A 510887-nucleotide genomic window follows, 5' to 3' on the forward strand; every position below is an offset into this window, starting at 1 on the left:
ACACTTCAGATCCGATACTGACAACTCTAAAATGTGTGATTATTCCAACGAACAGTAAAGGAGAGGGACAGAATTTTAGAATCCAGTGTTGCTAAAACACATGGGGTTTTAATATGTGTACATTGTGAACCCATACCTCTAAGAAATAAATGTGCCTTTCAGGAAATACTTAGATTTGTGTCACTAATTTTTTTTAAGATTTATTTATTTTATTACAAAGTCAGATATACAGAGAGGAGGAGAGACAGAGAGGAAGGTCTTCCGTCCGATGATTCACTCCCCAAGTGAGCCGCAACGGCCACTGCTGCGCCGATCCGAAGCTGGGAACCAGGAACCTCTTCTGGGTCTCCCACGTGGGTGCAGGGTCCCAAGGCTTTGGGCCGTCCTCAACTGCTTTCCCAGGCCACAAGCAGGGAGCTGGATGGGAAGTAGAGCTGCCGGGATTAGAACCGGCATCCATATGGGATCCCGGGGCTTTCAAGGCAAGGACTTTAGCTGCTAGGCCACGCCGCCGGGTCCGTCACTAATGTTTTAAACTAGTATTCTTAGCATCCATATTACATTTCCACTCTGGTCCACTGGGCATTTCCATTTTATAGTGGACCTTTTTTTTTCCCTCTCCCACCAGTCTGTTTCTTCAGCCTTTCATTTGTGTCTCATAACCCTGAGGACAGACACGCGTGGGTGTGTGAGGATTTGTAAGCATGTGTCCACATTTACAGAGAATCTGAAGTACTGATGAAGCTCTGGATATGTGTGGATGCATCGTGTTTTACTTCTTGCCAAGCATAATGAAGGCCATGAACTTGAAAATTATATGAATCATGGCTGAAATCAAATACATCAAACTGTTATGATAGCTTATGGAATAAAGGTAATATATCAAAAGAGAATGGCTGAGAAATTTTATTATATGGATGAAAATAAAGCATCAATTAAGGGGAGAACATGCATAACCTTTGTTAGTTTTTGCCTCTTTATTAAAAAAAAATTACACAATTTATGCTGAGTAAAAAAAAAAAAAAAACCATGCAGGCCATGTTCCAGTTTCATACCCAGGAGTTCGAAATATTTTGCTCCTGTAAGCACATTTTTCAAATATATTTATTTAGTTGAAATAGTCAGAGGGAAAGCTTGGTCTTCCATCTGCTGCTTCACTCTCCCCTGCGGCCCAGTGACCAGGGCTGAGCGAGGCTAAAGCCACAAGCTTCATTCGCTTTTCCTGTGTGGGTGGTAGAGGCCCAGATGTTATGGGTCACCTTTTGTTGCTTTTCCAAGGCCTTTAGCAAGGATCTGGAATGGAAGTGGAGTAACTAGGATGTGAACTGGTGCCATATGGGAAGCTGGCATTGAAGCAGATGGCTTTACTCATTGTGCCATAATGCCAGCCCCAGGAATATACTTATTTAAAAAAAAAACAAACACAGTTGGATTCTACACATTGTCCACAGCACGTCTTTCAAATCCAGCACAATTCATAGGTGTCTTCTGCGGCACGTCAGCAGACCCGTCCGTCTTTTTAAAAACTGGGATATTGATTTGGCCCAATGAGGATGAGTGGACACTTGGATAAGTGCCAGTATCTCGTATGTGACGTCTTTACGTACGGACGCCCTGAACAGGAGGGCGAGTGCCCAGGTAACGCTTCTCTCCCGAGAGTCGTGTCTTCCTTGATGCCTTCATTGTGTCCTCACATTTGCATGATGGGAACAGACGTTTTCAAAGCAGTGTGGCTGGGTTCCTCAGCATCTCACTGCTTCTTCCCAAGGACAAGGTCATTGCTGGGCAGCTGTAAAGCCGTGACTTAGTCCCAGGCTAAGTGCTCTCAGAGGGAGGAGGACAGACCACTCCACACTACAGGGCACGTCACACACAGAATGGCCACGGCCCCTTCCTGTAGGGAAAATCAGTGTCTCTGTAACTAGGAAGCAAAAGAAAAACTAACGGTACTCATGCAAGCTCTTCTAGTCAACGGGCATCAGTAAAACGATCCAAAATAAACCCGAAGATTGCGGCCACATACAGGTGGAAGATCACTTCTCCAAGATACTTGTGACCTGAGTGTGTGTGTGTGTGTTTCTGATTATTAAATATATAAGCTTCACAGGAACACTAACACACGCCGGAATCTGAATTTTTCCTTTCTTTTGAACATGATAAATGAGAAATGCTCAACCTGCAGTGTGTGGAGGATGAAATGGGATGTTTACTGTACAAGTTCGGCAGCTCAAGAATCTGTTAGGCAAATGGGAAAGAAGCTTCCAGAGTGTGTTGCTGCAGGGAGGAATGCAGGACCAGGCCATCAGAAGGCTGGAGTTATTGCTGCGGCCTTCTCTTTCACGTCCGCGTCGTGGTGAGCCCCCAGAGCTCTCATTTTCTGGGCGCATTCTTCTCCGTACAACAGGGAAAACAACGAGCCTTGCGGGAAGGTGGGCTTCAGAGCCTGGCGGCCCTCTGCTTTGACACAGTTATTTATGTTCTGAAACAGCGTGAGTGCTCGGAGCAGGATCTCCGCTGCCACGTGACTGTCGAAGAGGGCCAGGAATGCTGAGTCCACCTGCAACAGGAGATGGTGAGTGTGGTTTTCACACGGCCATGCTGCAGGGACCACGTCACATTTACAAAACCCTTCATACTGTGTAAGTGTGATGTGTAAAATCTCACGCACCCCTCTCTATATCGTGTGCACTCTTGGGACAGTGAGGGTTTGGTTTTGTTTTAGCTGAAAGATCAATTCCCCAGGAATCTCAGGATGTAGTCATTTGGAATAGCTCCTGCTTGTTCCGCATCTTGGTCCCCCCACGAGACTGTAAGATCCGAGGGAAGGGGCACCGGGGGCTCAGCGGGGTGGCCCACAGAGAGCAGCTACTGTGTTTCAGTAGCTGTGTGCTTACAAACAGGCCACACGTAAGAGCAGCATACCCAACATTGGGCGAAGATGAGAAAAATGATTTTATGATTACTAGGGAGAATTTTAAAATATACTTGCAGAAAATGTAGGACATTTGTCCATGAAAACCACCTATTACCTTGTTCTTGGAGATCCTCTTGTTATTTTGGGGGGTCTTTCCTAGATCTGTCTGTCTGTGTGTCCACAAAAAGGTACAAGTTGGGAGCTGGTGCTGCCCCACTGGCAATCATACTGGAGCACCAGTCGCTTACTCCCAGGCTAGCTCCCAGTTCTTGCTGTTTGGGGCATGAGCCAGTGGATGGAAGACCTCGTTCAGTCTGTCCCTCCCTCCCTCTGTAACTCTGTCTTCCAAATAAAAAAATAAATCAATCTTTAAAACAACAGCAGATAAATCTTTAACGAAAGCATGTGAGGTATTTACTTGGGCACCGAGAAGTCCTTCTGTCATAGCTGGGTTTTCAGACAGATTCACAATCAGTTTCAACACTTGAACCTGAAATAAGAATGTTGGTTTATTTTAGACCAGCAGGCACACACTCTCTTCGTAGTGGGTGGCCCTCTCTGGAAAGTCCTGTCTATGTATGCCCCAAGACTTGGCTCACGCTTTCGCTTTTCCCCGAAGCTTCACAATTCCTTCGACATAAAGTGCCTCCCTCTGGACTCATAACTTGGTCTCGTTCTCATCGTAGCGCTGTCTTTATTTCAACCTTATTTTTCTAGCATACTGTACTAGCGCTGTGGCACAGTGCATGAAGCTGTGGCATGTGACACGAGCATTCCATGGGAGCGCTGTTCAGAGTCCTGGTGGCTCGCTCCCGGCTCGTGTGCTCAAAAACCCAGCAGAAGATGACCCGAGCGCTTGCTCCCAGCCCCAGCCACCATGACAATTCGAGGAGGGAAGCCAGTGCATGGAAGATTCTCTCTAACTCTGCCTTTCAAATAAGTCTTAAAAATGACTGATAATTTTTTTTTTTTTTTAAACAAGACTTTGAAATCCATCCATGGTGTTTTGGCACCAAAATAAACTTACCTTTTAACTTCACGCTTTGTAAACTTGATGGCGACCCCTCCTACTGACAGTGTCTTCCTAATCCAACTCTCACATATCCTGACGCATAATAATGGCTTAATAAGATCTTTAGAGCCACCACCAAACACAAAATCTGAATTTCCGTTCATTTCTACTGAAGATGTATAAATTTTCATTACCATCACCAATAATAATATAGACCTTTTCATTTGAGTGGATTTCCACGCATTTTGCAGGTTATTTTTTGTTGTTGTGAACAATGGTTTACAACCATTTAGTGATGTCACAGTGATGGGCAAACTAATGTTATGGAATATCTGACCAGACAAAATGTCAGCGCTCTCTTATTCCTGCACAGTAGGAACCTGCTGGTAGAATTCCTCTTTTAAAAGCAAAGGCCACAGTAAAGCTTTACACTGGATAAGATGGGGACTTTAAAATGTTCATGGAAAAATGGCAGTAAGAAGGCCTAGTCTCCACCACGATGGCTCAACGGGCTAATCCTCTGACTGCAAGTGCTGGTATCCCATCTGCTTCCCATCCAGCTCCCTGCTTGTGGCCTGGGAAAGCAGTCAAGGATGGCCCAAAGCCTTGGGATCCTGCACCCATGTGGGAGACCCAGAAGAAGTGGCTGGCTTCCCATCAGATCAGCTCTGGCCAGTGTGGCCATTTGGGCAGTGAACCAGTAGATGGAAGATTTCTATCTTTCTTGCTCTCTGTATATCTGCCTTTCCAAAAAGAAATAAATAAAAGAAATAAATAAAATTCAATTTAAAAAAAAATAAAAGAAAGATAGCAGACTTTGCTTAATGAATTTTTCAGAATTTCTCTAAAGCTAACACATGGTCATGGTTTTGAATACTGCAGAAAGAAGGCAACAAGAGTCCAGTGAATACCAGCATCCCAGCAGGCCCAGGGCTAACTCCTGGTAAGGCTGCCTGGACGTGCAGGGCGCGCTGTTTTTAAGTAGACATTCTGAGATTAAATTACTGTAAATCAGTGCATGTACTCTCTGGTCTCCTCTGGCCTAGGCGGGGGTCAGTAGCACCCAGCAGACATGTTAGGCTCCATGGTCAGTGAAGTGTTACTAAGGGAAATAAGAATAAGAAGCCAAAGGGAAGGAGGTCCTGAACCTACGTGATAAGCCTGGAGGAACAAAGCAGTAAAACCTAGGAAGACTCATTTGTAGTCACAAGGGCAGGTATGCAATAGTGTCTGGCACAAAACAGTGATGGATTACCCTTGGTAGAAAGGAGGGCAGTGTGGAAAAATACGTGTGAAGGTAGAAGACAATTATAAACCCCACGCACGTATTGGCTTGAAACCTTCCATAGGCCAGTGAATCCCCTTGCCTCACGTACGCCACCTTGTGGTGACTCCAGGACATTTATGAACTCTCATTGCTAAGCACAGTTTATATTCCTATCTCTTCTATTATTTGTACATGACATGTCTAGTTCAAGAGGTTATTAAAATGCAGTAAGGCAGTGAGTGAGCAGTGCAGAAGTTAGGCTGTTTCTTGGGATGCCCACACAGCATACCGAAGTGCCTGAGTTCCGGGCCTGGCTCTCAGCTTGTTGCTAACGTGTACCCTGGAGGCAGTGGGCATGCTTCAAGTACCAGAATCTTTGCCACCTCCCGACAGACCTGCACTGAGATTTGGTGTTATAACTGGTGATTAGGTTCCCGAGCAGACAACAACAACAAAAAGCAAATTTTCTATTGCAGCACTATCACCACAGGCAATGTAACGGAAAAACAAAACAAAAAGAACTTATTATTACTGTGGAGTGAGTCACTTTTTAAACAACTGCAAACCATTTGCAAACACAGACTGTATCCGAGACAGGTGTATGAGCAGACCCGAGGCCAGTCGCCTGGCCGTGGCTGTGCTCCTCCTGGTGGCCTGGGTCAGACAGTGCAGACAGGCTAAGGAGAGGTTTATCCCAGCACCACATGGAAAGGCGGTTCATCATCGCCCTCTGCTGGAAAGAGAGGCACACTGTGCCTTTGGGCACAGCCCACATGCCAACCCCGTGTCACCGGGAAGCCAGTACTGCTGGGGTGGCACAGCTCTCCCGTAATCACATCGTGGTAGCTGCTGAGCCAGACGCTGCAGCGACCCCAGCCGGACCCAGAGAACACAAAGCAACACGGTAAAACCCTGAGGAACAAACGATCACCATTTACCAGGTCTTTTGATTAACCTGCATTTTATTTCTTGAAAAGCAGGCAATGAAATGGATGCCTGCTGGTGTGACGGAGTTAGGGACCGCTCCGATGGCGTCCCCTGGGCTGTGCTCCCTTACTTCAGCTGGCCTCTGTGGCCTCCTGGGCTATGCACCTGACCGGCCTGAGCCACGGCCACGGCCTTCGCATTAGCCACTTCTCTTCTTGTAGCTTCGACGTGGTTTTAGAAAGATTTTCAACAAGGATCCGCCAAATCAGAAGAATGTATTTGCCCTGAGGTACTGCACCACTGTCACTGAATCTTTTCCATCACAATGTCCCTATGCTTGGGCGATGGGGACGCATCAGCTACATCACTTAAGGAAAAAAAGGCAATTTTACCGATCCTCAGAAAATCGAACAACATCCATCTATTGATTAGGGAAATCACAGGTGATTTTTCCCTCGCCATGCAATTCAATCTTAGAATAAACAATATTCTTCTTTCCTGGGCCCATGGGAGAGTGTTGAGTAAACCCTGCCTGAACATTTTTTTTTTGGAGGGCTATCAAGCTAACATACATGAACGTCAACTTCAATCTGGGGAGGCTGATGCAACAGCTCCCGGTACCCGGAGTAACAGTCACTTCCTACCTTGGTGTTTCCGTTTCCGGCGAGGAGCACGTGGAATAGGTCTGTGATGTAACTGCTCAGCAGATGCTGGTGATCATTGGTCACGGTCATGTTGGTCAGCAGTCTAAGTCCGGCCAGTTGCACGGCGGAGTTCAGGGGACCAGCCAGGACATCCTCACAGACTTGATGGACGTACGTCTGAAGGCAGGAGGGGAGGAGTGAGCAAGTGGGAACCAGGGATAGTTACTTCTCCACACAGTGTGGCAGTCAAGGCACAGGCACCAGCCTCTGCATTGCACCGCCAACCCTCCCTTCACCCTTGAAGACAACTCTAACGAGGTGAGGGTCAGCAATGGCCGTCCTCCAGCTGACTTGAAGCCTGCAAGGACCTGGGTCCCCTGCCTCGGGTCGGCCAGCAGGTGGGGGAAGAAGCATCCATTGTCCAGGGCTCCTGCTGCAACCCTTCCTTGTTGGGGACCTCTCAGCTCAGGACGACTTTTTTGTTCTGCCATGATCAGGAAGGGAGATGTGAAGTTTTGTTAAGGTACCTTACCAATAGGGACTGAACCACACCTTCTCAGAAGGAAACAACGGGTGGTAGTGGCGGGGCGCCCAAGGGGCCAGTAATGGTGTGCAGAGGCTCAGGCCGACACTTGACAGACACTGCTGCTGACATCTGCGCCCCACAGAGGAGGGCTGCTTCAAGTCCCGGCTGCTCAGCCTCTGATCTAGCTTCCCGCTCATGCACCTTGGAAAAGCCCACACGGAGACATGGATGGAGTTCCTAGCTCCTGGCTTTGCCCTGGGCCAGCCCTGGGTGTTCAGCTGGGCAGCGAGCCAGCACATGGAAGCTCTCTGTCTCTTTCTGCCTCCCTCATCCTCATCCCCAGCCCCACACCCTTGTGCTCCTTTTCAAATAAATCAATAAGTGTGGAAAACACAACTGGGGGAGGGGGAGCGGTCAAAGAGAAATAGGATTTTTTTTTTTTTTTAGTCAATTTTTAAAAACTTACATATGTTTACTGGAAAGGCAGATTCATAGAGAGGAAAGACAAAGATCTGCCATCCACCAGTTCACTCCCCAAGCAGCCTCAATGGCTGGAGCAGAGCTGAAGCCAGGAATCAGAATTCCCTCTGGGTCTCCCCCACAGGTGTAGGAGTCCAAGGCTTTCCCAGGCCAGAAGCGGGGAGCTGGATGGGAAGTGCAGCAGCCGGGACACGAACTCGCACCCATAGAGGACGCCAGCACTTGCCGGTGGAGGGTTAGTAAACTGAACCATCACACCAGCCCCTAGTCAATTCTATCAAAACCAGACGGGTTGAACAATTTTCCTAATTTGATGGTAGGGAATCACTGTCCAATAAGACATTAATGTAAAAAAAAAAAGATTCTCCAGTTTTTCCACGTGATATAAAAACTAAATAATGGCAGCAAAGTGGAGGAAGTTTAACATTTTAATGTGGGTTCAAGATTTCAGGTATACATTCAACAACGCAATGCCTGGAGTCAAGTCCTAGTTTAACTTCGCATTTCAACTTCCTGTTAACATGCACCTTGGGAGGTGGCAGGCTCAAGTACGTGGGTTCCCTGCTAGGCAAGTGAGTGATCTCAAGTGAGTCTCAGGCCCTTGGCTTTGTCCTAGGTCTAACAGGTGACAGAAAATCTGTCCCTACGATTACATAGAAATTAAAAATAAATAAAACCACCTCCTTTCACCATAAAAAATTATGGGGACTGGTGGGGGCACAGCCAGCTAATCCTCTGTCTGCAGTGCCAACATCTCATATGGGCACAGGTTCATGTCTCAACTGTTCTAATTCTTTGGATTGGCTGAGCTCCAGTCACTGTGGCCATTTGGGGAATGGGCCATGGACAGATCTCTCTGTCCCTCCTCTCTGTAAATCTGCCTTTGAAATACAAATAAATAAACCTTTACAAAAATAATACATTACATATACTAGCTCTTTGGTCACAAAATCATTCCACCACTACTCTTTAAAAATATTTCTTAAGCTCTTTAGAAATTCTATTTTTTTTTCTTAAGAATCTGTTATCTCTTAAAGTATTTCTTGATTTGAACATTTACGTTTTTATTATCTCTGAGCCTTTCGTTGCTTCAACTCTAATGCGAAGATCATCAAGTTTTGTTCTTCTGGAAGCTGAGTTCCTCTCATCTTGTTCCCTTTTGTTTGGAATTATTGTCTTTCCTAACTCTGTCTGCAGAAACCACTTATTAATTTCTATTTTCTGGAGGCAACCAGTAAAGTTGCAGGGTTTTTTTTTTTTTCTTTTTTCAAAGATGTGTGTTTATTTAAAGTCAGCGTTATAGAGAGAGAATCTTCCATCTGATGGTTCACGCCCCAGCTGGCCTGAAGCCAGGAGCCAGGAGCTTCTTCCGGGTCTCCCACACGGGTGCAGGGTCCCAAGGCTTTGGGCCATCCTCGACTGCTCTCCCAGGCCATAAGCAGGGAGCTGGATGGGAAGTGGAGCAGCCGGGATACAAACCAGCACCTATATGTGATCCCGTAGCATGCAAGCCAAGGACTTCAGCCACTTAGGCTACTGTGCCAGGCCCCAAATAATTTTTTCATTAGCTGTCTTTCTGCTGTTGCCTGACTCTCTACTGGTGCCTTAACATCGTTGAAATAAACAACCTCAAGTTTAAAGTCTGGTGTTTTGCCTGCCTGTCACGTGGGTCCTTCTCTCCTGCTCTGCCTTCCTCTAACCCCTGCACAAACGTCTAAAGGAGAGTCTCTCCAAGTTTCACCGTTCACCTTATTATTGTTATTATTACTCTTGCTTCCATTTATGGAAGATCTCATGCATTGGTGTTTTCAGGCCACTTACCTTTATCTTGATTTGATTTTCAACATTCACACTCAGGTTATTCAGTGCATTTAAAGCTTTCTCTTTAATACTCTGGTTGGGACTGTTGATTTTGTTTCCAACAATTGGGATACCACCCAATTCACGAATAATGGCCTAAGAGAGCAAAAAACAAGGCCATGACCTCATATGCATCACCTTCATTGATTTTTCTGTATCCATAAATACAATTAAAATTAGTGACTGTTAGCAATACTTTTCCCGGGGGTGGGAAACAATAATGAAAAATAATTAAAAAGAAAAATAACTAAATAATTAAAAAGAAATACTTTTCCCACATACAAATTTGTAAATTCTTAAAAAAAAAATTCTACTACCCATTAGTTAATAAGAAATAAAATCAACTGAAAATAAAATTGTCAACACATTTATTTATTTAAAACTACAGCATGGAGGGCTCGGCAGCGTGGCCTAGTGGTTAAGGTCCTCGCCTTGATCCCATATGGCCGCTGGTTCTAATCCCGGCAGCTCCACTTCCTCTCTATCTCTCCTCCTCTCAGTACATCTGACTTTGTAATAAAAATAAAATAAATCTTTAAAAAAAAAAAAAAAAAAAAACTACAGCATGGAGATGTATGATATAATTTATCAAGCTACAGTAATGATCCCAAATAAATTTACAATATAATTTTACTTTGAAATGAATTATATGATTTCTCCAGCCGTAGGAACACTTGGAAAAGTGTTCTAATTTAGAGTAGAAAAGCTGTGGAGCTGGGCAGGTTGAGCCACTGCCTACAATGCTGCCCCTCCTATGGGTACCACTCGGGTACCTGCGGCAGTCCTGGCTACCCCACTTCTAATTTGGGTCCCTGCTAGAGTGCATGGGAAGGTACCAGAAAATGGGTGTGTACTGTTACAGCGGATCAAGGCAGCAGAAGTAACGGTGAGGGGTACGGACCCTACTGCCCAAGTCCTTGGCCACCCATGCACACTGACCTAGTCTGACTACAACTTGTTTCAGGAGCACAGAAACCCGAGAAGTACTGTAATACAGGCCGACTAGCAATTTGATCATTGTCCACTGCTTCTGTCTGCCTGTTACCCCATCCTCCCCGGCTGGGGCAGACGACACCTCATCGGGCTCACACAGTCCTTGCTGGAACTAGGGCTGGCCAGTTCCCATCCATCCCTGACGCCTGACCAGAGGATGCGCACACGAACCAGGCTGCAGCGACTGTGGTCTGGGTCTGTGCCTTTTGCTGCGGACACTGACACAGAGCTTGTTTGTAGCAGAATGTGCCCCCTTCGTAATCAGAAGCTAGCAAGTGGGAAGGCTGGAGAGGCCGGTGGCTCTTTTTCCATTCCTGCCCAGAGAGGCGAAGAGCGACACAGAGCAGGACACACAGCAAAGTCAAACAGTGGGCGAGAGGACTGCAATGATCTAGAACCTTCACCAGGATCCCGTGGTGCCCACGAGCAAGGATGGCCCAGTTAACTCGGCTGAGTACTCCTCCACTGTGGAGCCCCGACTCTTGCAGGTGGACGAGTACAATAATGAATGACCGTTCTGCATATTTATCTCGGTAAGATCTCGGAGGTTTTACTGTAATGTCATTCCTGAGAAAATGGCACTAAAAGAAGGCATACATTCAAAATACTTCCGCAGTGGTTAGCAATGTTAACAAAGGGCATTGGCTGAGAGACATGGTACTTCTTTCTCACTTGTGTTCCATGCTGGGGTGGGGACTGGTTCGGACTGGAACTGAAAGCATTCGGGTTGAGCTCTTTTGGTGCTGGTGTTCAAAAAAAATCTGTATCAATAGAAACTATTGACCCCAAGAAATGGGTATCCATGGGTCCTAGGGACCACCTGCCTCTCAGGACAATACCTGAAACACCCACCTACAAGTGAAGGTACAATGCTTAATGGAGAGATGCTTCGATTGGCTTCCTGAAGCAGCGCTGAATTCTCAGCCACTTACAGCGTCACACGTTGACCTAACACCATGAACGTGACTCTCGTGACGACATTCACAGGGGTCCGGGATCCCATTCATAGCCACATTATGATTAGGCCATACTTTCAGTCAACAAACACTTTATTGTAGGTATAAGGAGCCACGCTGAGGCTCTGAGGGGGCAGGGTGAGCATCTTACCCAGGGTCCCGATGACTGCTAGCCTGCAAGGACGGAAGGGGCCTGTTGGCTGTGACAAAGAGTACTTACTTGGTTCACTGAGAAGGCTGCGCTGTTACCCAGAGTGACCAAAACTCTCTCTGTAATGAAAGGGTCATCGGTGGAATCGAGCAGGTAAAGCAGTTTCTGAAGTTGGTTGGCATTTAGAACATCATCATAGGAACCACTAGTGAGGTCTTCTGCACAGAAGAAAAAAAAAATCGCTTCAAGTTCACCTGGAGTCAGGACAAGATTTTTTTTTTTAATTAAAAAATATCAAATATATCTTCTGAGGCCAGGTGTAGTCCTAGGTACTTTCCAACTAGGTACTTTTGGTGCAAAAAAGTTTCGAGCGGTACAGACAGGTTCATCATCTTGTGTCACGAGCATCCCATTGCAAATAAAACTTACATTCTATTTGAAAGTCCCTGAGTGAATGTGCATTTAATTATAAAGCTTTGATCTCTTTGCTATAACCCAAACCTTTCCAAAAGCTAAGATAACGGGGGGAGAACATGCCATCTGCCTCTTATGAGGCCTGCATCCCTGTTTCTGATTGCAGCCTTCTGCTACGGTGTACCTTGGCAGGTGTCTCAGTACTTGGGCTTAAGTCCCATCAGGGCACTGCCTGAGATGTGCCAGGCAATTTGGTTAAATGCAAACTCCACATTGCTGTTTATTTAGTTTTCATGTAAAGAGATACAAAGAAAGCAACAGAGTGCCTTCCATTTGCTGGTTCATTCTCCAACAGCCAGGAGCCAGGAATCCCATGTGGGCCACCTACACATTGAATGGCAGGGACTCAAAGGACCTGACCCCATCACCTGCTGTTGCCTTAGCAGGGTGTGCTTAAACAGGAAGCTTGCTCAGAAGGGGACAAAACCAGGCGTGTACACCCACACGGGATGCGGGTGTCTCGAGCCACGCCCACCCACTTCCCTAACCGTTTCCAGAAGGACTTGACATTTCCCTTGCAAGAAGAGTCAGTCAGCAAACCTAGCGTTTTGGTTCTCGTATCAGTAGCTCTGGGACAGAAACCTCAACACGGACTTGTCCTCCCGAGGGGGTGGGGGGATGGCAACACACACGCATCCACGCACACCAAGATGGTGTTTGTGTGTGTGTGTGTGTGTGTGCGGGGGGGAGGGGGGGAGGCGACCGTGCATCCCAGGGCTGAGAACAATGGCGTGGAGGCAGGGAGGTCGCTCCGGGCCTCCACGGACCCAGCCAGCCCACGCGAGTCGCTCCCTCGCCCGCTCCCTCTTCAGTTTTTCTCTCCTCCCTCCTCCTCCTCCTCCTCCCCACCGCCCTCCGCTCCCCGACGGCCTCACCTGCCGATCTCGCGGGGCGCGGACCGAGCCCTCGGCCGCCCCGCCGCCGGCCCCGCGTCAGCCTGTACACGCAGTAACAGGCGCCCGCCCCTAGGATGAGGCCGGCCGCCAGCCAGCTCGCGCGCCGGGCGCCGCTCATGCCGCCTCGGGGCCCCGGGGGGCGCAGCGCGGGGGTCAGTGTGCGTGGGGTGCGTGTGTGTGTGTGTGGGGGTGCGCTCTGCAAATCACGCGGGGATGGCCGCCGCCGCCGTCGGAGCGCAGCCCGGCTGAGGAGAGAGGAAACCGCCGCCGCCGGAGCTCCGCCTCCCGGAAGCGGCTGGGCTCCCTGCCTAAAAAACAACAACAACAACAAAAAAAAAACACCCGCTCGGGTCGATGGGACCCCGACGAGGCCACCAGCCGGCGGCCCGGGGAACGGGGCTCCCCCGCCGGCCCGAGGGGCGCTGCCAGGAGCGGGGACACCCACGGACTCGACCGCCCTGAGGAGAGCTCGGCCTCGCGCGCTCCCGCCTCCCGGGAGAACCTTCTCCTCCCGCCACCCCCGCCCCCGCCTCGGTTCCCAAGGCAACGCCGAGACGCGCCCCGCCCTCGTCTCCCGCGTCGCGCCCCTCGGCCTCGCCTGGCGCCGGGGAGTCAGCCTGGGCCTCTCTCTCTCTGTGGCCATGGCGTCGCTACGCACCGCCAGCCCCACGGTGAGGAACTACTTCAAGGACAACGGCATTCCTCAGGTCTGCGAGGTACGGGAGCCGCGCGGCCGTGCGTCCTTGGGGATGGGCGGGAGAATGGGCGGGAAGGGGGGGCAGTCCGGGAGGACGGCCTGGAGGAGGGGTTGAGGTGTGCCTTTTTTGGAAGGCTTGGGTAGGGTGTGGAGGGAAGGAAGGGCGCCTGGGAGAGGGTGGGTGGGGAGTTACAGGCATGAGTCGGTGGGCCCCGTCAGAACATGACACGGACTCTGTCCGGCTCCCTCGTTGTCTCTATTACCGAGTCCGGTCGTTTTGAAATGTAATCGTGTATGTGTCGCATGCGCCCCTCTGCACGGAGAGTCTGCAGGCTGGTCTGTCTGGACGGGGAGTGGACAGAAGTGGATGGCTCGCCCATCAGTATAGAAAAGACATTGCATGTTGAGACGTTACAGAAGAAAGGCAGGTGGGCAGAGACAGGGGCCGTGGGGTGGGGGTCTTTCTCACTGTCTTTCCCATGGAAACCACTCTTAGGTTGTTGGCAGGGAATCTTCTGGGTTTGACATGAAACAGGAAGGTATGGCTTCATGCCAGAGGCCTACCTGGGCCCATCAGCAGGTGGCACACGTATGCTGACCTGAAGGAACCCTGTGAAAGTTGAATATGCAGAATGCTGGGACTCAGGGCAGGAGGAAGAAGTTTTTGCTGCCAGGGTGGGAAGTCTTGTGCTACAGACCCCTGGTGTTTCTGTTTGGCCCCCTGGGGTGATACTAGCTCCCACTCTGTCCCCCTCTTCAATGGCATGCCTTACCCCTGCGGATATCTGTACCATTGTGGAGTTGGGGGAGGTCAAAGCAGGGTACCCTCAAAAAGGGAAGTGGGCCACGACTCTGGAGATGAAAGCAGGAAAAGAACCAATTAAGGTCGCTTAAATCCAGATGTGGGTCAGTCTTGTGGCAGCAGGAGTACCCAGGGAAAAAGTTGGTGAGAAGAAAAGATATTGCTAGGATTATGGCAACAGTGAAAGTGGGAACCATAGCCCCAGCCATTAAAGAAGCCCAGTGTAGGGGTCCGTGTGAAAGCTCAACAGGTTAAATCCTCACCTTGCAAGCACTGGCATCCCATATGGGCACTGGTTTGTGTTCCTGGCTGCTGCACTGCCCATCCAGCTCCCTGCTTGTGGCCTGGGAAAGCAGTGGAGGACGGTCCAAATTCTTGGGACCCTGCACCCACATGGGAGACCCAGAAGAAACTCCTGGCTCCTGGCTTCAGATCGACTCAGTGCCAGCCGTTGTGGCCATTTGGGGAGTTAATCAGTGATGGAAGATCTTACTCTGTCTCTCCTTCTTTTTGTAAATCTGCTTTTCTACTATAAATAAATAAATCTTAAAAAAAGAAGCCCAGCTTAAGCAAAGCACCTGAGTTGATATCCAGGGTTTTTTTCTTTTTAAAAATCTTTATTTATTTGAAAGGCAGAGTTAGAGAGAGAAAAAAAAAAAAAACCAGAAAGACAGTATCTTTCATCCACAGAGTCACTCTCCAAATGACCACAGCGGTCAGAGCTGGGCCAGGAGCATCCTCCAGGTTTGCCTTGTGGCTGCAGGGGCACAGGCACTTGGGCCATCCTCTGCTGCTTTCCCAGGGTGTTAGCAGGGAGCTGGGTGGGAAATGGAGCAGCTGCGATTTGAACTGGCGTTCATATGGGATACTGGTGCTGCCAAGTGCTGGCTTTACCCACTATTCTAGAGCCATGGTCTTGGCTATAGGATTTTTCTAAGTGGTTCTAAGCCCTGTGAAGTGACTGCCGACAATTGAACATTTAAATTCAGTTGGAAGAAGGCCAAAAGACCTGGTTAGTCAGGATCCACTTCTAACATCCATTGGCAGTAGTTGACACAGGGGCCGGATGCTCGTTATCTGGCAGCCCTGAGGGAGTTCCTGGGTCCATGGTAGTCATAGATGGCTATGAAGGTTGCACTATCCAGGTAAAACGATCAACTTCCTCTGAGTATCAGGCATCTAACACCTTCGGAACATACTGTGTATATATCTCCCAGACTGGGAGCATACTGGGTGTTGATGTCCTACAGAGTTTATGGCTAAAAAATGCAGTGGGTGGAGTTCTGCGCATGTGTGTATGTGATAGAAGCTTCGCTGAGGGGGTTTGTTGCCCACCCACCATTACAACCACCACACCTAAACTGATGAACACCAAACAATATATACTCCTGTGGGGTCATGAGGAAATTACTGGGACCCTCTGGCAACTGGAGAAGGTAGGCCTCATTAGGCCCCTGCGTAGTTTGTTTGATTCACGAATGGAGATTCCATTGGTAAGTCATGTTATGGACTGCCTCTTCCGCAAACTCAGAACCTGCCATTATTTTTTAGATTTATCTGGTGCTTTTCTGTTTCTTGACGTGTTTCCTGAGAGTCCAAGGCAAGTTCACTTGCATGTTGGATAACCCCAGTGCCTGTTCTTCCGCAAGGTCGTCTGCATAGCTCTGTCTTGTGTCATGGCAGTACGTCTGGCGCCATGGTCAGTACCACAGTGATGTGATGTTAACCTGTGACTTTTTTGTAGAGTTGGAAGCAGCCATAGTCATTTTGCTGAATCATGCAAAATTGTGGGGCTGGCAGTCCACGGGTCCCAAATGCGGAAACCGAGACCATCCTATTCTTGGTGTAATTGAGTAAGATGAAGATCATTCCGGAAGCTGTTGTTAACAAAAATTAGGCCTTTCCCACCTTAATGACTGTAAAGCAGTTGCAAAGAGTTTATAAGAGTCTTAGGATACTGGAGAGTGTCTATCCTACATCTGGAAAAAATTCTGAGGGCAGCACAGTTGTGTAACAGGCTAATCCTCTATCTGCAGTGCTGGTTTTCCATCTGGGTGCTGGTTTGTGTCCTGGCTATTCCTCCTCTGATCCAGCTCTCTGCTTATGGCTTAGGGAAGCAGTGGAGGATGGCCCAAGTCTTTGAAACCCTGCACACATGTGAGAAACCCTGAAGAAGCTCCTGGCTCCCAGCTTTTGATTGGCTCAGCTCCAGCCATTGTGCCCATTTGGATGAAATGAACCTGTGGATGAAAGATCTCTCTCTGTCTCTCCTTCTCTCTTTCTCTCTGTAGTTCTGATTTTCAAGTTAAATAATTTTTTTTTAAAGGGAAAGAAAAGTGAAAATTCAGAGACCTTTGTACTGTTTGGTAAAGAGGGGCGTCAGATGGGAGTGGGGTTAGCAAGAGCAAGCAGCCTTCTCAGCAGCCGCTGAGTGCAATGGGTGAGCCGTGCAGTCGTTCGGTGTGTTTGATGCAGCCGGTCCATGCGCGCTTGACGTACGCGTCACTGCAGAAGGGCCTGGTAGGGCACTTGGCAGTAGCCTGAGAGGCTAAGGCATCCCACTGGGGTTTTGGTCCCAGTATGAAAAGGAGCAAAGATTTGACATCTGCTTTGATGACCACTGAGAGCGTCATCAGCACTGCCCCTCTTATTATGCATATCTTTTGCCCAGTCATGGGCTGAGTAAGGGACTAAGTAGTGAAAACACTTAATAAAACATCAGTGCTCACACTGGGACATAGAGAGCCTACTCACATCAATGGGGAGTTCTAAACACAAGCCTACTTTGGGCTGAACTGCAAGAGCTTCAGGGTCCTGTGACTTAACTTACTTGACAGTACTGTTCCTGAGGCCCCTGGAGCTATGGAACCAGCACCTAGGCCATACCAGCGTGAGGCCCTACTGATCTCTGGCTACCTGGTAGATGGATATAACACAGTAGCCCTTGGTAGCCTTCCAGCCTTCCATGGAATTGATTTGGTGGGAATGAGGTAGTCAACAGAGTAGTTAATGGGCTACTGATAAGCAGTAAGACGAAAACAACTGGACCGTCTGTTAGACCCTGTGTGGCTATCCACTTGGCATGTAAAAAATCCAGTGGTCATGCACCAGCCTTTATGGGGCCTGTCATGTAGCAAGATCTGTGGAAGATGGGACACCAAAAGAAAATCACCATATATCAGGTGGCAGTTCACACACTCCTGGCCATACGGTGAATGATCTCCTGGCTAAGGTGCATTAGTTAGAAAATGCCCCAGAAAGTGATGCTGCCCAGTGGTCCTGTCAGTAGTTGCTTCATGCAGGACAAAAGATGATGTTGTTAATGTAGAAGTCCTAGAATGCATCAGGAAATTGTAGATGCCTACAAATACTGTTTCCACTGTTCCCAGGAGCATCCAAATACCAGTGGCCACTGGAACTGTGATGTGGGAATAAATGCCTCTTGAAAAGCGACAAATAGACATCTAGGCTTTTACTCCGTTCTGATGGAGACAAGTACTCTGTCAGCTGTGGTAGACTGCTCTTTGCAGTTTTTGCCAGGTGGGCTGAACAACAGGCACTCTTGCCTGCCTTGGTGGTTTCATATCACAGGGATGTTCTGTTCACACTCTCTATCTTTCTTCCATTTGTCATTAAAAAAAAGTATGAGTCTTTGAAAGACTTAGTGACACAGAGAGGGACACACAGAGGAGAGAAATCTTCCATCTGTGGGTTCCCCAAATGGCAGTAGTATCCAGTTCTGACAACCAGGAATGAAGAATTCCATCTGGGTGTCCATCATGGGGATCAGAGGCCCAAGCACTGGGTCCATCTTGCCCTGGATTCTCAGGCAGGAAACTGGATAGGAAGAAGGGTAGCCTGAGCTCCAACTTGATGGGAGATGCTGTGTTGCAGGTGGCTCCTGCTGCCCCACCCAGTGTAGCCCTCCTCCAGTTGTCTTTGCTTTCACTGTCCTTTAGCCACCTGCTCCTATGATCATATTCTTCACCCTTTTATCTTTTATTATTCCATCTGTGAAATCTCCATTTCTTCTTTACCCCAATTTTCTTCTTTCTGTTCTCTCTCTCTCTCGAACTTGTATTCTGCAGTTTTCTTACGTTAATCAGCAGTTGGTTCTCATCTACATTGACTGTAGATTTTTGAAAGTACTGACATACATAGGTGATTCAAATGTAGCTCTCGTTGGTCAAAAGTCTTTGCCATTAATACGTTTTCTGGACACTCTCATGCTGCTGCAATATGTTGCTTTGGCTCAGTCCGCTTTGTAGAGCCTGTGTCAGGGTGGGCATCCGGAGTCCCCATCTCCTTCATGGCAGACTTCTGAGTTTTTTGACTGAAACTGGTTCTGTGGATGTTTTGGTGAGTGCTGATGGTGAGCTCTTGGCTCACCACTGTGTTGATGGCGGAAAGACCTTCTTCTCAAAACCTTTCTTTGCAAGAGCTAGAATGAGCTGAGAGAGAGACAGAGAAAGACTGATTTAGTGGATCGAAGCAACAGGAATCACTTAGTTTGCTCAAGATGTAGAATCCTGGCACGTGTCCTAGGGACAGCTGATGTCTGCCCCATATGTTCACTTTGCTTGTCTAGCAAGGTTATGCTGGCTACTGGCTGGGTGTTCAGCTACAGCTGTGAACCAGGAGGCTTGCTTGTTCTCTGTGAGCTCTTGGACTTTCTCACAGTTTCATGGTTGGTTTCCAAAAGCAAGCATCCTCAGAAAAAAGCAGGCAGACATTATACCACCATTTAAGGCTTTAGCGCGGAAGGCAATGGAATTTTCTTTCCACTTGGACTTAAGGGGGAGGGAATATAGAATCCACTTCACAATGGGAAGCATGTGAGAGATTGCGAAAGGAACATATGGGGTGAGAGGTGTTGTCCTGGCTGTCTGGGACTGCTGCAGTTGGTTCTTACATGGGGAGTAATAGCAAGGTGGGTCTCAAAGGCTGTCTACTAGGGTCTCCACCCAGGTGGCCTCATCATTGCCCAAGGCTCCACCTTGAAGGACCATGCTTGGGTTAAGCACCAGCCTCCATTCATCTGCCTGAGTCTCTGAGCGGACACACAAACTGTCATTCAAACCGCAACACCGTCTTTGGGTTTCAACACTCTCATCAGTACTCCACCGAAGCTTCATCTACTTTAGAGCTTCTAGCGGCAGGAGCCAGCACATTCCATGAGACTTGTTGCTTTAAACCAGAAGCATTTGAATAATCCAAGATTTTTTTTGGTTAAGATTGCCTAGGTTAGATTTTTAGCTTGACCAGTTATGATTGGGTGACTGAGCAGTCTTAAAATCTGTATGTCTCAGCTTTCTTTAGAGCAAGATTCCAAATGTATGTATGAGATACCAAGCTGATTTTCTGGAATTGGAGAAAGTGATTGTGAAAGGGAAAAACGGGAAAAGAAAGTTAATAAAGTGTGCCCTCGGTCAGAGCAATTTTAGGCAAAAATACACAGGAAAGGCGAGGATCCGGAAGTGGATTTCTTTACACTATTCATGTCTCCTTGTCTGTTGGCAACCTGTTGTGGCTTCCTGGAGTTTTCACACATTCTGCTTAAAGACTACTGCATTTTATGTTCAATTCAACTTGGATAAATTTCAGCTCTTGACGCTAGCCAGATGGTTTTCCTGTGATGGTATTAAGACTGGCCAACGAAGTGCCCATTAGACCATTTGATCAGCAAGTGTTTGGTGAGCATCCATCAAGTGCTAGCAGAAAACACCTCATTGCTCTAAGCGTTTACAGGTGTGACTCTGAAGCTGCCTCTAGCCCACATTTCTCTCCAGAGTTCTCTGAGAATTTGTCTATTTCAGTGTCTGACAAAACACATTAAGGAAATGAATGGATTAAGTGAAACTGATTTCAGTAATGTATTTTCCATAACCCAATTTATGCAAAATAGAATCCATTCAACATGGGCTTAGAAACACAGAGTAAGCCTTCAAACCTGGGTGTCTACATTTCTAGCATGTGTCAGTGTAAAACAGTCCCATTTGAGGTTCTCAGGGTAGCTAATGACTGCCCTCTTGGACAATGTAGATCGAGAATAGGAGGGATCTTCAAATTACTCAGAAAATAGGTATTGTGGGAAAAAAAAAAACCTATGCATTGATTTAAAAATTTTATTGCGCTAAAATAAACTTGGACTTCTTAGTTGTATCTAGACAGAACCTAGTTTGAAGCATTAAGGATAAGACTTAGATTGAGGGGCCTGTATTGTGGTATAGTGTGTGTAAGCCACTGCCCGTGGTGCCGGCATCCCATATCGTCATAGTGGTTTGAGTCCTGGCTGCTCTATTTCAGATCCAGCTCCCTGCTCATGCTCCTGGGAAAGCAGCGGAAGATGTCTGAAGTACTTGGATCCCTGTTACCAATAGGGATTCCTGGATTAAACTCCTAGTTTCTGCCTGACCCAACAACTAACTCTGCCTCTAAAATAAGTGGACAGATATTCTTTAAAGAAAGGCTTAGATGTGTAAGAACCCCTTTCAGAACAACATGAATTATTGCTAAAATGGAAGCAAAAATTAAAATCAAATTTACAGTAAAGCTTGGATGGAAGCTATACAGCATTGATGGTTTATGAAAAGTTGGATGGACAGTACCCCAAAGAAATTATCCATTTTCAAATGGATAACTCATTGTAAGAAGGGGATGGGGGATTGGCCTGTGGTGTAGTGGTTTAAACCGCTGGTTTGTGATGATGGAATTCCATATTGGAATGGGGCTTTGCTTCCTATTCAGCTTCCTGGTACTGCATCTGAGGAAGGCAGTGGAGGGTGGCCCACCAAGTGCTTGGACCTCTGACATCCATGTGAGATACCAGGAGAGAGAATCTGGCTTGTGGCTTTGATCTACCCCAGACGTGGCTGTTGTGGCCATCTGGGGGATGATGAAGTTGGGCAGAGTTTCTGTTCCATGGGTTCCAAACTTGTTGCATCCCAGATCAAGCGAAGACAAAAGCAGAACTTTGAATAGTTGTGTTAGTCAACAGAGATGGCAATCTTGAATATTGCCTTGGAAGACAGGGACCAAGGGGAAGCCAGATATTGTGGATAAAGTATCTAATCATTGTATTTGAGAGCAAGATAGTACTCTTCATGTTGTGAGTTCAGATTCCAATTTAGTGTCTAGGGAAGAGTTTACAAAACTAGACCTCTCCAGCAGAGGGCATGCTTTAACTGGGAATCAATTTTAAAACTTTTTAAAGTTGCTTTTGTGAAATGTTCTTATATTTCTTTCAAGATTTCATTGCCACTCTGTATATTTCTTTTAAAAGATTTATTTATTTATTTGAAAGGCAAAGTGAGAGAGAGAGAGAGAGAGAGAGATCCATCTTCTGACATATTCCTTAAATGTTCACAATGGCTTGGACTGTACCAGGCCAAATCCAAGAGTCTAGAACTCTGTCCAGCTACCCATGTAGTTTGGCAGGAACCCAAGTAATCTGGCCGTCTTCTGTTCCCATCCTGGGTACATCAGCAAAGGGCTGGATCAGACCAGCTGGGACTCATGCCACTCTGAAATGGGATGCGGGTGTCACAGGCAGTGACTTAACTAGCTATACTGTAACACCGACCCTTCCAATGTGTATTTTAAGTTCTATAAAGTTTATCATTGGGTATTTTTAAAAAGATATGTTTATTTAAGAGATACAGAGGGAAAGACAGACATTCCAGTCAACTGGTACATTCCTTAAATGTCTACAATGGTTACAGGTGGACCAAACTGAAGGTAAGAATCCAGAACTCTGTTGGGGTCTCTGATATGGGAGACAGGAGCTCTGGTTCTTGGCCCATCTGCTGGACTGTAGGCACTGTTAGCCTGAAGATGGACCAGAAACAGAGTAGCTGGGACTGGAATCCAGCACTGTCTGTGACATGCAGATGTCCTAAGCAGTGTCCTGGTCAGCTCCTGGCTGATCCAATGTGCTTTGACACACCCCCCCGCCCCAAGTCTGGCCTGTGAGCCTCTTCCACCCCATGAAGTCCCTTCTGAATGTTGGGGGTAACAGGACCTCTTTCAGTAATCTTCAGAATACTTTATAGATAGGAATTGTTAAATGGAAACTCACTAATTAAATGTCAGTAGGACATCGTGGATCCTTTATTTTCAGTATTTTAATGTACTAACTTCTGTAAATCCATCTTTAAGTTGTGCCTCCTCCCCAGAGGGAGAAGGCAGCCATCTGGGAGATGCCCCACTTTGGAATCATGCCGGGGGTGGGGGATGGGAGGGCAGAAGGGACTTACAGATAGTGGTTAGGAACTGAAAGCTGTATTCCTGTTTCTACATAAAGGGGTTCTCTGTGACAGTGATGCTGACATTGCATTTAAAAAAGCAATTTAAAAAACTAGGCTGTAGCACACACTGGTACATGCCATCTGCTCTGATGGGGTTCTGAAGGTTGCTTCGACCGGGTCAGGGTACTTTTCGTGGGTGTAAGGGTGGGGTGTGGAGGCAAGCAGAAGGTTCCCTCTGGCTCTGGGAAGCAGCCTACTAGGGGCTTAAGGAGGTATGCCTGAGTGCTGGGGCCGGGCCAGGTCAGACTGTCGTACCCACTGGTACTCACAGGAACTAGGTCTGGGGACCGACTTGGTGGGGGTTCTGGAGGGGTTCTCCAACCAGGCCAACGCACCCCACAGATACAAAGAAGAAATGGGGCACATGGTGGCCCACAGCAGGCTGCAGCACCCACCAAGAAGCCTGAGAACTGGGCTGGGGGCAGGCTGGGTGGGGTGACCTAGTCAAGAGTGGGCCCCCAGAATCCGTAAGTACCTTGGACCGGTGATACCTTCGAAGTCAGGAACATCCCATAGATGTGTGGGCAGCACGTGCTGTGGGGACCCAGGCACCCCCTGTTGCTGATTCCAGAGGAGGGAGAAACACACCCAGATGCACATGTAAGACCAGACCAGCAGCTCCTCTAACCTACCGAAGACCTGTAGATCCTCCACAAGGGGTGGCATAACACTTCAGGCCAAGTTCCTAAAAGAGAAAGAACCTCGGCCCGTGGACACTCACTGACATGTACAGCCAGCAGGGCTTAGGGTCAGGAAGAGCCCCTGTGAGGACAGATGGAACAAGTCACCTCGTATACAGTGACCACTCCAGTAACATCCGGGACATTCTCCCCATGTCCGAGGCCCCTGACTATCTCGATTCCTGTCGCCAATATAGTCTGACCACAAGGAGCAGCTCCCCGACAGACACATCTCTCACTCTCTCACCCCTCTTCCCTTCCTGCCCCCCGGCATGGGTCTACAGTCCCTATGCCCTCACCTCTGTGATGATCACTAAAAGGTGAACACTTAAACACAGTTCCCAGGCAGATGCTGTGCTGCAGTGGGTAAAGCTGCCACCTGCAGTGCCAGCATCTTTATGGGGACCAGTTTGAGTGCCACCTGCTCTGCTTCCAGTCCAGCTCCCTGCTAATGCATAACGCATATAGGAAAGCAGTGGACGATGGCCCAAGTGGTTAAATGCCTAGACCCACGTGGGAGGCTTGAAGAAGCTTCTGGCTTCAGCCTGGCCCAGTCCTACCTGTGTGACCACTTTGGGTGTAGACTAGTGGCTGGAAGACTCTCTCTGTGACTCAATTTTGCCTTCCAAATAAGAATAAACCTTGGTCCCAGTGTGATAGTCTAGTGGCTAAAGTCCTTTCCTGGCACGTGCCAAGATCCCATATGGGTGCTAGTTCATATCCTGGGTGCTCCACTTCCCATCCAGCTCCCTGCTTGTGGCCTGGGAAAGCAGTAGAGGACGGCCCAAAGCTTTGGGACCCTGCATCCACATGGGAGACCCGGAAGAAGCTCCTGGTTTCTGGCTTTGCATCAGCTCAGCTTCAGAAAGTACGGCCCCCCTGGGTAGTGAACCAGTGGACGGAAGAGCTTTCTGTTTCTCCTTCTCTCTGTAAAATCTGATTTTATAATAAAAATAAATAAATAAAATAATAAAAATTTTTACTTAAAACATTTTTTTTAAAAAGGCAAAGAACTATGTGACCTATTTTATCATCTCTTTATAGAGTTTATATATGAATAAAATATTTCAGATAAATATAGTGAACTGTTCTCTCCACTCCTCTGGTCTCCCCACCCCCACCCACAAAAAAGAAAAAAAACATTCTGGAAGAAAGATAGGTACCTAATATTGTGTGGGTGCACGGTGGAGACAAGGAGAAACCCCGAATTTGTCTGAAAACCTGTGAGCTCTTTGGAATAGTGTTGGGCACAGCTAATGAAGCGGCTGCCTACAACTCCAGTATGCCTTTTGCGTGCTGGCTCAAAATCCTGGCTGTTCTACTTCCAGCCCAGCTCCCTGTTCACGTGCCTGGGAAAGCAGCAGAGGATGGCACATGGACTTGAGCCCTACCCTCCATGTGGGAGAGCCCTGTGGAGCTCCGACTTCTGGCTGAAGCTGGCCCAGCCACTGCCGTGAGTGAAGCAGCAGCTGGAAGATCGTTCTGTCGCTCCCTCTCTGTTAACTCTGCCTTTTAAATAAATGAGTAAAAGTTTTTTTTTTAAGGCAAGTTAGTTTAATGTTATAGAAGTCATTTTGATAGCATACAAATGACACAATTCGAGAACACTGACAATAACAAAGAGATGGATACGGGATTATCATTCATTCCCACAACAGAAGGCTCTTCTTTGAGTGATTATCAACCAGATTCTGACAATTTAGTGATTAGATAAAACCAAATTCCCTGTTACACACAGCACTATTTCTGAAAACCCAGAATTCTGAGCCTTTCTGGGTCAGAGCTGCTCAGAAAACACAGCAAAGGTTTCTTCACTGCAAGGCCCGGCCCCTGCACTCTCCAGGACTTTCCTGAGGGCTACAGGTGGCTGTCACGAGGGAGGAGCCAGGAGGAGCCTTGGCCACTGAGGCAGGGAGAGGTGGGGCCGAGAGGCACAGAAGTGCTCCCAGGAGGGATTCCAAGGCTGGGGCAGTGTTTGCTTCCCTTGTGTCAAAGATGGGGCTGTTCTCTCTCTAAGGAAGTACCCCCCGCACCGAGATATCTGAATCAGCTGTACCTGGGAAGCGATTTGCCAGCCCAAGTCTGGGGACTTTGTGTATTGGCTCAGCGAGTGTTCTCCACATTCCTACTTTCATAGGAGTTAGAAGTTGCCTCAACCCTTGACTCGCTGAGATAGCTGCACACTAGGTCACGCACCTGAGGGCCTGTCCTGGAGTGGAGCACCTTGCACCTGAGACTTAGGTGATGGGGCTTTGTGCAGCTCAGAGTCCAGCAGTAGCTGGCTCTTCATTGAAGTTTAAAATGCCGGCAGCCCCCGCGGGAGTGCAGGGCCTTGTCCAGCAGTGCTATCTGTTAAGTGGCAGTTCTGGAAAGGACGGGTGCTTTGGATGTGTGCCTCTGTTGTGGGTATGTACAAAAATGAATTGGCCAAAAAAAAAAAAAAAACATTAAAAATAAAAGTTAGACTAGAAGCAGGAATATATCATAGCAAGAAATGACAACCATGAAAAGCATCAAGCTTTCAATCTTCCCACCACTGACAAACTCCATTGTCTGTGATTGGTCGTGTGTCCATGAAATGCTTCTACAAGGTTCATTTGTAATGAATGTGAAAAAGGAAAGCAGGTTATATACTGGGAGCGGGTGGGTACACAGACTGAGGAAATGTAAAACGTTTCCAAGGGAGAGAAAGAAAAATCTAGGAAACAGAGCTGTGTTTGCTCTGAGAGGGCATTCCATAGACAATAAACCAGAACTGGGCAAAAATATTTATGTCATTTGGCCTCTGAAAGAATGGCAAACTTACTACATTAAGATGGGAGTTTTCCTTATGAACTAGTTGTCAAGCTTGTGAGTCTTAGTGGGTAGATTCTAAGTCAGAGGGGGCGGTTACGTCCAGATTGAAATCCTCCCCTGCAAGGGCCCGACTCACTGGCCAACGGTAGTGACCCACCCGTCCTTCCTGCCACCACACAGTCACCTCGCAAGGCAATCTGGCCGCTGCTGGATCCAACGACAGAGTCACACGTGTGCTCCTGTTTTCCGTCTCGCGCCCCTTTTAGCCCATGGCTGTATGCATTGGACAACAAGATAGCAACATGGAGCCATCACTGCCCAGGGAACATATGCAGATGAGGCATGACTGTGGAATTGCTGCTCTTGATACACTCACATACAGAGACTGTGAAGGTGCATTCTATACAAGGTTAATGCGTATGAATGAGAAATTGCTACAAGTGACAATGTAGCATCATCGTGTTTGCCTTTTGGGGTGTCAGAAACAAAACCAGCCACCCACCCCACCTCCCCCTCCAAGTTCCATTCTACTACATGACAAAAACCAAAGAACAAAATTTTAGTCTTAAAATACATCTTAAAAGTTAGCTTTTTTTTTTCCTTCAAGGAAAAAAAAAAACAGTATTATAAATAAATTACACTGCAGTGAATTTGCCTGAACTCACTTCGTTTGTCTTCCAGCCTCTAAGTCAAATAAAAACAGCATAAAAACTGTACACTCTTGATAGTTGATCTTTTTATAAAATAACTTGTCTTCAGAGATGTAGATTTCGCAACAAGGAAAAACCAAGCCCTGTTGCCGTCACTATTATAAAATATATATATATAGAATTTTTCTTATAAAATGTGTATATTAATAGCTTTGCACAAATATTTTAAAGACACATTTAGCTAACCTAAGAACTTCATGAAAGTAAGACAGGCAGACAAATACTTCATGGGTACAAGGCACTACATTAAACATCGTCTGCTGGGAGAGGTATATTAATCCTTGGTCTCGTGAAGAATGCTATCTTCTCCCTAAAGGTCTGCACTTGAATGGGCTCTTGGTGGTTCTGGCCCCGCAGCTGGTAGATCTCTTTGGAAGCCTTCTTCAGCATCTTCTCAGCTGCCTGTTCCTGATGGTAGTCAAGCTTGGTCTGCCTGGTCTGTCGGCCGGCTTCCTTAAGCAGGCTGCGGAATCGCTCGTCCCGGAGCACCCAGTGCGGAAGTTCTGTCTGACCTCGCAGCTGAGCGTCTTCCAGCCTCTGCCTCAGCTCACGAAGGGCACAGATGTCTTCGTTCAGCTGCTTCTGCCGCGTTCTCGACGCCTGGAGATCCAGCTCCAAGTCCAGGGAGGTGCGGGCCATGAGCTCAGCCAGGGAAGACCTGCAGGGCTGCTTAGAGCGGAGGGTTCGTCTTTCGAGTGTATTTCGAACAAAGGGGGACTTGCGAGGCAGCGTCGAACTGTCGCTGTCACTTCGATAGAGTCGGCACACATACTGGCTCCGAGCCCCGGGCGAGAAGGTCTGAGAGCGGACGATGGTGCTGCCCCGCGCAAAGGGCGCCCCGCGGGCACGGCGGCAGGGCCGGTCCTTCAGGGAGCACACGACTTCCTCCGGAAAGAGGTCCTCCGTGTTGGTTTCCTTGTCAACCTTAACAGGTGGGGGTTTAAATTTCTCGGGGCTGTACGGGTCTGCCTGAGCAGCAAACACGTATCCGTGAAAGGAGTCCGCACCAGCACAACAGGGTTCTGGGTAGGAGGCGCTGGTCTGGGTGCAGTTGCCACAGCCACTGTCCACTGAGTCGGCCTGCCAACTCCGCTCGGATACGACCTCGGCCTGCTCTTCTTTGCGTTCCATCTCCAAGATCTCCTCCTCAGTATATTCCAGCTTCACGCGTTCCTCTGCCAGCTCTCTCTCTACAGCCTGCAGCTGGGCGGTGGTTCTAGCCAGCAGCGCCGTCACGGCGTCAGGCTTGCCGCAGAGCGCGCGTTCGGGCTCCCCGGAGGTGCCCTTCGCGAGGCGCCGGGGCTCCCTTGTCCCTGGGGGTTCGGGGCTGGTGAAGACCTGCACCGAGTACCAGCGCAGCTGCATCTCGCACGAACTCTCCCAATCAGCCAGGTGAACCTGAGCAATGCCCAGGAGTTCCTCCTGTCGTTGTGGATTCAGGGAACACACGTATAACTGAAGCGCTTTCAGCGTCAGCATGCTGGAGTGCACGGGGATTCTGAAGACTTCATTGAACACCAGCAGCGCCTGGAACTCCAGGGCCTTGGAGCAGTAAGTGCTGGGTGTGCCAGAGTCCAACGGAGGCACGTAGATGCGAATGTGAACTTTGCAGTCTTCCTTGAGCAGCAGCCCAGCACAGTTCTTCAGCTGAAGCACGTGTACGAGGAGACACTCGCTGGCGCGGTCGTGCAAAAATCCCACATAAATCTGTGGCTCTTCCTTCCCGCCCACCTCTCCCAGTGCAGGCTCTTCGGTCTCTCCGTCCCTTTTGGATAGGGGTTCAAACACTCCGCTATCACCTGCTAGCGAATAATCCGACAGGCAGGCAGATACGCTGCTTCCTCTCCTCTCCAGCCTCTTGGCGCTGTCTTCTCGAAGAGGGGTTACTGTTCCTGCCGGCGCACTACTGGCCACTTGGGGACCTCGTTCACGCGGTCCTTCACCGTCCCCCGCGAATGCGTGCTGCTGAAGGGAAGCCAAGTTGGGTAGATCTTCATCCCCCAAGGCGGAGGCTTGCGCACGTAGCCTGTCCAGGGCACCCAGGCCTGGCACCTCAAAAGCATCTGCCAGCTGCGCCAGGGGCGAGTCCCTGGACGCCGGGAGAAAGGGCGTGTCCAAGGGCGAGCTGGGAGGCGACAGAGAGGACAGGGAGGAACGAGAAGACAGCGATGCCAGGGACTGGGGTGTGTCCAGTGACCGCCGCTGTTTCTGGAAGCCTGAAGGGCCGAGTGGGTCTGCCAAGGAGGCATCGCGCCCCAGCGAGTCAGAGGGGATGAGGTGGAAGCCCAAGAGTTGGCCACTCTCGGCGTCCGGCTTCTCGTACTGGGGTAGGCCGTAGATGTCGGTGAAACTCAAGGAGCTCAGGGACCCGCGGCTGGAGGCCAGCGAGCCTCGGCTGGAGGCCAGGGACCCGCGACTGCTCCCTGAAGACACCGTCAAGGTGCTGGCGGACAGGCTTTTCAGCTGGGACCGGAGATACGATGTTAAGCGGGTAGCTTCTTCCAGCTGCCTAAGTAGGCAGTTCCTCTTTTCTTGTAGCAGAATCCTCTCCGTGGCTCCCTGCGCGGACGAGGCGCGAGTGCGCTGGGTCTCCTCCTCCAGGCGCCTTCTCTCCTGCTCCAGCCGGGCCACGTCCTCCACCGAACGCCGCTGTTGAATGATGCGCTGGAGTTCTTGCAACAGGGCCTCTTTCTCTTTGATGAGCTGCAGCCTATCCCTGTCCGTCTCCGCCATGCCCGGCCAGGATTCATTCTCGAGTTGGGCCAGCTGCTGCTGGATATGCGAGACTCTTTTTCTGGCTTCCTCATACTGCCAGTTAAGTCTGACTCTGTCTGCGAGTCTCGTTTTATCATCAAAGACCAACTCCCCGATGGCATCCGTCTGGGAACCGGCATCACAGAACTGTGGAGGCAAAGGAGACTCGCCAGGCAAACTGGAACGGGAAGGGGAATCCTGTAGCGAGTCGGTGATGGAGCAACTATTCTTAAAGCCATCAGTCAGCCTGGCCAGGCTTTGAAGGAGGTCCCGGCGTTCCCGCTCGCCTGTACTGATGGCTTTCTTGATGGTGCGAAGCTCGCTCAGGATGGCCTGCGCCTCATCCAGTTTGTAGCTGGTATGCGCACTTGACATCTTCCGATCTATCTCCTGCAACGTCTCCACTCCCTTTTCCTTGTACTGCAGTTCTTGCTTCATCTGGGTCAGCTCTCGTTTTAATCTGGAGAGCCTATCCCGGCGGCTGGCAATCTCGGCTTTGATTTGGTGTGGGTCATACTTTGTGTTGGTGGAATACCCAGAGAAGGAGCTGGCGTAGGAGCGGCTGTCATCCTCACACATCTTGTGCAGTTGCTGGAATTCCTCCTGAGCCAGCTCGAAGCGCTGCTGCTTGATCTGGTAGATTTCCTTCTTGGCATTCAGGGCCTCCTGGGCCACAATTAAATATTCCTTCAGCATCCTCTCCTGCTCTCGTCTCCACTGTTCCCTCGGGTCCTCAAGCTGGGTGAGCTTATTAATGTGGTCCATGTAATAAATCCCGATCTGTTTGTCATAGACAGTTTCCCATCCTAAAGGAAGTTCGTCCCCAACACAATCCGCAAAGGTCAATGGCTTTGTTATCCGGTCGCGGGGATCTATCCACGAAGTCTGGCGCGTGTTGTGGTCGATATAGAAGACGCGGCCGTCGTAATCTCGCGCCTCCTCCCAGCCGGCGGGCAGCGGCAGCTGTGCGCTCTCCCGGGCCCGGGGCGGCGGCGGCGCCGGCGCCGGCGCCGGCGGCGCGGAGGACACCGAGGGAACCGCGGCCGGCGGCGGGGCCGAGGGCGCAGGGGGCGCCGGCTGCTCCCGCGGGGCCTGCGCGGGCGAGGGCGGCGGCTCCCGGGGGGCCTCCCGCTGCTGCCCCTGTCCCCGCCGCCGCCGCCGCCGCCGGCCGCCGCTCAGCCACGGCATGATGGCGCGGGCCCCGCCGCCGCCCTCGCCCTCGTCCCGTTCCGGCCGGCCCGAGCGCGCCGCTCCGTCCGCCAGCACTAAGGCTCTGCGCCCTGGGCGCGGGGAGCCACCCGCCGCTCCCGGGGCATCCTCTCCACCCGGCCTTTACGCGCCCGCGGCTCACGCCGCTCCACCCGGATCGCTACCGCATGCGAAGTCACAGCACTCCAGCCCGAGTCGCCGCCGCCGTCAACCCCGCCGCCGCCGCCGCTGCTGCTGTTGCTGCTGCTGCTGCTGCTGCCGGCCGCCCCTCCATTTCCGCTGCCTGTCCGGCCATCTTCATCCTCCGGCGCGGCCTGGTCCGGAAATGAATAAATCTTAAAAAAAAAAAAAAAGAGGAAGAAAAAAAAAAAAAACCTTACCAGCTCTTGTACAACAAGCCTACCCTTAACTTGCACACACACAGTACTGTTATTGTAACAACACTGATTTCATCTTCTGAGAAAGAACGTTGTATGATTGCAGACAAAAGGGACAAGTACAGTCAAGGCCAAAATCCGTCTCCTTGTTCAGAAAGCATTCCGGGAATTTATGGAGTCAGGATAAATGGCGTGTAACTAGACTGAATGTGACGGGAACAGAGGGGAGGAATGCGGAAAGTCCCGGCACACACGTTGCACTTCAAAGATGGCTGCTGAAATGTCATTAGGGAGGTGTCATTTAACACTGTGATGAGCCAGAAGGTAGCTCTCTGGTCAGTTCGAATAGAGATTTACCCAGACTCCAGTTGTAAAGTTGGCGACAAGGCCTTTTTTGTTTGTTTAAAGATTCATTTGGTTTTTTTTTTTTATTGGAAAGGCAGTTTTTTTTTTTTTAAACAGAGATAAAGAAAGAGAGGGAAATCTTCGTTCAGAGGTTTACTCCCCAAGTGGCCACAATGATGCCCAGAGCTGAACTAATCTGAAGCCAGGAGCCCAGAGCCTCTTCTGGATCTCCCACATGAGTGCAGGGTCCCAAGGCTTTGGGCCATCCTCGACTGCTTTCCCAGGCCATAAGCAGGGAGCTGGATGGGAAGTGGTCACCAACCAGAGCCCATATGGGATCCCAGAACTCGCAAGGTGAAGTTTTATAGCCTCTGAGCTGACCCGCAGGGCCTTAACAAGGACCTTTAAGAGAAAGCTCCACAGATTTTTCAGCAAAGTCAGCTACCTTGAGGCAGCAAGTTACTTGGCTAACAGGGAGGCCAACAGTTGTCACTGCATGTTGGGGAAACTTGCTCTTAGGCAAAAGGGCGGAGACCTCGTCTTTGATTTCCTCTGTGGACCACCTAACCCTTCTTTGTTTCTTCTGTGAAATCCAGAAGCCAGAATATACCATCCAAAGTCAAGGTCATTTCTAGCAGGGTGTGGAGATGAAGCCCTAGTGGGACCCTCAGTTAGTAGGTGGATGGCCGCATCTGACCGCTGGCCCCGAGGTTGACCCTTCTGAGGTTCGGATGCAGATGTCCTGTTGGGCCTAGCGGAGGCCCCAGGCCCAGGCCCAGCCCCTGGGAGAAGTTTCTGGCTTCTTCACTGAGTGGTCCTGGCCCTCATCCTTTACTATGCAAACTGGTCCCTGCTCTGGGAACTGTTTTTTTTTTTTTTTTTTTTTTTTTTTTCTGTTTCCCCACTTGTAAGCCTGCTGCCTTCTCTCTGCCACTTGGAAGTTCCCCCCCGTAGCATCATTATTGGATCTCTGTCTGCTTGGAACAGTTACTAGTCACATTACTGTTCAGGCCCTTGACATGATTTGCAGGTTTATCTCAATATCTACAAAGACAAACAAGGTTTGCTTTAGTAGTTTCTTGCCTCTGCTTTTATGTGTCCACTCAGTTCTATTGCTTGTTTATACTGAGACTGTTGAGCTCTCGAGTTCTCTCTCCTAGGGATTTTCATCAAAAAAACATTCGTTTCAGCTTCTTCCATTCAGCTTGGCTGTTTCTTTCTGTCTCTCTTTCATCATTCTAAGCTCTGAGTGGAATAAAGGGATATTTAAGTTTTTTTTTTTTTTTTTGGTCGAAGTGTTTTCCTCTAACAGAGATAAGAGTAGTGGAGTGATTCCAAGTAATGTTGATGACTTGTTATCATTGTTTCCATTTTGTGCTAGACAGTATCCAAAAGTTTACATTGATATTCATCCATTTAATTTCTTTTCATGATAATAGTCGTAAGACTTGGTTTACGTTTGCTGTTTTATTTATTTTTAACCTTTTTATGACAGAGAGAGTGCTCCCATCTCCTGGTTCCCTCTGGGGTCAGAGCAGGAAGCCGGGAACACAAGCCGAATCTCCTGTGGCTGTCAGGAACCCAACTCCTCCTGCTAGCATCACTGCTGGCGCCAAGGTCCACCTTAGCAGAAAGGCCGGCATCGGGGTTTGCAGCTGGCACCTGACCCTGACACTCTGATGTGGGGTATGACCATCTGAATGGGCAGCTCACACGCTAGGCCAGATGTCTACCTCTGTGATCTCCTTTGAGCTGGCGGATTCACTCTCTGAATGCAGTCTTGCTCCTGGAAAGACGGGTTGGCCGGGGAGGGGATGGGGGGGAAAGCATTGTGGCAGAGTGGGTTAAGCGGCCGTCTGCAATGCTGTCACCCCATGTGAGCACTGGTTTATGTCCTGACTGTTCCGCTTTTGATCCAAGCTCCCTGCTAATGATCAAGAAAAAACAGCGGAAGATGGCCCACGTGGTCCCTATATCCATGTAGGAAACCTGGATGGATTTCTAGGTTCCTGGCTGCTTCCTGGCTCAGCCCCAGCTGTTGTAGCCATCTGGGGGAGTGAGCCAGTGGATGGAAGATTTCTTTCTGTCTCTGTTTTTATGATTCTGTTTTTCCAATGTAAATATATACACATATATAACTTGCCATTTCTGTTTGTTCTCAGTTCCCAGAACATCTTTTAGGTTAGAAATCTGGGCACTGAGATTTGGACAGCAGACCCCGAAGGAAGTGGAGGACTGTGTAATTGTTTCGTGAATTTTGAGGCTTGAGAAATCTGGTCAGGATAATTAAGTCATGGTGGCTTTTGTCTGTGAGTCTGTACATTTTTGCTCAGAGGGCTAGCTGTGTCGTAAAACCCCGATTGATGAGTCAGCATTCATCTCTTTACATATTTTGCTTCCGTTTATAAAGATTGAATTGCTAGCTTTATGATTTTTATTTTCACTAAGCAGAAAAAAAAAGTCACAGGTTAAATTTCAGCGCTGGGCTATTGGCATGTAACCAAGGGACTGTTCACATGTTAAGGTATAACATTTCAGGCTGTGTTACGTTGTTCCCTAGTACAAGATGAGCAGTGGGGTTTCTTATGCAAAAAGTGAACATTTCAACTCTGCTGGTTCCATATGTCCTTGATTCGCATTGTAGAGTTTCAATTTAATTTGCAGGATAGATTTTTTTTTTTTTTTTTTTTTGGAAAAAGAGTTTTCTATTGATGGAACTTGGAAATATAAAGAAGCAGGCAAGTTCTGGGATTCTTTAACCAGAGTTTCTCAAACAGTCACCATGAAGTTGAACTCTGGGACCCGGTGGCGTGGCCTAGTGCCTAAAGTCCTCGCCTTGAATGCGCCGGGATCCCGTATGGGCGCCGGTTCTAATCCCGGCAGCTCCACTTCCCATCCAGCTCCCTGGCTGTGTCCTGGGAAAGCAGTTGAGGACGGCCCAAAGCTTTGGGACCCTGCATCCGTGTGGGAGACCTGAAAGAGGTTCCTGGTTCCCAGCTTCGAATCTGCGCAGCACCAACCGTTGCGGCTCACTTGGGGAATGAAACATTGGATGGAAGATCTTCCTCTCTGTCTCTCCTCCTCTCTGTACATCTGATTTTGTAATAAAATTAAATAAATCTTAAAAAAGAAAGTTGAACTCTGATATGGCACTAGTGGAGAGAGCTGGGGTGGAGTACATCCTGGAGGTCTGGGCAGAGCAGTGCCAGGGAATCAGATGGGCTTTCCATCAGATCTCTTCAGGGAGCTCTGGGAAGTTTGGCCTCCAGGCAGGAGAACACCTCAGCTCTTCCTCTGGGTCCTGCCCAGGACCCACCGTTGTGGACCCTTGAGGTCATGGATGGCCGTTCAGATTTACCTTCTGACTGCGGTGAGGACCAGCGATTTGCTGTGCAGCCCACGTGGTCTGCAGATGGCCAAGGCTGCCTGTGGACAGCTGGGATCCGGCCAGCTCGGGAGGCAGGGCTACCATTGTCTCCAAGGGTGGGGTTCCCAGCCCTGAGGCTGCAAGGCTGAGAACGTGGATGTTAGAAAAAGGGAATTTGTATGAAGCAGGATCCAGTTATGAAAAATTGGCCTCTTTTGGGAGTAGGGGTGGGGGTGAGGTGGAGCCGGGTGGGAACGGCTGAGTCTCAGACAAAGAAAGGCCCCTTGGCTTGGCGTGTGTGGCTGACTCTGGGCCTGCAGGGGTGGGAAGAACTGCTCTGTAGGAGTCAGAGGCTGGGCTGGTTTGGTCCCTTCCATACAGGAGCAGGAAGAAATCCAGCAGCAGAGAGCCCAGTGTGGGAGAAGAGCCAAACAAAACGTCTGCACTGCCAAGCCTGCGCACACTAGACGTCACTGGAGCCCGGAAGAGGAGCCAGGATGTGCTGAGGGAGCAGGCCAGGTGGTCACTGTGTCCCCTGCAGAATTCTACACTGCTTCTGAGTGTCTCATGGATACTTGGAGCAGGCAGTGTGTTCTTTTGGAGGGGGGTCTCACTGAGGAAAATAAGATAGCAGGTAGACTTCTGAGTTCCATAACGTGCGTTACAAATGTTAACTTAGGGGTAGAAAGGCATTCTGTTTCCTTGTTATGCATACTCTGCCACAGTGTTTCCAATCTGGTATATCCTGGAAATGTAAATACAAATGCATTTTTTTCAGAGTTCTTGTATGCATAGTAGGGTTTGGTTTTGTTTTGATTTTGGTAAGCGTTGTACCTAAAAGGCAATGATAGGGAAAGAGAGAGAAATGAGCCAGGGACCAGGGACTCTATCCCGGTCTCTCACTTGGGTGGCAGGGTCCTAAAAGTGTAGGGCATCTTCCATTGCTCTCTTAGGTATGTTAGGAGAGAGGTAGATCAGAAGTGGAGCAACAGGGATTTGAGGCAGGGCTCTGAAGTGGCATACCAGTGTTGTAAGACGGGCTTACCCTGCTGTGCCACAGTGGTGGCCCCTGAAAGTACAAATAGATTTGAATAGCTGGCTTTCCTCACTCACTTTTGTGATTGAATCAGAAGAATTTTCTAACTTAAAATATGGGTTCCTCCTCCTTATAAGGGTGGAAACCATGGCGCTAAAACATCACAACCATGTCCTCGGATTAGATGGTATATAAATAAAGAACTAACTTGTCATTTAATGCACAATACTGTCTCATGATTCTCTGTGTGTGTGCATGTGCCATTGTTGATAGATGTTTTGGAGAAGGGAAAGGTAAACTTGACTTGAGCGAAATGTTGGCACTGAATAAATACAGAGGGGTTTGTGAAGAGCAGGTCTACTTAGAACTTGTCACGTTCTTTGACTTTTTAATCATATGCATTATTCTGCTTAGTAAGGACATGCAAATTCAGGGTTACTGACTTTTTTCTCAACTCTCTTCTTCCCAGGCGCTGTTATGTGGTCTACTTGTCATGTGCCCTAACGACCCCCTGAAATATTTAGAGCAAATGATTATGTACATAATGGAAAATGGACTTGAAAGTCTTACTTGGTACGTATTGGTTTGCTTTGTAAGGAGAGAAGTGTTTTCCACCAAAGGCCAAGCCTTCTTTGTACAGTGGTCAGATCAAAGTTTTGCCCGTCCAGTATTGGACGCTGTCCAATACCCGCGTTGGCCAAAGAATCCACCCATAGGCTTGTTCGGGTCCAGAGACTTCAATAGGAATAACTTGTCCACTGGTTTGCAACTTGGGTTTTAACAGGTGACCTCATCGGTAATCTGTGTTCCCTGTACGTCTCAGGATGGCAGCAGCGAGGAAAGGGAGGCTTGGGTTTCTTAAAGGAAACAGTGAAAGCTTTGTGAAGCTGTGTGTGTGTGTGTGTGTGTTGAGGTAGGGGAAGAGGCAGGGACATGGATTGAAAAGTCCTGCAGGTGACTGTGGTCTAGTGCTTATTAAAGGGATACCCCTTCCTTTCTACCCCTGCCTTCTCCACCTCCAAGAGCTAGTGTTTTGGGACAGCACTATGGCATAGCAAGCTAATGTTCTGTTCTAAGGCGTCTCATTTGAGCCCCAGTTCCGTTCCTGGCTGCTCCATTTGCTGTCCAGCTCCCTGCTTACAGACTGGGAGAACAGTGGAGTATGGCCCAAGTGCTTGGGTCCTTGCACCCATATGGGAGACTTGGAAGAGGCTCCTGGCATGCCTCCCAGCTTCAGAACAGCTCTGGTCTGGATATTTGGACTGTTTGGGGAATAAACCAGTGGGTAGAGGACCTCTCTCTCTGTCTCTCCTTTCTCTGTAACTCTGCCTTTCAAATAAACATAATAAACAAATGTTTAAACAAAAAGAAACAAGTGGAGCAATCATGGAGCTGGGTACTAGGACGTGACGTTCTTTTTTGACCTTGTTTTATGGTTTTATTAAAGGGACGAGTGCATTGATCCAGCCATGAGACCAAAAATCCAAAGATTATCCGAAACTTACTTGGAGAAACTTTTCGGACTGGATGATCAGTTGGTAATTATTAGTCACCATACATTTCTAAAATATGTATGTTTATATATATAATTTACATATACATTAATTTAAATATATTTCTAAACTATGTATGTTAACTAAGTTCCCCAGATAGATTTTAGATTTGATAGCTGTAGCATCTGTTTTTGGAATTGCATGCCCCTAGAAAAGTGAAGGAATGTCACACTTGCACAAACACACACCTATGTACACACACAGTCACACCGACCAAAACCTCCTCAAATTCCCAAGAAGCACTTGCCCTTGCTTATAAGGTCTTCACCTGTTTTCCTCTCATGTTTATTTATTTTTTTAAATTATTTTTTAAAGATTTATTTTTATTACAAAGTCAGATATACAGAGAGGAGGAGAGACAGAGAGGAAGATCTTCCGTCCCATGATTCACTCCCCAAGTGAGCCGCAACGGGCCAGTGCTGCGCCGATCCGAAGCCGGGAACCAGGAACCTCTTTCAGGTCTCCCACGCGGGTGCAGGGTCCCAAAGCTTTGGGCCATCCTCAACCGCCTTCCCAGGCCACAAGCAGGGAGCTGGATGGGAAGTGGAGCTGCCGGGATTAGAACCGGCGCCCACATGGGATCCCAGGGCGTTCAAGGCGAGAACTTTAGCTGCTAGTCCACGCTGCCGGGCCCCTCTCATGCTTATTTATAATGTTAAAACAGATTTGTGGAAACTGTATGTAGTTTTTAAAAAATGATTTTATTAATATGAAAGGAAAATAAGAAAGGAAGAACGAGCGAGATCAGACATACAAGTCAGCTCTGGGACCCCGCGTAGTGGCAGCCCAGTGACTGTAGTCCTCACTTTGCATAGGCTGGGATCCCACATAGGTGCCAGTTTGTATCCTGGCTGCTCCACTTCTCTTCCAGCTCCCTGCTTGTGGCCTGGGAAAGCAGTCGAGGACGGCCCAAAGCTTTGGGACCCTGCACCCGTGTGGGAGACCCAGAAGAGGCACCAGGCTACTGGCTTTGGATTGGCTCAGATCGGGCCATTGCAGCTACTTGGGGAGTGAACCGAGGGATGGAAGGTCTTTCTTCCTGTCTCTCCTTTGCTCTGTAAATCTGCTTTTCCAATAAAAATATTTTTTTTAAGTCAACCCTCTGTAGCTGCTGCTTTGGATCCTTTAAAGAGAACCAGGAAGTAACATAGGACATGAGAACTTCTAGCACAAAAATAGACAAGAAAGCTAACGTAGCCAGCGGCGTGCAAGGAGAGACACACGTGCACTAGCAGGATGCGTGTGAGAGGTTCTGTGTGATCCATCTCCATCCCAGGGCACCATGTGAGGAAGCCCGGGCAGCACCTGCTCACCTCCGGTGGAAGTTGAGCAATGAGAAGCCAACTCAGAGCCATGTTCAAAGTGCATGCTGAGAACCGGAAACTGCTGGATCTGTGTGGAAGAAAGGGTGGATAGGAACACAGGGTCCCAGTCTGCGGTCTGTGACAGCGAAACGACAGAGGGTTCGATGGGTCTGCCAAGCCTGGAGTCGGGTGGAGGCAGCTTGCCCAGCTGCTGAGCAGTCCTCCTCGTCCAGTCCCTGTTGGTCTTGGCTTGTGGCGTGTGGGGTGATGACCGGCTTTGTCAGCTACAGATGTGTGGTCTGCTCTGGGTCAGCCTCAGGGGTTAAGAATTCTGGGCCCCTTCTTCATCTCCACCCCTACACTCCTGGAATAGTTTCTCTTTTGGCATTTTCTCATTTGTATTCCATTCGAGAACCATTGCTAAAAGGTCTAAATAATGATTGAGGACCACTGACGTGGAGGTATACAGAGCGAAGAACTTAGAGGCTGGCGCTGTAGCATAGTGATTAAAGCTGGCATCCTTTATGAACCCTGGTTTGTGTCTCAACAGTTCTACTTGTGGTCCAGCTTCAAGGAAGTAAAATGCAGTAGTTCTCAATGTTTCTGATATTTCAAACATAGTGAACTAGATCAATATTAGCTTTACTTTTTTTCCCCCCATTTCTATGCAGTTTCCTATATAGGCTCAACTTGCACTATGAGGGATTTTCATGTGTCAGTAAAAAAAAGTTTCACTTGTTAATTTTTTTTTTTTTTTTGAAAGAGCATCAGGTAGAGGGCTTCCATTCATTGCTGCCTCCTCAAATGCCTGCCTTAGATGGGGCGGAGGAAAGAAGCCAGAAAACAAGTTAGATCTCCCAGGGGGGTGTGCAGGGTCCCAGTCGCTGGAGCCATCACTGCTCTGTGTGGTGTGGAAGCTATTGGGAGGAACAGAAGCGAGCCTTGCCCCCAGGCAGCACATGGGCACCCCAGTGAGCATCTTAACTGTCAGGCGAATGTCTGCTCCGATAAAATATTTCAAATGTTGGGACTGATTCTTTTTTTCTTTTAATACTTTAAAAAAAGATTTATTTTATTTTTATTGCCAAGTCAGATATACAGAGAGGAGGAGAGTCAGAGAGGAAGAGCTTCTGTCCGTTGATTCGCTCCCCAAGCGGAGCTGAACTGATCCGAAGCCAGGAGCCAGGCGCCTCTTCCAGATCTCCCATGCAGGTGCAGGTCCCAAGGGTTTGGGCCATCCTCGACTGCTTTTCCAGACCATAAGCAGGGAGCTGGATGGGAAGCTCTCATCCCATAGGGGAATCCCGGTGCATGCAACATGAGGCCTTTAGCCACTAGGCCATCTTGCCGGGCCTAGGACCAATTCTGATTCCCCGTGGACTTCTGAGATTTCTTTGCAAGGTTTTATCAAGCTTCACACTAGGTCTTGCATGCGTGTAAAATATAACAATGCTTCTGAGACAAGAGTGAATACAATAAACAGGAAGAGAGAGTAACCGAAAAGAGTCGGGACTGTTGTAACAGTGAAGAGAAAGACCCTTTAATTGTAAGGGGGGGACTAGCTGCGTAGACTTGGCGCATTTCTTAGGAAATGAAATCTCCAGATGGACCCAGTCAGTAATTGTGAAAGAAGGCATATACAACACTTGAAAAAAATTCTTTTATTGTGGCAAACGTTAAACACAACCCAGAAGTACATCCAGCTTGAACAATAAGCAGCGTTTTGCCAATCTTGCTGATTTGTTCTGTTTCCTGCTGTTTCTGGGCTAGTGGAAAGCAAATCCAGAAACCGTATTATTTTATTATTAAATACTTAGTGTGTATCTCTGGGAGGAAGTGACTTTTTTTTTTGAGAAAACAAACACAGGGCTATTGTCTGACATAATGAGAAGCAGTGATGACTGAATATCATCTAGTGCTAATTATGCCCACATTTATATTCCATGTTGGAGTTTCCCAGATTGCCTCAAAAATAGCCTATAAAATTGATTCTGTTCTAATCGGAATCTCTAGAGTGTTTGCGTACTGTCCTTGTTGTCCCTTACCTAACATCACTTGTAATAGACAACATTTCTCCTTTGTTGCTTCCCCCCACTCCTCCAACCCCCCAAGTCACTTCTCTCTTGAAGGAAACAGACCCTTTGTTCGGTAACATGTCCCACATTCTCGTTGCTTCCTCTGGTGTCATTTTACTAACTCTGCTTCCTGTGTTTCCTGCAAGCTGGGAATTACATCAAGAGCCTTGATTCCATTCAGCTTCCCCCCACCCCATCATCCCCACGCACCCCCTCTGCGTTCCCCCCCTTTGTTCCTTGCTGCCAGGAATCCTGCCTGGGGTGTGGAGTTCTTTCTAGCACATTGTATCAGGTGACACTCCCAGTCCAGGTGGACTCACTTTTGGCGAATCTTGTGGATTATAAATCTGTAGGCCGGGTATGGACACTAATACAATGGCTTCCGAGTTGGAATCCTATAGCTGCTTTAGGATTTCATGATGGTTTCAGAATACCTCTACCTCGGAGCTGCCCGAGAGAAGAACATCAGATACAGTTTAAGAAAATTATGTGCTGCTTATTTTCCCCGCTGCTTCTCTCTGTAAACCTGACTTTCCAATAAGAATAAAAATCATCAATAAAATAGATCTTTTTTTAAAAGTTCCACCCAGTTGCTTCTGGGAATCCCAAGGCTGCTGGTGAGCCTCCCAGAGTTCCCTGGGTATGTCTGTCCTGAATCTGGAAGGCCTGTAGGAGAGGAGCTGCTGTCCTGGCGTTTCTGAGAGCCCGAATGCCTGGTTCAACTCATGCCCTGGGCTTTTGCACCTGCTGCTCCCTAAGATGCCAGCGTAGCCTGCCCTTCCCCTGTCTCCCGGCTCTACTCCTACAATACCAGTCAGTCACGCTTTTCACAAGGAGGAAGCCACGTTTGTTCACCTCCAAAGCAGTATTACTGTGTGGTAAGAAACGAAAATTCCCGCTTTGTTTTTCCATCAACATTGAAGATGTGTCTTTAAAAAAACTTTTTTTTTTCTAAGTTGCAATCGCATTATTTTGAAATTTGGCATAATGTCAGATTTCTGTAGAATTTTTGCATCATTTTCATATTTGCATAATTTAAAGTCATGTATGTGGTCCCACCCCTCTGATCTGCAATTTTAGCTGGTTTGCTTGGAGCTGGGTATGGTGACTGATTGAGTTAGGCATGGCCATGGACTCCCTGGCACTCATGGGTCCTGGAGTCGTGTACAGGTTAGGTTGTTCCAGGCTGCAGTACCCACGGACACACCCAAGAACATGGTATGGGGCGGGCCGGGCCACAACACCCACTGCTCATACATACGCAGGATTGAGGGCTTGGCCTCTGACCAGCAAGGGCCTAGCACCCACTGGCGTGGCAGAGATCAGGTTCTGGGAGTGGGTCTGGTGAGGGAACTAGAGAGGCTCCCCTGATGAGCCATTGCTGTCACCGCTGAGCATGCGATTCAGGCTTGGCTGTTGGTCAGATCAAGCAGGGTAGATCCGCCTGTCTGCACGTGTGTAGGGTGGCCTTGGAGGGGGGTGGATTCACTGGCAAGTGCAGGTGCCAGGCTGGGATGCGGGGCTTGCCGGGTTAGGCTATCTATCACACCTGCTGGTTTGCATGAGTCAGGGACGGCAGCGGACTGGGCAGGGCCGGGATGTGGCACTCACCAGCGAGAGTTGGCACTGGGAGTGGGCTGAGTCAGGCCAGGCTGCAGCATCCGATGACAAAGGTCAAGACGGAGGATGGGCTATGCAGAGCTGGGTCAGAGCAGCCACTGTCGTGCACAAGATGTGGAGCTGGGAACAGGCCTGGTTGGGGAGCTAAGGGGACGCCTGGCTAGGTTGTGGTTCCCACCGTTGAAAGCGAGAGCCGGAATAGGGGTGGTGGTCTGGGCTGGACATGGCTGCAGGCTCCCTTGGCTGTTCCTATTGTATCCCTCGTAGTCATTACATGCCGAATGATCTGGAAAAGGAGAAGGAAGAGCGGGGCATTCCTCACATAAACTGAGGTTGGAAAGCAAATGGGTGGGCCCGGTTCCCATCCTAGTTTGACTGACTGACTGTGTAAGACACCTGGGAAACAGTTCTAGCATTCTGAATATAGTGTGAGTGCTAGGGCTGTTAAACAAGTTTGTTAACTATAATGGGGAAAAAATGTGTCATAATGTTGACACTGTTCAGTGTAGACTATGAGTATTAGATATTCATGCTACTTCTCTATATGTTTTTTATAAAACATCATCACTTTTTTCCTTCTTATTTTTAAAAATTTATTTATCTTTTATTGGAAAGGCAAATATACAGGGAGAACGAGAAACAGAGGGAAAGGTCTTCTGTCTGTTGGTTCACTCCCAAAGTGGCCACAATGGCTGAAGTTAAGAAGCCAGGAGCTTCTTCCGGGTCTCCCACCCAGGTGCAGGGTCCCAAGGCCTTGGGCCGCCTTCCACTGCTTTCCCAGGCCACAAGCAGTGAGCTGGAATGGAAGTGGAACAGTTGGGATATGAACTGGTGCCCATATGGGATTCTGGCAGTGTGCGCAAGGGGAGGATTTTAACCACTAGGCTACTGCTCCAGGCCCTATAAGTTTGATGTTTATTTATTTATTTTTTTAATTAATGAGGCAGAGATGGCCTGGGCTGGACCAAGGTTGGGAGTCAGCAATGCAAGTTGAGGCTCTTCCGTGTGGGTGGCTGGAGACATTTTAATTTAACTATCCCAGCTGCCTCCCAGCGTCTGCATTGGTCGGAAACTACAGTCAGGAGCTGGGAACTGAACCCAGGCCTCATGCTGGACTAAATGCTCAGCTCACTTGTCACAAAGAGAGCAGTCTTACATTTCATTTTAAAAAAATCTCTTCCAGTCTATGAAACAGTAGGCCTTAGTGTCTTTTCTGTCCCCAGTGACCCTCTGTAGTCATAGTGACTCATTACAGCACGTGTGTCTAGAGAAGAAGATGCTAACAGAGCGGAAAGGAAGACAGACGGATTACAGGTGAATCTGTTTGGATTTTGTAGACTCTAACATGAAAGGAAGAAGTGTTGCCACATTCTAACTTGCAGCACTCATTCAGGATGTAAACATTCCCACTCACTTTTTAAAATAGCAAAATTTTCTCTTTTCTTTCCAGTATCCCAGCTAACTGTATAAACTACACTCAGATTCCCTGTTGTGATATACTCTCCTTTCCTGTGGCACTGAAGGTGCATTAGCAGGTGTCTGGGGACAGCCACACTTGGTGGCGTGAGTGGCACTGGCTGAGAGCCCGCGGTATCTAATACCAAGTTGCTTTTTGTTACTATTGTTTAAATCCAGCAGCTTTCCCAGACTCAAGCAAAGTGGTCAAGTGGCAGAGAGAGCTGGCCTGTATCCATGCAGCGATTCTGTCGGCTGGTCCGTGCCTGCATTCTCCTTGAGGGAGGGAGTATGTCCCAATCCCAGTTACACGATCCACAAGAGCTGTGAAGAGTAGGAAGCCAGCTGGTGGGGTTAGGGTGTTTGGGAGTGGGCCCTGTGGTTCTGGTTCTGGGAGCTTCTGCTAAGCTGCATGCCCATCCTCAGAGGGAACTTGGTGCACCTGGGCTGCAGCCCTCCCTTGCTCGCAGCTACTTTTTTTTCTCCTCCGAAGACAACAAGGGGATGCCTTATCCCCTTCCCAAGTATCCCCCCCATATCATTACTACAGTATAGTTCTGCATAAAGTCGTATGTCCATCATTGCAGGCATGGACAATGGCAAAGAGTCCAGCATCCTATTTTCAAGATAGAGTAAACAGTTTCATTGGGAGTCCATCTTTAGTCTGAAAGTAGAGATGCATACAGCATTGTATCCTCACATCTGGATACGATAGTCTCCATTATACAGTTACTATACATCTCCTTAAATGAAAAGCCACAAAACAAAATCAACAACAGGAAGAAAAAAGGAATTACCAACATCACGAAGTTAAATAACATGCTACGGAATGCTCCCCAATGTGGAGCATGTTCCAAGTGTTAACATGTTCCATGTTAAGTTGTTTCAGTAGTTCTGGAATGCTGTTGATTTCATTGCTCCAAGGATGAGGAAATCCTTCCAAGATCCATTGGCTTGCGATCTTCACCGGCCCAGATACTTGCTGTCAGTGCTTGACTGGGAGACTTGTCCAATTTTTCCTGCCGTCCATGATACTAGACATCATCTCCAGGCCTCAATGAACTGGTTGTCATGTCTCTCATGTGCATGTAGGCATGCCGCCTACTGCACTGTCTTCAGCAACTGAGGAGGCCCAGTTCTGCCATGCGCACTCCACAGTCAGCCCACGAATCCTGCGTTTCTCCCCATGTTTGGAGTTCTGAGCTCATCAGTTCAGTTGAGAGGGTCTCCAAAGAAACCTCGTTTGACTCCTGTGTGTGCCATGCGGTCAGGCTCAGTCCGTCGCCTGCATCAGCTACACACACACTGGTGGTTGCAGTTGCTGGGTCAATTTTGTCTCCAGCCCCATCTGTTATGCAAACTAATGGATGCTGTGGCCCAGCCCAACCCTGCCCACCACACACTCAACTCTTATGTATACCAGCGGGAATTGCAACCCAGTAGGAGTGACCCTCAGTCTAACCAACCCCACTTTCCAGCAGCTGGCAGTGCTTCTGCCTGTCCAGCCAGGTACACCCCAGCCTTGGTTCTCATGCTCACTGGAGGAGCTGCAGCCCGTCAGAGGGGTCCTCACAGTTTCCCTTCTAGACCCACTCTCGGCTCTGGATCTTGCACTTTCCAGAGGGTTCTGCAGTCTAGCTTGACAGGTCTTGTCTGCATTCCCAGTACTTGATTTTGGAGCTGTGACAAGGCCTGATCAGCCTGCACTCAGTCTGGCTCACCTCCCAGTGGCAGATTTTGTCCACACAGGTGAGTGCTTGGCCCATCCTGAATTGGCCTACTTTCTGCCCTGGCAGGTACTGCAGCCTTGCCCGACTGGTCCACGCCCATTCAGGCTCTTACTATTGGGTGCTACAGCCCAGCCACACCTGGTCCACCTCCAGATCAAGCTATTGTGTGGTTCAGCAGGTGCAGAGATCTAGCCCAGCCTGTCCTATACTCACCCTAGCTCTTATGAGCACCAGTGGGTGCTGGAATTTAGCCCAGTCTGGCACACCCCAGATCCAGTCCGCATCCATGCTGAGGCATAATGCAGTCTTGTCTAATCCAGTTCGCCTGCCCGCGTTCTGGCTCTCATGCTCACCAGTGGGGACCACAACCCAGCCACAGTGTTCCCCTTAGCTCCCTGACCAGGCCTGCTTCCAGCCACAGATCTTGTGCATGCTGGTGGTTGCTCTCACCCAGCTGGCATAGCTGATCCCCCATCTTGGCCTTTGCCATTATATGCTACAGTCTGGTTTGGCTTGGCCCAGCCCCCACCGATCCCACTTCTCACTGGTGGTTGCTGCAGCCTAGCCCTGCCCAGCCTGCCCCATCCCTGGCTTTCATGCATACAAGTAGGTGTGATATCCTAGCCTAGTCACAACGGCCTACATCCCATCCTGTCTCCTGCACATGCCAGTGTGTTATGGTTTGGCTTGGCCCTGCCCAGTCCACAACCCCAAAACCAACCCACACACTTGCCGACAGGTAGAGCAGCCTTGCCTGCCCTGACCAACACCCAGGCCTGAATCACATGCTCACTAACAGGGGTTGCAGCTCACCAGGAAGAGTTCTCCAAGCTTCCCTACCAGGCCCACTTCCAGAACCATATATCATGTGTGCCAGCAGGTGCTAGTCGCATATCCAATGTAGTCTTCTCCCTCCGTCTTGGCCTATATATATCCAGTGGATGCTGTGGTCTGACCCACTCTGTACCTTATTCTTAGATGTACCTACAGTGCTACAGCCTGGGCCAATCTGCCCTGTTCCCCACCCCAGTACCCATGAGTGTCGGGGGTTGCATGGTCATGCCTAGCTGAGCCCTTAATCCCGCCTCAGCTCTTGAGCAAACAGCTGGTATGGCAGTCCCACAGGGGTGACCCCCGCAAATCTCCCACAGTCTGCCCCCAGACCTCAATGCTGGTTGGTGTTATGCTCCAGCCTGTGGTGATTCCATTCCCTGTTCTGACACTCATCGGTGGGTACTGTGATCTAGCTCTGCCTAGCAGGCCCCCAACCCTAACTCTAGTGTGTGCAGGTGAATGGTGATTATGGTGGTTGACGCTAACTAGCCCAGCACAGGTCTCCCATGTGGGCAGGTGCATCGGTCTGACCCAGAAAAGTCCTCTAGTGTCCCTCCTCCAAACTGCTCGGCTTCAGCGACCCCTCACTTACCTGCAGGTAGAGTGGCCTTGTTGGCAGAAGTCCCCCAAAAGTCATTCCTCACCTGTAACATACTCCTTCAGTGGTTCCCCTTTCCCATACATCCCATAACCCCTTCCCTAATCTAGCCATAGCCCTTGTGCCAGTGAGCACATGGGTTCCCCAGCCCGGTCTTTTGGTGGGGTAGCCTGCTGGCGTGAAGCTTTTCCTGCCCACCTAGCACCCGAGATCCCATCCCCTGGCATATGTGCCAGCCTGAAATCCTACCCTTCTATCCAGCCGGGACTTAGGCATATTAGCTAATCCTCAAGTCCGGTCCGCCCACACAGACAACATGCCAGCAGAGTGCTCTAGCACCCCCTCCCCTTTACCCACCTTGGACCCAAATACGAGTGGGAGGTCCCAGGCTCTCTCTGCTGTGCTGCCCACCATCCCCAACCCTGCGCAAGTCTCTGGCCCCTGGCACAAGTGCCTGGAGGCTGCCTGGGCACCATGCAGGTGTGGAACAAGGTGCCCAGGCACTGCAAGAACAGATGCAAGGCAATCCATCCGACTCTTTTTCAATTATTTATTTTAGGTGACTCCAGAACTGATGATAAAAGCATGTACCTTTTACACTCGAAATTTAGTAAAAACTCACTTCTGGTAAGAATCAGATTTTTTTGGGGGGGCTGGGTAGGGGGCAAGAGAATATGGTCTAACTATATTATTTACTCCTCTATTGGTTTTAAATTTTTGATCTAAGCCATAGGGGGAAAAGTTTGGCCAATTGTATTGACTTCATTTTTTAAAAAATCTATGTCCATTTCAAATTATGTACTTCCTTTCAATATAATCAGCTCTTCCCTGGTTAAACAAACCTGTTCTTTCTTACTTCACAGTATGACTGTGTATAGGCTTAGAGTCCACTTATCCCAAGTTCTTGGGGCCTGTCTTGTGTTCGTTTTAGATTTGCCCCTTTTTTCTGCTTGCAACGATGAAGAGGAGGATTCTTTTGATAGATTGAGGTTATGATAGCATGACCTCATCTGGTGATTTCTTTTTCTTAACCAAAAAGAAAGAAGATGGTTGCATTTGTATCTTCCTGTGTGTCTGTCAGAGATGTGGCAGAGCAAATACAAGTTGTAGGAGTTTCTCTCCGATGAAATGGTTTATGAAGGGCTAAAAGAAGTGCCACTTTATTATGTATCTTCAATTTCTTTACTGATGTGTTGCCCTGAGATAAACGCGTTCTTTTTCTTACCTTCTGCCTGGAGCATTTGGAGGGATATAGCCATACCTCATGTGAATGAAGATGAAATTCTGGCTGAAAAGATGGAAAAAGCAATAGCACATTATAACTGCAAACTTCAGAAATCTACATTATTTTCCTGGCACGTTTTTGTAGAAAATCAAAGAAGAAAATTGAAAGGTAGATCCTTATATGGCAGCTTTGTGTTCCTTTGCCTGAATTATTTTTGTGTTTAGGCCGTTGTCTAGAAGTTAAAGTCAAGCTGTTAATTTGAAATGTAGCACTATTTGCTTTTGTTTAAAAAATTTATTTATTGTTATTGTGAAGTCAGATATACATAGAGGAGGAAAGACAGAGAGGAAGAACTTCTGTCTGATGATTCACTCCCCAAGTGGCCGCAACAGCTGGAGCTGTGCTGATCCGAAACCAGGAGCCAGGAGCCTGGAGCCTCTTCCAGATCTCCCATGCAGGTTCAGGACTCCAGAGCTTTGGACTATCTTCGTCTGATTTCCCAGGCCACAAGCAGGGAGCTGGATGGCAAGTGGGGTTGCTTGGGATTAGAACCGGTGCCCAAATGGGATCCCGGTGCATGCAAGGTGAGGACTTTAGCTGCTAGGCTACCAGGCTCAGCCCCAATATTTGCTTTTGCAGCCTAGCAATTCAGTTGCCAATTAAGATGCCTGCATGCCCAGCCCATCTCTAGTTCCAGACTTTTACTTCTTGCTGATGTAGATCCTGGGAGGCAGTGATGGTGGTTCAGAGTAGTTGAATTACTGCAACCCGTGGTGGAGACCTGAACTGAGTGGCAAACTTTGCTTCTGTCCAGCCCAGCCCCATTGCTGACATCAGGAGTCAACCAGTGGAAAGGAATTCTCCAGTTGTATCTCCCATGTAATTAAAAAATATTTATTTATTTGAAAGGCAGGAGAGAAAGAGAGAGAGAGAGATCTCTTATCTGCTGGTTCATTCCCCAAATGGCTGCAACAGCTGGAGCTGGACTAGTCTTAAACCGGGAGATTGGAGCATCGTGTGTCTCCCACATGGGCACAGGTGCCTAAGGGCTTGGACCATCCTCCTCTGCTTTCCCAGGTGCATTAGCAGGGAGCTGGATTGCAAGTCTCATATCAACTTTTAAAAATGCATTTTATTTTAACAGAAAGCTGGCATATTTAAAATCAAATGTGACATGTGTTTATATGTAGGTTATGTGTAAATATGAATAGGTAGCCACCGTCAGCTTTATTTTTATGTAATACACAGCTGATGTATTACGGATATCTACCAAGCGTAGCTGGTGTCATACAGAACTCTATCTTCCTTGCAAATCTTTTATGTAATGAATACATGAAGAAACAGAAAGGAACATCACTCTCTCTGACTTAAGACTTGGTGGTTGCAGTGGGTGCACAGTGCGTGTGTGTGATTTTATGGCGGGGACCAAGAGCCACAGCCTTTTGCTCAGACTTGCTGCAGCTCAATCACTGATGTATGGCTGTTGCAAGCCAGAGACACCATTTGGTCTGCATCTCAGACAAAGAGGTCCCTCCAGAGATGTTCACATCAGAGAAGTTCAGAACTGGTTAATTGGCTAACTAGAATCTCCGAAAGTTGGACTGGTCGGTGATGACCATGTTCGGAATCCCCATTCTGGTGCTTTCCAAGCCCTGAAGGGAGTGCAGTTGCCTGCACATCAGGTTGGCCTCTCTGCGGATGTGTTTGGCTCTGCGCGGCTGGGTTCTTTTTACTGCTGCTCACCACCTGGGCCTTGCTGTGCAGCCGTTGCTTGCTCCTTCCTTGTGTCTCTCACTTTTCCTTCCCTTCTCCCCAGGCCTTTCTGGTTTCTGGGCCTTCCTCTCCATTGCTCTCCGACTCCATCTCTCCCATGTTTGGTTGTTGTCTCTGTCACCCAGTCCCTTCCTCTCCTGTAGCCTGACCGTCTTGAACCTGCCAAAGCTCTCTCCTCACACCTCCCACTTCTGTTTTCTTTTGCCCAGAATGCCATCCTGTCACTCCTTCTCCATATTCTCCACCTGCTATTCCTTGCCCTTCTTACCTTTCACCACTACACAGCATAGAAGTGCATGTATGTGTATATATGTGTATGTAAATTTACACACACACTATAAGGGGCATATATATATATATACACACACATATATTAAGATTTGCCTAATGAATTTTTGGCCTTATTTACTTTTTCTTTCTCTTACACTCTACCTTTCCAATAAATATTAAAATATTATATAATGTTTGCATATATGTATATATATATATGCACACACATGCACACACACATACATAGAGAGGGGGAGAAAGAAAGAGATTTTCCACCTGCTGATTCATTCCCCAAAAGGCCACAACAAACCAGGCTGAAACCAGGAGCCAGGATCTCCGTCAAGCTCTCCTACATGTATGCCAGGGGACCCAAGACACCCTCTTCTTGTATTCCACAGGCACATCATCAGTAAACAGAACTAGAAGCATAGCAGCTGGGACTCAAACCGGTGCTCTGATGGCATATGCTGGCATTGCCAGCAGCGGTTTAAGGTGCTGTGCCACAGTGCGACCCCTAATTGCACGGTATTTAAAAGAAAAAAAAAGCGAAAAACAATTTGTTCCCAAAGCGTACGTGTCAGCAGAATCCACGTAAGATCCAGATATCCTGCTTCTTTTGAGAAAACAGAGCGAACCAAAGACTAAGCAACAGCTGCCACCAGTACTGGGTGTCTGTTTCCCAGAGGACACAATTGGCTGCAGCTACGAAGCCACTGCTTTCAGTGAGTGGTTTTCCCAGCCTGCTTTAGTCATCCTTGCTGGCCTGAGTATGTGAGCATTGGTTGGGAGAAGTCATATAAGGAGCCCGTTAAACAATGGAGCATACAATTCAATTCTGAGGCACTGGATCTGAATACAACCCGTGATTGTATTTCTTATGAGTCAGTTTGGAAACTCTGATTTGATGCCAAACAGATTTGTTTTAAAAAAATTATATGGGATGTGGGATTTCTTTGCATCTGTTACAGGTTAACATCTGTGCGCAAAGGGGATGTTTTACAAGTAAAGTTACAGGTGTACTATCTCATGCTATCAAATGTAATTGGCTGCTTGGATAGGCTTTGTGGCACAGCGGGTGAAACCGCCAATTGGACTGTTGGTTCGGCTCCCAACTATTTTTTGCTTGCTATTCAGCTTCCAGGTAGTGTCCCTGGGAGGCCGTAGATGATGGTTCATGTGCTTGAGTTCGTGCCACCCTGGGGCAGAGCTGGATGGCTCTCCCGTCTGTGACCTGATTCAGCCTTGGCCGTTGCAGGCACTGGAGGAATGAACCAGTGGCTGGAAGATCTCTCTTTCTCTGTTTTGTTCTCTCTTTCTGTTATTCTGGAAATATTTTCAAAGAAGTAATGAATTGCAGATATAATGAAGTTGAAAGACTGGGGCTGAAGTTGTGGTACGGGGGTAAATTATGCTGCCTATTACACTGGCTTCCCATAAGGGTGTTAGTTCACATTGCTGCTGCTCCACTTCTGATCCGGCTCCCTGCTGACGGCCTGGGATAAGCACCGGAAGACAGCCAAAGTACTTGGGCGCTACCCAAGTGGGAGGGACCTGGTTGAAGCTCTTGGCTGCTGGCTTCCACTTGGTTCATCCTTGCCTGTTGTGGCCACATGGGGACAGAATTAGCAGACAGAAGATCTCTGTCTCTCTCTATGTAACTCTGGATTTCAAGTAAATGGATTTTTACAAATAAAAGCAGAAAACCCCAAAATGATAAGACACAATATTGGTTCATTATAAATATGATAGAATATCAAATCACTATGTTTAGAAGTAGTTTTGACACCAGCAATCTAATGTATTTGCTTTAGAAGTACTCCTGCGGGTTCAACAGCTGCTGTATTGTCACAAGCTAAAAGTTATTCTAAGAAACTGGCGGGATAAAGCAAGACACAAGGCTAAAAAGAGAGAAGATGAGCTGGTATTGTATATTTTATGAACTTAATTTTTTAAAATTTGGATTTTCCGGTTATAATCATGCTGTCTCAGATAATGATGCCACGTGTGGAAAATACTAAAATCCTGATTATGAAGTATTTTTTTGGGGGGGCGGCTTTGTTCTGTTACTTAATGATTTAAATTTTACTTCAGCTACCCTGAATATTTCTTAGGAATTTTTATTATTTCATTTGAATTATGAACATGAAGAGAAAAATCTAATTTTTAAACATACAAAGAAACTAAGAATTTTGTTGAAAGGAATATTTTGATGGATAGGTAGTTATTATATGAAAAGGAAACTGATATAATGTGGAAATAAATGATAAAGATTGAATACATTTTTTTCTAGATAAAGTTGCATTGCTGTCCTTTTTCAGTGTCCAATAAATTGCTTAATGTTAAGTGTTTTTTTTTTTCAATTACCAACCTAAAGGACTAGTCTTGCCTGATACGTCCACTAGAAATTAAAGCAATTGAAAAAGAGAATTCAGGGAAGCCATTCAGCTATCCGTATATTATCACTTCAAGTTGTTCTAGAATGTTTGGGGTAACTTGTAGGATCGGGCATGACAGCATGCTGCTCTCCACCCGCTGTGATCCTGTGCTGTGGCTCCACTTCCTCCACAGCCTTTCTCCCACGCGTGGATTGAGCAGTGCCTGTAATTAGGAAGATGCCAGCTGCCCTGAATCAGTGGGTTGTCAGTGGTGCTGGTCCTGCCGGAACTTGTTGGCCGTTAGGTCTGGAGGGCACCTGGACATACTTGTATATGTGTATATAAAGTGCTTAAAACGTTTGTAGCAAACAAAGCTAAGAGACAAGTTTGGGTACAGACAATTTTTGAGATGTACGCGTGATTTTTAAAATCATATGCCTTTTCCATGTACTTTTGGAAGATACCTTATATGTATGTATTTTAAAAGCCTTCCATGCAAATAAATTGAACTCAGTTTTGTGTTCCAAACTTTTTGAAGTATCTGCATATATGTGTATGTCTGTGGGTGTGGGGTGGTGGTAAAACACTTGCTTACCCTTAGAGCATATTCTTTAGAGAGTGTCCAGGAATCTATCCTAAAAGTTAAAACAGGAATTTACAGCAAGAAGTTGGGTGAAGTTTCCATAGAACTCTCTGACTCCTGTTCTGTGCTAACCGCCTTCTTTGTGTGGTCCAGGTACAAATCCCACCCTTACCAGAACATAGATTTGTGTGTGTGTGTGTGTGTGTGTGTGTGTGTGTGTGGGCATCCTCTCTGTGTAGAAGGAGACGTGCTGAAATCTGTGTGGTGGCTGCTGTGGCAATACAGTGTGACAACCGGGAGAAAAGATACTGAATTCAGGCAGTGGTGTTCCGAGCCTGCTTTGCCTCCGTGGGGAGAACTGCAATGTGTGGGACTGTAATCTGTCATCGAGTCCAGCCCTGTGCTCTGAATGCGTTTTCTCCCAGGTCTCCGAGGTTTCATGGAGTTTGTAAATGGTTTTCGTTGCAGATACTAAAACACGAACGGCAGCTGAGAAGATGGAAAAGTAGATTGAAATTGAAAATCAACGATGAAAGAATCAGTTCACCAGAACTAAGTTCGTCCGAAGCCTCTTTGTTAGGGGACGTTCCAGAATGTGACATTGCACTGTTACCCGAAAGAGCATTATTACAGGTTTGTATGGACTTGTTATATGTTACATAGTACAGTCTGCTTTCTGATGGATAGCATGGAGTCAGGATACAGTCAGCTCGGGTACTCCCCAAATGGCTGCTGTGGCCTCAGCTAGTCTGGTTCGAAGCTAGGCACCAGGAGCTTCATTCATGTGAGCAGGGAGCTGGATCAGAAGTGGAGCAGCTGGGATTCAAACCAGTGCCCATATGGGATGCCGTCACTGCGGGCTGCAGCTTTTACCTGTTATGCCACAGCACTGGCCACTGGGACAATTTCTTCATGTGATTTTTGTTGCTTCCTGACCAAGGCACTCAATTGTCAAGACTCCTGGGAGTCTGAGACTTTGTCCTATTCAAGTGAGTCCCTTGATTTGCAAGCATATGTAAAATATTGATCAAGGGAATGAATACATCATTTAAAAATCACCTCTTGCTGCTTGACTTTTTAGGTTAAGAAAGATGGTACAGGTTTACAAAATGAAAGCATCAATGTTTGCTACAGGCGATTCCCTTTTGTGTGTGTGTGTGTGTGTGTGGAAGGAAAGTACCTAATCCAGGACTCATAAGTAGGCAGAAAACGTGAAAGTCTAATAGCTGTACAAATATCGTGGGGTGCATGTTTGGCGAGGTGGCTCATCTGTTGGTTCTATGACGCTGCAGGAACTTACTGTCCTGAGGCGGCTATTGAAGAACAGTCCTCTGAGTTCAGTGATTTGCAGCTCTATCAGCTAGTCCTCACTTCACCTACCAATATAAAAACGCATGATTCAGGGTGTGATTTCAAGAAACAGGCTGTTTATTTCCTCTAGCACGAACTACAGAGGAAGACAGCCCGAGCCTGGCTGTCTACAGTGCCAGTAAACCTAGTCCTTGTGTCTTTTATCATTACGCATCTCTAGGGTTTTCATGCTGTCGTCTTTGGTTACAGTCTGGCTGCCCTGCCTGTGGCTAGCCTCATGAGGCCAGAAGTGGGGAAGCACAGTGGTGGGAGAGAGAATGACTGTCTTTCCTTGATTGTTAGGAAATCTGGTTTCTCCAACACTTCACTTTCACTGATGCACTTTCGGCAAGAATTTTGTCACAAGGCTATGTCTTACCTGCTAGGGAGGAGGGGGCATCTGATGGGGGTTGATCAGCAGTCTGGGCCTCACTGAATGTGGATTTGAACTGCCAGTTAGTAATATCTAAAAGATCCTTCCTGCTTGGCCAGCAAGAGCTTAGGGGAGCTGCAGTGAGAAAACCAACACGAGGACAAAGAAACCAATAGGACAGATTCGAGGGGAGCAAGTGGTTCCCGAGTCAGTCCTTGAGTGCTACAGAGGAACTCTGGACTAATGGGCTTCCCTCTCCCAAACCCCTGTGCTGAAAAGGAACCAGAAGAACCAAAACTACTAAGAATCATATTTCTCGAGTCAGCAAACCATCTCCTCATGGGCTTCAGGGCCAAGAAGAAAGCCCAGAACCTAGGTGCTTCAACAGTGCCGACTCGCTATGTGTGTACGTATGTTCTCATCAGCCATCTTTTGGTTTGGCGATACAGCGGTTAAAGGTCCAGGGTGGAACATCCTGCCTCTTTGACTCTGGGCAGCTTCAACCCTGTTGGCCTGTGATCATCACAGTTTCCCCCAGCAAACCGTAAATGAACAGGGAAGAATATATGTTGGATTTAATTGAGGTTTTAGAATTCACTTTGGTTAAAAAGATCTCATTTTGTTGTGGGATGAGAGGCCCTGCCTGGGATCAGCAAGACTCCTGGCTGAACAGTTTGGCTTCTTGCCTCCCCGCGTGCAGGAAGGCAGCCAGAAGATTTGGAGTAAGGTGAGCTGGAAAGCAGGACGTATGAACAGACCCAAGGGTAGGTGCACTCTCTGATATTGGTGGGAACAGCCTCATGAGGGGTACTTGCCCTCACCAAGGCTGGCGTCGTCCTTCTTATAGGATAAGGTGTGATGCTCTGGGCAGGGCCTGATTGAATACTCAAAGTAGGCAGGCTTTGGGGTGGGGTCTCCAGCAAGGTGTCATGCCATCTGGTACGTGATACAAAGAGAGTCTTAGGTGCCTGATGAGGAGTGGGAGTGTCCAACCTTCACCCTGTTGAATCAGCTGGGCCATTTATGCAGCGCGCATGCTGGGAGTGCTTCGCTGCTTGTGGCTCATTAGCTGTCTGCCTTCCCATCTCCGTTTCAGCACATTGGAAACTGAGAGGGAACACGGCTCAGGACAGTGAAAATCATCCTCAGGTTTTGCATTTTATGTCTTGGTTTCTGATGTTAAATCATGGGTCATGACTTGTGCTTCTGGTGCCCTTGTCCCCACCAGGTGCTTCTACATTCAAACCCTCATAGTCAGGGAATATATGATTCAGAGCCCAAGGGACTCAGAATTATGGGATCTGATGGAGTGCTCAACAGGCAGCATGGTCCAGTTAAAACAGAACTCAGAAATTTTTGTAAAGCGTTTGCCTTTTGGGCCCGGCAGCGAGGTCTAGCGGCTAAAGTTCTCCCCTTGAACGCCCCGGGATCCCACATGGGCGCCGGTTCTAATCCTGGCAGCTCCACTTCCCATCCAGCTCCCTGCTTGTGGCCTGGGAAGGCAGTCGAGGAAGGCCCAAGGATTTGGGACCCTGCACCTGTGTGGGAGACCAGGAAGGAGGTTCCTGGTTCCTGGCTTCGGATCGGCACAGTACCGGCCGTTGCGCTCACTTGGAGAGTGAATCATGGGACGGAACATCTTCCCCTCTGTCTCTCCTCTCTGTCTATCTGACTTTGTAATAAACACAAATAAATCTTAAAAAAAAAAAAGCATTTGCCTTTTGCAGGAGGGACAGCTAAAGGGCTGAGAAATGATGACACATCCCCAAAGTCAGATTACTACAAAAATAGACCATTGACCCTGGGTTTCCTGCCTTCTTGACTAAAGTGATACTTATTGCATCTTTTTTTTTTTTTTTAAGTTTGTTCCTTTTCATTTATTTGAAAGCCAGAAGGGCAGGGATAAAGAGGGAAAAAAGGAGATCTTCCATCTGCTGGTTCACTCCTCAAATGCCTCTAACACCAGGGGCTGGACCAAGCTGAAACGAGGAGGTAGGAACTCCATCCCAGTTTCCCATCGGAGCAGTAGGCACCAAGTACTAGAGGAATTATCTGCTTCCTCCCAGGCGCATTAGCAGGAGGCTGGCCTGCAAGCAGAGAAGTTCCAATTCCAGGCACTCTTATTTGGGACGCAGGTGGTCCAAGTGCGAATTAACTTGCTAAACCATAATGCCCAAGCTGTATAGCCTTTATATCTTTCTGTTTTTTTTTTCTTTCGTTAGCTTTTGAAAACTGCTAAGGAAATAAAATATTTGTGGATACTATACCGAGGTGATAAAAGCAATAATGAAGATCCATTACGTATTTTTAATTGCATTCCCCTTCAAAATACAAGAGTAACTTTTTCCTTGTTCACATAGTTAAACCTTTATATGACATTAAAACACAATGTCATTTTTATAGAGACATCCTCAAATTTATCCCAGTCAAATATATTGTGTGCAGAGTGTCCATTAAAAATACATAGTTAATGGTAGAGTGATTTTATATCATGACGCACACTGGAAATTAATTCTGACACTAATACCTTGAAGAGTTGAACTTATTGAGTTTATAACGAATAGATTTGCAGAGATAATTTTTAATAATCATGCAGGTGTTTTGAAAATACCATTGAGTTTGGAGACCAGTCTGGTTGACTAATTTTCAGTGGACTTGATCTTAAGAAGAGTGTAAAAAAACCACAGAAGTGTAATATGAGTTGGATTTGCCGTTTATCTGCAGTTTTTGGAAATGCTAGTGTTAAAGTAAATTTGAGATTTGTGGCTATAGGCTATCTAATGTGTTCTTAAGAAGTAGTTGGAAATAAAAAAGTGGGCTAGGACGCAATATGAAGTTACTTTGGAAAGATGCAAACTGTTAGGCTTCTGCTTTAGATTCAGTTATATCAACTGGTTGAAACAAGTCAGGCTTTGTTTCCAGCTGTTTTCCAGAGTATCTCTCGCTCGTTAGCAAATGCAGCCTTGTTAGCAGATGGTAAGACTCACACCCTATCGGCCCAAATACTGGCCTAACTCAGAGGCAGTGGGAGGATTGGCGGAGACCATTTTCCATGAAAATGCAAGTTTATTTCCCCCTCTTCTGTGTAGTTTGGCACAGCACACAGAGAAAGGCCTTATGTTGATGAATTATCCCAGTCGATAGAATGTGGTTAACTCATGCAGTTGCCTTAAAATGTGAAATGGCTTGCTTGGTTTACTCTAAGTGTTGTGTGAGGTTGTCTTTTATTTTAAACAACATTGACTTTGTTTGTAGCAGATCCGCAGCATGTGGACTTGCAGTTATCAAATCACTTTCAGGCTTTACACTGCACCGGTGACTCATCCTCTCACTTAGGCAGCAAAAGCCCTGGACAGCTATTAGAACTATTACCATTCTGTGGAAGAACCAGATGGCCCAGGCCTGTTGAGTTCTGTGACTTGGAAATGTAAAATAAAAGAGTATTATTCTCAATGACTTCTCAAATCCATGTTTTGATAACGTCAGAGGCCAGTCTGACCTTAGTTCACCAGAGCAGAGAGTGGTTCCAGGATTCATGGCTGTGTACCTTCTGAACTTCAGATAAGGGAAGTTTCCAGAGCCACATGGTTGCATCAAGGAACTGTGTGTGTTGGCTGGAATTGTGTGGGTGAAAAAAAAACACACGAAACAAAACATCTAAAAATTGCTCTAGGGACAGTTTTATTTTTGGTAGAAGGCTGCTCTAAGCAGCTCTAAGACCTCACTTTCATCACATTAGCCTTAATTGGTAATGCCAAGTTGAAAGAGTGGACAAATGATTCTGATCTGAAGTTTTCCCAAATTTTAAGCTGTAGAAGAAGGAACTATTCACGGATCAAGGTGGAGCAGATGAGAGGTGAAAAACCATATCACGGAAAGAGGCGGTCACTTTGAAAGCTTCAAGTCTGGGTGGCTGATTCCGTTGCTGGCTGTGTCTGTGGGCATCTGCTTAATATTTTGTCTTTTTAAGTTAGTTTTTTTGTAAAGAAATAATTGCTGTTGTCTGCTGCATTTGCTGTGGTGAGGAGTAGATGAGTCAATGCCTATGAGGCACTCAGAGTGAAGCCTGGCATGCAGAGCCTTAGCAGTGGCGGTTACTGTTGGTAACATGTTAAACATGGAAGGGTAGGTGGTGGAGAAGCCATTGGTTAAGAGGGCAGGAGGACTAGTTCTGAACTAGCCCTGGACTCAGGTCTGGATTGGGTATTTGGCCCTGTGGTGAAGATGCCAGCTGGGATGCCTGTGCGCCCTCCTGGAGTGCCTGGGTTTAGTTCCCAACTCTGCTTCGGACTCCAGCTTCCTGCTATAATGCAGACGCTGCCAGGTAACAGTGATGAGCCTGGTAACTGCCACCGCGTCGGAGTCCTGGATTCATTTCTGGCTCTTAGCTTCACTCCAGCCCTGGATGTTGCAGGTGTTTTGGGAGTAAAGTAGTAGACAGCAGTGTTTTCTTTTTCTCTCTCATACAAATTAATACATGTGATTTAAAAAATAATAATACGAACTACAGACTGCTGACTTTGTCAGCTTACAAAGGGCATCTGACTTCTCTCAACTTCAACCGAAAGGCCTTGAAAATCCTTAACAAAGGATATGCATTTGTATTTTCTTCTGTGAAATGAGTGTGGCCTCCGGGGTCACTTCTAACTCTGAACGTCTATGTTTGAACCTCAGGTGGAAACACTCCCCGCAGGAGAAGGAGAATATCAGGAAGCATTGCAGGAAATTCTAGATAGGACTTCCCCAAGCTCTCATCCCTGTGTGGAGCAGAGCTCCATCTCACTGTTAGCCCGGCTTTTTCTCAGTACAGAAAATGGCACCCAGTGTGGCAGTGGTTGAGGTCTAGGCCTGTTGTCTATTAGGTCTGGTGGCCACCCAGACATATTTTGAGTGGAATCTGTAGCATGCCAAGTCGGTACTATTTTCCCTGTGGACCAGTACAGTGTGTTGAGCTGGAAAAGAATGTTCTCATGGCTTAATGCATGCGCAACTCACTTGTTGTTGTCCCTCCAGCCCTAGTCCGCCCACCCCAACACTCTCCCAGCTTCATCTGGGCTTCTCATGTGGGTGGCAGGGGTTCAGATACTTGGGCCATCTTTTGTTTTTTCAAGCACATTAGCAGGGAGCTTAATCAAAAAAAGAGCAGCTAGGACTTGAACCTGCACTCCTTGAGGATACAGGCAGCTTGACCTACTACACAGCATGGCAGTTGCTATAGTTTAAGTCTTCAAATTAGATACCATTTATACACCCTAGAGTTACATGACTGCATGCACTAGTAAATAGTAATAGTAATGCCTCATTAGCAGCTACTTAGTTTCCAAAGGCTTTCTCATGTGTACTGGCCAGCTCATTCTGCAAGGGCGAAATGCTAAGTTTGGTCAGTTCAGGATATTTCTAAGGTGGTATAGTTCATTGCTTAAAGCCACTGCTTGGGACACCAACATCCTACATGGGGTGAATTTGCCAGCAGAAGTGAATGATACCATTATTACAGTCAGGTAGGTTATGAATGGAAACTATCCAATAATTATCTGTAGGTATGTCATGAACTGACATTGTATTCTAGGCAGGATTAGCAGGCAGGAGTAATCCATCCTTTTAGAATGGAGTAATGTTTTGGTGGGAATTGTGTAAGAACACGCATCCTAAATGGAGAAAACCAGAATATGAATTCTACTTCTAAACAATGTAGAACAGATTGAAGTATGGCCTACTTCTCCAGATCTTTCTTTTGAAGTCCTGACAGTCAATATAGTGGTATTAGGAGGTGCAGCTAATTAGGGTCAGATGACCTTATGAGAGTGGAATGTCATGAAAGAGATTATAGTCGTGGTAAGGAGAGCACACAGAAGGTTGCCCTGTAAGCCAGGAAGGCAGCATTCACTAAGAATGCAGTTTGCCTGCACTCCGATGTTCAACTTCCCACCTTCAAGAATTATGAGAAATGTCTGTTGTTGAAGTCACCCAAGCTATGTTATTTTTTTTTTCTTTGCAACCCGAGTCAACCAAGATGTTTGTTAATCTAGACTGGATAAGGTAACCTCCCTAGTCTTTGGTTTCCTAGTCTTGTAATTGCAAGATAAAGCTGTGAGTGTTAATGTTTGCCAGTGGGTCAACCAACATAAAATCTGATGCAACTGATATTAAACACTGGTGGGGGCAAGTCAGGTGTGGGTCTGTCTTGACATTCCATAGTCATCATTCCAAGCTGCCCGACACCAACCTAAATGACCGACGAATGCTTTAATACCTTCACACAGAACTCTATTTTTAATCTCTGGAAATTTTGAAAGTTGCCTCTTTTGGGGAAAAAAATGCAGTGTTGCCAAAAAAAAAAAAAATCTTGGGGGAATTTTCATTTATTTTTGTCCTTAAATTTGGCTTCCCATGAGCGTATTTGTTTTGATTATATAAGTAGCCCTCAAAATAGGAATGACCAAAAGAAGGGCACAGGTTATGAATTTGGTTTGCTCTGAGAGACTTTGAAGATACTATGGACCAAGAAGGTTAAGTTCCAGAGGAGCTGGCAAGCAGCTCAATATGGATTTTCTTGATTGGCAAGGTGGCGAGGGGCATCTACTGTGGGACTGACAGACTCTACTGAAAGCCAAAAACTGCTCGTCCCCTTTGCTTTTGTATGGACCTCAATCTAAAAATGGTTTATTATATTGCATAATGTCAGAGTGAAAAAAAAAAATACACAAGGAAACAAATCTACCTGCCTACCTTTTGGAGGGAACACTTGCTCAGAGTTGAGAACACCGCCTCTACCTCCACAAAGTTTAAAATATTTGCTACCTGGCTCTTTTCAAGAACAAATTTATTTGGCACCAGGTCCGGAATTAGTCATCTAAAAATCTGGTCTATCAGTGAGCAAGAATAAAAAAAAATCGAAGAGTTCATGAAAATAAGATATTAAGCCAGAACGCTCAGGGGCCAAGAGCATGTGCTGTCTGCTTGGAGGATCTGTTGGGAAGAGGGTGGGAAGCTGTTGTTACTTAAGAATCCATCCCTGTGCCTCTTGCTTGTTAACAGAACCTTGTTGGACTTATTCAGGAACTCTCTCTCCATGAGCATCAGGAGAAAGCCTTCCCACAGCTAGCCCACCTGATGAGCCACGACTTTCCACCAGTTCCCTAAAATTCCAACCTAGAACTACAGGGTGCCATCTAAGAGTTTGTTAGTTCCAAATTTTAAATACTTTCCAGAACAAGGAAATGGCTGCCATGGTACCCTTTTCTCCCATAAGAACTGAAGCTCCTGTGGCCTGGTCACCTTTCCAGAATCAACACCTGCTCCATACTCCTCTGACTTCCAGACAGCCAGTCTCTCGTCCCCTAGGCACATCCCTCCTCATCCCACAAGCCCCACTGACACCCTACACGGTGACTGCTGCCTTTACTCCTTCCGGGATCCCCACTTCTTGGTGAGTCCCGGTTCCTGTCTTCCACTCCCATCCCCATGCCTGGACCAGCCTCCTTTCCTCTCCTCCCAGCTTGGCTGGTTGCCCAGTTCCCTCCTAACAGCCTTGGATGTCTATGCCGGGCAGCCCTTCTGGGAGGACAGCATCCTTGTTCTATTTGGCTTTGGCACCTCCTCCTTCCCTCTGCCCCCACCCCCTGGTCATGCCTACTTTGCTTGATTCTATCTCATGGCTATGGGAAGGGCAGGGGGCCGGGGGCTCTCATCATCTTTTTTATTGTTGTTCCTGGAAGAGACTGTCTCACTTGAATACTGTGATGTATGTTTTTAGCATCTGATGTATATTCGATCAAAGCTGGACTTCTCATTTTTATTATATTTGATTTTTCCATTGAGGAAAAGGATCTGTTTTTTCCATTTCTCCAGCTTTCAGGTATGCTTTCCTGGTTACAGATCTCCATAGTAGGGCCACCTACTTGGTCACTGGATAGAGATACCAGAAGGAGGTGCCTGTCTTGGCTAAAAGAAAATCAGCCTTTCATAGACTGTTTTTCTTATTATTTTTTTTTAGTGTATGAAATTCAAGAAATACAAATGTCTTAATCTGATGAGAAACCTTTTTTTTTTTTTCATCGTGACTGAGTCACATTAGTATTTAGTTCCAGAATGAAGTGGCCAGGATACGTGCCAAAGTGTTTGTAAGCTTAGTGCTATGTGGTTGTTGAGATGTTGCCATTGCTGTTTAATGGTATAGAGTCACACTAGTGTGCAGTGCCCAGGTTGTATCTTAATGTTTAAAGCATGCTAATCATTGATTTTCATTTTGTTTGAAAGACATATACATGTGAGAGAGAGAGAGAGAAAGAGAGAGAGATTCTTATTAGTTCACTCCACAAATGTCCACAGTATCTAGATATCTAGGGCTGGACCAGGCCAAAGCCAGGATTCTAGAACTCCATCCAGGTCTCCTGTACAGGTGACTACATCCTAAAACTTGAGTTGACACCTGCTACCTTTCAGGGAGAGTGTGAGTGAGAAGCTGAATCAGAAGTAAAAGTAGCCCGGAGTCCTATCAGGCTCTCTGGGTGTGCGGATGTCCCATGTTACTCCACACTCCATAGTCCTAACTGCATCTAATTTTGAAGGTTTATTCTGTGATGTCCCCCCTCACCCGCCCAATCCTCCGGCCTCTCCCTTCGGCCCAGTTCCAAAAGTGCCTGGGTTAAATTTGTTTCGTTTCTCTCGTGCTTACTGCAAGAAGTAACTTCCACAGGAAATGCCTTCCTCTGGAAGTACAAACAAGTATGGGTGCTGGAATCACCTTCTTTGAAGGCTGGCTTGTCTTGGGGAGCAGGGAATCACAGATCCCTAAGATCCTTGGATGCTCAATCCGAAGGCACTAGGAGTCTTTCCTCAGGGAAAGTTGAAATATATCTACTGTTGATTCCCTTCTGGATATCTCCTCTTCCTGTTATTTGAAGTTCAAATGACAATACCTGCAGTACCTCTAGTATTTCAGATGTTACAACAAATCTACAGTCTCGCCAATCACAATAGCCATCCCTGGTCTCTTGTAAGAGAAACAGAAGTGGGTGGGAGGCTTAAAAAGTGTTGGCCTCTAGGTGGGCTCCTCTGGCAGCTGCCTGTGTATCCCGAACTGGGATCAGATCACCCCGACCCCCCACTTCAGCTGACCACCTGCACGGAGCTGACCACCTGTACAAGGAGAGTCCCTTGTCTTCTGTTCTCTTCCTATTCTGGTTCAGGAGTCCCTCCCTCATCTTTTGTTATCTTCTTCTTCTTCTTCTTCTTTTTTTTTTTCCAATTCTTCATTTCCATCATGATGCAGCTTTTATTTCCTATTCCTTTTGTAAAAAAAAATTTATTATTCTTATTGGAAAGGCAGATATACAGAGAGGAAGATCTTCCATCCGATGGTTCACTCCCCAAGCAGCCACAATGGCTGGAGCTGAGCCAATCTGAAGCCAGAAGATAGGAGCTCTTCTGGGCCTCCCACACGGGTGCAGGGTCCCAAGGCTTTGGGCCATCCTCAATTGCTTCCCCAGGCCACAGACAGGGAGCTGAATGGGAAGCGGGGAGGCTGGGATTAGAACCAGCGCCCATATGGGATCCTGGGCGCGTTCAAGGCAAGAACTTTAACTGCTACGCTATCGCGTTGGGCCCATTGGTGAATTTCTTTGAGAGGCATGGAGACAGAGCATCTCTCTGTTGATTAACTTTCAACTTTCCAAATGTGTGCCACAGTCAGGACTGGGCTGGTCTGACTGAAACAATCCAGGTCTCCCACGTGTTAACAATCACAAAATCAATTACAGCATTTCATACATGGAAGAGAGGCCTACAGAGACCAAAAAGGAAGTAGACTGGGAGGAATTAACTCTGTTGGGTTGTGGAGTGACCTTCCTACCCCTCGAATTCATGTCCATTGCAGCAATGCTTCAGATAAGGTTATACAGGGTTAGGATGTCCCCTAAATCCCATAACTGGTGACTTTATAAGACTAGAGAGGGACGAACTCATAGATACACGTTTTTGGGGGAAGAAAGCTATGTGACAACAGAGCCAAAGATTGGCCAACATGTCGAAAGGGATGTTGGCACCCATGAAAGCTGATAGGTGATGAAGGATTCTCCCTCACCTTCAGGGGGCGCCATGCCGGTACCTTGACTTCAGCGTTCCTGCCTCCATTCTAGTGAGAACACACTCAGTCATTTTGAGCCACCTGGTTCATAACAGTTTACCAGGATGATGCTAGGAAACTGGTAGAGAGGTAGCCATGACTCTGAACAAAGGTCAGATGGTTAGCCGCTCTGTGCGAGTGAGCAGCCACACCTGCCTGTTCCTATCTGCTTCATGCATAGGAGAGCAGGTAGCGGTGCTTCTTCATTAACTTCATTTCCTGATAGTGATATGACTGTATGCCACCTCCAGGGCAGGGATTCCTTCTTCATCTCTTACCTTCTTCCACAAGCCATGTATCCGATCAAAAATTAGATTCTGCATTTCTATTGCTTTTTCATGGTGCCATTTCTCTACACTGAGCCTATTGCTAATGCTGCCTCCTCCTCCTCCTCCTTCTCTTCTTCTTCTTCAAGAAAAAAGCACTGGAAAATTAAAGGACAGTTGCAAAACTGTAGATACAATTTCACCTGCACCTGATCCAGCAGGGGCAGATTGCGTCACAACCGTGCACACTAGACAATCAAATGTTGAACTCTACAAAGGGGCAATACCTCTAAACTTTAAAATAGTGACAACTCATAATCACGAGAGGTGAAAATCTCAATTATTGAAATCATAAAATTTCAAATATCCCAATCCACAATCCCTATTGGTCGGGGAGTGGGGAGACTAAGAGGAGCAGAAAGGTGAATTAGAGGAATGGATTAGAGAAATTTTGATTGTATGCAGAATTCTGGGCCAAACCAGAGAGAACAACAGATGACGGTACTCATGGGCACTACTGCAGTGTGTCAGCAGTGTGTGTCCACGTAAGAGCAGCAACACTGGCCCTTTAAATGCATAAAGGGCCTCTTTGTATATCCGCACTTGTGGAAGAGGGAAGCCCTTGAGATTGTGGCTCTCTGGGTGGCGGCAGGTGCAATGGCGACTCCTCTTAGTTTTTGATGGATCTTGTCAAAAGACTTAGGATGTCTGTTACAGAGTTCCAGAAGATTGCAGTTATAAATCCAGATGCTCATAATCACCTTCTAGAGTGCAATTGCAGTGACACATTTTGCTCCTTGACCCTTTAAACTTTTTAATGAAGGTGATTCATCCGCTCATGACTGTAGGCCCTTGGGACTGTGGTGAGCATACCTGAGTGTTGATTTTCAGAAGTTGGGGATTTTAGTCTTTAGTGATTTTGTTCTTTTCAGATCATAACATTTGGAATTTGGGGGCTTGGCATAGTAACCTAGTGGCTAAAGTCCTCGCCTTGCACATGCCAGAATCCCATTTGGCACCAGTTCATGTCCTGGCAGTCCTGTTTCCCATCCAGCTCCCTGCTTGTGTCCTGGGAAAGCAGTAGAGGATGGCACAATGCCTTGGGACCCTGCAACCATGTGAGATACCTAAAAGAAGCTTCTGGTTCCTGGCTTTGGATTGGCTCAGCTCGGGCTGTTGCAGCCACTTGAGGAGTGAATCATCGGAAGGAAGGTCTTCCTCTCTGTCTCTCCTTCTCTCTGTTTGACTGTCCAATAAAATTAAATAAATCTTTAAAAAATGGAATTTGGCCATTTGGTATGGCCTAAATCCATTCTTTGAATATTTCGTAGAGTGCTCTTCTTTCTTTTTTTAGTAGCTATTATTTGTAGAGCATTCTTGTGGAACTTTGTAGGTCTATATTTATTTGATGTTAAGTTATTGATATATTTAAAATTCATTACATCATTGTTATATGTTAGATAAGGTTTCTATCCTCAGATAAAATGATAGCACTTCAGTTCCTGTTCTTACAATATGTGGATTTCAGAACTAACACTCACACACACACACACACACAATAAGTGAAAGAGTTATGTCAAAGTTCACATGTTTTTCAAAATCCTGTATTTCTTTTCTTTGTGTTTAGATCTTCTCCTATCTCAGCTTAAAAGATATGGTAATCTGTAGTCAAGTTTGTCGTACCTGGATGCTGATGACACAGATAAGCTCCCTGTGGAACACTGTAAGTAGATGTAACTGGATATGAAGGAATCTAGTTCTTCAAGCAGCATGAGTGACTCTGAAGGTGGTCGTGCTAGCCCTCTCTCTCCCTAGAGCCCAACAAGTACACCCATTTTTCTTTGGCCCACACACAAGCCTGGAGGAAGAGGCAGAAAATATGGAAATTTTTTTTTTTTAGGAGGTACATGATTAATACTTTGCAATTGAATTCACATGAAGCCCGACTGAATTCAATAGTCGGTATTTAGTCTTGATTTCTCTGTGAATGTGTGCCTGCGTTCTTCCCGCGAGTGAAGACTGTAAGGTGACGCCTTATGAGTGTGGAAGACCACTTCAAAGGGTGTGAGATTTTTGTCATGACCTTTTCATAACTCATAATTTAGAGGAGTTAGTTCTACCACGAAGAGAGGATCACCTTTGTGTACCTGGCTGGCAGTCTGTAAAATGAGCAAGAGGTGGTTTCTGTGAGCCATGAACGGTCAGAGCTGATAATCAACAATAACGTTGATATAATATTGACAGCCTCTCCCACTAAAAGTTGAAGATTGTGAATGCTCGATTTCTCATTACCTTCCGAACAAGCTCTTCTGTGTGCTCCAATGTTTGTTAACATTTTGCCACATCTGAAGGCCGAGAAATGAGTCCAGAAATGAGAGGAAGGGCAACATATACTCGTGGAAAGACAAACATGCTGAACGTAGAGAGACTGAACTTTGCTGTCTTGGCTGTTCTCTGCCTCTGCTCTGCTCGTACCCAGGGAGGCCTCTGGGAAGAACACCAGCTTTCTCCGAATCCTGCCAGGCGTTTGCACAATCTGTCCTGTTCCTCACACTCCGCATATTCTTTCTCTTCCAGGCCATTTGGATTCTGTTTTTATTTATGGCTTCGCAAAAATGAGTCCCTCCCTTCCCCCCCCCCCCAAATCTGTCTTGTAAGTCAGGGATTTAGCTGTTTGAATCAGTAGTTCTAAGAAGGATCTTGGGACCATGAGCCTCAGCATCACTTGGAAACCTACTGGTAAAGCAAATTCTCAGGCCCCAGACCTGCTGAGTTAGAAACTGAGGACAGCAGTCAGCCATCAGTTTTAAGGGTCCTCCCCAATGATTCTGATGCAAGCAAAAGTTTGGAGGTCACCGCCTTAAGCTAGAAATCACTGTGAGACGGGAATGCCTGATTGTTCACTAAGGTGCATTCAATAACATGGAATCAGTTCACTTCTGGCCATTGTTACACAGAGGCCAAGTAGACTAGCATAGCTAGGGATGGGACGGTGTCCTCCTGGGATGTAAAGATGTTGAACTGAAGCCCTTGGCATCTTGCAACGTTCCTTAGCTTCTCCAATTTTTAGATTTTCTCCAATGTGGTGCGTAGTTCAGTGTGAACATGTGCTGGCAAGAAACAGATTAAGTCTTTAGGGAGTGATATTTGAATTTTTTAAAGATTTATTTTGGGGCTGATGTCAACCACGGTTTGTTAAGCCAATGCCAGCAGTGCTGGCTTCCAAGATGGGCATCAGTTTGAGTCCCAGCTGTTCCTCTTTCCATCAACTCCATACTAATGTGCCTGAGAAATTAGCAGAAGATGGCCCAAGTACTTGGGCTCTTGCCACCCATATGGGAGACCTGGATGGAGTTCCAAGTGCCTGGTTTCAGTCCGGCTCAGCCATGGCCATTTGGAAAGTGAGTTAGAAGATGGAAAATATCCTTCTCTCCGTCTCTCCCTTTGTAATGTTGTATTTCTATCAGTCAATAAATATGGTAAAATACAATTAAAACATCTGTCTGCTGGCTCACTCACCATATGGCCGCACAAGCTGGGCAGGGCCAGGCTTAAGCCAGGAGGTTGGAACCCCATCTGCATCTCCCAAGTGAGTGACAGGGACCCAGGCCTTTGCAGCATCTCCTGCTGCTTTCCCAAGCACATCCATGGAACAGTCAGGACTTGAACCATAGCTCATATGGGATCCCAGCACCGCAGGCAGCAGCTGAACTTGAGGTACCACAACATTGGTTCCCAATGTATGCTTAATTTCATTATTGACTCACTCTTCTCCCTAGTGTCTCTTTGGAATTAAAAAAAAACACACAATGATGTTCCAGGTTACAAAAATAGTAGTAGTGCAGGAATAGTACTATGTAGTGCTAGCGTAGAATTCAGTACTGGAAAGTGCCAGAGTGTGTATTTGGCTATGTGCCTGCAAAGGCATCCACCAACAGGCTTTTCTTATACGTTATACATTTTAGTCTTAGAGCATGCTCAGTTTAGAAGTTGTCTTACTTCTCTATTCTGTGCTAGTTTTTTCTAGTTTTTGAACTCCTAATAGCAGCTAGTATTTATTGAGAGCTTACTTGTTGTGGTACCTTATTTGCATTTTCTCAGTGTATCCCTTGCTAAGTTATGCAAAATTATCTTTTCTCATTTTGCTGATGATAAAACTAAAGGCCTGGTGAAATAATTGCTCAACCTTTCAAGTTGCCAGGATAGAATTCAAATGTTGATCTGGCCAACTACAGACTTGATTATTCAATATTTATAAGGGACTTCCAGAGCTGCCATTTACTCTCTACCTAATGGGCAGCATGATATTTTGGTTACTCAAGTTCTTGTATTTCAATTTTGAGCCCTAAGATCCCAGGATCATAAAAATCTTGGCCTCAAGCAATCATATTCATGAAGGATTCGAGTCCAGTGTGTCTGCTAAGTGCTGTAAGTTTGATTCCTCCACGGAACCATCCAGGGAAGTTGCACATTTGAATCCTGCTCAGGTTTTCTGTGCTGCATTTCCTTTGTTCCAAAGTCAGCTTCCTTTTAGTGTTCCCTCCACCCACCCCTTCATTTTCTTCATGATTGATTGACTGATTTGAAAAGCAGCGTTACAGACAGAGAAATCTTCCATTGGCTATCTCACTGCCCAGATGGCTGGAAGCTAGGGGCCAGGAGCTTCCTCCAGATCTCCTACGTGGTTGGCAGAGGTCCAAGCACATGGGCCATCTTCTGTTGCCTTTGCCGATCGTGAACAGGGAGCTGGATTGGAAATGGGGCAGCTAGGACGTGAACTGACGCCTGGGTGGATGGATGCTACGCCACGATGCTGGCTCGCATCCAGGGTTCTGTTGTATGTCAATGCCTCAGTTTATTTCATCAGTCCTCTGTTGAAGGACGTGTAAGGTATTTCCTGTCTTCCACTATTAAATCCTGCAGTGAACATCCAATTTCTCATTTTTTGGAACACACGTATGTGACCATATCTGCAGGGGGCAATTCCTAGCGTTAGATAATTGATGTACAATCTCAGAAGTGTACGGAATGACAAAGCACCTTCTGCTTCAATACTTTAGTACCTGTCTCTGCTTTTTGATATTTGATATTATTGTTTCACTTTGGTTGTTACAGTTCACACAACCGGACCCTGTCTTGTGTTGTCATTTTACAATTTTTTTTTTATCCTGTTGCACTATATTTTAAACCAGTAAACCTAAATCATTTTTACAGGAACATATATAAGTGTGTGTGTGTGTGTGTGTGTGTGCATACATGTGCATGTGTGTGTGTGTCTTACTTTTGAAATTTGCCTCTTATAGTAAGTAGAACATTCAAATTAGCATTTTCTCCATTGGGAAATTACAGGATGAACAGCTTTTAGTGCTTGGTGCTGGTAATGTTTTCATATGATATGATAAAGTTTCTCATTTTTGAATGTTTTTTGTTTGTCCTGTCCAGATTGATTTTTCCGTGGTGAAAAATGTGATTGCAGATAGAGATATCGTGTCTACACTGAATAGGTGGCGTCTGAATGTGCTGCGTTTGAATTTCCGTGGTTGCCTTCTCCGACCAAGAACTCTGAGAGCGATCGGTATGTGTGTTTACTGAAGCTATTGATCTTGCTTTCCTGTTTTCTGGGTCAGTGAAAAGAACAAATCAAACAGAAACTTCGGTTGGCTCTTCATAAGGATGCCTAGTACAAATATTTCAACAGCTGGAAGGGATCAGGGCTGATGTTTTGGGATAATGACTTAAGCGGGTGCCTGCAATGCTGTCATTCACATATGGATTCTGATTTTGAGACCCCGCTGCTCTATTTCTGATCCAGCTTCCTGCTAATGTGCCTGAGAAAGTGCTTGGGCTTCCGCACCCGCGTGGGAGACCCAGAAAGTGCCTGGGCTGCAGGCTGTGGACGGGCAAAGCACTGGTCATTGTGGCCATTTTGGGGTGAACAGTGGATGAAAGATCTTTCTGTTTCTGTCCTCTCTCTGTCACTCTGACTTTTCAATGGATAGACAGATAATCAGGCTGATTCAAATGCCCACACCCCCTGCCAGAATATCTGGGTTCAAGCCCTGGCTCCACTTCCAGCCCTACCTCCTTGCTAATGTGCACTCTGGGAGGCAGTTGCTTCCCTGCCACCCACAGGGAGACCTGGATTGAGTTTCAGGATCCTGGCTTCAGCCTGACCCAGGCCTAGCTATGGCAGGCACTTAGGAAGTGAGCTAGCAGGTGGACTATCTTTCTGTTTCTACCTGTCTCTCTGCCATGCACATATGATGAAACAATCCATATGCTGTGTGTTCAAGAATTGGTCCTTTGTCCACTCCTCTTGACCACTGGATTTCTGATTGTGGTCAACATGTTTATCCACGTCTCATCATTTTATCTACTAAAAAAATAGCACATAAACATTTCATCTGAGAGAGAAAGACACATGGAGAGAGAGGAGAAAGAAGAAGAAGAGGAAGAGGAAGAAGATAGAAGAGAGAGAGAGAGGAGAGAGAGAAGAGGGAGAAAGAGAAGAGAGAGAGCTCCCACCTGCTGGTTCACTCCCCAAATGCCTTTAGCCACCTGGGCTGGGCCAGGTCCAAATCAGGAGCCAGGAATTCGATCCAGGTCACTCTGGGTGCAGGGGCCCAAGTGCTTGAGTCATCCTTTATCACTGCCCAGACATGCCCAGAGAACGGGATCAGCAGCAGAGTAACTGGAACTCAAACCAGACACGCTGATGTGGAATGCAGGCATCCCAGACGGTGACTTTAACCTGCTGTGCCGTAACAGCTACACCCCCTCCCCCAGTAATATACGTTAAAGGAAATACACACACACACACACACACACACACACCCCTAAATAACACATGAAAGGCCTGCATGGGATTGGAAAAGCCCAGATGCAAGAAAGATGGGAAAAATTTTAATAAAATAGAGCAGAAGTAACTAAGAGTTTCAGCTGGATCAGCAAAGCCTTGTATTTTAAAAAAGAAATGCAAAATGGAATAATTCTGATTGGTTATATTTGGTAATGTGGAAAGCTATATATATATAGCTTTATATATGTAAATGTATATATACTTATATATAAGTATATATGTACTTATATGTACATATATAGCTTTATATATATAAATATATATGTACTTATATATACATATATAGCTTTATATATATAAATATATATAGATATGTGTGTATATATATATATATATATATATATATATTTGCAGTGTTATGACTGACAACAGATTGAATTCCCTTCTGGCTTTTAGCAGATTTTTTTTATGAGCCAGACATTTATTTATTCATTTCTTGCACTTGAAGTATTCTTCAATGACATCTGCTCCGTCTGAGCCACTGAGGAGGCCCAGCTCGACACATACATTCCACAGTCAGACTGTGGAAGCTGCAATTTTCTATATGGTTGGAGTTCTGAGTCCAGTGGTTTAGCTGCAGGGATTTTCAAAGAAACCCACAAAGATCTCAGGTCTCTCTCCTCCAAACCACCAGGTCTCAGTCCTCTTGCTTATCTGCAAGTACAGTGGCTTTGTCGTTGAGTGTCCCTCAGGATTCATTCCTCACCTACACATACAGTGGCCTTATCCATGGATGACCCTAGGCAATAACTGATATCCTCAAGACCCCAGAGCTCACCGTTGGGCGGCCAGTGGTCAGAGCCTGACACCAGTTGGCGCACTGGCCTTGGGCAAGCCCAGGGCGTTCCCCCCAACCCAGTAGCGGTAGATGGGGAGCTAGGATTCCCAGCAGGCAGCCTGACATGGCACAGGTTCTCCCAGCCACAGCCACAGCCACAGAATGCGCTCTGCCACTCAGACTTACCTGGGTTCTGCCCACCAAGATGGTTGCGGTGGGCAGAGCCAACAGGGTGATTTTCTACTCTCAGGCATGAACATTTCACGTGGGAGCTGTATCTAGTCCCGGCTGTTCCACAGCCCACCCAGCTCCCTGCTTGTGGCTTGGGAAAGCAGCAGTGGATGGTTCAGGAGCCCCAACTCGTGTGACTTTCAGGTGCGTTCCTGTTAACTGAGTTCTAGTCAGCCGAGTTCCATGATCCAGTTTGGCTTGGCCTGTCACCACTTCCAGCTGTCCACTCTTATCAGCAGGTGCTGTAGTCCCCCAGAGGAGAGCCCACAAGTCCCCTTCAGATTCTGCCCCCAGATTTGGTTCTTTCATGTTCTGGTGGGTGCTGTAACTCAGCTTGATGTGGTTCACCCCTTGCTCTGGGTGGGTACTATGGCTTAGTCTAACCAGGCATTCTCCCAGCCCCAGTTTTCACATGTGCCTGTGGGTGACAAGTGATGCTTTTTTTGGCCAAGACAGATTTCCGACATGGACAGATGCTTTGGCCTGATCCAGACATGCCCTCTCTTTTCCCCGTCTAAACCATCTGTCTCAGCTCTCTTGCCTACCTGCAAGTGCAGGGGCCTAGTCTCTGATAAGAACCCAGAAATCATCCCACCCTTTCAAACCTTTAGCTGCTCCCACTCTGGTAAGTCCCCAGTCCCCCTTCCATGGACAATCTACTGCACCCTCCCATCCTCTCCTTAGTGCTGGGTGGCATGCCCCAGCCTGGCATTCCCTGTCTTCTCCACATATCTTAAATAATAATAATAATAATAATAAAGAATAAGCAGTTATGCTGGCATACTAGTATAGTTCACACATGCACAGGATAATACCCATTTGAACTTCCTGGATGTCTTGGTTATGGTTTTGTTTCTCATTGCTTTTTTGTGTGTGCTAAATAATATTCTATTGTCTGAGTGTCTCACAGTTTATTTACACAGTCACATACTGAAGGACATCTTGCAGTTACTTCCAAGTTTGAGCTGTTATGAATACAGCTTCTGTAAACACTCATGTGGAGGTTTTATTTGTGTGTGTGTGTGTTTCCAACCTGTCTGAGTAGATGCCAAGGAACATGAATGCTAGGTGTTGTGATCCAAACACATTCAGTCTCGTAACACAGACAGTGCTAAACTGTCTTCCAAAGCGGCTGTACCACTTTGCATTCTTTTTGGTGATGACAGAGGTCGTATTGCTCCCAATCTCCAACAGCATCTGGTGCTATCAGTGTTCTGGGTTTTTGTTGTTTATCTATCTGAAAGGTAGAGCAAGAGTGAATTGATCTTCCACCCGTTGCTTCACTAGCCAAATGGCTGTAACAGGGCCAGGCCAAAGAGGACAGGAGCCAAGAACTCCTAGTTTCCCACATAGTTGGCAGGCATCCAGGGATTGTAGTCGCCGTCTGCTGACTCCCAAGTGCATTATCAGGAGGTTGGATGGGCTGTAGAACAGCTGGGACTTGAACTTTGGGATGCACGCTTCCCAAGTAGTGGCTCCACTTGCTGTCCCATGATACTTGGGCACAAGGCTCCTGGGCAGTTTGGGACAAGGATAAAACGGACAAGATTGGTTGTGACTCGTGTAAAGAGTGAAGAGTCAGATATTAAAGTATCTAAGTCAAATTTTCTGCTGTGCAGTAGGCATATTGACCCTGTGTTCATTTTATCAGCAAATAGTTTGTCATATATATATATATATATATATATATATATATATATGACCGATTTAATGCATATGTATACATATTACAGCACATATTTCTGTCTGAATTCAAAATGTTAAAACAGCCTAAAATATTTTCATGCTGTTAGTTTTGGAGTATTTTGTTGTCTACTTTCTTCGTAAGATTTACTTATTTTTATTCAAAGGCAGATCTACAGAAAGAAGGAGAGACAGAAAGATTTTTCATTAGCTGGTTCACTCCCCAAGTGGCCGGAGCGGAGCCGATCCGAAGCCAGGAGCTTTCTCCAGGTCTCCCATGCTGGTGCAGGGTCCCAAAGCTTTGGGCCATCCTCGACTGCTTTCCTGGGCCACAAGCAGGGAGCTGGATGGGAAGTGGAGCAGCCAGGACACAAACCGGAGCCCATATGGGTTCCTGGCATGTACAAGGCGAGAACATTAACCACTAGCCCATCAACTGGGCCCTTTGTTTTATTTTAAAAATATTTTGTTTAATACCTTCTTGCAAGTATAATTCTTTTTCTTTCAGGTATAATTCCTATTATAAATGTATTTCTTACAGAAACAACTAAGCATGCAAGTCTGATCAGATTTTGATTTTTGCAGGAGAGGTCATGTCTGCTTTTTGTTTTCCAAAGATAGTTATTAAACCCAGTTTTAATTCCAGCAGCCTTGAGTGTATCTATCCAAGGTAAAAATCAGTCTCAAGGATGTTTTAGCTTTTCATCCTGAGCTCATGTATTGCTATTTCTAGCATGACACATATTTCTGGCAAGAAGTTTGGTTCTTTGACTTTGAGATTGAGGTTGATCTTCTGGGCTGTTTGGCTGAGTGGAAACAAGAGTTGAGTTTGTAATCCTCTTTCAATAAAAGCTTTGGAAGAAGATTAGCTTTATCTTTGGATGTTGAAAAGGCAGAGCATGAACAGGCAGCTGTCGTTTCTGAATCACTTCCCTTGCCAGAGCAGGACTCGGGCTTGGATTTTTCTTGTTATTTTTTTTGAAAGAGGAAAGAATGGTTTGTAAATGCAATGAACTCATCTGGTTGAAGTTAAATCTCTTCCCCCTATAACTAGACATTAAGTCAGAGCTAAACTTGAGCCGAGGACTCATGAGACCTCAGCTTATGTTAAATCTTGTTTGCTTGAGAGAAGACCAGAGTCTTAGGAGTAGCAGGAAAGTTTAACACACACACACACACACACACACACGACTTGATCCAGGCAGTCAAATGCTAAACATACATATATTCAAGAGTTTTGTATTTCCGGCTACCATAGACTACTTATTTTTTAGTCCATGAACTTCACCTGCTGAGTGGAAAGAAAGTGAAAAGCAAATTGAGAGAGCCATTGCCAAGTAAGAAATTGCTAGGAGAGGAGTGTCCCAGTGTTCCTTCCATCGTGGAACAACTGTGCTTCCCTTGAAAAGTCTCAACTCTGTCACGGAGGACGGGCTGATCTGCGTCTCTGATCCCGAAGAGACGAGCAACTCCAGCTGCTTTGCATGGTCTGGATTGGTTCTGACTTGGAGGTGAACTTTATTTCCAAATGGATCTCTTGGAATGAAACTAAATGCACAATCAGCCAATTGAAACACCCCCTCTCCACCAGCTTGCCTGTAATAATTAAACTAGAGACGAGCGTGGACCCTTCCTCTAAATCAGGTTTAACTTTCTTGTTTCATCCCAGCATCCTCTTGCCTCCTATCTCCTACTGCAGGTCACACCAAGATTTCTCTGCTATCTGGTCTTGGCTCTCTCAGGTCCCATGGTCCACCCTGAACCTCATGAGCAATAAAGGGATTTGTTCTGTCTGCCTGGTCACACTTCTAGTTGAATAGGTGTCTCTGTTGCTTCACGGGAATTTGCTCTGGGAACCAGTATATCTAAGTCTTCAGTGCTGACTCAAACCATTTGGTGTAATGGGCCTACTGTGCCCAGAATCAGAACCTCACTATCCAGGGTCATTTCCTAAAGTACAGGTTCCAGGGATTCTATCAATCCCCCCGACCCGCCGCACCCCTTGGTTTCCTATGCACCTCAGTACAGATTTAATGTCTTGGCTCTAAGATATTCTTCCCACCTTCCTGCTGCCCTCTTCTGCTGATTGCTGTCCCTGGGGCTTCCTGGACAGATGGCTAACCTTTCGTCTTTGAGGCTTTGATTCTGCAGGTTCTGGTGCCAGGCGGTCATGGCAGACAGTTGCCTTTAGAGCACTCTGCTGCTTCACACAGTGGGAAGGACTTGGGCAGACCTGAGTCCAGGCTCTGCCACGTGCTGCCTCTGTGGCTCTCTCCGAATTACCTAAACTTGAAGCCTCGGATACCTCATCTATAAAAGCCAGGCTGTACTACCTGCTGCAGAGGGATCCTGTGACAATTGGAAGTGGAATGTACGGAGCTCTTTCAGCACAGTGCCTGGCATACGATAGGTACTTAAAATGTGCTCAGTACCATCTGTCATGCGTCATCTTCCACACTGCAGGACCAATTGCTTCACTTGGTATGAACACCTCGATAGCTTTATCAAAACAGTGCGAACAGGGGTACCTACATAAGGGTCAGTCACCAAGGATATACATGTGTGCCTTGGAACTTTGTTTTCTATGTAGAGTACAACTGATTAAATGCAGAGCAGGGGATCAGAGGTCTCAATTCTCCATGTATTTCCTCTTTTTTTCTTGTGACCTGTTTCTTTAAGTAAGATGATTTTGAGCTGCAATCCCCAAGCCACAGGATTTCAGCTGCACACCCCCTGCAGCTCCCGCCCACCCCCCCCCATCCATTGTATCTGATATTATTTCCTGTTTTTCAGCTTGATCCCAAATTCTGACCCTGGATTCTGATTTTTATGCTTTGCTTTATGCTCCTTAACATATTCACTTTGCCCTCTGACAGGCAGTTTCTCGGTCCAAACATTGCTCGGGGAAAGACACTACCATGAGTGTTTACATCTCTCTCTTTAAGAGTTGTGATTCCAGCTCTGCCTCTCAAGAGTTAGCATTGTTTGGCCAGCTTCCAATGTGATTCCCTTTCCTCTCTCCCTTTCCTCCCACCCTTCTGTGCTTTGGGAGGTTGGCGGACAGACAGATGGGAAGCTTCCACGTTCCGGTTTGCTTTCCAGTGAAGACCTGTGTTGGTTAGGGCTGGGTTGGGTCAAAGCAGGCATCAGGAATCCAATTCAGGTCTTTCATTTGGATGATGAGGACTTGCCTTGTCGCCCCATCCCTTGCTACCTTCCACAGTGCTCATTAACAAGATGCTGGAATTGGGAGTGAAGCCATAGCTCAAACCCAGACACTGGCAGAGGGTGTGAGCGTTCCAGTCAGTGGCTTACCTGGTAGGACAAATACTTGCCCAAGTGTAATTCTCATATTTGTACTTATTGTTTCCACAGTTCTCGTTTAGATCTAGCTTTGCTGTTTGTTGTTGGTGGTGTTTGTTTGTTTGTTTTGATGGGAGAGGTAAGGATCAGTGAAGAGCGATTGAAAATTTGGTTTTACCAGGATCTCCTCTGGTCATTTACAACGATCAGAAATTGACATGTATTTATTGCATGGGCTGATTCACTGAAAGACTGTTGGGGTGGGGGGTGGGGGTAGAAGGACAGAATGACATTTTTTTATGGACAAATACTTTGCTTCTCCATTTTGATCCTCTTTAGATTTGCACATAGAGTCATCAAAAGGCAAGTACAAGTGAACCAAGTTTTTTTTTTTTATTTTCAAAAAGCAACAAAACCGTTTATATAGGACATGATGAAATCCTAATGCCATCCTAATGCCATCCTTAGGACCTGGCTCCTGTAAGCTCCCAATGTGGAATCCTGGATCACACGAGGCCCTTCTTGAAGGGGCGGGCCAGCAGAAATGGAAGCCACCCCCTGATCTCCACCTTTGCCCGGATAACAAATCATGGGCATTAGACTGAAAAAAAAAGCTTCCATTGGCCAGGTAACCCTGCACAAATTGGCCAACACAGTTCATCAACATGTAAACATGGTTCTCTAACTCCAACATAGCAAATACCCAACTGTTCTCAGCAGAACAACTGCTTCATCATCCCACTATAGTGATCCTCACACTGTGCTTCTTGGTTGTGTGATCCTTGTGTATTTTCTCCCACTCGTCATCTTCTGTGTCTTGGTCAAAGGTCTCAGGATAGGTTGGTAACTTGTCTTTGGGGCATTCCTCGTAATAACTCCGAACATATTTCCCCACAGACCACCCTTTGTATTCTTCAGGCGTTTTGCATTCCAAGCCATTGTAATGGACATTGTAGTGGTGCTTCAACCAGTAGTAGAGGTAGTGGATGTTGTAGTCACATCTCCAAGGGTTGTCTCCGAGCCACAAGAGTTTCAAAAAATACAAGTCTTCTAACACTCCGTAATCGAAGTTTTGCAGGTTGTTGTTAGACAAATCCAACTCTTCTAAATGTGTGAGCCCTAAAAACGCAGCTAGAAAGAGAAAACATTAAATCAGTGAGTCATGGAATCAATGCAACTGGGTGTCCTAAAATAATTAATGCAAGATGTATCATAACAGATTTCACTCATCCTGGTATTTACCCTCTCTCATCTCTCAGAGTACTTACTTCATAAGTAATTTCTTCTGTCTATGAACTGCTTTTCCATCTATTTGAAGATATAGAGCTTTTGTCACCCTTATGACCCAGTCTTGAAGGACTTGAGAGGCATCTCTTAGAAATGGAGGCATCAAGAGAGATGTCTAAAATCCTTAGGTTTCTGTGGGCAGGCAGAAGCCAAATTTGCTGGCACTTTGCCTCCACTTGCAAAACTCAACCCTTGCCTGAAAGATCTGAGGGTACCTCAAGAATTGGTTGAAAACGGGACTGAAAGATACATTGATTTTGGTGTTAAGCAAAATTGGTACGCACGGAATGCATTTTTTTTGGTATTATTCATTTTCCATGAACTGTTTCAAGACCCCTTGCTTGCATGGATTTCAAACATTTTTGGTATAACCTAAAACAAGTCTGTTTTTTAATTCCCTGTTCTGTCTCCTTTGAAAGTACTTGTGTTTTTCCAATAAAGGCAATTAGTTGACACAGAAGATTCCCCAGCGATCAGGTCAGGATGAGCTGCGGGTGACGACAAGCACTGTCAAATCCTCTGACAAAGGGCTGTTTGCCACTGGTGCTGAAAACATGTGTGACATGGGTGTATCTTCTTGGCTGTTTGAGAGAAGTTCCGTCTCAAGGGTTTGCCTGTGATCTGCATGAGAATGTCTGTATGGGACATTCTGGTACCACACTCCTTCAATAATAAAAATATTTTCTTTCTCTGCTACCTCTGCTGGACAGGACTTTTGAGCTGGAGACAATTTTGTTTTTATTTCCCCGCTGTGCATGTGTCCAAATGTAAAATTCTGAAGTCTGTTCTCTCTCACACAAACCTTTCCCCTTGATGATATTGGCCAGAATACAATCTTTAATGGGAAAAATCAGTTTTAAGTTAGCCCTTAAAAAGTGTATTTCTGGATCATGGGCGTTTGGGGCGGTGGGGTGGGGGGTGTGGTGCATTATACTGGAAGGATGCCACAAGAAAAGCTCAAAGTAGGAAAATATTTCACTCTTTGATTTGTAAGGCTTAAGTGCATGGGGAGAAAAGGAGAAGAAAAATGTGTCGGGTGATGCTTTAGCAGCTCCGTGGGATGTCAGTAAACTCAGAAAATGATAATCATGCCACTTGTATTCAAGGTGCTTGGAAAAGCTAATTCCAATCTGTTGCTTAAAAAGAGGTAAACCCCTTAGTATGTATCTTCCTTTTATTTTGAACATGCCTGGCATTTTAAAAGAAGGCCATTCAGACCATGTAAAGTCTGGCAAACCTCATCTCATCTGTGCACTTATCAGCATAAATCAATCATTAGCGCATGCCTCATTTGGCAGGCGTTCATCACAAAGACTCCGATGTATAGAAGATCTTTTATTTTAAAACTTCTTTGCGTCCGTTGGCCTTGAGAAGTGCTCGCTCAGATGCCCTTTTGTTCTAGAAGACACAAGAAAACCTGCTTGACCGTATCGCTTTGTTCTAGTGAAGAGCTTACTTTCCTGGACTGGAATTGTGCAGGGAAAGGCAGTAACAAAAGAACACCACTGCTAACAAAGCTCCACAGTGTGTGTGTGTGTGTGTGTGTGTGTGTGTGTGTGTGTGTCAGCGATGAGAACACGTGGGAATGCAGATGAAAGATCTTCCACAGAGCCCTCGGAGGCAGCAGAATTCCGCACAATCACAGGAATTCCGCTCACCGGAAGAGGGAGAAATGGTTCCTGGGGGAAATGGGTTTAGGAAAACAAGCGCATGTTACGTTATTATCTACTTCTCTGCAAGTGCTTTCATTTTCTCTAGCTGCCTTTACGTTACTGTACTTTGAGTATAATTAAAATCCTGTTGCTGTAACAGAATGCTATCTTTATTCCTAGTATAATTAAAGCACTATTGCGTTAGACATTGTGGCATGGCAGATCTTGTTTAAAGATTTATTTATTATAGATTTGAAAGGCAGAGTTATATATGAGGGCGGGGGAGATTGAAGAGAATCGATCTTCCTTCCTTTCCTGGGTCACGCCCCAAATGGTTGCAACAGCCAGAGCTGGGCCAGGCTGAAGCCAGGAGCTTGAGCTCCATCCAGTCTCCTACACTGCTTCCTTAAGTGCATTAGCAGAGAACTGGATTGGAAATGGGTGCCAGCCTTGCAGGTGGTGGCTTAATGTGCCCTGGCCCCAGGTGCAATGGATGAAGCCAGCCACTAGGGACGCCCGTGTTGCATTTCAGAATGCTGGTTCCAGGCTCGGCCCTTCAGCCCTGCGGAGTCAGCTCCCTGCTAAGGTGCTGGAAGCAGCAGGTGATGGCTCAAGCAGTTGAGCCCTGGCCATCCGTGCTAGAGACCAGATGGAACTTCTGGCTCCTGGGTTCAGGAGGGCCCAATCCTGTCTCTTGCAGAGATATGGGAGATGGAGAGAGAGAGCACCTCCAACACTCTGCCTTTCAAATAAATACATTGAAAAAAAAATCCCTTGCACTCTTATTTACTTTCAATACATATACATTTAACTTAGACTAGAAAGGAACCTAGGGTGCTGAAACTTGTTTGCATGGAAACTTTTAAAACAATGGGTTTTTGTTTATGGTGTATATTTGAAAGGCAGATACATACAAGTATGTGTGTGAGCACACACACACCACAGAGAATGTCTCTCTCTTATTTTTTTAAATATTTATTTATTTTTATTGGAAAGGCAGCTATACAGAGAGGAGAGACAGGGAGGAAGATCTTCCATTTGTTGATTCACTCCCCAAGTGGTTGCAACGGCTGGAGCTGCACCAATCCGAACCCAGGAGCCAGGAGCTTATTCCAGGTCTCCCACATGGGTGCAGGGTCCCAAGGCTTTGGACCGGCCTCGATTGCTTTTCCAGGCCACATGCAGGGAGCTGGATGGGAAGCAGGGTTGCTGGGATTAGAACCGGTGCCCATACAGGATCCCAGCATATCCAAGGCTAGAGGATGATCCTCCGTAGTCAATCAGCCATCTTTGTGATCCTCTGATACCAGACAGGGTGCTTGCCCAGAGACCCAGCTGCACACCACACCCTATCACGCAGTCACAGAAGTCCCAGTCCTAGTGCTTAGGGCTCCCGTAGTCTTGGGGTACAGGGGCTGCACTGTACTCTTTAAGCCTGCTCTGTGCATGAAAACAGCAGAGACATTCCCAGAGCCCGCTGCCTGTGGGTGCTTCATCTGGGCGGTTTGGCCCCAGAGCCTATAATAATGTGAGTATATTGCGAGAGAGGGTGCCTCATAATCTAATGGATGCCCCGCTCACCCTCTACCCACCCCGCGAATTCTCTGTGTGGAGAAATCCAGGCTTACCCCTCTGATAAAATCCCCTAGTCACAAGCACATGTGCATGCTTAAACTACTGCAACCATTTTTGGATGTTAAAAACATCTGTCTCCCACTAGTCACCAGGCACCACTGTTGGGGTGCATTGATTTGTGGGTACCCACAGCCTTCAGCCCTCCTGCTATTGCTGTAGGCTGGACATGAAGTTAGTGTGGGCTAGGTTCCAGCTCACGTCATATCACCCATGGTGCTGGCTACAGCAGTGTAGTACCCCCACCCCACTCCCCAAAGCCAGTGTCTTCCCCATTCCTCTGCCGCAGTCAGTGCAGCGCAGCCACACCTGCCACACTGCTTCACAGCATCTCTGTAGAGTGTCGAAAACTATTCCCTGGGACTGTGTTTCCTCCGCTTTCCTCCCACTGTCTTCTCCCGGTGAAAATTAGCAGGTCTTTTCCTGTTCAACCATCTTGGAATCCTCCAGTACTTAAGCTCTACTTTATGTAACCAAGTTATACTCTCTGTCAGTTTCAACAGATTATAGATGACTATTGGTGGTCGTGGCCAGGACACGTAGCAGACTGGGAAAGTTCCTAAGCTAAGGGCAGTGAAACTCCCCAGCTGTGCCCCAAAAGGCAAATCACGTGTCTGGGAAAACTCTTTGGCCCACAGGAGAACTTACCCTAAAGGTGGAAATGTTGCATTTGTAAGTACAGCCCTCAGAGTAGCGTCTGTGATGCACAGGTGGACCGCTGAATGGTCCAGCTGGCCTGCTCGCTGTTCCCTGGCACTATGTTCAATACATCAAATTCTGCTCACTGTATCTGGGTGCCCTGGTGTGTGTGTTCCAACAGCCGTGATGCCAGCCTCCCTCAGTCACTTCCCATGACAGATACCTGTCACCCAGTTTCTGCAGGGGCACTTACCAGGATCTATGAATTCAATGCCGTTGCTGCTGAGGTTTAATTTCTTGAGCTCATGTACATCTTCAAATTCCTTGGGTCGAAGCTGTTTGATTTTGTTGTATGACAGGTCAAGCTTAATGATGTCAGGTGGGATGTTGCTTGGAACTTTCTTCAGCTCTGGAAACATGAATAATATTTAAGCTGTGGCACTCTTCCTGCCCGCCCCCCCGCACATCCTGTTTTCTCCAATACTACTAAGACTTGAGTGGTTGAAGAACCAGTTGTTGAAAAGAGGAAGGCATATCTCCAAGCCAAGAAAGTTGGTATGAGCAAACATAGCATGGGCTAAATTTTACCAAAGCCTAGTACACAGGTCAGGCTAGGTAAGAGTAGGGAAATCCATGGGATGGGGTCAGTATATCAGGGTAACCAAAGGACTTCATGACCCTGATTTATAAAAAAATGGTGTCTCCTTGTTGTCAAGTGGGTAACAACAGTAATAATATTAATAATTAGCAACAGTACTATTCCTTGCCTTCTTTGTCTACGATGGTTATCACCATCATGCAGAGGGTACATGCTCCTGATTGTTTTCTAAAAGAAATGGTATCTACTCCCCCCGCCCCATTAGGAAAGCTTGGCGAGGAAGGCTTAGAATCATTATTTATATCAAGGAGTGCATAAATAAGTTGTATACTGGAGAGAGCTACATTTGCAGCCGGTAGTCTTTTTTTTTTAAGATTTATTTTTATTACAAAGTCAGATATACAGAGAGAGGAGGAGAGACAGAGAGGAAGATCTTCCATCCGATGATCCACTCCCCAGGTGAGCCGCAACGGGTCGATGTGCGCCGATCCTATGCCGGGAACCAGGAACCTCTTCCAGGTCTCCCACGCGGGTGCAGTGTCCCAATGCATTGGGCCGTCCTCGACTGCTTTCCCAGGCCCAATGCAGGGAGCTGGATGGGAAGTGGAGCTGCCAGGATTAGAACCGGCGCCCATATGGGATCCCGGGGCTTTCAAGGCGAGGACTTTAGCCGCTAGGCCATGCTGCCGGGCCCTACAGCTGGTAGTCTTTACTATTGATATACATATTTTTTTGGAAACTCCTTTTGGATGGGGGGGGGGGACGAGTCTTGTGACGCGCTTCTAACCCAGAAAACACAGCAAATGCAAGGGGACGTTGCTTCCGTGATGCCATTGTAAGAGACTGAAACTTTCATGTTGCTATGGATCTCTCTTTGGCTTCGATGAAACAAAACACCATGGTAGAGAGGCCCACATGGCAAGGAATTAAGGTTGGTCTCAGCTAGCAGGCAGCAAGGAACTAAAACCTCAGCCCCACAGTCCTTGAGCAGCAGAATCCTGCCCACAACCTCACCCTGTTGAAAGAGACCGCTTTCCCAGCAAGGCCTCATACAACTGGTATGAGAGCCCCGAGCTCTCATCAACACTTCTAGTGCCTCCTTGTGAAGGGTGCTGAGGCAAAGGCCCCCGTGAAGACACTTCTGCGTCCCTGGCCCTCAGATTCTTGAGATCATAAAAGTGTGTGGTTTTACACTGCCAAGTTTTGGATGTCTTTTTTTTTTTTTGATGTAGCAATAGATAACTATTGCCTGATAAATAAGCAGAGCCCATTAAGTTTGTTGAGTGTGATAATGCAGGACTAGTAAATCCTCTTGTAAGAAAAGTGCTTTGAAAATTTGGACTGATCTCATTTCTGTGTTCTGACAAGATGTAGGTCTGTTTGACCTAGCGTCCTGTCTGCCAACACACTGAAAGGAGAAAGATTTTAAAATCTGAATTTATTACAATGTGGCAACAGTGAGATCATCCTCTCTATAACCGTGGTGTAAGACCCAAGCTGGAGAGCTACACTCTCATGGGCACTACAAAGAGATGGAGACTCTAGCAATATGTAAAAACCAGATAATGGAAGCCTGAGGACAGACGCAAGAAATAATTTCTTGACATTCTAAGTTTGGAGGAGTTATTGGAAACAGCTGTGGCATCTTTTTTAGAAGGTTTTGAAAAGTTAGATGGAGTTTTATTTCCCAGTACCCAGGGCCCCACCTCTTTTCACTTCCTGTACTGTTACAGCTTTGGTCCAAGCCACCATCGCATCTTCTCTGGGTTATTTCCATAGTGTCATAAGTATGTGTGATCCAGTTAAGACACAACTACATCTGTGTCGGTTTTCCAGATGGCAGAATCCTCCAGCGGCTGCCCAGCTCACCATAAATAAAGCCACAGTCTTCACTGAGGCCCCATAATATCATTAAAGCCTGCAGGGCATCCTTGTCCCCAACTGATTAGCTCCAAGGTGCTAGGAGGCAGCCTGTTTGTCACATCTGGCTTCCTGAAGCCACATCTGCTGGGCTGGCTGTGGGGGTGGATGACAGAGCAACCACTGCAGGACATGGCTAAAGTAGGTTAACCACTAATCAATGGGTCAAAAAGAATATGTAGGAGAACACCCTGAAACCCAGCTTAGGAAATGTGGCAGAGCTGTCAGTGCTGGAGAAAGAATGAATTGAAAAAGCAACTTTGGACTTGTTAGCAAGAACCCAGGAAATGCACACCAAACCCTCTGCCATCATGGCTTAAAAAAAAAAAAAACATGGGAAAAGCATATCATATGTGTTTCCTTGACGAGTAAAACCAATTCTTGTGTTCCTTTAGCTTAGCAGTTGAATGAGAACTTGTTGAAGAGTAGCTTCATCAGGCCAGAATAAAAAAAAAAAATCCACGTTTCCCCCCATTTATAGACCAGGCAGCACATGGTGTCTGTATTTCCTATTTACTGCTACCAAAAAAATGTCAGCTAATTTGTCTAGGGACACCATATTTACTGAATTATCACTTTTACAAATCTTGCCATTTCCCAACTAACCCTTGCTGATTTTGAGGAGGAAATGGGGGAAAATTTTCCATGTGATTTTCCCATTCCATTTGCTATCACCCTTAGAACTACCCTGAAGGCTTGGTAATGGAAGGTAAAGAGAGATTTTTGACTGCAAATAAAACAATTCTTAACTACAACCCAAGCAAAAACTATACCCTTAACTTTAGAAGCAACTAGGGACAATTTGCTTGCAAAATTTCCCTCCAGTAAAAGAAGTAATTCGAAATAGTAACTCTAAAGCAAGACGAATTGAAAAACTCCTGCGTTCATATATTCTTGGCAAGTCCATTTACCTCAATATGGCATGACCATGCCTTCAACTAATCTGACAGTTTTTCCCTTTGACAAACGAAGTTGTGTTGGCAAGGTGCCTGACTCTGTGAATAAAGCTGTTGTTTCTTTTTCTTGCTGTCATACGGTTAAAGCAAAAATAGTCATCTTTGAGGTCCTTGTGGTCAGATTGGCATACATCGAGGACCCATTGCGTTCCATCTGACTCATCTGAACTAGCCAGCAAACACTCCTTTCCTGATTTAGGGGAATCAGCGTTGGGTTCCCTGTGTGTGATCTGTACATGGCAAATTTGTATGGGGCCCAAGAGGAGGATGCGATGCTGGGAGAAAACCTTCAGCAGGCGTTGGTAAATTTGTCCTGCTACGAAATGCTCCCAGAATCTTAAAGGAAGACACTGATAAGTGATCCATGGCTTGTAATTTGAATCATTGCCTGCCCATGGGAACTGTGAAAGGCAAATTGTCTTTTCTTAATCACAGTTTTATGATTTCTTCAATAAAAATATGAAATAGTATCTCTTTTAGGGTTATGTGCAGGAAATGACATGATGCATATAAACTGCCAATGGGTTTAGATGCCAACTCTATTTTATTATTGTCAATGCCACTTCCACATTAAAGGGCATTGTAGGTTCCATGTAAAAGCTAACACATGGCACACAATCGCCAAAACCCTTCCTAGATTCCAGCAGGGATGGGCATTGCTGAATATTTATTCTTAGTATCTGACATTTGTTAGCCATTTATAGAATTATAAAATTAGAGTAGATTAAATGCAGGTTTTTATACTTGCCAAGAGAAATATATTATGGAGGTGGGGGAAAGCCCCCTCCCAAAAAAGACTAACAACACTAAAGCAGAACTAGCCTCATTTAATGGGATTAGCCCAAGAGTATAAAAAGTGGTTAAAAAAAGAAGGCACGTTAGCATAGTCTAGCTGCAGAAGCCTTATGTTTTATGTAGGTGGTATTTTTCCCAGATAATTAATGAACTGACCTTTTCTCTTTGAACCCGATGCATGCAACTTAGAACCTTAGACATATCAAGTATTCTAACTCAAGTACAATTATAGCTTTGTGCTGATTGTTAAAGTGTGTGGTTCCACTGTGACACAGCTGGCAGCTCCTGTCAGAGCACCAGGCCAAGTACTAGCTGCTACACTTCTGATCCAACGTCCTGCTAATGTGCCTGTGTAGCTTTCTGCTCATGTGCAGATGATGGCCCAGATGGGGGTCTCTGCCACTCATGGGAGTCTCTGCCAGCTCCTGGCTTTTGTGTCTGGCCCAAATGAGTTAGCAGATGGATGAACTTTTTGTGTCTGCCTCTTAAATAAGCAAATAAATAAATGAATAAATATTAACATATATAGGGATATAGAATAAAGATTCCAGCTTTGGTCAGAATATCACAAAGAAAATCTCAATAGCGCATTCCCTTCAACATGAAGAATTAAGTAGCACCACAACCACAGCTGGAAAGTTCCACCCGTCCTTGCCACATAGAACCTGCAGCTACTGTCCCTTTGAGGCTTGCATCACTGAGGCTTCTGCTTGCTTGCTTGGGTTGATTATGGGTGATAAACAAGTGAAGTCAAAAGCTGATAGGCTCTGGCTCAGGGTGATCAAATTTCAGATCTGAGCTTGGCTGTTAACTGGTGAGACCTTGTCCAAGAGGCTGATGCTTTCCTGGCTCCACAGGGTCGCGCCACCCTCCTGCACCTGAGCGCCTGCTACCCTCGTTGGAAGACCCCATAGGATGTCTGGCTCTTGGCTTCTGTTAGACTCATCCCTGTCTGTTTGTCCTAGACATCTGGGGAATGAACCAGCACAGGGTGATCTCTTTGTGTGTGTTGTCTCTACTTAAGACATAGAGGGCTTCTGTATTTGATTTCCTCTGGATGACTCAGGGCAGTGAAGATAGAGAATGTTAACGAGAATGTGTTAAAACCTTGGAGTAAGTGGACGAGTAATAGATGAGCACTGTCCTACTCCCTCAGAGAGCGGTCTCCTGTCCTTCCTCTGCAGGTGTGTATTCCTGGGCTTATCTCTACCTGTACAACCATAGCACGTTTGGACTTCAGTCTGGTGTAAGTCAGATTATACAGATGGCATTTGTACCTATTTCTATTCCCAGTGAATTCGATGTCATGGAAGATCAAAGGCATTCATTTACAACCACCATTTGCAGTGAGCAAACATGTAGCACCCAGATGGCTGCCCCTCCTGAAGATACTGCCTTTCCCACCAGCCTTCTTCAGGAGGGGCTGCAGAATAAATTTCATTCACCTTGGAGAATGAGTTGGGAGAGCTTATAAAAGCTTCAGGGAGCAATTTGTAATCATTCCCCACTAGCAATGTAAGAGACATACAAACCTTTCCTTTTGCAGTCGAGCGTTTGTATGGGAAACACGTAATTGTGACACAGAGTCGAGTCCACCTCGGGCTTGGTGACGAGTGGCCTCCCCGAGACTTGGGATTTGGGCTCCAGCTGTTCCTTCTCTTCTTCATCGCATAACTGTTCAGATCTTATCTGCAGCAGTTTCTTGTTTTTCAGCTCTTGGGGGCTCTCGCACCTGGCATAGTTCCCGAGGTTCCTGTTCTTGGGAACCTGTAACATGGCGATAAGCGTCTCCAGCTCGCAAGTGCACTGCCAGGGGTTGTCGTAAAGACGCAGGTAGCTGAGGAGCGGCGTGTAGATGAACACCTCCTCGGTCAGGACCTTGATCTGGTTGTGCTGCAGTAAGAGGGTGGTGAGCTTGTTTAAGCCGAAGAACGCCTCGCTCTCGATCTTGGAGATCTCGTTCTGCTGCAGATCCAGGCTTTTCAGCCTTTTGAACTTGGAAAACATGTTGTTCTTCAGTATCCGGATCTTGTTTCTCGCCAACAGCATATGCAGCAAATCCTGAGGCCAGCCAGGTAACACATAGGCCAGCTTCCTTTCTTGACAATCCAGGTATTTCTCATGGAGGTACGTGTACACATCGCAAGAGAGGCCTGGCGCATAGCGTCTCACCAGGCTGGAGGCACGCCGGCCGCCAGCTGCCCGGCCAGGAGCCCCCCGGCTTCTTGCACCACCTCCGCCTCCGGGGGAGCTTGCCTTGCGCAGTGCGGCAGTTTTGCAAAGGCAGAGCAGGAGTACCATGGCAACTACGCGCATCCTGTCCACCAGCTGACTCCAATTCCTTGCTGTGACAGAGGGATCAGTAGTAGTCTTTTGAAATCCCGAGTTTGGGCAGTCTTAACTAATATGGTTCAGGGACAGTGAGAACCGGATGAGCCCAGTGGAGGTGTCCTGAGTTCATAGAAATAGAAAAAAAATTGGAAGTTAAGGATCATTGCAGGCATTTTGCTCTTGACAGACGCTCTAGCAGCCTTTCTTTAAGCAAAGGGCTCTGGTTAATAAAACTGCTGCAGTGGTGTGGAAGGTTCCTTGCCTGGATTAGTGGCCACTCATTTGGGCCCTGAGTTTGAAAATCAAAGCTCTTCCTCCCTGCTTAGCTGTGCAACCCCCAGCCAGTCATGTTTTACCCCACCTTCAGCATCTGTCAGATGGAAACCAATGACACTTGTTAACACTATTGGGAGGATGAAGTGGCTCATGTGTGTCGGGCATGTCACAGTGTTTGGACTGGAGAGAGCTGTCCACAAATGTTAGGTGCGCTAAAAACTGGGTCCTGGAGCTCATCATCATGTTGGATTGAAGACATTAAAGGAATTTCCCCTGCAGCCCCAGGATGGGCAAACCTAGGAATGACTGCCTCCTGAGTGTATTTTCTGCCTTGTCTTTACTGTCTTCTAGTCATTGACTACATTGAGTGTGGACTTTGGAAACTCCCAGGAAGAAATGGCACTGTTTTAGTCATCTCCTGTGTGTCTTGACTCCAGGGACTTGTTCCGGGCAAGGACCTGTTTAACTGCACTCCTGTCCTACTCCCCATGTGTTTCCAACCCCCTTGCTACTTTGCTTTTTCTCCCCAGCACCTACCGCCATCTGTCAAAAGAAATGTTTTATTTCTTTGAGCTGCCTCTCCCAAAGTGAACTTCTCAAGGGTGCAGATTTGGGTCTGTTTTGTTCACTGCCGTATTTCCCAGGTAAAGATTTGTTGAGGGTATGGATTAGTCTCAACTAGCTGATTCTCAAAGAACGTTCATCTCAATAACTTATTTAGATTGTCTTGGGACTCTGTTCTGTCCTTTATAACTTTAAAAGACCCTCACATTTTTAAAGGATTGTTTTAATTTTTTTTCTATTCTGAAGGTATTTCCTAGCTTGCATCTGTTACCTAGAATGTGTCCACTCATGGGAAAGGAAGGAATTGATAAGTGATTATAGAGCTCTTGTTATTAGCTGGGGCTGTGAGGTTGTGAGCCATGCATGTGCTGTCCATTCGTTGTGGCGGTTGGAAGGCCAGGGCCAGTCCCCAGTCCCTGCTGTAGAGTTTCCCTGCTGGGTGTGGTCCTCTCCACCTGGAATGCCTTTCCTCTCTTTGCCTCCAGTGTCTCACCCTTTCCTTGGCTTGTGTTCTTGCCCTCTGCGGCCCACCAGCTGTTCTCAGGAACTTCACCGATTGCCTGACACTCTGCCTTCTGACCAGAGACCTCTGGTCCCAGAGCTAATCAGGCACTTAGCTTCTTAGCTTTTTCATTTTTCTCTCTGCAGTTCATTGTAAGTGGAATGTAAGTCTAACCTAAAACATTGTAACAGGAGTGCACATTTAGCCTGGGATCTGGACTTACCTGTAAGTGCTGGGGTATCATTCCTGGCTCTGCCTGCAGCTTCCTGCTAAGAAGACCATGGGAAGCAGCAGGGATAGCTCAATAAGGTAAGTTCCACCTGGAAGACCTGGCTGGTGTGCCCAGCTCTTGACTTCAGCTTTTGCTCTGCCCTGGCAATTCCAGGCATTTGGGGGCATAAACCAGAGAATGGGAGTATGCATCCCCCCCTCTCTGCCTTTCAAATAATTAAATAATTCCAAATTTATAGCAAATGTCTTGACTATTCCTATTGAATTGCCTATGAAAAGTTTGATGAAGTGTTGGGGTGTAATATTGTTTGCCACTTGCTTTGCGGCACATAAAGAATAACTAAAGTGGGGACTGGTTAGAGACCTGGTAGATGGAACCATATCCCATGAAGTATATCGCTCACAAATCAGAATCCAGGTGGTAGGCACATAGGTATCCATTGTGCATTTCCTTCAACTTTCTTGCATGTGTCAGAAGTTTCATGATAAAATGGTCAAAGAAAACACACACACATACACACACACGCACACACACACATCAGGTTGGAATGGTCGTTGTGGCACATCAGGTTAAGCCATCAGTTGGACACCTGCCTCCTGTATTGAATGGAATCCTGGCTACTCTGCTTCCAATCTAGCTTCCTGCTGACGCACAGTTCAGAGGCATCATATAGCAGCTCAAATACTTGGGTCACTGCCACCCACATGGAGGACTAGGTAGAGTTTCTGCTTCCTGGCCAGGCCTCGTTCAGCCCTAGCTGTTGTGGTCATTTAGGGAGCGAATCTGCAGCTGGAAGATTTCTCTTTCTTTCTATTGCTTTTTCAATTAAACAAAAAATAAAATAGAGGCGGGTATTATGGGAGAGTGGGTAAAGCTGCTGCCCATGGCACTGGCATCCGATAGGGGTGCCAGTTCTTGTCCCAGCTGTTCCACTTTCTTTCCAGCTCCCTGCTAATGGCCTGGGAAAGCAGCAACAGGTTTCCCAAGTGCTTGGGGCTCTGTATCCAAGGAAGATCCAGAAATAGCTCCTGGCTCCTAGCTTTCCTCTTCCTGCAAAAACCTTTAAACAGTAACAACCATGTATATGCATTTTAATTGTGAGTCCAAAATAAATTATTTGAAGGGGTTGTTAAAATAGGTGATGTTTTTTGACAATGTTACTTGACAAGGGTTTTGCTTATTTTCTAACAAATGAGTCACATTGGCTGTGGGATTGAACAAATTTAAGCATTTGTGCTGGGTTGTTGAGTGATGTGAAATTTATTTGTTTTAGGCTACTGCAGGAACTTGCAGGAGTTGAATGTCTCTGACTGCTCGACCCTCACCGTAAGTATGAACACCAGCGGTGCTGTTGTTTTTGTAGCCTCAGATTTGCAGCCTGGAGGTGGCATTGCACAGAACACATGTCTGTGTGCTCAGTTGGGTTCAAGGTGCGAAAAGGCAAATGAGGTGAAACAAGACTAGGAAGCAACTCCACAAGTCTGTACAAAGCTATTGCTACTCTGTAAATAGATGCTCAGCGTTGCAGCCTCTGACAAGGGGGGAGGTCTTTAATGAACACACAGCGATGAGCTGTGTTTACAGCCAAAGCCCATGTAAGGAGAAGAGAAATAGCTGAGACAAGAATTGTATTTCAGTGGTTTTCATGGGGATCAACAGCTGTGCCAAAGGAAATAGAAAGGGACATGAAGATGGATATTATGCCTCTCCAACATGATTGTTTTCTCTAGTCTTTTCAGGAAAATTGTACTTTACGTTAAAAAAAAAATCTATCCACACATACCCAAATCCTATACTTTGATGGCAGACACTAGAATAACTGCCAACGTCCTGAATGTGACAGCAGAAGTAGTGGTCACTAGGAGCCCAATGCTTGAGTGTTTACATGCCAAGAACCTGAACCATGGCATCATCACAACAATTTACTGCCTAAAATAGAAACACGTGTTCTCTTGGAGGGACGCTTTGCTGCCTCATCTATCAACCTGTTTCTTTCCAAGTGTAACAGAGACGCTGGCCTGCAAGGTTTTGTTATTTTTTTCCCCTATCTACGGCTCTCAGAAATAGCTAGGGTGGAATGTTAAACATGAGTGTTTCTGTTGGAAAAATAAAAACAGCTCTGTCCTCTTGAGTGCTGTCGGAAAGTGGGCCCGTAACCATGCAGATGTCTCCTGCAAACCATGTGGCCCAGCCTGGATGCAGAGGTGCCTGCAGGGACCTATTCCTTATAGCACAGATATGGTACCAAGCATTGTATGGACCAGAAGTACTTAAAACTGTTGATGTTGGGAGATGTGCCAGCCATTAAGAAGAACATTGCAATTCAAGCCTTGCAATTTATGTGGTCTTATTAATATCAATTTAAGAGCTCATGCCTGATGCTAATTTTTCCTTCATCTCCATTTTCTTATCTCACTTTCAGCTCCCCAAGGAAAGGTTACTTGAGTCTGAGATCCTCTCCTACCCCGACCTCAACTCTGAATCCTATGTTCAATGTATAGGCAGCCTGTATTCTACTCCTGCCCTTTCCAAGTGACCACAGTTTGATGAAAATCTGCTTAGCTATCTTTATATATTTAGTAACAGAATCAGAGCAACTTGACTCACACACACACACCCACACACTCCCAAACACTCCCCATTGGCTGGGAAGTGGGGTTGCTGGGATTAGAACTGGCGCCCATACGGGATCCTGGTGCGTACAAGGGTAGGGCTAGCCACAAGGCTACCGCGCTAGGCCCTGGACTGAGTTTTAATGAGCCCCAGTTACTGAAAGCGTTTTCTATTGCTGTCTTTCAGAATGATGTTAAAGTTTTTGTTTTGTTTTAAGGCATCAGTTGTTTTTTTTTTTTTTTTTTTTAATCTGCGTCTTGCATCTGAAGTGTCAGGAGTGTTTGACACTTTGACCCTGTGGGGGTCAAGTTTTCCCATCACGGAGTTGAACACACGGAGTTTCACATTGTCATGATGTGTCCCTGTGATGGAATGGGATTTTATTTCCAAAATAAATAAATAGAGAGAGAGAGGAGAGAGCAGAGTAATAAAACTTCCAACAAAACGATTTACTATTTGGTTTCAACTAATACCAAAGATGAACCCTTGCGTCTGTTTTCTTCTGGGCCAGGGAGAGAGATGGTAGGAACATAATTGCAAAGCTGATTGGAATTTGTTAAGATTTCTCTCCCGGACGCCTCTTTTTTTTTTTTTTTTTTCCCACGTAGGATGAATTAATGAGGTCTATTTCTGAGGGCTGCCCGGGGGTGCTCTATCTCAACCTGTCCAACACGACCATCACCAACAGGACCATGCGCCTCCTGCCAAGGTAAAGCTTGCGTTCTATGAACGTGTACCCTGTGCGGCTCTGGCTTGCTCCGGCGTTGCTCTGCAGCAGGGCCCATGTGCCTCACTCGTGTGACGTGGCCCCACTGTTCTGATGACAGCACGGCTGCCGTGCAGTCCCTTGGCTACTGCCTACCCTTGCTGGATTTGGCAGTCCCAGTGGGACACCTGCTCTTGTGCCTTGGCTGGTGTTTTGAGATCCGGGTAACAATGCTCGGTCGCTTGCCTTTCTCCCCCTCTCTCTTTCTGATCTCCCTTTCCGGGCATTGGAAATCTATCCCTAAATTCCAGCCTGGTGTCTGGGACCTCTCACATGATGACCCCAACTTCCTGCCCTCCTACACTTTCAGTGGTACCATCCAGGTTCCCTTCTGGATGGCGCCTCCGGAAACTGTCAGGTGTGGCTTTTTGCCTGTTAATGAACAGGCAACTACCTGGACACTAGCACGCCTTCTCCTCCATCAGTACTTCTTCAGTGAAGAATAGTAAAATTCATCACATGTTTCTGTCATTCAATTATGAATATCCGTACGGGAAAATCAATCAGGAAGAGTATGTAATTACGATGGATGATATTCAGAAGTTGGTTTTGGAAAAACATTTCCCAAACTTTTGTGGGGAGAAGAGCTGTTTTTTGCAATTTTATGACTTTTCTTTTTAACGAAGAAGAAAAAAAAAACCCAGACATTTGGAAAAATTTAAGTAGAAAATATTCTGGGTGGTAATTTTATCTTCTCACTCTAACCATTTTCTGCAAACAAGCAAATCTAAAAAAAGTGACCCCATATTTTTGGTTTATCCCATGAATCTAACTGCCACATTTTATTTAGTTAAATTCATCATGTCTTTCCCTTAAGATTTTTTTCTGGTAGGTTTAAACGTAGAGGGTCTTGGGCAGGTGTTGTGGTGCAGTAAGTGAAGTGGTGATTTGGGATGCCTGTAAGCCATGTTGGAGTGTTTGGGGTTGAGTCTCCCGCTTCCGCTGGAGGCCAGTAGGTAATGGCCCTGTGATGCTTGGGGTCCTGCAAGCTGTGTGGACTAGCCAACCGGAGTTCCTGGCTCCTTGCTTCTCTCCCTGGCCAGCTCCAAGCATTGTGAGCATTTAGGGAGTGAACCAGAAGATGAGAGAGCTCTCTCTCTTCCTGTCTGTTCCTGTTTGTATCACTTTGCCTTTCAAATAAGTAGATAGATTAGAAAAGAAATGAATGAATAAACAAATTTAATATCCATCTACTTATTCTTTTCTTACACGGGTATTTTAAATACAAATATGTGTATGTATAATCAATCCAGAATTTACTTTGGTAGATGGATGCAGCCCTGGTGTAAATCAGGTTCAACAAACTGTGACCCAGGTGGCCCAATCCTCCTGTTTTAGTTCAGTACTTGTGCCAAGAATAGCTGTGGATTTCAAGTGTCATTAAATTCTTGTAGCTAACCAACTATGCCCGCATGTGTGAGTCCTCATTTATCCGAACATCTTACTTATACACAATAAGTGTCCGGAGCTCATTGCTATCTAGCATCGCTTACACGTTACTTCTTCTATGCTCCTGGGGAAGTCTGTGCCTACTGTGTCCCTACAGCGAAAAATACAACAGAATGGTGAGCTACTACTGCACATCTCGTCAACTCCGAGTGGTAGCTCGCAGTTGATAGATGGGGAGGAGTTTTTGTACCAAGGAAATGACCAATGCTAATAAATTGTTCCGACTCAAGAAAGCGATAGGAAACACAGTTAATTCAGCTTACATCTCAGAGTGTTCCCTGTTTATACAACATCCTCGTGAATCACAGGACATTTTCAGTTCTTGAAAACTGTTTTCTGGCCTGGCAGCCACGTGGCTTCATAGTGATGCCTGAGTGAAGTCTAAACATGGACTTGGTTCTTTTACTTTATTAATGTCACTGCAGCAGTTCATATGTGGACCGCCCTCAGGCTTTGATTGCAACCAGGGATTGGCTGGCTCCCTTTGCGAGAGTTTCGTGGGCAGAAGCAATGCAAATGTGTGAAAAAAAAAATGATTGATTGTGTGGATGTTACAAGGACGGTGTTATAGAACGCATTGTTATCCGTAAATTGTATGTTATACATTTCTCTTTTGTTATGAAGGAAGTGTAAAAATAGTACAATATGAAATCTTGCCGTGGGCTTACAGATGGTGTATGTGCATATTTATTTACTTGGAAAGGAGAGAGAGGAGAGAGATGGGGGGTGAAATCTTGTACCCACTCACTAGTTGACTCCTCAAACACCTTCAGAAGCCCAGCGTAGCCAGTGGCACAGGAACCCAGCCAAGCAAGCGCTTGGGCCGTTCACTGCACCCGATTCCCCCCACGCAACACACTCACCAAGGTGTGTTAGCAGAAATTGGAGGAGCTGGACTGTAACCAGGAACTCCAGTATGGGGTGCAATCATCTGAACGAATGCAGTAGCTTAACCTGCAATGTTTCCCTTACTTTTTTTTGAAAGCCAGTTGTTAGATATTTATCAGTATACCAACAATTAAAAATGAAGGAAAGTAGGAATTGATTTATGCTCTTATACTGTTCTATCAGGAACATAATAAATGAATAAAAAGTTTTTTTTTTTTGCAGAGGTCTTATATTTCCTCAATAAAATTTGGTTTGAATTCATATTGAGTTTTTAAAATGAAAGTTCTTCCTAGATGTCTTTCTAATTGGTTTTGTGCATGGCATCTTTTCTAATTCTACTGTCTCGATATTTTCTGCAGTGATCATTTGGGGCCTTGGCTATGAGTTTCAAACATCTTGAAAAACTTTTAATTTGAATGATCTAGTTGATTTCTTCCCTTTTGGAAGGAAAACTTAGGGCTATGAAATTACTTCTAAATAAGAATTTAGGCAAAGCTTGTAAGGTTTGATAAATGCTATTTCATTTTCTAACCAAAGTTCTCTATTTGCTTTTCTTCTACGAACTGATAATTATCTAGAAGTGAACTTTTGTTTATAATGGACCAAAATGCTTTTGATTAAACTTCTGGTTTAAATTATGTGGTCCAGAAATACATACTGAGTCATTTCTGGGTTTTTTTGGATGATATTACATTTTTTTTCAATGGCTTGGTCTAATTTCTCCAAATCACCCACAAATGCCTAAAACAGTGTTTGTTATAGACAGTCAAATTATATGTGTATGTGTGCACATGCATATACATTCTTAAAACTTCTAGTATAACAGAGATATGTCAAACTTTGCTGGATTTGTTTTATGCTATTTTACATGTGAAGATTAATAGACGTTTTATTATAGACGATAGAACATACTCACATAAAATGTTATTTCTTATCCTGGCTGAAATTTCTTTCCCTCAAATTCTTTTTTTCTCTCCTAGTAAAGCCTGTTTTCTTTTGCTTGTGTGTGTTTTTCAACAATTTAGTTGAAAAGATAGCATTAGGCAGAGAGTGGGAGAGACAGAGAGCTCTTCTCAAACAGCTGTAACTGTGAGGGATTGGCGAGGCTGAAGCCAGGAGCCAGAAATTTCCTCCGGGCCCCAAGGGGGGGGTGTCAGAAACTGAAGCACCTCCCATCATTGGCTGCTGTGAGTTCCTCAGCATGGAGAGGTCACTCTCCTATGGAATTTGGATATTCCAAGTAGTGGCTTAACCCGATCTGCCACACAGCACTCCTTGCCCCACCCCAACCACATGCTGCCACCCTCATCCTGTGTCTTTAACTTTCATGTCACTGTTTTTTATGTTGGTCTTTTATATACAACTGACATAGTTCAAATTTTTCACTCTGCCTTTTTTAAGAGGTTAGTTTGAGGGATTCATATTTGTCAAGAATGTGTATTTAATTTTTATCACCTTATATTTTAACGTCTCTATCATTGCACTGTATTCCGTGTTTATTTTTTTTATTTTTTATTTTTTTGCTAAAAGAGCTATGCCCTTGGAGTTGGCATTGTGGCATAGTGTAATAGTAATTTTTAATATTTGAACTTAATATTAAAATCACATGTATAATAGTTATATAGTTTTCACTACTTTAGGCCATTCATTGCTGATCATTTGCCCCCATAATTTTAGTTTTCATTTTGTTGCATCCTGAATAATTTTAAGAACTTTTAAAAAAGATAGATTTGACAGGTCAAGTTCCAGAGAGAAATGAGAGAGAGAGAGAGAGAAAAGGTCTTCCACGCTCTGAATCACTCCCCAGATGAAGCCAAAATCTGGAGCTCCATCTAGGACTTTGACTTGGGTGCAGAGACCCAAGCTCTTTGGGGCCATTCTCTGCTGCTTTCCCAGGTGCGTTAGCAAGGAGCCGGACTGGAAACGCAGCAGCCAGGACTCGAACCTGTGTCCACATAGATGTCAGCACCCGGGGAGGCTCCTTAACCATACGCTACAACACTGGTCCCAGTTTTTTAAAATGATGAGGTTTTCAGGTGTTGGTACCTAAAACGAATCCCATTTTGGGAGATGAACAATAACTTCTTGTAGTGTATAGTTCTTGAATGGTCCCTTTTTCTTTAAAATCTTATGAGTGTAAATGCAGATATTTCAGGTTAAACAGCAGCGTAATGCCTGCCTGGGATTCTGTTTCTTTGTTTGTAACCCGTTTTTTTTTTTCTTCCCCTGCCAAGATGCTTGCAAGACTTTCCTTTCCTCTGAGAAATTAAAGGCTTTTTTCAGACAGGCTTTTAATTATGCTCTACCAAATTAATTTTTTTTCCTGGAACATGATAAACCTTTTGATAATTGCAACAGTTTTTTTTTTTCTTTCCTAACCAGGGAAGGCATTTTTTTTTTCTATTTTAAGATTTATTTTCTTCTTTATTTGAAAAGCAGAGTTTCAGAGAAAAGAGGAGACAGAAGTCTATCCTGCGTGGACTGGTTCACTCCTCAAATGGCCGCGATGGCCAGAGCTGGACCAATCCGAAGCCAGGAACTAGGAGCTTCTTCCAGTTTTCCTGCATGGATTCAGGGTCCCAAGGACTTGAAACTCCTCTGCTGCTTTTCCCAGCCCTAAACATGGAGCTGAATGAGAAGTAGTACCGCTGGGACATGAACTGGGCCCATATGGGATGCCAGCACCACAGGCAGAGGTGTCACCTATTGTGCCATGGCACCAGTCCCAGGTGTTTTTATTTTTAATGCTTCTCTCCATTTGTTCAGGGTCTGCGCTAGGAAGCCCCTCATCGCCTCTGCTGGGATTTCATGAGCACACTGCCTTCTGCATTACAGTCCTTCTCTTAGGGTTCCAAGCACAGCAGTGTTCCAGCTAACAACTGGGCTGGGTTTACCGATGTCCCTAGTGTGGATAATCCCAGCGGGGCCCATAGTAAGCTCCCAGGGTGATGTGAATGAGTGTGGAGTTGGCAAGGGCTGCCAGTGACAATGTGCTCTCACTAGCTGCTGCCTGCTGGCTCCAGTGAGCATGGGCGAACCCTCTGAGGCTCCCAAGGCCACTTCCAGTGATCCTTTGGGCACCCTGGTCCCGTGGTGTAGCAAATCACCACTCAGGGCTTTCCTTAGGTATTTCTATATACCCAAGGTCTGCAGAAATTCATGAAAAATAGTTACCAAAAAAAAAAAAAAAACCACAATTGAGTTTCAGATTTCTTTTTGCATTACTTGTCTTTTAATTCCATTTTCCACGAGCTTTTGGCAGTGTCTCATAGAGACAAATGTTAACTGCTTGTGTATATATGTATTTTTATATATGTACATATTCACATGTGTGCAAAGACAAACATATAGACACATATACAGTATGTAGAAGGAGAAGGAAAGTTAGGAAATTTCTATGTGAAAGTTGAAAGTTTTAAAGCAGATGATTTGGGAGATGCTTAGATCCCATTATTAATTATTATTTTAATGTTTTAACACATTATTTAAGTTATTGTTATATCTGCTATAAACATATTTATTTGCATCTACGTGAAAAGCAGATAAAAAATGAAAAACAGAGAAATGTATGCACTGGTCTACTCCCCAGTTTCCCACAAGAGCCGGGACTATGTGCAAGCTGGGAGCCAGGAATTCCATCCATACCCCTCACGTCGGTGCCAGGGTCCAGCACGTGAGCTGTCCTCCATGATGGTTAGCTAGAAGCTGGATCTGAGGCAGGACTCAGTCCTAGGCACTCTGATACGGGTCGTGGGGATTGCAAGCAGCAGCTTAACCTGATGTGCCACATCTGTCCCCAATGTTCGTAACTGCAGATACATTCTTTTTCTGTTTGTTTCATAATATTTTGTAATAGACTTTGCTCCTCTGAGAAAAATAATACTGCATTTTATATATATATATATATATATATATATATATATATATATACATATATATACATATATAGAGAGGGACATTTATTTTTCAAATGAAATTGTGTCCTCAGTGGCAACAGAAACGCAGAACTCAAAATAAGAATATTGTTTTACTTTTAACTTCAAGAGATTGGTCAGAATAAATACGACTTGAGACTAATGCTTCTTGTCATATGGGAAAAAAAATGCACACTGACCTATCTTTGATCAAAATACATTTGATAAACACTCACTCTCTATTTTGCTCTCTTTTCCACTGTTTTCAGCAAACGTGGGATGCAAATGTATTCTTTGAACTAGAAATAGCCAGGAAAGTGTTGGTTATTGCTGCTGTCGTTCTGTCTGAATTGCTTTTGACATTTCTTTCCGAAGAAACCATTTTCCAGGAGAAAAATGTCATATGCTTGCCCTTCTCAGTGACATTGATTTCCCATTTTTTTTTTTACTTGAATTTTCACTTCACTTTGGAGACTTGCTCAGTTTTCTCAAGAGTTTGAAGGTGAGGACTGCCCATGGTCCATGTCCATCCCAGGGTCTTTTGTGTCTCTAAATATCTCTGGAAGGAACCCTACAGCCACCCCGCAGGTGGCACTCTTAGCTCTGTGTCTGGTCCAGTGTGCTGGTCCTGCCTCTGGTCTCTTCCCTTCAGACTCATCCAAGAACCATCTTCCTAACACGGCCACACTCTCTCCTTAGTATTCCTTGACATTATCTCATCAAACCCGACTACCCAGGCTCTCCAAGAGAAACCATTAACTCCATCTGTCTAACTGCTTTTCCACAGTTGAGATTCCCTTCTCTTTCGCTGAGCCCTACCTTTAATCCTTCAAATTGCGCCATTTGCAAGAAGTCCAGTGTGATGTGTCCTTTCCCTGGATTATTCTAATAGCAACATTTCCTCACTTCTTTGTCATGTTTTGCTCCACTACAGTGTGAAAGGCATGCCACACCTAGAGTGGGTAGTGAAGCTGTTTGTGTTTAAAAGCAATAGCTTTGAGAGAGGAGACAGAGAGGGAAAGTAAGAGACACAGAGAGAGGGTGAGAGGGGGAGAAAGAGAGAGACCAATCTTCCATCTGTTGTTCACTTCCTAAATGCCCAAACAATTCGAGCTGGGCCAGGAATCAGAAACTGAGTGCGGTTGCCTGGACTCAAGCATATGAGCATCATCTGCTGCCTCCAACATGCCCATCAGCAGGACGCTGGAATCAGGATCAGTGTTCCAAGGGAACTGTTAACACTGCACCGTTCCTCCATGGGCTCTTGTCTGCTACCGGGGAAAGGTGACCACTTATTTTTGCTATCAACCTTTTGCCTGGTTTGGGAATGTGCGATTACAGCACATTACAGTCTCACCACTACCCATCAAAGACAGGCTGACAAAAGAAGTTATCATCTGGACTGGGCAGCCACCAAGGTCTGTGAATATGAGATCCCATCACCCCACCTGGACCTTCTACAGAATTCTGCCAACTTGAAACTGCCTTTGTGAAACCGAAGAGTGACGCTCAGTTCGGAAGAATCCATGTGCAAATTCCCATTTGCGCACTGAAGTTTCACATAAATATATAATTCTACATTTCTTGGAGTGATCATTCCATCAGGTGTTAAAGATGTAGCACAGAGTTATTGGACTCTTTTATGAGGGAAAAAATACAAGAGAGCAGAGGGAAACCAAATGATCTCTGTGGTTTCAATAAGGTCACAGTAATAGAGGACAAATCAATAAATTTTAAAGGAGGGACTTATCCCGAGTAAGAACCTATTATTAAATAATTAGGAAAAGACTTTTTTAAAAAAAAAAATAAAAAGAATAAAAAAAAATCCTAGTCTACAGGAACTGTGCCTTGAAGCAAAGTTTTAATTATCAGTTGGACTCTGGGCTGGGAAAAGGATGAGGCAGATCTTACTCATGGAGGAACAAGTCTCCTTGCCAAAATTCAGAATACAAAAATAACGATATTACACACAGTTCGCCAAGTATGATTTTGTTGTTGCTTGACGCTTTTCCCATCCCCAGCGGTTCCGAGTCTGTAGCGTTGTTAGTCTCCAGAAAGGTCCTTGGGGCCAATCCACATTCCTGTGCTTGGCTTTCAGACTGACAGTTCCCACGAGGTTCCACTGTGAACACAGCCACCCAGGGAGTTGAACCCAGCCAGCAGCCCTTTAGTCTAAATGACAGGTTCTCAACCTGGAGTCAGTGAGTCCCCCCTGAGCATAGCATTAAGAGGCCCTGTAAAGTTGACTGTTAAATTTGTTTTCAGAGAAAGAGAAACAGCTAGTTCCCTCACAATAGCCACTAGGCCAGGCCCAATCATTTTTATTTTAACTAAACTCCAACCAAAATACAGGTAAGAACCAGAATAATGTTAGTGCCTCGGTCTTTTCCATCCATATGTCAGAAATAGATGCCTATCTTCTTACACTTGCTTTATGTATTTTGAAATATCACTGATACTGTCACTACGGCCTATTCACAGTAGTCTCTAGATGAATTTTTTTTACACATGTAAACACAGATGCGTATAACCCACCTGGATTTTAAAAACCACTGTAATAATTACACATTTTGATATAACCAACTGCCTTCGTCATCGTAAGCACTTTATTTTATGCTTTAAAACACGTTATGCCGGAGAGGTCTTTCAATGTACAGTAGTTGTTAGGCTGGCCCTGTCTCATATTGGAGTGGCTTGTTTAGGTATGTTTCCGAGGCCAGCCTGCTTTTAACATGCACCCTTAGGAAACAACAGGTGATGCCTCTAGGGCGTGGTCCATGCCATCCACATGGGTGACTCAGCCCTAGTGCTAGGCTCCTGGCTTTGGGCGTTTGGAGAATTGAACCAGTGGATGGCAGATCTTTATCTCTCCGCCTTGGTGTTTCTATCTGCCTTTTGGGTGGAAGCTTACTGACAAAGGAACCTCGCTGCATTGCCAAAGTTGTCCATAACAAGGACAGTCAAGAGGCCTCGCTCAATTCTCGGTTCTGAAGTGTATTGACTGATCATGCGGATTTAAAGAACACGGACCACAGGCCTGGGCCGGGGGGGGGGGGGGGCCGGAGCGACCTATCACCCTGACTTATGGCATTGTTTGTGTGCAACACTTACAACAGATGCATATTTATTCTGTTAGTACAAGATGATTCTACAAATTCCATAAAAATAATAAACTGGCCAGGGAAGCTACAATTAAACACACACACACACAAAACCAGCCCATGTGTTTGTAGAGCTTGTGTCACTGTCCCTGATAACTTCAATGATCCAAACCATCCATGGAAGGCTGTTTGGGCTCACACAGAAGATGCCAGTCAGGATGGCTGCACTTCAGATGGGGCGTGTGCCAGGTTTGAATACCTACCTTGACTGCAGATGCCAGCTTCTTGCTCATATGCACCCCGGGGAGCAGTAGCGATGACTCAGTTAACTGGGGTCCTGCCACCGACATGGGGAACCTGGATTCAGTTCCTGGCTCTCAGTTCCAACTCCAGCCAATGGCCATGGTGAGCACTGGAGAAGTGAGCCAGCAGATGCGAGATTTGCTCTGTCTCTCCCCTACCTTCCCTTCCTATCTCTCTAACCTCTCAAATAAATAGACATTTAAAAACAATATCACTACACCTAATTTCTTGTAGTCATCATCACTCTCGTGTTGAGAGAAAGCCCATAAGATTTATGTCTGTGTGACACACACACACACACACACACCCCCCAAAGTCCCAGGAGAGCTGGAGGCCCAGAGTGGGTCACTACTTGATCAAATTCCAAAAGCTTGTGCCTTTCCTTGGGTGACACAGCCTTGCTTACTACTCCTTTCTCCGAATTAGAGGGTTGGGGGATTGTTTGAAATGCTGCCTCCCCTTCCTACCCCCAAGGAAACTCCTTCCTTCTGCTGGACCACAGGGTGTGCTCCAGGGAGAGGAAGAAGCTTGCTCGAAGCTTTGGTCCCAGTCTGCGCCGCCTGGTGGCCGTAGCGTTGGAATGTGAGTGCTGCTCCCCGCCTTTTGGCCCTTGGGAGTCGCAGGCGTTGGTCCCTCTGTGCTCTGTCCAATCTCACAGACACAGCCCTTCCAGGAGGAGAGCTTGTGTGCTGAATCAAGTAACTCAGTATGGACTAGAGATCGTTATACCACGTCGATGCGTTTTTCAGACGTTAGGAAGAAATCTGATTGACAGGCACTGGTTACCTATATCATTTCCCATTTACATGGAAAGTAAATTTGAATATCCAATTGTAGGTTGTTGATTCTTTTGGCTTTCTAAGTTGCTGTGAACTTGCAGGTCATAAACCCAGAGCATGTTATTAATTCCATTACAAGAGCAGGCAGCAGTGAGAATTCTTACACTTTTCTTTTTTAAGTTAACTCCGGGGGAGAGGGGAGGGAAGAGAGATAGAGAGAGAGAGAGAGAGAGAGAGAGAGAGACAGACAGACAGAGAGACAGGAGCATGCATGAGAGCTCCCATTCCATGGCTCACTTTGCAAATGCCCAGCGATGGCCAGGAATCAGGAACTCAGTAGTGCGGGGCTCCCTGAAGGTGGCAAGCACCCTAGTACCTAAGCTGCTTTCCAGTGTTTCATTCTCAGGAAGTAGGGGTCAGGAATTGGACTTGGCATTCTGATACTGGACAAGAGACTCAACTGTTAGACCAAGTGTCCACCTTGGGCATTTTTAACAAGCGCCAGGCTTGGCAGTGCTCAGTGTCCTCATGCTGCAAGATAGGTTCATCTTGGTCATTCCCCTGCCTCTTGTCCCCGGACTCTGTCCTTTGGGTCATCATGGTAACACTATGTTTCATCCATCGCAACTCCAGTGAGACTCAACAGCTTCAGATGTCCTTTTTATTCTTCTTGCGTGCCGCCCACTCATTCTCAGCCTGTTCTCTTTAACCCCCGTTTCAACTCTACCTACCAGTCTTTGTTTGAAAGCAACAGAACCAGGACTTAAAAAGAAAAATCATGCAAAGCAAAATCTACTTTTCCAAACCATGTGCTTATCAGATCCAGGCTTATCTTAAAAGAGCCTGCTGTGTTCAATTTGGTCACCTTCCCCTCTGCCCTCCACCCAGTCCCATTTTCTGAAGTTTTCTGAAGGCTCCTCTTTCTAAACATTTTGTATGTTACTTTAGTGTTCCAAAGATTAAAAACCAGAAAGCGAACATCAAGTAAACTTTGTCTTTGATTTCAAAAACAGAATGCCAAACAAGTATGAATGCAACCCATTCCTTATCAAAAACAAACAAACAAAAAAACTGCACTCCAATCACCTTTCTTAAAAATCTAGGCATGCAGTCTTTAATTATTGCACGATAATTATCGCACCCATCAGGCGGCATCGGATATGCTCACGCAGTCTCCTTCCACCAACAGGAAGAGATAAACAATAGCATTAAGTTGCTGAACACGTGTAAGGAGAAAACGTTCCTTTACGGCTTTGCTTCTCTGCATCACAGTGGCTTAAGAGAGACGCGAGCCTCAACGCGAGCCTCCTCTCTTTGCTCTCACCCTGTCTTTTCAGGAACTTCTACAACTTACAGAACCTCAACTTGGCGTATTGCCGCAAGTTCACAGACAAAGGATTACAGTACCTGAGTTTAGGGAACGGATGCCACAAACTCATCTATCTGGACCTGTCCGGCTGCACCCAGGTTCGTCTTTTTCAGCCTTCTCTCTGCTGCAGCGGGCGAGCGAGTCCCCCGGAGGACCGGCTGCAGGCAGCCCTCATGTTATTATTATCCTAACGTCTGTGCGCAGCGCGGCGGAGCAGCAGCACCGCTTTGCAGAGGTCTTAAATTACATGGCAACGGCTGCTACTATAGGCTCTTGGCTTCCTTCCCCCCGTGGGAGTGTTACATTCACACAGAGGCACTGCTCATTGGATGGCGGGCCGACCACTGTGTGCACACGCTGCGTGCACAAGCAGCGCCTAGGATTCCAGAACTTGGAAGCTTTGGTGGTGGTGCTCGCAGGACGCAAACAAAGAGAAACATCTGCTGGCAGAGTCTGCAGGGAACTCCTGAAAAGTCAGGGCGCCCTCTCCAGGAGGGTTCTGGGTAAAATGCAACCTGCAACCCGTTTGAGCCAAGATCATGATTTGTAAAAACTGGATTCCTGCCTTGGGCTGAAATACAATGAGTATTTGAAATCTCCAGGGGCAAATGTTTTATGTTCCCAGGAACCAGGTGAAGGAAGATGGGCAGGAGAAAGGCGAATGTGGTGAGGGATATAGCTTGGAGTCTTATTGGTAGTAACTGCTCAGGGCTAGCCTCTCTCTGCTTCACTTCAATATAGGTAAAAATCATAATCCCTTTTAAGGTTTATTGCTCATTACTTGAAAGGCAGAGTTACAGAGGAAGAGGAAGAGAGAGAGAGAGAGACATACAGACACACACATACCCCTTCCATGTGCTGATAATATCCCCAGATGAGGTCTCCCGTGTGAGTGGCAGGTGCCTGAGTACTTAGAGTCAGCCTCCACTGTTTGCCAGGTGCAAGAGCAGGGAGTTGAATCAGAAGCAACCAGGACTCAAACTGGTGCTCGGAGGGACGTACACGTTTCACCGCAGGCTGTGGACACACGTGTGTAAAGACATATCCTTAGTGCTGACACCAAGGTACACAAAGTGGATTTAAGGTTCACAGGATGATAAATTGCTTTAAGGGTGATAAAGTGAACACACACAAACATGGATTGCCTCACACGGAGCAGTATGTGTCATGAGTAGGCAGTGGGACTGGAAGATTGCCCGAGAGAGAGAGAGAGAGAGAGAGAGAGAGAGAGAGAGAGAGAGAGATCTCGGCAGAGAGCAGCAGTTACTTCAGCTATTGTCTGTGGTGGAAGAGTGAGCCATCCCCTTAGAGTTGTCGGTCTTTTTTGTAAGGTAAGGAGGCAGTGCCTTAGCAGACGGGAAGCCAACTGGGAATTAAGTGGCACCTCTGCAGGCTCCACACAGAGCTCAATCAATATCTCTTTATTTTTATGACATCCCTCCTTTCGTCTTAGTTGAAGCAGAAGCATCCTGGGGAAGGGGGCGTTTTGGTTGACAAGCATGATAGAATTACATGGGGGCGGTGACTTCCAGCATAGCAGACCTATCTAGCTGTCTGCCTATTCCGTATCAGTAGAAACTGTTATTTCCAAGAAACTTAATGGGGGACTGCCTGCCCGTGTCAGGGTCAGATAATGTTTATTGATCTGTGAGGAAAATATAATGTCCCAGGTGAGAATCGGCTGACAAGTCTTGGCAGTTACCATTTGTTAAGTGATCGTTGTGTGAGAGGTTCTGTTGAGTGCTTCACATAGATTTTCTCCTCCTGCAATACTGTACAGTATGTATGGATTGTGTCTGTTTACACAGGAGGAGACAAAGCCTCAGAGTGGTGCAAAAAGTGACCCAAGGTTGCACAGTTGGCACATGGTCCTGGTACAGTGATAGGCAAGTGTTGGTTAGTATCTAGGCAGGCAGATGTCCCACACAAGGAGTTGAAGGGGGCAGGTGGAAGGACACAGGGGGTGGGGGCAGTGTGCATTTCTCCTCCAGGTCATGAAAGAGATGGAGTTCTTCCTTAGACACTAACTGGCATATCATGGTTTCTCCTTGCAGTAGAAAGAGAGGGGAAGTGGTGATAGCAAGTAGGGAGCGACTCTATATGGAGCTTAGAATGCTAAAGCCTATGCCATGTGTGCAGTTTGCTCAATGTCAACATCTACCATACTTAATGACTAATGAATGTCCCCTCTCACTACCCCACCCCTCCTGCCCCGCTCCACTCTGCCCTACCCCACCTCGAGCTTGACTGAATTTCGGATGTGCTTCTCCTAATACACTTTTTCTTGATGCATTTAAGAAAACGTGTAGGCAGGTGTTTGGCTTTGGGGTTAAGATACTTGCTGGAATGCTCTTATCCCAGCTCTGCTCCTGACTTGAGCTTCCTGCTAATGCAGATGAAGCAAGCACCGCTGTTAGCCCATGTGATTGTACATCTGGATGGAGCTCTGGGCTTCGAGCTTCAGCCCTCTGTCCCTTGGGCATTTGTACAAAAAAGCCAGCAGATGGGATCTTTCCCCTCCACCCCTCTCTTACCCTCCTCGCCTCTCAAAGAAAAGGAAGCAAAGGCAAGGAACACGTCACTCCTCAATTAAAAACAAAGCATAGAATCGTGCATTCTTTTTTTGCCTCCTCTGAGGTGTAAATCTTAAGAAAAGCTTGTTGCTTAGGGTTTTGTTTTTACAACTCTTGGGATGTTCTTCCCCAAGGACCTGGAAGCTGTCCTCTTGCTACTTATCATCAAAGTAGATAGTCTCCTTGTCTGGTCCCGGTTCCTGTAGGAGGGCAGGAGCCTAACTTTGATGGGGACCAGTTTAGCAACCACAGATGGCCTAATCACGGAGAAAAAATGACTTCTTCTGGCCTAGCTGGATGTGCATGGTGTGAGATCAGCCTCGCTCTTCAGGCCAAATGAGAATGCAGGCTTTATGGGGCAGGCACAGGGCGAATATTCTTCACTCCTGCGTTAGAGGAAATGTCTCTGTATTTTGTTCCATAGTGTTCTATCCTTGACTTTTTAGTAGCTGTCCAAAATCAAAATGCCAATATTTATGTCACCGTTTGTTATTTGCTCACCAATTTTTTGCAGTTGTAAATAGCCTACAAGGAAAATGCTTGGAGTCTAATCTTTATACGTACCTATGTAGTGTTTCGGTGCGGACTTTTATAAATGTAACTGAGGGCAGAGTTGTGCAGGCCATTTGTCGGTTTACGCTTAGCCACTACTATGAAACAATATTGGCTGTTTTTATAAGCACCTAGGCAATCAGTTCTCCATTTGACATTGAAAGTGACAGTTTATATCATTAATTTGTACTGCTTAGGTCACTTGTAAGATTAAGCGATATTCACGCCTTGTGCTTCATAGACACAAACATTTGTTCAGTGATTATTCTTAATCTGCTGTTGCTAAGATACCTCTCGAATTCATTAAAGTTTTTCTTTCAGAGCTTGGCCCCAAATTTTTCTGTGTAATCTTTCTCAAAGGGAAAGCAATTGATATAACAAAAAAAAAATCCAATTTGCTTTAACATAAGTTGAGCAAGTCTAATGTGTGCCTTTTCATTTGTCATTCCCAAAAGTTATAAAATGAAAGCTAATGCAAAACTTCCCTAAGATCATATATTTTGAGAAGAATTAATTGTTTAGAAGAGAGATGTTTGATTCTCAACATCTCAAAGAAAAATTGTTGAGCAAAAAAAAAAAAAAAAAGAGAGAGAGAGTTTCTGCCTCTTCCACAGCCGTCCCCATGTTGGTTGTAGCAACTCTGTGTTTATAGTTGTTTAGGCTAAAACTCTTGGCTTCCTCTGGTATGGATTGAATGCTACCACCATTCCACAACCACCCTCTCCCCACCAAATCAAAACTCAGATGTGGGAAGCTTTTTTAACCACAGTATTTTAAAATGCAACCTTATTTGGAAACTAGGTTATTGCATATATAATTAGTGAAGATGAGCCCATTAAGGGTGGGCCCTAATTCTGACATGAACAGAAACTCCAGGCACAGACACAAGCAGAGAGGGAGCGTGCCCCCTCTGCAAGCCGGAGGAGAGATGTGGAGTGGAGCCTCCCTCCACAGCAGCAGGCCCTGCCAACACCTTGACTGCTAACTAGGGGAGTCTCAAGGTGGGTGGGCAGTGTTGAGCTACACTCTGTGGGCGCCCGGAGCCCATGGTAGCTGCCCTAGCAGACTAAGACGGGGTCATCCACTCTTCCATCTGTGCCCACTCTGTCAGGAAGTCCAGCTGCAAGACTGCCCTTGGACCTGACCAAGGCCACCAGCACCCCAGGCCAAGTCACCATCAGCCCTTGCCTGGTTACTCCTGCCTTGGTCTAGCTGCCCACCGCTGCAGCCTCCTTCAAGTCCATTCTTAATACTGTCTTCAAATGCCTCTTTTCTTTTTAATAGATCCAAGTCAACATCTTTCCCTCTGCTTTGGCAGGGCATCCTCTTCCCTCAGAGGACCCCCCCCTCCCAGGCCCTGAGTGAGCTGCCTGTCCTCCACCTGCTTCCTACGCATCAGCTGCTGCTGCTTGTAATCTTGCCACCTCTGCTGTTCTTGCATACTGGATGTTCCTCAGGCCTGGAATATTCTATCTATAGATGCCTTTCTTTCTAAGCATTTTATTTAAAAGGGGGCACACAGAAAGAGAACACCCATGTGCCTATAGCAGCCAGAGCCAAGCCAGGCTGAAGCCGGGAGCTGAGAAGTCCATCTGAATTTCCCATGTAGGATGCAGGAGACATGTACCTGAACAGGCACCTGCTGTCTCTCGAGGGCATCGACAGGACGCTGGATCAGAAGCGGACCTGGAGCACAATTCCAGATGCTCTGATGTGGGATGCGAGCATCCCTTAACCAACTCTACCATGTCGGCCATCCCCTCTTTCTGCAGATACCTTGATGGCTCGCTTCCTTTTTCTAGTCTTCCTTCAAATCTTGTGAATGGAGGAATGAATGAAAACAACACCCGCTGAAATTCTCCAGAGAGACCTGTGGTGGTTCCCTGTTTGTTTCAGAGTTCTCTTGTCTGATTCTTTTGAAATCTTAAAAATGGAAACTATGGATAGGATTAATAAACCGAATGGAGAGGATCTAGCTGTCCCTCATGGCCCGTGAGAAATGCCGGACTGGAGGGCCAGCGTTCCTGGCTGTCCTTTCCCTCTTATCCTGTGTGCTATAAATCCGAGGAGTGTCCTGTGGGCATTATCTTGGCATGGCTGCCTTCCCTTCCCTGCAGATCCCTCATCCTCCAGCTGTGTGCACTGTGGGGAGGTGGTGCTGAGTAGGAGGTCAGGCCTGGCTGGAACAGCCACATGCAGGCTGGGGCTCAGCCACGCTCAGACTGGGGCTCAGCCACGCTCAGGTTGAACCCCACACTGCCTGGAAACTGGCAGCTCTCAACGTGGAGTGGGAGAAGGAGCCAGAGGAAGGTGGGCAGCTCGGACCGAGGTTCCGATTTACACGTTGACATTGAGGATTGTTAAGCCGGGCAGCTGGTGAGCTTGCATTAGGAGTTTCTGCCTCTGAGTCTACTCTGTCCTCCCCGCCCCCAACACACACACACCGCTGCTCTGGTCTCCGTTGTTTTACTGGGAGCGCCTTTTGACTTTTGTCTGGGCATCTACGTACTGTCTCTTGCTGCCGTTCATCAGGTGGCTTGCACTTACCCTTTTAAGGCTCTTGTCAATTCTGCCTTTCTCCAGGAAGCCCTCGCTGTACTTTCCCCGTGCATTCTCTATGTGCTTGGATCTGTTTATTCATTGCCACCCCTTCCCCTTGTGAGATCATTAAAGAAATGATTTATGCTTAAAATTATTTGAAAGGCAGGAGGACAAGGAGAGAGAGGGGCCGGGGTTTCCCTTTATGCATTTATTCCCAAGTGCCCACAACAGCTGTGGCTGGACCAACTGAAGCCAGGAGCCAGCCATTCCATCTGGAATCTCCTATTTGTGTGAAAAATACTCAAGCATTTGGAGCCAGTACCTGCTGATTCCCAGACACACTCATGGAAAGCTTGGGAAAGAAGTGGAGGTGGGACTTGATCCTAGGCACTTTGATATGAGCAGGCCAAGCCGTGGCTCAACCTGCTACACAGTACGTGACCCCTTCTCTCTTCTCCCCTCCCCTCCATTGTGAACTTCTTGTGGCGAGGATAGAACCCTATTTATCTGTATGTATCTGTGTCCTTAACGCAGGGTGGAATACACTTTGGTCCGTGTTTGATGGGTCAACGAACGAATAAGTCTATACCAGGGCGTGGCTTGCCAGGTGGTGTAGGTGGGGCTCAGGAGGCCTGTTAGGCAGCTGAGAAACAGCTGTTATCTTCCTACAGCAAACGGTTTATCCATCTCTTTTTGGTGAGGTGGAGCCTAACGTTCTTCAAGTTAACAGGGAGAAGAGAGCCCAGGATGCTAGAAAACAAAGTGAAAATATGTTTCAATTCTGTCCATCATCCACCCACTCACCAAACTTGAAAAGAGATTGAGGCCCCGAAAAGTTCAGATTTTTCATGCTTGAGGCAACCCTTGATCTGGTAGTTCTTTTAACTGTTCGATCTCTCTGGGAACGCCGCAACTTACAGGTGTGGACTGTGCCAGATGGAAGGTCATTTCAGTTCTCTTCGGGCTCTCTAAATCCCAGCCTCCTGTTTCAGGAAGGCAGAGATCATGGAAGGTCTTAGTTGTTCACCCCAGGGGTTTGTGGTGGAGGCGGGAGAAAGCCACAGAAGGCCTGTCCAGGAATGACTGCGCTAGCCAAATGGGACGGAGACTGCAAGAACAAAACAAGATGGGACGGGAGTCTTTCTTCTCTTCTTTGCAGCAATGGAATACCGACTGGAGCCACAAGCTGCCATTGAGGGGTCTGGAATCCAGTCCTCGTTGGACCACTCACCAACTGGGCAACAGGCGCCGTGATTTGTTTGTTGGCTTTTTCTATTTCTGCCTCATTGCCCTCACTTGCAGATCAGCCAGGCTGAACTGGATAACCTGTGAGGTTTTTTTTTGTTTGTTTGTTTGTTTGTTTGTTTTGTTTTTCAGATTTTGTGTTTTTGTGGGTGAGTGGCTAAGCAAAATGACTCTAGAAGGAGCAGGTATAGAGATGGGAGTGCAAGGGGGGATTGGCCAGTCTATTAGTTAGTTCGAACAATGAGTGTTTGAGCAGTCAGACTGGTATGAGTTAAGTACTTTGGCTGATTCCACTGGCCTGCTTTTCAGTGTTCGCTCACTTTGGTGGTTTGAAGATTCTCAGTTTGGCCTGTCTCCAGCTGCCCAGAGCAGGTCACTGAACAAGCATTGGGGAAAGCGCAGTAGCACCAGACTCTGTAATGTTTCCACACCAGGATACAGCAGACACACAGATATCCTTGAGGCCGTGGACAGTGGCCATCTAGAGGAAGACGAGGTAGTGATGTGTTACGGCTGAGGACTACCCTTGTTTTGCACGTAATTCACATCGGAACATTTCATTTTAGTTGAAAGGTAGAGCAGAGTCATTGACAAGTTCACTCCCCAAATGTCCATAATAGCCAACACGGGCTGGGACAAGAGAGTGGTTGCACTTTGCAATTTGGATAACAGTATTTTGTGGTCTCAAGTGCCATTTCATCAGGCGTCCCAATGGATAAGCACTGATCAGCCGGAGAAACCACAGTGCAAAGCTTGGCTTTTCTGGGTCCATTTTCATGACTCACTTTCTCTGCTAAAGGAATGCTCTGTGTGTTTTTTGCATCACACTGCAACTTGTACAAGAGGTCCAGTTTGAGAAACACTTTTCATGCACCTTGAAAGGAGGACTCATAAAAATGTAAATGGTTATTATATATTTTAAGATTTCTTTTATTTTTGTTTGAAAAAAGGAGAGAGAGAGAGATTAGGAGCCAGAAACTCTCTGGTCTCCCACAGGGGTTCAGTGGTCCAAAGACTTGAGCCATCCTCTGCTGCCTGCCTAAGCCATAAGCAGGGAATTGGAGCAGCCAGGGCATGACTGGTGACCATATGGGATGCCAGTGGCACAGGCAAAGGCCATCGCATTGGCCCCAAATGGTTGTTATAATTACTAGTTTGAATATGGATCTCTGCTAACCACATTAAAAATATTCAGAAAGAAGCACAACGAACAACTATAGTTTAATATCCTCTGATTAATTTCTTTACAAGCAAGATGTATATGGATGTTTATTACATAAGTGGTTAGCATCTGGCAGCAATTGTTAGGTCTGGAAAAAATCCAATGACAAACTGACGAGTCTCAAGAGACAAAGATCATGTGGAAGAAAAGTTTTGAGCACATTTTCATGCTTTCTGGAAATCAGATTTGTTGAGCTTTTACTCCTCTGTTTGATAGCTTGGGAATGACTTGACACAGCGATGCATGAAGTGCTCGCAAAAACTCTCATCTTGGTCTGTGGACCCGGCTGAAGTAGGTAGTTGGGAGCGGGGGTGGGGGGAGGCGGCTATGCAGCTCCCATCCAGCTCAATCCATCCATCCAAACAAACCAAGCAGTGCTGTGGGCCACTGTGTGCTAGGGAGGAAGGATTGTGAAGGTAATAACACTGCATTACAAGACAGGGAAAGCCGTGAGCCATTTGGCCTCTGAGGGAGGAGGAGGACTGGACCAAGACAATTTTGGATGGACCAGCATGCTTCTGGCAGCTCTGAGTCACACACAGCTGGCAGTGTGCTCGCCTTGCTGGCACCTGTAGGCATCACTCATGTGAGCTTTGATGCCTCTCTCATGTTGAAAAAGGAGACCTTTCTGTCATATCTGGGTGGTCCATATTTCTTAAAGGAATAGGAGAATCATCCAGTGGCCATATTGACATTTGCTCCTCCATCCGACACCTGCCCCACTCCAAGAACTGCCCATTCTAATTTGCATTCTAGAAAGAATTCTTCCAACATCTGCTTGGGGTGCCACACTCAGTGCTGATGGCTACAGTGCTCTCTGTGCTCCCCAGTAGGAGTTTCAGATGTGTGCCCGGGGAAATTCTCATACAAGGTGGAGGGGCGAGAATGCAGAGTTGGGGCTGTGGGGGTCGTGTTCTGAGATACAAGAGGAAGTGGCTCTGTCTGTTGAGGTGACCTAAGAGGCCAGCCAGGAGAAACAGCACACGGGTGGACAGAAAAAAGCAAACACACCTGAAAACTTACAGAATCATCCAGTTGGCCAGGTTGGCCAGATCCCACACGAGGCAGTAAACCAGTAAACCATACCTCCTAGTATTTGAGAGCTTGTCAAACCCTCTTGGTTCCCTCTCAAGTTTTGCTGTCGAATCTGCTTGTGGTGCATTTGAAGGCATAGAGCGTTCCATGTTTTGTTTTCTTGGAGAGGGGGAGAGACAAACTTGGCTCTTTTTTTTTTTTTCTTTAATAACTAATTCTTTGTGTTAAGCCTGGCTCATTGGAGGTCACTAAGAGGCCACGAAGGCTGTGTGGATATGATTGAAATCATCACATTACCCATGAGTCATTGGCTGTGGTGCTGAAATGAATGAAAGAAACAGCTGGAAGCAAAGCAGGAGCACAGCTTGGGCCTGTTTGCCTAAGGTGGACACTTGAAGTTGTCATAAAGGATCAATCTGGCTCTGGATCTTTGTCTTCCCTATGTGGCTGAGCTTGCTGTGTCAACGACGCTATCATGTAGGATGATTGGAGAGGGGCAGCATGGTGAGATGTTATCATCCCGTCCTTCTGTTGTACTCTCTAATGGCTTTGATGGCACTGTCCTTCTGTTGTACTCTCTAATGGCTTTGATGGCACTGTGATCTGGTGCTGGTAACTAAGTCAGAGGTTAAGCCATTTTTTTTGTTTGTTTGTTTCCAGTGAGAGGACATTGAAACCCAGGCTTACCGAGTTCAAACTCAGCCTCCTTCTCTTTTCCTCTTTCCATGGCATTTAGGTCCCTGAGATGTTTCTCTGTGTTACTTATGGAAGATTTGCTCACGAATCTGTGGCATTGCAATACCATGTACCTCACCCTTGCTGTGTGGGTCTTCCATTCGCTTCACATCCCTCCTGGCCCCTAGACTTCTCTTGCCACCTTAACCAAGACCAGCACCCCCACAATCTTACCTTTGAGTGTGCCTTTCCTTCTCCCTAGAGTCACTTCCAGATTTTTCTGTAGCCAAATTCTGCACTTTCACTAGACTTTGTCTTATTGTGCCTTTTAATTCCATTAGCCCGTAATATTGTCCAACACAGTAGGAGATTCGAGACAAAGAAAAATGCATGGTCATGGGAGAAGTAAGACATGCATAGGTTATGGGAAACAGCTATGGGCCGAAGTAAGGAGTAAAGTGGGCCATTTACAGATTGCTGAGCCTGGCAAGGCAAGGTCTGTGGCAGGAGGTGATTTAGGCCCTGCCAAACGGCTTCTCAATATGCTTCGCCCCCAAACAAAGCCCTTTTCTGTTTCTCTCTCCGATTAGACATGGTCATTGAGAAAGTTTGAAAAACACAGGAGTTACTCAGCAGTAATATTTGGGTCTGTTTCCTCCCATGGTAGTTGGCTAGGCTTTGATGCCTACTTGTTTTGGTCAAGCGTCAGTCTAGATGTTTCTGTGAAGGACTTCTTTAGACAATGATATAAACTTTTGAATGCATAGGTTTTGAGTAAAATCGACTACCCTCCTAAGTATTGGTGGACTTCATATGATAAGTCACTTCTTAAGAGAGGAGACAAGGATTTCATGCTTGGGTCCCTGCCACCCACTTGAGAAGCCCAGAAAAAGCTCCCGATTCCAGCCTGGCCCAGCTTTGGCCATCTGCGAAGCAAATCATCAGATCGATGATCTGAATCTCTAAATCTCCCTGTCTCTCTTTGTAATTCTACCTTAAAAATAAATAAATATTAAAAACAAACAAACATCCTGTCTGAGTTTCCTACCAGCAGATTTTTGGATTCAGTACTACAGCATGAGCTCTTCCATTAATTTCTAGTCTGCTCTACAGATTCTGGATTTGCTTAGCTCTTAAAAGTGTTATTAAAGTAGATTCTCTCTCTCTCTCTCTCTCTCTCTCTCTCTCTCTCTCTCTCTCTGTCCTCTTATCCCTGTAACTATTTCAAGTAAATAAATAAATCTTTAAAAAAAATTTTAAGCATAACCTCAACATATAACCCAGAAATTCCACTCCCAGGAATTGAAAACTACTACTGCAGCAAATGGATATGTATGCATGCTCGAAGCTGCATCACCCAAAAATAGTCAAGAGATTGAAGCAAGCCAGGTCACCTTCAAACACATGAATGAATAAACAAAATACAGCCTAGCTATACATGAGGCTCTCATCCCACCGTAGAAAAGGATGTGGTACTCACCAAGGTTGTATAAAGTTAAGGAGCCAGATATAAAAGGCCTGATGCTGTATAATTCCATTTAGATGGAATTTTCAGAACAGGCAAGTTGGTAGAGATGAAACATGGCTGAGCGATGCCATGGACTGGGATGGGAAGCGGAAGAGCCATTGCTTACTGGGAAGACAATGTTTCTTTCTGTGATGAAGAAAAGGTTGGGAAGCTCGGCACAAGCAGAGGTTGACCAACATGGGTTGATTAATTTTAGGGTATGCGAATTTTGCCTTATTAAACAAACAAACAATCAACGAAGAGTAAATTTTTTCCCTCTAATGCCTGCCCAATTTGATGGTTTCCATGTGAAAACATAGGCAGCAAATGGTGCCCGACCTTTGGATGATATGACTTCAAGGCTTGACTAGATTCTCACAGACTTCTCCTGTCCTCTCCGTCATGCAGATTTCAGTTCAAGGCTTCAGGAACATTGCTAGCAGTTGCAGTGGGATCATGCATCTAACCATCAATGATATGCCGACGCTGACGGACAACTGTGTCAAAGTAGGTCTCCAGAAAGCGCGATTCTCCTTAGTCTACTAGACAGGCACGTGCTCGAATGGCTGGAGTCATTGAACAATGTGAATGACTTTACAGTGTATTGTTTCTTCGAAGTAAAAAAGAAACCACTTAAGCATGTGTGGGTGCACACACGTACAGGCTCCCGAAACATTTAAGCATTTGAAACCTTCCCCACAATAAGAAATCTTGTTTCACAGTGGACGTATTTTTATTAGAGAACTGTGTTAGTGCAAGCACAGACTTTGAGTTCTCCATGCCAAATTGGCAAGTTAGTGATTTTTTTCTCGGCGTGCCATGTTCTCATATGTCCTTATGTTCTTGTTCCTATGACCTAACTCTGATTCCTCTGTATGACTCAAATGTAAGTATACCAAAATAGATTGCAACAAGTCCCGTTTCCTTGAGGGTAGGACAGTTTATTAGCTGATGTGTCTGTTTCCAAAAATGCTCACAGAAAAACAAAATCTTCCCCCTTCCCTCGCTGAGCCTGTTCCTTTGACCGTGGTTAATGCCTTCATTCTTTCCGAAAGGCTTTGGTGGAGAAGTGCCCGTCCATCACGTCCGTGACGTTCATGGGTTCGCCGCACATCTCTGATTGCGCCTTCAAAGCGCTCACCGCTTGCAACCTCAGGAAGATCCGATTTGAAGGTACGTGCTGCTGTGCAGAATGTTGTAGAGCCTTGTTGCTCGTACTCCGCTGGCGTCAGAGACCGAATCCTTGCCTTTTGCCTCTCACCTACAGGAAATAAGAGGATCACTGATGCCTGCTTCAAGTCCATAGACAAGAATTACCCAGATATCAGTCACATTTACATGTCAGACTGCAAGGGGATCACCGATAGTAGCCTCAGATCGCTCGCAACTTTGAAGCAACTCACTGTGTTGAACTTGGCTAACTGTGTAAGGTAATGAGTCATTCCGTCAGATACTCCAGTATGTTCCAGCTCCCGTCGCCAAAGAGCTTAATGCTCGTCTCCAATCGGACACCTTAACCACGGGTTCAAACACCAGCCCCCAGGTCAGATTTTAAATATTTGTAAGACATGTACTTAGGCGTGAGTCAAAGAATATACAATTTTTCACACATCTGTCAAAATATTCAAGAAATGAAATTTTAAAGGAAGCTCCAGTAACTCTTACTTTTTCTATTTATTTGAAAGGCAGAATTACCTAGAGAGGGGAACATTACAAGGAGACAGCCAGGGAGGGGAGAAAGACAGAGAGAGAAAGAGAGAGAGAGACCCACTGCTTTCCCAGGCTCCTGCACCAGCATGGGGGAACATGAAGAAGTACTTGGCTCCAGGCTTCAGCTCACCTCGGCTCTGGCCATTGCGATCATTTGGGGATCCGAAGCCAGGAGCCAAGAACTTCTGGGTCTCCCACATGGGTGCAGGGTCCGAAGGTTTTGGGCCATCCTCTAAGACGATAGAGCAGGGAGCTGGATGGGAAGTTGAACAGCTAGGAAATAAATTGGTGCTGATATGGGATCCTGGTGCACGCAAGGTGAAGATTTAGCCACTAGGCTATGGTGCTGGGTCCTAAATGAATCTTTTCAAAAAGTATTTTAAAAAATGTTGACAGAATATCAGCATATGGATATCACTTAGCTATTTTTGAAATACATTGGATGCAGTAACTATTATTTTCTGGTGACTTACTCTAATACTCATTCCTATTATCAATGTGTAAGATCTCACGTGAAACTTTTCTGCTGCTTTCTGTAGGATCGGCGATGTGGGACTCAGGCATTTTCTCGATGGTCCCGTAAGCCAAAGGCTGAGGGAATTAAATCTGAACCACTGCGTGCACGTGGGAGATGACTCTGTCATCAGATTCGCAGAGCGGTACGATCAGACACTACCCTGCCTCTGTCCATCAGGAGAACATTTGCTTGTAGCAGAGATCACAGATGGACCCCAAAGCCTCTCCCAAGACTCTCCTTCCAGGGCCGCTCAGAACCCAGTCCAGTACTCCGTGTGTCCGACTCATAGGTGGAACTCATGCTTCGATTGCACTTCAGGTGTTTCTGGTTCATTTCACTCTCAAGTGACAGTTGTGATTGGAGTGAAAGATGGCCGTGGAGCCCTTCAGGAAGCAGTGGCCTTCTCGATCTCCATGGGACCTCTCTCCTCCGGCACCTTTCCAAGATGTGTTCTGGCTGGCTGCGTTTTCCCTTCACCTCCTTACTTGTTACAGGTCTTGTACTCTCTAAAGAGTCAAACCTGATTCCTGGCGCAAACTTGTAAGGCGTAAAAAGGAGGAACTTGACCTTGTACCTTTAGTGATTCTGATACTTACAGCTTTTCTGGATGCTCATAGTTCTTCCTCATTAGAAACTGCCACATGACTCACAGGAGCAAAGTCATGTGATAGTCCACCTCCCCTGCATCCAAGTTTGTAACACTGAATCATTTTCTAGTCTTAGGCTTATTTTTGTAGTAAAAAAAAAAAAAGGAAAACCCTTGGTTCCTCACTGATTTTTTTTCCCCACAGACCTTTTTTTTGAAAGATTATTTTTAGTTGTTATTGGAAAGACAGGTTAATAGAAAGAATGAGAGACAGAAAGAAAGATCTTCTATCTGATGGTTCACTCCCCAAATGGCCGCAATGAGTAGAGCTGAGTCCGCCTGAAGCCAGGAGTCAGTCGGGGTCTCCTGTGTGGGTTCCTGGTCCTAAGGCTTTGGGGCTATCCTCCATTGTTTTTCCAGGCCATAAACAGGGGGCTGGATCGGAAAGGGGAGCATCTGAGATACGAACCAGCATCCATATAGGATGCCAGGACTTGCAGGCAGAGGATTAACCAATTGAGCTATCGCATCACGCCCCGCTGCCCTCCATAATTTTATATGTTTTTGACAATGTGTTCGGAAGCTAAAATTTATTCCTTCACACTGTTCTCTTCCAGCTGCCCTAACTTGAATTACTTGAGTTTACGGAATTGCGAGCACCTGACGGATCTAGGCATTGAGAATATTGTAAATATCTTTTCCTTGATATCGGTGGATCTGTCTGGAACAGTCATCTCTAACGAGGTAATTCACTACAGCTCATGACTTATTTTTTGATAATTATTGTCTGTTTTGTAAATAGTGGTGAGGGCAACACTCTGTTTCATTTCTGAATGGTTGGATTGTAACAAGAGTGACTAGGGAAATTGTTTCTGGAAGAGTGATTGATGAGACAGACTACTTGTGAACCAAGTCTTATTTCTGTTATAAAAATCTCAACAAAATGCTGTTGAAAGTCTTGAAAGAACAGCGTGTGAACGTGGTCATCTCAAATTTGTTTCGTCGTAGAAGCCTGGCAAATGTGGAGATAAGATATTTGACATGGTTTTATGGGTATTTTTTTTATGGGTTGCATATTCTGAAATAGTGTTTTGAGATCTGAATCTTTAGTTCAAGACTGAAGTCTAGAAGCGACCAGAGTAAATCTTCACAAAGAAACACTGCAAGGAGCTTATTGGCTGTCAACTGTGCGAGTCCTCCTTCGGAGCTGAAACTTGGGTCACGCCCACCCCTAACACTCCAGGCTGGAGAAGAACAGAGCCCAAGAGGGTGGCTCAGGGTGGCTCTGTTTCTATGAGACTAAAAGGCTGTCTTAGGCTAAGAGTGAGTGTACAGGCTTCTTCTGTCATTCATTCTCTAGGAGGGAGAGAGGAAGGTGGCGGTGAGGGGTAGGTAGGATTCCACCTGCTCCTGAATCTTCCTCTCTAGGTTGGGATTGTGTTGCTGAGAACAGGCTTAGGAGACAGAGAGAAGTCAGTTTTCTTCCATCTGTCTTTTGCACCTTCACCATCAACTGCACTTCTTGTGTTAGGGTTCTTCTTCTGCCCTGGTGTGGGGAAAAATAGCCAGCCCATGGGCCATCGAACGCTGATGAAGTCATTCACTCTGGCTCTGTCCAGATGGGAACTCAAAATTCCATAAACGTATAGCTGAGCTTATTTTCAAGCTCATAATTCTGTGTGGTCCACAGATGATGTCATGAACATCCTAATGGCCCTTGGCCTGAAGACAAGTTTCCGCCCCACCGACCCCTGCTATGGTTCCAGCTTCCCTGAGCGATCTTGGCTCTCATTCTCAACACCATCTCATGTGGTCACTCCAGCAGTGGGCAGGAGTGCTCACCATCATTGCTACCCTCGGGATTGTGTTGTTACCACACTTGCCTGCTCAGTTCGTATGTTGCCTACTTAGTAAATTTATCTTGTGTTCAAGGAACATGCGTGTTTCGAATACCAAATAGTTTCCATTTTCCTTGCTCGATTTCTAACTGGCACAAAGATCACAGGGTAATTCTGATGTCAAGTTTTTCAGCCTTGTCTCTAAGAAAGGCAGAATGGGTTCCCTTTACTCTTACACCCCCAGATCAGCCTGGAGGAAGTTTCTGCTTGGTCAGGGAAGAGCTGGGAAGATTCTAGAACAGGCCGTGTATAGGGGACCCAGCAATCCATTTTTTTTTCCCACTGATTCTCTCTGCTCTCCTCACTCTCATCTCCTGTGTCCTCTCCTCTTTCCCTTTCTTCTCTCTTCTCTCCATGCCTTCCTCCTGCCCCCATCCTTGTCTATCTTGGCGTAGATTTCTTGGTCTAATCTGGAGACGGAAGAATGTCTCAGCAGACTACATGGTTTTTGAAACTATTCTGCTCTGGGTCTCTCAAGGCTTAATTTTCTGAAACTTGCAGGCCCAGGTTTTTGGTTTTTTTTTCCTCCTGGGTTGTTCTCTAAGAACTCTCTAACATATGAGACATGTCACACAGTGGTATGAAGCAGAGGATCAAAGCACAGTGTGGAAAATCAAAATAGAATTCCACCACAGCACTTATGACAAGCCTGAAACCTGGAGAATATTCGCAGAGGGAATACTAAATACTGTATCTTTGTATTTTCAAACTTTTTTGGGGGGGAGTGGGGAACAGTCTTCATTTCCAAAGATGACATATTAAAATTTTATCTACCGCGTACAAGCTAAATAGTTGAGAATGTAGCCTCAAGTTTTGTTCTCTGTGTTCATTTTGTTTTTATCTTAAAAAAACTGTTTCACTTAAAATTTTATTTATTTACTTGGCAGGCCAATAGAGACGGGGAGAGTGGAGGATAAAGAGCCCACCTATTGGTTCATTCCCCAAATGCCTACGGTGGCTGGGCTGGGCCAGAGCGGGGAGCTCAATTCAGGTCTTTCCAATGGGCAGCATCACCTGTTATCCGCCACATCTGCGTTAGCAGAAAACTGTAGTCAGCAGTCAAGCTGGGATTTGACCACAGCCAGTATGAGACAGTGTTCTAACCTGCAGGCCCAACATCTGCCCCCCAAGTGCAGTCCGTACTGAAGGATATGTCATTTGAGAGACCTGTGAATATGAAAGAAAGCTAGTTGCCATCTCTCAAAAGATTGAAAAATGAATTTCCTGAACACGGGTTGTGTTTTTGTTTGTTTTGTTTGTTTGTTTTCCGACTCAACTAAACCCTGATCCAAAAAGCAAACGATTGACAATCAGAGTGCCGTAACAGCTGTGGAAACTAACCTCAAACCGTCAAATTGAAATGAGTCAGCCCAGATGTCAGCTTGGACAGCTCAACGCCAGCCTGGATCCTAAACCTGATGAAGTGTAAGTTTGAGTGCAGACCTCACATTCGGGGTTTAGACTCAGGAATGTTACATACACTCCACTAAGATCAGATGTTGACCCGTTGTGCTTAGAGTCGGGGTGGGGTGGGGGGGGTCCTATGTTTTCTGATAATTAGGTTCATTCTCAGTTTTTCTAAATGAATTTTCAGTTAGAATTACATTACTTGGGCCAGGCGCGGTAGCCTAGTGGTTAAAGTCCTCGCCTTGCATGCACTGGGATCCCATATGGGCGCTGGTTCTAATCCCGAAGGCCCCACTTCCCATCCAGCTCTCTGCTTGTGGTCAGAGAAAGCATTCGAGGATGGCCCAAAGCTTTGGGCCCCTGCACCCGCGTGGGAGACCCGGAAGAGGCTCCTGGCTCCTGGCTTCAGATTGGTGCAGCTCCAACCAGATTCTTGCTGACTATGTAGTGCTTGGTACTAGCAGTACTGAAATGAACAAAGCAGACATGGCTCCTCCTCTTTGTACTTCCCCTCTGCGGGACAGGTGTTTACCAAGTCTGGGTGTGAAAAACAAGAAGGGGGCACGTGCCCTGGCTCAGAGGGGCTAAGAAGGACCTTCTTTTCCGGTGGAGGGGAACAGCTGTGCTGTGAGCTGAAGACACAGGCCGTACAGAAACATAGCAGCGTATGGGTATGGAAATATGTCGAGAGCCACGCATCTGTGTCTGGTCCAGTTGTGGGGCGAGATGAGAAGGACCATACTTGTATCCTTGCAAATGTTTATCTTCCAGTGGCTCTTCAAAGTGTTTAATGCAGAGCAGCTGTGTGGCATAGTGGATCTAACTGCTGCTTGCAGTGCTGTTGTCTTGTCTTAGTGCTGGTTCAACTCCCAGGTGCTCCATTTCTGATCCAGCTCCCTGCTAATGTGCCTGGGAAAGCAGCAGAAGATGGCCTGTGTACCTGGGCTCCTTGCCACCCACTCTGGGAAACGTGGATAGAGTTTCTGGCTCCTGGCTTCAACTTGACTCAGAGCTGGCTATTGTTGCCATATGGTGAACTGACCTCTCTCTCCCTCAAGTCCCCTGCTGTCATTCTCTCTTTCATTCTGTTTCGGCTCCAAAGGATGGCTGGATGATTGAATCTGTCTCTGAGTACATGGGGAAGGATTCCCGACTAGCTAAAGAGACCACAGAAAATTCCACTGTCAGGACAGTTCAGTCTGTTGCCTTAGTCACCGCCATACTTGTTCAAAGGAAAAATGAGTCAGAGGGATGTCCCAGACAATGTGCTTACACAGTGGTTTAAGAAGGCTCTGATTTGCCTGCTTTTCAGAGTTTTCCATTGTGCACACTAGATTCTGCAATATCCCACAGTCTCTCCCTGCAGTGAGAGGCTTTGCTTTGTCTACCGCTGCTTCCCCCTACACCGTGAGAAGCAGCAGATATTTGATAAATATCCTTTGAGAGAAGGAACCAGGACTGGGCTGTATCATTGCCAACCATGAATAAGATGTGTGCTCTGAGCCTGATCTGGAAGACGAAGTGTGGGTCACTTTAAAACAGTGTGGTAGATTGCATTATAGAGGGAAGCAGAAGAGAGTGACTCTTCACGCAGGCTGTCCCAACACAAAGGCAGGCTGGGGCAAGGGTCTTCAAGGCACGCTGTGTCACTTAGTCCTTCTAGAATACACCGTGGAAAGGAGATGTTACTGGGCGAGGAGGCGGAGAAATCCTTGCGAGTCAAGTCCAAGGAGGCTGGACTTGAACCAGTAGATAAAGAAGTGGCACTTAGGAAAGTTTTAATCATACACAGCCTCCCATCTGGGGAGTGGGAGGGTAGACTGGAGAGGAGAAGAACTTGAGGGCAGGGAGAGAGTTAGAAGGCATTTTGCTGTGAAAGAAAGAGATGAGGAATTTACAAACTAGGTCAGGAGCCAGTCCCAGTAGAAGGAGGACATATTTGAGAATGCTTAGGAGGTGAAATGGAAAAAATTTGATAATTGATTAATTGTGGCAGACAGGTGGCTGAGGGTGGGATGGGAGGAAAATAATTCCAAAAGAAAATGTGGCTTTGGGTGGATGAACATTCTACCTGAGGAAGCACAGGGCATGGAGAACTGTCAGGTTTTGAGGGAATGATGGCTTCCGGTTTCCTAGACTGAGTTGGAAGCTGTGGGATACACTATGACCGTTCTATTACTCCCTCCACACAAGATCGTCTTCAAGTTGAGTCGCAAAATAATTTGTAAAAGAATCGCTCCTAAACTGAATGTTGGCATTTGGTTTCCATGTCAATTTGGATCTTCTGTGTGCTAAGTCCATCTAGTTTCAACTGTGTCTGGCAACAGAAGCATTTGTGCGGTCGAGAAATACCCTGGAATGGAAGGAAGCCAGGGCGAGAACTTGATGAATTACTGGTGTAGTCTAGACGTCTGTGGTAACTGCCCCTCTGCCTCTGACCTAAGACCCTTGTCCTTGTCCAAGCGTCCTTTCTCTTACTAAGCTCTCCTGCTCTAAGCTCTGTGCTCTAGCCCAGCCCACACTCTGCTCTGATGTAGTGTGAGCTCCCAGAATACCAATCTGGGGCTGTGGCTTCCTTGCTCAGGCCTCTCAGGCGCTCCACACAGTCCAGGGAGGTGCACTTGCATCTCCTGCGGTAAGAGAGGGCAGGGAGGGACCATCTCTTCTGCCGTCCCTTCTGGCTCCCACCCACCCTTCATCTTCAGCTTCAGGTGGAGGATTAGCCAATTGAACCATCACACTTGTTCCCACACTGTCCCCTTTCTCAGGAGCCCCCTTCTGCATTACTGGTTCTTCAAGGAAATTCTTGCTTAGCTCTTCAGATTCAGCTGGGAGGAGCTTTCCTGGGATTTCCCACCAGGCTTTGGACCTCATACTCTCTGTTCCTACAACACTTTGTATGTGCCTCCAGAAGAGTTTGTCAGTTCATCCCATATTCCCACTCATTCCACCCTGTTTGCCTCATACTCCTGTGGGTTTCTGCAAGGCAGAGGTGGCAGCCTTCCATTTTAGGGGGTGCCTACCATGATGCTTATCGTCCTGGAAGTTCTTGAGGCATTTGTTCTGTGAGGCAGCCAGTGAGTGGATGCATCTGTCTCCCTTTCTTCCCTCTCAATCCAGCACTTCACGCTTCTCCCAGCTCCACATGGGCTCAGCTCTGTCCCGAGCAGAGGCGCCGAGTTCTTGCAGCTGTATGTTTTGATGGGATGCTACACTTAGAAGGGACCACCCGCCTGCCTGGAGAACACACACACATCACACCCCAAGGTCCAGGGAAACAAAGCTGCTAAAGCTGCAAACACATGTGCACACTTAGGGGGCAAGGGACAGGAAGAATGGAATGGGGGAGAAGCACAAGAACTCGGGACAAATGGATTTGCCTTGGATTTTTACAAAGCATCTGACAACAAGTTTGTCTCGTGGAGACTTTGCAGGTTGGTGCTGGCCCTCTTCAGGCCCTTCTCCCCAGCTGATGGCCAGATGGGAACCTGCTGTCCACCCCTAACCCCCCCGATCACAGTGGTTGTTTCTTACTGGGGTTCGTTGGCTCCTGTTTCCAGCCATGGAAACCAAGAATGGTCCAGTTGAACGTGTCACACACACCCCCCCATGGGAGACTTTGAGGAATCCCCTCACCTTCTGTTAGGTGGGAGACCAGCACTGGGTAGGTGGCTTCTTCCACTTTCTGTTTTTGGAGAGGCTGGTCCCCTTCCTCCATAAGCGCACCGAGGCCCTTTTCCCTGGATGCTCAGAGAAGCCTACTTCTTAGACTTGTGGGTCAATTAAGTCAGAGGGGTTGAGACCGTTTTCAAAGAAAAGATTATAAAATTGATATAAACAGCTAAGGAATTGGAAAGGAACAAAAACAATTGAGACGAAGAGGCCATTTGTTTTGTTTGTTTTTTCATAAAATTGGAAGATCATTTAGGGAGATACATTTTCAAAATTATCATCTGAGATGATATTATCAGGAGTTTTACATAGAGGATGTGTTCATGGAGAGAATACATATTTCCAAGCAGGAGTTTTGGTCTTTTGGTCATTATTTGTAGAAGAAATGTGACAGGCAGCACCATACATTGTGAATTTCTGTGCTCTCAGTGTAAACACTGTTTCTAGCAATTCTGAAAGGAAATGCATTCCATCCAAGAATTCTGAGAGTGTGCCAGTGAGATAAGAGAAAATGGAACTTGTAAGAAGAGCTCAACACATAAATAGACTCTCATTCCTTCCACAAATATTTGTTCATTCTGTGCCGTGTGTTAGCCGTGATGTTAAGCTCTGAAAGTGATGGGCTGAAAGAGCTTGGTCTCAAGACACAAAGTAACAATAGCAGTAAGAAAAAGCAGGAATGGTGTATGGCTCTTAAAAGCATGTGAATCCAGAATGCAGGTTCACATGTAGGCTGGTACCACCATGTGTGTGACCAAGGGAAAGTTCCCTAGTCTTCTCCATGCTTCCACTGTTTTCTCTTTAACACGGGGATCAAAGTATTACCCACCTCACAGCTTATGAAACAGTGAATGTAAATGGCTTCATTTATAGTGCCTGGCTTGTGGGAAGCCATCAAGGCCCCCTAGCAATGATTCCGTACATCTCTGATGCCTCTGCCCAAGGACAGGTTTTCAAGTGAAGCTAAAAGTGTCAGGAGTGACCTAGATGTTCTCAAGAATGAAAGAGCAGGTGGAAAAACTTGGAGGTGTGAGAGAGGAGTGTCGGCTGGCAGGACATTGATGGAGAAGAGAAGGGGTGTGGCAGGAGATGAGGCTGCAGGATGAGGGACGTGGAGGCCTGCAAAGCCATGGAGACCACACGCAACATGCATGGAAGAACCTGAAGCAGATGGATGTGTGTGCATTCGTGTCCAAGAAGCAAGTCTGCTGGCTGTGGGATGCCCCATCAAAGAAGGTGTGAGCTAAAGGCAAGGGCAGCTACAAGCAAGGAGGTCTGCATAGTGCCAGCAGTGGGCACAGGTGTGGAAGGTCCTCCCACAGGTGTGGGAGGTGGTATGGGAGCGTTGCATGATTGTCTGGGTGTGGGGAGAGGAAGGCAGGACCAGACACAGACAATGCCCAGGTTTGTTATTTATTCAGTTGTGGACATGGTGGTACCATGAACCAGGCAAAAAGGCCAGGGCAGGAGTCGGGGCTGGAGACCAGGTGCCAAATTAATTCCATTCCTGCCATGTTTACTACCAGCGTCAGGGTGGCGCTCTCCAGACGGTGGACTCCTAGGGCCATTGGTGACAGAACAGCCATCTGACTTTTGGAATCTGTTTCCTTTGCTTTTATATGAAAAAATGTGAAAGGTTTATTTATTTGAAAGGCAGAGAGAGAGAGGAGAAGAGAGAGAAAGGGAGGACAACACAAGAGAGATTTTTTCCCTTTGCTGGTTCACCCCCCAAGTGCCACAATGACCAGGGTTGGACCATGCTAAAGCCAGGAGCCAGGAACTCCATCCAGGTCTCCCACAGGGGGTGGCAGAGACTCAAGTACTTGAGCCATCATCTTCCTTCTCCCAGGCACATTAGCAGGGAGCTGGATCAGAAATAAAGCTGCCAGGACTGGAATGGGTACTGTGTTGTGGGAGGCAGGCATCCCAAGCAGAGGCCTAATCCATCACTTCATAATGCCGTTGGCCTGGTGTGTTTCACTTGGAGTCGCTTCCCACAGGGTGTCTGGAATCACTGGCACCAGGTGTGTTCTGAGTGAAGTGCCACCAAAAGCAGGACATTTATACAAGGACTGTCAGCATCTCCCCTCTCCTCCCAGCTCAACCCAGGATGCTGGCACCATGCTTTTGGGACCATCCTGCTAAAAGAATCAGGAGCCAGATAAGCCTCTGTACTTATAAACCATGCAGCTCTAGGAATTGTGTTATCACAATACAGAATAGACCAAAACTGGATTATAGCAATGTTTATTGCTATTAGCAGCAAATTAAGTGTGATGCTTTTGTAACCAATATTAATTATTAAAAATATATAGGAACTGCCCCTCATTTTTGCATTAAAAAATTCTAGTAGGATTAATCATTTCCTCCTGTACTTGTTTATGAGGGTGATTGTATTTACTCTCATACATCTTTCTGTTCTGGTCCTTGCTTATCCTCACACGTTGGATGTCTCCATTGTTCTGCAAATTTATATGAGCTTATTATAATAACGTAGTTAGTAACCATCACATTTGTAGTGTATTACTGTTAGAGTCTCAAGAGTCTACCTAAGACTTAAAATTAGTTTTTTCTATACCTTTGTAATGGTTTTGTCTTATAGTTGTGGATGAGCAATTCATTTTAGCAAGTTTATGTTTTAGGATTTTCATTTATTTGAAAGACAGAGACAGAAACAGAGAAATCCTCCACCCACTGACTCATTCCCCAATGTCGGGCTACACCATGCCAAGCCATAAACCAAGACCTCAATCCAGTTCTTCCATGCAAGCCGCAGGGACACCAGTACTTGGGTCATCATCTGCTGCCTTTCCAGACACTTTGGCAGAGAGCTGGATTGGAAGCGAAGAAGCCTGGACTTGAGCCAACACTCCGATGTGAATGTAGATATCCCAAGTGGTGCTTTAACTCATGTCAGCTTCTGCAACACACACATAGCCTCCTAGCCCGTATAGTACAGGCAACCGCTCGTAAAGATTATTGGAAAATGCAAAAAATCACAAGTTGGACAAAATGTGTCATCTTAAATAATTTACATAGTTTTTTTCCAATACAATGATTATTTAATCAAATCCAGAACAGATTATAAAGTTCATTTATGCTTATTTAGTGTTCTGGTATGCCTATATTAAAGTATGTTCCCAAACTGAAACAACTGGTAAGCGAAGCTGATTTATGGCAGTGTGGCTGTCAGATAAATTACAGCCATATGTTTTGGTCTGCTGCTCGAATTCCATAACGTATAGGCGATTTTTCCAGATGACTTTTTGCAAATGCACGGTCTTGGGAGAAAAGCCATGTTCAAGTTCTAAAGCATAAATTTTACATTCAGAACGTTAAACTCTGCTTTTCAAGGTTTCAGCCACTCCATCTTCATATACGAAATACTGCTTTTATTTTAAAAAATTTAAATTTCATTTTGTTTGATAGAAAAAAAATGAGAAAAGACAGGAGAGAAAGACAATGTCTTTCATTCCAAATGACTGTTAGTATTGGGCCAGGCTGAAGCCAGGAGCTCAGAACTGGGTCTCCCAGGTGGGCGGCAGGGGCCCAAGGACTTGTAGCAGCATCTGCTGTATCCCAGCAGGTGCATTGGCAGGAAGCTGGACCCGAAGCAGAGTAGTTAGGATTTGAACCAGACACTGTTGATAAGGGTTGTAGCCATCTCAAACAGTGACTTAACTGCTGAGCCAAACCTCTGACCCTGGTGTTTTGTTTTTTTTTCATAGAGAGATTTATTTTAATTGGAAAGGCAGATGAGATTTATAGAGAGAGGGAGAGACAGAAAGATTTTGCATCCACTGGTTCACTCCCCAAGTGGCCACTGTACCACAGGGTAGTAGTAAGTAGAAGTGGGGAGGGTATGCCTGATCTAATAAGGAGATCTGGTGGTTATCTTCTGAAACCAAGTGATCCAGGAGCATCCACCAGCCCTGACATGGGTGCTTCCTGCTGGGATGTGTTGGTTTACACATAAACAAACAAATAGAAGATCATGTTTACCTTGGTTCCAATCACAAGGGACTGTGGGACACTCAATAACTGACCTGGGCTTCTAAAAAAAAAGTCAGTCTTGAAAGAAAAAATGTAAAGACGGCAAAAAGAATTGCTAAAGACACATAGTCATCAAATACAATATATGAACTCTAACCAGCGCCTGGATGTGAAAATAAATTGAATATTGACTTGGTATTAGATATCATGACATTACCATTAATTTTTTAATGTAATCATAAATCTACATATATGTATCCTTTATGCATAGTAATATACCCTTATTACAGAAAGTCTAAAGGTACACTATAGTGACATCTGAAACTTATTTTCGAATGATTCAGCGAGATTTCTACATAAATATACAAAAGCAGATGCATAATTATATATATATATATAAAGCTATTTGTATAAATAAACTATATGAAGGTACTTTAAAAAATTCATGGGAAATGGAGTTAAAAATAAGTATATTCTGGTGTCAAAAATTTGAAACCTAGGCATAGATTATTTTTATAATAGACATTTTCCATAAACATTTTGAGGGACCCTCAGATTCATGCATATTTATGAATAAAGATGTGTATTCTACACAGTTAAATAAATGTGGCCAAATATTTGTAATTGGTAGAGGGCATATAGCTGTCCCTTGTACCATTCTGTGAACTTTTCTGTGGATTAAAATATTTTCAAAGTAAATAAGAGGAGGAGGGATGTGTATGTTGATAGTTGGAGGAGGAGAGAGAGAGTGTGTGTGTGGGAGGGTGAATTCCTAAGCTAGAGTAGCCTGTTATGTAGTGAGCACACACACACACACACACCCATTATCCCAAGTTCAAGGCTGTTGTCTATCTCCGTCTGCTAAATCATTCCAGATGTAACATCGGCAGGGCAGCGGGGAATGAAGTCCAGTGTTGAAGAATGTGTGTTCTCCCAGATGTTCACTGTTGCGTGGCGCTGTTCCTGGCGGCGGCTGCCTCTTCCCTCCCACTGCTCCCTGTGACCCTGCACTGAATCACCGTCCAGAGACTCACTGATTGCCAGCAAGTCTCTGCTCAGGCAGTGTCCTCAGCCATCTCCATGATGGTGCTTGTCAAAACTCACAGATTGAGGCTCGAGTCAAATCCTCTTTCCTCCTTACAAGTCTTTCTTAGCTAGCCACCTCTTCCAGCCAGTACCTCTCTGGAAATGCATACCTCATCTCTTTTTGCATCGTGGTCCCTCTTTGTACCAGCTCACAGTTCCTCAGCAGAGGAGATTTGGTTTTACTCTGATTTTAAAAAGATTTAGTTTAATTTTATTGGAAAGGCAGATTTACGGGGAGAAGGAGAGACAGAGAGAAATATCTTCCATACACACACTGGTTCACTCACTAAGTGGCTGCAACAGCCAGAGCTGATCCAATCTGAAGCCAGGAGCCAGGAGCTTCTTTTAGGCCTCCCATGTAGGGAAATGGAACAGCTGGGACACGAACCGGCATAAGCAAGGCGAGGTTATTGAGCCATCCTGCCAGGCCCCTTGTGGCATACTCTCGCCACAGATGACCTCCAGCTTCCAGAGGTTATGTCTGTGAACATGAAACAGACCTAGCACATCAGGCCAGATTTCCAGAGGGGGCTCCTGATTACCTCGGCTGCAGGTGCTGCGCTTGTATGGGCGTTGGAGAAGCCAAGGGCTCCCCAGGATGGCTGTGAATTCCCAGAGCTTACCGTGATGCCAGGAATTCCTGAGCAACAGGCATCAGTCTACCCTCTCCCCCTCTGGGCCCTGGCACTGGAGCCTCCTGGCTCCTCTTGCCTCTCTGTTTCTGTCTTCTCTTCCCACTCTACAATCAGTGTCCCTTGTAGGAGTGAAATCTGGGCACAAGCCAACCCTCAAGACTTTTTAAACAAGAAATTATTTTATTTGTGATTAATTTCCATGATGCAGTTCTTTGGGTATAAGGATTCCCCCATCCACCTCTCCCACCTCCGCTCTCTTTTCCCCTATATTGTTACCATGGTTTAGTCCTTCAGCAACTGTCACAACTCCAACATTCTGCTGTTTAAGTGTATCAGTGCATTGCAGGTATAGGCAATGATAGAAAATCTAATATCTTATTGTCAAGGTGTATTTAATAGTTTTATTGGAAGTGCTCTTTTAATTTGGGAGTAGAGATTCATACTGAAATGTATCTTCACTTCCCGGTATGCTAGTCTCCATTGCATAATTCATCTGTGAGAATATATCTTTTGTTGCTTTCCCAGGCAGATTAGCAGGGAGCTAGAGCAGAAATGGAGCATCCGGTTCTCGAACTGGTGCCCACATGGAATGCCAGCTCCTCAGGTGGAGGCTTAATGTTGCTACACCATGGTACCGGTCCCCAGTCCCCAAGACTTTTCTCTCAAGCACTCGACAGGCATTCAAACAGCAAAATTGCAAGGTTTCTTCCTTCAGAGAAATTATGTGGTCAGCTTCAGATAATTTTTTCAATACATGCCGAATAATTCCCTACACCATTTCATACTTTCACTGCCTCTTCACTTTCTGTTCCTTCTGCTTAGAATGTCCTGCCTCCACAATTTTCTTGGCAAGGAATGCTTCCCCGCTCCTGACTCTCTTCCAAGCACCCTTCTGCGGCCAGAACAGCTGGCTGCAGAGTCCCGCTCCCAAACATCACAGTGCAGTTTGACCTTCAGCTGGGTTGGCACAGTCCCCTCTTCATGTCTTTCTGCCAGGTCACCCTCTGGGTTCCCGGAAGCCAACACAGCACCTCATTGACTGTCACACTTCCGTCAGGCTTCTAGCCCACATTCCGATCAATAGGATACCCACTAGGTAAATATTTGTTGAATGATGAGTTAAGAATGAGTTTCTTTTCCTCCAAATATGAAGTGTAAGACTTTTTAAGGTATAAAGAAGATTCATAAAATGTTGGAACTGGCACTTGCTTCCCAAAACACCTGCTAATTTGGAATTTGGAGCATGTATGAACCTCTGATGCCTGATACAACATTTAAAGCTTCTGAGTCTCTCTCTCTCTCTCTCTCTCTCTCTCTCTCTCTCTCTCTCTCTCTCTCACATACACACACCCCAAAGCATTTTTAAACATTGATCTTTTTTGGCTGCATTGCATATTTCTCCCATTTGAATGCACGCGTGGTCTGTGCCTTGTTTCCCACTGGTTCTGCTTTGTTGCTGTTGATTTCAGAGTTGTGTTGAGTCCCAACAACAAGGTCGTAGGAGAGCTTGCCCAACACAGGAACACAGTGATATCTCATGATCCTTGTGTTGCCCATGCATTGGTCATCAGGTCTAAAGCTCACTAACAGAAATGTATGAAGAAGGCTGTAGGAATATGTCCTTTTTTTTTTTTTAGAAATATTATGCCTTTATTATCATTTGTTTATTTTAAATGTTATTTTAGTTATATTATTTATTATTAAATAAATATTTATATACATATTTCTATAATAATGGCATCAGTTCACATTCTTGACATCTTTATTGAGATGAAATTCACATATCATAAAACTTAAGCTTACGAACTGAACAATTCCGTGGCTTTGGGTATGTTCACTTGGTTGTATAACGGTCACTACAATCTAATTCTAGAACATTTTCATCGCTTCAAAAAGAAACCCCCTTTTGTTAACGGCCCTTCCCTATTTCTGTCCCACCTTCTGGCCCACCCTAGACAACCTGCAATCTACTTCCTATTTCTATATGTTTGCCACATAAAATCATACAATGTGTAGCCAATGGGGTCCAACTTCTTTTTCTTTACAGCAGTGTTTTCAAGGTTTGTTCTCACAGTAGCATGCATCTTTTCATGACTAACATGTGATTCCATCTATGGCCAATACACACTGTGTTTACCTTGTCATCAGCTGATGGACCTTTGAGGCATCCCCACTTTTTTTGACATTGACCAATGCGGTTGTGAATCTTGATCAGTACAAGGTTTCTGTGGACATGCTTCCGTGTCTCTTTGGTATAAAACTCAGAGCAGAACTGGGGAGTCGTATGACGACGTAAACTATCAAATATCCTAGCAGCCAAATGCCCTTTTAAGATTCATGTTAAAAAATTCTGACTTGCCTGCATCAAAGCAGAAATCCGAGTGCAAACTACAGAGATAGCTCCATAGGCCTTATTCCCCAGAGGATAATAAACCATACATGGCTATGATCAAATAGAGGGTAAAGAGACAAAGTTTACCTCCCTTCTTGGTATTGTTCAAATAACTTGGTTTCTATTGGGAGAACATCTTAACTGTTCCAGTTTTTCTAACATGAGTAAATGAGCATCCACACTTGGAACCCAGACCACATTCAATGACTACACAGGGTTTGGTCACTCTTTGTTTTTGAAACGGGAGACAGAAGATACAATGTGTTCCTTGCAAAAGAATCCATAGTCACAATAAAGTTAAAAGAATAAGCGAACTGATTTTATTTTGGAGTAGTGTGTGTGGAACTGTGAAATGAAAGTAGAAATTGGTTTCAATAGTGGTTAATTGGTACCTTCTCATCTACTTGAGCCTTTACCAAAAAAAAAAAAAAAGATTGACTTATTTAAAAGAGTTACACAGAGAGAGAGAGAGAGAGAGAGAGAGAGAGAGAGAGAGAGAGGAGGAAAGATAGAGAGAGAAAAAAATTCTAACTGCTGGTTTGCTCTCCAAATGGCCACAGTGGCCAGGGCTGGGTCAGGCTGGAGCCAGGAGCTTCATCTGGTCTCCTGTGTGGACACAGGCACCCTAATTTTTTTAGGCTATCTTCTGTGGCTTTTTCCAGTCCGTTGGCATGGAGCTGGATCAGAAACAGGGCAGCCAGTCCATGAACTGGCAACCCATATAGGATGCCACCACCGTGGGCATCCATGCACCCACTGCACCACAACACCAGTCAATTCCTATTTGGACTTCTCCCTTCTTGTTATTATCATTATTCATGTAATTATCATTACCATTATTATTCATGAAAGGACCTCGTCTGTGCACCAGAGGGAACACTGATACCTAACATGCCCATAACCTATTTTCAATTATGGCTGAAATGCTGTGTAAGTCCTGTAAATGTTTTTTTAAAAAAGCACAAATCCATATTCCGGTTCTGACATTTTTTTCTCTGCTATTCGGCTCCAGAATCATAGAATGGGAAATAAACACTGCTCTTGTCTACATGGCTTAGAAATGTATCACGTGGACTTATCCAAGTAAACATGGTCCCAACTGCCAAAATGGAGGTTGAGAATTGTGAAAAGATGTAAGATAGAAGCTGTGTTTTTTTCCCGATTTGCGCTGGTCGTCTTCATCTTGTTAGATTTCACATGTGATTTTTGGATGTCTGCTTCCTGGGCAGATTTATGATTGCCAAATACTCTTTGTATTTTTAGGGTTTGATACTGCTTTCCAGACACAAAAAACTGAAGGAACTTTCTCTATCTGACTGTAGCAAATTCACAGATGTTGGAATTCAGGTAATTAAGATGCTGTATTGAAGAATTGAGATTGAACACGATGCACGCAGTGAACAAACTTTGTGGGTCACAACAGGAAAGGTGTGGATTGGAAATACATCAACATGTACATGTACTCGGTTAAGTCAAAGTTAACTCTGGACTCTGACAGGGATTGCCAGGGCCTGAAGTGCCTGTGGGATTTGGTTTCCAGTTTCCCCTTCACTCTTCCTTCCTGGGTGTTTCGCTACGACAGGGTGGTAAAAGCCTTCCCATGTGCAAAAGCGTTTTGCAGGTACAAGTGTTTTGCATGTATAATCCAGAAAATGCTGGGAGTGGGGATTTGAACAATTTTAAACATACTTAACAATTAGGACCTGATGTTACTCAAACATACTTGGGAGCATGATGCATTGGAGTGGAAGGTGTGAGATAAATACTTGGGTAGGATTGATGCTTATGCAATTAAAAGGTGGAGACAGGCGAGTGTCTTGTTAGCAAAAGACATTGAAAACTTCTACTCCATGTAATGCATTTAATGAAAAAAATTAGTGTCTTTTTTTCCACTCTGCTTGGTTTTCGCAATAGTCATGGCCATAATAAGAATGAAATATTACCTCATTTTACTGGAAATTACAGAGCATGCAGATTGAGTATCTGGAACCTCAGATGTATTGATTTGTGGATCTGGCCTTAGTTACTTTCCCCAAGTTGAGTTCTTCTTTTCTGAGAACATTAGCCATTCAGTGACTGTGTTAAGCTAAAATTATTTGGAGCTCTTAAAAGATGTTTTGGAAGAGATATTTAATAAATTTAGCATTTCCTAAGAAATCCTTTCTTTGGACATTTCTCGAATTTCGTTCAATAACAAATCGTCTAGTTTGGCAGAGGAGCATGTTTCAATGGTGGCGCTAACAGTGCAGATCAGCTGGAAGTTTTGTCTCATTTAGTGTTCTGGATGGGAGCTGTGGAATAAATCCAGCTCTTTCCTCTGGTTACTTTTTATTTCTCCTTAACTCGTTCGAAAATCTGATTCGTTTTTGAGAATGAAAATGCCTACATATGTCAAAGTAATATCTATGTATATGAATCAGGGCATTTTTTTTGTGGGGATTACCTGTGAGGGAAAGTCTCACAGCTAGAGAAAAATGTGTGATGATTTCAATGCTAGAATGTTGAAGGAGTTGGTAAGAGAGGGCGTAAGAATGAAATTCCGCTGTGACCCTTCACATGGTCAAACATGTGTATGTCCTGAAACATATACAGTATGTATGCTCATATATACATGCACAGAAGTCAGATTCATGAACTTTCTTTGAAGACCTCTTCATAGTTTGATGGTTGTAAAAAGGTAAAAAGGAAAGACAAAAAGGTAAAGAAGAAAAGCAGGTAAAAACAACTGAATCATTGTTTTTCATTGGGAATATCATTTTCTTCTCAAAGTACAAATGGACACATACACTCAGGTATTTGTTGGCAACAACCACACACACAAGAGATGACAATATAGCTGGAAGATGCCTCTTACCCAGTGAAGTCATGGCCATCAGGATTTTGTGGCATGACACAGAACCTGCGTTTGGAGTGCTGTGTCATAAACCAACCCAGTTGCTACCATTCCCAAGAGTACAGCACCTACACTTACATACAGTATGATAAATGGCAGGGTTAATGGTTTGTCCATTTACTGTTACTGTATCTACTTATAAATAAGCCTACACGGTAAACACAGTATTCACTGCCAAACAGCAGGCCAAAGTACAGTCAGGGGAGCTTCATGCACCTCAGGTGTACTGTATCCTTTGAATACAACAAGAGACTGTGTCAGTTGACCTCCGCTCTGAATTCATTAACTACGCTCTGTGATGTTAGCACAACCACCCGATGCTGCCTTTCTCAGATTGTATCCTCATTCTTAAATGACGTATGACTATTTATTTACCCACACATGCACACACCCCTACAGTGATCCTACTAATTCCTCTGCAGAATTTGAGAGTATTTCAGAGTTCATGCATGTTAAATCATTATATAGTATCATAAAATATTTAAAGAAAAATTTATTTTGGTGTAAAATATTCTGGAATCCATGCAGTTTTTTTCTTACATGCATTTTCTGTGTAAAGATCTTGAAGACCCCTCATACCTATGATTTCAACACTTTTGTTTTTTCAAAAAAAAAAAAAAACTCTGCTTGTGGCTGGCACCGTGGCTTTATGGGCTAACCCTCTACCTGTAAAGCACTGGCATCCCATACGGGTGCAGGTTCATGTCCTGGCTGCTCCACTTCCCATCCAGCTCCCTGCTTGTGGCCTGGGAAAGCAGCAGAGGATGACCCAAAGCCTTGGGACCCTGCACACACCTGGGAGACCCAGAAAGAAGCTCCTGGCTTCGCATCAGCCCAGCTCTGGCCATTGCAACCATTTGGGGAGTCAACCAGCAAACAGAAGATCTCTCTCTCTCTGTCTCTCTCTCTCCTTCTCTCGCTCTCTCTCTCCTTCTTTCTGTAAATCTGCTTTTCTAATAAAAATAAATCTTCTGTTTTAAAGGTATGGGCATCAGGTGGCTCATCATAATGTTTTGTTATTTTTTAATATCCATTCAGCCAGCAGTGATGGCTTTTCTGACATTTCTAATTTGTGCCCTTTCTCTGTATTTTGATCAGCTTGGCTAGAGATTTATCACTTTATAGAACCAGAATTTGGGGTGAATGTTTTGGCAGAGGGGGCTAAGCTACCCCTGAGACACCCACATTTTGTATCCGAGTGCCCGTTTTTGAGCCCTGACCATGCTACCTCTTATCCAGCCTCCTGTTACTGTACCTAGGGTGGCTCCACTGGTCCTCTCAACTATTCAGGAGATCGGTATGGAATTCCAGGGTCCTGCATTGGACCGTTGAACTGAGCTGTTGAAAACACTTGAAGACCAATGGATGGAAGAGGTCTCTCTTTTTCCACTCCCCACCTCTGTATGCGTGCATACCTTTCAGATAAATCCTTTTTTCCCTCTTTGAAGATATATATATATATATATATATATATATATATATATATATATATATATATATCTGAATTTCAGATTTACAGAGAGAGAGAGAGAGACAGAAAGATCTGTCCTCTGGTTCACTCCCCAAGTGGCTGCAACAACCAGAGCTGAGCTGATCTCAAGCCAGCAGACAGGAGCTTCTACTAGGTCTCCCACACAGGTGCAGGATCCCAAGGCTTTGGGCCTTCCTAATACTGCTTTCCTAGATCATAAGCAGGGAGCTCAGTGGGACACAGAGCACCCAAGATACGAACCGGTGCCTATATGGGATTCCAGTGCATGCAAAGTGAGGATTTTATCCATTATGCTACCGCGCCAGGCCCTCCTCCTCCTTCTCCTTTGCTTTTAGCTTAATTTATTTCACTATTATTTTTCTGCTTTGATGTCATTATTTGTGCACTAATTTTTTTATTTTTTCCTGTTTACTTCGGTTTTAAAAAATGATTTATTTATTTTTTATTGTAAAGTCAGATATACAGAGAGGAGGAGAGGCGGAGAGGAAGATCTTCCATCTGATGATTCACTCCTCAGCTGGCTGCAATGGCCAGAGCTGCGCCGATCCAAATCCAGGAGCCAGGAGCTTCAGTTGGGTCTCCCACTCGGGCACAGGGTCCCAAGGCTTTGAGCCTCCTGAAATGCTTTCCCAGGCCTCAGGCAGGGAGCTGGATGGGAAGTGGGGCAGCTGGCATTAGAACCGGAGCTCATATGGGATCCCAGCACGCAAGGCAAGGACTTTAGCCGCTAGGCTAGCGCATTGGGCCCTTACTTTGGATTTAATTTACTATTTCTCTAGCTTCCTAAGATAGAGTCTTTGATTGTTATTTTTATTTAGAATTTTTTCTTTTCTGACATATACACCGAATACTGAGAATTTGCCCTTGAATGTACTCTACAAATTTTAATACATTATAGTGGTATTTTTTCATTCAGTTCAAAATATTGAAAATTTTTTCTTTGCCCCATGTGTGTTAGAAGTGTACCGTTTAATCTCTGAACATTTTGGAATGTTTCAAGTATCATTCTGTTGTTCCTTCCTAGCTTCATTTCAGTGAGCTTTGAAAGCTTAATTTGTATGCTTTCTGGTCATTTTGTGGTTGTGTTCCACAGCGGCCCTCTTTCTGTTGTAGTAAGGTGGGGGGGTGAGGGAACCCATCTTGTGTGTTTGTGATTCATTCTCAGCTTTTGAATGGACCTGTGTCCCAGGCCTGCGATTTCGTACAAGCGCTTCTCACTTTCCTGTTACCTCCATGTGTACATGAAGTAAGGCAGGAGGTGACGAAGCACCTGCCTTTTCCCTGCTCAGCCTAGAATGCTGCAGAGGCTGGAACTCAACATTTTCTTCCACTGTCATGTCATTTGGACTACTGTGAAACCCGCACTGGTTGGGTTCTGGAAAGGCCCAAGCCTCAGTGAAAGAGGCCAGGTCTGTAGGAGTTAGTGACCCATTACTGTGCTGATTCCAGCGTAGGCTGCAGCTCCTGGTAAGCCCCGACTCTCCGTGCTTACCTCTCTCTCTAGTTTCCACTATGGTTGGATTGCCCTATGTTTTTTTAAAACTCTTTGATTACAACCCTTAAACATATATTAATGTATGTATTTGAAAAGCAGGCAGAAAGCTAAGCAGAGCGCTCTTATCTGCCAATTTACTCCCCAAAAACACTTCCCATAGTCAGAGTTGGGTTAGGTCAAAACCAAGAGCTGGGACGTGCAAGGGCAACCCGAGACTTTCTCATGGGTGGCAGACACCCAGCCACCAGAAACATCACCGCTGCCTTTCAAGTGCATGTTCATCAACAGGAAGTTGGGATCAGGAGTAGAACTGGAAGTTGAACTCCAGGTACTCAGGTAGGAGGTGCAAGCAACCTAGCAGTGTTATTAACTGTTGTACTGAATGCCCACCCCTGTAGATTGATGACTTTTATTTTTTATTTGAAGTTCAGATTTGTGTGGTTTTACAAAGAGAGAAGGGCAATAGAGAAGAGAGATCCAGAAAGAAGGCTGTATAGGTGGGGTTAAATCGTGAGTCACTTCCTAGTTGGGAGAGCAACAGAGCAAGATTCACTGCTGTTCATCTGGCCCAGTCAGTCAGGTGGCTCTCTAAATGTGAATCTGTCCCAAGTGGTCTAAGTGGGAACCAAGGGTTCAATATTCCCAATGCCCACACCCTGAACTAGCTGTACCCAAGATTTGAAATTATTCAAACTAACGTAGAGTTCTTCTGGTATGGTGACTAAGGTTAGAAACTCCCAGGAGCCTCAGCCTTATCAAGTGATGGTCCTATCTGAACCTTCCTCCCCAGAATGGCCTGTGGCCAGCCTCTTTTGAGCATTGGTCTCTAGAGTATAGCAGAAGTTGAGTTCATGTGGCTGAAAAGCAAGGACTGGATGACTTTCCAATGATTTTTTTTTTTTTTCAGAGAGAGTGAGAGAGCAAGAGAGCTCTCTGGTACTAGTTCACTCTCTAATTTCCAGCGTTGGGAATAGGGGCATATGGGAGGCAGCAGCCCAGTGACTGAATCACCACCTACCACCATCTTGGGTCTGCTGGGATTGGAAGCCAGAACTGGGTCTTGAACTCAGGTACTGCAGCGTGGGACGTGGGCTGTTAGCCAGCACCTTAACTGCTGGTCCAAAGGGCAACCTCTCCAGCGACTCTGTTCTGAGCTTCTACACTTACTTTGGATAATTAAGTTTTCTAACTACTAATAGAATGTTCTTTCTGGAAGATTCTCATCCATCAGTCTTGCTGGTTGCCTGACTCTAGCCTGGAATGCTCAGCCAACATTGATTTTTGGTAGACTTTGTCCTGTACTGTGATGCCACAACGGATGAGTTGTCTTTGCTGCTGACAGCAACACTTTTTTTTTTTTTTGAAAAAGTCAACTTTGATTCCTGTTTGATTTCCAACATGAAGTCATCTGGAATGACTGAAGAATGAGATTTCAGGAACTCCACCTTCTCTCCAGGGATAAAGTTCGATTATGGCTTGCAAGGGAAACAGCCAACGGAGAATTCCTTTACAAAATGGCCTTAATCACTTGCTTCTAGGGCAGCAGAAACCCTGAAATCTCCTGTAAGGAGAGCCGAGACATTCATACATTTTGGATTCTTTCTCTATTGATCACATTGTGCAGGGGAAAAAAAAGCAACAAAACTTTCCTGCCATGTAATACTCCAGGCTACTATTGGAAAATAATGAACTACTCTGTTTGTGATGAAGACTTCAGAGGATATAGGGCTTGTAACTGTGTTGACAGCCTTGGGAGAGGGAACTAAAGCATTGCTGTCATGGAATTCAAGGCAGGGAGTATCTCAGAACTCCAGCTCCAGGAACCGTGGAACAGTTAAGAGCTTTGTTACAAAAATCTGTGTGCTGAGTCATGGTCCGTGCCAAGAATGATCTTCTAAACATTAGAATAGAATGACACAGCCCAGGAGACCCAGGGCACCTGGAACCCACTGGGAGTCAGAGATGAGTCCTGCCAAGATTTGTTCAAAGACAATGAGCCAGAGACACAGCTCTGTTCCCGCTGCACTTGAGTGTTTCCAATTGTAGAGGCAGTACAATGGAAGCTAGAAATTGACTAGACTTCAAAGCATGTGGGATCCAACAGCTTGTCAGTTTCCCATTATTTGTAAGGTTCCAGGGGATACTGGAGTCATGGGCACTATGTTGTCTTGGCCGAGAAACAGATGGAGCTAGCAACACCCCACACCACCATGGCTGGCTTCTCGCCCACCTCTCCCTGCGGGGAGAAGCACTCTTGGACAACTGAAGTTCTGAACTTGCTGAAGGAATGTGCACATCTGGTATTTTCCTGTCGGACATCCTCAGAGCACAACTTATCAGAACATGTTAAAAGGAAGACAGTCCGTAGGAGGCTGCTCTCACCCCTCTCCCCCTGCCACCCCTAGAACATTAAATCAGCCTGTGTTAAGATGAAATCTGCCAAAAACTACACACAGCCTGTCAGGTTGAGGATCACATAAATAAGGCAGGGAAAACACACAAAGAAGCCCACATTTCTGCTGTTAGTTTAAGTCTGTTTCTTTTTTATTTATTTATTTAATTTTTACTTGAAAGTCTGAGTTAGAGAGGGATACAGAGAGAGAGAGAGAGAGAGAGAGAGATCCTCTATCGGCTGAATCAATTTTTAAGTGGTTGCCATGGCTACCAGCCGAGAGGCTGACCAGACCTGGGTCTGTTCACAGCTAGGAGCCAGGAGCTTCTTTTGGGTCTCCCACATGAGTACAGGGTCCCAAGGCCTTGGACTATCCTCCGCTGCTTTCCCAGGCCACAAGCCTGGAGCTGGATGGTAAGTGGAGCAGCTGGGACATAAACTGACGTCCTTTTGGGGTTCTGGCATTGTAGGTGCAAGATTAGCCTGATAAGCCATTGCACCAGCCCATAGTCTGTATCATTTGCTTCTTACGCCTAAGGGACTAACTTGGACTTGTTCTTCCTTCTATGTGACATGCCTGGGCTTTGTTCTTTGTGCCTGTGACATGTACTATAAGAGCTGCATTTCTCCATGCTATGATTTCCAATGACCCCTTTCAGGACTCCCAGTCATCATTTGGTCATTGTATTTTCTTCTCGCATTGAAGGTGATGTTCCCAGGTCTGGAGGTTTGGACAGGATAGCCCCAGGATCTGTGTTTCCACTGTTGACACATAAAAGACAGCATTGGTATAAAGCACTATATGTCTGTCTCTTCGGAATCTTCCAACGAGTTTTTGAGACAAATAGACAGGTCTATATGTATTCTCCCCTTGGAGAAACTTGAAGTCAAATAACTTGCTCAACGTCAAAGAGACACCCTGCTAGATTCCAAACACTATCTTCTTCCTACTCTGGCTGCCTCCTTTCTTTTCTTTTTTTTTTTTAAAGATTTATTTTTATTACAAAGTCAGATATACAGAGAGAGGAGGAGAGACAGAGAGGAAGATCTTCCATCCGATGATTCACTCCCCAAGTGAGCGCAACGGGCCGGTGCACGCCGATCAGAACCCGGGAACCAGGAACCTCTTCCAGGTCTCCCACACGGGTGCAGGGTCCCAATGCCTCCTTTCTTTAAGATCACCCCTGGCTCCATCATATCCTGACATGGGAGGTCAAAGCAGGGCTGGTGGGCCTTATGTCTTAGAGATCATTTTACTCACAAAGTGGATAAAATATGGATAATACTGCAGGCTGCAAGGAAAAAAAATACCTCATTGCCCTTTGGGTAGTTTCTCCAGCTTATTTTCATTTTGGAGATAAAAATGTACAATCTGTAACTATTCTGGAACTTTTTTTAATCAACAAGTTCTAATACCAAAAGTAATTCCAAGTTACTTTGCTTTGGCCTTTTCCAGATCTAACCTTCTCATTTTTCCAGATCACGTTACATTCTCTTTCGCTGCTTGCCTTTTCTGTTCTTAGCTTCCCCCCTCCACTCCATTTTCCTTTTTATGTACCTACCACATTTTAGATTAAAAAAAAATAACAAGTCCTTTGTTTTCCCCATATTCCTGGAACCAGTGCAGCTCATAAGCCATCAAACTTTATTGACCATCCAATGAAGAAAAAAATCTCCAGAGAAAGTTCCCCCCACCTCCTTTGGGAAATGAACAAGATGATATATTTTGATGTGCCAGGAAAATATGAGCACTTCCAGAATTTTTATGTAGATTTATTTTTATCCCTTACAGTTTGTCTCAAATATATAGTGTGTTTGAACAGCTGTACATCTATGTAACTTTCAAAGAACATTAGTATATGCTTAGGGAAAGTGTGTGCCCAGAGAATCTTTGCTTTGGCATTAATAATCTAACAGATTTGACAATCATGCAGAAACAGTTAACCCAAATAGTGCTAGTAGCTACCATTTTCTGACTGCCTACTGTGGACAAGGTACTGATGAGTTGTATTACTCATATTGAATTCTCATGACCTTATGAAACCAGTGACATGTTAAGATTCTACATCTTACCCATGTTACAGATCAATGCACTGAGGCTCAGGGAAGCCAGATCATTTATCCAGACACATGGAACTTCCAATGGCAGGATTTGAACTCAGACCAATGGGTCACCCAACTTTGTGTTCTTAACAAGCCCTGTGTGCTGTTTATAGCTTTTATTGAAGGAAGCAAGAGGACAAGGAAGGGGGGGGAAGCCACAAACACAAACAACAACAACAACAAACCAGCGAATGTTGGCAGTAGAGCCAATCAGGACATAAAGAGGGAAATTAGTCAAAAGTACTGCCAGGAGCATGAACCACAACTGAGCTTTTCTAAGTGAGGCCGTGCCACCTGCCAGGGTGCTGTAAGTCAGGACTTGGGCAAAAGCACATTACTGTGACAAATCCTAACTAGCAAATTCTAACTAAATCTAGTTTCCTCTACATACCCCCCACGCCCACAGCAGAACTGGCTAACATGGAAGGAAGGAGACAAATTTGATCATTTATATGTCTTTTCTCTATCTTCACAAGGAAGAGGTTTGACTTGGAAGAAACTTAGGATGACTTTTCCAAGACGGGAAGATGATGTATGGCTCATTCATTAGGACAGGAGTCAGCATTTTCCATTATGGTTTTCTTATCTACAAAATGGGATTTTCTTGAATGATTCTGTTGAAGCAGGCCAGCAGATTTAAGTTTCATGTCTCTAAGGAAAATGTGAATTATAAGAGAGAAAAAACTCTGACTTTAATCCTTGGATTTGCCATCGACCCTAATGTCAAGCCTTGTACCAATCCTTGCGCCTCCGATTTTCAAAGGATGTGGATGGTACCGTTCATGCATCATGCAGCTTAGGTTCATTTTTCATAAAGTATATGATTGTTTAAAACCACTGAAAGAGTTCAAAGACTGGAGGCTGGTGTGTAGGCTAATCCTCAGCCTGTGGCACTGACATCTCATATGGGTGCCACTTTGATTCATGTCCCAGCCGCTCACTTCTGATCCAGCTCCCTGCTTGTGGCCTGGGGAAGCAGCAGAGCATGGCTCAAGTCCGTGGCACCAGGCACTCACGTGGGAGACTCAGGAAGCTCCTGATTCCCGGCTTCAGATCAGCTTAGCTCTGGCCATGATGGCCATTTGTGGATGTACCAGTGATGGAAGAGTTTCTTTCTATCTCTCCTTCTTTCTGTGCAAAAAAATCTGCCTTTCACATAAAAAAATAAATAGAATCTTTTTTAAAAAGTAAAACGTGATCTGTGAATCAAAATGGTTACATTGTGAATGAACAGCCTTGGGAATGACAGTCTTGAACCATCTGCTCTTGGCCATTTTCAAATATACAATCCTTGGGATATTAATTATAGCCCCTATGTTGTGCAATAGATCTCCTAAACTTTTGCTTCTTGATAAAAATAGGGCATGCCTCATAGATTGGCATGGATGAGCTAATTTGGGGGATGGATGAGCTAATCTCTGTGGTTCAAAGTTTAGTGTACTGATGTGTTGCTGAAGGTAAGGTGTTGCAGAGTGCGGTAGAGTGTGCCTTGTGCCAAGTATTAAACGATGCGATGATATCTCTCAATCCCATATGCACTAGACAACATCACAGCTAGCTAGAGAAACCTGTTTTGTGTTAGGAGCCCTCTCAGGTATATGAGGGTTATTTTATAACCTGCACAAGCACCCTCTCTGTGGGTGTTGCTGCTGTTTTACCCCAGGAGACACTGGGATTTGCGAGAGGCTCTGTAGGGGACACAGTGGCAAGGCCAGGTTGCTCGCTCCTCTCTGCAGGATGCCACAGTTGTAGTCATCTCTGTGACACCGCCCTTTCTCTCTTGGAGCCTCGCTGTTGACTTGTTAGACGAAGGAGCTGGGTACCTAGTTCTTTCCAGTCTTGCTTAAGGCAGAAACAAGACAGCACAGGCATTCGCAGTAGGAAAGAAAAACACTGTGGTCTTCTCCCTGGAGTCTTCCTGATGGCTATGAACTTGTAGCCCAGAAGAAAATGACCTGTTGTCCAATGGACACCCACTTTTGCTTATAAACGAGAAATACCTTGTAGGAACCTAGGAGGGTGGCTGAATCTAGTGTGTTTAACTACAATAGATAGGAAGTTATCATTGACTGGGGTCTCTAGTTGAGAACTCCAAGAGCTGTTTCACAATGAGGCAAAACTCCTGGGAAGATTAAGCACATGTATTTAATTATTATTCTTACAATTTCCGGCCAGGGACATCCCCTGAAAGTATAACCTTGAGTTGGTCATGAATCCCAATATGTTGTTTCCTTTTGTGGATCTTTTTTGTTCTTGTGTGATTACCAAGCTCTAAACTTTCAGCTGTTATTTCCTCATGGATTGTTTTGCTCATCCAGTTCTACTTTTACTGGAAAGTAGAATGAAAATTAAAAGCTAGTGAGATAAAGAGAAGACTTGGCAGTGACTTCCAGGTCCTTTGCTAGCCTAAGACATTTCAGAGGAACATGTTGCAGTTTCAAAATAGCATTGTTTTTCCAAAAGACCAGGAGAAGACAAGATTAGAAAGTTTTCCCTTAGGTTGTTTGGCTGAATATAATCCTGATAATTACAGACCACGTAATTCAATGTCATCAAGTGTAACTTCAGGAAGACTTAAATTTTGTTAGAATCTGGGTATTGCCAAGTGGTTAAGTTGGTGTGTGAATATCTTGCACTGTAAAGAGATCTGAAGTCTGATTTTTGTTCCCTTTATTGGAAACAAGACACATTCCTGTTTCAGAGACTTTTGTGTATAACCAAGGGAACTGCTATAGCTAAGATGGCTCTGGGTATATGCAGCGCTTGAATAACAGACTAGCAAAGGAAAGTGAAACCTTTGACCTTGGAATTTCTTGCAGATTTTCTGCAAAAGCTCACGAAACTTGGAACACTTGGATGTCTCTTATTGCCCCCAGCTGTCAGATGAGATTATCAAAGCATTGGCCATTTACTGTGTCAACCTCACATCTCTCAATATTGCTGGCTGTCCTAAGGTGAGTGGGGTCAGAGCTTCAAAAGGTCTAATAGATACGCGGGCAAGGAATCCAGGCAGGGTGCAGCCAGGGACTGGATAGAAACCCAGGCAAGGAACCCAGCAGGGTGCAGCCAGGGACTGGATAGAAACCCGGGCAAGGAACCCAGGCAGGGTGCAGCCAGCGGCTGGACTGTCCCTAGAACTTGTTTTCTTTGCCATGTGAGAGATACTCTTTTTCTCCCACCACGTAGGGAATTGCTCTGTGATTTCATTTGTGTGGCAAAGCACATTAAAAATGATTTAAAAAAAAAACCCTAGTGCAACTACAAACATGTGTTAAAGATTTACTTAACTCACCAATGACAAAATAATCAAATTGATAAAGCCAGCATGTTCAACACTGGATCGGTTTAATATTTATTGGAACTGAACAGAGAGTGTTGCATTATGTTAGGTGAGATCGAAAATTGGTTAGCGTCCTTGCAAAGCAATAAAACTATGGCCTCAAGCATATAGTTTCTGGCAGATAGAAAAAATTTACCTCTCTCCTGGACCAAAATATTATATATTAATCTGTAGCTTCACTGGGTTTTGGCCTCACTGACTAATAAACGGTACAATTCTCACAGGATTCCCTAGGTGGATCAGTTAAATAGTATTCCAGTATTATGCCAAAAGGGCATGCAGTCATCTTTTTGTCTTCTTTTCAAGTATTTAATCATTTTTTTGGCATATGCGTATAAAAGAAATATGTAATCATTGCAAAAAAATTGAAACTAAGTATAAAAGTTTCTGGAACAAAGTAAAAATCCCATTATGTCACTGCCTAGACATATCCATGGTTTGCATTGTGTACTTAATTTCTAAATGTTTTTTCTGTGTACAAAGAGATCAGAAATGATTATAAAACATTTGTACTTTCCTTTGTTAAAAAATAGAATCATATATTCCAAAATACATTGCAATCTTATTTCTTCTCTCTTACCATACTACAGACATACCTTCATGTTAATAAGTAGAGACCTTGGAATTAATGTGGATAACCCAATAAATACACACATGACAGTGCTCCTCTTGAATTCCTACCAGAACTACATAGGAAGAGTGAGAGGGAAGTTGGAAGATAGAGGATTAGTTTATTAGATCAAAGACAGCTTTGAATCTTAAAGCTAACAGCCTGGAGAGCATTTTAAAAAATCTAATTTTCTCTTTGATTTTCAAACCTGGCATGTTCTTGTGTCTCTGGAACTGAGTTAAGGGCAAAGCAAAAATAAGAGAGACTGGGGTAAAGTCTCCTGAGATATACCTAGATTCCTAGATAGGTCACCTCTGGGCAGTTGTTGCCTTTAACCCCCGCCCCCCAAAAAAGCCTGGAGATTTGTTTCCTCACCCCAGGCTTCTCTATCCTGACCCTTGGACATTTCTGGCATGATCACCCCTTGCAGCGATGTGTGTGTGTGTGTGACCCGTGCACTGCGTGGTGTTGACCAGCACCCCTGCCCTTTGTATCCTCACTGTCAGCTATGCCCAGTCTGCATACTTCCAGTCCTGACAGACGGATGTCTGGCAATGTGTCCAGGCTCCCATCAGAGACGCATTGCTCCAGGGATAGTAACACAAAATGATAGGGTCAATGCTTTGGGAGACAGCCTGTGTAGCTGATGACTGCTGGGGATGACAGGCAAGAGGGAATTCAGTGCCTGAAGGGTGAGTGCAGAGATATTAGGTTACTTTTTCCAATCCCACATCGAGAATTTAGCTGCCAGATTTTAAAAAAAATTTTCTCCAGGCAAGAGATTGCAACATCTTGCCTCCGGGGACTTTGACTAGCTCGAGTCTAAAACCATTGACTTTAGGGAGTTTCCCAACGGAATCACCCGCCTCAACTGTCATTCCAATAAGGTTTAGAGAATCCCCGCTCCTGCACTTAGAACTTCTCCCAGCCGCTCCCTGCCCACCTTCATCGTCAACCTACAGGCAAAGACTATCAGATGTAAAAGTCTTCAAGGAAGAAAATAAAATGAAAACGGACAGGAAAAGTATGGATTAACAAGAAAACTTTTTTTAAAAAAATGTGTTTAAGGAGATCCCCGGGAATTGCCATCTTCCACTCTGGCCGTCACCCCAACTCAAGTTGACCCGCGCTGAAGCTAGTCTGGAAGATCAGCTTCTGTGTTGCCCAGTGTGTGGCAGCTGTACTGGGACAATAGTGCGAAAATCTCATGCAACTCCCACAGTTAATCATGCTGGTCAGCAGAGGAGGAGGCAGCAGGGTCAAGATTCGGTAGACCTTGTCAAAGCGAAGCCAGAAAGCTCACAGTTCTTTTTGTTTAATATTGGACTTGTTTTTTTTAAATAATCTTACTTGGTTGAACAGGGTACAAAGGGTCAAGGGCTACAGGAAAGTGGGTAATACCATTGTTTCCACACTAATATCATCATTTTTTCCCCCTGCGTCTGGGGTCAGGGGAGAAACAAAGCAAAAATCTCATAGATTATTGGCAAAAGAGATGAATGATCATAGCTATAGCTACTATTTATCAAGTGTTCACTATATGCAAACATTGGTCAAATACATTATCTCATTTAATCCTGTGGAAATCTTTCATAACTATTTGACAGAATCACCCCTAACCAGAACCAGTATGTTGGTAAAGGCCAACCTGGGATACCAGGGAGAAAAGGCTTCTGTGCTGGTGGCATCCACTAGCTGCACACTTATGGAACCCTCCTGCCAGTTCCCTCACTGGCTTGACTGGGCATCATTCAAAAGGCGGAATCACCTGTTCATTGCATTCTTCTGAAGCCCGGTGATACCATTTAACAACACCCAAAGGAACGCCTGCCACATATAGATGCATGAATAGTCATCAAAATATTATTTAAATAGTAGGGCCTTAGAAACAACTGAAATTAGCAGAAATATGGAATGCTAAATGAAGTTATTTCTATGAAATCAAGTATTTCATCCTTATTAAAGGCTGCAGATGTGGATATTGTATAAGTTAATATGGGGGGTTCAGGGCAGTGATAGTGGAAAGGGAGAACACAGAATTAGTGTAAACATTGTATTAATGGAAGAACTAGTAAAAATTACTCCATAGTGTTAAAAGTAGTTATGTTAAGATGATGAATTGCCTTTCCTTTGCTATGCTTGCTAACGTCTCTGGTAGTATGCTTATATTATTTCTAAAATTTAACTACAAAATGACTTTATTTAAAAAAAAAATAAGCGAAAACATGTTTCCAGATCATCAGAAAAAGTTGTGTTGAGAACAAGCTCATCTCTGCCAGGTGGGGCTGTGAAGAGGGGGAGTGAAGTTGCGGTCAGTGTTGTCACGTAGTGGGTTAGGCTGTTCTCTGCAATGCCAGCCCCATATGAGTACGGTACAAGTTCTGGACGCCTCACTTCCAAACCATCTCCCTGAGAATGACCTGGGAAAAACAGTGAGACATGGCTCAGGTCCTTGGTTCCCTGTACCCACACAGACCCCAGATGCCTGGGGCCGTTCGGTAAGTGAACTAGTGAGTGGAAGATTCTCTTCCACTCCAACTCTGCTTTTCAAATAGAAAAAATATATATTTTCAATTAACTAAAAGAGAATGTAGTCAAATCCACTCCATTCCACATCCCAGCCCTCAGTCTTCAAACTCCAGCGATGCGACCTCATCACTGAAGAAAGTGAGCATGTCATCCGCAGGAACTGTCAGGCCCATTTCCAATCCTCCCAGCATCACTCAACACCTACCAGCCCGAGCTCCACCTGCTGTGGCCTTCTTGGACCCCTTCGGGTCCTTTTCCACACAGAACTCCGAGGGTGTTTTACTTTTGTCGTTAATGCCATCAGACCCTCCGAGAGCCACCCAGCATGGAGAATCAATTGCAAATGTTGAGCTTCCTGCGCATGTTCTGGAAGCAGGTTAGACAACGACATCAATTTTTGCACACACACGCATACAACTGAACATTTTAAACTGAAGGGCACTTCTGCATCACCCCCCCCCCCACACACACACACACTTAACTTTGCCTTAAAAAAGCAAGAGTCAAGCCTCATGGCTTATGTGTTTTAGAATGTTCATATATTTAAAATGAAAAATTCTCAATCCAGTTGGAAGAAAAATGCCTTGGGGGTAAAAAAAGATCTGTTTGATTCTACAGTAAGTCTCAGTTTAGCTATAAATTCAAAAGCTAGACCTTGCATAAGTAAGTGGAAAAAAAATGGCACTGAATCAGCTCAGAGGAACACCTGGACAAACGCACAGAATTTGCGAGACTAGGATTTGCATAATGTATGCAGTTTCCACTACTACTATCTCCCCACATTTGTTTCACCTGCTTTTCTCTTTCCAAAATCAGTAACTTTACCTTCTTTTAAGATTTATTTTATTGATTTGAAAGGGAGGGGGGGGGGAGAGAGAATCCTTCCATCTTCTAGCTTACTCCTTAAATGGCTGGGCTGGACCAGAGCCAGCATCCAAGAAACCCATCCGGGTTTCCCACATGGCTGGCAGGGTTCCAAGTTCCGTTACCTTCCCAGGCGCATTAGCAGGGAGCTGGGTCAGAAATGCTGCGGTGGGGGATTTCAGCCACCATTCATGTGCGATGCTCCCTGTCCATCTTGCTTATGGAAAACATCAGCAAAGGTATCCAGACCCTTTGTCACAGTCATCTGCAGATTAGTTTTGGGGGATAGACAGTTTATGGTTGTGGAAAGCACAAAGCTGTTAAACATGTGTCCAAATCAGTGAGGCCGTAGGGTGGATTTTAAGTTGAAAGCCAGATCCTGCCTCTGTGATAATTCATAAGTAATTCATGACGAATGAAACACTGATGAACTTTCCTACTCAAACCAGGGGACAGTCACAGATTCACAGAGATAATAAATTCTAGTGGTGCCATTTGAGACAAGCATTTTGTGACCTGAGGGTAGACCACTAATTTAGTCCCACCATGTGACAAGCTGTGTGACAGAGACTGCAGGACTTCTGGTTATCTTCACGATGGACTGTCTCTCTCCCCACCTCCATAGGTTGAAATCCTAAGTTGCTTCGTGACAGTAGGAGGTGGTAGGGTTTTTGGAAGGCAAACAGGAATAAGAGAGGCTGTGAGTCATGAGTCCCCAGGATGGGATCAGGTCTTAGATAAGAAGAGGGAACTAGGGCTGCTTTCCTTGGGAGAACCTAACAAGGAGGCAGACTCCTGTAAACAGAAAAAGCGGCTTCATCAAGCAACCAATCTGCCGACACTTTAACCTGACTGTGATTCTGACCTTGTCCTTGGACTTCCCAGCTTCCACAACTGTGAGAAGTAAGCATTTAAGGTTAATTAAGCCAGCTGGTCTGGGATATCATATTATTGCAGTAGTCCAATGGGGTTGTATTGCCCTGGGATGCCATTTGAATGTCAGTGTTTCTCTTGGCTGTGTTTTCAGATCACTGACTTCGCGATGGAGATGCTGTCAGCGAAATGCCACTACCTGCACATTTTGGACATCTCTGGGTGCATCCTGCTTACTGACCAAGTCCTTGAGGATCTTCAGCTGGGCTGCAAACAACTCCGGATCCTGAAGATGCAATACTGCAGGCTTATCTCCAGGTAAGAATGCACCTGCCTGGAAAGCTCGGACAGCTGCTTGCTGACAACGAACGTAGTGGCTTTCAATGGCAATGACCTTCATTTTATTTCATTATTGTTTGCCAAATGGGAGTCTTTGTGCTAAAAGGATCAACCAGCAGGCAGAGGCTCAGGTCTGACGTCTAGGGAGGAGCAGTTCGGTCTGTACACCTTTTGGTCTAGAGAGAGGCCACAAAGCTCCCCCTGTGCCCTGCTCCAGCAACCCTGGCCTTCTGTTTTAGTCTAGTGATGGAGAAGGGCAGAACTCACCACAGACAGCTTGGGGAGTCCAGGAAGGTTCCTGGAACATCAAGCTTCGTGTCCATCTTGTCAGCCGAGGGGCTATTGGGATATCTGGGCCTCTGATGGCAGGAGCAAACATCCAGTGCAGGGGCCAAGACATCACTCAGAACCCACTTGTTGGGTTTGAGTCCCTGCTGCTCTTGAGATTCCAGCGTCCTGTGTGCACCCTGAGAGGCAGCAGATGATGGCTCAAGCAGTGGGGCCCCTGCTACCCCATATGGGAGATCTGTAATGGAGTTCTGGATTCCTGACTTTGGCTTGGTGTGGTGTGGGTATTTGAGAAGTGAGCCAGCAGATGGCAGATCTCTCCCTGTCTCTATATGTTTCATAACCAACAAGGAGAACCAGTGACCTGATATGAGGCGTGGGAAGGCCTGGCTGCATGCAGAGATGCGGGGTCAGCCCTAGGCGGTATGAAACAGCTGGCTTCTCCACTCACATCCTTGGGTGCAGTTGGAGATGCAGCGTGTGTTTAGGCTCCAATCTCACATTAACTCAAACAATTAGTTGCTTGCCCTTGCTGGGGTTCTTCACGCATCCCTCGGCTGCGAGGAGTTTGCTTTGTCAGGATGAAATGGAACCTTCGGTAGCCGATACAGAGGAAGTCTTCCTCTTTGGGAAGAGGCGCAGTGAATCACAAAACAGTGGACTCCACACACTCAATTCCATTTTGAAGGCAAAGTTGCTGTGTGATGCAACCCTTAAAATTCAGTTACAGCCTTCCACAGAAAGTGTTTTAGCACAAGTTCCCTGATACGCCGCAGAAGCTGTAAACCCTGCATCAGCTTTGCCAGTGAAAGAAGTCGCCTCAATCCACCATTTCTGAACCAGAGAAAAGAGTGCAGTTTTGGTCATTAACATATTGGCTATAGCTCGCTGACAAGAGAGCTTCCAGAAGTTGTTCACCCCGCCTTCATGAATACTCTGTTACCATCACAGTGCTTAAGAAAGCTTGTTGAAACACAGTAAACAACATTTCCAGAGATATACGGATTAGAGAAAAAGTCATACTTCGTAGCCAGATGTTGAATCACAGCTGTGCTATGCATTCGCCTTGAAATGTTCAAACTTTTTGAAGCTCTGACAGTCCAGGGGTGTGATCAGTAAAGAGTGGACCCACGCTTTGTGGTGCCTGATGCCCTGGATGATGTACAGTCAGCTGAGTATGCACAGTCTTTGGTGGTGACCACACAGAGTAGGATGATTGTTTGATTGTGTGTGCACTGGCCGCTGTGATGAGGAAGAACTTAGAAAAGCAGGTGGGCGGTCCTAAGAAAAGCAGGTGGGCGGTCCTAAGAAAAGCAGGTAGGCGGTCCTAAGAAAAGCAGGTGGGCGGTCCTAAGAAAAGCAGGTGGGCGGTCCCTGGGGAGTTCTGCTCTCTGGCTGAGTCTGTGGATGCTAAAGTTCCCAGTCGGCCAGCAAGGACAGCTGGAGCACCGGCTAAGGGTTTTCTGAAGGGTGGGGGACCGTGCATTAAGGGGGAGTCTGAAGGGAAAAGGGATCCTCCTTCAGGCCTTCACTCCCCAAATGGCCACAAGTCAGAGCTGAGCTGATCCAAAGCCAGAAGCTAGGAGCTTCTTCCAGATCTCCCATGTGGGTATGGGGTATCAAGGACCTTAAGTATCTTTCACTGTCTTCCCAGGTCACAAACAGGGAGCTGGGAGGTAAGTGGAGCAGCCAGGACTTGAACCAGCACCCAACTGAATGTCAGCACCACAGGTGGAGGAGTCGCGTGTCGTGCCTCAATGTCAGCCCCATTTACTTCTCCTTTTAATCTTGTATAAGTAACCAGTTACCTGATTCTTTTTGGCAATGGTCTCAATTCTTAACACATTTTAAAAGATTTATTTATTTTTATTGGAAAGGCAGATTTACAAAGAGGAGAGACAGAGGGGTCTTCCTTTTGCTGGTTCACTCCCCAGATGGCCACAGTGGCCAGAGTTAAGCCCATTGAAAACCCGGAGCCAGGAGCTTCTTTGGCGTCTCCCACGCAGGTGCAGGGTCCCAAGGCTTTGGGCCATTCTCTGCTGCCTTTCTAGGTCCTAAGCAGGGAGCTGGATGGGAAGTGGAGCAGCTGGGACATGAACTGATGACAGTGTGGGATCCTGCTGCTTATATGGTGAGGATTCAGGCATTGACTATCACGCCAGGCCTGATTCATAACACTTCCCTGGCAGAGACTTTTGCTTGCTTTACTTCCACCTCAGAAAGACTATGATCATCTTTTTATTTTGGTTGTGGATCCCTTTGAGCCCCAAACCACCTTCAGAAAAATACCAAAGAAACCAAAGGGTGAAAAGGGACTTTGAGGGAGTTCATGAGCCTCTGTGAAGCTCCCAGGTGCAACATGCAAGTGTGGACTCTGGCAGGGTTTCCTGCCCCAGAGCCTGCTCGGGCTTCCTAGGTAGATGGCTAGGATCCTCTTTGCATCGAAGAAACCAGCAATATCAGGCAGGGGTGCGGGGGAGGGGTGTTACTCGAGCACTGGAACTGGATGAGTTCAGTGTGACCACTCTGGCCACATGCAGTGTCCTCACGCTAGTTCAAGGAGCCCTCATGAGCTGGTTGCATCAGCAGGCAAATAAGCATTTGGAGTCTGAAGAAGGTGCACAGTTATCTGCACCTGTCTTGATCGTAGTTGAGAGAGCGCTACAGTGAATCTGACTTACGACGGCGAGTTCAACTCCCAACGTTGCTCTAGTACGAAAACTGCACCCGCGATGTATGCTGGAATTAATGCGAACCATTGTTTTTACAGGGAGGGAGCTAAGAAGATGTCTTCCATCGTCCAGCAGGTGGAATACAACTCCAGTGATCCTCCGCGTTGGTTTGGCTATGACTGTGAAGGCAAGTTTCTTGCAAAACATCACAATGTGGTTCCACAGAAGGAAGACCTGGAATTGATGGTGAGAGACTTAAATATTGGTAGTGAGGAAGAAACAATATAACCTTCAGCTTGACATGAAAAAACGCACCAAAGGCTAGAACCTGGTAACGTTCCCTCATTCAATCACATTTTTACTAGCTGGATTCCAGATAACTCACAGTGACCCTTCTGATCCTATTCCAATTATAAATGTTTCTGAATATATCAGTAGTTCTTCTGTCTCATTAATCACGATGAAAAGAAACCAAGTAAAATGCTGTTATTGTGCAAAATTTCCACCTAACACTAAGCTTAATTAGATGAGATGATTGACTCTAAGGTTAGAGTTATACAAAACAACCCTGAGAGATGTGACTTTTCGAACTCTCATCGCATACCTGCATAATTTATGGCTGTTTGCCAGTATTTGATAGTGTGTAAACTGACACTGGTTGGAGTCTACAAGAAAGTACACTCTCTTCTGACTGCACAAAACAAGTCGTGTCAATAATATTAGATCAGCAATTTAACTATTCTGTTGCCTCTATCACACGTGAGACCTGGGGGAAAATGGGCGAAGCCGGTAGGGGGGCTGCAGGGAGATCCCCCGCTGGACCACTGTTCCCACTGGAGACCATAAGAGCTGGGATTGGGGGCAGACCAGGCTGGGCAGGGCTACAATAGTCGAACACACAACGCAGCTACACCACATATGGGACTTTCAAGCGTGTACCATTTTTATTTTATGGAGGCTCAACAGACTCTGAGATACTTCACAAAACTGACTGCTTTTAAAAAAATATGAAGTTTAAAGAAAATGTACAGTAACAGACTATTAACCAAAAGATCCCTATCATAAAATCACAATATTTGGAAATGCTTATTGAAGATCGGTCTTTAAGAACTGACTTATTCTAATCATAAAAAATGTAATTCAATAGGTGAGTCTACTCAATGTTGCTGAATTGCTTCATGAATAGACAGGTGACGTTAGAAAGAATTAGAATCTGTAGAACCACTTGGTAAGGTATACCTTTATAAAATGAAAAAGAAATCTAGATACATCAGGCTGGCTATAAAACAGCTGGATGTCCTTCTCGCATGAGGCGTGTGCAAGGAGGGAGTCCGAGGACTGCATCCTCCAGCCTGGACTCAGGACCTCCCTTGAATGCCTGCAATGCCTGCTATCCACACTGCCTTAAATCCCCTATCTTAGTTCCCTTGAAACCTGGTTTCCCAGCACTACTGTATACCGCCTCAATCTAACCCCCTTCAGGCGCACTGGCCTAAGTCAGCTTAGTGACCTGCAGGTTTTAACTGTGCCCTACCAGTCCCCTGAGGCTTGTCTCCCAGGTGTCTACCCACAGCTGCAAGCCCTCACTCCTATTCCCTACCCCGAGGCCATAGGGATGCTAATCCCCTTTGTTATCGCTGCTCTCACTTTCTCCCTGCCCCAGGCTACCTCTCTCATTGAAATGAAGGCTCACTTGTATCTCTCTGGCGTCTTGGGTTTGTGGGAAGAAGCTAACCTTGTGTTTTAAAGTACGTGGAAGTTATTCATGATCAGTACTGATGGCTCCACATTTATGCCGAACGTGTGGGTCACAACTTCTCTTTTCTTTGATGAGTAAGAGGTTCTAAGTAGAAGACTGAGGACATGAGAGCCGTAGTACACACTCTAAGATAACTGAGCGTGTTTGTGGGGGAGGAGGAGTGGAAACGGAACTGTATTCCTTCTAGGACCGAGTTACATTTTATAGCAAAGCTAAATTAATCCGTGTGGGAGTGGGCCTGACCCAATCAGGTGAGCCTGTGCTAAGCAGAGGCTTGTCTTCCCCAGCTAAACATCATTGATGGTTTGATGCTGAAGAGGAGGACCATGTGGGAAGGGATGCAGGAGGCCACTTCAAGTTCACAGTGATGACCGGCTCAAGGCCAGCAACAGCAGGGAGCCAGGCACCCAGTTCCAATGATTGGAACCAACTTGGCAGTCAGTGTCTGGCCCCAAGTCTATAACTCAGAGCTCAGCCTGGCCGATACCACCAGTCCAGTCTTGAGATATTCTTTGCAAAACAAACAAAAAAACAAAAAACAAAAACAAAACAAACAAACAAAAAAAACCCAAGACACACAATCCATAGAAACTGGCCATGCTGGGTTCTTGACAGATAGTACTCTGCACCGGTAAATGGGTATTTCAGACCCTTACACATATGGTGACTTCTACCCCACCCCCCCCGCCATGACTTTGATTTTGATTTTCATAGTTCTAAGTGGCATCATGCAGGGTCTTGCCATTCCGCCTTGCCCGGCCCAGCACATGAATCCTCCCTGTGTCCAGCGGACACTGCCCATTAGCCACTTAGCAGCTGTCAGGGTTAGAGACTGACTATCGTAGCATGGCGGCACTGTGGCCAAAGAACTTTTACTGTGTTTGACAATGATCCTAAAGAATGAAAGCAGATGTTGGCAATTTGGTTGCGCCAAAGAAGAGCTTTGTTGTGCTTGTGTTACGTAAAAACGTGGCAGTTCTGAAGTTCTCTCTCTTTTTTCAAAATTTATTTTTATTGGAAAGGGAGATTTACAGAGACAAGAGGGAAAAATGCTTCATCCGCTGGTTCACTGCCCCCTAGTGGCTGTAATGGCCAGAGATGGGCTACCCTGAAGCCAGGAGCCAGGAACTTCTTCTGGGTCTCCCACATGGGTACAGCATGGGGATAGGGGCCCAAGGTCTTGAGCTGTGGTCTGCTGCTTTTCCAACCATTAGCAGGGAGCTGGATTGGAAGTGGAGCAGCTGGGATTCGAACCAGCTCCCATATGGGATTCTGGTGACACAGGCCGGCGATTATCGACTGGCCTCATAGTTGGTAGTTTTCAACATTAATATAAACAGTCATGTTGGCATTTTTTTTAAAAAAAAAAAAACTAGATTTACTTTTTAATTTAAAAGGCAGAGTGACAGAGAGGCACACACAGGGATCTCCCATCCTCTGCTCACTCTGCCAACGGGTCACAATGGTGAGGGCTGAAACCTGGAGCGGGAACTCCATCCAGCTCTCCCACATGTGTGTCAGGAACTCGGGCATGTGAGATGTCCACGCCACTCCCCAGGTGTGCTAGCAGGGAGCTGGATCGCAAGTGGAGCAGCTGCGACTTGAACTGGTGCTCTGACATGGGAGGCAGGAGTGACAGGCGGCAGCTTAAACCACTGTGCCACAGCGTCCAGCTTGTTGTTGACATTTCTTTTAATAGTCGTATAGCTGCTCTAAGACTCACAGGTGCAACTCAGGCCAGGCTTAGCGGGGCAGCTTGAGGGACTGAAACCAGCTTTGAGTTCTGAAATGGACAGTGCCATTCGGGGCGTCTGCATGGATCTGTTTTTCGTGCTCTCTTGCGTCATTCACGAATCCTGAAACACACACACACAGAGATCACATGAAGTCATTCAAGGGCAGGCTCAAAGCACATGGACCCTGCCTTGCCCTTTGTCTGTTTCCCCAAACCCCTCACAGTGATCCACCTGCTCCATCACTTGGAATCACTGGCACTTCCTGGAGTTTTCCATCAATGGAATTCAACAATATGTGCTTTTACAAAATCAATCTGTGGGGCCTGGCATGATAGCCTAGTGGTTAAACCCTCACCTTGCACACACCTGGAGCCCATATGGGCACCCATTTGTGTCCCGGCTGTTCTACTTCCCTTCCAGTTCCCTGCCTGTGGCCTTGGAAAGCAGTCGAGCATGGCCAAAAGCCTTGGGACCCTGTACCCACATGGGAGACCCAGAAGAAGTTCTTGGTTCCTGGCTTCAGACTGCCTCAGCTCTGGCCATTATGGCCATTTGAGTGAACCAATGGACAGAAGATCTTTCCTCTGTCTCTCCTCCTCTCTGTATATCTGCCTTTCCAATAAAAATAAATAAATCTTTAAAAAAAAACCCACAAAATCAATCTCTGAATGATGCTGCAGCATAGCAAGCTAAGCCTCATCAAGACTGAATTTCAGAAAGCTGTAAGACTCTGTAACCGAAGGAAAACATGACAAAACAGCCTTAATTTGTAATTCACACCTGCCCTCTGATTCAGAGAACTATTGAGCAAGGTCCTATTATTGCACAGGGTCACTGGGGTCAAAAACGTGTCTACTGGGTCCTTCTCAAAGTCAAGAGATTAGGTCACAGTGACTTGACTCTTACCACATTTGATATACAACCACTTAGATTTTTTCATCATAGGTATAAGGTATTAATTTCATTCCTGTTGTTTTTGTTACTTGTTTATAATTCTTGATGGACTGCTTTCTTAACCCTCATGGTATATAAAATTCATATTTCAAAACTAAAATTTGAACATCCCGCATATACATACACACACTTCTTTTCTAAGCCTGTAAGCATATACACGGGTGTGCCATTTGTCTTGGCATCATTTTCAATGCCATTTTGGTAGGATTTATAGGAAAAGTTGGGTAACATGAACTGTTTTACCCCTTAAGAAAATAAACACCTTACAAAATAGTATCAGCCAACAGTGCAGCCAGACAGAAGCAAAATGTGCAAATGTTAGTCACGTCTGTGGGATGAAGAATTTGCTGCCCGAAAACAACTTTATAGTCTACGTATCAAATCAAACTCCCACGAACTCTGATCATACAAAGTTAGCCTTAAATCTTGCATTATTTTTACACACACACACACACACACACACACACAGATTCAGTTGATTTTGAAGTCAAGAATTACAGCTGTTCCAGGAAATAGATGAAATCAGTTTGATCTAATGCCAGGACTTATGAGTGTTCCTAAAAAAAATTAATGAGGTCTTTTCATGAAAAATGTCTGCGGGGAAGTGTGTTACCGAATAAGAACATGTAATAAAAAGCATCAGATGCTACGTGACAGTGGAAAAGTACAGCGCAGGTATGTCAAGCACGCTTCTGCTCGTGTTGGGTCAGGGACTATTCATCTGACCCTGTAGAAGGCAATCAACTTACCGGTCACGGTCACACCTGTGTCCTTCTGAGTTTCAGCCATGTCCTCAACGCGGACTTCTGAGTCCATGTCCACTTCCTTCCCTGATAACTGGAAATGGGCTTGGAGGGAAGATGGGACCTTGACGGTAATGGAACCTGTAGCCAATGTAAAGCAAGAGCTGGTTAAACGCAGTCAGAAGTATCAGAGTCAGGAACATGATGGCAGGTCAACACAGTCTTTGTTTCTCAGCATATTTATTTAAACAGCAGTGCCTCCTCCTCAGTCGCAGGTGGTCAACGTTTCCTTATTCCTGAGACATTCACAGGAACTTCAGAGGAGGCAATGATGACCTACTAGGGCTTTTGTCAACAACCCTCCCCAGCCCATCCATTCCCAAAAAAGAGAGTGCTGAGTCACACAGGCAGCTTTGAAATCGAATTTAACTGAGCCTTGGCAAAGAGCCAGGCACCTAATGAGAACTCCATTTCAACTCTGAATTACTCTAATATAATCCTATATTTATATAACATTATTTAGCATGCACTGATATATAATGTGTAAAATATTTAATAGAATATATGTTCATATATAATATATTTGTCTTTAAATATAATATGCTATATATTTATGTATTTTATACATATTTGAGGTGTTGTTATGATTTTGATTTTGCTCAGCTTCCTACTAGAGGTAGTCTAATTCAATGACTACAAAGTTCATGATTTCCAACCAGCATGGCATTTTTATAACAGCATCACCTCCCTACGTGACACACCTAGTGACCTCATTGTCATGAAAACTGTCTAGCTTGTTAGCTGTGACTAGTACCTTAAACTCATGCTTTTCAGTTGGCCATAACATGCGGGGGAAAAGAAAAGATCAAAGGTGGTGTGATTAACCAACATTCCTTCCCAGTGGATTACAGGCTTTGGGCTACATGAGGCGAGACGTTCAGCTTTACTGCCAGAACAATGGTAATTCAAGCATCTAAAGGAGTAAGTCAGAAACGCTACTCTGCCATGGAATCTTTTCACAAAAGCAATGATGTGGCTTGCACTGAAAAGTCACCGCTAGACTCCTGGTTCCTAAGCTTCTCTGTTTCTCATCAAGGAATGTAGCTGCTGCCGTAGAGTGCCAACCCCATCTCTGTGGGCTGACACATGGCGTGCAGCGGGAGCCTGTGAGACTCCTTTTAAAAATGTTTATGCACGGGCCGCAGCTCCCTTTCTAACTCTGGTTACCGTCAACTGAATTCTCTTAAGGCCTATCTTCTTGGCCCTCCTGGCTGCAGCTGGGAGTTTGGGGGAAGACTTGATAAACTCCCGGCTACCCCTCCACACATGGAGGGAGCTAAGCCCATCCGCACTGGCTTCTGTTATATATAGATAACCAGACCGCATTCCAGAGTTCAGATGTAAACTACGCACAGGGAGTCTCCAGAAAGGTGGGAGCAAAGCTGAAGGTTTGCAGGAGGAACAGACCATGTGATGAGTGTTTTGTCACCAAACATGCTTCTTTTTTTTAAAAAAAAATATTTATTTGAAAGGCAGAGTTACAGAGAGAAAGAGTGAGAATTATGGAGGGAGGGAGGGAAGGAAGGAGAGAGAGAGAGATAACTTTCATCTCCTGGTTCATTCCCCAAATAGCCACAGGGGCCAGAGCTGGACCAGTCTGAAACCAGTCACTTTTTCTGGGTCTCCCACCTGGGTGTCGGGACCTAAGGACTTGGGCCATCTTCCGTTGCTTCTCCAGACACTACAGCAAGGAGCTGGACGGGAACTGGAACAGCCAGGAGGACTTCAGCCAGCGTCCATATGGAATGCTGGTACCACAAACAACGGTTCCATCCACTATATCACAGGGACTGTTCCCTGAACATATTTTTAGACGTAGAAAATCATGGGTGTAAAAAAAATTTTTTTCTAGGATTTTGTCTCTAAATGGATCAAACATAATCATTTCATGGGCTCTTTGATCTTAAATCTATGAGAGTTTAAAAAATGTTAAGCAATGTAGATAGTTCCATCCCATGGCCCTCCAGACTTTAAAAAAACAAAAGTTTGTGTCTTGGCTCAAAAGCTTTCCTAATTGTCCAATTTTTAACACTAGTTTCTCCTTGACAGTGTACTCTTTTGCCCCATTTTTTTTATTCATTTGAGAGGTACAGAAGAGAGAGAGAGATGGATAGAGCTCCCATCCACCGGTTAACTCTATGAATGCCTGCTACAGCTTGGGCTGGGCTAGGAGGAAGCAAGAAGCAGGAACCCAATCCAGGTCTCCATGTGAACAGCAGAGAACCCAATTACTTGAGCCATCCCTGGCTGCCCTGCATGGCCTTCACCTGCAGCAAACTGGAACTGGGAGCTGGACCAAGGAGTTGAGGCCAGCACACTGACGCAGGGCAGTGGTGTCTCAACCATAGGCCCAAATGCCTGTCCCTGGCCTTCTCCGACTTGATGTAAACTTTTTCACGGTCATCTATGTCAGGACTATCCTTTTCAAAACTCTAAAGTGGACTAATACGAACAAGCACAATTTACTGAAGGCATGCTATGTCAATTTCAATGATTTTTCTGGGGCAGCAGATGGGGCAGCTACGTGGAAAAGCCTGTTCTCAGATGCAGCGACAACCCAAGCCCAAAGCACAGCCTTTCTGAATGAGTGGACCGAGTTCACCACGTTCGCTTTGACTTGCAGAAGGAGAGCGAACACACGCATTATAATGTTCCAGAATCCACACCACCACCACAGTAAAATGGTAGAAAAAAAGTGATAACCCAAGACACTAAGGTGGCTGTTCTGAATGCTATATAGCAGCAGTTAGAATGGATACCAGATGTCCAGTATTGACCATGAACCAACACAGCCCAGAGTAACTTTCTATTACTCTGAAAAGTTACTGATCCCAATGGCGGTGAGAACTAAGAGATTCGAAGCAAGCCAGAACTCAGTTTCTTATCTTTAAGCTTTTGACAGTAACATGGTTGCAGCAGGAGGGGGGAAAAACAGAATCCTGATCAAATTTGACATCATATGCTATTCCAGGAGTTGATGGGATAATATTCTAAATAATCCTGCAAGATAGTTTTAGGCCGATGAAGATTTGACAGTCTTCACAAGGTTTAAAGGTTTTTTGTTTATTTTTACTTGTTTTCTTTTTGCTCATCACACACAAAACAGCCAACAATTTTCATGTAAGAGCTGTTGATTTAAAATTTCGATTTCACTCTGTTATGACCCACATTCATATCCTGCATTTTTTTCTCCTTGGGTCTTCATAGTAAGAGAGGCAACTGTAAGACTTGTACAGCCTCTGCAGTTTACCCTGAATAGTACCATGGATGCTGGTAGGAAGTGAGGTTATGCTATTACACTATTTTATTCAAAAAAAAAAAAAAGTGACTGAAAAATCACACCCCCCTTGCCTGCACTCACTTCCGTTTTAGGGCCCAGTAGTGGACACTCTGAGAGCCTACTCAGATGAACAACTCTTCCATCAACCTGGCAAAGGACTTAGTCTCACGTTAAGGAAGAGCTTCCCTTGTTAACCGTGCAGCTATGGGATTGCCCTTCTGCAAACAGCCTCTAGGCTTGGTTGTAAAAAACACTTGTTGACATAGCTGTGGTTCTTAGTGCCCCGGCCACCTCAGCTCCTCCAGCCAAGCCACCTGGTACCATGTGTATGCGCTACACACACAAACGCTTCCTCTCCTTGCCGCTGAACAAAATGTACACGGTGTTTAATGGAACACTAGGAGTCTGAATAAGGTATCTGTGTTAGAGATTAAATGACAGAGGAAGATAGGTCATGAGTCTAAATGCGTCAAAAGACTGATTCGACAACAGTCACCTTAGAGGCTCTTCCTGGTAATATCTTTCTTTCAAGGTTAGATTTTTGCAAAGTGTTACTCTATAATGAACAGTCTGAAGTTTTCTTCCAGGCTGCCAGAGAAGTGCATGAAAGCATTTTTATCTTCTGGTTGAGACATGAAACTAAACTGAAAAATACACACAATAACATAAAACTCCACAACAAATGACAGCCACGACATTACATTTTTGTGTGTACAACAGTGGGAAATACTTGTCCCCAAGGCTGTAAAGACCACTGGTCCACAGAGCCAGCAGACTAATTTTGAAATCGGAAGAAACTGTCTTAAGTCAGTGTGTCGGTATGCACAATCTGACCATCTGTTTCCGGAGCATTCCGTAAAACCTTCCTTCCACCATATGTCAAAATAAAACATTCCAGTCGGCTAACCTTGGTGGGAGTTCAAGTCCACTTGTCCCAGCTGGCTCACATACACGTCGATGGCACCGTGTTGAGTTGAAGCTTTTAGATGTCCGGACGAAGAATCTGGAAGGCAAACAAAACAAAACACAAACCACACAAGCACACTCATTCTTACCTGAGCACACGGAATCCTAAACCTGAAATCAAAGGTTCTGCTGGAACGTCGGTAACAGGGACTAAAGAGCTCATCAGACTGCACTAAGTGCAGACAGGACTAGAAATGTGCTCCACAGGCAACAGTAAAAGCTCTGTATCTACAGCAACCCGGGGACTCGCCGCGACACTTTGTCTAACACGGAATGTGTAGGAAAACGATGGATCCACTTCTGAGCAACCATTGCTAAGAAATGTGGTACATTTTGAACATGAAGGTGCTTTTTAAAAGTTCATGGGAAATGCGTAATGGAAAATATAGGTGTGACTTTATGAATCATTTTAGAGCAAAATAAACATCTTTAAATTCTACTTCCCACCATTTTTAATTCCTCTTACACTTACCAAACAATCCTACCTAAGCAGTAGATAAGTTAACAAAAATCAAAACCTCTCTGCCAATTTCTTATCAAATCTTACTAGTGCTAAAAAAAAATTGTTCCTAACAGCAAAAGATTACATGATCTGTTGGTAAATGAGCTGAAAGTATGTGAACAGGGAAGGGAGGGTGCGACCTAGGGAGACATGGGGAGAGTGAATAAAGCTTATCTTTTTGAGACTTTGGAATTAAACTGTTAATCTTCAGGTCAGGATTGAAAAAAAAAAAAGTCCGTTAAGGCAGTCCTGATCTCGCACTCAGATTTTCCCATGTCATTAATGACCCCCCAACTTTTAATTTGGGGACTAGCATTGTGGTATATTAGATTAAATTGCCACATGCAACACTAATACCCCTTATGTGCGGTGCTTAGAGTCCCGGTTGCTCCACTTCCCATATAGCTTCCTGCCAATGCCCAGGGAAGGTAGCAAGAGGCAGCAGAAGAGGCTGGGGTCCTACCACCTACACCGGAGAACTGGAAGAAGCTCCTGGTTCCTGGCTTAGCCATTGTGGCCACTCAGAGAGTGAACCATGGATGAAAGATTTCTCTGTCACTCTGGTTTTCAAAAAATTTCCTTGTCAACCCAGAGGGAAAGAATGCTATACATACTGTAGTTTTAATGTTCTGTAATTACCTTAACATTTACTGTGTATTGGGGAAATGGTCATTTTTCACTCAGTTACGGTTTATAGCTTTTGTTTGTATTCCCACAACACTTAAGGTCTTTTTTTGCTTTTTCCCTGTTAAACTTATTATTTAGTGAAGCATTATGTCTTTTTACTGTAAATTCAATGTGTTATCTCAGAAACAGAGGAAAAAAAGGAAGAAACTAAGAAAGGTAGAGGAAAGGGGGGAGACAGGGAGGATGGACGCAGGAAGAGAAGTGAATATCATTATATTCTTAGAATTGTGTTAATGAACTACTGAATCTGTTAAAAGCTAAAAATTTTTTAAAAGCAAAAATAAATTTAGATGCCAATATTATCCCTAAAAATAGATGAAGTATGTGGGGAAAAGAATCTTTAAAGCAGGATGATAAAAGAGCGGCAGAGATCCACCTGCTATGTCAGCCGCTTAAATGCTGGCCATGCAGGCCGCGCCCTCGGATGGCAGGAACCCGGGACCCAAGTCACCTTCAGCTGACTTCCTGGCCCTGTTAGCAGAGAGCTGGCCTGGAAGAAGAGCAGCCAGGACTTGAACCTGGGATCCCAGATGGGATGTCGGCACCACCAGCAGAAGCTCAACCTGCTACTCTAAAACGCTGGCCAGTGACCCCAGCTTTAGATAGCCAGTGTTTCAGGTTCAAGGGAAAAGTGACAGAGATGAGGAAGAGGATGCCGACAGTTTTCTCTTCCTTCCCCTTCTGCCATGGCAACGGGACCTTTAACGCGCGACTGCCTCGAGAAGATCAAAGCACATTTTCTTGTTGTTCTTTTTGAACCGAGGCCTCCTTAAAGCTTATCTTATTGGGAGCTTTTATGACTTCAAAGTGGAAATCAAGTAGGGAGTGTGGTGCAAATTATGCTAGAAATATTTATGTATTTTTACAAAGTGCAGAGACAAGACAGGGGAGCCAACAGTTTGTTTTTTTTTAAAGAAATTGTGAACAGCTCCAAACAAAGGCAATAACTTTGGATTAAACTGCTTAAAATCTGACTCAAAGGGTATTTGTCATACATTCGTTTGTTTTCAGTCTAATCTCCAGCAACTAGTTTATCAAGTGTCAAAAGGAAACACCAATGTTGGGGACTTAAGGATCCTAAAAAGTGTCGCACACAGGGTATTCCCAAAATTTTGTGGAAGAGGAATTAAAAGTTACATCCATTTTGGTATAAAAAGTTTTGAATTCCATACATGGTGTTTTTCATAAAAGGCATTTCTGAAAACTTTTTTGAAGACCCTTAATATTTTACTGCTTATGAACCAATAAAAACTCCCTTTTTTTTTTTTAAAGATTTATTCATTTTATTACAGCCAGATATACAGAGAGGAGGAGAGACAGAGAGGAAGATCTTCCATCCGATGTTTCACTCCCCAAGTGAGCCGCAACGGGCCGGTACGCGCCGATCCGAAGCCGGGAACCTGGAACCTCTTCCGGGTCTTCCACGTGGGTGCAGTGTCCCAATGCATTGGGCCGTCCTCAACTGCTTTCCCAGGCCACAAGCAGGGAGCTGGATGGGAAGTGGAGCTGCTGGGATAAGAACCGGCGCCCATATGGGATCCCGGGGCTTTCAAGGCGAGGACTTTAGCCGCTAGGCCACGCCACCGGGCCCTAAAAACTCCCTTTTAAAACTATTTACTATATCACAGCAGCAGCTGAATACAAATAAATATGGTTTTAAAAAAGTGGGATGTGCACTATGTGTGTTACTGCACATTGAACAGAGTAAAACATTGGAAACATTAGTTAGAGCTTTCTCCAAGGAAACACACACACACACACACAATTTTTATAAATTTTATGTGGATCATAAACACTGCTTTGACTTCTTCCCACTCCCCCACGAGAACTCAACAACAGCCAAATTAACTACATCATGAGCCACAAAGTAATTAGATCCTCATGTTATCAGTCATGAATTCTGATTATGATCCTGGTTCATTCCATAGTTACACTAATTGCTAGAATAAAGACATTTAAAGTTTCTAACTTTACTTATTTGAAAGGCAGATACAGAGAGGCCAAGAGAGATCTTCCACCTTCCCCAAATGCCCTCAGCAGCCAGGGCCAGGCCAGGCTAAATCCAGGATCCTAATCTTTAGGCTGGCATTTCCCACATGGATGACTGGGACCCAAGTACTCGAGCTACCACCTGACTCCCAGGGTCAATGTTATCAAGAAGCTGGTCTGGAAGCAAGAGAAGTGGGGCTTAAACCCACGTACCCCAACCTGAGAGGCGGGTGTCTCAGCTGGGGTTTTCATGACTCTGCCAAATATCCACTCCTGGAAAACCAGGGTTTGAGGCCCGGTGGCGTGGCCTAGCGGCTAAAGTCCTCGCCTTGAAAGCCCCAGGATCCCATATGGGCGCCGGTTCTAATCCCGGCAGCTCCACTTCCCATCCAGCTCCCTGCTTGTGGCCTGGGAAAGCAGTTGAGGATGGCCCAATGCATGGGGACCCTGCACCCGTGTAGGAGACCCGGAAGAGGTTCCAGGTTCCCGGCATCGGATTGGCGCGCACTGGCCCGTTGCGGCTCACTTGGGGAGTGAATCATCGGACGGAAGATCTTCCTCTCTGTCTCTCCTCCTCTGTATATCTGGCTGTAATAAAAAATGAATAAATCTTTAAAAAAAAAAAAAAGAAAGAAAACCAGGGTTTGAAAGGGCAGGATGTGCAAATATTTCAATATTAAAAAATCAAAAGTCGGAAACACTTCTGGTCCCAATTTTGACACCTGTCTTTTAAGGAGCCCAGAGGTAGGCTAACATGGGGGTATAGCATCTGAGTGGCTGCTGAGACAAGCTGCTCAGTCATATTCACTAAACTAGAAAAACAGCATCACAATTACACTGAATTCTTGATAAAGCAATCACTGTGAAAACACCCAGTATATTCTCCTGAGGTCAAACAAAATAATACCAAGATGGTCTCAAATCCCTAAAATTCCTACTTCTCTATATTGCATAACCTCTTTTTAGGCCCACTCCAAGATTCTGAACAGTTTCCCCTTGGGTTGCTATGAATCACTTTGCTTTGTTTTCAAACTTCTGCAGACTTTAAGTCCTGTTTTGCAGAATTGCCATCAACTTTCTCCAGTAAATTTCTGTTCTGAGGAAAACACAAACCAACCAATCAAGAAATTGCATATAAAACAAACGTTGACCGGTCTACACTGTCAGCATTAAGGTACCTAACCTAGGGTTTCTTCAGAGTTAAAACAATGACTTTTTAGCATCAAGCTGGGATTGCCAAGCTTCAATCCACCTTCTGTTTTTGTAAATAAAGTTTTACTGAAACACAGAAGTACATATTTGCTTCTGTATTGTCAATGGTTGTGTCTGTGTTTACAATACAGGAAACAGTCACTACCCAGCCCTTTACAAAGTCAGCTAACTTCTGCTCAAGAGCAAAACCTTTCAATTTGACCAAGTGACTTTATTTCCTTCAAAAACAACGCGTAAAATCTGATTCCATTTAGGACAAAGCCATTTCCGCCATTTCCTGGCACCAGCTCCCTGCTGAAGCAGCAGTCTTACAGACACAGCTCTAAAAAGTCCCCTGAAATGAAGTAAACGAGGTGCTGGCTTGGGGAGGGGCTCACTTCTCAGGGACTCCCAGTGCTCATAGCTGCCTACAGGTAACTGAGTTGTCTCTACCATATTTATTAAAGTGGAAAAGCTATCCAGGGTCTCACCATTTGTTATCAGGAACAGTTGGAATGGGATTTCACAAATTAGTGTTAGGTCCAGAAACACGTGAAGAAGGAACTCGCATCAGGTCCCAAGCCGACTTTGACTCCTGTCGGTGTGGGATTGTTCTGCTATGTTCCCCTCCCACTCTGTGTTCTTCCTTTCCTGTTCTGATTCAGTACTGTCCTCTGAAACATTCTATTTGAAATAATAGTTTAACTCTTTAAAGACTGAATTCTTTTTATTGTGACTTTCTGAAGGACTATATTATTCTAATAACATGGGGGAAAGAGTGAAGGGGGAGGAATGTGGAGGGCGAAAGGGGAAATCCTTGAGCCTATTGAACTGTTTCATAAAAAAAAATTTTAAAAAAGATTATTTATTTTTTATTGGAAAGTCAGATTTATAGAGAGAAGGAAAGACACACAGAAAAATCTTCCACCCATTGGTTCACTCCCCAAATGGACTCAATAGCCAGAGCTGAGCCCATCCAAAGCCAGGGGTCTGCAGCTTCTTTTGGGCCTCCTACCCTGGTTCAGGATCCCAAGGCTTTGGACTGTCCTCAAATGTTTTCCCAGGCCCCAAGCAGGGAGCTAGATGGGAAGTGGAGCAGCCCGGATTAGAACCGGTGTCATATAGGATTCTGGCACATGCAAGGGGAGGATTAGCCAGTGAGCCACAGTGCCAGCCCCCAAATAATAATATAATATTTCATATTCTGCTTTCATTCAACAGAATATCATGAATATGTTTTCATTTTGTTAGCTTTGGGGCTATGCTATTATCATATTACCAGAGGTTGAATAATATTTCACTCTTTAATACATATTATATGTTTATCTTACTGGAAAAACAACTTAAAACATATACAATCTTTTACTGTAGCAAACTTTTCTTTACATCCTTACCAGATTGTCTCATTAGGATAAGGTTTTTAAAAAGGGAGCATGTGAACACAGTAAATACACACACTTTCAACTTGGGATACACATCTCCAATCTGTCAAACTGTAACACGAATTCGTACTTGAACTAACAACTTGCAAGAATCCTTCTTTCGCCATAATCTTTCTATCCCTGGGGCTTATCAACATTTAATTTCTTAACTACTTAATATTTCGATTACTAATGCTGTGGGACAACAAGGCAACGATTTCTGCTATAAATTGCTCAGTCATGTTTACCCATGTTCCCAAGTGTCTATGCGCTTCTGGTCATTTCTCTTTCTCACATCTACTCACACACACACAGCACACAAAGATGACTACATGAGGGTGCGGCAACAAGTTTGCGGAAAACAGAATTAAAGGATAAGTTTATTTTGGTAAAAAAAAAAAGCTGGAAATTTATGTATAGTCTTTTTCATAATGTTTTTTTTCGGTGTTAGGTGTCTGTGTTTAACAAACATCTTTCCAGTTTATCATTTACCCTTGACCTGGTTCATACGTCCCCCAAAAAAAGTCAACCCCAAATTATATTCCTACTGGCAATCTATTTCAAGACAGGAGGGAAAATACAGATGTAAGCTAGCCTATACTACACAGGGGGTAAATTGATCTATCTGAATAAACAGAACATTCAGATGGTATAGTATATATATAATGAATATATAATATAATATACATGCTATATTATATATATAATATAATATAGATGCTAACACTAAAAGGCCAAAAGGGAAATTAAGTTAGAATTCCAAAGTGTGCCTGCTTAATGAAAAAGTCAGTGGCGCCACCTAATTGTAGCCCTACTAAAGCAAAAATGGCAAGCTCTGTCCACCTCTGGACACCACCAGCTGGCCCATCCCGAGCCCCATGGTGGACTGAGTGAAATTTGCTGACATGACTATATCCTTCTTTATGTTAAAGATTTAATGTAGCTATTTGAGGAATTTAAAAAATTTATAAATACATCTTAACACCAGACTCGGGTAATTTTCTTCGAGTGGACATTTTTGAAAACCAGATCTATCTGTATCGGATTTGCATATCAACGTATTTCAAGTTTACCGGCTAAACTGTAGATTTTATGCAGACTGACAAAGCATCACAAATTTCACGATTGTGAAATTGTCGAAGTGGTAGCTTTTTACATACCTATAGTGATGTTACCCATCTTGCTTTGTACTGTTATATCGCCTATAAAGAAAAAGAAGATAGTTTTATATATTGAGGATGATCAAGAAAGAATTTGGGCATATAAGCTTTGGTCTGATGGAGCAAACCTCAAGGAGATTGACAGGACATTGACAATGTTCTTGAGGTAACTGTATCAGCAAGCACTCTGTGAACCGGGGTGAACGGGACAGTGACGGTACAAAGAGAGGCCATCAGGTCCCCCCAAATCCTAAGACTACTCAGCTGCCCATATGTGTTAGAGTTTCATTAGTAGCTAAAGGTGACTCAGAGGATAGAGACGAGAGCTCAGAAGGAAGCAGAACCCAGGCACTGACGTCTAATGAACTTCCAACATTCGCCCACAAGAATTCCAGGTTCGCTACGCCCCTCTCACTGAGCGCGTGTTAGCTAAATGTTCAGACGGCATGTGTGTCTGTGTGATCCTGTTGGGGAGGAGGGTTCACCAGTCTCCAAAGTCGCAGGAACTGCACTTGAACTTTGCCTCAGGCAGGGGTTCGGCCTGAGGAGGTGGAGCTGCACCTGCAGGGCTGATGCATGCTGTGATGATGCTGTTGGTCCCTTGTGCACGTGGCTCTTTACACTTTACCTTTTGTTATCTCCACCGTGCGTTGGGACACAGCCAGGAAGTCAACACTGACCATTTTTGAGCAAATGAAACAGTTTGTAAAAGTCAGGGAAGAGTAATCTATGGTGGGGCCAAGCTGCATTCCCAACACTGATGGCGCTTGTGCAGAATTTCAAGATGGGGGCAACAGAAGACCACACTTGGAGAGACTGAATCTAGCTTGAGGCAGTGGGTACTTCCGCCCTCAGAATTCTCTTTACAGCCTCTACCTCCTCAACACTTACGGGTGGAGCAGGCCATTGGTCACTTTAATCATTACTGAAGAACCACTGACTTAGTCATTCACTTAACTGGTAACTCAAGGAAATTTCATTGGATTATACTAGTCTTCCATGAACTCAGGAAAAGCATACTACTTTTGAGGTGAAAGTCAGGAGCTCTCCAGAAAATACTGATCCTCAGAGCTAGAAAACAGAAATTTGTGGATCCATAAAGAATGAGGATTTACTAATCTAGACTATAGAGGCACCTATAGGGTTTTAGGTAGCATTCCTCTTGAATGCTGTTGTTCTAATTCACAAAGGATAATGGTACCAAACTATGGGAATATGGAATACTAGCAAATATGGCCGTAAAAAATATTTCAGATTAATTTTCCAACATTAAATAAAATTGTAAATAGGCACGTACCGATTTTCAACTTACACCAAAACAATTAGAAAAAAGTGGAAATTGGGGCGAGGGGAATCCCAGACTATACAGAATTTTATGATAAAATTCAAAAATTAAAATAAAAATTTAAAAAGAAAATTACCCTAAACAGGAATATTCTGTCATTAGAATATACGAAGCAAATCTCTTCATATCAAATGCTTTACAGAATGAGCTAGAATCTTTTAAAGCACACAGTCCCATTCAATGGACATGAGGAGAAAAATTTGCTATATTGCTGAAGTATTTCATCTCTAATCATTTAACATAATAAGAAAAATTACTTCAGGAGGAAAGGAGTTATGTTTTAGTAAAAGCTTTTTCCAATAAAGTAGATGTAATATGCTCTCTAATAGCTATGTGTGTTTACGCTGCTCCTAAGTTATACAACTTTTCCACAAATATTAGTATTGGAGAAAATATATAGTTTTTCCTATCTTGCAACCATTCATTCCAACACGGTCAGCGCGGAAAAAACTGAGCAGTCAAGTTAAACACTGGTTTATATTTCTTCACTGAAAGAAATATAATTCCAGTTGAGAGAGCACAGAAAAGAAACCAACATTTTGAACAGCCTTTATATACATCAAATATTTTTTTGTGCCAAAATGAACTTATATTTAATTCCACTGCCTCGAGCCCTTTGAGGTAGTGTACACTCTCAATTTAGACAGTTAGTACATCTATGCTAGCAACAGCCTCTCACCTACCTACTGGCACAAGGACTACAAACTCATACATCCTGCAAAGTCTATCAAAAAGGCAATTATTAAATCATGTTTGTGGAAAAATGGACTTTTACAACATCTGTAAGTTGGATACCTTTCAGCTGTACCTGGTAAAAATAAATCAGTAGATGTCATGTTTAAGGAAAAAAAAAAAAAAGAAGCCAAGTTAAATAAATTCTGAACAGTCGGGTCTTAGAACACATATATTCTCCAAGCTTGTTTTCAGTAAGTCAGAAAACAAGCCTATGAAAACAAGCCTTCAAAATCCCAAGCCACTTGGTTTGAATACAGCCAAAATATATACCTAGTATGTGTTATGTAACCATTAGCATTTAGTACAAAGAATTCATTGAACTGTGTATTTGGGAAGACCTTGGGATATATCACAGGGCACAAAATAATCCAAGTAGTGATTTCTAGGGACTTTCTTTCACAAAGGAATGGCTCTAATCTACCAGGATATGGAACTAAACTGCTACCTGCCTTTCATATGAAGCCCACCCCAAACCTGCAAACCCCCACTGTATGTTTACATCATTCCTTAGGCAAAGCATGGAGAGAGAAGAGACATGAGAGAGTGAGGCAAGAAACTTCAGGTCTGCTGGAAGGGTGATTTGAAAAACACTGGAGTGTAACTGAAGGAAATAGGAGGCTTTTTCTTATCTCCCTCTCACATTCACTGAGAAAGCAAGAGAGTTAGGAGCTAAGGACTGGATGGACAAAGCGGGTCTGAACATCATGGGAGTTTGGTTTTCAGTTGCAACTGGGTCACGTTTTCCCTTCTCTTATCGCTTCCTTAATGATGTGACTACAGCAGCTGTGAGAAAGAGGCAAGAAACAGTGCATCGCACTGAGCTGGCATTAAAATGGATAGATACAGAAGGAGGTAGCCTCCCAAAGAGGATGGCAGTAGTTAGGAAAATAAGGAAGAGAGGCCAAGAAGTCTTGCCACTGAGTTAAGGATAGGGAACATTTCCTACTCAACTTGGTCCTGTTGGAGCTTGAAACTCCAGCCCGTAGGAGGTTGGCAACCAGGGTTCCGACTGAATGAATGACTGTATCAGCAGTGGATTTTGTGATTCATCCCAAACTCCCCTCTCTGACTGCAGCACTATTTGCCTAGCTCCTGGGAGTGGGGGGACAGTCCTTGGTTGTCAGCCCTTTCAACAGTTCCCTAGCTGGAGACAGCCACCTTGATGAGAGCTCACACTTCCTCCTGGGGCAACTTCCCAAAGCCCAGCCATGTGTATCTAATGTCACTTTAGGATTGTTGCTTAGCACTCTGCAGTGCGGAGATAATGACTGTTTTCCCCATAGCCGTCAATCAACACCACACTTGGTAAGAAATGTTGTGTTTTTTTTTTCCCCCCACTAAAAGCTTCTCAGTACTTTTATTTATGATTAACATAGTTAGGAATGCAATGCTTATAAAAATCATTTTAAAAATACATCAAGAGTTACAAATTACTAGAGCTATTTAATGCACAACTGAACGGAAAAAGTGAAAAAAATGGAGTAACAAATCCATTTGCTTTATCTGGATACCGCTCTATTTGTACAAAACATACTTTGGGCTCAAATAATACCTTAACCTTGCAAGAACTGCTGAGGCTCAGGAATGATTTCAAACATACAAGCGCTCATTTCTGAGCCTTTTCCTTTTATGAGTAGGCTACTTAGCCAATGTGGAACCAGAAGAAACCACACATTCTAAGACTACCTGGTAACTTACGCTCATCGCTAACACCTGCATGCTTTCCCAAAGTGTACAAATACCAATGTCCAGGTTTAGTAGAGCAGTGAAATGAGTGGACCAAGTCCGTGCTTGCCAGAAAACTGGCCTAGACAGGTATTTAGCAGATGCGTGCATGTTGTACTTCCTGCCAGGATCAGTGAGACTTCATTCTGTGTTCAAAAGGCATCTTTGGACTTGAATCAGAAGCAGACGGAGGGGGCTGACACTGAACCCCGGCAGACCCCTTGGCTTGGTTCCTCTCCGCCTCACTGCCCTCCTTCCTCTCAGAACAAAAGCCTTAACTAAGGAATGTCACTGCTCTATAAAAAGACACGCTTTGGAAGTCACACGAGGCTACTTAACAGAGGAAAACGGCAAATGGCAGGGTGCTAGTAGGTCCTGGCCAGTGCAAATGCAGATAAAGCATTTTTACCCAAATTAGCATCACTGAGTCACCATAATCCGACTCCATCCAAATGTTCCATTAATTTATTCTTAGCTTTCCTAACATCACATACAGACAACCACGGAGAACTTATCTTTATATAACACTGGTTTCACTGCATAGAATTCCTTGTTACCCATTTCTTGTTAGGAGGAAATAATTTCAAAGACAACTAAGTATAACAGCAAAGTCTTTCATCTCTTGCCAAATAAAATTAGATTAGTTTATGAGTCACTTTGTTTTCACATTTTTTTTTTTTTTTAAGATGGTTGGTCTGCAATTAATTATTCAGAAGGCCAGCTTCCCGATCCTTCTTCAAGTACAGAGAAAGAGCCTTCGGGTGAAAGGTAAGGAATGGGAAAGTCTGAGAGGCACGAGGCCTTGGCCAGCTCACCATGAACGCTTCCCAAGCTGATGGCACCGGCGCCGGAAGACAGCAGGGACGACTCTGTGTACAGATACCTGGCTTCCAGGGACCCATCTTCAGTGGTCACGTTCACGGAACTTCCCTGCAGTTTGTCTGCAGTCACAGCCTAGGGGGAGACAGAGAGAGAGAGAGAGAGAGAGACCGTTGTCAGGTCACTGTGAAACACAGACTGCATCCAGGTGGGAAGTGACCACTAGGGAGAGACCACCCGGAACACAGACGCTCTGTGGGTTCCCCAGCATGGCAAGATCGAGCAGGACGTGCAGCGGTGCCCACACACGCACGCCCTTAGGTCTCTAATGTTTCCTAGTGACGCCAATGTTTTCTACAAAGACTTCTTTACCATGTTCCTTAAGATTTATTCCCACTAAGTATTAGGTGCTATCCACAAAGAATTTAAAATCTTTTTCCTTTTATCTTTTTATATCTCCTCTCAGGAAATGCCTTCACTAAATTCACTAATTTCAGTAATTTACCTCTATTTTGTTTTTCTTTTTTCCTTTTGAAAGGAATTAAGACAGAGTAAGAAAAAAGCAGTGTGTGTGTGTGTGTGTGTCCATCTGCCGGCTCACTCCCCATGGACCTGCAACGGCCAGGGCTGGACTGGGCTGATGCCCGCAGTCAAGAACTCAATGCAGGTGGCTCATGGGAGTGCCAGGGAGTCCACGCACTTGAGCCATCCCCGCTCCCTTGCAGGGTCTGCAGTGGAAGAAGCTGGAGCCAGCAGCCAGGGCCGGGTGTAGCATCCAGAAACCCACAGGAGTGAAGGGGATCCTAACTAAAGCCTGCTAGCACAGACCCTGGGAAGCACTGATTTAACTGAGCAGGAAGACAAATAAAGGCGGGCACAGCACCGGAAGCTGTTCCAGAAGCCAGTGAGTCACTTTCCCTTTGCATTTGAAGTCTGAAAATGGGCCTTTGTTGGGCATACAATACCCAGCCACTCACTTCTTTTTTTTTTGTCTTAGAAATGTTTGTTTGTTTGTTTGTTTATTCATTTATTATTTTTAATTCATTAATTACATTGTATTATGTGACACAGTTTCATAGGTACTTGGGTTCTCCCCACCCCTCCCTAAACCCTCCCCACCATGGTGGATTCCTCCACCTTGTTGCATAACCACAGTTCAAGTTCAGTTGAGATTCCCCCATTGCAAGCATATACCAAACATAGAGTCCAGCATCTTATTGTCCAGTCAAGTTCAATGGCTTCTTAGGTATACCCTTTCTGGTCTGAAGACAGAGCCAGCAGAGTATCATCCCAGTCAATTGAAAGCTCCAACATACCATCAGCAAAAATTTACATCATTATGGAATTAATTGACATAGTAATGAGTAACCAATATGTTAAAAATAAATGTGAGTTCTTAACCACCTTCTGTGACCACCTCATTGACATTTCAATTTTATACACAACATATAACATACATAACATAACATGTTATACATAACATCATATCATCTTAAATTAAGGCAAACATGTGGTATTTAACCTTTTGAGATTGGCTCATTTCCCTTAGCATTATGGTTTCCAGTTTGGCCCATTTGGCCACAAAGAACTGCATTTTGTTTTTTTTAATAGCTGAGTAGTATTCCATGGAGTAGATGAACCATAGCTTTCTTATCCAATCCTCTGCTGATGGGCATTTTGCCAGCCACTCACCTCTTATCTACCATGGTTTCTTTTCAGCTAACATGGGTGTGTAGGACTTTTTTTAAAAAAAAGATTTATTTATTTTTATTGGAAAGGCAGATACACAGAGAGGAGGAGAGACAGAAAGGAAGATCTTCCATCTGATGATTCACTCCCCAAGTGGCCAGGAGCTTCTTCAGGGTCTCCCATGTGGATGTAGGGTTCTAAAGCTTTGGGCCCTCCTCGACTGCTTTCCCAGGCCACAGACAGGGAGCCAGATGGGAAGCAGAGCTGCTGGGATTAGAACCTGTGCCCATATGGGATCCCAGAGTATTCAAGGTGAGGACTTTAACTGCTATGCTATCGCGCCAGGCCCAATAAACAAACTTTTAAAAACTTTTACAAAAAGTAGATTAATAGCTGGACAACTTGCAAAATCAAGAAATACATAGATATACCTTTACTGTTAATGCTATGTTAAACCATAGAATACGAAAAACGTAGTTAAAAAAATACAAACTATGTGGGGCCTATACCAGGGTTTAATAGGGTCAGCCTCCACCTACAGTGCTGGTATCCCATACGGGTGCTGGTTCGATTCCTGGCTGCTCCACTTCCCATCCAGCTGCCTGCTAGTGAGCCTGGGAAAGCAGGAGAAGATCTTGCGTTCCTGTGCCCACATGGGAGACTCAGACGAAGCTCTTTGGCTCATCCCAGCTCCGACAGCTGCAGCCGTTTGAGGAGTAAACTGTTAGAGATCTCTGTCTCTCTTTCTGTAAATCTACTTTTCAAAAAAGTCAATTAATTAAAAAAAATCAAATTATCTTTGTAAAACAATGGAAATCCATGACTAAGGCATAGTTTTTAGAGAACAGTGAAGCTAATGAAATAGTGCCACCTTGTGGAAAGTAAAAAAAAAGCCAGATGCTTAAAATTATCTTAAGCAAATATTCAAAAAAAATATATTTTAATCCACCAGGGGGGAGGGGCGTTCGGAGGGGTGGGGGGATTCCCAGAGCCTATGAAACTGTCACATAATGCATAATAATTAATAAAAAAAAAAGGTAATGTTACAAATTTGTTCTACAAATTTTTCTAGAATGTACCCACTGCACAAGCAAACTGAAAGCGAAGTCTCAGTTTCTAAAGAAGGTTTCCAGCTTACACTTTTATCTGACGCGTGGATGTCTATATTTCCGTAAACTGTGCCCAGACACATCACGTGGCCTCCTTTCGTCCGGACGCGTAATTTTTGACCCTGCAGAGGTAAGTGCAAAAATACATAGAGAGAAAAACAGTGAATTTCAACTTCTACAAATGAAATACTTTGTACGCTTCATTTGTAACAATAACGAAGCAGTAAAGGAAGAATCCCGAATGAAGTAGAAACTCATTGTCATTAACCTCACCGGGGAGGTGTCGACTGCCGCTCAGCAGGTGAATAAACCAACCGGTAGGAAAGCACAAGCATGTTCTGGTTGTCTCAACGATGCAGGGCTTGGCGAAGAAATACCACTGTGAGCAGCTAATGGAGCATCAGGACGACAGCTTCAGAACTGCTGACCAGAAGCGGTGGAATAGGAGGCTAACCTGCCACCTGCGTATCCCAAATGAGCATGGGTTCATGACCCGGCTGCTCCACTTCCCAACCAGCTCCCTGCTTGTGGCCTGGGAAAGTAGCAGAGGATGGCTCAAGACCTGAGGACCCCGCATCGATGAGGGAGACATGGCAGAAGCTCCTGGCTTGAGATTGGTTCAGCTCTGACCTCTGTGGCCATTTGGGGAGTGAATCAGTGGATGGAAGATCTCCCTGTCTCTAACTCTGCTTTTCCAATGAACATATGTAAATCTTTAAGAAAAATAACATCATTATTAATCACTCTGATAGCCGCCACTTACTTGGCAGACTCAGCGTTACCTGTTTGACATGCACCGTCACTTAAGCCTGATAACCCAGAAACATGGCTATGACATCTTTCTCATTTCACGGAGGAAGAAAACCAAGAGTCAAGGCAGCTGACTTCACCAGAGTGCCACGCCTAGACGACGACAAAGTCTAAACTAACAAGTAGAATTCAGCTCTGCAGGACTCCGAAGTCCACCCTCGGCAGGCTGCAAGAGCCTGAAGGAAGACGATGGCACACAGGGTAACAGCCCACTGTTCTAGAACAACACGGCCCAGACAGGGGAACCAAGGTAAAACGCCTACAGGCACAAGTTAAGACAGAAGTCACAGGCCAGCCAGCAAGGATCGACGTGTGCGGCTTGATGGCACACATGGCAGCTGTGGGCAGACACAGCTCCCGGCCCTGCAGGATAACCAGGCCCAGGAGGAGACACGTGCTGGCTTCCCCAGCCTCTCAGCTTCTTGCTGATGGAACAGAAGTGGAGATGCTTCCACTGTTGCCATTTGGCCTTTTAGGAGTAAGTGTACCTTTGCCTAATCGCATCACGTCTGCCACATTATACAGAAACAGCAGGAGCTGCAGAGGATGAGAAATAACAAAAGCAGATTCATCCAGACCGTGATCAGCTACCGCAAAGAGATGTTTAAAAGGCAGGGAGACAAAAATGGAAGACAACGTGATAGTGTCTGGTTATCCCTTAAAAGCGTTAGGTGAAACTGTCAGGGAAGTGATTTCCAAAACTTGGGGACAAAAAAAACCCAAAAAAACCAAAATTAATCATTCTTAAGGAGACAGCCTGGTTACCTGCTCCGTGTCCACGGAAATGCAAGGCTGGGGTCAACTTTCAGTTCAACCTCACATGGGACTCTTGGTCCTGCCAATAATGAACTGTAAAAGACTGCTTGTCAAGTGCCTCTTGTCAAACCAAGAGCTCCTGAACAAGCTTATGTGAATCTCTTTTTTAAAGAAGTATATTTATTTGAAAGGCATCGAAATAACCATCCTAGTTCGTGTTTGTGAATCTGCACAGGAAAGTGTTCTGCCTTTACAAAGCACGGATTACTGACTTCTCAACACCCCTGCATGTTACCAAGATCCACAAAGTGCTATCTTTTGATGATACAAGTGCAAGAAATCCTGGGAGTGACGATAAGCCAGAACCTATCAAAGATGTATTTCAAAACCATTCACATGTAAGACACATATAATTTTAAAAGATAATATAAAAATGCTATTTGATTCATAAGATGAAATCACATGCTGCTTTGCTTGAGCAGTTCCCTGCACGTTAAGCAGTGAGCCAACTGGTACAGTTGGAATGTGAGGATAACCCAGTGTTTTAAGCACATCTGTAGTGCTTAGAGACTTCTCCTTATTCTTCAATAAACAGAAGCAAATCTCTCCTGAAAACTAAAATCGCTTTAGTTTTGTGCCATCTTACAATACCAAGAATATGCTATTCATTTCACTCCATACTTTGAAATAAAATGGGAAAGCGGCAGGTGCAACTTTTACAGTTTTACCAAACTATCCTTTCAAAACAAGCGATTTCACGGCAACATTTTTGGAGAGAGTTTTGAGGCAGGAATAAACGTTTTATGTTCTTTAGTCGAATAGCTGCAGCGTACAATTCCTGAGATGGTTAAATGCTTGGAACAAATGCTTGTACCTTAACGGACTGTAAGATGCTAGTTCCCTGGGCGGTTTCAATCTGGCAATGATCACACTCAAGATTCTGGACCTTGACACAGCCGGCTCCTGATGACTTGATATTCAAATCTGGGAGTGAGAAAAGAAAAACCAAGTTAGGACGGTGCTGACCCCGAAGCATGCGAGCACCCTGAGACACCCAGCTCCTCGATATGCTACCAAGTCACTGCATCCTGGAGGCGGCACAGCTGTGCAGGATGTGTCTAGAGAGGGGTAAGGGGTCTCCACCACGGCAAGAGAATCCACAGCCACTACTTCTGTTAGCCGAGGTCACCTAAAGAGGGTAATATAGATAAGAGGAGAAGCAAGAGAATGGGACCCTTAGGGACACTCCTATGAAAGCTCTGCCACTTTCTACCTAAAAAAAAAAAAAAAAAAGTAGTGGTATTTGCTGGTCAGCCCTAACTATAAGCGTTTCCTGAAGCTTTCTTTTTTTTTCATCCAACAGTAACTACTTCTTTAATGAAACAGCCCTGTGTCCTTATCTGGAACCCTGTCTGTAAAAGGACATACTTCTGCTGCATCCTTAATGGCCAGAGAAGATGCTCCCAGACATGGTCCATGCCGTTCGTATGGTCATCCTTGTCAGCCACCTGTGTCAGGGTGCAGAGCAGTGGGTGAGTGTTCCCTGGCTGTGTGGACACAGTGGCTTGGTCCTGGACCCTGTGGAACCCAGATACCTAAGCAATACATCTCACAGTGGAGTTCCTTGGGCAGGCCGACTCTCGGAGCGCTTACCTAGGCCCAATGCTCCAGAGATGCGTTAGCAAGCTGGGTGTCCAATGGACACCACACATAAGGTGCCACCACACAAAAGGGCTGTTTGGGGACAAACCCCACACCATGAACAACGGGAAATCAGAGCCATGTAACAGAACAGATTAATATGTAGAAACCACAGCCTTGGGGTGGGGGTGGTGGTGGGAACCATTTGCTAGCGACTCAGAGAAAAAATGTGCCAGGCGTATTTCACTTCCATGACTCCAAAACATGTTCTCATGCAATTCATAAAACCGTGCCTAAGTGGGAACCTAGTTCTTCTATAAGATTTGTTTATTTCAAGTGTAGAGTTAGAGAGAGGAGATGGAAAGTGAGGTCTTCCTAACCACCGGCCACCCCGCCAAATGGCCCCAACGACCCGGGCTGGCCCAGACCAGGAGCCAGGAGCTGCTTCTCGGTTTCTCACATGGGTGCCCCTAGGGGCCCAAGCACTTGGAGCATCCTCCACTGCCTTGCCAGATGCAATAGCAGGGAGTTGCATCCGAGGTGAACCAGCAGGGACTCCACCCGCGTCCATACGGGATGTAGGGTCACTGTGCCAACGCCAGCCGTGGAGCCTGATTCTTCAACACTGCTCTGAAATGTGAACGTGTAAGAATCAACTGCGAATCAGGCAAGGCAGCGCGGTCCAGGGGGAGCCTATTCAAAGTGCCCACGCGCATCTCGAAGAAGGTCTGATCCTGCATTTCAACTTGCCAAACCTCATGGGTGCGGTCACCTCCACCGTCGCCTCGGGGTCGATGGCATCTCCCACGATGGCCACCTCCTTCAAGGCCTCGTTGTAATTCACCTGCAGGCCGGACAGGTCCCGCGTCCCGCCCTGCACGCTGCACACCGCGACCAGCACCCGGTCACCATCTGGGTAGGCTAGGGGGTCCAGGGGCCTCACGACCAGGTGGCACGGGAGCCGCGCCCGCAGCGCACCGAACGGGCTCACCCGCAGCGTCCACTCCTTCAGGGCCCGGCGCGCGGGGCCCGGCGGGAGCACCTCAGGCTCCGATCCGGGTGCACGCTCCTTCCCACCTGAGCAGGCAGGCCTGACGTGGCCAGCCTGACCAGCCCAGAGCCGGCCGCCCGTCCACCCTCGGAGCCGAGGCAGCCGGAGGCAGCCAAGCCCCCTGCCCAGCAGCCCCAGGGTGGACATGGCGCGTCCGTCCCTCTTGCCCTCGCTCGGAACGGCTCAGCCACACTCGTCACGGAGCACACCGGCTCGCTGGGCTGCACCAACTTGAAGCCTCAGCCGCACCACCCAAGTGGCATGCTGGAATGTCAAAGCTCACTAGCAACTCTGACCGGAACTCCCGGGGGCTCCCGCCCCCTTTCGCAAAGGCCACCGGGACTAGTAGTTCTAAAGGAGCCAGGACTTCGTAGGCTTTGGGCAGCAGGAAGACTACCTATCCCAGCAGGCTACACGCGGGACGGAAAAGGATACTGGGGTTCAGCCGCGAGAGGGGTGCCCTTTGCTTCTAGCCTATTTGGCTGTTGGATAGGCGGGTTCTCTACATGAAAATACAAGTGACCAATGAAAAGCGCGCAAGGGGCCGGGTTGGTAAGGCTGCGTGGTTACCTTGGATACAGAGGACGCTACTTGTGTAGTGCGGAGTCTTGGTTTGAGACTGGCGGAAACCCAGAGGGACAACTTGGAGTCTAAATAAGGATCAGGACCAAGAGAAGGGGTAAGAAACTACGCTTTTACAGATTAGAACTGGGTACAAGGCAGGAGTCCCCCTACGATAGAGAATCGTTAATTTTTGCGGGAACTGTCTCTCCAGCAGGGAAGGAATAGGGTTAGGGTCCTGGCTCCTTCCTGCTTCTCTTCTTCACGGGAGGACAATAATATCTTGATGTCTTGTCCCCAAGGATTTTTGTGCGGATCTAATGAGAGAACGGATGGGAAACGTGGCGTGCAGTTCTCAGAACTGCAATTGTAAAAATGCTGTTTGTCTATGAGGGAATGCGCTGATTCTAAGTCATCTAACCCATCAGAGTAGTGTTGATCTCATGAAATACAAGTCGTCCTCGATTTGGGGGCTAAAATATGAGACAGAAAAGGAATCAACAGGTGTAGGCAGGAAGGCACTCATGGCTCCTCTATGTATCACTCTATCAAAAATTCTACATTTTTAAAATGCTTATATTTTTATCATTATATGGACATTAAACTAACGGCAAAAATTAATTTCCCCCTCTTCTGACTTGTCCGTCGCTTTCGGGGCCCCACCTCATGCTACAAATTAGTCTCTACATTCTTTTGCCGAAACACCTGCCAACAGTGATGTTTCATAAAATACACGTGCTGAAACTGTAGGCTGTGAACGTTCAAGGCCCTAGCCAAAAGCACAGACTGGAATTGCACGGAGCTACAATGCAGTACAATGGGGGTGTCAAGATTATTGTACTATTTTGTTTTTATTCATACGCAGAGGATAGATTTTGCAATTTCTATAGATACAGTTCAAATAATGATCACATCTCCTTCACGGCCCTCCTCCTCCCAACACTCTTCTTACCCTCTCTTCACCGGTTAGCACCGACATGATTTTAATCTCTGTATTCAGAGTTAACCTGCCCATATGCATAATATTCAGCAAGTAAAAAGTAGGAAAACCTCAGTTCCACTGCAGTACAAGCATGGGCTAAAAAATGGCCATCACATCCCAAAGTGATCACTTCATTCTTTTGTATTTTTTTGATATGCTATATCACCTGCTGCATATCAGAAAAAAAGTAAGATATTTATAGTTTTTAGACCGGAATATTTTGTTTAACAAAATAAGCAGCAGGTTTTTTTTTAAAAATTTATTCATTTTATTACAGCCAGATATATACAGAGGAGAGACAGAGAGGAAGATCTTCCGTCTGATGATTCACTCCCCAAGTGAGCCGCAACGGGCCAATGCGCGCCGATCCGAAGCCGGGAACCTGGAACCTCTTCTGGGTCTCCCACGCGGGTGCAGGGTCCCCATGCATTGGGCCGTCCTCAACTGCTTTCCCAGGCCACAAGCAGGGAGCTGGATGGGAAGTGGAGCTGCCGGGATTAGAACCGGCGCCCATATGGGATCCCGGGGCTTTCAAGGCGAGGACTTTAGCCGCTAGGCCACGCCGCCGGGCCCAAATAAGCAGCAGTTTTTAGTTGCGTTCATTCTGTTGCAGAAGACAGGGTTTCGTTGGTTTTGTGGATGGGTAGTGTTTTCCGAGAGAAACCCTGACACCAAGGTGTTCTACATAAGAGACGTGAACGGCCCCAACGGCTTTTTTGAGCAGGGCCCCTGGAGGGCTGACTACACCATCCCCTGAATGCAGTGAGTTAATTTCAGTAAGAAAGTGATTTAGAAAATGAAACTTCAAGCTCAGGGAGTGGGAGGCTCAGGCCTGGCAGTTTCTAGTATTTACACCAAGGGGATGTTTTTATATTAGAATTATAAGATAATAAGGACATGATATTAAGGTATTATAATAAGGGGAAAAGGTCTTTATTTCCTAGCGTATGTTGTTCTCAGCCTCTAAGCAAAAAGTTCAAAGAATGTTTTATTGAGTGATGGGTGTTTGTGGCCAGCAGAGGGCAGGAGGGAGTTTTCCAAAGCCAATGTCTAAACAAAGGAGTCGGTATTTCACCGACTAGAATCTGTTAGCTTGATAAATTAAAGAGAAATACATCTTTAGACTTCTGTTCTTGCTAAGTATTGGCCAAGGCAGTAGCCTAAGCTAGTAACTAACAAGGCATGGTAGTCCCTTTTGAAATCTGTATGTTAAATTGCAGAGAGAAGGAGATTTACTTCTCTCTTCCTAGTCTGAATGACTGGTGTTTCTTTTCTAGTCTTATGACATTAGTCAGAACTGTCACGACTAAGTGGGGTGGTAAAAGTATAAATCTTTATCTTACCATGTTATGGAGCGGGGAACATTTGGCATTTTAACATATGTACGTTTCTCATTCTATCATCCATGTCTCAACTGCATTTGTATGATGTACATATTCTGATGGTTTCCTAAAGTCTGTGTTCTAACTCACCGGTTTTGTACCGTCTTTGTTCAGCAAGTGTTTAATATCTGCATTTTTTTAGGTAGTTATTTGGGGTCTGGCACAGTAGCCTAGTGGCTAAAGTCCTCGCCTTGCATGTGTCAGAATCCTGTATCGATGCTGGTTCTAATCCTGGTAGCCCTGCTTCCCATCCAGCTCCATGCTTGTGGCCTGGGAAAGCAGTCGAGGATGCCCCCAAAGTCTTGGGACCCTGCACCCACATGGGAGACCTGGAAGAAGGTCCTGGCTCCTGGCTTCAGATCAGCTCAGCTCCTGTCATTGTGGCTACTTGGGGAGTGAATCATCAGATAGAAGATCTTCATCTCTGTCTCTCCTCCTATCTGCATATCTCACTTTCAAATAAAATAAATAAATTTTAAAAAATAAAATAAATAAGAAATAAAGTACTTATTGAGGGACAGAAAAAAGACAAATGGACAGAGATCTCCTAACCACTGGCTCAGTGCCCAAGTACATACAATGAGCATGCCAGGGTTGGGCTGGGCTGCAGCTGGGTCCCGGGAATTCAATCCAGGTCGCCTGTGCAGAGAACAACAACCCAAGTACTTGAGCCATGCTGCTACCTTCCAAGATGCATGATTGTTGACTTTTTTTTTTAAAGATTTACTTTGCTCTCTTATAAATCTGCTTTATCTGATCTTAAACTACTCCGTTTATTTGTTGTGGTTTCTGTAATTCTCTTGCTGCCTTAAATTATGGTAAACGTGCTTATTTAAGATTCTTCTCCTGGGTTCTATTTGAGAGTTGCTGTTTCTGTTTCGTGGCAGAAGCAAAGGCCCCTCCACAGCAGTTTCTTTTCCTTTCAAGTCTTGTATGTTGTTGTTATTCAAAACGTATCTTCAGTGGTCACTCGCTTCTGTGAAAACCTTCTAGAAAACGTTTGGCTGCAACATTGACGCTCTAAAACGATTCCACCTTGGCTTCCATCAGAGCTCTGCCAGTTAAGGTCATAGGCTTGCAAATGTCAGTTTTTTATTTCTTTTGTTTTTCTTGTGTATTTGTACACACTGGTTCATGTAGAGCAAAAGAATGAATGTGAAGCAGTAATATAAAGAATCTAGTGAGAACAACACACGTTTTACGAAGTAAGACACTGCTGGTGCCTTTGAATTTCCTTTTTTTCCTCCTTCATCTTCTGCTTTTCACCCAGAAATGGGCAGAATTGAGAAATGTTCTAAGAAGTGTGTCTGTGACACAGAGGATGCTGGGGAATCCCTGGCTTTTTTTTTTTTTTTTTGGTCCTGGCCCTGCCCCAAGGCCAACACCGAATACAATGTTGCACTGTCACCAGCAGTCTGCGAGATGGCCTAAGCATAGATGAGAGTTCTGTGTTCTTCTAGAAGAACTGGGAAGCCCCCAACTATGTGTAATTGTATAACAGCGTAACACAAGACTGTTACGGCTGTTGTGCGGGGAGCCTGTGAAAGCTGGGCAGGGTGGGAGACATCCTGACGGCAAGAGAGCTGGAAAAGACAATTCCCAAATCCTCAGCTTGAATCTGTGCAAGGAACGAGGTCAGCCCCATCCTTGCAAAAACATGGACTGCCCCTCCAAGGCCATAGGCGAATGTTTTGAGAAAGAAACCCCAGCAGAAAACACCATGATTGAAGAGCAAGTCCTGGACGTTGCCTGTAACGTGCAAAGCAAAGCACAGCCTGAGAAAGCCCCACGGGAGACTGTCTGCCCCAGCAGGGCGAGTACTGGAGACACAGCAGAACGTTTGCTCTGAGCCTCATCAGGCTGCCACCAAAACAGAAAATCAGTGTAGATGATCCCTTTAACGCAACCCAGAATTTCGCAATATGACATTCAAGATGTCCGCAATTATTCAATGTAGGATGGGCATTTGATGTACTCGATAGGGAGGTACACCCTGTCAGAGTGTCTGGGATTGAATCCCAGCTTCAGGCCGGATTCCAGCTTCCTGCTAAGACACACCCGGGGAGGAGGAACCCAACAGTGTAAACATTAACGGTAATACTTTCACATTAAGACACAGAACAACTCACTCTCATTCATTTTATTCATGTGGCGTTGGAGGTTTTGCACAATGCCATTAATCAATAACTATAAATAAAGTCTTTGATTTCTGAATTCTGCACATAGAGAAACTCGGAACTTGCAACTCCAGCCTAGCAAATGAAAAGATGAACAGACTGAAAAATCAATTCTTATGTACGCTTATGAATGTACATATATATATGCCTGTGTTTGCTTATGTATAAGTGAAATGAGCCGTAGCAATGACACAATGGACAGGAGGGAAGAAATGTAGCTTTTAAAATGTATTTTAATGTGAGGTCATACCAATGTGTGCTGAAGGTAGAGTTGGATGGTTTGAAATTGAGGAAAAAGTTGAAAAAAAAAAAGGCACAGCTGTGATCTGCTAAGAAAGGAGAGAAAAATGAAATGAGACCACATGCTCAGTGAAGACCCCAAAAGTGAGAACTACAAAACAGGATCAAAGAACAAAAGACGTGGATGTCAATCCAACTTTATCAAAGATCATTCTGAACAGCAGTGGTCCAACTGGTGCAACTAAAATGCCATCAGTGGATCAAAAATCAATATCCAACTGCAGATTGCCTACAAGAAATCTACTTTAAATGCCAAAAAAAAAATTGCATGAATTAAAAATAGATGGATGGAGAAAAAAAATACCATGTTAACCCTAGTCAGAAGACAGCAGGAGTCATTATACTAATTTTGAACATTGCAGGCTCCAACACAAGGAAGGTTATCAGGGCTAATGAAGGGAATTACAGAATGACCAAAGGGTGAATCGCCCATGAAGACAGTAATTATTAGTAGGTACAGCCCTAGCAACAGAGTGCCAAGCCAGATGCAGTCAAAACGGACGGAATTGCACGGACAGGCCTACTGAAGTGCAGTAGTTAAGTCACCACTTGAGGATGCTGGCATCCCATACTGGAATGCCTGGTTGAGTTCCAGCTACTCCCTGTCTGGCTAATGTGCACTCCGGGAGGTAGCAGATGATGGCTCAAGTACTGGAGTCCCTGCCACCCACATGGAAGACCCAGATAGAATCTGGCTTCCTGGCTTGTGCCTAGCCTAGTCCTGCCCGTTGTCGGCATTTGGGAAAGCAGCTAGCAAGTGGAAGTTTCTTTCACTCCCTGTCTCTCTCCCTTTCTCCCTCTCTCTTCCTTTCTCCTTTTTCCTCCTCCTCTCAGCCTTTCTCTTCCTCCACCTCCTTTCCTTTCCTTCTCTCTCCTTGACTGTCTTTCAGATAAAATATATATAATATTGATATGTAATGTTGTATAATAAATATAACAGCTTAAATATAAATATATGAATCTAGAAGTAAGTGCAGGGAGAAATATCTGAATCCATCATTGTAGTTGAAGGTTTGAATATCCTTCTATTAAACATGGATAGTTTCAGAGCTGACAGAACAGCGTAACTGACCAGTCCTCTGCCTGCAGTGCCAGTATTCCGTATGGATGCTGGTCCCTGTCCCAGTTGCTTTGCTTTGAATCCAGCTCCATGGCTATGGCCTGGGAAAGCAACAGAGAGTGGCTCAAGGCTTAGGGTCCTTGCACCCACATGGCGGGCTCAAAAGAAGCTTCTCATTCCTAGCTTTGGACTGGCCCCGTCTTGGCTACGTAGTCTTATTCTGCTTTGTCACACGAAGGCATGAGTGTGATGATGCTTGCAGGCACCTTGCTGCTTTTCCCGAGTCCCGTCAGAGGAAGGAGGCAAGCACAGAGTCCATTGATTTGATTGTCACTGTACCATTTCTTCCTTTTTCTTTTTTTTCTGCCTCTTAGGGCAGCCAGGATACCTCAGGAACCCATGTGCCCTCAACTTCTTACCCATTCCCATGTTTCCCAGCTCAGAGATTTGTTTTATTTTTTTCCAATATCGTCTTCCACTGGAAAGCTAGAACTGGCTCCTAACCCTGTAAGTAAAGTCAGAGTCTCTGCCTTAACAGGAAAGAAATAAATGGACTAAGAAATAGTTTCCCAAGGGAGGAAGACTACTGTAGAGGTATACCCAGGGAGGAGGAAGGCTGGGGATAGGAAACACCAAGGTGGCTGTGACATCTCTCCACGTGGGAGAGGGAAATTAGCCTGTTTCGCTTCTCATCGCAAGTGGCTTTCCCCCCAAATCATGATAGACATCTATTGTTTTAAATTCATATGAAGAAAGCAGGCTTTGTGTAGTTCTTACACTGTGATGATCTTTTTCCCTATCTCCTTTAATTTTTACAATAGTACTTTACTGTATCACCACAGACTTAAGGCTCCACTAGATAAAAAGCTTCACAAATGAAAAGCGGAAAGGCAACTGTTGCCCAGGAATATAGAGTCATGTCATAAGCAATAATCAAATCTCAAGATGTCAATTACATTCATCTACATCAAAAGTGGATGTTGTTCTTCTTTGGTATTCTCTATATTAACTCTCACAAATCAGAGGAAACATGGTGCTTGTCCTTTGGGGTCTGGTGTATTTCATGGAGCATACTGAGCTCCAGTTGCATTCATTTTATTGCAAAAGACAGGCCATTGCCTGTAACACTAGCATCTTGTAAGGGTCCTGGTTGAAGTCCCAGGTGTTCCACTGCCCATCCAACTCCCTGATCATGGGCCCAGGAACGCAGTAGAAGATGCTCCAAGTACTTGGGCCCCTTTACCTACATGGGAAATCTAGGTGATGCTCCTGGCTTCAACCTGACCAGCCCCTCCTGTTGCAACTATTTGGGAGATGAACCAGCAGAGGGAAGATCTCTGTCCCTCTCTCTGCCTCTCTCCCTCTCCCTCTCTGTAACATGTCTTTCAAATAAGTACTTCTTAAAAAAAAAAAAAGATAGGGCTTCCTTCTTTTTATCTCTGAGTTGTATTCCGTCAGATATATAAACAACATTTTCCTTATGCAATCATTGGTTGATAGCCATCTGGGTTGAGTTGTCTCTTAGCTATTCTGAATTGAGCTACCATAAGCTTGAGGCTACGAATAGCACTTTCATAGGCTGGCTTTACGAAGTACATTTCTTTGGTTGTGCTGCTCCCTTTGTCCCACTCCAGTACCTTCATCATCTACATTTGGACTTGGAGATAAGGCCTCTCAAGACTCTTGTACCAAAGCCTACAGGAGCGCTCCGGGGAGAACGCATGCTGGAAAGAAGTCTGCTCGTCTTTTCCAGATCGCACATTGCTGAGATCGTTGGTGTAGCTCCGGGCTGATAGCTGTTTATTTTTTTCTGCCAGAAGAATTCCTGGCACATTATATATGAAACCAAAGAGCAAGGCAGTGGTGGGAGGAGACCAGTTACCAAGGGCTGTGGCTGACACTTCACTTGCTTGGTCCCATTTAGCCTTTAAACTCTTTTTAAAACAATCATTTTATTTGAATTGTGCGCAAAGAAAGAGAAATCTTTCATCCATTGATTCACTGCCCACATGCCCACAATAGCTGGAGCTGGGCCAAGCTGAAATCAGGAATATGAAATTTCATCCCTGTCTCCTACATATATGGCAGGGACCCAACCACTTGAGCCCCTGTCACCTCTTAGTGCATACATTAACAGGAAGCTGGATTTGGAAGCAGAGCTAGGTCTGAAATCCAGGCATTTTATCCAGGGATGGGGTTATCCCCAGCTGTAGCCTAACTTGGACGTCAAATGCTTGTGTTCCAACAACTTTCACATTCTCTAGCAGTTTAAAAAAAAAAAAACAAACAGCCACTTTGGGGCTGAACATGTCTTGAAGGGGAGACACGAGTTTTGAAGCTAACCTGATGTCCTTGCAGTCATTCTCATTACCCCATTCTGTCACCCCGGTAGACTAGGTCAAAAGTAAGAACCAACTCAGGAGGAGGATGGGTGGGACCCAGCTGCTGCAGATGGGAAGCAGGGAGAGCCTGTATTTTGCGAAGAATCTTTGCTAAGGAAACAGACTCATCTGAGGGTTCACAGATCCTGCTAAGCAGGGTATGGGGAAGAGGAAAGACGGAAATGAAAAAGCAACAGTGCAAGACAATTGCTTCACTGGACAAGACAGGGAAGACTGTCATTGTTACAATGTACTCTCTGCGTTTTTTTGTTTGTTTGTTTGAAGCCCAAAGAGGAGAGGGGAACGTTGAAAATAGGTGCCTTTCAGCACAATCAAAAATAGCCTGCGGTATGACCATCCTAGTTGGCCCTCAGACATGTGGATTCTCTGTTTTAGGGGCTTCTGGAAGGTTCATAGATTTAGATGACTTGTGTGTGTCAAACCTCCCACTAGGGTTTGGAACCCTTCCCCTCCTCACTAGTATTGCATCAACTGGAAGCCATGAAGCTGACTGATAGGGTCTTTCAGGCGCTCTTGGAATTCCTGAAACCTGACCAGGCTTGCAGGAGTGTACATGATTCCAAGATAACAGGCTCAGTGTTTCTTGCCACATTGTTGTATATGTGGTGAAGGTTTTCCTTTGGTTTGTAACTACAGCAGCAGGTTTGATACCCCATTGTTTTGCCCAGCTCTGTGTTACAACCTCATGGATGGGTTTCACTACAAGATTGAGTTTGTCCTCGATTTACACTGGCTTGGCCTGCTCTTTGCTATGTGGAATCCCAGCCTCACTCTGTTACAGTGTTGGAAATTCAGTTCTGTCCATCTGATCCTGCTTTCTTCTACCAAAAACCAAGAGAAAAGAATTTTCCTGAAATGGAACAGAAAAACAGAGAATGAAGGAGGAGAGAGAGGGAGAGAGAGAGAGAGAGAGAGACTCTTGCATGGTATTATGGAAAAACCAGAAAGAGCCAGGGGACATGTTGTGATTACTGCCATTTGTAGTTCCATGGTGTTGGGCACAGCCTTTATATTGTCTGACCTTGCATAGGTGTGTGCAGCAAGGTCTGACTAAGCCTTGTTGTTAGTGCACAGGCTCAAAGGCAGCCAGGAGGCCCTTGTGAGGCACAGACTCATGCCCATCTCCAAAAGCTATGCTTCTCTGTCATGACACCTAGAGTACCTACCCAGAAACATAGAGCTTAGTTTGGGCTCTGTAGGTTTCCAGAAGAAAAGCAAAACCTGTGTGAAACTTCTGAGAAAGGAGAAAGAACTTGCCTTGGGTCTGTGTTTCAGGGGCATCATGGAGTGCAGGAAAGGAGGGTAGAAGAAGGGGTAGCCAAGAGGCAGAGTGCCTGAGCTGTGTCAGCACCCTGCTGTCTCAGGAGAGGCACTTAATGGACAACAGAGCCCTCAAGTCTGCAGGGTCCCTGGGGTGAGCCATGCACAGAATCTGATGGGAGAGCTCACTGCCTAATGCAGGAGAGCGTTGAAAGCGAGATACGTACGTGCAGCTCTATGGTGTGTCCATGCTTGTGCTTTTAATTAAAGGTGGTCCAGACCACATCATGACAAAAACACTTCAATTATCCAGCAGATTTTATCTGCACCTACTTAACTGCTTGTGCCCCACAAGTGAGTGTTGTTGGGGGATGGTTTGCAACATTTATTTTCAGGAGGATATTTTTTCTTTGGGTTTTTGTCTCTTTTTGTTTGTTTGTTTTGTTTTCTTGAGGAATAGAAAGAAGTGGTTTGAGCTGTATAGTTCATGAATAACAAAGCTTTGTACCTCCTCTTTTTTTTTCAAAGTGTGTCTGTATGTTGAAAAAATGCTTCAAGTCCAAGTGTGCCTTGGTATAGGAATGAGTATTATATACTGGTGCATAGAATACAAGATCGAGATTGATCATGTGCAGGTTATGTCTGTTGCAATTAGGACTGCCACGTTGGTCATTTCTGATATAATTATCCTTATTGTCCATTCAATGGGTCTGAAGTGGGCCCCATGTCTGATTGACTGCCCAGTAGTCAGGGTCTGTCCTAATGGAGACCATAAGCTTCTTGGGAAGAGACTCACAACGTAGAATGTTAATGTTATCTCCCCCAAGGGAATGTAAGTACAGAGATACACCTGCAGGATTGAGAGACACCTGTTGTACAACTCTCTACCACAATTTTGTAAAGCCTGTCGTGAAAGCTCCATGTTTTTTTTTAATTTATTTATTTTTATTGCAAAGTCAGATATACAAAGAGGAGGAGAGACAGAGAGGAAGATCTTCCGTCCGATGATTTACTCTCCAAGTGGCTGCAACGGCTGGTGCTGTGCCCATCTGAAACCAGGAGCCAGCATGTGGGTGAAGGGTCCTTGGCTTTTGGCCATCCTCCACTGCTTTCCCAGGCCACAATCAGGAACCTGGATGGAAAGTAGAGCTGCTGGGATTAGAACCGGTGCCCATATGGGATCCCAGTGCATTCAAGGCGAGGACTTTAGCTTCTAGGCCATTGTGCCGGGCCCAATGTTTTTTCTTTTTCCCAATGTTTACTTATTTGAAAGGCAGAGAGAGAGAGAGAGAGAGAGAGAGAGAGAGAAATCTCTTATCTATTGGTTTACTTTCCAAATTGCCCCCCAGCTGGGTCAGGAATTTGGTACCTGGGGCCATCATCTGCTGCTTCCCGGGTTCTGCATGAGCAGGTGTTTGGGATCAAGTGGAGCCATGGCTCAAGCCCAGGTAATGTGATACGGAAGGGAGGCCTCCTAGTGGCATCTTAGCTTGCAATGCCAAATGCCTGTCTCTGTGGTTTTTTGCTTTCTTGTGAACTTTTTCCTGTTTATGTTATTCTTATTCATTTGAGAGAGAGAGAGAGATCTCACATTCATTGGGTCACTCTCCAAATGTGCAAGACGGTTGGTTGGAACTGGACCAAGGACTCAGTCGTTCCAGGTCACCCACATGGGTGGCAGGGACCCAAGTCCTTGGGCATTCACTATTGCTCCCGGGATGCACACTAACAGGAGGCTAGAAGTGGAAGCAGAGAGGAACTGGGATGTGTATGTAGTCTGTTACAGGATGGGGATGTCCTGAGAAGCATTTTAACTACAATATCAAACACCTGCCCTGGTGTGTTTTGACTACATTTTAGGAAATGTAAACAAATGGAAATACAAAAGCCCTTAGACTTCTCCCTTTATCCAAGGGGCTGGGCTCAGCGTTGCTGTCAGAGCAGTGCCTGATGGGAGTGGGGGGTCGGGAGGGGCATGTCTGTTTCCAGGGCCTTTAGGAGAGCGGAGGTGGAAGACTAAGAGCACTCACTCTGTGTGCGGGAGGAGTTGAGAGGGAGATCTTGTTTGCTCACGTTACACCATGCGTTTGCTGACATGTTCAGCTGCCAGCAGACCATCGTGTGGGTTTCTGATGCACCTTCTTGGAGCCTAGCCATTTTATTATCCAGAAGTGATTAATTGCTTGTCTGTATCTGGCCCTGTTCTCCTCTGGGGCACAAGGTACCATGGTTTCCAGTTTGTTTGTTTGTTTACATACACTACTTGTAACCACCAAGAAAAAAAAACCCCTTCAGAGTCTGGGCTCAAGAAGCAAACAAGATCACTTCTGGTGAGCTGTAAGAAGGGGAAGTGGTTGTGTGTCTTACACAATAAGGAATACCCCGCCATGTAACTGCTGCATTACTCTTTGAGAAGCTTTCTATTTGGGCTTTGAATCTTTTATAAATTATTTTTCATGATACAGTTCCTTAGTCTCAGGGATTTTTCTCTCCCCTCCCCTCCCCCACTGTCTTCCCCTACATTGTAATAACAGTATAGTCCTTCGACAACAGTCGCAAGTCCATCAGCTCTAACAACACTTGCTGGCATGGATGTGGGGAGAAAGGTACCCTGCTTCACTGTTGGTGGTAGTGTTGGCTGGTAAAGTCACTTAGGGACTCAGTATGGAGAGTCCTGAGACACCTGAAAACGGATGTACCCTATGAGCCAGCTATCCTACGTTTAGGAATATTTCCAAAGGAAATGAGATCTGCCTATGAAAAAGTGACCAGTAATCCTGTATTTATAGCAGCACATTCTACGATGGCAAAGACATGGAAACAACCCAGATGTCTGTCAAAAGAAGAATGGATAAAGCAACTGTGGTACATCTGCCCTGTGGAAGACCATTCAGCTGTTGAAAAGAATGCAATTCAATCATTTGGGCTTTGAATCTTAACTCCTGGGGGAAGTGCAAATGTTCTTCTGCGGTGGAACTAAAGTTTTGTATTTAGTTGTCTTTCACTTCCACCATCCTTTAGCTTCCCCACACGTCTGCATTTGTGTGTCAGAGTGTACCGAATGTCTTCTGCTTGCTATGAAGCCTCAGAAGCACATCGTTTCTCCTTTAGGCTCACATTAGCACGATGTGGTTCTGGCTTGGTCCAGGCTATTATCACCTAGCTGTACAGTATCTACATCTGCAGAACATCTACCGGCGGGGTTTGCTGTTCCAACAGCACCCTGTGGAAGTGTGCAGTCCAAGCTTGAATAGCATCTATTTCCATTAAAACATGAAAATAATTTGTAATTCTTTAATGAATTTCTGCCTTGCTATCAGTCTTTGAACTCCCTTGCCTGTTTCTTGCTTCCTACATTTTTCTTCTTAATTTATTTTATTTGAAAGGCAGAGAGACAGACAGACAGAAACAGAGATCTCACATTCATTGGTTCACTCTCCAAATGCCCAGAATGATTGGAACTGGACCTGACTAAAGCCAGGGGTTAAGAATTCAGTCCAGGTCACCCACATGGGTGGCCGGGATTCAGGTATTTGGGCCAATACCCAGTGCTTCCAAGGGTTTGCATGGAATCAGAAACTGAACAAGAACTTAAGCCTAAGTGTTTTGTAGGCATCTTATGCGGAGTCTTAACCACTGTGCCAAAGGGTTGGGGAAAGATGTAGCAATCAAACGGAAACCAAAGATGAACCAGAATAACTATAGTTACGTCAGATAAAACAGTCCTTAAATCAGAAACTATAGAAACAGATAAAGAAGAACACTTCATATAGACAAGAGGATCAATTCAGCAAGAAAATAGACCAATCATCAATATAGTCATGCACCCAACGTAAGACCGTTCAGATATGTAAAACAAATGTTATACAATCTAAAAGGAGAGATAGGTTTGAACACAGTAGTAGTAGGGGGTTTCAACACTCCATAATCATCAATGGACAGATAATCCAGACAGAAAACCAACAGAGATGTGTCAAAGTTGACTCATCCTATAGATCTACCTCACAGACACTTATATAACATTTAACACAAGCTATAGAATGTACTTTCTTTTTATTAGCCCAGGGGATATTTTCTGAGGTAGATGGTGTATTTGGCCACACATCAAGTACCAATAAGTTTTTAAAAACTGAAAATCACACTGTCTGTCTTTCTCAGACTACAAAAGAATAAAGCCAGAAATCAGCAAGACGAAGAATAGAAAATTTACAAATGCATGAAAATAGAACCACAGGATCCTGAATGATCAATGGATGACCAAAGAAATTTAAAAAGGAAATAAGGAAGTTTCTTGAAACAAATGAGGATGAAAATACAACATATCAAAACCTCTGGGATTCAGCAAAAGCAATATCAACCAAGAAATTTCAAGTAATTAAGTGTTTACTTTTTAAAAAGAAAGATCTCAAACATGCTAATGAGACATCTGAGTGACTTAAAATCAAGGACAAGCCAAGCCCCAGGAAATGAGAAAAAGTAAGAATCAGAACAGAAGTAATTCAAACTGAAACAAACAAAAAAGGAACCAGGCAGAAAACTACATAAAAACAGATAAATAAAATAGACAAGTATTTAGCCAGAGTTTCAAACAGAAAAAAGATTTAAAAAAAATTAGAGATGAAAACTGAGACGTTATAACTAATAACAGAAGTACAGAGAATAATAAACTACTATGAACAACTAGATATGCTAACAAGTTAGTCTCAAAGGAGTGGATAAAATCTTGGGTATGTGTAGCCTGCCAAGATTCGATCAAGATGACAGAAAACATTAGCAGACCTGCCACAAATAATGAGATTGAAGCAGTAATTGAAAAAATCTCCCATGAGATGAAAACCCCCACACCGGACAGCTTTGCAAGTGAATTCTGCAAAAACATTTAAAGAGGTACTAACTTTTCAAACTATTCCAAAATATTGAAAAGTATGAAATGCCACTAAACTCATTTTTATGAGGCCAGATTCATGCCAGGGTAAAAATTTTTAAAAAATGACACAAAACTAGAGCGATACAGACCAAATTCTTGATGAATATAGATAGAAAAATTCTCAACAACATATTATTAAGCTAAACCCAATGCTCCATGAGAAAGGTAATAGATCACGGTCTAGTGGGATTTATTCCAGAGATGCAAGGGTGGTTCAGCATTTGCAATTCAATAACCACTGTAAATCACATCAACAAACGGAAGGGAAAAAGGAACAAGATCATCTCAGAATATGCAGTGAAAACACTTGAGAACATTCAAAACATTCCTTCATAGTAAAGGTCCTTAAGTCGGGAGACAGAAGGAACAGACTTCAAAATGAAAAAAGGCTCTACATGGCAAACCCACAGTCAGTATTCTGTTGAATGGCAGCAATCTAAAAGCATTTATCCTCAGATCTGGAACAAGTATGGCCACTTTTACTATTCTTATTCAATATAGTATTGGAAATATGAGCAAGAGAAATTAAAAACCAGAAAAAAAAGTGTAAGAATTGAAAAAGAGATGGAAATATTCATGTATGCAAATGACATGGTTTTAGTATATGGAAAAAAATTGAACACTGCCCAAAAGCTGTTACAGCTGATAAACCAGTTCAGTAACGTAGCAGTACAAAATAAACACACATAGAACAGTAGCATTTTGACACCAGGAGTGAAGGATCTTGGTGAAAGAGAGGCAGAGAAAGAAAACCCATTCACATTAACTATAAAATATCAAATATGTAGAAATAAACCAAAGAAATGAAAGATATCTACTAAAGGAATCATAAAACACCCATGAAAGAAATCATTACATACTACATACACACAAGAAATGGAAAGATGCTTCTTGTTCATGCACTGCGAGATTTTATATAATTAGAATGCCCTTTCCACCTAAAGTATTCTAAGAGTGCAATCGCTGTCAAAAATACCAATGATATTCTTCACAGAATTATAACATATATTGCTAAAGTTCATAGGAAATCACAAGAGGCCTAGAACAGCCAAAGGAACCTTAAGAGGGAAAAAGCTGATGGCTATTTGGGGAGTGAACCAGCAGATGGAAGTCTGTCCCTCTCTATTTCTCCCTCTCTCTCTGCAACTCTGATTTTCAAGTAATAGAATTTGGGCGAGTGTTGTGTGATAGGAGATAAAGCTTTCACTTGCAAAAAATGATCCCTTCTATTGGTGCTGATTACGGGCACTGGTTCATGCCTCTGCTGCTCCACTTGTAATCCAGGTCTCTGATAATGTGCCTGGAAGGGTAGCAGAGCATGGCCCAAGTACTTGGGCTCCAGCCACCGTGAGGGAGGTCTAGAAGCTCCCGGTTCCTGGCTTCACACTGGTCTAACACTAGCTGTTGAAGTCATTTAGGGAGTGAACCAGCAGATGAAAGGTTTCTCTGTCTTCCTCACTCTCTCTCTCTCTCTCTGTAACTACCTTTCAAATAAATAAATCTTAAGACAAAATACAAGAAGCTGTGTGTGATTCACTAACTGTGGCAAATATACTAGTATGACATGATGATACTGGGGGAGCTGGGAGTGGTTTTTTGTGACAAATATACAATAGTAATATAAAATGCTAATAGTGGAAGCTAGATGTAGAGTATATAGGAATTCTTACTACATTGCAGTTTTTAATTTGTAGATTAAAAACAACTCTGAAACAAAATGTTTTAAAAATTCCAATGTGGTAATTTAAGGGCAGCTATAAGAGTATGTACCAGGTATAAAATTACAGACATATCGGAAAGTAAAGCATGATTTACCAAACCATGAGTGTAATATTCCTGCTGACTTATTTCATTCATCTCTGTGCTGACATTGAGTTACATCCTTATTATAATATTTTCATTCCTTGCACTTTGCCAGAAAGTCAACAGTCTATTGCTTGTAATCCAGAGACCACTAACCCTGCCTCAGTCCGTACAACCATGGCTCAGTGGGATTTGCCTTCTTGGTTCTCAACCTGTTTTGGCTCTCCAGCTGATCCTGCCTAGCCTCAACCTCTCCAAGCCCATACTTAGCCCAGCTTATTGGTTTAGAGCAACTTTAACTAACTAAAGTTCCATTGAAGGATAGCTTGTACCAGAAGGATTTTGCCTGCTCTCACGCTTTCCCATTAGCTTTCCTTTAGAGTGTTCCTAAATCACTAAAAATGCACTAATTTGATTTCAGGATTGTGAAAAATGGAGGAGAGTGCCACCAACACAGACAAAGAAGAGGAAGAGACGGACGAAAAGGAACAGGAGGAAGACCCCATCTACGCCATACTGCCCACCACCAACATTCAAGATGAGCGGCTGGTTGATTTGGCTCAGACCCCAGCTTTTATTTTTCTGCATGAGGTACATTCCTTTTTATATTATCTATAACTGTCTACTTAAATTATCTACTTGAATCATTATCTATTTAAAAATTCAGATGAAGTCAGTGCCAGTATAAAAAACAAAATTCATTGTTACATATATCCTGCACATTTTTAAACACTTAAAAATGAAAATGGGTTGGCAGGGGGTGGGAGCTTTTCTTCCAAGAGCTTATCAGGCAATTTTGGACTAAATGCAATAGTGCAATTTTTGATGCCTTTCTCTAATGTGAAATATTTGCATACTTACAGTTAGTTAGAAAAATACGGTATACTATGTGTACCGTATGTGGTACACCCACTGCGCAAAAAACATCAGATTTTCTTACTCCTGTTTAGTGACAGCCTAACATCCATTGGTCAGCCTTTTCTCAACCCTGCCTCCCTCATCACCCCCACTTCCCTTCCCTCCCTCTTGCACTTACTATTGTATTTTGAACGTTTATGAGATCACCCAGTTTAAGAACATTTGCGTCAGTGTGGCATGTGGATTTTTATCCATAAATTACTACTAAGCCATAAAAAGAATTAAATTTTATTATTTGCAAAGGCATGGCTGAAAACTGGAGTTAATCATGTTAAGTGAGTTGAGCCAAGCCGTAATGGCTTTCTCAAAGATTGTAACTTACCGCTTGGGTTATGTTTAACAGAATGATCTGGTTATACGGAGGTGCTTCATTGGTTTTATCTAATTCAATAGTTCTAAAGTTCTTTTTTTATTGATATAGTTGCTCAAAGTATATTTTATTGTTATACATTTAATTCTCTTAAGGCTGGTCTCCAAATCATTTCGGAATTGGTTAAAGAAGATTTTAATTGGTAAAAATATCAGTGCTTTTCTGATGCTGCTAAAGCTTCATTTGTTTTCTAGGTGGAAATTTTAACAGTTATTCATGAATTTATGGAGGTGACCATAAAGAAATTTAAAATAGTTTGCTAGGGAAACTCATTCGGGGTTTGGGAATTTGGGGAGGGGATAGGGAAATCTTAGGCCCTATGCAATTGTGCGATAAAATAAAAAAAATAATAATAACATTAAAAATTTTTAAAAAAATAATTCTCAAGGAATTAAATTTTCTTCCTACTTTAATACAAAGATTGAAAGAAAAGGCATCCCACCCCAAATAGGCAAACACCTAATGTTGTTAGTTTCCATATGCTTTTCTTAGCTATCCTACCTATTAATAGGAGTACTTAGAAGAATTACTTTAAGAGGTGCTGTACTTCTATAAATCTTGCTATCATTGACCTGCTTTCACTTTTACTTAACTATCCAGGCACCCTTGTAAGAATTCAAGATTTTACACAGCTGTCAAGAAAAAAAACATTAAACTGACTGACTGTTGACTAAACAATACTAAATATGTTTTGTTATTTTTTACTTTGAGGCATGAAAACTTAAAAAAAAAAGTTTCCAGTAGGGAAGATATCCTTGATATGTGCCAGGAATGCACTTACATATATTCAGGCATCCACATGACTGCCATGTAGTGATGAAGCTTAATGGGGTCATGACAACACAGACCATATCCCACCTGACGAAGTAGACTCACGTCCCTCAGCCAGGTCAGCCCAATTGTAGGTTGCAAGGTAAGAGAGGTTACTGTGTCAGGATGTCCTTCCTTTTGGCGCCTGTGAAATGATCAACAAGAAAACCGATTCTGGTTGGCAACTGGGGGTCTTGTCTGAAGAACCCTGATGTCTCAACAGGCTGTGATGAGCGGGCAAAGCAGACACAAGAGTGTTGGGAGAAAAGCAGAGGAGTATTGGTCATTCCTCTACCTCCTGAGTGTGGAGTCATCTTTCTTTACTCATTCTGAGATTATCCACTAAGCGTTTGTATCATGACAGCCCCAGGGCTAAAATGAGAATAAGACGTGATAGTCACCCTACCCTCTATGGCTCGTCTGTCCCATCTGTGTGTTTTATTTTGCTTTCTTTTTTCATTCTCTGTTTCACTGTGGATATAGCAAAAATGTGTTTTTTTCCAAACATGTGCATGTATGTTTATATTTAATCACTTCTAGCTTATCAATGCTTGAACTATGGTAGCAACTTGATTAAATATTAAAAATAACATAAACTTGGATGCTGGTTTTGAAATAGTCATTCTGTAAGGATGGTTTTTTAAAACTCAGAGAAATACTCAATGGTATTGCTTTCTCCTTTAACAAAGAAAGCTCCGGAGGGAGGAAAGTAGATGAGCTTGTGAAGGCTTGTGTCACTCAGGACAGCATATGGATCTTACTGCACTTTTTGTGACTCAAGAACTACCTGACTGTATTAGGAACTGCAAATAGAGGCTCAGGGATTGTAGTATACCTTTTTCAATTCAAGTACGTATACAGGTGGGTGGGGAACAGATACGTTTGTCTTGTTACATAGATTCTTGGAGGCATAAGTGGAAGGAAGTAGGCTGGGATTGGCCATCTGGTGACTTGATTCACAGGTGACATGAATTGGATGAGTCAGCAGGAAGTTGGCGTCAGACAGATCATCTAAGGCGAGGTCTTCAGTCACAGAGGTGTGTGTGTGTGTGTGTGTGTGTGTGTGTGTGTGTTGGACAAGCAAGACCAAGGGTCAAGTGAGGTGCAAGCTAGACTTGGAAGTTAAAGACAAATCATCAGGGGGTCGGACAGTGGTTCCCCACACATAGAGTTGACTTTCTGTAAAGTTACTTTTTCCAATAGCTAATATGTAAAATATATACACCACACAAAAGTCAAAAGGTACAGAATAGCATAGAGAGAAGGATAAGTCAGCCTCCCACCCCACATCGCATTCTAAAATTCGCGTTTTGTAAATCAGCCATTGTTTTTGCGTTTTGTGCATGTGTGTTTCAGAGTCGTAGGGAAACAGACAGGGAGACCTTCCATTTCCGCATGACCATAACAAGGTTGAAGCCAGCAGCTCCGAGCCCCATTCACATCTTCCTTGGTGGAAGGTGGGGACTCAAATAACTGAGTTCAAAAAGCACCATTTCCAGGTGTGTTACCCTGGCAGCTGGATCGATCGGAGTGGAGGAGCTGAATCTAGAGTGTGCTGTGATAGGAGATGGAAGCATGCCAAGCAGTAACTCAGCCTACTGTGCCACAACACCCAAGGCAATCGGTGCTAACAGTCTCCTTTATGGCAGTACAGGGAGTTTATGCACACATGAGTGGTAGCAACACACACACTTTTTTTCACATACGTAGACTTGTTTGTGTTCTTTTTATTTACCATGACATGGTATGATAGATATTTTTTTTGCTTGCATAGACGTCAGTACATGAGTAGAATGTATTTGTATTAAGCCAATTTCCTATTATATGTAACTCACTTCCTTTTTTTTTTCTTTTCAGATTTTTAGTTTAGCTGACACAAATTACACATTCTTACAGGGTAGTATAAGACGTCTCTATACATGTATACACTGTAATGAAAACTGGATAGTCATATCATTGGCATGATAGACTGAATAACTTTATATGATCAGCATTGAACACTGGAAAAGTTCATATGAAAAAGACAAATTCATCCTAGCTGGATTGCTGGGTCATTGGATTTGCTCATCTTTAAAACTCTGATGATGATAAAAAAATATATTAGCTGGTTCTAAGTGCATAGTGTATTTAATAGTACTGAATGTTTTCTCATCATTACATCCCTAATCTCCAGAACTTTTTCTTAAACAAAACGGATACTTGAAACCCATTAAATAGCAGCTCCCGAGTCTGCCCTCCCTTCTTTCTGGGCAACTATTATCCTAATTTCTGTTTTGACTACTCTAGATATCTTGAATCATGCAGTATTTCTATTTGCTTCAAGCTGACTTCACTGAAGATAATGCCATTGTGGTTTGTCTGTGTTGCGGCATATGTCAGATTTCTTGTGCTAAGCCTGGTTAGTACTCATAATCGATTGTATGTTGAATTCCTGTTTTGTTGACCCATTCTCTTGTGAACGATGTGGCTGTGAATATGGGCATACATACATCCGCACAAGATTCTCAGGCATTTGGGTCAGGGGTTCACTAGCCAGGTTGGGGAGTCTGTGGCTTGTTGCTGGGTCTCTGGGCTCCATTCCTAATACCAGCTCATGATTTTCAACTCCATGCAGTGTGGATGATTCAAGTACTTGGGTTCAGGAGCTCTGGATCGACTTCTGTGGTCCTGCTTTCAATCCGGCTCAAGTCTGGCTCTTGCAGGTGTTTGGGATGTGATAAACAGGGAGTTCTCTCTGACCCACTCAGTCTCTGTGCCTATCAGAGAAATGAGTTTTTAGGAAAGTCCTTTGAATTGTTTTGGATATATATTCAGATGTGAGATGACTAGATGGTGGATTTGCACATTTATTTATTTATTTATTTTTAATTTGGACAGGTCATTGGAACCGTGGGTAGGTGATAGGACTTCCCGCTGTCATACCTGAATGCCTGGGCTTAAGTCCTGTCTCTATTTCCAGCTCCAGCTTGGTGTTAGTGTGCATTCTGGGAGGCAACAGGTGATGGCCGGCTACCCACATGGGAGACTCGGGTTGACTTGTAGCCTGCTGGCTTCAGCCTGGCCTAGCCCTCACTGTTAAGGGTGTTGGAAAATTGAACCAGTGGATGGAAATGCTCTTTCTCACCTCACTCCCCTCGCCTTTCAACTAAATGAGAAACAGGTGGGGTGTTTCGTTTTGTTTTTATTGCAAAGTACCCACCCTGCAGATTGCAACCATTTTTGTTCCTACCAACTCCCCCCAAAACAAAAAGAGGATCTCTTTAGTCACATACCTGCAAAGTGTGCCGTCTAATTTCTTGAACTTGGTTACTCTTGTTCAAAGAATAGAAATGTTACCTCATCATCATCATCCTTATTCACAATTTTAGAATGAGTGAGGTGAAGCTACTTTTTATGATTAAAATGATGGTTATAACAGTTCCCTTGGCTGGATGGCAAAAGAGTGACATGAGAAGGCCCTGGGTGGATTGGAAGGCAGAACGGAACAGAAGAATGGTGAGCAGTAGGCTTTGCGTGCTTTCCCATGTACAGCACAGGCGAGCCTGCGTCAGCAGGTTGAGCATTGGCTGGTTTGGGTAATCTGAGCAGGCTTTGCAGCACAGGAACTGCCCACATCTGTCCAGTACTTGGGCCTTGGCATAACCGGACCCAGGAAGGGTGAAGCTTGTGGGCTGGTTTGCATCTGCAAAATGTGTTCCCAGGAAAAGGGCTAGGAGTGCACCTGGGAAGGCAAGGGGACTCAAGTGTAACATACTACCCACCTACTGATTGTCCAGAATATGGCATGTCCAGAGTGTGTACGTAGGGCAGGTGTTGAGGGGCATCTCTGCCAATGCTGCGGATGCAGTCAATACAAAGAGCCATTTGTTTCTTCCCGTTTGGGAATTCTCTTCATGTCCTTCTTTCCCACTTTCCTATGGAGCTGCTCCTTCCTCTCCATGTGATGTGTAGGACCTCCATATGTTGAAAAGTAAGGTCTCTGTAGACTGGTTGCAGACATCTGAGTTCATGGGCTTTATTTTGAGATTACTTATGACAGCATTCCTCCCATATGGAGACCTTTTGCTTTCTTTCTTTTTAAAAAGATTTACTTATTTTTATTGAAAAGTCAGATATACAGAGAGGAGAGTCAGAGAGGAAGATTTTCCATCCGATGATTCACTCCCCAAGTGACCTCAATGGTCAGAGCTGTGCCGAACCAAAACCAGGAGCCTGGAGCTCTTCCGGGTCTCCCACACAGGTGCAGGGTCCCAAGGCTTTGGGCCGTCCTTGACTGTTTTCCCAGGCCACAAGCAGGGAGCCGGATGGGAAGCAAGGCTGCCGGGACACAAATCGGTGCCCATATGGGATCTCAGAACGTTCAAGGCGAGGACTTTAATCGATCTTTGCTGTTGCACCTTCTGGGTTTTATGTCATACGCCAAAAGACCTTTGTTACTCCAAGGTTATAAACCTGTTTCCTGTGTTTTCTCCTGCCACCTTGATGCTTTGAGTCATTGTATTTTAACCTTTGTTCTAGCCGGCGTGTGTCAGAAGAAACGCAGAAGAGGTGCCAGCAGCAAGCTTAGACTCCAAGACTAAATCCCTTTACTTGTTGGGCATACCTCCCCAGGTACAGGGAAATGGTTACACCTGCTGTGACATACAAAGTGTAAAAGAAGAGGGCAAGAGGATTACCTGACACAGAACCTCAGGTTCAGGAGGCAGGAATGTTGCTAACTGTAAAAGCTACAACTGAGAAAGAACAGGCTGACAATATCACCACTAAATCTTAATGGTTAAGGGCAGAGAAATTCTCTGATCAGTAGTGGGTAGGAAAGTGGCTCAGGGTAGATGAGTCTTCATTCCAGTTCTGCGTCTATTAGCTGTGTGGTCTTCAGCAAGTCGCTAAAACTCAGAACCTTACTTTATGCTAACCAAACCTTTGTCAGCTCATGGTCGTCTGGGGGTACCTCAATGCTTATCTCCCACACTCCTTTTTCAGTTGCTTTTGCCATGCCTTTCTGCTGGAAATCCAAACCCAGCAGCCTCCCTGCCTAGCTGCCTTGGCTGTGGGATATAGAGGTGAAGCAGGCAGGTGAAGTTTCCACATGCAGCCCCTCCTGCTGGCGAGACTCCCTGCCCTGTGCAGAAGGCGTGTAAGCTGAATGTACTAGCCTTCTCATTCCTGCCTCAGGACGCCTCCCTGCACAGCCTAAAGGAAACCCAGACTTCCTCCCTGGGCAAGCAGTGTGGCTGCCTGGCATCCCCTTTAGGAAATGGAGCCCAAAAGCAGCCAAAGTTTCTCAAATTCCTCATCTCCTTTTATTCCCTCTTCCTTCCCAAGCTCAGGTTGCGTTTTTTCCCCCTCCCTGTATCGCCACCCTGCTTCTCCTTGCTGTCTTTGGCCATTTCGTTATTCTGTTGAGCAATCTTCAGAGTTCCTTCCAGTTCGCCTCCTCCTCCAGGATCTCAAGGTCACCTCACAGGCCCAGCACTGAGTCATCAAGAGGTATCTGGGGGAGATTACAGACACTTAGATTGGAATTGTTCTCTGCCCGTCCTAAGGATGAAGTGTCACATCGCCTTGACCTTACAGTCCATTTCCTCTACAGGCTGATCTGCCACTCTCCTGTTTTTAAGATCCTCTGTCATGTGGCAGCCCTGTCCAGCCAAATGAGACACATCATTGTTTTCCCAAGTACCTCCTGACTGCACCCTGCCTGGTGCCTTTGCTTATCCTGTCCCCAGGCCTGGCGTTCCCGCCCAGTGTGTGGGCTGTGGAATCCCTGCCAGTCCTCAAGAGAATTCAGACTTGAAGCGTCTCATTTGCTAACAAAATGTGGTCCCTTCTGCTGCTATATCTTCTCCCCATAGTGCCGGGACCTCACAACACTTGGTCTTTCCTCTGCTGTTTTGTTAGCTATTCGATCAAAGTTTTAAGGGATTCTGAGTAGGACGCACATGGTATCTTTTTTATATTCCTTGCAAACTGTCTTGCAAGTTGCTATGCCAAGATTTTCAACAGAATCAATGCATACAGCAATTAGTAAAACACTCTGTGAAAATAACCCCAGCACTGAGTCAGTATGTTGCAAAGTAGACTTAAAAAGGAATGAGGTCTTCTGAGTTTCTGAATGTATTTTCCACATCAAGTCAACCTAAACTTGCAGTAGCAGCTTAAGTATTTCAAGTTATGGAATCACCATATATCTAGTCTAACTCTGCTTTTCCTGCTAAGCACCCAAGGGGATATGTCACAGGGAGGCAGTGCTTTTTCAGATGTTTTAAATTCAGGAAATTAAAGATGGAGTGCTAAGACCGAATAAAAACAGAGCTATTCTGGGTGAATCATGTGGCACGCATAACCCATTCTCCTGTCTTCTTCCCTGACCCCTTTTCCTTGGACATTCTAGAACCATGTCTGCAGATTCTTAAAACTACTGAGGACATTGTCTGAAAGTGCCCACTCTGGCAATTGAACCCATGAAATGCCCACCGTCATATTCATCATAAAAGTATCTGTCTTTCCCATCCAATTCCGATAATTACCCCTGAGACCAAGCCCTCTCCAGGTGTCCAATAATTGACTTCATCGAGTTAAAAAATAAGTAACAAGGTAGAAAGGAAGAGAAGTTGCCATTACTAACACCAGCCACGTGTAAGTGACCCTCATGTCTTAGGGCAACTATCTACCAAAACAGAAAAACTAACTTAGCATGTACATGAGAAGGCTGTGCTTCCAAAGAACCTTCCAGAGGATTTTATGCTTAAGCAGAATGGGTTTAGCAGGACCTTCTGCTCCGTAACCATGGAGCAAGATAGTGTTTGGGGAGGCTAGGAGCTTGTTTGTCTTTTCTGTCAGGAGTCGTGATAAATTTGGATATAACTGCAGGAAGATAATTTGTGGCCAGTAGGTTAAGTGGGGACATCAACACACTTGAAAATGTACTCCTTTTTGAAATATCTCCTGTCAGTCAAAAAAAAAATCATCATTTTGATAAGGGACAAAAAGACGCTTCACCTCAAGATGGGACATAATTACAAGTGCTCTCCCCTTCTCAGATCCACGCAGAAGGCCATCAGAGGGATGATACTGACCTCAGCTATTTGTGTACTTTAGCCGTGAAATATTAGCCCATTTCAGGAGAAATATACCAAGAATGTCAAGAAAGCTGAAAAGGGAAGATAACCCAGGAGCTTGTGCATACCAGGGCACCCCATGCCCCACCCTCCAGGGAAGGGTTAAAGGCTGAACAAGTTTCACCTCCTACCTCTTCTCAAATAGGCTAGATTTTGTGCAAGGCATTTTACAATAGAGAATCAACTTTTTTTTTTAAGGATGTAATTTTGTTTGAAAGGAGTTAGAGAATCCTCTGGTTCACTCCCCCAAATGGCTGCACCAGCCAGAACTTAGTGATCAGGAGCTAGGAGCTTCTTCCAGGTCTCTCTTAGGAGTACAGGGGTCAAGGCCTTGGGCCATCTTTGGTTGCGCTAGCTGCATGTGAGTGCCAGTTCTAGTCTCAGTTGCTCTGCGTCCGATCTACTTTTCTACCTGCTGCACCTGGTAAAGCAGTGAAGGATGGCCCAAGAACTGTGGCTCCTGTTACCCATGTTCAAGACAAGGATGGAATTCCGGGCTCCTGACTTTGGCCTGGCCCAGTGCTGGCTGTTGTGATTATCTGGGTATGTGGGAAGTGAACCAGAGGATGGAAGCTCACTCTTTCTTTCTCTGTCTCCTGCCACCACCCATAAATCTGCCTTAACTGATAAAGGCATCCATAGCACACATGGAAGTGTCCGGATTTGAGTTCAGGCTCTGACTGTTACTTCAGCTTCTTATTGGTACACACCTGGGAGGAGACAAGTCATGCGCATTGTACCCTGCATGGCACCAGCCCAATCTCACAACGTCCCAATCCATGGTTGCTGCTGCTGCAATACAACTATATCCATTCAGTAGGATCAATTTTGCCTGTTTGGGCTTTCACGTACATTTCCAACTCCAAAGCAGTAGATTGTAGGATACTACTGTGCTATACCATCATAGCTTCTAAAAATACTCAGTAACTCAGCTGATGGGGCAAGGAGAAGCCAACCCAAACCTAAAAGAATCTTGAAACAGTTCTTTGTTTCAGTTGGAATACATCTGTCCTCTTCATATATGGTTGGGGTTGTCTCTGGGAGCTCTGAAAAGACACAGTTGGAAGGTAGATGGGTCTCCACAATACCATGGCAGCTGGTCTCAGAGCTTCTTTTGAGAAAGTCTGTGATCCGTGGACACTTTCTTTTTTAAAGTTAGGTTATCAGATGATTTATTCTCTCTGTATTCAAGGAGCTTTCCAATTGTTTCTGAATCCTAGAAGTCTTACCCTGTACTTGAGACTCATATCCAAATGCCCATCTCCACTTGGAATTCTTGTACTTGGAATGGTCAAAATTCCTGATCTCCTTTCCTATACCCCAAACCCAGAATCTGCTGTTTTATGCAGGGACGCCCTTTGCTGACGTTCAACCTTGCCATCGAATTTCCAGACTAACTTTCACATGGGTGAAACTAACTTTCAAATGGGTGCTCCATTTGCTTGGGACATTCTGCCCCAGTTGTCTGGCTTGCTCTCAGTCCTGTTGACCTCTTCTCAAATATCACCTCCCCAGGGAGGCCTCCCTTCACCGCTCTATACTTGTACATGAGGATATTCCGAAGAGTCCGTGGGAAAATGAACCAAAAGGTAAGTTATGGGTTGAGCGTTGGGACACAGCAGGACACTCTCTTCCTATATGTTAGTGCCCGGATAGAACCCTGCATGTTCCCTGCTTCTGATCCAGCTCTCTGCTAATGCATCTTAGAAGCAGTTAACTATAGTTCAAGGGCTTGGGTTTCTGCCAGTCAGAGTGGGGCACCCAGATGGAGTTCCTGTCCCCCAGCTGTTGCAGGCAGTTGGAGAATGGAAGAGTAGATGGAAGATTCATATTCATTCTCCCTTTCTCTCTCTACTTCTCTCTCTCTGCCTTTCAAATAAGTATCCAACAACAGTTTGATTTGGTGCAAAGCATTTTGGAATCCATGCACTCAAGGAATATTCAAAAACTAATGCAAAATATGTTTTACTAAAACTGATTTTTTTTGCACCAAAGTATGTTTATTCCATTTTCCACAAACTTTTGGAAATAGCCTTGTAAAATAGCTTTTCTGCTTCTAATGCTTTTGTCCTGCTTAATTTTTTGTGTTGCTTATTTACTTTTTAAATCTGAGTCCGATTAAAGCATGAACCCCATGAGAGTAGTTTTGTCTGTGTTGGTCCAGCCTTCCAGAAGATTGTCTCGGCAATGGTATGTATTCAGTACATGTTCATCGAGTGATTTAAGGCTGACTCTTGCCCTGACTTTCCTATCTTTGTGCCTTAGAATTCTGGAACATTTCTGACTACTCAACTCTAATCAGCATATGCTGCTCTTGAAGCTAGCTTTGGGCTAACTTAGCAAGCAAACTGTTGGAATCGAACATCTCTTCAAGCTAGCCTATTGAATCCATCGTTTCACTTATCTATTTGCTTATTCATGAGACATACAGGTAGATTGATTAATGATCCTATTCACTAGTTAATTCTTAAGTACCTACATATGGCCAAGATTGGCCTGGGTTGAAGTCTGGAGCCAGGACCTGACTACAGGGTCCCCCATGAGGGTGTCAGGGATCCAGTTACTTGGGCTATCAACTGGTGTCTATCAACATATAAATTAACAGGTAGAATTGGGAGCAAAGCTGGTGCTAGAACCAAGGTCATGTGCATTCTAACCACCGCCTTAACTACTTATCCTGAACACACATCCCAGTCCATGTTTGCTGTTTAAATATGACTGTATCCATTCAGATGTGTCTAAGCTCCCTAGTCAAGCAACCTCAGAATGTGTCTCCACATGTCTTCCCAGCCTTCTACCAAGAGAAACAGGCAAAGTTGAGCAAAGGCTTCTCCTCCAACTTGACTTCATAGCACTAGGGCAGGCCCTCATTACAGATCTGGAGATATGGACAAAGAGGGGAGGAAGGAGCCAACAGAGAAATCAGGCCATGCCCTCTGGGGAGAAAGCAGCAGTGTCTTCCAGCAAGAGAAAAAGAAGCCTTGTCCAGTGTTGGGGACAAAGATGGGTGCCATCACGTTTGGAGATTCAGGCTCTTCTCGGTCCTCAGGATGCACCCATTTCCTCTTGTTTCCCATCAACAAACAAAAGACCTGGGAAAACCACACTGCAATAGAAGTTGCAATTTTGGCAGGGCGCAGAGTAAAGTCAAACGTTAGGTTCAGCCGCACTGGCTTGGTGCCCTCATTGCCTCTAGCAGGTGGGGGTGGGAGGGCAGAGGTGGAGGAGAGAGGAGATAAGAATTGAAAGTGGTTAGCAAAGGTAATTTTATTTGAATCTGTGTTTCTTTGGCAATGAAAGGAGTCATGGAGTTTGGGCTGAAAAATTAATGTCCAAGTTGCAATGTGGTTACTTGGAACAATCATTGGTTTGACCTGATATTGTTGTACCCTTGAGGGGCATGTTGCCAGGCTGCCTGGGAACAGTTTACCTGGGTCTTGTACCCTATTCTGGAATCCGTATGTATTCACATTTTGCTGTGGTCTTGCTGGCTCTACCACTTCCTGCCTGTGTTCACCAGCTGTCAGAGCCTCTGACTAGACAAGACGCTGCCTCTTTAGACAGCAGCTCTTCCTCTAGGGAAACATGTTCAGCAACAGCACCCCTGTGTCCCATCTCCTTCTTTCCTATTCTGATTCCTATCTCAGGGTAGAACCTAGATGTCTATTGAACCATGTTATCTACACGGAGGAATGTAAAAGATGGTCAGGATCGAGGCCAAGATGCCACACCTCTCAGTGTCCTCAGGGAAGCATGCCTGGAAGAGAGAACTGTGTGGGGTGATGGTGATTGAAAACAGATAGCTTTCTGTGTCTTTACAAGTACTCATTCAATCTTCCGCAAAGCCCAGAATTATCTTACAGTTGAAGGAAGCCAAGAACAGGATTGAGTCACTCGGGATCATACAGCTTACAGAGAGTAGGTTTGGGATCCAGAGCCCGGGTACTAAGTCCCTACTCTAAATCCTGAAGGATAAGATGAAAATCCATTGGGTGGGAGAGGTATAAACAGAGCATGGATCATGCCATGCTGTTGAGTATTGAATGGCATTGGTCAAGCGTGACCAAGGGAACAGTGTGTACAGAGTCAGGACAGGAAAGAACAAGGCTGTTCCAGGACCACAAAACATTGAGTATGACAGCAACAGGAGTAGTGGCAGAAAAGGAAGCTGTAAAGGTGGGCAGAAATTAGTTCATGAGAAGGCCAGGTTTTGTCTTAGAAGAAATAAGGCTTTGTGGGCGGTTGTAGCACAACAATCTAGTGACACTGGGACACTGGTCCAGAAAGCAGCCAGTAGTCAGTCATGCTGGCAATAGAGGCTGCTCTTTGAGAAGTGTCTGGAATCACCCTAAAGAGGTGACCTGACGTGGAGGGCATGGCAAAAGAGCAGTGGCATTCATGGTGGGCATTGTCACGAAGGGAAACTGGCATTTCAAACACACGGACAGAATTTTAGAGGGAACTAAATTGAAAGTGTCCCTCTACTTGCCTTTGTGTTCCTGTTCATGAAATGGGTCTCTGTAGAATCTCCTGAAGGTCATGAATATTATCTAGCTGGGAAGACACGCTACAACTTCCAGTCAGGAGCCACTCTATTAACATTAACCCAAAAAACAAAGGCATAATATTTAATATTTCCACAATATGTGAAGAGTAAGTCTTTTATTGCACATGTTTTTAGAAAGACATAAGTCATTACTCCAATTTTACATAAAAAGAGAAGTAACATACAAGAGCTTATTAGGAGGAAATTAGCTGTCACTTTGACTTTGAAGATCTTTTCTAGGATAGCTATTCAAAAAGACTAACAAATTTTGTTGCTCGGGCACATCTCGTGCTGTGTCTGTTTATACCGTATCTTGTTTCTTTGGTTATTATATGGTGATGTTATAAGTCCATTTGGAGCATAAATGCTTCTCAGTAACGTTGAAGTCCCCCTCTCCACTCCCTACTCTTTCACGATAAACGCAATAGCTCCATTTGGCTTATCCAAAAACCCCAATTTTAAACAACATTTTCTAAGAATGATAATATTCAGAAATAATAAAGGTAATAAATTCCAACCACCAGAATTGAATGTTGGCAAGATTTTAATGGCATATTTGTAAAGTCAACCCACATTTATGAACATTAGCTTATATTAGTGAATAATTAAGGCAAAAGGCTATATATTTCCATTAGCATGTTACAGATGATCAGAGTGCAGAATATATCCCATAATGGGTGACATGAAATAGTTCCCAAAGAAATTTGTTACAGAATTTGTTTAAAAAAGTTATAAAATATAATAGAAAATAAAAGTTTTATCCTTTGAAATAAAGTAGGAAGATTAAAAAAATCCTTGAGTATTTATATTAATTAGCAAGTTATTTACCACAGTGTGGAACTAATGACACCCGCTACCTATTAAATCAGAGACCACATTCTATATGAGGATGTGTCTTCATTAAGAACTGTGTTTGGAATTAAATCCAGTTTTTATCATAAAACTTAAGAGTACTTCCATTTATTTATAACTATTATATGAAACAAATATTTATATATACATAGATATTGGAACAAACACCGATTTTCCTTTTTTAAAAAGTAAAAAAGCTATAGCATGTATATATGATATCCAATGAATAGACACATAATCTTTGAAATTTATAATAGTTTACAAAAAATAGTTTACAATTTGTTCATTACTTGATTTTACTTTGATTTCTCTTGCTTTAACATTTTAACAATATTTGTAATAACACAATTTTCATCATGTTTGCCTGAATTCTTTGTGTGTCATCCTTTTTGAAAAGAATCTTGTTTCTTTAGTTAAAATATTCTATAAGGACCTAATTTTTGGAAAATCAACTTATATTACCTTTATTCTTCCAAATGACGGGTAAAGATACATCTTTGTGAATATATTCTGAAGCAGTGCGTTAGAAGCAGACACCAGAATTTAAACATCAAATTTATTGCTGATTTGCATATAATAATCACTCCAAGATTTTACTTGCTGTTTTAAACTTTACCTGCACTGTGATAGTGCTCTTATCTGAATTGCTGCTCTTCCCCAAATGATGCACTTAAGCGTATGGCTCTTTTAAATACACTGATGAATCCACAAGTCATGAATTCTAAAAGATCCAGAGCTCAAGAAGTCTCTACTTGGTTAAAAAAAGAAGAAGAAAAAGCACCTGTCTTTGGATTACTGTTAGCAAAATAAGCAATCTGTCAGCACTGATGTACATAATAATTGAACTACTGTTCTATAGCTTTCAAAACTTATCTACTTGTAATAAATAAAGCTTTAGCTTTCTAGGAAGTGAAACCACTTAAGGCTAGCTAATGTTGTTTTGGATAGAAAATTGGCCTTCATAGCGATATAACCTATAAATAAATGTTATTTACCACCCACACCTGGTCCTCCCAGAGAGAGCCCCCAGTAGTCTAGCACACCGATGAACAGTTTCAAGTTAAAACTACCATATACACAGAACCAAAGAACATTTTCTGTTACAACAGCTTAACAGTCAAACTTCCAATGAGTTATCAACAGTGAATGAATTTCTTTCAAACTATTGTCTGTAAGGTTAATGATGTTTTCTGAAAGCATCTTAGTGGTGACATTAGGCTACCACATTTACATTCCTAATCACATTTTACCTGTCACAAATATTACATGGATGGGTTGAATTATATCTGCTATTTCTCTTTGCTTGGAACTAAGATGCTGAAGGGTCTTCCTGCCATACGTGGAATGTATGTGGACTAAAGATTATGATACTTAGAGACAAATAGCCAAATTACTATCTGTAGCCTGAAAACAATGAAACACCTTCAGATGTGCTTAGGTCATAACCAAGATACATATGATGTGTGTAGAAGCTGGCCTCCTGACCAGACACTTGCTTTTGTATTGTAACAAGTAGAATAAGCCATAGAAATATTTGTAACTAATGGACATCTTAAAAAGTATAAATCAAATGTATAATCTGAATACTCCCAGTGGCTCACAAGCACTCATTGAATAAGCTTAACAGCAACAAAGAACCCATTACTGCGTATTTTCTGTTTTGTTACCAATGCCATGTAATGTCTAAAAACTTGCCCCTTGGAGGAGACTTTAGCCATGGACAAACAACATTTTGGAAAGGAGGCTTTTTTCCCCCCAAATGTTGAGGAAACTAATTGCCCAGTTGTTACAAGAAGTAGGCCTGGAGGAATGAACACTAGAGACTTAAGGCGTAAAGTGTTTGGGTCGAATCATCATTTTGGCCTGTTTGAAGGAGGACTTGAAGCCACCAGTCTGCACATCAGTTATGCCAGGCCAGGTGCCCCAGAAAATCCCATTACGGATACCTTTGTACTTTTGGTGATAGTATTTGCCATTTAAGTTGGCAGAAAGGCATGCGTCAAACCACCAGCCAGAACTGTAGTAGAGCCCGCAGTTGCCGGAGGGATATCGGTCATTGTCCCTATCTGGGGTGGTGAAAAACTTCATATCATGGTTATAGTGTTTGCTGTAATGTAAGGCGTCCCCGGCTGTGCCATTGTAGTTACCGACATGCAGACGGTATTTGAGGAACTCGTTGGCGACGTAAAACTGATCATACGTGGCGTACAGTTTGACACCGTGAAAGTCTTCCAGATCAATCCTCAGAACCATTTCCTTACTCTTGGTCAGCAGGTGAATTTTATCATTGCCCAGCCAAAATTCTCGTTGGAGGTTGCCGAAGCCTGCCTTGTAGTCTCGCCAGTTCCTGGTGAAGTTGGTGCTTCCGTCCAGCCGCGCCTGCAGCACCGTCCAGCCTCCCCCCATGGTCTCCATGTCGCAGAAGACTTCGAAACTACTGTTCCTGGGATCGGGTGTGACTCTGTAGATCTCGCTGCTTCTCTGGCCTCTGGCGTAGTAGTCAGAACAGTCTTTGTAGATCAGATGTTGAACTGAAGGGGCCAGGGAAGGAAGAGCAGGAAAGCATTAGATTTTGTTAGTAAAAACTGCACATCCGAAAAAAATGAGGTGTCCGAAAGTATCTTGAGAAGGACAGCACATTCTGCTAACCTTAACTTGAACTTGTTTAGCAAGCGTATAAGGGCATGGTGCTTTGGCAGAAACACTCCTTCTCACACCCATTGCTTTTGTTGGTCCTAAAAATTCAGATGATTCCAGCTGTCCTAGAAATTTATTTCATACTTAGGCAAAAATAAATAAATAAATAAATAAATAAATAAATAAATAAAACAGACTTCCACTTCCGTACCCTAAAGGACGGGTAGCCTTCACTGTCACAGTGTTTTATAGGGTTTGCTCCAAATGACACATTAAAATTATAATATACAGTATCCACCATAAATTCACATTTCTTCTACTAGATAGCCACAACAGGAACATTTCTTTCTCAATAATCTATCAGTATTCTTTTTCTGAATTAATGATCTGGGAAGGTACTTAGTCTTTCACAAGTTTGGTTTCTAGAAAAAAAACGACACGTGCTTGTCCTCAGGGTCAATGTAAATGAGCAGATCAGGGGACTCTGAAGAAAGCAAAAATGCCTATTTATTCCAGGACAATTTCGTACCAAAAATTTATTAAAGACTGTTGATTATGATTCTCTAAGGCACAACAGTCCAATTCATCTGTATTTAGAACTCAGAATACCCAGAACTTTACTCCAAAACTTTTAGAGGAAAATGGGGGGAAAAAAACCGTTTTGTTCATATTGTGACAAGTGGCTGTGCAGTGCTCGCTCCAACATGTACTCAGTGATGTGCCTCTGGTGTGCAAGGTGCAGCATTATGCAGGTTGCCATTGGCCCTTGAAGTCACCAGCCACTTTGAGGAGTCCCTGGGGCTGGAATGGACCAGAACTACTTGGGCCAAGTGAAAAGGATTTCTCCATCGCCCCTCAGTGCATGGTCAGTGGCGGTCCTGATGGAGAGATGGCTACCCAGGGATTAAACAGACCACACGCAACAACCAGCTTCCACCAGAAACTCGGGCAGAAGGCCAAGGATCTAGAGGAACCAATGACACTGTTATTTCAAATGTGCGAGAAGGCGAGTAGATCCGTGTTCTTAACAACCCCATTAAAGTTCATTTCAGTAATTGGGGTGCTGAGGGTGCATTCTGTTTTGATAGGCTCAAGTTCTGGCTCAAGGTAAAAGGATAAGAATGTACACTTTTCCTTAGCGGCCTGCCGAAATTCCCCCCACCACACGCCTGTACCATCAGGTCTCAAGGCCACTGATTGAGCTCATGAGCAAAGCTGCTTCTATCTCTCCTAGAAAAATCTCCTGCCTCCACTAGCTTGCTGCAATAGTTTTGAACTTGAGGATTGTTTACTCAAGTCTTCCAAAGACCATTTGGTACCACTGAGAAATGGTGGTCACAGAGCCAGGAGGCACTGATGACAAATGAATACACACACCTGCAAACATTGCCTGTCCTTATTTTCCAACACTTTCAGTGAAGAAAGCAATAAGCTAAATACACAGAAACATTAAGAAATACACACACACACTCTATTTCTGCGTGTGTGTGTGTGTGTGTGTGTGTGTGGCAGAGGGGGTTGGTGGTCTGGCTTTCGCAATTGAAGATCCTAAAACTGAAAGTGCTTTCCGGGGATGTTTCTAATTGGTCATGTATCACTGCTGTGCTCACATTTGAGCAGATAACTTGTTCTGTTTGTTTTTTGTGTGTGTGGTTTTTTTTCCTTTTCCTACCTTGATAAAGAAAAGGCATAATTATTCACTCCACCATCCATTTATTTACTCAGGTTAATGTTTTATGGGCACTGTCTTAACCCTATGACATCCACACACAAATGATAAGAAAACACGTACCCAGAGGAGCCTGTATCTGTTCCTGGTTGGGACACTTGGAGCATTTGCCGTCCAAGCTGTTGACTACGACCGTCAGATTGGCCACTTTGTTATCGATGTAGTTCTCGATGTTGTTCATATTTACCAGATTCAGCTTCTCCAAGCGACCCTGAAGCAGGCTGATCTCCTCTTTGGCGTTCTTCAGTTCCGAGGATAGCTCGTTCACCTGGCCTTCCAGTTCCTCCACCCTGTTGCTGTGGGTAGCGTGCTCCTCGGGGGCTCCGGTGCTGGCGGGAAGCAGCAGCCCACTCCCACCCTGGGCTCGGCTGTCATCAGCCTGCAGTTTGCAATCTTGACACGATTTCTTCAGGCTGCGGACGATTTCCTTGAGGTCCTGCAATTCCTTGAACACCTCCTGGATCCTGCTGAACTGCTTCGGGAGCTGAAGGGTCAGCGGCGGCAGGTTCACCTGGTACAGGCACTTGTCTCCCTCGCACTTCTCCGCGCTCTCCAATCTCACAGCACAGGCGTCCTCGGCTGCGGCTCTCTGGTCCTGGATCTCCTCCTCGGCGGCGGTCGGGGTCGCGGTGGCGTTATGTGCCACAACTAAAAAGCCAGAGGCAGCCAGAACGGCTGAACTCAGCCAGTACCACTGAGCTGCTGGCTTCATCGCGGCTGTGCGCTCAGCCCTGCGTCGGGGGAAGTGTGTGCCTCTCTCTCTCTCCTCTCTCAGGCTGCTTTAATCACCCGCAGCAGCTGCCTGAGTCAGGCTTTTTCTGTGTTCCCAGAAAAGGGCGGGAGCTTATGCATCACAAGTTTCAGAAACTCACAGGAAGAAGAGAGCGTCCTCCTCCTGTGCAGCTTGCCAAAACCTGCCATTTCTCTGCCATCGCCATTGCACCGCAGTCCCGTGGGACACACGGACTCAGCCAGGATGGCTTTCCTGAAGGGTGTGATATGGCCCAGAAGTCTCACGCTGCCAAAGTAATTGGCTCTACGTGCACTCGAAAGAAATCATTGTATTGTATTGGGCTCGACTATTGGGGGGTGGGAACAGAAACGATTTTTGAAAGACCAACGTGAAGGTGGCAATTTCCCCAAGCTGTCTAAGCACACAAATGTCTTACTCATCAGTCTTTTTTCCTTCTTAGAAGTTTCTTGGAGAACTTATATCTGCTTCTTCTTGGACTTTCCAGTGAGGACTTTTGAAAAGTTTCTAAACTAGATTGAGGTGTAGCTCTCTGCCTTCTACACGTGGATGCTCTTTCTTCTACTTGGAAACCAGAAGAAGACGGGTAGAAAGCAAAGGAGCAGGCTGGGGTCTTTTTTTTTTTTTTTTTTCCTTCCTTGGGCCACCGCGCAGTGCGTGTCAATAACTAAATGCTCCAAGGACATGCAGAAGTTCATTATCATCTTTTACAAAAACCAGCAGCTGGGTCTGGTGCCCTTCCCCATGAGCTGTCACGGTGCTGGCACCTTCCAGGCCACCCACCGCTCCCCGCCTTGGATCTGATGTGCTGGACTCCTGCCTGCAGGGTGGGTTCCTCCATCCCAGCTGCAGGACACCTGCTCTGCCTTCCTGCCGCACTCATTGCAGCACCCACCAACAGAGCATCTCAGGCTCTGGACACTGAGCACCTCTTAGGGAGGAAGGAAGAGCCCCTCAGAGAGGGACCGCCTTCTGTTATTTTCATTTACACAACAGCATCTCTTATCAGACTTTTAAAAAATATATTACTGCTTACAAATAATCTCAGAATGGGTACCTCTTAGGTTGGAGCGCCTGGGTTCGAATCCTACATCACTCTAAATCCAATTTCCTGAGAGGGTGTGCCCTCAGGATAGCTAGGGGATAGTTCACATGCTTGGGTCCCTGCGGTCCACTTGGGACTCTGGGTTGCAGTTGCCCCCCATCCGCAGCTGCTGGGTTCAAGCTAGCTCAGCCCTGACCGGTGTAAACCCTGAGAGATCTCCCATCCTAGCTCTCTTTGTCTTTCTGCTTTTTCAACAAGGAAGGATATCAGCATGACAGGTATGGATAAAAATCAGAATTCTTTCTTGGGTCAAGGCACTCTGTTCCCTAGTTCCTTTTGTTTTTCTTTAGCCTGACTTTTGGTAACTGCTCCTTGCAAGCCTGCAGGTCGCACCACTCTCCTGTTGAAATGTGTTGGGTTCTTTGATACCTTCACAACTGCATATACTGTCGAGTACCGGGGACCTGCCTTTCAACCCCACATCTGCCACTAAACAGCTCAGAACCTTCCTCCTGTGGTCGCTGAGGGAGTGAGATCCACCCACCCTGAGAGCTTAAGGGGAAAAAACGCAGTATGTAAACTGAACATTCTTTTCCAACGAAGCTGTCAAGTATGTTCTCTACACCTTATTCTTCATTTTCTTTCAGCTTTTTTCATCTTTGCAGCTGAAAAGATCTATCTGATCTCCAAATTTCCTTTGCCTCTGACTATCCAGTTCTAAGCTATGACATTCCACTCTGGTGAGGGGAAAATAAATGAACGATGAATGATGTTGATAGAAAGTTACACATAAGCTGGTTTCTGACATGTTTGATAAGTTGAGACGTATATGGGCCTGATGGGTAGGTTCCAGTACGTTAGTGACGAGCTAGCCTGGGAATCCATTGATTTAGCCTGTCAAGTATTTATTGAGAATTTTCTGAACGCCCTGTACCATGCTGAAACATAGGTAATAAGATACATGTTACAGCTACATCTGTTCTTCTGTCTTGTTACCTAAGCACATTGTACACGCAAGACACTCTCCCAGACAATCGACCTAAAGCAGTGAACAAATCAGAATTCCTTTTTCTTCTTAGGAAGATGCGTTAAGGAACTTGAATTTTCTTCACATTGGATTTCCAAGATGAAACCCTAAGCAGTTTAAAAAGTGTCTAAATAGGAGCTGCCACCATGGCATAGTAGGCTAATCCTTCCCCTGTGGCACTGGCATGTGTACGGGTGCCAGTTGGTGTCCTGCTGCTCCCTTCTGATCCAACTCCCTGCTGATGTCCTGGAAAGGCAGCAGAGGATGGCCCAAGTCCTTGGGCACCAGCATCCATGGGGAAGACCTGGAAGAAATAATCCTGGCTTTGGAGCAGCTCAGCTCCAGTTGTTGCGGCTCTTTGTCAGTTAGCTGATAAGAGAGCTCTCCCTGTCTCTCTGTAGCTCTTTCAAGTAAAAATGGCTTTTTTTTTTAAGGGTCTAACTGTAACAAATGTGCCATTTCTGAGTCTTGCAGTGAGCTTTTAGTTCATCTGTAATTCAAGATTTTTTTTTTCTTTTTCCTTTTTAAGATGTATTTATTTTGGGGTGGGCACAAGGGCTCAGCACGCTAGTCTGCCACCTGCAAGCACTGGCACCTCGTAGGGGTCATGGGTCATGTCTTGGCTGCTCCACTTCTGATCCAGCTCTCCGCTCATGACCTGGGAACACAATGGATGATGACCCAACTGCTTGGGACTCTGCAACCAACATCAGAGACCTTGAGGAGTTTCCTTGCTTTGGATTGGCTCAGCTATGGACATTGTGGCCACTTGAGAGTGGAACCAGTGGATGAAAAAATCTGTCTCGCCTTCACTCTACAAATCTGCCTCTCCAAGAAAAATAAGTAAATCGTAAAAAAAAAATTATTTTCTTGTGAAGTCAGAGTTGGAGAAAGAGAGAGACATCTTTAGAATTGGTTTGAAATTGCTGGTTCAGTTCCCAAATGACTACAATGGCCAAAATGGTCTGATCTGAAGCCAGAAGTTTTTGTTTGTTTGTTTTGTTGTTTTTGATTCCCCATATGAGTGCAGGGACCCAAGGATATGGGCTATCCTCCACTGCCTATGTGAATCAGAATTTTTCTTCAAGTATTGCCGTTGACCCTCTGGCCCTGCTCATGCCACTTAGCCAAGGAACAATGGTATAGATCCATCTAAAATCTTGGATGTCCTTTGGGAACTGGCTGCTCCTCTTTAGAACCCATGGAAAATCCCTTAAATAAATGTTGAGAACTGCTTGGTTAATCAGATCCCTTGGCACTGATGGGTGATTCTCCAGGTTCTCCATTTAAGAACTCCTTGGCCCCTTGAATATAAGCAACATTCCAAGTGACCACACCGCACAAAGACACTTCTACCCTCCTGCAAAGTGCAGAACCCCTGGGCAGAGAATAGCGTGCCCCAGTTACGCAAGAAGCTCTCACACTCTCCTATCTCACCACTTCCTCCCATCTCTGCTGGACTGCCACCTACACTGAGCAAGTTGAGCAAAGAAAGGACCCAAAGCAATAAATGGCTTAGCTGTGGTTTTATAGTTTTTAAGAGTCTGTGCTGGAATTTGAACCTTGGCCTGGCTTCAAAGTTCATGATTCTTTATTTTGTTTTTAATTGTTTTATTTATACAAAGTGAACAGATTTATGTATTTCACAATGCAGTTTGAGGGGCATAGCAATACTTCACACAGGCCCTTCAATATAGGTGATGGCTATTCCAAGCTGTGTCTTTACTACCAAGCTAAAAAGAATTTTTAGACAAAAATCCTGGTTTTAGCAAGCCACGGAGAACAAGGATTGGCTCGTTTGAGTAAAAATTCCTCCAGTCTGAACCTATCGCCAGAAAAACAAAAACTATTATGTGAAACGCAAAGGCTGATGGGCCAAGTGAAACACAGGCAGAAACATCCACAGATTGGCTGTGAACGAGGCTGGAACGCGTGGGCCCCAGCTGTACCAACAGCTCCAGTCTTCAGTGGGGGATTCCCTCAGTCAATGTTTAGCCGCATAAACTCTTGTTATGTACCCCCGCTTAGGCCACGAGATGTGGAGAATTCAAGAGCTACATTCATTTTGATGTCATCTCTCTGGATTTTTCAGAGCCTTGGGAAACTTCACACTGCTCAATATCCAGAAAACAATATGTTGGTGTTTATTTCTTGTATTGGAAACTGGTCTTAACTTTCCTTTTCATGTTCCTGATGCAAGCCAGAAGTCACAGTAAAGAATGATGAAAATCCAACTGTGGCTTTTCCCGTCTTTTCTTCATTTCTCATTTTTCACAATCCTGTAACTTTCGTCAGCCAATCAGTTTTCCAGTTGTTTCATTCTCCAAATATCCATGACGGTAGGTTATACCAGGACAAAACCAGGAGCCCAGGACCCCAGAGGGGTCTCCCCTGTGGATAACAAGGGCGGAAGCACTTGGATGTGTTAGAAGGGAGGTGACTCAAAAGCAGAGCCAGGGGCCCGGCGGCGTGGCCTAGCGGCTAAAGTCCTCGCCTCGAAAGCCCCGGGATCCCATATGGGTGCCAGTTCTAATCCCGGCAGCTCCACTTCCCATCCAGCTCCCTGCTTGTGGCCTGGGAAAGCAGTTGAGGACGGCCCAATGCATGGGGACCCTGCACCCGCGTGGGAGACCCGGAAGAGGTTCCTGGTTCCCGGCATCGGATTGGCACGCACTGGCCCGTTGCGGTTCACTTGGGGAGTGAAACATCAGATGGAAGATCTTCCTCTCTGTCTCTCCTCTGTGTATATCTGGCTGTAATAAAATGAATAAATCTTTAAAAAAAAAAAAAAAAGCAGAGCCAGAACCCAAACCAGGCATAGCACCCAAACCTTTGAGCTTGTTTTCTGTGTTTCTGTAGAAGCCGTCTTGGTCTATACGGAACTGAATGGCCGACAGAACTGTGGTCGACGCCTGAGGAAAGCTGATCTAACACAAGGCTAGTCCCCGCTTCTTGTACCTCCAGATGTTATACAGCACTCTAGCTCTCTGTTCAGAGATGGTTGTTCTACTTTGTCTGAAAGAATGTGACTATGTTAGGTGTTTCATAGGAGTGAAATCTTATACTATGTAGCTATTTGTCTGAAATCTTATACTATGTAGCTATTTGTCTGAAATCTTATACTATGTAGCTATTTGTCGCTGACTCACTTCACTTACATGGTCTTTAAGGTGCATGCATAGTGTTGTATCTATTAGGATGTCATTCCTTTTTCAGGCTGCATTTCCGGGGCTTGTATACTTCACATTTTCTCAGTCTGTTGACAGGCATTTGGATCAGTTCCAGTTTAAGCTAATGTCAACAGTGCTGCTTGGAAATTTCAGGCACAAATATCTGTTCAAGACCCTGTTTTCAGGTCCTTTCTGTATTTACACAGAAGGGGAATTGCTGGGTCGTGTGGAACTCCTGTGTTGATTTTCCTGAGGAAGCACCCTCCTGTTTGTTTTTATTAACCATGCATAAGGGCTCCAATTTTGCCATAGGCTCACCAGCACTTGTCTTTCATTTTTTTAAATACTATTCTGGTCTGTGTGAAGTAGGATTTGTGTTTTGGCTTTGCATTTACTTAATGGTCAGTAACGTTGAGCATCCTTACACCTGCGAGAGGCCATAGGCGTGTCCTATTCGGTGAGCTGTCCCCTTGAGTTTCTTTGTCCACTTTGAACGGGACTTTGTTTTGTTGTTCCTGAATAAAATCCTACTACCTTTAACATCTTGGAATACTTTCCTGATGTTAAATGTTCATAACTTAAATTTTATAAAAATTAGACTGCCTTCTAATGGTTTCTGTTCTTTCTCAACTGGGACGTTGTCCGCGTGCATGAAAGAGCCCGAATTTAAACATATGATGGGAATCATGTACTCAAATTTAAGTACCACCCAGGTTGAAAATGAAAGCATTTTTACCTCCCAGAAACTCCTCTCGTCCCTCTCACTCACCCCGAAGTGGCTGCTTATCCTAACTGCTCTGTTTGTCCTTTCGTTGCTGTTTGGTTTTTAACACCTGAGCCTGAATTCACAAGCACCATACTGTGGGTTTACCTGCTTTTGAAGCTTGATGTAAACAGAATCCTATACAATCTGTCCTTTCTCTGCTTGAACTCTTTTCACTCTATGTCGTATTTGTCAAAGCCTTCCACTGGATTACAGGCATTTTGCTGTTGGATTCTTACACCTCTGCGTATGTACTGCATTTCTAGTGGATCCTGGGGTTGCTCCAATCCTGAGGCCCATGTGGTAGACCAAGAAAAAGTTCCTGGCTGCTGCCTTTGGCCTAACCCAGCCCTTGCTATTGTAGCCATTTGGAGTGAACCAGCCGAAGAAAGATTGCTCTGCCGGTCTCCCTCCATCTTTTCTCTCTCTAATTCTGCCTTTTAAATAAATTTTTTTTAAGTTTTTTTTTTTATTATTATTGGAAAGCCGGATATACACAGAGGAGGAGAGACAGAGAGGAATATCTTCCATCCGATGATTCACTCCCCAAGTGAGCCGCAACGGGCTGGTGCACGCCGATCCGATGCCGGGAACCAGGAGCCTCTTCCAGGTCTCCCACGCGGGTACAGGGTCCCAATGCATTGGGCCGTCCTCAACTGCCTTCCCAGGCCACAAGCAGGGAGCTGGATGGGAAGTGGAGCTGCTGGGATTAGAACCGGCACCCATATGGGATCCCGGGGCTTTCAAGGCGAGGACTTTAGCCGCTAGACCATGCCACCGGGCCCTAAATAAATTTTTTAAAATACATCTGAAAAGAAGGCTGACTCTTTTAGCCTCTAGGTTTTTTTTTTTTTTTTTTTTTTTGGTTATTTTACTAGTCCCATATTAGGGGAAAATTGTGTTTCAAAACTTCAGTACCTCTTGTACGGATATACTCACACATACATACATATTATGTACTTGCGTATCATTGCACACTATAGATTGATTATTTGCTTAAGGTAAAATCTCAGTGGTGAAATTTCTAAGTCTAACAAATATATAGCTATATAAAGACATTTTAAACATGCTGCCAGTGCATTTAAAAAAAAGATAGAAATGTTTAAACTCACACTCAAATTGGACATGTTACTTTTTCAATAAACTACGTCAAAAATAATAATCTCTTTAATTTTCTAAATTATTAGTGAGGCAGGGCAATTTTTCACTGCATCCGTCATTTAATTTTATTTTTAGTGACTTAATTTTCATGATCTTTCTTCTATTGCAGTGTGTTTGATTTATAAAACCCTTTTTTAAAAATAATATTTTTTTTATTGGAAAGGCAGAGTTACAATGGACAGAGAAGGAAAGTCAAATTAGACACAGAGATTCCATTCATAAACTTACTCTCCAAATGGCCCATCATGGGCTTTGAAGCCAGGAGCCCGAGACTTCATTTGGGTCTCCCACATGAGTTTAGGGGCCACCCTCCACTGCTATCCCAGGCGCATAAACAGGAAACTGGATCAAAAGTGGGGCAGCCAGGGCTCGAACTGGCTCACGTATGGGCTGTTGGCATCTATAAGCGGGGCAGTAATACAGGTCAAAATGAGTCTTTCCCACCTAGGTACAGGTGTGCCTGGTGTTGGGGCAGAGCTGGGGACCACATCTGTGGGGCTCTAGCCTGGGGTTGGAAGTCTTTAGGCTCCGTCTGCCATTTGTCTCCTAGCCGCAGGCCTAGCACTGAGCTCCAAACTTTCCGGCCCCACTCCTCAACAGTGCAAATGCTGTCCAGAGGCTCAGTCTTCAGGACCCACTCTGGAGCCAGAGCCCTTAGGGTCATGTCTGGACCTGGTTCCTGTAAAAGGCTTGACTTCTTTCACTTCACATTACGGGTTCCCCTAATTATTGCAAATGATACAATTTGCATTTTTTTAATGAATGAATGACAGTCCCACTATGTAATTTATAGCACATGTAAGGATTTTTTATGATTAAAAAAATACTCCCTTAAAGACAGAGAAAACCCCATATCCAGTAGTGCACCCCAAATGACTGCCACAGCCCCCAGCTGAAGTCAGGAACTCCATCCAGGTTTCCCATGTGGGTGACAAGAGCCCCGTCCCTTGAACCATCGCCACAATCGGCTATTGAATCCACACACTCTGAAGAGAGACATGGGCCTCTTAACTGGCATGTTAGCTGCTAGGATAATGATCTGTCTCTACATTGCGTGGAACACATCAGTCCATCCATTGGCGAACTTGTGGGTTGTGCCACAATAAACATGAGAGAGCTGACATCTCTGGAACGGATTGATTTCACTTCCTGTGGTAGCGAACCCAGCGGTGGGCTTGTCAGAGCCTTTTCCTGTTCTTTCTAATGGTTTCATTTTTTTTTATGATTGAATTTTTGTTTACTAAATTTCTTTAAAACAAAAGCTTGAGGCTTGGATTGTCTTTTCTGAATGATTGAGTTCTTACCATGCAATGTGATGATAAATTCCATCTTTCAATTTTTTTTTTAATTGGAATGTTTTATTATGAATTGTGTCCCGACCTGCAGGACATGACGCTCAAACCCTGAGGGTGGACTGGGAATGCCCGGCTGCTGGCCCAAGAAACACACGGACACACGTACCTGGTGGAAAAGAGTGCCCATGCCCTTTATTTTACTCCTCATATATATACCTTCTTCTCTGGCGGGGGTGGGGAGAAGGGGAGGGGATTCCTGGAACTAATTATCTTCATTGAAGCAGGGAAGGAACTAATCATCTATACTGAAACAGGGCAGGAACTAATTATTCGAACAGGAACAAGGGCAGAGGTTCTATTCCGCTTGCTTTGCATGGGGATGTTCTGGCCACAATATCCTGCTTGCTGTGGCCCTGCTTGCCCAAGGTAGGTTTTGCAATTCAGCAGATAGGCCAAGTCTAAGGCCCGAAAGTCTGTGGCTCCTAACAAATTGAATTATAAGCTGTGTTTCCAAACCAATTATACATATGTGAGTGTCTGTTCTCGTGCTGGTATCAGACAGTTCAATACATAGCTGGGGGTCTGCAACTTTTTTTTTAAAGATTTATTTATTTCTATTGGAAAGTCAGATATACAGAGAGGAGGAGAGAGAGAGAAAGATTTTCCATCTGCTGATTCACTCCCTAAGTGGCCGGAACGGCCAGAGCTAAGCCAATCCCAAGCCAGGAGCCAGGAGCTTCTTCTGGGTCTCCCACGCAGGTGCAGGGTCCCAAGGCTTTGGGCCGTCCTCAGCTGCTTTCTCAGGCCACAAACAGGGAGCTGGATGGGAAGCAGGGAGGCCAGGACACGAACCGGTGCCTACATGGGATCCTGGTGTGTGCAAGGTGAAGACTTTAGCCATTAGACTACTGCACTGGACCCTTTATTTAATTTTTTTAAAGATTAATTTATTTTTAGTAGACAGGCAGATCTACAGACAGACAGAGAAACAGAGAGAAAGGTCTTCCATCCACTGTTCACTCCCCAGATAGCCACAATAACTAGAGCTGTGCTGATCTGAAACCAGAAGTCAGGAGCCTCTTCAGTCTCCTACTTGGGTACAGGATCCCAAGGCCTTGTATCATCCCCGTCTGCTTTCCAAGGTCGTAAGCAGGGAGCTGGATGGGAAGTGGAGCAGCTGGGACATGAAGTGGCACCCATGTGGGATCCCAGACTTACAAAGGGAGGATGGCTAATTGAGTCACTGTGCCAAGCCCAATTCTACAACTTTAAAAACAAAAATCCACACCACTCTTTTTCAAGATTTTGAAAATTTATTGCAGTTAAACTTCATAAGAAGTTTTTAAGTTCCAAAAATATCAGTGATTTACTCAAGGATACTTGGACTATTAAAAATATTTATTACCTTGGAAATCTGCTCAAATCTTTCATGTTTCTTCCATAAACCTTTCTGTTTCCATGAATCTTTTCTGTATCTTGTCATGCTTATCACCTTTAAAACAAATTTTACCCACTGATTGTTTAAATGAAACTTTCTTCCAATATGTTTTCAAACTATTTAATTAGGAAAGCTATATTCCTCGAATATTTATTTTCTAAGTGGCCACGTCACAATTTTGTGTTTTTCACATAGGCATTTATAGCAGCAAGAAATTGTAGTGATTTGTTCTTTTCCATGTGTATTTGTCATGTTCTTGTATCTGTCTTACTAAACATGTCCCGAATGATATTCTATGCCCGTCACTGGCTTTTGTTAAAAATTAATGTCTAGGAGATGGCGAGTTACCCATGGCTGTTGGCCATGCCTCTTGTTAGTGTTATCTGACTGTAGCGTGCCTGGTAGGAGATAGAATAGTACCGGAAGCACAATCAGTCAATAGAGTGTGTGGGAATGTTTGAAGAAGTTGAAATCATTCATCTCTTAAAATCCCCCACAATGTTGGAGTTTACCTTATGCTATATTTCTTTTGCATTCAAAAGTGTAGTTCCAGAGGCCTGCTTTAGAGAATTCTTTTAGGTGGTGCACCAGACTTCACTTAGGAGGCATGGAGTACTGGTTATCTTCCTTTGCACTGTCACCCACCAGTCCAGGGAAATAGATATCAATACAGAAAGATCAATACACGTATTTATATAAACTATAACATGATATCACCAAGTTAAAGTCCATAAGATTGAAAATGTACTTCCTCAATCTTACCGACGTACCTTTCTTCCCCACGTTCAAAAGGTTAATTTACATTGGAATTAGTATAATCAATCACTCAGTTGATTTACCCTATAATGCACAAATAACTGTTTTAGAAAAACACTACTACGAACGAGGCAATTTTAGCTACAGTTCTTTGAGTCCATACAGTAATAACCCTACTTGGGGTGTACACTCAGACATAAGGGCCTCTCTAGGCAATCACTTGCCACTTGGAGATATTTAATTCATCTGTTTTCAAATTTTAGCAATTGCTTTTTCTGTTCATAATTAAAATACTCCCTTGTTCTAGAACATACTTATAAAACAAATAAGATTTTTACAAATCTGGCTTCTAATCCCTGGAGTTTCTACCCGCTTTTCCCATAGTAACTCTATTTGAAAGTGAATACTTTGTGTCTGTGTATACCTTTCCTTATGGTAGTATATCTTATAAAATTTAGGAAGCTTTGTGCTTTAAATGGTTAGATGTATATGCATATCACTATCTAATTCTCCTGTCCCTCCTGGTTTTTTTTATAATTAATTTTTACTCTAGTCTCTTGGTTTCAAACAGTACAGTGACATTAGCTAATGTATTTTGTCTTAACTTCTGCTCGACAGCATCAGTTTGACACACTGTCTTCCTGTGGGCATTGTCTATACGCCAGTGCCCTTTATGCCTGCCAACCCAAATGACTAAAGTTCCCTAAACGTCTTTCATGCTCTCTCCAAGTCACCCGCTGGATTAGGCTCCTCATTTCTGAAATTCTCTAATTTGCTTAAAACTGAGTAACACAGTAGGATTGAAGTCAAATCCTCAGGAAGTCTTGGCGGGCTTTATAACTTTGCTCAAGCTTCTCACCCTACTGAGTTCTGTTTTATGTTTTTGTAGTCCTTGGGTTACAATGCCTAGTTCATGGGGTTGTTGTGAGCGTTAAATGAAATAACTTATCTAAGAGTACATGCCACATAACAAGCTCCCAATAAATAAATCAATTGGTAAGCATTAATTTTGATATGAAACAAGTTAGTTGCCCTTACATATTCATTGAAAAATACTAACTGGTTAAACATAGGAGTTATTTAGTCAGTACTTATGACATGCCGCGTTTATTAGGTATTTGTGTATTCTCTCTCATTTATTTTTTTCCAACAAGAATTTGTGGGTGCTTGTGGGATGGAACTTGAGGAGACAGAATGAAACGCGCGAATGTGGTTCCCACCTTCCCGGGAACTTGTACTCTTCCATCTTTTCACATATCAGAAAGAACACAATTTCTGAAGAAGTTATTTTTGTCTTCACAACTCCCCTGATAGAATTCCTCACTTGCTGGTGTTTGACTTGCCTGGAAATAATGTACTCATCAGATTGTATTACTGGATATTTGCTTCCTATCTGGCTCAAACCCCTGCTCACATAATAACTGCTGGAACAAGTTGTTTATCATGTTATCTGTATTTCCCTTTCAAGTCACAATTTGCTTTTCTATTGAACTCAAAGTACAGCGCCAAAGAGATCGTGTTTGTAGATAAGAAAAAAGTTCTTGATGTCAACTGGCAGTTTCCTGTTTTTGAACCCCAACAAAATGTGGCTCACCAATTTTTTCATGGTGTCTTTATAATATTTTTTCACCTTTTTTCTTGTTTATGGGTGTGTATCTTACTGAAATGAAAGCACATATAAGAATCTGAGAAGTAAAACATTGCAATATAAACTTCAAACAGTTCAAATCACAATATCTGAAACATGTTTGTACAGGATTTTCGTAAAATTATCAAAAGGTGGAATGGGAGAACAGTGAAATCTTTATTTATTTATTTTTACAAATTTTAATGTGTTGGGAGAAACACGGAGACAGACACAAAGACAGAGTTCATCTATGATTAATCCCTAAATGCCTGCAAAAGGTAGGAATGGGTCAGGACCAAAACCAGGAGCCAGGAGCTTGGTCCAGGCTTTCCATGTGAGTGCCAGGGACCAACTGCTGCCTCCAAGACTCTCTATTAGTGGGAAGCTAGAAGATATGAAACCCAGGACCTACACCACGGGACCTGGGCATCTCAACCAAAGCCTTCACTGTGAAGCCAAATACCCACTCTATGAAGGGTAAAGCACCAAACTATAAACATCAGGTACCACAGTCAGTACAGCCTTAGGCTCAGAGAGGTATAGAAATGGGCCAAGCTGACAGATACAATCCCAAGGAAACAGGCATTCGAAAGACCTGTGCAAGACTTTTAGTAATGGAGCCGTTCTTTGATTCAGTTGGCTGGCATATATCACATAGTCGCCATCCCAAATGCCTAAAGTCCCCAGAAGTAACCCATCTTCACCCGCATGCGCATTCGTTTTTCAACAGGGCAGCCCCTCTGAAGGTGGGTCTGTGCTGAATACCACTTGATTGGTACAATGTTGGCGCATGAACCCAGTGTCATCAAATTTAATGACTTTAAGAGGAGCGAACTCACATTTTTATGACAAATCCAACAATTTTAAATGTTTCCAACAAATTTGCTAGTTTAAAAAAGACTGTACACTCCCCAAACATCTGCAGAGTCTATTTATCTCTGGCATGAAATTAGAGATAATATGACATGGATTAGAGTCCATCTAACATATATTAAGCGATCTAAACATTTTCTCGTCTTCTCTTGCTGATAAAGAAATCTGTATCAATGGTTATATGTCCTTAAACTGTTATAACCAACCAGTAATAGCGGGAAATGCAGCGTTTCCATGAAATGGGGTTATTTATGTGTGCCAGAAAACACATTAAAATATTTGGTAATAGTCAGCTTAGTGAACTAAAAACAGCTGTGTTTGGTGAAATGTTAGAATCTGTTTTTTTTTTTAACTGTTTTTTAAAATTTTTCTTTATTTTACTTTGGTAGGCTATCAAAATTGGCAAGTTTAAAACATTGCACTTACATTTAAGTGATGCTATAAGATTTTCTGAGCCTTTTCAAAAATTAAGAATATCTACAAAACTAAGGCTCTCAAGTCCCATATAAAACAGATTTCTTGGAAACTGTGAATTTCCGAGTATCCCTCCCTTTTCTAAGGAAATTTCAGCATAATCTGTTATGTAATTATCATGGGCAATAGCTATTTTTCTGGTACAAATTAATGACAGTATTTAAAGAGATTTATAAATGGTTAACTGGTTTGTATTAGTACATAAACTAGAAGAAGCTGAGGATCTAAATTTAGGCGTAAGTGTAGCGTTGTATAATACTCGTTTAGTTATCAAAACAACTGTAGGCTTCCCTCTAACAAGTGCTTGTTGAGGTTGGGGCTCAGAGGAGCACGCGTCGACCACAACAGGTAGGCCGGTGCTTGGAACACCTGCATCAGGGGGCCCCGGGGTTTAGTTCTGATTCTGTTCTTTCCAGCTTCCTACTAACACACACCCTGGGGGCCATCAGAAGATGGTGTGAGTCCATGGCTTCCTGCCACCTGTGTTAAAGATGCAGATTGAATCCTGAGTTCCTGGCTTTGGTCTAACACAGCCCTTGCTAGTGTGGGCACTGGGGGAATGACCCAACAGTTGGGCAACCTTTCTCTCTGTCTATCTCTCTCTCTTTTCTCCCATTCCCTCCTTCCCTCCATCCCTCTTCCAATAAAAATTTTAAAAGTCAAAAAGGATTGTTGTGAATCAAAGACTCAAATACCTATTCGATTTTCTACTTCATTCAGGAATTTGAAACTCTGAGGCTGGGCCTACGCATCTAACTAAGATTCTCTGTATTAGGTTAACTGTGGACTGAGTTCTGTATCTTTGGAGTTGATGGTGTGGATCAGGGATTTCCCCTGACTAACATGCTGAAGGTGGAAATATTGGACAAGCGTTCTACTCAAAGGCTCTTAATAGGCCATTTCTAACTGTCTAGGGAATGTATATTCTGTTTACAGCTACCCACTTTGGAAATCCCACACAAGCAATGCCAAGTGCATGTCCTTTTGCCTAAGCACAGGTCAGGTGGCTGGTGGTGCTTCTGTGCCTGGCTGCATCGTAGCTCCTCAGCGTTATCTCTGATGAGCATTTTGCACTTACCAGTATGAGCAGGGCAAGACACATAGAGACTCCCTCGGCTGACATGCTCAGCCATTTATGCCGCACCTGCACCCTTCTGCCAGTATGTTCTTTAAACATGTGCTGAACACCTACTGTGTGCTGTGTACCGTGTGAGATTCCTGGGACCGTGAAATGGTCCATGCCACAACACAGCAAAAGTGCCCCTGTGGGGAAGTATGTGGCACAATGGCTTTGATCATTAATATTTTTCTTGGTAACTATTTTAGTATCCAACCATGTTCTAGATGCTCATATTAAGTGAACAAAACAAAACCTATGCTGAGCATATCAGGAGATTTGCAGCAGACTTCCAAGGTCAGGCTTCTATTTATACTGTCCAAAAAAAAAAATACTTGTAGTGAACAAAATTAAATGACCTCTCTGTGCTGGCAATAAACTATCCAAAAATTCAATCAGGGAAAGCAACGGTATGTCATATTTAATGAAATCTTAAAAAATAAAGTACTCTGAATGAAATTTAACAAAAAAAGTTAAGTGGCTTATCCAAATAACACTGCCAAGAAATGTGAAAGTGTCACTCAAAATTCCCATATTCTGCTCCAAGTTCCATTTTACGTATCCTAGGAGGTGTTTGGAACAAGGGGAGGAGGGGTTGTTAAAGGTGCATCTTGGAGTTTTTGTTCTTTCTTAAAGAACTTTCTGTGATCAGCTGTGAAAGCCTTCCTTGCCCATCAGTCGGGAACATTCATTGGGAACACCCCATCCAAGGGGATTGTTGTCTTGTGTTCTAAATGACAAAGATGAGCAACATTATAATTTGAAGATCATAATAAAATAGCTACAGTCAGCCTTTATTCCTACGCTAAGATGCTACACAAAATGTTGCATATAGAGCAATCCATGTTTATCTTCACATCATCTCAGGGAATGATGACCGTTTTCTTCTTTTATGGCTAAAGATACTGAGGCACGAATGGGCAAATAGGACTCGTCGCTACATGGGTGAAAACATAGCAGAACTGGAAGTCAAACCAATGTCCCTTTGTGATGGACTCGAGTAGAATACTAGACTGAGGCAGAAAACATGGAGAAGCAGAGCTTATGAGAAAGAAAAGATATGGCTGATGACTTAACACCTAGAAAGAGATGAGAGAATATATACATTTGGGAGCAAAAATGGATGGGTTGGCCTTACCCTAGAGAAAAGAAAAACTTTGTTTTTAAGATCTGGGGAAGGAAGGTAAGGACAAGTATTGTCCATTGCTAAGGAAGACAGTTTGGCCATTTTGTCTTGCCGCTCAAAGCATGCCAAGTGTTTCCTAGAATGAGGGCAAACGAGCAGGTGACGTCCACGAAGCCCCAAGAACAGGACAGGCTGAGAGCCATGGCTGCTCGGGTCAGTCCAGGTTCCCCACACAAGCGTTGTCATTGTTCCCTTGGGCTGACCCCCTTCCAGAGGATTCTCCGGGGGTGAAAACTCTTGCTGAGTTCTTAGTTTCCTTGGACTGTGCTAGGAGTTCAATTTTTGACATTTTTTCCGTATTATTACATGTCACCCGTGAATCATGAACTCTTGTTAAACTTTTAGCTCCAGAATAAATGTTTCCTTCCAGTCACAATCAGTAATGAGGCGAGTCAGAAACACAAGTGTCTATTGTGAAATGGTGTTTATGAACTCATGACATTATATCTAACCTTTCACTGTGTATACTCTTTGACAATTTCAGATTGGCCTCTATGCTGTATTTGTTAGACTGTGCATTTTTTTTTTCGGATATGAAACACTTGGTTTCTGTACCCATTTGTATCAGGCCACCATTATTTTCCACATCTAGTACTGTTCATGACTGAAGCATTTTTATAGAATACAACTTTTATAGAATACAACATGTCTAACTAGGCGTGGACCTGCTTGAAGAGACATTGGACAGCTTCATAAACAAGCCCCTTCACTGCTGAACATCCGAAGTGTGATTTTTTTCTTATTTTTAAGGAGGTTGAAGTGCAGTCTTCCCAGTTGACCTTTATTTATTTATTGTAAGAGAAATTTATTTTGGGGAGGGGAGACCAAACATCTCTAATTTGACATCTGATTTATGTAGAAACGGCAGTCACCACTCAGCTACCCCAGCATCCCATATAGGAGAGCAGGTTCTAGTCCCAGCTGTTCTGCTTCCAATCCAGCTTCCTGCTCTTGGCACCTGTAAAAGCAGCAGTGGATGGCCCAAGTTCTCGGGCTCCTGTCACCCATGTGGGTGGGAGACCTGGACGGATTCTTCCCGGAGAGGATGCAGGGCTTGGGAAAGAGGGAGATGGTGGGGGTTTGCGATGGTCCAGCTGAGATGATGGGATGTAGACTGGTGGTGGGATCAGGGAAGGGAGAGTAAAACATCTGGATGCAGGAAATGTTTGGCAGGTAAGAATACATGCACAGTGACAAACAGGAGCCTTTGCTTGGGCTCTGTGTCTTGGCCCTTTACAGTTCAGTTAAAGTCCAACTTGAGGCAAACACTCTTTGAATTTATGACTTTCAATAAAGTAGAACGCAGGTGTTTGATGTGGTAGGCTGTTCCTTAATCATTGCCTAGTGCAGAGAGAGTAAGTCAGAAGGTCCCTGATTAGTAATGAAAAAGAGACAAAGAGAACTTCGCCGGTACTGAGTCACCATTCCTCAGTGCTCCCACAGCAGAGGCAGTGAAGGGAGGGGAGTGGCTGCTGGGGCTGGACCACCTGGCTTTAAATTCACACTCGGCTTCCTCTCTGGATCCCTAATCTCAAGCAAATTTCCTTCACTCATCTAACCTTAAGTTAATGCTTCCCACCATGCAAAAACGTTTTTGAGAATGAAAGAACTGATGGACAATGCCTGCACCCAACAGGTGTTTGGTAAGTTTTACCTCCCTCAATCTATGAATGGCTATGGTTGCAACTGACACCAGTTAAATGACTTGCTGAACTTGGCTATTTGTTCTGCAGAACCAGAAGGGTTTAACTCAATGCCTTGTGTTGGTAGGTAAAGTAGTCACAATCTGGAGAGGGAATAGAGTGTCCAAGTCCACAGAACTTCCAAGGCCAGAGTATTTATTTGAAAGGCAGAGAGAGAGAATGAATTTGTGTCTGCTGGCTCTCTCCCCAAGTGAGTGCAATGGTTAGATGGTTAGGGCTGGGCTGCCTGAACTCCATCTTGGTCCAAGAGCCTAGAACTCCATCTTGGACTCCATTATGTGTGCAAGGTCCCACGCATTGGGCCATCCATCCTTCCCCAGGTGGAAAGGCAGGGAGGGAGCTGGATCAGAAGTGGAGCAACCGGGACTCGAACTGGTGATCATATGGGACATCTATGTCACAAGCAACAATGTTTTCAATAAATACTCAGCATCTTTCCAGTGAACCACATTGCCTCATACATCTCCTCTCTCATATCCAACTGAAAGTTTTTATAACATACATTTGTATTTCTAGCTATCTATTTTGTCTTCTGCCCCTGTACACAGAAGACAATGGCTGACAGGGACTTTATGTTCTCTTTGCTAGTTACATGCTACAGGAAAACTCCATGGAACCAGAATGGCAGAGTTAAAGGCCAAGTACACCTTCCTGCACGACACTGTGATGAGGTATGCTGTCTGCCCACATAGAGGCATCTCCTATTGTACGCATGCATCTTGCTGGTAATGGAGCCCGTCGGTCATGTCCCCCTAAAGGCAGACTTGAGGCAAGGCTTTGAGTTCAGGCAATCTGAGAAGTAAGGAAGACAGAGCCATGAGATGGTTGGGAGAAGGGAGAAGGAGACATTTGGCTGGAGCTGGGGACCTCTGCTGGTTTACTGTATGGGGCCTCGAAGCAGACCCTCTGAGCGGCTGTGTAGAACACACCTGCCACTCCACCAGCAGTGGGGAACTAGGGTAAATGTTGGTCCTCCAGTTCACATCCCTCACTGGTTAAGGGTTGTCCTAAGGGGAAAGATGAGTTCCTGGTACTTCTACCTGGTCCTTCCAGAAGCCAAACAAATCCCCATGGCCAGGGCTAGCCCTCAAGGAAAGAACCAGGTGCCATTGGTATGCGTAGTAAGCAACCATCAAAGCCACATGAGGACAGGGAGGGGTCCCTGATGGGATGGGGATGGTGTATACTGTGGGACTCCCCCTCTGCTCCTCCTCACCTCATTTCCTTCTCATGAGCCGGAACTCAGCTTCTTAGACCCCATGACACACAGTCAAGGCCATGTTATTTCTTCCTGCTTCCATGCTTGGGCTTAAAACCACTTATGCTCCAATTTACCTCCCCCAGCCTCTATAGACAGCCACCACTCTCCCATTCCCACTCCCTGGAGGGTAGGAAAGGCAAGCCAGAGAGTAGAAGCATGGCACTGAAATGGAATGAGTTCGCCATGGAAACCATGTTAGAAGAGTTTCATCCCAATTTTTCCATGAGCTTTAAATTTTTTTTAGCAGCCAGAAAGACAGAGAAGGAAAGAAAGAAGATTGTTGCCTTTGGCTGGCTCACTCCTCCAATACCCACAATAGCCAGGGCTGTGCTCAGGCAGAAGCTAGGAACCAGGAATTCAATGCAGGTGTCCCACTTAGCTGGCAGGGACCCTGTGACCTGAGCCATCACTGCTGCCTCCTGGGATCTGCTTTGGCAGGAAGCTGCCAGGGCAAAAATCAAAACAAAACAAAACAAAAAAATCAAACCCATACATCCCGATGTGGAATGCTGGCATCTTAGCCGGATCTGCACCACTGGATCAGGTGGCTGCCTCTCCATAAACATTTTCAAACAAGTCCTCTCATGTCTCAAATACATGTGACCAGCCGACCATTTGATACCTGACCCTAACCAGCCTGCCCTCCTCTTTGTAGAAAAACAGGTGCTGAGGCCCAAGCCAACGCCTTAGCAATTGCAAGAGTTGAAGACTATCATGTTAAGGAGGTCCAATAACTGTGACTTGGCAGAGATCAATAGGGAATTGTAAGGGAATAATCCCATTTTCCATGAATGAGAACAATATACTCTGGTAGCATTGTAGCCACTGCTGTCATGGTCTGGTTCCTGACAGTGGCCCTGTCATTCCCATACCTGTTCTTCCAAATGTGTGGAGACAGATGACATACTCCAGCTTAATTAAATGGGAAGAGCTGATGACTTGGGTTGAGACAGGTGTGATCAGGGTATTGGGTATCTCTGCCAGCCAGCTGAAACCTGAAGATTTCTCTTGTTAGGGAAAACTCCATGGAACATACCCAACACGAGAGAATGCTGATTTTCAAAGTGTTGATGGCAAAAGCTTGCATCTGTGTAGGAGAGAGAGTGAGCGAGCTGACCTGGGGATTTCTGAGAAAGGCCAATCACTGTCGTTAGGAAGGCTAGGGCCACTGCTCACCTACAGCCAAGGTAAGCCGGAGAAGATGTTGGCCATTCCAGTGAGGGTAATGGCTATTTCCCTTCAGATCTGCCCCTACTATATACTTAGCGTCTTTCCCAAACAAGGCCAAGGCCACAGGACAACATGGTTCCAGGAACCCCCTCCATTGCGATGTTCAAGTCCAACTCCAACCCCCTCCTCTGCCATCTCTCATTGTCCACACCTAGACACCAATGATAGTACTTGCTGCCTGGTATTCTAGCTCCCAATTTCCAGCTGTCGCCCCTCTAGCTACACGGTAAGACCAAGAGCTGAGCCCCATCAACCTTTAACTGTTGGACTGGACCCTGGAACGGGGAGCAGTCACGCTCATGACCCCTGCCCCGCTTGGCAGCCATCCCCCTGCCCCCAGGAGCCAATGTGAGTATGAGGGGCACACACTTCTCGCCACACCCCATCTCTGTCTTCTCCTTCCCCCAGCTCACAGGAATCCGAGGTCCAGCTGCTACAGAATGCCAAGCGCTTCACGGAGCAAATCCAGCAGCAACAGTTCCACCTGCAGCAGGCAGATAACTTTCCGGAAGCCTTCTCCACGGAGGTGTCCAAAATGAGAGAGCAACTTCTCAAGTATCAAAACGAGTTCAACGCCGTGAAGGAAAGGGAGTACCATAACCAGTACAGGTTGAAGAGGTGAGTGCACAGGTCTCTCCAGCACAAACCAAGAGCAGCGGCACCATGGGAATCATTCGAGGACCTTAGGAGGCCACTGGGGGCCACAAGGAGTGTGCAGTGGCCATGTGGCAACAATTGTGGGTGTAGTTCTTGCCCTGGATTCTTCAAAATAGATAGTCATTGAACAAGTTAGGTTACTTCTGGGAGAAGAAGAAAAGCTCCGCTGGTTTGGGGGGGGTGGTCTATGCCCTCGAATGGTGGTTCTTGCTGGTTGTTTGGTTTCGGGGCATGTGAGCAAAGTCATAAATAAGGCTTGGGAGCTGCAGCCCAAGAGTCCAGCCTGTGACTACTTGTCCTTCCTAATCCACCTGGGACGTGACAGAACCTGGACTCCTGTCTGTGCGGCGAGGATTTCTCACATGTACTTCCCAAGCCAAGACTCCAACGAGCTAAGTGAAGGTCACATCAGCCTCACTCCTGTCCTCTAATACAACCTCAGTGGAAACCTGATCGTCAACCTTCCTTAAGCATGGAGAATGAAAGCTGAAAGCTGTACCGTGTGTGTGTGTGTACAGGGGTGGGAAGGAGCGTGTCTAACACATTTCCCTATCCAAATCTAAAGGTTGTCCTTTAATGAACTAAAGCAGAAGTTTATTGCTAAAGGGGCAAAGGTCTCTTTTCAGCTCCCCCCTCTAACACCCCTCCTGAGGAATATAGCAAAGCAAGTGGGAGCCTTTGCCTAGCAAGCTGCATGATTTACATTGCATTCACCATGAGTGCATTTCAGGTCTTGTGCCCAGTGGGTTGCTGTGCCCGGTGCAGGAGAGAAACCCAAACCATCTCTCCTCGAATCTGTTACCATTTAAGGTGGCAGAACTTTCCCTGGCTGCCTTTAAGAGTAGGTAGTTTCTGATGGTGCAACTGTGTTTCTGTCCTGCCTGGAGATAAGCAGAAACCTTGACTGATGTGCCAGACTGCATAAGCTCTGGGTTGTGACCCTTCTCTTTGGGGTCTGCTTTTTCACATGTAGAAGGGGCAAAGAAAGCCCACTGAATCAAGAGAATTTTGTTCTGCTTTTTCTCTTTCGATCTAAACTGGCTTCGGCCTGGCCAGCGAGACCTATAAAAAGACAGAGTAGCTATTTCTGTGCCTCTTGTAAGCGCTCCTTTCAGCTGAGAAAATAATGAAATTAAAACAATCGGCACTTGTTCATTAGTCCTGAAACTATGAATGCTTGACATTTCCAAGAAAGGCTAAGAGGAACATAAATCAGCTGATATTTAAATGGTCTAAACTTTCCAAGTATTCCTGCCAAGAAAGAACAAAAAAGCAAAAAGGAAAAAACTCTCGCCTTTTAGGTATAGGTGGACGCACTGTTCGCTGAACTACTTGATGTAAGATACGGTGCTCAGTGACCATGGCGAACAACATTGGAACTGCACGTGTGTAAACAGGTGTTCCGTGGGTCTCCTTTCTGAATTTGTAGTAGATGGGACTTGAGCTCAGGCAGGCTGCCTCACGTCCTCAAACAGTAGCGCACCAATTCCCTAGCTTGATTTCCTGCTGTTGATAGCCCTAGGTGGGGGGAAAAGTACCAAAAAAGAAGTAAAAGTTGTGTACATCATTGGTGTCACGTATTTAGCATGTCAAGGTTCAGATACAAAATCACTCTGCAACCCCATCCCCAACTCCCTTCTGGAAAACAAACAACCACCAAAGTAGTTAGCTCCTTGCCCACATCATAAACGAAGCCAGTGAGAGGAAAGTGTGCAGCCACATACACAGATGATATTTGTCAGGCCAGTGCAACAAGCTCTCATTTTGTTCAGGAAGCTCTGAATCACTGGCCGTGACAGAACAATGGCTTGTTCAAACACTTCAGAGAAGGGGTTTTCCTCCATGGCTTGCTTGCTTGGCTTATGTTTCCACACAACAGAAAGTCTTTAATCATGCTAACAGAGAGTGGTATTGGAAGGTTCCACTCATAATAAGATCTATAACTGAACACGTTGGGATTCATGATCATGGATGTCTTGATTAAAAATGCAGTTCACCTGTATAAATGGTTAAATGCATACATTTATGAATTCCTAATGAAGTGGCTAAGTCCCATGGTGAACTGACTTAGGAACTGCAGTCAAAGGAGCTATCTTACTGCAAGCTTTCTCTGGCAAGATTTTCCAATATTCCTTTCGACCTTTTCCTGGCTTTGATGTCGTCACCTTTTCCGAAAGTTGGCCTTGCTTCCTGGCAATTCCTAAAATCTGGATGGCAAATTTGTCGTGTGTCTTACGCTCAATCTGACACTCTCTGACAAGCCTTGTTCAGTTGGAGCAACAAGACCGTGGTCTGTGAGCACAGTTGGTCACAGCGTGAACGCGGAGGACGGGGACACTTAGACTGCTTGTGTGCAAGGATGTCCCAGTGTGACTTTGAGCTTGGGGACTGGCCGGTGTCTGTCTTAGTTGGGTCTGAGGACTCTGCTGTTGCTCATGCGTCTTCCATCCTGGATCTGAGACAGTAACGCTGGAACCAATAGGCTAGCATTGCCATTTGTAGAACTTTCTCTTCTACAAAGTCAGAGCCAACCACACAGACGGTCATGGTTGCTAGTAGGACTCACAGCAGGTACCAATTTTACCTTCTCAACTTGTTATTTCTTTGTCTTCTCATGCTCCCCTTGCAGTAGTAAAGAACTTTTTTTTCCTGCCAAGGGCCGTCTGGATATGCATAACTTCATTCACAAACCATACACAACTACCAACTTAAAAGCTAGCTTGCTATTGTGATATTGAATTTCAAGTCCCACCTCTGGTTGCCAGGCAGGGATCAAACCAAATGATTTTGTGGGTCTTACATAGCCCACAGGCTGGACCTTTCCCACCCCTGCTAGGGCAAGCATTGCCTTAGCAGAACAAATGTAAAAAAATTTTTTTAATTTATTATTTTAGTTGAAAGAGTTACAGAAGGAGGAGAGGGAGAGAGATGTCTTCCATCCACTGGTTCACTCCTCAAATGGCTGCACAGTGTGCCAGTTGGACTATGCCAGTCCGCAACTGAGAGCCAGGAGCTTCCTCCGGGTCTCCCACGTGGTCACAGGGGCCTCAGCACTTGGGCTATCCTCTGCTGCTTTCCCAAGCCATAAGCAAGGAGCTGAGTTGGAAGCGCAACTCAAACCAGCGCAAATATGGGGTGCTGGCACTGCAGGCAGAGGGTTAGCGTGATACACTACTGCACTAGTCCCAGACTGCTAAATTGAGAGTCTTCCCGAAATCGTTGAAATGGAAACCCCTGAGATGGTTTTGCAAAAGGCAGATAGATCCAGACCCAAAGTGAAAGACGCCTGTCTGCCTGATCTCCCCCGACCCCCAACCTGCAGCCCAGAGGGACTCTGGAATACCCTACAATCTTCCCACATGATTCCAATTCGCTCTACACTATGAGAACCACACACCCGGTACGGACCCCACATCCACCCATCAGTCAGCCACATCTCTCCAGGTCACCCATTGTCAGCCTCCCTTAGCAGCCCCTTGCAGCTGGGGCAAACTTTTAACTCTTAAAGCTCATCATGTTGGTTCAGAAGCCACAACTAGCACACAGCCACGTGGGTCTTCCTTTTCCGAGTGCATGAGGCCTCGCACGCCTGGCTGCTGAACTACCACGTCACCCTCAGGAGTGAAACCTCTTGGTGACATGGCTTGAGTTGGGATGGTTTTGTTGCAGAGAGGAAGTAAATCTAGACAAGCTTTGGCCTTGAGGCACCGCACATTCGGGAAAGTTGCACCATGGCTGGCATGTTGCGTGCTTCTCGGCGTGCCTCGCGTGAGTACTGGGGTTTGAAACCTGGCTGTTTCCGGTTCCAGCTTCCAGCTTGTGGACGTTATGAGAAGCAGTAAGTGATGACCCTAATAGTTACAGCTCTTTCACCCCTATGGGAGACGGATTGTTCCAGCTTTGGACTGGCGCAGTACTACCTGTTGTATGCAGGCATTTGAGAGAGAAAAATCAGCAGGTGGGAGAGCTTTGTCTTTCAAATAAAGAGAGGAAAACATCGACATTTTTAATATGAGTTTAAAAGGTTCAGGGTTAATGGACAAGGGAACCTCAGATTTATATAAAAATAAAATTAAAAGGCATTTATTTTTGTGCATAAACATTCAAAATCCATATGTGGTTTTTGTCCTCATACAAGATACAGGGAAAATAAAAATGATCAACTGCCATCCAATAGGGATATGATTAAGCTCTTCCTCTTTATAAATAGAAAAAAAAAATACACATTTTAAAGGAACTAAAAGTCCGCCAGGGTTTCTGAATAAACACGAGAATGTGTGCTAGAAATATAACTAGTTTAAAATGTTCTACTGAAGAAACGATCATTTTATATGGGTTTAGCGAAAAGGTCATAGAGCTTCAAGTTGCCATTTTGAAACTCAAGTTGCCGTTGTAACCAAAGGATGGCAACACATTACCACCCCCTGGTGGCAGCTTGCTTGCTGGGTAGGACTAGACGCCAGAAATAAACTATTGCCCAATGTGCGTGCCAGATCTAAGAGCAAAGGCATACATACTGCAAGCGCTGAGGGACTCCGCTCTAAGTTGTGGCCTGCTACATAACTAACCTATCTTAAATTCAGCGTGACCCATATTTATTGGCCTAACCTTAGTCTACATGAGTGTAAATAAAATTCATGAGAGTCAAGTCTGGTGAACCCAGACCTTGAATCCCATGTTCCCAGGTCCATAGGCCAAAGAGATGCGCTTGTTGGGTGTGAGTGGTAGATACGATACTCCATGCATTCTCAGCTTTGTTTTATAGCTGAATCTTTTTATAAATGTTTGCACTGGTCACATTTGGAAAAGCTCACGACGTTGTTGGCACTTATTCCACAGTCACTTAATACGAAAGAAAAAGAAAAATGGAACGTTTGGGTGTCTTCAGGAAGTCTAGTAGACGAGCCCAAGTTCAAAAAAACAAAATTATTGGAAGAAGAAAATAAACCAGCACTTGTGTCTAACCCATTATTATTTATTTTGTTTAGAACATCCAGACCTGCTCTATTTGAAGCAATTTCTGAAACCTCATTTTAGTAACATGCCTTTTCATCCTAACAGTTAAAATAAACATATGCACTGTCTTTGCATTCGCATCAGCAAGTCAAAGAAGCAACTTGTCCCCATTTACTGCCTATCATTTCTCCACCACCACCACCACAAGTTTGAAAGGCAAAGTAACAGATTTTCTGTTCACTGGTTCATTTATCAAAATGGCCGAGGCTGGACTGAGCCAAAGCCAGGGGGCTAGAACTCCATCCGGGTCTCCCAGGTGGACACAGGTGCCTGAGTACTTGGGCCCTCTTCTGTTGCTTCCAGGAGATGTATTGGCAGGAAACTGGTGAGAAATAAAGAAACCTGGACATGAACACACTCCCATGTTGGATGTTGACGCTGCAAGTGGCAGCTTAACGGGCTGTGCCGCAGCGTTGGCGCGCTACACTGTTATTTCTTTGTTGCTCTGATTTTTTTCCCTATGGATGCCGACTGTATTTAGTGTAACGATGACATTGTTTTTATGACTCTGTTCTTCCGGACTTAGTGCCTGCTGGGTGTTTTTCATTTCTGAAACAGAAGTTATGGAAGTCTCCGACGTATGTGCCTACTTCCTATGAGTATTTTCATTACAATGTTATCAGTTTTGCCTCATGTATTTTCAGCCTGTTATAAAGTACACACGTTAGAATTGTCTTAGAAAATCAATCCTTGTGTTATTATAAAATACTTCATCTCTGATAACTTCCCATGCTCAAACTTGGCTCCATCTGAAATTAATATGATGATTCTCACTTCTTTTGGTTAGTGTCAGATTCCTGGGTATTTCTGCATCCATTTTTTTTTAGGAAAGATTTATTTACTTGATCTGCAAGGCAGAAAGACGGAGATGGACATTCTATCCACCGGGTCACTCCCCAGTTGCCTGCAGTAGCCGGGCTGGACCAGGCTGAAGCCAGGAGCCAGGAGCTCCAATCTGCTCTCCCACGTGAGCTGTCTCCTGCTGCTTTCCAGACACATTAGCAGGGAGCAGGATTGGAAGCAAAAGGGGGCAAGACTCAAACCAGCACTCTAATGTGGGAACTAGACATGCCATGTGACGGCTCAAAGATACATCACTACAGGCAGACATATATAAATCTATGTAGAGGTATAAATATATATGTGTGTGTATACGTATGTGATATCTTTATATTTAAAATGAGTTTCTATAAGTGGGTTGCATTCTTTTGACTCACCCTGGTAATCTCTGTATTTTGATTGACGCTTAACGGTGATTGGATTAGCCCCCTCATATTTGTATGTGCTTATTCTTAGTGTGTCAAACGCTCCTTTCTGAATATCTTGTGATTTTAGCTGAGAATTTTTGTATGATCCCACTTTTCTCTCCTCTCTTGGTGAACACACTTTTGTTTTTTTGTTTTTTTGGTTTTTTTTTTGTTTTTTTTTTTTACTGTTTTGCTTGTTTCAGTGAATGCCCTAAATTACAACTAATTCAAAAAATAAGAAAAATAAGTGTTTTGGTTTTTCCTTCATCTACTCTCTAATGTTCTCCCTCTTTAAATGTAGATTCACGTTTCTCACCTGTATCATTTCCAAAAGAGCTTCTTTTAACATCCCATGCAAGGCAGGTGCACCGGCAACAAGTTCTCTCCATCGTCTGAGCAACATTTTATTTCTCCCTTCATTTTTTTCCTCCAGATTTAGTTGAAAGCATTTCAGAGAGAGGCACACATGCAGGTTGTTTTATCCTCTGGCTCACTGCCCAAATGGCTGGAAAAGGGCTGAGGCTGTGCCAAGCCAAAACCAGAATCCAGGAGCTCTATCCAGGTCTCCCTCCTAGGTGGCCGGGGCCAGGCACTGGAGCCGTCATCAGCTGCCTTCCTGGGTACACCCACAGGAAGCTGCAGTGGGAGTGGTCCACATTCAAGCTGTCACTTCACCATGTGGGATACCGGGATCTCAAGTGGCGGCTTCACCTGCCACACCCCAGCAAGAAGTAAATGACAGATAGGGCAAGAACAGAATGTCAAGGGTCACGGAGATGGTGGCGATCCGAGCCTTTCTCTCCCTCCGGCTCTGATTTGACCTAGTCTGAATGCGAAGCGGCAGGAAATCTACAAGTAGACATTGAGTGGGGCAGAGAAGGCACCAGAAAAACAAACAAAAACAGAAGCAAAAAGCAGCCCTCTAGCTGTGGCTCAGGAGCTGGAAAGGAACGCTTCATGCTCAGAGAGAGAAAGAGTGGGCTCCACCTCTGATTGATTTGTCTGCTCCCCCCTCAACTCCCAAACAGCCTGGAGGCGGGAGTGACAGAACCCACGTGCAGTGGGAGCCTTCAGGAGCCAACATTCTTTTTTAATATTTTATTTATTTTTATTACCAAGTCAGATATACAGAGAGGAGAGACAGAGAGGAAGATCTTCCGTCCGATGATTCACTCCCCAAGTGAGCCGCAACGGGCCGGTGCGCGCCGATCCGAAGCCGGGAACCAGGAACCTCCTCCAGTTCTCCCATGCGGGTGCAGGGTGCCTAGGCACTGGGCCATCCTGGACTGCTTTCCCAAGGCAAAAGCAGGGAGCTGGATGGGAAGCAGAGCTGCTGGGATTAGAACCGGCGCCCATATGGGATCCCAGCACGTGAAGTTGAGGACTTTAGCTGTTAGGCCACAGCGCCGGGCCCAGGAGCCGCCATTCTGAGAAGAGTGAACCTTTGCTGGTTTTAGAACTCTGATTCTGACAGAAGAGTTACACTTACGCTGCCTGTTTCTCTCTCTCTCTCTCTTTTCTTTCCCGCTGCCCAGTCCCACACATGAGCAAAGTCGCACAAGTCAACTACACCACCTTTCTAGCTGAAGATTTTTTAAAAGGTGGGGAGGGGGGAGGTGGAGAGAGAGAGAAGCACTAAGCATCTAGAACGTACTGGAGAGATCCCAGAGAGGGAAGAGCTCATGAAAGCCCACCTAGTGAGTTGTTTCTCCACTGCTGAGGCCCCCATCCCCTCATTTGAGGATCTGACACCAGAGTGTTTACCAGAGATTTGGAAAACGGAACTCAAACAAATGTCCTGGTCCAGATTCTGCTGGCGAGTGGCAGTCATGCAGGAAAGAGCTGAGTAGGCCTACAGATGTCGACGCTGGAGCTGAAATGAAAGCCACAGCCCCGGGATGTTGGCTGGGCTCTTTGGCTTGAAGTCAACTAGGTGTACTCAGCCAAAAACATCAGTGTTTTTCATAGGATTTACGCAAGACTCAGAAACTCATTCTATAATGTTCAAGATGTGCAGGGTACAATCCAAGTTTCTTCTCATGTGAAAACCCAGAAGACAACCAGCCGGGAAGATAACAGAGGTTTAGGCTTTTTTTAAAAAAAAGGCTTATTTTACTTGCAAGAGAAAAGAGGATTGAGACTGAGATCTTCCATTTGCTGATTCACTCCTCAACTAGCTGCAGTAGTTAGAGCTGAGCTGATCCAAAGCTGGGAGCCAGGAGCGTCTTCTGGGCTTCCCACATGGGTGCAAGGGTCCAAAGTCTTGGGCAATCCTCCGCTTCCACCACGCTGGTCCCCATTTTTTTAACTTTCTGACACATACACCAGAGAAACTTTTACAAAAATATCCCAACCGTTTCAAGCACCTTTGAAACAAACAGAAAAATTAAAAGTCTCGCAAAGAAAACATACATTGGACATTTTAGAAATAAAAGGTACAGTCAATAAAAGTTTGAAAAACTCAACACATGGACTCACTAGCAGATTAGAAATGATGGGAGTAAGAATTTAATCTGGGGCCCGGCGGTGGCCTCGCGGCTAAAGTCCTCACCTTGAACGTGCCAGGATCCCATATGGGCACCAGTTCTAATCCCGGTGGCTCCCTACTTCCCATCCAGCTCCCTGCTTTTGCCTTGGGAAAGCAGTCGAGGACGGCCCAATGCATTGGGACCCTGCACCTGCGTGGGAGACCCGGAAGAGGTTCCTGGCTCCTGGCTTCGGATCGGCGCAGCACCGGCCGTTGCGGCTCACTTGGGGAATGAATCATCGGACGGAAGATCATCTTCTCTGTCTCTCCTCTCTGTATATCTGACTTTGTAATAAAAAATAATAAAAAATTAAAAAAAATAATTTAATCTGAACAGCAGAGAGAGAAAAGAATAAAATGAGCAGAATCTTAGGTACCCGTGGGACAAGATCTACTTCATGTCATCAAAGTTACAGAAAAGTGTCTGGTAATGGGGGGGAAATGGCTGAAAAGCCCCAGAAGGTAGTGAAACACTTTAACCCACAAATTCAAGAAGCTCCGTGAACTTCCATCCAGAACTTCTCTGCAATGTCATTGTAAAGCTTCTGTATGGAAAGAAAAAAGGAAAGACAGAAAGAAAAAGAGGGAGGGAAGGAGAGGAAAGAAAGGAAGGAAGGAAGGAAGGAAGAGAAAAGAAAGAGAAGAGAAGAGAAGAGAAGAGAAGAGAAGAAAGGAAAGAGAATAAAGGAAAGAAAGATCTCTTTAAGAGACAAGTCCTGGGCCCAGCACGGTAGCCTATGGCTAAAGTTCTCACCTTGCAAGCACCAGGATCCCATATGGGCACTGGCTCTATTCCCTTCCAGCTCCCTGCCTGTGGCCTGAGAAAGCAGTCGAGGATGCCCCAAAGCCTTGAGACCCTGTACCCGCAAAGGAGACCTGGAAGAGGCTATGGGCTCCTGGCTTCAGACTGGCTCAGCTCCGACCATTGTGGCCACTTAGGGAGTGAATCAGCGGATGGAAAATATTTCTTTCTCTCTCTCTTTCTCTCTCTCTCTCTCTCTCTCCTCCTCCTCCTTCTCCTCCTCCTCCTCCTCTCTGTATATCTGACTTTCCAATAGAAATAAATACATCTTTAAAAAAAGAAAGAATAAAAAGAAAAAAAGCACATTCTAGAAAAGCTCTAAGAATGACTCACATGCCTTGAATTTTGGAAAATGACATGACCTGAAGTACTTGTGTTATTCTGCTTTGGATGCCATTTGCCTCTGCAGAGCTTTGTGTGTTGGGAATTCGGCTCCAAGCTGATGGTAATAGGTTATATGGACCCTTTAAAAGGAGGGGATTTGAAACAAAGGAAGGTATTTCTTGTGGGACTTTTGAGTTCTCATGAAGGGATTGTCCTGATGCCCTAACAGCCCAGATCCTCAGTCTGTCTGTTTGGCTTCCTCTATGGAGATGTACTCTCCTCCAACACATGTCCCCATCATCCACCATTGGGTCCTCCCCAGAGCTGACCCTAACACAACATCTAAAACCTCTTTTCTTAGTAGGGTCAGCCTGCCTCACGCATGTCATTGTAACACTGTAAAAGGGACTGGGCAGGAGTAAAGATTCAAAAAGCAGGTTTTAGGAGAGAAGTTAGTTTTAGTTTGAAAATTCTTTGGTACATACAGCTAGAATTATCTAAAAATGAGGTGAAAATAAAAATTCAGGGTGGTCAGCATTGTGGCAAAATGGGTAAGCCACCACTTGGGAATGCTGGCATCCTTCATGGGTGTTGATTTGAGTTCCATATGCTCCATTTCCAATCCAGCTACCTGCTAATGTGCCTGGGAATACAGTGGAAGATGGCCCAAGTGCTTGGACCTTCCCACCATATTTGTGGAAGATCCTGAGGATACCCCTGGCTTTAGCCATTTAGGGCATGAAACAGCAGATGAAGGATCAGCCTCTCTTTCTCTATTTCTCATGCTCTTTCTGGAAAAATAAAATGGAATTCCAAAGTAGTTTTGAATCAGAGATAGGAATTTTGAAGTTATCACTGTGAATGGGATTGTGAAAGTAACATAGCATGTAGGAAACTCAGTTAGGCTTTGGTGAGGCTGTGCAATGGTTACAAAATAAATCTAAGATCCCAGACAATAATGGAATTTTTTTTCTGGCCCACGGCATAGTCTAGTGGGGAAGATAAATGGTCTTTACTTGCAATCACCTTCCTTTGGCATGCCTCCATGGTCACAACTGAAATGTGGGTGAGGTTGTGGAACGGAGACCTCCGGTGTGTCCAGGAAGGCGGAAATGGTGCAGTGAGCACACGGAAGTGTATTTGCCTCAAAGCCAAAGGCAGGTCCTGTGAACTTAGCCAAACGAACCTGAGATAGATGTATAGACACAGTATTCCTTCCTGGTTGTCTTAAGAGTGCCTGTCAGAGTTTTAATCGTTTAGTTTTTAGGAAAAAAAAACTCTATTAAAATCCTTTGTTCTCAAATACCCACATGTAAATATCCACTTGACTTTAGCTCTTGGTTTAAATCTGTGCTTCAGTTTAAATGTTCACATAATCCATGGATATTCATGTCCATGGAACATCTGAGTCCCTCTAAGACAGTGTTCATCTATAATATTGTATCCCAGGAATACAGTTACCACCAAAAGTAAAACCTGAGCTCTTGGAGGGTGGGGGGAGCCCTTCTCCATTCCAGTGAGCACCTGGAGAGTCATACCTTCCGTGGTTTCCATGAAGGTTCGTGTCCAACCTGGATGTAGAATCATTGTAGGGAAAGTTGGAGCTCTGTATGCATGCCCTTAGCTCAACTAGCAAACAAATTCTTTTATCTGAAATCATGAAAATGCGACTAAAAAATTAATTGCAGTCACTTATTCATGTAAGTACATATTGTGTTCCAACCAGATGCATGGACTATTGAAAGCATAGGTCATAAGAGTGGTGAACAGAACAAAGACCTGCCCTCCTAGGTGGGAGGAGTCCACCTGGGGAAATAAACCAGCGTGTGCTCGGAGATCAGGTAGGGATGAATACGACAGAGAAAAGTTATGCCCAACAGAGAAATGGTGGGGAACGTCTTAGGTAGGATGGTAAGGTGCCCCTCTGGGAAGATAACAGATTGTTGGGAACTAAGGAGGGAGCTATGCAGGGATCTATAGAACGAGGAAGCCAGTTGGAGAGATCAGAAAAGTCAAAAGTCTACAAGGAGAAAAGGCCTGGCCAGAAGGTCACCCTGGCCAGAGTCAGAGAGCAGCAGGCAGGGAGGCTGAAAGAGCAGATTGTGCAGGCTTGGAAAGGAGGTTCCATTTTAGTCCAGATCACTTGGGAAGTGATCAAGCTGGGAGGTGATGTGATCCCACTTATGTGGGTGGACAATTGACTTTAGTGGTTGAGGGTGGGGGCAGGCAAAGTGGATCAGTTGGGAGGCTGTGGTGGTCACGATCAAGACATATCAAGAAAAAAGTGCCCAGAGGCCAGCACAGTGGATGTAACTGGCTTATTATCCACCTATAGTGCCAGCATCCCGTATAGGTCACTGGTTCATGTTCTGGATGTTCCACTTCCCATTCATCTCCCTACTGATGGCCTGGGAGAGCAGCAGAGAATGGCCCAAGTCCTTGGCCCTCTGCAGCCACTTGGAAGACTTGGAAGAAGCTCCTGGTTCCAGGCTTTGGATCAGCTCAGCTCCAGCCATTATGGCCCTTTGGGGAGTGAACCAGTGGGTGGGAATTCTGTCTTTGTCTCTGTGAATCTTCCTCTCTGATAAAAATAACTTGAAAAGAACAAAAGAAGATGTTCAGATACTGTCAAGGAGTCTGACTCTAGTAGGCAGGTGCTTAGTCCGCAGGCAGGTTAAGCCCCTTTATTTGTTGACAAAGGTTACACAGTGTTACCTGAAGGCAGGGCACAGAAAGCTCCATTCAGGTGGGAGTCAGGATGAATACCAGTACATATGGCATACAAGTAGGGAAGGACACTCTGAGACAATGCTGAGTACAGTTTTGTACTTCTTCTAACCTGGTCTCTCTCTCTCTCTCTCTCAGTTTACAAGAAGAAAAAATGATGTTACTCCAAGAATTTGAGAAGATCCCGAAACCAGGGGTAAGTGGAGTTTATTAAATGCAGCTTAGGTTCAAACATCCCGTTTGGGAATCATGTTTATCATAAACTTGTCCCAAGATGCTCAAGAGACTGAAAAGCCGTGACGGCTGACAGTGGTGAAGAACAGGACACGATCGTTGTCTCTGGAGTTAGATACACATGATACTATCATGGGCTGTGGCTACGTGGCATCTAATGGAATCTATGTTTAGTTGGACAGTATCCGCTTTGTTTTCAGAACAGGAAAGGATTCTGGGATCAACACTTTAAAAACTCCTTTCTATCATTGTTATTATCCCCATTACTTTCTGAACCAATCTCAAGTCATTCCAAAATTTTTTTGTAACTATGAAACACTTAACTACTCCTACACGACACCATCTATTTCTTGTATTTCAGAGTTCTGGATTCTGGACTGAGTTGGCTCGGTTGAGGCAGGGTGGGCTGGAATGGACTCATTTATACGTCAGCCAGTTGGCGGGCTAGTTGGCCAAGATCCCACGTCCTTAGTGGGTCTCCTGATGGTGGAAGTGCTTCCAGCTTCAAGAGAACAAGTTGCACACATAAGCACTTCTGAGCCTGTTCTTGAATCATTGTTCATAGTATCCTATTGGGTGATAAAAGCAAATCACGGAGCCAAGACTGGAATGAGTGATAGAGAAACAGGCTGTGTCACGTGGTGGGAAGGATACATTACAAAGAAGCAAGCATATCTTGTGCAACAGGAGGAACTTGGGGCCATTTTTTTACACTCCATTCTAAATTCATAACACAGCGCAATGCTTCTGCATTCTGAATAGTTATATTTCAAAAGCATTTTGGTGGCAGTTTCATTCTGAGTCCAGCTCACAAAATCTTTTTTTTTTTCTTCTTTTCGAAATCTTCTTTAATGTAGAGTGGAATACTGTTCTATACAGACACTTAACCATCATTTACAGCACAGATATTTTTATTGGCGGGGACAAAGCATCTTGAATTTATTTCCATATTATAGGATCATTCATTTTATTGGCTCCCAGCAGCGAGAGAAGGAAAGAACCACATGAATCCATCCACTGAGCCACTGGTAACAGGTAGATTTTCTGAGCATAAGTTGCACAGCGCCCTCTGGAGAAGCTGACTCAGAAAACAAAGATTGCTTATAAGTCTGGGATAGATGTTTGAGATGTTCATGAGCTAGACAAGTAACGTTAAGAGGACAGGCAGAAGTTAACAAGGATAAAGGGTTGGACATTCCAGATAGGAACTTCTTTATCTTTAGGTTCTCATGTGTGGCTTGGGTTAACCCTAAACCAGATAGTCGGAGATTATTTGTATCAGCTTTTGTCAAATCACAATGCTCCCAGAAAACAGATTGGGGTGCTTTCTCTGATATTTTTTGGTATTCAATAAAAATTAATTCTGCAAAATGACACATTTAAAATATGGGAGATCAGAAAAGAGCACTCATTAGAAACAGGAAATTTTCAAAATTTTCAACGAGGTGTGCTGTGATTGCCACGCCTTTTCAACTATGTCAGAAATCATAGGTTGTATTAACTTTGTGAGAGATTATTCACACACAGTCAAAACGAACATGACCAAAATGGTGAATGGACTCGTTTGCAGTGCAGCCGTTAGGTAGATCAATGCTTGCTAACACAAAATCACCTGATCGTTGTCTTGGCTTTTAAAGGAAATGGAGAAGAAGATGAGACTATTGAGAGAGAACACAGAGGAACTGCGTAAGGAAATAATGCAGAAGAAATTGGAGATTAAAAATTTGAGGGAAGATCTGGCTTCTAAGCAAAAGCAGTTACTAAAGGAGCAGAAGGAGCTGGAAGATTTGTTGGAGTATCAAGTCACCCTAAAGGTCTGCTACTTATAGTTGGGAAATACCTCCTAACCATGGTACTTGCATGGTCAGGCTGCCAGGGGTCCTGATGAACTATGGAGGTTTCACTAAGGATTGTTGTCACATGAAATGTAATGACATGTATTGGGACTGAATCTATCATGCTCTGGGAATTCACAAGAGATGTAAAGGTAGTGTTCCTCTAATTTAGAATTCTGACAGCTTGTTCCTAGAAAAGAGGTCTTGCTGGTCCTCAAGCGTTTTTCAGTATTAGAATTAAATGTCACAAACATACTTCTGTTTACATTCAGAAAAATTAAAAAGATGCCACTGTTGCTACCCAGGATATGAGAACAGAGCCGCGATAGGTTTATCCAAAGTCCAGTGACACCTCAGACTTCTCCCTTGCAGGATCCTCTTCCAGGACCCTGAATCTAATTTGCCATTTGTATTTTTTTTCTCTTTTTCTTAAAGAAGATTCCCAAAACTGTACAAATCCTAACTTATTCAAACTTGAATTTGTATTAGGGCAGAACCATGTCCCAACCCCAGTACACTGCAGCCTCCACAAACACCTATGGCCCCAGCAAGACCTTCTAGAACCCCTGCTTTGTACATAATTTCCTTGAGGTTTAAACTGAACCTTCCATGAACACATAGAGCACAGGGAAAGGTGACATTAGCAAACATGCCTTCTGATCTTGGCTTTGCCACTTCACAGCTGTGTGACTTTGGGAAAAACCACCTAACCTCTAGTCTTGGGTCTGGTCCCTAGAAGCAGAGTCCAAGGCACAGGTATTGCTATGTGAGAACTTGAAAAAGAGTCCTATAGGATGCCAAGAGAAAGATAGACCTGGGCTGGGTCACTGAGGCAACACACAGGCAAACAACCTCTAGCCACATCTGAAACCAGAAAGAATTCTCCATCAGGAATTATACCTGAGGCTGTTTCCCACCAGGGGCAAGGGACATGGACTCTTAGGCCGTATCAATTAGTCATGAGTCACAGCCTGCTCCCCTCCTACATCCACTGGCCATCACCACCCAGCCCTCCCAGCATTCCCTAACAAGGCACCTGTGCTTGGGCAGTGGCAATCAATCCAAGAGTTAGAATAGTGAGCGTGGCTGTTACTCATCAGCCCTGTGGCCACTGTGGGATGCGTGTGCTCCATCAGGGGGATCTGAGCAGGGCACCCCTGGTATTATCACACCTGGTTACGTCCTCTTGAGAATGATAGCAAAGGTACTGGTCTTAAAAGGTCGTCTTAATAGAATCAATCTTAAGAGTGCCAGGGTGGATAACTTGTAAGAATTCTACATCTCATAGTTTCTGTCCCTCTCCTGTTTAACCATCCTGTGTTCCTTGCCTGTGATCCCAGACCACATAATGAATTGCTCATAGCTGTTCTCTTTGCTAGGATGAAGTGGTACGCCATCAAACCGTTCCCGTACAGATTGTGAAGGAGATAGAAAAAACAACACGGAAAAAAGTGTACGATTCATGTTTTCCTTCTCTTTCCTTCCTTACCTACTCTGATTTAAACATATCAAATTGCAATCAGGATTTCAGGAATATCTGTTCTGGGCCCTGGCTAGGTTGCCTATACCCAGTTCTTTAAGCACAGTTCAGCAAACGATTGTCCTTCATCCTTAACTTATGTTGGCATTACGGGTGCAGATTCTATTCCCAACTTGCAAATCCTAACTTTATGGATCAATCCAATGGACGCTAACAGAGCTGGGAGGTTCATGGTGTTGGACGTGTGTCCACCAGGTAGCCACTGAAAGCCCCAATGGGAGTAACTTCTTTGTCATCTATTTCTGGGTTTGACACCTCAGAGGTCATTGCAGTCTCAAAGTTTAAAGAAACCAGAAAAAAAAAAAAAAAAAAAACAGCAATCTTAAAGAAAGTGGGGAAACAAAGCAGGCCCTCCAAATAGTGCTAAAATCCAAGCTCATAGGAATTGACAGTCATTGGATTTATAACCAGCTCAAAATAAGGCGTGTGTGTGTCCTACAGAGAAATAGAAAAGAAAAAGCTTATCCTGGAATACGAAGTCAAAGAGCTACATGACTCCATAAAAAAAGTGGAAACCAAAATCAACGCGGTGGTGGAAGAGAAGGAGGATGTAATTAAGGAAGTGGAAGGCAAGCGAGCCTTGCTTGAAATCAAAGAACGAGAATATAACCAATTGACCAAGATGTTGGAGTTGACCAGAGAGAATGAAGCGACCTCGCTAACCGAGAGGTGAGTTAGCTGTCTGTGTGTCTCTGGCCTCTGAAAGTTTTTTTCTTTAATTTATATTTGAAGATTCAGAAAATAATCTTGAACAGTTAATATGTTGATTCACTAAGCAGCTTTAGAAGAGTTAAATCTATTTTTACGATTAGTTTTTTATAAGTTATCAAAATCAATTTTTAAGTATTTTCCCACTTTCTGTCAGTCATCATTATCTTCAATTTTGTGACCAAGAAAGCAGGTGAAAAAAATCTTTTCATGTTGTAAGTTTCAACATGAAACTTACTCCCTGGAGTGTAGCGTTTTATCACTTAGGGATGTTACCAACCAATGAATGGTATTCCTGAGGGTATCTTCACTTTCTCCCACTGGGAGAAATTCCATGGCGTGATTTCCTGAGAAAACTTTGCTTCCTACTATTAGGTATAATTTCAGGGGAACTGGGGACACCTGCCTCTGCCAACTTTGGTGGAATTGCTCCCCAGAATGATACCAGCTCTACAACCTAGTTGCTTTGGGCATATTCACAAGATATGGTTCTAATGTGCAGGTATTTCGATGTGTGTATGTTGAGCACATCATATTGGTAAGATTCAAAGAACATATAGGGTATGCAATGACATGTCATTCCCCCTCGTTTACCTGGAACAGAGGACTCTTGGATCTCAATTTGCGGAACAGTCTCATCGACAAGCAGAACTATCATGATGAACTTTCTCGCAAGCAGAGAGAGAAAGAGCGAGATTTCCGAAATTTGAAGAAGATGGAGCTGCTGTTGAAAGTCTCCTGGGATGCCCTCACTCAGACTCAAGCCTTGCATCAAAGGCTTCTGTTGGAGGTGGGTGTGCTGTAAGCCATTTAGCTGACTGTTCACTGCTGTCCTTTGACGTGAAAGTACTTTAGGATCTTGTTCTTGCCAGGAGAGAAAGAAGGGAAGTTAGCAAAGAAGTAATTTTCAAATGCACCAAACAAAATGAGGGTACTGAAAAAAAGTTCATGGGGGAAAAATGGAATTAAAAAATAAGTTTATTTTGGTACAATAATTTTTTTAAAGCCATGCCTTTTTTCATAAAAATACACCATTGTCATGAACGTTTGGAAGCTCTCTTGTCAAATCTATAGTCCTATAGCATTTCTTAATCTTTTTTTGCTAGCCCAAGATCAGAGAAAGGTCTTGAGTGGGTTGGGCAACAACCTGGCCTAGGGAAGTGATTGGAACCCCCAGTTCTGGAAGTATCAGAGGACTTGTTGTAGGGTAGGGCCAAGTGGATCACTGACTTTACAAGTGAAAAGAACCAATTCCAGCATGGATGCATGGCAGAGCCAAACACTTTAGGACCAGATCAGATCATCTACGTATGGGAAGGTAACCTGGACTTCCAGCTAGTCAAGAACAACCATAACCCAATGTCAGGCCACCTGGCTAACTCTGTATATTAGAAGTGTGTTCCAGCTGGAAGGATGCTCATGGCGTATCTTCAGCAAAACATTGGCATCTTACTACCACTGTGTTCCCAGGGTTGGGTTTACTACTGGCGCTTATGTCACAGCCCCTGCCTGCATGCGATGGCTCAGTGTGACTAAAAGGGCAGAGGCCGGGTCTACTGATCTGAGTCCCCTGGGTCAGTGTTTCCTTGGTCAATCTCTGAGATGAAGCCTTGCATGTGGAGAAGTCTTCCCTGTTCCCTTCAAACTGGCCTGCCCTAGGAGACTATGGAATTTCATGACCTCAGGAACTAAGCTTCGAATAGCTAATGGACAGCAAGCGACACTCCAGCTCTCTCTGGTCACTGTGGAAAGAAGGGAAGAGATTGAGGTGTTGTAACACAGGAACAGCCAGGAACACTTGGCCAACAGTGATCTTAGAGAATTGTCTACATTGGGTTTCATAAGAGAATAAGCTTTCGTTGTGAGAAGCCATGACATATGGAGGCTGTTTCTTGCTGTCGTGTGAGTTAGCCTGTCCCAGCTGCAAGATCAAGTTTGAGCAAGACATGAAAACATTGGCTAACTTTATGGGTGTCAGTTGACTAGGACAATCTGCTGCATATTTTAAACATTCGTTTCTTTTTATTGGAAAGGCAGATTTACAGAAAAAAAAGATCTTCCATTTATTGGTTCACTCTCCAAATGGCCGCAATGGCCAGAAATGAGCCAGTCTTAAGCCAGGATCTTTTCTGGGTCTCCCACGTAGGTGCAGGGTCCCAAGGCATTGGGCCACCTTCCACTGAATTCCTAGGCCACAAGCAGGGAGCTGGATGAGAAGAGGGGCAGCCAGTACACAAATTGGCACCCATAGGGGATGCCAGAATTTTGAGGCAGAGGCTTAGCCAGTTGAGCCAACATATTGGCAACCCTCCTGTTTCAAAAGATGAAATCAAGTTCTTCCTTGGTGACTTCTCAGCTGTTTCACAGACTCCCCCAATGACTTACATCTTAGACCCTCACTGAACACTCAAGCCATATTCAGTGACTGCTACCTATTAATGGTAAGATTGATCTTTCTAAATGGGAAAAATATATGTATATAGTTGCAGCTGGCAAGTGATAGATTTTTGGTGCACCTTCATATTTTAGTGTTTTGACTTTTATAAAAAAATATTCCCTAGGAAGGCCAGTTCCTATTATAGGGAGAGTTGTGATTTGCCCACCATTGTAGAAAACATATGATGGGCTCAACTCCACGGCATTGTGAATTTCTAACATACGTGCCTGTTTTCAATTCTAATTTCCAGATTGAAACCCTTCCTAAAGACGTGTCTGCATTATCTGAGAGGAGGAAAGAGCTCCACAAAGAAGTTGAAGTAGCCAAGAGGAATTTGGCCCAACAGGTTCATTGCTACTGCCATTTAAGCATCTAAGAATGGTTAATAAAAACCTGATGTGCTTGAAAAAAGAAAGAAAGGGATTCCATCCATTGGTTCACACCACAAATCCCACACTGGGTTGAACTGGGCCTGGTGTGTACCCAGGAGCCGGAAAAAAAAAAAAAAAAAAGGCAGGTCTCCCTGCTGCCTGAGCCATCCCTTGTTGCCTCCTAGGGGCGGGCATTGGCAAGAAGCTGGACCCAAGAGCAGCAGCCAGGAAATGCAGCTAGGCACCAGGATATGGGACACAGTACCTTCACAGCTAAGCCAGGGCCAGGTGTTGTGGCACGGTGGGTTAAGTTGCTGCTTGGGACACCTGTGTACCTTATTAGAGGGTCAAATCTTGCCTCCACTTCCAATCCAGCTTCCTGCTACTACACAGCAGAGGAGGTAGCAGAGGATGGCTCAAGTACTTCCATGGGAGACCTGGGTGGAATTCCTGGCTCCTAGCTGTAGCCTGGCTCAGCCCTGTCTGGTACAGCCAACTAGGGAGTGAACCAGCAGATGGGAATGTCTGTCTTTATCATGCTTTAAATAAATAAGTCGTTATAAAAATTTATACAAACCGGTGAGATTTTAAAATAAAGGGATGGTATATTGGTTACATTAGAAGTAATCAACAATGCTTGATTACCTCAATGTCTAATAGAATGCAATTTGTTTCCTCATTGCCATTCAAGTATTTTAAATCATTCTTTTATGTTTCTTCTTAAAGTCACCTAGAAACATGATCACAACTAGTACAAGTGCTATCATGTTTACCCACTGACTTCCACTTTCTTCTATAAAATAAAATGGTACTTGGTGGTACAGTTATTTTATGGTTTAACAAAATTCCACATGGGAAATATCAAGTTCGTCTCCCGATCCTTCCAACACATCGTAATGATGATGCACTGCTTTTCTGTTTTTCCAAAAGAAAGTCCTGTCAGATGCTGAGACCAAGTTGGTGGAACACCAGCTGACAGAGGAGAACAAGCTACTGAAGGAGCAGGAAAACGTGCGGGATCTGGTGTTCAACCTCGTGCACATGACCCAGATCAAACTTGATGAGCGGGAGCAAAAGTCGAAGGATTTCCTGAAAGCCCAGGTGATGGCATTTTCTTCCACCCCTCCATTTCTACAAGCGTTCGGGGTGGCCTCCTTCTAGTGCGGTATCCATTAGAAAGTTACCGTGGTAGTCACCAGGCTTGACCATGCACTGAAAAAGTGTGCCAGGATTCAGCTGGCAAGAGTCAACAACCCAGAGAGAAACGGAGACAGAGCGAGGAGAAGGAGCGGATGATTGAATCGGTTGCTGATTTCAGCAGGAACTTCATATGTCGGTGTGGCGCACAGGGCTGGTAGCGGCATATGTCACAGATATCATCCGGGATGCACTACCAGCTCAGAGTCACCGTGACTTACCTGGCAGGCTGGCATCCCCGCCACAGCCGGAGTCTGGGAGGTGCCACCCACCACCCAGAGCCCAGCTTTCAAAACAGCCTGGTGTGGGCTGGAAAGATTCCACTTGTAGAGTTTTCCCTCATTAGATACTTGCTCCTTTTTGCTTTTTAGAAATGCTAGGAAGTATCCTTATTCGTGATGCCAAGAAAAAAAAAAATCTAGTTTATCAGTAATTTTTAGTTAAGCCTCCACGCTGGAGCCTATGTGATCCATGTGTGACTGAATAGTTGCAGAACCAAACTTCCTCATTAAATAAGCTAGTTCATATTAAACCACAAGACAATCTTGCCTTTGAGATACAGAAATTGACAGAAATTTCTCAAGGTCAAGTCTTATTTGCTTCCTGAGTAGTGTCAGTGTTGGAAATTAGTCTGCTAGTCATTGAATGGTCATTTCCTTAGGAAGGAGGTCAACCTCAACACAGGCCTTTCATCTCTGTCCCTTAAAAACAGAAAGACAAAAAAGAGAATCCTGATCCCCTGACAGGTAGCATTTCAGTATCAGCTTTACTGTTTATGCGCAGAGTAATCCAAGTATTTTTCTTCTTGACTCTCAGAGTCATGGAGAAATTGGTACACCTGCAATTGCTACACATGCATCTTGTGTCTGATGCTGAGTTTCCTGCCACTCATGCCAAATGGGCTTTGCTTTCATATTCCTTGGGGGGGAAAAAGCAGTTCCCTCTGCTCACTCCCCACCAACACTTCATCTTTGAGTGTTTCTTATCCCAGCTGAACGATCACTACTTTTCAACGTGAAGAAAGAGAGTACCCAGCACTTGGCATGTTTTGTAGGACTTGAAAAATATCACGGTTATCTTTAAAAAATCTTATATGCAACTTGTTGGCTGCACTTGGGGGCTTTATAATATAGGAAGACACACCCAATATACAAAGGAATTTGGAAAAGCACTTGAACAGCATCACCTGTGTTTCTCTCTCACACTACACCACTGTTCACTTCATCGCATTCATCAGAACTTGCTGTAATCCCTGCTCCCTTCTCTGTGTCGCATAAGCTCCTCCTTCCCCCAGTCCTACTGTGTGGTCTACAAGTTACCACTCCTTCCAGAAGTTCCCCAAACTTTGCCCCAGACCCAAACCTGGGAAGCCTCTCATGCTTTTCCCATCTCCTTTCTCTCCCCTAAACCACCCTCTGAGCGAACCATTTGTGGATGGACTTCAAAGGCTGAGCAATCTTGAGATCTCCCATCTACTCACTTAGCAGGCCAGGATAGAATGTTCCTCCCAGAATGGCAATGATATGGGGTGAGGCTGGGAATATTCACATGTTACTTTACACCTTTTTTTTTTTTAACATTTCAGCAAAAATATAACAACATCATTAAGGAGATCCGAGCTAAAGACCTTGAAATTAGGATCCATAAGAAGAAGAAACGTGAAATCCACCGAAGGTAAAAGAATGACACGAACCCTCGATGAAGGCAGTAGAGGACATTGATTTTTTTTTTTAAATGTCCTAAGCCTTAAAAGGAGGACTTTGTATTTTGACAGGCTCAAACACTTCGCTAAGCTGTATGACACGGTCCGAAATGAAAGAAACAAGTTTGTAAACTTGCTTCACAAGGCTCACCAGAAGGTCAACGAGATCAGACAGCGACACAAGATGTCCTTAAATGAGCTGGAAATCCTAAGAAACAGTGCAGTTACCCAGGAGAGGTACGTGTTATCACAGCTGCTGTCCCGCATCTCCGGGGATGCTGACAGATCCTGTGGAAAGCAAACCAAGAGGCAACTGTGTGAGCACAGGGATACCTGTGTTCAGATACCGTGCCTGATGGACAAGGTTCTTTTCAACATCTGGACACAGTGGCTTATCTGGGTATAGATGGCTTGGAAGCCATCTATTTTTCCAGTACATGAAAAGATATAATACATAGGATTTTCATTAGTTCAATTTTGTAGGGGAAATGAACACATCCAATCATTTGCACAACCAAGTCTCTTATTAGCCACCACCTCCTGGCTGTAGACTGGCAGCGTCTCACGGGACTACAGGAAGCAGTGGACACAGCAGTCATGAGATCCTAGCCCTGCCACCTGCTAGCTGTGTGACCTTGAGAAAGCCACCTTATCTCTCTCATCTTATCTGGAAGAATAGTCCACAGGACTTTTTATTACTATTGCACATGACTTGTTATTAGTTGGGAATATTCATGTAGAAACCATTAAAAGGGTGTCTGGCATATGGTTTTATCAAATGTATTCTTCACCAGGTGCCAAGATTGGCAACTTTTATTCATGTAGGTCCTGGGTCGATAGAATCTCAGTTGATAGAATCTCTGTGGCCTACACTTCCACTGTTAGCTATTCTTACCCAGGTTCCCATCCTAAAGATACTGCAAAATGGCCTCACCCAGGGAAGAAGGGTATGAAAAAAAATGTAGCATCTTGCTCAGATTCTCAACCAATACCATTGATACAGGCCACTGATACTCTCGTCCAGTGCTCATGATGACCCTCTGCTAACCGAGCACCGGCTGAAACCCAAGGGGCAGCATCACATGGGCCATTTCTGTCCTGAAGACAGTACAGCCCCCTGAAAGAGAGAGAATTGAATGACTCCACTCGCCTGCTTTTTAAATAGAAAGACTCGTCCAATCAGTGGTAGAAAGAGGAACAGTCAGAGAGATCTTCCATCTGCAGGCTTACTCCCCAAATGGTCACAACAGCCAGAGCTGGGCCAGTCTGAAGCCAGGAGCCAGGAGCCAGGAAGTTCTTCTGGGTCTCACACAGAAGTAAGGGCCCACAGCCTTGGGTCATCTTCCACTGCCTTCCCAGACCACAAGCGAAGAGCTGGATCAGCAGTGGAGCAGCTGGGACTAGAACCGATGCCCATATGGATGCCAGCACTGCAAGGAGAGGATTAGCCTACTACTCCATGGCACAGGTCCTGGTCACTTGCTTTGATGAAGGGGAAAGGCAGAACCTTGGGAGATGAGGAAAAAATGTCCTCATTTGGATGGGGGAGGCGCTGAGGCCTGGGAACATGTGGAAACTTTTCAGAGTACCAAAGGAGGAGACTTTTGTTTTGAAAGAAATAAAAAAGACAGCCGTCCTCTTACCCCCCTTTCTTCCCATCCTATCACAAGAAAACTGCAGAATTCTATACTGAAACATTCCAACAACATTACCGTCCGGGACAGCATGCAGAATGACGTGAGCAAGATCGCCTCGAAGCTCCAGGAGATGAAAGAGAAGAAGGAGGCTCAGCTGAGCAACATCGACAGACTCGCCAACATGATCACGACGATCGAGGAGGAGATGGTGCAGCTACGCAAGAAATACGAAAGAGCCGTTCAACTGCGCAATGAGAGGTAACCTTCAGGGGCCCAGGAGGGGCGCGGAGGACCGAGGAGCCGGTGGAGAAATGCAGTTCCTCAGGTGCCTGCGCTTGGCAGAAGTGAGGACACTGAATTCCGGGTCCTGTTAGGCCCTGGAGGGGAGAGGGTTTTGTGATTAGCCTGAAAATAGGCAGAAGGCAAGAGACAGCATTGTAGCACATATGCACATCAGTTCAAGTCCTAGTTGCGCCAATTCTCATACAGCTTCTATAGGAGGTGGATGTGTATGTATGTATGTATATGTATATGTAAATGGAGAGGGAGAGAGAGAGGAACAGGCAAGGCGGGTATGGGGGAGTGGCTGGTTTGAGATCAAAATCCTCATCTGGGCTACCATGCAGGCTGCTGCCAATAGGATTAGACTCATACAGCATGATTGTCACAAGTAAGTCTTTGGGCCTGACATCCATTTTTCCAGCGGCTGGTTTGGGCTTAATGAATTCTCATAGGCCACGCTCCCTGTTCATTTTCTGGGTGAATACATAAGAGCTTTGAAACATCAGTTCGATGATATTTCTTCCAGCCTGCAATGACAACATTGATCAAATTCCTATTTGAGAGAATTCTTTCCTGCCCCAAATCCCCCAATGCTATGGGTGCTCCTAGAGCTTGGGGCAGGTGGGCTTCTAGACCCAAGGAGTAATGACGTTGGAGTTGATTGTTGTTTTTCTTTTTCCCATCCTACTCGAGTTGTGTGAAGCATGCCTAGACCTTGAGAGTGGCTTCTTTTGTCAGAACTTTAGGAAAAGAGATGAGACCAAAGAGAGAGCTAAAGATGAGCCCTGGCTGACTCCCTGCACATTGGCTTTGAGGGGAGAAAAAGACAGCAACTGGAAGGAGCATGGGCCAGCAGGTGCAAGACCTGAGAAGTCCTTTGAGGCCCCACACACTCTGGCAGGTGTTGCCCCCGGCTCCTGGCACAGCCCAAGCCACGTGGGCAAGGCCTGCGCTCCCAGCAACTAGTCCTGCAAGGGCAGAGCCCTGGAGTTAGAAAAGTATTACTTCATTTCCACCTCTCTTTGCATTGAGGGTTCTTTTTTCCCCCTGGCATAAATACAGATTTTTGCCTGATTATGGAGAAATTATTCAAAAAGCTTCATCTTGATTAAAATAAAAGTCAGCAACTTAGAGACAGCAAAAACAGCTCCAGATACACTTGGCCTAGCCTCTTGCCTTGTGTGCTTCTGGCCAGGCCCTGGTTGGCAAGTTTGGTGCAAGTTAAAAAGCGTCTGCAAGAAATTCGACTCTGGGGTCCCTTTGTTTAGACCTTGGGAGTAACATTCTTTCCCAGCCCAGCAGAAATACTGGTACTGCCAGATGCACAGATGCACGGTGGTGGTCAGCCCCAGCGTGCAGACGCTACCGGCCAAGCTAAGCACCTGTTGTCTTGGAGAAATCGCACTGCAGGTTGAGGTGTGTTGTGTGTCCCCCCACCCCATCCCACCCCACACACACAGAGTACTCCTGTCTCTCCATCTAACCACAGTGGTGTGCAGCTGATCGAACGAGAGGAAGAAGTGTGCATCTTTTATGAGAAAATCAATATCCAAGAGAAGATGCGACTCAACGTGGAAATCGAAATCCACGTCCTGGAAGAAAAGATCCGCTTTCTGAAACTGAAGATCGCAGAGGAGCAGAGACACATCCGTGTGACCAAGAGATTGCTGCCGGTCAAGAAGTCCCTGGACGCCGACCTGGCTGTGCTGCAGATTCAGGTGGGAGAGAGGGGCAGGCACTCCTCCGCTGGCCAAGGCCTCCCGATCCCACCCTCTTGGTTTGTAGATTGCCGGGCTTCTTGCCATAATCCAAGCCATACTCCGCCTGGTACCTGGAGGAGCCCCCAGATTGAAGTCTTTTTTAAAAATGTCTTTGGACGCTGCTCCAGACATCCCTGCTACAAATGTCTTTTTCCCCGTTCGAGTGTTTCCTGCCTCTTGGAATTTCGACTTCTCTCAGCTCAGCTGTGTCGATTTGCACTACTCCCAGGCTAATCATGGAATCTAACTGAAGTCAGTGTCCCAGCAGCCCCACTTCCCATCCAGCTCCTTGCTTGTGGTCTGGGAAAGCAGGAGAAGATGGCCCAAAGCCTTGGGACCCTGCACCCACGTGGGAGACCCGGAAGAAGTTGCCGGGACATGAACTTGTGTCAGCACTTGCAAGGGGAGGATTAGCCAATTGAGTCATTGTACAAGGCCCTATATCACTTTTTAAAAAGCCAGGTTACTAGGTCCTGGGAACTACAGAGGATACAAATAAGTCAAAGCTGACTTCAGTTAGATTCCATGGGGAGCAAGTGATAGAGGAGTGAGGAACCCCTTTACCTACAAAACTGTATCAGGGAAAATAAAATAGTTCAGACTATCCCTCAAAGAGTACGTGTCGTTTGGATATCTTTCTCCTTCGGAATAACTGTGATACTCCTTGGCAGCACAGGGTCCAACATATTGTGTGCCAACGATCCTGGGCTCCCACCACCTGGAGGGAAGTAGAGCCTTTTAAAGAAACAAAGTTATTGAAGCCAGCATGGTAGTACAGCAGGCTAAGCCGCCTACCCGCAATGTCAGCAACCCACACAGGCTGCCGTTTGTGTCCTGGTTACTCCAATTCCAATCCAGCTCCCTGCTAAAGCACTAGCTGATGGCTCAGGTTCTTGGGCCCTACACCCACATAGGAAACCCCAAAGAAACTCTTAGCTGTGGTCTGGCCCAGTCCTGGCTCTTTAGAGGTTGTATCAGAGGATGGAAGGCCCCCCCTCTCCCTGTCTCTCTCCCTGAAAATACATAAATCTTTAAAAAGTTGCAGATGTGAGAAGCAGAAAGAGAGCTCCCATCCTCTGGTTCACTCCTTACATACCTGTAACCAAAGCCAGGGGCCAGCTCTGTGGTTCCCACGTGAGTGGGAGGAACTCAATTCCTGAGCCGTTGGCATGAGTCGTGAACCGGGATTCAAACACAGGCCTTCCCAGATGGGACACAGGCATCTTTACCACCAAGCCAGACACCCAGCTGGCTGTGTGGGTTGAACCTTGCAGCTACATAACATCCTACTAACACATGGGGTCTTCAAAAACCTTATGAAAAAATCATGAGATAAACCATGCAAGGATTCTTTGTAACATAAGAAAGTTGGCACCTAAACAAACTTGGCTGTTAATTCCATTTCTCCAGGAATTTTTAAAGTATCCTTGCAGACCACACAATGGGACCTAGACTCCCTCTCTGATGGCCCCAGACAGACCTCCTGCCCGCAGACTGGAGGCTGCAGTGTGCTGTGAAATCTTCTATTAACACTTCTCTCCCATTCCCTAGTTCTCACAGTGCACAGACAGAATTAAAGACCTGGAGAAGCAGTTTGTGAATCCCGAAGGTCAGAACAGAACCCGCTTCCTTTCAGGCAAAGACATGAGCGAAGAAGAAATCACGGAGAAGTTAGACGAGGTGAGCGTCCTGGCTAAGCTTGGCCTCGTGGTGCCCCTTGCTGGTGCCCGCAGGTGCCAACATCATATTGATGAGCTGCCCCTTTGCTTACTCTGGCAGCACTGATGGGCCTCTGTCCTGGTGAGCCCACAATGGAGTTCCTGGCTTGATTTAGCCACTTAGCCCCAGAAGTCAAACGCCAGTGCTTTCAGGATTCCAGAAGTTCAGCCTTCATCTCCCCACCCAAAAGGAATGATTCTGGCATCCTGCACGGATAAAATGTGTCTGCTTAACTGGGCACATAGCACGAGATTGGGAACTCAGGCCTGAGCTAACACTGAGCAGGGCCCTACTCTCCCACTGGGGCAGGGCACTGTACTTCCCTTCCTCTCAGTCTACTCCCCACCCCCGCCAAAGCAATTTCAAGTGTGGGTTGGGGCAGAGAAAGTCTTAGCCCAGCTCTGAACACATCCTCCCACCTCAAGTTTATTTCACCTGCAATGTCCTTCCACCTTCTTTCCAATTAATGCTGTCTTTGTCCACAGTTGCAAGTCCAGCTGGCCAAAAAGGAGGAGCAGTTACTGGAGAAGGACTTCATCTACGAGCAGGTGTCCCGTCTCACCGACAGGCTGTGCAATAAAACACAGGCCGGCAAGAAGGACACGCTGCTGCTAGCCAAGAAGGTCTGCAGGTCCTGCCTTCTCCCCTTCTGCTCTGCTTATCTCCCAACACTTTCCAATTCCACCAGTTGCTTAGGAGAAGCACCAGACATATAGATTCAGCTTTATGATTCAGAAAACATACTAACATGTAAAATCCATTAGAGAATCGCCTAGAAGAATTTTCCATTGAATAGATTCCCTTTCCAGGAGGATGTAAGCATTGCAGTGTTCACTTGTAAGTTTCACCTGGCAAGGTGGCTTCTTTAGCAGGACAACTGTTATCTTTCCAGTGCATGCTCTTATTCTAGTTCCTTTCAGGATGGGAACCCCCACATTTCCATCCATCTCAGTAGGAACTTCTCCCATCCAGAACTCAGCCAGAACCAGAAGAGGAGGAAGGGAGAAGGGGGGCCATTCAACACAACAACAGTCCCACAGCATAAGTGCTCCATGGGGTGTAATGGAGGCATGACCAGCCAGGCCCCATCCTTGAGGAATGGCTGGTACCATGGTGCTTCCTCATTGAGGCAATCATGAATAGAACAGATAGTCTCTGCCCCAATGAAGAACCTATTCCTGTGGAATAACAGATCACTGCATAGACAAATGTATATGCAATACATCAGCGATGAGCCCTGATACAAGGAAAAAACACAGCAGTAGGACGGCGTCAGGTGTTGTCAGGTGGAAGAAGTCATTGCTCTCCCTCTCTTCCCCAACCTCCCATCAACAGGTTCCCCTTTCCAGAAGCCAGAAAGCTCCCTGCAACTTCCAATTGCAATTCTACTTCTTCCCTATCTTTGGCAACATCTGTTCTTTCAGTTAGCCCCAACTCTACTGTTCGTAACTGTTGATACAAACACACCAGGAACACCACTTGTTCCAAATTATTGACCAAATTCCCCCCATGATAGCCCATGTGTGCTCACGATCTGACGGTGATACATCTCAGCAACAATGACCAGTAACTAAAATGTTCTGGTTTTCATAAAAGAGCATTTATATCCAAGACCTTTGATGATTACTTTATATAAGCAAATGACTTCCATGTACAATTTTTTTTTTCATCTTCTGAGTGACAGACTTCTCCTCACTCCTGTAAGATAGCTACCTGGGGCGGCACAGCAAGTTAAGCTGCCTGCATCCCATCTCAGATTACTTGGGATTCAGGCCCCAGCTCTGCTCTCCATTCCAGCTTTCTCCTAATCTCAGATGAATCGAGTAGTTAGGTTCCTGCCACCCAAGAGAGAAGCTCAGAGTGAGTTCTGGACATCCAGCACCAGTCTGGTCTAACCCTGGCTATCATGGACCTATTTCTGCCTTTCAAAATAAATATTTAATGTAGGCCTTTAACTGCTCCCCCTTAATGGTTCCTTTATTGCCCTTGAAATCTAGGAACCAGATAAATATTTTTCCATTTTTCTCTTTTCTCCTTGGCCTTACTTACACAACCAGTGTTGAGCTCCATCTTGGAGGTCTTTTCCAGTTCTTATTTTGTGTAAGTCCCAAGTTAAGTATTCCTTCCTTCGCACAAGAATGTTGACCCCCCTTCCCCACCACCTCCATAGACAGCCAGCCACCCGCCATTCTCTTCCAGTCGCCATGGAGTGTCTACACAAACTAAGCCTGTGGTTCTTTCATTCCAGATGAATGGATATCAGAGAAGGATCAAGGACACAACTGAGAAAATGATGGCTATCGTGGCAGAGTTGTCCATGAAGCAAGCTCTGACCATTGAACTCCAAAAGGAAGTCAGAGAGAAACAGGAATTCATCTTCTCTTGCAATTCCAGGATGGAAAAGGGCCTGCCTCTCAACAAAGACATCGAGAAAGAATGGCTGAAGGTACTTCGAGATGAAGAAATGTACTCCCAGGCAATTGCTGAAAAGTCTCGGGTAAGCTTTGGCTCCTAGGTTGCACTTGGAAGGTGCAACATGGAAGGCCTGTTTTTGAGAGTGACCATCTCCCCATAACAGATTGAGTTTCCCTTTTCTAAAATGCTTGGGATCAAGAGCAGTTCGCCTTTTTTTTGGCACGAATTTTAGAATAGTTGCATATACAGAATGAGATCTCTTGGGGATGGAACCCGAGTATAAACACTAAATTGTTTGGCCTTTCCTCCTAAATGTAGTCTGAAGTTAATTTTAGAAATAGTTTTCATGTGCCTACATTTTGACCGTGACCCGTCCCTTGAGGATATGTGTGGAATGTCCCCCTTGGGGCATCACAACTGGCTCTCCAAAGGGTTTAGTTCTCGAGTATTTTCACTAGATGTGCCAATAGTCATTACGAACAGGTTTTCAGATATTAAGCAGACAAACTCACGTATAGTCATCCTGCTCCCTAAAGAACCCTCACATCAAGTCTCACCTGACAGCCTCTAGCCCCAAGTATGGCTAACAGTGGGCTCCCACCACCTGGCATTGGCTTCATTCACAGGCCTCTAGTCTGACCTTGAACTTCTAATCAGACATATGTTGACCTAGGTCTAGACCTACCACTAGACCCCCCCCCCCAACCTACATCCGACCCAGTTCTACTGTCATCTTAGATCTTTTGATAGTCTTAGAAGGGAATTAGGCATCTCTTTCCAAGGAGTCCACATGCCAGGATCCTGTAAGTCACTCTTAGCATAAGTTGACACCCTAAGATTCCCTACTCACTTCCTTGTCCCTTAAAAGGTGCATTCTAAACACACACTAGAAACACTTATAACTGCCATATCACCTGGAACTAAACATTTTAGAACAATTCGATTTTGATTGTGGTGCCTTACTGTCACTTGCCTGTCTATATTGTGTGTGTGTATTTCATGCTGTGAAAGATTGTTCTATTTCCCAGGGAAACAGGCAAAATCTTGAAGATCTTGAGGCTCAAGGCAAGCAGCAACAACTTCTCTCATTTCCACTCCTTCTCTTCATTAAAACATCAGTCACCAGTGACATAGCAAAGGGAACTTACTGTCCTGCCCTTGTCAAAAACATGGAAATAATTAGTGTTTGAGGACAGATGCTGGGGTTGGAATAACAGTACATTGAAGCACCATGGAGCAGTTTTTAACCCTAAACCCCAGGAATAGTGTGAGAATGGGACAGCGCCTGAGCAGTGCAGTGTGTGGGGAGGTGGGGGAGACGGAGGAGGAGGTAGACTTGGAGGAGAAGTACTTGAGTATTTCTATTTGGGGGCTCCACCCTCTCAACTTCCTGTCCCTTTCGGGATGATGAATATTTACCAGCACAGCTTGAGGCTGCTCAGCCCCAGCTGTGTCTTTTGGGAGCTGGATCATGAAGCGATTTCAGAGTCATCAAGAAACTGAAAATAAAAATTCATTCCTTGCAGGAGTTCTTGGAGGCCAATAACCACCAGCTGCCCAATGGTGTCTACACGACGGCAGAGCCGCGTCCAAACGCCTACATCCCGGAAGCAGATGCCACCCTACCCCTGCCAAAACCATACGGTGCTTTGGCGCCTTTTAAGCCCAGTGAGCCTGGAGCCAACATGAGGCACATAAGGAAGCCTGTTATTAAGCCAATTGAAATCTGAGCATGCGCGCCAACCAAGCTTCACACAGGGAAGACTGCAGCTGAGATGCCTCCCACCCCCAGGTGGAGAATGCAAGCGTGAGTGTCCCCCCATTACAGAGAAGACTCTCACAGGTCATCAACAACCGTGCACCACCAACTGCTACTGCACCCACCTGCTGTGATGCCAGATATACAACAACCCTACAGCTGTGTCAGCGCATGCACTTGGATCACTTCATGCTCATTTCTCCATTGACTTTATTCCAGAAACATCTAGTAGATAAGGCACCGTGAAGGTGCAATCAAAATAAACCAACTTTCAATGAAGCACAGAGATGGGCAGAGCTGTGTCAAGGGAAAATCAATACACAATTTTAAAAGATCGAATAACCATTAGAGTAGGAAAATGTCCCAAATATTGCAAAAAATCATCACTTACTTGAAGCAGCGGCAGGACCTGAAGCTCATGCCAGTAAAATCTAAGTCCTAGAGAAACACCGAAGCAGTGCTTGTCACTTCAGAAGCCACATTCACGGCGGTTCTTCTCACAGTCCTTTCAGGGTGCAAGTCATGATGCTCCGACTCATCCTCTTTATAAATCCAGGTGGTTTGTAATATGATCTGCATAAAACCTTATGATTACGTTAAAAGCAACACCAGCTTTTTTTTCTAGAACCTCCATGGAAATATTTACTTGTTACCATATGAGAGAACTGAAGATGAGGTCAGGTCCACCTACATTAAATGCATTATAACAGTTTTCTTGCATTTCACCCCCACACATTTTCCTACTTATATTCTTTTGCTCGAAGATACCCAGTAGGTTTGAAACCTGATTTTTATATTTGCCAATATGTTGTTAACCATCCTCATTTTGTAATGGGAGCAGTGTGCCTTTTATTTTTTTGTACCACTAGGAGAAATATCGCATTCCTTTATTTTGGTACATCAACCATTCTATTCCAAGCCCCCTGTTCCATCCCTATCCTGCCTGACTGGAAGGATACTATCTCACCCCTGCTTTATAATAACCTAGCAGGCAGGTTACATTCACAAAGGGATTACCTGAGAGTGCCTTTGACATGTTAGGAGGATCCTACAGAGAAATACTACATACTTACACACAGGCCCTATGATAGGGCTTCGTGGCCTCACTGGGGATTCAGCAAATATACACACATACAAAATTTAAATGTGAGCATGGGAAAACATTTTTGTAAAACCTAAGGGGCACAGTGCTTTGCTAGAAAGTCTTCGGCTGGGTTAGACTAAAAGGGAAGATACCACCAGGGCTGGTATGCCCAGGATCACAGAGGGAGCGTTTTACCTCACCCTTCAGCAAAAAGATTAACAGGTGCAAAGGTTCCAAGTGGGCAGACTGAACAAATCTTGGAAATAAGGAGATCATTCAAGGCCCTATGAACTGACCTGGTTGAGACCAAGTCGGCTCATGTTGCAGAAGGTTAGGATTAGAGAGACCTTTAGTGTCAAGGAATTTGAATTTGGTCCTATAATGAATGGCACATTGATTGAAGGGTTATGAGCAGAGTGTAGGCTCAAGCTACTGTTTATCTCAACTAGTCATCAAATGAAGTATCCTTTAAAAAGAAAGACTAAAATAATCCAGGCAGAAGAAATGAAAGCAAGGAAAAAAGGGTGATGACTTTATCAAGAGAAGGGATCGGCACAGTGTTGCCGTTTGGCTCCAAGATTCTGAGTCTTGCCAACCAGAGAGTATTAGGCCCCAAAGGAAAATTCTATAGAACACAATGACGTTTTTAGAAGGTAAGTTGAATTATCCTGCCAACTAATGATATGTGTACTCATTGAAAACTTTCCAAGTTCACGGAGAGGAACTGAACAGAAAGAGGGGTATGGGCTCTTTCCAGGAGGCACATAGAATCAAATTAGAATGAAATTATGCAGAGGACACAGGTGTCAAGGTGGAAAGTTCGTGGACTTGGGATTGCTGACTTCAGTAGAAAGTGTGTTCAAAACAGAGGAAGAGACCAGACAAAATGTTCAGTCTGTATGTGCTTGTGTGTGTGAGAAAATAAATGACTACATCAGACTTTTCAATATAAAAAACAACTTTAATACAATTCCATGTGAACTATCAGGCAGACAAATCTCTATCTTATGTATACATTGCTACAAGTTACCCTGTATTACCCATTTCGCACTGGCAGGAGCTAGCAGGCTTCCATTAGTCTAAATTTTGTCTTCTTTTAACAATCAGTGCTGAAGCTGGTGCCATGGGTTAGCAAGCTAATCCTCTGGCTGTAGCACCAGCATCTCATAGGGGTACCAGTTGATACACCAGCTGTTTCACTCTCGGTCCAGGTCCTTGTTAGGGCTAGGAATGCAGTGGAGGATGGCTCAAGTCCTTGGGCTCCTGTACCCATGTGGGAGATTCAGAAAAAGCCCCTGGCTCTGGCTTTAGATTGGCTTAGCTTTGGCGGGTTTGCCCATTTGGGGATGGAACTAGCAGGTGGAAGATCTCTTTCTGTGTGTGTGTGTGTGTGTGTGTTCTCTCTGTGTAACTATGCCTTCCAAATAAGTCTTTTTTAAAAAGAACAAGAGGTCTTCAAATACTTTAAACAGAATTGAAAACAAACATAATTGAGAGACGTCTGCTCTCTTGTGCAAAAAAAAAAAAAATGTTTCTGAAATCCACTCCTTTAGAGACTCTTCAAAGAATCCTTGAAAAACAGATCATTAAAACCTTACATGGATTTCAAAAAGAGGCGGGGGAGGGTTCATTCCATTTTCCATCAGCTTTAAAATGTTTTGACAGGTAAAGGGAGGGGGGAGAAGGCACCTGCCCGCTGTCTCACGCCCCCACAATGCCCACAGCGGCCCCTGAGCTGGCTCAGGTGGAAGCCAGGGACTCACTCCTGCAGGTGTCCAGTGTCTCAAGCAACTCCCCTTCGCCTGCCACAGCTTGTATTGGCAAGAAGCGGGAGCCGGGAGCCGGAGCAGGTGTCGAATCCAGTTCTCCAGTGTGGGATGCTGGGGTCTTCACGGGCGGCTTCGCTGTCAGGTCCAACACCTCTTCACAAACCTTCTGAAAGTCCCTCATCGCCACTTGCCAAATTGATTCCTTTTTTCTTCTTTTTCCCTTTTCTAAACACTGTTCCCTACATCTTTAAAAGCATACATTTCAGAGTACAACGGAAGCTGGCTCTTGGGCTATGATATCACTAGCAAGGGGCATCATTGTTGCCACTGCGTGCCTCCTTGGGCCAGTTCTTCATTTCTCTACACTTGACTGCATAGCAGCTGTTCAAAATCAGAGATCTGCAATTCAGTTCTAGCTGCACAAGTACCAGACTGAAGCTTAGGTGGCTCAATAAATACGTTCAGTTGGGTGAGGGGGGTGTCCCGGTTTTCAATCTTGCTAAAGAATTCTCAACAGGAGAAAAGCTGATGAGTCTGATGATTCCAATTGCATTGTCTCTTCATAAGCCTAAAAGCATCGTAGTGTGTTTGAGAGCTGCCTCCTCCACAAATTCTGCATCCACATGGTCATGTCCTTCACAGACATAGAGAGCTGGGGCAGCAAAATCAGAGACAGACCAAAAAAGTTACTAGAGAGCATGGAACATGGGTAAATCTGTGCCCATAGCTCCATGGAACCAGATTCACTTGATATTTTACTAAAACATTCTGAGAATGTGTTGTTAACATTGATTCAACTTCAGCACCACAAAAGACCATTCTCAGCCGCAGGTGTTTAAACTCCAAACCCTTTTAAAACTTCAACGGTGATGGGATTATTCCTTTGGTAATTTATTCTAGGTAGCAAATCATGTACAGCTCATGAAAACCAATGACAATACAAACCTATCTCCACCTAAGGGTATTTTGGAAAGAAAACGAGGCAGAAGCAAACGGGAAATAACTGATGTTTCCGGGGGAGGGGGAGGAAGAAGAGGAGGAAGACTAAGACTGAGGCACAGAGTTGGAAATTACCTTGGTTGGAAGACTCTAGATCTGTCAGAATTTCGATGAAGTAGTTCAGGGGCAGAAATTCTATCCTGAAGGATGACTTGTCAATTGTAGAGTTCCAAGGCTAAAAAAGGGAGAGGCCATTTGTGGTGTGAGTTGACCCTGCCCCAACAGCCACACATTTAAATAAAGTGGCAACCCCCCACCCCCAACTGCCATCTTCATGGAGAGGTTGAAAGGGGCCAAGGGGAATCAAAACACTTGTCTTCCCACAGACACACCTGTTTCTTATAGTTTTTCAGGAGCCGGGTCACGTGGCTGCGCGAGATGATGTTAGAACTCATGGGATGGTCCCACAGGCGACAGATCTTCTGACCAATACACTGTCACATAAATGTACGCAAGTTAAGCAATAAATGCCCCCACGCTGCAGCTGGCATACTTTAGATCTACTCATAACTTCAAAGGCGCTAGTCCCAGAGTCTAAACGAGAGGCCCTTGATGATGAAGGACTTGTGGAGAAAGGCCATGTCCCTATGAAGTATGCTTCTGAACCTGGAATAAATACCACTCCCTCTAAGGCCTCCTTAAGGAGAGCAACTTATGCGCACAATGTGCCAGATTCTTTTTCTCTGAATTTTTTTTCCCCTGAGCTCTCCAGCACTGGAGACGTTGCAGGCCTGCCCCTCTGTGCTGTCTGGACAGGAAGTTAAAGGTGGTACTTCTCTCCCATCGTCTTGCCTAGAACATTCTAATTCCCTGAGAGTAATGGAATAGAGGGGAGGGGATCAGACTTCAGAGGCCAAAGGGAATGTTCAGAACAGCCCCCAGGGAGTTGGAAAATATCTGCTTCCCTCTGCTTCAGGGAGCCTGGGATGGGGTGTGTGACTGCTCCAGTCAAGGCCATTGGATCCAGAAAAGCAAGTGGGCGTCCCTCTGGGGGAAGCCAGTGCCAGAGTTCCAAGCACTCAAGGTACACAAACAGCCAGGATCAAGCTGGCCAAGGCTCTGGGGGTCAGGAAGGCAGCAAAATCAGACGCTTGCAGGACCTCATTGTGGAATTTATTTTCGTATTTTCAGAGGACTGCTGTCTCAGAGGGCTCTTATCAAAAAAAGATTAAAAAAAAAAAAAGGAATGACTCTGCAATGTCCCCTCCCTTTCTCATTCTTCCCTTAACCTGGAAATGTCTTCCCGCCCAATGTAGAAAGGCAAGATGAGGAAACAGTTCCAGAACCTTCTGAATGACCCCCCACGACTCCCACCAACCTGGATTGAAATTTATCAGGTTACATGCCGAAAGCATGTTTCACCTCCACCCTCCTTTCCAGACTCAGATATAAATACATGTGCAGCTTCCCGAGAGGAGAAAAATGTCTAACTGTTCCCTGTGCGCTGTGCCAAGGCCAGGCAAAGCCAGAGGAGCCAGAGCTTTGCAAGCCCAGTGGGGAATAGCAACAGAGGTTGGGAGATGGGACGGGGCTGGATGGGATTTCTTGGACAGGGCTAAAAGGCGAAACTTCCATGGACTTGAGCCCAAAGCAAGACGAATCTCAAGGATGGTCATGCCAGGAACCTTCATAATTCAAGATTACCGGGGGAAGTCGCACAACGATGCTGAATTTCAGCTTCTCGTTTTTCTCTGTGTTGTCCAGATCTATAAGAAAGTTAGAGGTTGGCACCAGCAAGAGACAACAGAAAAATCCACTTTAATAAATCAGCAAGCTCTCAATCTTTGGCTCATCCTAACACAGGAAACGCACTGGAAATTTCCATTTGTGACACTGAATACATTAAAGGAGACTGTGTGTGAGAGTTCAGCCTAGCATTTAAGACAAGTGGCTCAAAGGAGAAATACAGGGGAATGGGCTGGCCTCTGCTGTACCAGCTGCAGCATTGGGGAGGTCAGGTGCAGAATGAACACCAGGGGGCCCTCGTTCAAAGAGCTGAAAAGACAGGGCATGCAACCCAACCTGGGAGCATCTTGTGAGACCCACAGAGGTGACACCACCAGGAAAGCCAGCGCCAGTGTGCTCAAGCCTGCCAACTGGGAGGGTCTTACCCTTCATGAGCCTCGTGACGGCTGTCTCCGTGAGCAGCAGCACCCGGTTATCGATGTAATGCAGCAGGTTGTGCAGGGGGAGGCAGTGCACACCCAGGAGGGTGTGCAGTGTGTGGAAGCCTAGGACCAGAGATTCCAGAAGGTCAGCATGGGGGGGCAACCAGGGCCCCCACCCCACAGAGGGAATCACTGAGAACACATTAAGGAGGTGCTTGTGGCTTGGTTCTCTGCTTTACACTCCCTCGAGGGCAAAATCCAAGTCACTGACTCTGCGTACTCACAGCCAAGTATTGTGTTGGGATACAGAGTAAAGTCCCAGAGGGGTAGCCCTGTTCCCCTTCTCTTGGGGCTCCTTCCTAGGCTCAAGGAAGGCAACATGTGGGCATGCTCGATAAAGAACAATTTTGCAGTTCAATATGTTTCTAATTCTCTTAAATTTTAAAAGTTACAAAGCAACAGATAAGGAGAGACAGAAAGACCAACAGAAATCAAGACAGAGAGATCTCCCATTGTCTAGAATATGGTCTCCATGCAGCCATAATGACAAGAGCTGGGCCAGGACAGAGCCAGGAGCCAGGAGCTTCATCTGGGTGCCCCACATGGGTGGCAGAAGCCCCAACACTTGGGTCATCTTCTGCTACTTTTCCCAGATGCATTGGTAGGGAGCTGGACCAGAAGTAGAGCAGCCAGGACACAAACTAGTACCCTCCCCTGTCCTACCAGGGGATGCTGCAGTCAAGGCCATTAGATCCCAGACTGTAGTTTTACCAGTATACTACAATGCAGGCCCCAACGTGTTGGATTCTACAGTAAGATAGAAAAAGAGAACAGAATAAAAGGATGTTGGGATGTGGACCCTTTTGTTCAACGGCCAAAAAATATTGGTCCAGAAGGAAACATCTCTATGCCTGGTCTCTTGGAGAGGAAGAGAATAGAAATGGTATAAAAAAATCTACGGGATTTTGAGAGAGACTCCAGCTTGTGTCATGGGGAAGGGTCCTCAACACACACACTGACTTTCCCCCTCTTACACACATTCTCTCTCTCCCTCCTTCCCTCCAGGGACACTATGACAGATGACTAAAGTTTAATTCATAGAAGATGATAATTGACAATGCAGCGAACCAGAAAAGCTTGTCTTGGAGAATGATGACACTTGGGGGAACTTGGAAGGCTCACTGTGATCCCTGGGTGGGACACAAGGCAAGAGAACACACCCACGTCAGAGACTCAGATGGAGTTCCAAGCTCCCAGCTTCAGGCGAGCCAAGCCCCAGCCCTCGTACGCATTTGTAGAGTAAACCAGTGAACTGACTGTGTCTGAACCTCTCTCTCTGTGTATCTATCTTACTATAACTCTGCCTTATCAACAAGTAAATATTTTTACAAAATAATAAAACGATGCACATACAGGCAGCTGATTTTCAATGTTAAAGACAGCTTGTATGATAAAGGATATTTGGAAAACTGAATAAGCTATGCCAGAGAGTGAAACAAAACTTTTACACAAGAAAAGTGAACTCAAATGACTTACAAACTTCAACCTAAGACCTGAAACTATAAAGCTCCAGAAGAAAACCTAGGAGAAACAGGTCATGACATTGATTTTGGCAATGATTTCTTGGATGTGACATCAAAAGTAGAAGCAACCAAAGCAAAAAAAAAAATGTGCGTGGGTTTACATCAAAGAAAGATGCTTCTACACAGCAAAGAAAACAAGCAACAAAGTGAGATGGCAAGCCAGAAAATATGTGCAAAACACATATCTGATAAAGGATTAATATTCAAGGCACACCAGCAACTCAACTCAATAGCAAGAGAACAAATACCCCAGTGAAAAGCAAGCAAAATGTGGCACAGCAGTTAAATCGCCACAACCCATAGTGAGGATTCTGATTCGAGTTCTAGATACTCCACAGCAGATCTAGCTTCCTCCTCAAGCACACCTTGGAAAGCAGTAGGTCTCAGATCTCTGGGTCCTGCCTCCTACACGAGAGACCCGGATGGAGATCTTGGCCCTCAAAACAGAAAAAATCCTACCAAATGCACACAGAAAAACTTCGGAGGGATTAGGCTTGCTGAAGGCAGACATGGATGGACAAAAGCTGCGCTAGTCCACTTACATGTGGCATCTAAAATAGTCACGCATGAAGAGATGATGACTGTCTAGCTCAGGGGGCAGGAACTGCTGTCCAACAGGAATAAAGCTGCAGTTCTAGAAGGATCTAGAGGCCTACCACTCAACCCTGCGACTATGCTTAACCATGCTGTGCAATGCCTTTAAAAACTTCTTAAGGTGTGCTGGGGTGTGTGGGGAAAAGGGGAATTTCACAGCAGTCATTCTTACAATAAAACAGGAGGAAAATAAAAGGGAAGGAGAGATTAATATGTAAGAATCAGGTGGTTGAGGGTAAACAGGCCTTCAGTATGTCTTATAACGAATGCTGGTTTCTATATACATCTTTCCAATTAGACTGTTACTATCTATATAACTTCTCCTTTCTAGCACACTACCCTTCAACAGTGTTGACTAAATGAACCAGTTAAATAAACGACTGTGGGGCTGGCACAGTGGCATCGCACGCTAATCCTCTGCCTGCAGCATCCCATCCCTTATGGGCACAAGTTTGTGTCCCAGCTGCTCCACTTCTGATCCCATTCCCTGCTTGTAGCCTGGGAAAGCAGTGGAGGATGACTCACCATCCTTGGCCCCCTGCATCTAACTGGGAGACCTGGAAAAAGCTCCTGGCTTTAGATCAGCTCAGCTCTGAATATTTAGCGAATGAAGCAGTGGATGGATGCTCTTTGTCTCTCCTGCTCTCTGTAAGTTTTCCTTTCAAATAAAAAATAAATGAATCTTTGAAAAAGCATGATGGTGGTGGTCCAATGAGATTTTATTTCATTTTATTTTGCACATATATTTGTTTGAAAGGCAGTTAAAGAGATAGAGGGATACAGAGAGGGGAAAGGAGAGGCAAAGAGACAGAAATCTCCTACTTCACTCCCCAAAGAGCTGCCATGGCCATGCTGGGAGCTGGCAACTCCATCCAGGTCTCCATGTGGGTGTTCAGGGTTCCAAATCCTTAGGTCATCCTCTGCTGCTTTCCCAGGCACAGTTAGAGAGCTTTTCAGAAACGAGGCAGCCAGAACTGGCACCCATGCCTCTATGGGATGCTGGTGTCGCGGGAAGTGGATTAACTGGCTGTACCACAACACTAAGCCCCTCCCAAGGGAAGTTTGAAGGCCTGACTTGCTCCCTGTGGCAACTGTTTAGCTTCCAAGTGCAATGGAGAATGAGTTTAATCCTTGGTATTGGGCTAGATTCACTTTTCTCCTGAGTATTAACTTTCAGGCAACTCGGAGGAGGCCCGGAGGGCGCATAAAAAGAGCTCCCCGAATCTGCTTCAACTGGGTCAAACAATCCAAGAAAGTGCGTGGGAAGCACCTATGTTCCCTAAAATGAGCAACACACTACAGCGCAATGTAGCTGTGTTCCATGTCTCACTGTGGCACACACACACACACACACACACACACACACACACACACACTTCCTTCACATGTCTCCTTGCTAAACCCGAACTGAGCCAATGTCCCAGGACCACGTGAGGAAGGAAGAGACTTACCAGGAGGCAGTGGTAAAAACAAGCTGTTGGCAGCTTCCAGAATCCTGGTCATGATATGAAAGATGGAAGATTCAGCCACACTGGCAGGCCTGTTACTGGGAGTGGGTGTGGGGAGACAGCAAAACAACGTGTTGGCCAAGCAGCTCATTTCTAACACCCCACGTGATCTAGGCAGTAACCCTGAGCTCATTTAAGCATGCTGCTCTCTAACACCAAGAGAACCTAAGACCTAGCCAGCCAGCAGGTGCAGGGACTAGAAACTACAGTCACTGAGCAGTGCCTTCTTGGTAGGCACTCCCTCCTTTCCCACCATCCACCTGGGGAGGGGGAGGCATGAAGGGCCCAGGACATACTATTACATGCAGAGTCTAGAAGTGAGGCAGATGCTGTGGGGACTGGGGAGAACTGCTTTGAAACCATTGATCTTTCCTAGAGCTTTGCTGAAACAGGTAGTAATCAGAATGGTGCTGGTTCTTTGTGCACCACAACACAAGGGTGAGAAATACTTGCGTACAAGCAGAGGATGCGGGACCGAAGGTCGTGTTTCTTCCAACTGGTTTCCAGTATGCAACACATGAGATCCAGCTAGAGCGGAAACACAGTCCCTTGGTTAGTGTTGCTATCCTGTCCCCTCCAGGCCCTCTGGGCTGACCCTCTATAGCTCTGACAGCACATTCAGGGCAGCTGGCATGCCAGCTGTGCCCAGTCACACAGCGGCCTTTCTAAGGCTCTGCCAGCCCAAGTGGAAAGACTGAAATGTGCCCCCAGAGTTTAACAGAGCACCCTCTGTACAGGCAGGCAGGGCATCCCTTCCAAAACCCAACTGGCTCCGCCCTTCATGCTCACAGACATTCATCGTTTACAAGGGAAAGTCAAGTGCCTCCAGGGTTGCTCTGGGCTTGTTACACTACAAATGCCAAGAGGAGACAGTAGGAAGACATAAGATAAAATGATGGTCATGAACATGAAGCTGGGGAAGACTGAAATTCAGCTCAGGTTCTGAATTCTACTGGCTGTGTGGCCCCAGCAAATTATCTATCTTCCCCAGCTCTCAGCAGCTTCATCTGTTAAATGATGTTGTTATAAGAATTAGCATGCTGATTGCAAGACAGATGACCAATAAAGCATAAAGAATAGCCTTGCTTGCCTCAGTCTTATCCAGAAACCCATTCTAACTTGGCAACAAATTCACAGGCAGTAAGGCAGTTTTAGGGAGTGGCCAGCGATGAATCTAAACATCACGCATGTGGCTAGGATAGGAAATAAAGCAGGAAAAGATCTGTGTAGACACATGCAAACACTATCGCTCTCAGAGTTCAAGATGAATGCTTGGTTTCCGATTGGCTGAAACAAAGCAAGAGAAGACGTTAACCATGTAAGTGTGTTCTGCCACAACTCCTTAATGTGTTTTTAGAGCAGCCACCCAGATACCTTCTCTGGAAGGGAAGGGGAAGCATGGCTGGGAGCTGCTGAGCAACAGCAGGGAGAGCTGGCCTCAAGCGAGTGACTACTGAATCAGAAAATCAGGGACACGGAGCTTTCTGAGAGTTTAGACACCATTTGTGGACCTACTGGTCCTAGGGATTAGAGCTATTATCACAACCTAGGATGGACACTTTAGGGTAGGCATTTGGTGCAGTTATTAGGATGCCTATATTTCACATCACAATGGCTGGGCTCAAGCCCCAGGTGTACGCTGATTCCAGCTCCCTGCTAACATGTACACTTGAAAGCAGCAGGGGACAGTTCAAGCAGGTGGCTCTCTGCCACCCACCAGAGGGACCTGGATTAAATTTCTGCCTCCTGGCTCCAACTCTGGCTACTATATAAATTGGGGAAATGAACCAGCCGATGTAAGACATCAAACTCTCTGCCTCTCAAATATTTTTTTCATTAAAAAAATACTTAAATGAAACTCATTGCTAACACTTTGGAAGGTGAGCTTTTAAAGCAACAGAAAGATGACAAACAGGTATGTCAAATAGTTGCATGTCATGAGTTGAACGAAGAGAGCAATAGCAACATGAAGACCAGTAACACATTCAGAAATTCTTCAGTAAGATTTCAAAACGCTTCAAGAATTTGATTATGAATATCAGCATGAGAAAGCCTATTTCCAAGTAGACTAAATACTGTAAAACAAATTGTACAACAGAAATTGTGAGCTATGACAGCCATCAATTTCTATTCACACGTGGACTTGTGTCATTCATCTGGATGGTATGGTGTGGCCTTGATAAATGGCTGCCAGGTAATGAATCACCAATTTCTCATCACTGGATACTGATGGGACTTATATACAGCCGAGCAGGAAGCTGGCCCGGAGGAGCTGCTAGAGCTAAGCAAGGGCTAGAGTTCAAGTTTTCACCTGTCTGTATCCGTCTGCCCCCTCACTATACCTCATGTATAGAAACCATTGTCTGCCGTTTAACAGGAGCTGGAGGCTGCCAAGATGAGATGTGAACATCTGGCAACCATGGTGAATCCATTGTCCTGTGTGACCATAAGCATATAATTGCTACGTAAGGGTGAGCAATAAGCCACTTTCGAAACCAAGTGCTCTTTGTCTATTGTTCTCATTTCCACTTCCTTCTCCACAGAAGCAAACAGACGGGTGCGAGGCCAGGAGGGCTCCAAGACCTAGTGCGAAAACCACACCACGGGGTTCAGTACATCACATTCTGAGAACTCAGCCTGGGGCACTTGAGGGGTGAGAGTGGGACAAGGAACGGAGGCCAAGAAAAAGCTAAACCAACCAGTTTAGAAACATAACCCAGCGCCATGTGTTCAATTTTCTTCTTTTCCATGCCCTGGAGGTGTCTCAGAAGATGATCTCTCAGCTCAGACACCATCTGAAAACAGAATATGTATGAGATCAGACCTGTCCACATCTGAAACTTGTTTGCAGCAGTTCAGTTTATTCACAATCCCGATCAATAGTTAGATCTCACCAACAGAAATGCAAACTTCTCATTTCCTCTGCCGACTATAAAGCAGGGGACCCCAATATTTTCTTCCAGAGGGACTGACTCGAGTTCCATGAAGGTTGGTCCCCAGGCCCAGGGGCAAACTCCCTAAGCAGTCAATGGAGGGCGCCAACTCAGAAGTTAAAGATGAGCTCTACAGCCCAGCCTGTGACCCCTGCATCCTGTGTCTAACATGCTGCCGCTCTCCTTCCCAACACATCTGGAGAGACAGCCCATAATGGCTCAAGTGCTTTGTCCCCTGCCACCCAAGTGGGAGACCCAGATCGAGTTCCCAGTTCCTGCCTTCAGCCCGACCCTAGCTTTCATAGCCATTTGGGAAAATGAAGCAGCAGATGGAAGATTCTCTCTCTCTGCCAGTTACTCCAACAAGGCTTGTCACTCTGCTGCCCTGTCCTGATTGGCCTGGGCAGTCCCAGGTTGGCAGTTAGTATTCCCAGCTTTCTCTCCTCTCTTCTTCTGGCATATTTTACACTACCAAAAAAATTCTTACAGAGGCTGACATAGTGGCTTGCAGGTAAAGCTAAAGCTTGCAATGCCGGCATCCGAGAGGGGTGCTGGTTTGAGTCCCAGCTGCTCCACTTCCAACCCAGCTCCCTGCTAATGTGCCTTGGAAAAAAGCAGAGGACGGCCCCCTGGGTTTCTTCACCCATGCTGAAAACTTGGAAGAAGCTCCTCGCTCTTGATTCTGGCCTGGCCTAACCCAGGGAAGTGAATCACTGGATGGAAGAAATCTGTCTCTCATTGTCACTCCCTCTCTATATAACTGACTTTCAAATAAGTAAAAATAAAAAATTTAAGCATTGTCAAACTAATGTATTTTACTAGGTTACATATTGAAAGTTTGCAAGACACCACGCAAAGGGTCTTCCACTGTGGTTATACCAATTCTTAAGTTTCATGAGGATATCCAATTCCTTGTGCCCTGAGCTTTTCTAGCACGATTTCTAAACAACAGCTAATCTAATAGACCGAAAACCAAAATTTTTTTTTACAAAGCACTTGGTGTGGGCAATTGACACAATGAAGAAGACAAGGGTTGGGACATCTGTAACCTGTTTCAGAATGCCCAGCTCTTCATTCCATCCAGAGTCCTGTTGATGTACATCCGGGGAGGTAGTGATGACGGATTCAGCGATCGGGCTCTGCTTCCCACCTGGGAGACCAGGATGGAGTCTCTGGCACCTGGCTTCAGCCCATTGCAGCTAAGATGACTACAGGCACTTGAGGAGTGAACCAGTAGATGCAAAATCTCTTATTTCACTTTCTCTATTTCTCTGCTTTTCAAATGACAAAATTTTGAGGAAAAAAAACCCTTGTCATTTGATTACAGCCATGCTGGATTGTTTTCTTCTCCCATACTCTGGACTTGTTGGCCATTTAACTCTGGAAATTGATCAGAGCCTGAGTTCATTTCCCTTCTAGGGGATTGTTTTCTTGCTGACTTATAAACTATTTACGTTCCAGGTGATAACAACATGTCACATTTGTAAAGAGATTTCTTCTCCCAGACTTATTTTTAAATTTTTCTGCTTATTTTTTTCTTTTTACTTAATCTTTTCTTGGCCTATCTTTGACACTTTTCAAATTATTATATAGCTATTGTGTATTTAGCTTTTCAATTCTTCAATTAAATTTGGTATATTTGCCAAGAAAACTGGACTTCAAGTGCATGTGTACTTGTACATGAACATATGGATTTACATACTTTTTAAACTTGCCATATTTGAAATCAGAGATCATTCCATTCTTTACTTTTTAACACTTATTTTTATTTATTTAAAAGGCAGAACTGTAAAGAGATCTTCCATCCACTGATTCACTCCCACAAGTGGCCACAACAGCCAGAGCTGAGCCGATTTGAAGCCAGGAGCTTCGTCAGGGTCTCCCACATGAGTGCAGAGTCCCAAGGCTTTGGGCCGTCCTCCACCGCTTTTCTAGGCCATGAGCAGGGAGCTGAATGGGAAGCGGAGTGGCCAGGACCCAAACTGGCACTCATATGGGACCCAGTGCTTGGAGGTAAAGAATTAGCTAGTTGAGAAAACAAACTGTCCCCAACTTATCAGTATTTGTTTTAACTTGGTCATCCTAGCAACAGTCTTTCTTGAGAAATACTTTCTTCTGCTGTATTTCAAGCCCCAAATGCAAGTGCTTTTGTTTGCAAATGCAAACAGACACTGCTCGTGTTTGTTTTCCCAAAGCATCCCCAATGCAGCAGCCCTTGTGACGATTTGTGATAGAAGAACATAATTATTGGTGTGACCAATCAGTATGTGTCTCCCCAGCGGGCCTGCAAACTTCCAGAGCAAAGAAGTCATGTTTGCATTGATCACCACTGGACATACATGGTCCACAGTGTTCACCTATGACTGCTGAGCGAGTGAATGAGTGACGCAATCTGAGTGAGAAGCACATTTCCCCCTTGTCTGTCATCCCTGGGCCCCTCTGTTCACCAGCCCTGGGCAGCCCAACAGAGCACTTACCAACCCCATGAGCAGCCTCTGTGGGCTGTCCTCTTCCTGCAACAGGGGTGCAAGTCTTGGTTCTGGAATTCAATAGGGCAGTAGTTAAGCAGAGCCATTTTGTGGGAAACAAATCAGAAGGAAGAAACAGCCAATGTTTCCCTTCCCAGAGTCCCTGGGCAAACCTTCCCCGATAAATTTTCTCATAAACCAAGTATGACCCAGACTTACATATAAGTCAACGTCAAAACTCATCACACTCTTAAGAAGCCTCATCTCCAAGGAGACCGAGGGAACTGAGCCTTCTCTTGACCCTGTTGAGGACATTGCTGCCTTCTGCAGCTCATTGACTTTGGGAATCATTGAGCTGATGCCACCTGCCAATGACTGTGACCAATCACAGTAAGCGGCACACATTTTTCAGACTGAAAAATTAGTTGGACCAAGATGAAGTGGTGCTGGTGTATGGCAAATCAATCAGCGCTTTCCCTACCATGATCAATCCTGAGTCTAAGCCAGGCCAGAAGGGCAGACCACCATGGTTTCCCTGAAGATCTGCCCTACAGCTTCTCCAGCTACCCCCACCTGCCCATTTTTCTCTCTCCCCCAGAATATCAAGGTCCATGCTAGGCGTGAGGGCAGCCATGCACACTGGGCCAACAACTCTCTCTGCGAGGGCATGGATTTCCCTATTGGCCTGTCAGAAGAAACTATCCAGATCCTAACTCCAATTCTTACATTGGAAAGGAAAACCATTCAAAACAGAGCTGTTAATGGGCAGCGGCAGCATCCCATGTGAGGAAGTAGTGCAAGCAAAGCATGAGAAAGGAAGGGCAAGTTTCCTAATGAACATAATGAGAGACTGACCAGGAACAGGAAACAATCAGGCTGAAGCAGTTCTGCAGGAAGAACCCTAGAGACAAGATGACAAGGTGGACCCAACAGGCACCTCCTCCAGCCCAGCAACATTTCCTACCTAGCAAAGCAGCATGGCTAAGCTGGGTCACACACACACACTCAGGCCCCCTGCATCCAGGAACCCCTGGCATCCAGCCTAGCCAGCCTGGTCCAACAGTGGAGGGTTCCCTTGGGGACAATGGTGAGCTCAGGCTCTGGCAGCCTGGGGCTGAACAAATTCACTGTCATGGTTCCCCTGGCTGTGTGTACACAGCTGCAGGATGTGCAGCAAGATGACTATGTAAAGTATTTTCTCTTGAGGTCACCCAACATATGCCCAAAACATCCAGGCCCATAAAACAGGGGGACTATAAAAACAGCTTCATTAGTTAAAGCTGCCTGGGAGGAGGCATGTAAGAGTCATAGAAAAGATATGCGCCCACAGAACCCCTCTAGGTCCTTTTCCCTCTCACTTCACCAAACCCCCTTGTGTTTTAAAACTTATCTCACATGTCACCCACAGGGAAGCCTCTTCCAATTTTTTTTTTTTGCCTCCTCCAGCCAGCCCTCCGTTCCCACCCCTTTGACCTTGCCATTTGGTGGGACAATGATGGGTCGCATTTCTCCCTCTCCCATCTTACCCTCCCAGACACTAACAACTGTGCCACGTGCTGTGTGCATGAACCCGTTTATTCCTACAAGCTCTTCCTCCTAGCCTGGCAGAGACAACGACTTGTCCAAGATGGCATGATCATCAGGTGATAAGTGCTGGTATAGAAGACCCCACACCTACCCCCAGAACCACACTTCATGCGTTCATGGGGGCATCCTCCTCATCTTTGTACCTCAGGGCTTTGCCCAGCATGTGCCATGGGCTCAATCAAAATGAAAGGTGCATGGAGGTCACAGAGTCTGGAAGGATGTGAGCCCCAGCACCCAGGGAAATGCCCATGTGCAGCTTTGGGTCCAGCCAGAGGACACATTAATTAGATCAAGTGCAAGAGGAGAAATCTGAAGCCCAACAACGGCCAATGCCCCCAGGGACTCCTCTGGCAAGAATACACGCAGCATCTGTTCTTGACGATCCTCGGTGCCAAGACAGAGTGGCAGGCCTGGGTGACCACTCATGAGAAAGCTGCTGCCCAGCTGCAGCCTCTGTCACATAGATGGGAGAGCGACTCCTCTATCACATATTTCCCGTCAAGGTCACCCAACAGGTGGCCAGTCCACTGAGGGAGGAGGCACAGTGCTCTCTGACCGCAATCCAGAAGGCTTCCTTACCCAGAGTTCTTGCTTCCAGGTTAGAAATCACCCTGCAAAGGAAACACGCCAGGTGATTGATTCACAGAGGAAGTATTACTACAAGAAAAAACAATGCAAACCACAACACCCAGACAAAGACATCCTCCTATAAAAACCCATCAAACCACTGCAGAAAATGGTTCTCAGGCAGCCGAAAACCTCAGACACTTTTCATCAGTAACAAAAAGCCACATGAGGCAATTAGAAAAATCTAAAAAACACTTCATGCCTGCCAACTGCAGCAAATCACTCAGAACACTTGCAGCTCTCAGCTATTGGAAGTAATGGGGACACAAGATTGGCCATGGGGCTGGAAGGGGGCCTCTGCTAGGTTAGCACTGCCTGATGACTCATCCAGGCAAAGAACGTGCTTTCAAAATAAGAGCAGGCCCACCCGCCCACGAACGCTTGTTGCAAAACCAACTCCTTGCCTTCCAGCCCCAAAGGGCTCGTTTGAAGAGGTTTTGTTTTCCACACAGTGGTTGGAAATCACCCCCATCCCCAGACAGTATGCAAGTCTCTAAGGTTGAATGTGGAAGCTTTTCTCACTTACAAACCCCAGCACTGAAGTCAGGGCTCAGGTAGTTAGAGTCAGGAAACCAGCAGCTTCCTTTCTGCCAAGGACATGGGACATTGGTAGATTATTTCCGGGAACCCCAGCTGCAAGTGCGGTCAAAGATATCCCTCTAGAGATCCAGCTGCTTTTCAGAGTACTTACTTAGCTGCATTATCCAGAATATTCCTTACAAAGGCCATGGATCTTCTTTTTCCCGTTTTCTGAGAGGGACAAAATATCAGGAGTGTAAAAGGTGGAGGTTCCGTGGGTGACCATTTTCACAGGAAAAACGTTATGCAACACAGTTAGGAGCTTCAGAAAAGACACACAGGCGGGCACTTTTCAGGGAAATCAGAAAAACTTAGCTTTTTATTCATGTATTTTAGAAAGTTCTGGCATCTTACACACATCTGATCACAGCAATCAATGTAACACATCTCAAAATAGCTTCTCTTACCACAAAGGAAGGTTGAGTGTTTCAGGTGGAACATGCCAATTACAGAATCGCTTGTTTAATAGGAGTCCAGCTCAAAAAGTTCATGAAAACATGGAATTGAAAGGTAACTTTATTTTGGTGCAAAAAAATCTGAAAACCATGCACAGCTTTTTAAAAATCTTTTTAAACTTTGCTTATATTTATTTGAAAGGCACATTTAAAGAGATAAGAGAAAGCTTCCATCCTGTTCACCCCTGCAAATGGTCACAATGGCCAAAGTTGAGCCCATCTGAAGCCAGGAGCCAGGAGCTTCTTCTGGGTCTCCCACATGGATGCAGGAGCCCAAGGAATAGGGTCATCCTCTGCTGCTTTCTTAGTTCATAAACTGGGCTGGAAGTGGGACAGCCGGGATATAAACCAGCCCCATATGGGATATCAATTCTGCAGGATTATCACGCTAGACCACCACACTGGTCCCTGAAATTCATGCATATTTTTTTCAAAGTACATATTTCCCTTGTCCTTTTTCACGGCCTTTCCCCCATAGGTATGCACTTGAACATTTTTTGCACCAAAACCAAATTTTAATTCCATTTTTTCCATGAGCTTTTGAAGTACCCTTATACCTTACATAACCCTAAACTGCACACATACAATACAAATCCATGGATTATTTTCTTGGTCTCTTCTTCCTCCCTCTGCAAGTTCTAATGTGTGTATAAAGTTCAGTGGCATCCTATGAAACATGTAGGTTTCAGTCCTATAATGTTCCACCTTAGCCAAGACTGGAACAGTTTTATCTCTTCAAACATATCCCTTGCAAGCCAGGAACATTCTTCTCAACTCCCTCAACCCCTAGCGACTGTTAATTTGGGAATATCTTGATGTGCTTCTATTTTTACTATGTCAGTCACATGACACATCTGATTTGAGGCCACCAATCACAATTTCTGCACTTCAGTCCCTAGCTTAAGCCAACAGAGGTGCTGAGGAGGTGTGTGGCCAACGCTGGCCATGCCCTGTCACCTGATCCAGCCCACCCCACCTCCACTGCTTGCTTAATTCTGCATGACCTCCCCCCCACACACATACACACCTCTTCAGAGTTCAGGTCCTGCCACTCTCTCTTGACCACGCTGTTGTGATAACGTAAGTGTGGCTTGGCATACTTGACATACTCAAGGTTGGAGTTCAGTTTTTCCCAGTATCCCTTAAAGCTGTGCACCTGTGAGAGACGAATGTGTGAGTTTGAGAAGCAGACTCAAGACCCAGTCCACCCAGCAGGGTATCCCAGCATCCTTGCTTCCACACCTCTCACCTACAAGCATGTCTGAGTGGACACTTCCCACCAGTCCCAGTAGCAATCCCGAGAGGGAACTGCACCTTTCAGCTTCATTTGCTAATTCCTGCACAACAGGGAAAATTGCTGCTCATTCCCCAAACCATCAGGGCTTCCCAGGGTTGAGGCTTGAAGCAAAACCTAGGTGAGCTCACCAAGCCATTTCCTCCACTGAGATCCATTTTTCTGACTCAGGTTATGTCAATAACCCATGTTTATTCAGAGACTTAACAGAGCTTGAAGTGGAGTGGCCTTGCTTTCCTGCAAAGATCATTCACACTCAAGGACAGTTTCCAGAACCTGGACTGATTCTGCACTCAGTTGTCAAATATTCCAAAACAGAATTAGTTGGCATTCTATGTAGGTTTTTAGCTTACTGATATTTTTAGAATGCCTCCAATATTCATATGAAACATTAAGATGCAGTGTTACTACATTTTAAATTCTGTTTTAGAAAACCAAGGAGACCAGATTCATGAAATATTCTTGCCAAAACATGTAGATTTTAACAAGGTTTAGCTGGGGCCAAGGCTGCCATCTATGAACACAAAACAAAGAGCTCTTGCCCACCATGGCGACAGTTGACCAAGTCACAAGGAAAGGAGAAAACTTAAAATATACCTTAGTCACAAAAAATGCCCTCAGGTTAGATAATAGCATTCAAGGATGCTTGAATAGCATTCAAGGATAATCCCATTCAAGGATGCTCTTAACTGACATGAAATGGATTTGAAGAATCAGTAAAGCCAATTATATATTAAAACCCACTTTTTAAAAAAACCTGTTTTAGAGGCCGACCCCACCAACATCTATTCCCTTAGAGACAAGAAAAAAAAAAAAAACATTTGCAAGAAAATATCAGTTCCAGGGGAACCTCATGTCCTCTTTCCCTTTCCATTTATTTATAACAAACATCTTCTTGGATATGGAGAAATCAGATAAGTCCCATTAATTATCTGGCAGCATTAGGTCCCTGGTTGTAAGTCACTCTAGCTTCCACGCCCCGACTTTGGACTCTGCAACACCCGTGCCAAAAGCCAGAAAGCTAATTGGTGTTGTGGTGACATCTGGTGGTCACTTTAGCTAGTAAGTCAGCTTGCTTTGTCAGACTTTCCAAAATTTGATTCACCGGAGACCTTGCCCAGGACTGGAAAATCCAGGTGTCTTCTACCTATACTGGGCCCAGTTCCCTCAGGCCAAATACTCACACTAAAGCTCCTAGGAAAAAATTGCCATGTTACCTTCCTTCTCACTCCATCTAAGAACTCCTTCCCTTGGAACTCTCCTCCAGCTAGCAAGAAAGAGATGGTGGTGGGTGTTGGAAATAGCAATGGACGGTAGGAACCAAAATACTTGAGCCATGGCATGCTGCCTCCCAGGTGGGGCACCATCGGGAAGCTGGACTGGGAGTGATGGTAAGACTCAAACCCAGTCATTCCAATATGGGATGAAGGCTCCCAAGGAACAGCTCTACCACTCTGCCAAATATTTGCATACTTAGGACAGCACTTGGGACCTCCACATACCATGTCACAGTGTCCGGGTTTGGGTCCTAGCTCTGCTTCCCATTCTAGCTTCCTGCTAACATGCACCCCAAGGAGATGGCACCAGTAGCTGGGTCCCTGCCATCCTAATGGGAGATCAAGACCAAGGAACAGAATCTGGACTTTGGACTGGTCCAGCCCTGGCTCTTTTGGACATTTAGAGGGATGAATCAGGAAATTAAAGCTGCTTTTCTCCCTGTCATCTCTAATAAGCAGAGGGGTTTTTTTTGTGTGTGTGTGTGTGTGTGTGTGTTTTTCGAAAACAAGACACTTTATTCTCTGGGCTGTGTGAATCCCAGCTTCAGCTGCATGACAGAAACAACCCACCTGAGACACATGCCCTGGAGGTGGAATGAACTAGAGCCTCGGAAAGCTTTATAAATTCCTCCAGGTAATCCTGAAGGCAAGCTGGGGCAAGGCCACTTGAGCCTGTCACCCTCCTGCCCTTCAACACTTTTCCTTAATCCATACTACTGGTTTAAACGATGCTGAAGCAGTTGTCCAAAGGCTTGCATTTGTGTTTGGTTAAAAATAGGAGATGGGGCTGGTAGGGTGGCATAACAGGCTAATCCTCCACCTGCAATTCTAGCATCCCAGATGGCTACTGGTTCTACTCCCGGCTGCTCCACTTCCAATCCAGCTTCCTGCTTATGGCCTGGGAAAGCAGTAAAAGGACAACCCAAGACCTTGGGCCCCTGAACCCATATTGGAGACCCAGAAGAAGCTACAGGCTCCTAGCTTCATGCTGGCTCAGCTCTAGCCATTGTGACCATTTGGAGAGTGAACCAGAAGATAGATGATCTCTGTGTGTGTAACTGACTTTCAAGTAGAAATAAATCTTTTAAAACAGTAGATGATGGCTACAGAGGAGGTTGGGATTCATCTTTGAGCTGTTCTAACTGCCTAGTGGACACCAGCATGCTCCTTAAAACAGAAGCATTATGGTAGCTCCAGCATAAAAATGTAACATGTTATACCTGGGTGTGGAGGAAGGAGAAGCATGGAGTCTGCACAGTGCAGTCTCACTCTGCTGGAGCTCATCAAGGTAGCCATCCTGTCAGCTCGCACTCACGCAGGCCCTCCTGCACCCCCAGAAGGAAGCCGCAGCAGCCCACACACAGCCAGCCACTTCAAAAGAGCTCATAGGGCTTCAAAAAAAAAAAAAAAGATACACCCAAATGCTGTATAAGAAAAATTCTATCTGGAGATCTGACTACTTCCAGGTAATCAAGGAATGACCTGGGAGCAACTTTTTTTCCTAAAAGAGTATTAAATTTAGATTGGGCTGCTGCATTGATCTAGACACAAAACAAACGTCTTGCGGTTTTTGTTTCGTTGGGTTTTTTAAAATACTGTATTTCCACCATAGCATGCTCACTCCTTTCTCTTTCTAGGTGAGTGAGTTATTGCTTCCTTCTCACATGAACAGGATCCTTAGTGGATCCTCTTCACACTGTAAGATCAAGGGCAGCTGTCAGCCTTGTATACAGTGGCCGTTTCCCCAGAGAAAGCCAAGGTTTCGAAGGAGTGAAACCATTCCGGGATGATCTGGCCTTTCAAGGCGAGCACCTTGTTTCAGTATTCTCGCTTCACTTTCAAAAATATTCTTTGGGGACGCACTTGTAGACATGAGGCAATCTTTAACCTTGCAGATGACAATCTTCGAATCTCATCTCTACATCCCAGCCTGCTCATGTGTATCTTAGTCCCTTTGGCTGCGACAAGAAAATCCCATAACCTAGGGGACTGACACACAGCAGAGAGGCTTGGGCGGATCCAGTATCTGGTGAGAGTGACTGCATTTTCCCAGGAACCTCCTGAGGCAAAGGGGCCAGTCAGCCCTCAGGGGCCCCTGTTCTCAGGGCACTAATTCTGATCCTGAGGACTTTTGCCTCAGGGCCTCATCATCTCCCCAGGAGTCTGACTCCTAAATTCACTTGTGAATGAGTGTTGCAAGCCACCGTAACATAGTAAACATTTGTAAAGTGCTCCTAAAATGAGGAACCAGGAGACCATGGATTCCTCTCCATTTGCCTCTCCCTCTCAACTTCTGAGAGGGGAGGGAAGGTAGGCACCGAACACAGGGGCCAGAGGAGGGGGATCCCTGGATCCTGGGGGCCAGGAGCCAAAGCAAGGATAGCCTCCAGATGGAATCTGTGCTTCAGATCACACCTGCTCAGAACCAGCAAGGCCTCTGGCAGGGGAGGGAGGGTTGGGAGTAGGAAGCCCACTGTCCCCAAGCCTATCATAGGATAATTAAGCTGGGGTTTGGAGGGGAGGAGGGAGAAGTGAGTCAGAGGCAAAGGCTGCGGCTACCAGTGTGGAATTCTGCTAGCGATGAGAGAGCTCTCAGGGCTGGCATCCTGTGAACTGGAAGGTACTCATTAGAGTCTCCATTCTGGGTGGGGTGGAGAGAACAGCTCCAACTAAATCGGGTGCAATCTTGGCATGAATCTGGGCCATTCCCTGCAGTCCACCTCTGCCTTTCCTGATGGAGCAGATCAGCGTGGGAAAAGTTATAAAGGAGACCTCGGGTCTTCCAGCTGGTCCTAGCTGACCACTGCACCAGCACACTGAAGAGCTCCCCAGTGGGGAGCCGAGTAGCAGGTGTAGGCCGAGCAGCGGCAAAGCAGTGTGCAGAGTGTAACACGGAGATAATTACCATGGAGGAGAAAAGAGTCAGGTGAAGTGGGAAGAGGCAAAGACGCAAAGACACAAAATGCATCGTAGCACAGGCAGAGTGTCAAAGCAAACTGCTTCGTTCCTGAGCAAAACCAAAGCTTATTCTGAGAATATATGAATGGGTTGAAAAAAAACCCACTAAGGGAGCCAGCTGCTGCCTGCATCATTGGCATCTCGTATCTGAGTGCTAGTTCATGTCCTGACTGCTCCACTTCTAATCCAGCTCCCTACAAATGCAGCTGGGAACGCAAGAGCTGATGACCCGGGTAGATGAATCTGCTCCCATGCAAGACGCTGGTGGAGTTCCACGCTCATGGCTGCAGCCTGACCCAGTCCTGGCTGTTGCAGACATGTTTAAGAGGTTCAGGAGAAAAATTCTCACTTTTCTATATGTACTTAATTCTTCATGTGAAACTAGACAATATTAATGAGGTTATGGTAAGACTGACAAATTTCCCAGAGTATAAAATTATAGCAACTTCTTTGATGATCAACCTAGCAGTAAGAATCCAAAGCCATAAGCATGATTGTAGCCCTTTCTCTGATGACTCTCCTGGCATCTAACTTTAAGGAAATCAACCACAAGACGCTCCTGGCTTTTGACAGGCTCAGCTCTGACCACTGTAGCCACTTGGGTAGTAAACCACAGGACAGAAGATCTGTCTCTCCTCTCTGTAAATCTGCCTTTCCAACAAAAAAGATCATTTTTAAGTGTCTTATATGGGGTAATAGATAAACTGAATGTCCAGAAAAAGGATTATTAGATAAGGCAAAAGCAATGCAGTAAAATCCTTTAGAGCCACTAGAAGTCGTAAGTTCATCTGGCAATATATAAATATGCCCAATTCAATATCTGTCCAACATTTCTGGATCACCATTGCTGCAGGGTACAATATGCATCCTTATGAAAAGGACCAAGAGGGGAATGTGACAAGATGTAGAGTGCTAGGGGGCCTTGACAGGAGCTGTATGGCTGTGGGCAGCATGTCAGACATTTGGTACAGCAGTTCAAATGTCACTTGGATGCCTGCCTGCCCATTTTTGGGGACCCCTAGATCCAAGTTCTCTGCTGCCAGTTTTGTTTTCTTGCTAGTGCCACCCCAGGAGGCAGCAGAGGTGGTTCAAGCACGTGAGTCTATGCCACCACATGGGAGACCTGGATTGAGCTCCAAGCTCCTGGCGTCAGCCTGGCTTGGACTCACCTGTTCTAGGCACATGTGGGGAATGAACCAGTGAGGGAAGATCCCACTATCTGCCTCTCAGATCAACACACACACACACAGTTTGGTGGAATCAATGGGAAAGGTAGAACCAATGAAAGGATGAGTCTCTTAATACCTTGCTGAAACTATTACTCAACCTCTCTTCTCGCCTTTGCTTTCCTACATGAGCAGGACTCCACAGTGGTCCCATGCGTCTACCTACACACACAGATGGTCAAGCGTATCATTAAATGACCCTTCTTAAAGCTACACGGCCAGCTTCCCATCTGCCTTCTCTTGCCCCCTGCCATGCATCCCCGTGACCTCAAACGCCCGTGGCCTTTCCCCAGCTGTCCAGGCCCGGCCTTCCCTTTGTGGATTTGGAAGAATGACATGCAAATATAAGGCAGCAGCACCCTGCCAAGAGCTGAGATGTCCCAGTCCACACCAGGCTGTGATTACCGGCAGGCAATGCCAGAAACAACAAAGCAGCTTCAAGGAAACTGTACTCTGACTACACACATCTTTTTCTACTCCCCTCCCTGTCCACCCCTGCTCTGTTATATCCCCCCAAATCTTCTGAACCCAGGAGATTTGCAAAGATAACTCAGTAATGGCTGAGTGTATGCAGAAATTGGTGTGTAGGCTCGACAGACCACTCCCAGAGCCAATGCAGCTCTCTCCTGCCAACAGAAAAGCTGTCCTCAGAACCAGAAGGAAATGAGACAATCCTGGCCTTGGTGATCTAATGTCTTCTGAACCGGAAATCGTGTGTGTGTGTGTGTGTGTGCGTGCGCACGACACAGAGCGAGCATGCATGGACATGCAGACTCTCACCCACTTGTCCATTCCCCAAACTTCCCAAAGAGCCAAGGCTGATCCACACTGAAGCCGCAAGCCAAGAACTCAACCTGGAGGCCAGTAACATGGCACAGTAGGCTAAGCCCCCACCTGTGGTACTAGCACGGTTCAAGTCCCAGCTGCTCCACTCTGATTCAGCTCCCTACTTATCGTCTGGGAAAGTAGTGGAGAATGCTTCTAGCCTTTGGGCCAATGTACCCATGTGGGAGACCTGGAAGAGGCTTCTAGCTTCAGACAGGCTCAGTTCCAGCACGGCAGTGCCTTGCACAGACTTACTCGCATCACAGGCAGGGCGATCTCCTCCGTCACAAGGGTGACACCAGGGATTTCCTACATTGGGGACAAAACATGCACACATCTGCTCAGTGCATCAAACATCACAAGTCTAAGACTTCAGGGAATGTTCTCTGCACACAGGGCAGCAGAGGGCGCCTTCCAGTTTGCTGTCCTCCACTTTAAATAAACCCCAGGATGTAGAAACACCAGCAGGGGCAGCCTGGCTCTTCAGAGTCATGCTGCCAGCAGCAGACAAGGTCTCTAATGAAAGAGAAAGACTGCACTCCTACCTAAGAACAAATAGATTTGCACCACCCAATGTAATAATAGAGGGGAATGCTCCCGGAGTCATCTTTTGTTGCTGTTCTTTTCTTTAAATAGGGACCACACTGAAGAGGAACGTTGGGTACCTACAATTCAGAGTCAGGAATTCATCAAGGTTTCTACCGAGCCAGCTGAGCCACCATGTGCTGTCTCAGCATCCCCTACCAGACCATGGGTTCAAGTCCCAGCTGCTCCGCTTCCCATTCAGCTCCCTGCTAAAATCCCTGGGAAGGCAGCAGGTCATGAATGATACATGTCCTTGGATCCCGGCCACCCAGATGGGAGACCAGGATAGAGTTCCCAGCTCCTGACTTGTAGAGCCATTTGGGGAAGGAAACCAGTGGATGGAAGATGGATCTGCCTCTGTCTTTCAAGTAAACAAATCTTTTAAAAATAGGAAGTTTCTACAGGACTGCCTCCATGGCAAGCAAGAGGCAAGGAGCTCCTATCAGGAAGGTTTAGGACAGTGTGACACTAACTGAAGTGTAATAAAATGCTCAACTTTCCAAGTTGTCCTCTAGTCACTGTGTTAATTTCATAATTCGCCTCTCAACGGCAACTCAGATTTCATTTCCCTAAGAGACAAAAATGAGGAGCAAGGCAGGAAAATGTAAGCAAGAAAGCAGTGTTGGTTTGGGTCTTCAATGATCCGGACTGTAGGGCATCAGAATGATGGTCAACTGTTCTGAAAATTCAAGTAACTCAGTCTCCCATTCATCCACCTCAAGAGAGCATTAAAATACACTACAACTTAGGGTTATGAATAGCATCTTAAAATCAAAGTAATTGGCAGCAGGCATATAGAGGCTAGCAGCACAACCAGCATGTGCATAAGCTGATTGGGGCGATGGACTGTGCTGGACCCTGTACTGGCATGCACACATAAGAATCGGGTCTGGGATCACCTCAGACGAAGTTTCGCTGGAGATCCCTCCAACTGAACTGCTAATCTCAGACCCCCAACCATGAAGAGACAGTCAGCCAGTGGATTCTGAACAGATTTCATCGTGCTTGGAATGGTGGGATTGGCAGCAATTCAGAACTGTTGAACTATCAAAACTGCTTGAGCAGGAACCTTGGGGCGTGCCCCACATTGGGAACCTGGTATAGGTGGGAGGCTGGATGGGGCTTCTCCCTTTGTTTCTTCCCTTACCCCAGACATAGAAAAAAAATGATATAAAAAATACGTATTTCCAGTTTTCTACCAAAAACAAAGCTTTCATGAATTAGCTTTAAAAAAAAAAAAAAAAGATTCCTGCAGCTTACAGAGGAGTATATCTGGATTTGATCTCTGGCTACAGCTCCAGCTTCCTGCCAATGCAGACTCGAGCAGACGGCAATGAGAATTCAAGCAATCAAGTTCTTGCCACCTTGTGCAAAACCTGGACCGAGTTCCCAGCTTCTGACTCCAGCTCCAGCCAGCCCTGGCAAACGTGGCCATTTGGGGAGTGAAGCAGGGAATAGGAGCTTGCCTTTTCTGTCTCTGCCTCTCAAATTTTCAAAATTGGTTTGTAAAAAAATAATAATTAGAATAGTTCACAAAGCAGAACTCAGGACTCCATATGTATAAGAGCATGGTATCTTCTAGTATCATAAGAAAATCCAAATCAGTGCGGTATGAATATTGCCTACTGTGGCCTTTTTAAAATTAGGATTATAGCTTTGAGAACATTTGCAGATGACAGCTAGGGAAAGGAAATGATTTACAGCATTGCTACAGATCAGCGGAGACTCGGAGAGTCTCAGGATAAGAGATCTAGAGAACCTACTCTAACCACAAGACGTTTAATGTAACATGGTAAGCCCCGAGATAAGCTCAGCAGACAGAGGTTAGAACTGTGGGTTTCTTGATACTGAACTTGGGAAACTTCCTGCTGTGACTCTGCGTAGGCTCACCTCAGCCCCTCTGCCCTAGAGAAACACAAAAGTGAACTGTGGCACAACAGCCTGCCACCCCGGGTACCAAGGGCGTGGGCCCTGCCTGGACACATCTGACCACAGGACACAACAGCAGTGGGTGGTGAGGAGTGGCAGTCAAGATGTGAATTTCCTGACCACCCCACCCCCGGCCCCAGGCAGTGTAGCCTGCACACTTCCTGCCACTTAACCACAACAGAGTCCCATCAGAGTATTCACAAGGGTTGCTTAAAGAGAACCAGCAGAGCCCAGACAAGGGAACACTCAGGTCTTCCCCTAACAGTAATACAGTGAGACAAGAAAATCTAACAATTAGGTGGAGCAGACCTAAGCAGAAAACGGGCCTTCAGGAAGACCAGACTTAGGGCATATCAAAAACTTAAGACATCAAAAGTGCACACGTGATCTGTATTTTTTAAAAAGACTTTTCAGGTGTTATTTAAATACAAAATGAAAAGTAGCACAGTTTAGCCTAGGATATATTTTCCTATGTTTTTGTAAAGTTTTATTTTTACTTGGAAGATAGATTCTTTTACAGAAAGTGAAGCAGAGACAAAGAGATCTTCCATCCACTGGTTCAATCCCCAGATGGCTGCAATGGCCAGAGCTGAGGCTGTCTAAGCCAGGAGCCAGGAGCCTCTTGGGTGTCCATGTGGATGCAGGGACCCAAGGCCTTGAACCATCCTTTACTGCTTTCTCAGGCCACAAGCAGGAAGCCAGGTGGCAAATGGAGCAATCAATCATGAAATGGCGCCCATATGGGAAGTCAACAATTGCAGGCAGAGGATTAGCTTGCCACACCACCATGCCGGCCCCTCCTGTCTTTGTATTAGCTAAACTGAATTAACTTCCCCAAATACCTTTTTCATATATAGCTCTGTCTCCAGACTAAACCTCCATTCAGACACCTAAGCCCAAAGGAGAAGAGGCAGAACTTTCAGACACAATCCACGCATGGTTCTCACTCACTGCATCAAGCTCAAGAGAAAGTAGTTTTAGCTGGGTATGTCTTACTGGGAATGGAGGGATAGGCCAGAACAAGCTGCTGCTTGTAATCCCAGCAACCGTCATTAGAGCAGGGAATCAAGTCCCACTGAGCTCAAGTGTTCATCCAGCTCCCTGCTGATGCGCTTGGGGGAGCAGCCCAAGGGCTTGGGCCCCTGCCACCCACGTAAGAGACCCAATCATGGCTCCTGGCTTCCCTCTGGCCTAGTCCTGCCTGCTGCAGGCCGTTGAGAGGGAAGCCAATGGCCAAAAGATTTCTCTATGTCACTCTGCTTTCCGAATCAGTACTAAAAGGTTGGAATCCAGAGCAATCGAGAGAAAAGGTTGAATTAAATGAGCTTGCTTAAAATTGCTGACTTGGGAGCCAGCACGGTGGCGGATTCTCTGCCTTTGGTACTAGCATTCCATATAACATCAGTTCATGCTCCAGCTGTTCCACTTCTGGTCCAGCTCCCTGATAAAACACCTGGGAAAGCATCAAAGGATGATGCAAGGCCTTGGGCTCCTGCACCCACATGGGAGACCCAGAAGAAGTTCCTGGCTCTGGACTGGCTCAGCTCTGGCCATTGTGGCCATTTGGGAATTAAACCAGCAGATGGAAGATACTGCCTCTGTCTCTATTTTTCTCTGCTACTTTTCCTTTCAAATAAAAATAAGTCAATCTTTTTAAAAATTTGCTGACTTATTGCTCTTGGAGCTCTCCAGCCACCACAGAATTTCTTCATGAAGCTGGGAAACAGAATCACAAAGGTCTTGATCTGCCTTGTAGGGCAGGGGTGCAAGCCACCCTCATCAATAAGAATCTGAGTGGTAGTACATCCCAGACACTAAAAACATTTAAAATAAGATTTCATAAAAATGCCACAACAGAGGTTAGTTTCTGCCTATACAAATATCATGCACCTTATCCTTCAATTTCATAGTTATGTTTTGGCTTTTGGGTTTTTCTTTTTGTAATTGGTCTATTTTCACTGGAAAGGCAGATTTGCAGAAAGGAGTGAGAAAAATCTTCCAACCACTGCATCACTCGCCAAACAGACTTAACTCCAGAGCTGAGCTGATCCAAATCCAGGAGCCAGGAGCTTCTTCCTGACTCCCACACGGGTACAGGGGCACAAGGCTTTGGGCCATCCTCCACTGCTTTCCCAGGCCACAAGCAGGGAGCTGGATGGCAAGTGGGGCAGCCGGGACACAAAGCCATGCCCATATGGGATCCCAGTGTTTGAAGGGGGACTGGGGACAGCTAATTGAGCTATTGCGTTGAGCCCCAATTTCATGTTTGGTATAAATATTTTATACATACATATATGTTTATATACTTTGGCCAACAGTAGGGATCAGAAAATTCCAATGTCACAATCTCGGTTATGGTAACAGGGGTGGCCAACTACAGACTCGTTGCAGTGGATGGATTTTCATATCATAGGAACATAATGAACTTACCTCATTCCACGTGTGCACAGACGAATACGGCAATAGTCTGTCCAGATGAGTTGCCTCTGGGTATACGCTCCAATATGCAGAAGCTGAGATTCGGAAAATGGGGAGAAATGACATGGTGTAAGTGAAACTGTCAAGCAAGCAGCTGGTGTTGTAATTTGACCAGATCAAGATAAGCAAGGCTTCCACTGCCCTATCTTCAAGCCGCTAACCAGCATGATTTGCATAGACCAACTAAAATATTAAGGGGCCTGCTTTTCAAAAGGAGCATAAGTTTTTTCGTGAATATCACATTTGTTTTTTTAAAAGAGATTTACCAAGTTCAACTGAAGGGGGGAAAAAAACTAAAAATGTTCTGAAATGTCAAACCATCATAAATATACACACACATTATACAATTGCCTGCTTAAGAGCAAAGCATGACTTCAAAAATTCAACATTTGTCAAATTCTCAGGCCCCACTTCCTATGGGCCCAACCAACACAAATCTGGGTGGGAAAGTTTAAGTTTCCCAAAACAAGATCACTACCTGCAAAGTCCTATCTTCTATGTCATCTGTGAAGAGCCACAGCTTCTCACAAAACCACAGGAGAACGAGCTCCAATTAGCTGCTGGCTGCACTTTTTTCTTTCCAACACAGAAGTACCCCTAAGCAGGCCTTCACCAGATGGAGACATTCATGATTCATTCAGGGCTTACCCCTTGCAAAGGGTCAAGCGTGGGACTCAACAGGGGACCGCTACAGCACTTACCAATGATGAACTCTTGAATGAGGTCAAAGGAATGACAGGCAGGAACTGGCTCGGAAATCCACTGAATAATCTTCAAAAACAAAGAAGTCATAGGCTATAAATCCCTCCTCCAGCCCACAGAGGTACAGACACATTGAGATCCTTTATTTATGATTGTTTTTATTTTTTATTTTTTTTTTGAACTCCGTTTTGCGATTGCCTAAGAATGCGCTCCCTCCCAGGCTTGTCAAGTCGTGTAAAGCCTGATAAATGAGATCCTGGCTCACCCACCATCTTTGTAATACATGTCCTTGTCTGGGGTCCAAATACCCTTTCTTTAACCCTGTGCATGTTTGTTTTCGCTAGCATGCATCAGGTGAGACAGCCAGGCGTCTGGTGGGGAGGAGCCGAGAGGTAGAGGAGAAGTGGGGGGGTCAAACAGAAGCTGACTCAGACCCCGTGTGACTGTCACTCAGGCCGCCCTTGTGAGCCACACTGCACTGCCTGTGCCAGCAGACACGAGCCCCGTTGTAGCAGTCACCCCAGTCACTTATTCTCCATAGCCCTCGTTCACTTAAGAATCTATGGACATTCTGGGGTTGGCCAGAGGGCACTCTGACATCTCTGCTTCTCCCAGTAGGCTCTGTGATGCCAAACTGATCACAGTTAGACCATTCAATAGAATTTACTAGAGCGGCTGGAGCTGTGGCAGGTGGATAAAGCTGCCATCTGGTACACCAGCATGCCCTATGGATGCATGTTCCAGTCCCAGCTGCTTTAGTTCTGATCCAGTTCTGTTAACATGCCTGGAAAAGTAGCAGAGGATTGCCCCATGTTGCTTGGGATGCTGTACCCGCATGGGAGACCTGGAAAAAGTTCCTGGCTCATAGTGTCAGATCAGCCCAACTCTAGTCATTGCAGCCATTTAGGGAGTAAACTGGTCAATGGAAGATTTTTCTGCAATTCTGCTTTTCTAATAAAGAAATTTTAAAAACTTTACTAGAGACAAGTAAGCTACAGGTGAAAGAGTGCTTCTGAGTCCATAAAAGCCACATGCTTTGGGAAGAGTCAAAAGCAGGTCTCTAAAACACTAAAATTCCAGATAGAGAAGAGACAACCATAGAAGACCATGAGAAAAGTTAGCAATATACGCAGGTTATTTTGGAAGGGTATTTTCAAGTACTGATCTCCTGAGAAAGTTTAAAAGGTAACAGGAAGCCAGAGATAACACATCATTGTGGTTTCATGCAAGAAAAATTAGTTTGAACTCCAATTAACTGAAGTGCAAAAACAAGCAGGGGGCTTCCTTGCCTCACTGTACACCAACGTAACTACATAAACGTTTGTGTATTATGAATTGACATACAATGTCTAGTGCATTTTTTTTTCAATTAACCTAGCACTTATTGGTCCTAACAAAGTGATTTCTCTGCCTTCCCAGGATAGCCATAAAAACAAAACTGTAGAGAATAACCAAAGTGCTTCACAGAGATTAATGTAACTTTTCCCCACTGAAAGTAGAATTTATTTCTGGCATTGTCGTGATTGACCATGGTAACTGGAACAGTCCACGGTACTCAAAACAGCAGGTATCTTCAGTCCGAGGTCTTGGAGAGATCCATAAAAGATTAAAAAGTCCCTGGGGTGGCGCAGTAACACAGCAAGCCAATTCTTCACCTCTGGGACCAGTTCAAGCCCTGGTTGCTCCAATTCCAATCCAGTGCTCTGCTGAGCGCAGTGGAGCATGGCCCAAGTGAATGGGTCCCTGCACCCACATGGGAGACCCAGAAGAAACTCCTGGCTCCCAGCTTCACATAGGCTCAGCTCTGGCCATGGCAGCCATCTAGGCAGTGGACCAGTAGGTAGGAGATCTCTTTGGCTCTCCCTGTTTGTAACTCTGATTTTCAAGTAAAAATGAATTAAAAGTCCAAAAGAACAAAATGTTCAAATCCAGGGATCAAGAGTCTCAATTAGTAACAGTTTATAAATAAGAACAATTCATATTCAACTGCTAATACATTTGGTATTGTCTAGTTGCCAATCTTTAAACACAATTTCATTTGAAAGAGAACAACAAAAAGTCAAACACAAATTTCCCATCCATCTGCTGGTTCACTCCCCTCAATGGCCAGGGCTGGACCGGGGCCAGGAACTCAATCTTTGGTCTCCTACCTGGGTGGGCAGGGACCCAACACTTAAATCATCACTTGCTAACTCCCTGGCTGTATATGAGCTGGAAAGTAAAATTGACAGCAGACTCATACCACCCCCTGCCAAAAAAAAAAAAAAATTAACCCAGGCACTCAGATACTAGTATCATAACTGCCACACCAAATGGCTGCCTCAATCTGCCAAGATCCAGATGCGAGCTGTATTTGTACCTTGTCTTCCAGGAGCCTTGGGTTTTGGCCACATGAGAGCACACAGTGCAATGCAGCCATCTTCTCACAGTCTTGGCAGGTGTTCCATAGGAACTGTAATAAATACGACTGGTTCAAGTGCGCTCTATAGAGCTTTCCTGAACACCAATCCAGTACCAGGCACCCTGGCAGGGATTGTAATGGCCTATGAGGTAGCAGGTCAACCATTTCACTGTTTCCTGGCAAAAGAAACAAGAGTAGATCAGCCATCAAAAGCACCCTGTCCTCCAAATGAAGACACTGACATCAAGGTCACCTCCGTGGGTCATACCCAACAGAGGCAACTTATATCCATACCTGTCTGAAACAGACTATGGCAGGCCAGGTCTGGGTGCTGAATATCAAGGAGGTGGAAGAAATGACCAGGTAAGTAAACAGCCACGTAGTAATCTGTAGAAGGGAGAAGAGTTAACCTGGTGTACAACTAGTGACAAAGCCATGAACATGTCCTTATCCCCAGCAGTCTTTGGATTTCTCAAAAAATTTTCACCAATGTATTCCCAAGCAAGCTATGTGATGCCAATATATTTCACCCTGCTAGCCAAATTCCAAAGGTATGATACCTATGGTTTTATAAGCAAATTACAGCTTTATGAGAACTAAGTGATTTAAGGGTAAATGAGAATTTGAAATAAAAACAACCTACACAAATCAGTCTTTAACCTGGAAGACTGAAATTAGCTTATCTTCAGAATTTTCTTCAGTTTCTGCCAACTTGGGAAAGCCTTACTTCCCCGCTTTTGGTCTGTTCACGCACTACCACCACCATCAACTTGTTTGTTTAAAGCCCCCTTAAGTTGATGGACATCGAAACAAGCTGTGACAGGTTGGCATTGTAGCACAGCAAGTTAAGATTCCACCTGTGATGCCAGCATCCCATCTGGGCATCAGTGTTAATGTACCCTGGAAGCAGTGGAGGATGGCCCAAGTGCCTGGGTCACTGCACCCACATGGGAGACCCCCCAGAAAGCCCAAGGCTCCTGGCTTCAGCTTGGCACAGCCCCAGTTGATGCAGCTATCTGGGAGTAAACCTGTAGACTGAAGATTTCTCAGTGTCTCCCCCTCTAAATCCATCTTTCAAATAAATTTCTTCCAACACCTCGGCACAGGCACTGAAACTCATCTCTTTGCATAGCTAGCCCTCTAGAATTGTATACGGAGAGCATTTGTCCCTAGATTGAGACAAGGTGTAAAAATAGGTCTTTGGAGGATGAGAGAATGCAAGTAGTTTTTAGAAGACTAGAGAAAGAAATGTACACAGTAGTACATTTCGCGCAGTAGTAGTGCAAAAGTATTAATTCAGCTCATTCGACTGCCCTCTTGAAGCAAAACCACATGCTGCTCACTGGCAGGTCAAAGACATGGGGTGTTAAAAAGCTCTAACCAATTGACTTAGATATGTCCTTCTGTGGGTCAGCATTGTGGCACAGTGTGTTAAGCCGCCACCTGTGATGCTGGCATCCCATATAAACAGTTCAAGTCCCAGTTGTTTTGCTTCCAATCCGGTTTCCTGCATACACAGCCAGCAGATGATGGCTCAAGTGCCATCATGGGAGACCTGGATGGAATTCCAGGCTCCTGCTTTTGGCCAGGCCCAGCTCTGGCCACTGTGGCAATTTGGAGAATGATTCACTAGAAAGATCTGTCTCTGCTTCTCTCTTGTGCTATGATTTTTTGTAATAAAAATAAATCTTTTTTTTAAAGTCAGACATACAGAGAGGAGGAGAGACAGAGAGGAAGATCTTCCGTCCAATGATTCACTCCCCAAGTGACCGCAACGGCTGGTGCTGCGCTGATCCAAAGCCAGGAGACAGGAACTTCCTCCAGATCTCCCACACGGGTGCAGGGTTCCAAGGCTTTGGGTCGTCCTCGACTGCTTTCCCAGTCCACAAGCAGGGAGCTGGATGGGAAGTGGATCTGCCGGGATTAGAACCGGCACTCATATGGAATCCCGGCGTGTTCAAGGTGAGGACTCTAGCCACTAGGCCACCACGGTGGGCCCTATGATTTTCAAATAAAATTTTTTTTTCAAAAACTTGGTTAATGTTTTAATCAACATAAGCCCCTTCTAACAACAACAACAAAGGATACAGGAAAATTATACCTCAATTAACAGCAAAGCTGTTGTTACTCAAAAAAATTTGGTATCATAAAAAGTACCTATAGAATGGTTTTAATCTTTGGGATAATTTTGTGCTGTAAAATGAAGTGCATACCTCTGTATATGTACACTATCATATGCACATATGTACGTGCAATATGCATACAAAATAATCCTTTTTCACCTAAGTATTTCTAAATATAAGAACACTTTAGGACTGGCAGGATAGTCTAGTGACCAAAGTCCTTGGCTAGCACACACCAGGATTCCATATGGGTGCCAGTTCTAATCCCAGCAGCCCTGCTTCCCATCCAGCTCCCTGCTTGTGGCCTGGGAAAGCAGTTAAGGACCAAAGCCTTGGGACCCTGCACCCGCTTAGAAAACTAAACAAGCTCCAGGCTCCTAGCTTCAGATCGACTCAACTCTGGCCATTGCAGCCACTTTGGGGAGTGAATCAATGGACAGATGTTCTTCTGTCTCTTATGTATCTGACTTTCCAATAAAAATAAATCTTTTAAAATATATATAAGAATACTTCAAGAAATCATGGAGAATGAAATTGAAAGATGAGTTTATCTTAGTAAAGAAATGTTGAAATCTCTGCATATAAGCAATCTTCAGAAAGTCCATAAAAATGCGAATCATGGAGAAACTGCATTCTGGCAGTAGTAAAACCAAGAAAATACAAAAAATTCTCAGTTCTTCATGCTTACATTTGTTTCCCCCCGCCCCCTCAGTGTCTTTATGAGTATGATTTCAGATGCCAGAGGAGGTAGGACAGTAGTAGGAAATTTTAGTTACATAACCTGACCCTGGGCTATCACAGAAGCACAGTGTGATCCTGATATCCTGGATGAGCTAACCGCCTCTGGCATGAGATTCTACAGCAAGCGCTTAAGACGGTATACGGAAGGCAGTCAGTTTCTACAAAGCTCTGACTTCTGCCCTTTCTGCACACAGAAAGTCACAGATGAAATCATGTCTTCCTGTCCCAAGTCATTCCCAGGAGGCAAAGGAGAAAAGGGGGAGAAAGAGGGAGAGGGAGACAGAAATACCTTTGCCCTCACAAAATGCCAAGTTTTTCTCAGGGGAAACTTCCCACAGCACCCTGGAGATGGGATGCCGATACTGCACTGCTGATAAGAATCAAGGCCAGGCCATTATCTCTTTAAACACAGGAAATTAGGAGAGCAAGGCCTCCCTGGGGCCATTTCCCACAGGTTGAGGTCATGTTAAAATCTGCCTTTCACTGGTCCATGGAACATAAGGTATCTAACCCCACCAACAGCGTCGTTCAAATTTCTAAAAAAAAAAAAAAAAGGAAAGTGCTGTTGGCTTCATTACCATGCTTCTCATTTTGCTCAGCTCCGTCACAAGGTGCTTTCCTAAACTTTGATCATGACGGTGGACAGGTGAGAGAACGATGAGGAGACAGGATACAACAATACTCAACCTGAAGTTCTCCTTTTCAAAGCAGCCAAGTCCCCCACGCAGGCTGGCGACTGCTACTCTACTCCTGTGCTAACCCGTGAGCACCCGATTCCCCAACCGACCCAGGAAGATCCACTCAACCCCTTCTTTACAGACTCCCTCAACAGGTGCAAACCTAATTCTCACATTACCATATTTACTCAATGAAAACAACTTACACAAGCTACTCCATCAACCATTAACGGGACTTGGAAGCTCTCCAGGGTTAGTAACTTGGATCCAGGCCATTTCCCAAAGGCCCTTGTCCTCGCTGGGGTCAAAGGCCAACACAACATGACGTTTCTCATGGATTGTAAGATTTTAAGAGTCCTCACTTTTGTATTAATGACTGTTATACATGAGCATCATCTAAGGAAGCTTGCAGCTCAAGTTTCTCCTCCAAGAAAAGATAACCCTCCCATGGCAAAGATAGATGGAAGAGGGTGGTCCAGAGAGCCACCCCAACCCTAAGCACCAAGGTTCAAAAAGCTTTGCGGTTGCCCTCATCTGAGTCTCAGACAACTGTGAGAAAGCAGGGTGCACAGAGCAGAAAGGAAGCCGACCGCCACGGAGGCACATCCGTCAAGGAGACTTCCATCTCGCCATCACCCACCGAGGTTGAGGAAAGTGATGCCTGTGGTCATGGGTGAGCCAGTCCTCCCAAGAGCAGCTGTGAAGGTCTTGCTGTATCCTGTAGAGAAGAAAACACCGTTGAAGAGAGAGGGAGAGGGAGAGAAAGCAAGGCAGAGGAACAGGCGCAGGAATGCCACCCAGGCTTCATCACACTCTCCTGCTTCAGCAACTGGATCCCATGGGAAAGCATCTTCTGACTTGAAGATGCCCATTCAGGCTTCTTATCTCCCCTCGCCCCTGCACACACATGAAGGTCAGCCTTGAAGGTGGGTCACCTTTGGGCAGTCACAAGCCACTGGTGCTACTGGGTTCATGGTCCATCTGAGGCCATGGGAGATGCATGATCCAGGGAGGGAAGGTAGCAGGTAGCCACAAAGGGTTCCAAGAGGTGGAGGAGGCCAGTCGGCTCCCTGGTTCCTGTGCCTCAAGGCTCACTGCCGTAACTAAGCCCCTCCCTGATGAAACCTCTCCCATGTTCCTAGTAAATCCCACCGTTAGGAAGAAGATTAGGAGCCAGAAGGGTGGCTCTGAAGGCTAATCCTCCACCTGTTGGTGCTGACAGCCCATACGGGCACCAGTTCAAGTCCCAGCTACTCCACTTCTGATTCAGCTCCCAGCCTACGGCCTGGGAAATCAGCAGAGAACAGCTTCAAGCCTTGGACCCCTACACCTACATGAAAGACCCAGAAGAAGCTTCTGTCCCCCAGCTTCAGAAGGACCCAGCTCTGGCCTTGGCAGCCATTTACAGACTGAACCAGCAGGTCAAAGATCTCTCTCACTCTTTCTCGAATTCTGACTCTGAAGTAAAAAATCAATCTTTAAAAAAGACTTAACTATCCAACTCGGGAATCACTCTGCACTTTCCCAACTCAGATCTTCTAGAAATGTTTCATTTCCCAGTTTTAGTCATTACGCTAATCATTAGAAAAACATTTGAAGACTTCCTACAAAACTTCAACTCCGCCTCTTTCAACAGGTATATCCAGTCCTGAAGTTACTTTGTTTCTCCATTACTAAGTACATTCTTCAGCTTTTCTACCTTGCTCTCTAACCTGTGAAGGCGACACTAATCGTGCCTGAAAAACAAACTGGCATAATATTTTTTGAACAGTGGGGAAATGTGCCAGCTTTGAAAATTTTTACTTTCACACAAACACTAATTTTAAGGAACTGAACGAGCAAAAGAAACAATCGTTAGCACGGTTCAGAGTAAAACTAAGGAAGGACACACTGAGTACCACAGAACTGTGAGAGACTGGGCATTTTACTCTTACACCCAGCCTACTGCCCTATCATCTTTGACCACAGATGTGTAAAATGGTGTAAACATCTCTTTATGTGTAAAGCCTGGTTTTTAGGCATGGGCTTCTGGAAGATTTTAATGATAATTCTGTGTAGCTTCATAAGTTAAAGCATAATTTCCAAGACATAAAACACACGCATTTGGGGCAAATACATCTACTAGAATTGGTTCTCAAGCTTTAAACAGACAAGGATAAAAATACAGACTATAAAAATAATTTTCTAACATTGACTATTAGTGAATTGTATCAGGGAGCATATTTGTTAAATAACTCTACAGAATGTACTGCTGAGAACTATCAGGGGAAGAGACTGACTGCTATTATCTTGGCAAATTATACAAAAGTAAAAATAAATGAAAAATACCTTTATGAAAATAAAACACTGAATAGGTGATCTGTTCCAAGGAGTCAAACTTGGGGCAGTAACATACACATAAACTTCCTAGTAGGAAAAAAAAGGCAGTTAGTAGAGTTTCAAAGAATTTGTATAAAGAATTCCTTAAACCACTTAACCTACTTGTATGCCTATAGATGCCCTGCCTCCTCCTCATAGATTACTCCTGAAATTTAGAAATGGTTTACTAACCAGTTGCTGAGACATTTTAAGTTGATTTTGAAGTTGTACAATCACTTAATGGACACCATAAGCAACATTGTATGGCAAGCTATTGAAGACAGGAAAATGAGTAGACACACATGGCTAGATGCAATGTTATGGATCCTAGAATAACTTCCAAACTTCGTGGGTCTCCCAATAGGCACTGCCCTGCCCCCTTGTCTAGCTTGTTGCCTCCCAGTCATTTCCTACAGCCATGGGCCTCAGTTGATCAGAATCCTGCTCTATGTATAGAAGATCCCAGTCTTGGAGTTTGTCTAGAACAGAAAGGTAAAATGATCTTATAGGGCAATAAGATTAAACCAACACCCATCCATGCACGGATCACTGATTGCCTTGATTCAAGGTCAAAGGGGTGCTTAGGTGGTCTTTGGCTGCCTTCATGCACCCTACCTCAGAATGTCCTCAACCTTTCGGCTCTCAATATGCTAGGCTGTACATTATTCCAATTAGCAGCTGTCATATGGATGGACTAATATCCATCAGTGACCTGCAAATGAGGACACCAAACCTAAACTAATCCTGGTTGAGCACCAGGATTAATCCACCACTTGGGAAGCCAGTATCCGGTTGAGAGTGTTGAGTTCTGTTTGCTCAGCTTCCACTGAGGTTCCCTGCTTAATGTGCCCAGGGAAGCAATGAAAGGTGGCTATGGATGCGGGTCACTGCCGCCCATATGTGAGAACCGGATGGAGTTCTTAGCTCCAGGCTTTGGTCAGGCCCAGCCCTGGCTGTTAGGGAGAGACCAGTCTATCTACAAGTTTACTCTCCCAAATAGAACTTACCTCTTTATCTCTTCTCTCCCCGCTTCCCCCTCCTTCTGTCATTCTACCTTCCAAGATAAATAAATCTTTTTTAAAGGACCTCAGGATTTAAAAAACAGATATAATCAGTTGAATATCGTTGACCCAAAAATCCAAAGTCCAGAATGTAGAGTACTTTGGAATTTTGTCTTAGGAAGGTTCTGAATCTGTACTTTACTCCAGTGCTAATGTTTGCATGATTAACTGGGATGAGGCTTTCCTAGGTAGGAAGGAACTTGATGACAAGGAGTTGGGAAGCCTGGTTTCCAGTCCCAGAACTGATATTAACTGCATCAACTCAAGCACCACTCTACCTCAATGGAGTCAAAATACCTCATCTCCCCTACTCTACTCCACTAGTTCCTTAATCAAAGAATTATGATACGGTACAGACGCCCATTTACCTTGACACTTTAAAGCATTCTGTTTCTGTATTTATCATCTGTGACCATTTTCAACAACATTTAAACTGCCCTATATTAAAAAGACTTGATGGCAATATATTGAAAACCCAAGAAAGGATCCTTTCTCTCAAATACAAATGGTAACAGTTACGTTATATGTAAAATGGCTATGAATGTATTTATTGATAAGGTATTTCTTACTAAACACAAACAGAACAATTACAAGAATTGTAAAAGTTTGATGAATCACTCAGACTGCCTTCATGCAGTAATGTATTAGCTGGTTTATCCAACTGTTTTATGGTCTGTGATCATCGAGTGAAGGAAATTGTCAAACAGGAAAGTTTAGAAACGTCTCCAGTCAAAAAATAAAGACAAAGCATCATTTCATATTTTCTTTCAAATCAGTAGAGGTTTTTAAGAGGTTTTTATTTCTTCCCATATGAGAGCAAGCAAGACGCAGAAAAAAGAGCAAAAGAAAGGTGAGGTCCCATTGACCTGTTTACTCCCCCAAATGCTTGCAGCTGCTGGGGCTGAGCTGGGGCAGAGCCGAGAGCTGGGAACTCAATCTGGGTCTCCCTTGTGAGCGGCAGGGAACCGAACCAAGCACCTGAGCACCCCCGCTGCCTTCTAGGGTCTGCACCTGCAGGCAGCTGCAGCTAGGAGCCAGAGTACATATGGAACTTTAATGTGAGACATGGCACCCCAACCACAGCCCTACCCACGAGGCCACACAGCCACCCTGGCAATACACTTTTTCAAGCTGGGAGCTTCTAAGGGTCAACTCTTGCAATTTTATCAACAGAGACAAGAATTCACATACTTCCCTACCCACAGCCTCTCAGCAAGTGGTGCACAAAAAGATTACAACCACTGACCCAGAACACCGAAGACTGTTTGCTGCGTTGGTATTCCAAAAGCATGCCAGTTGGAGACCTAGCTGCTCCACTTCCAATCCAGCTCCCTACTAGTGTGCTTGGCAGAGCAGTAGAGGATGACCTAAGTGCTTGGGTCCCTGTACCCACATCCGAGACCCAGAAGTTCTTGACTTTGGTCCAGCTGTTGTAGCCATTTAGGAGATAAACCAACAGAAGATTGTTCTGTCAACCTGAAATTCTATGTTTCAAATAAATTTTTCAAAAAATTCTTTTTATTTTAAAGCCGTATTTTACGCTGCAGCTGGAGGATTAACCTACTAGGTCACCACACCAGCTAGAAATAAAATTTTAAAAATCTAACTGTCCAATGCTCTCAAGCCATGAGCAAAACGTAAAAAATAGCACCCACACGCAAAGAAAAACCCACCCAACAGACTCATCCCATGGCAAACAAACCTAACATTTCATGAAATAAGAAACATCACAAATGGATAGCCCATTTACAAGTTACAACTGCTACCGTTTGTGAGAAACTCTTGTGGGGACAAAATGAAAAGGAATGAAAAACCACACTGAATTAAAACCTCTAATGGATGTTTACACCTGCCAGATGGAAGGCTGAATTGCAGCCTTACTTCTCCCACAGTACCTGCAGGTAAGCTCTGCGTCTCACTCCATCCCACTGTCTAAGCAAATCCACTCCATGGATGATTTGTATGTTTTGTCTTCCTCTTCCTCCCTCACCACTAAGGTGTATCTTTCAAGCATTCAAACATTCTGGCGCGTCCACCACTATACAAGATTCCCTAAACCCTTCTTCACTTTCGGCTGCTATCACTGGCATACGTGCTGCTGCAACTTTTTCCACTTCTTATGCCACTTCTTTCACCTCACTCATCCTCACAATGCAGATCCTAGTAGTCCCTGTACCACAAGGCCCAGCACATTCCCCTGACCCCTGTGAGCAGGCAGTCAGTCTCCTTTGATGTCTGCATGCCACCCTTGTTTGGGTTTTCTTCCCTCTCCTCACACTGGTTTTTCCTGTCCTCTGGACGACCCAGCTAGTCTTTATTTACACCGCTCACATTTACATGCTTCCTGCTAGTTCGGTAGCATCTTCTTCACCCTCTGGCTCTCCTGCAGCTCCAAATGCCAGCTATGATCTGACAACATCTACCATCATTTATTGCCATCCTGACCTCTCTAAGTTCCAGATTCCCTAGATTAAAATGCCCAGAAGAAATCTCACAATTCTTCCTAAACACCACCCCCAAGAGTTTGCCTCCTGATGCAATATAAAAAAGCTCACAGGTCTATGAAGGGTTCCACGAGGAACACTTCCCCTTCTCTGTGTTTGTATCTAACTTCTAATTTACAAGAAACATGGAGGACAGGAGCGAAGTTCAATACGGTCAAATCCAGAATGCAGACATTCTATAAGGCAAATGGCCTGAACTCTTCAAATGATCAACGGTGTAGGGTGAAAGAAAGGGAAAGATGGCAGGGGGCACAGATGGTTGTACATTCAAAGAGAGGATACGAATCATGAGGAATCTCAATTTTTAAAAGATACATCTAGCAGTGGGCATGATGGCACAATGAGTCAAATCACCACATCCCATAGTGGAGTGCTGGTTCAAGAGCCAGCTGTTCCACTGCCAGTCCGAATTCCTGTTACTGCAGATAGTCCAAGTACTTGGGTCCCTACCACCCACATTGGAGACCCAGAAGGAGCTTTTGGCTCCTGACTTCAGCCTCGTCCACCTCTGGCTACTGTAGACATTTGGGAAGTGAAAGAGGGCATGGAAAAATTTGTTTCTCCTTTTTGTCACGCTTTCAAATAACATACCCACTTCCACAGGAAAGAGCAAATGGCTGGCTCCTCTCATTCAGCTGAAGACCCCAAATACCTCACCCAAAGGTGGAAACAACCCAGACGGCTGACTGTAGCTGAAGCACTATACTATTGTAGTAATGTGGAAATATGGAGGAAAACAATGTAGGGACGGAGAGAATGGACATGGAAGTAGGGACAGTACAGAAGGGAAGCCTTATACCTATAAAATAATACCATGGAGAACACAAAATCAAGGTGGAAAGAAAAGCAAGTTGAACAACACTACAGGCAAAGTTCTCCAGCGAGTACCTAAGGTCAAGGGGATGGACAGCCAACAGACATTAGAATTAACTTCTCATTTCCAACAACATTCCAGAACAATTGAGACTACTGAGTTAACATCCTCAGGACACTTGTTCCCCCCGTTAGGGTCCCTGGGACAACATTGGAAGCCGTCTCTGTCCCCTGGCACTGATGTGATCGGACAGCAAGGAGCAATGCAGCACCTTTCCCCTCTCCATGATCACAGGAGGGAGACGAGGGCTTTTTCTTCAAAACGTTTCTTAAAAATATATACATATATTTTTACATACATGTTTATACCCAAATACATAATTTAAAAATGTTATATACTTGTAAGAATTCAGAAATGAAACAAAGGCTATTAAAGTAACTCATTTTTCCTATTCATAATGGAACAGAAGTCATATAAAATAATGTCCTTAACCTAAAAATGTCAATGCTGAAAGGTTTTAGTGGTAAAGTGATCTGATGTCTGCAGTTTACTTCCGAGTTTAATAAAAAAAAAAAAAAAGCAAGTAGTACCTATACTTAAGGAGAGGGATAATGTGAACACTATAAATGACATGACCATTTAAGTTCGAAGGGCAGGAATGCTCATTATAATCTTGAACTCCTTTGGTATATTTGAACCATATATATCTAGACACATGCCCCGGGACACATGTCTCAAATATACCAAAAGTATATATATGGCATATATATATCTCAGAATAAATCTCAGTAGCAAGAAAAATACACCTTCAATGATTTCTCCCCACTCTTGAGCTAGAATCTCCAATCTTTATCATCCACAGGATCCTACATAATCTGTCCCTGCTTACTTCAGCTCTCACAATCATCTCCCCATTGCTCACTCTGCTCCAGTCACACTGGTCTTAGTGCATACATGTCCTTCAGGTCTCAACTGAAATACCTCTCCTTCCTTGACCTTTCCGGGACTGGTGTGTGGAGGAAGTTATATGGCAGAGGGAGACCTGGGATGTACAGGAAAAATGGCATGTATGAAGGAGAGAGTTGGGAAGGGGGTGAGTGTCAGGAACAGGACACGATGGCTAGAGTTGACCTGCAGGGAGGAAGAAGTGGACAGGCTGAACTAGGACATATTTGAAGACACCGGTATCTTCCAGGAAGCCTCCATCACATGCTCACCAGACTTACTGGTCTTATTCATAATGTTTATTGTAGTTCCATTTAACACTAATTGTGCCTCTGTGTAATATCTAAAATCCACACCGCATAGCAGATATTATAGTGTTACAGATCAAGTTAGTGCATCCCCCGAGATCTCCCATGCAGTAAAGACTCAGTAAATGCCGGCCAAATGGATAAACATCACTTAATTTGGCTTTAAAAGAATACAATTGTAATCCAAGTGCTATTAACAGAATTGAATATTAGCTTTGGTTGTTAAAATTGCTGATTTAGATGATTAATAACCTTAATAAGATTTTCACTTGGTTCATTGAATATAAGCATATTCTTTACTTTCTGTGTTCAGATTTCACTTCTGCCCCATCTCCTTGATCTATGGTGTGTTAAGGCAGCATTAAGGGAGAGAACCCACACACAGAACTCACCCTAACAGACAACCCCATAACTGTTCAATACTTGTTAAAGATGGAGCAGAAAAAAAAAGGTACATTCATTAATCCATCTCTCCTAGCAAAACATACAAAAGGTAATTATTAGAATATCAATTATAATGACCTTGGCTTCTTTCATATAGAAAGCATATTATTAAAATTCTATTGGAGAAGATCATTGGCTATACCAAAGTCCAAATGCTCACTTGCATAAGGTAGCTCTGTTATATTGCATTTTCGTGATACGACTAGGTTTTGAATAGAACTCAAACTTCTACCTGTATGGCTGGTGAATACACACAGAGTCGGATGCTTGGATAGTTTTTCTTGGTCTTGACAATAATCATATCCAAAGTTGGCAAGCCTAAGGGTACCATGGAGCAAGAAAACATTGTTGAATGCATTTAAATACACATTCTATCAGAGCTGACATTACAGTGGCTGAACCCACTGCCTGTATCACTGGCATTTCCTACTGGAGTACCAGTTCGAGTCCCAGCTGCTCCACTTCTAATCTAGCTCCCTGCTAATACACCTGGAAAGGCAATGAAAAACCACCCCACCATTTGGGTCCCTGCCACCCATGTAGGAGACCAGGATGGAGTTCCGGGCATCTGGCCAGTCCTGGACTGCTACTGTTATTTAGGGAGTAAAATAATAAATGGATAATTTCTCTCTGTCACTCTGCCTTTCAAATAGATCTTTAAAAAAATTTTTTTTTAAATTCCTTCACTGGAGAAAGAAAACCTTGTCTTTTTGTTCAATAAATGAAATCAGAAAAAAGCAGAGACTCAAGTGAACCACAGTGGAGTGGCCAGTGCCCTCCTCGGACAGGAGAAACCAAAGGGTTTTGATGCTGTGAATCAGTGACTTAATTTAATCACAATGATGAAGTAAAATGGCCAAAAATGTACTATTAGATTATTAAAAGAATGGCTAAGAGAATCAACATTAATTTTTATAAACAAAATCCTGTGCTCATCACAAAACTGTCTGCATCCTCAATAGAGGATATTTAAAAATACAAAGAGGCAAATACATACACAATATCAAGCTGTTTTTTTATCTGCATACCATGAGCTAAGTATAATCATTTCAGTCGTAAGTTCTACAAAACCAACAATATACAAAAAACTTACTTAAATCCCGAATCATTTAATGGTATGTCCAAAGGTGCTTCAAACTGTCAAAAAAAATCAGGAGAAACTGACAAGGACGAAGTCATGCAAGTTTCACATCCAGGGCAAGCCTGATGGTGCTGTGCTTGCCCAGTGAAGAGGAGACCCTTTCACTGTCACTATCTAGAGTTCATACCCCAAGACCACCACTCAGAGTTCATTTGGAATATGCTAGGGTCTACACACAATCAAAGACTTGGCGTGTATCTACTTCTGCAAGGGATAACGCTTAGCAAACTTTGCCTTAGATTCAACCGTCAGCAATGAGTTGAAGAACAGCTAACCAGAAGATCTGGACTTTGAGAACATAGATGATCAGACAAACAAGGAATGATTGAGGGTCTTTAGAAGAACGTGTGAGAAAAAAGGCAGTAGGTAAAATTCATATAATGATAGGATATCCATCTATGTTAGATTCCAAGATTAGTCCTACTTGAACAGCACCAAAATAATGCTAGTATCTCAGAGAAAGATGTTAAGGACTCCGACCACAAAGCTGACATGCCAAATAACTTCTTGGGAAATAATGCTAGATTTTTACCAGCTTAACTGTACTCTGTCATTGATTTTTTCCCCCTTATTCTCAAATGCACCATTCCTACAAGTCCTTCTGGATTAAATAATATGCACCCAGTTGAAGCTACCTGTTGCTTTCTGCTAATCCCCTAATACCAGTTTCTTTAATGTGAGGCATTCAGCAAATGGAGACATTCCTGCATGCTCCTCCAGTCACTTCTACATTTGTTGCCAAGGTGGTGGCTTAAAATGACAAGAACTGTTTTACTTGTCCATATAAGTAGCTGAAAAAAAATTTTTAATGCTAAAACATTGCTTGTGATGACAGATATTTAGCCTAATGGTCAAGACACCTACATCCAGCTTCAGAGTATATGGCTTCAATTTCCAACTCTGGCTCCTGAAATCTAGCTTCCTAGTAATGTCAACCCTGGAAAAGTGATGATGTCACACAGTGGGGCCCGTAGCATGCCTAAGAAGAGAGTGAAACTGAATTCCCAGCTCCCTCATTCAGCCTAGCTCAGACCCGGCTAATGCTGGCATTTTAACAGACTGATGAATAGAAGCACACTCTCTCAAATAAATTCATTGATTAATAGATAATACTGTATATGAATACAGCTGTCTTCAAACATGGCTGTCCTGTAGTCTTCTGAACTTACCATTAAGCTGAAGTTCTCATCCGCATAAAATTGGATGCATTTTAAAATACTTTTGCATTTCTAAGAGAAAAGAATGATATGTTATCTCCAAAGACCAATAAAAATGCTAGACAAAAAGTCAAGTAACAAAAATCTTCACTGTAATAAACCTTCAACTGCTTCCATCAATGGAATGTTGTGATGAATAAATTACAGTGATGATAATGCCGAAGTCCAATTGTTCCTGGTAAGAGGTGTGCCATGGAGTAATTTTTACCTTCAGCTCAATGTAGTATAATCTTTGCTCTGACATATCCCACTGAGCCCAAGTAAAATCTTCGGCTATTCTGTCTTTCGGGAGATGGCCAGAATTTTTAACCACCTAAAAAGGCAAAACAGTGTCACAAGTAAATAACATTTTAGGGAAAAGATGTCTAGAATTCATTACATTGCACATCTATCTTAAGGGACATGTAACTATTTTCTAAGTTTCTCTGTAGCAGGTCTCCACCCCAACACACACAAAGGACCTTTGCAGAAAAGTTTCAAGTTACAGTTTCATTACTTCCTCTTCCCATACATACTGCACCTGATTTTACTCATGTTCCTACTTTAACAAACAGGGTGCCGCTGGTAAAGGCCACGCCTACCACACAAGTCAACAGTTTTCATGGAGGATTCACGACTTCCGGTTCTGGACATAATCCCCTGGGTCAGACCTCCACAGACCAGAGGCCTTTGCTACCAGAGAAAAAGGTCATGATTCTACAAGAAAAGTCAGGTCTGGGGGGCGGGAGTAGAAGGTCATGACCCCAGCTTGATCATAAAGCAATTATGTGGCCTTGGGCGTGCCTCTTGAACTTTATGTCTTCCCCTACCACTATGATATTACCCAACTCACTAACACTTTGCTACTCATCCTTCATAATACGATTCAGGCACTGTCTTATACAATTCCTCCTCTAATCTCCCCGAAGGGAAGACAAAGCTCCTCCCCTCTATACTCCTATGGTGCCTTGGCATACCTCCATTACAGTAACATCTGAAGTAATTCTGTAATTCTCCCTGACTTCTGTATGCCTTGATTGTAGCATGAAAAAAAAATGAAGGTTTATTCCAAAGAAGCAACATGAACAAGATGTAAAGCGTAAATGTCCAAAGGGATTTTGTTAGCTGTTAAGGCAATCTTTCAGACCCATAATCAGACCACCCCAGAACTTAAGAATCGTGAGCTTCTAGAAATTTAAGCACATCTAGCTTCAAACCTCTAAAAATGAGAAAATGGCCAAGAGAGACCACACTGGATGTACACTTAGCTCAGTAAGACCCACAATCCTGTTGTCTGGCATCCTATCACAAACCACTTTTGTGTATCAGTTGACCTCAAAATAATCTCTTTCCTCATGAGATTTTTATCAAACAAGAGTCATTCATATTGATATTGATGAGCAAAGAATGAAGATGGACTGAGATGCAGAAATGAGACAGGGAACACCAGAGAGGGTCCTATTCAAGCCTGAACCCACTTTAACCCCATGAAGGATTTCCCATTCAGGCTTGCCTGGAGCCTGCCAATCAATGCACAAGGCCCAAAGCAAAATAAACACCCCACTTCCTCCTTGCCCAGATCCTGCTATAAGACTAGAGGAAGGGGAGGCTGATGACCCAAGATTTGCCTCTGTTTCTAAACCCCCTGCAATCCTTCCATTTTCCTTAACTTTGTTAGGATAGTATATATTTAGGAACTCTTTCAGATAAAGATAAATGCTGACAAAAAACACATGGAGCATGGCATGCCCAGGTTCAAATATAATTTTTATGTTTTGAGAAAAGCAAGCAAAGAAAGAGCAAGTATACTACCCCTTGATCGGTTCACTCCTGCCAGGAGCTGGAGGACTTAATCCAGATCTCTAATAGGTAGCAAGAACCCAACTACTTGACCCACCACTAGCTCCCACGACCTGCATTAGCACAAGGCTGCTAGAACCAGGGATCAGAACTTGAGATCAAATTCAGGTACTGAATATTGTTCTACAATTATGTCACCTTAGTGTGTCTTGGTTGTTGTCATGTCCATAGAAATGAGGTTGGTTACAATAATACCTCTATCATGTGGGATGTTACAAAGAATTAAAAAATTGCCTAGGCCTGTAAAAAGCTGCTACCAAAGTCTCTAAGAATGAGAACACAGGGCAGGGATTTCGTGCAGCAGTTAAAGACACCCACATTTCATTTTGTAGCTTCCTATCTGTGTACCCTCTGCTGGGGCAGGAGAGGAAGTAGATGATGGCTCAAGTACGTAAGGCCTTGTCACCCAATGTGGGAGACTCGGGCTGAGCTCCTGGCTTCTCAGTCCTGGAGGCACTTGGAATATAAATAAGGAAATGGGGGACATCTCTGTCCCTCTCTCCCTCACTCATCTCCCTGGCTTTCACATTTTAAAAATGTGGAATTAAGAAGGAAGGACATGCATGGATAAAGGACAGGAAAGGCTGCATGGCAAGATTGTGATTGGTAAGTATCCTTTCTGGGGTTCTGGCAGGAGCCCCCGTCTTCACTTTTTGCATCACCCAGTTCCTCTTCTAACCACCCAACCCTCTGTGCATGTTAATTTCCACTTCCGAACATCAACTTATTCAACTGTCTTCTTTAAATGCTCCTCACTGGCTTTGGGATGAAGCTTCAGTCTTTCATGTTGGACACTTACTGAACCAGGCATGGCCGCAAATGCAGCCATACTCTTTCTCTTGGTCATTTTCTAGCCAGGGCTCTTGATTTGAAGCTCTCAAAGTCATACACATAACAAATGCCATTTTCATTCAGAGGGGCGATTTTGATGCAGACTACTTACATACTGAAGATCATATGAAGATGGCATACAAATTGTCAAGAAAGACAACCCAGGAGGAAAACAAAGAACCATTTTCAGAACAGCAAATGCAAATAGCCAAAAATAAAGGATAATATGTATAAATGCATTATTAATATTAAGTATGGAGTAACACATCAAGTTATGCTCATCAACATGAAAATTTTAAATATAGGTCAATACACTCATTACATGGAATATTATGCTTTGCTATAAGAAAACTGCTTTCCAAAAATAAAGCAAAAGGGAACCACCAATCTAGTAAAAATCTTCTGGAATTTACTGTGAGTATTCCCATCAAGCCAACAATTCACCCTTGAGGTTGAAACCAAAGAAATACATACTCTCATTGGTAATGTTGGAGAAAAGTGAGATGTTTTGCAATGAAAGAAACAAAAGGACTTGGAGAGACTGGTTGAAAAAAATGGATCATTCCCACCAGGAACTGTTACGCACTTCTAGAGAATGAACTGGAACTGTTCTAGTTGACTTGCGGGTGATTCCACAAAGTCCAATGGGGAAGAAGTGAGTGACAAGGAAAACCTCGGGTTTGTCAGCTCAGAGCAGGAGCTGATATAAGCAGGAAAAAAAAGTTAACAAGGACCCCAGGGCAGTGCGTGCTCAAGTCAGAAGCAAATGGAACTGTAGAAAACAACAGAAGATGCATAAAACTCTGTGGGAAAAAACGTTAGTTACATCTCTACCTGGTAATCCATGAAGATGCCTGTGAAACAGTAGGTGTAAAGCAAACACAGAGTAGGAGGTAAATGAATCTATTATGATTCTTAGTTGAAATCATTGCATCCCTGCAACTAACCTGCTGTAGGCTTACATGAGCCAAGTAAGGTGCCTGGGAGCACTCCCACAGCCCTATACTGCCCATGGTGCCTGGGACTGGGCTGAGATCCGCAGGGCAGCTAACTGTCTCCTAGGGGTGGCCAGTGCTGTCCTTGTACCCACATCAGGACTACAGTGTTCAAGACATCGAAGAAATACACTAACATACCACTGGTGTTACTCTACCATGAACAGGCCAGAAATACAGTTCTTTGTGGGGAAACATGCAGAGGCAAAAGAATTTCAAATCTTACCACTCTGTTTTCATCTTCATGGGTGACTTGGATGTGAAATTGCTCAATATCTTTAAAAAGAAACAATGAAAAGATAACTTAAGCTTCCAGGAAAACCACGAGTGCTTGGAACAACAAATCGTGTAAGAGCAGTGTCGGTTAAATACCTGGCTGTGAGGCAATCCTGTCCCAGACAGGATTCTTACAACACACAGCCAAAACAATACAGACTATTTCAAGTCTGGCATGAACTCTGCTCTTCACTCTCAACAGTACTTGGCCCCTCTGCCCCCTGCTGGGTGCCCTCATCAAGTGTTTTCTGGCCTGGGACCATGAGTCTTCCAGAGGGCTAACCAGGGTGCATTTCAAGTTTGTCTTCAGTCTCCACAATTTAATTTGTATGAACATTACCAGACAAAAACTCACTGTACAAGATATTTGGGAGAAGCATTTCATAGGGGTCCATTTCACAATGCAAAAACTTCAATACTTCTCATCCATTTGTAATTGGATCACTTTCTACCTATGGCAACATAGATTTGAGCATGCTTATTTTCTGCTGGCTTTCGCCATAAAAACGTAAAACCAGGCATTGACAAACAGGAGCCTAGAGACTGAAGCCAACCTTACGGATCTGTCCTGCTAACTATCAGATTATCATCTCAGAAGATCAAAGCGGCTTACTCAATAGGCTCCAGCACATGTTGGCTTTCTCCTTCCCCTAACTTGAAAATACTAAGAACATAACCTTGTATAGCTCAATTTTTTTTTGTTTAGAAAGTCAGGTAACAGAGGGAAGAGACAGAGGAAGATCTTCTGTCCACTGATTCACTCCAAGTGGCCGCAATGGCCAGTGCTGAGCCGATCCAGAGTCGGAAGCCTCTTCCAGGTCTCCCATGCGGGTGCAGGGTCCTAAGGCCCTGGGCCGTCCTCAACTGTTTTCCCAGGCCACAAGTAGGGAGCTGGATGGGAAGCAGGGCTGCCGGGATTAGAACCAGTGCCCATACGGGATCCCGGCCCATGATCAAGGCGAGGACTTAAGCTGCAAGGCTACCACGCCGGGCCCTGTATATCTCAATCTCATTTGTCTGAATTTAGCCAAGCTCTTCCACAGAATTGTTCTAGCTGCTAAAACTTCCCACCTCCCCACTCATCCAAGCCTCCCCTCTCTTCTTACACAATTTACCCACTGTGATAGACACCCAAAAGGATGGACCAAAGGAGGCAAAAATGAGGTGAAAACTGCCCTGCAAACATTCCACCACGTGACAACATTGGAAGAACCCGTAACTCCCACATTCTCGTCTCAAATGAACATTAGGAGTCAGTGGGCTCTCAGCAAAGCAAGGACTTTTAGAAGATTCAGTCACTCTGACTACGTGTCATTCATAAAGTCTCCCACGGAACACCCAGAAGTACACTTACACCTCTCTTCTGAAACTAGCAACAGACGGTTGGCTGGAAGTGGATGCCTTTCAGTGTGTGGGTAGAGGAACTGGAAGAAAGGGAATGAGCCAACATCAAGCAACCATCTTGTGTGCACAATTAGCTCAAAACTCGTGTTCCATTACTGTGCTATCACAGGCTGATGGAAAGCACTGAGAACTTTCCAACAGTTTGGGGGAATTACATGCACACACACATCACAGGTCCGAGCAAATGAGGAGGAAGAGGCAACATTTCTAAGGGCATCAGTTTTCCAGGAGGAAATTGACCCCACATCCAAAACTGTCTCTGTTGATTTCAACTGTAAGGCTAAAGCTGAAGCTGTGCTTACGGACGGCATTTTCCATTTTGAATACTTGATCCCAAGACCAATCAAAAGCAACGCAGACAGCATTTCCCTAGAATGTTTGATTTGACACACACAGAACAGCTAACCCATTCATTCCGCAGCTAACTCTTGTGGAAATTTGAGAGGCAAGTAAACACATTTTCCACCACAACTTTCAAAGTTCCACATCAAGAGACAAAGCACCACAAAACCAGGGACTTTCCAAGAAAGGACAGTGAGTCACAGGGCATATGGTTGAGATTTACAAGCCTCAAAGCATAGGATAACAGCCATGGGAAAGGAAAGGCTTTGTCCTCTTCCTTCTCTGTGCTCTCCGACCTGTGTGTGTCATTGGGTTCTGCCCATAGGACAAAGCACACAGCCAACAACATAAGAACTTGACCCTTGTCAGCTATGACAAGACAAAACACTTACATAGTTATTGGAAAAGTGGAGTTACTCAGAGAGGAGAGAGTCAGGTCTTCCATCTGCCGGTGCATACCTCGAATAGCTACAGTGGGGTGGGCAGCTGAGCCCATCTGAAGCCAGGAACTTCCTTTGGGTCTCCCATGCAGGTGCAGGGTCCCAAGGCTTCAGGCCAGCCTTCATTGCTTTCCCAGGTTAGAAGCAGGAGACTAAGTGATGAATGACAGACTTACCTGTACCCAAACATAGCTGTCTATGGCTTTTAAAACCTTCACATTGTTCACAGGGTGGATTTCAATGAGCAAAGTCAAGCACTTTGACCCTACAGAGAAAAGGAGAACTTCAGTCACCCATTATTTTTTTTTAAATGGGTAGCAAGAGGAATTCCTGATAACTTCACTGCAAGCTAACGAGACATTTTTATCCTAAAATCCTGGGAGTGCCTTCAGGTGTCCCTCTCTCCTGGGTTCCACTCCAGGGACAGGGGACGAGTCCAGGGCCCCAAAAGCAATCAGTCTAGCAAAGGATTTGTCTTTCCCATCCTCAGGAGCCCTCAGGCAGCTGAATTTTGTCATGGACACCACAGGTCACTCTCAAGAAATGCTAACTGTGAAAAAGCCAAGCCTTCTGAAACAGCCCCGAATATGGAGAGAACTTTCAGGTTCAAAAGAATTCTCCAGATCATAGAAATGCCCTGGATTCAAAACACAAGTGTTTCTTGAAATTGCAGATAATTTTGCTATGCCCTCATATGCACACCTAAGAAGGAAGGTTGTAACAGGGATCACTTCCTGCCAAGTCATTAAGATTCCCAGATTTGTAAATAGGACATATCAGAACATTGGAAATATATGGTAGCTATTCCATTAGGCTATTCCATAAATGTTAAGATTGTTTTTATTTGAAAGGCAAATTTTACAGAGAGAAGAGACAGATCTTCCATCTGATTCACTCCCCAAATGACCACAATGGCTGGAGCTGAGCCAATCAAAGTTGGGAGCCAGGTCTCCCACTTGCGTGCAGGGTCTTAGGCCATCCCTGCTGCTTTCCCAGATCAGCAGGGAGCTGGATTGGAAGAGGAGCAGCCAGTACACAAGCTGGCACCCCTATGGGGTGCAAGCACCACAGGGTACAGGATTAGCTAGCTGTGCCTCTGTTCTGGTCCCAAAGCAATTGTATATTTTTAAATGAGTTTTAAAGTTTTTTATTTATTGAAAAGACAAAGAAAAATGCACCTCCCATCTGCCAGTTCCCTCCCCAGATGTCAGTGATAGCCAGGACCGAACCAGGTCCAAGATAGGATTAGGTCCTCAGTCCAGATCTCCTGATAGAAACCCAATTCCTTAACCCATCAACCCATCACCACTTTTTCTCAGGGTCTACATTAGAAGAAAGCTGGATTTAGGCATCAGCAGTGGGCACCAAACCCAGGAACTCAAAGAAAAAGCATGAAAGAACTTTATCAAAGATTCATTTTTTTCATATGTAGCTTTCATTTGTTTTGGATATATTCCTAGGAGTGAGATAGCTAGACCATATGGCAGGTTTATTTGCAATTCTCTAAGCACTTATACTGATTTCCATAATGGTGGTACTAGCCTATACTCCCACCAGCAGTGAAGGGAGGGTACCTTGCTCCCACATCTACACCAGCAGGTGTTAGGATTCTGAATGTAGGCTAACCTCACTGGAGTTAGGTAGAACCTCAATGCGGTCCTCATTTATATCTCCCTGATGACTAGGGAGCCTGAGCACTGTTTCGCAGGTCTATTAGCCATCTGAATCTTTTGAGAAATGTCTGTTCATTTACTTCACTCATTTCTTCATAGGGTTGTGGGCTTGTTATTGTTTTTTACTGTCCCTGGGATTTCTGAAGCTGTTTGTAAATCCTGGATATTAAGCCCTCATCAGTTGCGTAGTGTTCAAAGAAACCAAAACAAATTATCCCAGGAATAACATAGCATAGGACCATGCTAGCTAGAAGGGTTTGGTGTGAAAAACCAAGGAAAACAAACACATCAGAAGAGAGGTCCAACAATCTGGGACACCTTGGATCTGAAGCTGCTATGGTGCAACCCCCTGCTATGTGCCCCGAGGAGCTCCTTGCCACCTTCCTCCCGTTGTTTACAAGTTGCTCTACTGGGCATCACGCTAGGTGATCACGTTTTCACAAAGGCCCTGGACAGACATAACAGAGCAGCTGAAGTCTGACCTTGCCAAGCACACCTGAGCAGAGGCTGGCCCAAAAGGCGAGAGAAGGCATGAAACAACGAAGTATCCAATACAATAACTAACTGTTTGTCCTGATTTTTGTTAAAAACACAAGCAGATAACATCATCACAGGTGTCAATTGGCAAGACTAGGCACAGATGAATTTCCCATTATCATCCAAAACTACTGACAAGATGGCCAGACCCTAAAGTGCATCTTATGCTATATGCATAATCACTAATCACTAGTGGCGTGTGCGACAACCAGGTGTAGATGACAAACATCATGGGAAGGGTCCCTAACAGAATCATTAATTTCTAAAAGGAATAAGCCCAGCAAGAAGTAGGAGGTATAAGCAACAACCAAGGTCTGGTATGGGTGACCAGACTTGACACCAAGGATCATAAGCAACAGGACTTTCTTTTCTTGGTTACAGGGGTTTATTGGCTCAGTCCCAAGACCAGGGCCATGTCCTGTGTTGGCCTGTAGCCTTGCTTTAAGCAGCAGGCTCTCATGTCCTGTGTCAAATCTCACTGAAGCCAGTCCAGTTCTTCATCCTCTGAAGTGAGCGTTGCGCCCAATTCCCGGAGCAGCAGAAGCTTGCTGAGGGTTGCTAAGCATTGCCCAGGGTTGCTAAGGGAGAAGCGCAGAAGGGGTCATTGCAGTTCTTAGGAAATCATGGCTGGGGGATGCAAAGGAGGAGTTAATACAAAGGAAGAGATACCAGAGAAGGGCTCCTACAGCTTCCCAGCATCTCCTGGAAACTTGTGCTAAGGCCCATGAGAAGTTATCGCCAAGACTCGGCCCTGGTGCTTTGCCACTCTCTAAGCTGGTTCTATGTGGAAATGTGTGTCACGCGATTGTTTGGGTCAACCTCAAGCCTCACGTGGAAAATATGTCCAAAGGGTTTTTCCATCGCATGCAACCACAGGAGAACTCATGTGAGTGGGAAAAGCATACAGACGAGAATTGAAGTTCCAGATAGACACAACAGGTAGAAAGCACCAGGATCAGAAGAGCAAGAGACTGAGAAAGATCTGCCGGAACAGTAGTCCCAGGTCATCACCAATGCTTACACAGGATCTCTAAAAATGTTTAGAAGCCAGGTATTTGACAAAGTCTAGGCTTTTCTTGATGAATGGAAAAGCTGCCCTTCACTGAGCTGACTGTCCCACATGACAAGAAGAAGCCAGAGTCAAGCAGTGGCTGAACAATTCAAGTCCCCACGGGGCACATCATCCCACCATGGGTCCTCTTGAACGCTTTCATTACAGATGAATACACCTCGGGCCTGGTGTGATACCTTAGTGGCTAGATTCCTCACCTTGTATGCCTAGGATCCCATATAGGCACTGGTTCGTGTCTTGGCTGCTCCACTTCCCATCCATCCAGCTCCCTGCCTGCAGCCTGGAAAAGCAGTCAAGGATGGCCCAAATCCTTGGGACCCTGCACCCACATGGGAGATCCAAAAGAAACTTCTGGCTCGTAGCTTTGGATTAGCTCAGCTCTGGCTGTTACAGCCACTTGGGAAGTCAATCAGTAGGCAGAAAATTCTTTCTGTAGATCTGTCTTTCCAATAAAAATAAACTTTTGAGAAGATGAATATATCTGGGTTTCTGTTCAGAAAGGATAGCAGAAACACACTTCACGGGTCACTTCCTATGTTTTCCACTTATTTACATGGTCCCTCTGTCGCACATTCATGATCACCATCTGGGATGCGATTTGGAGTTCCATACAGGTGATGTCGACCCCCTGTGTGCCGTGTTCCTAACCCACATAGCACTTGACCCAGAACAAGCACTAGTGATGCTGAGTGACAAGTGGATGATACAGAATGCTAGTTTTTGAAAAAGTTGAGTGGGAAGTGCAGGAGAGCGATCCATGGCAAAAATGTATGCTTTGGCAAATTAGTAGAATTGCTTTTCATTTACTACTGGTGGACTATACACATTTATTAACTATTCATGAACAGTAAATGACACAAAACATGATTTTCTGGAATTTCCAACATGGTTACAACCAGCTCCTGGCCATGGAGTTCCTGAAGAAAACATGCTAAGCACTGACTTAGTTTTCCACACTAATTACAATCTGAATATATTTACTGTTCGTTGTGGTTGTTTTCTCGACTTTCTTGATTACTTGGGAAAGTGTTTACTTTGAAAATCTTCCTTACTGGCCATGGTCTTTTTGCTTTGCTTTTTAAAGAAATTTTTATTGGAAAGGCTGATTTTACACTCAGGAGGAGAGACAGGTAGATCAGTCTGTTGCTGGCTCCTGATCCTCTTCATTTCCTTTTTTTGCATTTATTTTTAGTGGAAAGGCAGATCAGACTTATGGAAAGACAGGAAGGTCTTCCATCTGCTGGTTCACTCCCCAAATGGCCACAATGGCCAGAGCTGAGCTGATCCAAAATCAGGAGCCAGGCACTTCCTCCTGTTCTCCCATGTAGGTGCAGGATCCCAAGGACTTGGGCCACACCTCGACTGCTTTCCCAAGACGTAAGCAGGGAGCTGGATGGGAAGCGGAAAAACTAGGACGTGATCTGGTGCCCATATGGGATGTCAGCGCCTGCAGGTGGAGGATTAGCCTGTGAGCCATTGTGCCAGTCCTGATCTTTGCTATTCATTCTGAGACATGCTCAGGCCACTTCTAAAGCTGCATGAGATTCAACTCCACATACAACACATTTTTATCAAGCAACATTGAAACAGTGTCATTACCTGGCTGAAGTTCATTCCTTCTTCCTTCTTTGGTGGATTGGACAAAACTTGCAGCTGAAAGAAAATAAATCCATGAGCAGTCATTCCATGTGATGTATCAAAAGTGACCATTTAATATCTGAAATAAATCAAGGTCCCAAGGATCCGTCAGGCGGGAAGTGAGGCCACCAGGACACGAACTGGCGCCCATATGGAATCCTGGACCATGCAAGGCGAGGACGTTAGCCACTACACTACCGTGCCAGGCCCATTCTACAGATTCTTGAACTCCAATTAATTTCCTGTGAACATTTCCTTCCCAGAAAAATCACAGGTACAGAAAATAAGTATTGCTGAATCATCCCATGCTTCGAAACTCTTCGAACATGTGGTTTTCATTCTTGACACGCAGCAACCAACAAATTCAACTTACCAAGCAAAGTCCTCTCCCTGTTGACAGAGCAGCTGACAACTTGCAAGTCTTTCTCAAAGGTATACAGATGCTGGGGAAGCAAAAGCCTAGTTTAATTCAGGGTTTTATAGTAAATATCAATTACATGAACCTCAATTTCCATTAAGCGCCCTACCAAGTATGGAACAAAACAAAGAATCAAATAAGTTACAGATGTATCCGTGCAAAAGGTGTTAGTTTTTTTAAGTGCTGAGTACTGTTCTATTTTTTTAATTTCAAAGGCACACACATTAGAGAGGAAGAGTGACAGAAGAGAGAGGAAGAGAAAGGAGAGGTGGAGAGAAAATAATTTCCATCCACACGGGCTCACTTCCGAAAGGGCTGCAACAGCTGAGGCCAAGCCAACCCAAGGAGCTCCATCTAGATTTCCCACATGGGTGGCAGGACTCTAACCACTTGGACCAGCGTTGGAGGCTTCCCAGGCAGATAAGTAGGGGACTGGATGCGAAGCAGAGCAGCTGAGACTCAGACTGGTGCTCTGGTACAAGACGCTAGGATTACAAGCAGCAACTTAACCTGCTTCCCTGCAACACTGGCTCCCAGATAATTCTTTATGCAAAATTTCTCAAGGAGGTCACGTTGGGCGCTGAGACTTAGCCATGAGGAACAAAACCTGGTGGATTGCACAAGCCCTTGGAGCCAAACTAGACACCAATTCAAGTTCCGAGTCTTCCACTCACTGGCCATGCTGACCTTGGACAAATCCTTGAGCCTCTCCATTCCCAGTCAGTAAAATCTACTTCAAGAGCTTGTTAGGAAGACCAGATGAGATGATTTATAGTAATTTTTACCTCATTTTCTCTGGTCTGGCAGTCATATAATCCAAAGATGACATTTCCCTTATAATCCTGAAAAGAAGCAAACAAAAATTAGTTAACCAGATGTCTGTGAAAGGCCATTGTTTAGGAAGCTAGGATGTCAGAAGTTTCAAAACAGTCTTGGAATAATTAAACTAAGTTTAGCACTAAGCAGTCTAAAGGAAGCTTAGGGTTCTCATCAGAAAGGGACTGAACTGGATTCAACTGGTCATCTGGGTGGCAGCAGCAAGAGGGACCAGCAATGCACAGATGGCTGAGTTGGGGGACCATCTTGTAGGACTGAGCACATGAAAGATGGAATCTTCTCATACCCTAAGAGGGCAAACATGTTCTGGGCTTGGCACATTGTCTCACTGGCTAAATCCTCGTCTTGCAAGTGCCAGGATCCTATATGGGCACCTGTTCATGTCCCAGCTGTTCCACTTCCCATCCAGCTCCCTGCTTGTGGCCCGGGAAAGCAGTAGAGGATAGCCCAAGCCTTGGGACCCTGCACCCACATGGGAGGCCCGGAAGAAGCTCCTGATTCCTGCCTGTTGGATCGGCTCAACTCTAGCTGCTGCAGCCACTTGGTAAGTGAAATAGCAGATGGAAGATATTCCTCTGTCTCTCTTCTCTGTAAATCTTCCTTTCCAATGAAATAAAAATTTTAAAAGAGGATAGGTACAAAAGGTAATAGCAGTAACTACAATAGCCTATGAAACACTCATAGCAAGACGTTTTGAATCTTACAATTCTTCAAATACACTATCCTCAAATAAAACTTAAATCATTTTTTAAACAAAAGGGGAAAAAATAACAGTACAGGAATATAGTATTGGCAACACAAAGTACCCACAGGAATTATTCTTCTATGTCACTAGCATAGTCAGAAAGTTAAACTCATTAGAACACTTAACACTGAAAACAAAGCAACAATGTTTCAAAGTTCCTAGAATATGTCTGTATAGACAAAGTAACCAAGTTTACTACTTTGGCAAAGAAACTTTTAAATTAGGTTTAGACACTTTTCACTTGTCACTTTTCCTCCAGAAAAATGAAAATGTCTACTCAAAACATGAACACTGTTAAACATGCCCATTCATTCTGATCCTCATTCACCTAGTCAACCACCCACCCCCCACCAATAAACAAAATCATATGTTCAAGGCCATATGTCAACAAATTGCACTCACCACCCCTCTAAGGTGTAGTATGGAATTCTGCAGAGACTAAAATGATTGCATTAGAAAGTCATGTTTTGTGCATTTTTACCACAATTAAAAAAAGACTATAGACATACCTTATAGGTATAAATAATATTTCCATTTCTTTCAACATTTAGTAGACGTAAGCTGTTATAATCTTCCAAAATATCTGAAATGAGATAATTGCAGTTTAATACACAGATTTTAAGTTTCACAAATATGCTTATGAAAAAGTACAGATGGAATATTGATTCCATCACACAAGTTTTAAAATAGGCAAAGCTAACATCCTATATTAGAAATCTGAATGCTAGTGACCTCTAGGGAAGAGAAAGTGATGGATGGCCTCTGAGGGAGACATCTGAGGATCCAATGCTGCTGTATTCAGATGCTTCATGTATACTGACAGTCACATTCTTGACCGTATAGTTTTATATGCATATTCTACTTTGATACATTTCAAGTACCTATTCACTTTTGCTTTATGTATTCTGAGGCTAAATTATTAGCAGCATACAAATTTAGCACCATTATAAGTTTCCCAGAGGATGAACTTCTATTAAGACACTGGGCTGAATCAGCAGTCAGAATCCTCATCAAGCCCTTAACCATTAACTGTCATACCATAAACAAGTAGTTAAACCAGACAAAATACCAACTTCCCTGTGTCATCTCCATTAATATTCACCATTATCAATGTTGCTAGTCAAGAAGGGATCAACCCAGATGTGGGGATCTCAATGCCAAGGGACTTCTCCCTACCTCCCAACAAGGTTTCTGCTGTGTTATGGACCAGGGGCAGTGGGAATGACAGATAAAGAAAAGCAAGGAAAAGCACCGAGTCTTCCTCTACTTTGACTCAGCACTATCAACAAAATTCTCTTGTTGCTTCTTGTAAAGATTCTTTCTTCAGACTGCTGATAAGGGGATCTTCAAGGAAAAGCACAGGGCTAGGAATGCAGCTTACACATCAATGTAGGGCCAGGAGGGGCAGGAAGGAAGGGTGGGGCTGGGTCTGGACTGCAACTCCTCTTAGGATTACAGTATATTTGCTAATCACCAAGCCTGGCTTGGGGAGAGTGGCTTTCCCAAGCAGACCCTCCAGGTAAAGCCTTCGTAATTTCCTAGGATCGGGTCTGAAAAATCTGAGACACTAGTTCATTACCGCCCTCTCCCCTGCTCCGAAGAGGCCCACAACAAATAGGCTGGGCCAAGGTGAATCCAAGGGCCGGGAAGACAATCCAGGTGTCCCACATAGTGGCAGGAACCCAAGTACTTGGGCCATCACCAGGCACTTCCCAGGATGCACTGGCAGGAAGCAGGATTGGAAGCAGAGGTTCTGATCCTCAAACTGATGTACTGATATGAGATTCAGTTACTCCAACCCAGAGTTTAACCGGCTGCACCATAACACCCCCTCATGCAAAAGCTTTCACTAGGAGCTGCCCTAACCAATTCCGTTATAATGAAATACCCCTTAGCTCTAGCATTATTTTTCTTTGAGGTCTACTTTGATATTAGTATAGCTACCTCAGCTTTCTTTTGGTTAGTATTGGCACTGTGTAACTTTTCTTTTACTACTAATCTTCCAATGTCCTAACCATCAATATATGTGTTTTCAAGCATTACCCACCTGGGTGGGGTTTTTGTGGTTTTTTTTTTTTTTTTAGTCTGACATTCTTGATCTTTTCATTGACTGTTCCACTTCCATTTAATAAGATAAATGACTACTGTCTTTATACCTCATGTTACAATTTGCTTTCCATGTGACTCCTGTTTTTGCCTTCTGGGTTAAACAGATTATTATTCTATTCTCCCACCTACAAAAGAGGCAAGTTTAGGAATGAGCACGTGGCATAGCACTGAAGGTATCATTTGGGAAGCCCATAACCCAGATCGAAGTGTGTGGGTTTGAATCTCAGCTCTGCTTCCAAGCCAGCTTCCTGCTGATGCTCAACCTGGAGAAGCAGCAGGTGGTGGCACAAGGACTTGGATCCCTGCCACCCACGTGCAAACTGTGGATTGAGTTATAGGTTTCGGACATTTCCTGGTATTTGGGGAGTAAACCAGCAGATGGAAGATCTGTATGCCTTAGCTTTCAAATAAACAAAAACTGTAGAATTTAAAAGATGAGTATATCTTGGTGCAAAGAAAAAAATCTTCAAAATCTGCACATTTTTATTTCATAACACTTTCTACAAACTTTTTGGAGGTCCCTCATATGCATGGGCTTACTGATCATCTATTAACTTGACAGCTATATATTCTTTTATTAGTTTTCCTAAAACCTGTAACAATCCAATATGCAGTGACAAAAATTGTGATGCAACTGGAACTATAAAATATTAACATGAGCAATAAATTAGAAAACATTCAGCAAAATCTGCTGCAGCTGGCCAGCAAGTTCAGCAACTATGTTTGCACAGATATTCCAACAGAATAATATGTCAGGTCCGTAAAGGACCCATGTGAGAATGTGTGTCCTACTGCAATTTATGAGAGCCTCAACCAGCAACTCAATATGAAGTGAATAACACCTTGTAAGATGCCCACACGATGGCATGCTAGATAGTGATAGTGGATTAATACGCCACGTAAACATGTGAATAACAGCTAGAGGTGCCCCAGATCCTCGTCCACTGACAAATTTTAAGTGTATAAACAGGATGATTCCATTTACACACAACTAATTCACCGCACTGGGTGAGATTGCTAGGAAGGTTCCTTAAGGGCCAGTGTGGGTGTTCTCTTTCCCGTCCTGATTGCTAAGTGCACAGGCGTGTTTCTCTTGTGGCCATTAACTGAGCAGTGCTTTTTCTGCATTGTAGATACATATTACACACTTTTAATACATTTTGAGAAATGGCAGACTCTTTACACAAAACACTTAACTGATGAGCCATCAGCTTCTTCCTGAAATTTGAAGCTAATCTTCCTAATTCTGTCATTTAAAGTACCTAAACAGTGGTAGAAATAGCAATGATAGTTGTCATCATTTTGTAGGGAGTGATATATATATATTTTGGCCAGTTTCCTCAAAAGCTACCCCAAGTTGAATTACTTATGCCTGACTTACTTTTCCCAGTTTTTAGAAGGTAATGCTCGTTATGATAAGCTCTAATATTAAAATATATGCCAAATATCCTATCATAGAAATTTTGTTCCTAATTATAAAAAAAAAAAATGAAGGCTAATTACTGAGCTAATACCTGCACTGAAGCTTAAGGTGGGATTCCCATGTGGGTCTCCCATGTGACCAGCAGGGCCTAATGCACTTTAGTAGGGCCTCATATACCTGTTTACGCTGGGCAGGCAGCAGGTACAACTCAATCCCAGACATTTGGATAAGTGATCAAGTGTCCTAAGCAACGGATTCACCCACTGTGCCTAATCTGCCCCTTGCAAGATTTTAAGACTAAGGATAATCATTTGGTCTTTTAGGAGACTAGGATTCAAACGATCAACTTCAAGCAAAGTAGCACTTGACACTCTTCAACGTTCTTGTTTCCATCTCAACCACACCACGTGCAAGGTTATTTCATTGCCCTTATAAAGCAATTGCATACCAGTGAGGTATAGGTAGTCTGGCCAATGTCATACTGTGAAAAAAATTGGCACACACTAAAGTCAAACCCGCAAAAAGTAAATGGGACACTAGGACAAATATCTTATATCAGGCTTACCATTGGAGAATGGGTAATTTTTAAATCCTTAGAACAAGCGATTTTGCACCCAGCTAAAGAGAATTTCAGCCAATTCCCCTTTCATCTTGTGCATGACTCCAAACTTCAGGAATGCAATGTGTCAATATTTTGAGAAATATCCCTCTTTCAAGATTACAAGGATGCTGGGAGAGACCTTCACAAAAGAACACTTAGAAGGTTTCGGCCGAGATAAGAAACTGCTTTACAAGAGAGCTCGTTAGGAAAATCCAACTTTCTTATCAAAGTACAGCTATTTTGAAATCACCACCCCCACCCCCAATCAGAAAACAGAATTCTCCAACAAAGGTGAATGACTGTAACCGCTACACGCTTATGCCATTAAACCATTGATTCTCAACCCTGGTTTCGTTAGAATCATCAGGGGACTTTTTAAACAGCACTCATGGACCAAATCCTCACCAATATACTGATTTTATGGGGTTGGGGAGGGACCTAGGCATTTAAGTTTCCCAGGTAATCCTAATGACCTGACTCAACCCTGACCGACCTATGCATATGTAAATATGTAAATATTAAACGATATTCACTAGTTAGTATAACTAGAACCACTCCCACAATGTTGCCATGGTAGACAGACTTCAAAGAAATAATGCCTGACACGGTAGCCTAGTGGCTAAAGTCCTTGCTTTGCATGCTCCAGGATCCCATATGGGTGCTGGTTCATGTCCCGGCAGCCCCACTTCCAATATAGCTCCCTGCTTGTGAGCTGGGAAAGGAGTCAAGGATGGCCCAAAGCCTTGGGACCCTGCACCCTCATGGGAGACCCAGAAGAGGCTCCGGCCTTCTGGCTTCAGATTGGCTCAGCTCCGGCCGTTGTGGCCACTTAGTGAATCAGTGAATGGAAGATTTTTCTCTCTGTAAATCTGACTTTGCAATAAAAATAAATCTTCAAAACAAAAAAAGAATGCCTTCATGGTTACCTTAGGTAATACTAACCCTCCTGTTTAGTATATGGTTTGCATTTCAAGGTCATTTGAAACACAAATTTGGCAATGTTGGAAACTCCAAGACCAACCTCTTACCACACAACATGAAGCAGTAGCCCTTCCCTCTGGGTAGACAAATGGTTTATGTTTTGAACCCCCCCTTTTCAAAGAAGTATTCAATAAATTCTTTGCTTACTCATTCTGACTTTCCTCTTAGTGGTTTATCACTGGAAAGTCCAGAGGAGGAAGTTTAGCCATTCTAAATGAGGAAATGTGATCTGATTTTATAGTTCAGTGTATTCAATGCCGAACAACAGGGAGGGGAAAAAAAACTCAGTATTTTGATAGATATTTGTCTAAATAAGCTTGCTATGGAAGGGAGTGGTTAGATTGGAAGGTACTGACTAATCAGTTCATATAAAACAAAAGCAGTTGCCCATTCCAGTGTATTTTTCACCAAGCCAAACGTGCTTTCACTTTAGAGATTTGCCAAATATATATCTGCACTATGACACATAAAAGTATTCATCTTTTCAACCACACTAGGGGAAACAGGAGTCACGCAAACTTCTACCAAGTATCTGAACTGGGAGTGGGTGTTTAGCTTAGTGGGTAAGATCCTGTTATCAGACAGAGCAGCTGAGTCTGAGTCCTGGCTCCCACTCCTAGCTCCAGTGTCCTGCTAAAAGAGACCCTGGGAGACAGCGGTAAAGGCATAAGTGACTGAATTCCTACCGTCCCCGTGGGAGACCTGGACTGAGTGCCTCCCTTCTGACTTTGGCCCTAGCCAAGCTCTATTACACGCTCTTGGTTAGTGAAACAGTGAATAGCTTCTCTCTCTCTCACTTCCCATTTTTTAATTAATCCCAATTCACAGATCCACCATGAAACAAGTTAAACAAAGTAACAAAGATAGGCTCCTGGTCTCCATATCAGTCTGAGGACTGAGCAGCAAAAATCACTCCTACATCAGTCCTTGTAAAATATGTCACTTTCCTGTACAAGCTGAGAGATCAGTATTTATGAAGATGGGTTTATAATGTACCAGGTTGACTCAAGACTTATCAAAGCAGGCAAGAAGATATGGGTAAGACAGGTAAGTCCTCAGAGAGTTGACATACCACAGTTGCAAGTGTCCTGAGGATATGATTTATAGTAGGGACTAGCATAGTGACATTGTAGGTTAAGCTTCAACTTGCAAAACCAGCAATCCTTATGGGCGCCAGTTTGAGTCCCATCTACTCCATTCCCAACCCAGCTCCCTGCTTATGGTCTGGGAAAGCAGTGAAGGATGGTCCAAGGTCCCTGGGGCACCTACACCCATGCGGAAAACCCAGAAGAAGCTCCTGGCTTTACTCTTGCCCATTCCTGGCTGTTGCATCCACTTGGGGAGCGAATTAACTGATGAAAAACAGAGTTACAGAGAGAGCTTCCAAGTAAATAAGTCTTTTAAGATTTTTTTCTATGAAAAATCTCTATTGCTATATATCATCATAATCAGAACATATTCCTTTTTGTTCTCATCAATGACAATTTTTTTAATACAGTCACTCAGAAATAACCCCAGAGAAAAGTATGAACAATCTTCATGGAAGAAATCCTAAGGCATTAAGATTCACAAAAGATTAACCATAAAGTAAATCAAAAATGCTTACTGCAAAAGTTAAAGTTAAAAAAAGAGGTTGATGGAGGAAGAATGGGAGGGACTTGTGGTTATCTCATAACTGTATAAAATACATGAAATCTGTTGCCCTAATAAAATTTTAAAGGGTCATTAAAATACATCTACAGAAACAGCAACCTATATTTTACTCATGGTTGAGTATATGTTAGTCGTCCCTTCCCCAAGCTGATCTAGAGCCAGTGCAACTTAAATCCAAATTCTAATAGACTTTTTGGCAAAATCTGACAGATCAAGATTTAGTGTATATATAATATATATATATATATGAATAAAGGACATGAAAGACAAGATGTTCCTGAAATATACTAAGCTCCAGGGACTTGATAACATCCCAGTTAAGATCAAGTTCAAACAATTCAAAACACAACTTGGAACAAGGCCTACACATACACGGAGAATTGATATGTGATGTTAAGCACCTTTTCTCAGTGAAGACCGAAAAGAATTCCTGATGGCGCCCAAGCTAGAACACTTTGCTTACGATTTCCAGCTCCATGAGGGTGCAAAAGCAAAGAATTCAAGTACAAGTCACCATTCTGCCTTTGCATTTTGATCTTGTCCTGGACTAGCAATCGAGGCCTGACAGGCAAGTTTGGGCAGCAGCAAGCTGCAGCTCCCAGCCAGAAACCAATCCCCCTATTCCCACAGCATCAGCAGCCCCCAAGCAATGACCTCAACCATTCTTTAGGCCCAGTGTACTTTCGACTGTCCCCATGAGTGGGGAGAACTACATGAACTAGATGAGATACTCAATGTCATCAAGAAGGGTTTCGTATGAGATGGTTTTGCCCAACTGGAGGCTAAGGCAAGTGTTCCTAGCATGCCCGAGAGACAAAACCAAACTATGGCATTCAGTAGGTTAGGTATGTTAAATGCATTTTCCACTTGGGATGAGATTATTGCAAAGAACATCTGTAGATTGTTAGTGATCCTGGAAACAATTTAGCCATTAGGATGATGGAAAACCAAAACTGGATTCCTATAACACAAACAACAAATTCCATGTGGATTAGAAAACAAAATGGGGAAAACAAAGCTATAAAGCTTCAAGAAGGTAATGCTGAGAATGTTCTCCTAACTTCTGGAGAGTAGGATGACTCCTTAAAAAGGTCAAGAAAAAGCATCAAGACTCACAAATCAGACCACCAAAATTAGGAAGACTGGATATCAAAGGCACCATCACAAACGGAAAAAAAAAATGAGGTATAGGTAAAGATATTTACAGCATGTACAATGAACAAAGAAAATCTAGGATACATACAGAACCACTAAGATTGTTTTAAAAATAGAACCCCCAAAATGATAGAAGGACCAGACAGTTCATAGAAAAGGAAACTCAAATCACCAAAGAATACAAAAGTTTCCTCAAGGAAGTGTAAATTAAAGTTTATTTCAGGTGCATACAATTCTGAAATCTTTTTTGCATAACCGATATTTTCCATTAACTTTCTGGGGACTTCTCGTACAGATTCTCAACCTTACAGCACAATGAAATAACCAATCCATCAGTTTATTAATTTTTTTTTACTCTGGAACTTGAGAGGATATAGAAGCTCAGAAATGTCTACATGTTTTCACCGCAAGTGGCAACGTTGGGAAGTACAACACTGTGGAGAACAATCATGTGGTCCTGCCTGGGAAGAGTCCCAGCCTATGACTCGGCAACCCCTCTTACATCCTGGAGAGATGAACCTGTGTGCATCTGGACACACTCACACAAACTACTTCGAGAAGCACCAGGAGTGATGGTGAACCAGGAAAGCTCCCATCAGAAACAAGTAGGGAACAGTCTCAGGACAGCCTGGGACCCAGGAAGTGCACCATGGAGAAGAAAATGGGGGAGGAAGCAGGCGAAGTGGCATTGCAAGCCACTCCAACAACCTTAGGGAGCCCTCAGGACAGTGTAGGCCCGAAACAGGCAGCCAGAACTGCCCCATGTTGAGCCAACAACTGAGGAGTTCTGTTGACCTTACTCTTGACCCTGCCTTACAAGGAGAATCTGAGGACTGATGTACTAGTCCTCCACCTGTGCTGCTCGTATCCCATGTGGGCGCCAGCTCAAGTCCTCGCTGCTCCACTTCTGCTCCAGTTCCTTGCTAATGGCCTGGGAAAGCAGTGTTTGGCCCTTGTATGCAAAGGGGAGACCCAGGAGAAATTCCTGGCTCCCAGCTTCAGATCAGCCCACTGTGGCCATTTGGGGAGTCAGCCAGCAGAAAGAAAAATCTGTATGTCTGTATGTCTGTATGTTGTTCTTTAAGATTTAGTTATTTTTATTGGAAAGGCAGATTTGCAGAGAGAAGAAGAGACAGATCTTCCATCCACTAGTTCTCTCCCAAATGGCTGCAACAGCCAGAGCTGAGCTGATCCGAAGCCAGGATCCAGGAGCTTCTTCTGGGCCTTCCATGGGGGTGCAGGGTCCCAAGGCTTTGGGCTATCCTCTGCCACTTTCCCAGGCCATAATCAAGGAGCTGGATGGGAAACGGGTCTCCAGGATTATAACCGGAGACCATGTGATCTGTTGCTTGTAAGGAGAGGATTAGCCAGTTGAGCCACTGCACTGGGCCCAAAACTCAAGATAAATTTTATTGAAAGAAAAAAAAATCTCAGTGGTGATGCATCTACACCATTGCCACATCACTATATATTTAAATAGTGGAATCCTATAAAGCAGCAAAAGTTAAAGACCTAGCCTACCTCTCATAGTATCGAGGAAAAATGAAGAATTCGTGCAATATATATCTACATATTGAAAATTCAGACAGGGAAAATATTTTACTTAGAAGGACACATAATTGGGTGAAAACCAAACCAAAATCAGAGGACTGTTTGAAATACAAATGGTTTAAATGGTTATTAGCTTAGGGGGTGAGAGAAATAGGATATCATTGGAACATACAAGTGCCTTCAATGGGTTATGCCACCATTTTCAATGCCAGTATCCCACACTGGAGAACTGGTCCATATCCAGTTTCCTGCTAATGTCCCTGGGAATAGCAGAAGATGAACCAAGTGCTTGGGCTCTGACCAGATGTGTGGGAGATCAGGCTGGAGTTCCGGGCTCCTGACCTCACCCTGGCCCAGCTCTGACTGTTGCAGCCATTTGGGAGACAGAAAGAAAATAGTCTATCTCCTTCTCTTTCTCATACTCCCTCTGTTTCCCTCTGTTACTCCATTCCTCTTCTCTCATTCTGTCTCTCAAATCTTTATTTTGAAAAGTGTTCTTGAGAATTAAGACATTGCAAAAAATTTTTAGAAAAAGAAATTTAAAGTGTTGATATAACGCTAATTGTAAGCTTGGTAACACACAAAGCTTTGCTTTGGGCTTTTTTGTTTTGCATTATTGATAGCAAACATGCTAAAATATTTAAGTAAATGTTTTAATTTTGGGGCCTGGCACAGTAGCCCAGTGACTAAAGTCCTTGCCTTGCATATGCTGGGATCCCATATGGGCACTGGTTCGTGTCCCGGCGACCTCACTTTCCATCTAGCTCCCAGCTCCTTGTGGCCTGGGAAAGGAGTGGAGGACAGCCCAAAGCTTTGGGACCCTGTACCTGCATGGGAGACCCAGAAGCTCCTGGCTCAGATCAAGCTCAGCTCCAGGCTGTTGTGGCCACTTAAGGAATGAATCAGTGGATGGAAGATCTTCCATATGGTCTCTCCTCCTTTCTGTGTATCTAACTTTCCAATAAAAATAATCTCTTAAAAATGATTTAATTTAAAATTTTAATTTTTCTTCATTTTTGAAAGGCAGAGACGAAGATCCTCCAGCTGCTGCACTCAACCCAACACCCATTAACAGCCGGAGTTGGGTTAGCCCAAAGCCATGAGCCAAGAACTCACCGAGTCTCACTTGGGTGACAGCAAGCAAACACTGGAGCCTACGGTGCTCCTCCCAGAGTGCACCTTGACAGGAGCCTGAAAAGCAGAGCCAAGGGCTGGGGTCATGGTGTAGTCAGTTAGTCCTCTGCCTACAGCACTGGCATCCACAGGAGCCCCAGTCTATGTCCTGGCCGCTTTATTTCTGACCCAGCTCCTAGCTTAGGATCTGGGAAAGCAGCAGAGGATGGCCCAAGTGCTTGAGCCCCTGCACCCACATAGGTGACCCAGAAGAGGCTCCTGGCTCCCAGTTTTGGAGGAGCCCAGTTCTGACCACAGCAGCCGCTTAGGGAGTGAACCAGCAGATAGCTCTCGTTCTCTCTGTATAAATCTACCTTTCAAATAAAAATGTTTTAAAAAACATTAAACAGCTGAGACATGAAGCCAGACACTCCCTATAGGGTATACAGACATCCTCAATAGTTCTTTCCAAAGTTCAACGCAGAGCTGAAGCAGACACAGTAACCCAATATTCTCCTTTCTTGATCCTGTAGGCCCTCGATTTCCACGGCTGATCTAGCTCAGATGCCTGACTACTTTATTAGACATAGATCGTATTTCACAAGAATTACTTAGTGTCACTAACAAATTTACCATAGCACTTGCTGATATGAAGATATTAAGGGTTCAGAGCAGTTAGCACTAGTGAAGTTCTCTTTCTCCTACATCAAAATGCCCAGGGTTCATCAAATCCTACATCAAAATGTCCCAGTTCTGAAGTTAACTCTGGATTCCAGCTTCCAGCTCCTTCAGACCCTGGGTGGAGGAGTGTAGCCATGATAGCTCCTGGAATTGGGTAGCTGACACCAAGGTGGGGAAGTCCTGGCTTAGGTTGGGCTCAGCCCCAGGCATCGCAGGCATTTGGGAAACGAACTAACAGGCAAGGACACCCTCCATGTCGCCTGTTCCCTTTGCTGCCCAAACAATTGTTAAAAAATACGTCAAGCCTTCACAGTTAGCAAACAACTGCAGAAAAGAGTGCACACTTCATTCTAATTGACTTCTGAAAAACAGGCTCTGAAAACAATTTTCACAAATGCGCATAGTAAGGTCTTATTGCTAACAGAAGACCAGACCACACAGTCGCCCAGTGTAATCAATTGCAATGGGAGATCAAATTAAGTGGTATGATTGTTTTGATACATACTCAGCAGGAGCAATTCTTTCCCTAATAACAAGATCTTGTTACTGTGCTCTGAATGAGTACAAGACTACCAATGTCAGCAGAGTTGGTGCCTTTATCATGGAAGGGCCTCTGGTGTCAGCTGTGGGGTTGGGACATTTACACGCAAGTTTATATTCCTTCACAGACAGTGACACTAAAAGCCAGGATCCAACAGCATCACACAGCACACAGCAACCACCAAATACATTCACATAGAATGTGGCATTTCAACACTTCATCTATCCTCATTTGCAGGTGCCTGCCATTTGGCAAAACGAGGTGCTAGCAGTCCTTTGGGAAAAGCAGTACTTGGTGGTAAGAAAACAGACTTGGAACTGCTGCTTTTGCATATCGAAAAAAGCTGCAAAACTTCCTCCAAAAAAACCTTTTAGACATTCAGCAGTTTTAAAAAGGATCCCCGTACCCCGACGACGACGACAACAACAACAAACACGAAGCATTCCTAATAATAGCACTAATAGTAGACACAATGGGGTAAGCTACAAAAAATGCAACTCCTTGTTTATAACAAATCAACAACACACTGAAAAACCTGCGAATAATTCCGCAACAGCCTTAGGATAGTAACGGGGTTGGGGGAGGGGCAGGACGCAAAGGGGGGGGATGGTAAAATCGCATCAGGGTTGAAAGGACTGGATTCTTGGGGGTAATCATACACCCCCACCGAAAGAGAAAGCTCCCTCCCTTTTTCTTCTGCCCTTTCAGGAAAAGCTGAGACGCTAGTGAGGACAGGTGATCCTGCCGCGAAGCGGGCAGTTCCCACTAGCAGGTGGGACCCAACGCAAGTAACCCTGAGATTGGAAGCTTGGAAATGCTCAATTGCGTCCCGCAGCGGACTTGATCAAGAAGAAACCAGGAAATCACAGCGTTCCTTTTCTTCAAAAAGAGGATCACAGCTGCGAAGATCCTCCCTCCTCCACTTGCTCCAAATCACTCTAAACTCGCTCACAAGAATTTTTTTTTTTTTTTTTTTTCAGCAACTGAAAAAAACACTCAGTCCTCAACTGCCGGACAGTGCCCCAAGCGCGCTGCAGAAACTGGGCAAGAAGTGGAGCCTCCCGCATTGCTCTGCTCCCTGGCTCTCTCCCCCACAATGCCGGCCCGCACAGGTAGGGCTCTGGGGAGCAGTGGCGGCCGGCAGGCTTTTTACAGTTACGGCTGCTGCGGGCCACGCTCAGCGCCAGAGGCTGAGCACTTCCCCTCTGCAACTTCACCTCCCAGGACCCGGACCCCGCATCTCACAACGACAGATGATCTTAAATCTGAGAAATCAGAGTTCCCCTTCTTCAAATTAGATCGGCTCTAGCAAGGCCTAACAGCCACAGCAGGCTAACCAGGGAGTAACTATTTCTGAGGTGCTGGCCACGACTCATCTTAATAAAACGCACCACCCCTAGGAGGCCCTCGCCTCGGCCGAGTCCCTTCCCGTGAGGATGAGAACCTTCCAAATCAAAAGAGATCACACGACGCTCCCCTACACACACACCCCTCCACCCCGCCCAGGGGAACGCAAGGGTGGAGATGCCCAGAGCACTTGGGTACACTGGGATTTCTTTACAGGGGCACGAACCGGCCAGGAGATAAGAGACATGCGGGCAGAGGCAGTGCAACCCCCTCCCGCCACCCGGCCCGGGCTCTGCTTTAGGATGACCGGGACTCCAGAAAAGGAAACTACCCCCAGGCCCTTCCCGGGCGGTTCCGGGTCGGATGGGGTCCCCTCACTCTCGCAGTCTCGAGGACTCCGACGCCAAACCCCGCCCGCCCTCACCCGACGCGCGCCCCTGCACCTGCGCCGCCGCGGCCCGCGGCCTCCGCACGCTGCGCCCGCAGCCGGGGGAGCACGTCCTTCCCGAGGTCAAAGTCGGTGACCAGACGCAGAGCCATCGCCGGGACGCGGCCACCGGCCGACTCTGGAACCGATCAGCCACGGACATTCCGGGCCGGCGCCAAGACCTCGCTGTGGCACCGCGGCCGCCCCTCCTTCCTCTCCCCGCCTCCCCGTTGCTTTCGCTTCTGCTGCGGCCGTCCCGGACGGAGAGGCCCCCGAGCACCGCCTCCTCCCGGACCCGCGGCTGAACCCGAGCCAGCCGGACAAGCAGACAAAACTGAGCGGGCTCTCGGGGCCGAGGACACAAACGCGGGAGGGCTTGGGGTTGTTTGCGCGCTCTGGCGATTTAATGCAAGCGGTGCTTTTTTAAACTTACCGGCCGGAGGTGAGCATGCCGGGAGTTCATCTCCAGCTGATTGCGCTGTGCTGCCGGACATGCGAGCCACCTGGCTAGAGAAAACGGAGTGGTCCGAGGAGGGGAGGAGAGGCCGGTCAAGGTCTCCGCAGAGGCTGCAAGCAGCATCTCCGTGCCGAGCCTCCCGGCCGGGGGCACCTGACAGAAGGCTCTTATTAGTGTTTTAGGTAACAAGTCGCAGCTGGAGCCCATGAAAAGGCTGATTCTCTGCAGAGAACGTTAAGCATAAACAGAGCCCTTTTCACCTGTTAGTTCCTTAGCTGAACTGCTTCTTCCCCCTCCCTCCACCTCGGAGTGGAGGAGGGGCTGTCATCTTGGATGGTACATCACCCTCTCCCCTCTGCCTATGCAGAAGTCAGGTGTCCTGATCATTAATGCTTTAGGTATTGCTCGCAACACCCAATCCATGCCAGGTCAACACCAAGTAAACTATCAAGATTCCCTACCCCAGGGTTCACCTTCAGGCCTCTTTCCCTTCAACCTTCGCCTCCTGGAAATTCAACCCCAGGTTGACCTGACTCACATAAATGCTCAGATTCCGCCCTCCTAACAAAATCTCCAGGTTCTTCTAGCCCACTTGGCCTGCCCAACCCTAAGTGCCTGGAGTGGCTTCTCTAACCGATCCCATCTGGCGTCAGGCCATGCACTGCCTGAAGATGCCAGCAGGGAATCTTGGGCCAGGGTTGAAGGGACGTTTCTCAGGTTAAGGGCTGGAGACTCCCTGCACTGGTATCCAATGGGGCACTAGTGTTGAAAACTCGAGTTCCTGGTCTCTCATTTGGACTTTGGCAAGGTTCAGAGGTGTGTGTCCGCCAGCGCCTCCAGCTTTGGAGAGCAGCTGTGGTTTGAAAGCTAAATATACGAAAAAGAAAATTTGGATTCCCCCCTGGAGTGGTGCTACTGCAACTGAGGGGGTGCATACTATCAGCTGAAACTCCACTGCTCCCCAGGGCGCACACGAAGGAGAATCCTCCCACCGGCCATTTGCATGCAGACTTAGGAAAACCAAATGAAACTGGTAATTTTGTCAGCGATGAACAGGGAAGCCTCTGAAACCACAAGTTTCACAGCAAATGAAGCTTCTTTCCTGCCTCTTTTGGACATTAACTTTTTATTTTTACTTTTGCCAAGCAGTGGCACAAACAATTCACTTTAGAATAAATGTTTAATTAAAAAGTTAATGACTTGGTTTTGGTATTTTAGCCATCTGCAATGCCACATGCTTAAGGGTGTCCAGTTTGTGTCCTGTCTGCTCTGCTTCTGATCAAGCTACCTGCTAATGTGCCTGGGAAAGCAGTAGAGGGTGGCCCAAGTCCTTGGGCCCCTGTACCCATGTGGGAGACCCAGGTGAAGTTCCTGGCTTTAAGCTGGCTTGCCCCAGAGAAGCAGCTTAAGAAAGATCTCTTTTCCTTTTTCTCTCTAACACTGCCTTTCAAATAAATTTAAAAAGAGAAGATTAATATTGAACTCAGAATAACCAAGGTAGAAGAAAAATGTGGCCAAAATCAGGAAGGTGGTGTATGAATGGCTAAATTGAGGCGATTGGAAGAGGCTGGAAGATTCTCTCTGTCACTCTGCATTTCAAAAACAAGTGCCTTCAGGACAGGAGGTGTACTAGGTCAGTCTGGGCCAAGGACTCACCTGTGTGTGCAATATCTGCCACGGGGAGGAGACCTGACAGAGGAGCTTGGGGCACTGTTCTGTCAGCATTCAATCCCTGGTGGTTAGTGCAAGAACCAAGGCTGGGAGCAGCCCACATCAGGCCAGGTTACAGAACCCACCAGCATATATGTGGGTCAGGTCTGCAAGCAGGCCAGGCTGAGCCAGTTCAAAACTCCCACTGGCAGATGTGAGAACCAGGATGGGTTGCAGGATAGGCTGAGTTGGGCCACAACACCAACCAGTCCACATTAGGGCGGGCTGAGCATTGTCCTCCACTCTACCGTAAAACCCTAAAGAAAGTTACTGTACATATTAACCTTTTGGTCCTTGAAGTTAATTCTCTAAAACTAGCTATAAATAAACCATAGTCAAGTAGAAGATGATGGAAAGTTGTATCTCTTAAATGACTACCTTTTCTCTTTAGTAGGAAATTTCCATGAACTGGCCCAGGGGGGAAAAAATTAAGCTACACTTTTCGTCTCAACTATTGGATTGTATTTCATAGGGAAATTTTTAATGACAAGGAATGCCTATCTATCACAAAAACATTTTCTTTTTTTTTAAAGTATACAATGCTTTCATAAACCCCTTGATAAGTTTCATGCAATATCATGGAGTTTTCTGAAAAAAGCCCATGTAGAGACCCATGTGTGTGGGGCAGATTGTGGACAACCAGTCACCTTGTGTTCTGTACATTGACTTACATCTTTGAAGTTTCTAAACATCAAAGATAATCTGTGAATTCACTCATTCAACTCCAACAGCCTCGTCCCCGAGCTCCATCTCTGCCTGAAAACAGCCTTCATCAAAGCTGAGAGCCCCGGCAGCAACTGGTTCCCACAGCACCCAGCAACCCCATTCCCAGTTCCCAGTTTCCCCCAGTCCATGGTCTGGAAAAAACAGAAAGTAAGAAATCAGCCTCTCAAAAGTGGGGCATTATCGTGCTGTTGGGAAAAACAAACTGGATTAAAATCCAATCCTCTGTTCTCAGGGTACAGTCAGGCTCCAGTTCAGGTGGCTTGGGTGGTCTTTGGGTGAGTATCAATGGTGGGGAGAGGGAGCATACAGAGCTAACTTTCAGTTGTTGAATCACAAGGACTGGTATTCTGGGAAAAGATTTTATACCAAGTATATATTGCAGATGATTTTAACAGCAAGACGTCTTTCATGACTAAGAAAGTGGCATTTTCACCTGTTGGTGGCTCCAAATTTGTTTTTCAGCTGCTGTGTCCTCCACTCAGTTTGGCTCAGAAGGGCTGGGAATGGCTCCTGATTCCAGAACTCCAAGTGCGTGTCTTCCCTCCCTCAGTTTCTCCCCAACCAGTCCCTATGCTTATCTCTTTGAGGGTGTTTGGTCCTAGCTCCAAATAGTTCCTACAAACACAAATCAAAGTTCTAGGAAGCCACACAGACTAATTAGCTACCTACAGATCTTCCCTAAAGAGCTTCTTTTATTGTGTGAAATGTGGTTTATTTTTTATTTACCTTAGGTGCATCACAATATACAGAAGGAACACGATTTGATCTGAGATAAAAAAGAAACAACCGTAGATATATATATAGATAGATAGATATATAGATAGATAGATATAAAACCCTTTTTGAAAAAGGATTTTATGATACCAGGAAAAAAAAAGGTAACCTGAACCTGTGAACTTTCCAGTATGAGTAGGGACATGCTAATAACACAGACCACCTTGGAGGAATAGAAACTGGCCCAGCTCATGCAAAACAGGACTGCAGTGTGCTCACCAAACACGGCCACGCATCAGTCCTCTGCAAACCCGTGACTTTCTGAAAATAATTTTAATGTATGGAAGTATTGAGATTTGTAGAAAAATTGTGTGAGTTGTTTTCATGTTCCCCCTTTGTTTAAATTTTTTAAAAAATATTTCATCGAAAGCCTTTTCATTCTCAAAATTATACACCCTGGCCAAAGTTTGAGGCTACCTCCTCCATCACAGAATTTTTGTTTGTTTGTTTGTTTCTTTAGCAAGATAATCTGTTGGATTCAAGACCCATCTGGGACACAGCAGGTTAAGCCGCCAGCGGCATCCTATATCACAGTGCGGGTTTGAGCCCTGGCTATGGCATTTCTGATCCAGCTCCCTGCTAAAGCACCTGAGAAACCAATAGTATGCCCAAGTGCTTGGGTCCCTGCCATCCCCATGGAAGGTTGAAGGGTCCCTGCCATCCCCATGGAAGGTTGAAGGGTCCCTGCCATCCCCATGGAAGGCTCCAGAGTCCCTGCCATCCCCATGGTAGTCTCAAGTGGAATTCCTGCCCTGTGGCTTTGGCTTGGCCCAGCTGAAGCCTTTGTGACTGGGGAATAAACCAGTGAATAGAAGACCACCGTCTATATTCGTCCCTCACCCTGCCCACACTCTGCCTTTCAAATAACTGAACAAATCTTTTTTTAAAAAATAGTCTCCAGGTCTGCTGGAAGACAAGCCACAGAGAAGAAAGTCAGCAATGCAAAGAGACACTGTTCCCTTTGTCAGGAATCAGGAGTCCATCAGACGGTCAGTGCTAATGACCAGCCATAGCCTGTAATGCGCCATCGCCTCCTTCGGGGCCTCCAGCTTCCCAATTGTCCATCTAATCTGTGTCCACCCCTGGGAGCAGATAGCAGAGTTCCCTGTCCTGGTAGGCTTTGATCAAATCAAAACCCCCTGCCAAAGTGTGATATTTACACCTTGTCCATGAGAAGCTTGGCTGAGTCTCAGGAGAGTACAGAATTTCAGGTTTTGTTTTGTTTAAGCCAGCAATAAAATGATGTATAGTGCACTTGCCCAAAAGTTAACAGAGCTGAAGCTTTGAAGCCACCCCAGCTATGAGACCTTGGTCAAGTCATCTAAGTTTGCTAGATTTAGTTTTCTTGTTTGTAACGTGAAAGAAACTGGTCTCTGAGGCTCAAGGTCCTTTTTTTTGCTTACACACCATTCTATGATTATTTAATTATAGCAACGCTAAAATAATCCCCAAAATCCTGGTCACTAAATTCAAAGGTGGGGAACAGCACAGGAGACAATCATAAATTGTCAGATCTTACCAGTTAGAGATGCCCTGTGTGGTTGAATAAGAAATACTACAGAGAAAACTAGGGAAAATGCCTGCATCCTGTTTCGGAGTGCTAATTCGCGTCTAGCCTAACTCCTGGTTTCTCTCCAGCTTCCTGCTAGCACTGTTGGAAAGGAAGCAGAGGTTGGCTTAAGTACTAGGGCCCCTGTACCCAGTTGGCTCTGGCCTTTGGAGCCATCTGAAGAGTGAAGCAGTAGGTGAAAGATTAGCCTTCTCTCTTTCTCTAACTCTCTCTGTTCCTCTAAACCTTTCTCTGCCCATTCCCAACCCCTTGCCCAGGTCCTTGTCCAAAGGAAAAAAATCCACATATGTGTTAACTCACAGACCACTGTTTAACCTGAGAGTTCTTTGATGTGGTTCCAGTTCTTCTATTCAATTTCCAGTTCAAGCAGCATTGCTCATGTTTAGTCTTGGATGCCTGAGTTAAGGTTTTCCTCCATGTCAGTAAAACCTTAACTTTCCTTGTCAATTACATGCAAACCAGACAAATGAACCCTTCTGTATTCTGCCTTTTTTATAATGTCTCTTCCATGGAGGCAGTGATTAATAATCCCACCAGCAGATTCAAATGGAGTTATATAAAGACCCAGATGTCTCAGGAGGCCAAGTCCACTGATGTCCTCCTTCCCCCACACATATTTGCATGTTCATTCTAGGTTGGGGGTGAACGTTAAAGCCTACCTCCTCCCATGGATCTCTGATATTGCAAAGAGATGTTACGAAGTTACAAGAGGGCTTCTGGCAGATAAAGTGGCTTCCAAGTGGGATAGGTTCCCACATCTGAATGCGGAGACTGTGTGCAGAGCACAGAAATGCTGTGTGGGTCCCAACGCCACACAGGGCTCAGGAAGTTGGCTGTACTGCTTAGGCATTCTCCAAGGACCGGGGCACTGATGGTGCCCATTGGGGATGAGGTCAGTAACAGGTGAAACTGGAACCTGGCGGGTGGGTTCAGAAAGTGGAAGGAAAAGTTTATTTTTGATGCAAAATAGCTGTTTTTTTTTAATTTTCTCATTTTAAAAATAATACCTCTTTCCATGAATCTTCTAAAGACTCATTATATGCCTGCATTTCAAAATGTTTTGGCACCAAAAACAAGCTGAGGTTTTAATGAGACTTTCTAAACATTGCCAAAGTGCCTGGGATTTCTGAGTTTATATGGACAAGTATTTGCTAAGTTTTTTTCTCCCTGTTTTTCCCACACTGTTGATTTCGTGTCACTAATTTTCAGCTTTCCTTTTCCTAAGACACTGAAAGGGACCCCTGTTGCGGTCCAGAAAGTTAAGCAGGCACCTGCAACGTTGCTATCCAATGCCAGAGTCCCGGCTGCCCCACTTTCAATCTAACCAGTGCTAATGCCTCCCATGTGGGAAAGTCAGAGGGAGTCCTGGTTTAGCCCTGCCTGCTGTAGCCATGTGATGAATAAACCAGCAAATGGAAGATTTCTCTCTCAATCTCTCTCTCTCTTTCTGTCTTTTAGGTAAAATAAATTGTAGGGGAAAAAATGACATGGTAGCCTAGCAGCTAAAGTCCTTGCCTTGCACATGCCAAGATCCCATATGAGCACTGGTTCTAATCCCGGTGGCCCTGCTTCCCATCCAGCCATCTGCTTGTGGCCTAGGAAAGCAATTGAGCACCACCCAAAGCGTTGGGACCTGCGCGGGAGACTTGGAAGAAGCTCCTGGTTCCTGACTCCTGGCTTCGAATTGGCTCAGCTCCAGATGCTACAGCCACTCTGGGAGTGAAGATCTTCCTCTCTGTCTCTCCTCCATTCTGTCTTTCCAATAAAAATAAATAAATCTTTTTTTTGAAATGATGACACTGGTGCCAGCACAGTGGCATGACACATTAATCCCCATCCTGCAGCAACAGCATTCCCTAAGTTCACTGACTTGAGTCCCCCCTGCTCCACTTCTAATCCAGCTCCCTGATAATGACCTGGGAAATCAGCACAGCATGGCCCAAGGCCTTGGGACCTTGCACCTACATGGGAGACTCAGAAGAAGCTTCTGACTCAGGCTTCAGGCTAGCCCAGCACTGGCCATTATGGCCATTTGGGATGTGAACCAACAGACAGAATATCTTTCTAACTCTGATTTTCAAAGAAAATCAATAAATCTTAAAAATAACAGTAATACAAAAACATAACAGAAAAAGATAGTGAAAGTCTAATAATGGGTAAAATACTTTGCAAGAAACTGTTACATCCTATATATCTTTACTAGCTTTGTCTCTTACACAATTGACCGGATAGGAAATAAGCAAACTGACCTTTGTGTATGAGAGGTGATTATTAAATATTTAGGAAAGCATATTAATCAGAAAGGTAGGAGATGGGGAAAGGGTGCCCAGTGGGGTTCCAGGGTAGCAGCTTGCCCCAGGTCCCTCCTTGAGCTGTCCTTAGCTTCAAAACTGAACCCAAAGGAGCTAAAAGGAAATGAAGTGTTGAGATCCCTATTGTGGGGATTCATTTTTGTTCTCCAGACCCTATCCTTCTTTGTACACACACCGAAGGGAGTTGGGGGACCTCACAGAGCAGAGTCAACTTCCATTGAAGGAAACTGAACACCATCATGCTTTTGTATCCTTTTACTGAGGACCAGAAATACTTAAGCTTTGCAGGGCCCACCGTAATGACAATGCTTATTCTTGTGATCTCGCTTCTCAGGCAGCTTTATACACTTCTTAAAATGCATGTCTGTAACAGCCCTCTGAGATAGAGAAGGAACAGGTGTAATTATCTCCTTGCGTGAGCAAACACAAAGGCACGGACTGAGTCCATCAGGGATGAGATCAAACTAAGGGGGCCAGATCATGCTGATGCAATCTGCCGCATCCCTGCACTCAGCAGGATGTGTGTTTGGGGGAAAACTCTGAAAGCTTTGTGTTTTCATTCTTATAATGTTGTGAGAAACATAACTCCAGGGGGTCCTCTAAAGAGAAAATGATAAGACTGGTAAATAGAGCAGCAGCAGCCCTTGCAATCTATGGAAACCAGATTTGATTTCATGATCCGGGCCCTTCCAGGCTGAATTCCATCAACATTTGTTCTGCCACACACTGTTACTGACATAAAATCAGGCTGGCGGCAGGGGTGTGTGTGGTGGTGCGGAGGAAGACAGTAAACCAATAGATGTTACTGCATGTCTCCAAGCCTCTCAAAGTGCTCAGCCTTCAGGAAGTACTAGCAACTGGAAATTTTTCTGAATGATAATAGTGTTACGTGTTCCATTTCCAATCCAACTCCCTGTTTGTGGCCTGGGAGAGTAGAGGAGGATGGCCCAGCTAAAGTCCTCGCATTGAACGCCCCGGGATCCCATATGGGCACTGGTTCTAATCCCGGCAGCTCCACTTCCCATCCAGCTCCCTGCTTGTGGACTGGGAAAGCAGTCGAGGACGGCCCAAAGCCTAGAGATCCTGCACCAGTGTGGGAGACCTGGAGGAAGTTCCTGGCTCCTGGCTTCGGATCAGCACAGCGCCAGCCGTTGTGCTCACTTGGGGAGTGAATCATCAGACGGAAGATCTTCCTCTCTAGCTCTCCTCCTCTCTATATATCTGACTTTGTAATTAAAATAAATAAATCTTCAAAAAAAAAAAAAAAAAGAAATATAGACAAAATGGCTCAATGGCGGAATCCTTACTTTGCAAACATCAGCATCCCCTGGGTTCCAGTCTATGTTCTGGCTGTTCTACTTCCCATCCAGCTCCTTGCTGGGAGCCTGGAAAAGCAGTAGAGGATGGCCCAAGCCCTTGGGACCCTGCACCTGTGTGGGAGACCCAGATGAAGCCCTCAGTTCCTGGTGTCAGATTAGCTCAGCTCTGGCCATTATGGCCATTTGGGGAGTAAACCAGTGATGGGAGATTTTTCTCTCTGTCTTTGCTTCTCTCTATAAATCTGATCTATCAAATAAAAATGAATGAATTTATTTTTTAAATATTGAAGAAACATATCTAAAAATGTGTTATATAGACCTTATTTCAATCTTTTTAAGTTTGTAATATTTGAATTTTAGAGTTTTTGAAACTACCTTATTGAAGTAAGATTGACATGCCAAATCCATGCACATTGAATGTGTATACTCTGATGAACTTGGGAATCATTCTATATCCCTGAGACCATCACTACAATCTGACTTTCACATTTCTAAAACCTGCAGAAGGTTCTCCCACTCTATTTATTTTGTGCCTGTGTGTGATAAGAACACTTCAACCTTTCTGGATCTCAACAAACAAACCAACTGTTTAACAGGGAGGAAACTAGAACTCTATGTTATAGAGAGTGGTGTTTGATCTTATGCATTAGGAATACAGAAACATCTATGTACGAAATAACAAGAGCTTAAGTTCAGCTGCAAAATCTTCAGCGTGGGAAGCCAACAGTATAAATAAAAGTCCACATGTCAATCATGGCCAACACCAGGTGATATGTGCAGTACATGTGTTACTTTAAAAAAAAAAGATTTATTTATTTTTATTTAAAAGGCAGAGTTACAGGAGAAGGAGAGGAGGGCTTGCATCAGTTGGCTCACTCCCCAGAAGACTGCAACAGTCAGAGCTGGGCAGATCCAAAGCCTGTAACCAGGAGTTCCTCTGGGGTATCCCAAGTGGGTGCAGAGAAAGGAGCGGGGTCCTGAGGCTTTGAGCCATCTTCTACTGCTTTCCCAGGCAGATTAGATGGGAAGTGGAGCAGCTGGAATTCAAGCTGGCATCCATTTGGGACTCTGACACCAGAGGGGGAGGCTTAACTTACTATACCACGTTGGCTCTAATGTGTTAGTTTTTTTATGTAGCAATAATAATAAATAATACCATAAAATAACGGAAAACAAAATGCATCAATTAGAAACTATTCCTACAGAAGCAGGCAAGATTTTCCTTTTCCTTTTATTTTTTTCCCTTCTTTTCTCCCATTGCTCTTCTTTTTTGAGAGCAAAAATATGAGGAACTTGAGACCAGTTTTTCAACTCTGTTTCTACTTGTATTGTAAACTAGAGGTGGTAAAACACCCCTTGCACAAACTTGTTGGGAGGATCAGGAAGTTCACAGTGGAGAACATGGCATTCTTGCTCTTCAAGAAGCGGGTATTTAGACAGTGTAACTGAAGCGGAAGTTTCAGATCATGGCATGCTGGTCTGGGCACTCGGTGCTCTTAAAGCACTTCTCATGCTGAGGCTGGCTGTGGAATCCCAGATACAACCATTTCAACACCTAAGTTATTCAACCTGGAAAGCCATGGTCTTAGATTTTATTTGAGATGAAACTGACTTCAAACTACCATATCCAAATGTGAAGACACAATGCAACATGCATCCCTACTTCCAAATCAAAGATGAACTTCAGTTGAAACTGTTGCACATATCTAGACAATGGGATGACTGTTTGACATTGACTGTACCAACAATGTCGTAGAACACTTAACTAACAGACTGATGGAACTATAACTGATGGACTATACTATTGTAACAATAAGGAGAAAATCAGCTGGGGGGCAAGAATTTGGGGAGGACGGGATCCCAGACTCTACAGAATTGTATCACAAAATTCAAAATAAATTTTTTTTTAAAAAAAGATGTTCATGGGAGTTTGAGGTAGTTCAGGCAGGACGTGGGACGCAGTAACTCACATTTCTCAGGTAACGAGCTGCCAGAACCTACCAGTCAGCACAAGCTAGAAACAGAAATGGGTCCTATAAATAAGAAATTTGGAAATTGAAGACCAGTGCTTTGGATACAATTTTCTCCCTGCAAACTGTTGAAAGTACCCTTGTGTATCTTTATCGTGGTGGTTAGAATTGGGTACCTTATATCTTAGCTTTTTCTGTATGTTTTCTCTCCTACTTGGCTCTAAGCTGATTTGTAGACAATGGCTTTTTACTTGTGTATTTTTCTTATTGTAGCAAAATACATGAAATGTAAAAATTCAAAAAATGTTTAAAACCTTCAGGGCTAATATGGAAACAAATTATTTTTTGTCTTTTCCTGCTGCCTCTCTGTTTTTCAGCTTTTTAAAATCAATAAAATCCTTCAATCCTTTGTGCAAGAAAAAAAAAGCAGAAAGGAGTATTATTCTGAAATTGAAGGTAATTTAAAATTTCACTTTCTGAGGCTGGAGTGAAGAACGCATTATAAATGAGCTCTAAAAAAAGACAACCATGAAACTCCCTGAGTATTTGTTACTTTCCCTTTCTCTGTCTACCTTAGGCATCCAGAGGTTTAGAAACGATTGTTGAATTACTGCTACTTAAAAAACCAAGCATCTGTCTTGCTATATTTATGGAATGTTAGTTACAGTGGGAAAAGCAACAGCTGGGCAAAACAAGGCAGCATGTATGTACAAAGCAAGTAGAAATCAGAATAATTAGGAGAATTCCATAACAAAGACAGCATCTCTCTAGATCTGCTCATCCCTTCCAGGGAGGACAGCAGCAGTTCCAAGGTTGTACACATCCTGCCAGGGGGATTTTCCTAGCACCAGGTGGAGCCCTGTGCCTAGCTCTGGCCAGCCAAGGTACTAAAGCACATCACTTCTGAACAGAGGTGGCTAACAGGCAGATGTGCCTTCTCCACTCTTTCTCCAACTTCCAGCTGGATGCCCACACCCTGCATGATTCTGAGAGTCCTGTGTTAAAGAGAGCAGAGGTTCCCTCACTCTGGATCCCTCAATGGCCAGAAAAAAAAAAGGACAACATCTCTTCATCACCCCGTACCACTAGGACACCAACACTGTCATCACCGAACAGCAAGTATAATTCACATGAGGCTGAGCCACCAAGATTTGGAATTTTCTCCATTACAGGGGTTAGGGTGTGTGTAAGATGTTGCAGTGGATATTCATGTGTAAGGAGTTGAAAACAATCACAAAATGTTTCATTGAAAAGGTGGAGCTTGGGCTGGATTTTGACCTGTGCACTATTAGATCTGCATAGAGAGAGATAAGAACATAGGAACCACAGGAATTCACATGAGATCTGAGGATAGGAAGATCTTCCTGGAGCAGCTGCAGGTTGGAAGTGTGGGAAATAAGGGTGAAGGGACAGGATGGGATCAGTGTACGGAGATCCTTGAGAATTTAGAACCGACAACAGGGCAGCCGCTGAACGTTCTGGAGTAAAAGAATGTCTGAGAGGAGGTCTATATTAGGACAATCAGTAACACAAAAGAGTGCAGGATGGACCTGACAGGAAAGGATTACACTGGATGACTAGCCAAGAGGATGCTGTGGTAATCCAGAGTTGACATATTTAGGGACCCATAAACGCCAAGCGTTGTCTTCAAGCACAGATCAAGCAGGCTTGATGATAGAGAAAAAACACACACATACACCCAAAACCCAAACATTTCCTCAATTAGGAGGTTTCTATGTAATCCTCTCTCTTCACACTGTTTGTTCCACGGCTCTGTTTGGGGCATGATATCCAGTCGTGCTGAGTTTGCAGCTTCTTCTGTAAGATGGGAGGACAGACGCAAATGAGTTCCTTCTTCTATACAAGCTTGTGATTGTGAAGTCATGGAGGAAAACAGTAGAGCAACTGAAGGGAAATAGTCACTAGCAAGAAGCGAGCAAGAGTATCCCCATGTATAACTGAAGTCTAACTTATTTGAAAGGGGGCCCTATAGAGAGCTGTTTGAGCTGTGACCAGTCGTTTGTATTGCAAACAATGCCACATTAGATGACACATAAACACCTCAACCCTCTTAAACGTTCAACATAGCTGGAAGAACCAAACTTTGACTGGGATAACTCCACACAGCAGTTATGCTATTGCAGTATCATTTTTCTTTTATATTAATTCTCTTAACTCTAAAACTTATTTCCTGACTATAAAGACTAAAATCTTAAAGTATTGCAAGGGGGGTGATGGTGTTACAAATACATGGTGAAACCATCAATTTTATCATTACCGGTTTCTTTTTTTATTATTAAATTTATTCATTAATAACATTGTGTTGTAATTACATTGAATCTGGGATTCTCCCCCTCACCCTCCCCCCATGGTGGGTTCCTCCACCCCGCTGCATAACCATAGTTCAAGTTCAGTTGAAATTCCCTCCCTGCAAGTATTTGCCAAGCATAGAGTCCAACATCCCATAGTCCAGACAAGTCCAACTACTTATTGGGTAGACCCTCTCTGGTCTGAGGGCAGAGTCAGCAGAGTATCTTCCCGGTCAAATAAAAGCATTAATATACCATCTGCAACAATTAATTGTTGTAGATGGTACATTATCGGTTTCTCCAAATCAATAGAAACCTTACTGCATTATGAAAATACCCCTAGACATAATGCAGGTTCTCATTTCAATTGCTGAACAAGTTTTAGATCTTATTCATCAACCTGCTGAACTGTGCCTTTTTCAGAGTCACAGATACCACATTCAAAAGTTCTCTGATATCCTTCTTTCTTAACTGTAATTCCCGGATGAATCCAAGTAGCTAAACACTGGAGCCAGAGCAGTGGCTCAATTGGCTTGTTTTCTATTTGCAAATGTTTGCATCCCATATGGCACTAGTTTGTGTCCTGGCTGCTCCACTTCCCATCTAGCTCCCTTTTTGGGACCCTGCACTTGCTTGGCAGACCCCAAGGGGGCTCCTAGCTCCTGGTTTTAGATCAGCTCAGCTCTGTCCATTGTGGCCATTTGGAGGGTAAGCTGGTAAATGGAAGATCATTCTGTCTCTACTTCTCTCTGTAAATCTCCCTTTCCAATAAAAATAGATAAAAAAAGGTAGCTGAATATGCAAGAAGCTCAATATCATTTCCTACAAGGACCAATTCATCTTTCTGGGGCTGAGATACTTCAAAAGAGAACTTCTGGCCTCATCCAGACCCTTTGGATATACATTTCACCCAAGAAATTTCAGATTTCAACAAAGAATAATTCTCCAGAGTCACCTCATTGACACGGAAGTGAACATCCGCTGACCTTATTTTACAATGGAAACCCAGTGTAATCGCCTTGGTCATATTATGTCCATTACTGCACACAGTGCAAACATTCGCCAGTTCCTTTCTACTTCCCCACCACGTATCAACCCGGAACCTCTTCTTTTTCTTCCCAAGGAAGCTGAGTTCTATGCTGATGTGCCCAGAGTCCCCTTGCACGATTGCTCTGGATCCCTTTACAGTAGGTATGTGCCCCTTCCAAACTGGGGTTCGCATTTTCTGGAATGTCAACTGTCTGATTTCTGCAGATAGTTTTCATTCCTGCAAAGACAACTATCATTATTACCGTAAATCCCAGATAATGCTAACTACATTTTGTCTATGTATAGAGTAACATTAACTTTTTTTCTGCTCTTTTTCACAAGTATGCTTAAATATGTTTCATTTTGCGCTATACTACTAACAGAAAGAGTCCTGAGTGAAGATATATTCAAAATATGTTAAGACTTCATTTTTTATTTGTAAGGCAGAGCTGCAGTGAGAAGAGTCAGAGAGTTCTTCCACTCACTGGTCCCCTCCCCAAATTGCAACAATAGCCAGAGTTGAGCCAATCCAAAGCCAGGAGCCAGGAACTCTTTCTGAGTCTCAATGTGGGACCTGGGCCATCCTCTGCTGCTTCCCAGTGCCAGCAAGCAGCTGGATCAGAAGTGGAGCAACCAGGACATAAAGTGGTGTCCATATGACATGCTGCCACCAAAGGCTGAGGATTAACCTATTATGCCACGGCACCACTCTTAAAGTAAGCTAAGAAAGTAAACACCACTTTATATCCTGAAAAATGGCCACTGCTAAAGGCAAATAGCAAGCCCCAAATCTGAAACCTAATCGTTTCCTGGTCTTCCATTATTGATTTTTCATGGCATGGAGAAATACCACTCAACAGATATTTATTTCACAATCTTATAAGGCTACTAAGACAAGCTATGCAGACAATGTTTGATACAGGTTCAGTTATGTACAGAATGAGGGCCCAAAAGGGATGAAATAAAATAAGAAACAGGTTCACAGCCATGACAAGAGACTGACATCCAAGATAGATGAGGGGGTCTTCAAAAAGTTCATGGGAAATGCATAAGAAAAACGACGCAAAGATTTCCAAACTTTGCTGCACCAAATTCAATTTACTTTGAATTTCATTCTTCTACAGACTTTTTGAAGTATCTCAGGTAAAGAAGTCCTACAACTCAATGAAAAAGCATAAACCATGCCCTAAAAAATGGACAATGAGTTCTAACAGACATCTCACACACACGCACACACACATGGCCGGTGAACAAACCAAGAGGCAATGAGTCATAGGGGAAATGCCCATGACCACCACAATGAGACAGCAGAAGCATTCGCCAAAGCAGCACAAATTCAGAAGACTGACAGCGCCAAGTGTTGGTAAGAATGTGGAACAACCTGAATTCTCATACATTGCCAATGAGGCATAAAATGGCAAGATTTGGAATGGACCTAGCTGTTTGGTAATATTAAGTATATACATGTTCTGTGACCTGGCAATCCCACTTTTAAATATTTATCCAAGAGACATAAAAACATATGCCAACAACAATATGTCTATAGTACAAATGTGCCCATAATAGCTGTATCCATCATAACCCAAATCTAGAGACCAAAGTCATGTAACAAAATACCATTCAACAGTTGAAAGGAACTGCAGAAGTTGTACATGAAATGGATGAATCTCAAATTCATAAGGGCGTATACTTGATGATTCATAGGAAATTCTAAAACAGAAAGAACTAATCAATGCTGAGAAACAAATAGGACAACGTTTACATAGAAATGGGGTAGGTTGGGGGTGAACTGACTAGAAAGGGGCATAAGGAAACAGTCTGGGCTTATAATAATGTTCTATGTCTTGCAACAGGTTGACGTTACATGGGTGTTCTATATACATTTGTTAACAGTGAATGGTAAGCTTAATATTGCCACAGATCATTAACTAATATTTACATACTAGTTAAAAAACTGTAAATTAATAGAAAAATCTCCTTAATACATACATGCTGAAGCCTCTAGAGATGAAGTACGTGATGATGTGTAGTTTAGTGTATCACAAAACCACGATGGGGCTGGTGCCATGATTGAGCTAAGCTTCTCCTGTAACTCCCACATCCCACATGGGCGCTGGCTGGTGCCCTGGCTACTCCATTTCCAATCTGTCTCCCTGCGAATGGCCTGGGAAAGCAGCACAGAATGGCTCAAGTTCTTGGGTCCCTGCATCCACATGAGAGGTCTGGGAGAAGCTCCTGACTCCTGGCTTCAAATCAGCTCGGCTTCCCCCATTGCCACCTTCTGGGGAGTGAACCAGCTGACAAAAAGTCTCTCTCTCTCCCTCCTTCTTTCTTTCTCTGTAACTCTGCTTTTCAAATAATAAATAAATAAATAAATCTTTTTTAAAAATTAAGATGGCTCAATGGGTGGAGGAATGGATAAACGCAGAGTATATAATGAAACATTGTAAGGGTACTTACGGGTAGATATTGGGATATTTACTGTGTAATTATTTCTATAATGTTTCCAATTTATCAAAACGATGGGCAGTAAAAGGAAACAATGAGGCTTCAATTATATTTCTCATCGTGATGCTTAATCATAAGATAATAACAATGGATAAAAGAACAATGGGAAAAAGGGAACTTGGCTATGACATGAGACCAGGTAACATTTATCAAGGGTATCCCTACTTTTATGAATTCAGTCATTAAAACCGTACTCTGAAGTCAAGGATCCATCATTCAGGGAATTTCCCACATGAAAAACCATGGGCCAGCCTTGGAGGGCAGCAACTTAAACCACTGGTGGTACAGCCAACATCCCATATGAGTGTCAGCTCCAGTCCCAGCTACTCTACTTCCTACTGTGCTCCTGCTGATTCATTACCTTCCCAGTTCCTTCCTGGGAAGGTTACAAGATGCCTCAAGTACTTGTGTCCTGGCCATCTATGTACAAGAATCAGATGGAAGTCCTGGATCCTGACTTTATTGTAGACATTTGGGATGGAAGATGTGTGTGTGTGTGTGTGTGTGTGTGTGTGTGTGTGTGCATGCACACGCATATTGTGCACTGCCTCTCAAAAACAAAACAAGACAGGAAATTTAACTAGGGAGTGGTGAGCACTACAAATACCCACGAGTAAATAAATGGATGTAAAGAGAACAGAGAAAGAGCACGATTAGAACAAAGCATGCCTTTTCATTATCTCAGATAAAGAGACCTGGAAGAGGCTCCTGGCTTTGGATCGACTAAGCCTCGCGGCCACTTGGGGAATGAATCAACGAACGGAAGATCTTCCTCTCTGTATATCTAACTTTCCAATAAAAATAAAATAAATAGGCCTGCTATAGTATAGAATTTTCACATTTCAAGCTTGGCCTACAAGGTTAGACAAGGTTAGACCAAACGATGGGTGGAGGTTCCTCAGCCTCAAACCAGAACTTGCCTGCCTCACTTCTACGGCTGAACCACACAGCTGGAGTCAGCCTGGACAGCCAAGGTAAAGGGGCCTGCCTCTGGAAGCCTGCCGAGCTCTGTGTGCATACATGCACAGGATTACTCTGGGAGAGTCAAGTAGATATTGGGTGCTAGAAACTTTAAATGTTGAGTGAGGAGAGCCCATGGATTCCTTTTTATTCCCTATGCTGGAAAATGAATTGGAAACAATGACTAGCGAAGAAGGGTTAGATGGGTGAAAGGCATTTTCCAATGTGCCATATAAACACGCTTTCTCCAACAATGGTGTTGGTTCAGCTTTGCCTGGTCACTATTGCTGTGGGGAAAGTTGAAGAAAGAATGATTTAATTTTTAAGAGTAAATGGGCGAGTGGTCGGAAAAAAATGGGAGACCAGATGTCCCAAGCCACAGATTTAGAACTCAGAAGCAACGGATTTAGAACTATCAGGAATGTTAAGAATTCTTTAACAACTACTAGCAACGGTTGTATGCATTCCTCTAACACGTTATAAAATACTGTTACTACCCTTTTTGCACAGATAAAGGAGTTGAGCATCATGGAAGTTAGAAAGTAGTCCCTCCCCCATCCCACTTCTGTACAGTCTGCAGTAGAACCTGGACTCACAACTCAAGACTGCAGAGCCCTGTGTGTAGCACATTACAGCAAAGGACCAAAAGCAGCTGATCGGAGGAGCTAGGCTTTCCGATGTGCAGTCAAGTGGTGAGGACTGGATAAATGCAGAAATAGGGGAAGACTTTCCAGAGCAGAAGTAAAAGGACAGATGTAGAAAGGCCTCTTGGTGGCGCTGTAAGGGCACAGGCCTGCCTGGATAAAGGAAAATGCCCTACTATGAAAACCACAGGGCTTCAGACACCTAGAACACAAGCATGTTTGTGTCCATCTCATGGGTCCTCTGAACGATTTTTTCCAGAACAGAGATGGCATAAAGATCCAAGACTTCAAATAAGTAAATATAAATTTTCTAAAATGGGGAGTGGGTTGGCATTGAGGGATAGTAGGTTAAGCCACCATCTGTGACACTGACATCTCCTCCCCACTAACTTTGCCTTTCAAACAAATAGATAAAACTTTTTAAAAAAATAATAATCCATGAGGGCAAGGGGTAGTTTCATCATCTGTGCTCTCCATCACAAGGCTTGTTCTGTCTGGGAAATCTTCCCTCTTGTCTTTGTTTACTATCGTCCAACCACCAGGTCTCAATTCCACTGCAATCTGCTAATAGTCACAGCCGACCTCCCCATCCCCAAGTCGGAGTCCAGTCTCTCCCCAGCACCTCTCCTTTGTAAAATTTGCTGTGATTCTAGTAGTCTAGTCAACCGTGGGAATAAACACACTAAGAACCCAATAATTGAGTGAACACATTAGCAGGATCCAGGACTGCCTGGGGGCTGTTGTTTGTATACATCACCCACGTGAAAACACTGTTTTCAAAAGGTATGATTAAAAAATCTGAGGCCACTTCACCCGAAAAAAGAGAAAGTTTCAGGTCAAGTCCATGGACAACCATCTTCAAATATTTGAAGAACTGTCGCAGTGAAAACGGTTAGACAGAGCCCATGTGGCTCCAGACAGCAAAACAAACGGGGCGAAAGTTCAGGGAGGCAGATTTCATGGCCATGCAGGGAAGTGAGCTATGTCACAATACGGCCTCTCCAAATAAGAGTGGGCTTCTGTACAGGAGGTCAGCAAACAAAGACCGGAGAAACACCTGTTAGCCGTGTAAAGGAAATTCCTATCCTGACCAGGAAATGTTTAGCTGCTAGGGCCAAGGGTAACAGGCTTCTCTGGGTCTGGGAGGGACTTTGAAAGCAAAATGGAATTTGAGTTGAACTGACCTCACAGAGAGAAAGAGAGTGAGAGAGAGAGAGAGAGAGAGCGAGAAAGCCACAATAAGTAAACTGTTGGTTTGTTTGTTTTTTTATCATGCCTAATTAACTTTGGGTCCTTTAACAAACACTCCTGGATTTGTGGGTGGCCCTCCAGGGGCTGTTGATGAGATCTTTGAGAAGAGGAGCATTCCAAGTGATAGCTAGCACTGTGCAGCTGCCACTGTGACTAAATCCTGAACTCCTGCTGCCCACCAGGGCATAACCCCAGGGTCATTTCCCCCTCCTCTAAGCAGCATCTTGTCTCTGTCCTGCACTTTCACTACACACACACACACACACACACACACACACACACACACAGAGAGAGAGAGAGCAAACCATTGTTCTATGCTGAGAGTACTCATTCCAAACTACTGTTGGAAGCTGTCCCCTTTCCCAAGCTATTTCAGGCTGTTCTTCCACCACAGAAGACAATTTCACACCCCTGCTTTTTCTTCGTCCTACAAAAATCCAGGTCAAAAAAAAAAAAAAAAGAGACATCCGCAAGAAAACTTTTAAAAAATCATCCGTTAAAATAACTGGCGCTTTAAATGGACAGAAGATGAAGGCTTAAAAAAAGCAAATCATCATGGCTTAGTGCGCTAGACAGGTGCTAGAAACATTGACATCCCGTTTAGGAGCACCAGTGTGAGTCCTGGCTGCTCTGCTTCTGATTCAGCTTCCTGCTAATTCACCTGGGAAGACAGGGAATCAGGTACCCAAGTCCTAAAGTCCTTATGTACACATGAGAGACTGGGACAGAGGCCAGTACTCCAAATTTTGGCCTGCCCCAGTTCTAACTATTGTAAATATCTAGGGAGTGAACCAGCAAGTGGAAAAAAAAAAAAAAAGCTCTCTCTTTTTCTCTGTCATTCTACCTTTCAAATAAAGAAATATTTAAAAAATATATGTGGAGGGCCTATGGCAATGGCTCAGTAGCTAAATCCTCCCCCTGCATGTACGGGGATCCCATATGGGCACCGGTTCATGTCCTGCCTGTTCCACTTCCCATCCAGCTCCCTGCTTGTGGCCTAGAAAAGCAGCAGAGGACAGCCCAAAACCTTGGAACCCTGCATCCACACTTGGGAGACAAGGAAGAAGCTCCTGGCTCTTGCCTTCAGATTGACTCAGCTTCACCCGTTGTGGCCATTTGGGGAATGACCAGCAGATGGAAGATCTTTCTCTCTGTATCTCCTTCTCTCTGTAAATCTGTCTTTCCAATAAAAATAAACGAATCTTTAAAAAATATATACGTCGGGCCCGGCGGCGTGGCCTAGCGGCTAAAGTTCTCGCCTTGAACACTTCGGGATCCCATATGGGTGCCGGTTCTAACCCCGGCAGCTCCACTTCCCATCCAGCTCCCTGCTTGTGGCCTGGGAAGGCAGTTGAGGACGGCCCAATGCTTTAGGACACTGCACCCGCGTGGGAGACCTGGAAGAGGTTCCTGGTTCCTGGCATTGGATCGGCGCGTATCGGCCCGTTGGGGCTCACTTGGGGAGTGAATCATCAGACGGAAGATCTTCCTCTCTGTCTCTCCTCCTCTCTGTATATCTGGCTGCAATAAAATGAATAAATCTTTAAAAAAATATATATACGTGGAGGCTGAAAACTTGGATATGTTAGCAACGGGACATTGTGCCAGTGGAAATGAAGAGAGGGTCCGTAAGAAAGTGTTCTTAGTGTGGGCTTTCTTGAAAAAAACACATTTGGCCGAGAAATTAAGAAGTGAGAATTAACCTCATGATGAGTTAAGAAAAAGATATTCCTGATAGCATATCCCAAAGCTATAGATTTGGGGGATAGGGAAATCTCGTCCATTCCAGAACTAGAAAGAAGTCCAAGATGAGGAGCATGGCAGAGGGAAATGCAGGGACTTCTGCTGCGTGGCCTAGCGGCTAAAGTCCTTGCCTTGAACACGTCGGGATCCCATATGGGCGCCGGTTCTAATCCCGGCAACTCCACTTCCCATCCAGCTCCCTGCTTGTGGCCTGAGAAAGCAGTTGAGGACGGCCCAAAGCATTGGGACCCTGCACCCGTGTGGGAGACCTGGAAGAGGTTCCTGGTTCCCAGCACCGGATCGGCGCGCACCGGCCCGTTGAGGCTCACTTGGGGAGTGAAACATCGGACCAAAGATCTTCCTCTCTGTCTCTCCTCCTCTCTGTATATCTGACTTTGTAATAAAAATAAATCTTAAAAAAAAAAAAAAAAAGAAAACTCAGGGAAGCCCTGGTGTGACTCCAATTCCCACACCCTACTCCCCACCCCCAAACTGTTGCCTCTGGCATTATTTATGTATGCTCCTACTCCACAGCTACCTGCGAGTCATTAAACCAGAGCGAGTTCCTAACCTTATCTCTAGCCATTGATGGTGGAGATACATTTGAATACCTGCAATTCCAAACAGCCTGTAGCTAAGTTAGGTTAGCTAGCCAAGTGTTACAGGGAGGGGAGATCAGTGTCCTAGTCTCAGATTTTTTGTTTTTTTTTTTTTGAAAACCATCAGTTCTTTTTCCTTTTCAAAGATTTATTTATTTTGGGGGCCCAGCGCGATAGCTGACTCTCTCCCTTCCCCTGAAGTCTAGACGTAAAGATGGGTGTGTGTGAGGTGGGTAATGTACGGCCCGTTCACAGTGTCCGTTTCAGGGGGAGGGGCCCGGAAGTTAGAACACCTTAAAGAAGGAAAACAAAGATGAAAGTCAGACTCAGGATCTTGCGCGGCAAACAAGATCAGGCAGCAGTTCTGGTTCTTTGCCAAATGATTTCTTCCCTCCTTTTTCCTTCACCAAATCCTTAGGGTCCATCCTCACTGTCTATTTTACCGTACGTAATGCTACCAGGAGGGCCCATGGCTTATGAAGTAGGATCGTACATCAAGGGTAGTAAAAGAAAAGCTTCCCTTGTTTTGGTCCCAGGAAATTGCGGGAAGGAGAAGCAGCAAGAAGATAAGAAGGGAAATGAGTCACACCTATATTCTGCTTTCCCCACATAGTGACCTGCATTCAATCCATGGTCTCCAACTTGTCTCCCTGGAGTGCTTGCTAAAACAATTGCTCCGGGAATCTCCAGTAGATTAAATCTAGGCTAAGACATGGATTTCCGGGAACACCAGTTTATGGGAACCATCGAGAATCACTATGTTGGCTAATCAGAGTAATACTGAGGGCAAAGGGGGTCTCATGCCGTTGACCTCACAGGGTGCCCACCACAGATCCTCCCCCAGCCCTACAACTGACCCTTGCTAAAGCCTGGTGAGCAGCTAGGTCTCTCCCAGCTCACCTCACATCAGCAGCAACCCATAAGCCACACCTGCCTGCCCCTGCCTCCTGAGCATCTCCTTAAGCATAGGAGCAGGATGACTGGGCAACTCAGATCGACCTTTTCTTCCTATTGAAAAAAAGAAATCACATGACCTAGGAGACTGTTTACATTCCCAAATCGAACTACTCTGAAGACCCGGCCAGCTTTCCTTCCCTTCTTCCCCTTTCAAATAGCCATGAGGAGGCACCACAAGGCCTTCTGCTTCCCCTCTTCCTTTCTCACAGGCTGGAATGTGAGCCCAGCTGACACAGTGGTGAGCCATGGCCAGCGGGGTGAATGATGTAAAGATGTAAGAATGGTAACAGCCGCAAAGTGGAAGGAGCCTGGGCTCCAGACACCATCAGTCCATCTAGCAGCCCCTGGACCTGTGTGTGTCATCCTGTGGTGGGCCTGTTCAACCCAGAAATCGTTTCTGTATGTCAGCCAATACCAATTCAACAAGAGGCCTGCGTGGGGTGAGAACAGAACAGATGTTCATCTCAGGGTTTACAGCTGTTGACATATTCGTTCCATTACACTTCCACACTGATTGCCTCTGATCTATGCAAGGTTTCAGGTAGTTTTACCCTTCAAAATTCTTCTCACTTGCAGTCTTCCGCCTTTTCTTAATTCTGGACTATTCTCTATCATTGCATGAATTCAGGCCTAGCCCTCTGTGTGAGACCAACTTACGCTTTATTCACATCACTTCTATAGCTGCTGTAGAGTTATCACCAAGAGTCTCAGCATTTTTTGGACCTCTTTAATACTTTTGAATATCTGAATAAATAACGGATCAAAAATGCACATTCTTTTAAATTGTCATTGTTAATTTTTACCTTCTTGGGTTAGTATTAGGAATTAACAGGTATGATTTTACTAAGGAAAGACATGAAAATTATATCCAGCTAAATGCTGGAGCCACATGCAACATGCCTAACAATAAATCAATAAATACATATGTGCACATGTATATAATGGAGACATAGATAATTCCATTGAATAAATAACCCTATATAATAGAAACATTGTCAAATCCTTATTCATTTAGCATTTAGACTTTTAGTCAACTGGATTTCTTTATAAATTCAATATGCAGTCCTGCTGTGCTAAATATGTTATAATTTCTGTTTTCCAAAATAATGAATTATTGTAATAAAAGCAAACTTTCACACATTGGTACTCAGAATATAAGCCACCACATCAATGTTAACATTCAGTCTTGAACATAAATGGACACTTGTGATTGTTTCTGCAAACAAAGTCTTTCACAGCATAAATAACGTTCAAAGTAGCAGGAAATACTCTGGCTTCATTTCAGTATTGTGAAATCATTGATTTGGTTTGGTCAAGATAAAACCATTTGAGAAGCCAATATTCAGCAGTTCATCTCCCACCCCAGGCCCAATCAATGTACTACTATTTTATCTATACCTTAGTTAAATTAACTAATGTTGCCTGTGTCCTCAAAACAAACAAATACAACCTTAAAATAAAAATAAAAGGGACATTACATGGTACAGTGGTTAAGCTGCAGCTTGGAACACTTTTATCCCAATAGGAGTCCCTGGGTTGAGTCCTAGCTTCTTTAATTCTAGTCCAGCTTCCTACTAATGTGCCTGGAAAGGCAGTGTGGATGATAGGCCAAGTACCTGAGGTGCTGCTACCATGCTGCTAGCCAATGGAAGATCTTTCTTCCTCTTTCCTGTCTCTCTCTTCATCCTCTCCATATCGTAATATTTTTTTAGAAAATAAAATAACAAAATAAGGAATTATACCAACATCAATAACAGATTATAAAGACATAGTGTATTTTATTTAAAGCATTAGAGTGCTTCTAAATAAGTTTCAAAAGAAGAAAATGCATGAATCTACTCTCTTAGACACTAATTCTACAGGAAACTATAAAATCACTTTATCACTCCTGCCAGTCAGTGATCATGCTGATAAGACAAGCCATCATGGAGACCAAAACAATGACCCTTTGTGAACAGTTAGAAGAGCCAGGCAAACTGACATAGACATTACCTGAAACCAGTGCTTAGGATTCAAGGAGACTTCAAGGGGGCTGGAGCAAATATATTCAAAGGCTCAAGGCAAGCCTTTTTTTTTTTTTTTTTAATTGCTGTGTTCCGCATTAATCTGCAAGTCAGGGTGCAGAGAGAGAGGGACAGATAAAGATCCTTTTTGGTTCACTCCCCAGCTGCAACAGCTGTTACAACAGCTAGGCTGAGCCAGGCTGAAGCCAAGAGCCAGGAACTCATCTAGGTCTCTTACATGAGTTTTCGGGGCCCAAGTATTTGAGTCATCCTCCACTGATTTCCCAGGCACATAAGCAAGGAGTTGGATTGGAAGTGGGGCAGCTGGCACTCGAACCAGCCTTGTGACATGGGATGCCCGCATCATAGGCCGTGGAGTAATCTACTCTGCTACAGTATCAGTCCCTCAAAGTAAATCCCAAAGCAAGACACGGAATCAAGAGTTCAGAATTGTGCCAGTGTGTACTGCATTGATAATCATTCCTGTTAGATGTCCATTAAGTATTTGAATGGATAGAATTGTAGTAATAATAGTGTATGAACTGCAAAGAAATCAGTCCCAGCCACCACTTCCGCTGGACATGAAATACACCATTCATTTTCCCTCTACCCATTGGAAACTTTAGGAGGGAAATAAGGCTGGTTACAAACTGAACAAAGATTTTTTTTTTTAATTTTCTCTTCAAGTGTAAAGTGTAGTCTGAGTTAAATGTCTACCCCTTTGCATCAGTTCTTGGCTGGACTTCCAGCAGAATGGAAAGTCAGAGAAGTCTGAAGTTAGGCCTGGGAATGTCCAACTAGCCAGAGTAGAACCAAGAGATGAAGTTGAAGATGAAACACAGCCCCCAAGTGTGGAAACATAATTCACATACTGAGCAAGTCACCCACTTGAAGCACCTAGCGTGATGGTTTTTAGTATATTTCACAGATTTGAACATCCAACAGCACAATGAATATTAGACGATTTTCACTTATTCAAAAGGACCTCTCTCTCCTCCTTAATCACCACTGCAGACAACACTAATCTGTTTTTTTGTTAACACCAAGTTACCTATGTGGGTATTTCATAAAACAGAATCATACCGCATGGGATCCTTTGTGACTCGTCATTTTATTTACTATACATGTTTCTAGAGTTAGCCATATTGTAGCCTATATCAGTACTTCATTAACTTTCATTGCTGAGAATGGTCTGCTTTATGGACACACCACCTTTTATTGATGCATTCATCAACTGATGAAAATTCAGGTTACTTCTACTCTTCGCCAGTTATGAATCTTGCTGCTATGATATGTGCATGCAGATTCTTGAACCAACACATGTTTTCATTTCCTTTGAATATGCATTAGAGCGGAATTGCAGAATCATATGGTAACCTTGTGAATATCAAGCAGCCAGACTCTCTTTAAAAGTGGCTGTATCATTTTTCATTCTACCAGCCATCTCTAAAGGTTCCAATTTCTCTATATCTTCACCAATACTCTTTACAATAGCCCAGTTTTAAACAACAACCATTCCCTTTTTTTTTAAATCTCAAACACGTATCTTGGCTGCTTGGGTCCAGTCACTGAACTAGTCCCCTGATTACAGAGGCCCTAACAATAGACAAAATACTGAGCACATATGTACACAACCCACCCACACACACACACACACCCTAATAGGCAGGCACAAAAGACCAGAATTGTCTAGGATCAAGAGAGTAAATAAAGCAACACCCATCTCTTCTGAACATAAGCACAAAGGGAGCCTGGTGCTGCGACTGCTACTAGCTGAATCCATTCCAGGAATGGCTAGGGCAGGACATGTCCATAAGAAATGACAGCACTTCAATGAACCACACGGGGCCCAGGGAGCCGCACTATTCCTTTCTTTCCCCAACTCCCATTGGGCATTTTTCACCAAAAAGCAGATATTGAGACTTTGGGAATCTCCTCCAGCTTCAAGTTCTTTAATGCCATAATTTTCTTCCTGTGAGTGTGTCTGTGTAGTTTTTTTTATAGACGCGAAAATAAAGAAGATTCAGCTTAAATACTTTCTAAATTTTGTTTTACTTTGTGTATTTTCAGAGGCTTGTTGTAATCTTGTAACTATTCAGGGCATTAATGTATCTTGAAGGTCACTAGAAGACCCTGAAAGCTCACCTAAGTGGAAAGGTGCAAATGATTAAAAACAGAAGAAAATAGCAATTATTCCTTGAAAAGTATGCTGAACACTTGTTTAGCTGGTTGGAGAATTATGTCATGAAATAAAATAAGTCCACAGAATTACAATATCATGATAACATCAGAAAGCATAGGGAAATATGGAGGACAGCAATAGAAGATCCAAAATGCCAGGACCAGTTCCAAACAAAAACCCACAAACCAAATTTTAAAGACATTACAGCATGCAACGCACACTCTTTCTTATGTAACACGGAAGGAAATGACAACTATTATTTGGCTAACAAGGCATTTCCTGGGCCCACATCATTGCTGGTTCTTCCTTGTAACAGGTATTTGTTGTGCATCTGCTGTGAGCCCGGAAACTTTGCTAGTCGTGTGGCTGCCAAAACAAACAAGACAGAGTCTCTATTAACAAGCAGTGACAGAGGGCTCGCCCTCTGCCCAGCAGATGCAAAGTTACTGCCCAGCTGCAACACCATGGGACCCGTCTACAGCTGTGATAGGAAAGACTGAGAGTTGATTTACAGTTAGGCTAGGAGTGTATGGAGGATCTGGAGAGTGTGGCAAAGGAACTGGAGAGAGGAATCCTGACCCATGAACTCAGCCTCACTAAAAACAGCAGAGGGACAAGCATTTAGCATAGAGGTGAAAACTCCAGGCTGTAGGCAACCACCTACATTGCCTTGTATCTAGGCATGTGTTACACAGATGCGAGACCAACAGCCAATAGCTGGCTGGCATTCTGGGCCTGGTTCATGCTAAGTTTGTGCTAACCCCAACAGTGTGCCAGCATAGTTCCCTATTCCTTAAATGTTGGATTTGCAAGGTGGTGGGGGCAAATGGACCATCATCATCTGCTTACTAGGATCCATGGGCTGGGGTGGAGGGGCCGCCAAGGACTTTCCACGGGGGCAGAGCTGCAGTCACAGGCCTTCCTGGGCCAGGCTGCTGCACCTAGCAGCTCATGCAAAGGCAGGCCAGGGGTCTAAAGAGCCAGCACGCTATGGCTCCCTGGCCAGGCCGCAGCATCCGCTGCTCAGAGAGGCTCACCAATGGCTTTTGGTGTCAGCAAACAGCTCTTTCTTTTATCTCATAAGGGCCTCAGACATGTTAGGATCTCTGACCTCAAGGACCAGAACCCGTGGGTGTGTGGTCTGGTCTCAGTGCACCGGCTGCATGACTAGACTACCTACATTGCTGACTCCTGTGCAAAGAAGCTAACAACATCTCAACGTAATGATGAAGATGCAGGGGGCGGAAAAAAAAAACACTGGAAGATCTGCAGCTCTTTAAAGGGATCTATTTGGGGGATGGCACCATGGTTTCCTCCTGAGGTGCCCACAGTCCCATATGGGAGCTGGTTCATGTCACGGTTGTCCTATTTTGTGATGCAATTACCTGCTTGTGGCCTGGGAAAGTGGCAGAAGATAGCCCAAGTCCTTGGGCCTCCACGCTCACGTGGGAGATGCAGAGGAGGCTCCTGGCTTCTGATTCTGGATTGAATCAGCCATTGCAGCTATCGGAGGCGTGAACCAGATACCGGGAAGGAGCCCACTGTTATTTCTCTCCTCTCCTTTGTACATGTGAGTGTACAATATAAGCCTACACAGAAGTAAGTTGATTGGCTTTTTCCATGGACTAATCTCCAGATAGTGAGGAGGGGCCCCTGTTACTTCTCTCTCCTTCTCTTCTTTGTACATGTGAGTGCTTATGTGTGCATTAGAACTTAACACAATTTTACAAACTTTCCATTTGTTAAAGGGGGAAGACAGAGTTCTGAATTCAGGAAAGGTAAGCCCTACACCCCTAATCAGCAAGAAGCAACTACAGAAGGTGTGATGAATCTGTAGGGTCATCAGCTAGACCCCCTGTTCTTTGTAAAACCCACCCACCTATCCATCAATGACCACTCCCCTAGGTTGTCTTGCCCTCACTGGAGATCTGGAGAAGTATCATGCAATCATTCCTGTTCCAAGGTTATTGGAACACTGGCAACCTGGAGAGGCAATCCCTCTCTTTTCCCAAGGACACAATGGGAAGCAGAAACATCTCCTCTCCCACTCTTCCCTTCCTGGTCTTCTCCATCCCTGAACATGCCTCACATGTACCTGTGTTCTCCTAGCATTTTAAAAAACTTTAAAACAAACAGAACCAGCGAGGATGCCTGCATTCTCTCTGGTGTACCTGGGTTGGATTCTCAGTTCTGGTTCCTGATTCTCCTGATTCCGGCTTTCCGCTTAGAAGCAGCCGTGATGGTCAAGCGACGGGGTTCCTGCAATGCACTTAGACGGTGATTGACTCCCTGATTATCAGCTTCATCCCCAGTCTACTCCTGCGGGGCTAAGAGGGGGCATCAACCAGACGATGGCAGCTCTGTCATTCTCCTCTTTTTCTCTCTGTCCCTCTCTCTCAGAGTCTCTCTTGCTTCCCATCTCACTGCCTCTCAAACACATGCATAAACTTTTTTTTTTTTTAAAGAAAAAAGACCTAGTGGGATTTCACCTCGCAGAGAGAGGCAAAGGGCATTTATGAAAACATCAGAGCGTGAAAGTAAAGGTTTTGAAGACTGATAAAGTTTTACCAAATGAAATTATCAATAGCCAGCCATAATTTGGCTTATAAGAATAGCATTATCATATGACTTGATCTAATACCAAATAAATAAAATAAAATAAAGTAAAATAAATAAAAATAAAATAAAATAAATAAAAATCCCTTGAATGGGAAGGGTCAATGGAAGAAGATTAGAAAAGCAGCTGGAGTCGAAGTGGAAGTAGCCTGTATTTCAGTGAGTTTCAATTTTAGCTTATAGATAATGGAGAAGACCATTAACAAAATAACTGTGGGACAAGTGATCAATAAAACTATTTTTAAATGCTTGAAGAATTTAACAACATATTTTTCTTGCCCAGTGCAGTGGCATAGTGCCTAAAGTCCTCACCTTGAACACACCGGGATCCCATATGGTCACTGGTTCTAATCCTGGCAGTCCCGCTTCCCATCCAGCTGCCTGCTTGTGGCCTGAGAAAGCAGTCGAGGACGGCCCAAAGCCTTGGGACCCTGCACCTGCAAGGGAAACCCGGAAGAAGCTCCTGGCTCCTGACTTTGGATCAGCTCAGCTCTGGCTGTTGAGGTCATTTGAGCAGTGAATCAATGGACAGAAGATCTTCGTCTCTGTCTCTTCTCCTCCTCTCTGACTTGCAATAAGAATAAATAAATCTTTAAAAACGTTATTTTTCTTGTAGTAAACACTATGTCATTTTCAATGTTACAAGGAAAAAAACCTAGTGATAACTTTCAAAGTTAATAAAAGCTCAGGGAAATAAGATGCTGCAAACTGCAGGGTGCACAAATTGGAGTAAGATTTCTGGAAGAATGAATGCTCGTTGGCCAAGCATTCAGTTTCTGAGAGTTTACCTCATGGTAGTAGTCATTTTAAAAAAAAGTTTAGCCACAAGAATATCCTTATTTGCTTAAGTATATCATGAATTATCCGAACAATTGAATACTCTAGCTACTCTAAGTACTTCAATGAGTATTTAACAGTATGGAAATACTAGCGCAATTTTGGTTAACACACACAAGGAAATTACAACATAGTGTATGTATCAGTAAGAGTGTTTAGAAACTAGGCTAGATTGACAAAATTTAAGTTTCACAACCACCATGGCAGTTATGTGACCTTGGACAAGTAACCTGATCTCCCCGAAACTCAGTTTTATCATCCTGCAGATGGAGACAGCGCCAATCAAAGTACTACTGCAAAACACCAGGGACTATACATGAAGTCCTTACAAATTTGCCTGGCACACAATAAACACTATGAAAGAGGCCATGATTGCTAATATCATTAGTATGTCTTGCCAGTTAGCCAAGTTTTAAGCTAATTTCAGAAGCAAAGGCAGGAAGCAGAGCCATCTGGACAAGAGCCACACCCAAGGTCTTCCGCAGAGCCGACCCCATGAAGTCACCACCCCAGCTGAGCTGATGGCTTGCATGGACACATCCTGAGGATGCTGGACATCGTACATTGCCACACAACAGCTGTTTTCTGCTGCCCCTAGAAACCGGATGCAGCTGCCACTGTGCCCTGGCCAGAGGGGAGTCTGAGTCACCGCTGTTGCCCCAGTCACCGGCTTCTTGATAACAGTCTAAGGAGGGAACAGGTGCTCAGTTGCCCTCCAGTCCCCAGCAAGAAGGGAAGCTCAGAAAAGAGGTCATATAGATGAGGAAAGACAGGAGTGCTGGCAAACAATAAGAAAAAGAAATGCATGATCCCTTTAGGCTTAAAAAAAAAAGGTACAACTATATATATATATATATATATATATTTTAAGTTTTGTGTGGACTTTTCATGCATCTTTTTTTACATTTTTACAAAATTTATCTTGAATTTTATGGTACAATTCCATAGCATCTGGGATTTCCCCACCCCACCCCCCAAATTTCCAATCCCCGACTGATTTTCCCCATAGTATTACAACAGTATAGTCCCTCATAAGCAGTCATAAGTCCATCAGTCTGTTATTTCAGTGTGCCCGACATTGCTTGTACAGATAATGTCAGACAGTCCAGCATCCCACTGTCCAACAGTTTCACTGGGAGTCCATCTTTGATTCAGAAGTAGGGATGCATATTGCATTGTATCTTCACATCTGAATAGGACAGTCTCTATTATACCATCATTGTACATTTCATTAAATGAGAAGCCACAAAACAAAGTCAACAACAGGTATGAAGTTAAAATAAAAATTTACAGCACCATGGAGTCGAAAAACACGCCACTGAATAACCAACGCATGGGTGAAGAAAAGAAAACACAAACACCTCTTGGATAAGATGATGCCACTGTGCGATCCATGAGCCAGCAATTTATTTAACAAGAGAAAAGAAACTATATGGAAGAAATTAAAATGAAAACAAACAAAAAAATCAAAACCCACGGGATGCAGCAAAAACAGTATGGGAAGGGTTATTGACCTTACAATTTGCATCATGGCTGCTTTATATCAGAGAGAACATATGGTATTTGTCCTTTTGGGATTAACTTATTTCACTGAGCATAATGGTCTCTAGTTAGGACCATCTAGTTGCAAATGATATTATTTCATTCTTTTTAATGGCTGAGTAATATTCCATGGAGTAAATGTACCATTGTTTCTTTAACCACTCCTCTTTGGATGGGCATCTGTGTTGTTTTCATATCTTTGCTATTGTTTATTGTGCTGCTGTAAATATAGGATTAGAGATCCGCTTCTCATACAATTTTCATCTCCTTTGGGTATATTCCTGGGAGTGGGATAGCTGGGTCATATGGCAGCTTTATTTGCAATTCTCCAAGCACTCTCCATACTGATTTCCATAGTGGTCATACTAGCCTACACTCCCACCAGCAGTGAAGGAAGGTACCTTTCTCCCCACATCCACGCCAGCAGGTGTTGTTAGTTGAGTTCCGAATGTAGGCCAACCTCACCAGAGTTAGATGGAGCCTCAATCTGGTTTTCATTTGTATTTCCCTAATAGCTAGGAAACCTGAATATATAATTATACACAGAGAAAGGACCGAGTGTTAAGAGTGAAGTGTCAACTGAACGTTATGGCTGTGTTGGATTTTTCATCTCTGACTGTGACTTTCCAAATGTTCCAGCTGTTGTGCAGCCACCACTTGAGTTGCATGCATTCCCTGTCAGGATGCCAGTTCGTGTCCCGGCTCTTTCGCTTTCCGATCTAGCTCTCCGTTCACACACCTGGGAAGCAGCAGATGTTGGCCCAAGCACTTGATCATCAGCTGTGCATCTAAAGCCTGGATGGAGTTCAAGGCTCCTGGCTTCTGCCTGACACAGTCATAGCTGGTGCAGCCAACTTGGGAATGAACCAGCAGATGAAAGATTTTCTCTCTCTGTCTCTCCTTCTATGTCATGCTGCCTTTCAAGTAAATAAATAAATGCATTTGGGAGAAAGGAAGGAATAAAGTCCTTTTTGTCTTTTTAAAGGAATTCAGGGTAATGTCAGGTCTCTCTGTTTGAAAGAGAATTGAGTTGTAGTGATGGCCCTACTGAAATAGGACATGGAAGATTAGGCTAAGGTGGTCATCATAGCCTACAGCAGACCTTTGCCACTCAAGAGCATTGCAACATGAGATCAGTTCAGAAGTCTATGACAAATATAGAATTCACTTCCTGGATCTATCGTAGTAGCCTAGTGGCTAAGTCCTTGCCTTGCATGTGCTGGCATCCCATGTGGTGACCAGTTCTTGTCCTGGCTGCACCATTTTCCTTCCAGCTCCCTGCTTTTGGCCTGGGAAAGCAGTCGAGGATGGCGCAAAGCCTTGGGACCCTGCACCCACATGGGAGACCTGGAAGAAGCTCCAGGCTCCTGGCTTCAGATCAGCTCAGTTCCGGCCATTGTGGCCACTTGGGGAGTGAACCAACAAATGGAAAATCTTTCCGTCTCTCCTCTCTGTAAATCTGCCTTTCGAATAAAAATAACCAAATCTTGAGGGAAAAAAGTAATGAAAGAGAGAGAGAGAGAGAGACAGAGAATCTTCCATTCACTGGTCCACACCCAAAAAGTCGGCCAACAACAAACACTGAGCCAGGTCAAAATCAGGAGCCTGAAACTCTGTCTGGGTTTCCCACATGAGTGCAGAGTCCTAACTACTCGGTTCATCCTCTACTGCTTTCCAAGGTGGATAGATCGGAAGTGGAGCAGTGGGTGCTCGCTCACATGGGATACTGCTGTGCAGGCAGCAGCTTAAGCTTCTGTGCCACAAAGTTGGGTCCTTTAAATAAATTTTTAAGTACAGTTAGTTCTAAAAGCAAAAAAAAAAAAAAAAAAAAAAAAAGCAAGCAAAGGAACATGGTCTCATGTGGATTTTAACATTCTGGCTGCTATCTAAAAATAAATAAAATAAGCAAGCAAACTGAAGAAAACCAGAGAGGAATGCCTATTGTAAATACCCAGACAAGAATACTGATCATTTAGTCCTAGTATCTTTGGCAGTTTTGTATCTTTCCAGATTGCTACTTAAACATTTTTTTTTCTAGTATATCCCCTACTTTTATAAAGCAGGAGGCTGCATATGTAGTTAAGAAAGCAATGCAGAGGTCAGAACTTTTAGCCATACTATTCTAGATGCTTTCACATTTCTCTGCAGCCATATAGAAATGAAAGTATAAGCCATTTAACATTTAATATGCTTACATACCTAAACGTTCAAAAATTATCACCGACCCAAGGAGATGTTAAAAAAAAACTGAAGAGCCATTATCATCACTAGGTCAATAAATTTATATTTAAACAAAGATAACCATAAAAGAACCTCCTAATTTATTCTGAAGACATGAGCAATATTTTTGAAATGTAGCGTCACTAAGTAATAACTAGTTCTGAGAGGTGTAATTTTAAGCCTTCTACTCTTTCAATGCTATAATTAAGACAAAAACGAAAGTGAGATCTAGAGCGTACACACAGAGACCTGGGTCACATCAGGACATAAATTTTTTTTTTCATCTATGGATCTGAGACCAAAGGTTTCATTTATTTACTGAAGATTCAGGGGATGTGCCCTTTTTTTAATTTTAAAACACAAAGACAGCTAAGTCAAGTTAAACATTGATTCGGAGATGAGTTGCCAACCCTGTTTTAACATGACTCCAGCCATGTAGAGTGTTCCATTGTTTACAGAGCACTTTTACTGCCATCAGCTCACTTGAAGCGCATAATAGATCCACTAATATTATTTCCTAGGTGACAGATGAAAAAATCCAGATTGGAGGAACTTAAAAGACTTAACTCCAGGGCGTTCTACAAACTAGCAAGTGTCACAGCCAACACCGAATCCTCACTTCTGGGATTCTTTCCCAGATTCAGATTTGAAGGAATACATGGTTTTATCCTGTGTAGGAATTATCCAAGCCGGTAAGAACAAAGGTGGGAAGTAATTCCAATGGGACGGTGCCAGCTTGGGAGTGCTAGTTTTCTGGTAAATACAGTAATATTTCTATCTAATGTTGGACACAGAGGTTGTTCTAAGTCAAAGACTGATTTTTAATTGTTTGGATTTTTTTTCTTTTTTTGAGAGGGGAAGTTGAGAGAGATAAAGATAGACAGAAATAGCTAGACAAAGAGAGACAGAGAGAGAGAGAAAACTCATAAACTGGTTATGCCTCGGATGCCTCCAAGTGCCAGAGCTGGGCCAAAATGAAGCCAGGGGCCAGGAACCCACGCAGATCTCCCATGGGGGTGACAGGAACCCCATCGCTGGAGTCATCATCTGTTGCCTGTCAAGGTGTGCATTAGCCAGAGGTTGGAATCACGAGCCAGGATCAAAGTCAGGCACTTTGATATGAGACGTAGGTGTCCTAACTCTCATCTTAGCCACTAGGCGAACACCCATACCAAACCAAGGATTTTTTTTTTTTTTTTAATTACTGAGGGGTCTCTGCCCTTAAGGCTTCCCTTGGAGTTCTTCCTTATCCCCACTATTTCCCATCGGCTCTCCTGGGATACTCTTCAGCACTCTACCAGAGGGCAGCCAGGGCAGGAGAGAGAACCTGGCCCTGGTTTGATCCAAAAAGTTGAAAGGAGAAAACTTCAGATCAGCATCTGAAGTTAAGCCATACATTCTTTCTCAATTACAGTTGTTAATGTGACCTGAATTGCTGCTCTCCTAGGTGCACCTCAAACAAACAGCGCAGCAAAATGACTTCAGGACTAGTACTTCTAAATATTTTCCCAACTGATTTTTCCAAACGATACAGACATCAGAGAGCTAGAAGGGTAATGAACAAGGACAGATCATTCACAAAAGAGAGAATTCAACACTATGGCAGGAAACACAGAAAAGTATTTCCGTCTGATGATGCACCCCCCAAGTGACTGCAACAGCCAGTGCTGCGCCAATCCGAAGCCAGGAGCCAGGAACCTCCTCCAGGTCTCCCACGTGGGTATGGAGACTGTCCTCCCAGGCCACAAGCAGGGAGCTGGATGGGAAGCGGAGCTGCCGGGACCAGCACCAGCACCCACATGGGATCCCGGCGCACCCAAGGCGAGGAATTTAGCCGCTAGGCCACCGTGGCGGGCCCTAAATAACTTCTAATTGCGGATGATTCAGTAACTTAAAATTCTAGCCAGCATATCTCTTTAGAGTTTTTATTTCCAACCTGGGATGTTTCTTAAACAATTTGCTCATATCATGCCCAATGTTCTGACCCTATTTTTTTTTTCTGGTAACATTTATTTATTTAGAAGACAGAGTGATGGAGAAAGGGAAAAACACAGAGAGATTTTTGCATCTGCTGGTTCACTCTCCAAATGACTGCAACAGCCAGGGATGTGCAAAGCCAAAATCAGGATCCAGGAACTCCATCCTGTTCTGCAATATGTGTGGCAGGGACCCAAGTGCTTGGCCTTCTTCTACTGCCTACCCTGGTACATTAGCAGGAAGCTGGACTGGAAGTGGAAAAGTCAGAACTTGACCTAGTGCTGTGATGTGGGATGAGGGAATTCCAAGCAGTGTAAGTTTAATCTTCTTTGTCATTTCTCACTCTTCTTATTCAGATGCCATGATTCTATTTCCCAATCCCCATACTGGTTTCCCCTCAGTAAATACTTAGTGTTTTACGTACCTATGACCCCTGCTGCTGCTGGGCTGGGTTGACTAGGGAGAGAACATGAGACAATGTCACAAAAAAACAAACAAACAAACAAAAAAAGATTTCTACATTTTCTCTGAGCATTAGGGAAACCCCTTTCTTGCTCTTTGGGGCAGAACTAGGAAGACGCTTCTTCTGAAGCGTTCTTTGCCCCTACGGGGCTGCAATGGCCAGGGCTTGATCAGGCTGAAGCCAGGAGCCAAGAGCTTCATCTTAGTGACCCACATGGGCTCGGGGATCCAAATGCTTGGACCACCTTGAGTTGTTTTCCTCAACATATTAGCAAGCAGATGGATCAGAAGTGGAGCAGCCAGGACTAGAACCAGTGTCCATGTGGGATGCTAGCATTGCAGGTGGAGTCTTTACCTATTACACCAGAATGCCAGCCATTTAGCATCACACTTAACATACTAACATGAGTGTACGTGCATACAACACACAAAGAGTGACCAGATTTCAAATTATGCCTACACCAAAATAAACTAATCTTTTAATTCTATTTTCCTATGAACATTTTAAAATTATTTTTGTTTGTTGTAAAATCAGAGGCATAAAAAGAGAGGGAGAGACGGAGACAGAGGTCTTAGTTCTGCTGGTTCACTCCCCAACTGGCCACAATTGCCAGTAATGGATCAAGCCAAAGCCAGAAGCCAGGTACTTCATTCAGGTCTTCCCTGTGGGTGACAAGTGCCCAAACATTTTGGCCATCTTGTACTGCTTTTGCCAGCCATAAGCAGGGAACAGGATCAGAAGTGGAGTAGCTGGGATATGAATAGCATATATATGGGATGCAGCATTATAGGTGGTAGTTTAAGGTATTATGACACAATGTAGGCCTCATGTATGAACTATTTAAAATAGCTTCACACACACACACACACACACACACCCTGCTGTCTCAGTAGCAATTCCCACAAAAGCAGGAAATTAGAGATGTAATTTATTGATTTAGAAGAAAAATACTTCAATGTCAGAGACAGAGAGAAAAAGACAGGGAACACGTATTCCCACTCTTGGTTCACAGCCCAAACCCCCAGAGCACCCCACCCTGACTGCCTGTGTGAATCTGGGAGTCAAAATTTCAAGCCAGGTCTTCCAGAAGACTGGCAGAACCCAATCCCTTGAGTCATCACCACTGCCTCCCAGGATCCGCAGTAGCAGGAAGCTGGAGCTGGGAACTCCAACCCAGGCACTTGGATGTGGGACAGGATTACTCTAACTGGTATGCTAACTATGAGGTCAAATGCCTATTCCCTGAGATCCAATCTATTTTTATTCAGAAAACACTATGTATGCCTTAGGGAAAACTTAGAAATGAAATGAAATGAAATGAAAGAAAAATATTAAATCTTACAACCCAGGAAATTTGTGAATACCTCAGAATACCTGTTTGTGTCTTTTCTCTACCATTATATTCAAAGCTACACATCTGTAGTTTTTGGTGGACTTCTGAATACTTTAAAATCATTATTATTTCCTTTGGGCTTAAAATTATGAGCAATCAGAGCTGGTGCCATGGCGTAGCATGCTAATCTTCTGCCTGCAGCCCCAGCACTCCTATGGACACCAGTTCAAGTCCTGGCTGCTCCACTTCCAATCCAGCTCATCTTAATGTGTCTCCTTGCAAACAGCAGAGAATGGCCAAAGTGCTTGGACCCTGTGTCTATGTGGGGATTGCGGAAGAAGCTCTTGGCTCGCAGCCTCAGATCAACCCCGCTCTGGCTATTGCAGTCCCTAGGGGCATGAACCAGCAGACAGAAAACCTCGCCATTTTTCACCTTCTCTCTCTGCAACTCTGTCTTTCAATAAATAAATATTTTTTTAAAAATTTAATTATGAACAATCATTACTTCCTAGAAATAAAAACCATATCCTTCTAACTTTACTATTCCATACACTATTACATATATTGAGCAATCTATAACATTTTAATTCACTTAGAAGTTGTTATATACGTTAACCTTACATCAGTTTTTCCAGTTTTTCACTTCTTTGCAATTGATATGAGCTTCTCAGAGGGTATAGTAAATGCTTTGAAGCTTGGATAATTGGATTCCTGTGTGGAGCAATATGAGATCACTTTTGATTTTTAGAATCTCAGATTAAGAAGACAATCAACTGGATCTGGTCATAGTTGTACCATGTCATTTCCCCATTTTTCTATTCATACTGCAAACATAGTCAAGAGGTAGCTGGCTACATGATAAGCAAAAGGACCAAACGGTCCTTTGCTCCCCTCCCCCGCTCCGACCCAAGACAGAAAGAGAAGTATGACTTGACCAAGAATAAGGTTGTCTCAGTCTAACCTTTCCTGTCTCATTCTAACCTCCCTGCTGGTACTGATGTAGAAATTTAGTTCCCTGAATGACAGGCATGTAGAAAAATAAGCGGATATTTTCTGGATGCCCAAGTTTGTGAAGCTTTATTTTTTTTTGATTATTGCAAACTTGCTGTGTGGACCTGTATTTTTCCTGCAAGTATAGAAAAAAGCTAGGAAAGACATTCAAGGAGGCAGAGTTACGAAAGTATCAAAAATAGGGTGGGCTTAGGAAAGTGAAGTTGGCTTTGCAAGATCAAGAAGTTAAGGGGTTGGAGTCGGGTGGGATAGCACGTAAGCATAATTGGCCCTGTGCACCTGCATGGGAAACTCAGAAGCAGCTCCTGGCTGATGGCTTCAAGCCAACCCAGTTCCAGCTGTTGAAGCCATTTGGGGAGAAAGCCAGGGTGATGAAAAATCTCTCTTTGTCTCCCTTCCTCCCTCTCTCTCTTGCTGTAACTCTGCCTTTCATAAAAATAAATAGATCTTTTAAAAAAACCGACAATAACAAAGTTAGAGCAAAAGAGTGCTGGCAAGTTAGGCTGAAGAGAGGGCAGATGTCAGATGGTAAAGAATCTTCATCTTGTTCAGGGTTTGAATTTGATTCTGATGGCAAAAGGACATCATTGCGGGCTATCATCAGAGTTGTGTTTTAGGTCAATTTGGTGTCAGACGGAGATCTAATATGCAAAGATAGATGAGTTGGGTGACTGGGGCAGGCAACCAAGTAAGAAATGATAATGGCATGGGTCTAGGAGAGGACAATGGAGACAGAGAAAGAGGAAGCAACTAAAGATATTCAGGATCTAGAACCAGTAACGCTTGACAGCATCCTGCCTTTGAGGATTGACGGACTTTCTGGCCACGACTATTGTACATGCTTGGACAAGTGTTTAATCTCCTTGGTGCGTGCAAAATTCAGATAAGAAAGACAATAAATTTATTTTTCAATAAAAGAATTGCAAGTTTACAACTTTCCATCCTCTTCAATAAAAAGCTTCTGTTGGTCTTAGCTAGATATTTTGGTATATCTTTTTTTCCGAATCACAAAACCACCTTTCACAGAGGAAGCGACCAAAAAATGGGGATGTGGTTCTTTAAAATTGCAGAAATTTCACATATCTTTCGCCACAATCTACTACACCTGTTCATACACCCACCTCCTCTCATTATTAATAGTTTCTACATGTTCTCAATTTTCCATTCAAACATAATGTTTAAAAAAAATAGATTGACCACCAAATTAGGTGTCGCATTTCTAGTTAGTTCTTATGGTTCACAGAGTTTCAGTTCTCAATATTTTAAAGGTAATTAACTTATCCTAAATGTCCAAAAATGTCATTGAGTAATATTACCCACCTTCTTAAATGAATCAGAAGAGAGCAAGAGGGTAGTAATGCAATATGAACTTAAATTTAGGAGGCAAGTAGAGTAAGTCTAGGACTTAAGATGTGATTTGAAATGTAGTATATTCACTAATATCAACATGCATACATTTGAAAAAATGGAAACGGCATTGCACAGCAAACTTTCAGGAAATAAATTGTCAAATATACTCATTATTTGGAAACTTACCATCTTGTTGGAAAAATATCTACCATTATAAGACGTATTAACCTTGTTTTAATCTTGAACTTGGCTTTTATTCTTTGCATGTTAAATTACTGTTGTTAACATTAAATAATTAGAAATCTACAAATTAACTGGCACGTAATAGTAGAACTAAGATAGAATGGGAAATTGAGTTTTGGCATCCGATTGCACTCATCAATTTCATAAGAGATTCAGGATTTTCAAAGATAGAAACTTGAGCCTAGAGTTAGGATTCCAACTCAGACATCAAAGAGCCTGACTTTGAAGTCCCACTTTTGCTCCTGACTCCAGTTTATTGATCGCTCAGACGCCAAGAGAAAGCAGGAGAAAGCCCAAGTACTTGGATCCGTGCCAGCCACATGGGAGACCTGACTTGAGTTCCTGCCTTACAGTTTCAGCCTAGTCCAGCCCCGGCTGTTGCCAGCATTTGGAATCAACAAATAAGCAATCTCACTCTTCAAAAAAAAAACCTTTAAAAACAATAACAAAAAGCATGGACTTTGTTTTTATACAAGTTCTCAATTTTAGGTGAGTTTTTCTGTAATTCAGATTTACAAAAGAAAATCTTGGAGATAACTTTGCTGAACTTCCTAATATTAAGGAACTGAACACTAGAGAATTATCTGATGTAACTAGTGTGACAAAACTGGTTGGTAACGACCCTAGATTCTGGGCCAGAACTCTGCCCACACAACTTTTCCATGGCCTTATCACTAACTTAGTTGAATCAGAGAAGTTTCAAGAAGAGAGGAATTATTTGTCAAAAAAAACTTGCTCATTAGACTCTAAATTACACTCTATTTTAGGAATTCTGATCATCATATCTCTACTCAAAACACTTACAAGAGTATATTTTCAAACAGTTTCATTTAATCAATTTGAACTAAAAGAATTTGGGGGGTTGCTTGGGAACATGTCAGCCTGAATTGATGAAAAGAATGAAATTGAATATGATTTAGAAGAATGTCTTTTTGGAATAAATACAGCAGTGAGTGTAAATTTTTAAACATGGGTGACGATAATGACGAATGATGGATAATCAGATATCTAAGACATATTGATCCTTATCCATCTGCATCAGTAGTGTCTGAAGCCCCCACCAGCTTCTGTTTGATATGTGGTTTTAAAAATTCCTAATTACAGTGTTATTTTAATTGCAAAAATATATCTATCCAGCAAAGCGAAAAATGGAGGCATGGCAAGAAACTGAACCTGCCGCCTTCCACGAAACCCCAAACTAGAACACTGCCTTTGTACCTCCTTGTCTCTTCCTCCCTTCAAGCTTTATAAAGAGACATGGCATACATGAGACAAACACACATGACATACCATGACATACACACATGAACTTTGGGGGGACTCTTGGTATTGTACCTGGAACGTTCGAACATCCTTCTCTGTCAGACATTGAATTCCTTTGAACACAAATGTGTCTGTGAATGCTTACAACTGAAGAACAGTAAAATGCTCAGTGGTAATCATCTTCTTAGAGGCTGGGTGGGGCCCCATGCCAAGGAAAGCTCAGCGCCATAAAACAATTACTTAAGCTCTTGTGTCTGAACCATTCTAATCCTCTTGGATTAGGCTATTCATTAAAGATGAACTTGCTGTCTGAATACCAGCCCTGTGAGAAAATCCCGCTCTCGTAGAGTCAGGGCTGTTTCTACTTAAGTAAGGGAAGGGAACCAACACAGAAGCACCTGCAACGTCTCCCACGTGTGCTTCCTCATTCTCACAAGAGCTCCGTGAGGTATGCATTGCCTCATTTCACAAATGAAGGAACAAGTTCTGAGAAATGAAGACAGTTGCTCCAGGTCATACAGCCTGCACTGTTCAGTCTGTAGTTCTACAGGTTGAAAGTCTCAACTCAGAACTCAAACCCATTCCCCCAGGCTCTGCTCTTTCCCCCAAAAACAAGAAGTTAGGGAAGGTACAAAATCTCCATTCAGAATGAAAATCTCTGTGCAAATCCAGTGTCATTTGGATATGAAAACAGTTGGCCTTGCTATGATGTTTCTCTATACCTCTTGCATATTATCTGCAAAATCTGCAAGTGCTGTTTTTCTCCAAAGAGCCAGAATATATGCCTGGCTTTGATGAATGAACTCGAGGGTGAGTGCTTAAGAAGTGCAACTTATATTGGAGAACATTTGCTTCACAGCCATCAAACCAGACTTTCTCCCAGCTTCACCGCACTGAGACTGGCAGGTGCCAAAGGGAGTGATGATAGGGAGCCAGGGAGGATGTGATGACAAATTAACAAGGGAGGGAGGCTATGGGCCATGAAAGCGTCACCAAGTGTTTGAGGTAGCATAATTTCAAGTGGGCCACTTTCAATGGACTGAAAGCAATTGTTGAAAAAAGTAACCCGGTTTTGACCTGAAAGAGCCACAGAGACAAGGCAGCTGAGGCCCCAGCGGATCTGGTTTTGTCATCAGGAGCTTCACCGCAGTCTGGCTGAGCATTTGGGTTGGCTTTCACACACAGCAGGATCATGTGGGATGGAACATTAGGTCATGTCCAGTTTGCCAGAGCCAGGCCAGTGTGTTCTACATTTAGAAAAGGAATTTCTGGGTTCCTGCCCCTCCCCCTTAAGCACTGCATTGACGGTCCATCGAAATGACAAGGTCTAGTTTTTACTTACCCTCCAAATACACAGAGACCCCCCCCTTTAACACTACATAGCCCATACTTTTCTATACTCCTCAATTTGAAGATTATTACTAGCAGAGTATTCTCACCATATTCACAACAGTAAATATTAGAGACCTACCTAACTGAAGACCTCTAACACTTTAAAGTACATTCCATCGGTGCCAATTATCTTTCCAATTGACTTATCAGGCACTGCAACGGTGTATTAATGGGCGCTAAGAATAAATGTGTTAAGACACAAGTGTGCAAAAACCACAATGGCTTTTACCCAACACAAAATGACATGCAAATAGCACTTCACAGTGTGAAGAAAAAAAAATGCTCACCACCTCAGTGATAATTGAAGCTGGTTGCTGTTCTGTTCCTCATAGTTTAAAAAGTACAGTGTTCAGTGCAGGTATGATTATGATAAAAAGGGATTCCTTCTAATCCATCAGTAAAAATTTAAGTTGTTCTTAGCTTGCTGGAGAATAATTCACTAGTCTACTTCAAATTCCCCTTAAAATGTTTATACTGGGTATTGTGAGGTAGATAATTAAACCGTCACATTGAGACAAAAGAAAAATTGCATCTCATGTCAGAATGCTGGTTGAGTCCCAGCTACGTAGTTTACAACCCAACTTCTTGCCAATGTACCTGGGAGGCAGCAGGCTCTGGTCCAAGGGCTTGAGCTCCTGTCACCCAGAAGTTGGTGACTTCTGGCTTCAGCCTGGCGCATCTCTGGCTGTTGCAAGCATTTGAGGAGTGAAACAGCTGATAGTGATAAATGCGCTCTCTCTCTCTCTCTCTCTCACTCTCTCTCTGTATGTGTGTGTGCCTTTCAAGTATGCAGAATCTTTGGTCTAGCTTTTAAGTCATCAATTAAGTTGTCCACATCGTATACCAGAGCACTTGGTCCCATTTCTATTTCCAGCTCCTAATTTTAGCATCCCACTAGTACAGAACTTGGGCAACAGTGACAACGACTCCAGGGATACATTCCCTCTGTCTTCTTACTTTCCAGTTGGGTTGTGGGAGAGGAACACTTATGGCAGTTCTCTCATAAAAGAAACCCACACCCCTATGAGCAGGTGTCACTGATGAACTAGAAAGTAGACCTTCAACCAAACACTGTACCTGTGCTCTGACCTAGGACTTCCCAGCATTCAGAACTGTGAGAAATGAACTTCTGTTCATTATAAGCCAGCAATGCACGGGATCCTGTTATAGCAGCATGATGGACTAAGCTAACTATCTCTGGGCTCTCAGATGTCTTTTTTTAAATTCTAAGCACATATAACCAACTAGCCACTTGTTATTTCCATTTTGATATATGTCATAGATATTTCAAACTAAATGTGTTAAAACATTAAGATATCCCTTCACACACACACCACAAGAAAAACAAAATCATGTCAGCAACCTCAGCATTCTACTCCTCCACCTTATGACCCATCCCATCAAGTGCTAGTTACTAAAGATATATTTCTTTGAATCAATCTGTTTCTTTCTCAAAGCACATATATTGGAGCCCTAATCCCCAATGTGACTATACCTGGGGTCTTTAAGAGGTTAAATGAGACAGTAAGAATGGGACCTAAATCCATAGAATCCCTGGGCAGGTATTGTTACAGTGCAGCAAGTTAAGCCACCGGTTCACATGGTGGCATCCATATCTCAGTGCCAGTTCAAGTCTATGCTACTTCACTTCTGATCCAACTTCCTGCTAACATGCATGAGCTCTTGGATGGAGTTCCTGACTTCCGTCTCAAATAAATATAACTTTCTCAAAAATTAAAAATAAAAAACAGTGTTGCATTTGCAACTACTTTTCTGAATGGGTCATGATTTTCTCAATACCCACATAACCAATACACATTTGGATATACATTTGCTTAGCTACACATAACCATCATCCATATACCCTCATTTGAAACTCTAATCTATATCAAGAGGGCCTTGTTCTCATAAAACTTAGACAAAAACCTAAGAATCAGTAAATTATATACCCACAGATTTAAAGTTACAGTAATGAGACACTATTTTATGTAAGCTTTCATTTAAAAAAAAGAGTTTGAAAGTCACTTATTAACAATGATTTAAACTCTTAGAGGGAGGAGAAACAAAGCTTTTACAAAACGGTTGTAAGAAGAATCTATAGTTCTCCTTAACAGGAAGACTTCAGACATCTGCAGAAACATCAGTATTTAACCCAACCTGGTTTGTGGCTAACACACTTAGCATAACACTTCTAGTCTTGCTGACCTGTTGTCATCCTCTAGGCAAATGATAACATGGATTTTCCTACGTTGAATCTTCACTTTTCCTTTTGTGCAAGCTAGTAAAATATACAAAAATTTTTTAATCCGTTTCATTGCAAGTGATAGGTTTATATCAGCTTCAGGACAACCATGGCTGAACCACATTAAGGAAATAATTTAACGACGGCGGTGATTCTCTGAATTCTCAACAGAGAATCCACCCCACTAATCAACCTCCAGACCTGAGTCATCCAATCTCTTACTAGCAGCCAACAGTGTGTCATCTTCACTTGGATGTCAAATGCAACAGGTCTCAAATGGACTCATTATCTTCCTCCACAAACTGGTTTCTCTTCTTCAGTTCCCTGTTTGAACCCATGTTACACTCACCATCCTAGTCATCCAAGCTTGCAACCCAGGGGCTATCTTTAACTTCCCTCTTTTTCCCACCCTTACAGTGCAAGGAAGAAGGCCTATGCACTGTCATACCTACTGAGGTGGGTTAAGCACCGACATCAGAGAGTTGTCATGGGTTTGAGTGTGTTATGGGCTTGTTAACTACACAGACTTTCAGCCACACCTTAGACCTACTGAGTCCTGGTGGGTCAAGGCATCTGCCTTTTAAATCAGATTCCCAGAGACGTTGAAGGCCGACAGGAAAGAATCAATGCTCTAAAGGAAATGACTGAGCAAGATGAATGAGGCACCTGTCCAAAGGCATAACAGAAATGCAGAAGGAAGCAATGGTGTCCCAGGCATGTAGGTGGAACACAGAAAATGAGGCCAAGTAGTCTGTAAGGGATCAATACTTCTGGAGCCACCATGTGCAGTTGTTTATGAATAGCCTGTCCTCAGGAAGATTAGGGTAGACTCTATTTGCCCAAAAGGAGGATCAGCCAGAATAAGGCTATGCCAGACGTAGTTCTGGAAATTTAAGCTAGGGGACGATGCAGCAGGTTGGTGGGGAGCTCTGAGGATTTCTTCAAGGCGTCAGGTATCTTAGCTAGGATTTGAGAGCCAGTAGAAGAAGCCATTCTAGCTACTCTAAACTCAAAGGTGTTGCATCATTGCCTTAGGATGTCTTAACCGAATAATTTTGCAACTACACGACGCTACGAAAGTAAGCTGCATTCAGTAGAATTTTGAATTCTGACCCTTTCTCTGGCCAGCAACACGCGGAACGATCCTTTCTTGTGATGCCTGGCAGCACAGTCACCGCTACACAGGCCCTGACATCATGCAGGTAAACAGTAGACTGTGCATTAAAGAGAGATGGCAGCAAGGGCGGGATGCTCTATCCACTGGTTCACTCTCCAAACATCAGGTCAAAGCTAGCAGCCTGCAGCTCCAGCCGGGTCTCCTATTGCATAGGTGACAGGGGTCTAAGTACTCCAGTCATCTTCCTGTGTTTCCCCAGGTGCATTAGCAGAAAGTTGGACCAGAAGTGGAACAGCTAGGATCTGAACTAGTACTCATCTGGAATGCTGGTGTAGCAAGCTGCACCACAACAAGGCTAGGGGTATTAAATGCATATCTGCTGAATGATATTTTCAACTCACGATGGGTTTAGCAGGATGTAGCCCTACCATAAATTGAGGAGCATCTGTACAATGAATTAAAGGCTCACAACAATTTTTTTTTTGAAAGATGGAGGAAACTAGGAAGGAGAGCCAGAAGTGGCAATCAACCAAGGTGCCTATTGTCTGTGCTATGGTCAGAAAACTATAGACTTATCAGAAAGCTGGGGATAAGGAAACAGCCGCCCCACTGCTGGCTGCAGGCATACTGCATCAGCCCCGACTGATACCAGCCAAACCCAACATCTCTGGCAACCACTGAAGTAGGTAGCAGAGCCCTGAGCTTTCCACTTCATTGTCAGAAAAATGAGTCTCCATGGCCCTGCTTGCCAGCGGAAACAGCAGACAGACCACTGCTATCTTGCTTCTGTCACCCAAGTATCACATTCAGACATATTTTTGGCAGATGCTAAGTCACATCTGGAGTGGAAAGCGGTATGGGACGTGGGAGCTTCAGTTCCGTGTTGCATGCTACAAAGGGAGGGGAGACAGGCAGAGTTGTGTGGGCCATAAAGAGCATCTCTCCCAGCATCCTACTCAGCTGTCACCTTCTCTACTAGCCAGGAGGCCATCTGGGGCCAGTGCCAGTGCTGTATGTTTCAGAGGCCCTGGCCCTCAGCTGCTTGTCCAAGGGAGATCAGAGGGAGGAAGGAAGAAAAGAAGAAGGAGGCTGAGGACTAGATCAGAGTCTAGGGGGGAAACGTTAGGAAACTTTAAGCTGAGATGAAGCAGGAACAGACATTCAGGCCTCATTTCCCAGCAGTCTGGGGTTTCAGGCTGTTTCTCTTCATTTCCATGGCTAAGAACTTCATATGGCTCAAATCCCTCAGGTCTGGAAAAAATCAACCGTTTCCTAACTTGTACTCTGCCCAATATCTCCTCATTCTTCGCTGCTCTAGCTCATTCCACACACTGCTCCCTGGACGAGGTTTCCCCAAACAGCAAGTCTTCAAACTTATTATCTGCAAATACTTCCAAAAAGAACTTTGGAAAACCGAGTATCCCCTTGTAAATTGTTAAACGGACGGCTTAAAAATTTCAGCCCAAGTAAAAATGATTGCAAATGTATTGTAAATATTGTCCATTTGACATATCATAGTGTTTCTAAAAATAACATCTGATAGAATCTAAATACCAAATCAGCTAGCTTTAAAATACATAAAAAAGGGTGTTCATAATTAGATATTTTTGAATCTTGATTTTTTTCTCCTTGAGCACACATTTGTTTTCTGTCTCCACCAAGGAATGTTATTCTTCTCATCCTATTTTTAGAGTAAAATTCTATTACATTTAAATCCTTTTATATCAACTACGTTAGTTATTACAATAAAAGTATATATCATGAGGGGCCTGGTACAGTAGCCTAGTGGCTAAAATCCTCACCTTGCATGCTCTGGGATCCCATATGGGTGTCTAGTTACATCACACATCTGAGTGCTGGTTTGGGTCTCAGCTGCACCATTTCCCATCCAACTTCCAGCTAATGCACCTGGGAAAAGAGTAGATGATAGTTCAAGTACCTGTGATCCTGCTACCCACATGGAATACCAGGATGGAGTTCCTGCCTCCCAGGTTCAGCCTGGCTTAATACTGTCTGTAGCAGCCATTTACTGGGGAAGTGAACCAGCAGAAAAAGGCTCCTCTCTCTCCCTTTCAACTGGATAAATATCTTTTAAATTTTATTGTAAATAGAATTGCCATTTTAAATATTTATTCATTTGAAAAAGAGCACGTCATATATATGGTTCACTCTTCAATTCACGTCTTCCATTTGAATGCTAGGGACTCAATAACTTGAGCCAACAATTGCTCCATTAGCAAATGTGTACATTAACAGCAACATGGAACAGAGAACAGAGCTGCAACTCGATCTATAGGGATGTGGGCAATCTAAAGGGTGTCTTTTCATTTTTAAAAAATGTCTTATGTATTTGAAAGGCAGGGTTAGAGGTAGAGAGAGAGATCTTTCACTTACTAGTTCATTGCCCAATTGCCTTAATGGCCAGGGCTGGGGCAGGCCAAAGTCAGGGCCCTGGGACCCTATTTGGATCTCCGACATAGGCAGTAGGGGCCCAAGTACTTGAGGCATCTTCCACAGATTTCCCAGGGAACTGGACTGGAAGTGGAGCAGCCAGATCTTGGAGGCTGGCATTGCAAGAGACAGCTTAGCACCCACAACGCTAGCCCCCAAGAGGTGTCATAACTACCATACCAGACGCCTACCTCGGAAATGTCTCGCTTAATGAGCTGGAGGAAGACTACCTAGTTTTGCTAAAATTAGATGAGATATCTGTACATAAAAATTACTGCCAAACTGAGACATAGTTCACCCTGTTAAATTCCCTCCCCCTTTTCTGTTTTACTATCAATGTAAATGCAGGAAAAAAATGCTCACCTCAATCAGGAGATGGATAAAAGCAAAACCCTAACTTTCCTGCACTCTGTGAGCATTGTGTCAAAAATTGGGGCAATCTAGCATCAAAATTCCTGTTCTCTTTTTAAAACTTTCTATCCATTGACAACTTGACTGTGGGTCTCCTATAGTCATTGGAAATGTCAGTGGAAGCAAACTAGGAAAACATCTCAGTGTAAAGGGATTTGGTATTCATCAGTGTGACTCTTTTGCACACTGAAAAGAGGGCCTTTTATCTTTCAGATATGAAATAATGGGGTAGGAGGCGGTAACAGAAGAAATAGAAAATACATAATCTTAGGTAGATCAGCTTTAACGAGTACATTAAAAAAACCTGAATATTTGAAATTGGAATCTGACTCCCTTAAAACTTCTCTTGGCCTTCCTAACACTTTTTTTTCTTTTACTTATTTATTTGAAAGGTAGAGTTACAAAGAGATATATAGAGAAAAGGAGTGGTCTTCCATCTGTTGGTTCACTCCCCTCAATGGCTGCAAGAGCGAGGGCTGGGCCAAGCTGACGCCAGCTGCCAGGAGCTTCTGATCTGAGTCTCCCACTTGGGTGACTGGGACCCAAGTACTTCGGCCATCTTTGGCTGCTTTTTCCTCAGCTATAAGCAGGCAGCTGGATCAGAAGTGGTGCAACCTCCGGGGCTTGAACAAGCCGGCGTAACAGGCAGCAGTCTGACTTGACGCACCCAGTAGCAATTCCCCCCTCAGAAAGTCTTCACCAATCGCAGTAGTTAAAAGACTGTTGCCCTCATACAGCACAACTTGCCCAAGTGGTACTTCCCCTTTGGCATGAAATACCCACAGCGTGAAAAAGGAAATGTTACAGGATGAGCATGAGTAACCATTTCAGTCTCAGGTGATTTGTCTTTTAAAAGAACTTAATATAAGTGACTTGACAACTGTGAAACCACAGTAGCATGTTAGTTTCCTCGATTCTAGAACTGATGAATCTTTTTAGATTTAATATTTTCAAAATGTTGCTCCCAAAATGTAGGATTTCTTTTGTGTAAGAGACGCTCATTAAAACAACACAACACCCCAGCTGTTGGCAACTGTCTAGGTTGCATCGTACCTAGGCAATTGTCACACTGACTGCTGAGAGAAACGCAGCTAACAGCCAGCAGGGATCCTGGGCCTGGTTAAACTATACCAGTGTGCCATCACAGTCGCCTGTTCTATGGGAGGCAGACACCAGCACACAGAGTCGGGGATCCTGAGTAGGTGGGCAGGACCCCAGGCTGGCACGACACATTGTGGAATGAATTGACTTGGAATGGCACGCTTACGGGCATGGGGGCTGTGGATTGCTCAGGAAAGGGGATCTAGGGATGTGTGGGAGGGCAATGCGGAGGGAGAATATAACAGGTGAGGAGTAACTTCTGGGGGAACTTCCACCAACCTCTACTGCACTTGAGGGTAAGTGAGGGGGCTGAGATCAGGTGGTTTGGAGGAGGGAACGGTTCAGGGCCAAATCAATAACCCACCCACAAGGGAGACCTGAGCAATGCTTGTTGGTATGAACTACTGCCTACTGGTGTACACAAAAGCCATGGCTGGGGGCCCTGCCTGGCAGGGCTCCACCACAGTACCTGCCAGTGAGCGTTGGGGCAAGATGCAGACCGCGTCAGGCTGAGCCATGACACTAACCAGCGTGCCCGAGAACAGGGTCTGGGAGCAGCTCCTATGGAGGATTTGTGGGTTCACCCCTGTGGGACTGCCATACCAATTGGTTTGCTGAAGGGTTGAGAGTGGTGATGGGCCATGCCAGGCATGACCATGGAACTCACCAACACTGGGATTCAGAACAGGCTGGGCTTGACCAAGTTACAGCATCCGCAGGTGCACCCAAGAAGGTGGCTAGGCTGTAACGTTCACCAGCACACACAAAGGCCAAGACTGGGGGGCAGACTACCAGGTAAGGTAGTTAAACTGGTTTTTTTTTTTAAAGATTTTTTTTTATTGGAAAATCAGATATACAGAGTTGAGGGGAGACAGAGCGGAAGATCTTCCGTACGATGATTCATTTTCCAAGTGGCCACAACGGCCGGAGCTGAGCCGATCTGAAGCCAGGAGCCAAGAGCTTCTTCTGGGTTTCCTATGCAGGTGCAGGGTCCAAAGGCTTTGGGACCCACCCAGGTTGCAAGCAGGGAGGGAGCTGGATGGGAGTGGAGCTGCCAAGATTAGAACCAGAGCCCATCTGGGATCTCAATGGGTGCAAGACAAGGACTTTAGCTGCTAGGCTACCGCCCTGAGCCCTAAACTGTTACGTTTTGTTTTGTTTTTAAAGTTCATGAAATGAACACTTTTGTGTCTAAAAGACAGAACATTTAGGAGACATTAACTTGTTAGACTTGCAAGTAAATCTGTGTAGTCTGCTTTGTAACCTTTAGAATTATTAAGAGCTTATTTATCCACACATGAATAGATACTGAAATTCATTAGCACCAAAGGTATTAGAAACCCATGGAAAGAACTCAGATTCCCAAAACCTATGGCACGGGCAATAGACTGGGGATGTTAAAGTGAACTATGTGTCATTGCATTTGTGAAAGCAACCCTTCCTCACCCTCCCACAGTAGAAGGTGAAGTGTGACTAGCATGTGACTTCTGATTGAAAGTTTCAAACATGGTAAAACAGACCAGTACGATGAATCCAATAGGCTTACCAACACATGATTGCCATTAAGTCCCCACACCCTCTATGTTGCCCCCTCTACCATGACTGGATTATTTTAAGCCAAATTCCACATTCCTTCCTCCCTGTTGTTTTACAATATAGTTCCAAAACATGACTTTAAATTTTGTTTACTTATTTCTGAGCCAGAGGACCCATTCCTTGGTTCACCCCCAAATGCCTGCATTATTTTGGTAAAGGAGTCAAAGCTGGCAATTCAACCCAAGTGTTCCATTACCATGGCAGGGACCCAACTACTTAAATCGTCATCTCCTGCCTCCCAGGGTTGGCATTAACAGGAGGCTGGAGTCAGATATTCCAATTTCAGGTACGGTGCCCCAACTAGCACACTATCTGCTGGACCAAATGCCTGCTCTCCCCCAGCTAAATTCCTTTTTATAAAATATAACCAACCACAGGGCCTGGCACAGTAGCTTAGTGGCTAAAGTCCTCGCCTTGAATGAGCCAGGATTCCATATCGGCGCCACCAGCCCCACTTCCCCATCCAGCTCCCTGCTTGTAGCCTGGGAAAGCAGTGGAGGACGGCCCAAAGCCTGGGGACCCTGCGCCCATGTGGGAGACCCAGAAGAGGCTCCTGGCTCCTGGCTTCGGATCGGCTCAGCTCTGGCCATTATGGACGCTTGGGGGTGGTGGTGAATCATCGGACGGAAGATATTCCTCTCTGTCTCTCCTCCTCTCTGTGTATATGATTTTCCAATAAAAAATTATATATATATATAAACTATATATATATATAAAATTATATATATATATATAAACACAAATATAACTTCTATGCCTAAGGAAAGAAATCAGCAATGGGAGACTATTTTAAATATACAAGGATTTGCACATCCAAAGAAGGATTCTCTATTACCTCAAAAGGCTATAGGGGATACTAGCACTTCTCAAAAATATTTTGAGGGGCCAGGGTTATGGTTCAACAGCTTAAGTCACTGCTTAAAACACCAACATCCCAATATGAGAGTGCAAGTTCAAGTCCCAGTTGCTTCACTTCTGATCCGGCTTCCTGCTAATCCACCTGGAAAGGCAGCGAACCATGGCCCAGTCCTTAGTTCCCTACCACACACATGGGTGAGCAGGGTGGGATTCCTGGCTCCTGACCCAGGTCTGGCTGTTGTGACTAGCTGGTGACGCAGCACAGGAAATACCCCTCTTCACTCGCCATCCGCTTCTCTCCCTCTCTCTCTTTTTCTCAAGTCAACTAACTAACTAAATCAAATATACTGTTTTAAGTATCCAACATCATGACAAGTCTTCACTATTCAAGGACACATTTGACTTGAAAACTAAGGGTGGACAGCGAGTCCACTGTTCACTGTGGTACAGTGAGTTAAGCTAAGACATAGGATTCCATATCAGATTGCCAGCTCAAGATCTAGCTGCTCTGCCTCCAACCCATATCCTTGCTAAGGTGCACAGGAAAACCACCAAAGATGGCCCAAGTACCTACACTCCCTGAACGCATGTGGGAGACTCAGACAGAGCTCCTGCCTCTTAGCTTCTGCTTGGTTCTGCCCTGACCATTGTGGCTATTTGAGTAGTGAATCGATGGCTGGGAGATCCCTCTCTACCTCTGCTTCTGTCTCTGTCACTCTGCCTTTCAAAGAAGTTGAAAAAGAAAACAACACAAAAATCTTAAGGAATGAACCCCAATGAATAGAGGGGAGTAATCAGACTGGGTAGGACTGGCTTTGGCAGAGAATGATATACACAGAGAGACGTGTATATCACAGGTGTGTGCCTTTCCAGAAAGGAGTCTGATGCTTGTGAACCGGCAGAGCAATCACCTACTCACCCACGAGAAGGGACCCCATTGCATCAGGTCCTGAAGCGGAAGCGGAAGCAGAATTAAAAGGGGATTAGGGCACTCAGTCAACTGATGAAAGAAAGGTATTGTTCATCTTTGTACCCTAAATGCTAATGATTCCAGGCTAGCTTGCGTGTCAGGCCTTCTAGTTTTTATGAACAACATCCCCTGTAGATGAATGGCCCAACTCAATGGTTTTACTGTCTTTGTTGTCCATTGTAGTGGACATCTCTTTTAACATCTCCATAACAGATTTTATATTATTCCTATATGAAAATAGTCCCTCAATTCATCTGGGAACTTCCTTTTTTGTATCTGGCATACAGTCATGGATTGGCATATACTGGGCTGCCAGTCACCATTTGCTTATTACACAGCTATGATTAATGATCTGTGCAACTTTGAATGCTTTCGACCATGAGATGTCCTCGCAATAGAGGCAAGGAAGAGAAACCTTATGCAAGAGCAGTTTTTGCAACAGAATCTGTGGAACTTTCAAGTCTCGGCAGTGGAAAGTTACAGCACAGAACGACCCAAAGAAATGTTGGAATATTTTTTACTCTGTTTTTAAAAACTAAATTTTCCAAACCTATTTTTTTTTTAAATCGTAGGTTTTCTGTTTTTTGTTTGGTTGGTTTTTTTTTTTTTTTTTTTTGAGGGATTAGACTTGACGAGTTAATTCAGTGAGCACAAGTTGAAATTGGATTGAAATTTAGTTGACCCATATTTTCCTTTAAACAAATTTGAAGGACACCATGCATGGCATAAAAATGAATCATCAACTGCAAAATAAATAGATGACTGACCGTTAAGGTCACTGTGTAAAAACCATAGAAATTTAGAATAACTCAAAAATCACACTGGAATGCAACAGGTTCTCTGGTTCGAACAAATTAATTGACTCCTCTTTCCTCCTCCCTTCTGCCCCACAGCAAGAATAACCCCCCACTCACTCCTACCTAAAGGAGCAGTAAGAAGCAGGGGCGGAGCGTTAGGATGAGAAATAAGCACTGTGGGCAGCCGATGTGTGTAGAAAGGAGGAACCACTACAGCTGATGTCATCTGCTCTCGGGTCAACCTGAATGAAGCCTCTGAGTTCCCAGCTTGCTTACAGACTATTTTCAAACTAGCTTTTATCATTATCATTATCATTATCATTATCATTATCATTATCATTATCATTATCATTATTATAAATCAGCAAGCCACAAGAATGCTTACAATCCTTCTTACAATCAGGTGGTAAATATTCTATCAAACCTTGTTTGTATGGAAATAACCTGATTTGGATATAGGAAAAACAGGACTAAAATAGTTGAGCAACAGGTTTGCTTGGTTTCAATGGTTTAACATTGTGCAACCCAGACAAGCGATCCTGTGACATAAAGGATTGCTATAATTCAACCCGGAAATCTAGCCAGACCACCCAAGGACTCACAAAAGCCCTTCTGCATCACAGCACACAGAGGATTTCTCTGACCTCACACCATAAGGTCCTGCTCACCATTGCTCAAAGATTTATTGAGATAAATAAGCACTTGCTCCTGCTTAATTTCTAAAGGCAATGTACTGATGCGACTTAAAGAAAAACAGAACCCAAAAATTTCACTTAAAATAAATACATGCGGGCCCAGTGCCATGGCTTACAGGCTAATCCTCCAACTGCAAGGCCCGGCTTTCCATATGGGCACCAGCTCATCCACTTCCTATCCATTTCCATGCTTGGACAGCATGGCCTTGGAAAGCAGCGGGGGGTGGGGGGAGAGGGAGGGAAAGTCCAAGTTCTTGGGCCCTTGTACCCACATGGGAGACCCGGAGAAGCAGTCTGGCTTTGGATTGGCTCAGCTCCAGCCATTGCAGCCACTTGGGGAGCAAACCAGCAGATGGAAGATCTTTCTATCTCCCCTTCTCTTTGTAGGTCAGCCTTTCTGATAAAATTAAATAAATCCAAAAAAAAAAAATTAGAAAAAATGTTATGTACATAAAGTTGTGACTATAGAAATGATACACAAACAATAGCACCATTTGTTTTGTTTATATAACATATTTTAACAAAAGACAAACCTGCTGGAAAGGAGGAAGTCAGTCCCTGTTTGCAATGGTATGATCTCAAGTATAAAACATTCTAGACTTCTTTAAGAAAGTTATGTTAAGTTAAGGGCTTCAAAAATCAGCAGCCTTTTTATATGCCAATAGTGAGTTATCTGACAAAGAAATCATGAGAATGGCCATATCCACCGGTGTGCGCCTGATCTTACTTGCCTGATCTTAGAAGCTAAGCAGGATCGGGTCTCGTTACTACTTGGATGTGAGAATTTAAGAACAATCCCATTTACAACAGCTACCAAAAAAAGAGATGTGTATATCACTAAATACAATCAAGAAGGTAAAAGTTCTCCATAATGGAAACTATGAAACACTGATGAAGGAAGGGGGTGAGCAGGTGAACGCAGTAGTTAAGAGACCCACAGCTCATATCCAAGTGCTTTCATTCAAGGCCGGCTGTCACTCCTGATCCCAGCTTTCTGCTACAGTAGACCCTGGGAGGCAGTGGCTCCGGCAATTGGTTCTCTGCTTCCCAGTCATGTGGGAGATATGAACTGAGCCTCCAGCTACCATGTTCAGTTCTGCCCAGAAGCAGCCAATTATGGTTATTTGTGAAGCTAATCGGTGGACATGAACTACCTTGCTCTGTGTGTGTGTGTGTGTGTGTGTGTGTGTGTGGTGTATTCTTTCAAGTACACGAAAATAAGTCTTGAAAAAATTAAATACAAATATTTTCAATTTTTCTCCATGTAAAAATGAGGTTAACTTTGGAGGGCAGTGGGTTTTTTTTGTTTGTTTGCTTGTTTTGTCTTGCTTTTAATTCTACTCGCAAATCTAAAAAGATTGTATTAAAAGTAAATTTTTAAAAGAGACACCAGACACAATGGACAAGCTGGTCTCCCAGGTTTAAGTAAGAAGGTATATATAAAGATTTATTCATTTTTATTGGAAGTTCAGATATACAAAGAGGAGGAGAGACAGAGAGAAAAGTCTTCTGTCTGCTGATTCACTCCTCAAATGGCTGCAATAACTGGACCTGAGCTGATCTGAAGCTAGGAGCTTCTTCTGGGTGCAGTTCCCGTATATTTTTTAACTTTTTCTAAATCTTATTTTCTGTATTCCAATTCTGTAGGTATAGAGTTTCCTCCCTTCTCCCCATCACTGACCCTCAGAGAGTGTATATCTTAAACTTTACCATATCTCCCGGCCCTGTTTTATCTGTTTTTTTTAAGACTTATTTATTTTTGTTGGAAAGTCAGATTTACAGAGAGGAAAATCTGTCTACCGATTCACTCCCCAAGTGGCCACAACGGCCGGGGCTGAGTCAATCCAAAGCCAGGAGCCAGGAGCCTCTTCCGGGTCTCCCATGAGGGCACACAGTCCCAAGGCTTTGGGTCATCCTCAAATGTCCTTCCAGCCAAGAAGCAGAGAGTTGGATGGGAAAGGGACTGCAGGGACATGAACTAGCACCCACATGGGATCCCGGCACATTCAAGGTGTGGACTTTAACCACTAGGCTACCATGTCAGGCCCTAATGCTTATTTTAAAGTTTATTTTCACCTACTTGAAAGCAAGAGGGAGATCTTCCATACACTGGTTCATTTCCCAACTGCTCACAACACCCAGGGTCAGGGTGAAGTCAGGATCCCACAACTTCATCCAGTTCTCCCATGTGGGTGACAGGGATCCAAACATGGGTGCCATCATCCGCTGCCTACATGCACTTCCTTAGCAGGAATCCAAGGACTTGAACCAGCACTCTGACTTGAGATGCTGGTGTTGCCAATGGCACCTTACCCAGCTGCCCCACAACACGGGCCCTCAGATAGGCCTCCTTTTTGCAGACAGTATTTTTGCCTTTCCATGTCCTCCTATCCAGCTTTATTATCTCTCTCCCGAAAGGACAGACAAATCTCTGGGTCTCTCTCTTTCTCATTCTTGACTCTTTGCTTTTCTAACAATTTCTCCACAATTGCCGTGTTCCATTCTTCCTATGACATTATCACAGCTAATTGACACTTGCACACTAAGGATAGTCTTAAAGGATCAGTTCTGTCATTCAGCATTTCCATTAACATTTGAATGATGACAATAAAAGTGACCCCAAATTGGATGGGGTGGCTATCACCTAGGAAAATTACATTAAAATTTAAATTCCTGGCAAGATGGAAAATGGATGGGTGAGAACTGAAGACACTTTTTGGGGATGCCAGCCTTGTAATTACTTTAGCGAAGAAAGAGTATGTAATAAGCACAAGGTGGTACAAGATGTTCTTCATACAAATGTACTGCGTTGAAAGCATTGAAAAGAATAAAGAACAGAGGATTAAACTGGTGCCCATGCTAAATATAAGTCAAGAAAGTAGCACATCTAAAAATAAGTCTATGAACAATATAAAAATTATAGTGAGGATGCTCCTCCTTTGTTCTTAGGCTTAAGTTTTAGTTGAAGCAACATTTCTACTTTGGCTACTCTAGAAACATTGGAAAATTAAATGTTTATAAATATACCACAGATTAATGAGATTCCAGGGAAAAGCAATCAAAATATTTAAAAATATATATAATCAGGCCCATAAAGACACACTTTCAAAATTCAGCTTACTGGGTCTGGTGTGATGGCCTAATGGCTAAATCCTCACTTTGCACCCCCAGAATCCCATATGTACACCTATGCATGTCCCAGCTGCTCCACTTCCCTTCCAGCTCCCTGCTTGTGGCCTGGGGAAGCAGTAGAGGATGGTCTATCACCTTGGGACTCTGCACCAGTGTGGAAGACCTAGGAGAAATTCCTGGCTCCTGGCTTCGGATCGGCTCAGCCTCCGGCCGCTGTGGCTGCTTGGGGAGTGAACCAGTGGATGGGAGATCTTTCTCTCTGTCTCTCTTCCATGTAAATCTGCCTTTCCAAAATAAACAAACAAACAAAAAAAAAACCAAACAAATCTTAAAAAAAAATTGAGCTTACTGTTCTATGTCTCATTCGAAAACTATTTGTTGGTATTAATAAAGCAGAAAACTTCATATAAGGGCAGAATATTACTTATAGAATCCAAGACTAATTGGACTGCAGGATTTACACTTGATCTTAGCCAAAAGGCCAACAAGCGATGAACTACAGCATCTAGCAATAAAGATACTATTTACTTTCTGAGTGCAACCTGCCATACATTTTGTCATTACTATTTCTAACAGATCTGAAAAGAAAGTAATAATCACATCAACTTCTACTATCTTACAGAAATAAGCATTTTATTCATTAACCAATAGCCATTCACCTGCTGTGAAAAAAAAAGGTCCTATTCAATCGTTCATATATTACAGGCAAAATGCTTTATCACATGATCACTTTGATCAACTCTTCATACCCGAGGAGCAGCTGTTTTGATGGGAGACTGGTGGGAAAGACAGAATCATTGGGGAGTACTGAGATCTCATGAGGTGGCTAGTTGGAGGGTGTCAGTGGGATTACTGTCAGAAAGGGCTATGACAGGCACATTACAACGCACTCCTACACCTCACATTCGACAATCACGGCCCTGCGCACTTGAGAGGGCTCCCTAGTGAATAAATTTCTATGTAACTTATGCCAGTGGGCATAGAGACAGAACCAGAGACAAGGCAGTAGGAGCCATATGTGGGAGATGGAAAGATGAAGTTGCCAATAAAAAAAGGATGAGCAAATACTGCAACTGACTACTTAAAGAGGGAGTCTGACTTTCTCCAGCCCAGAGAAAATCATTCTGTTATGGGAGAAAAATGAATTTATCTGTTCAAAAGAAGGTCTGTGAGTACGGACTCCCGACCGGCCATAACTGGAGACAGTTAAGGAGGATGAACTTGCCTTGAATGAGAGACAGAGCGGTCTTTTGTTGTCATTTAATGAAATACCATGAATAAAGTATTCACATCTCTCCAAGGCTAAAATAGACACTGCCACGTTACAAAAAAAAAAAAAAATTACTTTCCAAAACATCTGGAAAATAGGCCTCCTAGTTCAAGTTTTTGGATCTACTGACTTGTTTCAACAGGTCACTTTTTACAACCGTTTTAGATCACAGATGTGATTCTAGTGGGGAACTGGTAAAAGGTAGACTAATTCTGCAGAACTTTGGGCTCTAGGAATATGTCTTGTCCATAATCTCCTGTGCTGGCCTCATCAAGTTTATGAGCATGTGACAGGAAAATGGAAGGTAAAGGGGAAATACAAGTGTAGAATTTGAGAAAGTGCAAGCGCTTGGGTTTGCTTCAATTGGTTCTCTGATGATTACCTCACTGCTAGCACTATCCTTTCACAACACACACACAAACACGAATTTACAAGTATTATCACAGCATCCTTGTCTTTACTTATTAAAGTGTGAATATCTATGATATACTAGTCAAAACATTACATTGATCCAAAAAATTCATTGCTTAGCCCCATTTAAAAGCACATGAATATTATTTGTGTAAAATGGCTGTGCTGGGACAAGACATTTGGTGGAGAAATTAAGATGTGATGTGGAGATAGAGGAGCTCACAGGTTCCCGTCCCAGCTCCTCTTCTTGCGGATGCACACCCAGAGGTGATAAGGGCTGCATGACTTGAGTTCCTGGCACGCTGGGGGAGTCCGAGAGCTCCAGGCTCCTGGCTCGGGCCACTACAGGCATTTGAGAAACTGAATAGAAGATCTCTCTCTCTCTCTCTTTCTGTTTATCTTTCAAATGAATACAAATAAGCAACATTTTTTTAGAAATTGCCTCTTTTTAAGGTCTATGTATTTCACTTCCGATCCAGCTTTCTGTTAACACACTTGGGGAAACAACAGAGATGACTCAAGGCTTTGGGCCATTGCCACCCACGTGGGAGACCAGGTTGGAGTTCCAGTCTGCTGGCTTGAGCCTGGCTCAGCCCCAGCTGTGGTAAACTAGGGACTGGAAGATCTCTTTCTTTCTCTGTCTCTCTCTCTCTCTCTCTCTCTCTCTCTGCATGTGCTCCCACTTCTCAGTGACTCTGCTTTTCAAATAAATAAAATAATCAAATGACCATAGGCCCGGCGCAACAGCCTAGTGGCTAAATTCTCACCTAGTATGTGCTGGGATTGTATATGGGCACCAGTTTCTATCCTGGCTGCTCCGCTTCCCATCCAGCTCCCTGCTTGTGGCCTGGGAAAGCAGTAGAGAATGGCCCAAAGCCTTGCGACCCTGCACCCATGTGGGAGACCCAGAAGCTCCTGGCTTCTGGCTTCAGGTTAGCTCAGTTTGTGACTACTTGGGGAGGGAACCAGTAAATGGAAGATCTCTTTCTCTGTCTCTCTTTGGCTCTGTAAATCTGTGTTTCCAATAAAAATAAATAAATCCTTTCTAAAAAAATTAACTGCCCTTGCAACAATATCAAGAGGAGGGACAGAGACTGATGCAATAGTTTAACTGACTAACCCTTCACCTGTTAACATTGGTACCCCATATGGGCTCAGGTTCCTGTCCCAGCTGCTCTACTTCCCATCATTTCATGCTTATGGCCCGGGAAAGCAATGGAGGATAGCTCAAGTCCTTGGGCCCCTGCACCCACATTGGAGACCTGGAGGGAGGTCTCCAATGGCTCCTGGCTTTGGACCAGCTCAGCTCTGGCCATTGCAGTCATTTGGGGAGTGAAATAGTAAATGGAAGATCTTTCTCTCTGGCTCTCCTCTCTGTCCATCTGCGTTTTGAAAAGAAAAACAAAAACCAAGTGGGATCATTGGAAATTGATTAGAGCATTGGGGTTCCAATCTAATGGGCAGGATGGATGCTATTACAAAAAGGCAAGTTTGAGAGAGTGTGTTTTCTATAGTAGGATCGTGTCCCATATCGGTGTCTGGATTCTGCTCCTAGCTCTGGCTTTTGACTGCAGCTTACTGCTGATGCAGAACCCAGGAGGCAGCAATGACTCAAATGACTTGATGCCTGCAACCCACATGGGAGATCTGGATTGAGTTCCTGGCTCTCTAGCTTTGGTCTGGTCCAGCCCCAGCCACTGCAAGCATTTGGAGAGAGAATTATCCAGTGGGAGTGGTTTCTCTCTCTCTCTCTCTTTTTTATTGAATCATCTTTTTTCTGAAGATTTTATTTATTTATCTATTTTTTATTTATTTTTATTTGAAAGGCAGATCTACAGAGAGAAGAGACAAAAAACTTCCATCTGCTGGTTCACTCCCCAAGTGGCCACGATGGCCAGAGCTGAGCCAATCCAAAGGCAGGAGCCAGGAGCTTCTTGCAGGTCTCCCACATGGGTGCAGGGTGTAAACGCATTTTGCCATCTTCTGCTGCTTTCCCAGACCACAAGCAGGGAGTTGGATGGTAAGCAGAGCAGCCAGGATACAAACCGGTGCCCATATACAACCCCAGTGCATACTAGGTGAGGATTTAGCCACTAGGCTCTTGCACCGGGCCCTCTAATCATCTTTAAGAGGGTGAGTTTGGCCTCTCACACTATTGCTCACTGTTTTCCACCGTGTGATGACACAGCAAGAAGGTTGCCAGATATCAGCGCATTGGCTTTGGACTTCCTCACCTCTAGAACTTTGAGCCAATAAATTTCCGGTCATTATAAATTAGTCAGTCTCAGATATTTCTGTTACAGTCCAAAAGGAAGAGAAGAAGTCAAAACTTTCCATTCACTCTTTCTAAGGAAGCAATCTGAAGACAGGCCATTAAATGGAATGAAAAAAATAAATAAATAAAATAAACCAAGAAGGAGAGAAGACCCTGGACCTAGGAGTACAGAGACGGGAAATTCCAGAATGCCAACTGTGCAGCAACCTTGAAGCAACCAGTTCTGACACAGATATGTGGGAGGAAAGTTTCCAGGAAAAATATGATGACTCAATAGTTTAACTATTATGTGAGTGGGGCAAGGGATGGAGGTGGAAATCACTGAGATATAAGAAAGGAAGGAAGGAAAAGAGAACTTAAAACTTGGTTGGAAGGAACCTACTAAGTAACAAAAACGCGTGGATCCTGGTTGGCTTTATAAGGAACATTACTTACCCTCGTACAATCTTAACGAATGCAAACATAGCCTTTGCATTCAACCAGAGGAAGTGACCCAAGCTTACTGAGTGGATGGGGCAGAGCCAAAAGGGATGGCAGTACAAGAATGCTAAACCTGTATCTATGGTATCAGAGAGTGTACAAAGGTCATAAAAAGCAGGGAAGCTTCCGCCTCCCTTACACGCTGCAGAATAGCTTGTTGTGGAGGAAGCAGGCTGCTGTGTCGTCAGCCCCAGTGGAGAGGCCCATGTGCAGTGAGGCACTGAGGCTCCCCAGCTAGGAGAGAGTCGGTAAGTAGGGAGTCCTGCCAACAGTGGGTCTTCCGAGTCCAGCCTTTGGATGACAACAGCCTCCTGCCACAATTACCCACGCAAGCCACTTGCGAACCTCTAATTCACAGAAATTGTAGATACCAAATGAGAGTTAAATCTCTATGCTTGTAGATAAGTTGTCACACAGCAGTAGATGACACAAAGGATTCAACTGATAACTAAGAAAGAGCACCATACGGATATTAAGTGATTTTAGAGGAAGCCTCAGAAAGCTTGTCTTTTGAGGGCAGATGCTAAAGTAAGTGGGAGAGAGACAGCTATGTTTTCACCCTAAGTTTTTGGTCATTATTGAATTTTTTAAAAACTGTATGTAGAAATCTTATCAAATTTTTTAATTTTAGAAAAGGCCTAAACTTAAACATGCCAAAAAATTTAAGCCTTTTATTTTTCATATGTTCATATATATATGTATTTATATATTTACTCACATGTGTTATGCATATACACAAACATATATGAATGTATAGATGTGGATATATAAAGTTTATCATGAATCTTGAAAAACAGTTAGAAAGAGCAAACTAGAACCAAACAGAATTAGAGAGGAAGAGAGATCTTTAATACATATATATATAATTTATTTTTATTGAAAAGGTAAATTTACCGAGAGAAGAAGAAACAAAGAACTTCCATCTGCAGGTTCACTCCCCAAGTGGCCACAATGGCCAGAGCTGAGCCAATCCAAAGTCAGGAGCCAGGGACTTCCTCTAGGACTCCACACAGGTGCAGGGTCCCAAAACCTTGGGCCATCCTGTGCTGCTTTCCCAGGCCACAAGCTGGGAGCTGGATGGAAAGTGAAACAGCCAGAACATGAACCGGTACCCATATGAGGTGCCTGAGCTTGGAGGTGGAGGATTAGCTAGTTGAATCAACGTATCAGTACTCTTTATATGTTTTACGTGGCTTAATTTTGTTCAATAACGAGTGTATTTTTTTTTTGCTCTGTTAACTGAAAAATACATGTAGAAAGCAGATAACCATTGGCATGTTCTAAGAGCGCTAAAACTCTAAGGAAGCAAAATGGTTCCTGATAACCCAACAGAACATATGTAACATAAGAAGTTCAGAGGACAGACACTTGAAATTTGTCTGGAAAGACATATGGATGTTACATTGAAGGAAGCATTTTTACCGTGTTGTGTTTAAGAGTAGTGCCTATCAGTCCAGACTGCCTATGAATTCCCATTTGTGCACATACAGTCTGTATAATCATGACTGCTATGTGCTTTAGTCTTGGCATCTCTGAAATAGGCATGAAAGTAACAGTAGTTTTCTCACAGGGTTTCTATGGAGAATCTACCAGTTTGTTCCTCAAAAGGCCACCATGTCCAAAGCTGAAGCCAGGAGTCAGGAGCTTCTTCCAGGTCTCCCTTGTTGAGTGGCAGGAACCCAAACACTCAGACTGTCTTCCATTTCTTTCCCAGGCACATTAGCAGGAGCTGGATCAGAGTGGAACAGCGGGGACTCAAACCAGTGCCCATATGGGGGGCTTTACCGCCTACGCTACAACATTGGCCTGTAGAACTTGCTTACTGAAAACAGCAAATAGATTGTTCAGCATTGAAAACATGTCATTAATATACAAGCAACACTTCACAGCAATTAAGGGCATGAATTATTGTCAGATAGACCTGAGGTTGCCTTTTTTTAAGTCACCTAAGCTCTCTGAATCTCAGTTGCCATATATGTAACATGGGACTAAACATTAGTACCTACTTGCAAGAGTAAATGAGATAGTGCATTGTAAAGCATACAGAACAGTGTTTGGTATACAATATTTGCTTGAGACAGTTGATTTCTTTTAAAAAATGATTTATTAATTTGAGTGGCAGAGAGCCAGAGTAACACACACAAATGCATGCATAAAACATGCTGTGTGTGTGAGAGAGAGAGAAGGAGAGGCACTCTGTGCCCATCTGCTGCTTCACATCCCAACAGCCACGAAGCAGGAACACAATTCAGCTCGCCCACATCCATGGCAGGAACCACATGTCCTTCAGGTGTCATCACTGCCTCCCAGAGTGCACATTCACAGGATTCTGGGTCAGGAGTCAGAGCTGGGACATGAGATCCAAGCATCCCCAATAATGACACAGATTTAGGTGTATAGATGTGTTCAGCTGAGAGGCAGAGAAATTGAGAATCTCCCAACCCCAAGTTCATTCCCCAGATGGCTGTCACAAGTCTGGACAAAGTCTGAATCCGGAAGTCAGAAACTCCATCTGGATCTCCCACATGGGTGGTCTCGGCTCCAATACTTAGCTTGTCCTCCGTTGTCTTCCCAGCTGCATTAACAGGAAGCTGGGGTGGAAGTAGAACATCCTTTACTCAAGCCAGCACTCTGACATGGGAGGTCAGCATCCCACAGGTGGCTTCACCTGTTGTGCCACAATGTTGGTGCCTGAAGTGGAGATCTTAACTAGCAATTTAACCACTATGCTAAATGTCCACCTGTGCTTATTTTGAAACCATCATATTAATATGTTAAAATATATATAACCTTGGTGAAATGCAAAAGAATACCTGCTTTTCAAATCACAACTAAGATTCTTGCTTTCTTGAAAAAATGTGAAAAACAGCCTGTGTGAGGCTAAGGCTGGCATTCATTCCCATCTGACCCTCCGTCTGTTCGAGCACGCACAGCACCTTCCACTCACCAGCACTTCCCTCCAACAATCATTGTGTGCTATCCTGTAGGAAAAGACACTCAGAGGGACATCTTATTCTGCAACATGTTCTTTGAATTTAGTGTTTGTCTAAATGCTTTCTACTTTGCGTCTGGTCTCCCATTCTTGGTAGACTCCATGCTTTTCTCACTTGAGAAGTTTTTTCCTTTTTTGAGAGAGATTGAACATGCAAGTTGGCATCTTTGACTTTGCCAGTTAATTTCACGGCTTATTTATTTTCTAAACTCATGTGCCTGCTTCTTCGCCTATATTAATTAAAGTCTCTTGGCTTTCTATAGTTGGGAGAATCTACAAGAGTTGGCTTACTGATTCTAACTCGCTCTCATTTACAATCATGGAAACTAATATTTGTCGAACCCATGAAGACCCAAGAAAAAGATGACTTTTCCCAGCAACTAAGTTTAGTCCTGTAACTAACATACTGCCAATGCTACACATCAATGGCCTCTACCAAAAGACAACAACACAAGCTGGGTTTACGGCTTACTGTTAACCAGGAGGACACTCTATGGAGAACAATAACACTCTACAGATATCAGTAGGGGCTATTAGAAATAGTTTATATAGGGTTTACCTTATGTTAGGCTTCTTTTTAAGGAGGACTGAAGGACACTGTTGGAAGGCAGCTGCAATTATACAAGCATAACTAAGTATTTTCAAATATTATCAGAAGGAATGCAATATGGCTAGACCATAATTGGTATCAAGTCCTATCAGGAACATGGAGGCAAGTTTGGTCACCCCTCTTGGGTCAGCGTATTCAGGTGTGATGATGGAGTAACCTTTTTCTATGCTGGGTCGGGGTTACAGAACGGCCTTTGTCAGATGTTGATAGTTCTTGGCACCCACCCGTGTTTAGCAGCACACCTGAGCCTCGCTCTGAGTGCATGGGTGGCTCCCGGATCCCAGGAGCTGCTTTTTTTCTCTCTTTCCTGGGAGGGCAGGAAACCTGCTTTCAAAGACGGGCTGCCATGGCTGTATCCTTTGTCCTGACTCCTTGTGTCCTCTGTTTGGGCAGAGTGAAATACAGTTGGGATAGCTGGACTGGTCCAGAGGGCACATGAGGTGACCCTGGGGAGACCTAGACCACCTGGATTCCAGACTTACATGTGAGATGGAGAAAGTTTTATCTTGTCGAAGCCGTTGTTATTTGCATTTTCTGCTCCCAAGTGAAACTGATCCTGCTATGGGAATCTATTAATACATTCCTTTTTTAGCATGTGTAAGATTAGTTTTCTTAAACTGGACTGACATTTTCAGAGAACTGATTTAACGGCAAGAACTAATTACTTTTGGACAAAGGAAAGACTATCATGAAATCTGTACTGCTATAAATACTTTTGACTTGAAGAATGACTAGTCATGGTGGGACCATGATTGTCTAATGTATAATAATGATCATGATCACAATAATACCTATATCTGAGGGCTACTGATACTACTATTTTTGTCCATAGGAAATTGATCTAGTCTTCAAACATGAGGCTAAACAGGAATTCAAAAAAGCCAGCAAGTCTAAATAAAGGGAAAAACAAACTGGTTAGCTTCCTTTTGTGAAAATATTCACTTCAAAACTACTATATATATCTTACTAACTTTCTGAGGAAATTTTCAAAGTTGTATTTGTATTCCTTTAATCGCAGACAGCACAGCTTTGCTTTTGTTTTTGTCTTTTTAATGTCACACAGAAATCCTTGTGGGTCCCTTCCTATTATCTGCTGTCTCCTTCGAACTGAGAATAGAGCCAGATTTCCTTATCTACTGCTATTTTTGGCGCACTGCTCTTGCACTTGAAAAAGTTCTGAAAGTAGCAACTTGAAGTCAAACATTACTTTCCTGGGGCTGATGTTGTGGTGTACCAGGTAAAGCCATAGTCTGTAGTGTCAGAATCCTTTATGGGTGCAGGTTCAAGTACTGGCTGCTCCACTTCTGATCCAGCTTCCTGCTTATGCACCTGGGAGAGTAACAGAGGGTGGACCAAGTCCTTGAGCCTCTGCAACCACATGGGAAACCCAGACAAAGCGTCTGGCTTCGGCCTGGTCAAGTAACAGTAGTGGTCAGAGTGAACCAGTGGATAAAAGATCTCTCCTCTCTCTGTTTCTTTCTCTCAGTATGCATGACTCTGCCTTTTACATAAATGAAGTAATTCTTAAAACAAAACAAAACAACACTAGGGCCCAGCACAATGGCTCAATGGTTAAATCCTTACCTTGTCAGCTCAGGGATTGTATATGAGCACCGGTTCATGTCATGTCCTGGCTGCTCCACTTCCCATCCAGCTCCCTGCTTATGGCCTGGAAAAGCAGTAGAGAACGGCCCAAAGCCTTGGGCTGCTGTACCCAGAAGGGAGACCCAAAAGAAGCTTGGGGCTTCTGGCTTTGGGTCAGCTTAGCTCTGACTGTTGCAACCCTTTTAGGGAGTGAACCAGCAGATGGAAGACCTTTCCCTTTGTCTCTCCTTCTCTATAAATCTGACCCGCTTTCCCAATAAAAATAAATCTTTTTTTTTAAAAAAAGACTTCCTTCAGGGAAATTTCTGCTTATTTCTAACACCTCATGGTACTACCAAATGAGACCACCTTAATCCATGTTCTAACCCAGGAGGTCCCCTGAAATCCTGGTTTGTTAATGCAAACTGAAACTGGCACAGTGAGTACAGGTTTATCTCTGGTTTCTTCTTTTTTTTTTTAAATTATTTATTATTTTTACTTCATTAATTACATTGTATTATGTGACACAGTTACATAGGTACTTGGGTTCTCCCCACCCCTCCCCAAACCCTCCCACCATGGTGGATTCCTCCACCTAGTTGCATAACCACAGCTCAAGTTCAGTTGAGATTCCCCCATTGCAAGCATATACCAAGCATAGAGTCCAGCATCTTATTGTCCAGTCAAGTTCAACGGCTTCTTAGGTATACCCTCTCTGGTCTGAAGACAGAGCCAGCAGAGTATCATCTCTCTGGTTTATTCTTACACAAAGGTATCATCTTTTGAAGTCTCCATTTACTGTATGAATCCAAGGCCCCTCTAAAACTCTTGACTGTATTGGCCAGAAATTTTGATTCCTGTCCCCACAAGGCTATCCAAGTGCAGGTTGGACTGTGCCGGGAATCAGCACCATTTAGGACATGGCTTCTGTGTCCACTAACCTCTCTGGGTTCCACGTTTCCCTTTTCTTCAATGATCTTTAACTGTCTCTGCATGCTTTCTTTTTTTAAAAAAATCATTTTATTTTTAACAAAGCATTGGCTCAAATAATGCAGCGTATCACCATTAGTAGAAATATTTACTTTGTAATTTTAAAACCCATTACATTTTTGGGCTTGTTTACTTCTTCTAAAATTTCTGCATATACTTATCACTCTTAGGAGTAAGAACAAAAATCCAAGTTACAGAAGCTGTAATACTATATATTGCGATTTTTTTTTTTCTACCTTGAAAATACATTCTTTAGGGAATGGCTTTGTGGTACCAGGGTACCAGCATGCCACAGGAACTCCAGTTTGAGTGCTAGCTGCTCCATTTCTGCTCCAGATCCTGCTAATGTACCTGGGAAAGCAGTGAAACATGGTCCACATGTTTGAACTGCTGCCACCCATGTGGGAGAACCCAGATGTAGCGCCTGGCTTCTGGCTTCAGACTGGTCCAATCCTGGACATGGTGGCAATCTGGGGAGTGAACCAGAGCATAGAAGATGTCTCTCTTTCCTACTCCGTTTCTCTGCAACTCTGCCTGTCAACTAAACTGGAAAAACACATCCTTCAGGGGCCCAGTTTTGTTTATTGGCTAAGACACCCCGCCCTCCCAGATCAGAGAGCTTGGGTTCAAGTCCCGTTCCGCTCCTGAGTGTAGCTTCCTGCTAAACTCTGGGGGGGGCAGGTGATGGCTCCAGCAGGAGGTTGCTGCTACCCATGTCAGAGCTCCCAGCCCTCAGCTTCAGCCTTGCTCAGCCCCAGAAGTGTGGATTTCCAAGAAGTAAAGCAGCAGGTAAGAATTCATTTGCTTTCTCCCTCCGTTTAGCTCTCTGCCTCTCAAATAAATAAATATAAAATACAGCCTCGTGAGTTACGACTTAAACTGAGCATTTGGTTTTCTTAGAAAAGGGTTCTAATTTAGAAATTTTATTAAGGCCATAAGAAATGAGCCTGTCTTACATCATATAACTGTGCTAACCATTCTTAAAATGTTTCTCAGTATTATCATTTACATGCTATAAACAGCATGTCGGCACTGCGGCAGGTGGCCTAACCTGTGATGCTGCCCCAGAGATATGAATTTATCATCAGAGCTATTCGTTTGATACCATAAAGAGCCCACCTTTTTATCTTCTCCATGAATATGTCTTACTTCCTCTATTAAGTATTAAATTCCTGGAAATAATTATACATCTTACACATCTTTGCTTAATACATAGCATCTCATTCTGCATTCTTTTTTAGGCTAACTGTGTGAAAAGTTGTGCCACTTTTAGCAAAAAGCCAGCTGTGGCAAGACATATGAAAATTGTAAAATACTAATATGTACAAAAGACCAAGGACACTTGCCACAATGTGCTTTTCCTCAGTGTTTGGGGTAGGCTAGAGAGCTCACAGATTGCAGGAGGGGTCTTCTGGGAGTGAAGACGATTCAGTGCTTAACTACCCACTTCTGAGATGACCCCATGTATCTCCCGCTTCCTTTCAGGCAGCATGCTTCCCACCGACACCTCCATGAACGCAAGCTGGGACGATGCAAGCCGACTGAAGGCAGCGGATGAAGCTTGCTGTTCACGGCTCTGGCCTTCCCCCAGCTGGTCTTCCTCTGCCAGCCTCTTTGGTGTGAACATTCTGCTCTCTTTTCATCCTTCTGTATTGTTTTCCGTGGGCAAAACTCAACCGGCAGTTTCATCCGCCATTCGTTACTGATGGGCCAGATCTTCATTTCCAGTGCAGACTTGGCTCTGTAATTCAGTTTCCTGCTAACTGAGCCACCTTAAACTCTTCCTGTTCAGAATGAACCGACAGCCTTCTCCACACCCCCTCTCAACCAGCTGCTTCTCTATTTTCTTCAGGATGGCCTGACACTGTAATGCTTTCTCTGTACTCACAGGGTTTCGCTTGCTAGGTTTCCCTTCCACTAGTACTTATGTGTAACTGATAAACAAGTAAATGCATTCAAGATGCAGGGTAATGTTTTCATTCTGTATCCTGTGAAGTGATATCCAGACTCAAGTTAATTAACACATCTCCACACTTAAGATCTAATCCCTCAGGGGACATCACATGTTTAATTTTTAATTTTCTTTTTTCATATTGCATACATAGTTGAGAGGGATGCACACCCATGTGGGCCTCTGATTAGGGTGGGGAGGTTCCAGTACAGAGGAAGGTGGGTGGAACAAAGGTCTCAATTGTTTTTTCTTTTTCTTTTTTTTAAAGAGCTATTTGTTTTTATTGCAAAGTCAGATATATATAGAGAAGAAGAGACAGAGAGGAAGATCTTCCTTCAGATGATTCACTCCCTAAGTAAACGCAATAGCCAGTGCTGAGTTGATCTGAAGCCAGGAGCCAGGAGCTTCTTCCGGATCTCCCATGTGGGTACAGGGTCCCAAGGCTTTGGGTTGTCCTAAGCTGCTTTCCCAGCCACAAGCAAGGAGCTGAATGGGAAGCAGGGCCGCCGGGATTAGAACCAGCGCCCATATTGGAGCCCAGCACAATCAAAGGCGAAGACTGTAGCCACTATGTTAACGTGCCGGGCCCTATTTTTCCTTTTATCTGCAGGGGAGGAGGCTGCTCCCTGCTGTCAAAATACATCAGCACCTGAGGTTGCGGGAAGGTTATTTGATGATGCCTTAGAGACCCTGATATGGGAAGAGTGTGTGCCAAGGGTATTGTTACTTGAGTGGTTTTGATAGTTCTGAGAAGTTCTTGGCTTTGTTGCTCCAGGGTTGTGAAAATCTTTACAAGGGCTATTGGTTGATCAAGTACACTTCAGTACATCCAGACCCAGACACATGCTGCAAAGCTTAGCCAGGAGAGTTGTCCAAACTGTCCTGCCTTCCATCCTCTGACAGGGCAGTCGCCATTCCCTGCTGGCGACTTCTGTGTCCTCCGTGTGCATCTGGACAAAATGTCCAAGGCACAGGCATCGGCAAATGAGAAGACCCAGTCCTGATACACACTCCTTAAGGTCAGACCACGTATCTTGTGATTTTCCTTGTGGTCAGAGTTTGAATTTAGCCATCTAGCTGGGAAGTCCCCCAAGAGACCTCTTCTGGGGTAACCTCAGACTTCACTCTTGTCTGTGTCTGCCAGTGCAGGGTTAGGTTTGGACTGTCACCTGCACCAGCCAACACACACACCCATGGAGGCAGCTGCCTAGTCAGCTCTGCCCCAGCCCCACATCTCATGTGAACCGGTAAGCACTGCAGCCAGCCCAGCCAGCCCACCGAAGATCCAGTCCTCATGCATAACAGTGGGTGCTGCGGCCTAATCAGGGCACCCCCCAATACTCCCACTTGGGAGGCAGCCAGTAAGGCTCAAGTTGTTGGATTCCTGTCACCTACATGACAAACCTGGATCAAATCCCCAGCTGCTGTGTGTGTGTGTGTGTGTGTGTGTGTGTGTGTGTGACAGTCCCAGCTATTCTAGTCATGTGCAGAATGAACCAGAAGATGGGAGGTCTGTCTCTATCTTCCAAGTAAATCATTATAAAAAGATTGGAGCACGAGGCAGCAGCAGGCCCCACCTGTCCACCTGGAGATGAACAGCAGGTGTCATACTGAGATTCAGATTAGCTCCTTGTTCACGCAGTTCTCACACTGCCCACAAAAGATGGTGAGTTTTCATTGATTCAGTTACATTACAGCTTCACCTGACTCTTGAAGGCATCACAGATTGTGACTCTCATCCCAACTCCTTCCTCTTCCCTAACCTCCATTTTAATCGGAAAGTCCTATAGATTCTAGAGGTGCGCTAATCTGTCCTCTTCATCTTCATTGCCATATTAGCTTTTTACAAGTAGTCATTTATTTTATGCTGATTGTTTAAAAAAGATTTTATTTTTTTTTATTGGAAAGTCAGACATACAGAGAGGAGGAGAGACAGAGAGGAAGATCTTCTGTCCAAGGATTCACTCCCCAAGTGGCTGCAATGGTTGGACCTGAGCCGATCTGAAGGCAGCAGCCAGGAGCTCTTTTAAGTCTCCCACACAGGTGCAGGGTCCCAAGGCTTTGGGTTGTCCTCCACTGCTTTCCCAGACCACAAGCAGGGAGCAGGATGGGAAGCGGGGATGCCGGGATTAGAACTGGTGCCCATATGGGAGGCCAGTGCATGCTAGTTGAGGACCTTAGCCACTAGGCTACCGTGCCAGGCCCTATTTTTTGCTGATTTTAAAGACAGAAAAATCTTCCATCTTCTGTTTCCCTCCCTGGTTCACCACAACAGCCAGGGCTGAGCCAGGCCAAAGCCAGGAGCCTAGAAATCCAAGTTTCTCAGGAGGGTGGCAGGGTGAGTTTACATTAGGAAGCAACAGAATGGGAAGCTGAGAAATGCAGACTTCACCCAGGCACTGCAGGATGGGATGCGAGTCTCCCAAATGTCCACTCCTGACTGCTACATTCTTTGGCTGGGGTTTCAATGTGGCTCGCAGAGACTATGAAATCAGTTTATCTCTGGTTCCAGATGTCTACTCCATCACTGACACATCAGTGAGGTAAGCTGATGTTATTACATCACCGAAAGGCCTTCGCTAGCCCTCTGCAACCTACAGGATATTCCTGTAGGTTTCAGTTTGAACAAACTCCATAACGGTTCCAGACCGTCATGTCCTGACCTATGCCCACCACTCCAGCCTTATCCCAATGCTTTCCCATGGCATAATCTATGCTTCAACCCTGTCCAGGTTCTGCTAACCAGATGGGTAATTTCAAACTTCCGGATCACACTGCTGCTTATCCCACCAGCCTCATGGCCCATAAAACCACATTCTTCAGAGATTCGGTTCAAGTGTTAGCTTCTCTGGAAAATTCCCTGCTCCACTCTCAATTTTACCTGTGGATAGAATCACTGCAATGCCACTTCAAATCCTTCATGTCTTTTCTAAGATTGTTAGGATTTTGATTACGATCTTAATTACTTAATTGCATTCCTACTAACTAGACTATAAATGTCTTAAAAATGGGATTTGGGATCAGGGGCAATAGTCTATTAGCTAAATCCTCACTTGGCACACCTGGCATCCCATTTGGGCGCTGGTTCGCATCCCAACTGCTCCACTTCCCATCTAGTTCCCTGATGCGACCTGGGAAAGCAGTAGAGGATGGCCCAAAACCTGGAGAGGGGTAGGCCAGAGGATACAAGCTGTTTTTTTCTGTGTGTGTGTGTCTCTTTCTCTCTTCCCTTTCTCTACTTTGTCTTCTCTCTCTTCTCTTTCTCCCCCTGCTCCCTCTCTCTTTGTCTGGCTCAACCCTTCAGACAAATTAAGTAAAAATTTAAAATTTAGTTTTTGTATAATTTGCTTTTCTAGAGAATAATACAAAATCAACTACCTACAGAAGTGCCATTTATTCTCCTTTATGAAATAAAAGTTGATTGATTTCATGTCTAGTTATATAAAGGTTTTTGTTGTATTCTTTTCCTAAGAGGATTGGCAGCTATAACTGAGTGTTATTTATAAGCCATACCCATGGGGCACACCAATGTGTGTCCTGTATATGGTATAATTAGTCTGAATTTATAAATTACTAATCACTTGCTCCAGATGCTGGAGGCGATATATGACGTCTGTCTAAATAATAAAGTAGCGAAACATTGTTAATACAAATATATGTCATTTATTTGGGCCCCTACTACTTTAAAAATTGATTTAAATTGCTCAAACTGAACTAAACTCTGAGAAATCCCTGAACAAAACCAGATCAGTGGCATAAGCAGGCTTACAGAGAGATGATTCACCTATTTAATAGAACATCCTACTTGGCAGGCAGATAATCCTTTATTCAGCTGATAGTTATTACGTAGCTGTAGGCATCAAGCATAGAACTGGAAATATAAGTACTAATAACACTAATAATAATCTTTTTAATATAAGATTTATTTATTTATTTTTTATCTGAAAGCCAGATATACAGAGAGAGAAGGAGAAATAAAAAGATCTGTCTGCTTGTTCACTCCCCAAGTGGCTAGAGCTGAGCTGATCAGAAGCCCGGAACCAGGAACTTCTCCACTTCTCCTACGTGGGTGCAGGGTCCCAAGGAGGGAGCTGGGTGGGAAGTGGAGCAGCTGGGATTAGAACCAGTGCCCATTTGGGATCTTGGTGCATGCAAGGCAAGGACTTGGCTACTGCACCAGGCCTGAGACAGATCTTTCACCTGCTGGTCATTGCCCAAATATCCACAACAGCTGGAACTGAGCTGATCCAAAGCCAGGGGCTTCTTCCAGGACTCCCACGAGGGTTAGGGTCCCAAGGCTTCGACCCATGCTCTATTGCTTTCCTAGGCCACAAACAGGGAGCTGGATCAAAAGTGGAGTACCCAGCATATGAACTGGTACCCATATGGGATCCTGGCACATGCAAGGCAAGGACTTTAGCCACTAGGGCATCATACTGGGCCTCAAACAGTGAGTTCTATCCGAGAAAGCAGGCAACCCTCAGTGGGAAGATGGCATTGAAGCAAAGACCTGAAAAGGGGGCAAAAGTGAGGCATGCGGATGCCTGGGGAGAGCGCATGCTCACAGAGGGACACACAGCACACACAGAGGGCTGGAGGAGGACGTCCACAGACAAGCCCACGACGCAGCAGGAAAGCCAGTGGCTCGAGTGGCCAGAGCAAGAGCAAACTGTCTACTGAGCTCCAGGCTTATCGGCAGCCAGGGGCTGGGTCAGAATGCACAGGGCAGAGCTTCTACAGTCTAGTGTCACCTCTTCAACCCATGTTTCAGACTCTTCCCTTACTATCAGGTACTAACAGGTAATTAAATCTAAGCAGATACCTAAATGAAATGACTTTACGATATCTATTTCCATCTGTAAATGCACACACACGAACACCCCAAAAGATAAGATCAAACATGTGTCTGCACCTCTATGCAAAATCACCATAACTGTGACGGCTACAAAACACAAGCTACTACAGCACCAAGTTCTTGTCTCAAATGCCACAAAGGGTGAGGTTGATGTCATCTCTGCCGTCATTATTCCAAACTGTGAAACCTCTGCTAAAATTCCGAACAGCAACACCAAAAATCTTTCCTTAATGTACATTCTGGTTGCCTTTCTGGAAAATCAAGCGTGTATTAAAACCATGCTAAAACAGTTTGTGTACATAGAAATGGAGTTAAGCTCAGATCATTAAAAGCAGGTCATCACAAACACCTCTCAGAAGATCCGAAGACTTGTTCAGAAATCACACCAAAGGCACACAAGAGAACTTTTTTTTTGTGGTGATGAGAATGTTTCAGATTTTTGACGGTTAATGGTGATTTTATGGGTGAATACCTCAGTCATCACTCATCAGGCTGCACACTTGAATGAATTTTATTGTTACAAATTATACTTCAAAAGTTGATCTTAAAAAGCCAGCCATGCAAGATGAGAGACAATTGTTCATAGGGACAGAACGTGTAGGATGGTGGAGCCTCCCAGCCCTAACTACACTCAACACTACTCAACCGTGGCATCGTAAAAAACAAACGAACAAAAACGCTCTCCCCAAATTTCCATCACATAATGTAGGGAGCCCAGAGAACACTGCATGTCATCTCCTTGTGAGACAGGAAGTCACTGCCAAGCTCTGAGCAGAGCGGTGAGATCACCGACACATTCTGAAAGCAAACTTCCTGACCTTCTGTGGCAGAAGCAAGGCGGGATAGGACGCGGAGACCAGTTAGAAGGCCATTACCAAAGGCATGTGAGAGATGACAGTAGCTTGGACCAAGCCAGAGCCAAGCAGTAATCATGAAGCAGCAGAATAGAACCTTGCAAGTTTTGGACAGAGTCCCCCAAAGAACGCAGAGAAAACAAAATTCAAAAGGGTTATTAGATTGGATCAGTAAATTATAATTTTCAATATTCTCAATAGTTCTCCTATAAAGTTATTTCATTATCCAATGCACCTTTAAAACTTTGGGATTCTGGCTGTACCATTTTATATCTTAAATAGAATGAAACATTTTTCTGGCAAAATGATTTGATTTGATAAAAAATTATCATAGATTTTATCTTCACTATTTATGTGATACTATAAATTATATAATACCTTAGGCACCTTGTTGCACCATTGTTTTAAGTTAAAAAATTTCAGAAAATTGTGCTAGAGTTCTTCAAACTCTGATATTATATGTAATTTCGTATAGTCTTTCTTGCTCTCTTAATATTGGAGAACAGTTAATGCAGGGTTCTACTTGGGTAAACTACAGTTCTATACTTAAGATTCAAATCTTTCAGGAGCAGGGTTTGTGCCATGACATAGCATGTTAAGCCTCTGCTTGCAGTGCCAGCATCTCATAGGAGTGTGGGTTCAATTCCTAGCTGCTCCAGCTCCCTGCTTATGGCCTTGGAAAGCAGTGAAGCATGGCCCAAGTACTTGGGCCGCTATGCCCATGAGGGAGACTGTGAAGAAGATTCTGGCTGCTGGCTTCAAACTGACCTAGCTCTGGCTGCTGCAGCCATGTGGGGAGTAAGTCTGTGGATGGAAGGTCTCTCTCTTTTTCTTTCTGTGCTGTGAACTCTGCCTTTCAAATAAAAACAAATCCATCTCAAAAAAAGAAAACTTATGAACGAGGCCCAGCATCATGGTGCCATAGTTTAAGCTGCCCACTGTGTGTGCCAGTTCAAATCCCTGCTGCTCCAACTATATATTTTTTTAACCAAACACACATATAAGAAGTATGACACTCCTTGGTATAAGGCTACCCATGCGCTGGAGCAATAAAAATTCCAAGTAAAGGAATTTTTACTGTATCTGGGGAGGGAGGGATAGGCAGGACTACAAAGGCATCTCAACCCTGTAACATATTTCGTAGCCCTTGCTGATGACCCACTCCTGACTGCAGAGACAAAGCAGCCTCGTGTTAAGTGATCCCTAATTAGATGTTCAGGTAGAATTTGACTTTGAAGCTATTTATAAAATTTTAATCTCTCTTTGAATGTTAAATGAGACAGCATAATAAACATGAGACAGGAAAGTTAAGAGGCAGAAGGTGTATGTCCCCACTGCGTTCTTCTGTAGTTACTGGTTTTATATAGGTAGCCTTTGTTGTGTAACACTCTGAAGTTCTCACTTGGGTGTGGTAGCATCTAACTTTTGGCTCCAGGTCTGCCATTGGGGTGACCTTGGGTAAATAATTTCTCCAAGTTGAGGTACTGTGATTTTTACATTTTGAGTTGCATAGAAAGATTAATATCTAGTAATCTTTTCCGGAATGAAATTATAAGAATAAAAAGAGAATAGCATATAGAAGAACACGGAGATACTAAGGTCTGGAAGTTTGTATTAACAAGATTTTTGTCCTAAGGCCTTATCCCAAGGTCCCAATTGGATGGATTGTATTTGATTAAGGAAAAAAACCTGACTAAAGAAATGGTCAGCAGGTTGTTTGTTTTTTTGCTGTGACTAAGGGTAGGAATGAGGGAGTCAAAGGTACCAGTAATAACTAAAGAAGAATTTCCCTCCCTTCTTCATCGCCCGCCACCTCCCAGGGAGAGTTGATCTAAAATACAGTTCAGAGGGGTGAGAGGACGGAAGGGTACAGAGTGAAGCAGGTTAGCATCAGAATCTCAGGCGTGATTTGCAATCTTACCTGGAGCTTCACCAAATTACACCAGGGATAAAAGTGCTGTGACTTGATGGTTAAGGCAACAAGCCGGAAACTCAGGCCTGTGGGTTCTGTCCCTGAGTCTAAACATTTGTTTCCTACCAGTGAGCTCATCTTGTTCACTTCCTGTGTTTTTTGTGTATTAACGAATACAGCAGTACCAAATTAATTCCCAGTTTTTTTTTTTTTAAAAAAAAAAAACACTCACAAAGCAATAATGTTGTGAACAACACAAAAGGAGCTTCTATGAGAACAAAGGTAAAAATACACCCCAAATGAAAAATTCTCCAGACCTGACAGTATTTTCTACCTGAGCCAAAGGGAAAAAGGATGTTGAATACGAAACAAGCAGACAAGCCTAAAATCTCTTTCCAACGATTAAGCTTCTTTAACACATTTTTATTTATTGAGGTTAATGCTGTGGTGTAGAGGACAAAATTGCTGCCTGGGCTGCTGGGATCCCATAGGGATGCCAGTTTGATTTCTGGCTGTTCCACTTGGTATCCAGCCGTCTGGGAAAGCGGTGGAAAATGACCCAGTGCCTGGAGGCAGCTCTGGGCTCCTGGTTTCGGCCTGGTACAGCCATGAAGGAGTGAACCAGCACAAGAAAGTGCTCTCTCTGTCCCTTCCCTGCCACCCCACCTTGTTCTGCAACCCATAAATATTTAAAAATAATTATTTGAAAAGCAGTGCAACAGACACAGAGGGAGAAAGAGAAGATACGTTCCATTCGCTGGGTTACTTCCCAGATGACGTCATAAATACAGGCTGGACCAGACGCGAGCCAGCAGCATTTCCCATTTGGGTCCTGGGACCACATCCGTTGCCTCCCAGGCACATTAGCAGGTGGCTGAATGGGAAAGCAGAGCAGGTAGCGACTTGAAGCTAAACATGCTGCACCCCAACACCCCAACTCCTGCACAGTTCCTCTGAAATACCTTACTCCATCTATATCCTTGTATTTGCACTTCCAGTAGTCTTAGCTTTTGTTTTTGGCTTCTGAGATTGCCTCAGCCCACTCTCTCCTCCTATGAAGTCATTATTTATCCAAAAATGGTTATTTTTTTCCCCTCATTTAACCTCTACCTTCAGAAACTTCTGGTGCCTTCCCTTCCCTGTAGTATCGAGTTCACAGCCTTGACAGGCCGGTTAAACTCTCGAGTCCAGCCTATTCGAGAGCCCTTCCCACCTAGTTCTGTAGTTCCCACCTGCACTGTACTTCTCAGGCCCTCCCCTCCCCCAGTCTTTCTTTTCGTGAGTTTTCTCCTTCCTGTTCATCACTAATGCTTCAAGGTCCACTCTTATGACCCCCTCGTGTTCTGACGGCTTGGTCCACAATTCTCTCTTTCCAGAATTGTTAAATCACTCATTCATCTGGCCTCTATTAACTTGAAAGGACCCAGAGTTTATTGGTCTTCCTGTCTCCTCAACGACACTGTATTTTGCTCAGAAGGAGCCAACCCTAATTTGTGTATCCCTCGCAAGCACACAGAACCCCTCAAATTTTGAGGTGCTCAAAAACAAAATCTGGAAATTGAAATGAGACCCAAATGTACTTTCAAAAGAAAACACGAGGTCGGCACCAAGGATAACACGGCTAAACCTTTCTAACAGCTGAAAACTGCAGAGCTCACTTTAATTTTCCCTAACTTGTCGTAGATGCCAGAGGTAGGTGCTGAGAGCTTGAGCAGCCCTCAAGTGTTGAAGGAAAGAGGGGCGTGCCAATGAAAGTAAAACAAAACAAAACAGAGATGCCGAACAGGCTTGGAAAAACACCAGAAAATGGCCCAAGTCCCTGGGACACCACCACCCAAGACCCAGAGGATGCTCGGGGCTTCTGGCTTCATCCTGGCCCAGCCCAGGTCATCACAGCCGTTTGGGGAGCCAACCAGCAGATTGGAAGGTTTTGTCTCTCTGTAAATCTGCCTTTGAAAAACACAAGATAATCTTTTTTTTTTAAAAAAATCAGTCCATTACATTGGAAAGCGGAAGGCAGGGACAACACCCCTGGCCTGGTGGTTAGTACCTGAGTGGCACATAGAATGTCTGGGTTCGAGTCCCAGCTCTGGCTCCTGCTCACGTACCTCCTGGGAGGCAGAAAGAAGGTTCGAGCAATTGTCTTCCCGCCAGTCGTGTGGCAGACGGGACCCTAGGCAGACCCAGCTGGCAGCTGCTGAAGAATCAGGGGCATGAAGTGACGGTTCTGCGTGACTCACGTAAAAAAAAAAAAAAACAAAAAGTGGAGGAACTCCTAATTGTATACCCCTTTCTTTGTAGTCTAACTTTTCTCTCCTTTCTGAAGGGGAAATGAGTGTCTACAGTGAATTGTCCCGGGAGGTGTTTTAGCTCCGGATTCTGCTTTTTTTCTGATATCCAATGAAAACAGCCGCCAGGATCTGTAAGGTTATGCCTGGTGGACCCTGGGCCAATCACTTTATTAGAGGAGGCGTCAGACCAGAACGGATAACCCGATTTACTGAGACGTTATCCACAAAGTCCATTCCGCGGAGCCTTTTGCTTTTCTGAAGTGCTGGGAATCCAAACGCAGGAGGACGAATTCCCAGACGTTCTGGAAAACACTGCCGCCCTTACCAAGTACTCGGTCTCTGAAGGACACACTTCGCATTCCAGGCGCGCACTCACCTGAATCTAAACAGATCTGCAGAGGGAACAGCCTTGTCACCCAAGAAACCTTTGGCTCTCCTCTCAGCCGTAGCTATGCCCTTCCGGTGCCAAAGGCTGAGAGAACCTGGGACCCGCCTTCTCGCCCACGCCGGCCGCCTACAGAGCTGGGAACTACATTGCCCAGCATGCCTCTAATCCCGCAGGCCCCGCCCCTCTGCGCCCTGAGACTCGCGCCTTTAATCCCACCAGGAGGTTCTCGGGGTAGGCCACGCCCCGGATGTGAGGTCACCCGCAAGGGGGGAGGACCCGGGGGCGTGGCCCGGGCGCCCCGGCTGGGCGTCGCGCTCGGGGCGGAGCCGGCTGGGCTGCGCGGGGCCGCGCGTCTGGGTGGCGGCGGGGGCGCGCCCGTGGGGAGCGGCGGCGGCGGCTGCGAGTGGGGGGTGGGAGGGAGGAAGAACCGGGAAGAGGGGGGGCTGGGCGAGTGGGGAGCCGTGTTCCTGAGGCGGCGGCGGCGGCGTCTCGGACGGAGGAGGAGGAGGAGGAGGAGGGAGGGCGGGGAAGGAGGATGGAGCAAGCCGGGGTTGGGGGTTGGCGCTAGCCCGCAGCGGCTCGCCCGGTCCAGTGGGGGAGAGCCGGCGGCTGCTCCTGGAGTTGTGGTGTCGGGATCCGGGGCCGGGGGGCCGACGCAGCCGCCGCCTCGGGCGGTGGGGAGGAGGAGGAGGAGGAGGAGGAAGGAGGGAGCGGCGAGGCTGGGCGGGGGTCGGGCGGGAGAGGAAGACTGGCAGCGGGGGGAGGCGAACTGGGGAAGACCGAGCGGGCGGTGCGCCGGGCGGGCGGGCGACGGCGGCGGCGGCGGAGTGGGGGCCAGCGACTGCAGCCCGGGGGACGCGGGAGGATGGAGCAAGTGGAGATCCTGAGGAAATTCATCCAGAGGGTCCAGGCCATGAAGAGTCCCGATCACAATGGAGAAGACAACTTCGCCCGGGACTTCATGGTGAGTGGTGTGTGTGTCGCCTCTTCGCGGGTCGCCGGGCGCTTTGTGTGTGGCAGTGAGGTGCGGGGCGCGCAGCAGCAGCAGCAGCAGCAGCAGCGCCCCGAGGGCCGGTGGTCTCTCCTGCCCGACGGGAGGAGAGAGATGGGCTCCTCCACCCACCCTCTCCCCTCGGCCTTCTCTCTCTCCTCCTGCGGGCGCCCCGGGTTGATCAGGGCGCGGCCCCGGAGAGCCCAGACTCTGCAGATCGCACCGGGGCCGGCTGCGACCACCTATTGTTTTCTCAGGCCCGGGAGCCTGTGGCGGGTGAGGTGCAGGCCGGGGTGATGGGGAGGATTGGAGAGGGGTGGGCTCGTCTTTGCACACGTCTGCCCTATCCTGGCAGCCCACCCGGGGAGGGTCGGGGCAGCGCGTCTGGCTGCGGGCGGGGTGGAGGGGCGTGGAGGTTGGCATTTACTCATGGGATGAGGGGGCAATCCCATTGCCTGCAAAGGAGCCTGGTAGTAATTGTGCCGTTTCGGGGTTCGCAGTTACCTCCAGCGTTGGTTCAAAGCTGTCCTTACGGGAATCTTGGCGGTCGCTTCACCTCTTCCCATTTACCCACGTCGGTCCCATCTCCTCCCCCAGCAGACCCAGGTTTTAAGGTGGTCTTGGGGTCAGAGCGAGCTGAGATTGGAGGAGGACGGGGGTAAAGTGTAGGTTGGGGGTTCGGCCGAAGGAAGCCCCGGCTTCGGAGTCCCCAGGGGGATATTGGAGCAGGCCGAGGGGGATGTGACCAGCACTTCCTATCCGGGGTGGGGGTGGGGAACTTGGGAACAATAGTCCTGATGGGGCGGAGGCGACTGACGGCTGGAGCCCTGAACTGGGAGATAACCTTTCCCGCCTCCCTTTCCCACTGCTCCCTCCCCCCCTTTCCGCCCTCTGCCAGGGCAGACGGGCACCCGAGGAGGCGAGGGTTAAAAGTCGCTTTGGTGAAATTGCTCTAGATTACCACGGTGAGGGGGTCAGATTGGAAGGCGTGGGACCAGAAGTCGACTTCCTTACATTAACCCCCACCTCCTCCCCGCCCCTTTTATTTTTCTGCTGGACAATGTTCCCTCTAGGGGTTGTTTCCCGGCTTGGGAGGCGGCGGTGGTTGCGGCCGCTGCTCCTGCGGATGTTGCGCAAGACTAGGGCGTTGGAAACCCTGGAGGTCTCAGGAATGGAAAAGGAAGTGGGACTCTGGGAAGTGGTTGCTTCTCCGCTCTGGCGGGGGGTTGGTAATGGGAAATGTAGTGAGGGGAATTTCTGCTGGAGGGGAGGTTAGACCTCTGAGAAGAGCGACCTAACTGCCAGCATTCGATTGTGAAATGGATACTAAGTTAAATGTCTAGAAAAATGGCTGGGTTTTGTTTCCGAGTGCGTTGGTTTTTAAGGTGCAGGTGAAATTGCCTTTTAGTATTGAAATATCTTCCCACATTTTAAAGAGATTGGGGACTGGTAAAGCTTTAGCGTTGGAATTGTTAACTACTGAATATACAGGTCCTTAAGTAAATATTATCTTGTTAGTCGGCTTTGAGATACTCCCCACACCAGTAATAGAGGATAGGTGTTCAGGTTTTGTTACTATATATTTCTTTCTTTTGAAGACTTGAAGGTACAGATTAAGGAATCCGGTTCTTACAGTAAACATTTCTGATATTTAACTTGTATGGTTGGGAATTTTCACTGTGTTGGTATCTGGAATGGTGGTGTTCACAGGAACTGGATGGAGTACCCACAGTTTGTGTTTTCACTACTGTCTAGCAAAGGTAAAAATATATTCACTTTGATGTTCAAGATATTTAAGCTAGTCTTCTCCATTCCTACCTACCTTGGTGTAGAGGCCCTTGGCTTCTTTTGCTTGCCTGCTAGTCTCCTTTTTCCTGGGCATCTCCTTAGGAAGTGGAAGGTGTGCTGATGGAGACCCTGAGAGCAGGTGCCCCAGCGGGGACCCTGGGCATCTCCTTAGGAAGGGGAAGGCGTGCTGATGGAGACCCTGGGAGCAGGTGCCCTGGCAGGACTCCCAGACAGAACAAGTAGCCTTAGTGCTCCTGCTTTGGGGGCGAGTCGGGGATTCCCAGTGTAGATCTTGGTGCAGAACTGAATGAATTTCCCTTTACTTGCAGTAGTACGATCTACATACAGTTAAGTGATTTTATATTGGAGACTTGATGGTTAAGGCTGTTTTTTGGTACTTTTTTTTATTTCCTGGCTTGATAAGCAATAACTATAATTAAGACTGCCGGTAGTATATAGGTAGAGGGCAGCCTTTTCCCTTGATGGGAGGTTGGAGAATAAATCAGCTGATTTTCTATTCTTGAATTCTGATATGGATTAAAAATACATTTTAAAATCTTAACACTTTAGAACTGAGCCTTAGAGATAAGCTAGCCATTATAACTCAGTTCCATTTTAAAATAAATACTGCTGGTTTCAGATATGTGAGTTATAAAAGTTAATGTAATCCCTTACACTTAGGAAAGTGAAATGGGTATTCATAGTTGCCTTGATTGCAAGCTCAGTGCATTTTCCATTATTCTGTCTGGCCTCCTATTACAAAATTTTGTATTTCTTTTTAGGGTTTTTGTTTTTGTTTTTTAGATATTTATTTCTGTTGAGAGGCAGAGCGTCCATTCTGGTTCACAGCCCAAATACCAGCAGCCCAGGGCTGTCTCCCACATGGGTACGAGGGACCACCTACCTGAGCCCTACCTGCTGTGCCCCAGAATTCGGATTAGCAGGAAATGAGATTAGGAATGGAGCCAGAATTTGAACCGAAGTCTCATAGGAGGCTGCGGGGGTTCTACAGTGTGTGTAGACCAAACATCGACCTTACTGATTTGTTTTTAACTTTAAATTTTAAAAATCTTTTTACATCTTCCACTATTGCTTTGTAAAAACAATTTTAGGTGGCTATATAATATTTTACTTGATGACTTATAACCTAACCATTTCCCCAGAGTTGAATGTTTAGACCATTCGATTGTCTGCTATTACATATACTTGGGTTAATATTCATAAAGCCTCTATTTTTATTATATGTCCTTCTAGGAGTAGAAATAGAAAGTAAGAGTATATAACCTTTAATAAAAGTTCATAAGCAACTTTTTAGGAATATGTATCTCATTTGAAAGGCAGAGTCTCAGAGAGAAAGGGAGAGAGATCTTCATCTACTGACGGCTGGGCTGCCAGGCTGGGCCTTGCTGGAGCCAGGAACGTGGCTCGGCTTGGTCTCCTGGGGAGGACTTGGGCCTTCTCGGCCTTCTTGCCCTGCTCACACTGGCAGGGGGCTGAATCAGTGCTGTGGCAGGCGGTGCAGGAGCTGGCACCCATATGGAATAGGAGCTTCCCACTGTGCCATAGTGCTGGCCCCTGACAAGATGCGTGCCTTGTGGAAGTTGTCAGTTTGTGTAACGGACAAGTAAAGCATGAGTATTTATAATTTATAATGAACTTGATCTTCATTTGAATTTCTTGAATGCCATTAAAAATGAACATTTTTCCAGCTGTCATCCTGTAAGTTGTCTGCTAGCTTCAGCCTTGTTAGGCCCTCCTATTAAAGAGGGAAGAATGAAGGTGCTCAGGTTGTGTGCGGCTCCCACGTTGTTACTTCCCTATGAAGGTATGCTTATTTGGCTAATACACAAATTAGCAAGCTAGCAGCTAATTTGGGTCAGGTTTAGAACTTGATCTCGGCTGAATGTTCTTTACAAGCTGGCAGACTGTAGCAATAAGTACATTTGCAAGGTGGGATGACACGCATGGGTGATGGACAGATTGACGCTGTGCTCCGCGCAGATCCCCTGAAATGGTGGCAGAGTCCCCAGATCCTACTCTGAGGACCAGTGAAGCAGCAGGTGCACGTGGCACAAGCGAAAGGTGATGCTATGTTCAGATTTGATATTCTAGACCAATGATAGTACTTGTGGACAGTTTTGCACTGCCACTCTCTAGTCATAGGACAAGTGAGGAGGCGCGTTAAGAATAAGAGTGGCGGGGCCCGGCGGCGTGGACTAGCGGCTAAAGTCCCACCTTGAACGCCTCAGGAGCCCATATGGGTGCCGGTTCTAATCCCGGCAGCTCCATTTCCCATCCAGCTCCCTGCTTGTGGCCTGAGAAAGCAGTCGAGGACAGCCCAAAGTTTTGGGACCCTGCATCCGCGTGGGAGATCTGGAAGAGGTTCCTGGTTCCCGGCATCGGATTGGTGCGTATCGGCCTGTTGCGGCTCACTTGGGGAGTGAATCATCGGACGGAAGATCTTCCTCTCTGTCTCTCCTCCTCTCTGTATATCTGGCTTTCCAATAATAATAAATCTTAAAAAAAAAAAAAAAGAATAAGAGTGGCGACTGACCTGACATGTCAGCAGTGTGTCCGGACTCCCATCCCCCCAGCCTGTCCCTGGAGATTTACTGTCAGCATTCAGGTTTTGTTGTTGTTGTTGTTAGTAAAAAAGCTTAAAGTAGCTACTTTGGATCTTTGGAGGGACATTGGTTTTAGAAAGTTGGTTCTGGAAAAAAAAGAAAAGAGAAAAAGTTGATTCTGATGAGTGTATGAAGGATGGCATTTAACAGTAAACTCTCAGACCGTGAAATGAGCAAAGACAAGGAGCAGAGAGAATTGCAGGGGCTCTTACAAGGATTATGAAAGATGGCTCAATGATTCACTACAGTTTTTTTTTTTTTTTAAGATTTCTTTATTTTTATTAGAAATATTTACAGAGAGAAAGATCATCCGACTAACTGGTTCACTCCCCAAATGGCTGCAACATCTGGAACTGAGCCAATCCAAAGCCAGGAGCCACAAGCCTCCTCCAGGTCTCCCATGTGGGTGCAGGGTCCCAAGGCTTTGGGCGGTCCTCTGCTACTTTCCCAGGCCACAAGCAGGGAGCTGGAAGGGAAGTGTAGCTGCCGGGATTAGAACCAGCGCCCATATGGGATGCTGGCACATGCAAGGCAACAGCTTCAGCCACTAGGCTGAGACGCCAGGTCCACAACTTAGTTATAAAGAGAAAAAAAATACGGTAGTGCAACACCAAGGTTTGTGTTACGAATACCGTGTGGTCCATCACTATTACCTAAACTAAAAGGTGCTATTTAGTAGGATAAGGGATCAGTGAGGAGAAAGGAGTCGAGGGGACCAAGCGAGATTGTGTGAGGTGCCGGGGAAGGCACCCAGCCCAGCAGTTAGCGAAATGTTCATCCTGTGTGGTTCATAACTAACTCCAGCTTCCTGTGAACGTGGATCTTGGGCAGCAGCAGTATGGATGACTCAGTTCGTGGAGTTGTTGCCAGTGAAGTGGGAGACCTGAATGAGTTCCTGTCTCAGGGCATTGGTCCCAGCTCAACAACACGCCACCCCGGCCTAGTGAGGGCATTTAGGGAGTGACCTGCTACATAGGAGCTCTCATTCTGTGTCCGTTATTTTTAAGAAGAAAGAAGAGGGGGCCGCCTCTGGCATAGCAGGTAAAGCTGCAGCCTGTATGTAGTACCAGCACCCAGTATTTGCCCCAGATCTGATCCTGGCTGTTCTACTTCTGATCCAATTCCCTGCTCACGCACCTTGGAAGTCACCAGAGGATGGCCCAAAATCTTGGGTCCCTACACCTGCTTGAGGGAGTGGAAGAAGTTGCCGGCCCCTCCCCGGCTGTGATGGCTGCTTGAGTCTGAACCAGTGCATGAGACCTCTCTCAGCCTCTCTCTCCCTGCGTAATTCTTCTTTTCAAATAAAATAAATCTCTTTTTTAAAATTAAGAAAAATAAAAAGAAATCATAGGAAGACATTGCAAAGGAGAGGTGGATAAATGTAGTTAAAACAGGGGTTCCTGTACGATACAGCAGAAATGTGGAAATCAGGGTTGCTGATGGATAGGCTTAAAGATTTAGGTGGGTATCATAAGTATGTGAGAGGCGGTTGGCAGCCTGGGAAGCTGAATCGGCTTATCTGACACGCTTCTAGAGGGACTGGCTGTAGGTTGAATAGGTCCGTGTAAACATGGAGCAGAATCGGTCAGGATTGTTCCTGAGCTGTGGTCATCGAGGAGGTCGAGGCACTAGAGACCATGAAAGCCCAGGAGGGCTTCAGCAGAGTTCAGAGAAAATGCTGGAAGGACCAGGGAGAGAGGGCGAGAAAGCACCTACTTGCTGTGGCAAGTAGAAGGCTGCTACTTGCAAGGGGAGGATGATCGCATTGTCCCAGATTGCTGTGTTTCTCAGATTTGTAAGCATTTCAGAGTTCTGTAGGTTGAAATTCAGCCTCTAATGGTAGAGAATGGGACTTAATTAACTGCTGTCACCCTTCACATAGTGTTTATAGTCGCCAATGTCCATTACATGAGTAGAAATTATAGGTGGGGCAGCATGATAGCTCAATTGATTGATCTTCCACCTACAAGCACTGGGATCCCATAAGGGCTTCGGTTCTAGTCCTGAATGCTCCGCTTCCCATAGCTCAATGTGTGTGGCCTGGGAAGGCAGTGGAGGAAGGCCCATGCCTTAGGACCCTGCACCCATGTGGGAGACCCACAAGAAGCTCCTGGCTCCTGGCTTTGGATTGGCTCAGCTCTGGCCATTGTGGCCATTTGGGGAGTAGACCAGCAAATGAAAGATCTTTTTCTCTCTCTCTGTCTTTCCTTCTCTGCAAATCTGCCTTTCAAATATAGAAGAAAAAAAGAAGAAAAATTACAGGCAAGCATCATGCTTAACACAGAGCTCTTTACTTTGGGTGTGTTGTTAAAATGATCCAGTTAACTTTTGGACCAGTGTGAGACTTGTACAGAAGAAAATGCGTCAAAGAACTGACTGAACTGAATTCAAAATAAATAAATATGGTTTCAGTAATAGCCACATAATTTTTTAAAAATGCTAGACATGTGCGTATATAGCACTGGCCACAGGTCACTGTGCATAGGAATCTGGGGACACCTGAGGTCACTTCTTGTATATCCACACCACATGAATGACACACTGGGGACACTACCTTAGACAGTGTAATAAGACGCTGAAGTTTAAACTTTCGATTTCTGACTTAAGTAATAAAAATCCAGATATTTTGTGCGTGACAACTCGTCAAAAATAGTGAACCTGTGGTGTCTGAGGAGTGGTTATAACAGCTCTTGTTTTCTTCTGGCTTCCGGTTTCTTGTCCTATCCAGGCCATTCCACACACTGCAGTCACTTCCCTAAAGCACCTGTTGCAAATGATGGTGCCTGTATATTAATGGAAACTATACTGCTTGCAAAAGCAGATGTTAATTGAATCCTGGTCTTGCTTGCTAATTACATGCTTTCTTTAAAATACATATAAATACCGTATCAGGAACATGGCTTTATTTTTGTGATAGAGAAAAAGTTGGAAAACACTCAAGGATCCTTGAGAGAATTACTTGAAATTTTAAATCTGTTTCTATAGATCGATCGATCGATAGATATAGATCCCTTTCCAGTTAGGAAACTGATTCCCTTTCTTCCAACTTTGTGATTCTATCCCTCTTTCATAAAATTAAAAACCTTTTTGCTGATGCATACATATTTTACATGTTTCTAGAATATCATGACATTTGAATATATGTCTACATTTGTGTAATGTCTGGTCAGGTTGCACATGTCTACCTCTGCAAACATTTAACTTTGTTGGTTTTGTTTTGTTTTTGAGATAAACATGCAGTACGGATTGTTACGTTTGTCACCTTGCTGTGCAGTAAGATCCCAGAATTTCTTAGGCCTGTCTACCTGGATTGATCAACCTGTTCTCATCCCTCTCACTGGTTCCACTGCCAGCCTCTGGTAACCACCGTATGTTCTCGGCTTGTCTGAGATCAACTTTTGCATGTCCACTTGAGCATGAGTGACGCAGTGTTTGTCTCTCTGCTTGGCTGCCTTAACGCAGCGACCTCCGGTTCCATCCATGTTGGTGCAGAGGGGAAGCCTCCGTGGTTTTCTGTGTCTGAATGGTGTTCCACTTTGTGTCTGTGCCGTGTTTCTGTATGCCCTCGTCAGCTGTGGACAGGGTTGCTCCTTGGCTCCTTGGCTGCTGTGCGCGGCGCTGCCCTGAGCATCTTCTACAGAGAATGGCTCCGTTTCCTTTGGGCATGCGCCCAGTAGGGAGATTGTTGGGTCCTATTGTATGTGTGCCACGGTGACTGTCCTCACTGACTTCTGTGCCTACAAACAGTATTCAGGGGTGCCCTTCTTCCTTCCCACCCCACCAGGATTTGTTATCTTTCATCTAATTGCTGCTAGCTTAATTGGAGTATGCTGATATCTCCTTGTGGTTTCACATTTACGTGATGATTAGTGATTTCATCATTTTTGTCGGTGTCTTTTGGCCGTTTCTATGTATTCTTTTGAGAAATCCTGTTTAGATCTACCTCCCCTTTTTAAATTGAATTCCTTGTCATTTTACTGTTGAGTTTCTTACATGCTCTGGTTACTAACCTCTGTCAGATAGATAACCTGGAAATACTTTCTGCTGTTCTGTGTGTTGTCTCTTCATTGTTGACTGTGCAGGAACTCTTACAGGTTATAGTTTGTTGTGATCCCCATGGTCTGTTTTTCTAATTACCATTTTATTTATGTGAAAGGGAAAGAGAAAGATCTTCATCTGCTGGTTTCTTCCCCAGATGCCTGTAACTATGGGCCAAACCAAAGCGAAGATTTTGAGTCTCCCTGGATGGATGGCAGGAAGCCGGGTGCTGGAGCCATCTCCGCTGCCTCTCAGGGTGTCGGAGGCAGGGGATCCGCCTCCATTTGTACAGTTTTATTTTGTTTCCTCTGTTGGCTCGAGGTGCTGCCTGACGAGGGGACCTAGATGAGGCGTGAGTGCCAGGGCAGGTGCTGCCTGGCCCCAAGCCTGCGCTCACTTGACCTCTTGATTCTGAAAAGTCCATCTGGATCTGGGAAAGCACCAGCCTGCTGCTGGCCACACAGGCACCTGCCACACGCCAGCCTGGGCTGCAGGAAGATCGGGGACTTTGTCATGAGTTGAGCTTGTCACGTTGGCCTGTTGCTTATTCCTCCTCGAGAGTTATAAGCCATTTGGCTAAAGTGCATACAACTTCACCTGACGTTCCAAAGCCTTGCTGGCCTGCTCTTACACCACCCTTCCAGTAACACACTCCTGAGTTCTACAGTGTGCTGTCTTCACTCGGAAATAAGCTATTGCTCATCCTTAAGCATACTCACTAAATCAAAGCGATCTCGCTGTGGTTGTATGTAACTCGTCACCTTTCTGGGAAAACTTTGTTTTTATTGTAGATCAGAAAACTAAAAATTCAGAATAATGCTAACCCAGTTCAGAACTCAGAAGCAGCTCTCACCTTCTGGATTGAATATTTTCACCCAGTCTATTTTAGAATACTTCTTTTTCTATTATAAAAATTGATTTTTCATAATATGTGTTGTGAGAAGTCTGTCATTAGATTTGAGTTCAAAACTGGTAAAGACATTTTGTTATGTGGTAATGTAGTTGTTCTAAATCACTGGCCTCTTCCAAAAAAAAAAATGAATCCTTCTCCTGTATTTCATATTATATATAGTGTTTAATCTTTTTAATTATGCAACAGAGCCTTGACAGTTCTTCCCATTACTCTGAAGTCATAGAAAAATCTTCCTTTTGTACAATATTCTAGAATCCGTGGCTGCCTTATGATGTACAGAAAAAAGAAAAAAAAAGAATAGTTGTTCCCTAAAGTTTTTCCTGGAGAATGTGGATCATATTAAATCTGAGGCTTTGGGATACAAGCTATATACATTTCCTGTAATAATTTGTTTTTTGATGCAGCTTGCATTTAGAAAGTTTTTTGGCAGCTTTTGGGTAACAATAGTGGTAAGTTGTGAAGGGATCCAGAGGTTCGTCCCTGGCGTCTAGCTGTGGTCTCTACCACCCATCCATCCCTGGAGGGTTTTTCCCCCATGCTTTGTTAATTTCATTTATCTGAAAGAAGGACCAACAGCAGCAGAGATATGTTCCATCTGTAAGGGCTTAAGCCATCCTCCACTGCTTCCCATCCTATAAGCTGGGGGCAGGATTGCAAGTGGAGCAGCTGGGCCCGCATGTGGGTGCTTGCTGGTGCCACAGGCCGGGGCTTAGAGTATGAAGGCATAGTGCCAGCCCCAGTTGCTTCATCTTACCACTGAGTTCCAGCTGAAATGATTAGTGTTGTCAAATCTGAAATTCCACTTCACCTCAAATAGGTAAAATAGTTCTCTGGTTGCACAATTCTTAGATGGCAAGTGATGCTGAATTTTGAACTGTGCACTTGTGGTCAGAGCAGAAGTGAAGAAAGCATGGAGTTCTAAACCCCGTAGTACAAAAACATGGGTCATGGCTTTTCTTAGACGTCTGCCCCCCAGTGTTGGTTATGACGTCTTTACTCCTGAAATCAGAAATCCTTTAATGCCTATGGGAATGTTTAAAGAGCGTTTAGACATTGACGAGCTTGTTCATAAGTCGTGTGCAGGTTTGTAATGTGAGTGAAGGACACAGGATAGTCAGATATTACTCTGAATGACAAGAAAGAAGGGTGAGTAGGGCGTTTAAATGAGAAGTAAAATAAATTCGGAAGGAAGGAGAAAATAGCCCCTCGCTGCTTTTGCCCTTGGACCCTTTCTGGTAATACAGACAAAAACAGTGAGTGCCATCTATTTATTTACCTTAATATGCCCAGGCACGTGAGCCGACTCTTGTTTCTGTTTTTTTTCCCTGTAAGATTTATTTATTTTTATTGGGAAGTCAGATATACAGAGAGGAAGAGAGACAGAGAAGATCTTCTGTCCAATGATTCACTCCCCATGTGACCATAACGGCCAGAACTGAGCCCATCCAAAGCCAGAAGCCAGGAACTTCTTCCGGGTCTCCCACGTGGGTGCAGGGTCCCAAGGTTTTGGGCATCCTCCATGCTTTCCCAGGCCAAAAGCAGGGAGCTGGATGGGAGGCTGGACTGCCGGGATTAGAACCAGCGCCCATATGGGATCTCAGTGCATGCAAAGTGAGGACTTTAGCTGCTAGCCTACTGTGCCAGGCCCACCTACTCTTGCTTCAAGATTTCTGATCTCAGCCCTGCTTAAGAAAAATGTGGTCTGGGCCCAGTGCGATAGCCTAGTGGCTAAGGACTCAACCTTGCATGTGCCAGGATCCCATATGGGTGCCAGTTCTAATCCTGGCTACCCTACTTTTCATCCAGCTCCCTGCTTGTGGCCTGGGAAAGCAGTGGAGGACGGCTCAAAGCCTTGGGACCCTGCACCCACGTGGGAGACCTGGAAGAAGCTCCTGGCTTTGGATTGGCTCAGCTCCAGGCTGTTGTGGCCACGTGGGAAGTGAATGAGTGAGTACAGGGAAGATCTTTCTCTGTGTTTCTTCTCTCTGCATATTTGTCTTTCCAATAAAAATAAATAAATCTTTTTTTAAAAGTGATATGTGGGCCCTGCTGGTTTTAAATATACATGAAGCAGAAGCTTTACCTAACAAGTCTTACAGTAACAATTTCGCAGTAGGTTCGTATTTGTCCTCTTTTTTTAAGAAGAATGTTTACTGCAGCATGCTAAGTTTATTTGCCTGTTAATGGATAGCCCAGTTTGAACATGTTGCCTTAACTTACCATGTTACAAGGGCAAAAGCTTACATGACAGTATTAAAAGAGAGGTGGTATTGGGAATGTCTTATTAATGCTGGAGAAATCTTTGGCTGATGTGTTGGAAATGGCAACGAATCCACAGCGTTTGGACACCTTCTGGTCACTTTGGCATATACAACAATGACTTACTACGCATTCTGACCTTAAATGGCTTTTAAGGTGATAGGCCCTCATTGGGTGTTCAGTACTCAATGAGGTCACACTCAGGATTCAGTGTTTTAAGTGTTGATAGGATGGGATCCCAAGTGTGTCTCAGCAGGGCGTGCCCCTTCTGGAGCTGTTTCTCCCCTGGTTCTGTTGAGTACTCCCTGTTGAACTTCCTGTTTGCTATAATGAACCTGTTTTACCAAGTGAAGGTCAGTGAACTTTTAATTTTATTTATTTTTTATAGATATTTTTATTTTCAAGTTTTGAATTATGTACAATTTCGTATAGACTGGGATTTTTTTCTCCCAAACTCCCTTCAGACCTCCCATGTGGGTAGACCCAGGGACTTAGGCCGCTTTCCTCTGCTTTCGCAGGGCCGTCAGGGAGCTGGATTGGAGGTCGAACTAGTGTTCTGATTCGGGCATCATAAACGCAGCCTGACCCTCAGCCCCAGCTCCAGCAGCAAATGTTTTTGGCCACCTACTCTCTTTCCGGCTACTCCTTCCTGCTATTGTGTGCAAGTATATATGATACCAAAGCAGATGGATATGCCTGTGTTCAGTAAAATTTTATTTACAGAAATGGGCAACTGGCAGGTGCCCTGGGCTAGGATATATAAAAGGTGATAAAGTTTATTTTTGTTTTTTTGGTTTTTTTTTTTTTGGAAAAAGGGACGTTGGGAACTTGCTATGAAATATCTTTATATCTAACTTTAAAATTTTCACTATTCTTCAAGCTGGTGATCTCCAAAATTTTAATCACAAACCTTTTGCAGTAAAGCTCTCTCAGCATGTAATCTGTGTGTATTAATTCACTTACAGATTATACACTGGTGTCACCACTGCTGAATTTTGCTACAGCATACATACTAAAAATTAGAGAAGGATGAAATGTTTGTATGGTTAAAAAAGATTATTTATTCAGAATTGTGAAGCTACTTAAAACAGGGAAGAAGCTTCAGGATATTGATAATAGCAAAAAAAAATTGGGGATATAGAGGCAAATATGGACAAATAGGAAAATGTCAAAATGATATTTCTTTACAGCGAAAGCAACAAGCACAAAAGTTAAGACAGTCTATACAATGAGAGCAAATATTTGCAAACTATTCTTCTGGTATGAAATTAATACCCGGAAATACAAGGAATTCAGACAACCCAACAGCAGAAAGGGAGCAGTTGGTTTGATGGTGGACAGAGGATCGAAGTAGACATTTCTTAAAGATAAACAAACAGCCAGTAAGTATATGAAAAAACTGCTCAACATCACTAATAAGGGAAAGGAAATCTAAACTACGCCGAGACCTTCACTTCCCTAGTTAGGATGGCTGTTATTACCAGAAAGCAAAAAAGATACAAATGTTAACAAGGGTGAGGAGAGAGAACTCTCACACATTGTTGGTGGGAATGTGAAGTTAGTATAGCCATTGTGGCTATATACGTTATGAAACTGTGACTCAAAGCTGGCTTTAAAGTTCAGTGACTTGCATAAGTGAAAAATACCTAATAAAGACAGACATGCAAAGGGCTTCCCAGGATCATTATGCCCACTGTAATTGATTCATTTAATACTTACTGAATGCCTACTCTGCTGGGACACTCTCCTAGACCCTGAAGTATGTAACTCCTTATGCTGCTTGCATTCTATTGGCGAGAGTCATAATAACCTATTTAGTGGGGCAGGTGTGAAGTGTTATGGAAAGCAGTAAAACAGAGTGGGGGGGATGAGTGCAGTGTATCAGCGACCTGTTGCTGCGGGAATGTTGTCCAAGGAGCATAAAACCTCAGTAGCACAGAGCAGGTGCTTTTACATGTGGTGGTCAGCTCGGCAGCTTCGCAGCTTGTGAGTGGGTTCGTTCACATGTCCAGGGACCAGCTGGCTGTGAGCACATCGCACTTGATTGTGGCTAGATGACAGGTAATGTGAAAGTTCTCACTCCACGTGTGTCTCCTTCACACCCATTCTCCTGCAGGACGGAAGTGTGAACCGAAATGAGAAGTGGAAGTCCTGTCTCTGCTTGGAATTAGCATACTGTCACTTCTGTTGAAAGCAAGACAGAGTGCCAGCCTAACCTCAAAAGGCGGGGAGATAGATTCTACCCCTTAGAGCAGAAGAACTGGTGGGCCCAGCACAATGGTTCAATGGCTAAATTCTCGCCTTGCATGTGCTGGGATACCATGTGGCCATAGTTCTAATCCCAGCTGCTCCACTTCCCATCCAGCTCTCTACCTAGGGGTTGGGATTACAGTTGAGGATGGCCCAAAACCTTGGGACTCTGCACCTGTGTGGGAGACCTGGATGTCTCCTCTCTCTCAAATCTTCATTTCTAATAAGAATCAAATAAATCTTTTAAAGAAATGGTTATTATCACATGGTTTTGATACAGAAAGACTGAAAACTAAACTGCTAATATGATCTGTCTTCCATATGGCAAGTATGGGTGATAATGTTTTGGGGAGGGGGTTTGATACCGTAATTCAGTTAGGCCCAGGCTGCTCCAGTTCACCAGAGATGAGAGCTGGTGCAGAGGAATAGTAACAGTTCTATTTTACAAACCTGTTGTGGAAGGAGCAGACCTCTTAAGTCTCCAACTCACTTTTCCCAGAGGGAGGATTTGGAGGGAGACTAGGGTGGGTTGTCAGACAGCTTTTTAGAATCAGTTCCGTAACCATCCTGTGTTCGCTCCAGGGTAGGTTTGGTATGTGGCCCCACTGCCGGGCTGGGGGTGGGTGGTCGTAAATTCCTTCCTTATCTGAGGTTAGCCCCTGAAATTCTTAGGCCAGCACCACTGCAGAGTGAGGATGTGGAACCAGGATTGGAAGTAGTGAAGATGGTGAACCAGCTAGTTATCTGTGGGAGAAATATTCCAGACAGAAATAACAAGAGCTCAAGAACTTGAGATGAGAGTGCGCTGTCACATGGAGATGCGGAGACACATCCCAGTTTGCAGCTCTGTCTCCAAGTCAAAGATGGGCTTCCAATGAAACTGTTCAGTATGTCTAGGCAGTAGGATGGTGGACTTTCTACCATTGTCTATACTATCTGTAATGTCTGGATACATTTAAATTTAAGTAACAGAATGATGGGCTTGAGACTGTTTTAGGACTATACTGTTGTTATAATATGGGGGAAACCAGTAGGGGGAGGGGAGATCCCAAAGCCTATGACTATCGTAAAATGAAAGTCCAGAGATTATCAAATCCAGATGATTTAAAACATTCTGAGTCTCAATCTGGTGCCAGTTTGTGCTTAGTGAATTCTCATATATGTATGCAAGGATCTCTCTTTTTTTTTTTTTGCATCAAAATCAACATCTTTTGATTGCATCTTCCATGTACTTTAGAAAATACCGTGCTTTTCACCCCACCCGACCGAGTCAGAAACTGCCCATTTTACAGAACAAAAAAAAAAAGTAGCCGAGATCTGTGAGACTGACTCTTGTTCCCTTCCAGGTGACAGTCTGTTGTCCTTAGTTGCACTTCTGAGCTGGTCGTGCAGAATTAGCTAAAAAGTAAACAAAGATAAAAAGATACATTTTTGAAAAGCAGAATTGCCTGTTTTGCACTTAGCATAGACTTTGCAATGATGTAGTTTGTTCCTTTGGTTGTTTTAGCTACTTGTAACAATTACTATTAATGGTGTGAGTATTTTTTAAGTTTGTAAAGATTTAGGAATAGCCAGTAGAAAAATAATATAATCCTGTGGATGGAACTGAATAACTGAATACCCTACTTTTTTTTTTTTTTGGTAGGATTTATTTACTTTTATTGGAAAAGCAGATATACAGAGGAGGAGAGACAGAGAGGAAAATCTTCTATCCGATGGTTCACTTCCCAAGCAGCCAGCAATAGCCTGGAACTGCGAAGCCAGAAGCCAGGAGCATCTTCCACATCTCCCAAGCAGGTTCAGGGTCCCAAGGCTATGGGCCATCCTCAACTGTTTTCCAGGCCACAGGCAGGGAGCTGAATGGGAAGCAGGGCCACCGGGATTAGAACTGGCACCCATATGGGATCCCGGCATGTTCAAGGCAAGAACTTTAACCACTATGCTATTGCGCCAGGCCCAATATCCTACTTTTTTAAAAAAATCAATGGCAACAGTAATATTACTATACATTAGATATTATTATTGGCTAAGCATAACTCCTAAGCTTATGGAAGTTCCATTTTTATTTTACCGTGTGTGATACATTTTTTAAAAAAAGATTTATTTTATTTGGACTGATGGGGTTGCATAGCAAAGTAGGCTAGGCTCCAGCATGCCATATAGATAGTAGTTTGCATCCAAGCTGCTCTACTTTCCATCCAGTTCCCTACGTATGGCCTAGAAAAGCAACGCCCAAGTTTTTGGATCCTAAACTCATGTGGAAAATCTGAAAAGCTCCTGACTCCCCGCTGCAGGTGAGCCCAGTTTGGGCCGCTGTGACATTTGGGGAATGCACCAGCAAGCAGATGGTCTCTCTGTCAGGTCTTCCCTTTCTGTAAACTCTCTCAAGTAAAATACATATAAATATTTAAGAAAGATTTATTTAACGAATTTGAAAGGTAGAGTTACATAGAGAGAAAGATACTCTCTGTCTGACCTGCTCACTCCCAAATCACCATGAAGCCAGGGCCAGGGCCAGGCTAAAAGCAGGAGCCAGGAGCTGCGTCCACAGGACACTGGTGCTGTCCCAGGCGCATGAGCAGCGAGCTGGCCCAGGAGGGGAGCAGCTGGACCTCGAGCCAGCAGCCGTATTTCCATGCCAGTGTTGCAGACACTGGGTTAGCCCGTTGCTTAACTCTGGCCTTACAGCTTTAGATTTGTGTGTTCTTAGTGGCATGTTTCCTGAAAGTGATGTCTTAATGGAACTCATTTTTTTTTTATTCAACTATTACAGTATTGAGGAAATAAGGCCAGTGATGTATGGTCTAGTAGCAGAATGTGGGAGGGCTTATTAAGCTTTGAAGTCTAATTTGTATCTCATCATATTCCAAAAGATTTTGAGTTAGTTTGGTTTCCATTTTAACTGTATTTTTTGGGTGGATTTATTATTTTCTTAATAGTACTTATTTAAAATTCAGCTGACTTCTAGTATGTGTGAATGTTCTCAGTTCCAAGCCTGTGAGGAGATGGAAGAGTTTTTACGCGTGTAGCGAAGAGGGGTTGCTGACGGACTGGGCGGAGTGGAGTGTGACGACAGGAATCAAGGATGCTCCTAGGCTTTGGCTTGAGCAGTAGACTGTCAGATGGCACTTCTGTGCATGTCTGTGATGCCCAGTGGACGAGCCAGTTGACAATTAGTTGGTAGACTCAAGAAATTGAGCACACTTCATATACCAGATGCTGTGTAACTTCAATGCTGAAACAGCGAAACTGTTCTGCCCTTGTAAGAACTCAAATCTTGGTACCCAGTAGTAGATAGCTCAAAGATTTTTGGAGGTCTTGGAGAAGCAGTTTAGAGAACATTTCTATGACTCACCTCAGATGGCTCAAGAAATAATTCTTGAATTACCTAGTTTTGCTTTTATATGTAGTCTTGCAAGATAACGTAAGTATGGAAATACATGAAATAACACTATGGGCTCAACACAGAGAAGAAGCTAAGATTGGCGTCGAGTGGGAACATTTCAAAAGGCCTCCTGTTCACAAAGGAAATGACACTTTAACCAGGGTACAAAAGTGTGCCGCCACTAGCAAGAGCAGAAATGATGTCAGAGTGGAGGGTTGCTGGTGAAAAATATGTTTATGAAGAGAGACTAGGAAATGGACAGACAAAATGAAAAATATGATTCAGTGAAAGAATTTGTAATTATCTTTTAAGTGACTGACCGTTGGAGTCGTTCTGAATGTGGGACTTGGCCGCGACGTTAGTGTCTGAAAAAGGAATAGTTATTGAAGTCAGCTCTTGAAACAAAGGTAGACTCAGTTGAAACTTTTTTCTTACAAGCTCTTGTTTAGGTTTTTTTTTTTTTCTCGCTTAGTTTTTAAAAAATCCACACGTGATCAAGGGTTTGGAGGGCATTCATATGTTTTTGTAAATAAATCATTTAGCTGTATTTTTGCTATTTAAGGCAGTAAATGATTTTTCAAAACCGTTTTGTGCTATAGGATTATGAAATAATTCATATGCAGTAAGTTTTTTTTTTACTGGTGTTTACCTCAGTTGCTGTTTCTTGCACTGTGTCACATTGATGAATAAAGTGCCACGGTGTGTTGTGACATTTTTGTCAAGGACATGTGACTGGACTTTTGTCATTGTTAGCAGCTTTCCTGGAGACGATGCCATACTGGCATGGTCCTCAGGAAGGGAAAACAAGATTCTATTTGTAGATGCTGCCTCCCATGGCTACAGGAACGCTGTTTGCATTACTGTGTGTGGTATAAAGAAAACAGGACCTGCGTGAGGCTGAATCCAGTTACATTTGCATCTTATTCTAAAGGCTGAGGCGTCCCTGCCCTAAGTGGCCGCACGCTCCAGCAGCAGTGTTTGAAACTGAGTCCTGGCGGTGAACCCTCCTCCCAGTCCTCACTGCCTGCTGAGGCCCAAGCTGGGAGGCAGCAGGGTCCCTGTAGTCTCGTCTTTAAAATGAAACTTTTCCCATGTTTAATTTACTACATGTAGAAGCATCTAATAAGTAGGACGTTGCCGATGCTAGTCTGATAGTATTTTTGTTTTTACTAAGTGAATGTTCGGAATACATAAAGATAAAATGAATGCAAAAAGTAGAGATGATTTTTGGATGCGGAACATCAGAAACTTTCTACAGGCCCCAGGGATTAAAAGGTAGGTAGGTTTGGCGGTGTGCAAGTGGCGTAACCACCAGGGAGCCAAGAAAGGTGATGGATTACCAAGGCGGGCGTTTTCAGGCAGGCTGTTTCCGCTTGGACTCTGTTGATGGGAAATGCTACCACTGTCGGATTATTCTGGTGTTTCTTAAGGTAGAAAGATGGAAGTTTTGCTTTTCCTGTTCGCCACTCAGACCTCTGATGCTTTCTTCCAAGTCCTCTGTGTGTCGCAGCCTGCGGTCCAGCTGGTGCCGAGTTCTGAGCTCCTCCCCATAGCCTTTCTTCAGTTGTTCCTTAATCACGACTCTCTTCCTTTTTTCATCCCTGTTTCCCAATTTCCCATGCAAAATCCCTAATCACTTTTACAAAAATCATTTTATACTGCCAGCCAGTGCATAAAATGTAGAGACACCTAAGAATTGTTGAAAATCATCTTTTTAGCAGCTATTCAATCAACAGTGATTGCTCCTTCAGGGCGCAAAGATGCTAGACCAGTAAATGTTAATAAATGGCCAACAGTTAGCAGCAGCATCAGTACCCAGAAACTTACTAAAATGCAAGTTCCCAGGCTCCACTCAAGATGCCCACTGCATCCGAAACCCAGGTAGGTCCCAGCAGTCTGGCCTCCAAGGTGATTGTGAGAGAACTTGCCTCAACCTTGACATACAAACTCCTTTATGGCTTTAGACAGATTAGCTGGAGCTATGTAACTCTTTGTTCTAAAGAGCATTTTAAATTGGTAACATTTAGGTTCAGTAATTGTTTCAATAATAATAGTTAACACTTACCAAGCCGTTTAATGTGCCTGGCTCTTTGTTGAATGGAGGTATTTTCTGCCTTACAGAAGGTAAGACTTGGAGAGGTTCAACAGACTCATCGCCACACAGGTAGGATGTGGCACACCCAGCATGTTTGTTCATGTAGCTGACGATAAACTGACTTTTTTGAGTAGTAAATAAATCTCTAGAGTTTTTAAATTAATATAGTCAAGTGCAGTTTGCTTGATTTTAAGTGCAAATCATAATACATTATGGACCACCTTTTAACCTCTGTGGATATGAAAATTCCCAAGTACACCACTTATGCAGAAGACTTTTAATAGAACATTCTTCATTTTCAAGTTCAAAGAAGGCATTCCATAGTCTACCAAGCCTTTAAAAACTGTGAATAAAAAATTTGTGATACAAAAGTATCTCATGCCAATGAAACTTACAGGCACTTCACTTAAAAACTTTGTATGGCACATTTCTCAGAAACTTGATTTGTCATGTAGAAGAAGAAATTATTCCAGAAACATCCCATACTAGAATGAAATTCACCCTCCTTGCCTCGTGTTGGCAATTCCATGTAGAGTTTTCAGCTGATCGTGACCGTGGGACACACTCCTTCTTCCGTTTGCTAGCTGCAGCTAGTAAAGTTAACGTTTTTCTCTAATTCAGATTTATTGCATTTTGCGGTGCATTAAATCTTTTTTTTAAAGATTTATTCGTTTTTATTGCAAAGGCGGATATACAGAGAGGAGAGACAGAGAGGAAGATCTTCCATCCGATGGTTCACTCCCCAAGTGTCTGCAATGGCTGGAGCTGAGCTGATCCAAAGCCAGGAGCCAGGAGCTTCTTGAGGGTCTCCCACATGGGTGCAGGGTCCCCAGGCCCATGGGCAGTCCTCAGGCAGGGACCTGGATGGGAAACGAGGCTGCCGGGATTAGAACCGATTCCCATGTGGGATCTCAGCACGTGCAAGCAAGAACTTTTAGCCACTAGGCTACTGTGCGGGGCCCAGATATATAGGTCTGATATATGACTTACATATGTAAATAAAGAGCTTTAATAACAGTAATGAAAATCATGACGGTCATTTTTAGTTTACTTGTTCCCTTTAGAATCTTTTTTAAAAAAATCTTTATTTTTATTGGAAAGGCAGATTTATAGAGAGAAAGAGGGACAAAGAAAAGATCTACAATCCTCTGATATGATCCCCAAATGGCCACCAAAGCCAGAGCTGTAAGCTGATCTTGAGCCAGGATCCAGGAGCCTCTTCCAGGTCTCCCCAGCAGGTGCAGGGTCCCAAGGCTTTGGGCTGTCCTCCGCTGCGTTCCCAGGCCACAAAGCAGGGAGCTGGATGGGAAGATCTTTCTAACATCAGTATTCTGTGCATTATTGCGTGTCCTGCTTTATACATTTAATATATACTTGTGAGAAGTGGCCATATGACTATGTGTAATTCCCTCGTTTATTTCCCAGCTGTCTTTGAATGAAACAAATGTAGCCAGTCTCTTATTGATAGACTTTTATCTTACTGTCTGCGTGTGAACAACGCAGCAAATAACTTTGTGCATGCATCATTTCACATGCGTGCCATTTGTATCAGGAGAACGGTCTACTAAATTCCTGAATTAGGAATGTGCATTTGTGTTTGCTGAGTTACCCTTCTGGGGGTTGTACGAGTAATTTTTTTTTTTTCTCCCAGCATTGTATCACTTTTAATTTCTCCACATGCTTAACAACAGCAGCTTCTTTACTCCTCAACATATTTTACTATTAACATCTGTACTTTTTAAAAATACAGACATAGAATTCTTAGTTACTTAAATATCAACATCACAAATAGCAAAAAAAAAATGTAAATAATGAAGTTCAGCATTGTCAAACATCTTTTTCATTTTGTTTCTGTTTGATAGTTTGATGAGTAATAAAACTAGGGTGCTTTCCACATGTCTTTAAGTCTGGGAGAAAGGAGCCTCCTTTGAAATTACATTTTAGCCATGTAATTGAGTAGAATTTAAACAATTCACAATGCTGACTTTCAGTGCTTCTGAAAGCAGGAAGTGTATTACTGACACGCAGAAATATTCCAGCCCCAAGAACATCCCTACTGCCATATGTGGTAAGAATTTGTCAGTAGCCCACAAGCCACTTCTGTAATGCAGTGAAGAAGCAGAACTGGTCTTTGTTGGACACGTCCCCGCACTGTGAAAGAGCTCTGTCTTGCAGTGTCTTACAAGTAATTACAGTGCCTTTGAGAGAACCTTGCACATCACGGGGGCTCACGGTTTATGCAGAAAAGGCAGAAAGAAACGTAACAGCTTCACGCCTGGATTTAAAACTTGGCTGGCTATTGGAACCCTTCGTTAAAATACCAGAAGTAGACTGTGTGCACCAAGGAGTGAGTTAAACAGCCTGGCTCAGTTGGTTAGAGTTGTTTTTTAAATCTGCTTTCCCTCTTGGTATCTGCCCCCTAAGCTGTGCATTTGGAATAAACATTAATTTATATTTGTACTCAAACTCAAAAGGATATTATTCCTGGATTTATTATTATGGGATGAGAAAATTATGAGTTTAGAGAAACAAAAATTAGTTATGAAGAACCGGGGTCAGCAAAAGTCAATGAAAAGTTATTTGTAAATCATTAAATTTTTTTAAAAAAATACTCAGTGTTTCTCTAAACTTGAACTTTTTTTTTTTTATTTTAAGCGATTAAGAAGATTATCTACCAAATATAGAACAGAAAAGATTTACCCCACAGCCACTGGAGAAAAAGAAGAAAATGTTAAAAAGAACAGATATAAGGACATACTACCATGTAAGTTTGAAATGCCCTTGATAGAGCAAATGAAACTGCTAATGAGCGTGCTGTAACCCAATTAGCTGTATTCCTGAGTTTTCTTATTACAGGAAGTGTTAATTACCTTCTGGAAGGCACTTAGATAATCATCTGAAACTGTGCCGCTTATTTCTGTTTCCGGCAGTTGCTGCTTCTCGTTATCCAGCTACTGGGGAGTTTCTCAATGCTGAATTACTTCTCAATACCAGCAATTCAGTGATACTTTTGTAGACTATGTGCAAAAAAAGCTGTTTTACTTTTTTAGGTAAAATGATATACACAGTTGAATATATTTTGTGAAGTGTTGTCAAATTAGTTATCTGATCTCATTACAAACTTTAACCATACATGAAAGAAACGAAATATTAAAATGACTCCAGTACCTGTGTGCTACATGCGGACTACGAATCCATAGCATGTTTTAGACTGACAGCATTGTAATCTAATAATAATAATAATATTCATGTTTAGGTAGTGTAGTTTCTTGGCAAAATGATTTTAATTCAGAAAATATGTTTGACCATGTCCCCATCATATAAAATAAAACCTACCTTCATACCTGCCCTTTTCGTCTCTCTTTAACATACGTCCTGTGACAGCATTTCCTCCGCTCTCATTCATTCATTCTTGAAGTTTGTTTTCTCTGACTTGTCCTCAATGAAGTTCCCAGTAACTTACTCATTGCCTGATTCAGTGGCCTTTCATCACTGTTTGTGTTATCAGTTCGTTATCAATTTTTGTTATCTTTTATCAGTGTTTCTAAAATTTCATCTTCCATAACTCTTTAAGAATCATCCCTTTATCTCTCAGCTCCTGCTTTTATCTTCTTAGCTAGCTGACTTCTTCACTTAAAAATTTCGTCCTTCATCTTTCTGTTGTTACTGTTCTACATTATTCGCTGCTGAAGGATGTATGGATTTCCACTTAGCACAATTAGCGAGTGTCAGCACGCCGGGATGGTGAAGGGTTCTGGCCCTGGAACTTCAGTTCTGTCCCTCCCACTTGCTGGCTGTGGATTTGGAATGGTCCTCTCTGCCTTGGTTTCTGTGTGGTGCTTTACAAGATTTGCATGGTTTGACTCTGTCCCCACCCCCCAGGCTTGACCACTAGGGAGGCGGGATCTTTAAGAGGTGGGTCCAGGTAGGGAGTAATTAGGCCATTGGGGTTCTGCCCTCAGAAGGGGTTGAGGTGGCTCTTGTTAAATGTGAACCTGAGCCCTCTGGCACACCACGTGCTGCTTTCCTGGCGCTGTCCAGCACACATTGAGGCGTTCAGAGAGACCCTCCGAGGGTCCCTGTTGTTTAGACTTTGAGTCCCTCAGCTTGCCAGCTTGTGAGCTAAATATGCTACTCTTCCTTATAAATAATCAGCCTCAAGTATTTGGTGATAGTAGCTAAAAGTAACAGTTATAGCAGAATTTTTAGGATTGTTTTGACCGTTACATAGGTTTATATGAAATGGTTAGAATTATATCCAGTACATAGTTAACCATTCAGTATGTTTTCACAAAATATGCCCCGTGTTTCTCACCAATTGTCTCAGTCCAATCAGACTGTTTAAACAGACATCACAAGCTGGGTGGCTTATACTGAACAGAAAATTCTTTATTACTGCTCTAGAGGCTGGAACACCCAGAATAAGATGCCAGTATCTTTAGTATCTGGTGAGGAGCCACCACGCAGTGCACAGATGATCCTAGGGAAATAAGTGTTCAACACCTCTGGATTTTTGTTTTTACATGTTGTTTCATTCTGTTTTTACCAAATGTGGAGCCTGTGCAATTTTTTGGCAAATAACAAAAGGCAAACTGACTAGAATTCCTGCCCTTGTAGGATTTTTATTCTGGTCAAGCCAGTAGACAGTGGGGGGTTGGGGGATGAGGGGCGTGTTGTTCAAGTAGCCTTCTGCACAATGAGAACCCTGACATTGTGCTATGTTCTTTGATAAATACATTGCATAGTTATAACAGAATTGGAAGATAGCTATTATTAGCTGACATTTTGCATACAGCAAACTGAGACCTAGAAAAGTTACATAACTTGTTGTATAGCTAACAGGGTAGAGTGGTCATATAAACCCAGGAGGTTTGTATCGTGACATTGGTTCCCAGCTGGGGTGATTTTGCTCCTAGGAGACATTGGACAGTGTCTAGGCACATTTTGGTTGTGGGATTTGGAGATGGGCAAGCTGTCCCTGACATGTAATGGGTAGAGACCAGTAATACTATTATAAATCTTACAATACCTAAGATATGGTCTCCACAGCTAAGAATTCTGTAGGCCCCAAATGTCCTGGAGCTAAAATTTTGAGACCTTGTAGTAGAACTGTCTCTAGTTGCTAAAATGTAATCAGAATGACAATCTATTTTTTCCTTTTAGTTATTTAAGGTTTGGTGGCTAGGTTTCCAATACATTTTTACCTAATTTGATTTTTAAAGTGATATTGAAATTAATTGTACTTAGAGATGTATGCTTACAACTGTTCAAGAATAATTTTGCAGTTTCCTTTTTTTTTTTTTTTTCCTTAAGATTTACTTATTTTGCCTGGAAAGTCAGAATTACAGGGCCGAAGGGTACACAGAGAGAGATCTTCCATCTGTGGTTCACTACTGCACTGGCTGCAACTGCCAGAGTTGGGCTAGTCCAAATTTAGGAGCCTGGTGCTTCTTGCCAGTCTCCCATGTGAATGCTGAGGCCCAAGAGCTTGAGCCATCTCCATTGCTTTCCCAGACATCAAGCCCAGGAGCTGGATTAGAAGAACAACCTCCATGCAAAGCAGCCCCCATATTTGATGTTGGCACTAATAAGCGGGGGATTAACTTGCTGCACAGCCCCCAGCACCCAAAAATAGTATGAGTTGTGCAGTAATCAGCATAATTCAGTTCTAGCACATTTCTGGTTTTTTAAAGACTATTTGGGCCAGGTGTGGTAGCCTAATGGCTAAAATCCTCACTTTGCAGGCAACAGGGTCCCATTATTATGGGTGCCAATTCGTATTTCGATTGTTCTACTTCCCATCCAGGTCCCTGCTTGTGGCCTGAAACAGCAGTTGAGGACAGCCCAAAGCCTTGGAACCCTGCACCCCTGTGGGAGACCTGGAAGAAGCTTCTTGCTCCTGGCTTCAGATCAGCTCAGCAATGGCCATTGTAGCCACTTGAGGAGTGAAGCAGCAGATGGAAGATCTTTCTCTCCGTCTCTCCTTCTCTCTATAAATCTGTCTTTCCAATAAACATAAATACATTTTTAAAATCCACTATTTATTTGAAAGGCAGATAGATATAGGAAGTAATTTTGTATCCGTTAGTTTGTTCCAGTGCCACCAAAGGCAGGTGCTCAGGCCTCAATTCTAGCCTCCCACGTGAGTGGCAGGAACTCCCAGTACTTCAGATGTCGTCGGCTGCCTGCCCAAATGTGCCCTAACAAGAAGTTAGATTGGAAGTGGAGCCACAGCTCAAATCCAGGCAATGTAAAAATGGGGTCCGGGCACCTCAAGTATCATTTTAACCACTGCCTGAAATGCCCACCCTCGTTGTGGGTCGTATCTATTCACCTCAGAGATAGCTTTAGTCCTAGGTAACTGTAGTTTGCTCTGTATTGCTACAGATTTTTCTGTTCTGGAAATTCAGTGTAAACATGATCATACAAAACTATGTACAGTCTTCTCTTTCTGGCTCCTTTTCATTGAGTCCATTTTTGAGATTCATTTGTATAGCACATATCAGTGGGAATGAATTTGTTTAACATTCCTTTGTATGGAGGCATCAAATTTTGTTTAATTGTTCACAAGTTAATTGCTGTGAATATTTTTTGTATCTGTGTTTGTTGTGTGGACATTTTATTTCTCTTAGGTGGTCTAATCTGCATTCCTCTGATGTTGAATATGTTTTCATTTGCCATTTGTATGTTTTCATTGGTGAAGCCTTTTCAAATCACATATATTTTTTAGTGGTTTCTTCAAAAAAAAAAGTCTTTTGGCATTCTAAGAGCTTTTGTGGCCTCCCAGAATTGAGATTTCTCGATGCTGTTAGGTCAAGATTTCTAGATGCTCTTTGATACTCCTGTAATTTGTGGACAAGGCAAAAACTAAGCCAGTCTTTAGCTGCGATGCAGGTTACCTTTTCTCATGTAGTATTAATTATGGTGATCATTTTAAAGATTTATTAATTTTTATTTGGAGGGTGGAGACAGATCTTCTGTCCACTGCTTAACTCCCCGAATGGCCACAATGACCAGCGCTAAGCTGATTGGAAATAAGGAACCTTTTCCAGGTCTCCCACGTGGGTGCAAGGTCCCGAAGACATGGGCCATACTCCAATGCTTTCCCCAACCATAAACAGGGAGCTGGATGAGAAGTGGAGCATCTGGGACACGGACTTTGAACCCATATGGGATGTTGGTGCCACAAGCTGAAGAATTAGCCTGTTGATGAGCCATGGCACTGGTCCCTTTGGTTTTCAAGGTTGGGATTTGGTTAACAGGCATTTTGTGTTTCCTTAAAAGTGAAAATATTCATATGCTTCTTTGTTTTGCTGCTGGATATTTAAAACCAAATTCTTTGAAGAGTTTCTTGTGGACACTATTGATTATGAATAGTTTAGAATTGAGTGCTTGGAAAATTGTAGAAGCAATCAGCAAAACCATACAGAAGAATGATTTTTCATTTCTTTAACTTTAGATCCTTTCTACTTGTGTTATTTAATAATTTTTTAAAAAATAATTATTTATCTGAAAGGTAGAGAGAGATGAAGAGAATGGTTTCAATAGCTTGTGTTGGGCTAGGCCAGAGCCAGGACCGGCCCGCAGGTGTCCCCTATAGGTCAGGACTCTAAGCGTCTGCTGGGTTGTCATCCTCCCCCACCTTCCCGGCCCAGGAGCAGAGTCAGGGGCCCTGAGTGGAGCAGCCAGGATCCACGCAGATGCTCATTTCTGGTGTTGGTGTCACATGCTGTATGCAGCCCAAGCCGCTACACCACAGCAGCAACTCCTATGAAGGGTATTCAATTACAGCTGAAATGTTGCATGAACACTATAATACTACACTGTGACTGTATAAGGCTGTAGACTATTTCAAGTTTGCTTCAGAACTTAAATGAAGAATCTCATCTTTTTAACAGAAGGAGAACTTTATTTTACTGAGTTTATAGTGTTTTTTTGTTGTTGTTGTTGTTCATTTTGAGAAGCAGAGAGCTTTTAGAATCTTGCCCATTCACGGTTGAGCCACGAATTTTAGCAAATGCATTTCTTTTCTCTATTTTGAACTTAACACATCAAACCTAGTATAAAATATATGACACCAGAAATCTTATATTTTGATTTTGTATTTAATTTTCTTTTCAAGCCCCTACCTGTTGAGTATTTGGGTTAGATGTAATAAGGTTGGCAAAATATAGATAATTGTTGAAGCTTGGTAATGACTGTGTGACAGTTTTTTTTTTTTTTAAGATTTATTTATTGTTTTTATTGGAAAGGCAGATAGACAGACAGGAGATACAGAGAGAAAGATCTTTCATCCACTGGTTCACCCCCCCAAGTGGCTGCAATGGCCAGAGCTGAGCTGATCCGGAGCCAGGAGCTTCTTGTGGGTCTCCCATGCAGGTGCAGTGTCCTAAGACTTTGGGCCATCCTCTACTGCTTTCCCAGGCCACAAGCAGGGAGCTGAATGGGAAGTGGAGCAGCCAGGATTAGAACCAGTGTCTATATGGGATTCCAGCACGTGCAAGGCGAGGACTTTAGCCATTAGGCTACCGCACAGGGCCCATATATGACAATTTTGTTACACTGTTTTCTGTTTTGCAAATGCTTAAAATTTTCATCTTGGCAATTTTCCTTTTTTTAGATTGTATTTATTTTGAAGTCAGGGTTTCAGGGAGAAGAACAGACAGACCTTTTTTTCCAGTAGCTGGAATGGCCATGGCTTGTCCAGACCAAAGCAAGGAGCTAGGAGCTTCATTTGGATTTCCCACATGGATGCAACAGCCTAAGCATTTGGACTGAGTCCTGAGTGCCCAGTCCGGTCTTGAACCAGTGCCTATATGGGATTCTGGCATTTTACTGTGACTTGACTTCTTAAGCCAAAATAGCAGTACTCAAAGGGATCATAGTGCCACACTATTTTACGTTTTACACATTTGCTGCTTTAGGATTTCATGGGCTCCCACCAAATATGTGCCAGCTACTAAGAGAAAGATGATCTTTGTAGTGGAGCCCCTAGCTGATGACATTGCAAGAGGTACACTGTATGGGCAGCATGAGCTTCTTCATGTGTTGTAGCAAGAACTCATCCAGTGGTGTTCTAAAAAACTCATAGGAAGTTAGTCTTCAGAACTTTTATACATTGAAGGAGACCGTAAGTCCTAAATAAAAAGTCTTTGGAGTATCAGCAAGCAGGCTGATTTCTCTTTTTTATATAGATTTCATAGAAATCAATAAGAAATAGTTGACATGGAAGAATGAGAAACGATATAAAGCAATTTATGGAAAATATTGAGCAAATATGTACATCTGTCTATATATATGTTATGTAATACGAGAATTACAAGTCGAAGTATTCTCATGTTTTAGATTATCATGCCCTCATAATTTACAAATGCTTCATCATTCTTAATATCTTATCAATAATACTTTGTGGGGCTGGCAGTGTCGCCTCACAGATTAAGCTAGGGTGCAATGCTGGCGTCCCATCTGGGTGCTGGGTCAATTCCTGTCTGCTGCGTTTCCGGTCCCACTCCCTGCTAAGTCAGCTGAGAAAGCCGTTGGCCCCTGCACCTACCCTGGAGCCCAGGGAGAAACTCCTGGCTCCTGACCAGCCCCTGCGGCAGCTGCCATTTGGGCAGTGAGCCAACAGACGGGCCATCCCTCTTCCTCTCTGTAACTCTTGACTCTGAAATAAATGGATTTAAACTATTTTAAAATTTAAAATGTTGTCTTAAAGCTAAAGAGGCTATTCTCCGGACTTTGCTGCACAAATCTGAGGTGATGCACAGGGTAGTTACGTCTTAAAAGAGTCAGAAGGATGACCCTGCATACTGTTGGTTGGTCATCTGCTGCTGTTCACAACACGTTAGTGAGAAACTCGGACTGGAAGTAGAAACAAGACCAGAACCTGGGCGCTACTCCCTGTGGGTTGCACAGGTTTCAGGCAGCATCTTAGCCACTAAGTCAAATACCTACCCTCCCGCCCTATATTCATAAACTTTTCTTTAAGAAAATGTTATATTTTATTTACTCATGCTACATTAGCAAAAATCTGTCTAACTGAATATATTTTGTAATTTTTTTTTTTTAGTTGATCATAGCCGAGTTAAGTTGACATTAAAAACTCCTTCTCAAGACTCAGACTACATCAATGCAAATTTCATTAAGGTAGGTGTTAGCTCCAGAGAGTGTTTCTCTGCCAAACCAAATGTCTGCTGAGTATCAATTTCATTGAAACTTTTGAACTTGACCAAGCATGGTTCCACCATCACAAAAGCATGAGCTGACCACCGCTTCCTCCTGGCCTCCTTGCTTGTTTAACTGGACGTGCTTAGGCCCTGCAGCGCACACGTTGTTTCCAGGGTTTCTTGATAATCTTCCAGTCAACACCTTTGTTCTTTTGATGAATTTCCTAGGATAAATTATAAGGGCTGAAATGAGGAATTGCTAGTAATACTGATTTGACAGTTTCTTAAGTACACTAAAGTTACGGAGTACAAACCACTGTTTCTTGTGGTCACCCAAACCCGACACTGGCTACACTTTATTCCAAAGCAGCCACATTTTGTTTGTATCATCTTCAATAAAGATGGATACAGATATTATAGACGTTTTTCTGTTTTTGTGTTATTTCTCCGCGTAACAGTTTCATATTCACTGCTTCTTCAATACGTATTTCAGCATTTTACCTGTTGATTCTTTAAGTGTAAGTTATTAAGGTTAGTATTTCCTCCCTCAACACTGAACAGTCATGATTGCAAACAAAGCTTTCTTTTCCAACAAAATTCACTTTTTAAAAAATTGAGAAGAAATCCAAGATTTATTTGGAAGAGCTAACAGGATTATTGTGTCAGATGTTGTCACTGTTCATATCCTTCTATGAGAGTGTGTATGTTCTGTTTTTAAACTAATAAAGGTCGGATAAAAAGTGTTCATATCCGCTGACTCCCTTGCCATGTATCCAGAGCTGCCAGGGTTGGAGCCCAGGCCCGGGGACTGGATAAATGTAGATTTCCTAGGTAGGAGAGCCAGGAATCCAAGTATCCCAGCCAGCAACTAGGATTGGGAGCTGGAGCAAGAAATGTAACGCAAGGCCTGCTGTGGGGTGTGGGCATCTTAACTGCTCAGCCAAACACTGTCCCTCCAAGGAAACTCTGCTGAGCTGAATGAGTGACTGAAGGCAGCCATGGGAAAAAACGACTAGCGAAGAACCGCGGAGAGGCTTTAGCATTACTTTGAACGTTAAAGTATGTAGTTACGTTTCTGCTACAGTTAGTGTTGTTGATTAGATGTTGGCTTTTGTTTTCAATTCCTAGGTAAGCCTGGTTTTCATATCTAATAAACACAAAATCAATAATGATCACCCAAAGTTAAATGAATCGAAGAGATTTTGTCATGCTTTTGTCTACTCGAACAAACAAACAAAAAAAAGCTGCTTTTTTTTTAGAGAGAGAGTTAGAGAGGGAGAGCCAGAAGTAGATCTTCATCGGCTGTGTGTGTCTTTCTCCAGATGGCTGCGACAGCCAGGGCTGGGCAGGGCAAGGTCAGGAGCCAGGAGCTTCATCCAGTTGTGTAGAGGCCCACACACTTGAACCACCTCTGCTACTTTTTGCAGGACTTTGTCAGGGAGTTGGCTCAGAAGTAGAGCTGCTGCGATATGAACCAGCGCTCAAATAGATGCCAGCATCATGGCGGCATCATTACCTACCATGATGTCAGCACCAGGAATGCTTCAGAATGAAAATGATCATAGTACTAATAAAATTTGACATCTTCAAATTGAAGTAATGAAGCGTTTTTGGTAACGTAACAAATATATTTTGCTTTTCATCGTTTTAGGGCGTCTATGGGCCAAAAGCGTATGTGGCAACCCAAGGACCTTTAGCAAATACAGTAATAGACTTTTGGAGGATGATATGGGAGTACAATGTTGTGGTAAGTATTATGTGTAATGACCTAAGGCATCTTGTGTGAACATACCATAATGGTATGTTAAACCATCACTAATAAGAATTTCATAGTGTAAGTCTTGTCATAAGTTAATAACTAGCCAGACAAATGCCAAATAACTTATAACGGGCAGACATGCTTCGTTAAGCCCATTTGAGTCCCTCTGCCCAGGAAATACATATCTAAGCACATAACTGTGCATTGTTACCTGAAGTATACAAGGATTCGCAGGTAGACACACCCAGCCTTTCCTGCTGAAGCTCATTCAGCTAGAAACATGTCAGGTCATTGACATTCCAGTTGGACAGGTGGTTAGGTAAAGAGAAGTAGAGCATCTTTAGGTTTTAGGTTTGGAAGCCAGGAGTTAAATGAGTTAGGATTCTGCCCAGAGTTGCCCTGCACTACAGCACGTCACCGCTGGCATCCAGATGGTGCCATGGTGATGACTCTGCATGGTGGATGTGGGGCGTGGGTCCTGTGGAGCTCACATAGCTGCCACGAGCATTGTGATGGGCTCGTTCTGTGGTGTAGGAGCAATTCCTCTAAGCTTTGAAAGATTAATGAAACAGGGAAGAAATGCAGCTTCTTAAGGCTTGCTATTATTATTGACTGAAGTTGAATATTGGGAAAGGAGCATAAGGACTTTTTGGGATGATAGGAACATTCTTTATCTGATAGAGTTTGTGTTGTGTTTATATGTGTGTGTGTGTGTGTGTATATATATATATATATATATATATATATATTTGTCAAAGTGTGGAAAATGTTCACTTAGGATCTCTGCTTTTTTATCCTACATAAAATTTACCCTAAGGGAAAGGTATATATCCAGTATCAAAATTACTGAAACTCAAATAATTATATATGTGCTGAAGTATTTAGGAGAGCAGTTGGCTTAGAAATGCAATTTTTTAAAGATGGATTGAGTGAGAGACAGATATGTGATAGAATAAATATAGTGAAATATTAAAAGTAGAATATAGATAAGGAATCTGTAAAATTCTTGAAGTTTTGCTATAAGTTTGAAAGTTTGCATTGTAAGATGTTAGGGATGAAAACAATTTAAGGATTATCTATTTAAGAGTTAGAAGGAGACAGAGGGATTGGTTTTCCATTCCCTGGTTTTCTTACCAGATAGCTGGAATGGCCAGGAATGATCAAGGCCAAAGTTGGAAGCCACAAGCTTTTTCTGGGCCTCCCACGGGGGTGGCAGGGGCCCAGGCACTTGGTTCATCTGCTCCTGCTTTTCCCAGGCCAGTAGCAGGGAGCTGCCTAGATTGAACTGGCACCCGTATGGGATCTGGTGTTCAGACCATTGGCTTTACCTGGTAAGCCACAATGCCAGCCCCAATTGAGCCCATTTTATTTGGTGATGTTTAGAACTTGTAATTTTAATCATTTCTTAACTCATGCTTTCAGTATCAAAACTACTTTTTTGTACAAATCAAGTAAACATTATGCTCAAAAGAAAAAGTAATTCTTGAAGCTTATCTTTGATTTGAAAAAGTAAATTTGTGTTTAACTAATATCCTCTTTTATAGATCATTGTAATGGCCTGTCGAGAATTTGAGATGGGAAGGGTAAGTATCCCGTCAAGTGCTTAAAATTATTTTATTATTTTATAGTTTATTTCATCTGTAGGTTAATTAATCCTGGTCTCTTTACTATGATTGTTGTCATTGTTACAGTCTGAACTCAAGTTAGATACATTCCTTTATATGTTGTTTTCCTGGCTTCAATAAAATTTCTTAGTTTTTTTTTTTAAAGATTGATTTACTTTTACTAAAAGGCAGATTTTACACAAAGAGAGAGAGAGAGAGATCTTCCATCCACTAGTTCACTCCTTAAATGGCCACAACAGCCGTAGTTGAGCTGAGATCCAGGAACAACTTGTTGGTCTCCCACAAGGTGAAGGGTCCCAAGGCTTGAACCAGCCTCCACTGCTTCTGCAAGCCACTGGCAGGGGTGGGTGGAAAGCGGGGCTCCCGGGACATGGCCTGGCACTTCCATGGGATGCTAGCACTGGTGGGCCCAAGATTAGCTCGCTACTCTGTCACAATGGCCCCTCAGTTATATTTTCTCATGGTAAATAAATTACATAGTGATTTTATTCAAAATATTATATGAATTTGTTAGTAAACAAAATTAATTTTAATTTGTTTTTATTAAATCCTTTCCAATAAAGGGTGTTGCAAGAACAATGTATTACATTTGTCACTTATTTGAGATATTCTTTAAAAGATTAGAAGACCTTGTTTTAACTAATAATTTATTTAATCCTCTCAGACACTTCCTATATCAGAATTAAGTAATGTTAGAAAATAAATAAGATTAGAAATATGAAAGCAGATTATTAAATTATGCTAGCTTGGTGACATGTTGTGAGTATGAGATCCAGTACTGTCCCTAATTTATTCTATCAGAAAATGTAAATTTTACTTTCCTCGCGTGTTTACTGCTAGAGTTTAGGAATCAGTTTTCTTTTTCATTCTATTAATTCACACTAATTCAGTGGTGGTACTTGATAAAGAAATAAGTATCAAGGATCCAGCATGATTACCTAGTGGCTAAAGTCCTCACCTTGCACGTGCTGGGATCCCATATGGGTGCCAGTTCTAATCCCAGCAGCTCCACTTCCCATCCAGCTCCCTGCTTGTGGCCTGGGAAAGCAGTCGAGGACGGCCCAAAGCTTTGGGACCCTGCACCCGCGTGGGAGACCCAGAAGTGGCTCCAGACTCCTGGCTTCGGATTGGCTCAGCTCCAGCCATTGCAGCCACTTGGGGAGTGAACCATCAGATAGGACATACTTCCCTCTCTCTGTCCTCCTCTCTGAATGTCTAACTTTCTAACAAAAATAAAATAATTCTTAAAAAAAAAAAAGAATTAAGTATCAAATGCAAAAATTAAGTATCAAAAGCAAAATTTTTTGAATCTCAGGGTTTTGTATTCATGATATTATGTTAGTATATCATGAATTAGTTGGAACCTATGAATTTAGTTTAATGACTGACTTTTTGAACATTACCTGATAGAATGTGAGATATAAAATCAAACTCATCTACCCTTTATTTAAGTGTTTTAATATTCATTTATTGGTGTTAATTTATAGTTGTACTACAGTGCTAACAACTGTCCCTTCTGAGCTTCAGTTTTCTCACCTTTAAAAGGAGTGTTTCACACCTGCCTTGAGAGATTACAGATAACATCACACATAAAGGCTCTTCAGAACCTTCATTGAGAATAACTGTTAAGAAAAACAAGGCACAGTGCCCGGCACAGTGGCTCAGTGGCCTTACAAGTGTCAGGATCCCACATGAGCACTGATCCACTTCCTGCTCCCCGTGTAAGGACTGGGAAAGCAGTAGAGGACGGCCCAGATCCTTGGGAGTCTGCACCCGTGTAGGAGACCTGGAAGAAGCTCCTGGCTTCAGATCAGATCAACTCCGGCCATTGCAGCCACTTGGGGAGTTAACCAGCAAATGGAAGATGTTTCAGTCTGCTCTTCTCTCTCTAAATCTGAGCTGCCTTCCCAACAAAAATAAACATTGTGCAGATTTTTGACTTTCTGCACCAAAATAAACTTTTCATTTTTTCACAAAATTTTAAGTCTCCTCATGTAGTACATAACATGTAATTTTGGTATATCAGTTGCTTATTTTATGCTTAGAACTGGAATGTAATCTTAATATAATCCTTTCTAAGCTACTTTTATGAATGAGGAACATATTACAGCTTTCTATTTTTAAATAAATTGATCCTTTACAATTTGACTTCTTTCTCAAAATTAATAAGACTTTGTTAGGTAGAAGACAGAAAAGTAAAAGTAAGACCCTTGGAAGTGATATGATTTTTATCATTTCTATTCAACTTCTACAAAAAAATTAGGTTTAGAGAGTGCTGTGGGGGCCAACACAATAGCTCAGCTGGAAAATCCTCTGCCTGCCAGCACAGGCATCCCATACGGGCACCTGTTCAAGTCCCGGCTGCTCCACTTCAGATCCAGCTCCCGGCTTGTGGCCTGGGGAAGTAGCAATTCTGGTCCAGAGCCCAGAGGTGACTTCAGATTGGCTCAGCTCTGGCTGTTGCAGACATTTAGAGAGTAAACCAGCAAATGGAAGATCTTTCATCTCTCCTCTCTGTAAATCTGCTTTTTCTATAAAAATAAATAGATCTTTAAAACGAGAGTCCTGTGATGTTAAACCTCTAGTATATAGTATATGTTTTTCCTTGTGAGCAATGTTTACAACCCCTTATAAGTAGTTATGTATTTGGAACCATGAACATTTAGTTAGAAATTTGTGAGGTTGTGCATTTAGCTAAATTTTTACTGATGGTATGTTGGAGCTTTTAATTGATCGGGATGATACTCTGCTGGCTCTGTCTTCAAACCAGAGAGGGTATACCTAAGAAGCCATTGAACTTGACTGGACAATAAGATGCTGGACTCTATGTTTGGTATACGCTTGCAATGGGGGAATCTCAACTGAACTTGAGCTGTGGTTATGCAACAAGGTGGAGGAATCCACCATGGTGGGGAGGGGTGGGGAGAATCCCAGTACCTATGAAATTGTGACACATAATACAATGTAATTAATGAATAAAAAAAAAAAAAGAAATTTGTGAGGTTGTGCATTTAGCTAAATTGTCACTTAGCAGCTTTCATTTTACTGGTTCTTGTTAAACTGGAATCATTTCTTAACAGTTGAGTCACTGTATTATATATGAAGTTAGATTTTTCACTCGCTTCCCCAGCTTCGTGAAATGGTGAAACTAGCAAAAATTGAGTGTTCTCTTTACCTGTTTAAAGGAGAAATTGGTTACCCTTTCTGAAGTTCTCAAGTAAAATTGGATAGTTAAGATACTAGTTTGTGCTTGGCTAACGTTTTTGCCACTAGCAGAACATTTGAAACACACTCTTAGTATGTGCAACAACTTGGCGAGGATTGTTGTAAAGTAACGGAAGGCCATTACAATAGTGCAGTGTTGACATCCAGAATTACAGCAGAGAGAATCCTCTGAGCAGGACAGCCGATGTGGTTCTGCTGTTGGGAAGGAGTGTCAAGATGACCGGCAGGACTCAAACTGTTTGTGGATGTGTGAGAAAGCCAGTCTGTGGGTTGCTAACTAACCTTTCTTTTGACTACAGAAAAAATGTGAACGCTATTGGCCCTTGTATGGAGATGACCCTATCACCTTTGCACCGTTTAAAATTTCTTGTGTAAGTACTTGTTTCTGTGTAAAGGGTTTGAAGAGAAAATTGGCATGGTAGATTAATGGATAATTGAATTGTAATACGCCTGCCCTAATAACTGTGAAATTGAGATGATGGAGACTTTATGCCAGATACTGTGCACTATTTACTATCCGCCCCCCCAAAAAAATGTTGTCTTAGCTCAGCCTTCACATCCTTTTTGATAAATGTGAAAACTTTATGCTTGTTCATGATTATCTGGCAAGTTGAAATAAATTCATGTGGTTTAAAAAATTTAAAACCATCTAAGTACAACTTAGATAAGCAAATGGATGGCTTTGGAATTTTTTTTATTATTAAATCTAGGGCTTAAATTTTAAAGGTTAGTTTGGTGTTGTGGGTTATGAATCCAAGCATTTTGTTGCCCTGTGTGTACGTTTTTGTTTGTGTGTTTTCGCTGATGTTCGGATGTGTCTCTTTCTAGGAAGATGAACAAGCCAGAACAGACTATTTCATCAGGACACTGTTACTTGAATTTCAGAATGTAAGTAACTTCTCAAATAATAGATGATGTATGAATAGCATACAGCTTGCATAGTTAAGAAAATAATGAAGAAAAGCACATTATGTTTTGCTTAATATGTTGAGCCTCACGGTCATCAAAGTATGTAATGAAGTAATTTAAACTGTAACTAAAAGCAATATTTTTTTAAATAGCTGTATTGGAATAATTATACTTTCTTCGCCACAGATAGTTTTCCAGTAAGCATATTGCAGTGTTGTTATGTAATTATAACTCATTAATTAGTAGATTTTAAAAAAATTACCATGAATACTCCTATAAAAGGAGGATAGTATTAGCAATGCCTTCCTCATGAGAATGAAACAAATGGCTGTATAGAAACTCGTTAAATAAGCTTTCACTAACTGTAGGCTGTTACCTTGTAAAAAATGTAATGCCTAACCAAATATCTTAGATATGTCAGTTAAGTGATGTCGAAATTTGCAGATATATTTTCGTAATTGTTGGATGTGCTTTTCTTAAAGGAGTCTCGGAGGCTGTATCAGTTTCATTATGTAAACTGGCCAGACCATGATGTCCCTTCGTCGTTTGATTCTATTCTAGACATGATAAGCTTAATGAGGAAATATCAGGAACATGAAGATGTGCCCATTTGTATTCATTGCAGGTATAAAAGGGTTTTACGTTTGATGCTGATTTTATTCCTCCTTTTGTGACAGTCCTGAATTTCTCCTATCCAATGTGAATCTGACGCCTTATAAATTGATATAATCGCTATTGGGCTATTGTACTAAAACATAAAATCATCTGCTTGAAAATGGTAGGATGTTATATAATTAAGCTTTACTATTCAGTGCATGCAGTTTAATCAGTATCCATTACACCCTGGTTTTTGAAGTCAAATATTGTATTTATATTAACTGGAAAAAAAAAGTCTCATAGAAGCCATTTTTATGGGTAGAAATATTGAAACTCAAACATTATTTTATGATTAGTAAATATGTTTTTCTTTGGAGATTAAAGCTTGTTGTAGAGTATAAAGATAATTTACTAATTTTAAAGTCACTTTCGTTCAAGCAGTGTCCAGGTAGCTTTCATGTCTCATAAGTGCTGGAATGAGATGTTTTTAATACATACAGGTGTACATTTATAAGATCCTATTGATCAAGAAACCATCAGTTCTGTGACGTGCCATTATCTAATATACATTAAGATTTTTAAAGGTATGTTGCAGCTAAGAGAGGAGATTGCTATTAGAAAGCCATTGATAAAAAAGATGAATGCTAATTTTAGAGCTGTTAAGATACAAATGTCAAAGTATATTGTGGAACTGACGCAAAACTCGGTGAAGAACATCAAATACCCACGTTTATGCCACTGGCATGGAGTTGTATTATGTATGCCTAGAAATTATTAGGCATTTCTATTAAATTGCATTTTATTGCTACAAATGTTGCCTGGGCCTAATGATTTTTTTTTTTTCTTTTTTGAAGTTTTATTTCTTTGAAAGACAGAGTTACAGAGAGAACCTTGCGTCTCCTGCTTCATTCCCGCCATGACTGCAGGGGCAGTGGCTTGCCAGGTTTCCTCCGTCTCTCCGACGTGGGTTCAGGGCCCAGGACCTGGCCGTCTCCTGCTGCTTTCCCCAGGAGATCAGCAGGGAGCTGGAAGTGAAGTGGGGCAGCTTGGAAACTGGCCTTGCAGGCAGCTTACTCATTGTGCCATAGCATCAGCCCCCAATGATGATTAACCTAACGCTTAGTCTGCCTGTGTTTTAACGTAGATACATTTGAAATTGTTAATCCTGTGTAAATCTAATAGTTTTATAATTCGTTGTTGAGGTGTGCTTCGACAGTCTTTCCCCTAGCACAGCACTGTGTTCAAAAATTGTTGTAGAACTTTTACCTTGAATATGAAGGTCTTGATTAACTGACTTCAGAAGACAAAAATAATACATTTTTACTTTGTTTTGTAGACTTTCAAAATGTCCTTATTTATTGAAAACATGTTTGAAATATGTGTATAAGTACAATATGCCTTCTTTTTTTCTGCCAAAGGATTGTTCTGGTGATGTTAGCATTTTTAATTACTCAGAGATGTCGGTTCTAAGATACACACACCTCCCTCTAAAATTCAGAATCAGTTGCTTTAAAAACTGTGAAACCAGAGCTGTTATGCTGGCATACCAAATAGACAGGCGCCTGTTTTCAGTCCCAGCTGCTCCACTTCCAGCCCAGCTTCCTGTCACAGAAGATGGCCCAAGTGCTTAGGCCCCTGCACCCACACTGGGAGACCTGCAGAGAGCTCCGGGCTTCAGCCTGGCCCGGGCCTGATTGATGCTGCCAACTGCAAAGTGAACCAGCAGTTAGAAGATTGTTGCCATTTCCGTTTTTCCCCTCTGTAACTCTGCCTTTCACTAAATGAAAAATAAATCATATATATACAGAATTTTACTTTATGTTCTTCAAGTCCTGTTACTTCAGGAGGTCAGCATTTTTTATTCTTCTGGTGAAATCACTGTTGGTATGCGAACCTCGTGTCAGAACTCCTAACCCGTTAGCATATTGAAATCTCTACTCTACTCTAAAACTCAGGAGCCATCTTGAGATTGGAATAAATTTATCTCTGCATGATATTATTAATCAGAAAATAGAATGTTTGCTAGATTCTGTGTTTCTAACCGCGAACATGTTGACTCATAATTCTTTTATACACAAACCAAATTATTCTTTTCAAACTTTATGTCCTTAGTGCAGGCTGTGGAAGAACAGGTGCGATTTGTGCCATAGATTACACATGGAATTTACTCAAAGCTGGGGTAAGAATAATTTTTATGCAACATTATATCCAATTGATGTATTACAATTTTCAAAACTGAAAGATCACTTGCCATAAATCGTAACTTTTTTATGTAAGTTATTTTTTCCGAAGCAGTTTTCTATGTCAGAAATAAAGGCAGAGAAAATGAATAAATACTGCCTTAGGATAACATCAGGGTAACAGGATCATCGTGTCTTTTTAGGTGAACGTCTGCATTGTAGGTCTAGAATGTACACTGATTTTTCTACATACAGAATTCTTGTTGCTTTCTGTTGCTGACTGTGGGTAGAAGTGTAGTCTATTCAATCAGTGTTGATGCTTCCTGGAAAGGTTATAATCTAGTGATTAAGAGTGGGATTTCAAATGTCCATGTTAAAATTCTGCCTCTGTCATTTATTAGCTGTAGGATTTTATTGGAAGTAGTAACTCTATTTTATCTCAAATTCTTGATAAGCAAAGGAAGGTATAAGGATTGCATAAGTTAAGCTTTACAAACTTCTTCAGACTGTATATATCATGCAGCATTCAGTTCACTGTGGCTTTTGTTCATGTTGCTGCTGCTGTGATCCTGCTTGTACCACCTTTCCAAGAAGTTGTGTCTGATACTGTAAGCATGCAGAGATAGCCAAGACACAGTTCTCATTACAGATTAGGAAACACAAATCTCATTGCCTTGTACACTTGGCTGTCCTGCTGATTCCATACATAATGTTTTCATTTTGTATGCTTTACAAACATTTAATCTTTGCTAGCTTTGTGGAGTATGTTAATCCTGTATGAAACAGAACCAACGCAACATTCGGTTTCTTTTTTCATTTTTTTCCTTCCCTCTACTTTTTTCCCTTGGTGTCTTTCCACATTTTTAGTTTTCCTAAGGAATATTTAAGTTTTATGCAGCCGCTTTAAAAAATTCCATGGGCTTAAATTTTATTTTGCATTCTTCAAAAACTCAGCTGATAATTTTAGAAATAAACTAGAATTCTGTTAGGTAAAAAGAAAAAGTCAACCATTAAACTGGATTTGCGAAGAGGTAGCAAACAACATTTCAGAAGTTTAAAGTGGTCAGACATACCATGAACACAGTCCGCATTTGACTGAGTTAGTTTAGTATAAAGAGCATCTATCTTGGGCTTTGCGTTAAGATTTGATGTGGAGACGTTGACATGTGTAGACTCCGGAGCACTAACCCTGCCATGTTCTGCTTGGTTGTTGTGAAGCATTCTTGCTAATCCGCACGTTCTCTTAAACCTCTACCAGCTCCTGCCTAAATAGGAGATCTGTTCATGTTAGGACTGCCTTTTGAAATAGTCCTCATTGGTTATTTTACAGTCTGTCCCCTGGAGAGAGAAAGTAGAAGGGTCTGTCTTTTTCTCTAGCTTCCACCTGGTCCTTACATAGCCAGTCCAGGAGGTACCAACGTGTAGGATAAAGTCAAGTAGCCTTATCTTCTCTCCTTTGAGTATCTTTTCTATTTAAAAAAAAAATGTATTTATAGAAGGGAAACAAGTTTAATGTGTTTCATTTATAATGAGACTTACTCCCTCCCTCTTTCTTTCTTATTTAATTTTTATAGTAAGACTCTTATTCTTGGGCTTTATCTACTCAGTGGTGGGCTTCTCACGTAGAGTATCCATTTGGTCCCCTGAGCTGTCCTTGCTACCTTCCCCTCTCATGGAATAGCCAACTAGACGGTCACCACACAGCCTGGCAGGTAGCGCCCAGCCCCTGTCTGCCCGCTGCCCTGCACTCAGGCTGTAACCGTTCCGGTCACTTCTTCAGCCTGAGGACTGGGGCTCGAGCTCTGGCTCTGTCCCCGTGACGCCAAGCCCAGTCCCTGTCGGATACACAGGAGTGCTCGTGTCCTTGCCATTTATCCAGCATGCTTGTAAGGCGGCTAGACAGAATGAAAGAGTATTTTACTGTTTGCTGTATGGTTGTTGCAAGTTTCTATATTCTTTGTTTTAGAAAATACCAGAGGAGTTTAATGTATTTAATTTAATCCAAGAAATGCGGACACAGAGGCATTCAGCAGTGCAAACAAAGGTAGCTCTTCTGAGTTTCAAATTGTTAACTCTATTTTTATAAATGATTTTTTGATTTGAGAGTTTTCCTTTTTTTTTTTAACTTCTTTTCCCTTTATTATTCCTCTCCCTGACAGGAGCAATATGAGCTTGTTCATAGAGCCATCGCTCAACTGTTTGAAAAACAGCTACAACTGTATGAAATTCATGAAGCCCAGAGACCTGCGGATGGGCTGGTAGGTGTTCCTGGCCTGTAACTGTAAGAAACTTTCATGTTTTACTAGGATGCACTATCTAGCTTTTGCTTGTCATCTTTATCTAACGTGAAAGAATCCACGATGGGCATTCTTATTTAAAATAGGTGTCATTAGCTAATTTGCATCTGCTTCTATAACGATGCATGTTTAATAACTCAAATACAAATTAAATGATATTCTAAATAAAATGTAGATAGGAAAAAGCATCTTACATTATAAAGTCATAGCATTCATTATTGTGTCCATACAAATTACCTTTTTTAAAAATTGTACTGTATTCTGTCTTTTCCAGCCCAGAGCTGAGTTAAAACTAGACTGAACTGATAGTCTAGTCGAGTTGGTTTTGTTCTTGGTCATGATAGCCTTCATTTTGTCATTATTTGTATTTTAATTTTTTAATTTGGAAATATGGAACTGAAATTAAGTACCTTTTTGGCTTGTTGTAATTCACCCAAAGTTAATTTTAAAGATTTTAATTGAATATTCAAAAATACCGTATTCTCAAGTTTCTGCTTCTGTTTTCTCCAGTCTGTTGTTCCCTGTTTGGTTTTTGTTTTTGGTTTTAATAAGATGTTGTTGCTTATTTGAAAGAGTTAACAGAGAGGAGGTGAGAAACAGATCCATTCCCCCACATGGTCAAAGCACCGAAGGCTGTGAGGCTGGGGTCCCAGACACTTGGGCCACCTTCTGCGGCCTTCCCTGGCACACCAGAGCGGCACTCCAGGATGGAGTTTAACATGCTATACTACCACACTGCCCTCTCATTCCCTGTCAATATATAACATTCACCTTGTCCTTAAAGCTGCAAAGCTTTATCATTAAACCATCAAACACTGGTTCGTGAGACTAGGAGTGGGTGTTCTTGTTACACTTTACGTTGATGGGGCAGGCATCGCAGCTGATGGCCTTAGAAAAGCAGCAGAAGCCGGTCCACATGTTGGTCCCCTGCCACCACGTGGGAGCCTGAGGGAAGCGCCCAGCCGTGGCCCTTGTGGCATCTGATGAACAGACACCTCTCTGTTTGTTACCCCCTTTCCTTGTAACTGTATAAATAAATCTTAACTAACATTTCTACTTATGATCAAGTTCATGGTCCTTCCCAAACACGGGGCTCATCGTGCGCCTGGATAATGCCATGTTGCCATGTCTCCATCCTTATCCCTGCTACAAGCTACCACTGTCGTGAATCTAGCCAGATCGTTTACAATGTAGAGCAGAATGTTTAGGGACTATTTTACATGCTTCTGTCTAAATCAAGACGCGTAATTTCTTTTCTAAAAGGACAATAGGCTATATGAACTTCAAATGAAAAGTATTTTAATTTTATTTCATATATGCAAGATTAATTTCAAATGAGGGATTTTACACTTTGGACTGTCTTTTCTTTAATAGAAAAAAGTGAAAAATATTTTCCTATCTGTAAATTTTTTTAAAAACTCTTATTACCACATCAAGCTGTTGATTTAAGGTAGATTACAGGGAGCGAAGGAGGAGTAGTTCACTCCTCAGTGGCCAGAGCGGCCGGAGGGGGCTCTGGCCAAAGCTGCTGGGAATCCCACGTGGACGCAGCGGCCTGTGCTCATGTGCTGAGTCAGAAGTAGAACACCCAGGACTGAAATTGCACCCGTGTTGTTACCACAGTGCCAGCCCGCAAGATTTTAAGTTCTGGAATGACTGAGTAATGGTGGTAGCAGTTTGTGCGACGGTCCTTGTGATGTACATTTTACAACTGGAATCAGGGCCAGCACTGTGGCGTTACGGGTGAAGCCGCCACATGCAGAGCTAGCATCCCAGAAGGGGGCCTCTAACTGAGCCCTGGCTGCCCTGCTTCTGACCCGGCTTTCTGCTAATGTGCCTGGGACAGCAGCAGAGGTTGGCTCGAATGCCTGGTCCCTGAACCCCGCATGGGAAACCCAAATGAGGTTCCTGGCTTCTGTTGGCCCAGCACTGGCCATTGTTCTAAACTACAGGTGATGATATAGCCTTAAATATTTGATAATTGTATTCAGATTGATTTTCCTTTGTGGCCTTTCATATAGCTATTATTGTCAATACTAGTGCCTGGGCCTGGCACATCGGCTCAATTGGCTAATCCTATACCTTATAAATGCCGGAATCCCATATGGGTGCCAGTACACGTACTGGCTGTTCCACTTCCCATCCATCTCCCCCTGCTCATGGCCTGGGAAGGCAGCAGAGGATGGTCCAAAGCCTTGGAATCCTGCACCTGCGTGGGAGACCCAGAAGAAGCTCTTGGCTCCTGGCTTTAGCTCAGCTCAGCCTTAGCCATTGAAGCCATTTGGGGAGTGAAACAGTGGATGGAAGATCTTTCTTTCTGTCTCCTCTGTAAATCTGCCTTTCCAGTAACAATAAATGAATCTTTATAAAAAGAAAAATGCTATTATACAAATAAACGAACTGCTTAAAATAGCAACACATTGGAACCTAATCCTGAATGGGTTATTTAAATTCTGAAATTCTTTCCACTTTCAAAACTTGGTGTTTGCTTCAGCTGATTATAAAAGTTGCTGGAAAGCTATATGGATTGCAACAATGTGGCTCTGAACAGTGTAAGTAATAAAAATGGATCAGAAAACATAAGAGTGTAGCCATTACTGAGGTGAATACTAGGTTATCCAAAAAGAACGGTGTGGGTGGTTCTTGGACCAGGAGGCTTGTTAGTGCTTCTTGGGCAACGAATGCCTATTCATTCTTCATTTTTCACGTTTTTTCATTGCCACGTTTCATTCCCTTTATCAGATGAACGTGCTTACAAAGTTTAATCTGCTTCAGAAGTTTGTCTTCTTGCCTTTTCCCTTTCTGCTAATGACTGCATCCCCTCGCATCACCTCGGCGATGGCGCCTCTCCCCGTTGGCCCTTGTGCTCACTGGACTTCAAACGCCCTCACCATCTCTGTTCTTTCTACTACTGTCTGTTCCTCCTCTACCTGAATTCTTTCTGATTTTGTTATTTTCAAAATTTTGGCCATCCATCAATGCCCATCCCACATCCCAACTTAATATGCTAAACTTAGTAATATTTCTTGCATTTTTACCATTTTCAGCTGTAATAACAGCCCCTTTCCTTGAGTTTGTAACAGTTTTGTAGTACTGATTAAACCACTTTATTGCTTTATTATTATGTTTTAACCCAGGGATAGGGAACTGTTTTTTCTGCCAAGGGCCCCTTGAATATTTATGACATCATGCAGAGGCAATTCAGAATTGTCAGCTTAAAAATTAGCCAGCTGTGAACGTATTGTGTTTCCACTTAGAGTTGCCGTGGCAGGGTCAGACCGGATGGTTTCCCGGTCCTGCTGGCCCCTGGGCCAGGCCTTCCTCAGCCCTGTCTTGCAGTATCTCCCGGAGTGTGCACTTTGCCTTTGCTGACTTTGCTCAGTGCATTTCACAGAGAGGTCCACCAGAGTGTCTTCCCTTCAGTTTGAAATTGAAAGTGCTCTGAAGGCCTCCTTTTGTTCCTCTGAGTGAGCTTGATAGGACATTGATTCGGCAACAGATTCTAAAAGTTGACATAAGGTTGTTCATGTGCTACAAAAAGTTGTCCTGTGTTGCAGGTTAGAAATAGTTCAGGGGGCAAGCCCAGTGGTTAAGACTGAACACATTGGGAGCCCGAGTCACGGGAGAGTGTGTTAAGCCACTGCAACATCAGCATCCCATATGAGTACCAGTTCAATTCCCAGCTGCTTCACTTCTGCTCCAGCTCCCTGGAAACATGCTTGGGAAAGCGACAGAAATGGGCTCTGGTGCTCGGGGGCACCTGCCACTCACATGGGAGACACAGAAGAAGCTCCTGACTTGGCTTCAGCCCGGCCAGTGCAGCCGTTTGGGGAGTGCCCATGACCTCAGTGTGCTGTGTGAAATAACAACAAAACAGTTCAGCTACAATTTCAGAGGTCCTTAATTGATGCAAAGATGGCTTTTTTTTTTCTAAAATTAAAATGCAGACAAGAATGAGAGCCATTGATGTTCTCTGACTTAGAACATTTTTTAAGGCTTACTTATTTGAAAAGCAAAGCTGCGCAGAGGGAGATCATCCGTTGGGTTCATTCCCTAAGTGGTTGCAACAGCCAGAGCAGGACCAGGCCAAAACCAAGAGCCTGGAATTCCATCCAGGTCTCCCACTTGGACCATCTTCCACTGCTTTCTCAGGCACATTCATAAGTGAGCTTTGTTGGAAGTAGAGTAGCTGGGACTCAAACCTGTGACCATGTGCTCTACTGGGTTCCTCTAAGATTAATATAGCGTAGGTAGGCTAAGTTTTATACATTAATTTCACAGCTCCTCTAGTCATAAATCTAACATTTCAGCTTGTGCTTGTTCTGTATCCTCAATGTTGCTCTTGGCCTTGTGAATACCAAGAAGCATGGAGTTGCACGGAAGAACTCTCCCCACACCTCTGTAAGGGTTGTGTGCCCCGCTCGGGTAGAGTACTCCACATGGTGGCAAGTGTTTCAGGGAGGAAAGTACTCTTAATAGCAGAAAGCCATGGGGTTGGAAAAAGGTGACAGATACAAACTCTATTGTGGTTGTTTTTATTTATTTTTTTTTAATTCTCTGTACATGTTAAATTTCTAGTACTAGTGGTCCCTAAAATTTATCATCTTTTTTGAGCTTATCTCAGCAAGTCTGCTTTTTAACAACAGCACTTGCAGTGTTTTAATCCGCCATTGTGCGTGGTCGATTCCTCAGTAACTGGTGCGGGGCTGAACTTGCGTGTGCATTCCTGCAGTCCAGGTGTGCTCCCTCTGGCTGAAACACAGAGCACAAGACCCATCTGATCACTTGGCAAGATTGGCATTGCTTTTTTAGCAGGCCACAGGCAGTTTAGTTGGAACATGAGGAAGAAAAATTGGTTTTCCTCTAACTGAAGTGAAGCTTTTCTTTTTTCCCTGCCAGAATGAAGTTAACACTGAAAATACGGTCAGCTCTATAGATCCTGAGAAACAAGACTCCCCTCCTCCAAAGCCACCTAGGACTCGCAGGTATCGTATGGCTCTTCTTTGAAGTAATGCTTTTGTTTTACGCACTGTTAATTACAGTGACATATTTTGGTTGTTTCCAAGTTCCTTTCATTAGCTGTTCAAGATTTGGCATATGTATGAAGGCTGCTGTTACTGATACTCTAAAAATTTTGTTGCACTTTGGAAAGTCTATCGCTGTGACACTGCCAGAACAGTGATGCAGCCAAGACTGAACTATAACTCATGTTCTTAGTATAAATTACAGATGAAACTTCACTTGTTCTAAAGATTCCTTCTTTCTCATGATGACTTGAACAGCTGATACCTTGCCAAAAATTGCATACACTTTGAAGTTCTGTGGAGCTGTTAGTAGCGTTGCAATGTAGCAACGATCACTGTATTTTCTCTTCAGTTCTTCCTCGCCTTCATTCCAAGATGATGTATCGTCTTCTCAGTCACATGTAGTCCTGGGCTGTTCCCGCTTCATCCCTTTCAGGATAGCTGCTAGGCCACTTACACGGTGGTGTGAGAGGGAGGCATAGTTGAAGGATGCCCTTGGAAATCTGTTACTCTAGCTTGGAGTTTTCAGTGAGTCACTTTAATCCTTGAGTGCTTCTTGTTGATTTGTTTAGGTATTATCCTAAACATTAAATGAAATTATTAAAACATTTATAGTATCTTAGAACTGACCAAAGCAATTTTTTTAAGGTTTATATATTTTACTTAAAAGTCAGAATTACAAAGAAAAGAGAAAGAGATCTTTCATCTGCTGGTTCACTCCTCAAAAGGCCTCTGTGGCAGAACCTGTCCAACACTGGGAACCAGGAGCTGCCTCTAAGCCTCTCATGAGGGTCAAGGGACCAAGGACCTCCCAGACTGTGAACTGGGAGCTGGATCAGATGTGGAGCAGCTGGGACATGAACCAGTGCCACAGGTGGCGGATTACCACACTACACCACCACAGTAGCCCTTCAAAGCTGTATTCTTTTATTCAGGGCTAGCCAGCTCTTTCCCTGTTAAAAGTAGTAGAAGTTGACTAGAATTGGGTGAAGTGGCTAGGACTGGGTCTTGGCATTTAGTTGCCGATTCAGATGTATCACTGATGAGCTCACCACTCTTTACCCTTCCTGCATAAGTAAAGGCACAGATTGTCTCTAAAGGAATCTCCCGCGTGTGACAAGAGTTCCTGTGGATCCTGGAATTAAGATGCTTTTTCGTGCTTATTTTGTTGGGTTTCAGATTTTAACTTCAGTATTTGCCCGGTCATGAACCGGATTCAGTTCTACTTTTCAGCATTGTTAACAGTTAGTGATTAGCCTGTCATAGTGTTCTAAATGTTACAAGCTATGGTTATTACAGGCTCTGGACTACATTTGGGTGTTTGTGTGGTTTTCAAAGGACGATCAGGAAGCCCGTATTTAGGCGAGGTCTCAGCATAGTAATGGTGCGCTATCTAGCCTGATCGTAATTCTGCCCCGTTTGATTTCCACCTTGGCATCACCAGAGCTGGCATGTTGACCTCCTGTGGAGGGTTAGCCAGTTGAAATCTATTAACAGGTATTCTCTAACTTCTTCATTCCATGTGGTAGTTCTAGGATGTTAAACCGCTAGCCTTTTCAGAAATTAAGGAATATTCTTATTACCTTCCTACTTTTTCATTTGAATTTATTTTTTAAAAAGATTTGTTTTTATTGGAAAACAAGATTTATAGAGAGTAGAGACAGAAAGATCTTCCATCCACCGGTTCACTCTCCCAAGTGGCAACAACAGCTAGAGTTGAGCCAATCTGAAGCCAGGAACCAGGAGCTTCTTGCGGGTCTCCGACATGGGTGCAGGATCGCAAGGCTTTGCTTTCCCAGGCCACAAGCAGAGAGCTGGAAGAAGGGAAGTGGAGCAGCTGAGACACAAACCAGTGCCCAAATGGGATCCTGGCAGTTACAGGGTGGAGATTTAGCCACTAGGCCATCATACCAGAGCCTCATTAAACTTTTGAAATCAACCCAGTGTAGCAGTTCACACAGTCAACACTGATGTTCGTAATTATGTATTCTTCTACCTCTAACAAATACCTTCTTTTAAATTAGTAGAATATGTGACTTGTAGGCCTTTTCCTTTTCAAAAAGATGGGCCCAGCGCAGTAGTCTAGTGGCTAAAGTTCTTGCCTTGCATGCGCCAGGATCCCATGTGGGTTCCGGTTCCTGTCCTGGCTGCTGCACTTCCCATCCAGCTGCCTGCTTGTGGCCTGGGAAAGCAGCAGAGGATGGCCCAAAGCTCTGGGACCCTGCACCTGTGTGGGAGACCTGAAGAGGTTCCTGGCTCCTGGCTTTGGTCTATCCCAGCCCCACCATTGTAGCCAGCCATTTGGGGAGTAAACCAGCAGATGGAAGATCTCTTTCTCTCTCTAATACTGCCTTTCAGTATATAAAATGAATCTTTAGATAGATAGATAAGAGTTAGAATTACAAAATTCTGGAGCAAAACTGTTTTCAATCAAAAATTGCATTCCTTATTTAAAAATCAGTAACTTCAGAGTTACAGCACTCAGATACATAACCCTGCAGATACTTTGCCTTCCACATGTAGCTGCTGCGAAGCAACAGACGTTGAAGTGCACCAGAAGAGGGGCCTGGGGCAGGAGAATCTGCAGCCAGAGAAGATGTACGTGGTGTGGTTTCCCACAGAGCTGGTGTTCTCCTGGAGCAAGAGGCCCACCACGTCTGTGGTGTTGATTAACGTAGCTGGTATGCTTGGCCTCATTGAGAGGAGACACACGGGTCTGCAGGAGAAGTTAACTTGCAGGTGGTAAGGCAGAACCAAGGCATCAGAAAGTCAAGGCTATCATGAGGGAAGAAGGTCACATGAGGTCACAGACGGAAAGACATACGCCCTGGTGCCGTAGGTGTAGGTATCTAGTTTACCAGTTTGGAAAGATGGAGATGACATTTCCATGACATGAAGTCAGAGGAGAATTATAAAACAGAAAGAATGAGAAATAATGTCGTCATGTTTTGAAATGCTGCAGTAAATCTTAGAAGCAGCTGGAGGAAGAGTTACCCGTGGCAGCTGAAAGACTAGGAAATGGGAATACTGTTTTTTCATTAGAAGTTTAGTGTTACTTTAACTTTAAATACTCATAATATGTGTGCATTACAGTGGTAAGCGTTTAACTTTCTTAGTTTAAAAATTGGATTTTTTATTTGTAACAGTAGCTCCAGGGGCTTTTAAGGTAGCCGACTTAGCCATTGCCATCCAGCAGCTTCTTTCAGAAAGCTGAGACACACAATGAGAAACTCATCTTTTCACTCTTGACTTTTCAGTTGCCTTGTGGAAGGGGATGCTAAAGAAGAAATCCTGCAGCCCCCGGAACCTCACCCGGTGCCCCCCATCTTGACACCTTCTCCCCCCTCGGCCTTCCCGACAGTCACTACCGTGTGGCAGGACACAGACAGGTACCATCCCAAACCCGTGTTGCACATGGTGCCATCCGAGCAGCAGCCAGCAGACCTCAACAGGAACTACGGCAAACCGGCCGACCTTCCAGGGAAAAACGAAGCCGCGCTTGAACAGACGGACAGGAAGTTGGAGCGAAACTTGAGTTTTGAGATTAAAAAGGTCCCTCTCCAAGAGGGACCAAAAAGTTTCGATGGAAACACACTCTTGAACAGGGCACATGCGATTAAAGTGAAATCTGCTTCCGCTTGTATCGCTGACAAAGTTCCCAGACCGACAGAATTAAGTTCAGGGGATCTAAAAGCTCATGATGTCGCTCAGAATTCCTGTGCGGACTGCAGCGCTGCACAGTCCAACCGAGCACCTGTTACTCCACCCGGAGAATCACCGAAGAATTCAGACACGCCCCCAAGGCCGGCCCACTTACCCCTGGAAGAGAAAGGACATGCCCTGTGGTCACTTCATGGGCCTGAGAATGCCCTGCCCGTCCCTACTGTCGCTGAAGACAAACCCTCGGATGTCCACTGTCAGCCTAGGAAAACTGTGAGTTTAGCAGCCACCCCCACGGCCCAGGCGGAAGTTCAGGACCTTGTGGGTCATCACAACAGTTCACCTCTCCTCAGAACGCCCCTCAGCTTTACCAACCCGCTGCACTCCGACGACTCAGACTCGGACGAGAGGAACTCTGACGGTGCCGTGGCCAAAAACACAACCAGTATTTCAACAGCGAGTGCCACCGTGTCGGCTGCCACCAGTACTGAAAGCATTTCTACTCGGAAAGTGTTGCCAATGTCCATTGCTAGGCATGATGTAGCAGGAACGGTGCGTTCAGGTGCCGCAAAAGGTAACCCGAAAGTGTCCGACACCTAAATAGCTCTACCCTGCCAGGCGTACTGTCCCACGCACATGTCATGCACTGTACTTTAAAGGAAGCTTTTGCTTACTGTCAGCATAACTTGATCATTTGTATCCTTGGGTTTTGTGTTTTCAAAACACGTCAGTTACTTTAACTGGAAAATGTCTTGTTACTCTGTTATGGGTCTCAGTGTTGTATAGAGGTCAGAACTGTATCTGGTCGGGGCAGGCATTGGTCCTGTCTTTTCAACAGCCACATCCCATTTAGCACGGCATCACTTCTGCACCTGCCCCCAGTCCCTGGGAGGCAGCAGCGACGCTCAGGCTGGGCTGCTGGCCATCCGCACAGTGTATCGGGATTGAGGTTTGGGCTTCTGGCTTCACACCAGACCTGTCCCAGCCATTGTGGGCATCTGGAGAGTGGACCAGTGGATGGTAGGACTCTCTCCTGCTGTGTCTCTGGCTGCCCAGTGAAAAACAAACTTTATTTACCTTGCTGAATAATTCTGAGTAATTTGGGAAAGATAGAACATAAGGCCCTACAAATTTTTGGTCTGATTCCGCTGAGGCAAGCGCAGTTGGGCTTGAAATTCAGCTGGCGAATTTTTAAATTTTGTGTGGCCAATGAATGTTGTATTCAAATACCCAAGTTGCCCTTAGTGGAATAAAGATTCACTACCCTGACATAGGTTAACAGTGACACGGTACAACAGAATGGCGTAGAACTCTGTTTAATTTTTTCACACCTATTCTTATTTAGTCATCTTTTTTTTTTTCTGCTGCTTTAACTACAGAATAACCTGTTGCATTTTTACTCTCTTCACAAATAAGGCCATCTTCAACCCTCAGTTCACCTCAAGAGTAATGTTGCTAACTTAGCAGAATCTGGGTGATGAAGCAGTCTTAGAATTCAAGACAATTCGTGTACTGTATTTGCTAGAGGTATTGTTGGTTTTTGAAACTCATCTTCAGTCTGCTAGAAATACTAGTGAGCTTCTTAAAGAGACCATGAAAGCTGAGAGCAGGAATATAAAGGAAAAAAAAGCTGTTTACAGATACTTTATCAGTGGCCATTGGGAGTGAGACACGCAGCCTGGCATGCGCAGTAGGGTGTTGTAATGCCACCATTCTCCCTTCCGTTGTGTTTTCCATCTGGAGAAAGCAGATGAGCCATTTTCATTTTCTAAAAAAGTCTCATTCTTCTGTGTTCGTATGAAGGATCTTCAGAAGATCATATTTAGTAGAATAAATATTACTTTGCCAGTTTGCCATAAGTTACAACTGTTTAGTGTTTCTTCTTAGCTTCGGAGTCGAGGAATAGAATTGCCACGCTGTATTTAGCTAGACAGGAAAAATAGTGTATTGACTATCTGACTTTTACAGTCTGGGAATTTTCTGAGGTATTTTTTGTTTTGGTTTGATTTTTAACTTTTAATGGAAATCAGATTTAGCAAGAGGGCTGCGTGGCGTGCTGCGCTTACTCAAAGTGCTGCCACACATGATCAGTCTTTGCAAACAGGAAGAGTTCCTTTAAAAAAAGATACGTTGTACCAAGGAGACTCAGAAGCTCACTGCCATGCAGAGCTCATTTCTGCTTTAGGGTTTTATTGGTTTTTTAAAACAAAGGTAGCTAACAGGGATTGCTGATTTTTGGCTCTGTGCTCTGGATTTACTACTGAAATTTCCCTGTGTAAAATACCCTTCGTGACAGCGTAACCGTGAGTGATTTTTGTTTGTTTTAGAGAGCTAGACGCAGACACTGCGCGGCCCCTTCCAGGAGTGTGCTCTCTCTGAGTGCCCGTGGCAGACAGGGTTGGGCCGAGGCTGACCACGCCAGGGAAGCTCATCTGGGTCTTCAGGATCCGCTCAGCGCCCCGAGCCAGCACACTGCATTCGCCGGAAGCTGGTCCCACGGCAGGCATTTGCAGTCAGCACCTTAGCCATTGTCTTAAACAGCTCTTTTCTGTACTTCCGTCTATTACAATAATTATTGCTGCATGTTGTTTACTGTGTAGAGCATTTACACATTACCATTCTCATTACAGAATGTTGTTGTCTATAGATTATTCACCTCGTTATACTTTTGGCATAAGAATTAAAGTTTTTTGTTTGTCCTAGAAGCTGTTAGCTAACTAACTGAATGATTTTGTAATGATGCCTAAAGCAGCCTATTGTCCAAATCCCTTACTGCCTGACAGAAATTCCTATGAATTCACATTGCAGGCTTCACTCAGGCCTGTTGAAGGATTTCTCAGAGTCAGCTACAGAAAGGCTTCCATGCGGTGTAGGATTTGTAACGGCTTCTGTAAAATGTGCTATCTCTCTCTCTCTTTTTTTTCTCATCTTCCATCCGATGTTTCACTCCCCAAGTGAGCCGCAACGGGCCGGTACTGCGCCGATCCGAAGCCGGGACCAGGAACCTCTTCCGGGTCTCCCACGTGGGTGCAGGGTCCCAAAGCTTTGGGCCGTCCTTGACTGCTTTCCCAGGCCACAAGCAGGGAGCTGGATGGGAAGTGGAGCTGCCGGGATTAGAACCGGCGCCCATATGGGATCCCGGGGCTTTCAAGGCGAGGACTTTAGCCGCTAGGCCACGCCGCCGGGCCCAAAATGTGCTATCTCTTGATAGAACAAAAAATCTTCTAACCTAGGACAGGTGGGCCAGGCATTAACGTGCAGTTGTATAGCCAAGGACCACAGCTAGAAATAAAAGTCTTGAGGACTGAAAACACGTGAAACAAAAAGGCATAGAATTTCTGGAAGGTGCTTGGTAAATGCTTACTACACAGGCCCACCCTTTCTGATTTGTGAAGAGCCACTGTGAGGCCAGGACTCTTGTGTCCCTTCCTGCCAACAGCCACCTCTGCACTGGGGCCTGTAAGCAACAAAAAGGCTATGGCAGATAATGGTGATGACTCAGACCACCAGCACTCAAGGAGGCCCAGAGCTCTGGCTGCCTCGCAGGTAGATCAGGTGTTGGACTGGGGTCCATCTCGCAGGACCCAGAGGCTGTGTTGACTTGTGTCTGCAGGGCAAGAGCAAACGTACCTACCTCATCCTTGTTAAAAATCGAGAAAACGTGACTTGATTTTCAGTCTCTTAGATGAGGTTTATCAGTTGTGGTCAAATAGTGTATTGATGGCAAAGTAAATTTTTTAAGAGACAAAGCGCTAAATCACAATACGGGATTCTAATAATTCTTTTTTTCTTTTAAGATTTATTTATTTTTTTAATTGGAAAGGCAGATTTAGATGGAGAGACAGAGAGAAATGTCTTCCATTCACTGTTTTACTCCCCAAGTGGCCACAGTGGCTGGAGCCAAGCTAATCTGAAGCCAGGAGCCAGGAGCTTCCTCCAGGTCTTCCACTCGGGTGCAGGGTCCCAAGGCCTCAGGCCATCACCACTGCCCCTCAAGCCCACAAGCAGGGAGCTGGATGGGAAGTGGAGCAGTGGGACACGAACGGGCACCCATGCGGGATCTCAGCATGTGCAAGGCGAGGACCTCAGCCCTAATTAGGCCACTGTGCCGAGGCCCTCATAATTGCTCTTGTAAACCCATCCTCCCTTATCTGAGAGTCTACGTACAGAATTGCGTCCTCATATGTCCCTACACTACGTGAAGTGGAAACCCAAAAGGTCCATGCACTCATAGCACTTGAAATGTTACTTCATCCATTGATGTTTAACTTCAGATAACCACGTGCCACGTGCATGTTTACCTATCGATTTACCTATTGATATTAATATCTATTGCTCTTGTATGACTCAAGTACTTGGGAAGATTTCAAAACTAAGCAGGGGGTAGGCATACAGCCCAGCAGTTAAGATGCGCACTTCCCTTCTGGAGCACCTGCTTCTGGCTGCTGGCTGCCTCCGATGCAGACCCTCAGTAGTAGCGGCGATGGCTCAGGTAGTTGATCCTGCTGCCCATTCGGGGACAAGGATCAAGTTTCCAACTTCTGACTCTTACAACCCAGCTCTCGCCAGTGTGGGCCTCTGGGGCATGAACCAGTGGATGGCAGCTCGTGGCCGCTAGTATCTCTCAAAACATTTTTAAGTGAATAACAGCAGCAGTAAGTAGCGTGGCAGAATGAAAGCGTAAGAGGAGCTAAACACTTAAACCTAGCGTGGGGAACACTTGTCTTAGATAACAAAAACTTCGGTTTTGGACTCCAAGCACCAGCAGTAAGGCCGATAGAGAAGTGGCTTGCTTGCCAACTTCCCTCTCGAGGACCGCTGTCCGGCGGCTCGGCACCTGCACACTGCCAGGCACGCCATGGGAGTGGCAGCATCGCTGGGCTGTAGCTGGCATCGCTGTGCCGGAGCCGTGGTATCCATTCTCTGCTCAGTAAGCTTTCTCATTCTCCCCGAGAGTGAATTCAGTTGTGATGGTTGCTTGTTGAGGTTTTGCATTTCTGAAAACTAGCCTTACTGGATTCCTAAAGGGGTTTTAAGAAGGTCAACAGAGTCCTCTTGGTTTGGTTGCAATGACATCCTGTTGCTTCTTGGTAACTCTCTCTGCCTTCTGTGTGTTTTATTTAGATATTGATGGTAGTGAAGAATCGCCCCCTCCCCTACCTGAAAGAACTCCTGAGTCTTTCGTGTTAGCAAGTGGACAGAGTGAGTATTTCTTACTCTAATAGGAATCTCAGTGAAAGATGGCGGTGTTAGAACCGTTGGGCAGCATCAATTCCAAACCAAGCTTGAATTCATACTATAGCATGCACTTAGCTCTGTCGGAAAAAAGACTGTACAGTAATCATTTTTACTTGGCAAAGGATGCTCTTCAAGACGGATGATTTTGCATTAGCCATTGGGATTTAATGTAGTGTAAGTGTAAATTATTTACCACTGAGTATCTTTTTATTCATGGCAGGTGACACTTATTTTTGAAGATATTTAATTGCTTCCCTTAGTGCCCCTTCTGATAAGTTAGCGTTTCTGTTGGACTGTTACTGAGCTAGCACCAACTGATCATTGTTGATGATCGCGACCGTTACGGTGTCGCTGAGAGCTCTGAGAAAGAATTTCAAAGTGTGATGAAATTCTTCTGTCACCTTTAAAAAGAGAATTGAACAGTTTGAATGTATTCACAGAGCATGTCTCATACTCATACCAATGTATTACTGGTTTTTTTAAATCTACTTTATTTGAAAGGCAGACTCTACAGAGAGAAGGAGGACATGTTGGATCCTCTTACTTATCCACAATGGCCAGATCAGTCTGGAGGCAGGAGCCAGGAGCTTCTTCCATGTTTCCCACAGTAGGCGCAAGGTCCCAAAGGCTTGAGCAGGGAGCTCAGTTGTAAGTGGAGCAGCTGGGACATGAACCGGTGCCCATGGGGGATGCCAGAGCCACAGGGTTAGCCTGGTGCACCACTGGCCCTGCCCTTACTTATTAATTTCTTAGGAGTGTTACAAATAGTATACCTCAGTTGTCTGTATTTGTTACGTTATTGGCAGGTTTGCAGTAAAGCAATCATTTAGTTACATTCTAAGGAAGGAAATTTGAAGGAGCTTTCCGGATTAACAGAAATTACAAAATTTTTATGACACTAATAGTTTCTAGACATCTTCAGGATGTGTGTGGCAGGGGTTGGACACAGTGGTTAAGGCACGCCTGGCACCCCCTGCTTCCCAGTCAGAGTTCAGGTCTCTGACTACACTGGCTTCCTGCTGAGGCGGCAGTAAGTGATGGGGACCCAGCACCCCAGGGAGAGGCCTGCACTTAGTGCTGGACTCCCAGCCTGTGGCTGGCCAGCCCTGTCTGTTGCAGGAACTTGAGGAAGAGTTCTGCCTTTTAAAAATAGGTAAGCAAGTAATATTGGATGACATAAAGTCTACAGAATATGCTTTTATATGTTACTTTAGTGCCAAGAAATTTCAAGAAACTAAGGTCATTATTTATGAAGATTTCGTTTTCCTCAGATACACCCACAAGAACTGAATGGAGTGAGACTGAGAATGAGCAGTGCGAACAAAGCCGGCCTGAGGTGAGGACTCCGAGGGCTGGAACCGTCACAACTTCTATCTGTGCTCTTAGGCTAGCTTATTGCACCTGCCCGTTACAACTGTCGGCTCAAAACTATCCGCTCCGGTCTAGTTTTTGATCAGAAACTCTTGCACTAAGATTTCACGTGACACTCGATGTTAAACGTGAAATCTGAAATCCCTAAGGACACCCTGACCTACACATCACCATGGCTTTGTTGTTTCCTCGAGCTGCTTTGCATCTTCAGAGCACTGGGGGAATAGAACTGTTCCCAGGGCTCTGGTGCCGTCCTGGAACTAGTTCCCCCGTTATAAGAGGGGCATGGGGTCCCTCCCTCGGCTTTTCTAGTAACCCCAGACTTCCTTCACTTTCAGGAAATGGTGCTTCAATAGGTATTTCAGCCATGAGAAATGCCGTTTTTCTTTCTTTTGGGGGGGATTTATTTTATGATACAGTTTCATAGACTCAGGAATTCCTTCTCTCTCGCTCCCCGACTGCCCTCCCCCCACTGATTTCCCCTATATTATTACAGGAATACAGTTCTTCACAAACTCATGAAGTCCATCATTCTTCTATTCAAGTGCATCCTGACACTGTAGGACAGACAGTGATAGAAAGGCCAGCGTCCTTGTCAAGATGCATTTCACAGTTTCATCAGGAGTCCATCTTTTTATATATATATATATGTTTTTTACTTTAATTTTTTTAATTTTGTGGTACAATTTCATATAGACTGGGATTCCCCCCCAAACTCCCACCCCCTGACAGATTTTCCCCATTTTAGTACACTGGTATAGTCCTTCATAAGCAATCAGAATCCCATCAGTGCCTTCTTTAAGTGTGCCGCAATATTGCTGGTACAGACAATGTCAGACAGTCCAGCGTCCCATTGTGTGCACATGTCCAACAGTTTCATTGGGAATCCATTTTTCGTCTGGAAGCAGGGATACATGTTGCACTGTACCCCCACATCTGGATATGGTGGACCCCAGTAAGGAGTCCATCTTTGATTAGGGAGTAGAGAAGCATACTGCGTCGTATCTTCACCTCTCCATATGACCGTGTCTGTTATACAGTTCCTTTAGATACCTATGTATATATACACGTATGTTAACATATTTATTTATCTTGACATTTACTAATATCTATTGATCTTGTATTTTGCATGAAGTTTACCTTAAATCAGAGAATATTGTTAATATTTTCCTCCATATTTTAATGTTTGAAATGCATCTTAAAATTAAGACGATATATATTGAGTAGCAAATAAAATAATGGTGACGCGTTAGTGATGTATTTTGATGGGATGGGAATTGGATGGCTTACCTGGCGGAGCTGTGTTCCTCTGTAACATTCTTCTTCAGTTTACATCCAGAAACTTTTACTGCCAGTATAAAATAGCATAACATTTTTAAAAATTAGAAACCTAATTGAAAGTAGGTGTCCTTATATTAAGTTCTTGATAGATCTGGATTTCTTAGAATAGAGGGGGCAACCAAAAGTAAATGGAGAATTTGCAATGCTCTGACAAGTATGTTTTTTCACACACCTTTTGAATCCCCTTGTAACTGTAAGAGGCTATTTGTACATAAAATAAAATGAATGTATCCTAATAGCTTTTAAATGTCTTTCTAGGTCTTGGTAACTTCTGGAAACGAAAAATGTGGTAAGTTTTCTTTTTCACTGTAGATTTTATAAATTTCTCTAAAATAGGTTGTGCCATCTGGTTATTTCTGGATGTTAGACTAGCTAGGACAAGTTTTCCAGTAGCTTAATTTATGTAGTACAATTCTTTCAGGTTAGTTAATCCTACCAGATACTAATCTGGAAAAATCACAGGAGAATATGTTATCAGTAGATGCAGATTAATGGCAAAGAAATTATGTTTCAGATTGTTAACCTGTTTTTTTTTTTTTAGTCTCTTGTTAATAAAAATACTTAGAAGCTGGATCCTAACTTGAATAAGTCCCTTGAGTTTATGTAGGTTATAAAACGAGATCCAAGAGTCCATTGTCCACGTAGGCCTCCTGCCTCCCCCGGGAGTCCCTGCCTCACTGCTGAGTGTGCACCCAAGGAGGCCGCAGGCAGCAGCCTCCCACAGGGGGAGCCGTGAATGCCAGGCTCCTTGTACCAGCCTAGACCAGTTACATTAGTTAATTAAATACTCAAGAATTGTGTTTGAAATCTTCTTTTTATTCCGGTTGCATCTGTTTATAAAGATCAGTGAAATTTTATAGCTCACATCAGTGTTACAATGCTAGATTATTTTTAAACAAATCTTCAATTTTTTTAAAGGAAAAAAAATTGAAATTTGTTTACTTGAGAATCAGTTGTAGAGAGACAGTGAAAGCTCATCCTTGATTCACTCCCCAGATGGTTTCAGCAGCCAGAGAAAGGCCATTAGCAGGGAGTTGGATCAGGAGCAGAGCAGTAGCCTGGACACAAACCAGCGACTTCATGGGACACCAGGATTACAGGGGATGGCTTTACCTGCTGGCCCCAGGTTATCTCTGTAACTCAGCCTGAGTGCAGCTCAGCAGGTGGCTTGTCTGGTTCCTTCATGGACGCCAGGATTACAGGGGATGGCTTTACCTGCTGGCCCCAGGTTATCTCTGTAACTCAGCCTGAGTGCAGCTCAGCAGGTGGCTTGTGTTCTCTGCTCTTCCCCATCTCGCTGCTGTTGCTCACCTGGGTCTTGGCCCAACGGGTGTAGTCGCTCTCATAAACCCTCCAGATCCTTTCCGAGAGATTCTACTGAAAAGCCCGGCTAACTTCACGTTGTTAGTGTCATGTAAACCTGTCTCCTCTCTGCCCCACTCACACTGTGTGTGTCATTTTATTTCAAGACTTAACACACTACCATATTTTTAATTGACTTATTTGAAAAGCACAGAGAAACAGCTCCCAACTGCTGACTCATTCCCCCAGATGCTGCTGAAGGTAGGCTAGGTGGAAACTGGCAGCCAGACTCAGCCCTAGTGTCCCCTGGTGGTCGCCGCAGCCCCCAGAATCTCTGCATCCAGCTGGGAGATCCAGCTGGGGCTCCTGGCTCCTGCCTTCAGTCTGGCCCAGTCTGGCCCTTGTGACCATTTGGAGAGTGAACCACTGGATGGAAGATTCTCTCTCCTCCCTCACTTCCCGCCTTGTCTCTGTAACTCTGCCTTTCAAATAAATTTTTTAAAAAATAAAATTGGCCAGTGTTCAACTGCCACACACAGCGCCTGCATCCCAATGTCCCGGTTAGAGTCCCAGCAGCTCCACCTCCAGTCCGGCTCCTCGCCTGGCAAAGCCGTGGAAAGTGACACAAATGCTTTGGCCCCTGGACACACGTGGGAGGCCCAGATGGAGTTCAGGCCCCTGGCCATGAGCTGACCCGGTCCCAGCCATTGTGGCCCTTTGAGGAATGAACCCAACACATGGGAGATCTCTGTTTTTGCTTGGCCCTCTCTGTAATATTGCCTTTCAAACAAATAAATCTTTCAAAAAGAAAGATGAAGCCAGTGGAGTGGTATAGCAGGCTGATTGCCTGTGGCCCCGCCTCTCGAATAGTTGCTGGTTCGAGTTCTGGAAGACTCGCTTGTGGCCTAGGACAGCAGCAGAGGATGGCCGGAGACCCTAGGCCCCTGCACCCACAGGGAGATCCAGCAAGATCTCCTGCCTCCCAGTTTCAGACCAATCCAGCTCTGGCAGAACTTGAATAATTATACTGTTTTGTGGCTAAGCAGTACATTGACGAACCGTGAGTTCGTTTGCCATCCAAGTTCTTACCTTACAACGCAAGCACACAACGCAGTGTAACTGCTTGAAGGAAACACGTGTGCCAGGATCTAGGTTTTTGAAATAAAATCATCCTGAGACTTTTCACACTGCAGAGTGAACAGCTGATGTCATTTCCTGTGGTCACCGTCTGTGTGTGTGTGTATTTATCTGGGCATGTAAAACTGGAATGTTGGAGAGGGAGAATGGGTCTTTGTAACACGCCAGGGTTCTGGGGGCTCCGAGTGTACTGCTGCCAACAATGGCAACTGACAAGGCTGTGTTTCTGCTTTCTAGATCACCTAGCAGGAAGTGTTCCCTCCGAGTCTTGTACGGAATGCCCACCTGTTAGCGGTGACAAGCAAGATCAGCTGTCAGAAAGTCCGGCAGAAGCCACAGAGATTGGTAATTTGTTTCATGGACCTCTTTGATACTTCAGCAATGAGTGCAAACAGGAATGGGAAACGGTTACTTGCCACTGTTCCAGGATTTTCTGAAAGTTTTCAAACTCTGCCCTACTCGGATTCAAATATGACATTTGTTAAAACGTGTCTGGCCAAACTTAGTTGAGAAATTAATCATGAAAGAATGGAAATATTTAACTTTATTGCATACTGCAATTAAAAACTGCACACCCCAACAGCTACAGCATATGTAAGCAAGTCTTTTTTGATAGAATTTCCCTAGTATCTCCCATGGTTTTCTTGCATTGTTTTTAAGATTAGCCTGATGTTAGAAGCAGTCATTGTTTTCAGGATAAATTTACGATCGTAAATAAGTTTTGAGTCGATCAAATATTATCTGGTTCAAATCCGAAATTGTCAAGTAGATCGTGTTTGTCCACAGCTGAGGCTTGATTCTGACCGTGGCTGCGGTGTCTTTTACCTGTAGGTTTTGGTAATCGCTGTGGAAGACCTAGAGGACCCAGAGAGCCGCCTTCGGAATGGACATGATTCAAGGGGCTAAAGGACACTTTAAATCAGACTGGAAAATTCAGGTGCCGCCGGGAGCCAGATTCCTGGTATTGCGTCATCACGGTGTGGGAGTAACCGCAGTGGAGGTCGCTACGGAACGATTTTTTTTTTTTTTTTTTTTTTTTTTTTGCTGGGACCATCTACCTGCCTTACTACACTTAGGAAAAAGTATTACATATGGTTTTATTTTGTAACTCAAGTATTATTGCCTTAATGTCTTTTAACCCTGTTACAACGCTGCTTGTAGACATGTTAATATAGTAATACTTTTACGATAAATGGAGTTGAAGGACTACTCTCGCTGTTTTATCCTGTATGCATTATTTTGTATATGTCCAGGGCAAGTCGGTATATAATTTGATAAAGTTGCAGACGTAAGATATTATTAACAGAAGATGTAAGAAGTTTCTGCATGATCTAAATCTTTGGTGTCCTTTATTTGTAAATTATTTGCCCTGAAGTTTTAGAAAATAGTTTCTGAATTTTAAAACTGCTGGATTCATGCAGCCAGCATTGCAGGTTATCAGAGATCAGAGATTGTAATAATACATTTTGTAAATTGTAAGCAAAAAGTTATTTTTATATTATATACTGTCTAATTGTTTATCTTAATTGTCTTGTTCTCACCTAGTCACAGATTCAGTAAGTGCCTTGGGATAATATTGAATTCTCTTAGCTTGTGTGTGTTACTTTAATATTTGAATTCAACTGGGATTAGAAGACTATCAAAACATATGTATGTTTCAGAATATTTGACCTGCCATTAAAAAAAAAAATTTCCAGAGCCCATGTGTTGACTTGGTCTCTCACTCCTTATTCCCTGGACTTGAGACTGGTCAGAGTGTCTGCGTCAGCATGAGTGGAATTTAACCTCTGACTTTCTGTTAAAATATTCATAAAGCTGGGCCCGGCGACATAGCCTAGTGGCTAAAGTCCTCGCCTTGAATGCGCCGGGATCCCATTTGGACGCCGGTTCTAATCCCGGCAGCTCCACTTTCCATCCAGTTCCCTGCTTTTGCCTTGGGAAAGCAGTCAAGGATGGCCCAAAGCCTTGGGACCGTGCACCTGCATGGGAGACCCGGAAGAAGTTCCTGGTTCCTGGCTTCGGATCAGCGCAGCACCGGCTGTTGCGGCTCACTTGGGGAGTGAATCATCGGACGGAGGATCTTCCTCTCTATCTCTCCTCCTCTCTGTATATCTGACTCTAATAAAAATAATAAAATAAAATATTCATAAAGCTAAATACTTGGGACCAGTGTTGTGGCTTTGCGGTAAAGCTGCCTCCTGCGGTGCCAGCTCCCTGTCGACGGCCTGGGCCAAGCAACGGAGGATATTGCAAGTGTCCAGGCTCCTGCCACCCACCTGGAAGACCCGGATGCAGTTTCTGGTTCAGTCCTGGACATTGCCATTTGAAGAGATACCCAGTGGGTAGAAATCTGTCCGGCTGTCTCTAGCACCCCCTTCTGTGGCTCTAACTTCCAGATAAGTAAGAGAAATCTTTAATGAGATGTGAATTTATTTCAGTACTAAAAATAATAAAAATTTTTACATTCCAATTTGAAGGCTAGAGCATCGGCGGAAGAGGCGGTCCTCACGCCGCAGATGGCCAGCACAGCTGAGCCTGGAACTCCACCCACGTCGCCCACGTGGCTGGCAGGGCCCAAGCCCCTGGGTACAAACTGGCACCCACGTGGGATCCGGGCGTTCAAGGCAAAGACTTAAGCCACTAGGCTACCACGCTGGGCCCTGCCCCTAATTAATAATTCCATGCATTTAGAGGTCTTCAGAAAAAAGATTGCATAGAAAATTCACATTATGGAGAGTGTTTCGTTTTTTGTGTGCGTATATAGATCAGAGGAATAAACTGAGAGAAGTCTGCCATCTACTGGATCATTCCGCGAACAGCCACAACAGGCGGGAGCAGGCCAGACTAGAGCCAGGAGCTTCAGCTGGGTCTGCCATGTGGGTGGCAAGGGGGCAAAGCACACAGGCCGTCTTCTGCTGCTTTCCCAGGCATTTTATCAGAGAGCTAGATCAGAAGTGGAGTGACTGGAATGTGAACCAGCACCCAAAAGCCGGCTGATGCTACAGACTGGCTTTGCCCACCGTGCTGGTCCCTGCTGTCAGAAACTTATGTTACATTCGCGCATCGTTGGGGTGATATTTTTAAATCTCTTCCACCTTGAGCTTCTGTCCCACTGATGAGTTTTTATGTGGCCTGGAGATTGATAAAATACACTTTGATTAGTCAATATAGAGGCTATAGGAAGATGGTTTGTGTCTGATAGGCACCTGTCAGACTCCATATTGCCACTGCCACAGCTAAGCCTGTGACAGTTGTAAATGACGCATGTCAAGTGGAAGCCGGTTCTGACATTTCTTACTCAGGATGCTTCCTGCGGGCGTGAATAAAGCAATAAAGCCTTAGCTGTATGTCTGAGCACTGAGCCACCTTGCATCCCAGATCAGCAAGCCTGGCTGTTTGACTTGTGGCTGTTCCGCTTCTGATCCAGCTGTCTGCTGATGTTCTGGGAAATCGACACACAATGCCCACACTGTTGGAGCCCTGCACCCACATGTTAGACAGGCTGCAGTTCCAGGCTTCTGGCCCGGCCCGGGCTGTTTTTGGATATTTGGGTAATGATTGAAAGAGCAAATGAAAGATTCTCTCTCTCTGTAGCAGTCTGCCTAGCAAATAAAAAATATTTATTTATTTAAGAAAGGGTGTTGGCCTGGGCAAAGTGATAGGACTACGTGTCGTAAACCCTTGAGATCACTTAAAAGAATCAAAACTGTCAATGCTGAACTCCATTTTGTTGGAGTTTGTCAAATTCAGCTAAAATAATAAATAGGAGAGGAAGGGAAGATATTTCATGTGTTGAGTTTCAGGTAACCAGGCATCCATCAAGCATCCAGGAAGTGATATCTCGACTACACAAATCAAAATAGAGCTTTGAGCTTTGGAAGTCTGCACCCACAAAGGAGACTTGGAAAAAGCTCCTGGCTCCTGGCTTTGGATCAGCCCAGCTCCAGCTATTACAGCCACTTGGGGAGTGAACCAGCAGATGGAAGATCTTTGTATATCTGCATTTCCAATTAAAAAAAAAAAAAAAACTGGGCCCGGCGTGGTGGCCTAGTTGCTGAAGTCCTCACCTTGCACATGCCAGGATCCCATATGGGTACCGGTTTGTATCCCGGATGCTCCACTTCCCATCCAGGTCCCCGCTAATGTGCCTGGGAAAGCAGTACAGGATGGCTGTCTCCTCTTTAACTCTGCCTTTCAAATAAAATAATCTGAAGGAAATAGAGCTTTGAACATCAGAAGAGCTGTCCAGGCTGGAGATCAACACGAGGGCCCAGTGTCAGGCCGTGTGTTAGCATCCATCCAGGTCCTTGCTAATGTTTCTGGGAAAGCAGTAGAAGAAGGTCCAACGACTTGTCCCCGGCTACCCACCTGGGGGACCCGGATGCAGCCCTCGGTCTTAGCTTGTCCCAGCCCTGGCTGTTGTGGCCACTGGGAAATGAACCAAGTCTCTTCCTTCCTCTCTGTAACTGTTTTGCAAATACATAAACTAGAGAACCTTGAGTGTGTAAAAAACTCTTGGAAGAATCAATGAACGATTAGATTTTCAATGTGAATTTTTCTCAGTATTGTGGGAACTCCAGCTTCCCCTCCCCCCAATTTATTCAGAAAACAAGAGACAGATCGCCCACCTGTTTCACTCTGATGTGCCAATACGTAAAAGTATCTTGGATCAGGTCTTCTCTGTCTCGAACTCATCTGATGCTTCCAGGCCAGCTTTGCTGACGCCCACCCTGCGTGGCAGCAGGTGACCGAGTACTTGGGTCCCTGCCACGTGTGGGGGAGCCCTGGGTTGATGCCAGCCTTCTAGAATCCCTGCCCCAACCCCAGCTGTTGGGGGCATTTGGGAGCCGAAGCAGCAAGTGAGGGACTGTACCTTCAGTTTCCCTCCTCCAAACCACCTGGTCTCAGCCCCCTCATTTACCCTCAAGAGCATCATCCTGGTTGGTGGAAGTCCCCCAGAAGTTACTCCTCACCCGTCATATTCTCCCTCAGCATTGCCCTCCCACACATCCCTAGACCCCCTTTGCTGAGCAATCCACAGCCCCCCCATGCCTGCAAGCATGCAGATCCAAACCCAGACATCCTATGATATGCTGGGCCAGCCTGCGGCCCCGCCTACCTCCCTGGGACCCACATACACTTTCACGCAGGTCCCCAAGACCAGACTTTTCGAAGTGTGGTGTGCCAGTCTGGGACCCGGCCTGCCTACTCGGGGCCAACACGTGCTCAGGCACGTCTGCCGGTGTGCTGCCATCTCTGCCCCTCCGCATAGCTCAACAAAAAAGAAAAGACAAGACATCTATTCTGGGATACTCATAGACGTAACACACATATGGCATTAACCAGGCCCCAAATGCCTACCAGCTATTAGCTGCTTTTGTCCCAGCAGTGTAACACTTGCCTGGATACAATGTAGTCTAAGCAGCTGCTGGGTAGGAAGACATTTTCCTGTGTCAGGATTTATTTATTTATTTATTTATTCATTCATTCATTCATTTATTTTATTGTAAAGTCAGATTTACAGAAAGAAGGAGAGAAAGATCTTCCATCTGTTGGTTCACTCTTTTTTTTTTTGGACCCACAAACGTTCTTGTTTGCTTTTGCTGCCCCCTTCTGGTAGAATATGAAAATAGCTAACATTTTAAATCCGAACAACTTTGAATACTCTGTTTTGAATGCTTGGTCAAAAAAAAAAAATTTCTACTTTTTTTTTGTGGGAGTAAGGTATGCTTTTGGCATTTTTGGTAGCTTCTGGCATTTTTGGTAGCTCTGCTTTCCTGTGAAGCTCCCCACTAAGGCACGCCACAGCAGGCGGCAGGCAGCGCTCTCGGTCACTCAGGTGAGAGACAAGGGTTGGGTTCCAGACTCCAGGCTTCAGCCCAGGCCAGCCCCTAAGGAGCAGATGCAAGATCCCTCTCTTTCACATAATAGTGGTGATGGGCCGTGCCAGGCGTGACCATGGAACTCACCAACACTGGGATTCGGAACAGGCTGGGCTTGACCAAGTTACAGCACCCACGGGTGCACCTAAGAATTGTACGTGCCTCTGGCCAAGCTGCAACATCCAGCAGTATACACAAAGACCAAGATTAGGGGGAAGACTGCTGGGCAAGGGCCTAGCATCTGCTGGCAGGCCTGAGATCTGGGTCTGGGAGTGAGCCTGGTGGGACAACTTGAGGAACTCCCCTGGCAGGCCGACACTCCCACTGGTGAGCATGTGAGCTGACCGGGTCCTGGTCTGGGCAGGCCAAGCAGGGCTGCTTCACTTGTCAGCAGGTGTATGGGTTGGTTCTGAGGGAGCGGGGGCGGACCGAGCAGAACTAGCCAAACCGTAACACATTGGCATGTTCAAGAGTCAGGATGGGGTGTGGGCCGTGCCAGGCTGTCACACATACTGGTTTGCATGAAAGCCAGGGATGGGAGCAGGCTGGGCAGGGCTAGGCAGCATCCTCCATCCGCGAGAACTGGGATTGTGGCGGGCCACGCCAGGTCAGGTTGCAGCGTCTGACGGCAAAGGCCAAGATGCTCTGTGCCCAGCTGGGACAGAGAAAGCACAGACATGTTCAACATCTGTGACTGTGGCAGAATCATCCGACAAGTGCTGGGGGGGGGAGAGGGAATCCGGTCAAGTCAGACTGCAAAACCACCTGAAAAGTACAGAGTCCTAGACTGGGAATGGGCCCCGTAGGGAAACTGTGGGCACCTCTGATGGGCTGCAGCTCCCATCTGTGAGAACCAGAGCTAGGGGCAGACCTGGTTAAACGAGCGTTGGCACCAGCTGGCATGAGTGTGGGCTGGATAGTGGGGTCGGTGGGGTTGAGCTGGGATTCAATGCCCATTGATGTGTATGGGAGCTCAGTGGGATGGGGGATAGACTGGACTTAAATGCTGTATACACACACCATCATGTGCAGGAACCAGGGCTGGGCACAGGCCTGGTGGGGGCTATTGGAGAATAAGTCAGCGGATGGAACATTCTCTCCCTCTCTCTCTTCTCTCTAAAATGCTGCCTTTAAAATAAATAATTTCTTCAAAGAAAACTGGTCTGTGCATTTTCCTTCTTTAAAAAAGGAGACGTGGACCAGGCGGCATGGCTTAGCCTTGCACGCGCCGGTGATCCCATATGGCGCAGGTTCTAATCCCAGGAGCTCCACTTCCCATCCAGCTCCCTGCTTGTGGCCTTAGAAACCAGTTGAGGACAGCCCAAAGCTTTTGGGCCCTGCACCCGTGTGGGAGACCCGGAGGAGGTTCCTGGCTCCCGGCTTCAGATCGGCGCAGCACTGGCCGTTGTGGCTCACTTGGGGAGTGAATCATCGGACAGAAGATCTTCCTCTCTGTCTCTCCTCCTCTCTGTATATCTGACTTTGTAATAAAAATAAATAAATCTTTAAAAAAAAAAAAAGGAGACGTATTTCTTTTTAGCGGAAAGGCGGATTAACACAGTGAGAGAGATCTTCCATTAACTGGGTCAATTCCCCAATGGCCCCAACAGTCGAAGTAAGGTTGATGCCAAGCCAGGAGCTGCCTCCCTGTCTCCCATGTGGGTGCGTGGTCCAAGCACTTAAGCCATCCTCCATCGCTTTCCCAGCAGAAGCAACCCAACATCATCTTCACTCCCCACTGACGGATGAAGAAACGAAGCTACAGAGAGAGGTTCAGTAACTTGTCCAAGGTTACAATGCAGGAACTTTTGGGGGTGAAAAAAAAAAGATGTATGTCTGTATTTATTTACTTGAGTGCCAGACCGAGGAGAAACGCGCCACCTGCTGGCTTATTCCCCAAATGGTCACGACAGCTGCGGCTGGACCAGTGACAGGAATTCAGGAACCTGGACCATCTTCCACCGCCCATTCGAGCTGCATGAGCAGAAAAGTGGATTATAAGCGGAGCAAGGAGGGCTCCGACCAATGCTCCGAGCATCCCAGGCACCAGCTGTGCCCCGGTGCAGGGCACTGAATTCAGAGAAAGGGTACGAAATGAGAGGTGGGACTCAGAGCGAGAAGCAGCAGCTTTGGGTAAGAAATTTTCGCCGAGGAAGTAACGTTGGGAGCAGACAGCCGTCACAGGATCCAAAGGGTCCACACGATGGAGCTCACGGGCAACAGGGACTCAGGTGTTTCATACAGCACGAGCTGTCTCCAGGAGAGCAAAATCCCTGAATCAGAGAGTAAGCAGGACTTTTTTTTTTTTTTTAAGATTTATTGCATTTTTGATCGGAAAGGCAGTATACAGAGAGAAGGAGATACAGTCACTGGTTCACTCCCCAAGCAGCCGCAATGGCTGGAACTGAGCCAATCCAAAGCCAGGAGCTCTTCCAGGTCTCCCACGCAGGTGCAGGGTCCCAAGGCTTTGGGCTCTCCTCGACTGCTTTCCCAGGCCACAAGCAGGGAGCTGGATGGGAAGTGGAGCAGCTGGGATAAGAACCGGCATCTACTCGGGATCATGGCGCATGCAAGACGAGACTTCAGCCACCAGGCTATCGCGTTGGACCCGGCAAGCATTTTTAAACAAATTATATACTCATTTCACATTCCTACTGCTTAACTTAAAAAAAAAAGCTAAAAACATTTGTAAAACAATGTGTGCTTACTGTTGAAGACAATTTTGTTTCAAAAACAGTGTAAATATTAGCTTGACAAAAATTTACAAAAGTACAAAGTAGAAAGCATCAATCCATAGAGTGCATCTAAGTGGTTTCATTTAAATTTTATTCCATCTACATGCAGATAGTCTGACAGAACGATTTGGTGGCTTGTATAGGATTGCACAATTACCATTGCTGTATTTGCATATGAGCTTTATTCCAAAGCATCCCTTGTGCACACCTTCCTTGGTGCATCAGTCCCTGATTAGTCTTTGCTACGTTTCAAAGTTGCAAACGAGACCATAACTTCACACCTGAAAACTTGAGCGTTCAGCCCAAGGGTGTTCCTCGGGGACAGCGTGTGGCCACTGGAGGGCGTCCAAACACCACCAAACACCTTAGGAAGGCGCATCCTGGAGTGTCGGGCGCCAGAAAGTTTTTAAGAGTGTGTACAGTGTCCTTCGAGTCAGTGAGGCCCCACCTGAAATCTTGCGGAAAGATGGAATTTCTATCTTTATCGTCATTTCATTATTATCTTTCTTATTTCAAAGAGAGAGAAAGAGAGAGAGAGCAGTCTTACACCTGCCGGCGCTCCTCCAAATGCTCCACACAGCCATGGTTGAGCCAGGGAGGAAGCCGGGAGCAGAGGGTTCAGCCAAGCTGGGTCACCCACATGCATGGGTGGCAGGAACCAATGCTTGAGCTAATTCCTGTTGCCTTGCAAGGTCTACATTAGCAGGAAACTGGAATGGAAAGCGAGCAACCGGGACCAGAACCGGGCATGCCCATGGGATGCCAACATCCTGAGACACTTAACTGCTGGGCCAAACGGCTGCCAGCCGGGTTCTCGCCTTCACCAAGGCAAGAATCCAAAGCAGAGGCGTCCGTACCAGGTGCACGAGGGAGAGCAGGATCGGCTTAAGAGAGAGAACACGCATTCATGTACGAGTGTGGTCATCCCGCAGGGAGAGTTACCCAGGAACGGGGGAGGAGCTCAACCAAGGTCAAGGGCAAGAGAGAGCTCCTCCCAGACAGTCTCCTTTGTGAGCTAGGGAGCGGTGCCTTCCTTGAATAAAGAAGTAGAAGGCGGAGTCCTAGTGTACTTGACGCTCTCTGAGAGTTTTAGGGTATCTCCCAAAGGAGTTTATCCATAGGGTCATCATGATGTCTCCCCTCACTCAGGTCCCCGGTGCCTCCCAGCTGCACCCTGGGGAGCGAGGCTGCTCAGATGGACAGGATAAGGAGAGAAGAGGCTGCTGGGCCGGGCTGGCAAGAACCACACCTTACCCACCTCTCTCTGACTGCCTGCCTCCTTTCCCACTATTGTACTGATTTTCACAGGAACTTTATTGCCTCCTCCCAGAGTGTAAATAAGACACCAGGTGGCACACGGTGGCTTACTAAAGGCATAGGGACAGCTAAGTGCTTCATGCCCAGTAAAACGGTCTCATATTTAATGTCAAGATCACGATGGGTTTACTCATTGAAGTGAATGCAAATTGTTACCTTGTGACGATACCTTTTTGATTTTTTTTTTTGAAACATCAGATATACAGAAGAGCAGAGACAGAAAGATCTTCCTCTGCTGATTCACTCCCCAAGCAACCACTACGGTTAGAGCTGTGCTAATCTGAAGCCAGGAGCCTGGAGCCTCTTCCGGGTCTCTCGTGTTGGGTGCAGGGTCCCAAGGCTTTGGCCCGTCCTCGACTGCTTTCCCAGGCCACATGCAGGGAGCTGAATGGGAAGCGGAGCCGATGGGATTAAAACCGGTGCCTATATGGGATCCAAAGGCGTGCAATGTGAGGACTTTAGCCACTAGGCTACTGCACCAGGCCCACGACTACACTTTTGTACCCACGGATTGATGATATCGTCACCACTAACACTTTCCCAGTGATGGAATAATGAGTATTTGTTTGAAGATTTATTTGTTGGAAAGGCAGAGTTACAGAGAGAGGGAGAGAGATCTGCTGGTTCACTCCCTAGATGGCCACAACGACCAGAGCAGAGCCCATCCGAAGCCAGGAGCCAGGAGCTTCCTCTGGGTCTCCCACGCAGACGCAGGTGATCCCCTGCTGTTCTCTCGAGCCACAAGCAGGGAACTGGATCAGAAGTGGGGCAGCTGGGCCACAAACAGACGCACATATGGGATACTGGCAATTGTAGGTGGTGGTTTTATCCACAATGTGATAGCACTGCCCTACGATTTATCTATTTATCCATTTATTTATTCGAAAGGCAGAATGATTGGATGGGGCGGGAGGGGAGGGAGAAACAGAGAGAAACAAATATTGCACCTGTCGGTTCACTCCCCAAACGTGTGCAAACAGGCAGAGCTGTTCCAGGCTGCAGCCGGTCGCCCATGTAGGTGGCAGGGTCCCATGTAAGATTATGCCAGAGAAAGCTGGACCTGAAGCCCAGAGTGGCCAGGATTCGAACCAGGCACTCCAGTGCAGGAAGTGCGTGTCCAGATCCTGGCTTATCCTGCTGTGCCACTCTGCCTTTCCCAGCCACCTTGTACTTTGAGCTGAAACAGGTATCTGAAGAAGCTGACATGGTAATATACAAGAAAACAAGGTCAATAATATTCCTATGTCACAAGTGCGAAATAAGCTATAGGAAGTTAAATGCACAAAAATCTTCGTATGGGGCTGGCACAATGGCTCAGTGGGCTAGTCCTGTGCCTGTAGGTGCCTGCATCCCTTATGGGTAAAGTCTGTGTCCCAGCTGTTCCGCTTCCCATCCAGCTCCTTGCTTATGAAAGCAGCAGCGGATGACCCAAAGCCTTGGGACCCTGCCACCCACATGGGAGACCCCATGAAGTTCCTGGTTTCCTAGTTTTTGGCTTGGCCCAACCCCAGCAATCAAGACCATTTGGGGAGTGAACCAACTGATGGAAGATGTCTGTCTCCTTTCTCTCTCTTTCAGTAACTGCCTTACAAGGAATAAATTTAGGGGGGAAAAGAACGTGTCCTCTGTAGGCTCTCCTGACTTTCAAATGACCTGCTGATCGCTGATGTCAAGGTGTGTTTGTGGAAAATTCCCTGTTCCTGCTGGGTCAGCGGGGCTCCCTGCTCCAGCGGACTGTGAGAAAGCAAGCACTGACTCCTCTTCCTCTGAGTTGGGGCTTCTCGAAGATGAGCTTCCAACCGTCAGTGGGGAAGACAAACAAAACAATGAAACTCGAATCACAGAGAAAAATCCCGCTTTCCAAAATTAACTTTTTTCAGTATATAGTTAAGTTACCATTTTGTTCCATCCTTGACTTTCTTATTTTGCTGTGAAAATGTCTCTTCTTTGTGAATAGCTAGAAGGAGTTTTTTGGGTTTTCATTACATTTGCTTTGGAAAAAAAAGAACAAAAACCTCAGGACATTCCATGTCGGTCTGCAGAATTATTTTGGAAAATTGTGCTAAAAACTGCCACATTCAAACTATGAAAAGTCTCTCCCTTGCTAAGCTTCCCTAACGCAGGCACAGAGGCAGCATGAAATACTTACCAACTCCATGAATCCGTGTGTCCTACGTGCTGGACCTGACCCTGAACAAATGGAAAAGTCTTGGTTGGTAGGGGCAGGAAGTCCTCTGTTTTAACTCCTAAAGCATCCCAGGTTCTCTCAAGGGATGCCATAAAATTAACCAATAGACAGTGGATTCTGAAGTCACCTGCAAACATTTACTTCCTAGTGTTACCATCTTCCAGCTTAAATTTTTTTTAAGATTTTAAACATTTGTAGGGGCAGGGAGCCCAGGGGAGTCTGAAGCTGGAGGCACGGGCGCCATGTGGCGGCTGCTTGTGGGGGACCCAGGCTGAGCCAGGCTCAATGCATGGGACCTTAGCTCTGGCTACCAATGCCGGGTGGTGGGCAAATGCTGAGTTTGTTCTGAGCAAGTGTGTGAGCTGCCTAGCAATGTGCTCTGGGATCTTGGAGGTGTGGACTAACTAAATAAAAAAGTACCGTGGAAGGGCACCCAACCTGGTGCACCCAACACTAGGACTCTTCACCCAGAAATGGGTGATGCTCGCGCCATGCCAGTAACTGTGCCACCTTTTAAAAATTCAATATTTCTAACCTTGTTGATGGCACTTTTGTTTTGGGTTATCAAGGTGTTTTTTTTTTTTTTAAGATTTACCAGAGTTATTTATGTATTGATTGGAAAGGCAGAGTTACAGACACAAAGAGGCAGAGAGACATACACATGGAGAAAGAAAGAGAGAGATACAGAGATCTTCCATCCGTTGGTTCACTCCTCAAAGGACCACAACAGCCAATGCTGGATCAGGCTGAAGCCAGGAGCCCGGAGCTTTGTCCAGGTCTCCCATGTGGGTGCAGGCACCCAAAGGGCTTGGACTATCTTCTACTGCTTTCCCAGGGGCGGGCAGTAGCATGGAGCTGGATCATAAGTGCAGTGCCCTGGACTTGAAGCTTCACACAGAGGGGATGACATGGGATGGCAGCTTTACTGCTGTGTTGGGGGAGCAGCTTTGCATTTTTGGCTGTTGTGTTCACACAGGATTTGGTGCTTACGCATTCTTTTCTGTCTCGCTCCAAGTAAATCCTGCTCTCTTGCCCACCTCTGTGCTTCCAACTTGGAATGTTTTCATGCACGCAGAAAATGTGCCATTAAATTTAACCGGGACCCTGGCGAGATGGTTAAATCCTTATCTTGCAAGTGCCAGGATCCCATATGGGTGCGAGTTTGTGTCTTGACTGCTCCCTTCCACCCCCCTGCCTGTGGCCTGGGAGGGCATTGGAGGATGTCCCAAAGCCTTGGGATCCTGCGCCCACCTGGGAGAACCAGAAGAAGGTTTGGGTCGGCACAGCTCCGGCCACTGTGGCCATTTGAGGGAATACGCCAGTGGATGAAAGATTTTTCTATCTCTCTTCTCTGTACATCTGACTTTCCAATAAAAATAAATATTTTAAAAAGGTGGACTTTAGAAATAATCAGAAAAACAAACAAAAAGAAATGACTTTTACGTATCTATGAAATCCAAAATTATGAAGTTACATCAGTATTCAGCGAAAGTCAGAGTCTCTCTAAAGAACTCGATCAAGCTGGACCAACATTCAATGATTTCTGCTTCTATCCTGGAAGCAGTGGGGAGCAGTGTTTCTCACTCTATTCCTGGCGCTCACACCATTATCCTTAGGGCGTGCTATTTTCTAAGTATTGTTCTCCAGACAATGAAAATCATGTATTTTTTTTTTTCTCCAACAAATCCCCCCGCGTTAACTGAAACTGATTTCCACTCGTTCAGCCCAAGAACTCAGAACAAGCAAGGCGCCCTGCTTCCAGGAGCTTCGCCTGTTAACTTCACCAAATAAATTTTGGTTTGCAGATCACAAACGCATCCTGAATGGTTCCAGCCTTAGCTGTCAAGACCTCAGGCACTAAACTCGCATTTATACCAATTATTCACGGAGCCATCTTTAAAGAGAAAAATCTCTTTTATGGGCTGAACGTTTACCTTGCTACTGAATTGCAGCAAAACAGAAATTCCTGCTAAGACAGCTACACATCAAAGTCAAGTGAGAGCCAACAATTATACACAGTGCAAGTTTTGTGTGGGTTAAAACGAGTGACACACACTTAATAGGATTGTATTAAAGCACCTGGCTGTGTGGAAAGGTGGGGGGGGGGAGAGCAATTATTTTCGCTTTCTTTGGCAGGCAGACTACAGTTGGCACAGACTGTATTTCATTTTACATGCTGTACCATATTAAAAAAAAATACCAACTTGGAGAATGTTCAGAGAACAGCAATGGATGAAGGGTTTGTGAAATTAGATACTGAGACAGCTGCAGGCTGTGTGGTGTGTGTGTGTGAGTGTGTGTATGATGTGTGTGTATGATTTGTATGGCGTGTGTATGATGTCTCTGTGTGTACAATGTGTGTGTATACAAGCTAGGGCGACTCATAGGAAGATTAAAGTTAGGAAATGAGCACATGGAGATACATCTGTGCTTAGAAATGGTATATGATCTTGCAGATACAGGAAGGGAATCTTTGGGAGAAAATTAGTCCTCATGGAAGTCAGCTTGACTTAACTTTCTAATCTGGGGAGGGGGACCGGCAGACAGGCAGAGGCTGCCCCAGGGCAGCCCTCCTCTCCCCGAAGAGCAGGAACTATGGAGACAGAGTGGACAGGTGACCATGCACACAGGCGGCTGGTAGGCGACCAGGTCGCACACGAGGAGGGGCTGCTAATGGACACATGGTTCCTTTCCAGGGTGACAACAAATGCTCCAATGTTAGCTTATGTTGATGGCTGCTCGACTCCCCGATTCGTAAAGAAACCATGGGAGTCTGCTCTGGCTATCCTAAAATACAAACTCTGAACACAAAGAGAATGGATACCGCACCTTAAACGAATGCCAAGTTTGTAAGGACACAAGGAGAGACCAAATGGCCCAGGCTCTCACTCATCACCTAGGGTGATGTGGCTGGTGCTGCAGAGCAAATGGAACAATCTTTTGGATTCTGTGGAATGCAGGTAGACCTGAGTTGTCCCTGGCCTGTGACCTCAGGCACACACCTGTGTCATCGGCTGTGCAGGCTGAGTCATCTGGGGTTGAAGTTTAGTCGAGGGTGAGGTTTCTCTTCCCAGGACCTCCACATTGGCATGCGTGGCCCTCTCAGCACCCTGGTAGTGCCTACCCACCACTGACCCAGTTAGGAGGCAGAGCGCAGGCTGACTCTGTGAGGTGAGGAAGGAGCATGCCCGCTCCAGCCTCATGCTAAAATCCACACAGTGTCATCCCAGATGGGCAAGGGTCAATAATAGCTTAGCCCTCTGTCGGCTCTCCCACTCTGCTGTAGGTTATACACAAAGCTTAAAATCAGTCACTAGGCTGTAGGGCTGTTAGTTGTTAATAAAAATTTATCAAAATATTACTAGTATTTATCTGGCTATGACTTCCTAACTAGACTTCAATGTTCTGGGAGGCGTGATGTTTTTCTTTCTTTTAAAGACTTATTTGTTTTTACTGGAAAGTCAGATATACTTAAGGGTCTCTCTTATGCAAGGTCTGAGAAGAGGAAGAAGCTAAACAATCGTGTAACACGGTCAAAGTGAACTCACAATGCAGCTGAGCTTAACAGAAAACTCTTCCTTTAATGTCCCCAGGCAATCCCACCCTTATTTAAACAACTATTTTAGAATATTACATGGCTAAACAAAGACTATTGAGGTACTTTTCTTGTAATACAATATTCAATAATTAATTTCTTAATTTTTAAGCAGTTGCTTTCATTATTTCTCTATATTACATCTTTATTTGGACTGTATTAGTTTGCCTTAATCCTTGGACCAGAAATACATTGTTTTCTATTTCCAAAATTGAATAATGACTCCATTTCATAAAGACAAGGGAAAGGATTTATATAATTATTACAGAGCCCAGTGTTGAACACCAGAGAAATTCACGCTGAATCGGTGGTCTGTTGACTTCTTTGGTTAAACATGTTCGCATGGATTCCAGAGTAGCAGTAGAATGAGTAACACTTCCCATTTGGTTGTCTGTTCTAAATAGTGTTTTTAGCGTGTTACGTGTGAGTGGAAGTTTTGTGGTGTTGGTCTTAGGTTCTTTTTGCGGCTAATTGTATCCTATTCTTCAAAAGGGGATCGTATTGAGGAATTTTGAGTTGTGTCAACTTTCAACATGTCAGTGTACAGGATGACACGCTGGGAAACCGTGACACCGACAG

General features: G+C 44.5%; 9 protein-coding genes and 1 pseudogene across 12 annotated transcripts; 3 read left to right on the forward strand and 7 right to left on the reverse strand.

The window, feature by feature from the left end:
* Window positions 1–1644: 1644 nt before the first annotated feature.
* On the reverse strand, window positions 1645–13234 carry ARMC10 (armadillo repeat containing 10). Its single transcript, XM_058657460.1, has 6 exons — window positions 13080–13234; window positions 11800–11948; window positions 9592–9726; window positions 6765–6941; window positions 3333–3404; window positions 1645–2557 (listed from the first exon to the last, which is right to left on the reverse strand). The coding sequence occupies exons 1-6, from the start codon at window positions 13216–13218 to the stop codon at window positions 2303–2305; spliced, it is 927 nt and encodes a 308-aa protein (XP_058513443.1). The 5' UTR covers window positions 13219–13234; the 3' UTR covers window positions 1645–2302.
* A 503-nt stretch (window positions 13235–13737) lies between these two features.
* On the forward strand, window positions 13738–179334 carry FBXL13 (F-box and leucine rich repeat protein 13). 2 transcript variants are annotated; one of them, XM_058657566.1, is made up of 22 exons: window positions 13738–13816; window positions 36649–36752; window positions 37627–37717; window positions 47908–47975; window positions 48587–48741; window positions 52428–52537; window positions 54043–54207; window positions 67317–67412; window positions 71132–71264; window positions 93201–93253; window positions 95149–95249; window positions 107078–107207; window positions 118868–118966; window positions 119515–119632; window positions 119727–119889; window positions 120709–120828; window positions 121890–122016; window positions 137619–137702; window positions 149550–149684; window positions 155101–155264; window positions 158344–158491; window positions 179185–179334. In XM_058657566.1, exons 1-22 carry the CDS (start codon window positions 13742–13744, stop codon window positions 179332–179334), a joined length of 2589 nt encoding a protein of 862 aa, XP_058513549.1. In that variant the 5' UTR covers window positions 13738–13741. The 2 variants fall into 2 exon arrangements, with proteins under 2 accessions (XP_058513549.1, XP_058513550.1); XM_058657567.1 differs by lacking the exon at window positions 179185–179334 and having other exon boundaries at window positions 158344–158674.
* WWC3 (WWC family member 3) lies at window positions 26971–31234 on the reverse strand. The gene has a single exon (XM_004591352.3). It carries the CDS (start codon window positions 31031–31033, stop codon window positions 27338–27340), a length of 3696 nt encoding a protein of 1231 aa, XP_004591409.2. The 5' UTR covers window positions 31034–31234; the 3' UTR covers window positions 26971–27337.
* Window positions 78999–107337, reverse strand: LRRC17 (leucine rich repeat containing 17). The gene is made up of 4 exons (XM_004591351.3): window positions 107148–107337; window positions 89555–90473; window positions 84007–84162; window positions 78999–79674 (listed from the first exon to the last, which is right to left on the reverse strand). The coding sequence occupies exons 2-4, from the start codon at window positions 90336–90338 to the stop codon at window positions 79277–79279; spliced, it is 1338 nt and encodes a 445-aa protein (XP_004591408.2). The 5' UTR covers window positions 90339–90473; window positions 107148–107337; the 3' UTR covers window positions 78999–79276.
* CCDC146 (coiled-coil domain containing 146) lies at window positions 158362–276123 on the forward strand. Of its 2 annotated transcripts, none has more exons than XM_058657565.1 (19): window positions 158362–158491; window positions 203649–203818; window positions 241185–241267; window positions 243496–243705; window positions 256526–256583; window positions 258259–258435; window positions 259836–259909; window positions 260438–260665; window positions 261308–261494; window positions 263392–263487; window positions 264443–264613; window positions 266295–266383; window positions 266484–266648; window positions 268082–268306; window positions 269820–270048; window positions 271642–271770; window positions 272295–272432; window positions 274058–274306; window positions 275751–276123. In XM_058657565.1, exons 2-19 carry the CDS (start codon window positions 203660–203662, stop codon window positions 275952–275954), a joined length of 2871 nt encoding a protein of 956 aa, XP_058513548.1. In that variant the 5' UTR covers window positions 158362–158491; window positions 203649–203659; the 3' UTR covers window positions 275955–276123. The 2 variants fall into 2 exon arrangements, with proteins under 2 accessions (XP_058513548.1, XP_058513547.1); XM_058657564.1 differs by lacking the exon at window positions 158362–158491 and adding an exon at window positions 186917–187052.
* FAM185A (family with sequence similarity 185 member A) lies at window positions 161725–186552 on the reverse strand. The gene is made up of 8 exons (XM_058657569.1): window positions 186073–186552; window positions 184556–184665; window positions 182145–182237; window positions 179314–179452; window positions 174694–174735; window positions 167685–167780; window positions 163444–163578; window positions 161725–161860 (listed from the first exon to the last, which is right to left on the reverse strand). The coding sequence occupies exons 1-8, from the start codon at window positions 186518–186520 to the stop codon at window positions 161748–161750; spliced, it is 1176 nt and encodes a 391-aa protein (XP_058513552.1). The 5' UTR covers window positions 186521–186552; the 3' UTR covers window positions 161725–161747.
* On the reverse strand, window positions 219455–222988 carry FGL2 (fibrinogen like 2). The gene is made up of 2 exons (XM_058657568.1): window positions 222274–222988; window positions 219455–220375 (listed from the first exon to the last, which is right to left on the reverse strand). The coding sequence occupies exons 1-2, from the start codon at window positions 222920–222922 to the stop codon at window positions 219669–219671; spliced, it is 1356 nt and encodes a 451-aa protein (XP_058513551.1). The 5' UTR covers window positions 222923–222988; the 3' UTR covers window positions 219455–219668.
* Window positions 276124–278464: 2341 nt separating the features above from the next.
* Window positions 278465–351453, reverse strand: GSAP (gamma-secretase activating protein). Of its 2 annotated transcripts, none has more exons than XM_058657578.1 (31): window positions 351348–351453; window positions 337842–337915; window positions 336536–336592; window positions 335706–335775; window positions 335294–335347; window positions 330589–330677; window positions 329581–329650; window positions 328177–328226; window positions 324494–324598; window positions 324238–324297; window positions 323021–323064; window positions 322160–322245; window positions 315822–315899; window positions 314134–314211; window positions 310247–310339; window positions 309911–310128; window positions 307551–307620; window positions 306802–306884; window positions 302113–302166; window positions 295305–295433; window positions 293935–293993; window positions 293196–293227; window positions 291039–291100; window positions 288328–288423; window positions 286086–286156; window positions 285572–285666; window positions 281947–282066; window positions 281480–281541; window positions 280168–280269; window positions 279911–280010; window positions 278465–279488 (listed from the first exon to the last, which is right to left on the reverse strand). In XM_058657578.1, the coding sequence occupies exons 1-31, from the start codon at window positions 351406–351408 to the stop codon at window positions 279397–279399; spliced, it is 2514 nt and encodes an 837-aa protein (XP_058513561.1). In that variant the 5' UTR covers window positions 351409–351453; the 3' UTR covers window positions 278465–279396. The 2 variants fall into 2 exon arrangements, with proteins under 2 accessions (XP_058513561.1, XP_004591407.2); XM_004591350.4 differs by lacking the exon at window positions 351348–351453 and adding an exon at window positions 350931–351273.
* A 2342-nt stretch (window positions 351454–353795) lies between these two features.
* Window positions 353796–365521, reverse strand: LOC118759890 (large ribosomal subunit protein uL6-like; annotated as a pseudogene).
* A 67701-nt stretch (window positions 365522–433222) lies between these two features.
* PTPN12 (protein tyrosine phosphatase non-receptor type 12) lies at window positions 433223–495484 on the forward strand. Its single transcript, XM_004591349.3, has 18 exons — window positions 433223–433381; window positions 455416–455524; window positions 462830–462906; window positions 464578–464673; window positions 466230–466268; window positions 469835–469906; window positions 470364–470423; window positions 470927–471069; window positions 473154–473220; window positions 475188–475265; window positions 475381–475479; window positions 480418–480503; window positions 483800–484776; window positions 489327–489404; window positions 490712–490776; window positions 492411–492441; window positions 494829–494936; window positions 495423–495484. Exons 1-18 carry the CDS (start codon window positions 433283–433285, stop codon window positions 495482–495484), a joined length of 2346 nt encoding a protein of 781 aa, XP_004591406.2. The 5' UTR covers window positions 433223–433282.
* The last annotated feature ends 15403 nt before the right edge of the window (window positions 495485–510887 follow it).

The sequence above is a fragment of the Ochotona princeps genome, chromosome 32 (assembly GCF_030435755.1).
Source record: "Ochotona princeps isolate mOchPri1 chromosome 32, mOchPri1.hap1, whole genome shotgun sequence".
Taxonomy (NCBI): Eukaryota; Metazoa; Chordata; class Mammalia; order Lagomorpha; family Ochotonidae; genus Ochotona; species Ochotona princeps.

What these genes read in the sequence shown, in the direction of transcription:
- ARMC10 (XM_058657460.1), bottom strand. Translation starts at nt 13,218, where the DNA reads ATGAGCGGCGCCCGGCGCGCGAGCTGGCTGGCGGCCGGCCTCATCCTA. An exon ending in CCGGAAACGGAAACACCAAG is followed by an intron (nt 3,405 to 6,764) that starts GTAGGAAGTGAC and finishes TTCTTATTTCAG; the next exon opens with GTTCAAGTGTTGAAACTGAT. An exon ending in AAGGACTTCTCGGTGCCCAA is followed by an intron (nt 2,558 to 3,332) that starts GTAAATACCTCA and finishes CTCCTGTTGCAG; the next exon opens with GTGGACTCAGCATTCCTGGC.
- FBXL13 (XM_058657566.1), top strand. Translation starts at nt 13,742, where the DNA reads ATGGCGTCGCTACGCACCGCCAGCCCCACGGTGAGGAACTACTTCAAG. An exon ending in ACCATGCGCCTCCTGCCAAG is followed by an intron (nt 95,250 to 107,077) that starts GTAAAGCTTGCG and finishes CTGTCTTTTCAG; the next exon opens with GAACTTCTACAACTTACAGA. An exon ending in GAACAGTCATCTCTAACGAG is followed by an intron (nt 122,017 to 137,618) that starts GTAATTCACTAC and finishes TTGTATTTTTAG; the next exon opens with GGTTTGATACTGCTTTCCAG.
- WWC3 (XM_004591352.3), bottom strand. Translation starts at nt 31,033, where the DNA reads ATGCCGTGGCTGAGCGGCGGCCGGCGGCGGCGGCGGCGGCGGGGACAG.
- LRRC17 (XM_004591351.3), bottom strand. Translation starts at nt 90,338, where the DNA reads ATGCGCGTAGTTGCCATGGTACTCCTGCTCTGCCTTTGCAAAACTGCC. An exon ending in GCTCGACTGCAAAAGGAAAG is followed by an intron (nt 84,163 to 89,554) that starts GTTTGTATGTCT and finishes TCATGTTTCCAG; the next exon opens with AGCTGAAGAAAGTTCCAAGC. An exon ending in CATTGAATTCATAGATCCTG is followed by an intron (nt 79,675 to 84,006) that starts GTAAGTGCCCCT and finishes TTCTCTTTCTAG; the next exon opens with CTGCGTTTTTAGGGCTCACA.
- FAM185A (XM_058657569.1), bottom strand. Translation starts at nt 186,520, where the DNA reads ATGTCCACCCTGGGGCTGCTGGGCAGGGGGCTTGGCTGCCTCCGGCTG. An exon ending in CAGCTTGGGAAGCGTTCATG is followed by an intron (nt 174,736 to 179,313) that starts GTGAGCTGGCCA and finishes TTTTCTTTATAG; the next exon opens with GCGATATAACAGTACAAAGC. An exon ending in GATGGGTAACATCACTATAG is followed by an intron (nt 167,781 to 174,693) that starts GTATGTAAAAAG and finishes TTTGCCTTCCAG; the next exon opens with ATTCTTCGTCCGGACATCTA.
- CCDC146 (XM_058657565.1), top strand. Translation starts at nt 203,660, where the DNA reads ATGGAGGAGAGTGCCACCAACACAGACAAAGAAGAGGAAGAGACGGAC. An exon ending in AGAAGATCCCGAAACCAGGG is followed by an intron (nt 256,584 to 258,258) that starts GTAAGTGGAGTT and finishes TGGCTTTTAAAG; the next exon opens with GAAATGGAGAAGAAGATGAG. An exon ending in AGTGCAGTTACCCAGGAGAG is followed by an intron (nt 266,649 to 268,081) that starts GTACGTGTTATC and finishes TCCTATCACAAG; the next exon opens with AAAACTGCAGAATTCTATAC.
- FGL2 (XM_058657568.1), bottom strand. Translation starts at nt 222,922, where the DNA reads ATGAAGCCAGCAGCTCAGTGGTACTGGCTGAGTTCAGCCGTTCTGGCT. An exon ending in ACAGATACAGGCTCCTCTGG is followed by an intron (nt 220,376 to 222,273) that starts GTACGTGTTTTC and finishes TGGCCCCTTCAG; the next exon opens with TTCAACATCTGATCTACAAA.
- GSAP (XM_004591350.4), bottom strand. Translation starts at nt 351,027, where the DNA reads ATGGCTCTGCGTCTGGTCACCGACTTTGACCTCGGGAAGGACGTGCTC. An exon ending in CAGGGAGAGGACTTTGCTTG is followed by an intron (nt 335,348 to 335,705) that starts GTAAGTTGAATT and finishes ATTTTCTTTCAG; the next exon opens with CTGCAAGTTTTGTCCAATCC. An exon ending in TGTATTCACCAGCCATACAG is followed by an intron (nt 315,900 to 322,159) that starts GTAGAAGTTTGA and finishes TTTTCCTACTAG; the next exon opens with GAAGTTTATGTGTATGTTAC.
- PTPN12 (XM_004591349.3), top strand. Translation starts at nt 433,283, where the DNA reads ATGGAGCAAGTGGAGATCCTGAGGAAATTCATCCAGAGGGTCCAGGCC. An exon ending in CCCATTTGTATTCATTGCAG is followed by an intron (nt 471,070 to 473,153) that starts GTATAAAAGGGT and finishes TTATGTCCTTAG; the next exon opens with TGCAGGCTGTGGAAGAACAG. An exon ending in TTCTGGAAACGAAAAATGTG is followed by an intron (nt 492,442 to 494,828) that starts GTAAGTTTTCTT and finishes TCTGCTTTCTAG; the next exon opens with ATCACCTAGCAGGAAGTGTT.